The following is a 576,716-nucleotide window of genomic DNA, read 5'->3' on the forward strand; positions in this document are numbered from 1 at the left end:
AATTCCCCAGGATGAAGGCCCCAGAGGATGTCTTGACAGGGACGACTTGCCTGGCCCATCAGGGACGACTGGTCAGTCCATACCCAGTACAGCCACCCTGGACACACCGGATTCCCCCTCCCATGTGGCAACTACACCACAGCCATCCTTTCCTCCCCAAACCAGTGCCCCAGGGACAGGTCAATCAGAAGTGTGCCCCACAGTACAGGGGCCAGAGTCAAGGGCACACTCCAAAGACAATGAGGGTCCTGGTGCTACTGGGAGTGGGCACACTGTGCCAGGGGCACAGGGGCCAGGGGTAGTGGGAGGGGACCTGTAGTCCAAGGGACAGGGCAGCCACAACAACAGGCTGCCCAGGAAGCCCTCTCTCAAGTCCTGAGTGCATACCACCAAACCTAGGACATGATAGGTAACATCCTCACAACCGTGCAGGAGAACCAGAGCCTGCAGAGGGAACACCATCAGGAGGCCATGCAGATGTGGCAGGCACCCAGTGACACCATGGCCTCCATTGCTGGAGTGCTGAAGGAAGTGACCAGCATCAAGCGTGAGTCCTCCACCCACCAGCAGGCCCCTTCCACTAGCCACATCCCAACAGAGCACTCCACTACATCAGCAGCTAGTGGAATGGAGGCCCTGCCAGAGGACCTGCAGACCAACAGCACCCCTCCCCCTGTAGCTGAGGGTCCCCCACGCAAGCAAGGACATCTAACCAGACATCCGGCAGGAACTAATGCCAAGACCAATGCCACCGCCAGGAAGTGACCCTCTCCTGAACATTCTCCCTTGTGTGCCACAGAGACACCCTGTTGACTGCCCACTTTCATCTCTCCATTCTCCCATCGCCACCTATACCGGATGTAGACTATCCAGAGCTGGGCTAACTACACTGATGATTTCACCCACCATGACCCCACTCATCACCCCTTGCATGTGTCAGGAACAAATAAACGCTATTAAGCACATCTACTGGCTACATGCTTTATTGTAATAAGTATCATTTACTGTGGCATAACATGTTTAACTGTCAACCTATTGTCCTGCAAAAGTTTGTGAGAGTGACAGAAGGGGGAGCAATATGCAGCAAGGGTGATAGTGGAGCAGGGAGGGGCTGGAGACGTGTCAAAGAAGGACACAGATGATGCAGGAACCAGAGTGCACCACACAAATGCCATGCAAGCAGAACAAGACAGGGACAACAATCACTATAGGAATCAAATATGCCCACACAACACACATGCACTACAATTACAAACTCCCAAGGGTGAGATGGCAAGTGTCAGATCTAATTATATGCCCATGTCAGACCAACATTCCCATGACAACCATCCCCAATGGTCCATCCATCACAGCAGACAAAGCTAAACTTAAGGCATGTTCCACAGTGAGAAACAGTAATGTTGCACTGCCTCCCAATGTGGACTCCTAGGATAGGTAGCAATACTGTTAATACAACAATATTTAGCACACATTTTTCAGTTGATATAGCAGTTCAGGGAACAATGGAAATGCACAAACAAGTCACAAGTGAAGCAACACAACAGCAGGGTGAGAATTGCACTGAAATGTGCACAGTAACAACTCCACTGATGGGCAAGTGTGACCCCTCAAACTCACCCAGAGGCAGAGCTGCACCCAATTCCACCAGTGCTAACAGACACCAGGAGGATATATGTCACAATGCAGCCAGGAGTACAGGTCACATACCATACGTCTGACACATACCTGTAGCTCAGTGGAAGTATTTTCGTATCAACTCTGCTCTGGAGTCAGCTGCATCCTCATCATCTTCCTCCTCATCACTCTCCATGTCCCCTTCATCAGACACTGGTCCAGCTGCCACTTTCTCTGCATCCAGCAATGGGAAGTGACGTATTAGGGCCATATTGTGTAGCATGCAGCTGGCAACAACGATCTGGCACAATTTCAGTGGTTTGTAGAGTAGGGCACCTCCGGAGATGTGCATTGTAAAGTAGGGCACCTCCAGAGATATGTAGACACTAGAATCTGGCCTTCAGTAGCCTAAAGGTTCTCTCAATGACATGCCTTGTGCTACCTCCAGAGATGTGTATTGTAGAGTAGGGCACCTCCAGAGATATGTAGACACCAGAATCTGGCCTTCAGTAGCCCAAAGGTTCCCTCGATCACACGCCTTGTCCTACCGTGGGCCTCATCGAAATGTTTTTTAGCATTTGTAGTAGGATGTCTCACAGGTGTCAGTAGCCAAGGAAGGTTGGGCTAGCCAGAGTCACCTGTGTGCACAGATGTAAGACCCATGTGAAGACCGGGAGGGAGACAGGGCAGGGTGTGAAAAGAGTTGAGTGTACAGGGGCACACATACGAATGTATACATACGGATGAGCCAGGCCCGGTCCCTCTGTAGTGGTGCCATCATGTTTGGGACGTTGCTGTTCCACAGAATGAAGGAGTCATGCCAGAACCAGGGAACGTGGCAGTCATTTGGGAGATACTTTGCTGCGAGGCACACCACCTGCACATTGATAGAATACAATTATTTTTGGTTCCTTGTTCATTTCTCCTGGGTGACACCGAGGCAATGTGTGTGCCATCTATGGCCCCTATCACATGAGGGAAATGTGCCAAATCGTAGAAGGCAGCTTTGACAGTGGCTTAATCAGCACATTGGGGGAGCCTGATGTAGCAGGGCAGATGTCTTAGCAGGGCACACAGTATATCCCTCAAAAAGTTACTGAACATCGGCTGTGACATCTCTGCTGTCAAGCGCACTGTCATCTGGAATGACCTGGTGGCAAGAAAGTGGAGGACTGACAACACCTGTACTGTGGGAGGGATGGCATTAGGACGATGGATGGCAGGCAACAGATCAAGTTCCAACTTGGTCACCAGCACCATGATGGTCTGACGGTTCAGACGATACGTCTGAATGACGTCTCGCTCTTCCAGGATGGCAAGGTAGACTGGGGGCCAGTACACAGGAGCATGTCTCATCCTCAACATTGTACCATATCAGTGAATAGGAGATGGAGACGTCACAAGAAGCTGCATTGACTGTGTGGACACAGTAAATCTGTGCAATGTTCACCAAATGTCACCCATGACGCACCTAACATTCAGCCACTATTTATTAAATACATTTAAAATGGCAGCCGCCTGTCCTGCATGCACAGGACAGATGGAAGTGACCTCATACCGCCGGTGTTAGTCGTTATGGCGGTAGGTGGTCGCAACCGCTGTGCAACTCCTCATTAGATAACATGGTTGTCTATGGGAGACTGGGGCCAATAGAGATCGCCACCAGCAGTGACGGGGATGTCTGCGGCAGACGTGACGGCCATTTCATATGGCAATGCTCACTTGACTCCTGACACTCCTGCACATAAGACATCCACTGCATGTGCTGCTAAGTTCTGAGTCTGGTAACCAAGATGCCACATCCTGTAGGTGATAGGCCCCAGTCTTCTCCCAGGAAGAGCTTGAGAAGCTTGTGGACGGGATCCTACCCCTGTATAGACAGTTGTCTGGGGCACCAGAGCAGCAGGTGAGTCTAATGTCACCGTCCTGTCTGATAGTGATGTGTATTAAGATGAAAGACTTTGGGACGAGGCAGATAGAGTGGATGCATGGAGATGGGTGAGGAGTCTGAGCGTAAGTGGTGTGAAGACATGTGAGTGTGGGCATAAGATGTGTGAGATGTGTGCTGTCCACTGCTGTCCCTGTGATGCCACTCTAAATGACTTTGTCCTGCTGTCTGTGTTGCCCATGCAGGTCAGCGCCCATCAGAAGAAGGGGATTTGGCAGGCCATCACCAAGCAAGTGCAGACCCTGGGGGTCTATGCCCGGTGGAGCACCCACTGCAGAAAGAGGTGGGAGAACCTGAGATGCTAGGCCCGGAAGACTGAGGAGGCCTAGCTGGGAACGTCTGCACAATGAGGGAGGGGTGCCTGTCAGAACCTGAGCCCCCCTTATGGCCCGCATTTCGGCAGTGGCCTACCCTGAGGTGGATGGGCGCTTGAGGGCAGCACAGCAGCCACCAGGTGGTAAGTACACACTTTCACCTTGTTAATGTGTTGCTTAGGTGGGTCTGGGTTGAGTACTAGTGGAAAGCTGTAGCATAGGTACTAGGAAAATGCCTGTCCACTATGGGTATCAGCCACCCTGGCAGGATTGGTATCACAGATGTGTGCCCATACCAAGCAGACAGTGACTTATGAGGGCAATTACTTCCAATGTGTAATTTGTGTGATCACCCTCAACCAGGTTTGGGAACCCAGCTCCTGCCAACGTCATCAGTACACCTGAGGTTTCAGGGCATTCTCATCTGTATTTGCCTACCACTGTGCTAGAGGAGATAAGTGAGTTCTCAATCTGCTGCCATGTACTGTATGTGTAGTGAGGCAGAGTGGACCAAAATGTCACTGTGCTAATTGTCAATGGCTTAGTAGACATGCTACCTACCCATGCAGGATTCATTTGATTCAGGAGTACAGGAATTGTTTCCCTAAACGGCCATGTGGAGTTGCCAAGTAATGGGCAAGTGTGACTAGTGTGACTCACATCAAGTGCATGGGTGAAAGTGGACCACCATCAGCAGTTCACATCAGCTTAGCTGTAGTTTCCTCCATGGTATCCCACTCTTGTAGCATGTATAGGTGAGGGCATGGCGTGCCATAGCACGTCAGCAGATAATGATGTTGTTAATCTGTGTGACCATTGCACCCTGTCTCTCTCTCTCCCACCCTCCATCCCTCCCTCTCCTGTATTTGTGTGCATCAGCATCATCTGGCGAAGAAGAAGGGGTACCGGCGTGTGGGAAAGCTGCAGCCCACAGAACCCAGGAGGCTGTTTCCAGCAGAGCTGAGGGGACCAGTGGGGCAGAGGGTGAGGGGAGTGCCACAGGGGAGGCAGGACCAACCACACCATCTTCAGATTCCTCCTCCAATGGCAGCTCCCTGGCGGTGGCAGACAAATTAATAACTTTAGGGAAAATAGCTGTTCGATAAGACAAGCTTCCGTTTGACCATGTACATCACACCACGGCCAATAAAAGCGAAGGAATTCATGCTAATTAAAACTGTGCAGTAGATGGGACTTTAACAATGTTAGTGCAAACCTTTAAGGTAACTGCTGCAACTCTATCTCAAACTAAGATCTATGAAGATATTGCAGTGGCAATACAGGCAAAGTTAAAAGGAGAGAAGCCTTCTGATGATTTTCCCTCCAAATACTCCTACACTTTCATTAAATATAATGTTTGCATGGATTTTTTACCTGGGGTAGAAGACAGACATATTCCTAATAACCAAGCCAGGTTAGATCTAATTTGGGGCAGCTCATGAGGAGATAACTTCAGCGCATGCTGGCATCAGTGCTACTCTATCACTGCTACAGTTATGGTATTGTTTACCATATTCACCAAAACTTACAAAACAATATGCATGCAATGCAGCATTTACTAACAAATAAAATATTCAGCTATTACAAGACCAGCACTAACTTACCTTACTGTCTCTGATAGCCAATAGGGGTGAATTTTCCCAACCATTTTGGGCCACTACAGAGTGTCACTCAATATAAATACATTGCTGGTTTGTGTCCATTAATGCTCTAGGTTCCTTTGGGTTTGCCCCAAAAACAAACTTCTATCCTCATGCAGTCATGAAAGACTTGCATTGCCTAGTAGTAATGGGAGCAGTTCATACATCTGAATCAGACAATGGTCCAAGTTCACCACGAAGGCATTTATGGATGCTAAGTCTGCTCTGGGAGCACAACTGCTACATTCACACCCATTTTGCCTTGTATTGAATATCATAGTGGGACAAGCTAATGGTACATTTAAACTAGCCAGTGAATGGTACAGGATTCACCTAGCTACAAATCCTTTATGGGGTTCAGAGAGCCTGCAACAGAAAAATATATTGATCACTAATCATGGGTTTATTTATTCCACACTGTTCATTGATTTGTTTCCAGAGAAAGGGTATGCATATTGGGAAGACAAAATAAGTGGAAAAAGTCCATTGGGAACTACATTGTGGCACATTAAGGGCACTCATACACTGTTTTAGGATATACATTGTGGCCAGAGAAATAATCTTTTTAAACACAACAATACACCAGACAACATACATTGTGGCTATTAAATATTTAAAGACACCATTATTTGCTAAGATTAATTTGACACACTTTCAGGTTGGAAATGGAAAGGAATCATCCTGATAGTGAATTATTTTAAATGATGAAGGATGGAACATATAGCTTATTCCTATCTAAAGCTGTAAGTCAACAGCAAACAAACCTGGCTATTGATATAATATATATTCCCCATTACTGTAATTATGTACCATATTGTCAAGTTATGCTAAAGTTGGTTTCTAATTCCATTTTAAATGCTGTGAACAAGGACCTCTTAAAGCTTAGTGAAGACATGGATTTTAGTGATTTCCTCGTGGGGCCACATTTCTTAAAAATAAATAACTTCCATATACCCTAATTCACGCTCTTATAAAAACCAGAGGAGCAAGCACATTGTAAAGAAAATCTACAGAAAGCATTAGAGAAGCTGAAATAATGCAAAGGCCATTTAAGATTATTGACACTGGTTTTCAACCACTCTCAAAATGCATACACACTGTTTCAACCACCATTATTTCCGCACTCACTCTTTTGAAAGAAGATTTTAATCTTCTGCAACAGGGCAGCCTTAGGTGCAGGCGACAATAACACAGTTTAATTGGACATTATAAATGTTGAAAATGAATAAAGTGCCATGGTATCTTATGAATTAGTCTGAACCGTTAGTCCCTACAATTTGAACTCAAAGCAGATAACAAACACTAAATAACAGGCATCAAACACTCTTTTGTCAACAGAATAGACAGAGAGCACCGCAGTCTTGTGGCAGAAGATCTACATTCTTTGTGGTTCTTGCATGAGATAATCTCCTGACCAATTACTACTGTTTATTTTTACGACTGTCAAAAACACACTCCTTAGGCTGGTATGAGAATATGCAAAACATTTTTCTTCAGCTTATATGGAAATTTCCTTTTGATTTAAATTGTTGGGCAAAAGACAATCCTGCATTCATTAGGGTATCTGCATGAACCATAGCACTAAGATATTTATTCCTTTGTGATTCTATCATGTTGTACATAGCTTGTACACAGTGAAGCCTGGCTTTGCTTGTATGCAAGGTTAGGCCTTGTTCATTCATTCCTTCTTATCATACAGTCCTAGGAAATGGTCCATGGTTATTAGAACAAATGAAAGTTTCCGTGGGTTGATCCAAAAACAGTGAAATGTGGTATTGCAGTCTAAGCTCCTCCAAAGAAACTGTGAGAAAGGGTTCCCTAGTCAAAAGTGGCTATGATAAATACATACATGCTTTGATAACTTAAACAAGATTATTGCAGTTCTGGCAGAGAGAGAGGTGTCTTTAACCTCCGGGGCAGAAACATCTGCCCTTAATATAGCCCGAACTGATTCCGAAATTCAACATCTTATACAAACTCAGTCTCCAACACATTTTCCTGATTGCCCATGATAAAACAATGCAGACCCAAGTTTGTATGTAAACTGTGTCTCTCTATCTGTGATGATATCTGTTGGCAAACCATATGAACTAACAGTATATTTCATAAACATAACTGAATTTGGCTAAAGGTATGAAGACCCATTTTTATTCTTTTTGACGCAAACCTGCGTTAGCGCAGGTTTGCATCTAAAAGTATAGCGCCGGCTTGCGCCATTCCTGGACGCCAGCTGGGCGCCATATTTAAGGAATGGCGGAAGCCGGCGCTAAGGCCTGGTTAGGGTCAAAATACATGATGCTAACCGGGTAGGGGAGGTGTAGGGAGAACTGGAGGTTGTGAGGCAAGGGGTGGCGCTAGTCAGAATAGAGTCACAAAAATGACTCTAACCTGACTAGCGTCATTCTTTTTACGCACAACTCCCATGGACATGACTCCTGTCTTAGTAAAGACAGGAGTAATGCCCCCCAGCCCAATGACCGCACCCAGGGGACTTATGTCCCCTGGGCATGGCCATTGGGCACAATGCCATGTAGGGGGGCCCAAGATAGGCCCCCCTATGGCACTTTGAATAAAAAATTAAAAATCCCTACCTGGACTTACCTGGGATGGGTCCCCCCATCCTTAGGTGTCCTCCAGGGGGTGGCCCTGGGGGCAGGGAAGAGCACCTGTGGGCTGTTTCCATGGTCTCTGACCATGGAAATGAGCCCACAGGTCCCCTAACACCTTCCCTGACCCAGGTGTTAAATAATGGTGCTAAGCAGGCTTAGCGCCATTATTTAAGGCCCTCCTCCTCCTGTGCGTGATTTTTGCACGGGAGGATAAATAAGGCGCTAAGGCCTTTGAGTCATTTTTTGCCCTGGAACGCCTACCTTGCATCTCATTGACGCAAGGTAGGTTTTCACGGTAAAGAATGACGCTAACTCCATAACTTTGGCACTAGACGGGTCTAGCCCTCTGCAGGTGCAGCCTGACATCATTGTAATATTTGTTTTTGTAGGTCCGTCTTAGGTAAATGTAACTTGTAGTTTCAGAATAGAAGTCTATGTGTATCTTGTTTTTGAGTGGTTCAGCTTATGAACATTCTTGAAAATGATGCTGTTGCTCCAGCTTTCTAAACTTGTGTCATGATAGTCTATGACTGAGAGCACAGTAGTGGCCAGAGGTGCTATATGTGGAAAAGAAAGGCACCATTGACATATTTATACCAGGAAAAAACATGTGTTTTCCTTGTCTATTTCCTGGTCAATAATTTAGCTGATAGGGAAAATGGGAGGAAAAAGCACCCATTGTTTATGTCTGTAGTCCTCACAGCTCATGGATCTCATGAATCTGAAATTTGTATAATCAGTCCATACTATAAATTCATGATTTGCTCTTTTTAACTAATGTCAGCAGTGAGCAAAAGACTTAACTCGCCATCAGAACGCTTTCCAGAGGACTACGAGGAATGCAGGGGCTAGTGGGCCAAACTGTGATGTGTGAGGCCTTTTGACTCCTGATGTCCCATGGCCCAACCTACTATTGATCCTGAGCAACTAGGCCAAGTACCCCTTCTGCACATGACCCTCAACAGTAGCTGTGGATGAGCAGTCAAAATCTCCTTCAGGGGAGAGTTTCAATAGAAGTGAGTAAGCATGGCTCATAACCCAAAGTGCACACAGTACTATCAGAAAATCAATGTTCGATCACCTTTCATAGGAAAAAGAAGTATTTTCTTTATAACTCTGCACATTCAAAGGAATAACAGCATTTAGGAGCAATATCACAATTCTCTTGAGGTGGAGGCTCTAACAATTGTTAGGTGAAAACTATTTCTCCCATCTGTTTCATTGTAACATGATTGGGGTTAATCCCCATTCAATGGTGGATGCATCAAGGGAATGCTCACTAGAAGGCCATACTCAAGAGTTCCCCTTTGACTCTTTGGGAATTAGTGAAAAGTGACTATGGTGTCGCTGCACTGTCAGCAGCGAGTACCCTGCAGCCCCACTGACGCAGTTCAAGTCTTAGTGGGTGCTCACAAGTCTTGATCCTGTTCTGAGAAGTCCTGCTGATTGTGGCATATGCAGCAGCACCTGTCAGGCGCAGGCTCTTTCACTCAAGTGGCGCTGCCAGCTCATCCCAGCAATCAAAGTTGCTCCCATCCCCGAAGACGAGATAAGTCACTCTTTCCCTCATGAGGGAGGGATTCGATCCTCCAGCACCAGAGTTCAGTGAGGGTGCGATCTCTCCTGCAGCATCCTTCATGGTCCTTTGGTGTACCAGTTAGGCAAAGGTCTGAATATCAGCCACTGTTGCTACCCAAAATTCCTTATGGCACATGGGTTTGCTGCACTACTTTTCAGCTTGAGCTCATACTCTTTTGGTGCAATTTTTTACACCAAGTAAAGCCCTTCTTGGCTGAGGCTCATGTCACAGCAGCCCTCTCGTGACAAATGGGGGATCACTGGATTGCTCCTGCACACAGGTGCACGGCCATTCCCTCACACCTCACTCATGGAGTTCTGTAACTATGATTCCTTCTTGAACCTCGCTCCCTACAATGCTCTCCTGTTCCTCAGAGAGCACACCGGTCTTGGCAAGCAGGCAGGTGCTGCTGCTCCAGGGAAGGTAACCCCCTACCCAGCAGAGAGACCAGCAGGCCTTTGTCCTAGTCCTGTTCACAAGCAAAAGTCTTGTAGTACTCCCCCTCTCACACAGCCCATTTAGCTGCTCGACAGATGGCAAACGTTTGGGGTCTCAAGCTCTCCTACCTATACCATTTCCAGACACAAAATGGGATTTAGTGTCAGAGCCTTTGAAGTTTTATGTTGGAGTTCTGCTTCTTTTGTGATGTATACTTTTCTTTTTCTTCTTTGCTCTTAAAAGGCTGTCTATCACAGCAGGAAAGACTCTGAACAGGATTGTCCCACAACACAGGCTATGGGAGTGACCAGAGGTCACACCTGGATGTCAGCCACAATGATATGTGCATCAAACAGTTAATCTTGGACTCTCAGCCCTACTCTTTATGATTCCCTTATCAGCCCCATCTCCATCCTGAGATTTGTACAGGCCCCTTCCTTTTGATCTGTCACTGAATCAAAGAGCAACCTTTTGAAGTGTAAAGGGTGAGTGTTTTTCTCCCTCCAGTGTGTGACCAACTCAGCTTACAGAAATGCAGCAATGCACAAATCTCTCTGGGGGAATTCCTCTACGTCTCATGGCTTCACCAAGCAGGCTTATGCCTCCCAAGATGCAACCCAGGTTCCTCCGTGTAAGATACCATTGCAGGCACACTTTCACAGCACACGTGTTCTCCAGTACTGTTGTCTCCATGCATTGTGCCACTGTAGGCACACATACAATCAGCACGCACATTCAGACCCGATGCACTGCTCAGTACTGTAGCTTTTTTGCATTGTACTCAGGAGTGCTATTAGCAAACACACATACTGCCACCACATACATACTCACCATGTGTATGCTGTAGGACACTTTACTTTTCATGTATTCCACTTCTCACAAGCAGCCAAATACCTAGCACATGCTTTTATTGTACACGCACTACACAGCACTACATTTCTCATGTAATGCAGCCCTGGCATGAATATATACACTCAGTACATGCACTAACCATTCATGCTCTGCACAGCACTGCTCTATCCCTGTACTGTACCCTTCCAAGGAACACATACATCCAGTATCACAAATCCTGTGCTACACAGCACTTTATATCTACCTTATGTACGCCAGGGGTGAGTCAAGCACACAGCAGTGAAACTTTAAAGAGATGAGTGCCCTATTTCCACTGACATAGGGTAAAGAGAACTTGTTTACATCTACTGATCACTACACAGTGTTCTTCAACCCCCAAACCCGTGCTGCTGAACTCTTAGGGAAGACAATAGCCTTTCACTACTGTGAGGGTTACGCTTTGGGCGCTCCTTCCACTCCAGCAAGGCTGCAATCCATGAGACAGGCCTATGTCATGCTGTACTCTTATGATTGTTGATTGCCTATAACAAAAAACAGCTTTAAGGATCCAGATAACAGTGCAATTAGACATTCATCGCAGAGTTGCATTTCTCTTACCAGTCAGAGGAGTTTTCTGTCCCAACATTCTTGATCAGAAATTGTATAATGTTGTTCAAGAGCAGTGACAGTTTGAGAATAAAAAGCAACTGGATGAAGGGCTTTAGTGTCAGGATGTTGTCTAATGTTAGGATGTTGTTGTGAAAGTATTTGTCCTATAAGTGAAACAAGGGCATCGGTTTTTAAAATAAAAGGTGAAGGTACACCTGGTGTTATAAAATAGGTGTAATAGTAATAACTTGTTTTTGTTGTTCTGCCCACAGAAATTGCATCCCTTATTGAATAGTTTCAAAATAGGAGAAATTAGAGTGGAGAAACCTCTTTGAATTATCCATAAATATTTGCAAAGCTTAAAATATACTGTACATAGTTTACATTGTTGGGAGTAAGCCTCTGAAAAACAGTATTCCTTTTTGTTGGTCCATAGTGATGCCTGATGTTAAAATAACATCCCCCAAAAAAAGAGACTTGATTGATTTCAGATTGACACCTCTCTAGTTTTTCATATACAGCATGCCTATGCATTACTTCATCGGCATGCCAACGTTGTTCTGGTAACATCTGAGAAAACATGAGAATGCCATCAATAAAGACTACAACCAGTTCTTGTAAAATATCTTGCATAACATCATTAACTAGATACTGAAAGGCAGCAAGGGTGTTACATAGCCGAGAAGGCATCACAAAATACTCAAAGTGACTATATTAAGTGTTTACTACAGTCTTCTATTGATCCCTTACCCTTGTCGAAGCCAAATTGTCAATCCCTCTTAAATCTAACTTGGTCATCCAGTGAGCAGAGCAAATTTGTTGTGGTATGTTATATGGATTTGCAGAGTGTGGCTTATCACCAGTGAGGTTATCCCGGCACGAATAGAGCAGGCCCTATGGGGGGCAAGATCATGCCTGCTTCATCTGGAACAGCGATTTCTTGAGGAAGTCCATGAGGTAGGGGGAGCTTCAGTAGTGTTGCAGAAGCTCGTTCCAAGTCTTGGCTGTGAGGTATGAGAAGAAGCATCCTCTGCTTCTGGCCTTCTTGATGCAAGGGAGGTGTGCTCTTGCCTGGGAAGCAGATCAAACGTGTCTGGTGGGTTAGTAGAAGTTGAGGCGGTAGTTGAGGTACACTGGGCTGGTGTTATAGTGAGCTTTGTAGATTTTATTTAGTTTGGAGAACAGAAATAAGTGACAAATAACACTGATCAATAATAATAATTTGATTTATTTCACAGTAATCCCTACAAGGTCTTCCTTCCTGTAGGAAAGTACTCCACTTTGCCCTGGTCAAATCCAAACATTTTGGACAGATACTGGTGATTACTATTTCTGGCTGCACCCTGGGTACTGCTAACCAGTCCCAGGGACAGTGCTCTGTGTAAAATAGATTATGCAAATTAGCCTCATTATAATTGGCTGTATTAACCTGCCTATAAGTCCCTAGTATATGGTAGAGCTTGTAGGTTTCAGGTACTCCAGCATAGGTAGAGCACCTATAGGTGCTCTGCTGTGGTGCCCAGTGTCACTTTGAAGGCAGGAAAGCTTTGCTGGCTGCTTTTAAGCTAAAGTTAACCCCAAATTCGACTTTGGAATTAAAAGTACTTCCAAAGTCCTAAGCTACCTTAAGTTTACATATAAGCCATCCCTAAGGTGTGCCCTAGGTGCCATCAGGATTGGGTGCAGTGTAACTACAAGCAGGGACTTTATAAAAGATAAGCCCTGGTGAAGGAAAAATAAAAAGAATTTGTCTATCCCCATTGTACTAAATGGGCTCCATAGGCTAACATGGGGAGACTTTGTTTCAAAATAATAAAGTCTTATTTTCCATAGAAAGGAGCCAAATATGGCATGTTTACTATCAAATTAAAAGTTATAATAAATCCAACAACTTGTGACTGTTGAATTTAATATAACTTGCTCCTAGGCAGAGTTTTTGAACTCTTCCTAGAAGTTACCAACTTCAGCTCTGTAGTGCCCTTTCCTGATTGGTCAGCCTCTGCAGCTTGAGCCAGGCTGCCTTGATGAGGTGTGAAGTGTCCTGGGCTGAAACAAAGGAAGCATCTAGTGGGAGGAGATCTGCCTCAGCAGATGGTAGACTAGGATGGGAGGAGAGCAGCCAAACTGGTCTTCAAAGGAGGGAAGGACATTTGGGACAGCAACTGTACCTCCCCCATTTCCTGCAAACCCAGACAGCCAGGTGCCCTGAGTAGATTAAGAGAGGGCTGGAAAGAGGTGTGCCAAGGGAAACTTAGGTACACCAGTGGGTGGGCTCAGCCAGACCTAACCTCTGAAATTGAATTTTTGCCATCTTGGATTGTTGGACAATGTTGCTCCCTGGGTTTGATTTTTGCCTCACTTCCTAGGAAGTGGTTACTCAAGAGGGTGGTGGCCCGCATGTGATTAGACAAGAGTCCCCCCTGCTTTCTACCCCAGGAGCAAGGATAAATAGGGTAGAGCTGCAACTCACCTCAGGAAGGGGCTCCCTGTTTGCTACAGGTAGGAAATAGCTGACCAGAGTCCTCTGCATCAAGCCCTGAAGAAACTGACCAGCTGACCAGTTACCAGTGGTCATTTTTGGAATTGAGCCAGGTGCATTCTGGGAGTTGGAGTCCTAACCCACAATGAACAATTCAGGGCTTCTGGAAATTTAGCGTGAATTGTGGAGTAGAGCAGGGAACCTCCAGACATGTGTAAACACCGGAACCTCACATTCAGAAGACCGAATGTCCGCTCAATGACCCTTCTCGCCCTCCCATGAGCCTCATTGTATTGATTCTTGGCCTGGTCCTTGAATTCTTCACCGGTGTCAGTAGCCAGGACAGATTAGGATACCCTGAATCACCTGTGGATAGTGGAAACAACTATTACAGTCCTTCTATGTTCAGAGTTGAAAGTGTAGGCTTTTTGTGGTCACAGTTATTGTATACACACTCATCATACTCACCAACAAGGAAGCCTCTCTCCCTCTGTAGGTGTGTCATCATATGTGGGACACAGCTGTTCCTGAGAATGTGGGAATCATGTACAGAGCCAGGAAACTTAGCTGTCACCTGCGAGATATGTAGGTCTGCTAAACAGACCATCTGCACATTAATTGAATGATAGCTCTTCCGAACCCTGAACACTTGCTTGTTGTCTCAGGGTGGTACACATGCAATATGGGTACCATCTACTGCCCCTATTACATGAGGGATATGCCCCATTGCAGAGAAGTCAGCCTTCACATGGGGGAAATCTTCAGGATGGAAAAAGTTAATGTAGCTGTCAACATGTTTGAGCAGGGCAGAGAAGACTTTCCACAACACATTACTGACCATAGGTTGAGGCATACCTGCTGCCAATCCCACAGTCCCTGGGAAAGAGCTGGTGGCCAAAAGGTGGAGGACAGATAGCACCTGCACAGTATGAGGAAAGGCTGTAGGTTGTCGAATGGATGGCAGGTGATCTGACTCCAACTGGCTACACAGTTCCATGAAAGTTGCACTCTGAATGGAAAGGATGAGTGTGATTGACAAAGGTAAATGTCTATTGTACATATGATAGGGAATGTATGTGAGTATGATGTGTCTGTCTTCCATGGTGATAAGGTCAACAAGGAGCCTGTACACAGATGCATGTCTCTGTCTCCACAGTGGTCGGTATCTAGGTTTAGGAAGCAACACAAGTGTGAGCACAATTTCACTTCATTGGTCCTATTTTGTGACAATATATTGGCAATATGCATTACACCTGAAAACAGGTTTCTGTCTAAGACATAGATATTTGATGAGCGAACAATGTTGCAACCCACTGATGTCATCTGGAGCGCATACACGATATATTAGTGATGTCTGGTGTCAGGCATTACTTAATGTACAGCTATCCCGTCACCTACTACACAATCATAGACTGTTCATGAGTCAGCAACATATTTCTTATTACTCTGAAGGTACAACTGACTAGATATGACTGACATTGTTCACCACCATTCCTGCTTGGCATGTACATTGCCTGTACGAGCTGTGATGGACTTGTGTGACTGTAAACTGGACAATAGATGTGTAAAACAGCTGCTGCTTGTCCTGCATGCGGAGGAAAATTTCAGTGAACTCATTCCGCCAAAGTATGTCGTCATGGCGGCAGGCTGTCAAAACCACTGTGCAACTTCTTGTTGGTTAACATTGTTGTCTATGAGAAACGGGAGCCAATGATGATGACCACTGGCGGTGACAGTGTAGACCACCACGGTCATGACTGCCATTTTCTACAGCCTCTCTCACTTGACTCCTCACTCTCCAGCCAACCAGAACTCCACTGCATGTGCTGCTGTGTCCTGCTCCTGGAAGCCACAATGGCACGTGTAACAAGGGAGAGGGCCCCCACCTTCACACAGGAAGAGCTCCAGAAACTTGTGGATGGGGTCCCACCCTTGTACACAAAGCTGCAGAACATCAGGTATATTGCACATTGGTGTATTTTTAACTACATGGTTGTGTGTGGATGATAGTATGTGTCTGCTGCATACCCTGTGGAGGGTGATGCATCGGACACGCATGCTGGAATAGGAAGTGTACGTGTCCTGTCATGCATGGAAATGCGCGTATACTGTTTGTGGTCCTATCATATTTCTGCATGATGTGTCTACATGACTGTGTCTTTCTTACTGTGTCTCCCATCCAGCTCAGTGCCCATCAGAAAAAATCCATGTGGAAAGCCACCACCAAGGAAGTGCGGACCCTGGGGGTCCATAGCCAGCAGAGCACCCACTGCAGGTAGCGGTGGGAGGACCTGAGATGCTCAGCCTGGAAGATGGTCGAGGCCCAGTTGGGGACGGCCTCCCAACGAGGAAGGGGTGCCCATCGGACCCTGACTACCTTAATGGCCTGCATAATGGCGGTGACGTACCCGGAGTAGGATTGGCGCTTGAGAGCAGCACAGCAGCCACAAGGAGGTGAGTCACAGAGGGTAGTTCTTGTGTTATTTTACTCTGAATTGAAAGGATGAGTGTGATGGACAAAGGTAGATGTCTAGTGTACAAATGATATGGAATGTAGCTAGAATATTTGTGTAAAAGGTTTGTAGGCATGTTAGAATGGTAGTGTATGTACCAAAGGATGCCAGGCATGTGTAAAGTTGTACTATCTGGGATTGGATTGGGGGAAAGTGACTGTCATGTACAGTTCTGATCATGAAAAGATGGTTCCCTGAGGGCATACACAGGTTGGCATCACATTGCAAGGTTGTTATTCAGAGATTCCCTTAGCATAGCTCTATTCTAGATTCATAGAGGCATGCCAGTATGCAGCAGATCCTGAGTTGTGCTGTCAAGCTGTGATGGTTGTGCTCACTTACTTCTGGGTAGCAATTTGGGAGTGTTGATGAATGTGGTAATGTAGTAGCTGTTGCATACCTGTAATTGCTATGCTTATGGCTAAAACTGTGTTGATATGTGCTTGATGTGTAGATATTGACCCTATGCTCTCTTTCAGGCTCTCCCGCCCTCCTTTCTCCTCTTCTTCATAAGTGTGCAGTAGCATCAGCAGGTGAAGGAGAAGGGGCACTGGCGAGTAGGGCAGCTGCAGCCCACAGGACCCAGGAGGTCGAGAGCACAGACACCAAGGGGAGCAGTGGGTTGAAAGTCGAGGGGAGCACCACAAGGGAGACAGGAACTATAACAACTGACTCTGATTCCTCCTCCAATGGAAGGTCCCTGGTGGTGGTAGACCCATCTGGGACCAGCCCAACAACAGCCTTGTCCGCCACCCCCCTTACCAGCACCGCCCTCCCAGTAGCTCCCCGTCCAGGTGCCCGTGCCCGCTCACCCAGGAAAGCGGGCATCTCCTTTGCACCAGGCACCTCAGCCCCTGCCCCAGTCAGCCTGCTGTCCTCAATGTGAAGGCTATTGACCTCCAGAGATTCATCTCTGTGGGGCAGTGAACCATTGTGAATGCCTACCTGGAAGACATTCACGGTGACTTGGCTGGCCTAAAGAGATTGTTTCAGGCTCTGATCTCCTAAATGTTGCAGCTAGTGTCCCTACTACTTCCGTCCTCCCTCCAGCTACCTGTGCCCAATCTGAGATCCCTATCCCCTCACCCATCAAACTCACACATTCAAACAGGCATTCACCCAAAGCAACAGACAAGGAATGCAAAGACAAATGCACCCCATACACCACATCCGCACTCACCACAACCACCATCACTAGCATATGCAGCAAACCCACCTTCCTTGCAGACAACACCTCAACATACATTCACAGTAACTGTTTGCCCTCTGCCTCCTCCTCCTCCCAAAACACATAAACGCTCACACTCAGACAATCAACATTACTCCACCTCACACATGCACACTATGCATACACCTGCATCCATATCCAGAACACCTACATGTCCTACAAGCACTCCCTCTACCGCCACTCCCAGACCTGTATCCCAGACCATCCCCCGTTTTCCTAAAAAGCTTTTTCTTGTCTGCCTTGATCTGTTCCCTGGTACTGTCCCACCCCGTTTTGCCCCTCACCTCATGGTTCCCTCCCCACACCCAATCCCTCCGTCTCCAAGTCCTCCCATGACCCCCCTTCTGTTTCCCATGTCCCTCCCCCCACCGAAAAGCCTCCCCCTGAACCTGTGACTGAGTCCAAACAGCCTCCTCTTCAGTCAAGAACAGAATTTACCCACCGACCCCCATCCAAAACCACGGCCAAATACCCCCTACCAAAAAAAAGGCCAAGGAACCCCCTCTCAAAACATCGTCCAAGGACCCCCCTCCGAAACCAAAACCTCCGCCACTACCATCACCCACTGACCCCTGAGGTGCCTGCCTGCCCCATTGATGTCCCTAGCCTCTGGGGCCATGAGGCTGTCAGGAGTCAAGTTGGAGCAATTGCCTGGCACTGTGTGCCTGTGGACAAATTTGGACTGGCCTATGACCCTCTTTTGTAAATAGTTTGACCAGTGTCCTTTCCAATTACAACTACCCAACAGGCCACGTTGGTGTCAATTTGAAACATTTGTCATGCCTTTCTCAGTACATGGTTAATGTACAAATGTAGTTGGATGCTGTTCACTTAGCAGGTCTATGCATTGTGTCTGTATGGCTTCATTGGATGGATCCATGACTTGGGCAGTGTAAGTAATGTTATGAATGTGGATTGGTATGTTTGTGTAAGCTTGGTGGTGGTATTTGTGTGGTTGTGTTTTATAATGTATGTACGGCGGTATGAGTGTGTTGTGCGCCCATGATGTGCATATGCTCCCTTTGCATGGAAGTCTGTACGTTCAGAATTGGTTGTGTTGAATGTTTTCTGTTCCTTGCAGGTTGTGTTGAAATTTTGTTTTGCTTGCTGACCCTGTCTGTTACAGGATTAGGGTGCCTGTTTTGTGGCCTATTGAGTGGGATTGCTGTGGGTGGCTGTATGTGAGGTTCCCTTTTGATGTTTTTCACCTTTGTGTGTGTGATGTGTTTGGTGTGTGTGTGTTGGTGGTACGTGTGTGTGGTGTGTATGTGTGTCTCTGTGAATGTGTGTGTGTGTATCGTTATGGGTGTTGTATCGAGTGTGTGAGCGTTGCAGTCCATGCCAGGTGTGTGTGTGGCGTGTGCATGTGTGACTCTCCTCTTCCATCCATTGTGTGCTAGGCGGATGTACTTATCAATGGCGTCTTCGTCGGCGTTGCTGGTCCTGTAGGAGGATGGCGTAGAATAGCGCTGGGAATACTTATAGTGCACGTTCCAGGGCATCCGCTGACTTGTCAGTATCCCTGAAGGTGAGTGCCTCCTACTTTCAGTTAATTTCCGCCAGCTTTTTGTGGCGTTCGTACCTCCCCAGAAATCGTGGTGGTCTGCTGACTCGTTATAGGGTGGGCACTAAGGTGCTTTCCGCCGGCCTGAAGATGGCTACCGCCGTCAGCAATGGTCATACCACACAGGAGGTAATGGTCGGCTACTGACTGTGCTACGATGGTATCACCGTCAGGGTCGTTATTTGGGGATGGTACGATCAAGGGCATGGCAGTACCATGACCGCCAAAGTCGTAATGAGGGCCATAATCTATTGGTATTAATTGGAGTTGGATTTCTATTGTGTTTTACATATTTATTGTTTTGTGATTTTTAAATGCTTTACACACCTGTCTCCATTGTTAAGCCTAACTGCTCGTTGACAAGCTACCAAAGGTTGAGCTGGGATTAATTTATTGAGTCCCTGACTGGACCTAGTGGGGGTTTGTGGCATATTGCTAAGTGTAGGTACTTACCTGCCCTTACCAATAACCCCCTTTCCAACAATTCCCATTGAATTCTGGTACAAAAAATATAGAAGTAAAAGCTGGGGAACTTGAATGCTCTTTTAATTCTTTAGATAGTATCCCATCAATATATTTATTCTGTTTCTTTAACCTTATGTTTTCATGAATGAAAGCAAACAAGCCCTATCAGGCCAATACATGTAAATATAAGGTACAGGTAACATCGTTACCTAGTATTATTTAACAATGCATGTAGTATCACCAGTTCAGTCGAAAACATGTTAAAGCCAGAAAAAAGTGATGTGGCTCTCTAGACATGGTTCATAGTGCCGAGAACTTATAATTTAACTGACATCACAAACATATATGCTACCCCATCTTAAAGGCCCATTCTCCTGTGGGACGATGGCACCCATTGAGCCACTCATAACTTCTGCATAACATGTTACATAGCGGTTATAGAATAACCAGCAGGTGCTGTTCTGCTCACTTATCTCCATCTTGATGTGGCATTAAATATTTTCTGGGTGGGCCCAGGATGTCACAAGGTATAGTCTATGGGGGTTGTATAAGGACAAATTCTGATGCCATAGTTTCACAGGTTGTAGGATCCCTCAACCATTCCAGTGTTTGCGGCATTGGACCTTCATCCAGGCATTCAATAAGCAATGCTTTACAAGAAGAATAAGGCCCTCAATACAACTTTGGCGGGCGGCGGTTTTAACAACCGTGCGACCGCCAATGCGGCCCCACTCCCACAGTGGCCATTCTGACATCCCCCCTGGGCCGGCGGGCGGAAACCGAAACACAGCGGGGATGTCGGTCGCAACATGGGAGCCGGCTCCAAAGGGAGCCGGCGGTGTTGTAGCCATGCGACGGGTGCAGTTGCACCCATCGCGCTTTTCACTGTCTGCTGTGCAGACAGTGAAAAGCTTTATGGGGCTGTGGCAGGGGGCCCCGCGACTCCCCTTTCCGCCAGCCTTTCCATGGCGGTTCCTACCGCCATGAAAAACCTGGCGGGAAGGGGATTCCTAATCCCCTGGGCAGCGCTGCCCTGGAGGATTAAATCTGCCTGGACCACCATGGCGGAAAACCGCCGGGACCACCAGGGCGGAAAAACGCTGGGACCACCGGGGCGGAAAACCGCCGGGACCACCGTGGCGGAAAACTGCCGGTCCCAGTGGTGCGACCGCGGCAGAATGTAATACTCGAGTTTGCACTGCCAGCCTGTTGGCGGTGCAACCTCCAAAACAGCCCTGGTGGTCTTTGACCGCCAGGATTGTAATGAGGGCCTAAGTGTTACTACCAGTCTTCTGGGTATTTTGGGGACCTGCTTGACATTGTCTAACAGTAGTGGTTTAGAGAAGCACTCCACCAGGTTCCCCACTCATTTGCCAATGATTTGCTACACTTCCTGACAGTATTCTGAAACCCATGGGCAATCCCATGCCAAGTAGAAGAAGCTTGCCAAGGTGCAGCCACATCTAAATCCGTGTGCTCTTTGTCACTTTTATGAAGAAAATTGGGTTATAAAAACAATTATATTGCTGAATTTAATCTGGATTAGTTTATTATTTGATACCCTCTTAGTTTATGCCCAACAGTATTTCTGTTGCCAAATCAATATGATCTCTAAGGTCCTCTTCCCATCTGCTCAGCATGGTTGGCCCTGTGGTGATAATAGTCTAAGTAGACAAACTATATAATTGAGAGATCCAGCCTCCATTCTGGGGAGAGGCCATGGGGAGATAAGCATTTTTGTGAGTGGGACAAAAACTGGAGGCTTAGAAGGGGAAGTGGGCCAGCAAACTGAAAGTAATCAAAAACATCTGTGGGCAATAACAGTCTTTCCACTCAGAACTGGTCCATTGTGATAAAGTAATAAACTGGTTTGTGTCAAATAGCTGGCCAACTTTTAAGAAACCTGCCTTCTCAGGTCTTACTTTAACTCCTCTATCCAGCATCAGAGGGAGTGCTAGGTTATCAACTAGTGAAGGAGTAAATCTGAGCAAAGCCACAGGACCCGACCATCGTCCACAGTGACCACTTTGTGCACTGTCCAGTCTATAGCAGCTCATTTGGACATCACAATGGCTTTAGTATGTTATTTTTTCTGTGTTCCTACATCTAGCTATTTTTTTCTATTGGTAGTTGAGGCATGCTACATTGCAGTTCATACAAGCAAATTCCATAATGTGATTCTGCAGCATGGTAGTAAAACTCCATGTACAGGACTGCTGCCCCTTCTATCATTAGGAAGCATAAGGGCTTCCCATTGGAATCTGGACTCCCACCACCCCACTGTAGACGGGTCAGTGATTCCCGCAACTATATAAAAAAGACCTGCACAGTAGAATGGATATGCTGTTGAAAGTTTAAAGAAAATTGAGGGAGTACCACAATCCTAATGATGGCTATACTGCCTGCCAGGGACAGAGGTAGCACAATCCATCATTCCAAAATTCCACCTTGTTTGTTAATTTTTCCAGGGCTGGGCATAACTTTCCTATAGGACTCAGTGCTTATGCCTAAATATCGAACCAATCTTTCACACCATTTCTGCAGGCAGTCTGCTCCGTAGCCCCCGTCATATGGAAGATCTCTGATTTTTCCAATTGATATTTATGCCTGATTTGGGTAAGAAGCTTGTAATGTCCTCTACGATGGACATCAAATTGACCTTCACATCTTTAACAAAAACTGGATTTCATCAGTATATTAGCTCTTGTTTATAAGGGATCATATTACTCCTAAGTGTTTGCTGCACAGCCAGACAGCTAGAAGCTCCATGGCCAACACAAAGAGGAGTGGTGAGAGCAGGTAGCCCTGTCTTGTACACCTGTGTATGTGGAATGCTGGTGAAATGCAGACATTAATGCTAATCCTGCTGTGGGCTCAGTGTGCAGTAAATTAATGAGGCCTAAACTATTGGTGCTTATTAACAGTTTGCATAGGAAAGCAAACAAGAATGTTCACTCCAGCGAGTCAAATGCCTTTTTTATGTCCAGAAAGACTCTTGTGGATCCTTGCCTAGTCCTAGTATAGTTGTGAATAGTGCCTCATGCACCATAGGGGTAGTTGTCCCTTCTCAACTGAGTCCTGATAGAGATTGATCAGCGTGGGTGTCAGAAGAGCCACAAAGAACTTATCAAAAACAGCTGTTGGTCCTTCCAGACCAGGGGACTTTCTACCCTCTAGCCTTTCAATGGAAAGCTTTATCTCTTGTGTCAATTGGGTCATGTGAGAAGCTGTTGGCTCCCATCCTGGTCCAGACCAAGGATATTTCATTTAAGTACTCCTCCAATCCCACTTTATCAAGCCCTGTCTGCTTGTGTACAACCATCCATAGTATGAGTAAAATTTGAGGAGGATTTGTTCCCTGCCCACTACCAGATTTCCCATGGAGTCTTTAAGGGTGTGTAATATAATGGTTGGTTGAGCTGTATGGAACAATGAAGAGAGCGTTCAACTGGGGCACTTTTCCTCCCTGTATCTAGGGGCCTGTGTGGTTTTTCCCCAAGTACAAAGATTCCCTGTCAGCTAGTTCCCTATACGCTGTTAATGCCTCATTCAGGTCTGCTAGTGTTCTTCAGTTTTTTTGTCAGTTTCATATTTCCCTTCCAGGTCTTGTAAGCGCTTCCCGTTTCTCATGTATCAAACTGAGTACCTCTTCTGCCTATCCAACAGACAATCAAGGATGTATACCCTAAAAATCCCCCATACGGTGAATAAACTGTCCACAGAGAGAGCTTTTGTTTCAAAAATCTTTGTGATGGCATTGGGAGGGTCACTGCAGAAAACTGTGTCATTCAGTGCATTTGAAGGGAAGCGCCACACGCTCTTTCTCAATGGGGTGTTCAGCACCTCTAATCTCAGCAGAATTGATGAATGGTCCAAAAGCATGCGAGGAAGGTATCTACACTTTCACTCATTGTAGAATTTCCTTTGACGTGTGTCAAAGAGTACAATGAATGAGATGAAAAGCATGATCATTAATAACAACACGTTAGAGAACATTGGCTGTGACATCCCTGATGCCTTGGCTACTGTTGCCAGGAAATGGAGCACTGACAGGACCTGCACTAGAGGGGGGATTCCTGTGGGAGGGTGGATAGCTGACATCAGGTCTGGCTCCAACTGGGCACACAGTTCCTGGATTGTTGCACAATCAAGTCTGTAAGTGATAATGATGTGTCTGTCTTCCATTGTCGACAGGTCCACCAGGGGCCTGTACACCGGAGGATGCTGCCATCTCATCACCTGCCCCAGCGGACATGCCCTATGGAGGAGAAGGGTGAGCAGAGGGTCATACAACACATAGGTTTCACAAGGCTGTTTAGCACAATCGTTAACTTATCTCTATGCACCTTTGTCTGTCATTATTCCTGGCCTAAATAGGTGTGATGCAGTTAGTTGGCCTGTCATGTGGCCCCCTGAAATGGCGGATGCCTGACCTGTAAGGTGGGACAAGGGGAAATGAGGTAACTGCGCTGGCGTTGTGTAGCGTCGCGGTAGGCGGTTGAAGACCGCTGCACAATTCAGAATTGGTTTTCATTGGGCCCTATGGGTTCCAGGAGCCAATGATGATGTACGCCAGTGGTGACAGTACGCACCGCCGCGGACATGACCGCCATTCTCTATCTGTTCACTCACTTGATACCTGACCTTCAACAGGAGAGGACCTACATTGCAAGTGCCTCTATGACCTGCGTCTGGAAGCAACAGTGGTTATAGTGTCTGGGGAAAGGGCCCCTGCCTTCACTGCGGAGGAGTTGGAGAAACTAGTGGATGGGGTCCTCCCCCAGTACACGCTACTTTACGGTCCTCCAGACAAACAGGTGACTAAACCGTGTGCATGGTGGATGGGACATGATTGTATGGAGTGTCGTGGATGGAAGAGACAGGGGGGGCACAGGCCAGCATGTGAGGATGCTGAGTGTATGTTTTTCTGGGACAGGGTGGGAGGTTTGTGGCCAATGTGTGAGGAGAACTGTACGGGAGAGTAACATCCTTTTTAACTTCACTATTCCTCTTGGTCAGCGCCCACCAGAAGAAGGGTATTTGGCGTGCCATCGCCAAGGGAGTGCAGACCCTGGGGGTCTACCATAGACGGAGCACCCACTGACGGAAACGATGGGAGGACCTGCGCCGCTGGAGCAAGAAGACGGCAGAGGCCCAGCTGGGGATGGCCTACCAATGTGGAAAGGGTACCCGTCGCACCATGACCCCCTGATGTACCGGATCCTGGCGGTGGCATATCCTGAGTTGGATGGGCACTTGAGGGCATCACAGCAGCCACAAGGGGGTGACTATACTCTCATTCAGCTGACTCTGGCGCTTGACAAGGTGTCTAGGTGGGGGAGGTGGGCTGTGGGTTCCCCTAGGCCAGGGCAGACGTGCAAAGGTAGATCCATTGATTTTCAGGCTCATTCTCACTCCAACCCCAAAGGTGTTATTTACCCTCTACTCCTAGTCAGGCTCCCATGGGTTCCAGCTGTGCATGAAATGGGTCTAGACAAAGTCCCCCCTGGGTATGTGCTTTTCCCCAGCACTGTTAGTGCATGGCTTAGTGCATAGGGCTGCTCCCTTTGTGTTGTGTCTGCCAACAGTAGTGGTGTTGCAGTCATTGACCATGTGTCTCCTCTGTCTTCCCCCCCCTTTTTGTTTTGTCACCCTGTCCTTATGTGTATTAGCATCATCTGGTGGAGGAGCATTGGCACCGGAGCAGGAGGGAGCTGCAACCCACATGGCCCTGGAGGGTGAATTTACAGAGTCTAAAGGCACCAGTGGGACGGAGGGCGAGGGGAGCTCCACGACGGGGAAAGGAGCAGACACCAGCAACAGCGACTTCTCCTCTGATGGGAGCTCCCTTGCTGTGTCCCACCGCATCAACAGGTACAGCCGCCACCCCCCCTAACAGCATCACCCTCCCAGCAGCCCCTCATCGAGTTTCCCGTGCACACTCACCCAGGAGGGTGGGCATCGCCTTTGCCCCAAGCACCTCAGGCCCTGCCCAAGTCAGCCCTGCTGCCCTCAGTGAGGATGCTATAAACCTCCACTGCCTCCACTGTGTCTCCCTCCTCCACGTCCTCCTCCTCGTCTCCACTCACACCTGCATGCACTACATCTTCATCCACTACCTCCATCACCAGCACGCCCATCACCACACTCACGTGCAATCAACACCCCCACTACCATGCACACATCCCCTGTGTCCCCCTGTGTCCTCTCCCAGTGTGTCTGTGAGCCCCAAACTACACAAACGCAGGCACACACCCACCCAACAGCCATCCACCTCACAACAGCCTCCGGCCCATGCACCTTCACACAAATTCAGCAGACGTACACCTCCTACAACCACTGCCTGTTCCTCCACTCCTAAACCCCCTCCATCTTCCCATCCTAGTGTGTCTAAGAAACTCTTCCTGGCTAACATTGACCTCTTCCCTACACCCCCCCCGTCCTTCACCTAGGGCCAGGCTATCCAGGTCCCAGCCCAGCACCTCAGCCACCAAATCATCCAGCACAGTGGTCTCGGCAAGTCCGGTCACATCGCGGGTGGCACCCATCAGGGCTGCCAGTGTGCCACCTAGCGAGGCCAAGGATCAGCCCATTCCGCCACCTGCCGAGGTGAAGAAGGTGCCCACATGCCGGAGGGAGAAGCCACACCAACCACCAAGCAAGGGCTCCTCCAAGCCAAAAGGGGACAGTGCCAAGGCACCAGCAGCAACATCAAAGGTGGGAAAGGGACACAAGGCGAAGGGCAAGTCAGGACAGGGCACGGAGGCTCCGGCTGAGGGACCAGAGTCACCCCTTCTGCAAACCAGAACATCATCCTGTACGGCGGTGGACACGGCCACCTGCACGGCCACCTGCCCGTCTGCTGCCTCAGCAACAGTCCCAGGCATCATCTTCAGTGGGAAGCTGTGTGAGGCTGCAGGAGACATCCTGCTGTCTCCCTCCGCAGGTGCTGACACATGCACCACCGCCAGCATCTCCGCCACAGACACCGCCGCAACCAGCGCCACCAGCCCCACGACATGCTCAGACAGTGCCACCACAGCTGACATGGCTATAATCACAGTGGGCAGCTGTCTGGGGCTGCAGAAGACGTACTGGACCCTGCACAGCGTACATGAGGCACAACACCCAGCACTATTTGTACCTGCGGGTGGCAGGCGAAGTTGCACCAGGGTGGAGTGTGTCTCTGCCTCCATGGAGTATCATGCTACCTGTTCCCAGGCAATCTTGTGGCACACACACTCAGATGAGGGAATGGGACCTGCCACACTGCATGTGAAGCACTCTGGGCACAATACCCCCTCCAGAGCCAGTGGAGAATCACATCCACTCACCTAATCCTTGCCATGATGAAGCACTCTGGGCACAATCCTCCCTCCAGAACCAGTGGAGAATCACATCCACTACCCCAGTCCTTGGCAGGATGAAGCACTCTAGGCACAATGCCCCCTCCAGAACCAGTGGAGAATCACATCCACTCACCTATTCCTTGGCAGGATGAAGCACTCTGGGCACAATGCCCCCTCCAGAACCGGTGGAGAATCACATCCACTACCCCAGTCCTTGGCAGGATGAAGCACTCTGGGAACAATGCCCCCTCCAGAACCAGTGGAGAATCACATCCACTCACCTAATCCTTGGCAGGATGAAGCACTCTGGGCACAATGCCCCCTCCAGAACCAGTGGAGAATCACATCCACTACCCTAGTCCTTGGCAGGATGAGGCACTCTGGGCACAATGCCCCCTCCAGAACCAGTGGAGAATCACATCCACTTAAGAGACTGTGGCTTTGCACTCCCCAGGAGCAAGCAGTGGGCAACCCACCCACTTGAGAGACTTGAGAGACTGTGGCTTTGCACTCCCCAGGATAAAGCAGTGGGCAAACCACCCACTGGAGAGACTTGAGAGACTGTGGCTTTGTACTCCCCAGGATAAGGCAGTGGGCAAACCACCCAGTGGAGGGACTTGAGAGACTGTGGCTTTGCACTCCCCAGGACCAGACTGTGGGCATGGAGCCCCCTCGTGGAGCAGTGGCGTCGACCGTTCATCCGGCTGAGGTCCAAGCAGTGGGCAACCCACCCACTTGAGAGACTTGAGAGACTGTGGCTTTGCACTCCCCAGGATAAAGCAGTGGGCAAACCACCCACTGGAGAGACTTGAGAGATTGTGGCTTTGCACTCCCCAGGACCAGACTGTGGGCATGGAGCCCCCTCGTGGAGCAGTGGCGTCGTCCATTCATCCGGCTGAGGTGCCCCCCTCCGCTCCCCCTGAGGTGCCTGTTTATTTTCGATCTGATGCCCCAGCAGTGTTCTCTCTGTTTCGAGTCAGGTATCTTGTGTGGGCTTCGCCCATGCATTTTGGGACCACTGGTCCACGGACAATGATTCCATTACTATCCGGACTTGTGTAGTTGGTGTACATATTTGTATATACTGATATTTTAATTTTGCCTATCTGATTTTTCAATGATTACACTCGTTAAAATCATTTCATTTTGTCCTTGGGTTCTTCCAGGGGGTGACGGTTTGTATTTGTAATGTTGCAGCATGTATTTGTGTGTATGGTGTTGTGGGTGAGGGTGGGGGTGTTGCGTGATGCGTGTGTGTGTCACTCTCTTTTCCCTCCTCCCCTCCCGTGTGTGCTAGGTGCAGTACTTACTGTGGTCGTCGCTGGCGTCTTTGCTGCTCCTGATAGAAGAGGAGGAAGACCAACATGGGCAGGACCTGTAACTCGGGCTCCATGGCGTCCTGGTTTCCCTTTGGGTGTTGAAAGTTGAGTGGTTGCCATTCCACAGACTGTTTCCACCGTGCTTTTGATGGCTTTTGATGATTGGTACCGCCCCGGAAAAGATGGCAGATAGGCCTCTTGTAATACAGTGGGCGGAAGCTTGTCTTCTGCCTGTCTGTTGGCGGTTACCGTCGCAGTGTTTGTTTCTACCGCCGTGTTGGTCAGAGTGTTAATGTTGCTGTCTGTGTTGGCTGTTTCCGCCATGGTTGTGATCTCATTTCTTTTTTACCACCGGCCTTTTGGCGGTATTACCGCTGCTTTAACACCGACTGTTAGGGTTGTAATGAGGGAGGGCCTGGATCTGCTCTCCCTCTTGTACCCACGACAAAGAAGTGGACTCCAGGGATCATAAGCCTGACCTCATTTTTGGGCTACAGAGATAAAACAAGCTACAAAAGGCCTTTTCCTGCATTCCCAGATGATCAGTACAAAATGGACCTGCCCTGGACCCATCTGCTGGACCCTGCTGGAGTCAGCATTGACCCCCATATGCTGTCCTCAAGGTCCTAGATCCTTGGCTGACGTCAAAGTGTACTCCTCCTAACAAATCCTGAAACCTGGGACCGGAATCCTCGTCCTGAGAACCAATGGGGGACGAGGACCAAGGTCTGGCTGAGTTGCACTGCCGCTGAGCCAATGATTTCAGTGGATCCTGTTGTGTTCCTATTCACTGCAACAAATATGATTCAACGAGTGGCCAGCTAAACTCACAACCATACACACACAACACCCCCACCAGGGACCTCAGAATCATCAACAGCAAACTGGAGATGACCTCCCAAGTCAGTGCCATCACTGCATCCTGCTTCTACACCCTGAAGATTCTGAGGAAGATCTTTAACTGGTTCCCAAGCAACACTAGACAAAAAGTCATTCACGCCATAGTCATCAGCAAGTTGGACTGCAGGAACACCCTCTAGGCTGAGATCACCAAGCAGCTCACCAGAAGACTACAATTCATCCAGAATGTGTCAGCCAGCCTCATTCTCAACCACCAACACAGAACTCACATCAAACCAAAACTCAGAGAGATCCACTGACTCCCAATACAAAAACTTGCTCATTTCAAACACCTCACACACACATTCAAGGCACTACACAACGTAGACAGCCCATATCTGACAGTCACATCTCCTTCTACTAACCCAGCCAGATACCTCTGCTCAGCAGATCTCCTACTCTCACACATACCACACATACACAGAACCAGATCAGGAAGACAAGCGTTCTCTTACATCGCTCCTGAAACGTGGAACACCCTCACTACTCCACATCAGAGCCCTCTCCTGTCTTCTTGAATTCTGCAAGAAGCTGAAGACCTGGCTTTTCAATTAACCAACCTACCATAGGCAGAGCTAGGCAAGCTCAGCACCTGGGTACCCTCACAAATGATAGCATGTGCTACAAATACACAAAATATAACTTATGGCACCTCCTAATAGATTCACAGGTGACTCAATATTGTTTTATATGTTTTCTAGCCCAATATCTAAAAACCCTAAACTTCTTTAAATCCTGTAAATGAGTTGCAAAGTGAGCATATCACTGTTGCATCAACAACATTGCCAAACCCATTTGGGATGGTGCCCGCTACTAAACACACCTCAAAACATTCAGGAATTATTGATCCTTCCTATGCATCAGCTCTTCCCTCTAATACTCTTATGGCATCAAGTTATCGATTAACAGGTGGTTCAAAATATTTTTGGGGATTTTAAACCCAATGTCATTTCGATTGCCTTGCAAGACCTATCAGTTCTTACCTGAATCTGCTAAGGTTTTCTTTGTGCTACTTTTTCTGAATAAGAATATCATAGAGTGGAACACTCCTCATATTATTAAAAATATAATGATTTGCTATTTCATTTCTTACCTGTTTTTATTTTGGGCTGTCTTTGAAATAAAATGTATCAAACAAGAAGAACATGTTGGATTATTAACACTTTGTCAAAGTGCTGAGTATATAGTTCTGCAACATTCAAGGATTATGAGTGACAGATGCAATTTGTTTGGATGAAGTAACTGCTGCAGTTTTTTATCAAGGACTTTGTGAGGGTTTTAATGATACTGTATAATTTGTCATAAACTCAACCATTGACTACAGCTGGCCCGATTGATTCAGTATAACAGATTGATAAATAGCATACTCAGAGCAGAAAAGTGTTTTTTTTAAAAGTTTCATCCAACATATTTATTGCTTTCTTTAGTTGAATCAATTCTCTTTATGACTGTTACTGAAGAGGTTATACAGCTTGCTAGTGTAGAAATAAAATTATCATCCATGGAAATGGCAAGACAGTGGAAAGATAATTTATGCTTCTACTGTGACACCTCTAGTCTTTTCATAAGATAATTTTTCCAAGTACAAGAAAACACATTTCACTCAGTAATGAGCAATATGCAGGAAAAACACTGAATTTATTAAGTGTAAGGAACCCTCTGCCTGCTGCAGAACTCAGCCTTACTGGAGCGTTAGGTATCGTCATGTATACTCAGTTAGCCAAAAAAAATAATGGAATAACATAAAAAACTTACAAAACACAGAACCAATATGTACAGTAGATGTATCAAGAGATGTGACACAAGAAACACAGGGGGTCATTACGACATTGGCGGGCGGCGGTAACCGCCGTGCGGCCGCCAATGCGGGCGCACTCCCGCGGCCCCCATTACGACATCCCCGCTGGGCCGGCGGGGATGAGGCCGTAACATAGGAGCCGGCTCCTAATGGAGCCGGCGGTGTTGCGGCCGTGCGACGGGTGCAGTTGCACCCGTTGCGCTTTTCACTGTCTGCTATGCAGACATTGAAAAGCTGGCCGGGGCCCTGTTAGGGGGCCACTGCACTGCCCATGCCAGTGGCATGGGCAGTGCAGGGGCCCCCAGGGGCCCAGGACACCCCTTACCGCCAGCCTCTTCCTGGCGGTGCAAACCGTAAGAAACAGGCTGGCCGTAGGGGTGTCATATGCCCTGGCGGATTATCACCGCCGCGGTCTTAATAAGGGCCTCCGTACCGCCAGCCTGTTGGCGGTACGGACGCTACATTACCCCTGGCGGTCTCCGACCGCCAGGGTCGTAATAACCCCCACAATCTTTAATCATGTTCTTGCTCACAGCACACAATAAATCCTTTCCCTGCTGAAACACTTGTGCAGCTACATCGTTTTCCCTCAGATGGAGGATCTGCCCACAGTGAAAGGTGACTTTTATGCCCTGGGACATATCCCCAACATCATTGGTGCTATTGATGGTACACATGTGGCATTTGTCCCCCCCTGCAGGAAACAACAGGTGTACAGAAACCAGAAAAGCTACCATTCAATGAATGTGAAGATGGTGTGTTTGGCAGACCAGTACATCTCCCATGTGAATACCAAGTATCCAGGCTCTGTGCATGACGCTCAAATTTTGAGGAACAGAGGCATCCCTTATGTGAGGGGGCAACTCCAGAGGCACCGTGTGTGGCTAATAGGTGAGCCCAAGGTCCCCACACAGTTTAATTAGGTGTCTGGGTATGGGAGATTCCCTAATGTTTGGAGGATGTCTAACAGTTGTCCCTTGATATTTGCAGGTGACTCTGGTTACCCCAACCTGTCATGGCTACTGACCCCAGTGAGGAATCCCAGGACAAGGGCAGAGGAACGCTACAATGAGGCACATGGGTGAACTAGGAGGACAATAGAGCACACCTTTCGCCTCCTGAAGACCAGATTCCAGTGCCTCCATCTGACAGGTGGCTCCCTATACTACTCACCGAAGAAGGTGTGCCAGATCATCGTGGCATGCTGTATGTTGCACAACCTGGCTTTGCGACGCCAGGTGCCTTTTCTGCAGGAGGATGGGCCTGATGGTGGTCTTGTGGCAGCTGTGGAGTCTGTGGACAGTGAAGAAGAGAAGGCAGAAAAAGAAGATGTAGACAACCGTAACAACATCATCATCCAATACTTCCAGTGAGACACAGGTAAGAGGATGGAACTGCTTCCCACATCTCATACTATTGTAGGACCTAGCATAAATCTGCCTTTTTATCTCTGTGTATGGACCCTGACATGTCACTTTGCATTTCCATTTCACAGATCTGGGTCCCACTGTGTGCCCTCTGCTATGTTTACTGCTGCCCAATGTAAAGAAATGGCTCCCTGTTGCAGTTACCCCCCACTTTTTGCCTGATACTGATGCTGACTTGACTGAGAAGTGTGCTGGGACCCTGCTAACCAGGCCCCAGCACCAGTGTTCTTTCACCTAAAATGTACCATTGTCTCCACAATTGGCACAACCCTGGCACCCAGGTAAGTCCCTTGTAACTGGTACCCCTGGTACCAAGGGCCCTGATGCCAGGGAAGGTCTCTAAGGGCTGCAGCATGACTTATGCCACCCTAGGGACCCCTCACTCAGCACAGACACACTGCTTGCCAGCTTGTGTGTGCTGGTGGGGAGAAAATGACTAAGTCGACATGGCACTCCCCTCAGGGTGCCATGCTAACCTCACACTGCCTGTGGCATAGATAAGTCACCCCTCTAGCAGGCCTTACAGCCCTAAGGCAGGGTGCACTATACCACAGGTGAGGGCCTATGTGCATGAGCACTATGCCCCTACAGTGTCTAAGCCAAACCTTAGACATTGTAAGTGCAGGGTAGCCATAAGAGTATATGGTCTGGGAGTCAAAAACGAACTTCACAGCTCCATAATGGCTACACTGAATACTGGGAAGTTTAGTATCAAACTTCTCAGAATAATAAACCCACCCTGATGCCAGTGTTGGATTTATTAAAAAATGCACACAGAGTGCATCTTAGAGATGCACCCTGTATTTTACCCATTTGTTCAGTGCAGGACTGACTGATCTCTGCCAGCCTGCTGCTGAGAGACGAGTTTCTGACCCCATGTGGTGAGGGCCTTTGTGCTCTCTGGGGACAGAAACAAAAGCCTGCTCTGGGTGGAGATGCTTCACACCTCCCCCCTGCAGGAACTGTAACACCTAGCGGTGAGCCTCAAAGGCTCAAGCTTCATGTTACAATGCCCCAGGGCACTCCAGCTAGTGGAGATGCCCGCCCCCTGGACACAGCCCCCACTTTTGGCAGCAAGTCCAGGAGAGATAATGAGAAAAACAAGGAGGAGTCACTGGCCAGTCAGGACAAGCCCCTAAGGTGTCCTGAGCTGAGGTGACTCTGACTTTTAGAAATCCTCCATCTTGCAGATGGAGGATTCCCCCAATAGGGATAGGATTGTGACCCCCTCCCCTTGGGAGGAGGCACAAAGAGGGTGTACCCACCCTGAGGGCTAGTAGCCATTGGCTACTAACCCCCAGACCTAAACACGCCCTTAAATTTAGTATTTAAGGGCTTCCCTGAACCTAAGAATTTAGATTCCTGAAACTACAAGAAGAAGAGGACTGCTGAGCTGAAAAACCCCTGCAGAGGAAGAACAGAAGACACCAACTGCTTTGGCCCCAGACTTACCGGCCTGTCTCCTGCCTTCCAAAGAAACCTGCTCCAGCGACGCTTTCCAAAGGACCAGCGACCTCTGAATCCTCAAAGGACTGCCCTGCTTCAAGAAAGACAAGAAACTCCAGAGGACAGCGGCACTGCTCCAAAAGAACTGCAACTTTGTTACAGAGGAGCAGATTTAAAGACCCCTGCAAATCCCCGCAAGAAGCGTGAGACTTGCAACACTGCACCCGGCGACCCCGACTCGACTGGTGGAGAACCAACACCTCACGGAGGACCCTCTGGCGACTCCGAGACCGTGAGTAACCAAAGTTGTCCCCCCTGAGTCCCCACAGCGACGCCTGCAGAGGGAATCCCGAGGCTCCCCCTGACCGCGACTGCCTGACTCTAAGATCCCGACGGCTGGAAAAGACCCTGCACCCGCAGCCCCCAGCACCTGAAGGAACGGAACTTCTGTGCAGGAGTGACCCCCAGGAGGCCCTCTCCCTTGCCCAGGTGGTGGCTACCCCGAGGAGCCCCCCCCTTGCCTGCCTGCATCGCTGAAGAGACCCCTTGGTCTCTCATAGAAAACCATTGGAAACCCGACGCGTGTTTACACACTGCACCCGGCCGCCCCCGCGCTGCTGAGGGTGTACCTTTTGTGCTGACTCGTGTCCCCCCCGGTGCCCTACAAAACCCCCCTGGTCTGCCCTCCGAAGACACGGGTACTTACCTGCTGGCAGACTGGAACCGGGGCACCCCCTTCTCTCCATTGAAGCCTATGTGTTTTGGGCACCTCTTTGACCTCTGCACCTGACCGGCCCTGAGCTGCTGGTGTGGTAACTTTGGGGTTGCTCTGAACCCCCAACGGTGGGCTACCTTGGACCCAAAACTGAGACCTGTAAGTGACTTACTTACCTGTTAAAACTAACATTACTTTACCTCCCCCAGGAACTGTGAAAATTGCAGTGTCCACTTTTAAAACAGCTTATTGTGTTTTATGTAAAAAGTATACATGCTAATGAAATGATTCAAAGTTCCTAAAGTACTTACCTGCAATACCTTTCAAATGAGATATTACATGTAGAATTTGAACCTGTGGTTCTTAAAATAAACTAAGAAAATATATTTTTCTATAACAAAACCTATTGGCTGGATTTGTCTCTGAGTGTGTGTTCCTCATTTATTGCCTGTGTGTATGTACAACAAATGCTTAACACTACTCCTTGGATAAGCCTACTGCTCGACCACACTACCACAAAATAGAGCATTAGTATTATCTCTTTTTGCCACTATCTTACCTCTAAGGGGAACCCTTGGACTCTGTGCATGCTATTCCTTACTTTGAAATAGCACATACAGAGCCAACTTCCTACACCCAACAACTGTGTAACATCGGTATGTGAACATGTACATTGACATTGCTATATTTCTGAGAGCTTGCAATTACACATTTGTGAAAGTACAGACTGAATCCAGATTGATTTGTGATTCAACGGTGTTTATTTATGTGCTAATAAGTGGAGGGGGGTGTGCAATGGGCGGAATGGTGATGGTGGAGGAATGTCCATGGTAGAGTTCAGTCTCCATGGGGGGTAGGAAGGGGAGCAATGGCAGTTTAAGGTGGACAGGGGGGACAAAGTGGGACAGAAGGGTGACATTGAGGTGGGACTTATTTCCTGGAGGGGGTCTTGGCAATGTTCTCTGTCTTGTTCCTGGATCTCAGGGACCGTTTGTGGGGTGGTTCTCCTTCTGCAGGGGGTGGGGTACTGGTGGGGTACTGGTGGCCTGTTGGTCCTGTGGCGGTGCCTCCTGTCCACTAGCGCCAGCGGAGGTGGAGGGCTGTTCATCGTCCAGGCTAGTGTCAGGGGCCCGTTTGTGTGCCACTGTGTCCCTCATGGTGTTGGCCAGGCCTGCCAGCCCCACTGCAATGGTGACCAGGGTGGTGTTAATGAACTTCAAGTCCTTCCTGATCCCAAGGTAGTGTTCCTCCTGCAGCCGCTGGGTCTCCTGAAACTTGGCCAGTACCGTGCCCATGGCCTCCTGGGAATGGTTGTATGCTCCCATGATGTTGGAGAGTGCCTCGTGGAGGGTCGGTTCCTTGGGCCTGTCCTCCCCCTGTCACACAGCAGTCCTCCCAGCTTCCCAGTTGTCCTGTGCCTCTGTCCCCTGAACCGTGTGCCCACTGACCCCAGGTCCCTGATTGTCTTGGGTTGGTGGGTTTGCCACGAGTTCCTGTAGTGGTGGACACACTGCTGATTGACGTGTCCTGGGGACAGTGGCATGGGTCCGCTGGGTGGGTGCTGTGGTGGTGTTTCCTGAGGGAGGAGGGTCTGTGGTGCCTTGTGACAGTGGCAGGGGAACCGACTGTCCAGAGGTCCCCGATGGGCCGGGCTGGTCATCTTGATCCAGGCGTGCAGAGCTGCTGTCATCACTGTGGGCCTCTTCTGTGGGGGGACTGGATATGTCTGCCACCTCCTGTCCTGTGACGTTGGGTATGGGTCTTGTTGGGGTGTAAATGCATAGTTTTAGTATCTGTGTGTGCCATCTTGTGCATTGAGTGAGTTACCCTCTACTCCTGTGCTTGCATTATTGGCTTGGCCCTTGTGTGATTGGTGATTTTGGGGCATGAGTGAGTCTCTCTACTGGACATGCTTTAGTGATTGGTGTCCATGCATTGGTGTTACATGTAGGGCTTGGTTTTGGGATGTGTGGGTTCTGTTAGTGGGGTATCTTTGGGTTGTTGGGGTGATGGGTGTGAGGGTGAGAGTGGGACTATGTGATGGCATGCAGGTGGGGTGGGGAGGATAAAGTAGTAAAGATTTGCCTTACCAGAGTCCAGTCCTCCTGCTGCTCCTGCCAGGCCCTCAGGATACATAATCGCCAAGACTTGCTCCTCCCATGTTTTTAGTTGTGGGGGAGGAGGTGGGGGTCCACCGCCAGTCCTCTGTACTGCTTTCTGGTGTCTGATACCACTGAACGCACCTTCCCCCGTAGGTCGTTCCACCTCTTCCTGATGTCATCCCGTGTTCTTGGATGCTGTCCCACTGTGTTGATCCTGCCCAAAATCCTCCACCATAGCTCCATCTTCCTAGCAATGGAGGTGTACGCCACCTGTGATCTGAAAAGCTGTGGCTCTACCTGAGCTCCTCCACAGAAAACCTGGGGTGTCTTTGAGGTGCCATGATGTGGTGTGGGTGATGTGTGAGGTGCTGTTTGTTGTGCTGTGTGATTTGTTGTGTTGTGGTGTGTTGTGTGAAGTGCGTGGATGTTGTATGAGTGATGGTGTTGTGTGCCTGTGGATGCTGGTGTTGTGTTTGCTATTCTCTTGCTCAGCTTTTCCATAAAAATGTCATTGTAAGGGTTTGTGGGTAATGTGGGTGTGTGTTTTATAGTGTTGTGAGTGTGTGGGTGTGGTGTGTGTATGTTTATCAGGTGTGTGTATTTCGAATTGTCGAATGTGGTTGTGTTTTGTAAATGTGTGTGTATTTTGAGCGTGGTGGTGTGTACCGCTAATGGATTACCGCGGTTGAAAGACCGCCGCATTGATTCGTGGGTCGTGATAGTGTGGGCGTATTCTTGTTGGCGTGACGGTGTAGGTTTTGGTATCGCCAGTTTATCACTGACCTTTGGTGTGGTGGACTTGTGTGGGTGTCTGTATTGTGGTGGATTCCGAGATGTGGGTCGTAATACCTGTAGCGATTTCAGCCACAGTATGTTGGTGACCTTCAGCACGGCGGTAAGCGGGATTTACCGCCAGGGTTGTAATGAGGGCCTCAGTCTTCTTGGTCATTCTCATGTTGCAACAGCAGGTTCAGTCCTTTTCTCTTCCTCCATAGGTCCAGAAAGGATACTGTGGGAGTTACATTTATGTCTGGTACCACACTGAGGGCGGGTGACTTCTGGCCCCTACCTAATCAATGGACTAAGGGGCATATTTATACTCCGTTAGCGCCGAATTTGCGTCGTTTTTTTCGACGCAAATTCGACGCAAAACTAACTCCATATTTATACTTTGGCGTTAGACGCGTCTAGCGCCAAAGTTCATGGAGTTAGCGTCATTTTTTGGCGTGAACACCTCCCTTGCGTTAATGATATGCAAGGGAGGCGTTCCCGTCTTAAAAAATGACTCCGAGGCATGTGTGTGGTATTTATACTCCCGGGCAAAAATGATGCCCGGGAGTGGGCGGGGCAAAACCCCCCATTTGCGCCTCTTTTTAACGCCTGGGTCAGGGCCGGCGTTAAGGGACCTGTGGGCTCTGAAGGAGCCCAGAGGTGCCCTCCCCTGCCCCCAGGGACACCCCCTGCCACCCTTGCCCACCCCAGGAGGACACCCAAGGATGGAGGGACCCATCCCAGGGAAGAAAAGGTAAGTTGGGGTAAGTATTGTTTTTAAAATTTGTTTGTGGCATAGGGGGGCCTGATTTGTGCCCCCCTACATGCCACTATGCCCAATGACCATGCCCAGGGGACAGAAGTCCCCTGGGCATGGCCATTGGGCAAGGGGGCATGACTCCTGTCTTTGCTAAGACAGGAGTCATGTTGATGGGGGATGGGCGTCGTAAAAAAATGGCGCAAATCGGGTTAAGACGATTTTTTTGCCTCGACCTGACTTGCCCCATTTTTAGACGCCCATACGCCATTTTCCCCTACACCGGCGCTGCCTGGTGTACGTGGGTTTTTTTCACGCACACCAGGCAGCGCCGGTCGGCTAACGCCGGCTAACGCCATTCTATAAATACGGCGCCCGCATGGTGCTTCAGAATGGCGTTAGCCGGCGCAAATTTTTTTGACGCATAACTGCGTTAGCGCAGTTTTGCGTCAAAAAGTATAAATATGGGCCTAAACGCTAAACGTTACCCAGGGCATCACTAACCACTTTTGAAAAACTTCCTGTATACCCTACTGCAGACAATCCCACAGTGCCCCATTCTCCCAAAATCCAACATGGCAGACCTTTCTTCCCCAGGTCAGAGTTCCTGTGCCCATCCTAGAGGAGTGGCTGGGGAAATGAGCAACCCCTCCTCTGTCACTTAAATCACGTTCTGGGAGCAACTTCTTTCCCACTGGGCCTGGTGCTTGACTGATTAGAGGGACAAAGGAAAGGGTCTGGCCCAGGGGTTAGCTACCTTTTCCTGCAACAGTGGATGCTCCATTGAAGTTAATTAAGTTCTTGGACACAGCCAAGATGGTCAGCCTGCTACAGGAACAAAACAACTTCGACACTCAAAACTTTTGTCCTTGTCAGGGACCAATTCACACCTTGCCAAAGGGGAGCCATCAGCTGCCAAGTGACAGCTAGAATGCACAGAAAGGCCTTAGAGGCTTTGGGCAGGTTACCAGGTAACTTTATAAAAGTAACTGTTTTAAAATATGTATTACAAATCCAACTTTACCAATAAATTGGTCTTGTAATAAAAAAGTTTTAAAGTCCAAGACTGATCTCCGTAGCTTTTTCCTAAGCGGGATAGCAATATTAAATTTAGTTCCAATGCTTTCCAATTGAACAGCTAACCTGCTACAGTGTCGTTCTTGGTCTTTTCACTGTGAGAACATCTTTTACAATAAACACTTACATGTCCTGGTTTTAAATACCATGCACCTTGCCTTAATGAACACTAAGGGGTTGATTCTAAGCTTGGCGGGCGGCAGGAGCCGCCCGCCAAGCGGGAACCGCCAGAAGACCGTACCGCGGTCAAAAGACTGCAGCGGTCATTCTGGGTTTCCCGCTGGGTTGGCGGGCCACCGCCAAAAGGCCGCCCGCCAGCCCAGCGGGAAACACCCTTCCACGAGGAAGCCGGCTCCGAATGGAGCCGGCGGAGTGGAAGGGGTGCGACGGGTGCAGTAGCACCCGTCGCGAATTTCAGTGTCTGCTAAGCAGACACTGAAATTCTAAGTGGGGCCCTCTTACGGGTGCCCCTGCAGTGCCCATGCCATTTGCATGGGCACTGCAGGGGCCCCCAGGGGCCCCACGACACCCCATACCGCCATCCTGTTCCTGGCGGCCGAAACCGCCAGGAACAGGATGGCGGTATGGGGGTCGGAATCCCCATGGCGGCGCAGCAAGCTGCGCCGCCATGGAGGATTCCCCTGGGCAGCGGAAAGCCGGCGGTACACCGCCGACTTTCCGTTTCTGGCTGCAGCTGTACCGCCGCGGTCAGAATGCCCAAAGGAGCACCGCCAGCCTGTTGGCGGTGCTCCCGCGGACCACGGCCCTGGCGGTTTTTACCGCCAGGGACGTAATCAGGCCCTAAATCTGATTAGGGGCTACGTATTTATATTTAAAAGGAAGCTTTAGAATGGATTTTCTAGACAGGTTGATTCTTCAGTTAAAGCAAGCACCACTGTTGGCAATGTAAGATAATCCAGTCCAATCCAGTTGTAAACGAAAAGTTTATTCCAGCAGCACAGGAATGCAACTTTCAGCAAGACATCCACATTTTAACCAGAGTGCCTTCTGCATTCAATGACTAAACATTCTCATGGAATGTAGAAAACAATCCAAAACACAGCACTGGCATGTGCATAAGATTGTTATGGTAACAAATACAACAGGCAAGCCTACAGTCATGTTAGCCTTGCCACTGCATTTTGTGCCACAATATGTGCTGCAGGCCTCTGTTGACATTTAATTTACAAGCCCTGGGTACATGATAGGTACCATGTACAAGGGATGTAAAGGTAAGTTAGATATGCCAAATAAAGGTACTCGAATTTCAACATGTTGCAAGGGGAAGCTCAAGCACTTCACTACTGTTAGCAGGAGTAAAGTGCACAGCGTTCTACAGCACGCGAAAACAGCCAAAGCAAAAACCTGGTGATAGTACCACGCAGAGGGTGACCAATACCAACACACATCTTTAGGCGCACTATCCCTGACCCAGCAGTCTACCCTTGGCCTACTCCCCAAGATTGTATCTTCACGAGGGGAATGGCCACTCTGTTGCTCTCGAGCCAGGTTTACACTCAACAAATACCAACACAAACATATATACAATCTGCATCTGGGGTTCATTATTGTATCCCTTTCCCTTGTTTTGTGGTCAGGGGTGTTCACGTTGCTGCCCTTTATTTAACATTAATCTGTAAGCATTTGTTAATCAATACATCTTACCATGTAAAGGAAGAGCACAATCTGGAGTATGACAGACTGTACTCCCTGCTCAGTCACGCTTATCAGACCTGCAAAAAATGATAACTGTTTTACACAGACAGTATATTTATGGAAATGCAGCTTATCTTACTGAAAATGCAAGCTTTTTCGGATCGGCTAGAAAGCATGTGCACCCATTACTCCCAGAAATGGATGACATTATTACTCAAATCTCCCTACATTTTATGACATTGTCCATATGAACTGTATTCTTGTGCTGAGGATCATACATATATTTGTACTTTCTACTGTGAATTTATCATATTGTGAAGTAAGCTGTGTCCATCACTCATGCATGGACCCTGAACCAATTTTACAAACTTAGGCTGTCAAGTGGGAATGAATGAAAATATGTTACCCTGTTCTGCAGTCTGTGGCAGTGTTAGAAGACAAGAATGTATGTAAGGGAGTGGATGTTAAAGCACAGTAAACTATAGGTGTCATACATTTACATATTGTTAGAAGACAGCAGTTTATATCTAGTTTAACACAGTCTGTTATAGTACAAGTAATTTACATAGGCTTGCAACAGGCATTTTAAAGCTTTAGAATTCACCTCTAGGTCAGCAGGTAAAGTATTGCAGTGTTGAAATGTACAACTAGGCTGTAAAATGGCTAAGCTGTAAAACTCCCATACCCTTCATCCTACTTATCAGCAGAGTGCAGTAACTATTTGCAGGTATGCACTGACATCATTGACAGATGGTCATGCTATGTATTGCAAGGTAAGATGCCTGTACATGGATATCCTGGCCAATGATGCCTTTTTTCGCTGCTGAAAGGGCTTGTGACCCAAGTGGATACGTTTGTTGGCAATTGGTCCCACACCACAGTTACTGAAGCCCCTGATCAAGATTGATTTCCTGTGTTTCTGCGAATCGTCTTCTCGGAATGGGACCAGCACCAGCTCTACGACATTCTCAAAAGGAAGGATTGTTTGATAATCTAGTAATTCTCCTGTTGACCATTCTACAACTGACAATAGAGGTCTGCCTAAGAGGTTGAAGGGAGGGTAGATAGCAAAGATGATCTCCTTGTCAAACTGTTGAGGATGCAAATCAATGATTATGTTAGGTAATATGAAAATGTTCTCTTACCTGTAAGTATGATTCCAATGTCATAGATCGACCACTCAAACAACACCGCAAGAATGCTAGGAATAGCCAGTTTTGTGACTTGGTGCCAGTTCTGAAGGCATTCCCAGGACCATCCTGGGAAAACAAACATAAATATAATCATTCATTTCCTTGAAATAGGTAACTTAATGCACTTGCATAAAATGACTGCTCCAGTCTACAATTTGGACCTAGACATTGTGCTGGAGTTTCTTCACAAAAGGCACTGATACCTTATAAAGTAGCATGGTTTCCTATGACACAGACATATTCACGTACAGCAAATAGTACATATACTGATTTCAATGGAGCATTACAAACCATGCAGAAAATGCTGGTAATTTTTACAGCTCCTTTCAAGCTGACTACTTTGTAATGCACAGATACAGCAGAACATAGAAACTGAGACAAATACAACCCTCTTGTAATATCCCACTACAGTTGGAAGTACAGAAAGGACCAGATTTATTTTAAAGAAAGGATAAGTTTTAGATTATTTCAGTGTGCAGTTCACGTGCTTCCACCCTCTACACTGGTGTCTGTCCAAATTACCTAATGGTAAATTTCATTATCTTACTCTTAGAAGTTGTCTTCCTCATCACAGTCCTTATACACTTAAGATTAGTCCTCTTTCGGAGGCAGAAAACGTCCTTCCACCACCCCCAACTATAACTTGCATCTGCGCCATGCAGCCCTCAGACCTCACATACTACATTACTCCTAACATTAAATGACATCACTCGTCCAGAATCAAGGGGGGCCTTGATTCTGGACTAGTCCTCTTGGGAACCTCTCAGGACCCAGGATGCTGTGTTGTATGGTGTTTGGGTTTGACAGGAATTACCTTGGGTGAGAAAGTGTATTAAAGATGAAAGGGAGGAATGAAAGAATAAAAATAGAAGAAAGCCTTCTCTTTAGTCATAGATTACGCAGTTAGTGGTTTCTGGGAGAGAATTCACATCACATATGTAAGACTTTTAATGAGGAAAAAGGGTGAGATAGTAAGCAGACGTTACTGGGTCCCTAGCTTTAAATGTATTCATTTCATAAACTAGTAAACTAGCTGTGACACAAATAAAACCTAACCCTGAAGGTGCGAAAACCTACACTGTATTTATTAAAAATCCTAATCAAAATAATGAATATTCAATATTTCCTGTCTTGCCTTACTGGTTTGAGCTTATTAGATATTCAGCAGTACACCCTTATCCTCAGGCTTTCTTCCTCAAAGAAAATGTGACTGTCTTAATTCTGTGCTAACAAATTAATTTTGTCGAAATTTGGATGTTTAAATATTGTGCCACGTTGAACATGTTAACCTCAGGAATGGCCCATTTATTGAAATATGGGTGCTCATTTAGACTTTGGCAGACAAGATACTTTGTCAAACGTAGAGGAAATCTAGTCCTTCGATATGCCTTAGGCTCTAATATACTTTTAATGCGGCAGACATGACATCTGCCACGTCTGTGGGGGATTATCATGTCCACCAACAACTAAGAATGTCTCATAGTCTTGAGAGAAATTGTACAAAGATCCTTGTCGCCTTCAGAGTCAAAGGAGGAATTCAAATGATGTAGGAAGAAGTACCTCCTATAGGAACTTCAAAATGATTACAAATAGTTCCAGTGTATAAACATCAATCATAATATCAATATAATAAAGTACAGCCTCACTGCCTACAACTTTCAGTTTGCCAACATTCATTAGAACTGTAGAATATGTTACCACTTTAGGGCATAATACAGTACCTTCCCAGGTCTCAACGTGCAAATCCTTTATCCATATGTAGAAGAAAGTCGTGATGATCTGGGAAATAACAGCAACATTGAGTGCCAAGGCAGCTCCCCTGAGAAAAGAAAAAATAGATGTGATGGGCATGGTTAGGTTGCAAAGATGGATTCATTGATTTCACATCTGTTATGCTATCAGTACCCGTCTCCTGTAATCAGGCGGTCAATTTATTATCGTAGTCTGAGATCAACACAGTTATTCACTCTGAATGTCTGAGTGCACGACTGGAATGGAGAATATTCCCAGTAGCATCAACAAGGTGATTGAACATCTTGTCATTTCATGGAGGCGGTGAATCACAACTCCTCCAGTTTAGTAATGTGTTAAAACCTGACGTTGTAGACAGTAGTGTCGTCTATTTACTGTTCTTGTCGCCTTCAGTCATATCATGGTATAAGCACCAGGAAGCGTTGACATATGTGCACCTTGGTAAATATACATGTAATAAAATACTCCATTTTGTACATTATACGGATAGTATATGTCACCAAGGAGTTCTGTAACCATACAGAGGCATGAAGCGCAGGCAACGTCCCTTTATTGGTCATGGAATTGCAAGGTAAGATGCAATGTCCTTATAATGCACAAAAAGGAGCACTTTATCCGTTATAATGGGTAGGCTTTGCCTCCCTCCTTCTTAAAACACATTAGATACCGAACAACATGTGTGCTGCGTGATAACGTCTGCTGGTCCTGCATTTTAGCCTACATCACTTTGCGTGTCGGTATTTTCAAATGTGAAACAAAACTACGTCAAAGGATACAATCTGCTGTAGGCAACAAAGGCAGGCATTCCTGATGTTGTGTCACGTGACGTGGGGCCTCTTTGCAAGACTATACTTGGGCAGCCTCCAGGAATTACCAGTCTTGACCCATCCAAGAAATAATTTATTTCCTGGTTGAAAGGTATAAGAGCAAATAAACAAGTTCCTTTTCCCTTTGCCCATGAAAGAAATGATAATGCGGCAAATTGGAAGGCAGCGTCTGGCTGTGTCATTTTGTTATAAGCAGATTATAGTTCCCCACATACTATAATAAAGTGATGTGTTTGTTTATGCTGGTCTGTAAACATTATCATGAATTCATAAAAAAGGAAGGAGGCTTTTTCTGGGCACCTATAAATATTTGCATTTGATGGCAGAGATAGGCTACATCAGGAGATAACAGAAGCAAAATATTAGTTATTAGTAGGGATGTACCAAATTATCAGACGTCGTCTCCATCAACTACCCCAAAATTAGAAATATCTTTACAAAGGAGCACATATTTTTGGGCAACAAAAAACGTGCCGATATCAGTATTTTACCTTTTTTATCAACAAAATCAGTTTCAGGGGTTTAGCGTAGAAGTTTCTCTTACCAGGAAATGACACTGAACACTAACTTTCTAGCATTTTTAAGCTCCCATAGACATCGTTTCTAATTTTGTAATCATCAGTTCCAAATTCCTAACATTTAGCACTTTAAAAAAAGAGTGAGTGCCTGGTTCCTAAAATGTTCTAAGATAACAATTCTTAAAAGTTGGAATAATGACTATATTATAAGGGCAGACCTACCCACCCTGGGGAGGCTACACTGGGGGGATAAGAGCAGAATCCTGATAAGCCATTTGCGGGGATTCTGGAGGTGGATGATGGCGGCTTCGGAGCCTTGCGGCTGAGGCGTAGCTGCGGGGTCGTGACAGAGGCCTGGTGCGCCCGATGGAGACGGCCGCACTCTACTTTACTCCACTCCATGCCACTGCACTCTTCTCCATTCTGAACCACTCCACATTATGCCACTGCACTCTATGCTACTTCACACTATGCCTCTCTAGTCTACTCTGTACCACTCTACTCTATGCCACTGCACTTTACGCCTCTCTACACTACTCCGCTCTGCTCGTCTGCACGCCATACCACTCCAGTCTAGGCAACACCAATCTAATCCGCACCACTCCACTCTCTGCCACTCTGCAACACTGCACGCCACTGCACTCTAAACTAATACACTCTATGCTAGAGCACTTTACTCTGTAACACTCAACTTAATGCCCCTGCACTCTACATCAATACACAGTACATCACTCTAATCTACTCTTCACCTCTGCACTCTATGCCACGGCACTCTACACTACTTTACTCTATGCCATCACACTCTATGCCACTTTATGCAACTCCACTCTAACCTGCACCTCTCCACTCTAAGCCACCTCACTCTACTGTGAAATAATCTACTTTATGCCACTCCACTCTGAGCCACTGCATTCTATGCCACTGCACTCTACCCTTCACCTCTCCACTCTATGCAACTGCACTCTACTCTGAAACAATCGATTCAACGCCTCTGCACTCTATACCACTCTGACCACTGCACTCTAGTTCAATGTACTCTACACCACTGCAAGCTGACACTCTGCAACACTGCTCTGGCCGCCACTATACTCTACACCACTCTGCTCTGTACTACTGCACTCTGCACCAATATACTCTATTCCACTGCATTCTATGCCACTCTACTCTGCCCCATGTCACTCTATGCAACTGCACTCTACACCAGTGCACTCTAAACAACTGCACTGTATGCCAATGCCCTTTACTCTGCACCACTGTACTCTATGCCACTGTTCTCTGTACCACTCTACACCACTGCACTAACACTCTACTCTGCAACTCTGCACTCTACACCACTCTACTCTATGCCACTGCACTCTAGGCACTATATTCTACTCTACACCACTCTACAATACTCCACTCTGCACCACTCTACACCACTGCACTCTATGCCACATGAGTCTACTCTGCACTCTATGACACTGCACCACTCTGCATTACTGTACTCTCTGCTACTCTATTGTATGCCACTCTACTCTACTGCACTCTATGTAACTCTACCCCATGCCACTCTATGCCACTGCACTCTGCGCCAATGCACTCTAAACAACTGCACTGTACGCCACTGCCCTCTACTCTGTACCACTGTACTCTACGCCACTGCTCTCTGTGCCACTCTACATCACTGCACTGACACTCTACTCTGCAGCGTTGCACTCTCCACCACTGTACTATACACCAATGTACTATGTACTACTGCATTCTATGCCACTGCACTCTATGCTACTCTACTCTGCATCACTCCACTCTACAGAACTTTGCTCTACTCTGCACCACTCTACACTACGCCACTGCACTCCCTGCAACGTGAGTCTACTCTGCAATCTATGCCACTGCACCACTCTACACTACTGCTCTCTCTGCCACTCTATTGTATGCCACTCTACTCCACTGCACTCCATGCCACTCTACTCTGTCCCACGTCACTCCATGCAACTGCACTCTAAACCACTGCACTGTACGCTAACACACTCTAAACAACTGCACTGTACCCCACTGCACTGTACTTTGTACCACTGGGCTCTACGCCACTGCTCCTATGCTACTCTACTCCACTCTACACCACTACGCCACTAACTTTAAGCCATGCTGAACAGCAGCTACTCTGGTGTATAACATGGCTAATGGCTAAAACACATTAGCAAAGCCAATAACTCTTTCGTAGATGAGACCTATTGCTTAGAACTGTGAAAAATACAATCACATCATAATAAAGGCTGCTACAAAATGCGCAAATACATTTCAGTTAAATTAAAAAAAAGTGCTTCTCAAATACAGATTTGAATAATATACAGTTTATACCTAGTACAATTCTTTTCATAACACTCCATTAAAACCACACACTCCACAGCTCACCTTGGAACACCATTACAATACCTCTCTAAAAGAAATATCTTTGCCACCAGAAAACTTCAAGTGACTCCTTTTAGTAAAGTCAATGCAGGTTTTCAAGCCCCTTTGTATTTGCAGATTTACCAGTTGGGCACATTTGCATGTCTTTAGGGAAGGAGACCCCCTGGCAAGAAGGTCTGATTCTTATCTGTCTGCCCCTCCCTCAGAGCACAGGAGACTCACTGCCTTCCAGCCCAGCTGGGTAAACTGATCTGCCCGTAATTTCGCCCTGCCTCCGTTGCCCTTTAGGTGAAAGGTTAAAATTACGGACAAATGCCGTCCGTTAGAGCTTTCATCATGGACAACGGACAGCAGGCCGAAATTACGGACAGTCAGAGAAATTTACGGATGGGTAGTCACCCTACCTGCAAGCCACCATGGTTGGAGGGATTGTGAGGACAAGATCACCTGAGGGAGAACTAAGTTTGGTGAAAAGGCCTGCCTCGACTTCGGAGGGACCATCCAGTGGAGTATACAGACACCTGGGATGCCTGATAACGATGGAGAGTGGTCAAACCCACACCTGGAATGCCTACAAACAGAGAGATAGGGGCATAGACACCTCTATGCTGGAAAATAGTGCCTGCATGCCACATTATTGCAGGGATCTTTTGGAGTGGTGGCTGACACATTCCCTGCACAGCCCCTCCACCTTCACAAGCGTGGACTCTGAAATCCGGGAGAGGAGGGTGTCTCAGTTTGGACTATTGAGGCTACTGCTGGGGCTAGCAGACTACTAACAGATGTGAAGCTATGGGAGGGCTGACACACATACTCCTGGAGGCTTCTACTTTGCCACATGCCACCCAAAAAACAACAGCCCAACAGGTTCTCCAGCTACTCCACTCCCACCGAGGCCATCAGCACCTGAGACTACAAATATCGCTCTCACACAGGATGAGCTCCTCTCATCATTAAAAGATTTTAAAAAGGAACTACAAGAGGCACTGAAAGGACACATGAACTCCTAGTTGGATGCACTCCGAGTGGACGTCAACAATAAACTCCCTTCACTGCGGCAAGATGTGGACTCGGTGGGTGCAAAAGTGCTGGAAGAAGAGGTGAAATCCTACGAACTAGAGGGTCACATGAGTCAGATGGATGAAATTACACAATCAGTACAACAGCAACTCCACTCAAGCAGGGAGACCTGAAAAAAAGGTTGTGGCACTATAATATTAGAATCAGAGACCTGGTGGAAGAAGCAAAGTGGCCGGACTTTGAGGCGTTTGTAGTGGGCCTGTTTAAGGAGTTACTGGGTGAGTCAAACCTGAAGTTGAAACTGGTAAGAGTCCACAGGTTTGGCATTAGAACCTCGAGTGACAAGGGAAGGCCAGGGGACATACTTGTAAAACTACATTCCTTCAAAGTCAAAGACACCATTCTCCAGGCGGTGCGAAAAGCTGAGAAGATCACTTTTCAGGGAGAGACATGCATTCTGTTCCAAGACATAGCTCCTGCCACGTTGGCCAGCCAGCAGCAGTTTAAGCCAGTAACAGACAAACTAAGAAGAGATCAGACCACGTCAGGTACCGATGGACATTTCCCTTTGGCCTAGCCTTTGAACTACAAAATGAATCCTGTCTTGTAACCGACTTTTCAGTAGCGATGAACCTGCTGGGCATTCCTATTCTGGAGGAGCGTACCATGGAGAATCCAGCGTAGAGATGCGCCTTGACCTTCGTCATCGGGTCCTTGCTGACCCAGAGACACCCTCGCCCTCATAAGAAATGCTTACTGAAGGGGGATCCTTAACTTTGGTGTCCATGAGACTTTTGACCTGCACAATTCAGAATGAATGGACAGGATGGACCGTCTACCGAAAGACAGCATCACCCTCCCCTTAGAGGACATAGACCTTGCAACACAGAGGAAGTACATGCTTACATTGCTGGTGGTCCCCATACACACAAGCTCTCACTTACTAGTAGTTGATATTTTGGGTTTGCAAAACTAACCTCTCCTGTTCTCCCAACTATCCCAACTTCATGAGATACACAAAGTGACATAAGCAGTTTTGGGCCACAGCCCAAGTTGTTGTTGACACTAGCACAGAGTTTACAAAGTTTGGGACAGTCCCTGTTATTTGATTTTTTTTTTTTTCTTTAGGGTTCTGGGAATCTAGACATGGATGGAGGCAGACACATTGCTGAGGATAGGAGTGGGGGCGTTAGGACACAAGTGGTGTGGTGGGGATGGGGGAGGCGCATTCCCCGTGGCAGCAGGTGGAGGGCCGATTGTCATCTCCAGTGGGCGAGCTTGGCTCATTAACATACATTCTCATTTCCAATGGTAGTGACAACACCTATTTGGAAAGTTAAAGGTCTAAACTCCCCCACAAAGCTCATGTATTATGGAAATACTTGCTAGACCAACACTATGATGAGGTTGCAATACAGGAGCCACACCTTAAACAGGAGGATGACTGTAGACTTAAACATAAAACATACCCACACACTTTCAAATCCTCTGTCTCCTTGAAACATAATTGTGTGACACTTATGTTTCACCAATCTCTGCAATTCCACCTAATGGGGCATCATACTGATAAGGAGGGAGAATTGTCATAGTCACAGGATCATTAAGGGGTTGTCTAGCTACCTTCGCTTCTGTTTATGCACCTAACGCCAACCAGGAAAGGTGTCTACATGCTTGCCGAACAATGTTGGGGTGATTTGCAAAGGGGGATGTGTTTCTGATGAGAGATTTTAATCTCACTTGGCATGCTGCCAGCGATAGCATGCCCCCCCCCTCGCTTACCGACAGGCAACTTTTCTGAAGCATTGAAACGCACAATGCAGGAGATGGGGCTTGTTGATGCTTGGAGGACACTTCACCACAATGATAGAAATTCTACTTTATTCTCGCACTCAAATCGCACACATTGTAGGATTGGCAATGTCTTTTTGAGTCAAGAAAAGATACTAGCGGAAAAGGTGCAGGTGGCGATCAACAGCCTTAAGCTTCATAAATCACCAGGGCAAATGGCCTCATGGCACAATTTAACAAAACTTTCAGTTCTGAATTGACACCGTACCTGACCTCCTTGTTCAATTACATTTGCACCTCGGGAGAAACTACGCCCTCCATGGGGGTAGCCCTCATTAATGTTATTCCCAAGACAGGGAATGATCTGCACACCTGTGTCTCATACAGGCCCATCGCCCTCCTAAATCTCAATGCGAAACTTTATTTAAGGATACACACGTCTTGATTAGAAGATATGCTACCACCTGGACCAATCTAACTTTATTAAAGGGCTTCAGATGCACTATAACCCATGGAGGGTGGTCCATCTAATTGAAAAAGCCCACAAGAAAAAGATCCCAGCCATTCTTTATTAGTCTCAATGGCGGAAAGGCTTTTGTTAAGCTGGACTGGACCTTTCTGTCTCTCACCCTCAAGCGCTACGGGTTCTGTGATTCATTCATTATGATGGTACAGGCAAACTACCCCGCACCGCCATCCAGGGTTCTAGTAAATAAGGTAAGCTCTTTGCCATTTCAACTGACAAGAGGGAAAAGACATTTGCACTCAGCATAGAGCCTTTGGCAGCCCGCATTTGCTCTTCCCCCACTGTCCACAGAATACCATTTGAAGCAATAGATCATAAGATCTTATTTGTCAACAATGTCCTTTTGACTCTTTCTGAACCTCGTCCCTCACTCACCTCTCTTCAGGATGAACTACATCTCTTTGAAGAGGTAATGGGCTTTAAAATCAACCTCACTAAGGGCCAGATGTACAAAGCTTTTCCTTGTCGTAAATGGATCAATTCGCAGATTCTGGCCGTTTGCGACAAGAAAAAAGCATTTTGAAATGCACAATTGCAATTTTGCGATTTACTAATTTATTTACTGAATCGCAAAAAGGGTTTGTAAGTCACAATTTGGAAGGGGCGTTCCCTTCCTAATTGTGAGCTGCAGTGCAATGTATGATTGTTTTGTGACCATGAATGCGATCACAAAACAAGCGCAGTTAGCACCAATTTCAAATTGGTGCTAACACATTTGCTTTTCCTTTAAGGGAAACTGGATGCATTTAAAAAAAAACACTGCTTTATTTAAAAGCATTCACAGACATGGTGGTATGTTGTCCCTACCAGCCACCATCCCTGTGAGTGCAACCATTACCAATGGGGTCGCAAATTGCGACCTGCCTCATGAATGCTTATGAGGTGGGTCATTTGTGACCCCATTGGGAATCGCAAACAGTGTCTTTGACATTGCTGTACATCAGGTTTTGCGACTCACAATTTGCAAGTCGCGAAATCTGATATTTGTACATATGGCCCTAAATCCTTTATGCTAAATCTAACCATGCCCTTACCAAAGATGGAAACTCTAGCTGCCTCCATGCTCTTTCGTTGAGCGAAGAGTGAAATTATCTATCTCAACATTAAAATCACACCAAGAATAGATCTTTTCAGTGCAAACTTCCCTCCTCCCTTGTTGGCACAAATAACAAAAGAGCTGAGAAGATGAGCATCGCTTTATATCTCATGGATAGGGAGGATAAATGCAGTGAAGATAACGATTCTCCCTAAGGTACTTTATCTGTTTCAGAGTCTCCCAGTAGATGTCAAGCACGCATTTGTCTCAACATTGTGTACGATTAATACATGCTTCATCTGGCAGAATAGCCGGGCTCACCTACACTCTAAAACACTACTCATGCCGAGGGAATCAGGAGGCCTTGTGCTCCCGGATTTTCTGTTGTACTGTAAGGTGGCCCAGGTGAGAGTCATTACTGGATGGTCGCTTAGGGCCATTGTAGGGAGGGTGATATGGGATCTACTCTAGAAGCCAAAGTCTGATTGCCCCACAATGTTTACCTTAGCACACCAATGAAAACAACTCTAAAAAGTTGGGATGGGGTGGCTAAAATGGTGGGTTGGATGCTCTTTCCCTCTCCTCATACACCGATACACTACAACCCAGCTTCCCCTCCTACTCTCCGACCAGGTCCCTTGATGCTTGGAGAGACAGAGGCTGCCTAACATTAGCTGATCTTTTCCATAACTGAGACATGTTAACTTTTGAAAATTTCAAACAGAATTTTCATCTTTCCCCACAGAATGCTACCATTATACATAACTACGGCACAGGGCATTACAACCCAAGAATCAATTAGCAGCCATGCTTGAATTGACCCCATTGAACAATTTGTCCATCAGACGGGCATCACTTGAGGGTCTATAACCTTCCTCTGTGCCTTGCTACTCACAGCATTAACCCCAACACAACCCCGCCTCCTTACTTTTTAGAAGGATATTTTGGGGGCCGACATTCATGACACACAATGGGAGAAACTTTGTCGAGATAAGTGCATGGGGTGCTACTCCTGACTGGCTCCCGAGCAGCATTACAATTCTATGCACTAATAACCACAGAAGGGTAAGATGTATGTTCAGCACTAATAACATCTCCATCGGGGACACCACTTGGGCCCCTCCCCCCAATTGGCAGAGCAGGGTCCTATTCCTAGCGCAAAACTCTCTGGCTGCCCACAAGGAAAGACTGAACCATCAAGGTCCAACCTCATGATTACTACAGGGAACGTGGTAACCTCAGGTCTCTCAGTCCATCAGTGCTATTTGGCTACTACAAACTTTTTAAACCAGCAAAACAGACCAGTCTTTTTGGCTGTCTGTCTGGGGGACTCTCAATTTGTATTATCAAGGCTATGCCGCTACATCAAAATTTTCCAGCCTAGCTAGCAGTGCTAATTTTTGGCATGTTATGCAATAATATAAATTTTTCTTTTAATAAATTGCTACCACAACGCCTTCAAAATAGCCAAACTGCCTGCTATGAAAGCCCTATATGAAAGCTTAGAGGATCTCTAATTGAGTTTGCCTCGCATGAGATTTTGCTAGTTGGAGGCTTTAACATCAAGGGACTCAGGAGTTCTAACTCTTCTACATGTAAAGCCAGAGAGGAGGCTACAATGAACAACTTGCTGTCCAACTACAACGTAGTCTTAGCAGAACACAACCCTCTAGCACAAGACCTCCACATGTAGCTTACCGCTACTAACAGAGGGATTTCATGATTACATCTTTCTATCAGCCACCTTAGCTAGCCACCAGGTCAACTTGGAGACCTTTGATTACCCAGAAAGCGACCACAATCCTTTGACCATAATGCTTGATCTAAACGCAGTCACGGTGGTTAATCACCATGAAGTGGGAAGATCTACGCAGCCTGAAGCAGCTAAGTTAGTTTAGAAAATTAAATGGTGTCCATCAGCTAATATCAAGGTGGGCGAGTGGCTAGATGAAACTTAGCACTTAATCCAACTTCCAGGGAGCCGTCCACTACATATGAGATGACCTAATTCATAAGCTGAGAACCCACTTGCTGGGATTCGGCCTCCTTCAACATCACCCCATGGCGTCCGCAAAGTGTCCCAGCAGCCACATAAGAGAGCCGTCATTTCGGCCTGAAGAGCACTAAGAAGGGCTCTCCATCCTCATAAATCAAATCCCACCGTGAACTCTGCGAGGTTCATAGCTAAGTTGTGCAAAAATATAAACAATTTGGGAGGAAAAGAAAATCTTAGAGCAAAATGAATGGCTAAATATTCATCAAATGTTGCAAGAAAGAAACCTTGCTCACTTCTGGAACCACGTCAACAGCCTTAGGTCCACCACTCATAATAGCCTTTATGTGGTCTCAGAAGCAGCCAGGGTGCGACACATCAAAACACTGTGGGGGTCATTATGACCCTGGCGGTCTTCTGACTGCCTGGGCAAAGGTGGCCGTTTCACTGCCAACAGGCTGGCAGTGAAGACCCCCACATTATGGGTGCGGTGGGCTGGCCTCTGCAGGAAACTAAATGCATGGGGAGTACCCCTGCAACTACTTAGCCCAATTTTCCCGCTCTATCCCAATCCCTGGGTTCCTGTAAGAACTGGCCCCAACACAGCAACTCCCAAAATTGCAATAAACAATGGCCTAAAGCAGGACTGTGTGCTCCCCCCACTAATCTTCAACATATACACTGCTGACCTGGGCAAAAGTTTGGAGAGTAGCTGCCTGATTCCTCCATCTCTCGGTCACTTGAAACTTCATATTTTACAGTATGCTTAAAATATATATTTATTTTTTTTGACCATTCAAAAGCAGGACTCCAGTGGGCCCTAAACAAACTCCAGGAATACAGTGATACAAATTACATCATCATCAACCAGGATAAAACTATGGCCCTTATCATTGGCTGCTATAAAAAGAAGCATCTTCCAACCTGGCGTATGGGGGCTGCGACCATTAAACCCATCATGAAATATAGTTAGCTGGGGGTATGTTTCCACAAGACCTACAGCCCTGAGGCCCATTTAGTGGCCCTGAAAAAAAAGCAGGAGCTATTAAATACAGCCTGATCCACCTTAACCAGACTTGCATAGTGCATCAGCTGCTTTTACACTGAAGGTCATGAAGGCTCGCTCCTCCTGGCAGTTCTCTACGGGCAACTGGCTTTCCCAGAGGCATGTGCTCCTACTCTAGAAAACATCCAATGTAAGGCCTATAAGAGGGTATTTGAACTGCCCAGATGCGTAAGGAGGTTCAGCCTACGCTTAGAACTTGCCCTCCCAAGACAATCACTCACATGTGAGGCTGACATCTGGAAATGTATATAAGGATTCCTAAAGCTCCCCCAAATACTTTAAAAGCTCATCTAAAAGCAATATTTGAGACTCCAGGGAACCCTTGGCACCTACATGTTCAAAGGGTGTTAACATCCCACCAAATAGAATGCCTTCCACTGAACTCTGAGGAAGGTGACTTCAAGTACATATTTATTGGATTCCCGTTCTCTAAAGACTTCAAATTTGCTATCCCCACTGAGCAACTCATATCTTGAGGGGAAGCCACAACCACACCTTTTTGAAGCTTTAAACAGATGAGCTCGCAATAACATATCATTCATGAGACTCTTCAAGTGGTGGATTTTGTATCTTGGGTCTGACCAGATGTGGAGAAGGCATGCAGACTCTGCAACTATAAAAGCAAATCCTGGTTACATCTACTCTGTTGTTGTCCTGAGCTGAAACCGATATACTTTCAGATGGGAATCCTTTCTTGCTTGATGGCATCTACGCTGTGCTTTTCCTGTGCAGATATAAGATTTCTATAGAGGTACAGCAAATATGTCAGATTGCTTGAAGCCCAGACTTCGCAACCATACAGCAGAGCCCATTCTTTACATCTTTTCTCAAAAAGTAATATTGGACTACTTTAGGGTCAAGGACAGAACTAAGCTTAGCGCGGAAAGGATTTTCCCGATCAAGCCTAACACTTTAGCTGGGGTAGTGGCTTTCTTTATCATTGTTTGTGATTGATTAGTTCTACCAAAATATGCTTTGTTAAATTGACCCTGATGGACATGTATTCGTTTTACTCCCCTTGGGGGTATAACAATGGCATAAATCTTTTATCTGTTTATTTATAAGTAGGAGTAGATCAGTCCGCCTCCATGTTTTTTTCAGATTTTTTTTTCTTTTTTAAACCTTTTTTTCATCTTAACGCAACATTGTTATGGTTTTAATTAACTGAACAATAAACTTATTCAATTTAGTTCAATTCACTGGGCACTGGACAGCAGTGCCCAAGTGTGTAAAGGAGAAAGTAGCAATACCTTTCAGCAAAATGGGTGTTTATTCACACAGGTCCTCTCTAGCAAAAAAGACAAGAAGTAACAGCCATCCCCCTGCCAGTTCTCATTGATTTATGTGGAAATAATGAGGAAAAGACCCCTGCATTTGCGGGGTCAGTACTAGCCTCACATTCTACTGTCAACTTCCTTCCCTGTACCACCTCAACAGTTTTAGACCTAGTCTCTCAAGTTCTGTCTTTGACAGTATTGCCTCTCTAGAAAGCTAAACGTCAGATACTTACCTTATCCATAGGGAAATCTTCTCACCTGTAGTCTTCACCTGGGATGGAACTAACCCTAGTCTATCCACAGAGGCCACCCAGCAAGTGAATAGAAGTGCCATGGCAAACAAGGTGATGTGGCTGATCCTGCCTCCTAGATCAGGCTTCTGTCCCTAGGCTAGAGCCAGCTGTGCCCAAAAGCCAAAGAACTAAGACAGCCAAGCAACCAAAAGAGGCCACTGACAGCTGTCAGTGTCATTAAGCAGCCCCCTAGACATCCACTGACATGGGGATGCTCCAAACTGGTACATGGAGTAGACCTTACATTTAGCCTTTGGGTTAGAAAGGAGTCACCCGTTTGCTGCTGCGGTACCTTTGGCCTCTTAGCTTTTTCAGAGTTGGGTAGGGGAAAAACCTCAAGTTGCAGATATCTTCCTTCCACTCTCATGTGTGCCATCTAAGATCTGTGGCCTGAGATTGAGGAAGTGCCTGGCAATCCAGAGCTTCTAGGGTAGACACTCAGTCCCTCTCAAAAATAACATACTCTTTCTGCCCTGAAGGAGTTTGTCTGTTCTATGTCCCCTGCCTCTTCTCACTGTAAAAGGTGGCCTCACCTGTGCCAGTCTTGATTTACCTCTAGTCAGAAGAGGTAACCCCTCCATCTCTCGTCTACCCACTGTGAATGGCATCTACTTCCTACCAGTTACTCCTGTCCAGGCCCTCTGTATCCTGTGCTAATGGATAGTATCCCTGAAAAATTGGTTTGGGATCCCCTTGGCGGCCACCCCTTCCAGTCCCTTTCTCACATAAGTGAGTTTATTGTCAAGGATGCAGTCTATGGGCATGTAGGGAATGACAATTACCCTACTGTGGGCAAGTACCCTTCCCCCACCCTTCTAAGATACTAAGGCCACAGGGTGGACAAATTCCCACCCATGGATAGTCCTTACCCTGAAAACCTGTCCTGGCAAATCCTATTCTGGGGAAAACAGCCTTTCCAACCCCATGGTGTAGCTAAAACAGGTATTTCACTGTACAATGCCTGGAACTCCTTTTACTGTGACCATGTTAAGGTACTTTCTAGAACTCTCAGAGATCACAGCTTACCATCTGGATCAATTTCCCAACTATGGGATACTAAGGCCTTATCTTGGTAATCCTTCCCCAGAGTTACATTAATTACCCCTGTGCAATGCCCACTAGAGTTAACCTTCCTTTTGGGGCATGAAGTATCTCCTTTCCTGTCCCCCGGCGGCAGACATTCAAAGCAACTGTGCCTCTGAAAGAGTTGCTATTCCTCTGGGTTACCACTGCATTACTTTTGGGGAGTGGGTGGAGACTCTTTCCCCATTTCACAACCTTGTGGCATTGAGGAGTTTTCTATTTGAGACTTCTTGCTTCTGTCTATTCCCTGGTGCAGAGCTATCGCTCTTGTTTTGTTATCACTCAAGTGGGATCTTTTGGGCATCCTAGTGCATACCTATAAATCAGCTGCCCTTTAAGGCTTCCTGGGATCAGTCAGCTAATAGTCCACTAGATGATGGTGTAACTCTCAAGAGAACAATTTCTTAAAATAGGCTCTGTCTAATCAAGTTTTATAGCCCATCATAACTATTCACTGCATTGCCCTTCACTCAGCCCTCTAGTGCTTTCAATGAGGTATCTACAAAATCTACCCTGGATTGTTTTGGTGCTTTGTCAGTGTCCTAGAATGTCTTCCAGTGCTCATCAGGTGAACTATCGTTCCCAAGTGTTGGTACCAACTCCACAATAAAGCTCTCCAGGGCTGCATGTCTATTCTATGCATTTTCAGTGCCCTTTCATAGGAGGAGGACCATTTGTCAATGTCAACCCCCACCACTAAGCTAGGCACCACCTTTTAGTAAAGTGAAGGGTGTGTGACTGATGATCCCTGGACATCACCCCAAGTATGGCCTTTTTCTCTTCTAAGGCAGTCTTTTCTCTTCTAGTGAAACCTTTGTCTCCTCCTGCGCTAGGGCAGCCAGCTTGGCCTGATGATCCCTCTCTGAGTGTCATGGAAGCCCATCTGGTAGGCTGCAAACTATGGAGACACCAGGCACCTTTTCTCTCAGCCCTGGAAGGTACACAAGAAGCTTCTTTGAGAGAGGTCATCATATGCCACCCATGCCTTAGGTTTCCTCAATCTCCACATCATACTTCTCTGAGGTGATCTATGCTGGCAGACCTCGTTCCAGGTCATGAGAGCCTTTTCATGGCTTGCTCTCAGTCAGAACAGCTAACGCCTCAATCTCTCATCTTCCCACTTTAGATAGCATCCACTGCCTACCAGTTACCCTGTCCAGGCCCTTGGTATCCTGCACTAATGGATAGTGTCCTTGAAAATAATTTTACGGTGCCCTGGGCAGCCGTCCCTTTCCAGTTCCTTTCTCACATATGTGAGGTCATTGCCCAGGATGCAGTCTATGGGCATTTGTGGACTGACAATTACCCTCCTCTGAGCAAGTAACCCCCTCATTCTCAAATAATAAGGCTACAGGGTGGACAAAATCCCAACCATGGATATTCCTTACCCTGAAAACCTGTCCTGGCACATACTGTTCTGGGGAAAACAGCCTTTCCATGGTATGGCTAACACGGGTATTCCATAGCACAGTGCCTGTAACTCCTTTCACTGTGATCCTGTGAAAGTACTTCATAGAACTCTCAGAGATTATCAGATTACCATCTGGATCCATTTCCCAAAGTTGGGATACTAGGGCTTCATCTTGGTAATCTTCCCCCAGAGGTACATTAGTCACCCCGTGCAATGCCCACTAGTGTTAACCTTCCTCTTGGGGCATGAAGAATCTCCTCTCCTGTGCCCTGGCAGCAGGCATTGAAAGTAACTATCCCTCTCAAAGGGTTGCTATCCCTATGGGTTCCCACTTCCTTACCTTTAAGAAGTAGGTTGAGACTCTACCCATTTCCGAAGCTTGTGGCACTGAGGAATTTTCTATTTGAGACTTGTTGCTCCCTTCTATTTCCTGATGCAAGCCTACCCCTCTTCTTTTATGATCACTCAACTTGGATATTTTTGGCATCCTAGTGCATACCTATAAATCAGCTGCCCTTCCTGGGATCAGTCAGCTAAGAGTCCACTAGATGCTGGTGTAAATCTCAAGAGAACAATTTCTTAAAATGGGCTCTGTCATAATCAAATTGTATAGCCCATCATAAGTATTCTCTGCATTGCCCTTCACCCAGCCCTCTAGTGCTTTTCAATCTACAAAATCTACCCAGGATTGTTGTGGTTCTTTGAGTATGTTCCAAAACATCTTCCAGTACTCATCAGGTGGGAAACAAATTTCTGAACTATCCCTTCCAAGTGTTGGTACCAACTCCCACAATAAAGCTCTCCCGTACTTCTTGTCTACTCTATGCATTTTCAATGCCCTTTCATAAGAGGAGGACCATTTGTAAATGTCAACCCCCACCACAAAACTACGGACCACCTTTTAGTAAAGTGAAAGGTTTGTGACCGATGATCACTGGACATCAGTCCAAGTATAGCCTTCTTCTCTTTTAAGGCAGTCATTTCTCTTCTAGTGAAACCTTTGTCTCTCCCTGTTCTAGAGAAGCCAGTTTGTCCTGATGATCCTTCTCTAAGTGTCATGGAACCCCATCTGGTGGGCTGCGAAATATGGGGACATCAGGTGGCTTTTCTTTCAGCCCTGGAAGGTATACATGAGATAATGGGTGGAGGTGACTCCTAAGCACTCCCTACCAATGAGCCCGATGGGCCCAATGATCCCCCTCTGAATGTCATGGAACTCTGAAAACCTGCGAGCTGTGAAGACCTCAACAGCTTTCACTTTCTGCTCTGGAAGGTGCTCACAAGAAGCTTCTATAAGACAGAGCATCATCTGCCTCCCCTCCCCAACTTGGGTTTCCTCAGTCTCCTCATCATACTCCTCTTAGGTAATCTATGCTTGGCAGACCTCTTTCTAGGTCAGGAGAACCTTTTTGTAGTCTGCTAGCCTGTCTTTAAGGCCCATGTCCAGATTAATTTTTATGCAGAGGATCTTCATTTCCACTATAGCCAGGCTAGTCAGTGTCAACTCCATGTTCCTTTAGACATGTCATGCAAAAATTGAAATAAAAAATAATTTAAAAGGGGGGCATGGCTTGGATGGTGTGGTAGATGGCGACGTAATTGTGCTGCTCCAGGTGCTGCTGTTACCAACCTGCCACTAACACAGTTAAATAAGACGCCTCACAAACCTCAAGCAATAGATTCCTGGATGCGAAGATTTGGGGCACTTTGAGGATCGACTTATGATAAGCATTGTTAGCGCTTAACAATAAATATCCTCCCGACTCTTCGATGCAATCTCACGTGTAATTCAAAATGGCTGATGGGATAAATAGAAGCAGGCAAACCTATGGACATACCTGTGATCGGAAAGGTAAGAAAGTTTTCCTCTACTTCAATTTGGGTCCCACTGAAAACCAGCTGTATTCTAGCCATTAGTGATTTGTTTTTCACTTTGAAAGGAGTGCTGGAATCACCTACCAACTTCCTGGATGCTTTCTTCTCAATCCCTGACCCCAAGATGGAAGCTCACCATGAAGTACTCCATATCTTAGAAACCACCGACTGCATGTTCCTTTGCCCACCTGCATGTCTGCCAGTCATTGCACATACAAGAATGATTACTTTGCTCTGCCCAGACTCCTATGGCCATTCTTGATCTGGTCTGTGCTTCTCAATAGAGCTGGGTTAGGCCGGTCCTGTTTTTATAAACCAGCAGCATTACTTATCCTATTGTGCCTAAATGAAATACATTTAACACATACAAGCAACAGTAAATGTTGAACTGCGAAGATCCTTCCGCCTGATGATCAATCTATGGGCAGCAGTTTTATTTTCCTGCAGCTTATGGTAACTGCACTGTAGCACATCTGACTTTTTGTGCATTTCCTCATTCAACTAATGCGCTCACCTCCATCTACAGTCATTTTTGTCTCTCCTGCATTACTAATGGTGCTAGATGTTTTGGGCACTATCATCATACATATCGGGCTCTTTGTTTGATGGGTCTGACTTCCCAATTTACCTACAGCCTGCGTTTCATCTCTGCTGGTGTGGCGTGTACACCACATCGCCTCCCCTACAGGAAAACAATGGACGAAAAAGAAACTGAATATCATAAATGATCACAACGTGTGTCCAGCTCGCTCTCTTCTCTCATATATCTCACGATCATGTACCATCACCTATACCATGACTAGCAATCCCCTCGATGTGAACCTGAAGATAGTTTCCTTAAAAGTTAAAGGACTCAACCATCCTGTTAAAAGAAAAAGATTGAGAACTATCTTTATGAACTTAAAGCAGATATAGACCCTCATTACAACATTGGCGGTAAAAGCCGCTTACTGCCATGCAGAAGACCGCCAACACACCGCCGCGGCCGTGGAATTCCGCCACAGCTATTATGACCCACAGTTCAGAATCCGCCAAAATTCAGACACCCACACAAGTCCGCCACACCAAAGGTCAGTGATAAACTGGCGATAACAAAACCTATACCGTCACGCCAACAGAAATACGCCCACACTATCATGACCCACGAATCCACGCGGCGGTCTTTCAACTGCAGTATTCCATTGGTGGTACACACCGCTGCGCTCAAAATACACACACATTTACAAAACACAGCCACATTGGACAATTCGAAATACACACACCTGATATACATACACACACCACTCCCACACACCCAATACAATATAAAACACACACCCACATCACCCACAAACCCCTACTACCAAAAATTCTGAAAGGAGGCCAGAGAGAGACAGCACCAGCAAGAACAACAGCATCCACAGGCACACAACACCATCACCCACAGAACTTCCACTAACCTCACACAACACACCACTACATATCAGCACACTTATCACCACACACTCCACCCCACACATCACCTACACCACCCCATGGCACGGTAAAGACACTCCAGGTTCTCGGAGGAGGAGCTCAGGGTCATGGTGGAGGAAATCGTCCGGGTAGAGCCACAGCTATTCGGATAACAGGTGTAGCACACCTCAATTGCAAGGAAGATGGAGCTATGGCAAAGAATCGTGGACAGGGTAAACGCAGTGGGACAGCACCCAAGAAATCGGGAGGACATCAGGAAGAGGTGGAACGACCTACGGGGGAAGGTGCGTTTCGTGGCCTCAAGACACCACCTGGCGGTTCAGTGGACTGGCGGCGGACCCCCACCTCCTGCCCCACAACTAACAACATGGGAGGAGCAGGTCTTGGCGATTCTGCATCCTGAGGGCCTCACAGGAGTAGGTGGAGGAATGGACTCTGGTAAGTCAAATCTTAACTATTACATCCCCCACCCTACCTGCATGCCAGCACATACCCCCACCCCCATCACTCTAACTCCTCACAAATGTCCCTACATCACAAACCACACATCCTAACACCAAGCCCTGCATGCAACAACAAAGCATGGACACCCATCACCAAACCATGCCCACTGCACATACCCATACAACCCCCTAAACCATCATCACACAAGGTCCCACACAGGAATGCAAGCACTGGGGTACACGGTCACCCACCCATTGCACACCATGGCACACACAGATGTAATAACCATCCTTTTATACCCCTGCAGGACCCCTACCCAACGTCACCGGACAGGAGGGTCCACACATGTCCACACCACCAACAGAAGAGGCCCACAGTGATGACAGCAGCTCTGTCCAACTGGATCTAGATGACCAGCTCGGGGACCTCTGGACAGTTGGTTCCCCTCACACTGGCACAGGCCACTACAGACCTTCCCCCCTCTGGAAACACCAGCACAGCACCCACCCAGCGGGCCCATACCTGCGTCCCCAGGACACGTCAATCAGCAGTGTGTCCACCACTACAGGGAACCCAGGCTAACCCACCACCCCAACAACAACAGGGACCTGGAGGCAGTGGCAGTGGGCACACGGTCCAGGGGATGGAGGCCCAGGAACACAGGGGAACTGGGAGGGCTGCTGTGTGACAGGGGGCAGACAGGCCCAGGGAACCCACTCTCCACGAGGCCCTCTCCTCCATCATCGGAGCCTACCACCACTCCCAGGAGACGATGGCAACGGTACTGGCCAAGTTTCAGGAGACCCAGCGCCTGCAGGAGGAACAGTATATGGGCTTCAGGAAGGAACTCAGAACCATCAGCTCCACCCTGGGCACCATCATAGGGGTGCTGAAGGAACTCGTGAACACCAGGAGGGACACTGTGGCACTACAAGGGGCCCCTGACACTAGCATGGACGATGAACTGCCCACCACCTCCGCCGGCGCTAGTGGACAGGATGCCCTGCCACAGGACCACCACACCAGCACCCCACCCCCTGCAGAGGGAGAACCACCCCGCAAACGGTCCCTGAGATCCAGGACAAAGACAGAGCACGATGACAAGACCCCCGCAAAAAAATTAGACCACCCTGATTGTCATCCTTCTGTCCCACTTTGTCACCCTGTCCATACTTGAACTGCCCCAGCTCCACTTCCTATGCCCATTTAGGCAATGCACCTGTGAGACTAGTAGACTGGACTCTGCCATGGACATTCCTCCGCCCTCACCATTTTACTACCCCCTCCAATATTGAGCACTTAAATAAACACACCTAAAGCACAAAACAATCTGGAGTGTGTCTGTGATTTCAAAATAGTGTATTAGCAATTACAGTGACAAAATGCTCTTACAATTGTAATGTCAACATACCTATGTCACACAGCTCTAGTCCATGAGGAATCTAAGCAGATGTCACACAGTGGGACCCACATCTGTGAAATCGTAAGGGAAAGTGACAACTCAATGACCATACACTGGGTGAAAACGACAGACAGTAGAGAGGTAGTAGTGTTAAAGTACATGTAGTAGGCAGGTCTGTACTCTTACCTGTGTCTCACTGGAAATATTGCTGGATCACTGAGTCCCTGTTGTTCATGTCTTCTTCCTCTGCTTCCTCGGCTTCACTGTCCACAGGCTCCACAGCTGCCACAACACCGCCATCTGGACCATCCTCCTGCAGAAAAGGCACCTGTTGTCGCAAAGACAAGTTGTGAAGCATACAGCAGGCCACGATGATCTGGCACACCTTCTTTGGTGAGTAGAATAGGGATCCACCTGTCATATGGAGGCACCGGAAACTGGCCTTCCGGAGGCCGAAGGTCCGCTCGATCACCCTCCTAGTTTGCCCATGGGCCTCATTATAGCGTTCCTCTGCCCTTGTCCTGGGATTCCTCACTGGGGTCAGTAGCCATGACAGGTTGGGGTAACCACAGTCACCTGCAAATGGCGAGGGACAACTGTTAGACACGCACTAACCTGTAGGGATATCCCCAGACCCAGACAACCATTCCCACTGTCTTGCTCCCAGGTGCTCACCTAATAGCCATACACGGTGCCTCTGGAGTTGCCCCATCACATAAGGGATGCTGCTATTCCGCAGGATGTAGGCGTCATGCACTGAGCCAGGGAACATGGCATTCACATGGGAGATGTACTGGTCGGCCAAACATACCATCTGTACATCCATTGAATGATAACTCTTCCTGTTTCTGTACACCTGTTCACTCCTGTGGGGGGGAGGGGACCAAAGCCACATGGATCCCATCAATGGCACCTATGATGTTGGGGATATGTCCCAGGGCATAGAAATCACCTTTCACTGTAGGCAAATCCTCCACCTGAGGGAAAACGATGTAGCTCCGCATGTGTTTCAGAAGGGCAGACAACACTCTGGACAACACGTTGGAAAAAATAAGCTGGGACATCCCTGATGCTGTGGCCACTGTTGTTTGAAATTACCCACTTGCAAGGAAATGGAGCACTGACAGCACCTGCACTTGAGGGGGGATTCCTGTGGGATGGAGGATTGCTGACATCAGGTCTGGCTTCAACTGGGTACACAGTTCCTGGATTGTGGCACGGTCAAGCCTGTATGTGATAATCACATGTCGCTCCTCCATTGTCGACAGGTCCACCAACGGTCGGTACACCGGAGGATGCCGCCATCTCCTCACATGTCCCAGCGGACGGTGCCTATGAAGGACAACAACGAGCACAGAGTCAATCAACCCAGAGGCACGTACCCACAATTTACACAGAACACCATTCATACACAAAAGGTGGCCTGTATGTGGGTTGAGTCTAGGCCTAGGTATGTGTGACGCAGTTGAAAATGAATCCATGTGGGCCCCTGAAATGGCGGCTGCCTGACCTCTAAAGTGGACAATGGGATGTGAGGTAACTGCGCTGGCCTTGTACACCGTCGCGGTAGGCGGTCGAAGACCGAAGTGCAGTGCTGCATTGGTTAGCATTGGACCCTATGGGTGCCAGGAGCCAATGACGATGTACGCCGGCGGTGACGGTACGCATCGCCGCAGACGTGACCGCCATTTTCTATCTGTTCAATCACTCAATACCTGATCTTCGACAGGAGAGGACCTACACTGCAAGTGCTGCTGTGACCTCGGTCTGGAAGAGACAATGGCTCAAGTTTCTGGGGAAATGCCCCTGCCTTCACATCAGAGGAGTTGGAGAAACTCGTGGATGGGGTCCTCACCCAGTAGATGCTACTCTACGGTCCTCCAGATAAACAGGTAAGTACACTAGGAGCATGCTGTATGGGCTATGCCTGTGTGCAGAGGGCTGGATGTAAGAAGGAAGGGGGGAAAGTGCGGCGTGCATGTAACGACGGTGAATGCATGTGCCACATGGCAAGGGTAGGGATGGGGGCCAATCACTTTGACGGTGCAGTTGGTAATAACTTACTCTTCCCTCCGTACATTTCATGTAGGTCAGCGCCCACCAGAAAAAACATATTTGGCGTGCGATCGCCAAGGATGTCCGGACCCTGGGGTCTACCACAGACGGAGCACCCACTGCCGGAAAAGATGGGAGGACATTCGCCACTGGAGCAAGAAGACGGCGGAGGCTCAGCTGGGGATGGCCTCCCAACGTGGGGGGGGCACCCATCGCACCATGACCCCCCTGATGTTCAGGATCCTGGCGGTGGCCTACCCGTAGTTGGATGGGCGCTTGAGGGCATCACAGCAGACACAAGGGGGTGAGTACACTCTCATTCTGCTGACTTTGCGTGCAGTGGAGGGGTCTGGGTGGGGGAGGTGGGCTGTGGGTTTCCCTAGGCCAGGGCGAGTTCCGTAGGAAAGGTCCCTCCGTAAAGGCAGGCCATGTGGCACCCCACCCCACCTCTGTAGAGTGCCAAGTACACCTAGTCATGCCCCTGTGTCATCTATGTGTGCAGATGTCGTCCATAGCCTTGTAGGGCATTTCTCAGGAATTGAACAGTGGAGCCCAAGAGCGCGGCGTAGTGCAGGGGGCTTCTGTGTCCGTCGCGTCCACCAACGGTAGCGGTAATGCATGCACTCAACATGTCTTTCTTCTGTCGTCCCCCCCCTTTTTGTGGTCTCCCTGTTCTTATGTGCATTAGCATCATCAGGTGGAGGAGCAGTGGCACCGGAGCACCAGCGGGCTGCATCCCACATGGCCATGGGGGGCCACACTACGGACTCGGACTTCACCAGTGGGATGGAGGGCGAGGGGAGCTCCACGGCGGGGACAGGAGCTGAGACCAGTGACACGGACTCGTCCTCTGATGGGAGCTCCCTTGTGGTGGCGGCAACATCTGTGCCCCCCCCCATCTACAGGTACAGCCGCCACCCCCCTTCCAGCACTGTCCTCTCAGCAGCCCCTCAGCCTTTGCCCCGTGCCCGCTCACCCAGGAGGGTGGGCATCACCTTCGCCCCAGGCACCTCAGGCCCTGCCCCAATCACCCCTGCTGCCCTCAGTGAGTAGGCCATTGACCTCCTCAGGTCCCTCACTGTTGGGCAGTCTACCATTTTGAATGCCATCCAGGGTGTAAAAAGGCAGTTGCATTCATTCTGGTCAGGCAGCCCTTCAGCAAGCTTTTCAGACTCTGGCCTCAGCACTGATGGCAGCCATTGTCCCTGTGTCTAGCCTCCCCCCTCCAACTTCCTCCACCCCGACCCACTCTCCTGTACCTCAGCCTATCCCAAGCACACCTACAGAGCAGCATGCACACACCTCAACACACAAGGAAAGCTCAGGCAAACATAAGCACCACACATCCCACAGGCACTCACGCAAGCATCACACACATGCAGACACACCAACATCCACTGCCTCCACTGTGTCCCCCTCCTCCTCGTCTCCCTCCTCCCTCCCAGTTTCGTCTACACTCACACCTGCCTACACTACCTCTACAGCCACTACGTCCCTCTCCAGCACACCCACCAACACTCCCCGCTCACGTGCAGTCACCACTCCCACTACCATTCACACGTCCCCTGTGTCCTCTCCCAGTGTGTCTGTGACGCCCCCTCCCAAGATACACAAACGCAGGCACACACCCACCCAACAGCTATCCACCTCACAAGAGCCTCCAGCGCATGCACCTTCACCCTAAGTCAGCAAATGAACACCTCCTACAACCACCACCTCTTCCTCCACTCCCAAACCCCCTCCAGTTACCCGTCCCAGTGTGTCAAAAAAACTTTTCCTGTCCAACCTTGACCTCTTTCCCACACCTCCCCCACCCCGTCCGTCTCCTAGGTCCTACTAGCACCTCAGCCACAACATCTCCGGGACCAGTGGTGCCTGTAGTCACCGGAATCTGGCCACCAGGGCAGCCAGTGTGTCACGGAGCCACAGCACAGAAAGTCCCCCACCTGTGAAGCATCAGAAGTTGGCCAGTGCCCGGCAGGAGAAGGGGAAGACTCCAGCCACCAAAGCCGCTCCCAGGGGTCCCGGTGGGAGTGTGGACTCAGCTGTGACACCCTCCTAGGTGGGGAAGGGCCACAAGAAACCAGGAAAGTCTGGGAAGAGCAGCCCGGCGGAGAAGACCGTCATCATCCCCGCTGCCCAGGAGGCCACCTCCAGCACCAGCCCAGCTGCCCAGGACAGGACCACCAGCACAAGCCCAGCTGCCCAGGACAGGACCGCCAGCACAAGCCCAGCTGCCCAGGAAAGGACCTCCCAGCTGCCCAGGACAGGACTGCCAGCACAAGCCCAGCTGCCCAGGACAGGACCGCCAGCACAAGCCTACCTGCCCAGGACAGGACTGCCAGCACAAGCCCAGCTACCCGGCACAGGACCGCCAGCACACGCCCAGCTGCCCAGGACAGGCCCGCCAGCACAAGCCCACCTGCCCAGGAGGCCACCGCCAGCAAAAGCCCCGCTGGGCCATGAAGGACCGCCAGCAGCTCAGTCCCTGCAATGGAGACCACCGCCTCAAGCACCGCTGCACACAGCACCGCCGTCTCAAGCACCGCTGAACAGGGCACCACTGTCTCAAGCGCCGCTGAACAGGGCACTGCCATCTCAAGCACCACTGAACAAGGCACCGCCGTCTCCAGCACCGCTGAACAGGGCACCGCCGTCTCAAGCACCGCTGAACAGGGCACCGCCGTCTCAAGCACCGCTGAACAGGGCACCACCGTCTCAAGCACCGCTGGCCCATGAGCGGCAAGGGCACTGACGCAACTGAGTCCGTCACTGGGTGAATGATGCACTCTGGGCACAAGGACCCTCCAGAACCAGTGGAGTATCACATCCACTACCTCTGTCCTTGGCAGGATGAAGCACTCTGGGCACAAGGCCCCCTACAGAACCAGTGGAGTATCACATCCACTATCTCTGTCCTTAGCAGGATGAAGCACTCTGGGCACAAGGCCCCCTCCAGAACCAGTGGAGACTATCATCCACTTTAGAGACTGTGGCTTTGCACACCCCAGGATTGAACAGTGGGCAAACCACCCACTGTAGAGACTTGTGAGACTGTGGCTTTACACTCCCCAGGATTGAACAGTGGGCAAACCACCCACTGGAGAGACTTGTGAGACTGTGGCTTTGCATTCCCCAGGATTGAAGAGTGGGCAAACCACCCACTGGAGAGACTTGTGAGACTGTGGCTTTGCACTCCCCAGGATTGAACAGTGGGCAACCCACCCACTGAAGAGACTTGTGAGACTGTGGCTTTGCACTCCCCAGGATTGAACAGTGGGCAAACACCCACTGGAGAGACTTGTGAGACTGTGGCTTTGCACTCCCCAGTATTGAACAGTGGGCAAACCACCCACTGTAGAGACTTGTGAGACTGTGGCTTTGCATTCCCCAGGATTGAACAGTGGGCAACCCACCCACTGGAGAGACTTGTGAGACTGTGGCTTTGCACTCCCCAGTATTGAACAGTGGGCATGTGGCCCCCTCGTGGATTTGGCGTTGTGCACTCAACCGGCTGAGGTGCCCCCCCTTTGCCTCCCCCTGAGGTGCCTGTTTAGTTGCTCTCTGATGCCACTGCAGTGTTCTCTCCATCATGGTCGGGGATCTTGTGTGGGCCTTGCCCATACCGTGTGGTCCCAGTGTTCCACAGACTTTATTAGAGCACTACCTGGACTACTAAGCTTGGTATGTATTTTGTACATGGTGTATATATATGTTTCTGCCTACTTGCTTTTAATATATTACAATGGTTACACTCATTTTCTATTGTCTTTGCATTCTTCCGGGGTGTTTGGGGGGTGTAACTGTGATGTATTAATATGTATTAGTGTGTGTTTTGTGGTGGGTGAGGGTGGGGGTGGGGGTGTTGTGTGTGTGTGTCCCTGTTTTTACCCTCCCCTGTGTCGTAGGTGCAGTACTCACCATGGTCTTCGCCGTCAGTGTTCGTGCTCCTGGTAGAGGAGCAGGAAGACTATTGCAGGTAGAATTTGGAGTTCCGGATCCATGGCGTCCTCGTGGGGTGTGTAGAGGTGAGCGTTTTTCCTTCAGGATTCCTGTTTCCGCCATGTTTTTATCCGCGGTGAATCCGCCCCGGAAAAGGTGGCGGATTGGCCTGTCATAATAGTGTGGGCGGTATATTGTCTCCCGCCTGTCTGTTGGCGGTGACCGCCTCGCTGTTTGTTTGTACCGCCATGGCGGTCAGAGTGTTAGAGTGGCTGTCTTTGTTGGCGGTTTCCGCCACAGTCCTAATTGCTAATTTTTTACCGCCAGCCTGTTGGCGATCTTACTGCTGATTTAACACCGACTGCCAGGGTTGTAATGACCACCTTAGTGCTATTACAGGAGACTAGGATAATCGCTAAGGAGATGACATCCCTCTGTTCTTCTGCCATCAACAAAACGAGGGGTGATAATTCTGATCTTCAAGAGATCTGGCCTATCCATAGATTCTCACATTTCTGATAATGAAGGGAGATGGATTTTAACAAAACTTGCCAAAAATAAAAACTCTTTTCACATCCTCAATGTACATAGCCCAAATATCGATGATCCAAATTTTTGGGACTCCTTGGCTGTTCCCTTTAACCAAATCTCTGATAAGGAGTTAATTATCATGGGTGGGGATCTCAATCTTACCATGGACCCCACTGCTGACAGGCAATCCAGATTAACAATGTAGCCCCCTAAATCACAGTCAAAGATACTTTGTCCAAAGATCTCATTGAAAATACCATACTTAATATTATCAAAGAAAACTCTCTGTTGGATACCTCACCCTCGACTTATTGAGACACTCTCAAAGCTACTATTAGGGGCTCACTAATCGAGATTCAATCTAAATTAAACAAATCCCATAACAACAGCCTGTTAGAGCTTGGAAAAGATCAAGCCTCTCATATTTCCAACCCAAACGACCACACCCTTACTATCCTTACCAATAAAAAATACAAATACAGTATGATTATGAGTTAGAGAGCGGGGGTCTGGATTAACAAATATAAAAGTTTAAATCTTTGGGAGGCAAACAAAGCCAGAAAAATGCTGGGATCATATTTAAAATATAGACAGTCCCACAAGGTTGTTACTACTACTACTACTACTACTACTCTGAAAGATAAACAGAAGGTATCCCAGACAAACCTTCAAAAAATCCTGGACACCTTTAAAGATTTTTAAACATCTTCTATAAAGATGATTCTATTTCTTCAGCTGAGAAATGCAGGGATTACCTGAATGGCATACAACCCCCTACCATTACCGACCTAGAAAAAAACAACCCTTGCCTCACCAGTTACATTAGAGGAAATTAAAGAAGCTATCAAATCTTCTAAACTGCATAAGGCCTCAGGGGCTGATGGCTTTTCTGCTAACTTTTATTAAACATTTGCTTCCACCCTTGGCCAATACTTCTTGATCTTTTCCATCACTTTTCCAATTCGGGCTCCATTGTGGGCACGGTGAGTGAGGCCACCATTGTAGTGACCCCAAAGAGGATAAAGACACAACTCATTGTAGGAGGCTAGCCTGGCTTATAGTGGGCACCTGATGGTACTTACACCTTGTGCCAGGTCCAGTTATCCCTTATTAGTAGATAAGTAGTGTTCTATCAGCTTAGGCTGATAGAGGTAGCTATAGCAGAGCAGCTTAGGCTGAACTAGGAGACAGGCAAAGCTCCTACTATGCCACTCCTATCATATAGCACTATATCATAAGAATCACAATACTCAGTGTTACTAAAAATAAAGGTACTTTATTTTAGTGACAATGTGCCAAAAATATCTCAGAGAATATACTCCCTTAGGAGGTAAGTAAAATACACAAAATATACACACAAACCAAAATCAGGTAAGTAAACAGTTAGAAAAGTAGTGCAAACACTGTAGAACACAATAGGATGCAATAGTCCTAGGAGCAACACAAACCACATACTAAGAAAGTGGAATGCAAACCACTTATGGGCCCTTGGCCTCATGTAGTGTGTAGAGGGTCGCTGGGAGTGTAAGAAAACACTAAGGAGGTCATTCTGACCTTGGCGGACGGCTGAGGCCGTCCGCCAAGGTACCGCCGTCAGAACACCGCACCGCGGTCGAAAGACCGCGGCGGTGATTCTGACATTTGCCCTGGGCTGGCGGGCGGCCGCCAAAAGGCCGCCTGCCAGCCCAGGGCAAATCAACCTTCCCACTAGGATGCCGGCTCAGAATTGAGCCGGCGGAGTGGGAAGGTGCAACGGGTGCAGTTGCACCCGTCGCGTATTTCAGTGTCTGCTGGGCAGACACTGAAATACTTTTTGGGGCCCTCTTACGGGGGCCCCTGCCGTGCCCATGCCATTGGCATGGGCACGGCAGGGGCCCCCAGGGGCCCCGCGGCACCCCCTACCGCCATCCTGTTCGTGGCGGGAGAGCCGCCATGAACAGGATGGCGGTAGGGGGTGTCTGAATCCCCATGGCGGCGGAGCGCGCTCCGCCGCCATGGAGGATTCAGACGGGCAGCGGAAAGTCGGCGGTAGCCCGCCGGCTTTCCGCTTCTGGCCGCGGCTGAACCGCCGCGGTCAGAATGCCCAGCGGTGCACCGCCAGCCTGTTGGCGGTGCTACCGCCGACCTCCGCCATGGCGGTAATTACCGCCAGGGTCAGAATGACCCCCTAAGGGTGTCCAAGATACCCCACCCCAAGACCCTGAAAAGTAGGAGTTAAGTGATACTACTTTCCCGTAAACACACTAAAGTTGTGATAGGAGATTCTGCAAAGACTACAACAGACTGCAAAGCACTGAAGACGGATTTCTGGACCTATAAAGGAAGGGGACCAAGTCCAAGAGTCACTTAAGTGTCCAGGGGGGGCAAGAGCCCACTAAACCCCAGATGAAGGTGCTAAATGGCTGCCTTAGGATGGAAGAAGCTGAAGATTCTGCAACAACGAAAGGTGCTAGGAACTTCTCCTTTGTGCAGAAGATGTCCCACGGAGTGCTGGAGGATGCAGTGCTGTTTCTTTGGAGAAAAACCGCAAAGAAGCCTTGCTAGCTGCAAAGGTTGCGGTTGAAGAAAAAGGGTGCAGCCCGGGCCCAGGAAGGCCCTGGAGGACGCCACTTGGAAGAGGAGACAGAGGGGGCCCTCAGCAACAAAGAGAGCCCATGCACAAGAAGGCAGCACCCACAGAAGTACTTGAACATGGGTTCAAGAAAACTGAGCACAGCAGTCGTCTCAACACTACAAAAGAGGGTCCTACGAAGCCTGTGGTCAACTCAGCGAGTTGAGCAATGCAGAACGGAGTGCTGGGGACCTGGGATTGGCTGTGCACAAAGGATTCCTTGCAAAATTGCACAGAAGCCCTAGCAGCTGCAGTTCACGCGGTGCACAGGATTACTGTCTGAAGAGGGGAGGCAATGACTTACCTCCTCCAAATTTGGACAGTTGAACCATTGGACAGTCTGGGTCACTTCGGTCCATCACCTGTATTCCAGGGGCCACGCTTGTCAGGATGAGAGGTGTCCCAGAGTACCAGTGATGCTGAAGTTTGGTGCCTGCTGGAGCTTGGAGAAGATTCCGTCAACCCACAGGAGATTTCTTCTTGGCTTCCAGTGCAGAGTTAAGGCAGACAGCCACCAGAGCATGCACCACCAGGAAACAGTCCAGAAAGCCGGCTGGATTAGGCGCTACAATGTCGCTAGTAGTCTTCTTGCTACTTTGTTGCAGTTTTGCAGGCGTCCTGGAGCAGTCAGCAGTCGATCCTTGGCAGAAGTCGAAGAGGGAGATGCAGAGGAACTCTGGTGAATTCTTGCAAGTCGTTATCTGAGGAAAAGCCCACAGGAGAGACCCTCAATAGCCCTCAGAGGAGGATTGGCCACCTAGAGAGGTAAGCACCTATCAGGAGGGGTCTCTGATGTCACCTGCTGGCACTGGCCACTCAGAGGCCTCCGCTGTGCCCTCACACCTCTGCATTCAAGATGGCAGAGGTCTGAGACACACTGGAGGAGCTCTGGGCACCACGGCTAGGGTGGTGGTGGACAGGGGAGTGGTAACTCCCCTTTCCTTTGTCCCGTTACGCACCAGAGCAGGGGCTGGGGGTTCCCTGAACCGGTGTAGACTGGCTTATGACGGCACCATCTGTGCCCTTCAAAGCATTTCCAGAGGCTGGGAGAGGCTACTCCTTCCAAGCCTTTAACACCTATTTCCAAAGGGAGAGGATGTAACACCCTCTCTCAGAGAAAATCCTTTGTTCTGCCTTCCTGGGACTGGGCTGCCCAGACACCAGGAGGGCAGAACCCTGTCTGTGGGGTGGCAACAGCGGTAGCTGCAGTGAAGACCTCAGAGAGCTGGTTTGGCAGTACCCGAGGTCCATGGTGGAGCCCCGGGGATGCATGGGATTGGCACCCCAATACCAGATTTGGCATTAGGAGACAATTCCATGATCTTAGACATGTTACATGGCCATATTCGGAGTTACCATTCTGAAGCTACATATAGGTATTGACCTATATGTAGTGCACGCGTGTAATGGTGTCTACGCACTCACAAAGTCCGGGGAAATTGCCCTGAAATATGTGGGGGCACCTTGGCTAGTGCCAGGGTGCCCTCACACTTAGTAACTTTGAACCCAACTTTCACTAAGTGAAGGTTAGACATATAGGTGAAGTATAACTTAGTTTAGTGCAGTGTAAAATGGCTGTGGAGGTGAGAACTGGGGGACTAGTGTCCTCTTCTTTTGCTCTCAAAATGGGCACTAGACAAGGATGCCCTCTTTCCCCTTCGCCATTCATTTTGTCCCTTAAGCCTCTACTTTGTAGTATTCAAATAAACAGGACTGTCTCCGGTGTTTCCTTCAACAAGACAGCTCTGAAAGTTGCAGCTTATGTCAGTGATATTTTGATTGTTACTGAGAATGCCAGGCAATAAATTCCTCCTTTACTACAGATGATTGAACAATGCGCTGTAATCACTTGTTATAAATTAGAGACCAATCTGAAGTTGAGGGATTAAACAATCTCTGTACATGCTCTCCACTAAATGCTTTGGCAACCTAAATTTATGAAATATTTGGGTCTAAAATTCAACATAGCGAAAAACTGACCCTGAAAAAGATTGAAAACTAATCCTAAATTCCTCATCTGGTGGGGCTGCACAGAGACTTCAAAATAATGGTAACCCCGATTGTAAACTACCTTTTATGCATGCTCCCTTTAATATTGTCTCATAACCTCCACAGTAAAGTTGACAAATTATTAAATACATTTCTATGGCAGGATAAACACCCTAGAATTTTCCCCCAAAAACATCATCTCTCCACAACTCTTGAGGTAATTAACCTGGCTGATATCAGAAATTAGCCAGGCAAGGGTCTTTATACTTCTCTTCCTCTCAGAACTACTCACTCACCTGGTTAAACACTGAAAAGGACATTTTGGGGGCATTTATACCCTTTAGCACTTCTGTCTAGTAGACCCATTACCTCCCTCTCATCTAAAAGGGCTATTTTTGAGGGTTAGAAAGCTAATGGATACAGCCATTGCCTGCTCAAACATGGCCTCACTCTGTTACAACCCAAAACTCAAGATTCAAGGTGACCCCATTTTTGGAACTTATGGGCATCTAAAGGCATTCATTTTCTATTTCCTGAAACAAACCCCTCTCTCCTTCAGAGAATTACAACAGCAATAGTTCCTATCAGATATACACCTTTATGCCTTCCTCAAGCTTAAAGCTAGTCTATCTAAAACTAAATACTCCAATATGGATCCCTTTCTTCTCACGATCATTTCCTCCTATAATAAGTCTGGTCACCAAGCCTCTAAATTCTATCACATCTTGAAACCCAAATCCAGAGGCCTAAGCTCAAGAACACAAAATAAATGGAATGTATTTGGAACTATCTCAACGGAGAGTTGGGGACTGATCTGGAAACCAGTCGCCTTTCATAAAATTACCCCCTCCCTATCCCGTCTCTCAGAGAGGATCCAATATGTTGCTATTGTAACAATACAATGGATGACCCTCACCACTTGGTCTTCTTTTGCAGTGCTGTCCCACATTTTTGGGAATATGTTTTGATTTTATTAGAATCCTCTGTGGAATACCACTGAAACTAAACTTCCTTTCACTTATTCAAGGCTTCCTTGACCCAAGGCTCAAATCACATGATGATCACCTCCTGTTATATGTATTATTGACTGTGGCCTGTAAATCCATTCTCAACAACTGGCAAAACATAGATGCCACCTCTTTACCTCTTTCAAAACCTGGTTACACTGGATCTCATACCTAAGAGGTGCCAATACCGTGATCCTTATCAAGTTAGGTCCAGTCAAAAGTTTCAGTAATTTAAACCTGTAGCCAACTCCTGATAATTATGGCATAGAACAGGCAACGTAGAAAAGAAAGTGTGAAGCATTTGAAAGTACAATTAAGTCTAAAAAATAGAAAACATAACACCATAACAAACTCACTTCAATTTACAAAAATATAGTAAAATTTAATGAAGAAAATGACTGCAAAATGACACAAATCCAGTAAGGGGAACTGTAGATATTACATTTTTTAAAGATTTAAAAAGCAAATTGTAGAAAAAAGCATAAGGCACCAACTGTGGTTAATAGTTACAGTAGATGGGATCCTAGACGTGATTTGAGGCACAATGGAGTGCAAGTTTGATACACCAGGTAGATTGGCCCTGCTAGGGAAAGGAAAGGAAATGAAAGGTAAGGAAAGGAAAGGAAAGGACAGGACAGGAAACGAAAGGAAATGAAAGGAAAGTTAAAAAAGTTTCTAACTTCCAGCCTGAAAAGGGACTTTGGCCCTCATTAGGACCTTGGCGGCAAACGCCACCTACAGCCACGGCGACGGCCGCCAACATACCGTTGCCGTGGCTACAGACCATCCATGACATTATGACCGTAGACGGAATTCCGCCAGCCATCATGGCGGCGGACTGCGGTAAGGTGGCGCTGCTGCCAGCAGCAGCAGCAGCACCACGCCAGCAAAACACCACCTACCGTATCATGTTCCATGATACGGCCTGGCAGTGTTTTTCTGGCGGAAGCTACACTGTGTCCTGTCTCCTGCCAGAGGACCCGCTGCAAGCAGGTAAGTCAGGTTCTCCGACAGGAGAGGGGGTGTTGTGGGTGTGTGTGAGGGCGTGTGTGAATTCGTGCATGCGAGTGCATGAGTGGGTGTGAGTGTGCGTGCATTTTGTGTCGTGAGATTGCGAGTGTGCCTGGATGTATGTTCGTGAGTGTTGCTGTGAGTGTGAATGAATGTATGAATGCGTGGGTGAAAATTTGTATGCATGTGTGTATGGGTGTGTATGTATGTGCGTGTATGTGTGTAAATATTTCCCGGGGGGTCGGGAGAAGGAGGGGGAGGGTGGGAGAGGACTCCGGGGAGGGGGAGGGGCCGGGGTAGACCCCTATCAGTGCCAGGGAAGGAATTCCCTGGCACTGATAGTGCCCACCGCCATGGTTTCAGTGGTGGTACAGAAACCACTAAAACCATGGCGGTGGGTGGGGTCAAAATGTCATGGGAGGCCTAGTGGCGGCCGCCAGGCTGGAGACTGTAGTCTCCAGCCAGGCGGTCGTTACCGCCGTGTCGGTCGGTGTGTTGACTTGGCAGTTTGGTTTTGGCCAAACCGCCAATGTCATAATAGTGGAGGTAGGTACCGCCAGCCTGTTGACGGTAATACCTCCACTATGCCACCGACCGCTGGGGTCGTAATGACCGCCATGGCCTTTTTTAAAAATGAAAACACTTCTCCGTGCAGGAAAAGCTGAAACTCAGTCTGATGCGATGAAACCCCAGAACAAAACCCTAAAGGCCCTGCCTTGGAAAGTAAATGGTCTGAGCAATAAACCAAAAGGGAGAGTGGTAGGGAAATACTTGCTCATACATTACCCAGATATTGTTCTGTTGCAAGAGATTCACTTGTTAGGTAATAACTGTGGATTCCTTGATCATGGGAGGTACAAACTACTGGCACATGTAGGATTCATGTAGGTTTCCTCCCAGGTTCTAGGGGTGTAGCAATCCTGCCCCGTAGATCCCATCTGCCAAAGGTTTCCAAAACATGGGTCAACAAAAATGGATGTGAGGTGGCAGTAGATGGGCGGTGCTATGGAGAAGACCTGGTACTGATTTCATTGTGTTTTCCACCAGGCAATCAACCGAGAGCTAGACCACTTAGGGGATTGGATAATACATACCTCAGAAACACTGATATTAAGCTGACTCTGCAGGAGGACTTGGATCACATATTTGAAGTGATACACGAGCTCACACGGACTACCTTACGGTTGGACTTATCATGGTCCAGGTATGACCTTAGATTTAGCCTTATGGTGTACCTCAGAATTTAACACGACATACCCTCATATGGGAAAGGAATTTTTATTCTGAATGTCACAATATGGACATAATTTGGCACAGTTTGAATACTATATATTATATCAAAAAGCCTTAAAAAAGTAGTTGTTATGACGAAACACGTGTCGGCTGTTTGTACATGGAACATTGTAGCAGATGTTTTTTCAATGGACAACTAAAGAAGAATAAAGGACAATATTTGGAAAAATTGGATGTGCCATGGTTCTCTCAACTTTATTTATCTACTGTGGGCCAGTTTTGCTCACAACCTACACACCCTGTGACTGGGTGTGGAACCACCCTGGCACTCCTTATAACTCACGTGTTCAAGCTTCAATATCATTGACTGTATCGTACTTATATACAAGCAAAGAATTCTTGGAAGTGTGCACCGTTGTAGTACACAGCCATATTTCGTCCTCTAAGATAGAATAGAGGTGTCTAGAGATCGACAAAGAACGTATGCACAATTAGCAAACTTTGTGGAAGTACTAGGACTGGCGGATCTTTGGCGGGAGGAGAAACTGGATATACAACAGTACTCATATGAGGCCAACTGGATGCTGTCATTGTCTAGGTGAGACCACCTCCTGGTGCCACGCCATCAGCTGGGAACGTTCATACAAACATCCTTTCTGCCACAAGGCATATAGGACAATTGACTCACAGTCACTAATATACAGACTGGTATACTGGGCTTGAGGGGCGACTGGATATCTGGAAGCTGCAGACTAGGATATGAGAAAGATGGTTACTGATAATACTGACCTGTACTTCAAAGAAAATATTGACACTGTAAAATCTGAGGTGGATTTATGGGAAGCATGCAAAGTGGTGAGAAGGGGCTAGCTGTAAGGGTATGTGGCCCCTTCTAGGAAGTGCAGGAAAAATTTATGAATTAACAGGAAGTCACTTGCTGCAATACCAGCAACTGAGACACATGGGCCCTCATTACGACCCTGGCGGTCTCAAGACCGCCAGGGTTGCGGTTGCGGTCGGACGGCTGCCAGTGTGCCAGTCCGACAGCCACATAGTGCTGTGGTTGGACCACCAGAACCACCATCGCCACTTTACCACCACAGGACGGATTGTCGGTGCTGGCGGTCCTAATCTGCTGCCCTGGGGATTCCGACTCCCCTCTCTTCCAGCGGTTTCATGGCGGTAGCACCACCAGTGCAGCCCAAACCCCGGCCAGCCCCATTGCGATGTTCACTGTCTGCCGCGATGAGTGCTGGTGCACCCTATGCACTACAGCATTGCCTACAGCTGTATTATGAGCTGGAGACAATGCTGTAAGCCGTTTTCTGCTTGGTCAGCGGGAGGAAACCCTGGTTCTGCCCGCTGACCCAGCAGGAAACTTGTAATGAGGCCCGCAAGAAGGTGGCCGCACTGACAGCAACCTGCCCATTGGGACTTCAGCAGATGGGTTTTTCTGAGCACCGAAGCCATAATCGACCCCACATTGTGGGGATATAGCACCCTCCATACAGAGGTGGCAGAAGAATCCCCATTAATATATAGGGTGTTGGATGCCTCCCCGACAAGCCAGGTGATATTCCATATTTACTCCACCCTATTCCAAAATAGGCTCCCACCGCTAGACACACTGAGAAAGAAATGGGAGAGAGACTTGGGCAGACTTGAAGACTATGACTGGGGAATGGCATGCGGATATCCAATAGAAGTAGCAACTAGGGCAGGTTTCTGCTAGATTCAACTAAAATTACTCCACAGGAAATACTATACTAGAGCTCAGCTATTCCAGATGAGGAAGATTGAAAATGGTCAATGTTTGAGGGGCTACAACATGGGGGTACTGTGATCCATCTGATTTAGGAGTGCCCAAAGGTTTGAGATTACTAGGTGAAGGTGGGTGATAGAATCTCAAAGTTGTTAGACAGCCCAGTGACACTTACCCATGATTGACTTCCTTAGGTATATGGAAGAACAATCCCTTGATCGCTACTCTTTGCTCTTTGCTTTTTGGTAATGTGGCCCTGATGGTAGCACAAAGAGATATAATTAAATATTGGGGGAGAAAGTTGTTACTGCTCCTGCAACAATGGAAAGATGGCGTGGGCTGGTGCATGGGAGCTAAATTGCTAGTATATCAAGCAAGGGCGTGTCCACATAAATTCAAAAAAATATGGGGCCCCTGGACAACTGTAAAAATCTGTACTCTAATTTTCTACAGAGGAGAGCAAGTTTAGTGGTTGCTGCATCTGGATATAAACTCATACTGATCTGGGAGAACCGTGCACCAATATAGGGCAGTAATCTATATGCAAGGAGTTTCCCCAGAAATCCTATATTCTGAATTCAATATAGTTGCCTATTGGATCAAATATCTAATGGAACTCTCCCCTCCATCAGAATCACTACAATTGTAGGTTCCCTGGTAGGTCTAGGCAGGACACCCGACCAGAAGGCAGACTTGTGAATCGCCAGCAATCTAGGTGCTAATATTTCTCCATACAACACATAAAATTCTGTAAGAAGGCCATCCTTTCTGGGTGACTTACCTCTGTACAATTGTTTATTAGTACATTTTATCTTCTCCAGAGTGAAAGGAGCATCTCTTGTTGACTGTTAGTCACCTGACAATGATGGCATCTGTATGCCTATCAGGTAGTATTCCATTAGATCAGCTACCCCTTCATTCTCCCAAAAATGCAATCTCTGCCCTACGGCCGTTAACCGTGAGAAAAGATTATCTTTGTACCATAAGTCTGTTTAAGACACAATGTGGGTCATTACGACCTTGGCGGCCGGCATCAGCTGCCCACCAAGATCTGACCGCCGTGCGGCCGCCAAATGCGGCCGCACCCCCGCCGCGGCCATTTGGAGATCCCCGCTGGGCCGGCGGGCGAAAACCTGGTTTCCGCCTGCCGGCCCAGCGGGGATCACGGCGCAACATAGGAGCCGGCTCCAAATGGAGCCGGTGGTGTTGTGGCCGTGCAACGGGTGCAGCTGGGCCCGAACGACGGGTGCAGTTGCACCCGTCTCGCTTTTCACTGTCTGCATAGCATGGGGACAAGCTGCATGGTGCCCTGTCAGGGGGCCCCATGACTCCCCGTTCCGCCAGCCTTTTCCTGGCGGTGAAAACTGCCAGAAAAAGGCTGGCGGTCGGGGACTCGTAATCCCCTGGGCAGCGCTGCAAGCAGCGCTGCCCTGGTGGATTAAAACCGCCAGGACCACCGTGGCGGTAAACCGCCAGGACCACCGTGGCGGTAAACCGCCGGGACCACCGTGGCGGTAAACCACCGGCCCCGGCGGTGCGACCGCTGTCGTCATATGCCTGGAAGCACCGCCAGCATGTTGGCGGTGCTTCCGTCATTTTAGCCCTGGCGGTCTCGAAATGACCCCCAATCTTCTTTTAACAAACTTAAATGCATCCCTTTCAATGGAGACATCACAGGACATCCCCTCATTCTTCTGAAAATAAAACCTGATCTGATTGTTAAGCATTGCACGAAAGGGAAGGTCCGAGAGAGCAGCCAACTTTAGTTGCCACATAGGTAGCACAAAGGAGGACCTGCCAGCCTCCAGCCACAGCTACAGAAGGCTGCAGTCAGATACAGTACAACATAAATATTCAGCCTCCTTAACTTCTGTCAGACCCCCTCATTGTAAACGGAACATATCTAATCTGGTGTACAATTTATGCATACTGGGAGAGAGGCAAAACTCCCTCTGATGTGGGTACAATTCCCTCCATATTTTGCTAAACTTCCATCTCTGGATCCAAGATAAGAACCGTCCAGAGATGGAGGTACAAATAGCACCTTTTTGACAACCGGATCTACTACCATATTATATTCTTTCCCCAGAAGTCATGCAACATTCACCATGCGGGCCAAAATGATCTCTACAGAGACCAAGAACTGCAGCTGATTGTTCAGGTTCTATGTGGGCCCCCTAAGAAGGGAAAGATAAAGGTTAAGCTAAGATCACTGACACCATACTGTAATAAACACACCACAGGAACCCTCACCTACCCCCTACTGGGCAGTCCAAATGGTGGCCACACCAGAGACTCAGATCTTCTTAATAATTATGTAAACAATGGGACGTGAGATGGCGAAGATTACATTCCTCTTGTGGAACATCAACAGCCTGTGATATAAAATCAAAAGGGACATAATACTACAATATCTTAAATGACACACCCTGGACAGGGCCCTCCTACAGGACACCAATTTGAAAGGTAACACCGATAAGGCATTGGACAGGTAGGGCTACTGACTGGTAGAACATGCCGGTTACACAACAGATTCCAGGGGCGTGTGGGTTCTACTCAAGAAGTTGCTCAATAGTACAGTTGATCACATTTCAAAGGATACACAGGGTGAGTTCATAACAGTCATGGGGAGCTGGGAGGGACATACCATCAACATCTGCTCTGCATAAATTCCACCACACCTGCATGACACAACTTTTTCTGCATTGGGCACTTTGCTCCTCAAACTGCCAGATGGCAAGCTGACTATGGGGGGAGACTTTAGTCTGACTCTGTGATGAGCGCATTCAACACCCACCCTGGCAGACATCTAAAGTCTGTTACCGGACTTCCTCCAGGCACTGGGGTTTACCGTCATATGGCTTGCCCATCACCCCTACAAACAACATTACACCTTTCACTCAGGGGGAACATGGCAGTCTCTCATGTATATATTATATACTTATTCTTACACACCGGATGCATCTCTTCTCAGATGCAAGACACTTTTTTCCAGGGATTACAGACCATTCACCCATGTGGGTGCAGCTCAGACTCAAGGGGAATGCATCGCAACACACCATCTCACTTAACACATGTTACCTAAAACTACCTAAGATCAAAAAGGGGCTCCGCACCGCAACTGAGCAATATTTTACTGAGAATGATAAATCAGTTGACTCAGCACAAACCTTATGGGAAGCCTACAAGACAGTCAATAGAAGGCTAGAATTAGCCCTAATAGTGGGTCACAAGAAAAGCAAAAGAGCCAGAATGGACTCCCTGCAGAGGGAACTTCTGACACTCGAAAGGACACTGACCTATCAAGAAAATACCGGACCTAGATATATCCTTGACCTTTAACAATGTGAATACAGAGGGTTAGCAAGAGAGGCTGCCTGCTTAAGCCACAGAGCAACACAGTCCCGAACCTATGAGGTCAGGGACAAAGCTGCCAAACTGCTGGTCTGGTTAGGTCAAAGAGAGCAGGCAAGTCGATGGGTCCTGGATGTGCAATCGCAAGAAGGGATTCTAGTGAGATGTAGATAGGATGTGGCAGATGCCTTCGCTGTATACTATACTCACCTCTACTCCGCCACCATCACAGCCCTGGTGGAGGACTCCAGAGAGTTCCTAGCTGATATCCAAATACCATTCTTATCCACCCAAAACAAGGCAAGCATGGATGAGTAGATCGCAGAAGAAGAAATTGTGATAGCAATACCAGAACTGGCCTTAGGCAAGGAAGTCAGCCTGAACAGGTTGCCAATTGAGCTATACAAACCACTAAGTTAAAAACTGATCACACATCTCTTGAAGATGTTTGTTGAGAGCCTCAAAAAGGGTATACTACCCCAAGACCAATGGCTAGTGACCATAGTTGTAATCCCAAAGGAGAGAAGCCACCTGAGGACTGTGCCTCATATAGGCCCATTTCTCTGCTAAATTTGGAGGCCAAAATCCTGGTAAAGGTCCTGGCCAATTAGCTCCTAAAAGTGATCCCAGAACTGGTACACATAGATCAATGCCCCTATATAACACCACACTAAATCTAAGATGCCTTAATAATGTACTGAGCAGGGTCCCCCAACTGCAAGAGTGGGCTCTAGTGTTTTCTCTGGATGCCTACATGGCATTTGATTCAATAAAATGGGCATACCTATTCAAGGTTCTGGCCAAAATGGACTTCAGCACAGACTATAACAAATGTGTGCGTCTTCTAGACCCCCGGCCCCTGCATAGGTAAGTGTCAATAGGGGAACATTCAGAGCTTTCCTCGCATACCTACAATGGGAAATGCACCAGGGCTTCCCCCTTTTCCCTATAATATTTGCACTAGCTCTGGAACCAATGATGGCCTGTGTTCGGCTGGGTCCATTGGTCTGTGCCCTACCGTGGTCCGAACAATGGGAGGACAGAATATCACTTTTCATGGACGATGTCCTGATATACATTGCAGATTCTCATGCTGACCCAGACTAATGCAGATATTTCATACTTTTGGCCACCGCTTTAGATATACAATGAATTGTATAAAATCCCAAATTTACATCCTGCAAGGGAAGCCACCACAACTGCCATCCGATCGCAACAGGGTGCCGGTGATTGAAGGCTGCTGGTACCTCGGTCTGATTATTATGATGAATCCAGCATCATTCTTCAAGAGAAACCTAGCGCCCCCTCTTGAAAGACTGATGAGAGAGGTCCAGCACTGGCGATACTGCCCTCGGACCGCCAGGGTTGTAATGACCCCCTTAATGTCATACCTTAGTTTTGTACTTTATTAGCGATCCATTTTCATGACAAGCCCCGGTGCAATTCCAAATCAACCTTCACATACTTACTTCTCTTTCAGATCCCTCCCAATGGCGACAGTGATGCACAATAGGGTGTGCACATGGACATACTGCCCTGCTTAAACTTCTCTTCAGAGTCACAAACATATACAGTAACATCTGCAAAACAACTGCCCTCTCTATTATCACATCTCCAGCAGCTGATAGGAGAGCGTAGTAGAGTATGAAAATGCACTGCCCACTGTTCCAAGACTTCACTCCTATATTAGAGGTCCCTATAGTATAATGTGGACAAGGATTAATCTCTCTACCTGCAGCTCACTGTTGCATGACAAGTTACCATAGCTGCATAGCAAAATAATTGGCTTATCCAATACCAAGTCTATGTACCATAAAAGATTAGCATAGTACCATATAGATACATAAACATGTAGCAGCATATTTACAGTCCCTGAAGTTGGAACTGCCAGTTTTAGTCACCACTGCAATACTATATTAAAATTGACATTTACAATAGGCATTAGGCAAACAAATCAAAAGTAACTTTATACTATATTATGTCAAAACAAGTTAACAAAAATACAAAACTACAACAACTATATTATCAAACTATTTGAACAACTATGAAACAAAACAAACAACTTTAGAAACATATAGGCCCTCATTTTGTACTTTGCGGTGCAGACCGCACCGCCGACAGCATGGCGGTTCAGACCGCCATATGATGAAAACAGTGGTGAACTGGCTCTGGTTCCACTTTGAAAATAGCTTATTGCCATTTTTACAAAGACTGTATATGATATTGCTTTTATTCAAAGTTCCTAAAGTATCTAAGTGAAGTACCTTACATTTAAAGTGTTTACTGTAAATCCTGAACCTGTGGTTCTTAAAATAAACTAAAAATATATATTTTTCTATAAAAACCTATTGGCCTGGAGTAAGTCTTTGAGTGTGTGTTCCTCATTTATTGCCTGTGTGTGTACAACTAATGCTTAACACTACCCTCTGACAAGCCTACTGCTCGACTACACTACCACAAAATAGAGCATTAGAAGTATCTAATTTTGCCACTATCTTACCTCTAAGGGGAACCCTTGGACTCTGTGCACACTATTTCTTACTTTGAAATAGTATATACAGAGCCAACGTCCTACATATATACAGCGAGGTTCATAACAACAGTAGAGCTTGTCTTATTAGATTCTTTGTTTTATAAGTTAGGAAACACTGCATCTTTTACTCACACGCACATACAGTTTGAACAATTCATTTTTAACACAGTTTGGAAAACTTGCCCTGCTCTACATTCTAATTTCTACCTCTCAAAAGCAATATTAAGACATCTACACCTCCTCAAACAGCTTGGCAGTCTGTAAACATGGTGTAGAATACATTTAACAACATTAGTGTACTTACTGGCACTTCACAACGAAGTATATAAACCATGGGCCTGATTTAGATCTTGGCGATATTACTGCCAACCTGCTGTGGTAGGGGACCCGAAGACACTGTCAAGTCGACGGTGTTTCACTCGCCGTATTTAGATGTATTACAGCTGAGTCGCTGATCGTCACCCATTTGATGGGTTCCAGTAGACCATATTTAGATGTTACAGTTCTGCAGGCGGTGTACTGGTGGCGGATTGTTGACGGAGGGAGACCGTCGTTGGACCCAATACACATCGGACAGACTGGGGCTATGGAATAGAGGTAAGTCACACACACATTGTAAATTAGCCACATGTGTCCGAATACACAACACATCACACCACATACAGACTAATATCCATTGCCATTCCAACACAACACCTACAGGCTGAAAACACACATATTCATACATCCATGAAAGAACACACATACATAATTGACACTGCACCACACATGACACAACCACAACAACTGACACAGCTACGTACTCATCTACACAAACACAACTATACACATCACAACAACAACCACACAACATTCACCTGAATGTTGCACACAGTAACACAACACACAACCAAACATGCACAGCAACATCAAACCCACATGCAAGTGACACACACATACAGGCACAACCACATCATTCACTCCATCTCCCTCTACCTCAACCAGCCAATCCACTCCAACACACACATGCACATACTGTCTCCAATACACAACTGGAGGCAATACATCATAGGCACTACATCAGTGGTACAGGTCCCCTTGCAGTGTGCATACATGGGTATAGTTGACAGGTGTGAATGTAATGTCATGGTGGTACCAGCATTAATTTGGCAGTTAATACTGACACCACAATGACAGTTGTGTATGTGTGTGATATGTGTCATGTACCAGTTATTCAGAAAAATGACTGTGACATGTACATAACTGCAGTGGTCATATGCAGTGACCATACAACATACCAAGCCAATGCGGGTTCCCTACCCTGAAGTCTGGCAACAGGGGTTCATGTTTTCTTGGAGGTCCAGTGGCAGCAGCGACGGAAGGTCCTGTTCAGTTGCATCTAGTTGTAAATGGAAGTGGAAAGGGATAAAAAGGTAGGGTTGTACTTCATTCACCCTCAATCCCCCAACTCATGTGTGGAGGTCGGACCACCACAGTTGGCTTGCCGCTAAGGCACATCCAAATCTGTTTGGCGGTAAAGGTGGCTGGAGCCCCGTGGTCAGACTCTATTCTCAATGCCGCTGGCGAGGCAGCTGGAGATTCATGGCGGAGTCGTCAGAACTCAGGCAGTCTTTCACCTATAGGACCACCAACATCCAAATCGGGCAGGTGGACCGCCAACACAGCGGACGAGTTTTCCAACGGAACAGCAGAGGCAGGCCCGTTACCGCCAAGATCTAAATCAAGCCCTAAATTATTAATTACCTCAGCTTAGAATTCTTTCTTAAATTCAGCTGAAGACACAGGTCTCTTTCAGCTCCAAATTAAATGACATCTGATGAGCACAATTCAAGCAGATGTCTTTCTCCCCCAAAGCACCAAGGACAATCTGAGCTACCTCTGGCTCTGCACCCAATCACATCACATCATTTCTTCATCCACGCAATAAGAATGGTAGCTATTAGTTGAGCCTTGGCCCTTTTTTGCTACTTCTCCTCATACGATCTCACAAGACTCTTCCAGGACCAAAAAACACCTTGTGGCAGGCCCAGTAATTTTCAATGCGGGTCTCTCAAGAGGCTTACAGGATCATAAAAGACCTTGTGGCTGGCTCAGTAATTTTCCATTCGGGTCTTGCGAGATGTTAAAAAGATCAAATAAACCCCATATGGCAAGCTTCACACCTGGAAGCTTGTGTAGTACTCTTGCAAGTCTCTTGAGGGTTCACAACAGAATTGTAAGACAACAGTAAAATATGGAAGGGGCAAGCCAGTACACTAACAACCTTTTCTTGAATAGTAGTTGTGCATACTAGGATGTGTGGAGAGACTTCCCTCGCCTTTCAAAGCTCTCTCCTAAATTACAGGTATGCATAGTAGGGTTTGGGGAGATACTGCCCTCTCCTGTCAGACCCCTCCCTGAGATGATGGGTAGACATGGTGGAGGCATGGTAGACTGGCCTCTCCGATGACAGGTGTGCATAGTAGGGTGTGTAGATGGGCTGCCCTCTCCTGTCATATCTCTTTCAGATGACAAGTGTGCATAGTAATGTGTGGGGATGGACTGCCCTGTCCTGTCAAACCTTTCTCTCATATGACAGGTGTGAATAGTAGTAAATAGGGAGGAGCTGCCCTTTCCTGTCAGATCTCCCTCTCAGATGACAGGTGTGCATACAGTATTTGGTGAAATTCAGTTCAGCAGTTTTTGCTAAAACTTGCCTTAAAGAAGTCTATGGAAAATGCATGGTGTTTGTGTGTTTTGGGACCCCTTTTTTAGGTTCCCCACATTTAGGGTCACCCCAAAACTTTCCAGGAAGGAGCTCGAAAGTTTTGTGCTTTTCCATAGATAGAGCGCTTTTTGGTTTGCTTATATCTTATAGGAATCTTCACAAAACTGCATGCATTTTTCATAGACCTCTTTAAGACAGGCTACAGCGAATACTGCTGAACGGAATTACACCACATTCAGCAGGAAGCTAGATCTTGGTCTACAGATTTAGCTTTTGCTTATTTGGTGTGCATCTGTTCATTAGTTTTTGAGAAATGAAGGGTCAGAAAAATATAGATATCTCGACAGTTGAGCCTGCAAGAGTCTCGAGAGACTATCGGAGGAGCGCCAACTTAACAATGGAGCTTTCTGATTGGCCCAGGGAGCTTTATTTCCATTGTGCCATCTCGCTCCTGTAGGAGTCAGACTCCTCTGCGAGTAAGCGTTCTGATTGGCTGCCAGCATCATGAGAAAAGTTTGCTGGCAGCCTTTACAGGACTCAGGGACTTAATAACCTGTCCTGGAGTTAAGCAAGAAAATAGTATACGGGTGCAGGGTACCCTAAATCCCATGGGGAAGACCCAGAGGGACCTCCCCTCAGCCAAATAAAGAAAAAATCAGTTAAAAATGCATTTAATTTTGTTATGTCCAAGAGCCTACTACTGGGGCTGATTTCATAAAGGGGAGGGGGCTTTGTGTCCCCCTCCCTTTTTCTCCAGAGGCCCCAGGGAGCTCAGCTTCTGGGGCCGACATGACCTTTATGGTGTGTGGGCTTCGTGGCCCCCTTCCCTGAACCTCGAGAGGCCCCAAGGAGCTCATCTCCAGGGGCTTAAATTGGATTATATGAGTAGGTAATGCACAAGTCTTAAGATGCCCTGAGGAGCCCACCCCTAGGGCCAAAATTTAAGAAAATGGAGAGGGGCCACACACACTCACTGAGCCTTAAAATGCCCCAGGGAGCCCACCACCACGAGGAGTGATTACTTGAGGGGAGGGTGGCCACATGCCTACTCCTCATTTTCTTACATTTTAGCCCTGTGGTGGGCTCCTTGGGCCCCTTCAAGGTTCGGGGACGCATGGCACCCCTCTCCTTAAAAACTAACTATAACTTGAGTCCCCTGCATTCACTGCTTATGAACTCACATATGACATAATTCATGACATTTTCTATTACATCACTTATGGCATCAATGATGACATCTCAACTGACATCATTAATGATATCACGGAAACCATTCAATGAGTGTGTTAGTTTGCTTTATAGTTTACATAGTTGCGGGTAACTATCCTATGACTTTTCTACCTAATTTTGTGTAGCCTGTGTCCAGCTAATCGGTATAAGTGTTTACAAAATGCATGTGCTACTAATGCATAATGGGTTTATAGATGTATTGAACACATTATAAATCTCTGTATTGAAGAGTAGCTCTGTGCGCAGGTGACAATTAACTTGTGTTCATTATGTTCCACACAAGGTTTTTGGTACTGCAGAAAATGTTTCCAGCAGGGGAAAGATTCTACATACTACATACTAAGTATTGTAAGCAGCTTTGAGTTACTCTACAAAATTGTTTCAGCGTGACAATTTTTACCTAATTTGGAAGACTATGTGCACCAGGTACTAACCTATGTACATGTGCTTGTTTTGGTTCAGAAGATGGGCTATCTGTAAAGTTTTCCCCATAGTGTGAAGGGTGCAGATTGTATGATCTTGAGAACATTCAGAACTTGGTTTTTTTAAGTCAATAGTCGCTCTTTGGACATGTTTTGCATAGTGTGTACACTATGCTCAGTAGATACTTTTTATTACTCTGTGGTGTATTTCTCACAAGTGTTTCACTGTCTGCAACCATTGTGGTACAGAGTAAACTCTCTCTCCATAAAGTGAACACTATTAATAGTACCCACTTTTCTACTCAGTGATTGTCAGAAGTTTGAAACAGATTAAGAGTGCCCATAGTGGGCATTAGTCATCTAACAGGGCTTGGGCATCTTGAGGAACTTGCTCTTCAATGAACAATTGTATGCGTATTGAACAGAGTAGGCAGGATAAGTTACGCTTTCATCCGTGGTTCATAGTCAACATGAACCTAGCTACCCATGATGTGTATGGCATATGGTTAATGTTGAAAATAACGCAAGCTTGCTTTGTCTGTGGGGGTTGTATGGACAAGAGTAGTAAAGGCGGTTTATATTATCCAAAGCTATTCTACCATTACTTCCATAGCTCTAAAGGTATCCCCGTTTGAAGGGCAATGTGTCCAAAAGAAAGTTATTGTCAGTGATATTATCAATGATGTAATTTGAGATGTCATCAGTGATGTCCTAAATGATGTCATAGAACCCGTAATGAGTGATGTCATGTGAGTTCATAAGGAGAGCGTAGCAGAGATGCAAGTTATAGTTAGTGATGCTAACTCTGGTTAATTTGTGTGTTTTTTTAGTTCAAAACATTAATGTCTTAATGTTTATTTTAAACATATTTTTATTGCAGTTTCAGTTATCCACTTAACATGTAGTCATGGTACAATACAACATATAGCAGCCATTTTTGTTTCGATACAGTGGTTCAACTCAATCCATACTTTTCTGATTCCCTAGAAAACTGGGACCCTAAGAACTCTCCCAACTTCCCTCCCTTTATCCACCCCAGCTTCCCCCTCCCCCCTTTGGTGAGCCCATTGGTGTATTGCGTGAAGAGCATTGTGCATTGGGGTTAGAGACATATTTCCTCTCCTTATGTGTGGCAGCATTAAGGGCCAGATGTAAGAAACTGTTTGCGACTCGCAAACGGAGTCGCAAATCACAGTTTCCTATGCAGAAATGCATTTTGCGAGTCGGGACCGACTCGCAAAATGCATTTCCGAATCGCAAATAGGAAGGGGTGTTCCCTTCCTATTTGCGATTCGCAGTGGTATCCATTACCATTTGCGACCGCATATGCGGTCACAAATGGTGTCGCAGTTACCATCCACTTGAAGTGGATGGTAACCCACTCGCAAATTGGAAGGGGTCCCCATGGGACCCCTTCCCCTTTGTGAATGGACCACAAATTATTTTTTCAGGGCAGGTAGTGGTCCAAAGGACCACTACCTGCCCTGAAAAAATACCGAAACTAAAGGTTTCGGATTTTCTTTTAAGTGCAGCTCGTTTTCCTTTAAGGAAAACGGGCTACACTTAAAAAAAGAAAACTGCTTTATTTATAAGCAGTCACGAACATGGAGCTCTGCTGACTACAGCAGGCCTCCATGTTTGCGAGTGCCCATAGTCGCTATGGGGCCGCAATTTGCGACCCACCTCATTAATATTAATGAGGTGGGTCTTTGCGACCCCATACCGACTCGCAGACGGTGTCTGAGACACCGTTCTGCATACCAAATAGCGAGTTGCAATTTGCGAGTCGGAAGGACTTGCAAATTGCAACTCGCTATTTGTTTTTTTCCTACATCTGGCCCTAAGTTCCCTAACAGTGAAAAGGGTTCGTCAACAGGTAGTGCGATTGGGTTCTTATAGTCTGCTATTCAGTCTTTCAATCAAGGGACCAGATCAGTCTGGATCTCCTCCTCCAAAGCATCCATTACTGCCTCCCATCCTTGTGCTATTTCTGGTGGTCTCATTCCTCTCTTGGCCTCTCTGTGAAGAACATCTCCCTCACATCTAGCCCATTTTTTCAATTCCCTTTTCCACTGGGATAGCCTTGGTACTGTCGGATTTTTTCAGGCCATTGCAATTTCCCTTTTAGCTAGCACGTAGGCCAGATCCTGAAATCTGCTACTTACTTATGTCTTGGACGAATGTGGAAACCACCTTAGCATACAATGGCCTATTGTGCAGGGAATCTCCTTGCCTATCGCTCTTGCCACTGACTGATTCACAACTTCCCAGAACGCCTCTAGCATTGGGCAGTCCCAAAACATATGCTTGCATTCTGCTCCCGCACCTAGGGCATTCCACTCCCTCCGTTCCAAAGTACTTGTTGATCTGACTGGGAGTTAAATAAGCCTGATGTAGCACATACAAGTTAATGAGCTTAAATCTAGCATTTCTAGACATTTTGGGGACCCCCTCCAGTATGTGCTCCCAGTCATTGTCAGAAATATCGGTGCTCAGATCTCTCTCCCAAGTTAGTCTAAGTTGTGTCAATGGAAGGGTCTTGTCAGCCCGTATCCTGCCATATAAATATGACACCACTTCAAACTTGCCGGTGGAGGTCGCTAGGTAGGTACAAGTTGTCTGCGTTGGAGGCTCTCTCAATACCTCCTGCCAGTGCTGTCGAATACTAGCCGTGAGTGAGCCATAGAGTAAGAAATGACCCCTCAGCAAATCAAACTCCACTCTGAGGTCCTCAAAAGGTATTAGCATCCCCTCTGTAAACAGTGTTCCCACTGTCTGAATCTGGCCTCCACCCAGGTTTGGAGCCAATCCCAGTCGCTCAGATGAGGCAAAGCCCACAAGGACAACAGAGGCAGCACCGGGGAATAGGGGGTCTTTATCTTAATTTTACGTAAATAACTTTTCCAGCATTGAATCAAAATTTGAAACTCTGGGTAATGCCCCGTTTTGCCGCCATGACTCCCCAACAACATCTCCAATAACCTTGTCCGCGGAGGGGGTCAATGGTTTCACTCTTGCCTCAGGGTCCGTTCTGCTTGCTATCCATTGCGTAAGCCATTGGAGCTGTGCTGCCAAATAATAGGCCCCAAAGTCTGGGACCGCCAACCCCCCATCAGTGGACTGCCTCTGGAGTTTGGTCAATGCCACTCTCTTCCATCCGTTACCCCATAGGAATGCTATGACCATTGTCTTCAGGTCCCTAAAGGTTGCCCTGGGTATCCACACCGTTAAGACTGTAAAGTGATATAATAGCCTAGGCAGGACTATCATTTTGAGAATCGCTACTCTACCTGCTCCAGACAATGGCAATGTTTGCCGAAAAGCCATCTGGACCTGATGGACCATAGTGTCCCCCCTACGTTATCTTCGAGGATGTCTTGTGAGTCGTGGAATACCTTAACTCCCAAATAAGAAAGGCATCTTGGCTCCCATTTAACCATACCCAGTCCCAATGGAGGTGCTATTGTGGGTCTTAGCGGGAACAACCTGGTTCTATCCCAGTTTACTCCCAGTCCTGAATGTCTACCGAACTGAGAAAGCATCAGCTGTGCCCGAGGCAGGTCTCTGTGCATATCCCGTAAAAAAATCAGCAGATCGTCGGCATATAAGGCAATTTGGTGTCTCCCCCCTACTGACCCTACTCCCTGAACTTCCCCCCCACTGCGCGCCGTGGCTGCCATCAGCTCCATTGCCAACGCAAAGAGCAAAGGAGACAGGGGGCAGCCCTGTCTAGTGCCACGTTCCACCGCATAGCTTTTTGATATTGACCGTCCGGTGCACACTCTGGCTGTAGGCTTGGTATACAATAACTTCACCCAGGCAATATATATTCAGGACCCAGTCCCAGCCTGGCCATTACTGCATAAAGGAACCCCCACTCTAGACTATCAAAAGCTTTCGCTATATCTACTGCCAACACCCCGGGTGTTATGCCATTCAAATTGTGATCCCTCATGACTGCCAACAATCAACGAATGTTATCCACTGTGTTTTGACCAGGGACAAACCCTGCCTGATCTGGGTGTATTAGTTTTGTCATGTGTGGGAGGAGTCTTGTAGCCAGGATCTTACTGAGGATCTTGTAGTCCAAATTCAACATGGATAAAGGTCTGTATGCGCCACACTCCGTAGGATTTTTACCAGGTTTTAGCAGAGGTACCACTATTGCCTCTCACGCTGATGCCGGTAGTACTCCATGCTCCTTGGCGACCTTATAGAGAGTCTCTAGCCTTGGAGCCAGTACTTCTACATAAGTAGCATAAAACTCATCTGGGAAACCATCTGTTCCCGGTGTCTTCCCCCTAGCTAATTCCTTGATGGTCCCCTTGATTTCTCGCTGAGTGCCAACTGCCCTGCTATATCAGGTGTTAGTGGCATGAGTTGCATCTGGGCTAAGTAATCCTCTGTGGATTCCCTTTCATATTGGAGGTTACATTTATATAATTGTTCATAGTAGGTTAGGAAATGCAAGTTAATTTGTTCCTGTCCACATATGTAATCATCCTGTTCTGTTTTCATTTCCAGTATGGTTGAGCTTCTCTGAGTCAATGATACCACCCATGCTAGTATCTGGCCTGCCTTGTCCCTCTCCCCGTGGGCCCTTGTGATATAGTTCCAATAATCAAAGCAGCGAAGACGCTCTACGCATTCCGCTACTGTTTCTCTAAGCTCCAGTATGGTGTGCTGTAAGTTTGGATTCTTGGGTCTATTCTGTTCAGCCTCCCTCAGATTATCTTCCGCCGCCTTAGTGTCTCTAAGTAGTGTTCTACGGACCCCTACCGCTCCTGCTATGCACCTTCCTCTCATCACCACTTTAAATGCATCCCATTCAATCAAAGGACTACTGGTCGTGGCCTCATAATCCGTAAAGAATTGAGTAATGTGCTGTTTCAACTCCCCCTGATATTGTACGTCCTCTAATGACTCTGGTTTCAGTTTCCATGTGAGGTTGCGAGGGAGGGGCAGGCCCCTTTCAGTGACAACAAGAGTGGGTTATGATCTGAGAGCGTGTGAGCCAAGTTCTCAGCATTATGTATATGTGGGAAGACATCCGGTGTGCAATAGAACACATCCAGCCTGACATGTAGCTCATGTAAATAGGAGAAGTATGAGTAGTCCCTGGTGTCTGGATGTAACCGTCGCCAAGCATCTACCAGGCCCCAGTGTGACTGCCAGGATGTAAATTGCTGCGGCACTCTAATTAGAGGAGAATCATGCAACAGGAGGTGCGAGCGGTCTATGGCGGGGTTTGCCACACAGTTAAAATCCCCCCCAGAACCAGGGGATGTTGCAGGTATGTGGCCAGGAGGCCTGATCTGCGTGTAAAGAACTCACCTTGTTCCGAATTTGGTGAATAGACATTAATCATTGCTAACACCCTGCCCTCCAGTCACCCCCGAATTGCCACAAATCGCCCCTCCGGATCAGTAAGACTATCCACTAACTGAAATGGGACCCCAGCCCATATCCATATCAAGGTCCCCATTGCAAATGCAGAATAAGTAGTATAATATACTTGGCCCCTCCACCGTTTCTGTATAGCTTTCCCCTCTGCTTGTGTTAAGTGCGTTTCCTGGAGCATTTCAATCTGAATCCCCCTCCTCTGTAAGTATGAGAAAACCTTATACCTCTTGACCATCGTCTGCATGCCCCAGATATTCCATGAAAGGACTTTATATGAATCTAACGTAGCCATACCATTGTGTCATCCATTGTTGCTCTTGTACCTAACATTGTACCACAATCAATGAATGAAATCCCTACCCTCCCACGCCGCTGCTCCAGCTCTACTGCTACCACTCTCTGTGACTCACATGACCCAATAATCTTAACCCAGCAATTAACTTCACAACTCCCCATTCCCAGGACAAAAGCTTGAACGACTCTCATACAAACACAAACAATGACTTCAGCTAGTCTGTCGAAACTGGGGGCGGTCCTCTAGTTCTTGGAGAGGAGTATGCCACATTGCCTATACCTACCCCCGGACTATTAAGCTTCTGTCTGATGTGTGCGACGCTTCTGAGTCTTGATCTGATCCTGATTGTTCTTGCTCCACATCTGCCCTTATGTGAGAGCTGAGGTCTGAGCCGCTTAGTGATGCCACTGCTTCCATTGCTTTCTGACGTTCTTTTTGCATCCCTTTATTAGAGGGACTCCCCAATTTATGATTCCTGTTATGCCTGTTTCCCCTTTGACGTCGAGTTTGCTGGACCTCCACCAGATGATCCTTCTCTGGTGTTGCCTGTGAGTCAATCCACTGCCACACTTTTTGCAGGGAACAGCATCCCATATTGAAACCCTAATTGGCGTAGTTTTTGTTTTGCATCTTGAAAAGTGTCCCTCTGTTTCTGTACTTCCCCGGAGAAGTCGGTGAATATATGGATTGTATGATTGTCTATTGTGTGGTCTCCATTTTTCCTGCTTTGGTTCAGCAAATAGTCCCTGTCCCAGTAATGCAGCAACCAAGCTACAATCAGTCTTGGGGGAGCTCCCGGTGGCAGGTGCGCGCTGGGATCCTATGTGCTCTCTCAATCGCAAAAAAGGGAGAGAGTCCATCCTCTGCCACTTCCTCTTTAAGTCAGCGCTCAAGAAACTCCACCAAATTATTCTTTTCGATGCGTTCCGGTAGACCAATCACCCGGATATTATTTCGCCGGAATCTGTTTTCCGCGTCCTCTGCCCGCAGTTCCAGGTCGCGGATACGCTTCTCCATCCGCTGCGTGATCTTAGTTGTGTCCCTAACCTCTGGCAGGAGTTCTTTGATTTGTTTTTCTGTGGTGGATACTTTTTTGGCCAGGCGGCGGTGGTCGTCTCTCAGTATTGTGAAATTTGTGGCCAGGGCATCAATTTTCCCCTCTATGGCTTCACGAGATGCTGTTATGGCCTGTAGTACGTCCTGAAGAGTGGGGTCTCCGGTCTTTTCCGCAAGATGGGTTTTCTTGGTTCCCACGGACCTGCCATTGCGACCGCAGCTGCACCGTCTTTCTGTTCTGTATCCTTCTTACAACCAATCTTTCCCATCTCTGGAACTCCACAGCTATTTCTCCACAGTATTAGAGGGTGGGTGCAGCAGTCCTCCTCTTCTTTATTGTCTCTCCTAGCTCCTAGACTCTCATGTTCGCAGAGGGTATCTGGTTATTTCGCCTTTTATCGTGTGCTCTGTAGATTTGACCTAATGGATGTATTGGGGGGCTTTTTCTAGTCCCTCACCCGTCGCAGCCTTCCCAATTCTGCACCACTACAAGCCTGTGTCACTGCCGGGGGTTCCTTTCACTTGAGGTTTGAAGGTGCGGTCTGTTTTTGGAATCTCCCCTTTTTTTGGGGGTGGGGGGATGTCTCCTGTGCTGCCTTCTCTTTTCAACGAATCGCCCTCTTGTTCTGCTATAGTAGTGGAATGTGGGATATCTCCTCCCTCCGTGCAAGTCTCGTTTTCCTGAGTCTTATCGGGCAGAACCACAGCAGTTCACTCACTAGGGCTCTGGTCAGTCTCTTGGGCCCACCGCAGTACTCACATTTCTAGGCCGGCTGGGTAGGTCTCCTTTTGCCCCTGCATATCTGCTGCGCATCTGCTGTCCGTTCACTGGTGCCTCCAGGGCAGCCCCGCTTCGCCGCGCCCTGTTTGGGGGGCGGGGACCCTCTCTCTTTTTTCCGGCTGCCTCTGGAGTCCTTTGCTAAACCAGGTCCTTCCGTCCCCGTAGGGCTGATCCTTGCCCCCCAGGGAGTCCTCCGGCCCCCGGCGTCCCTCCTCGCTGCGTAAGTACGCCCACTGGCTCACCTGGTTTGTCACGCTCCACTGGGCCCTTGCCTCTGTCTGCTCCGGACCAGCGTTGCCTCCCGACTCACCCCTCGTGCTATTTTCGGTGGTTTACGGGGTGTTAGGTGATCTTAGACTGCACCCTCCTCGACTGGGTCTGCCGGCTCCATCTCTTCGGTCGCGGGTGCCATCTTGTGTTTCTCGTGGCTCCCGGCCGCCCGGCAGTCCGGCCCCGATCCCAGGGTGCTGCGTGCACCGATCGCTCCACAACTCCTGTGGGGGCTGGAGACCCTCTGATAATCAAGAGGCGCCGGGGTGGAGGATTTCAGGTGGGAGCCTCACGGAGAGACTTCTTCTGCCATCGACGCCTGGCCACACCCCCTAATGTCTTAATGTTACCACTAACATATTCACCAAACTATAACGTTACTTTAACCTTTTTGTTTTTTAGTGTATATAAATCCAAATGCTCGATAATAGAACTCAATCGGCCCATGAGGGGTGGCGCGAGAACCGGCATGAGCTAGCCGGTAATCAATAAAACAAAAATTAGACAAATGCTACTCGCACACTCAGGATTCAAGGAAAAGCAAAGTTCATTTTAATCCAAACACAACACGTTTCGGCTGACACAGCAGCCTTGGTCACGTGATAATTACCAACAATAAGACTTTACTATCCCTTCACAGACATACAGTAGAAATGAGACAAAAAACAAGTAACTCAAATAAAACCCACAAACCACAACCCCATTGCATATACAGAATTAATATTGATAGTAGTTAGTCTGGTCTATACTATTGAACCTATCCTAAAATATAAATATTAGTATATATTGTCCCAACAGAAAAGGAGGAAAGAAAGCAGTGTAACATAATAAAGTTGATATTCCACTGGACCATAATATAAACAATAAAATATTATCAATTTAAGCCCAAATGGGAATAGAAACAAGTAATAGAAAAATATACCCTGTAAATCTACATTCCTAACCTTGATGGCTCCAATGCTAATTCACATGGATTTGCAAGTTTCTATTGACAATCAATATTTCTAAAACAGACTAACTGTACCAATATATTTAAAAATTCATTTTCTTATCTGTAAATCTGCAAAGAGTTCATCCAACAATAACATGCAATATAGAGAGAGCGATGGCAAGCAGAGTTCAGTAGTTTTCCAACCGACCCATTATATCTGAAAAATATATATAAATAAATAAATGGGTGACCACCAAGTATCTACAAATCTAATCATCATCTAAGTACAACATTTCATAAATTAGCTCCATTACACGTACTAAAATCTACTATTTACATACTCCTATGAATTCCAACAATATCATTAGTAATCAATTCACAAAACCCTATCAGGGCTTCCATTATCTCATTAATTGTCATGTAAGTGGGTATTCAATTCTTCACCCGTATTCAATCCTTTTGGTGACTTAGGGGGTCATTCTGACCCTGGCGGTAGACAATCGCCAGGGCCAACGACCGCGGGAGCACCGCCAACAGGCTGGCGGTGCTCCCATGGGCATTCTGATGGTCAGATACGGGAAACCAGCGGTGTACCGCCGGTTTCCCGCTGCCCTGGGGAATCCTCCACGGCGGCGCAGCTTGCTGCGCCGCCATGGGGATTCCGACCCCCTTACCGCCATCCTGTTCCTGGCGGTTTTGGCCGCCAGGAACAGGATGGCGGTAAGGGGTGTCGTGGGGCCCCTGGGATGGGCACTGCAGGGGCCCCCGTAATAGGGCCCCACCAAGATTTTCAGTGTCTGCCATGCAGACACTGAAAATCGCGACGGGTGCAACTGCACCCGTCGCACCCTTTCCACTCCGCCGGCTCGATTCTGGAGCCGGCATCCTCGTGGAAGGGGGTTTCCCGCTGGGCGGGCGGGCGGCCTTCTGGCGGTCGCCCGCCCACCCAGCGGGAAACTCAGAATAACCGCGGCGGTCTTCTGACTGCGCAGCGGTATTCTGGCGGCTCCCACTGGCCCTGCGGTTACCGCGGCCAGCGGGAGTCAGAATGACCCCCTTAGTCTCTAAATCTAGAATATATTTTGACTCTTTTTTCCTCAATGTCAATTCTCTGTTACCTCCTGTATGATATGGAGGAACATGTTCAATACCAAAGTATGATAACTGGGTACAATCAGAGTTATGTTTGTCTTTAAAGTGCCTTGCTACCGGATAGTGCTCGTCAGCAAATGTGATGGCATGCATGTGTTCCAAAACCCGTTTTTTTACACTATGTTTGGTACTACCAACATACCATCTTAGACATGGGCATTCTAGTATGTAGATCACAAATGGAGTACTGCAGGTTATGAATTGATTAATTTGCCTAACTTTCCCAGGTTTGCATAAAGCATATTGCTTCCGCATGACACTGTTGCGACATGCCTTGCAATGTCCACACGGAAAGAAACCTTGTAAATTATGCTGTCTAAGTTGAGGAATAGTAGTAATATCATTAGATCTTAAAATATCATGTAAGCTACGTCCTCTTCTATAAGTAATCTGTGGTCTTTTCTGTATTCATCCCCGATAACAGGGTCACTTTTCAAGATCTTCCAATTCTTCGAGATAATGTTATTAATCTGTTTCGTGTCCTCATTATATGTCATGATAAGTCTAGTCCCATCATTGTCATCTGTCTTTTGTTTGATGGTATTGTCAAATAGGATATCAGTTCTTTTTATCCCCTCGATTTTGTCGATTGCTTTCGTGATCACCCACTCGGGATATCCCCGCTGTTTGAATCTATTAATCATCTCTCTTTGCTCAATTTCAAAAACTTTTTCAGTACTGCTAACTCTTTTAGCTCTTAAAAGTTCTCCATAAGGGATACTCCATTTTAAATTTTCTGGATGACCACTAGCGACCCTTGACCCTCGGGTAGGTCGCTTCCCCGCCGCTGCAGCTCCACCTGCCCAGGCCCCTGCCACTGGTTTGTAGGTCTTAGGTTTTTACCTTTGCGCTTTGCTTCCGAATCTCCTTCTCTCCCCTGTTGCACTCTGCTCCTGAATCTCCTTTTCTCTCCTGTTGTGCTTCTGGTTTTTCCTTTTCTCTCCTGTTCCGCTTTCCCGCTCTCCCGCCTCCCGCTTTCCCGCTCTCCCGCCTCCCGCTTTCCCGCTTTCCCACCGCTGCCTCCCGCCTCAAAGCTGACCACTCCTCCCCCCCTTCCCTCTTATGGCGGCCGCCAAAGGCAAGCCCGTCTGGGGCCGTCCGCGCCTGGACCGCGCCCAGCACCAGAACCCCTGGCCCCCACCGCACTCAAAACCCCCGTCTTAGATACGCCGCCGCCTCCCTCAACGCACTCAACCCCGGACGAACAGCCACCTGCTACCAAGCCAGCCCTAAACGCACTCATGGACCCTTCGCCTGTCAAGCCTGCAAGTCTACCTTCCACCGAGCCTGCAGACCTTCCACCGGCCCTCGCACCAACAACCACCTCAAGTGCATCCTCCTCAGCACACGCTCCGTCCACAAGCACGCCATCGAATTATGGGACCTCCTGGACACAACAGCACCGGACGTCGCCTTCATCACAGAAACCTGGATGAACGCCTCCTCGGCTCCTGACATCACCTTAGCCATCCCCGACGGCTACAAGATCGCCCGGAAGGACCGCATCAACCAAGCCGGGGGAGGATTCGCCATCATCTACAGGAACTCCATCAACATCATGACCACCACCGAAGACACCCCCCTCGCCGCCGAACACATACACTTCCAGATCCACACCGACCCCAGAACCATCCTCAGAGGAAATCTCGTCTACAGGCCCCCGGGCCCACGCGCCCAATTCAGCGAATCCATCACAGACTTCATCAGCCCGCACGCCCTAGCCTCACCAGACTAACTCCCCCTCGGGGACCTGAACTTCCACCTGGAGAAAAACAACGACAACAACACCGCCACCCTGCTCGACAACCTCGCCAACCTTGGTCTCAAGCAACTGGTGAACACCCCCACCCACACCGCGGGCCACACGTTCGACCCCATTTTTTCCGCCAGCAACCACATATCCTTCAGCCACTCCTCTGAACTACACTGGACCGACCACAGATGCGCCCACTTCACCTTCAAACGGGAGACCCACCACCGTCGCACACAACAAATCCCCGCAGACCCTGGAGCAAAATCTCCACAGAGCAGCTCCTCTCAACTCTGAACCAAAACCCACCAGCCATCACCACCGACGCCAACAACGCAGCCCTCAGCCTCACACAATGGATCACCAACTGTGCCGAAAACCTCGCCCCTCTTAAAAGCCACCCAAGCAGGACCAACATCAGGAAACCCCCGTGGTTCACGGATGCCCTCAAAGAATCCAAGAGATCCTGCCGTACCCTCGAAAAAACCTGGCGCAGAGAACACACCACAGAAAATATGTCAGCCCTCAAGACCGCCACCCGTGAACACCAGCAGCTGATCCGCTCCACCAAAGGGCATCATTCAAAGAGAGACTTGACAACAACACCCACAACAGCAAAGAACTCTTCAACATCGTCAAAGAGCTCTCCAACCCCAGCGCCAGCTCCAACGCCATCACACCCTCACAAGAACTCTGCAACTCCCTCGCTACTTTCTTCCATCGAAAGATTGCAGACCTACACGACAGCTTCGGACCCCAGACCCCGCCGTCCACCACTGAACCAACAGCCCCCTCCACTACCCTCAACGCCTGGACCCCCATCAGCTCTAAAGAGACCAGAATCACCATGAACACCATCCACGCCGGCTCCCCCTCGACCCGCGCCCCCATCACATCTTCAACAAAGCCGACTCCATCATCGCCCCCTATCTCCAGAGCATCATCAACAGCTCGTTCGCATCTGCCACCTTCCTTGAAAGCTGGAAACTCGCGGAAGTCAGCGCTCTCCTGAAGAAACCCACGGCTGACCCCAACGACCTGAAGAACTTCCGCCCCATCTCTCTTCTCCCCTTCCCGGCCAAGGTCATCGAGAAGACCGTCAACAAGCAGCTGACCAACTTTCTTGAAGCTAACAACTCGCTCGACCCTTCCCAATCTGGTTTTCGATCCAACCACAGCACGGAAACCGCCCTCATCGCAGTCACCGACGACATCAGAACTCTGATGGACAACGGAGAAACAACCGCCATCATCCTCCTGGACCTCTCGGCTGTCTTCGACACAGTGTGCCATTGCACCCTAATAACCCGCCTCGCGCCACTGTAATCCTAGGACAGGCCCTTGACTGGATCATCTCGTTCCTCTCGGACCGAACCCAAAGAGTCTACCTCCCGCCCTTCCGCTCAGAACCCACCGAGATCATCTGCGGTGTACCCCAAGGCTCATCGCTCAGCCCACCCCTCTTCAATATCTACATTAGCCCCCTCGCCGACATTGCTCGCAAACACAACATCAACATCATCTCCTACGCCGACGACACCCAGCTGATACTCTCCCTCACCAAAGACCCAACCACCGCCAGAACTAACCTACAGGAAGGAATGAAAGACGTAGTGGAATGGATGAAGCTCAGCTGCCTGAAGCTGAACTCAGACAAGACGGAGGTGCTCATCCTCGGACATTCCCCGTCCGCCTGGGACGACTCCTGGTGGCCCACGGCTCTGGGCACCGCACCAACCCCCTCAGACCACGCACGCAACCTCGGATTCATCCTGGACCCCCTCCTCACTATGACCAAGCAAGTCAACGCCGTCTCGTCTTCCTGCTTCCACACCCTTCGCATGCTCCGAAAAATCTTCAGATGGATCCCCGCCGAAACCAGAAAGACAGTTACCCACGCCCTCGTCACAAGCCGCCTGGACTACGGAAACACCCTATACGCAGGAACCACCGCAAAGCTACAGAAACGTCTTCAACACATACAGAACGCTTCCGCACGCCTCATCCTCAACATACCGCGCCACAGCCACACATCCACCCACCTGAAACACCTGCGCTGGCTCCCCGTCAACAAGAGGATCACCTTCAGGCTCCTCACCCACGCGCACAAAGCCCTCCACAACATGGGCCCGAACACCTCAATGGACGCCTCTCGTTCTACACGCCCACCCGTCAGCTGCGCTCACCCAGCCTGGCCCTCGCCACCGTCCCACGTATCCGCAGAACCACCGCTGGAGGTAAATCCTTCTCCTACCTGGCAGCCAAAACATGGAACTCCCTCCCTGGCCACCTAAGAACTACCCAGGACCATCTCCCCTTCAGGAAGCGCCTCAAGACATGGCTTTTCAAGCAGCAGTAACCCCCCCTCCCTAGCGCCTTGAGACCCTTGCAGGTGAGTAGCGCGCTCTATAAATGCATTGATTGATTGATTGATTGATTGATAGAAGCAGGTAATAAACTGTTACCTGCTGTATTTTTACGAAAGAGTTCGGTACTAATCTTATGCTCACTAATCTTTTTCAAGGTATCCAGAAATTCAATTGAGGATCTACTCATATTATAAGTCAGACCTATATTTAAATCATTATTGTTTAATTTACATACAAATTGTGTAGCTTCTTCTTCAGTTCCTTTCCAAATAATAAAAAGGTCATCAATATATCTTAGCCATAAAATTGCCTGGCTGATTTCTGGATATCGTTCCTCATCTTTGAAAATGATCTCTTCCCACCAACCTAAAAAAAGGCAAGCAAAACTAGCAGCAAAGCAAGTGCCCATCGCAGTCCCAAAAGTCTGTTGGTATAAGACCCCATTGAACAAAAAGAAATTATTAGTCAGACAATATCTTATCATGTCCATTATCATGTCAGTGTGAGCCAGATATTTTAACGATCTAGTACGTAAATAATGTCTACAGGCTACAATGCCTTTATCATGATCGATAATAGTATATAGGGAATTGACATCCAACATCATCTTCCCATACAATACCTTCCAGTTTACCCAGACAGTCCTTAGTGTCACAAACATATGATGGCAAGTTAACAACAAACGCTCTCAAAACATAATCAACATATTTAGAAACATTCTCAAATGCACTACCACACGATGATACTATGGGTCTCCCTGGAAGGTTAGTTCTATTTTTGTGAATCTTGGGAAGAATATATAACACCGGTAATTTTGGAAAGTCTCTTTTAAGAAAACAATATTCTTCCCATATCAATAGACCTTTATCTTTCCATTCCATAAGCAACTGCCAAATCCCTATAATGCTGTTAGTCTATACCTCTTCAGTAGTAACCTTATAGAACTGTGCATTATTAAGTTGACGCATAAATTCCTCAATGTATTTTTGTTTGTCCATGAGTACAATATTTCCACCCTTATCAGCGGGGCAAAGAATTGTATCTCTGTCACTGGCCAAAGTTGTAATCAAAGTTCTCTGAGTCAAGTTGTGGTTACATCTAGGTTTAAACCATGTTTTATGTCAAAATTGAGTCAAATCTTTAACCACCATATCATAAAATGTATCAATGTTATCATGATTCATGATAGGGAAAAATGTTGATTTAGGCTTAAAACCAGTTGGAACAGACAGATCATAAGTAATATTTGTTGGACCTGACCCTTTTACAGGGTCATTCCCCAGACTTTTTGCTTTTTGCCTCCTTATTTTTCTGACCTTTGCTGGCTGACGTTTTGACTCTGAGCACTTTTTCACTACTAACCAGTGCTAAAGTGCATGTGCTTTGGATTATACCTGATTGGCATATTTAATTTACCTATAAGTCCCTTGTAAAGTGGTATCCCTATACCCAGGGCCTGTAAATTAAATGCTACTAGTGGGCCTGCAGCGCTGCTTGCGCCACCCACTGAAGAAGCCTGTCAAACCTATCTAAGGCCTGCTAGCACAGGGCCTGTGTGCGCAGTTTCCTGCCACAGGGACCTGGCATCTAAATTTACTTGCCAGGCCCAGAACTCCCCTTGTACTATATGTAAGTCACCCGTAAGGTACGCCCTAGCTAGCCCTTTGGGCGGGGTGCCATGTATGTAGAAGGAAGGACATGTGCCATGTTGCGTGGCCTGTCCTGGTAGTGACAAACAGCCTAACTTGGTGTCTCACTGCTGTGAGTGCTGCCTCCTCATAGGATTGAATTGGAAATGCCCTGCCTTATGTGTAAGGGGTATTGTCTGATTTCTGAGGAGTAGCGTAGGCATGTTTGGTGTGGTTGCGATAGTGGTAAGAAATGCTGCTTACTGGTGTAGGTGTATTTTTTATTACTATCACAGAAATGCCACTTCTAGAAAGTGCGCATTTATCTGTGCTTATGACTTTGGTGTTTTGCAGCTTGTCTCCAATCCGCGTCTGGGCAGACTGACAGTTGGGGCTTTGTACATACTTCTCAGACAGCCTGAACACAGGGAGGGTGGAGGTGACGCAGAGGTGCATCTACATATTGTAAAGCCTTCCAGGGCTGAGAGAAGGGAGAGGCGGGGCACACCTGCATTTGTAAAGACTGTGCCCTGGCCTCACACAATAGGGTTGTTAACCCCCCACTGATGTTTGGAGCCTGTGCTGAAAGGAGAGAGGGTGCACTCCCAGAACCAGTTGTAACTGGCTGGAACCTCCTCTCCCTGCCATTGCAAAACACACTGTAACCCTAGTATAAGTACAGGGGAACTTTCCCCACAATTTGAACACTCTTGGAACTTGAAACTGGACACAGAACGCTGATGCATGGACTGACCAGGAAACCACCTTGGACTGCTGCTGTTTTGCTGACCTGTGACCTGCCTGGTCACCAGGAGGAACTGCCACCATCTGCACCCGTTGTGCTGGCCGGTAGTTGGGCCCACCAGCCCTGTGCTTTTTCCTGCTCTACCTGTTCCCAGAGACACGATGCTGTGGCCCCTGAGCCCTGCAAAAAGATTCCTGTAGATTCTGACAAAGCGCTTGGAAGAAGCGCTCTCTTAATTGCAGAAGAAATCACCGCCGCAGCCCAGGTTGAGATTTGACCTTAGCGCTTGGGGCAAGAGCTCTCTCCTCCCTGGTTGCCGATTTTTCTTTAGCGCTTGGGGAAACGTGCTTTATTTTCGGCCCCTAAATCACTGCTGCAGCCCAGGTTGCTGGGCTTTCATTAGCACGAGGTCCACGCTAACCTAAGTGCCCCCGGGGCACGAGAACACACCAACTGGAGAAGGCGTGCTCCTGACAGCGCTCCCGGGGCACGGTCCATTCCCAGGAACGCCCCCGGGGCACCAGGCGCCTCCTCTTCCCTTGAAAGCGTCCCGGTGGCCCGGGAACAGCTTCCAACACTCGCGCACCACATCAGGTGCGAGCGAGTGTCTCCTCGGGCCCCCGGAGGGGTCCAAGCTTCCCAGGATCACCAAGCAGGACTCGGGGAAGGCGCGGGGAGCGCCCCTTCCCCGGCCTCTGCACTTGGAACGGGACGTTCTTGTTTCTTCTCCTTTCTTTGGTCTCCTTAGGCAGCCGCGTCGTGGACAAGGGCGGCTGCCTACTCCCCAGCAGGACATGGGGAGAAAAGGGAATTCCCTTTTTCGCGGTCATTGCGCTAGGGGTGCGATCGCCCCCACAACTCGCATCTTTGGCGCTTTGGGCCCCCGCTTCGGAGAGGGCCATTAGAGGCCCAGGGGCCCCCAAGGATCACGTAGGCCCCCAGAGGGGCCCGTTCATGCGGAGAGGGTGCCGACCACCCCTCTCTCCCCCAAAAGCACTGCGTGGCCCCCGTTTAGAACACAGGAGCGCCAGAGGCCCCCTGTGCTAACCTTCTAGGCACGGGGAGTGCCTCTTCATCAGAAAACAGGTACTTTTTAGGGAATCTGGGCTCTAGGAGCCTAGTACAGACTTTTGGGATGTTTTAGGTTTCGTACCTGTTTACTGTTCCTACATATATGTGCTAATGTTCCTTTTTATGGGCATGTCTAGCTGGTACAATCTACAGACATAATGGATATCAATATGGAGAATAAAACAATTGTGAATTTATCCAATTTTGCATTATCCGAGAGTGATAAATCGACATTATGTTTAGGTCTTTCATTCTGTCCTACTGAACGCTTTAACTATGCCGAGACAAGGATTGATTTCTTCAAGTTGATTAGAAAACTGAAATTGAGGAAATGGTTCAAACAAAAAAATTCACCTGATGTGGGGGATGGAAGTTCCCAAAAAGATGACCACCATGATGTGCTTAGTATCAGTGATGTGGATTCTTTATTGGCACTGTATGACATAGAGAAAAATGAATTAAATCCTAATGTAATCAATAATGTTTATCAAATTCTTGATGAGTTGAATATTACTTATGATCTGTCTGTTCCAACTGGTTTTAAGCATAAATCAACATTTTTCCCTATCATGAATCATGATAACATTGATACATTTTATGATATGGTGGTTAAAGATTTGACTCAATTTCGACATAAAACATGGTTTAAACCTAGTTGTAACCAAAACTTGACTCAGTCTCAGAGAACTTTGATTACAACTTTGGCCAGTGACAGAGATACAATTCTTTGCCCCGCTGATAAGGGTGGAAATATAGTACTCATGGACAAACAAAAATACATTGAGGAAGTTATGCGTCAACTTAATAATGCACAGTTCTATAAGGTTACTACTAAAGAGGTATATACTAACAGCATTATAGGGATTTGGCAGTTGCTTATGGAATGGAAAGATAAAGGTCTATTGATATGGGAAGAATATTGTTTTCTTAAAAGAGACTTTCCAAAATTACCGGTGTTATATATTCTTCCCAAGATTCAAAAAATAGAACTAACCCTCCAGGGAGACCCATAGTATCATCGTGTTGTAGTGCATTGGAGAATGTTTCTAAATATGTTGATTATTTTTTGAGAGAGTTTGTTGTTAACTTGCCATCATATGTTCATGACACTAAGGACTTTCTGGGTAAACTGGAAGGTATTGAATGGGAAGATGATTTTTTGTTATTGACTTTGGATGTCAATTCCCTATATACCATTATCGATCATGATAAAGGCATTGCTGCCTGTAGACCTTTTTTACGTACTAGATCATTAAAATATCTGGCTCACACTGACATGATAATGGACATGATAAGATACTGTCTGACTAATAATTTCTTTCTGTTCAACGGGGTCTTATACCAAAAGACTCTTGGGACTGCGATGGGTACTTGCTTTGCTCCTAGTTTTGCCTGCCTTTTTTTAGGTTGGTGGGAAGAGATCATTTTCAAAGATGAGGAACGATATCCAGAAATCAGCCAGGCAATTTTATGGCTAAGATATATTGATGACCTTTTTATTATTTGGAAAGGAAGTGAAGAAGAAGCTACACAATGTGTATGTAAATTAAACAATAACGATTTAAATATAGGTCTGACTTATAATATGAGTGGATCCTCAATTGAATCTCTGGATACCTTGATGACGATTAGTGAGCATAAGATTAGTACCAAACTCTTTCGTAAAAGTACAGCAGGCAACAGTTTATTACATGCTTTTAGTGGTCATCTAGAAAATTTAAAATGGAGTATCCCTTATGGAGAACTTTTAAGAGCTAAAAGAGTTAGCAGTATTGATGAATTTTTTGTCAAATTGAGCAAAGAGAGATGATTAATAGATTCAAACAGCTGGGATATCCCGAGTGGGTGATCACGAAAGCAATCGACAAAATCAAGGGGATAAAAAGAACTGATATCCTATTTGACAATACCATCAAACAAAAGACAGATGACAATGATGGGACTAGACTTATCATGACATATAATGAGGACACAAAACAGATTATTAACATTATCTCGAAGAATTGGAAGATCTTGAAAAGTGACCCTTTTATCGGGGGATCAATACAGAAAAGACCACAGATTACTTATAGAAGAGGACGTAGCTTACATGATATTTTAAGATCTAATGATATTACTACTATTCCTCAACTTAGACAACATAATTTACAAGGTTTCTTTCCGTGTGGACATTGCAAGGCATGTCGCAATAGTGTCATGCGGAAGCAATATGCTTTATGCAAACCTGGGAAAGTTAGGCAAATTAATCAATTCATAACCTGCAGTACTCCATTTGTGATCTACATACTAGAATGCCAATGTCTAAGATGGTAAGTTGGTAGTATCAAACATAGTGTCAAAAAACAGGTTTTGAAACACATGCGTGCCATCACATCTGTTGATGAGCACTATCCGGTAGCAAGGCACTTTAAAGACAAACATAACTCCAACTGTACCCAGTTACCCTACTTTGGTATTGAACATGTTCCTCCATATCATAGAGGAGGTAACAGAGAACTGACATTGAGGAAAAAAGAGTCAAAATATATTCTAGATTTAGAGACTAAGACACCAAAAGGATTGAATACGGGTGAAGAATTGAATACTCACTTATATGACAATTAATGAGATAATGGAAGCCGTGATAGGGTTTTGTGAATTGATTACTAATGATACTATTGGAATTCATTGGAGTATGTAAATAGTAGATTTTAGTATGTGTAATGGAGCTAATTTATGAAATTTTGTACTTAGATGTTGATTAGATTTGGAGATATGTGGTGGTCACCCATTTATTTATATATTTTTTCAGATATAATGGGTCGGATGGAAAACTACTGAACCCTGCTTGCCATCGCTTTCTCTATATTGCACGTTATTGTTGGGTGATCTCTTTGCAGATTTACAGATAAGAAAATGAATTTTTAAATATATTGGTACAGTTAGTCTGTTTTAGGAATATTGATTGTCAATAGAAACTTGCAAATCCATGTGAATTAGCATTGGAGCCATCAAGGTTAGGAATGTAGATTTACAGGGTATATTTTTCTATTACTTGTTTCTATTCCCATTCGGGCTTAAATTGATAATATTTTATCGTTTATATTATGGTCCAGTGGAATATCAACTTTATTATGTTGCACTGCTTTCTTTCCTCCTTTTCTGTTGGAACAATATATACTAATATTTATATATTAGGATAGGGTTAATAGTATAGACCAGACTAAGGGGATCATTACAACATTGGCGGTAAAAGCCACTTACCGCCTTGCCGAAGACCGCCAACACTCCGCCGCGGCCGCGGAATTCCGCCATGGTCATTATGACCCTGAGCCCGGAATCCGCCAAAACCTAGACACCCACACAAGTCCGCCACACCAAAGGTCAGTGATAAAATGGCGATAACAAAATCTCTACTGTCACGCCAACAGGAATACGCCCACACTATCACGACCCACGAATCCACGCGGCGGTCTTTAAACCGCGGTATTCCATTGGCGGTACACACCGCCGAGCTCAAAATACATACACATTTACAAAACACATCCACATTGGACAAATCGAAATACACACACCTGATACACATACACACACCACTCCCACACACCCAATACAATATAAAACACACGCCCACATCACCCACAAACCCTTACGACCACAATTGCGACTGAAGGCCAGAGAGAGACACCACCAGAAACAACACTAGCATTCACAGGCACTCAACACCATCAAGCACACAACATCCAAGCACCTCACACAACACACCTCTAAATATAACCCCACACATCACAACACACACCACCCCACACATCACCCACACCACCCCATGGCCACGCAAAGACAACCCAGGTTCTCTGAGGAGGAGCTCGGGGTCATGGTGGAGGAAATGATCCGGGTAGAGCCACCGCTATTCGGATCACAGGTGCAGCACACCACAATAGCTAGGAAGATGGAGCTATGGCGCAGAATCGTGGACAGGGTAAACGCAGTGGGACAGCACCCAAGAACACAGGATGACATCAGGAAGAGGTGGAACGACCTATGGGGGAAGGTGCGTTCCGTGGTCTCAAGACACCACATAACAGTTCTGAGGACTGGCGGCGGACCCCAACCTCATCCCCCACAACTAACAACATGGGAGGAGCAGGTCTTGGCTATACTGCATCCTGAGGGCCTCGCAGGAGTAGCTGGAGGAATGGACTCTGGTAAGTCAAATCTTTCACTACTTCATCCCCCACCCTACCTGCATGCCATCACATACCCCCACACTCGCCCTCACCCCATCACCACAACTCCTCACAGATGTCCCAATATCACAAACCACACATCCCAAACCCAAGACCTGCATGTAACACCAAAGCATGGACACCCATCACCAAAGCATGGCCACTGCACATACCCATACATACCCCTAAACCATCATCACACAAGGTCCTACACAGGAATGCAAGCACTGGGGTACACGGTCACCTACCCATTGCACACCATGGCACACACAGATGCAATAATCATACCTTTACACCCCTGCAGGACCCCTACCCGTCACCGGACAGGAGGGTCCAGATATGTCCACTCCACCCACAGAAGAGGCCCACAGTGATGACAGCAGCTCTGTCCAACTGGATCTAGATGACCAGCCTGGCCCATCTGGGACCTCAGGACAGTCGGTTCCCCTCACACTGGCGCAGGCCACTACAGAGCTTCCCCCCTCTGGAAACACCAGCACAGCACCCACCTAGCGGGCCCATACCTCTATCCCCAGGACACGTCAAGCAGCAGTGTGTCCACCACTACAGGGAAGCCAGGCTAACCCACCACCCCAACAACACCAGGGACCTAGGGGCAGCGGTAGTGGGCACACGGTTCAGGGCACAGAGGCCCAGGAACACAGGGGAACTGGGAGGGCTGCTGTGCGACAGGGGGAGGACAGGCCCAGGGAACCCACTCTCCACGAGGCCCTCTCCAACATCATGGGAGTGTACCACCATTCCCAGGAGACGATGGCAACGGTACTGGCCAAGTTTCAGGAGACCCAGCGGCTGCAGGAGGAACAGTATTTGGGCTTCAGGGAGGAACTCAAATCCATCAATTCCACCCTGGGCACCGTAGTAGGGGTGCTGAAGGAACTCGTGAACACCAGGAGGGACACTGTGGCACAACAAGGGGCCCCTGACACTAGCCTGGACGATGAACTGCCCACCACCTCCGCCGGCGATAGTGGACAGGAGGCACCGCCACAGGACCACCACACCAGCACCCCACACCCTGCAGATGTAGAACCAACCCACAAACGGTCCCTGAGATCCAGGACGAAGACAGAGAACAATGCCAAGACCCCGCCAAGAAATGAGACCACCCTGATTGTCATCCTTTTGTCCCACTTTGTCACCCTGTCCATCCTTAAACTGCCCCAGCACCACTTCCTTGGCCCCTTTGGACAATGCACCTGTGAGTCTAATAGACTATAGACTCTGTCATGGACATTCCTCCACCATTACCCCTGACCATTTTACAACACCCTCCAATATTGAGCACTTAAATAAACACCCTTAAATCACTAAACAATCACGAGTCTGTCTGTGATTTCGAAATTGTGTATTAGCAATTACAGTGGCAAAATGCTATGTCAAATGTAATGTCAACATACCTATGTCACACAGCTCTAGTCCATGCGGAAACAAAGCAGATGTCACACAGTGGGACCCACATCTGTGAAATTGTAAGGGAAAGTGACAACTCAGTGACCATACACTGGGTGAAAATGACAGACAGTAGAGAGGTAGTATAATTAAATCACATGTAGCAGGCAGTGTTGTCTTCTTACCTGTGTCTCACTGGAAGTATTGCAGGATCACCGTGTTCCTGTTGTCTATGTCCTCTTCTTCTGCTTCCGCGTCTTCACTGTCCACAGGCTCCACAGCTGCCACAACACCTCCATCTGGACCATCCTCCTGCAGAAAAGGCACCTGTCGTCTTAAAGCCAAGTTGTGAAGCATAGAGCAGGCCACGATGATCTGGCACACCTTCTTTGGTGAGTAGAATAGGGAACCACCTGTCATATGGAGGCACCGGAACCTGGCCTTCAGGAGGCCAAAGGTCCGCTCTATAATCCTCCTAGTTCGCCCATGGGCCTCATTGTAGCGTCCCTCTGCCCTTGTCCTGGGATTCCTCACTGGGGTCAGTAGCCATGACAGGTCGGGGTAACCAGAGTCACCTGCAAATATCGAGGGACAACTGTTAGACACACACTGACTCATAGGGACATCCCCACCAACTATTCACACAGTATTGGGTCCATGTCCTCACCTAATAGCCACACACGGTGCCTCTGGAGTTGCCCCATCACATAAGGGATGCTGCTATTCCTCAAAATGTAAGCGTCATGCACTGAGCCAGGGAATTTGGCATTCACATGGGAGATGTACTGGTCTGCCAAACACACCATCTGCACATTCATCGAATGGTAACTCTTCCGGTTTCTGTACACCTGTTCACTCCTGCGGGGGGGACCAAGGCCACACGTGTCGATGTAGCTCTGCATGTGTTTCAGCAGGGCACCCTGGACAAGACATTGGAAAATATAGGCTGGGACATCCCTGATGCTGTGGCCACTGTAATTTGAAATGGCCCACTTGCTAGGAAATGGAGTACTGACAGCACCTGCACTTGAGGGGGGATTCCTGTGGGATGGCGGATAGCTGACATCAGGTCTGGCTCCAAGTGGGCACACAGTTCCTGGATTGTGGCCCGATCTAGTCTGTATGTTATGATCACATGTCTCTCCTCCATTGTCGACAGGTCCACTAGCGGTCTGTACACCAGAGGATGCCGCCATCTCCCAACATGCCCCAGCGGACAGTGCCTATGGAGGAGAACAGCGAGCAGAGAGTCTACCAACTCTGAGGTACGTAAACACAGCTTACTCTGAAAATATTAGCAAATCGACATATCCCTGTATGAGTGTTTAGAAAAGGCCTAGATATGTGTGACGCAGTCCAAAATAATGCTATGTGGGCCCATGAAACGGCGGCTGCCTGAACTGTAAAGTGGGACAAGGGGATATGAGGTAACTGCGCTGGCGTTGTACACCGTCGCGGTAGGCGGTCGAAGACCGCGGCGCAATCCTGCATTGGTTAACATTGATCCCTATGGGCCCCAGGAGCCAATGACGATGGACGCCGGCGGTGACGGTACGCACCACCGCAGACGTGACCGCCCATTTTCTCTCTGTTCACTCACTTGATACCTGATCTTCAACAGGAGAGGGCCTACACTGCAAGTGCTGCTGTGACCTGAGTCTGGAAGAGACAATGGCTTGTGTGTCTGGGGAAAGGGCCCCTGCCTTCAGCACGGAGGAGTTGGAGAAACTTGTGGATGGGGTCCTCCCCCAGTACTCGCTATTCTATGGTCCTCCAGACAAACAGGTAAGTACACTGGGAGCATGCTGTATGGGCAATGCAGGTTTGCAGTGGTGTGGATGAAAGATAGGGGGGTGAGAATGAGGCGTGCATGAAACGACGGTGAGTGCATGTGGGTCATGGCAAGGGTAGGGATGCGGGCCAATGACTGTGACGGGGCGGACGGTAATAACTTCTCTTTTTCCTCTGTACTATTCATGTAGGTCAGCGCCCACCAGAAGAAGGACGTTTGGCGTTCCATCGCCAAGGAAGTCCGGACCCTTGGGGTCTACCACAGACGGATCACCCACTGCCGGAAAAGATGGGAGGAAATTCACCTCTGGAGCAAGAAGACGGCAGAGGCTCAGCTGGGGATGGCCTCCCAACGTGGGAGGGGTGCCTGTCGCACCATGACCCCCCGATGTTCCGGATCCTGCCGATGGCGTATCTGGAGTTGGATGGGCGCTTGAGGGCATCACAGCAGCCACCAGGGGGTGAGTACACTCTCATTCCGCTGATTCAGCACGCATTGGAGGTGTCTGGGTGGGGGAGGTGGGCTGTGGGTTCCCCTAGACCAGGGCGAGTATAGTGGGCAAGGACCCTTCTTAAGGCAGGCATTGTGGCACCCCACCCCACCTGTGTACAGTGCCAACTACACCTAGTCAGGCTCCTGTTACATCCATGTGTGCAGCAATCGGCCATAGCCTTGTAACCCATGTCACTGGGATTGAATAGGGAACTCCAAGTGCACGGCGTAGTGCATGGGGCTTCTGTGTCTGTAGTGTCCGCCAACGGTAGCGGTATTGCATGCACTCAACATGTCTTTCTTCTGTCTCCCCCCCCCCTTTTTGTGGTCTCCCTGTTCCTGTGTGCATTAGCATCATCAGGTGGAGGAGCAGTGGCACCGGAGCAGGAGGGAGCTGCATCCCACATGGCCCTGGAAGGCGACACTATGGAGTATGAATTCACCAGTGGGACATAGGGCGAGGGGAGCTCCACGGCGGGAACAGGAGCAGACAGCAGTGACAGCGACTCCTCCTCTGATGGGAGCTCCCTTGCGGTGGCGGGCCCCTCTGTGCCCCCCGCATCAACAGGTACAGCCGCCACCCCCCACCAGCACCGCCCTCCCAGCAGCCCCTCAGCATGTGTCCTGTGCCCGCTCACCCAGGAGGGTGGGCATCTCCTTCCCCCCAGGCACCTCAGCCCCTGCCCCTGTCACCCCTGCTGCCCTCTGTGAGGAGGCCATTGACCTCCTCAGGTCCCTCACTGTTGGGCAGTCTACCATTTTGAATGTCATCCAGGGTGTAGAGAGGCAGTTACAACAAACCAATGCATACCTGGAGGGCATTCACTCTGGTCAGGCCGCCCATCAGCAAGCTTTTCAGACTCTGGCCTCAGCACTGATGGCAGCCATGGTCCCTGTCTCTAGCCTCCCCCCTCCAACTTCCTCCACCCAGACCCAAACCCCTGTACCTCAGCCTATCCCAAGCACACCATCAGACCAGCATGCACACACCTCAACACACAAGGGAAGCTCTGGCAAATATAAGAACCACACATCCCACAGGCACTCACGCAAGCATCAGACACATGCAGACACACCAACTTCCACTTCCTTCACTGTGTCCCCCTCCTCCTCGTCTCCCTCCTCCCTCCCTGTCTCGTCTCCACTCACACCTGCATGCAGTACATCCTCAGCCACTACGTCCATCACCAGCACACCCACCACCACACCCCGCTCATGTGCACTCACCACCCCCACTACCATTCACACGTCCCCTGTGTCCTCTCCCAGTGTGTCTGTGAGGCCACTTCCCAAGGTACACAAACGCAGCCACACACCCACCCAACAGCCATCCACCTCACAACAGCCTCCAGCCCATGCACCTTCACCCAAAGTCACCAAACGTACACCTCCTACAACCACTACCTCTTCCTCCACTCCCAAACGCCCTCCAGCTACCCATTCCAGTGTTCCTAAGAAACATTTCCTGTCCAACCTTGACCTCTTTCCCTCACCTCCCCCACCCCTTCAGTCTCCTAGGGCCCGCCTCTCCAGGTCCCAACCCAGCACCTACGCCACAACATCGGCAGAACCAGTGGTGCCAGTAGTAACCGGCTTCGTGAGTGCACCAGGCAGCAGGGCAGCCAGCATGGCAAGGAGCCAGAGCACGGACAGTCCCCCACCTGTAAAGCATAAAAAGTTGGCCAGTGCCCGGTGGGAGAGGGGAAAGAAAACAGCCAACAAAGCCGCTCCCAGGGGTACAGTTGGGAGTGTGGAGACAGCTGCGCCACCATCCAAGGTGGGGAAGGGGCACAGTAAAACCGGCAAGTCTGGGAAAATCAGCATGGGGGACAAGACCGCCACCAGCCCCGCTGCCCAGGACAGGACAGGACTGCCGCCAGCAGCACCGCTTCCCAGGACACCGCCGCCATCAGCCCCGCTGCCCAGGACACTGCCGCCAGCAGCACAGCTGCCCAGGACACCGCCGCCATCAGCCCGCTGCCCAGGACACTGCCGCCACCAGCACTGCTGCCCAGGACACCGCTGCCACCAGCCCTGCTGCCCAGGACACCGCCGCCACCAGCCCCACTGCCCAGGACACCGCCGCCAGCAGAACCGCTGCCCAGGACACCGCCGCCAGCAGAACTGCTGCCCAGGACCCGACGCTACTGAGGCCGCCACGGGCAGGATGAAGCACTCTGGGCACAAAGCCCCCTCCAGAACCAGTGGAAATTCACATCCACTTCCTCTGTCCTTGGCAGGATGAAGCACTCTGGGCACAAAGCCCCCTCCAGATCCAGTGGAGAGATACATCCACTACCTCTGTCCTTGGCAGGATGAAGCACTCTGGGCACAAAGCCCCCTACAAAACTAGTGGGGATTCACATCCACTACCTCTGTCCTTGACAGGATGAAGCACTCTGGGCACAAAGCCCCCTCCAGAACCAGTGGAGAGATACATCCACTACCTCTGTCCTTGGCAGGATGAAGCACTCTGGGCACAAAGCCCCCTCCAAAACCAGTGGGGATTCACATCCACTACCTCTGTCCTTGGCAGGATGAAGCATTACATGACTATTATGTGTCTCTCTTCCATTGTCGTCAGGTCCACCAGCGGTCTGTACACCGGATGATGCCGCCATCTCATCACCTGCCCCAGCGGACATGCCCTATGGACGAGAACAGCGAGCAGAGAGTCAGCCAACACTGAAGTATCACAAAATGTCATTTGCACACATTTATTAATCCGCAATGTGCCTGTTACTGTGTGTATGCAAGGCCTACATTGGTGAGACACAGTTAAAATTAATGCCATGTGGCTCCCTGAAATGGCGGCTGCCTGACCTGTAAGGTGGACAAGGGGATATGAGGTAACTGCGCTGGCGTTCTACACCGTCGCGGTAGCCGGTCGAAGACCGCAGCGCAATCCTGCATTGGTTAACATTGGACCCTATGGGTCCGAGGAGCCGATGACGATGTACGCCGGCGGTGACGGTATGCACCGCCGCGGACGTGACTGCCATTTTCGGTCTGTTCACTCACTTGATACCTGACCTTCAACAGGAGAGGACCTACACTGCAAGTGCTGCTGTGACCTCAGTCTGGAAGCGACGATGGCTCATGTGTCTGGGGAAAGGGCCCCTGCCTTCACTTCGGGGGAGTTGGAAAAACTAGTGGATGGGGTCCTCCCCCAGTACACACAACTGTACGGTCCTCCAGACAAACAGGTGACGACACTGTGAGAACGCTGCATGGGCAATGCCTGTTTTGAGTGGTGCGGATGGAAGATAAATGGGGGGGGACTGAGGCCTGCATGTGCGGACGGTGAGTGTATGTGCATCATGGCAAGGGTGGGAAGTGGGCCAATGAGGGTGACGGTCCAGACGGGTAAAGATTTTCCTTTTCCCCTGTACTATTCCTCTAGGTCAGCACCCACTAGAAAAAGGATATTTGGCGAGCCATCGCCAAGGATGTCCGAATCCTGGGGGTCCACCACAGAAGGAGCACCCACTGCCGCAACAGATGGGAGGACCTGCCCCGCTGGAGCAAGAAGACGGCGGAGGCCCAGCTGGGGATGGCCTCCCAATGTGGGAGGGGTGGCCGTCGCACCATGACCCCCCTGATGTTCCAGATACGGCAGTGGCGTATCCACAGTTGGATGGGGGCTTGAGGGCATCACAGCAGCCACAAGGGGGTGAGTACACTCTCATTCAGCTGCCTTTGAATGCATTACAAGGTGTCTGGGTGGGGAGGTGGGCAGTGGGTTCCCCTAGGCCAGGGCGACCTTTGTAGGCAAGGTCCCTTGTGAGGTAGGCTCTGTGGCACCCCAACCCCACTAGTGGTTAGTGCCATCCACACATAGTCAGGCTCCTGTGACTTCCAGGTGTGCAGCAATCGGGCATAGGCCTTGTACCCCATGGGCATGTGAGAAATCTAGGAACTATAAGTGCATGGCGTAGTGCAGAGGGCTGCTGTGTCTGTTGTGTCCGCCAACGGTAGTGGTGTTGCATGCACTGAACATGTCTTTCTTCTTCCCCCCCCCTTTTTGTGGTCTCGCTGTTCTTGTGTGCAATAGCATCATCAGGCGGAGGAGCAGTGGCACCGGAGCAGGAGGGAGCTGCATCCCACTTGGCCCAGGAGGGTGAAACAACAGAGTCTGACGCCACCAGTGGGACAGAGGGCGAGGGGAGCTCCACGGCGGAAACAGGAGCAGACAGCAGTAACAGCGACTCCTCCTCTGATGCGAGCTCCCTTGCGGTGGCGGGCCCCCCTGTGCCCCCGCATCAACAGGTACAGCCGCCACACCCCCTACCAGCACCGCCCTCCCAGCAGCCCCTCAGCGTGTGTCCCGTGCCCGCTCACCCAGGAGGGTGGGCATCTCCTTCGCCCCAGGCACCTCAGACCCTGCCCCAGTCAGCCCTGGCTATTGACCTCCTGAGATCTCTCACTGTTGGGCAGTCTACCATTCTGAATGCCATCCAGGGTGTTGAGAGGCATTTGAAACAAACAAATGCATACCTGGAGGGCATTCATTCTGTCCAGGCAGCCCAACAGAGAGCATTTCAGGCTCTGGCCTCAGGACTGATGGCAGCCATTGTCCCTGTGTCCAGCCTCCCCCTCCGACTTCCTACACCCAGACCCAGTCCCCTGTACCTCAACCTATCCCAAGCACACCGTCAGACCAGCATGCACACACAGCAACACACAAGGGTAGCTCAGGCAAACATAAGCACCACACATCCCACAGGCACTCACACAAACATCATACCCATGCACACATACCAACATCCACTGCCTCCACTGTGTCCCCCTCCTCCACGTCTCCCTCCTCCCTCCCAGTCTCCTCTCCACTCACACCTGCATGCACTACATCCTCAGCCACTAACTCAATCACTAGCAAGCCCATCACACACACCGCTCACGTACACTCACCACCCCACTACCATTCACACATCCCCAGTGTCCTCTCCCATGTGTCAGTGAGCCCTCCTCCCAAAGTACACAAACGCAGACACACACCCACCCAACAGCCATCCACCTCACAACAGCCTTCAGCCCATGCACCTTCACCCAAATTCAGCAAACGAACACCTCCTACAACCACCACCTCTACCTCCACTCTCAAACCCCCTCCATCTACCCATCCCAGTGTGTCTAAAAAACCTTCCCTGGCTAATATTGACCTCTTCCCTACACCTCCCCCTGTCCTTCCCCTAGGGCCAGGCTTTCCAGGTCCATGCCTAGCACCTCAGCCACCACATCCCCAGGCACAGTGGTGCCAGCAACTGCGGGGTCATGGAGTGCGCCAACCATCAGGGCTGCCAGTGTGCTACGGAGCGAGGGCAAGGACATTCGCCACCTGCCAAGGTGAAAAAGGTGCCCACATCCCGGAAGTAGAAGCCGAAAACACCTGCCACCAAGGGGTGAGGGAAAACAAAAGGGGATAGTGGCAAGACAGCTGTGCCACCATCAAAAGTGGGGAAGGGCCAGACACTGAAGGGCAGGTCAGGAGAGGGCATGGTAGCACCGACTGAGGGACCAGTGTCACACCTTCTGTCCACGTCAACGCCAACCTGTATGGTGGAGAAGACCGCCACCTGCATCGCCTCTTGCACCTCCACCTGCACCGCCACAGACCCCGCCGCCAGCACCGCTGCCACAGAGCCCGCCGCCAGCACCGCTGTCACAGAACCCGCAGCTAGCACAGCCACCTCAGACCCCGCCACCAGCACCGCCGCCACAGACCCCGCCATCAGCACCACCGCCAAAGACCCCGCCGCCAGCACCGCTGCCAGAGAGCCTGCCGCCAGCACCGCTTTCACAGACCCAGCAGCCAGCACAGCTGCCACAGACCCCGCCACCAGCACCGCTGCCACAGAGCCCGCCACCAGAACCACCGCCACAGAGCCCGCCGCAAGCACCGCTGCTGCAACTGGCACCGCCGCAAGCACTGCCAGCGGCCCGCGACATCCTGAGCCAGTGGCACCACTGCAGACATTGCTGCCGTCCCCAGTGGTCAGTCGTCTGAGACTGGTGATGAGTTCCAGGAGCCTGGGCAGCTTCCATGAAGCATCACTGTCATCACAGTTGTCACCTGCATATGTAATGCGAAGCCGCAGCAGTGTGGGGTATATCTCTGCCTCCATGGCGTATCAACCTACCTGTCCTCGGCAATCTCGTGGCACACACACCCAGGCGAGTGTATTGTTGCGACCACAATGCATGTGGAGCACTTTGGGCACAAAGCTCCCTGCAGAACCAGTGGAGTATCACATCCACTACCTCAGTCCTTGGCAGGATGAAGCACTCTGGCCACAATGCCCCCTGCAGAACCAGTAGAGAAAGGCATCCACTACCTCAGTCCTTGGCAGGATGAAGCACTCTGGGCACAATGCCCCCTCCAGAACCAGTGGAGAAAGGCATCCACTACCTCAGTCCTTGGCAGGATGAAGCACTCTGGGCACAATGCCCCCTCCAGAACCAGTGGAGTATCACATCCACTACCTCAGTCCTTGGCAGGATGAAGCACTCTGGGCACAATGTACCACCAGATTTTGCGTGGCGGTTCCACTGCCATGCAAAGGCTGGTGGATACGCGGTGCTGGAGGCCCCATGGGGGCTCCTACACTGCCCATGTACTTGGCATGGGCAGTTCTGGAGCCCCCATGGGCAGCCCCGTTGCTCTCTTCACTGTCTGTAATTGCAAGATGGGTGCTGTTGCACCCAACGCACTGCAGGATTTCTGCTGGCTCGATTACGAGCCGGCATCAATGTTAGGTTAGTTTCCCGCTGGGCCTGCGGCAAACTCATGATAGAGCCAGTGGATGGAAGACCGAACTGGCGGTCTTGCGACCTAACGAATTTGGCGGGCAGCCTCCGCCGCCTGCCAAACTCATAATGAGGCCCAAAGTGTTTAATTTGAGACAGTGGTTTTAGGTGGGACCCACCCGCACTCATTTTCAGGAACCAATACAAAGAAGATAAACACAGAAAAATAGTAGCAAATGGAGAAAGCAGGGATGAAAAAGAACTTGACCCTCAAGAGCGAGAAAAAGAAATAGAAGGGGGCATATTTATACTCCGTCTGCGGCAATTGTGCGTTAAAACTTTTGACGCACAATCAGCACAAATGTTGCCCCATATTTACACTTTGACGCCCGAGCCCGCGGATGACAACATTTCGCCGTGTGCGTCATTTTTTGGATGCGGCTACCCGCCTTGCGTTAATTGTAATTAACGCAAGGTAGGCGTTCCCGTCCCAAAAATTGCTTAAAAGTCCGTGCGTCGTATTTATGCTTTCGGGCAAAAATGACGCACGGCCGGGAGGCGGAGCCAGAAAATGACACACAGCCCAATTTGCGTCAAAAATTAACGCCTGGGTCAGGGCAGGCGTTAAAATGGGGCAAACACACCTGTATTTAATCAGAACACACAGAACAAACAGCAGAGCAGCAGAGCAGCAACAGGGAGCCATGGAGGTGATACTAATCCAGCGTGCACGCAGACTCAGAGCCCAGCAGCAACAACAGCATCTACACCAACACCAGCAGGGACCCCAAAGGCAGCACAGAAGGCAGGAGAGGATATTCTGCCCAAGAACCACCCTTCAGGGCCTCAGTGAACACAACATCATCCAGAGGTACCGGTTGAACTGGCAGGCCATTCAGCAGCTGCTGCGCAACATTGAACAGCAGTTGGCCCCCACTTTGGTGACACCCCGCACCATCCCAACAGAAACAAAGCTGCTTGCCATACTTCATATGCTGGCAAGTGGCTCTTTCCAAACAACTGGTGCTCTGGTTGGCGGAATATCACAACCATCATTCTCTGCCTTTTTTCCCAAAGTACTGGATGCCATATTTCGACTGACACCCGCCACATCTGCTTCCCTAACACACTGCAGAAGCAGCAGGAAACAAAACAGGGGTTCTACCTCATCAGTGGCTTCCCAAACGTCTTTGGTGCAATCGACTGCACACATGTAAGCCTTGTGCCACCTGCTGCAACTGAACACCTCTACCGCAACAGGAAGCACACACATTCCATCAACGTGCAGGCCATAGTCGATCACCAGGGATTGCTCACCAACATCGTGGCTAAATATCCTGGGAGTGTACATGACTCATACATCTTCCGTCACTGCACCATCAATGAACACTTCTAGGATGGACGGTATGGCAATGGACTACTTGTTGGTAAGTACAAAAACCTACTTATATACACACTGCACAGCAACCCTCTAGGACACACAACACATACACCACAACAGCAACATGTCGACAGGAACACACTGAGGATGTCACACCGCTAGCCATGTTTCTTAGGTCACCATTGAACCTGTCACACATCGGAAATTATTGTACAGCCTAATGTTAAGACGTCAAAGATCACAACGTGTGGAGTGGGTTGCCCAAATGTCACCTTGCAAAATGTAAGTGTCCCAATGACCTTAACATTAATCCATTGCCTAAGTCAAAAGGTATGGGATGTCCAGGGTACATTGATAAGAACATGTTAACAACAATGTCAATTTTAACTGTGTATGGAACTATCATCTCACCCCCAGTGAAGACACACGGACACCTGTATCACAAGTCACAATGCTAGGGAGGGCACACTGTACTGCAAATCCCAAAACATACTGCTGACAAATGGTTAGCAGACAAACACTTGTTCAGCCAAGGAAACAACACAATGCAGATGGTACATCCTACAAGCATAGGATGCCACATTAGTACACAAAAGAGTCACAGACAACACAAGACAACTACTGTCATGAAAGGTCTTTTCAATAGTGCCAGCTACATCAACATGATTCCCAATCATTTTCTCTTGCAGCTGATCAGGGGTATGGCATCCAGCCATGGATTATGACACCATTTGGCAACCCAAGTACTGCTGCAGAGCGTGCCTACAACGACGCCCATAGGAGGACACGCAGCATTGTCGAGCGGACCTTCGGCATCCTCAAGTCAAGGTTCTGCTGCCTCGACATCACTGGTGGTAGCCTCCTATATTCCCCGGAGATGGTCTGTAGGATCATCCTCACATGTGCAATATTGCACAACATTTGTATCAAAAAAACATTCCCCTCCTGGAACCAGAGCCACACATGCCTGAAGAGGAGGAAGAGGAGGATGCTGGCCTGCAACAGGAGGGGGAACAACAGAACACGGCCGCTGGTATATGCAGGCGGCAACAGATCGTAAATAATTTCTTTTGAATATGATCACCTTCACCACTTTAGTTAATGAATTTAAATAAACACCTATTCTTATCACCATATCACGGTCTGGCTATTCTTTTTTGCACACCTTCATCTTTACTTATCAGAATAAGAGTGTTGCCTCATGGAGCATTGCTGAGATACTGAGTAGGACACGGAACATCTCAGAGCTAATGTGATGCCTAACATACAATGGTCACATACACACACACTCTTAATGACATATATCATATACATATCTCCTTTGAAGGCCAATAGCAGAGGACCACAACTATTTCACACATACATGTTGAAATCAAGGTCCAATGCAGCATATGGCACACAACTAAGACCATCACTCAATAAGGGGAAAACAAGCCTCATACATGAGGCATTCAATGTGCTTTGGCATTAGTAACAGGAATGCCTGACCAGACCCTTGACAGCAGTAAGTCCAACTGCATCCAATCTTTGCAAGGACTATCTGTGACTAGAGTTCCCTAGAAGCAGAACATAGACAGCACAAGTGCCACACATATGACAAGCATTGTGCACATAACATACCATGTACATGTCAGCTCATTTCCTAACTCCTGACACACCCATGCACCTGGTCACAACCCACCTGTCGGAAGAGGTCCCTGGAATACTAAGATGTGTACCCTGATATTACCTCCTCTACACACACAGAACAACATTAGCAAACCAGTGTGCTACACCCTTTCCTATGGTATGCCTTTGTCATAGAACATCTGACTGCAAGGACGTCAGGTCAATTTATACACTGTCTTCTAGTTTTGAAGCCCTGTTAGCACATGTAGATTGCTTCCCCTGTGAAAATGTCTGTTGGCCCTTAGAATGCAAGTCTCACCTACAGGACTGGTGAGAAACAGATGCAGCCCACACTGTGATCACCTCCATGCACACCACCCATTTCAAAAAGCACTGCCCCTGATGATGCCTGGAACAGCATAGGAGTTGCCATTATGTCAAATACACCGTCAATCATTGATACTAATTAAGCGGTGGAACACACCCCTTGGGTTCATTTGTCACCTTCAAAAACACAGGACATACACAGTTTGACATGTCAACTGTCTAATTCGTCCTCCAAACAGTCTCAGTCAGCCCACTGATTGTGTAACTTGTCAAGTAACTGGATTCTGAATCACCTTGTATACTGTCAGCCTGACTGGCAACTGTCTGTGCGTCACACTAAAGTATCCCTGTGTCTACATATGTACCACACTTGTGTTAGCAAACCTCTCTTTCATCAGGGGGCATTGGGCATGGGCTTCTTCCATGCATACCCAAATACATTGTGTAGCATCATCTGCCTTTTAACTGTACCATTCGAGTTACATCCTCTTGGAAAAGAAAATTTCATGGCCCATCCCTTGGCTGGGTTGCATTTATGCTTGAATGACAAAGTGTGACAGTGTCCCAGGGCCGTAGGCAGGGATTGGGTACGGGGCTTTCAGCACAACCAGCAACCTCTGATAATGTCCATGAATGATACACAAATGTCAGGACCATGACAGTTCACACACAGAATCACAGTGTGCACAACATAGTGATGGGCCGTTTGTGGTGAATAGCTGCGAGAATAATCAGCACAGAGGCTATGATGTTCCCAGATGCAGTGGGAAGTGCAGAGGCCAACCTGTGTACAAATGTTGTAATGACACCTGCTGGAACATGACACCTGAGACATTATCTCACTCAGCACACCAAGGTTGCCCTTTTGACTGTCTCATTACACATCTTTATTGACAGGGTGGGACCATCCACATGTTGGTTCACATGTCCACATCCACTTTACTCACATTGATCAACTAAGGATACTCAGTAGATACAGGAATAGCTGCCACTGACTCATGATGAGTCCTGGACCGAACTGTGACAAATTACACCCCAAAAAATATACAGGATCATCATTGGACCACACACATGAACAAGACACCTATGTGCAATTGATCACTAGAAATAAGTGGACACGTGCTGTCTTGTATTCTGGTCCACCACAGATACTTGATAGTTGGGGCTCACTTCTATGGCCTCAACTGTGGTGCCATTATACATTTGAGATTCACCCTTGTCTGTCTGTGCAAACAACATGGTACCCACTTCCTCAATGCATGTGTATGACTCACTGTGGGATTCTCCAAGTAGTGCCTAGGAAGCTCTTACCAATACTCTAGGACATAAGATGTAGAAAATGTGGACCATTGACATGAGCAAGCGTCTGACATCCATCTGGTGCATGCTATGTCACATGTGGTGTCTACGTGACCCTAAAACTTGGAAGTACACTTTACGGGTGTTGTTACATGTATGACTGACAAATGCCCTCGCTCATTTCCAATATGACTTGCATCTAAGGATTGGACACATGGACGTCACATTCATACAACCATATGTACAATTATGCTTCATGTGATAAACACACACTTGGTCAACCAACACATTAGTTGTCAAAGCACACAATTTGAGCCAAAGGGATTTAGGTATTGTACATATGTGCGTCACATTGCTATCCTCTCCTTATGCCAAACATGCCCAATTTGTGCAACACATATATGTAGGCCACACTTATGACCATCTATTGTGTCAGCCAACTGTAAAAATACTGTGAAGGGAGTAGTGGATCGTGTTCTGCTGCAGTATGATGTCACACATGTGAACATACACCATCAAAACCATACTGTCTTAAATTAGCCAATCTCTGATGTGTCCCAAATGTAACATAACCAAAAAACAAGTAAAAATGCCCCAAACCAGTTAATGCACTGTAATTTTGACGTCCCTAGCGTTGTGCGTCATTTTTTGACAACCAAAACTGTATATGCCTCATTTTTTTTGACGCACAGGAGTGAAATTTAGCCTGCATCCAGATATTTGTACAGTCCATGTATCATTATGTGGATGTGGGTTAATATTCATGTCTGTGCGTCAAAAAAAAATGACGCAAATACAGTTTTGGGAAACAAAAAATGACGCATAACGCGAAAAAGGCGGGACTTTTCATACAGGAAGTGATGTAATAGGATATCCTGTTTACAGATCATGTACAGTGGGTGTACTTTCACTTTCACTTTGCAGTCTGTGATCCTTCTAGACTGTGTGGCTGTGTAGAGAGTGTTGTCCTGAAATGTTGTGCTGTTTTTGTCCTGTGTGCCATCTATATTGTCAATTTGTGAAATAAATATTGTTGGTGTATACTGTACTACTGTGTTTTGTCTACATTTGTTCATTTATCTTGTGTTTTTCTTGTTTGTGGGAGTCTGTTGTGCGTAGTGTTAGTTTGGGGAAAGTTGGGCTCTTTTAGTGTTTAGGTTTACTTTTTTTCTGTCTTTGTACCCCTACTTTCCCCCTTTACACCTTTCTATTTCTTTTACCCCTATTCCATTTCACTTCTAAGTATGTCTGGTAGGCCACGTCTTGGCAGGATGGGGGAAGAGGAATTGGAGGGGGGTTCATCTGGATTGTGACGCATTTCTTGCCGCTCATGATCCAGGCAGGGGGCAGGGTGATACAAGGGTATCCGACAGAGGCGCGCAGAATCTGTTGGGGAAAGGTGCTGCATCACCTGCAGCATGTGTACGCCAGCCAGGGGAGTGACCACCAGCTGAAGCACCGGTGGGCTGACCTCATCACTAGGAGCAGGATCTCTTGGACCACCTGGGAATCATGATTGGTGGCACTGTTGGTGAGTACGAATTATGTTAATGTGCACGATTAAATGCTCTGTAGTGACATCAGGGGATTAGTACAATGTCTGCCAGCTAACTTGCTGACTGTGTGTAATGATGGGGAAATATAAGGGGATCATTGATGCACTATGGCAAGGATCACAATTGCTAGCTGTCAGGTAGCACGTGCTCAGCAAACTTACAGGTTACTTATCCATGAAGGAAATTGGTGCGGCCTTTTTGTCAGAACAGCTAACAAAATATGAGCCAATCATGTCTATATAGGGTACTATTGACAGAGAAGTACAGACGTACCAACATTTAGGCCAACTATGTTGACGCAATTGCTAGACTGACTTTAGAATCACTACATTATGCAGAAAATGAGTGCTGCCTTCACGTCAATTGATAATAGCAAAGTGGCTCAGACATATGTCTCATGTGAGTCTGGTGAGTGTGGTAGGAAAGCGTTCACAGAAGTACTATGAATGTGTGGGATTATTGTGTTCCTTGATCTTTTTGGATACATGTCAGTTCTGTGTAAGGTGCCCTCAGGTAACATCTTAAGATGTTTGTTGGAATTAGTTGAGCCACAATCAAAATATGGATGGCAGTCCAAGTGTATGCACATGGCCTCACATCTCCATGGTTGGTGCAAATCACCATAGCTGGGCCACATCAATTGACCATACTGTAACAACAGGATGGCTTACAAAAGTCCCTGCCCCTCCCTCTGTACATTGAGCCTATGTGCAATAAATGTGTCATGGCCACAAGGCATGTTTGACTGGTAATGCAGTCCTCAAGTAACCAGGCTTTGGATGTCTCTCTTGGATGCACATGATGAGACGATTACACTCCATATTTTTTAGTGCTCACCAATTACGGGGCATGTTTGCAACCACATGATAGTTAGGGCCAATGTATGTGTGCAGATATGTGTGTAACTGTCACAGGAGACCCATGCTATGTACAAGTTGGCCGTGATATATCAGATGCAGTACCATCATGTCTGAATGGCTGCCATTTCCTTATTCAGCCTACACATTGTAAATGTTTATGAAATTGTTGCACTGTGCACAGATTTTGAGCACATTTCTTCCTTCCATACCTTACAGGTGGACCGGCACCCTACACTGTGGGAGAGGTAGCGACATTTGAGGACCCCGACCACTCCAGTAAGTGTTGATATGTCTGTTATGTGTTGTGTTTGCTGGTTATGGACTTGTGTGAGTTGGACGCATAGCAAGGTGTGATGCGTTGGTCAAGCTTTTCTCTTGTTCCATGAGTGGGTATGCATGTTTTGAGTTTGCCAATGCGTATCCAATAGTATCATGTAGGGATTGTAGGACATCCCTGTAGGCCCCACTGTGAGTACAGGGGTTAGTCATGTGTATGACACTTGTATCACCAAGAGTCGCAATGGAAGTCAGCCCCAATTTAGTCAGCCTGTCAGACCCACATTCTCTAACATTGGTACAGCAAATAGCTTTCCAATAGACATCTGCTTCCCTATTTACCTACGTTATTTTGAAACAATAGGTAGAACCTCCTAGCAGCATGTACTTCCACATGTAGTGCTACAAGTCTGTGGAACCTGAGTGCAATGGCCTAGGTGTGCATGCAATTCATGATCATGGGTGTTCTAGCAACTCTGTGTCTGATGTAAGTCAGGCCTCACTGGAAGTATATGTTGTGTACCAGGTTCTGCATTTCCTGACATGTCTGACCCTATGAGTGCTCTAGGGTTTGCTGACTCCTAATTGTAGATAGACCTTACCTGTGGTGTGTCTGTAGAGACAAACATGTGTGGAGTTTCCTATACACTCCTCGGTGTACATGTTGTTGGCAAATTATAGTTGTGTATCCACCCCCCCCTCAAACACGGCCATGGGTTTGTGAATGGGGTACCTAGTACTGATGCTACGAGTATGTTACACATACATGTGAATAAGTGACGGTTTGGTTGCATACTAGTATACACACTCAGGTTTGGCACTTGGTACTATACTGGCAAGTCCAGTTACAACTTGCAGACCATGTGGCTTTAGTTTTGCTTTCCGTACACTGACATTTGTAGCCCAGGTCTTGGCGGAGGATATGCAGCATGATTCTTAGATGATAACTGTCAGAACTCAGATTGCAAGTCAAAGCCAGTTATTACCCATCTTGTAGGTTATGGATGTGCTTTGTGTGATGTGGCCTTTGTAGTCTGGCCTGCCATATACTTCCTCAGGGACATTCAGTTGTCTGTATTGTGATATGAGCTGTTACAAGTACAGTAGATGTAATGTCTGATTAACTTGCTGTGCCATTTCACACAATGGAATTACTAATGTACAATATCTGCATTTGTCCTCACAGCTGCTAACATGACTCCAGACCAGGTCCGTGAATTTCACCGCGGGCCATGCGATATCAGCACATCCTGCTGGTGGAGTCGGGGTTCCGGAGTATGGCCCGGCGATATCGCCAGGAACGGGCCTCCGGGGCATGGAGAGCCTTCCCACAGGGTGGGCCTACTTTGCCCACCACAGCCACCACCAGCACAACCACCAATACGAGCCAGGTGGCCCCACAGCTGCCACTGTTGGTCCAACATCTGCTGGACTTCCTGGCCCCAGCATTGCCACCGGTGCAGGACAGCCCACTAGGCCTGGCACCACACCCACACAGACCTCCTCCACCGGTACCCAGACTGCCACTGCTCCATCTGTTGACCCGGCAGCCTTCAACCGAATGGAACATAAGATGGACAAAGTGCTGCGCAAGTTGGGCCACCTGAGCCGGGACGTGCGGCACATTAACCGGCGGGTTAAGTCCATTAAGAGGACCCTCCGGAGGGCCAACCTCTAGACACTTTTTTGATGGACATGATTCCCTCCCCTCCCTCCTCTTTCCTTGTTCTTATAGTTATTGGGCTTAGGGGGCTTAGAGTTAGGTTAGTATAGGCTGTTAGTTTAATTAATGTTAGTGGGTTGGGGGTCCTCATTCTTTATATTTGTACTTATTAAGTGTGTGGGTGGGTGGGTGTTGGGCTATGTTGGGGTTCTTGTGTGTTAAAAAAAAAAAAATACAAAAAAATATATATTTGTATAGGATAGTATAGTATGTGTTTAGGTTAGTATGTGTTGTCCTCCATGTGTCCTGTCTCATAAGGTGGTGTAGGGGGTAGATGTTTAGAACGTTTCATTACATGTGATAAGTAAGTGTAGGTTAGGTTGGTTATGGACAGCTGTGGGTAATGAGTAGTCAGGGTAGATTAGGGTAGGTAAGATTTTTCCCTCAGTTTCCTCATCTGTGATTAGCATTTAATAAATATTTGGTTACCCCTTAATTGTATGTGTTGAATGGTACTTGATTGTGGGTTTGGATTCAGTGTACATCAATTTGGTACTATAACATCTGTGTCCTATGCTACAAACAAATCCCAATTGAGCTGTACGATTGGCAGCTAGCCCAGAGCTACCTTGCAAAGTGTCGACCCTTCGTTGCAACCACCAATCACAGTTAATATGGATCCCAATGTGTTTCTGTTGATCAGTGTGTTTTCAAAGTCACTAACAGTGCTTCCAGACTTGATATTGGGGAAACAGTTTTAGGGCTGACTGCAGTGTGATGATCATGCACACCCTTATAAGATGAGTTCTCATTGGCAATCTTGTATTCTTGTCTTCATGACCCTCATACATCATTTGTGACACAGTTCAGCATGATTACCTATTTGTATGTTAACTCAGACACCTTCATTTGTGCAGTTTTTTGAGTGTTTACTTAGATTAGTGTGGCATGTTTATTGTGTTATTTTTGCATGTTTACAACATTTTGCGGCCACTATTTGATGACTTAGTTATCCCCTGAGGAAGCATTCTTCTGTCCAACACAGCATGGTGGTGTATGGTTTCTCACTTCATCCGATTTGTCCCTCAGGAAGGGCAGAGTATGATGCAATCATGGGCACTGTGCAGAATTCTCTGACTACATATTATCAGGACAGTTGTATTGACAAGCTATGTAATTTGACAGTAGGCACATTTCAGTTATCTACTTCACAGTTGATATGTCACATTACCCAGAGACAGATTTGTTGTGTAAGTGCTATTTATTGAAACGTGCTGTAGTGCTATCTGTACATTGTCCATGATTGTGAGTCCATTATAGTGACATCTTAAATTGGGATCCAACACAAGGGGTTATGGAAATGCTTTTGACATGCTGGGGTTGATGTTTCAGGCAGTGCAGAGGGACAGGATTTGGCAGTGAGTAGGAGAGAGACAATCACTGGGCTGGGTGACAAGATATACAGTGGTTTGCAGAACAGTGCTCGAGTAAAGTTGTTGCAAGACTGGCAAGTTACAATGCGCAGGACCTTGGTAAATGTGGGCCATGTGTCAGGGACTTGTGCTTCCGGGTCATTTTCCGTGTGAATGTGATCTGTTCCATGTCTTCTTCTTCTGATGTGTGTGTTGTCTGCTTTGTCCTTGTTGTTGTTGGTTGTGAAGGGGCAACACACACCTCAGTGTTAGAAGACGTGGAGTCAGACATCCCGGTCGCTGCTCCCTGTGAAGGTCTTAAGGGCAGTACTGCAGCAAGGAGGGTCTGCTGGTTCTTGAGAATAGCAGCCACATCACGATGGTAGGCAGCCAGGTCGGCCCTGAGGGAGTCATGATTGCATTTGTGCATGTAGTGGAAGGTTTGGGGTGCGAGATGTAGTGACAACTCCCTTACTGCAGTGGTGAATTCCTTGACAGTTTCTTGTAGTCCTTGCAGTATGGATGTTAGGGCTTGCATAGCTGCTGCCTGATCTGCAGATGACATCATGCACGAATGCATCCCCTCAAGGCTGGCTGCCATAGTTTGCATCCCCACCTGCACCTCCTTGGCCAGCTCCCGCTGTACTCCAACTACAGTTCTCTCAAAGCTGGTGCCAGTTTTGTCTGAGTCCTCAGCTGTATTGGAGCTGGCAGGTCTTACAATTGGGGTGGTGAGTGGATCCTCTGCGATGGCTGCTTGTTCTGTTCTCCTCCTTGTGACTGAAGGTGGGGTCTGAAGGGTGTCAAGGACCTTTTGGATAGTCTCCTGGGGAATGTTTTTTGGCTCGTCATCCATGTCATCAGGGAAATCTGGGACAGGCATATCGGCAGGAGATCCATCTTCCTCTGCAATGAAACAGGGTACAATTAGTGTGTCTGTGTTGTGGCATTTGTGATGTGACATGCCTGCCTTGTGATGAATTCACTTTTTTGATCTTGTTTTGTGTTAATTTCTCCAGTCCTTCAGATGGGCATTCTTCCAGGCCTATGGCCCACCTGTGTGTCACATGTATGTTATTGAGTTATCAGACTTGTCAGCCTCATTGCCTCTAGGTGTTGGTTTATGCCAAATAGAGAATTGCCACCTTCTTTTCCATCTCGACCCTCCGTGTACATCCATTCTCATGGTGAGACCTTTCACTGGCTGTGGGTGTTCTGATGGCCCTGGCAGCAAACTTAACAATCTGGACCTGCCCCAATCTCTGATCTTTCACATCCACTTAAATGTAATTGACATGTGGCATATCCTATGCATGGCAATGTTATGATCCGATATGGATGTTGACATTGGTAATGTGTCCTGCTGATGTTGGGGAATGTGTGTTACATTGGTTTGCCCTGATAATCGTATCAGTGTCCTATTTCCTCCTCTGACTGTGCAGGTGTATTTCAGTGACCAGTTACATGTGGCCCCCGTCAATGCTGTTGTCTGAGCAGTATGACATTTGGGATGTTGCATTGTTACCCAGGCACAGGATGGACCCTGACATATGCAGCATGGGTGTGTCCTTAGTGCTGTGTAGCTCCTATTGTTGTTGACATTGGCTGATGTTTGCGACAACTATGGGCATTGACATTTGAGAGTACTGGGGCCTTTGTCTTGTCTCTGGGGATTGTTGCAGTTGTCATCCTCACCCCCTAATGTAGGTGTGTATACTCCATGGGGAGGTTACTGCCATTGGCTACTTGAGCTGCACACAGAGCACAGGTGGTAGTGGCAACTGTTGTCGCAGTTACATTCCAGTTGTCGGTATGGCTAGAGGTTGTTAAGAGGGCCCTAGTTAATGTAGGGGGTATGGTGGCTACGTGTGCCGGGATGTCAGTTTGACATAGTGGCCTTCCCTCCTTGGCTGGCTTTCCCTTTGCTCCATCGTTGGCATGACAGCATGCCCCCATGGGACTGTTGTTGGTGTTGTGTAATGGTGTGCCCTAGGTCTTCTCAGAACGGGCCATTCCCCCCCGCCGTGCCCCTTTACCCATGCCACTCCATGTATTAGATGACTTCCATGCATTTAGTGGTCGGTATCCCCCCCGCTCACAGTTGACATTATTGCATTATAATTCCCCATGCGACTTACCCTGCATGTGCGCTGTCTCCTGGTAGTCTGCGCTGTCCTGTCCTTGAATCCCTGTGACGATCTCCTCAGGGATGGCGGTTGCAACCATCTCCTCCATGTGGTCCAGGGCCTCCTGGTGTGCTGGACTCCCCCCTCCAGTCTGCAGTGCTGCCTTCCTGTTCCTGGCCATCTTTTCCTTGGTCCTGCGCTTGCAGTCATGCCAGCGTTTCTTGCACTCAATGACTGTTTTGTGTACTTCAGCCACACTGTTAATCTTGTCGACAATTTGTTGCCATATAGCCTCTCTCCTACTGATTGTCAACTTTGATGTGACAAACAGTTGGCGCTGGTGTTCCGTCACCTCTTGAACCAGAATTTCCTGCTCCTCTGCACTAAAGCGACACTTTCTTTTCTTCTTAAAAGTGTCCTGGTTCTTGTGTGGGTCCTCCTGCCTGGTTCCTGGTCTGCTGTCATCTTCCTGGAGTCTGTAGTGGCATCTGTGGTCCATTTTGGCTCTCCTCTGGTGAAATGGCTGTGTTCGCTGGTTTTTTTGACGCTATTGCGCCAAAAAAATGGCGCATATCCGGTTTGCGGTGTCGTAAATCGACCCACAGTAATTTCCGCGGTGTTAACGTTGTTTTCCTTTACGACTTGAAGCTGCGGTGTGCGTCAAAAATAATGACTCCCACCTGTTGTTTGCGCCGCCGTGCATCAAAGTATATATATGACGCACACACGGCGCACCAAAATGGCGTTAGCCGGCGGTAATATTTTTGACACAAAACTGCACCGGCGCAGTTTTGCATCAAAAAGTATAAATATGGGCCAAGGTGTCTAGTGGTGGATTAAAGGGGCATGAGGTAGAATTAGTTTTTAGCACCTGACTTTTGATAGCTCCAGCAGCAACTTCTGGGCCGACAATTATTTATTAACAAATTATGCACTTTCTAAAAGAGAGGGATGTAAAACTATATCAGTCTTTTTATTTTTTTTAATAATACTCAATTTTCACATTTTAACAAAAGTATTATATGATGACACCACCCTCCTTCCTTCAATATCTGTATGTAAATTATTTCTGTTCAAAATGTAATGGTTGCTAAATAAATAAGTGTGGTGATCTTCATCTTTAGGTCAGTAAAAGCACCTTAACTAAAGCTGACAGAGAAAGTCCAGTCCTCCTTGGACTCTGATTACAAGTGCCTAGCAGAGAAGGTGCTATTTATTGCACCCTACAAAATTTATTTGGAGATTCTCCAGTGTCTTTCCCCTTATGGTGATCCTAGGAAGATCTGTGAAAGCTATACAGCAATATGTAAGTAGCTACTCAACTGCTAACAAATTCCAGACCCCCCAAAGACCAGGTACAGCACCATTGGCTTAATTCTGATTGTACTTCAGCTCTAGAAGCCCTAACAATAAGCCACCAATTCAATCTGGTGTAACAGTGAGACAGTAAGATTAGCCAGGAAATGCTATAAAAAGGCATTCGAAATTTGGAAGAGGGAAATCAGGGATAAAGCGTGGGAGGACCTGGATAAAGCGGCCCACCTAAAAGATAGGAGGCTTTTTTGGAAGGTTATTAACTAACCTTTTTTTATGGAGGCTCCTTCCAATGGAATTGAATGTCACGTTTTAGAACAGGAGTGAGTAAGCCACTTCTCCAAAACTTTAATCCCAATGATCAATTTGATAAACCTTACATGGAACCAGAAATTGATCCACTCTTTTTTTATGACATCTAGGTAAGTGAATTTATTGATTTAACAGCTGTCACTAAAGCTGTCCTGATTGCTGCTTCTGGTACGGCCCCAGGGCCTGATGAAGTCCCCATTGACATGCTAAAATCCAAACTGGCATTCTGGAGTCCATTAGAGACCAATGTTTTTAAAGCAGCTTCCACCTAACTGCCCTATACCCAACAAGGCGTTTGCATGCAACCTATAAAGGTAGCTAGAGGACTCAAGCAGGGCTGTATAATGACACCTTTTCTGTTATTATTTCATAAGAATTCTTTTGTTAAAAACCTGAGTTTCTGCTGTGATGATACCCTTAGAATGGCCTCTCGACCAGTCCCAGTCCTTTTATACGTGGTTGACGCAGTTTTAATGTCACAAACAGCAATTGGCCTTCAGAAACATTTAGATGGATTTAACAGTTTTATGACAAGTCTAAGATAAATCACCAGAAATAATTTATATTAACTTGAGGTACAAAAAAACACTAAAATAAAATCTTTTTTCTTTGGTGAGACCCCGATCAGGAAGGTTTTATGCTTCAAATTATTTAGGTATTCTTTTTTAAGCAAATCTGTCATGGCGAGGCATGACTGACCAGAGAATACAGAAAATGGGAGTAGTGTGCGAATCCATTTTTAGATTTGCAAAAAAACTGGGGCATAAGACAATTAAGGAGTTCATTCAGATATATAAATCTAAACGTTTGGGAGTAGGAACTTATTGAGCTGGCATGTGGGGTTATGCAGCACCAGCGAGAATGCAGGCTTTTGAAAACAGGTTCCTCTGCCGATTACTGGCCATCCTCAGATCGATCCCAAGTTGTATTTGCCAAAGTGAATTGAGTTTGCGCTATTTAGAAGATAAACTTAAAATGCCCCCGCCCTCTTACTCTGGGTTGAAATCTGGTGTACCCCGCAAACAGGTTTTACAAGAGATATTTTGAGTGACTGCCTGAAATTGGACAGTAAGTATTCTATCACTTGGCTATCATTTGTCAGGAAAAGCTTCAATGATCTCGGCATGACCAACCTTTTTGAATATCCTGATAATATTCGGCCCCAAACCAAGGCCATAGTTAAAGAAACATTTGTTACAATGAATGAAGAGATTAGAATCGCAAGACCAAGCCACATAACTTCAGTTCTTAGCTATTTGGCAATTTCTACAACACCTGATACTGAGCAGTACCTAATTTGGGTGGAGAAGCCAGAACATAGGTTTTACCTCACGAGGCTCAGGTTTCATTTAATCTAGTTCCTGGTTGCTTTTCCTATTCCAGGTTCCTGATTTGATTTTCTTCCAGTCTGCCCATGTAAGAACTCATCAGCCCAAACTACAGTACATTTTATGCTTTTCTGCACTTTATATGACTGCCGAGAAGACGCTTTTTATAACCTTTTTTTAAAGCACGAGAACGTTACATCACACAAAGAGGGGCTGATCTTTTTAAAATGTTCAAATACTTTTAGAATTTTTCTGTTCTAAATGATATTTTGTGCGCAATTAAATTGAGAAGGAGGTATGTTTCATAAGAACCTTTTTTGGTTCTGATGAGATGTTAACAACATTCAAATACAAGTTAGATTTTATGGGTGCTCATGAAGTATGTTTTTGTACCATTTATTAAATGTATATACAAATTATATTTTATGGTGTTTTTTAAACATTGGGCCAATTGTGGCATACAATTCTCTTAATAATTTCTGTTGCTGAAATCATATGATGTATAATGTATTGTAAATAAAGACTACTGAATGAATGAGTCAACTATGCAGCCCCGGTATTTGGCACCTGACCTTTGATAGCTCTAGCACCAACCTCAGGGCTGACAATTATTTATTGACAAATTGGGCATTGTCTAAAAGAGGGTTGTAAAACTAAATCAGCCTTTTTATTATTTTAATAAGACACCATTTTCACATTTTATCAAAATATTATATGATAACCCCATCCCTCTTTCCTTCAATATTTGTATGTAAATCGTTTCTGTTCAAAATGTTATGGCTGCGAGTGGTGGTCTTCAGCTCCAGGTCAGGAAAACCACCTTAGCTAAAGCTGACAGAGAAAGCCCAGTCGTCCTTGGACTCTGATTGCAAGTGCCCAGCAGAGACCTTACAAAATTTGATTTGCCAGAGTTAAGAATTTATAAGGTGCAATTAATTACACCTATGCTGAGTTTTGAGGAATAGCATGCAGATTTTGGTGCCTAGAACAGTGAAATCTGCATGGTAATGTAAGTATCATACCCTTTATCCCTGTTACGTTCTTGCTGGTTTGACCTGATGAAATGTAACAAAGGATGGAGAAATTATTGCATTCTATACTTGTTAGGTGCACTAAACTCCACGCAACTCAGCATTCCAACCCCTGTGGGAACCAGGCTAAGCATAGGGGTCAGAAAACTCCAACACACTCATACTCAGGACCTTTTATGTATGGTGATGACATAAATACTAGGGGCGTGCGGAACTCTTAGAGTTTCACTCTGTGGAATTCTGCGGAGCTACATGGGAACTCAGCGAGATTCCGCTGAGTTTGGAGAATGGACAGAATTATGCACATTGTGGTGCTTGCTCTGATTTTTAGTGCTGGGAGCTCCTTCCAAGCTGCAAAATCAGCATGAATGCAACCTCGCGGTGCACCAGAGGGTCCTGCTTCTCAAGTTGATTTTTTTGCTTTGAGTAGCTTGGCGCAGCACGCCCTTACCGAACAGATTTGAGATGATGTGCTTCACCTCTCACGATGAAATACTTTTTAAGTGCTAATTTTTTTTGGCTGAGACTCAGAAGGAAGCCTAATGATTAGTAATAGTGGACTGTTTCTTTTTATAATAACTATGTTCTCCAAATTCACTGTTACCACTGTAACTGTGATATCCGCTAATTTTATTTTGTGGATGCACTAGTTTGGTTTCCAAATAAAACCTTTTACAATATTGCAAGTCCAGATGTCTTATGAGTGTGTTGACTCTGAGGAAAGATTGAGAGGTGGAACCAAGGAAAATCTATCTATTGTCTTTACCTTGCTATCTGTTCCTACCATGAATACATTTCCTGGTAAGTTTATAAGAGCTTAATTGAACATCTATCTGTTTTCTTCAACTCCAGATGGCAAGTTGGTATACGTGTACTACCTGGGTGCCAAGTGAAATTTGCAGGGTGTGACTAAAATTGGCCTAGCAACACAAAAATTTCAATTTAAATGCACATTTTATTTTTGGATGTTACAGGCTTTGAAAGAACAGATAAAATCCATAATTTGGAAGCATCTAAACAATATGCAAGGTGGTGTTTGCGTTTCCTAAAATTCCATAAAAATAAAGTAGTACTTACTGAACACCAAGATGCAGCACAAAGAGAAAGACATAATGCAGACACGCATTAATGATGTTTGCTGTTATCCCTATGAACACCTGAGGAACAGTTATTTCCTAAAATGGAAAAAATAATAAATTCCTGAAACTATGATGCATGAAAAATTTTAACGATAAAAGATATTATAAATTAAATAGTAAGGACATTCTTCAGAGATATGTCATCATGGAAAATAGTCCGGTTTGTGTAGAAATTACTTTTGAAATGTATTATACTATACTTATACTCAAACTTGAGGACATTATGCTAGAAGATACTTACCATATTTAGGTACAGATGCACAAAATATTTTAACTGTCACAAACACCCTGATTCAGAGTTTGCAAACCAGGTGGACCCCTTCTCATTTATGAATGTTAAATAAAAGTTTGTTGGGAAGTAGGTAGAGGCCCAGGGGACCACTGCCAACTCTCTTACAAACTTGGAAAAAATGTACCTTTTTTTCTAAACGCAGCATTGTTTCCTTTAAGGAAAATGGGATGCATTTTAAAAAAAAATTATTTTAACAAAAACCAATCACAGACATGGTGGTTTACTGACCCTAGCAGGCTACCATCCCTGTGATGTCCACTAATTGGAGCAAGGGGCTATTTGCTACCTGCCTGAATAATATTCATGAGGTAAGTAGAATTACAACTAATTCAAAATTTTACAGACCTACAAATTAGTACATAGGTTGGGTTCATAGCATTTCTTTCTGGTTGCTGGTGCGACCTACGAGCACTCATATTTGGGGATTGGAACTTATTTTTCTCTATTAGACCTTGATCCGGAACAAGAGCAAAAAAGGCAGCAAGGGGAAAAGAAAGAGGAAGAGAAATAAGAGAAAGCATTTCCAGTAGGGCAAAAACATACCTAAAACAGTGAGCATAGGCAGTCATTCTTTTACAGAATAAGCACTGCAGACACCCTAATGCAACTCATCATATCGCATCCTATTTCAGGATGAACCTCAGACAGGAATTCTAGTAATGCTGAAAGACAGACTTTCGTTTCAAGACAACACCAATCTTGAGTGCTCCCAGCAGCATATTTTGTACCCATAAGATAATTTGTCTGAAATGTATATTTTCTGCGTACTTAAAGTTTTATAAGTAATGTGACCAGCACAATCATAACATTGCCTCCCGGATCTGAACACAGTAGTTAGACTATAGTAAATACGTTAATAAGCTTTGTTTGGTATTTATAGTACACCAAATAGCCTAATTAAAAAGGCAATGGTGGCTAAAATGTTGTTTCACTTTCATGAGAGAGTTTTGGTTATCGTCAATTTTCTCCAAAGATAGATGGACTTTACACAAAGTTAAGGCTGAGTTTTCAGTGATTAAACCTGACTCTAAAAATCAACAAAATCAGAGTACCAGTTTTAGGCCCTCATTCTGTACTTGGTGGGATAGCCCGCTGCCAACCATGCTGGCGGTCAATAGAAGACCGCCAGTGACGGCGGCAGGCATCCCGCCAGATAATGACGCCTGGAGGGCTGCCAGGTGCCATGCTGGCGGTTGGTGGCAGGGGTGGATGCTGCTCCACCCTCACCACCACGTCAGTCCAGACACCGCCATGCCTATAATGCATAATGATGCAGTCATAGGAATGGCGGTGTATGGAGACACAATCATACTGGTGGAGCAGCATCCTAGGAGCCCGTTCCCTCCCGGAGCAGCATCACGGAACAGGTAAGTGCTGCCCAAGAGGGAAGGGGGAGAGGAGGTGTGTGTTGAGTGAGTGAGTGCGTGCATGGGGGTGTGCATGTGTGTTTGTGAAGGGGGGATGTGTGTCTGCATGTATAAATGCATGTGTGTGTGTATGTTGGTATATGGGTGCATGTATATGTGGGGCTTGGGGGGGGACCTGAACGAAGGTGGGTTAATGGGGGATGGTGAGGGGGGTTGTGGAGGGCCAACAGGGAGATTGGAGGGAGGAGGAATGGGGGGGTTGCTTTTCATGGTTCGGGGTGGTGGGCGGTTGAGGTGGGTGGGGGTTGTGGCAAGGGGGTGGCTGACGTGTCACATACAGGTGACAGGAATGAGAATTCCTGTCACCTGTATGCTTTCCGCCAGGGATTACATGGCGGGGTATCCCGCCTGGAAATCCCTGGTGGAAATGGGAACATTATCCCACCGGTGGTCTGGCCTCCACCGCCGGGTCGAAAGTGTCTACCGTTGGCCCGGTGGTTGAATCTGGCCTGGCGGTGGGTAGGAATGAACTGGCTGCAAAGTTCACTACTGTTTTCATTATATGGCGGTCTGAACCGCCATGCCGTCAGCAGTAATTACCGCCGATTGTGCGGTTTGCACCGCCAAGTGCAAAATTAGGGCCTTAATGTTTTATGCCTTTTTCTCAACCTTTCTTTCCTGTCTTTTGTGCTCTGTGCTACACCCCTCAATCATGTGATGTAGATTGGAACTCATTATTTGTCCTGTTTATCTACTGTATAAGTCCATTCCAAATGGGGCCTAAAATGCACTTATTGCATGGAAAGTGAAACATTTACATCACCAATGGATATGACAAAAAGTATGTCAGCCAGTAGCACCACTGTGCTCTGGCTGGGTAGCAACTTAAATGTACCTAATTGAATACGTGGCTCAGAAAACTGCCTTTGCCTTGTATAAAAAGCCTATTTACATATATTCATATGCCACTTCTAAAGTGTGCCTTGTGGGCCTACAGATTAGGGTTCTAATATGAAAAATATGGCATACTACATATTGGGGTTAGTTTGTTCTTACAGTGAAATACAATCCAAAAGCTATGTCACTGCACAGGTCTGGCTAGGCAGCTCCCTAATAGGCCTAGGTGGGATTAAAAGATGTATTTTCCAAAGTATCTCAGGGAAGAGTTAGAAAATTCTACAAAGTTATTTCCTGCTTAGTTTTGAAAATCTGACTTACTGGTGAAACCAGATTTTTTATAACCTAAGCAGAATATGAACTTCCTAAAAATGTAATTTAGGCTGTCTGAGCCAGAAGTGGCTTGAACCCAGTGCTGCTATTCATCACACCTCTAGAACTGAAACATACATCCTTGGCTAGGAGAGTTGGCTGTGGTTCAAAGAATAATGGCCTGGCTCTGAGTCCAGGAAAGTGTAATGGGTGTTAACTGCTGACCACTTAACAGGGAATAGCTATCAGGCGTGGACAACAGCAGTTTGGCAGAAAAAAGGGCAGCTTTAGCATTACTTCTTTTGTCTTGGAGATGCCTGGAAGGGTTTCTTTTTTGCATTCCCAGGATGCTCCCATACAGCTATTTTCCTGTTATAGTAGGAGGGGAAACCAGTTCTGACACTATACTTCCAGAGCTAGAATAAACATTGTTGGCTGGTATAGATAACGACTCTGGCTTAGAAAACAACAACTCGCCTCTGGGCCCAGGAAAGCCCAATGGGTGTTACCTACTCACCACTTTACAGTGATTAGCTATCTGAAAGCTATATTACACTTAGCAATGATTAGCTATCGTGGAGTGGACAGGACCAATTGGCATAATAAAAGGTAGCTTTAGCACTACCTCAGTTGACTTTGAGATGCCAGGAAGGGATTCTCCTGTTCACCCTCCAGGCTCCCACCACAGTAGGGCAAAAGCAGTACTGACCATTTCAGATTGGGGAGTGGCCTTGGTGCTGAAGGAAGGGCTGCCTGGTGGTAGCAGGGTCCTGGGATGTTGAAATAGGGAATCCCAGGAAATTATACAGTAAGGTAAAGAAGTAGTGCTGCTAAAGGAGGTTGGGACTGTGAGATACCACTTAGGATTGGGTGGTAAAATTTCTCCATTAAGTGAGCAGTGCACAGGGTAAATCTAGCTGAACTCTCAGAACGTTCCTTGACCTGGGGAAATTCCATTTGACATCTGACTCCTGGACTTAAGGACGTCTGAATCCTGCTAGCACACAGGGATTAGAACTGCTCTCTAAGGGTCAGGTGTTAGGCCTCCTCATTACCTGCTTCACAGACAGGAAAAGCAGAAGGACTCTTGATTACAAGAGGGCCCAGGTGACTAAAGAGTACTGGACCATGCAAGGGACCTGGCTGGAGAGAGGTATAGGATTCAGAAGCCTACCTTTAATAGTTAGGGGCTGCAGGACATCTAGAGGAAGCTTTCCCAGTAGTTGGAGACTAAGAGCCTGATCAAGAGTTTGGTGAATGTGGACTAGGGTCCTCTTTACGAGTGTACCGGTCTTTGAACTACCACACTTGCAGTTAAAACCCAGATGGCCAGACTACCAGGGAACCACCAGCACTGCCAGGATCGATGATCCCGGTGACCTGGGGGTGGTGGAGATCATAACCCGCCATGGCAGCGCTGCATGCAGTGCTGCCCTGTGGATTACGACCTTGTTCTCTGCCATCCTTTTCATGGCGGTAACTTGGCATAATCAGTGCAGGGGTCCCCCTGCGTATACCCGTCGTAATGTTCACTGTCTGTTTTGCAGACAGTGAACAATTTGAGGATGCTAGTGAACCCTGCGGGCTACAGCATTGCCTCCGGCTCCATTACGAGGCAGAAACAATGCTGTAGCTTGTTTCCCACTAGGCTGGCGGACGTAAACCTCCGACCTAGCAGGAAACTAATTATTACTCCGGCGCAGTGGTGCCACAATGGCAGCGGCCACCCTGATGGGAGTTTGGCAGATGGGCTTTCCAGTCCGCCAAACTCGAAATGAGGCCCTAGATGTCTGAATAGAGACTGGCAGTTTGACGGTGCAAGAGTCTGTCACCTCCGCTGCATTTATTTCACTCTTTTGACAACGGTATACCCTAAACACAGGAGAGGGAGCGATGGAAAGTCAAAACCCCATCAACCTTATGTAGAGTATATTAACAGAAACATATTGGTTTATCCTCCACCTGTGTTAGAAAATAAAGAACATAAATAGCCAAACCCTAACCACAACAGCTCTATAAGCCACCCAATTAATATATCCATGCTACTACAAGTCCTGGGTATCTATCTGGCAGTGATGGATGGACAACAGCACAACGAGCAAAATAAGGTATGTTAAACTGTTCAATCTATTTGAAATGCACTATATCAACTACCAATTTAACTAAGCTTAAGTTGATGTACATCAAGTCATTTCTAACCAAACCTTCCCATGTATCCTTGCCTGGCTACATGCCTAATACTACATACCATATAAAATACTCACCTAACACAATTTTAATAACTTACCTCAAATAATTAAGGTGCTGCATAGTTTTTTAAAAACGTACATGCTCAGACACACATAATGCTACCACACTATAGCTAAACTGTTTTTTATTTCTTTAAAATGTACAAGTACTAGTAATAACTATGTGATAAATGTTGTTATTAGTTGAGGGGGAGACTACTCACCTAAAGTAATAAACCACAGTCCTTGTCAGTCTGAATCACCAAATGCACTAAATTAACATGAGCTCAGCCCTCTATAGCTATGATGCAGAGTAGACAGGCTTAACTTAGAGGCAATGTGTAAATTACTTACGCAGTACCAAAGCAGGAAAGTGAACTTATAAAACAAAACAAGAAAACCCCCATACCAATGTAGAAAAATAGAGTAAATGTTAGTAAATAAAATGACACCAAAACTCCAACAAGAGGTTTTATTTATATGAACTTTTTAATTGTTTAATAAAATAGCGCCAAATAGATTTAATCGACAACTGTAGTCAACTGTTGAAGGTAGAATGTGATTTAGGTGCAATTTCAGGCTGATCATGATGGAGAACTGGTCAGATACAGAAACCAGGTTCAACCAAGTCAAAGGTTTTATAATGAGACTTAGGTCCTCATTACGAGTTACAGTGGGGGTCGGACCACCACACTCCTGGCAGTCTGACCGCCAGATTATTACCCTGGCAGTCGACCCCCAGGGTACCTCCACTACCGCCAGGATCATGGATTCTGACAGGGCGGCAGCTGTCAGAGTCATGGTCAGCCACAGCGGCACTGAGTTCAGCACCGCCATGCTGATCATGAGTCCTCATGCTGATCATGAGCCCTCTTTCTGCCAGCCTTTTCATAGCGGGTCCTCACTATAAAAAAGGCTGACGGAAAGCTAGTGCCCCTGCACTGCCCATGCTATGGCCATCCGACCGACAAAGTCACAATGAGGCCCTTAGTCTCAAAAATGGAACTAAAAAATCATCCACGGGGCAAGGCAGCAGACTGTAGCTCCACAAGTCCAAATAGCAAATGGGTGGTGTATTGGTGAAACCACAGACTTTTGGCAGGGAAGCTCTGAGAGGGAGTCAACAGTCAACTGTGTGTGAACAGTTCTTCATTCACACACAGTTACTTTTTTGAAGCTTAAATTCCTCCAGCAGGGCAAGTTTACAGGTTGTAGTCAAAGAGGGCTCCACACTGCTGGATAATGTCTCTGTGAGGCCTCTTGTAGCTTGTTGTGCCCCTGAAGCTTGAACAGGAGGTCATCCTTAGGACACCTGGAGTCAAAGATTTTGTCTTGGATAGAAGCTGGCAACCATCAAGTCAGTCGAAGCTCATCTCAGACAAATGGTTGATTCCTCTTCTGATCTTCCTCAGGCCCAAAAGAGTTCTGAGACAGGTACTGTGGATACTTTATGCTTGGCACCATCGTGAGGTACAGATTACTCCTAGCTACTCCCCAACCAATCGGGTAAACATTCCCGGGGGTTGCCATACCCATTTTTGCAGCATTTCCTGGTTGTCCTACTGCAAACAATCCCACAATACCCCCAATCTCACTGCCTGAATCCAACATATTGAAACTCTTCTCCCTTGTGCAGAGCCTATGTGGCCACCTTAGAGATGTGGCCAAGAAAATGGGAAACCCCTTCTCTGTGGATACTTCGTATTGTTTTTGGGAGCAGCTCCCTCTCTTTTGGGGTTGGTGATTGTCTGACATGGAGAATAGAAGAAGTGGCCTGTTGAGTGAGGTGTCATCTGACATCTGTCTCTCACAAGAGAAACCCCTTTGAAGTAAATTAAGTTTCTGGAAACTCCTCAAATGGTCATCCTGTCAAAAGAACAGAAAACACCTCCTCACAAGAGGCCTATGTCTCTGCTCAGCGATCAGTTTTCACACCTCATTTAGGGCTTGAGCATTCAGAGGGCTGAAGCTGGAAGCTAAGGCAAATTAGCCTCTAGAGTCATTAGGTAGGGAAAAAGTAACTTTCAAAAAGTATCTTTTCTCTAATATTCTTCAGAAATCTGACTAGTGAATTGGGCTTTGATTAAACATTACAAAGAGACAAAAAAATTAATTTCTTGCCTTTTCCTCAGCCAAATATAGCATTATTAAATTTAGTAGTGCATCTCTGTGTTTCTCTATGGAACAGCCAGACTTGCTACAGTGAACATAGCTTTTAGGTGGTAGTCAATGTAAGGACATGATGACAATTAACTTTCTACATGTTTTACTTATAAATACCAAACATCCTGTCTTATGAACTAGAAGGCCTACTTGGAGTGATTTGTTAACATTTAAAATGAAGGTTTTGACCTGTCAATATAGTTTATTTTGACTGGTAAAATTGCAGTTCTTTAACTGCTCCAGTCTTGCTTCAATGGTAGGTCTGAAGCCAGGTTTGCACTGCCACTTTAGTGGATAACATAAGAGTGGCACTAGTGGCATTTAGCTTAGAGGCCCTTGGAGCACCATGTCCCACATACAAGGGGTGAAAAGGTAAAACAAATGTGCCAATGAGGGTTATGCCATTCATCCAAGTTAAAAGAGGGGGCACAGACACTTTACAACTGGTTAACAGGAGTAACGTTCACAGAATTCCATTGCCAGAAAAAACAATACGGGCGAAAACCTGGATGTACACCACAGAAAAGATAGTCATTTCATACAACCAAAAACTGAAGTGCTTAAAATGAACAACACAATTATAATGTGGATGCTCTTGGCCCCAGTTTCACACTCACGTATGCTCCAATATCATATGATTCAACCATGTATCCCAAGTATATATTACTAACACCCACTCACTGCTATGCAGCATCTTCCTTTAAATGTCTTTAAATCATACACATATTATCAAGGGCGGGACACACATTCACATGCCTGATATTTTACTCATATACTCAACCTAGGTGTAGCTACACTTAGGGCCTCATTACCAGTTTGGCGGTCCCAGTACTGCCATGCTGGCAGTGGCGGTCATACCGCCAACAAGCTGGTGGAGAAGACCGCCAAATAATTACTTTGGTGGTATTCCCTACGGAATACAGCCAAAGCACTGCCAACACCGCCACTGCGGTCAGACCGACACGGACAACTGTAGGCACCTGCAGGCCAGCAGAGACCATGCTACCGCCGGACATATTACGAGGCTGCACACCACCAAGATTTCTGCCGTGGTCGCACCACCACTGAAACCCAGGCAAAAATTAACTTAATAAAAGGAGGCACTCACCTTCAGGAAGCCATACATGTTCGAAGCCATCATGGAACCACAAATAGACGTCATCCTGCTGCTCCTGCTCACCAAAAGACTTTGGAATCTTCGCCGACGACAACAACAGCTACCGTAAGTACACACACTTACCTGTTGCCATTCTGAATTGTTAATGTTTTGCGCACATACACAACATACCATCGGGAAGGGCCTGCAAGGGCGACACTCACATGTAACTGTACACTGACGTGCACACTCACATATAGCCACACAGACAACCACACATACACAGTAAACACACTACAGCTAGCACACACACGTCAAAAACACACACTTAAACACAGCACAGACCCAGCCTTACACAATAACACACAACACCACAACATGTCACAACAACACCACAACTGCACCATTGTCAACACATTGACAAGAACTCACAATAGACACTACCCAGGGAAACATCACACATACAATACAACTTTCAAACAACAGGATCGAACAGAAAATTTGACACAATCAGTCAACTTACCAATCGACACACATCACACACAGAGCACATCCTAACTATCATATCATGCACAAAAGACCCACACTCATACAGTCAAAGCACACAAAGCCACACAACACATGTCAACACAGTCACCATACAAGACCATGACAACAACATATCTGCTACATACACATGCCCATCACACAACACACACCCTGTACTTGGGGGACAAAAGCACTGCACACATCCACACATACCGGCCATACAATACAGGAAGTACAAGCACCATACACACACAAATACTGACATACAGCCAATGTTAGCCAGGAAAAACTCTAACCTACTAAAAAAAAATGCAGGACAAAGATGTAACCAGGAAACCAACAACTGGTTGGTCTGAATATATTTTCTTGCAAAATATGAAAAAAACAAAGGCCATAGGCCAGTCCATAGTCCTAATAATGTGCACCAAAGGCACATATTGGTGCCCCTAACTTGACTCCTAGCTGCCATGTAACCTCCATGGATTAGGGCATCAAGGGGTCAAGCAGGTACCTCAGGGATTATCTGGGTGGGGGTAGGGGCGGAGGGGGGTTTGGGCTTAGGTCTAGGAGGGCGCTTTGGGATTTGGCTTGTGAGGGAGTTAGGTTTAGGCTTGGGGATGGGTAAGTCTTCATGGGAGGGGTAGATTTCTTGGCAGGGGGAGGAGCATGGATACTTGCAGGGGGGTAGGAGATACCTTGGAGGTGAAAGGGATGGGCTTGGGGAGGGTAACAGCACATTTAGGGGTTTCACTGGGGGAGAGGAGTAGGGAAAAGAGAAAACTCGGAAAGGAAAGAATTTTTAGACACACGGGTACTGTCATAGCAAAAGGGTTTGGGTCTGGAGGGAGAGGGAGTTATTGTATGCAGTGTTGGTGTCTGTTGGTTGGGTGACTCAGGGCTTTTATGTGTTTTGGGCTGAGGGGGGGTAGAGGTGCTTGGTGATGCCGGGGTGGGTGCGTGGCTGTCTGTTGGTGTGGTGACTGCAGGTATGGTGGATGTGCTACATGTAGGAGTGTCAGTGGTTGTAGTGACTTGGGTGGATTTCTGAAGGTCTGCTATGGTGCTGTCTGTGGGTAAGATAGGTGTAGTGGCTGGATCTGTGAATGTTGGTGTGGTGTCTGAAGGTGTGTCAGGTGTACTGTTGGTGATGCTGGGTGTGGTGGGGGTGTCAGTGCAGGTTGTGACTGTTGTTGTGTGTGCATCTGAATGTTGCTTGTGTGTATGCCAGTGGTGTGTCCTATGGTGCTTATGTTTGTCTGAGCTACCCTTGGATGTTGAGGTAGATGCATGCCTGTCTGTTTGTATGCTTTGGCTGGGTCCAGGAAGAGTAGTTTGGGATTGGGAAGAGTAAGGTGGAGGGGGGACGGTAGACAAAGGATGACTGGCTGCTATCAGTGTGGAGGCTAGGGCCTGAAAGGATGTCTGTAGGCCAGCTAGTGCACCGTGAATACCCTCCAGGAATGAATTATTCTGTTGGATTTGAGTTGCCAGTCCCTGGTTGGCATTCACGATGGCTGTCTGACCCACAGAGATGGACCTCAGGAGGTCAATAGTGTCCTCACTGGGGGCAGCAGGGCTAACAGGGGCTGGGGCAGTGGTGCCTGCGGCAAAGGAGATTCCCACCCTCTTGTGTGAGTGGGCACAGCCAACTGGGTGGGGAGATACAGGGAGGGCGGTGGTAGGAAGGGGGGTGGTAGACAGAGATGGTGCTGGGGTGGTCCCATATGGGTCCGCCACCTCCAGGGAGTGAGGTTAATCCTGTCTCCCCCTCGCCCTCCAGGCCACTGGGTCCCTCAGTGTCGGTGGTATGATGACTTGAGGTCCTGTAGCCAGCAGCTTCCTCACTCGGCTGTGCTCCGTCTCCTTCGCCTGCCGATGCTGGAAAACATAAAGAGAGGTCTTTTCATACACTAACATCACACTGTATACATCATTTATATTACATCTGGTTGTACTACAGCCCCAGGTAGAACCAGATTAGTGCCAACATCATGTCACAACAAGATACAATCTACACCCCTACATTACACAATGCCACACACCAGTTAAGCCACCTATCACACATCTACAACATCATCTTATCAGTAGAGCTATCACACTAACCATTCCATGACAATATGACTTGGCCACATGATTCTGGGTCCCTCTCCCCAGCAACATAGTCAACCAACAACCAAGCTATAGAAAATTGTGATAAAATTGAATTCTTCATATCACATGCACAAAATCTACACATACTTACATTATTACCTGTTGTCATGTACCAGGAAAGGGAACCTTATCATATGCTAAACACAAGACAGCATGTTGTATACAAGCCAAAACTATTTCATGTCACAGAGGCCCTCATTCTGACCTTGGCGGGCGGCGGAGGCCGCCCGCCAAAGTCCCGCCGTCAGGTTACCGTTCCGCGGTCGAAAGACCGCGGCGGTAATTCTGACTTTCCCGCTGGGCTGGCGGGCGGTCGCCTTCAGACCGCCCGCCAGCCCAGCGGGAAAGAGGCTTCCACGATGAAGCCGGCTCGGAATCGAGCCGGCGGAGTGGAAGCTGTGCGACGGGTGCAGTTGCACCCGTCGCGTATTTCACTGTCTGCGCAGCAGACAGTGAAATACATGTAGGGGCCCTCTTACGGGGGCCCCTGCAATGCCCATGCCAGTGGCATGGGCACTGCAGGGGCCCCCAGGGGCCCCGCGACCCCCCCTACCGCCATCCGGATCCCGGCGGTCGGACCGCCGGGATCTGGATGGCGGTAAGGGGGGTCGGAATCCCCTCGGCGGCGCAGCAAGCTGCGCCGCCTTGGAGGATTCAATGGGGCGGCGGTACACTGGCGGGAGCCCGCCAGTGGTGCCGGTCCGACCGCGGCTTTACCGCCGCGGTCGGAATCCCCATTGGAGCACCGCCGGCCTGTCGGCGGTGCTCCCGCGGTCCTCCGCCCTGGCGGTCTTTGACCGCCAGGGTCAGAATGACCGCCAGAGTCTACAACCTTCACAATTGAAATTTACATACAAGTACCTACTATATTTGGCATATCCAAATTTGGAGTATGGAGAGTCTAAACACATCACCAACGCATGTGCCAGTAGTGATGTAGGGAAGGATGATACATACTTTGTTTACCTACTCATCTTAGTCATGTTCCACCTGTAAACAAAGTCTTAACCACTCATAGGGGTCTATTTAGCCCATAGCTTTTACCCACAGACAACCACAGATAGCACAACTACTCCTTAAATATAATAGACCCCTGTCATGTGCATGAAGGCCACATACAATACAACGTATCATAATGAGTGGCAACATCAGTAGCCCAATGTTTGCGTGGCAACATCACTATCCACACTTCAGACATGAGTAGTCTTACATCTGTATAGGAATATGTCAATGACATCAAACCACATCTAAGGATACCATGATAGAGACATACACCTTTAGGCTTCGCCAAATGACTGACTACACATACCATTCCTCCCACATGTGAATGTGAACTACCACACCTGCACCACAGTGTAGTCTGTGCAAACAATAGGTTTTCATACTAAAAACATTCAAAACATTTCCAACATAGCAAAATAAATTATGTCTATAGTACATCACAATGTTTAGTTATGACAGAACCTTAAAATGTACACATGATGTTGGCAAAAACCAGTGACTAATGCAACTGTTAAGCCTATTTAGCATGCCCACAACACAATGACTAAGGAAACAGCTGTGTAGCCACTTACCATCCAAAAAACATGTACATGGTACTAACATTCAGAGCTTTGAGATCAATGTATGTGTTGCAATAGTAGCATATAGGATGTCCACTCAGATGAGACATTACAGGGGCCAATGTACAGCCCTCATGGGTTCACATCCTAACAGCTCTGAGTAAGTATAGCAAGTATGGCATGTGAAACATCAAATGGACATCACAGCTTCACATGAAGTTGTCACTCATTTGAAACCTCATGAAAAGTAGGTATGACTTAAACTTGTCAGACTCCATGTTGCACATAAACATGGATCAAGGGCATTGAAATGGTCAGAGTGCAAATACCTGAACAACCTACCATCATGATATTGGGATTAAGAATCTGTAGGTGTCAAGTAACAACCAGCAGGGTATATGAAGCAGTATAGTGGTACACATAAGACACAGTCACATGTGCATCATTATATGTTTTTGTACAGAAGGGATAACATAGGAGAGTAATATGTCCCTAAACACAATAGTATATGCACACCTGTGTACCAATGTTGAGGACTTTACATCCTTTGTTTCTTGGAGATCTTTGACCCTTTGCACGTAACACATTGTCACAGCTTAGATTCCATCACTACATACACTGACCTGGCATAGGGATGAAAATGTGTTAAGTCACTACTTACCCCCTTGTGGCTGCTGGGCTGCCCTCAAATGCCTATCCAACTCAGGGTAGGCCACTGCCAATATGCAGGCCATTATGGGGGTCAAGGTCTGACCAGCACCTCTTCCTCCTTGGTAGGACTTCCCCAGCTGAGCCTCTGCAGTCTTCCGGGCCAGCGTCTCAGGTACTCTGCTGGCTGTGGACCCCCAGGGTAGGCACTTTCTTGTCAATGGCGCATTAGGGCCCATATTTATACTTTTTGACGCAAAACTGCGCTAACGCAGTTTTGCGCCAAAAACATTAGCGCCGGCTAACGCCATTCTGAAGCGCCATGCGGGCGCCGTATTTATTGAATGGCGTTAGCCGGCGTTAGCCGACCGGCGCTGCCAGGTGTGCGTGAAAAAAAACGACGTACACCAGGCAGCGCCGGCGTAGGGAAAAATGGCGTTTGGCCGTCCCAAAATGGGGCAAGTCAGGCTGAGGCAAAAAAAATCTTCTTAACCCGAGTTGCGCCATTTTTTTTGGGCGCCCAGACGCCATTAACATTACTCCTGTCTTAGCAAAGACAGGAGTCATGCCCCCTTGCTCAATGGCCATGCCCAGGTGACTTATGTCCCATGGGCATGGTCATTGGGCATAGTGGCATGTAAGGGGGCACAAATCAGGCCCCGCTATGCCACAAAAAAAATTTAAAAAAATACTTACCACAACTTACCTTTTCTTCCCTGGGATGGGTCCCTCCATCCTTGGGTGTCCTCCTGGGGTGGGCAAGGGTGGCAGGGGGTGTCCCTGGGGGCAGGGGAGGGCACCTCTGGGCTCATTCTGAGCCCACAGGTCCCTTAACGCCTGCCCTGACCCAGGCGTTAAAAAGAGGCGCAAATGCGGGGTTTTTTGCCCCGCCCACTCCCGGGCGTCATTTTTGCCCGGGAGTATAAATACCACGCACATGCCTGGGAGTCATTTTTTAAGATGGGAACGCCTACCTTGCATCTCATTAACGCAAGGAAGGTGTTCACGCCAAAAAATGACGCTAACTCCATGAACTTTGGCGCTAGACGCGCCTAACGCCAAAGTATAAATATGGAGTTAGTTTTGCGTCAAATTTGCGTCGAAAAAAACGACGCAAATTCGGCGCAAACGGAGTATAAATATGCCCCTAGGGCCCGTATTTATACTTTTGACGCTAAACTGCGCTAACGCAGTTTAGCGTCAAAAAGTTTTGCGCCGCTAACGCCATTCTGAAGCACCATGCGGGCGCCGTATTTATTGAATGGCGTTAGCCGGCGCTAGCAGACCGGCGCTGCCTGGTGTGCGTGGAAAAAAAACACGTACACCAGGCAGCGCCGGCGTTGGGGAAAATGGCGTTAGGGCGTCTTAAAATGGTGCAAGTCAGGTTGACGCCAAAAAATCGCCTCCACCCGATTTGCGCCATTTTTAACGACGCCCAGACGCTATTTACATGACTCCTGTCTTAGTAAAGACAGGAGTCATGCCCCCTTGCCCAATGGCCATGCCCAGGGGACTTATGTCCCCTGGGCATGGTCATTGGGCATTGAGGCATGTAGGGGGGCACAAATCAGGCCCCCCTATGCCAAAACAAAATATAAAAAAAATAAAAAATTATACTTACCTGAACTTACCTGAATGTCCCTGGGATGGGTCCCTCCATCCTTGGGTGTCCTCCTGGGGTGTGCAAGGGTGGCAGGGGGGGTCCCTGGGGGCATGGGAGGGCAGCTGTGGGCTCATTTTGAGCCCACAGGTCCCTTACCGCCTGCCCTGACACAGGCGCTAAAATCCGGTGCAAATGCAGGGTTTTTTGCCCCGCCCACTCCCGGGCGTGATTTTTGCCCGGGAGTATAAATACGACGCATTTGCGTCGCAGTCATTTTTTTAGACGGGAACGCCTACCTTGCATCTCATTAACGCAAGGAAGGCGTTCACGCAAAAAAATGACGCTCTTTCCTCATACTTTGGCGCTAGACGCGTCTAACGCCAAAGTATAAATATGACGTTAGTTTTGCGCCGAATTTGCGTCGAAAAAAACGACGCAAATTCGGCGCAAACGGAGTATAAATATGCCCCTAGATCCCTTGATTCTGGTGGGATTTGACTTGCATGAATGACACAGACAAGAGGAGAAAGTCATGTCCATATGCACCATCCCGAAATAAGAAGGGTGAAACAAAAGTTAATACAAGCATTCATACATACACTTCCTCCAACATTCCCTTATATGTGGAGTGACCATCTGCAGACAGGCCATGTGTGAAGTGGAGTCAGGCATATAACATGCAAATCCAGTACTAGGTTTTTGCTAAAAACATATGACCAGGCCACAAGCATGTCTTTAAACATGGTATAAATATACACCTATTTAAAAAATCAATGTCAATTATTATGTAATACAGTTTTTCAATGGGTCAGGGTATATACATTACACACTCCCTACTATGTATCAGGTCTCAAAACTCTAAGCACATGTGCACATGTCCATCTACCCAAATATATCATCCTAATCCTTCATTCCACCACATTTCATCAACATCATCATACACTCAACATTTCATACATTGGTATTGCAGTACACTTACCTGCTCCTCTGGTGTACCATAGAGCTAGTCAAACAGGGGTAGGACATCCTCCAAAAGCTTGTCCAGGTCATCGAGTGAGGAGGCAGGGGCCCTATCATCTGTAGGACGTAGCATGATTACTCCCTGAGGCAGTACACAGTAGCTCAGGTTATGTAGGTCTTGCTGGCTGCAATGTCAGGAGTCAGGTGAGTATGAGATGGCAGTGACATCCTCCACGTACAGGACCGTCACCGCTGGTGGATGTTGACATTGGCCTAAGTCCGCCAAAGGCAGCAATGTGTTCCACTGGCAATGTCCCCCTGCGGTTGTGACCACCTATCGCCATGACAACATCTGACGTTTGAGTAAGGTCACTTCCTGATGTCCATTACAGTAGGTCAGGCAGCTGCCATTTTGGGGATCATTATTGTATGTTAAGGTTATAAAAGTTGCGTCATTGACTAAGGGGGTCATTACAACCCTGGCTGACGGTGCTAAAGCGGCGGTAATACCGCAAACAGGCCGGCGAAAAAAAAAAGGGAATTATGACCGTGGCGGAAACCGCCAACATAGACGGCCACTTTAACACTCCGATCACCACGGCGGTACAGACAAGCAGTGCAGCGGTCACCGCCAACAGACAGGCGGAATACAAAGTACCGCCGACAGTATTACTACAGGCCAATCCGCCACCTTTTCCGGGGCGGATTCACCGTGGATAAAAACACGGCGGAAACAGCCAATTCAATGGGAAAACGCTCACCTTAACACACTCCACGAGGAAGGAGGGCCCCATGGAGCCGGAACTCCAAATACTCCCTGCGATAGTGTTCCTGCTCCTCTACGAACATCAGCAATGCCGGCGCCGAAGACAACGGTGAGTACTGCACCTACGACATAGGGGAGGGGGAAGGCAAAAGTCAGGGACACACACACGCAACATCCCCACCCTCACCCCTACCCTCGCACACTACAACACACACACCAATGCATTTCCAAACTTCACAGTAACAACCCCCAACCCCCCCGGAAGAATGCAAAGACAAAAGGAAATGAGTGCAACCATTGTAATGTATCAAAATACAGTAAGCTAATATATACAGAAATATATACACATTCCAAAAATATACATCACGATTAGTAGTGCAGGTATGCACCATTCAATGACCGTGGACCACTGGGCCCAAAATGCATGGGCGAGGCCCACACAAGATACCTGTTCAGAAACGGAGAGGACACTGCAGGGGCATCAGATAGAAATACACCAGGCACCTCAGGGGGAAGGTAAGGGGGGGCACCTCAGCCGGATGACAGCACCACGCCAGATCCACGATGAGGCTCCATGCCCATTGATGTATCCTGGGAAGTGCAAAGCCACAGTCTCTCAAGTCTCTACAGTGGGTGGTTTGCCCACTGTACCATCCTGGGGAGTGCAAAGCCACAGTCTCTCAAGTCTCTACAGTGGGTGGGTTGCCCGCTCTACCATCCTGGGGAGTGCAAAGCCACAGTCTCTCAAGTCTCTACAGTGTGTGGGTTGCCCACTGTACCATCCTGGGGAGTGCAAAGCCACAGTCTCTCAAGTCTCTACAGTGGGTGGGTTGCCCACTGTACCATCCTGGGGAGTGCAAAGCCACAGTCTCTCAAGTCTCTACAGTGGGTGGGTTGCCAACTGTACCATCCTGGGGAGTGCAAAGCCACAGTCTCTCAAGTGGATAACAGTCTCCACTGGTTCTGGAGGGGGACTGGTGCCCAGAGTGCTTCATCCTGTGCAGGACAGATGGAGTGGATGCTGTTCTCCACTGGTTCTGGAGAGGGACTGGTGCCCAGAGTTCTTCATCCTGTGCAGGACATCCGGAGTGGATGCTGTTCTCCACTGGTTCTGGAGAGGGACTGGTGCCCAGAGTGCATCACTCTCCCCGTGACGGTCCCAGTTCCGTCACTGCCCCTGCCGCACATGGGCTAGCGATACTTGTGTTGGCGTGCTTGCCCTGTTCAGCGGTGCTTGACTTTGCTGTCTCTGACCTGTTCAGCGGTGCTTGCCATGGCGGTCTTTGCCCTGTTCAGCGTTGCTTGCCCTGTTCAGCGGTGCTTGACTTTGCTGTCTCTGACCTGTTCAGCGGTGCCTGCCATGCCGGTCTTTGCCCTGTTCAGCGTTGCTTGCCCTGTTCAGCGGTGCTTGACTTTGCTGTCTCTGACCTGTTCAGCGGTGCTTGCCATGGCGGTCTTTGCCCTGTTCAGCGATGCTTGACTTTGCTGTCTCTGACCTGTTCAGCGGTGCTTGCCATGGCGGTCTTTGCCCTGTTCAGCGGTGCTTAACTTTGCTGACTCTGACCTGTTCAGTGGTGCTTGCCATGGCGGTCTTTGTCCTGTTCAGCGGTGCTTGACTTTGCTGTCTCTGACCTGGGCAGCGGTGTGTGCCATGGCGGTCCCTCATTGCCCAGCGGGCTGTGGCTGCCGGGGCCCTCTTGTGACGATTGTGCTGCCCTCCTGGGCACTGACTCTGGCGGTGGTCTCCTGATGAGTGACTATTCTGCTGCCCTCCTGGGCACTGACTCTGGCGGTGGTCTCCTGACCAGTGACGATTGTGCTGCCCTCCTGGGCACTGACTCTGGCGGTGGTCTCCTGACCAGTGACTATTCTGCTGCCCTCCTGGGCACTGACTCTGGCGGTGGTCTCCTGACCAGTGACGATTGTGCTGCCCTCCTGGGCACTGACTCTGGCGGTGGTCTCCTGACCAGTGACTATTCTGCTGCCCTCCTGGGCACTGACTCTGGCGGTGGTCTCCTGACCAGTGACGATTGTGCTGCCCTCCTGGGCACTGACTCTGGCGGTGGTCTCCTGACCAGTGACGATGGGGCTGGCGGTGGCGTCCTGGGCAGCGGGGATGATGGCGGCCTTCTCCGCCGTGCTGCTCTTCCCATACTTTGGCACTTTCTTCTGCCCCTTCCCCACCTTGGGAGGAGTCACAGCTGACTCAACACTCCCCCCGGGACCCTTGTGAGCGGCTTTGCCTGCAGGAGTCTTCACCCTCTCCCGTCGGGCACTGTCCAACTTCTGGTGCTTCACAGGGGGGGGACTGGCTGTGCTTTGGCTCCGTGTCACACTGGCTGCCCTGGTGCCCGGTGCACTCCACATACCTCTAACAGGCACCACTGGTACCGGAGATTTTTTGGCTGAGATACTACTATGGGACCTATGAATTGGAGGGGGGGGGGTGGGAAAGAGGTCAAGGTTGCTCAGGAAAAGTTTCTGACGAACACTGGGATGGGTAGCTGGAGATGGTCCGGGAGTGGAGGAAGAGGAGGTGGTTGTAGGAGGTGTAACTTTTGATGATTTGGGTGCAGGTGCATGTTCTGGAGGCTGTCGTGAGGTGGATGGATGTTGGGTGTGTGTGTGCCGACGTTTGTGTACTTTGGGAGGCGGCGTCACAGACACACTGGGAGAGAACACAGGGGAGGTGCAAATGGTAGTGGGGGTGGTGAATGCAGGTGAGCGTGGTGTGGTGCTGGGTGTTCTGGTGCGAGTCCTAGTGGCTGTATTGGTAGTGCATGCAGGTGTGTGTGTAGACAAGACTGGGAGGGAGGAGGGAGACGACGAGGAGGGGGACACAGTGGAGGTAGTGGATGTTGGTGTGTCTGCATGTGTGTGATGCTTGTGTGAGTGCCTGTGGGATGTGTGGTGCTTATGTTTGCCTGAGCTTCCCTTTTGTGGTGAGGTGTGTGCAGGCTGGTCTGATGGTGTGCTTGGGATAGGCTGAGGTACAGGGGATTGGGTCTGGGTGGAGGAAGTTGGAGGGGGGAGGCTAGACACAGGGACAATGGCTGCCATCAGTGCTGATGCCAGAGATTGCAGGGTTCGATGATGGGCAGCATGACCAGAATGAATGCTCTCCAGAAATGCATTAGTGTGTTGCAACTCCCTTTCTACACCCTGGATGGCATCCACAATGGTAGACTGCCCAACAGTGAGTGACCTGAGAAGGTCAATGGCCTCCTCACTGAGGGCAGCAGGGGTGACAGGGGCAGGGGCTGAGGTGCCTGGGGTGAAGGTGATGCCCACCCTCCTGGGCCGAAGGCTGAGGGGCTGCTGGGAGGATGGTGCTGGTGGGGGGGGGGGGTGGCGGCTGTACCTGTAGAAGTGGGGGGCACAGATGGTGCCGCCACCACAAGGGAGCTCCCATCGGAGGACGAGTCTGTGTCGCTGGTTGCTGATCCGGTAACCGCCGTGAAGCTCCCCTCGCCCTCCGTCCCACTGGTGTATTCGGAGTCCATGTTGTGGCCCTTCATGGCCATGTGGGATGCGGCCCCCTGGTGCTCCGGTGCCACTGTACCTCCGCCTGATGATGCTGATGCACAAAAGAACGGGGAGAGCACAAAAAGGGGTTGGGAAACAGAAGAAAGACAGGTTGAGTGCATGGCTTACCACTACCGTTGGCGGACAATACAGACACAGCAGCCCCCTGCACTACGCCGTGCTCTTGGGCTCTACAGATGCAGTTCCTGGGATATGGCCTACATGGCTATGGTGGACATCTGCACACATAGATGACACAGGGGCATGTATACATGTACTTGGCACTCTACAGAGGTGGGGTGGAGTGGCACATGGCCTGCATTACGGAGGGGCCTAGCCTACCGAACTCGCCCTGGCCTAGGGAAACCCACAGCCCTCCTCCCCCACCCAGACCCCTCCACTGCGCGCAAAGTCAGCAGAATTAGAGTGTACTCACCCCCTTGTGTCTGCTGTGATGCCCTCATGCGCCCATCCAACTCAGGGTAGGCCACCGCCAGGATCCGGAACATCAGGGGGGTCATGGTGCGACGGGCACCCCTCCCACGTTGGGAGACCACCCCCAGCTGAGCCTCCGCCGTCTTCTTGCTCCAGCGGCGAATGTCCTCCCATCTTTTACGGCAGTGGGTGCTCCGTCTCTGGTGGACCCCCATGGTCCGGACGTCCTTGACGATGGCATGCCAAATATCCTTCTTCTGGTGGGCGCTGACCTACATGACATGTACAGGGGAAGAAGAGAAGTCATTACCAACTGCACCGTCGAAGTGAGTGGCCCACATCCCTGCCCTTGCCATGTGGCACATGCATTCACACTCCTTCATGCTCGCAGAACTCAGCCCCCTTCATTCTTACATCCAGCCCTCTCCACACAGGCATAGCCCATACAACTTGCACCCTATGTACTCACCTGTTGGTCTGGAGGACCGTAGAGTAGCGTGTACTGGGGGAGGACCCCCTCCACGAGCTTCTCCAACTCCTGTGTAGTGAAGGCAGGGGCCCTTTACCCAGACGCACGAGCCATTGTCTCTTCCAGACCGAGGTCACAGCAGCACTTGCAGTGTAGGTCCTCTCCTGTCGAAGATGAGGTATCGAGTGATTGAACAGATAGAAAATGGCGGTCACGTCCGCGGCGGTGACGTCCGCGGCAGTGCGTATCATCACCGCCGGCGCACTGCGTCATTGGCTCCTGGGACCCATAGGGTCCAATGTTAACCAATGCAGCATTGCGCAGCGGTCTATAACCGCCTACCGCGACGATGTACAATGCCAGCGCAGTTACCTCACATCCCACTGTCCCACTTTAGACGTCAGGCAGCCGCCATTTCAGGGGCCCACATGGCTTCATTTTCAACTACGTCACACATACCTAGGCCTGGACTCAACACACATACAGACAACGTTTTGGAGTTTGTTTCGTGTTCTCTGTAGATGTGGGTACATACCTCTGAATTGCTTGACTGTTGTCCTTCCTAGGCACCATCAGCTGGTCAGCTGGTCAGCTGGGACATGTGAGGAGATGGCGGAATCCTCCGGTGTACTGACCGCTGGTGGACCTGTTGACAATGGAGGAGTGACATTTAATCATCACCTACAGGTTTGACCGTGCGACAATCCAGGAACTGTGTGCCCAGTTGGAGCCTGACCTGATGTCAGCAATCCGCCATCCCACAGGAATCCCCCCTCAAGTGCAAGTGCTATCAGTGCTCCATTTCCTAGCAACTGGGTCATTTCAAACAACAGTGGCCATGGCATCAGGGATTTCCCAGCCTATGTTTTCCAACGTGTTGTCCAGAGAGTTGTCTGCCCTGCTGAATCACATGAGAAGCTACATCGTTTTCCCTCAGGTGGAGGATTTGGCTACAGTTAAAGGTGACTTCTATGCCCTGGGACATATCCCTAACATCATAGGTGCCATTGATGGGACCCATGTAGCTCTGGTCCCCCCCCACAGGAGTGAACAGGTGTACAGGAACCGGAAGAGTTATCATTCGAGGAATGTACAGATGGTATGTTTGGCAGACCAGTACATCTCCCAGGTAAATGCTATGTTCCCTGGCTCAGTGCATGACGCCTACATCCTGAGGAATAGCAGCATCCCTTATGTGATGGGTCAACTGCAGAGGCATCGGGTGTGGCTATTAGGGGACTCTGGTTACTCCAACCTGTCATGGCTATTGACCCCAGTGAGGAATCCCAGGACCAGGGCAGAGGAACGCTACAATGAGGCCCATGGGCGGACTAGGAGGGTGATCGAACCCACCTTTGGCCTCCTAAAGGCCAGGTTCAGGTGCCTCCATATGACAGGTGGTTCCCTATTCTACTCACCAAGGAAGGTGTGCCAGATCATCATTGCCTGCTCTATGCTTCACAATCTTGCTTTGCGACGCCAGGTGCCTTTTCCGCAGGAGGATGGTCCAGATGACGGTGTTGTGGCAGCTGTGGAGCCTGTGGACAGTGATGAGGAGGAAGCAGAGGAAGAAGACATTGACAACAGGGACTCAGTCATACAGCAATATTTCCAGTGACACACAGGTGAGAACACTTTCTTTACTAATACATTTACTTTCACACTTCTGCCTCTATCCTGTCTGTCAATTTCAAGCAGTATTTGGTAACTGAGTTGTACATTTCCATTACGGTTACAGGTGTGGTTACCAACGTGTGTCATCAGCTTGCATCCTTCATGGACTTGTGATGTGTGACATAGTTATGTTGACATTACTACTGAGAACGGATTTTGTTATTGGCATAGCTAATACACTTTTTCAAAATCACAGACTGACTCCAGATTGTTTTGGGCGTCAAGGGTGTTTATTGAAGTGCTAATTATTGGAGGTGGTGGTAAAATGGTGATGGGTGATGGTGGAGGAATGTCCATGACAGAGTCCAGTCTATTAGTCTCACAGGTGCACTGCCCATATGGACATAGGAAGTGGAGCTGGGGCAGTTCCAATATGGACAGGGTTACAAAGAGGGACAGTGGGATGACAATCTGGGTGGTCTCATTTTTTGGCGGGGGTCTTGCCATCTTGCTCTGTCCTATTCCTGGATCTCAGGGACCGCTTGCGGGGTGGTTCTCCATCTGCAGGTGGTGGGGTGCTGGTGTGGTGGTCCTGTGGCGGGCGTCCTGTCCACTTGCGCCGACGGAGGGGGTGGGCAGTTCATCGTCCATGCTAGTGTCAGGGGCCCCTTGTAGTGCTACGGTGTCCCTCATGGTGTTCTGTATGTCCTTCAGCACCCCTACGATGGTGCCCAGGGCGGAGCTGATGGTTCTGAGTTCCTCCCTGAATCCCAAATACTGTTCCTCTTGCATGCGCTGGGTCTCCTGAAACTTGGCCAGGACCATAGCCATCGTCTCCTGGGAGTGGTGGTATGTTCCCATGATGGAGGAGAGGGCCTCGTGGAGAGTGGGTTCCCTTGGTCTGTCCGCCCCCTGTCGCACAGCAGCCCTCCCAGTTCCCCTGTGTTCCTGTGCCTCCGTCCCCTGGACCGTGTGCCCACTGCCACTGCCCCCAGGTCCCTGTTGTTGTTGGGGTGGTGGGTTATCCTGGGTTCCCTGTAGTGGTGGACACACAGCTGATTGATGTGTCCTGGGGACGGAGGTATGGGCCCGCTGGGTGGGTGCTGTACTGGTGTTTCCAGTGGGTGGAAAGTCAGTGTTGGGCTGTGCCTGTGCGAGGGGAACTGACTGTCCCAAGGCCCACGATGGTCCGGGCTGGTCATCTGGATCCAGTTGGCCAGGGCTGCTGTCATCACTGTGGGCCTCTTCTGTGGGTGGGGTGGAGATGTCTGGACCCTCCTGTCTGGTGACGTTAGGAAGTGGTCCTGCAGGGTTATAAAAGCATGATTATTGCATGTGTGTGTGTCATGGTGTGCAATGGGTGGGTGAGCGTGTACCCCAGTGCTAGCTTTCCTGTGAGGGGGCTTGTGTGATGATGGTTAGGGGTTGTTATGGGTATGTGCAGTGGGCATGCTTTAGTGATGGGTGTCCATGCTTTGTTGTGTCATGCAGGGCTTGGTGTTGGGATGTGTGGTTTGTGTTATTAGTACATTAGTGAGGAGTTGGAGTGATTGGGGAGGGGGTGAGGCTGGGGTTGTGTGATAGCATGCAGGTAGGGTGGGGGATATGATAGTTAAGATTTGACTTACCAGTGTCCATTCCTCCACCAACTCCTCCGAGGCCCTCAGGATGCATAATGGTCAAGACCTGCTCCTCCCATGTTGTTAGTTGTGGGGGAGGAGGTGTGGGTCCGCCGCCAGTCCTCTGAACCGTGAGGTTGTGCCTGGAGACCACGGAACGCACCTTCCGCCGTAGGTCGTTCCACCTCTTCCTGATGTCCTCCCGATTTCTTGGGTGCTGTCCCACTGCGTTGACCCTGTCCACGATTCTTCGCCATAGCTCCATCTTCCTAGCTATAGAGGTGTGCTGCACCTGTGATCCAAATAGCTATGGCTCTACCCGTACGATTTCCTCCACCATGACCCTGAGCTCCTCTTCCGAAAACCTGGGGTGTCTTTGGCGTGCCATTGGGTGGTGTAGGTGATGTGTGGGGTGGTGTATGTGGTGATGTGTGTGGTGATGTGTAGTGGTGTGGGGTGTTTTGTGCGTGGATGTTGTGTGGGTGATGGTGTTGTGTGCCTCTGTGTGGTGGGGTTGTCTATTGCTGTGCTCTCTCTGTCGCCTTCGTATCTATTTTTTGGTCGTAGAGGTTTGTGGGTGATGTGGGTGTGTGTTTTATATTGTATTGGGTGTGTGGGAGTGGTGTTTGTATGTGTATCAGGTGTGTGTATTTTGAATTGCCCAATGTGGCGGTGCTTTGGAGATGTGTGTGTATTTTGAGCGCAGCGGTGTGTACCGCCAATGGAATACCGCGGTTGAAAGACCGCCGCGTGGATTCGTGTGTCATAATAGCATGGGCATGTTTCTGTTGGCGTGGCGGTGGAGGATTTGTTTTCGCCAGTTTATCACTGACCTTTGGTGTGGCGGACTTGTGTGGGTGTCTCAATTTCGGCGGATTCTGTGATGTGTGTCATAATAGCTGTGGCGGAATTCCGCTGCGGTGTATTGGCGGTCTTCTGCACGCCGTGTTGTAATGACCCCCTAAGATTCTTATTTATGATAATATTTTAACTGCTGGATTAATGCAAACATATTGCAATGTGCATGTAATATGTATGGGTTGTGAAAATTAAATATCCTGAGTTATGTACATGTAACAGTATTGTTAGCATTGTCAGCAGAGTAATGACGATCTGAACATATTATATGTGTTCCACATATGTTTCACATGCTAAGTAAGTTGATGTCACTTTTACAGTCAGTGAGATGTTTCTCCATTCAAAGAACATGCCAGGGGTTAGTGGATCTGACTACAGTATTTAGACAAATGTTGCCTAGGTATGTGCTGAGTACAACGTTTTCACTGTTTCATGTGACATGAGGTAGCTTTATCTGTGACGTAGGTGTGATCATACTTATGATGTTTAGATTGAGTCATATACATACATTCTGGTCTTTTCCCACATAGTTACCCTGGCATGAGAAGAGCAAGACAACCTCCAGTGTATCGTCCACTAGCAGACCTGCACAAAATGGAGGAGCGGCATGTAAACCAAATTTACTGCCGTGACAATCATGGACCTCTGTCATCAGTTGGGGCCAGATCTGATGCCTGTCATTCGTAATCCCAATTGTATACCTCCCCTTGTCCAAATCATGTCAGTGCTACACTTTACAGTGGCCCTGACTACAGGGATGTTCAGTTTTGGTTTTGAAAAATGAACTCTGCATTGTTGGAACACATGGACAGCTACATCAGATTTCCCCAACGTGAGGATTTGGCCCATGAAAAGGCTGATTTTTATGCTTTGGGACACATTAAACATATGGTTGGAGCCATAGATGGCACACACGTAGCCTTGGTTCCCCCACGTGCCAATGAACAGGTATATAGTAACAGGAAAAACGTCCACTCCATCAACGCCCAAGTGGTCTGTTTGGCAGACCTCTACATTTAACAAGTTTGTACAAAGTATCCTGGGTCAGTCCATGATTCCTTCTTCATGTGGCACAGCAATATCCCATTGCTTATGACACAACTATATACAGAAAGGGCCTGGCTGGTTGGTAAGTCATATATGTTATGTGTGTCTGTACTTTCTGTCTGCTATCAAATATGTAGATGTCCAAGATTAATGTTTGGATTGTTGTAACCATACCTTATAGGGGACTCTGGCTACCCAAACCGTTCTTTTGTTGTTGACACCAGTGAGGTACCCAACCACGCCAGGTGAAATCTGCTTCAATGAGGGCCACAGAGGGACAAGGCATGTCATGGAGCAGACTTTTGGGCTCCTGAAGGCAAGATTCCGCAGCATTGATATGTTTGGAGGATCCCCCCTCTACTCGTCAAGGTTTGTAAAATTATTGTTGCCTGCTGCATGCTCCACAACCTTGCCCGGAGACGTCAGATACCATTCTTACTCGATGAGGGGGAGACAGCAGATCTTGTGGGTGGTAATGCAGACTTGCCTTATGTTTGTCAATTACAGATTGCAGATTTACTGTTTGGCTCATCCTCATTTGGCAATATCAGACAGTGTCACAGGCAGATGGGATTTGCAAACTGACATGTGAAGTGAACATGGATTAAACCAGGTACTGTCTGGCATGAGCTTTGTGGTTTATGAGTTTTATGGCCAGGCTGCCAGGACAGTGGGATGGTAGTGTCCTTTTCCACACTAAAGACCTGTTTGGTATTGGAGGTGGGGTCAGTGGAGCTACGTGTGTGTTCATTTGTCCCTGACACATGCCATAATGTAGTATCCAGGCCCTCTAACATCATAATGGTGTGTGTTGTATGTGAACTAACTTGTACCTAGCTGTCAGTGTATTGCTACTTTATAGAGCAATTTTCATGTTCTGAAGACAAACATAGGTGAGTGGCAAGCTTACAGATACCTGGCCTTGGTAAGTGGAAGGTCCCATGACTGGGGACATTAGTATTGACCTCATCTGTTTCATGGGCTATGGTCATTTGGGAGCTATGGTATGGGCGTGTGATAGGGCTTTTGCTGCTGATACATTGAGCCAATCTGTTTACCTCCTGGGATACTGAAATACTGACATGTCCCTAACTTCAAAAGTCTGTGGGTTGGTAGTGTGTGACACCTATGCTGAAACACTGAGGTTAGCAGCAGTTCTTCACTATGTGGCCATTAGCATTCTCCGAATAAATATGTGGGAATGTACAATACATGTGATTTGTGTCATGCATATGATATATTGTCAATGCAATATGTATCCTGGTTATACAGCACATGTGTAATGACCATAACAAATGTTTTACATTAGAGAGGAACATTTTAATACAAGACTTGTCATGCATGACAGTCATATATGGTTGAAAAATCACACTGACACATGTTCTGTGGTTAAGTGGTATTTACTGGGGAGTGCACTGCAAATTTTGTGATAAGAAACAAAAATAACACAAATAAAACAGTGAAGGGTTCAGTCATGGTGGATGAAATCATCAGGGTAGCTGCTACACCATTTGGAAACACAAGTCTAGTGTTCTTGTACCATAGGAAAATGGTTTCAGAACAGTCAACAGGGTGTATCTGTGCCACATAAGGGGAACCAATCAGTAGAGATTCACTTCCTGGCAGTGGATTTGGTCTTGGCATCTGCGCCTCCTGGATGTCTGGGTAGAAGTCCATGTTTGCAGGGAGTTTCTTCTACTACAGAGGGTGGGGTGTCTGAGGCATTCCCTTACCCTGGCAGGGCCTGCATTCCACTAGCAGCCACAGACGGCCCTGTTGTTTCATAGCTAAAGGAAGAGGCATGATGATGGGTACAAAACCTCACAGTGGTATTCATGTCCCTCAGCACCCCAGCAATGGAAGCTAGGATGGCATTTTGAGCCTGCCACTGCTGCATGGCTTCCTGGTGGTTGTCCATCTGCAGCTGTCTGATCTCTCCCACCATGGTCAATACCTGGCCCATCATGCCTTAAAAATGTTGGTAGGCTCCCAAGACTTGGGTGATAGGGTCCTGATCAGTTTTGTCCCTTGGAGTCCCCATCCTCTGGCCCACACCATGCCACCCACGCACCCTAACCACATGTACCTGTGCCCCTGGCACAGTATGGCCACTCCCACTGGTGGCAGGACCATCATTGTCAGGGGTGACAACATGAGACTAAGGTTCCTGTACTGGGGGCACATGATGCAAGGCACTGTCCTTGGGACACAGTTTTAGGGGCAAATGGTTGCCTGTGATGTGAATGCAACAGGGCTGGGAGGAGTCGATGTAGGCAGGGTGAGGTTCACAGTTGTTGCCTGACCAGGTGTCCCTGATGGGCCAGCTTCGTCCTCAGTATCCAAACATCCAGGAGTGTTTTCTTCAATGGGTCCTTCATCCATAGGGGTTGTGTCAGTCTCTGTGTCCTCTCCATGTTGAGAATGGCAAGGTTACCTGCAGGAGAAGTGGAACACACAGTTTCTATAAGTGATGCAACAAATGATGTTTAACTTTGACAACTAGACATGCTATGTGGCATGCACACACTGCCTTGACATGATCCCCTGATGTGACAATGACAGCTGCTTCCAAATTTGTGTTAGAGCAATGTGGGAGAGATTCGCAATTGCATACATCATGCTCTAAGCTCTTGGAGTATGTAGGGGTTTAGATCACTGCTGATTACCTCATATCTTGTCTGAGCAAAGACGTGCCAATCTACATTTCTCTCCTAATAAGGTGTATGGTATCATTGATTCAACAGACAGCTGGACAATGCACAGTGGTGACAGAGCTGGCAAATGGTATGGGAGTATTATGTGATCTGGACCTCTGCATGAAGGTATGCAGTTTCCCATAGAGCTCCCCCCAGGTGATTACATGACATTGTTATGAAGGGTTTCTCAAAGGCCAGTTTGGTAGGGGACACAGCTATAGCTGTGTTTTCCTTGTAATAATATTGGTGGTGGGCCATAGCATTGCTGTCATCGCCATTGACTGTAATACAGTGGTGCATTCAGGGGGGGGGGTTACATTGCTTGTTAGTTTCACATGCAAGATATTTTAAAATGTAGTACACGGTTTTGGTTTTCTTACAGGTAGAACAGTGTCTGGGAGTTGTAGCGCTGTCAGTCCCTGTACTTTACATGCCGTACACAAACACTGTGACCCCAGGTGAGTTTACTTGACATGTAGCATGCCAGAGAGGGGTATTTAGACATTTGAACACAGGGGTAGTGGGTGGTTTGGTCATTGAGTTGGAGAGAGGTGATCAGTGAGCATGCAAGACAACACTTTTTGGTGACATGAATGGTGTAGTGACTTACCAGACTCCACTCCCCAGGTATTCCTGTCAGGCCCTCAGGTTGCAGGATGTCCAAAACCTTCTCCTCCCATGATGTGAAAATAGGAGGAGAAGGTGGGGGTCCTCCGCCAGCCTTGCAGACTGTCAGCTGGTGCCTAGTGGCCCTCAAACGTGCCTTCCCACTGAGGTCATTCCACCTCTTCCAGAGGTCCTCCTGTTGTGTGGCCATTTCAGTTATAGCTTTATACATGTTATTTTAGCAAACTAGGTCTTTCGCTATGCACTTTAACCAAGATATATTTTATTCAGCTTAGTTTATTATTTTAACAATAGTCACATTTGCGGTCTTGTTTTATTTCTCTCTATCTAGCTGTTCTTTGCCTAGGTCAGCACTGCGTTCTTAAACAAGACATTTCTTTCACTCTGTGCTTTTCTCAAGGCTGCAGTAAGATAGGTTGCCGGTAAACGTGGTAACGATTTGCCTCTAGTGTTTATAGAAACATACACATCCTTACATAGGGACATTTTCTCAGAACATCAGCTGTTTTATTATAAAAACACTTCTCTGTCCCATACACGTTAGAGGGAGATTCCAGCCAGATGACCACGACTGTATGCGGATTGCTGAATGCTTCGCTACAGCTGCTTATGTAGACTACAGGCCTCTTGCTGAGGTATGAGGGATGATGTCTTGCCAGGAGAACCTGAAGGGCAGAAATAGAGCTTAACATGCTGTGCTCCAACATAGCCTAGGTAGGAATTATTTTTATGATTCTAGTGACAATATGGTAGCGTTATTTTTATGCTCTACTCTCCTTGTCACGGTTTTATTCCTGTCATGCTTCATCGTCCTGGTTATTGCAGTACATGCTTTATTATCTAAGATGCAGTTGCTTCATTAAAACCTTATTGAAATATATACTGCCTCTGATTGTCCTTTTATATGTGAGACTAATGTAAATGAGAGAAAAGGATGTTATCTGAGTGACCACGATTTCCCTGAGGAGTCAATTGTGTCATGTGCTCGGCTGCCCAATCATCCCTGCTATTGGGTAGAGATGGGGCACTGCTAGTTAGCTGGAGTAAAACCCAGGTTAGGCCGACAGGTGTCATCTGTAGTGGGTTCAGACTCAGTCCCCCACAGCACAAGTGATCCTGCCACCCAAATCCAGTAGTCTCATTAGAATAATGAGAGCCTACGTGACATGGCGCCACCAACGTTTGGTCAGGCTCTAATTTTTAATCTCTGTCTCACTACATACAAAGACACCTCAGTACGATATACGGAGACGTCCGTGATATTGAGGATTTTCCTCCTCAGCTAAGTAGGAAGTACCTAACTAACGCTGTAGGTTGTTCAAGTTTGAACCCTGAAAAGATAATTCCCATTTGGTGTGCTAATCTCTGAACAAAATTAACCATTCACCATGTCGAATCCGCACCTAGTAGCAATTGCAGTCAATATGCGACCACCCCTTACTGCACATGGACTGGCACATGGCCTGGCACATGGCCTAACGGCCCAGGGGGGTCCAGTCACATTTGTTGTTGAGGCACATCCAGCCCATCTAACAGAATTTTTTTATTCTTGGATCACATTTCCAGCAGTTGATGGGAACACAAATACATTTCATCACTATACAGCTGCAAATATGCCTGCACAATACAGAGCATTTGCATATCTACAAATACCTCTATCTTATCAAGAACATAATAATTGGCTTGATGGCGCCCTACCCCATACAATTCTACACGTTAGGTTGGGTCCTCTAAGTAATGATGGTCCTACCTGACCCTAATTAGCCACATATATACCACACCCTGCTGAAGCGAACTTAACAGCAGCTGAAGTCCGCCGCTTATATGCTGAGCTGATGGCAATATACAGACGATTAGTACAGTTTGTAATGCAAACTTTAAATACAAACCCAGCACGTGCTGCTCCGGGGCAACCACATGCAGTAACGTCAGACATTAATCCTGCGACTGTACATTCGATCATGGGTAAAGTACCCACCAAACGAGAAGTAAGTCTGTTTTGGTTAGTTAAAAAATTAAAGCACTGGATGCAGTATTTCCCCATTCAGGACCGCAGGATAAATATAGAATATTAAGCATGTGCTTGCTATTTGGGATGATTGCCACTATAGATAACTGCAATACTTGGGGCATGGTATTTGCCATGATCTATGCTACCGCACATGGTACACCGACATATGCCAATTTACCTGAAGTGTTGAAACAAATTCAAAACTAATACGGGGCTCCCCCGGCCCTGGACTTGGGGATACAACTAATGGGCAATTGTGCCACAGTATTCTCAATTGTATTAAGTAACATTAAAGGGGAAGCAGTTGCACTAGCAGTGCGCATGCGGCTCCGGGATGATCCTCCACAGGATCTAGAACGTGAGCTGCCAAGGATTATCGAGGAGACCTACTCTAGTATTGGTCGAGATAGTCTGGGGGCCAGACCTACAAAACCACCATTCCACGGTAAATCTAATAAAGATTACACCAAGCAAGCTCCTGAGGATACTAAGAAATGCTGGGATAAAAAACAACACCTAAAAAAGAAAGGGGAGAATCTCCGCATATGGAGACCCCACAGAATAGATATAATCTCAGAAACAGAGATAATATGAAAACGCCTGACAGATATCAATGTACTGATACACATCAATATCGTTCCTTTCAGGACTCACGGGAAAAACGCATTGAGAGAGGTGGGCGGTCAGAGAGAAGAACTGAGTGCGTGAAAGTGAGACAGGAATCACAATGCTCAACAGAAGTTTCTGTTAAAAAAGACGAGAAACTTCCTCAACAAAAACCCGAATTCAAAAAGAAAAAAGTGGCAGCAGTTGCAGTTCGACATGCTACTCAAGAAGAGGGCTCCATTGAATAACAAGAAGTGGGCATTACCGTCATTAGACAGCGCGGCAGAGGTCCCAATAGTTTGCAGGAATCTTCTAGAGCATCTGGAGGTGAAAGCCACTGACGACTTCTTACAAGTTGAAACTGCGGATATGCGTATCTCCACGCCTGATAGGGTGTACAAAGTAAAGTTACAGTTAGAAGGAGACATTGCATGCACAATTGACGCAATCTTTTGGGACCACGTCGTAAACATATATGATATTCTATTGGCCGAAACGGATTGGCCACCTGAATTTGTCCGTACTTGCCCTTGTGGGGAAGATGTTATCAAACCTTCTTTCTCACCCCTTGTTCCCGATGAGCTTGCAGATTCCTATGCCATGGACTGGGCATTGGCGCAGGCACCCGCGCTATTTCGCAACCATATAGTGTGGGAAAACGATTCCCCCTATCATGTAATTCCTATTAAAAATCAACCCCAAACACAACCTCAATATCCAATAAAACATGATGCAAAAGCACCCGGGAGGGAAATCCTCACATAAACTGGAGTACCAGGGAGTAATCGAACCCTGTGTCTCATCAATGAATAATCCCTTATTCCCAGTAGCTAAACCGGACCATTCGTACAGAATAGTCTTAGACTACAGACATTTAATCAGTCATACACGCACATACTCTATACAAAACTCACATAGCACAGCACTCATGAATAACATAGAGCGCAAAAAATACAAAACAACACTGGACATATCGAATAGTTTCTCCTGTCAAAATACAGCGCCTGAGAGTAGAGACTTAACAAGTTTCAGCGCACTGGGCTCCCAGCCTTCCTTAGAGTCCTGTTTTTGGGATATGAGCTATCAAGTGAAGAAAAGAGCCTAGAACCACAATTCTTGGAAAAATGCGCACAATTACAACCTCCATATACAATTAAAGAACTCCAATCCCTATTGGGTTTTCTAAATTTTGGCAGAATTTACACTCCAGATTACGCATCACGCATAAAACCTATATGTGACTTAATGCGCCCTGACTTTTCCAGTAAATTTTGGACAGTCGAACACACACTCATTCTCAGAGCTTTGCAAACAGACATGCTTGCAGCACAACACTTACACACAAGGGACAACAAATAACATCTGGTCATCAGAGTAATTGCTGCTGCAATTGGTTTCACTTATGTAACTCTCAATGAGGGTGAGACAGTCCAGATTGCATACAAATCACATTTGTATTCAGCAGCAGAGCAACGCTTTGCTCCCACTGAGAAAATTCTCACTGCTGTTCAGATGGCTGTCATTAAAGAAAGAAAACTAGCCCAGGGGAAACGCATCCTTGTCGTATCTCCAATTCCAGACCTTGAGGCTGTTACCAAAGCTAGCTTTCCAAACGCTAAAGCATTACATCTGCGTTGTATTCAATGGGCAACGTCTTTGACAGCCACTGATGCTGACTACATTTTCGACCCAAATTACAAACTCAAAAATTTTTGCAATATGAACTAGAATACCCAGTTCCAGCAAATACATTGCCTATTGATCAGTATCAAAAAGTCTTGTACACCGATGGCTCAGCACAACCTGCAATAGACACAAAACATCAATACTCCGCTGCTTGCGCAGTCGTAAGTGGCTATATGGAGCATAGTAAATTTTGTTCGCAGCATACATTCACGCAAACCCTAGGGGATTGCACAGCACAACAAGCAGAGCTAAAAGCTCTGGTGATGGCACTGGAACACATGGATGCTGCACAGCTAACACTGATTGTTTGTGATTCAGATTACTGTGTTCAGTCCTTCAACGAATACCTGCATTACTGGCGCCAGAATGGGTTCAGAGATTCTAAAGGCAACACCATTAAACACAGACTTCTGTGGGGGAAAGTAACGGATCTGAAGGAAATGCTATCAACCATCCCTGTTGTACATACACTTGGACACCAGCGCATTGGAATACACTTTGCTAGAAATACACTGGCTGATGAAGCAGACAAATCAGCAGTAGCTACGGCTGCTGTTGCTGCAGTAACTCGTTCTGGAACAAAACCGGCTGATGACAAATTGGCTGCCGTGAATGCTACGGCTGAAGGCACGCCCTATCCAAAAGCATTTCTTGCTAAATATTCCTACTCAATGGGAGGCTTCCTTGACGCTGAAGTAAAAATACCAGGTGTGTGGGTTCGAGTAATTCCCAACAAAGACATGAGATCAGAGTTGAATAAACCAGCACATGAGGGGGTTGCATCTGCCTATGCTGGTGTGGCGGCTACAATATCATTATTGCAAGCACGTTATTGGTGGCCAGGTCTATATAAACAGCCCAAGCAGTTGCTCTCGACTCTTGCTCCAGATTTCTATGGGTGTGGCCACAACGCTCGGCTGACGCTCGGACTGTTATTAAAGATGTGCAAGTCTTTATTGGCACATATGCAGTTGTGGCTTTCCACTCGGGCCAGAGCCCTGCTTTCGCCTCAAGGGCATTCAGGGACGCCATGGCTTCATTAGGGGTCCAACTCCATTACTCGTCTCCATTTCATCCTGAGGGAAATAATGTTGTGGAGCTACAAAACCATGATTTAAAGCAGTCTTTAACACCCAGAGTATTAGGTATGGGTCGTAGTTGGCTTATTCACCTGTATGGAGTCCAGAGAGCACTCAATAATCTGCCTAGAAGGTCCCTGGAGGGTCGTACTTCATACGAGTGCCTGTTTGGAACTCGAATGTATGTTCCAGATCTTGACGGTCCTGGCGTGGAGGAGGCATAAACACTTTTTGGCATAAATGAACGTGCCACTGTCTTGCAGGAATTACAATTCCGTGACGACAACGCTTCTGCCAGTGCTGCCTCTGCAGGAATTAAGGATGTACCAATAACATCTACTGTCTGGATTCCAAAAGTTGGGGATCTAGTATGTGAAAAAGTTGCTGTGAAAAAGGAGTTTGGTCCTTCTTATCGTGCCCCGGTCCCAGTCTTGAGAATACACGGTACCAGAACTGTCATTCTACTGCCGTTGGCTGGTGCTAACGAAAATAGCTTTGTATCTATTGACATTGTCAAGTTACACCATGTGACCGATCCTGCACAGCAGACCAAGAGGAGCAACCAGTGGTTCCCGAATCCCTCTCACTACTGGTCAAGACGTCCCTCTACAAGTTTTGAGCAGCAACGCTGACACCTCTCCGAGCTTGGGGAGGGTGGATAATGATCTTGCATTAGCTCCGCTAACATCTGTTACAACAAACAATATAGAAATTACTGATCTATTTGACACAACTTCAACACAGACGGATGGAGTAATTTACTATGAACCACCGCGGGAGACTCCTACCAGTTTTTTTCCTACAAAAATGGCTCCAGTTTTTGCACGAACTGCTTCTGGATACTTTGCAGATATCAACTACACTTTTTCAGACTCATTGGCTTCTTCTACATCTGAACTGCCAAGAACACGTAAGCTGATAAACTGGCTTAAAACAAATTACTTTATTTTCCCATGGAACTATCTGTGGCTTTCTTTGACTGTTTTGGCTTTCCTCCTTTGGATTGGCTTTTTCATAACACTCTTTCTTAAAATACATGGTTGAACTGGTTGATGAGGTCCTAAAACCCAATTTTTCTTCTCACGAGGTCCACAGAGACTTGTCTTTCGTGAACATTTCCGACATACCAATTCCTGATCGGATTGTTTGGGATAAAGTCACATTTGATATATACCGCCCCACAGAGGTCATTCAAAAACCATATGTGTTTAAACTTTCTATGAACGATGTAATAATACCTGGAGTTGTTTCTGATGACTGGGATGTGAAAACAGCTCATTCTATGATGACTGAATTGCAGTATTTCACTGTATTTGAAAGTGAAGATGTTTATCAATCTAACGAGAATTATGGTGGCATGGTTTGCTATAATTATTAAGGACACCATTTCATTCACAGAGCAAGTACCCCAAAGACTATTTTTAATTACACACAATGGGAACATTGTCCAACTCCACCACAACGGAGTTCTAAATCATATTCTAAAAAGTTTGCATATTTTTCTGGGCACAATGTTGAAAATGCTGAGTCATATTATTTCAAATTACCATTGATGAAAAATGTACACATACTATTGACAGATACGAAATTCATTTATTCGGATTCCTTTGTTTCTCGGTTGGCTATAGAAGGCTATGAATATTGGCTGAAGTCGATTGACTTAAAAAGTGTGTGGGGAACAAGAAATTGGCAAATAAGGGGGAAGGAAGCTTTATTTAGAGCATGCCTGATACCCGTTCAAATTATATTTTTAAATGAAACTGTACAACAGACAAGCTGTTTAGGTTTAGCAAAGATTAAGGAATTGAATGCGCCCAGTATTCCTGCCCCTTCAAAATTGTAGAAATGACAAAAGTATATAAATGGAACTGAGGATCAGCTCGATGAATTGGTCCAGAATGGCACGTTTAATCCTTCACTGTCACATCCTGGCGGATGCCAATTGTGGCCAATTGGTACCAATGGGTGTCATAAACGTTTTATAAACTCCGCAGGGGGTTTTAGAACAAGTAGGCCAGACCCTCACTATGTGTCATCTGAACATGCGGATATAGTTACCACATACGGTGTACGGAAACTATGCCAGCAATGGTAGAAGAGTTCCTCACTAGATGCTGTTAAAGAACACCTCAGTCTCTTGTCTAATAACACTGACTTACAAGATTTCCTGTGAGGCCCCAGAAAACAACGCAGAAAGCGCTTCTTATACACAGTCTATAATGGAATTTGGAAGCTTTCCCAACAAGAAGCTGCTGTCCGGTTATGGCAAATAGATCAGGAAAACCTACAGAAGGCATTAGCTGTTGGGGATTAATACCCTGTCCGACCGGATAGACACCTTAAACAACATCATTTCTTCTGCAATGGACATAATACAAAGTGATATGTCTTCTTTACACCATTGACAGAGTCAACTAAGGTCCATCATGCAGTTGGATGGACACTTCAAACATTAAAGGTAGGTCACGTTCCCTGGCAACACATTAACGCAAGGGACATATTTTCCACATTTAATTTAACACAACAACAACAACTAATGGCTAACAAAGAAGCGACTTATGTCATGGTAAATATTGAAAAGTTAGAAAAGTTGCCTTTTACTGTGGCTCAAATACCATATGCTGAGTGGTTAATACACTGGGTCATTAATCTGCCTATTTCAACACTTCAATTCACGTCCTGCTTAAAACACATTCCAGCAGGCAGATATGAAAGGCTAGGAGATAGTTACATCCATGAGGTGTGGGAGCTCCCCTTCTCGTACAAATGTCTCAGTGGCATGAAAGAGGTCTTTCTCAGCGGCAGTGAATGCAAGACTTCAGTCAGCCATTCAATGGTTTGCAAACTTCTGTCCTTGCACGGAGCCTGTAACGCTTCGGCAGCGAACTTGGCTTGTTATCTGAAGGGAATTCCAGTCTCCTTGATTAGACCTGCTTTCCAGGTGCTCTCAAATGGCAGCTATGATCTCCTCAATAGTGAAAACTGTTGTGGGATGCGAGCCGGAATAGCTAATGTTGTTTTGGTCTCTAAGATTGTTAAATGCTGCGGAAACGTACTGTTTCCTCCTGCAAGTCAGAGGGAAGTAGCTGAGATTTGGCCCCATTTCGCTACTTCAAATGTGAATTTTGACAAGTTGAGCAGACACAAGGCTTTATTGTTCCAAAAACATGTGGTGCTTACATCTGCTCGCAAGACCTATGCGCTTCAGGTGGCGAGGTCATCAGCAGAGATACAGTCCCTTTTAAGTACCAACTTTCCGAGACACTTTGGTGAATTCGTGGGACGGATATTTAATGCGTCCAGTACTACTGGAATCGCAAATTTCTTTAAGACTGTTGGTCCTGGTTTCGTTCACACCTTCTCCTCTATATTTGGCTTAATACCATCAGCTATCTACTCAATATTCTCCAGTATTTTAGGAGGATTTCCAATAACTTTGGCTATAATAGGTGGCATCATGCTATTGCTACTTTTTCTGAGCAATTGCTGTCCCGCCGCAAAAAGGAGGACTGAAAGCGCTCCCACCAGTGCAACTGTGACGTGAACGTATGATGCAGTACTTTGGAGCAACACTCCTGGAGCAATTGGAGTGTGACTGGTCTCTGTTATTCCGACCGGTTTTGCATGTGTGCAGCCTGTGTTTCAAGGCCTCTGGTGCTCGTTCGAACATGTTTGTCTTTCTACGCAGCACTTGCTTTCATTGGACACTGATCTGTTGATGTTCTTGCTCATGGCTCATTACCAGACATGCGCATTGAGAGTGTGTTTGATGCTGGAAGCTGTTTATGAGTTGCCCTTCATGGAGATGCAGCTCTAAACACATTGTTGGGCACACCACATAATGCTGCTCCCTTGGCTCGAGCTCAGGCTTTGGAACACGAATGCACCTTGGTTTTCCTTGGCAATGAACTTCCTACTTTACCACCTGCCAAAGTGGAAGATTTCATGTCTTCAATTATCCCGGATTCGATTGGCAACTCCCAAAATGATGCTGACTCTTGAAATTCGGCTTTTTTATACGCCACAGTTACCATTTTAAATTGTCCTTTTTATACATGCTCAAGTGTCTTTTTGACTTGTCATTATTGAAATTTTTATATATACCTTAGGCTAGATTTTATAGCTTTTATATATAATTAGGCTTTGAACCACCTTTGAACCGGCAAGGGGAGGGTGTTGTGTGGCCATTTTAGTTATAGCTTCATACATGTTATTTTAGCAAACTAGGCCTGCCACTGTGCACTTTAACCTAGATATATTTTATTCAGCTTTATTATTTTAACAATAGCCACATTTGCGGTCTTTTTTATTTCTCTCTATCTAGCTGTTCTTTACCTAGGTCAGCATTGCATTCTTAAACAAAACATTTCTTTCAAACTGTGTTTTTCTCAAGGCTGCTGTAAGATAGGTTGCCGGTAAACGTGGTAACTCTTTGCCTCTAGTGTTCATTGAAATAAACACATCCTTACATAGGAACATTTTCTCAGAACATCAGCTGTTTTATTATAAAAACACTTCTCTGTCCCATACACGCTAGAGGCAGATTCCAGCCAGATGATCACGACTGTATGCGGATTGCTGAATGCTTCGCCACAGCTGCTTCTGAAGGCTACAGGCCTCTTGCTCAGGTATGAGGGATAATGTCTTCCCAGAGGAACCTGAAGGCATAAATAGAGCTTAACATGCTGTGCTCTAACAGAGCCTAGGTAGGAATTATTTTAATGATTCTAGTGACAATATGGTAACGTTATTTTTATGTCACAATTTTAATCATGTCATGCTTCATCGTCCTGGTTATTGCAGTACATGCTTTATTATCTAAGATGCAGTTGCTTCATTTAAACCTTATTGAAATAAGTACTGCCTCTGATTGTCTTTGTATATGTGAGACTAATGTAAATGAGAGAAATGGATGTGATCTGAGTGACCAGGTTTTCCCTGAGGAGTCAATTGTGTCATGCGCTTGGCTGCTCAATCATCCCTGCTCTTGGGTAGAGATGAGGCACTGCTAGTTAGCCAGAGCAAAACCCAAATTAGGCCAACAGGTGTCACCTGTAGTGGGTTCAGACAGAGTCCCCCACAGCACAAGTGATCCTGCTGCCCAAATCCAGTAGTCTCATTAGAATAATGAGAGCCTACGTGACACTCCCATGTGCGTGGGTAACTGCCTCCAGAATTCACCCTGCCGACTATCCTTTGCCACAACTCCATTTTCCTGGCTATTGATGTTTGCTGGACCTGTGCTTCTTAAGGGTATGGCTCTGCTCTGACAATTTTATCCACCATGACCCTCAACTCATCATCAGTGAAATGTGGATGTGTTTGTGGGGATGTGGTAGTGGTGGAAGAGACGGTGAGGTAGTGAAAAATTAGAAAACCATTTTAGTGATGAGGTGTGGGTGCTGTGATGTGAGTGGGTGATGATTGTTGTGTATTGTGTGGGATACTAAATTTTATGTTGTGAAGGTGTGGGATGAGTGCTGAGTGAAATGTGCAGGGGTGGCTACTGTTTGTTTTACTATCTTATTTTTTATGGCTAGTCTCTGGCTGTGAGTGGCAGTCTGGTTGCGAAGGACTGTGGGTGTGTAGGGGTGTCTTATATAGTGCAGTGTGAAGGTGTGTGGATGTGTGTAAGGTGTGGGGCATTCAAACTATCCAATGTGATGTGGTGTTCTGACTGAGGTGACTTTACACCGCTGCGGTTCGCACAGCCAATGGTTTTCCGCCATGGAAAAAAAGCTCTTGTGATTTGTGGATCGTAATATGATCGGAAGCTTTTTTGGAGGGCTGGAGGTGCTGGTGGTTGAACCGCCTCTTTCCCGTCCGCCAGTGTCATGGCGGTTTCGGAAATGTGGCTGTTTTCTGCAAACTAAGCTGTGTAACTCTGACAAAGTGGGTGTTTAGAAAAAAGGAACGGTGCTCACTAATATCCCACCAAGTCACAGAATCCAACTTTTGTATTTACAGTGCCCCTGGAAGGAAAGAAAACACCCCACTCCCCCACAAAATTCCAAAAGGAAAACTACAGCTAAATGTCCAAGGCACTCATATACAATATATTATTGGATACTGTGGTACATTTATTATTGTGTGAGCACTGGGGTGCACCATTATAATTTTTTAACTGTATTGGTTATTTGCTTTGGTTATTATATAGGAATTAATTTTATTAATTGCAGCCTTGATGAAGTCAATGCGAGGATTGATCGTGTGACGAAACACGTGTTGGCTGTTTTTGGATGTGATTGAAGAAGAAAACCGCAATAAACACAAGAAAACTCTTCACCTTTGGATCTGTGGATTTGAACTATAAATTGTATACGAGTGCCTTGGACATTTAGCTAAGCTGTGTAACTCTTAATACAGCGGTCAGATTACCGCCAACATGGCGGTCTTTTGATGGCCGCCACTGTGGCGTTCTTCCCGTCAGACCACCAGACTTGTAATGAGGCCCTTAGTGCATAGCATGCACTCTATGCTAACCCCAACACCTGAAGTATTCCTCCATTTTAATAACAAAATAATAAAGTAAAATTTATGAGCACACACTCCATCTCTGAATGCCACAGCCTCTTGCACCATTACTTCCACTTACTTTAATATACACGGTAAAGGGAACTAACAACATCTCTTGCAATGCTACACATAGGAAATAACAAGACCTAAAAAATGAATTAAATGGTTAACATTGTAACATTTTTAATAACAACTAGTATCAGCAAAACACTGATGGGGCTATTGAAAAAGGTAACTCTTACATTAGTTACAAGTGTAGGTTTACTCTTACACTTTTGAGTTACTTTAGTGCACTCAGCATTCACAGTATCTGAGTATAAAGTTACTCAAAAGTGTAGGCTTACACATCGCCACCCCTCGACAAAGGGATTAAGCCAAATTTATGAGTGCAATATTCTGCTGCCAAAAAGAAATCGTAGTATGTCCAGCATCACACATGGCCAACCACCAACACCTTAAACACCCTCTCTTAGAACATAAAATCCCATTGGATATAATGCTAAATTGCATTGTTAGTTAAAATAGTTAAGAAAAAACAGAGTTATAATATAGTGTTATAAATAAAAATACAAAATTTCTATTATTCATTTATAAAATATTTTACCAACTTTTTTTAATTCAAAAAGTAATGAAACATTACAGTTTCATAAAATATAATCAAATTACCTTTAGTTTATACTAGACACCATTTTTATTAATTACTAATGCATAATAAAAAATAATGGTTTTATTTATGTAGGAATTTATAGTTTTAAGATAAACATTACCAAATACTTGTATTTTAATTTAATCTATTAAAATTAATTAAAGACTTAATTCAAAATTAGGCTCATTGTGCAATAGTATTTTGTTCTACATTTAAGATAAATATATCAAATTAATTTACAATAATGTTTTCCATTAAAATATTTTCTAAAGCTAATTACCCTTTTTTAGTTTTTCCTCTACTTAATATTCCAGAGATTTCTGGCCTGAAGGTTGTAATAAGGTTTTTAGGCAAATTCAGTGGGTTATATCCATAATACTCATTTATCTTGATGATTTAGGGACTGATTATGAGTTTGGCGGACGGAAACATCCGTGTGCCAAACTCCCGACGGTGAGGTCGCTGCGGTGCTGGCAACCTCCCCACCAGCCCCATTACGACTTTCCCACCGGGCTCACTATCAGAAACTGAGGTTTCCTCCGGTCAGCCCAATGGAAAGGTGCGATAGCATTGCCGCCGGCTTATAATAGAGCAGGAGTCAATGCTGCTGCACGCAGGGGGCTCCAGCACCCTTGAAATGTGCACTGCCTGTTCATCAGACGGTGAAGAACAAGGTTGTAATCAGCAAGGTAGTGCTGAGTTCAGTGCCCCCCTAGCTGATTACAACCAGCCCCACCGACAGCCCGTTGGGATCTAGGATTCTGGCGGGGACGGTGGTAGGTTGGCGGGTCTGTCCGCCAACATTGTAATGTGGCGGTTGGACCACCACAGCGGCAGCGGTCTTCCTGCCACCGCAAGTCTGGCAGTCCTAGGACTACCAGCTTTATAATCGGGGCCTTAAAGTTAGCAACCCAATTATTCTTCTAAAGCCTGAATTAACCAATCTGTCTTCTCATCAGCTTGATGATAGTGACTGGATGATTTGAAATTAATCCCACCAAATTTATTAAAAACAATTGTTCAACAATTAGAGATAAATTGCATACTTTTGTCTAAAATAATGGTAGGTAAACCATGCAAATGCACCATCATTTTTAAAAGAACTGCAAACTGAGAAGATGTGGGAATCTTAGCAAGTGGTATGAAGTGAATGTATTCAGTGAAAACTCACCAACACCAAAATTGCCATGAATTTATCAGATACTGGAAAATCTATAAGAAAGTCAATCAAAATCTATTTACTTGGTTTGTTGAGAGTGTCAAGAGGTATGAGTAATCTGACAATTTTTGTTGTGATGTCTTTATTCTTCATCTGCGCAGAGGTAGCACACTCCAACACACAATGCTTCCCATTAGAGCTAAATTTGGGCCCACGGCTCATCAAGCCACCCAGATACAAACAATCAATGGAAATGTTCTGCAAGTATAAATATCTTCCCCTTACGGTGCAATAATCTGTTCTTTTCTATGCCTTTTTTGAACCCATCTTACTTGATCTATTGTTTTAATTCCTTTCTAGCCAGGTTCAAAAGCCTCCAACTTTAGAAACAGTATACACTTTGTAATGCTAATGTAATGGGTGTCCCTTGTATTATTTCTAACTGCCTCTTTTGTCTCACTCTCTCAATCATAAATCTGCTTTTTCATGGTATTTACCTGGTCTATCAGTTATATATTATTGGAGCGATTAAACATTTAGCCATGCCTTGAATTGGTGTATTTCATGAACTTCAAGATGCCTCCTTAGTGGCTACCAATTCTGTATCATAAATAGCATAATTCATTTCAGTGAAGGAAAGATTCCTGGAAGAAAGCAATGGATACAGTGCATCTGTGATAGGGTCTCTCTGTGAAAGAATACCTCCAGTTGTGAATAGTGAAGCATCAGTTTCTGTAATAAAGGTAAAGTATGCTTTTTTGTTTTAGAATCAGGAGTAAAGGCTTCCTTCAATCATGCTAAGACTTTCTCTAGATCTGTACCTCAATAGAATTGTACCTTTGATTTTGTGACATGTGCTATGTGCGATACAATGATGAAAAATTCTTCAATCATATTATGATAAAAATTGGCAGACCTCAAGAATAAGTCGACATCTTTAAAATTTTAAAGATTGTGAACATTTTAACAAAGTAGAAGCCTTTTTTGGATCCACACTTACTCCTTAATTAAATAATAAAAAAGCCCAAAATGAAAGGGAGATTGCTTTAAAATGAAATTTTTATATATTGGATAAAAAAGGGAATATTTTCTCAAACGTAATAATAGCTCTTTTACATTCTTCCAAGCTATTTAACAAATGAGAATGTCAGCCAAATTTATGACAACGTAAGTATCTAGTATATCCATAAAAATATTCTTAATAAAATAACAAGAGCACCGCATGGTCCACGGAAGATCATCATATACTCACAGATCAGAAAACAAACTGTGTTTTGTGCCACAAAGTAGTACAACAGTGGTGCTATTTACTTACTACAAAATAAAATTCACAAATCCATGTGTGAAAATCACCTCCACGTCTGCTATGTTTTCTTTTGGGAGATCCTCACACATGAAAATCGATTACTTATTAGTAAAATGTGGGAGGGACTGGGAGAGTAGTGGTCAGAAATTGGGAAACAGCTATTAAATTGAAGGGGGTTGGGGAGGAGTAAGGAGGGATTTATGGAGGACTGAGGAAGGCTTTGGGGAGGAACAGAAACCCACCTACAAAAGAGTAAGCCCCTTGTTGTTCACAAATTGTATTGCTAAAGTTACTAAAGCCAAAAAGAACCAGAACAGTAGTAAATGTACTCCAGGTTAGACCTGGAGTTAGTTCAGCTCCACACATGGCCAAACAATGGTACTTCAACACCCTCCCATCCAAAATAATTTAGGGGGGCTTACAATAGAACCTCATAGGAAATTATGTTAAAATAAAATAATGTTTTAACTTTTAAAATAGTATTTACATAATGTATATGTTTATTTACATATAATTTTTAACATCGAATATATATATATATATATATATATAATTTAATGTTAAACTATATATAAATACAAATAAATGAAATACTACTTTATGGTTTTATATCATTTTTAAAATATGGAACAAACACATTTCAATTACCAAAAATAATTTAAATTCATTCTATATATGTTACTGTAAAATTGGATTGTTGCTTGACGGGGGTGAAGCTCTGCTTAAGCAATCCTTGTCAGCATACCCCACTATAATCACTCTATTAACCTGTGTTGAAACCTTTGGTATCTTGGCACAAAAGCATTCAGGCTTAACTTTGAGGAAATGTGTAAAGGATTTATGCAGCAGACAAACAGTTATAAAGTGAAAAGGCAAATGAAGAGAAATACCAAACCAACTTACAGAGAAGGAGCAAATGTAATGAATAATTTGACACCAAACTGATAAACATCCAATTAGTAAAACTGGAGATATGCAAGTTTAGATGTTTAGGAAAAGATGATGCTCAAAAGCACAAAGTGCCATCTGTAGTTATCTGGTCATGCTGGACCAAGACAAAGTCACAAGCTTAGGCAGACTGTGAAGTGGTGTGGGCCAGATTCAAGTATCAAGTTAGGCCAGTCGATGATTCTACCTTAAGCCCAGGATGCGGAGTGCTGCACTGCGCAGTGATGGTTCTGAGGTGCAATGCAAGGTCAGTGTCGAAAATGCATTGTTTGAAAGCAGTTCGGATGAGCTATGAGGGTTGCAGTGCAGGCTTCCATCAAGGCTGCATCACGCTGCGTCCTTTCCAATGAGAAGCTGTGAGGACTGAGCTGTGGCCTTACGTAGAGGTTGAGTCGGACTCCATCAGTTCAGATGAGCAGCTGCGAAGCTGCATTGGGTTTGCACCACATTGTGTTGGTTCTGGGGACGTCCACTGCTGACCTGTCAGAGCACCTTTAGTCTCACTTCCAAGCTCCAAAACTGTAGGGGCACCACTTGATGGGGCAGGGCTAGAACCCACAGCAGGTTAAGTCTGAATGCAGGGCTCAAGGGGGTTGGAGCCTTTTCTGTCCCTGAGGCTCTGATCAGGAGGCCAGCCAACTAGTTGGCCTTCTCACTGAGGCAGAAGTGCAGGAAAGCAGCAGGGCAGCAGGGTAACAGAGTAGTGATGGAGCATAGCTCTTATAATCAAAATTAACAATGAAATGTTTGCGAATTAATGCATAATAATGCTGCATAGAAGATGTATTGCTGTGTTTTTACTAAACCTGCGTCTGAAATGTGCCCACGGGGAGTGGCCGCCAACATATACAGTGACTAATTAAATTGACTAATAATGGATTAATGATGTATTAATGTATGATTTTGTATTAGTATTAAGAGTTATATGTTAAGGTTTTGCTAAATTAATTAATAGGCCTTAGTTAGCATGAGTCGGGGCCTAGCTGCCCGGTTTCATATTAAATGTGTTTTTCTAACTTGCAATGTGCTGACTTGCTGAAGGACATGTACTCGTATTTTTCCAGAAACTGGAGGATGTATGCAACCGTAGTAAATCCGTTCTCATGAAATTTGACTTGCTCAAGGAGACATTCTTGCTGAATGCAACAGTGTAGATTTGCAACAGGTACAAGGTCGTCTGAACTGGTATAGACAATGGAACTACTGACTAGACCTGTGAGAGGACCACAAGAACATGAAATCATACCGGACATTCTACCCGTTGAAGTCGTCAATCACAAGATTCAATAAACTACGTGAGAACTGTTATGGGGTGACAATTTTGATGAAATGACTATTAAACTATTGAATGGAGATAATGGTGCTCCAATTTTGTCCAATTGAAAATTAGGGGACTGTACAACAGAAAAGGGATAAAAACCTTTGATACCAGAAGAAGGGAGATGCCATTGCGAGCCATTCTTGCTATTACCTAGCCACTATGTCACTCTGCCTAGAGACTTGGCTGTCTTATTCTTAAAACCATCCTTTCCCTATTCTTGTTTGCCCATCCTATACTTTTCTTCCTTATGAGGGAAGTGTCCCTTATTGCCCCTTCTTACTGAACTTTGCTGTGTTTCCTGGCTGATGGCGATTCAACTGATGTCCTGAGGACGAAGACTGACACTGTATGCTGACCCATTACGGAGGGTAACTAGATGATGATGAAATTGTAATTATCTGTTTGCCTTTCCTTTCTAGGTGCCAACTGCTTCCCTTTTGATAGAGACCATAGTTAGATGCTTTTCTAAATTTATATTGCTAAATTGCTTTGCATGAAGCTCAACATGCTAATGCTAATTCGAGGTTAGTTAAGGAATTCACTGAATGACGCAATTAGACAAATGACTGAATCTATGCTTTGTTGAATAGTGCACTAATGATACTCTGCTGCGATTAATCCATGTTGGCATCGTGCTATGTTCTAATGTTTATGATTTTTGCGTTAATGAAATCTTATTCTAGTTGCTATATTATATCCATGTTGATGTGGTTTATGATTTTGAGACTAATAAATTTGCTAGTAGATTGTAATCAATAGGGAATAAATATCAAATCTTCATAAACTCTGTGTGGTTATTCATGACGGAAAGGTCATGGTGTGTCTCGATTCTCATTAACACCATTGAACTGTTTTGTTATGGTAAATATTGATGATGTTAATGATCTATTGATTAATATGTTTATTAATTGCCTCGTCCTGATGTGTCTTCAATCAGGGTCAAAAGATTCATCGGCCTAAAATGAGTCCCAATCTAAATAAATTATCTAGTAAGGGGCGCGTTATCAGTTCTGGTAGCAGAGGACAGTTACAGCTCTTTGGGGCCCCAGGACGAGGGACCATTGTTTAGAATAGTTTTTTTTTAGATAATGCAAATTGGAGATATGATGTACCCCTATGTACCCAATGACTTTCCTGGAATCTCGGAGCTTGCCTAAGTGAGTTGGGTATGTTCTCGGTGTTCTAGTGATAGTATGTGTTCTGTAGAATTTGCGCTTGCTCAGCTTATGCATATCGCAGGTGAATTGTGAAGTTTGTGAGATTATAGGCCAGGTAATGTTTTAGTAGGAGTGGGCGTACTCCGCAGTATGAGAGTAGGGAAGTCGGCGAACTTCATGTGAGTGTGGCGCTTTGTGCAAAAAAATAATTGTCCACGTGGTTGTTGGTGATGTATAGACCTGGCGTGGTCTACGACTCCGGAGTATATTGATAAGTGTATGAGACACTTTGTTTATGTTGTAATTTGTGCGGTTTAATAGGTCAATCAGACGTGGTTGACAAGTCGAGTTTGAATCAAAGAGTGTGAGTGAAACCTTCGATGGAGATTTGGTAATTTCTAAAGTGCACTAGGACGAGCCATTGACAAGTCGAGAGTAGAATTTGCGGGTCGAATTCTGCTTGCGAGTGCGGGATCTGAGAAGGAGAGAGTAGCGGCCGAGGCTTCAGGTGAAATCTCTGGAAAGGTCTGAAGGGATTGTGTTACCCTTCCTGTAGTAAACCGTCAAATTTGAGTTTTTTTGTTAAGGTGCTCGCAATATATTGTATTAGTTTGTGTGAATTTAGAGTGAGGAGGACAAGCCGCAAGACTTTGTCAGCCGCAGTGTGTGTGAGTGTGACGTCATTGGAGCCGCGCTGAGATAGGTCAGTTGCGGAAAGGGGGCGCGCACGGATTGGCAGCCGTCCGTGAGAGACAATTGGTTGAGAAGGTAGGCGAAGAGTGTTCTGGGAATTAAAGTCACTTTCTGATTAGATTCTAAGCAAAATAAAAGATGCAAAAAAATGAAGTTTTTCAAGGCATTAAAGAGTGCTTTGAGGGGAGATACGTACATTACAGCGAGTGTGGGGGAGCCTACACCGCCAGAGGGCACTCCGGCTTATACCGTAATGGAGGAGAAGAGAGTCGCGCCATGTCTTTGGCTGAAGCAATGGTGCAAAATAACAGAAAAGGAAGGATGTTTGGCGTTTCTGGAGTACGGAACATTCAATATAAGGATTTTGGAGAACTTGCAGAGGGTGTTAAGTGACCAAAAACTGCCTCCGAGACCAGCTCAGTTTGAGCCGTTAGCGATTTGGGATTTAATGGCAATGCGTCAGAGGCAGCAGAAATTTGAGAGGAGAATGAGCAAAGCAGAAAAGACTCTAGCGGAGGCTAGATGGGACAGTGAGACCAAGATGTGGAGAAGGGGAATAGTAGACGGAATTCGGATGTTTCCTGCACTAACTCAAGGAGCCGAAACACAGGGAAAGAAGGCCACTTGTAAAACAGACAAGGGCTCTGGTAAGCAAAAGGAGACTCAGAAATCTTGGGCAGATGCAGATGATTCAGACGATGATGAGTTTCTAAATCAGTTGTTACATGATCGACCGCCACCATATGTCATGAACGACAACAGACCAAACACTAGTGCAGGTCCTGTAGATTCAGCACAAAATCAGGGAACCACAAGCGTAGTACAGGCAAATAATGTTATCTCATCAGCCCCAATACAGAATGGTGGTAGTGTATCCACTGCACCAGACACTCAGATACAGTTGCAGCCGCCACCAATTCAGAGACTATACCATGATGTCCCTGTATTGGAGACGACTACGAATTGAATGGTGCCACCTGATCCGGAATACACAAGATCAAAGTTAGTGCAGATTGAGCCAACTCCACAATTGCTGCCCCAGCCGTAGCAACAGATGGTTCCGAATTACATTTCGGTCGCAGGACCGCAGTCAGCAACAGCACCTATAATGAATCAAGCTATGGGAGCTAATGCTCCACAGGGTTTGGGAACTGGACAGATACCAACTGCCATATCTTTGCCAATTACTGTTGGTCCACCAGTACCGCTATATGCGCAGGCAAAGCCTAGTGTATGCGACCAAGGAATAATGACCCAAGAGGCGATAAGAGGAGGGTTCACAGGAAGCCCCCAAGGGTTGACACAGGGAGAACAGACGGTCGAAAGGTCTAGATCCTTGTTAGATTTCAGTCCGATTGGGGTTCCTTTAGAGACAATGAGACAAGCAGGTTTGTGTACACTAACCCCACAGGTAACGAGTACAAATATGTCACAGACACCAATGATGCAGTCTGGAAATATCTTTTTGCAAAACTTGACAGCGCAACAGTTGAATGATTGGTTAGACAAGCTCAACACTTCACAGACTGCTTCTGCAACAGCAGAACGGTCAGAAAGCGAGGAATACCTGAATTTTGTGAGGCTGGGTGTGGAAGCCACAGAGTTAGTGGAAGGAACCATGGGGGTTAACACATTGGAATCATACACTGAAGCAGAATTGAGGTTTCTGTGCCCGAAAATAACAAAAGAAGTGAGCAGGGTGCATCAGAGGTTAGCAAACATAGCAAATACGGCATAGATTTAGACAATACTAAGCATCTGAAGAGGAGTTACAGGTTAGACTTTGAGCCTAAAGATTTTAAGCATATGAGGTCTACTGGAATGAAGGCGCATCTTAAGGAAATTCTACAGAGCGCACAGGTTTTGGGAGCGTTAGAGAAATTGGAAGACAGATGGGCAAAGAAGAGAGATAAAGGAAAAAATTACTGCATGGAACCGCAGCAGGCGAAAGCTGCGACAAATACAGGAACAATAAAGATGTTACCCATGAGAGAGATGGCTGGAGGGGTTCTAGTCCATGCACCGTGGTCTAGAGATGACATTATGTCATTCACAAATGATTATCCCCGGCTGAGGGAAAAGCCAATAGAGTGGTATCAGCAGACGGGCAGGTTTGTGAAGCTTGCGAAATGTCTTAGGGAAGACTTGAACACACTGTTTGAGATCATTGTACCAGCTGATTTGTGGCTTGAGTGCAAGAGGGGTGTGGATTGGCCAACATAAGAACCATTAAGGGATAAGATTACGGGAGCACCGTCTCCTGACATGATGAGGTATTATCATAAGGTAATTAAGTTTTTAAAACAAAAGGTGTCGCCGAAAGTCACTGATTGGCAGAAAATTGATCGAACGGCACAAGAAGGCAAAGAGTCGATACATGCTTACTATGAGAGGTTGTTGAAGGCGTTCAAACACTACAGTGGTACTGAGGTCATAGAACTGAAAGACATGAATCATCTTGTGTTCAGGTTTGTTGAAGGATTGAGGCCAGAAATTAGCCAGATGATTAAGAATCATTTGATCTGTTGGCAAGCGAAGCCGATTGATGAAGTTTTGCAGTACGCGAAATACTGTAGAGATGAAATTGAATTGAAGCAGAAAAAGCTGAAAGAAAAGGTGATGGTAATGCAAATTAGAGCAGCTCAAGCAGGGATACAGGGAAACGGAGTACAACAGATGGTACAGCAGCAACCACAAGGAAATGGGATGTTTCAGGCGCAACCGAGAGGCCGAGGTCAAGGAGGTTTTGTGAACCACGGTCCAGATTTCAATACGTTTGTGGTACAAAATGATGTGCAGGGGATGAAAAAGGTGTTGCCATGTCACACGTGCGGGCGTGGGACACTGGAAGCGGGAGTGCCCAATGATGGTGCAGGATGGTGTTGTTCAACAAAGCAATGATGTCGGTACATTTCAAAATGTGAGGGGTCCGGGAATGAGGGGTTCAAATTCGAACTTCCAGAATAATATGGTTCAGATGCAGGGGCTCCAGCCCATGCAGCAAATACAAATGCCACGTGTTCAACCAGCACAGATGCAACAAGTACAACAGCAGATTCCCATGGCACCTAGACAGCAAATGCAGTTGCCTTTAGCTCCGATGAGACAGCAACAGGTGATGCTTCCTCAACAGGTCACAGGCCAAACAATGGGTCAAAATAATGCAGTACAACAGTTCCCATTGCGTGGTGAGGATGGAATAAACGATGAATGGTTGCATGATTGTTCAGATAGTGAGGAGTGCAGGCTTGCAGCGTCCCTAGAAGTAGATCAGAGGGGACCCTATGTTCAGGAAAAGGTAATGGGCCACAAGGTTTCATTCTTGGTTGATAAAGGAGCCACACACTCTACAGTCAGAAGTGCAGAGGTTCCGAAATTGCCGCTTTCGGGGCGTACTATAAAGGTGGTAGGAGTAGCATATCAGCTCCTGACGAATCCGATTACAGATCCGGTCCAAGTTGTGATTGGTACCTTCCAGGGATTACATAGGTTTGTAGTCTGTGATTCGAGTCCCGTATCTCTACTGGGAAGAGACTTGTTGTGTAAAACGAGGTGTTCGATTACCTGTTCTAATGAAGGAATTGAGGTGCAGACAAACAGTGATGACGAAGGGGATGATGGTCAGATCTTAGAGACAGAAACACAGACTACAGACGAAGAGTACCCTTTGATGACATTCTTCCCGATGTTCACAATGACTGATTTGCCAACTGAATTAAAGGGGACAGTGACAGAGAAAGTGTGGGACTTGACAGGAAAGGAAGTGGGACTGATAAAAGGAGTAGAACCAGTCAAAGTAGAAGTGAAGCCAAATGCGGTGTTTCCCCAGGTACCGCAGTACCATATGGCACAAGATGTTCTTATACAGGTGACGCAAATAATTGCAGACTTTGTAAAGCAAGGGGTTTTGAAAGAAGTGATGAGCAGCCCATGTAATTCTCCAATAATTGGTCTGAAAAAGCCTTGTGGGAAAGTTTGAATTGTCCAAGACCTGAGAAAAGTTAACGAGATTGTGGTAAAATGTTGTCCAATAGTGCCAAATCCAGCTGTGATCATGTTTCAGGTCCCATGCAATGCAGAATGGTTCACAGTTGTGGATTTGTCTCAAGCGTTCTTTTCGGTGCCTCTTCATGAGGATAGCCAATTTCTCTTCAGTTTCAAATTCCTGGACAAAGTTTACAGTTGGTGTAGAATTCTTCAAGGGTTTTCAGAATCGCCTTCCATCTTCAATCAGATATTGAAGAAGGATTTGGAATCTTTGGAACTGCCTTTTAATTCGGCTATAGTACAGTACATTGATGATTTGTTGATTGCGTCCAAAACGAAAGATGACTGCAGATACAACATTATTGCCTTATTGAATCATTTGGGAAAGAATGGACATAAAGTGTCCCCAAAGAAGCTACAGTACTGCCAGAAAAAAGTGAAGTACCTAGGTCACCTGATTGAGAAAGGGTCAAGGAAAATATCAAAAGAAAGGGTAATAGCCATATTAGAGATGAATCCCCCCACAACCAAGAGGGATGTGAGGATGTTTTTGGGAATGGTGGGTTACTGTCGCCAATGGATTCCTAACTTCTCGATTATCTCTAAGCCTTTGGTAAGGTTGACTGTCAAAGAGATTCAAGATGGCCCGGGTGCTATAACTATGTCAGAGAAAGAGAGAGTATGAACAGGGCTCCAGCTTTAGGTATGCCTGACTACACAAAGCCTTTTGTACTGTTTTGTCATGAACGTGAGGCTTGTTCTTTGTCTGTCTTGACACAGGTCCATGGAGGTGCAAACCGCCCAGTAGCATATTTTTCAGCTACTTTGGAACCAGTTGCAGCAGCCTTACCGGGTTGTTTGCGTGCAGTTGCAGCAGTTGGTCAAAGTCTCACTCAATGTGAAGGTATAGTGATGGGACATCCCTTAACAGTAATGGTCCCACATTCAGTCGAAATACTGCTCACCCGAACAAAGACTCAACATATGACAAATGCTCGCTTAACCAAGTATGATACGATCATACTGGGGTCACCTAATGTGTCTTTGAAGCGCTGTACTGTGTTAAACCCGGCAACTTTGCTTCCTAATGACAATGCAGATATTGATGATGCTGAGGAAGTAGAACATGATTGTCTTGTGGCACCCGATATTAAAGGCATTCAATTAGAAGAGAATGATTACATTATCTTTGTTGATGGCTCATGCTTGAGAGATTCAGTAGGAGTACTGAGAGCTGGATACGATGTGTGTACATTAACTGGTATCCTGGAAGCATCTTGTCTCGAAAGAGTGTATTCTGCTCAAGTAGCTGAATTGGTTGCTCTTACTAGGGCATGCCATGCCGCTGAAAATTTGAAAGTCACTATCTATACTGACAGCAGACACGGATTTGGAATTGTCCATGATTTTGGCCCGTTATGGTCACAAAGGGGTTTCATGACCTCTTCTGGTTCTCCAGTGAAAAATGGCAAAAGACTTAAGGAATTGTTGCACGCAATTCAGTTATCTCTTGAAATTGCTGTGGTGAAATGCAATTCTCATGTGAAGTCGCAAGACTTTGTGTCAATGGGAAACGGATATGCAGATCAAATTGCAAGGTTTTGTGCATTGAACTGTATGTCGTTCCAAGATCAGTGGGAATTGTTACCGGAAACTGAAAATGAGACATGCTCAGGTTATGCATTAAGAGTGGTTGATACACTGGAAGAGTTTAAATCAGTACAGGCATGTGCCAGCAGAGAAGAGAAACGCTCTTGGCTCAAAATGCAATTTATACAAAGACCTGATGATTTGTGGGTTTCAGATGAAGGGAAAGTGGTTTTGCCAAACAGTCTTTTATCACAGTTTGCCAGATTTAACATGGTCAAGCACATGCTGGGAGAGACGCCATGATCAGGTTGTTTAAAATCGATTGGTTCAATCCAAAATTCAGACAAGCTGCAGAAGGTATCTGTCACAGGTGCATCATCTGTCAGGAGATGAATGCAAGGAAAGGGACCGTGGTGAATTTGAGCCACATTGTGAGAGCAGGAGGTCCATTTAGCAGGATGCAGATGGATTTCATTGAGATGCCTGTGTGTGGAGGTCTGAGGTACGTGTTGGTGATTGTGTGCATTTTCAGTCACTGGATCGAAGCTTACCCTACACGTAGAAATGACAGTCTCACGGTAGCTAAGTTGCTGCTTAGGGAGTTGATACCAAGTTTGGGTTTCTGATCTCTTTAGAATCCGATAGGGGAAGTCACTTTAACAATGAGGTGATCAAGCTCTTGTGTGCCGCATTGAACATTGAACAGAAGTTGCATTGTAGCTACCGTCCTGAAGCCTCAGGACTAGTGGAGCAGATGAATGGTACCTTGAAATCGAGAATGGCAAAAAGGTGCGCATCTACAAACTTGAAATGGCCAGATGCATTGCCCTTAGTGCTAATGTCAATGAGAAATACACCCGACAAGAAAACAGGACTGTCTCCTCATAAAATTCTCATGGGCCGAGCTATGAGATTGCCCGCAGTGCCTGCAAATGCTCTTGTGAATATCACGGATGATATGGTGTTGGACTGCTGCAAGGGTCTGGCTGACGTGGTGCGCTCTTTCTCTCACCAGGTGGAAGCCACCACACTGCCACCAATAAATGATCCAGGTCACACTCTGAAAGCCGGGGACTGGGTTGTTGTCAAGAAACACGTGAGGAAGTCGTGTTTGGAGCCACGTTGGAAGGGGCCATATCAGGTGATACTGAAAACTACTACTGCTGTGAAATGTGCATGACTTCCAAACTGGATTCATGCCAGTCACACTAAGAAGGTGACGTGTCCAACTGATGTGGAACTCGAGTTGTCGAAAACAACAGCTGCAGAGAAGGAAGTCTCAGGGCCGGAGAATAATCTAAGGGGAACTGAGACTGGAGGAGAACTCGTTGAGGACAGCTTGGTCAATCAAACAGCAAACGAAATCCAGAAGGGTGATGGTGAGCCTATCTCAACTGAGGCACCAGGAGGACCGACACAAAGAGAGGTTCTCCCAGAACCAGACAGATACAGGTTTGAAGTCGAACCCCTGGCAGACCCTGAAGGCGAAGGATGTGAGATAGAAGGAAGTCAAAGTGTTCTGACTGCTCCTGAGCCGCTTGCAGATCCATCAAGAGAAAACACCATAGCACAAGAGGAGGGTGTTGACCAGCAACCTGAAAAGCCGATTGGTAGGAAACCACTCAAGGGAGATAACTGGCCGGAGTCACAAGCTTCGAAGGAGAAGGTGGTCATTAACGAAACAATAGAGGAGGGAGTTGACACGACAAGGAAAGAAGATCTCAGTGAAGGAGAGTTGCAGGGTGATTGCAGACTGAAAAGAAAAAGAGTTGCAAACAGAAGGTACGGTGGTCCTGAATGGGCTTATGCAACATCAGCTGAGTGGCAACAAGAATTCTTGGCGTTCTGTTTTGATCGAGAAACTCCAGGTCAATATTATGGTACTTGAAGTTGACCACAAATAAGAACCTGTGTTAAGCTGAAAATTGAATTAAGAGAAACCTGAGAAAAGAGACTGATAGAATTACCGGATGTGACACTGTTAACCTGAATTGACTCTGAAAAACCGATTATGACAAGCTGCTAACCCGATTTGACAAAGGGTCCCGGGAGTGAGTGAAGCGCTGTAAATACTTGCTAAAGAAAGACTTGCTCAAAGAAAAAATATATAAGAGCTTTAGATCTTCCTCAGTTGCTTATTTGCCTTATATCGTTCTGCTTTCTGATTCTTTACAGATCATGCCTAGATCAGGAGATGACGTTGAAATAAATGTGCATTGTAAATGTTTGAGTGTTGCTTTGGGTGTTGTGTGTGCAGTGGTAATAATAGCTGTGATTGTGGGAATGCCATTGGTGGATAAGAGTAAGACTAACAATGCTACAATTCCTGAGACTGTTACACCAACACCATGGGAGAGATTCGAGCAGGATACGAAATATCTGCATGAGGGAACTAACACCAAAGGGGAACTATCTACTAATGATCGCTTGATGAATGAGTATGTTGAAACAATGGATGCGAAGAATTGTTATATGTGCACAAAAATTCTTTCATCAGTACAAGAAGGGGTTACCTATCATAGTTTGCCACTAACCTACGGGATAAGTTGTAGTTTGTTATTAACAAGGCTTTACGATCAAGAATCTATTCAGTACTTCTATTCAAATATAGATGTAGTGTTCTCCTTTGTGCCTATAGATTAATATTTGAGTAAGTTAGCTAGAGATAATAGTATAAAAATAGTTAGGGGTTTCTTTGAGCCCACACTGATGTTTGGTGCAGCTTATGCGCATCGTAACAATTTAACCTGCTTACTAACGCCTGTAGAAAATAGCTTTTTAGATCACACTGATGATAGAAGAAAAATGCTAAAAGAAAAGCTAGAGAAGGGGTTAGAGAAACAAACGTTTGCAAATGATTACGCTTAAAGTGCAATAAAGACAGAAGGCAAATTAGCTATAGATGCATTACACGTCGAAAGTTGTCTACTATTGTGAATAACATGCTGACAAACTTCACAGGGGCTATACTCCTGATGGATACTGAACTTGCTGCGGAAAGGGATATGACTCTTCAAAATAGGCTTGCTTTAGACATTCTTTTAGCGAAAGCTCGCGGAGTCTGTAGGATGCTTAATGAGAGGCATTGTTGTACCTATACACCCGACAATAGTAATAAAATCAGAAGTATGCTTACTAATCTAACACGAGATAGTACAGATTTGAAGGAACTGAAAGAACCTGGAGAGTGGGAAAAGGTTGGAAAGGGACTTGCTAAAGTGGGAAACTGGTTTAGTAATATTTGGCATGGGATATTGGCAAAAATAATACAGGGAATAATGATTGTTTTAGCTTGTTTATTCGGACTATGGTTATCATGTAAAATTAGTAAAAGAGTTAGAGAAAAATTGGCAAAACGCAATAAGAAGAGACAAGAAAAGAAAAGGGAGAAAATATTCATAGAAAATTATGAAAAGTCAAGAAAGGGGGAAGAGATTGAGATGCGTGAATTAAGAAAGTGAAAGGTTGTGAAGGGAAAGGTTTTGTGTGATGACAAGTGTCATCAGAGGAGGGATTGACGGAGCATAGCTCTTATAATCAAAATTAACAATGAAATGTTTACGAATTAATGCTTAATAATGCTGCATAGAAGATGTATTGCTGTGTTTTTACTAAACGTGCATCTGATATGTGCCCGCGGGGAGTGGCCGCCAACATATACAGTGACTAATGAAATTGACTAATAATGGATTAATGATGTATTAATGTATGATTTTGTATTAGTATTAAGAGTTATATGTTAAGGTTTTGCTGAATTTATTAATAGGCCTTAGTTAGCATGAGTCGGGGCCTAGCTGCCCGGTTTCATATTAAATGTTTTTCTAACGTGCTGACTTGCTGAAGGACATGTACTCGTATTTTTCCAGAAACTGGAGGATGTATGTAACCGTAGTAAATCCGTTCTCATGAAATTTGACTTGCTCAAGGAGACATTCTTGCTGAATGCAACAGTGTAGATTTGCAACAGGTACAAGGTTGCCTGAACTGGTATAGACAATGGAACTACTGACTAGACCTGTGAGAGGACCACAAGAACATGAAATCATACTGGACATTCTACCCGTTGAAGACGTCAATCACAAGAACCAATTAACTACGTGAGAACTGTTATGGGGTGACAATTTTGATGGATTGACTATTAAACTATTGGATGGAGATAATGGTGCGCCAATTTTGTCCAATTGGAAATTAGGGGACTGTACAACAGAAAAGGGATAAAAACCTTTGACACCAGAAGAAGGGAGATGCCACTGTGAGCCATTCTTGTTATTACCTAGCCACTATGTCACTCTGCCTAGAGTCTTTGCTGTCTTATTCTTAAAAACATCCTTACCCTATTCCCGTTTGCCCGTCCTATACTTTTCCTCCTTATGAGGGAAGTGTCCCTTATTGCCCCTGCTTACTGAACTTTGCTGTGTTTTCTGGCTGATGGCGATTCAACTGATGTCCTGAGGACGAAGACTGACACTGTATGCTGACCCATTACGGAGGGTAACTATATGATGATGAAATTGTAATTATCTGTTTGCCTTTCCTTTCTAGGTACCAGCTGCTTCCCTTTTGACAGAGACCATAGTTAGATGCTTTTCTAAATTGATATTGCTAAATTGTTTTGCATGAAGCCCAACATGCTAATGCTAATTCGAGGTTAGTTAAGGAATTCACTGAATGACGCAAATAGACAAATGACTGAATCTATGCTTTGTTGAATAATGCACTAATGATACTCTGCTGAGATTAATCCATGTTGACATCGTGCTATGTTCTAATGTTTATGATTTTTGCGTTAATGAAATCTTATTCTAGTTGTTGTATTATATCCGTGTTGATGTGGTTTATGATTTTGAGACTAATAAATTTGCTAGTAGATTGTAATCAATAGGGAATAAATATCAAATCTTCATAAACTCTGTGTGGTTATTCATGACGGAAAGGTCATGGTGTGTCTCGATTCTCATTAACGCCATTGAACTGTTTTGTTATGGTAAATATTGATGATGTTATTGATCTATTGATTAATATGTTGAATAATTGCCTCATTATGAGGTATCTTCAATAAGGGTCAAAAGATTCATCGGCCTAAAACAAGTCCCAGTCTAAGTAAATTATCTAGTAAGGGGCGCGTTATCAGTTCCAGATTAATAGATTAGTCCTTCTTGCAGTAGAGTGGCAGAGCAGTCTTTTTTCAGAATCTACACAGGTCCAGAAGTGATCTTAGTAGTGGGTCTGAGGGACCAATATTAATACCAGTATCCACTTTGAAGCGGGAGAAGCTTCTGGAGTTTCCCTTTACAGAGGTATCTGGAATTTCCTGCCTCCTTGTCCTGGTCTTGGTCTGTCTGGGCGGACAATAGGCTTGTGTGAAGTCCTTTGTGTGTGAGTTGAGCCAGTCCCTTTGAAGTGTAAGTGTAATAGGTGACATCTCTGCCCCCCATCAAGTCAAAGATAGCGCATCCTACATAATACAGAATGGCCAATGCCAACTACACCTAGCCATGTGACACAGGAACAGGCTACATGCACCAAATGGTCTAAACAGGAAAATGACAAATTTCTAAAAGTGGAATTTTCAGAATTGACTTAAGATCCAAATTTATCATTGAAGAGTATTTTAAATTACAATTCCTCAGACACCAAACACAACATTCCTATTTACTCCCAATCAAACATTACCACTTATTAAATGTAATAAGGGAAACCAATGTTATCCCATGGAAGTGACATGCCTTGCAATAGTGACAAATGAATTTAAGAGTTTTCCACTACCAAGAAGTGGAAAACTTAGCAGTACATATCTAACTTTTTAAATGCACTGCACGCTACCATAAGGGCGTGTAGGGCCTACCCTACGGGTGACTTACATGTATTTTAGGACTAGAAAATGTTTTATTTTTCCAGGTCAAAATAACAGTTTAAAACTGCAAGGCCTCAGACATTTTTCAATGGCTACTTAAGTGGGTGGCACAAGGCATGCTGCAGGCCCTTTAGTAGCATTCACTTTACAGGCCCAGGTACATGTAGTACCAACTTACTAGGGACTTACACATGAATGAAATGTACCAATTGGTGTACGCCAAATTAACCATGTTTAAAGGAAGAGCTTACAAGCACTTTAGCATTGGTCAGCAGTGGTAAAGTGAACAGAGTCCTAAGGCCAACAAAAACAAGAGCAGCAAAAATGGAAGGATAAAGGCAAATGATGTGGGGCGCAAAAGGCCTGCAGGTCTAACAATAACTTTTTTCATTTTTAATACAAAATAAGTACAAGCATTCATGAGAGATTTTTCTTTAATAAATGTATAAACGTCATTTTAATTAAGTGTAATATATCCAAATGAATTACATACTTAATTAAAAATATAGGTAATAGTACCTTAGCATTTTTTTTATTTTGTTCTAAATTTAAAATAAATATAGAAATACAATAAATATTTCAATTAATTTACATTAATATTTAGCCTACAAATATTTTTACTCATTTAATAATCTTGTTACATTTTCCCTATATTTTTCCATAGGGATATCTCCACCCCAGTGGCAGAGAATTCTTCCAACAGGTAAAAGTTACCAATATTAACATTAAACCATGAACTTAATTTTGGAATAAATATTTAATGAACTTAAATCTACTACATTAAATTAACATTAATTTTGAAAGACTTGTTGAAGAAAAATCCCTCCTAAAGTTAAAAGTTTGCACTTACTTACTATGAAATAACATTTACAAAACATTTATTTTTAAATTAAAAAGTGATAAAATATTTCATCATGAAATAATATTTACTTTTTGTTTGCATATACTTTTTTAACATTAAATTACATTTATATATAAGATATTTTAAAAAGTCAAAATAAATTATCGTTTTAACATTATTTGCTAAGGGTTTTTATTTTAATTCCCTCCCTTTATTATTTTGAATGGGAGGGTGTTCCAGTACCAGTGGTTGGCCATATGTGGTGCTGGACTTACATCAGGTCTAAGCTACAACTATTTTGGGTCATTTTTGTCTGTAGTAACTTTAGATTAATAAATTTAGCTCCACCCCCTCTTGTATGGGGTGGAGACACATACATCTACACTTTGTAGTACATTTACTCTCAGAAATAATAAATAACTACAAGTAGTAAATTTACTACAAAGTCTAAAAGTAAATATACATGTGTAGATGTAGCTGTGTGTAAAGTTACTTTTTTGAATAGGCCCCACAGGCTCCTTCAGTTTCAAAAGGCTCCAAATATGCATTTGTTAGTGTAAATATGTGTCTGTATTTATCAACAAATAGTGTCCTATTTCTGTGTTCAGTGCTTTATAACACCATATTATGATGATGGTGATAATGATGAAGATGATGATGACAATGATAATGACTTTATCTAGATCAGATTTAATGTTGTTGGGTGTGTACTGTAATCATACATTTGCATACATGCATATGCAACAAGAGTGCAGCCCAACTACATATTTTACTGGATATTTTATTAGCAGGGAGAGATGGTACTAGAGCTTTTTGTTAATGGTGTGCAACAAAGAGAGGACCATGGTGAAGGTGGGGCATGAGCATAGGTAAAAGTGGGTGAGTATGAGTCACTGTACTGAGATGTGGCTTCTCTGTCAGCAAATGGGTTCAATCGTGAAACACAGTTTTTGCCTTTGCCAAAAGGGACATTGATTCAGCAAAGATAAAACAAATCTCTAAATACACAAAAAGAAAGTAAAGTAGAAGGTGTACCTGGTTTTGCAAAAAGCTCGCCTGCAGTTGGTAAACAAACATCCCCTGCAAAACAAAAAAACTGAATTAGGATTCTTAATTGTGTTCACAAGACATGTTAACAAATTAGTGTGTCATAAAATATAACAAGTGTTTATGAGTATGTGCGTTTCCCCTAATCTCTTTTAGGTAATTGAAGGTAAGGAGGGCATATTTAATGTTGAATTTACAGTAACAGATGGCATCTTCCGGCTGACAAGACATTCCCATGTACTACATTTCACCTGTGAAGGGTATAAACAAGAGATGCATCCGAGAATTACTATAAAATATGAGTGAAAATCCCTGTGAATGCATAGGGACACTGACGCCACAAAGATTATGACTGGCCACCGATAAGTGACTTTTGATCGGCATGCCACTCCAAAAATTACCCACAGGAGTTACGTTTTTTCCACTGTAGTGGGGTTATTAATGACAATAATCTCAATCAAATCGTAGAAGAAGGATTTAGCTTAAATCTAAATTGTGTATCAATTGATATAAAATCACTAGGGGTGGCTTTTTGTGTGAAACAGGTGTACACCATCAAAAGTTTAAGTACCCAGCGTAACAGCCGACTGATTGCAGCAAGAATAAAACAAAAAAGTAAAATGACTTTTGGACCACAATGTGAAACAAAATGTACAATATTAATACCATTGGTTCTCATGTTAGGCAATGTGTAGAAAGGCTTTTTTCAATATTTTATCCTCTTTCGTGGTTGTGCCTACAGAGGGCTTTAGATGTCTGTCATAAAAAAGCGGACCTTGGGGCATATTTATACTCTGTTTGCGCCGAATGTGCGTCAAAAAGTTTGACGCACATTCGGTGCAAACCTTGCCCCATATTTAAACTATGACGCCCGACCCCTCAGACGTCAGAAAACCTCTGTGTGCGTCATTTTTTGGATGTGGCAAACCGCCTTGCGTTAATGACATGCAAGGTAGGCGTTCCTGTCCAAAAAATGACTTTAAGGCCTGTGCCCCTTATTTATACTCCTGCGTCATTTTGACGCACAGGAGGGGTGGGCCTTAAAATACGGCGCACAGCCTGATGTGCACCATTTTTTAACGCCTGGGTGAGGGCAGGCGTTAAGGGACCTGTGGGCTCACTTCCATGGTCTCAGACCATGGATGCAGTCCAGAGGTGCCCTTCCCTGCCCCCAGGGACACCCCCTGAACCCTCGCCCACCCCAGGAGGACACCCATGGATGGGGGATCCATCCCAGGAAAGTACAGGTAAATTGGGGTAAGTATTTTTTTAAAAAAAATTAAAGTGGCATAGGGGGGCCTAAGTTGGGCCCTCCTACATGCCACTGTGACCAATGGCCATGCCCAGGGGACAGAAGTCCCCTGGGCTTGGCCATTGGGCAAGGGGGCATGGCTCCTGTCTTTGCTAAGACAGGAGTCATTTCAATGGGGGTTGTGCGTCAAAAAATGGTGCAAGTCCATGATTTTTGACTCAAACCTGACTTGCACCATTTTTTGACGCACAACCCCCATTTTCCCCTACGCCGGCGCTGCCTGGTTTGAGTCATTTTTCTTTACTCTGACCAGCCCGCAGCGCCAGCTAATGTCAATCCTTAAATAAGGCGCCCGCATGGCACGTAGGAATGGCGTTAGCCGGCGGTAAAACATTTACGCAAACCAGCGCCGGCGCTGGTTTGCGTCAAAAAGTATAAATATGGGCCTTTATGTCCAACCTATGCCTATAATTCAAAGACGTTCTCATCCATCTCCCTTCTTTGTTTCTAATTAGATGGTTTCCTTAACCTATTCTTGTGTTTGTCCAGTCCAACGAGTATTCCCGCTACTAACGACAGTAGCTTGCATAGTAATGCATGATGGGCTATTTCATATGTATAACCATTTTAATACCAGTGAATGAAATATCTGCCTGGTATACAAAATGCAAGTTCACCTGTTTGTTTTCACCATCAGAGCAGAATCAAGCTGATACTCTGCTTTGATGGTGGAAAAAAATAAGCTTAAAGCTGAACAGACAATTGTTTTTAGAAGCAGAATGGTGGGGCCGCACGGTATTTAACCTAATGTATACCGCATTGAGGTTAAGCAAGTTCCCTCTAAGGGAAGCTGTGCACTTGTCCTGCTTATAAGACACTCCTGTCAGTCTACCAGGCAAGCTCTACACACAAGCTCCCCTACTGAGAAAGTTGTTTTGATGGGCACTGTTAGCACCCAGCTAGTGCAATTAGCCAAATGTAATTAACATTAAGGTATTTACTGTCCAAATATGTCAATGCAGCTTGGTGAGACTATCAAGAGGTGCACTGACTGTGTGCCACAAAGAAGTGGAGCACAATCAGTGTGTCCCTTCTTGAGGGCAAATCCTCGAAGGGTGAAAATGGGGCCCATTGGCCTGCCCAGATATCCCCCTACAGACAACTTCAGTCCCTCACTACATCCACCTACTTCCTTCCAAAATCAGGCCAGGTACTGCCTGCAGTGTGAAAAATCAGCTGCTTCAACAGCCAGTCCGGAGTTTCACTAATGCAATGCCCGGAGGGAAGGCCACAATTCACAGCTGCTCTGGTGGCTGTACAGTGTCTGTAACAAGGTACAAAGGCCAGGTCTGTGTCTGACATCAATCACTGAAAGATTTGCCATGGCACATACTAGTGCAGTGCGCCCTATGTATAATATGGCCCCTGACTGCTAAAGCCAAGGTGATTAATCAGACAAATATGACCATACAGATCAATCACCAAAGGATCACCCCACAACTCGGCCATCCACAGCTCCCTCATGAGTCTGAAGACAACAGCATTGTTCCACCCAGCTTTAACAAATATGGGAAACCTCTGTTATAAGGAGTTGGAATTCTGAGTGAAATTCCTCTCTACTGTCAATGGCACACAACCATTCCTTACTATGACGGGTAACACAAAAAGAGAGATCATTCCAGTTGTATCACCCAGGTAATCAGCCAATGTATCAAAAAATAGATCCATTATAGAGGATGCTTTCACATCTAAGGTGTCATTATGTGCACAGGTCAGTGGGTGTATTTCTTTGTTTTCCTATTTGCGAGCTGGAGATAAATAGCAAGGTCATTATGAGCCTGCCAACAAGGAATTCCAGAGGAGGAGCCAGAAAAGGCAACAGTTCTGAGACTGAAAGGGGGGGTGTAAAAAGACATTTATAGGAGACAACCTGTTAGTGCCCATCTCTAAATTATCTCCATCACCATTATCCAATTTATTCTGGGAGAAGATCCCTTATCAATGACTAACACTATTGCCCGCATGCAATCTGAAATAGCAAATTTGTGTCACACTTACAATCATATCCCACTCCTGATAGCTATTTTATTTTACCACTTATTGTTTCTTTTCCTCAAGGTATTGAAGTAAAGAAAATACATTGCTTTACTGGTCAAAATTCAGTTCTATGTTACTTCACATCCATTAATTACTCAGGGCCTGATTATGAGTTAGGCAATCCGTTGACTGCCATGGCTGTGGCAGTGGTCCGACCGCCATTGACTTGGCAGTCGGACCACCATATTATGATGCATTTGTTTCCATTAAGGAAACACCGCCGCGATCCTGCCAGCACCGCCATACAGGACAGATCGCCGCAGTGTTAAGACAGGGCAATGAGGTTGTCAGAGACAGTGTTTCGGCTGGCCACATTATGATGTTGCCTTCTGCCGATGTGACCAAGGTGGTCCAACCTCCACATTCCAGCAGGCAGAAATGGAGAAAGGAAGGAACTCACCTGCAGGCAGGATCACACGTCCTGTGCCACCATGGAGTCGATTACACATGTCCCACCACTGCTGCTGCTCATAGATAGAGCACAAATTCCATGCTGCTGTGGATGCAACCAACGGGTAGAACACATACTTACCTGTGTCATGAAGCTCAACAACAGACCATTGCACCGTCATCCACATGATATGGGGGCCACGCTACGTGGACCAAGTACACTTATCATTGTGTCCCGGGTCAGAGTCATTCACAATGAATGACAAATTCACAGCCATAAAATGCCACCTTTGGGCAGGTCACTGACACTGCACTCCACACTCCACAACAACACACGTCTGCTCATCTAAGTCACAGGGACAGTGAAATGTAAAGAACATTGTGTCACACAACAGCAACATCACATCAACATCACACATAATTCAACTGACACCCTCACATTGCTCACATGCCAAGGACTGTCGTCAGATTTAAGACACATATGTATGGATGTGCCATTTAACACAAACACCCCTGTAAAGGACCCCCACATGTCACTTACATTGCAACAAAATGGAATGTCAATGAGATACACAATATTTTGTGAGACAAAGCTCCAAAGCTTACAGTGCAAACTATACCTGCACAATACGAATAGGGACATCAGGAGCACTCCTGGAAGGATGCTGCCCTGGGACACATTTCACTTTGCACATGCCCCAAAGCACCATTTGCACAGGAACTGGCCCTAGATGTATCTCAGGGACTAACACTAGTAGAGCCAGGTGACATGTCAATTTGCCAAATGTGTGATTGTAAGTCAAGGAAGCAAATACCCCAGCAGCTGAATGGGCCACACGTGCAGATGAAGTAGCTGGAAGGTGCACACATCAAAATGGACACATGGCCAGTCAAATGTAGAGGACACCCTCCATGTGTAGACAAACAAATCTCTAGCTTCCACTAATGATAGGAATGTACACTCCATATTAGGGGTACAATTCTAACACTATACATGGTGACATTGGCGAACCCAAGATGAAATACTTACAATTTCAAACATAACACAATGCTACAACACTCTAACTGGATTAACAAAGCCCATAGCCACACAGTGAACATCTACCTTGTCCTGGGTAACACCAGGCCTGCCCACAAAGTCAGATTTTGCCAAAAACAGCAAGTGGATCAGCAATCAGATTGAAACACACACGCAACTGTAGGCATACAACATACATTGCTCAGAAGCAACAAAAAAGAAGAAATGTAATTGTTAGAAATGGGGTCTTTGGTTGGCAGTCAGGCTACCCCCTGTCCAAGCAAGGACCCTCACTCTAGTCAGGTTAAAGGAGAATCACCCTTGGTTAACCAACCCTTACCCCCTTAATAGCTTAGCACGAGCAGGCAGGCCTAACTTCAGAAGCAATGTGTAAAGTATTTGTACCAACACACACAGTAATTCAGTGAAAACACTGCAAAATGACACAACACAGGTTTAGAAAACTTGAGAATATTTATCTGAACAAAACAAGACCAAAATGCCAAAAGTCAAGTTATGAATTTTTAGAGAATTAGGGCCAGATGTGGCAAGGTCAGAATTTGCGATTCTGAAATTGCGAGTCGGTGCGACTCGCAATTTCAGAATCGCGAATCCTCATGCAGAACGGTGTCCCAGACACCGTCTGCGACTCGCTATGGGCTCACAAAGACCCACCTCATAAATATTAATGAGGTGGGTCACATTTTGCGACCCCATAGCGAGTCCTTGCACTCACAGGGATGGTGGCCTGCTGAAGTCAGCAGACCTCCATGTCTGTGACTGCTTTTTCAATAAAGCAGTATTTTATTTTTATTTTGCAGCCAGTTTTCCTTAAAGGAAAATGAGTTGCAAAATAAAAAACAATAACAAAACCATTTGGTTTAGTTTTTTCAGAGTAGGCAGTGGTCCATTGGACCACTGCCTACTCTGAAAAATCCTTTTGGACAACATTCACAAAGGGGAAGGGGTCCCATCGGGACCCCTTCCCTTTTGCGAATGAGTTACCACCAGTGTGACACTGGTGGTAACTGCGAATTACTTTGCGACTGCATTCGCGGTCACAAAGCAATTCTGCATTGCGATGCGAGTCGCAAATAGGAAGGGAACACCCCTTCCTATTTGCGAGTTGCATTCACAATTTGCGAGTCGGTACCGACTCGCTAATTGTGAATGTGCATCGCAGAAGGCTGTTTGCATGGCGCAAACTGCGATTTTTGCAGTTTGAACCATGCAAACGGCTTACTACATCTGGCCCTAAGAGTCTTAATCCTTAGAAAACAGTGAGAATGCTATTACTTCACAAAAGTAACTGGGTAGCGTCAAAATAAAGCCGCACTGGCGACTGAAAAGGCCAACGATGCATCGATTTCTCACTCGCAAGCGAGACCGTGGTTCGTTCCTCCTCCAGTCGGATCGGCGTGTGTCGTTTCTTCTCTCCTGCAAGAAAACTATCCGGACAGGCACCTCGGGTCCTGGCAGGCTTTGCGTTGTTTCTCTGCACCCAGCGATGCTGCGTTGAAAATCCGGTAGCACGGTATCACAAAACCGCACTGCATGGGTTTCGCGTTGTTATCAGCCTCCGTTAGTGGGTGTTGTGCGTTGTTTCTCCAGATGCGATGCATCGATCTTCCAGCCGCGATGCAGGTGGAGCATTGATTTCAGCCACGAATCAAGCAGCGTGTCGTTTATCAGCCATATCACGGAAGGTGCGTCGAAAATTTCTCTGCATGGCGGTTTGTGCGTGGATTTTCAGTCTTTGTCTGCCAGCTTCACCATTCAAGGGCCCAGGAACTGGATAGAGCACCACTTGGCAGGGCAGAAGTCTCAGAAGAGACTCCAGGTGCTGGCAGGAGAAGTCTTTGATGGCCTTGAGACTTCAACAAGAGGAAGCAAGCTCAATTCAATCCCTTGGAGATTCTTCACAAGCAGGAATGCACAACAAAGTCCAGTCTTTGTCCTCTTTCACAGGCAGAAGCAGTAACTGCAAGATAGCTCCACAAAGCACAGTCACAGGCAGGGCAGCACTTCTCCTCAGCTCTTCAGCTCTTCTCCCTGGCAGAGGTTCCTCTTGATTTCAGAAGTGATCTAATTTTCAGGGGTTTTGGGTGCTCTTCTTATATGCCTTTCTGCCTCTGAAGTAGGCCTACTTCAAAGGAAAGTCTCTCTTGTTTGTGAGATCCTGCCTTGCCCAGGCCAGGCCCCAGACACACACCAGGGGTTGAAGACTGCATTGTGTGAGGGCAGGCACAGCCCTTTCAGGTGTGAGTGACCACTCCTACCCTCCCTCCTAGCACAGATGGCTCATCAGGATATGCAGGCTACACCCCAGCTCCCTTTGTGTCACTGTTTAGAGAGAGGTGCAAACAGCCCAACTGTCAAACTAACCCAAACAGGGAATCCACAAACACGCAGAGTCACAAAATGGTTTAAGCAAGAAAATGCCTACTTTCTAAAAGTGGCATTTTCAAACACACAATCTCAAAACCAACTTCACTAAAAGATGTATTTTTAAATTGTGAGTTGTAGGAAAGTACCATCTTGCATGGCATGTTACCCCCATTTTTACTTGTGTGTATGTTTGTTTTTGCCTGTGTCACTGGGACCCTGCTAGCCAGGACCCCAGTGCTCATAACATGTGACCTGTATGTGTTCCCTGTGTGGTGCCTAACTGTATCACTGAGGCTCTGCTAACCAGAACCTCAGTGTTTATGCTCTCTCTGCTTTTTAAATTGTCACTGCAGGCTAGTGACCATTTACACCAATTCTGATTGGCACACTGGAACACCCTTATAATTCCCTAGTATATGGTACCTAGGTACCAAGGGTATTGGGGTTCCAGGAGATCCCTATGGGCTGCAGCAATTCTTCTGCCACCAATAGGGAGCTCAGACAATTCTTACACAGGACTGCCACTGCAGCCTGAGTGAAATAACGTCCACGTTATTTCACAGCCATTTTACACTGCACTTAAGTAAGTTATAAGTCACCTATATGTCTAACCCTCACTTAGTAAAGGTTAGGTGCAAAGTTACTAAGTGTGAGGGCACCCTGGCACTAGCCAAGGTGCCCCCACATTGTTCAGGGCAATTTCCCCGGAGTTTGTGAGTGGGGGGACACCATTACACGCGTGAACTACATATAGGTCAATAACTATGTGTGGCTTCACAATGGTAACTCCGAACATGGCCATGTAACATGTCTAAGATCATGGAATTGTCCCCCCAAACCAAATCTGGTATTGGGGTGCCAATTCCATGCATCCCCGGGGCTCCAGCATGGACCCCCGGTACTACCAAACTAGCTCTTTGGGGTTTTCTCTGCAGCTACCGCTGCTGCCAACCCTCAGTGAGGTTTCTGCCCCCCTGGGGCCTGGGCAGCCCAGTCCCAGGAAGGCAGAACAAAGGATTTCCTCTGAGAGAGGGTGTTACACCCTCTCCCTTTGGAAATAGGTGTTAGGGGCCTGAGAGGAGTAGCCTCTCCTGGCCTCTGGAAATGCTTTGAAGGGCACAGATGGTGCCCTCCTTCCATAAACCAGTTTACACCGGTTCAGGGTTCCCCCAGCACCTTCTCTGGCGCGAAACTGGACAAAGGAATGGGGAGTGACCACTCCCCTGTCCATCACCACCCCAGGGGTGGTGCCCAGAGCTCCTCCAGTGTGTCCCAGACCTCTGCAATCTTCAATGCAGAGGTGTGAGGGCACAATGGAGACCTCTGAGTGGCCAGTGCCAGCAGGTGACGTCAGAGACCTCTCCTGATAGGCTCTTACCTGTTTAGATAACCAATCCTCCTCTGAGGGCTATTAAGTGTCTTTCCTGTGGGTTCCTCTTCAGATAACGAATGCAAGAGCTCACCAGAGTTCCTCTGCACTTCTCTCTTTGACTTCTGCCAAGGATCGACCGCTGACTGCTCCAAGACGCCTGCAAAACTGCAACAAAGTAGCAAGAAGACTACCAGCAACATTGTAGTGCCTAATCCTGCCAGCTTTCTCAACTGTTTCCTGGTGGTGCATGCTCTGAGGGCTGTCTGCCTTCACCCTGCACTGGAAGCCAAGAATAAATCTCGCGTGGGTCGATGGAATCTTCCCCCTGCCAACGCAGGCACCAAACCTCTGCATCACCAGTCCTCTGGGTCTCCTCTCATCTTGACGAGCATGGTCCCTGGAACACAGGAGCTGGATCCAAGTGACCCCAACAGTCCAGTGGTCCTTCTGTCCAACTTTGGTGGAGGTAAGTCCTTGCCTCCCCATGCCAGACAGTAATCCTGTGCACACTGCGTGATCTGCAGCTGCTAGGGCTTCTGTGCACTTTTGCAAGACTTTCTTCATGCACAGTACAGCCCAGGTCCCCAGCACCCCGTCCTGCATTGCCCAACTCGCTGAGTTGACCTCCGACTTCGTGGAACCCTCTTTTGTTGTGCTGAGATGACCACTGTGCTCAGATTACTTAAACACCAGTTCAGGTACTTCTGTGGGTGCTGCCTGCTTCTGCTTGGGCTCTTACTGTTGCTGAGTACCCCCTCTGTCTCCTCCGCCAAGGGGCAACCTCCTGGTCCTTTCTGGGCCCTTGCAGCACCCATAATCTTCAACCATGACTTTTGCAGCTAGCAAGGCTTGTTTGCAGTCTTTCTGCGTGGAAACAACTCTGCATCCTCCAGCACGCCGTGGGACATCTTCTGACCAAAGGAGAAGTTCCTGGCACCTTCCGTTGTTGCAGAACCTTCAGCTTCTTCCACCCAGAGGCAGCCCTTTTGCACCTTCATCCAGGGTTTAGTGGGCTCCTGCCCCCCCCAAGACACTTGCATGACTCTTGGACTTGGTCCCCTTCCTTTGCAGGTCCTCAGGTCCAGGAATCCGTCTTCAGTGCGTTGCAGTCAGTAGTTGTCCTTGCAAATCCCCTATCTTGACTTTACAGTCTTTCTGAGGTAGAAGGGTAATTTGACTCTTACTTTTCAGGGTCTTGGGGTGTGGTATCTTGGACACCCCTAATGTTTTCTTACACTCCCAGCAACCCTCTACACACTACACTAGGCCTGGGGTCCATTCGTGGTTCGCATTCCACTTTTGGAGTGTATGGTTTGTGTTGCCCCAGGCCTATTTTCTCCTATTGCATTCTATTGGGTTCTACAGTATTTGCACTACTTTTCTAAGTGTTTTACTCACCTGATTTTGGTCTGTGTGTATATTTTGTGTATTTTAATTACCTCCTAAGGGAGTATATCCTCTGAGATACTTTTGGCATATTGTCACTAAAATAAAGTACCTTTATTTTTAGTAACTCTGAGGTTTGTGTTTCTTATGATATAGTGCTGTATGATATAGGTGGTATAGTAGGAGCTTTGCATGTCTCCTAGTTCAGCCTAAGCTGATCTGCTATAGCTACCTCTATCAGCCTAAGCTGCTAGAACACTACTAATCTACTAATAAGGAATAACTGGACCTGGCACAAGATGTAAGTACCATCAGGTACCCAAAAAGCAAGCTCAGTTCGAGCCATTGGAGATTCTTCACAAGTAGGAATGCACAACAAGTCTTTGTCCCCTTTCACAGGCAGAAGCAGTAACTGCAGGATAGCTCCACAAAGCACAGTCACAGGCAGGGCAGCACTTCTCCTCAGCTCTTCTCGTTGGCAGAGGTTCCTCTTGATTCCAGAAGTGATCTCATTTTCAGGGGTTTTGGGTGCTCTTCTTATACGCCTTTCTGCCTTTGAAGTAGGCCTACTTCAAAGGAAAGTCTCTCTTGTTTGTGAGATCCTGCCTTGCCCAGGCCAGGCCCCAGACACACACCAGGGGTTGGAGACTGCATTGTGTGAGGGCAGGCACAGCCCTTTCAGGTGTGAGTGACCATTCCTACCCTTCCTCCTAGCACAGATGGCTCATCAGGATATGCAGGCTACACCCCAGCTCCCTTTGTGTCACCGGGAATCCACAAACAGGCAGAGACACAGAAGGGTTTAAGCAAGAAAATGCCTACTTTCTAAAAGTGGCATTTTCAAACACACAATCTCAAAACCAACTTCACTAAAAGATGTATTTTTAAATTGTGAGTTCAGAGACCCCAAACTCCACATTTCTATAAAGGCAGCCCCCATGTTAAACTATGAGATAGATAGGCCTTGCAACAGTGAAACTGAATTTGGCAGTATTTCACTGTCAGGACATAAAACACATTAGTATATGTCCTACCTTAAACATACACTGCACCCTGCCTTTGGGGCTACCTAGGGCCTACCTTAGGGGTGTCTTACATGTTAGAAAAGGCAAGGTTTAGGCTTGGCAAGTGTGTACACTTGCCAAGTCGAATTGGCAGTTAAAACTGCACTCACAGACACTGCAGCGGCAGCTCTTAGCCATGTTTACAGAGCTACTAATGTGGGTGGCACAACCAGTGCTGCAGGTCCACTATTAGCATTTGATTTACAGGCCCTGGGCACCTCTAGTGCACTGGTCTAGGGACTTACTAGTAAATCAAATATGCCAATCATGGCAAGCCAATTACACATACATTTTGCATAGGAGCATTTGCACTTTAGCACTGGATAGCATTGGTAAAGTGCCCAGAGTAACAAAAACAGCAAAAACAGAGTCCAGCACACAACAACAACCTGGGAAAAGAGGCAAAAAGTTGGGGGAGACCATGCCAAGGATGCCAAGTCTAACAGTAATGGCATGTACAATTGAGGGAGTGGTGGTCTTGCCTGTGAGTGTTGATGCTACTGAGGTGTGTGTGTGTGAGCTATGATTGTGTTTGGATGGTATCTGTTACATGTGTGAGTGTGGGTGTTTGCATGTCTTGGGGGCTGTAAGATGGAGATGGATGTGCTGGGTGATGTGGGAGTGGAGGATGTGTCTGTGTGTGTTGGGGTGGTGACTGGGGGTATGGTTGGTGTAGTGGATGTGTCTGTGGGTGTTGTGGTGGTGTCTGGGGGTATGGTGTCTAACATGTGTAGGTCCGTAGGTTGTGAGGTGTTGTCTGGGTGCATGGTGGTTGTGGTAGATGTGTCACTGTGTGTTGTGGTGGTGTCTGTGTGTATGGTGGTTGTGGTGTGTGGGTCAATGGTGGGGGTATCTGTGGAAATGGTGGCTGTTGTGGTGTCTGTGGGTGACTGTTGAGTGCTTGGATGCCGATGTGTCTTGTGGTGCTTGTGTCTATGTGTGCTGCTTGTGTGTGTTGAAGTGGGTGCATGCGAATCTGTCTGTGTGCTTGGGACAGGTAGGGGAAAAGGGAATTTGGATTGGGAAGAGAAAGGTGATGGGAAGAGGATTGTGGGGGGTGGATGGCTGCCATCAGTGAGGAGGCCAGTGCCTGAAACGATCTCTGTAGGCCAGACATGTCACTATGAATGCCTTCCAGGTACACATTTGTTTGCTGAAGTTGGCTGGCCAAGCACTGGATGGCATTCACAGTGTCAGTCTGCCCCAGAGAGATACTTCTCAGGTCAATAGCCTCATCACTCAGTGCAGCAAGGGTGAAGGAGATGCCCACCCTCTTCGGTGAGTGAGCATAGCCAACTGGGTGGGGAACAACAGGGAAGGTGGCAATAGAACTGGTGGTGGTGGACAAGAATGGTACATGAGCAGGTCCTGATGGGTCTGCAACCACTTTGGAGTGGCCACTGGAGGTAGAATCCAAAGATGACAAGCTCAATCCTGTGTCCCACTGGCACTCCCCTCACCCGCTGGACACCTGGGTTCCTCCATGTCGGTGTTGTCATGACTGCAGGTACCAGGGCCAGATTCTTCCCCACTTATTTATTCATTACTATGGTTTATTAGTTAATTAAAACAATAAACAAGCACAAATCAAACATCTAAAAGCATACCTTCAATAAAAACTAAAATGTCCTTGATTAATCATGGGTGATCAAAATCGTAACAACAAGGTTTAGCAAAGCTGTGAGACCTGGCATTCATTGTCCATCTGCCTCAACCTGGTCACTGTGCAAAAAGCATTGTTTGACTAAATAAAATTCAAATTTAGACCTGTCCCTCACGGCTTGTTGATACACGATGGAATTAAAAGTGTGTTATGCATTATACAGGGGTTGCCTCTAAGACAGGCATAACAACTCATGCATAAAGTGCTTATTACAAACAGTGGGTGCATAAGTATATTGTACAGTATACCAATCATGTATAAAGTGCTTATTACGAACAATAAGTGCATGGCTGTTTTACTATCAAATAACTGCTTTTCCATAAACCTAGAAAAAAACAAAAGCATCTTCAAAGTCCCCTGCGTTCGGTTCCCTGGATAGCACATCATTAACCTAATAGGGTGCTTTAGGAGGGAATGCCTCTAAGAGGCCTAGCCTACCATGCATGGAATGGTTTAATGCCTAGGGGGGAGGGGATTCTGAATTCTCTCACAGCCTATCCTTAGTGTTCCCACCTCACAGCTCGGGCCCCTGGCACAGTTTCATCTTACTATTAAAAATGGCTCAGTCTCACATTCAGCATGGGGTTTTGTGGATTGAGGGACGCAACCACCACTGCCCTTTATGACCTTACTCCCAGGGCAATAAATTCTTTATGCAGCAGGGCCCTACGTTCTGCTAATAACTGTAGACATAAACATACAATGTCTGGTGACAGGTGGCATAGATTAGTCATCGGTTGTCCCTTGATCTGTCACTTGGGTGGAAACTCGAGCTTTGACAGGAGGCCAAAATGCAATTTCCTTAGCTCCTTCTCGATGGCTAATGGGAAGATGAGGTCAAAGTATGGTTGTTCCTTAAGAGTTTCGTATGGGTTCTTCACCAACCACCCAGGTGCTCGCTTTACAAGTAGCACTTTTTCCTCTAGATCCAAGAGTTCTAAATTCTTTAAGCTGCTCTGCAAGTAGGTGGCAAAGGGTTGTTTCCCCTCCTCAAGATTGATTTCAGTCCATGCCTGGTGTGCAAGGGTATCTTCAAGGGAATTCCTCAGGCGGTGACAGCATTTTAGAAATGTGCCTTGCCTAGCTGAAGGTTTGCTCTGGCAGAGAGAACTTTAATCTTACTTGGGCTGGAGAGGCTGACCTTGGCAACTGAAACACCTGTTTGTATGTTCACAATATTAATTTCTCCATTATCTCAGCGTCCTCCCCTTGCATGATCTCCCCTCCAAATGACAAAGTTAGGACTAGTTTTGATCTCACTACAATAAGTAAGGCCTTAAGAGTGTGACCTTAAGAGTGTGACCCCACAGATGCCTCCTTAGGTTCGAGAAGGCAAAGTTCAATGCATCTGCTTTTGCTTGTGCAACAAATGACCCACTTGAGTCCATTTTAAACCCTAGGTAGGTGTGTGTTGGTGTTTCTTCTATTGTTGACCCATGGACGTGCCATTTACTGATTTTGAAATTTGTCATTTTAAATGTATAACTTTGTTTTTTTTAAAGTTGATTTCTATCTTGTTTTTGACAGAATACTCTGCTAGCCTGTTAACTAGTCATTGGAGACCTACTCTGGTATTGCTTAGCATTAGAAGATCATTGGCATATGTCCCAACCTATGTTCAGTCTTGTGCTGCAAGATTTCCTATCAGCAATGTTGAAAAACAGTGACAGCTATATCATGTCGCCCCTACATGAGGATTTGGCCGAGGTGAAGGCTGACTTCTATGCTTTGGTCCACGTCCCATATGTGGTTGGAGCCATTGATGGCACACATGTTGCCTTGGTGCCACCACATGACACTGCACAAGTCTATTGCAACAGGAAAAACCTCCATTCAATCAATGTGCAGGTTGTCTGTTTATCTGATCTCTACATCTAAAATGTCTGTACCATTTCCTGGATCATCCCATGATTCCTTCATAATGCAGAACAGCACCATATCCCAGCTGATGTCACAACTCCAACCACAGGGCCTGGCTGGTTGGTAAGTCACATCTGTCCTGATTATGTGTGAGCAGTGTCAGGTGCTACAATCATGAAATGAGTGGCTCATTGTTGCACTTATGTCCTATTCTTGGACAGGTGACTCAGGATATCCAAACCGCCCTTGGTTTTTGACGTTGCTTAGGAATCCAACTACACCACGGGAAGTCTGCTTCAGTGAGGTCCATGGAAGAACATAGCAGGCAGTGAGTGGGGTTTTGGGCTCCTGAAGCCCAGAATTCACTGTCTGGATAGGACTGGGTAGCCTACCCCTACTAACCCGGGAAAGTGTATCAGATCACTGTGGCATGCTGCATGCGCCACAACATCTCCCTGTGGAGGTAGATCCCCTACATCCCAGAGGAGGGGGAGCCTGCAGTGCCACCAGGTGGAAATTCTGAAATGCCAAATGAAGATGACAGTGGTGAAAAGGAAGGAGCTGACTTGCAACAAGATCTCATTGACGGCTTCTTCTCATGAGTGTATGTTATGTGATGTCGTGAGTTTGATTGTACAATGTACTGTAGTTGTGGGAGTGTGTGGATTCTTTGAAATAGTTAGGGAGCTGATACTCAGCCAAAAATCAGCCAAAGGCTGTTTGGTGAGATAGCTTTTGACACATCCCCACCTTGATGATGTTGCTTTGTTTGTGTCAGATTTATTACAATGTACTTTGTTTTAAAGATGCTTGCTATGTGACTATGTCACTTGTGTCATATGTATGGTTTCATGCTTACACTCCTTGTTTTGTTCTTTGATCAGGTGCCTTCACCACGACATCGTGTGGGCATTTCTGAGCTGTGACATTGGCAGGTATGTGATGCTGTACTGACATACGAAGTGGACATTCCAGGGAATGTAGGTCACAGACTTTAGGTGAAGGAGACCTGTGCCAAGACAGCTTGCACAGTGATAGCTAGAATGTTTATAAGACCCCATTGGTCTTGTTCCTTGCCCTGTGTTGGCCCTGATGCATCATGTATGTCATCATGTGGTCATAGAATATGTAGTTGTAGGCCAAAATCATGTCAGTTACCCTTCACATTGGCTAAACACTCTTTTTTGTATGACCTGTACGTAGCTGTTGATGTGTTTCATCATTGTAGGCCAACGTGCCTGTGCAAAAATCATTTACATGTTTTTTTCTCATACCACCAGATGCATGAGCACTGGGTTGTAATGACCCTGTGTTCAGAAACTGTTGTACTGCCATCTGTCTGTGTCTTGCGTTATATGATGTTAGATTACTTTGGTGTGGTAGGTGATTTGGCTCCAGCTGAGGACATCAACCCCTTTAATGTTTGCCTATTCTACAGGACAATGTCTGACAAATCCCTACCTTCCAAGGTCTGGAGGCCTGTACCTGTAAATGTGTTCATTTACTCAGTATGATTCAATCATTTATGATTTGCAAAGTTTCAGACATCTTGACAGCCTATGTGCTGAACAATGTAATAACATTTCTTCTTTGACCAGACACTTGTATGAAGTCCAATGTCCAGAGTACTCCTTCCATTAGAAATAGAAGGTGGTTCAGGATCAGTCCACAGAGTGAATGTGTGACACACAAAGGAGGACCTTAAAGAAGAGGATTATTGCTGGCAGTGGTGGGTTTCTTGCCATTTGCACCACCTGAATTCTTTGCTGGATGTCCCCGCTTGCGAGGGAGGGATCAGCTGCTACACAGTCAGGGGTGTCTGTGGGTGGTTGTGCCTCTGGCAGGGACTCCATTCCTGTGGCTAGCACCAATGTCTGATATTATTGTCCCAAAGGAAGGGCAAGATTGGGTTGGAAAAGCCCTGCTCAGGGAGGCCCTGTTTGAATCGTGGGGCTTCATTTGTTCACACATGTCCCTATGCATGTCCCTCTGAAGTTGCTGGATTTACCGGATGTTGGAAAATGGGTTATTGGTAAGGGCAGGTAGGTACCTACACCTAGCAACAAGCCACTAACCTCCACCTAGGTACAGTTAGGTCTCAGTAAATTAATCCCAGCTCAACCCTTGGTAGCTTGCCAACGAGCGTCAAGGCTTAACTTAGGAGACAAAGTGTAAAGCATTCAAATATCACAAAACAGTAATCAAATAAAACACAGGAAACAGTTTAAAAATCCAAAACCAATTTATAAAAATAGTTTATATTTTTATCTTTAAAATGACACAAAAACGATTAAAATCGGTTCAGGGGAACCGGAGATATGAATATTTAAAGAATTACTATTTTTCTAGCGCTTAGAAACAAAAAGCGCCAATCGGGTCATCTGGTTGCACCAGGACCGGGGCAAAGTCAAAGTTTCAGGCCGACCGCGATGGAGCCCTGCTCGGCTACAGGTCGCGGGAGGCCTCGGTTAAAAAGTTACCTTCTGACTTAGTCTTTATTTTGAAGTTTTTCTTCACCGGGACGAACCTGCCAGTTGAATCCGACCTCCTGGAGCCCTTGTCCGGATACGCGATGTGGGTTTCCTCGGTGGAGACTTTTACCTTCGGACTTAGTCGTTTTTTCGAGATGAAAATCCTTCGACCGGGGTAAACCTGGATCTTGATCCGACGTCCATGGAGCCCTTCTCGGATACGATGGCTGGGAGGTCCCGGTCAACTTTTTACCTTCGGACTTAGTCTCTTTTTTGGATGTTTTTCTTTACCGGGACGAACCACGAAGTCAGGCCGGGTCGCGGTTGAGGCAAGCCGGCTAGAATTTCCGCGGCGGGTCGGTCCCTCTCTGGAGCTTTTTTCCAAAAATTCTCAAATCTTTTCCAAACTTCTGTGGCTTCACCCAGATGTTCTTTTAAGGTTCTTTTGGGGTCCACAGCTCACCCCAAGGGTCCAGAAGTTCTGTGATGGTCCTTGGGGGGTGCGGACTTCAACTCCCAGAATGCACCTGGCGCAAACTCCTTTTTGGCCACTGGGCAGTGGTCAACTGGTCTCTTTTTTTCAGGAGTTGGTGCAGGGGACTCTGGTTTAGCAATTTTTCACCTGTAGCAAACAGGGAGTCCCTCCTTGAACCAGTTGAAGCCAGGCAAAGTCCTTCTTGTGGTGAAGCCCAAGTGTGCAGCTGGTGCAGTCCTTCTGAGTGCAGGTTCCAGGTGCAGGCCAGGGGTCCAGCAGGGCAGTCCTTCTTCTCCTTAAGTTCTTTCTTCTTGAAATTTGGTGGGGATTTGAGGTGTGGGGGCAGGTCTCCCAGTTTTATCCTTGCTCCTGGGTGAAAAGCAGGGGGGCCCTGGTTCTCCAATCAGGGACAGGGTCGTCCCCCTGTGATGACCACTTCCTGGGAAGTGTGGCAAAAATCCATCCCAGAAGGCAACAGTCTCTAAAAATCCAACATGGATGAATCTGATTTTTGGAGGTTACATCTGGCTGAGCCCACCCACTGGTGTGGCTAAAAATCATAAACACACCCCTCTCCTGCCCTCTCCTAATCTAATCAAGGGGGCACCTAATTGTCTGGGGTTGCAGGATGTGGGGGTGTTGCTGGGTGCTCCAGATGTCCTTCTCTGCCTTTGAAGACCAGTTTGGCAGCCCTCCCCCTTCCTGCCTCACCATCTGCTGAGGGGATATTCTCTCCCCCAAGCACATTCCTTTGTGTGAAGCCAGGCCACTTCACACCTCATCAAGGCAGCCTGGCAGAAGCTGCTGCAGGCTGGCCAATCAGAGCAAAGCAGCAAAAACAATGCAGAGCTGAAATTGGCAACTTTTTAGGTAAAGTCTAAACTTTTTACCTGAACAAGTTATATTAAATCCAACAACTGGAAGTTGTGGGATTTATTACAACAATTAATTTGATACCAAATTCTTGGTATGTAACATTTAAGGAGACTTTAAAATTTAAAATAAAGTCTGCCCATTCTAGCCTATGAAGGCCATTTACTTCAATGAGGGAAAAACAAATTTGGCTGTTTTTACCTCACCAGGGCTTATAAATCTATTTTTATAAAGTCCCTGCTTATAGTTACATGGCACCCAGCCCTAGGGGCACATAGGGCACACCTTAGGGGTGACTTATATGTAAAAATAAGGTAGTTTGAGACTTTGGAAGTACCTTTAATTCCAAAGTCGAATTTGCATATAACTTTAATTTAAAAGCAGCCAGCAAGGCAGGCTTGCTTTTAAAATGACACTGGCCACCTCAGCAGTGCACCTAGGTGTGCACCACCTATGCTGTGGTCCCTAAACCTACATGCCCTACCATATACTAGGGACTTATAGGTAGGTTAACTTAGCCAATTATAATTAGCCTAATTTGCATATCCATTTTACACAGAGCACAGGCCCTGGGACTGGTTAGCAGTACCCAGGGCACCATCAAAGTCAGGAAAACACCAGCAAAAAGAGGAAAATGGGGGCAAAAAGTTATGGGGCCTCTGCAATCAGCCCTGTTTTCTCACACAACCCCCCCCCCCCAGCCCACACGCCCAGGAGACTCAGCCCAACCCTGGGAGAGTCTTCCTGGCTTGTTAGGCGAGGAAGACAGTGAAGAAAACTGGCTGTCCCTTTGCAGGGCCTACTCTGCCTTATATCCTCCTGTCAGGGTCACTCCCTATGGGTAGTGAAGCCATCCCAACAGTAAAAGGACCCAACTCAAACTGAAACTTTCCTCTAGGGGGGTCTTCCTCCTTTCTCTCTGCCAACTTGGGTAGTGAGGTGCCCACCTCCCCTACTCCAAACTTTGCTAGGGCAACACCTAGCTTACCCAAAGAGGTCAACCAACACTTGAGCAACCCCACCATGACCAATAGGGTCAGGGGGCCTACTTTGCTATTGGCCCTGGGGTCTGCCTCCCAGGCCAAGTACATTGCTGCCAGGAAGGCTAGCACCCAGCAGAGGCTACTGACAGCTGTCAGTACCCAGAACCACACCCTAAGCTCTCCACTGACAGGTGGCTGAGCTGCTTTAGGGGCATCTTTGGGGTCCTGGCACCCCTCTTGCTGTCTAGAGTGGGGGGCTACCACCTCCTGTGGCAGACACCCTCCTTCCACTCTCCCTTCTGTCAGTGCAGGGGCAACACCTTACATCTGGACAGCTGCCTGACTACTCAGGACTTCCTTGGGGTCAGGTGAGGCCTCACCAGTGCCACCTCTGGGCTCCCCCCTTACTGGGGCAGAAGGCCCTTGGCTCCCTGGAACTCTCTTTAAGAGTGGCCTACCCTTCCTTTTCTTCTTTCCTTTTCTTGGGGACCCCTGTCTCCTAACTGTAGGGACTGACTCCCCAGGACTTTGGGTTGGGGGGGCGCCCTGGGCGACCACCCCATCTGTGACCAGACTCACCTCTGGGAGGTCATTGCCCAGGATACAATCTAGGGGAAGGTCAGCACTGACTACCACCCTAATCCAGTCAAGGATACCCTCCCTCTCTAGGGGCACTATGGCTACAGGTTTGGAGGTGACCTCCCCTGTGGCTATCCTGACTTTCTTTGTCTTTCCTGGGACATACATGTCTGGGGTCACTAACCGGTCACTCACTATAGTGTGACTGGCACAGGTGTCTCTCAGGCCAGTGGTAGGGATCCCATTCACTTGAATGTGGTGGAAGTGCCTACTCCCACCCTCAGGGATCACCAGCTTACCATCTGGTCCTGTCTCCCAGCTCAATGCTAGGAGGACTTCATCATCTGAGGAATCCTCCTCTATGGCTACACTGGACAGCCCAGTGCTAACCACCTTCTTTGGACAGGCTGCATCTCCTCTGAAGTGACCTGTCTGCTGACAGTCAAAGCAAGCCCTACTGTCCAAGAGCTTTTTTAACCCTGGGTCTAACTGTCTCTGCTGGTCAGAGTGGGATTTACTCTCCTCCTTCTTAGGGTTCTGGGGTACAGAGGGAGTCTCTGTGGTGGGCTTACCACCTCCCTCCTTAGGTTTTTGGGGACCTGTCCCCCCCTTCTTGGAGTCTCCCCCCTGGGACTTGACAACCACCCTGGTTCTCAACCACTCATCAGCTGCCTCCCCTAGCTCTCTAGGGCTGGTCTGCTTAGAGTCCACTAGATGCTGGCGTAACCTTTCTTGGATACAATTGGTCAAGATGTGCTCTCTCATGATCCGATTGTATAACCCCTCATAAGTATCTACTTTGTTACCAATAATCCAGCCCTCTAGTGCCTTTAGTGAAATGTCCACAAAGTCAACCCAAGACTGGGTACTGACCTTCTGGGTGTCCCTGAACTTCATTCTATATTGCTCTGGGGTCAGACCAAACTTTTTAGCTAAGCACCTCTTCATACTAGGGTATGAATCTGCCTCCTCCCCCCTTAAGGTCAGAAGCCTATCCCTCCCTGAGTTGGGGACCAACTCCCACAAAAGGGAACCCCAGTATTGAGGCCTAACCCTTCTCATTTGGAGTGCCCTCTCAAAGGCCCCCAGCCACTTATCTATGTCATCCCCCTCTACATAAGCAGGAACTACCCCCTTGGGTAATCTGGGGCAAACTCCCCCACCCATGGACACCTCAGCTTCTTTATCGCTGCCTCCATCTCTTTTCTCTTTGTATGCCCACTTTTTCTTTTCTAGGGCCAGCTTGTCTGCTTCCAAAGCTATGTATGCTAGCTGGGCCTCCAGCTCTCTTTCTCTGATGGATGGGTTATCTCCTCCTGAAAGGAGCCCCTTCCCACCACTAGCTTTGGGTCTGCCCCTAGTGACTGTATTTACTGAGGACCGTTCTTCCTCATCCTCACTTGGGCTCAGATGCCTTCCCTCCCCTGAGTGGTTAGAGCTTGCATCCTCCCTTCTTTCTCCCTCCTCTGGAGCTTCTTCTGACTCTACCTCTTGGGCCTCAGCCCATGCTGTCAGGGATGTGATCAGGATTTGCTTCCTGAGATCAGTGGTTGCAGGCAACCCTCTTTCAATACACAACCCCCTAAGCTGGACTACTGTCAGTGTGGGTAGGCTAGCCAAATCAAGCTCCATGGTTCCCTAGTTTTGTGTCAACAAAAACTTTTTGCAAAAATTGGAAACAAGAATTTAGAAAAATTAAAAAAATTCAATAATTGAAATTAATCCAAATTAAAAATTAAAAACAATTTTTGCACTAGGACAATTTAAAGGATTTTTTATTTGTGTTACCTAAAACTGTAACGTGATATTGAACACAAGTACAGGATCCCGTCGCTGCTTCCAATTATGTTGGAAAATGGGTTATTGGTAAGGGCAGGTAGGTACCTACACCTAGCAACAAGCCACTAACCTCCACCTAGGTACAGTTAGGTCTCAGTAAATTAATCCCAGCTCAACCCTTGGTAGCTTGGCAACGAGCGTCAAGGCTTAACTTAGGAGACAAAGTGTAAAGCATTCAAATATCACAAAACAGTAATCAAATAAAACACAGGAAACAGTTTAAAAATCCAAAACCAATTTATAAAAATAGTTTATATTTTTATCTTTAAAATGACACAAAAACGATTAAAATCGGTTCAGGGGAACCGGAGATATGAATTTTTAAAGAATTACTATTTTTCTAGCGCTTAGAAACAAAAAGCGCCAATCGGGTCATCTGGTTGCACCAGGACCGGGGCAAAGTCAAAGTTTCAGGCCGACCGCGATGGAGCCCTGCTCGGCTACAGGTCGCGGGAGGCCTCGGTTAAAAAGTTACCTTCTGACTTAGTCTTTATTTTGAAGTTTTTCTTCACCAGGACGAACCTGCCAGTTGAATCCGACCTCCTGGAGCCCTTGTCCGGATACGCGATGTGGGTTTCCTCGGTGGAGACTTTTACCTTCGGATTTAGTCGTTTTTTCGAGATGAAAATCCTTCGACCGGGGTAAACCTGGATCTTGATCCGACGTCCATGGAGCCCTTCTCGGATACGATGGCTGGGAGGTCCCGGTCAACTTTTTACCTTCGGACTTAGTCTCTTTTTTGGATGTTTTTCTTTACCGGGACAAACCACGAAGTCAGGCCGGGTCGCGGTTGAGGCAAGCCGGCTAGAATTTCCGCGGCGGGTCGGTCCCTCTCTGGAGCTTTTTTCCAAAAATTCTCAAATCTTTTCCAAACTTCTGGGGCTTCACCCAGATGTTCTTTTAAGGTTCTTTTGGGGTCCACAGCTCACCCCAAGGGTCCAGAAGTTCTGTGATGGTCCTTGGGGGGTGCGGACTTCAACTCCCAGAATGCACCTGGCGCAAACTCCTTTTTGGCCACTGGGCAGTGGTCAACTGGTCTCTTTTTTTCAGGAGTTGGTGCAGGGGACTCTGGTTTAGCAATTTTTCACCTGTAGCAAACAGGGAGTCCCTCCTTGAACCAGTTGAAGCCAGGCAAAGTCCTTCTTGTGGTGAAGCCCAAGTGTGCAGCTGGTGCAGTCCTTCTGAGTGCAGGTTCCAGGTGCAGGCCAGGGGTCCAGCAGGGCAGTCCTTCTTCTCCTTAAGTTCTTTCTTCTTGAAATTTGGTGGGGATCTGAGGCGTGGGGGCAGGTCTGCCAGTTTTATCCTTGCTCCTGGGTGAAAAGCAGGGGGGCCCTGGTTCTCCAATCAGGAACAGGGTCGTCCCCCTGTGATGACCACTTCCTGGGAAGTGTGGCAAAAATCCATCCCAGAAGGCAACAGTCTCTAAAAATCCAACATGGATGAATCTGATTTTTGGAGGTTACATCTGGCTGAGCCCACCCACTGGTGTGGCTAAAAATCATAAACACACCCCTCTCCTGCCCTCTCCTAATCTAATCAAGGGGCACCTAATTGTCTGGGGTTGCAGGATGTGGGGGTGTTGCTGGGTGCTCCAGATGTCCTTCTCTGCCTTTGAAGACCAGTTTGGCAGCCCTCCCCCTTCCTGCCTCACCATCTGCTGAGGGGATATTCTCTCCCCCAAGCACATTCCTTTGTGTGAAGCCAGGCCACTTCACACCTCATCAAGGCAGCCTGGCAGAAGCTGCTGCAGGCTGGCCAATCAGAGCACAGCAGCAAAAACAATGCAGAGCTGAAATTGGCAACTTTTTAGGTAAAGTCTAAACTTTTTACCTGAACAAGTTATATTAAATCCAACAACTGGAAGTTGTGGGATTTATTACAACAATTAATTTGATACCAAATTCTTGGTATGTAACATTTAAGGAGACTTTACAATTTAAAATAAAGTCTGCCCATTCTAGCCTATGAAGGCCATTTACTTCAATGAGGGAAAAACGAATTTGGCTGTTTTTACCTCACCAGGGCTTATAAATCTATTTTTATAAAGTCCCTGCTTATAGTTACATGGCACCCAGCCCTAGGGGCACATAGGGCACACCTTAGGGGTGACTTATATGTAAAAATAAGGTAGTTTGAGACTTTGGAAGTACCTTTAATTCCAAAGTCGAATTTGCATATAACTTTAATTTAAAAGCAGCCAGCAAGGCAGGCTTGCTTTTAAAATGACACTGGCCACCTCAGCAGTGCACCTAGGTGTGCACCACCTATGCTGTGGTCCCTAAACCTACATGCCCTACCATATACTAGGGACTTATAGGTAGGTTAACTTAGCCAATTATAATTAGCCTAATTTGCATATCCATTTTACACAGAGCACAGGCCCTGGGACTGGTTAGCAGTACCCAGGGCACCATCAAAGTCAGGAAAACACCAGCAAAAAGAGGAAAATGGGGGCAAAAAGTTATGGGGCCTCTGCAATCAGCCCTGTTTTCTCACACCGGAGGTCCATCAGCACCTGGCCCATCATGCCGTGGGACTCCTGATAGACCTCCAAGATGGTGTCCTGGCCGAAAGCAGCCTCAGTGCCCCCAATACACTGGCCTACAGAATCTCTCCCATGCACTCAACCCCCATGATCCTGTGTCATTGGCACAGGGTGCCCTCTCCCACTGGATCCTGGACCCTCAGTGTCCGGAGTGTTGCGTTGCACCTCAGGATCCAGGACTGGGGGGCACAAGATGGTGGAAACTGTGCAAGGTACACAGGTTGGATGGCGCATTGTTGACTGGAATGCTGAAGCAACTGGGCTGGGAGGTGACATTGTGTCCACAGTGAAACTCACCAATGCCATCTGACCAGGTTGTCTAAATGGGCCAGGACCTTCCTCCACATCCACAAATCCGGGAGTGGGGTCGTCACTGAGGGTTTCATCCAGGGGGTAGTGGTAGCCTGTTCTGTGGCCTCCCTGAGACCAGTGGCAGCTCAAACTGTTGATGAAGAATGTACATTGCTACTGGTTGAATTGTTGATATCTGCGTCCAAAGGTTTTGTGTTACAGTAAGCAGAAACACTGGGCATAGTTGAGATGTAGGTAATCCTTTTGTGCCAAGTTACCATGGTACTGGTTTATGTGACATGACATGGGTGAAGCATGCCTAAACTTTTTGACTCAAGCAGCCGGTGAGATGTGCGGATCAGTTGCCCTATGGAAGATTGACTGAAAATGACATCTTACCAGTGCAGCCAACACAGTGGAGAGGCAACATATGCATTTGGCCATTTGGAGGCCTAGTTGAGTGAGATATGGACAAACACAGGACTGGAGTCATCATGTGCACAGTGCTGTGTCAATGTGTCTTCTGCCGATATAAACCTGGTGATGCAGCTTGAAGACTTAGGAATACTTGCTGCACACACTGTGTAAGGTGTCATTCCTGCCCTTAATAGTTTCATCTTGGGTTAGCAGGTCAAGATGGAGCTAGGTAGACAGATGTGTCTCTGAGTTGAGCATGATCTGCATGTTGGTCACTCCCAGGTGAGTAAGCTACAATTGTGTGTTACCAAACAGGTGTATACAAGTGCACACTAGGCTGGTGTTTGGAGTTACAGAAACCAGGCCTCCTGGGAGTTGCAGTCAAGTCACTCTCTCTACTATATACATTATACAAATGGTATACTCCCAAATGAGTACACTTCAATTGAGAGTTACCAAACAAAGGTATTTGTACAAGTGCACACTGGGCTGGTGTTTGGAGCTACAGACACAAGACCTCCTGGAACCTGCAATCAGGTCACTCTCTCTATTACACACACTATACAAATGGTATACTCCCAGGTGAGTACACTTCAACTGAAAATTAAGACACAGGGGTAATTGGTCAAGTGAACACTGGACTGGTTCTTGGAGTTAGAGAAACAGGGCCTATTGGGCTTTGCTGTCAGGTCACTCCTGCTACTTCCCAACACTTGATAAATGATATACTCCCAGGTGAGTAAACCTCATATGAGAGTTCACTAACAGATTTATTGAGGCAAGTGAACACTGGGCTGGTGGTTGGAGTTTGAGAAACAGGGCCTCCTGGACGTTGCAGTCAAGTCACCCCCTCTACTCTCACACACTTGACAAATATTGGGTATTACATATCTGTATGCAGGCTGCATTTAGGTTTGAACATACATTTACATTTTGGGGCATACCATAAAACCTGAAATGTTTTTTTGATAATGTGAGATTTACAGTCGCCATTTGGACATATGGCATTTGATGATCCTTGGTAGCTGTGATGTTAGGTCCAATAATACACATTGACAATGTTAAAACTCATATACTCTGGGTACTGAATGTTGGTGAGGAACAAGAATGACAGCGCGAAAACTGAGCTGTGTGCATGCATGACAGTATTACAGTTTTGTGCTGAAAATTACCAGACTCTACCCCCTAGGTAGTTGTGTCAAGCCCTCAGGATGCAGAATGGTCCAAAGCCTTCTCCTACAAGGGAAAGAGTCTTAATGGGGCACTGGGAGGGCCACCGCAAGCCTTCCTGGCCACCAGCTGCTACCTGGAGTCCAGGAAATGTACCTTGCACCTGAGATCATTACACCTCTTCCTCATGTCCTCCTTTGTGTGCAGGGTGGTGCCTACAGCATTCAATCTGTTGACTATCCAGTAACACATTTCTATTTTCCTGCTGAGAGGAGTATGCAGGACTTGGGCTCCAAACAAGTGTGGCTCTACTCATGATGTAATCCACCATGCCACCATGACTTGCAATTCATCTTCTGAAAAATGGGGATTTTTGGAATCTTACATGATGGACAACTAAAGTGGAGGGGAAGTGCAATAGGGGAGTGAATAGACAAAAGTGTGTACAGGGTTTTCTATGGGATGGTGAAAACAGGGGTGCCTAGTCTATTAAACGTTCAAAAAAACGTGGTTGTGGTTTTTTGGCTCCCTGTGGAATTGCAAAGGATTGTGGTCTGTGAAGGGCGTGTTTTATAGTGTGATTTGCAGGTGTGTCCACTGGACCAATGTGTGTCAGCTGTGTTGTTTTCTAATCCATCCAATGTGCACTAGTCTATTACTTTAGTGGACGCTGGCTGCCACGAGGAGAGTGCCATAGCGACTGTATGTTTGTAATAAGCTTGGTGGTTAGCAACAGCGCTGACAGCCCAGGAGGTCAGACGGCCTAGATACAAGCTGCCACGCCGCTGGCGGTCTGCCTTTTTGCTTGGTAGATGGCCGTCCTGCCTGTTTACATCATAATACAGCAGTCTGGGGACGACCAGCTCAGCGGTCTTTTTCAGGACCACCAACATGACAGTCTGGCAGTCTGGCCTCCAAATTCGTAAGGAGGCCCTCAGTTATTAATCATGGAGAATTGATAAGTGAGTAATCAATTTTAGAGTCTTGTGTTCCTCTATTTGGGAAAGTAAGGCATGAAATATTACATTTTAATATGATGTTTTTTCTTTAATCACCCCCCTGTAGTTGGCAGGGTTGCTTTATCTACTCTACTTTATTTTTTAATAAAGAGCGAAACGTCGCTCCCCATTATTCTTCCCTTTATTCATTTTCATTTTCCATCACCATTTTTCCCTTTTTGGTAGGCACAACCCTCCATACCCCCGATGTTTTTTGGGTGATTTAATCACGTCACCATCTCAATACCCGTTGTCGAACATTCCTGGCTTGGTTGAAGGCGGTGTGACTTGGTGTTTAGCCCATCTGTACAGATGTAAGGCTGGTGGGTTGAATTGCAGCCTGGAAGTTGGGGCATCTGTCGACTAGCTGTTTTTACAATACAGATTACTGGGATCTTAGAGCTCTGCATTTCTCATATATTAGTCCAGCGCACTTCACATCAAATGCACAGATGTATATCTTATAAAACTAGGACTTAGGAAAAACCTACAGAAGAGTCAGCACTTGCTAACCTCAGGACTGATCTTCACATGAGAGCTCAGATGGTTACACTTCCTGTAATAATTCTCTCCTCAGGTAAGACTGAGATGGGTGTGCGAAATTCGCATTATTTTTTTTGTAATTACGAGAAATAACTTACAGGTATATTTTAATGTGAAAAGCATCCTCATGTCTGTTTTGTGGTGTGGGGATGCATTTCATGATAAAAAATAGCACAAAAACCTCAATTGCCTCGATCAACAGCCACTCGTTTTGTCATTGTCACGTTCTTCCCATGAGCCTGGGTTAGATTTTTATTGGGAATTTCGCATAACAAGTATAACTCTAAATTCCCGATATTACATAAATTGCGGTATTCACCAGTGTTCCATGCATGGTATTAACCTGACGGTATTCTTGTATTATCTTATTTAATTGATGTCTAATTTCATTGATGTCTAATTCCGTCTAATTCCCTTCTAATAAATCTATTAAGAACACATAACTTTATAAACAGAAACTTACCAATAAAACTGGAATACAGATTAGTATATAGTCAGCTGTTAACCTGTATTGGAAAAAAAAACATATTAGTTCAGCTTGGATGAAGTTGGAATGATACTACAGATATATCTTTAGCTCTGGTTGAATATCCCGATCTTCTTAACCCCTTCGCTGGCAGGCTTTTTTCCCCTCAGGTGCTAGGCCTTTTTTTGGCTATTTGGGGCAATTCACGCTTAGGCCCTCATAACGTTTTGTCCACATAAGCTACCCACAACAAATTTGCGTCCTTTTTTTCCAACATCCCAGGGATTCTAGAGGTACCCAGAGTTTGTGGGTTCCCTTGAAGGAGACAAGAAATTAACCAAAATACAGCAAACATTTCGTGTTTTTCACAAAAATGGGGAAAAAGTGCTGCAGAAGAAGGCTGATGGTTTTTCCCCCTGAAAATGGCATCAACAAAGGGTTTGCGGTGCTAAAATCACCAGCTTCCCAGCTTTCAAGAAGAGGCAGACTTGAGTCAGAAAACCCCATTTTTCAACACAATTTTGGCATTTTACTGGGACATACTCCATTTTTACTTTTTTTTGTCCTTTCAGCCTCCTTCCACTTAGTGACAGAAATGGGTGTGAAACCAATGCTGGATCCCAGAAAGTTAAACATTTCTGAAAAGTAGACACAATTCTGAATTCAGTAAGGGGTCATTTGTATAGATCCTACAAGGTTTCCCTACAGAAAATAAAAGCTGAAATAAGAAAAATATTTAAAATGAGGTGAAAAAAACAGCCATTTTTCTCAATGTTTTAGTCTTTAACTTTTTCCTGCGATGTCAATTTTTTAAAAACAATATACCGTTACATCTGCTGGACTCTTCTGGTTGCAGAGATATATAGGGCTTGTAGGTTCATAAAGAACCCTAGGTACCCAGAGCCAATAAATGAGCAGCATCTTGCAATGGGCTTTCATTCTATACCAGGTATACAGCAATTCATTTGGTGAAATATAAAGACTGAAAAATAGGTATCAAGGAAACCTTTGTATTTCCAAAATGGGCACAAGATAAGGTGTTGAGAAGCAGTGGTTATTTGCATATCTCTGAATTCCGGGGAACCCATACTAGCATGTAAATTACAGGGCATTTCTCAAATAGACTGTCTTACATTTGGAAGGACAAAATGTAGAGAAAGACAAGGGGCAATAACACTTGTTTTGCTATTCTGTGTTCCCCCAAGTCTCCCGATAAAAATGGTACCTCACTTGCGTGGGTAGGCCTAATGCTCGCAACAAGAAACGCAACCTGGACGCATCACATTTTTTCATTGAAATCTGACGTGTTTTTTGTAAAGTGCCTACCTGTAGATTTTGGCCTCTATCTCAGCCGGCACCTAGAGAAACCTACCAAACCTGCACATTTTTTAAAACAAGACACGTAGGGAAATCCAAGATGGGGTGACTTGTGGGGCTCTCACCAGGTTCTGTTACCCAGAATCCCTTGCAAACCTCAAACTTTGGCCAAAAAACACTTTTTCCTCACATTTTGGTGACAGAAAGTTCTGGAAACTGAGAGGAGCCACAAATTTCCTTCCACCCAGCGTTCCCCCAAGTCTCCCGATAAGAATGGTACCTCACATGTGTGGGTAGGCCTAGCGCCCGCGACTGGAGATGCCCCAAAACACAACGTGGGCACATCACATTTTCCCAAAGAAAACAGAACTGTTTTTTGTAAAATGCCTAGCTGTGGATTTTGGCCTCTAGCTCAGCTGGCACCTCGGAAAACCTACCAAACCTGCGCATTTTTTAAAACTAGACACCTAGGGGAATCCACGATGGGGTGACTTGTGGGGCTCTCACCAGGTTCTGTTACCCAGAATGATTTGTAAACCTCTAAATTTGGCCCAGAAAACACTTTTTCCTCACATTTTGGTGACAGAAAGTTCTAGAATCTGAGAGGAGCCACAAATGTCCTCCCACCCAGGGTTCCCCCAAGTCTCCTGACAAAAATGGTATCTCACTTGTGTGGGTAAGCCTAGCGCCCATGACAGGAGATGCCCCAAAACACAACGTGAACACATCACATTTTCCCAAAGAAAACAGCTGTTTTTTGCGAAGTGCCTAGCAGTGGATTTTGTCCTTTAGCTCAGCTGGCACCTAGGGAAACCTACCAAACCTGCGCATTTTTGAAAACTAGACACCTAGGGGAGTGCAAGATGGGGTGACTTGTGGGGCTCTCACCAGGTTCTGTTGCCCAGAATCCTTTGCAAACCTCAAAATGTGGCCCAAAAAACACTTTTTGCTGACATTTTGGTGACAGAAAGTTCTGGAGTCTGAGAGGAGCCACAAATTTCCTTCCACCCAGCGTTCCCCCAAGTCTCCTGATAATAATGGTACCTCACATGTGTGGGTAGGCCTAGCGCCCGCGACAGGAAATGCCCCAAAACACAACGTGGACACATCACATTTTCCCAAAGAAAACAGAGCTGTTTTTTGCAAAGTGCCTAGAAGTGGATTTTAGCCTCTAGCTCAGCCGGCATCAAGGGAAACCTACCAAAACTGCACATTTTTGAAAACTAGACACCTAGGGGAAACCAAGATGGGGTGACTTGTGGGTCTCTCACCAGGTTCTGTTACCCAGAATCCTTTGCAAACCTCAAAATTCGGCCAAAAAAAACACTTTTTCCTCACATTTCAGTGCCAGAAAGTTCTGGAATCTGAGAGGAGCCACAAATTTCCTTCCACCCAGCGTTCCCCCAATTCTCCCGATAATAATCGTACCTCACTTGTGTGGGTAGGCCTAGTGCCCGCGAAAGGAAATGTACCAAAACACTATCTGGACACATCAAAATGATCAAATACAAAACGACCTGTTTTTGCGGGGGGCATCTGCGTTTTTGGTCCTGGGCTCAGCAGCCATCTAGGGAAGCCTACCAAACACAGACATTTCTGAAAACTAGACACCCGAGGGAGTCCAGGGAGGTGTGATTTGTGTGGATCCCCCAATGTTGTCTTACCCAGAATCCTCAGCAAGCCTCAAATGTAGCTATACAAATCACATTTTTCCCACATTTCTGTGTGGGATCACTGCACCGGGACAAATTTCCTGCCACCCAATGTTCCCATCAGTCTCCTGGTAAAAATGATACCTCACTTGTGTAGGTGGGCCAAGTGCCTGTGACAGGGAAGAGCCAAAAACATGTCGAAATTGAGGGGGAATTAAAGTGGGTCCAAAAGGGCAGTTTGAAAAAAAACATTTTTAGGCTGACAAGTGCAGCAGAATTTTTATTAGTATAGATGAGACAATGCTGGGTGGTAGGAATTTTGTGGATTCCTGCAGATTCTGGAAGGTTCCATCACAAAAATGTGGGAAAAATGTGTAATTTCCAGCTAAATTGGAGGTTTGCAGGGCATTGTGGGCAAGAAAATGGTGCGGGTGCATGTGAAGCACACCACCCTGGAATCACCCAGATGTTTAATTTTCAGATGTGTCTAGGTCTTGTGGATTTTTCTACATGGCAGCGTTTCAAAGTCCAAAACGTGCAGCCCTCACCATTCAAAGTGGGACGATTTTGAGAGTTAGCCAAGCTCTCATGGTATAAATGTACAACCAAAACCCCAAATAATCAAATGTCCTCTTGCTTGCCATGAGATAAGATGTTTTAATGTGCAGGGGAGGGAGCTGAAATACTGTTACCCCATTCAGTTGGGGTGGGGGCATAACCAGGCCCATACTGGTTGGTAGCCACCACCCCACATTTTTTTTTTTTTTTTTTATTCCCTGGCATCTTGTAGACTTTCTGCCCCCCGGGGTGTGGATCGGAGGTAATTGCCCCATCTGGCCACTGGTGGGCAGAACGACTTTGGCCCCATTTATTTAGGGTGTGGGAATGGCCATACCCCCACCCTCTTATTTTGAAAAAAAAAATTCCCTGGTCTCTGGTGGGCTAGATGGGCCGTCCATAAATAGGCCGATCTGCCCCCGAGGGGGGAAGACTTGGCCAACAGTAATGTGCCCCCATGGGGAGCGACCCTTGCCCAAGGGGCTGCCCCCCAAACAAAACACCCACAAACACACAAACCAATCCCTGGTGCCTAAGTGGTTTCTGCCCCCTGGGGGCAGATCGGCCTAATAGAAATAGGCCGATCTGCCCCCAAGGGGAGCAGAAATGGTCTAAAATAAATTTACCCCCCCCCCAGGGAAGCAACCCTTGCCTAAGGGGTCGCTCCGCTTGCGTGAAATTGGTGCAAAAAAAAAATCCCCGGTGACTAGTGTATTCTGCCCCCGTTTGGGGCAGATCAGCCTAATAAAAATAGTCCGATCTGCCCCCACTCAGGGGCAGAAATGGCATAAAATAAATTTGCTCCCCAGGGGAACTACCCTTGCCTAAGGGGTTGCTCCCCTTGCGTGAAATTGACGTAAAAAAATAAAAATCCCTGGTGTTAATGGTTTCTGCCTCCATTGGGGGCAGATTGGCCTAACAAAAATACGCTGATCTTGAAATGGCCTAAATACAATTTGCCCCAGGGGAGCGACCCTTGCCTAAGGGGTCGCTCCCCATACATAAAAACATAAAGTAAATACAAAAAATATATATCCCTTGTGTCTAGAGGTTTCTGCCCCCGTAGGCCAATCTGCCCCCAAGGGGGGGCAGAAATGGCCTAAAATTAATTTTGCCCCCCGGTGAGTGACCGTTGCCTAAGTGGTCGCTCCCCACATATAAAAAAAAACAATAAACAAAAAAGAATTAGCCCTGGTGTCTCAGGGGTTTCTGCCCCCCTGTAGGGGCAGAAATGGGCTAAAAGTATTTTGCCACCCTGGGGAGCGGCCCTTGCCCAAGGGCCGCTCCCCTTTAGCGTAAGTATAAAAAAAAAATCCCTGGTGTCTAGTGGTTTCTGCTCTGGCCTAAAAATAATTTGCCCCCCCCCCGGGAAGCAACCATTGCCTAAGGGGTTGCTCCCCACACATAAAAAAAAAAAAAATCCCTGTTGTGTAGGGATTTTCTGCCCCTGGGGGGGGCAGAAATGGCTAAAAATAATATGGCCCCCTAGGGAGCGACCCTTGCCCAAGGGGTCGCTCCCCTCATTGAAATATATAAAAAAAAAAATCCCTGGTCTAGTGGGCATTTCTGCTTCCAGCGCAATCGGAGGTGACCTCTGATGAGTCAGCGCGCGATTTGCGTGCTGACGTCATCAGATGTCACTGGGGAGTGTGGGTGGTCGGGGGTGGAAGGGGAAGCGATTTCTCTTCCATCCCTGCCCCTTGACCCATGGGGGGAGCGATAGCGCTCCCCCCGTGGGCCGGGTGCAGGACAAGATGGTCTTGTCCCCGGCACACAGGAACCGTGTATGAGGACGACACCAGCTCGGCCCAGGCACCCTGGGGGTTAAAGAAATTAAGGCAGGCATTATGTAAAGTTTGCTAACTGCCGTACTTCCAGGTCAAAAAAATTATCACACCTCAACTAGTGGTACCAAATGTGACATCAAAAAGCTTCCAGGAAATAAATGACCTGATGATCAAGCCTCTTGATTCTTTGCACGAGACAAAAGAACATAAGATATATTTTTTTACACAGAAATTTAAAACATAAAATCTAAAAACTGAAGTTTGGAGATACCAGTTCAAGCCTCAGCCTTGGCGCAATGTCCTGTGATTCTGGACAAATCACTTAATCTACCAGTGCTCACTGACAGCGCCCTGAGACCCTCACAGGTGATAAGCTGTGCTGTATAAATCTGCATTCACATTCTGATTTTCAGTGACACCCAACAGCCCTGTGTACAGCAGCTCATCAGGGCTGTTAGGGACTCAGGGTGTCTTCCCCCAAACATTTTGCCTTACTCCTCTATAGTTTTCAGATCTAGTCTTTGTTGGCCTTAGGGTTCTGTGCACTTTACCATTGATAAACAGTGCAAACTGAATGCTACTAGTGGGCCTGCAGCACTTGTTGTGCACCCACTTAAGTAGCCCTTAAACATTTCTCAGGCCAGCCATTGCAGCCTGTGTGTGCAGTTTTAAACTGCCATTTTGACCAGGCAAAATAAACCTTTGTTATTAATACATATAAATCACCCTAGGGTAGGCCCTAAAGAGCACTTAGGGCAAAGTGCAATGCAGTTAAAAAGTAGGCCATGTAATTTTCAGTTTACGTGACCTGATAGTTAAAAACTCCTAAATTCATTTTTCCCTATTACAAGGCATACCTCTTCCATCAGATAACTGTGAGGTTACCTCATTACATTTAATAGAGATAACGTCCAAACTGAAACAGGTAGCTGGTTCATGTTTGGTGACTTTGAACTTGTAATGAAAAATCTACTTTTATGGAAAAGTCCGAATTTGAATTATAATTTTGAAAATTTCTGATACTTTTAGAAAGTTGGTATTTTTCTGGCATGGACATTTAGGGCCTGATTTAGAACTCGGTAGACAGGTTACTCTGTCACAGCAGTGACAGATATCCCGTCTGCTGAAATCTGATTCCCATTAGATATAATGGGATTCAGTTTTCGGCAGACGGGATATTCGTCACCGTTGTGAGGGAGTAACCTGTCTGCTGAGTTCTAAATCAGGCCCTCAGGCCCTCAATACAACCCTGGCAGTAAATGCTGCCTACCTCCGTGCTGACGGCCACCAACATTCCGTGACCGCGGCGGTATTCCGCTACGGGTATTATGACCCACACTGAGAAATCCGCCACTATACAGACACCCACACAAGTCCGCCATACCAAAGATCAGTGCTAAACTGGCAATAGCAAAACCCACACCGTTACGCCAATAGGAATACACCCACAGTATCATGACCCACGAATCACCGCAGAAGTCTTTCGATTGCGGTAAACCACTGGCGGTACACACCGCCGCGCTCAAAATACACACACATTTACAAAACACTACCACATTGGACAATTCAAACACACACACCTGACACATATACACACACCACACCCACACACTCACACCACAATAAAACACATACCCACATTACCTGCAACCCCTTACAGCAAAAAAAAACTATAGCACACAGACAGAGACAAGGCAGGAGCATCCACTCAATCAGAGGCCAGAACACCATCACCCATACACCATCCACGCACATCACAGCATACACCACAACACATCACTCCACACATCCTCACACATATCATTCACACCATGTCCATGGCACCCCAAAGACACCCCAGGTTTTCTGAGGAGGAGCTAAGGGTAATGGTGGAGGATATAATCCGGGTAGAGCCACAGCTTTTCGGATCACTGGTGCAGCAGACCTCCAAAGCTAGGAAGATTGAGCTATGGCGGAGAATCGTGGACAGGGTCAATGCCTTGGGAGAGCACCCCAGAACAAGGGACGACATCAGGAAGAGGTGCAACAACCTACGGGGGAAGGTGCGTTCCGTGGTTGCAAGACACCAGGTAGCCGTACAGAGGACTGGCTGTGGACCCCCACCTCCTCCCCCACAACTAACAACATAGGAGTAGCAAGTCTTGGCAATAATGCATCCTGAGGGCCTCGCAGGAGTAGCAGGAGGACTGGACTCTAGTAGGTCATATCTTTACTATTATATCCCCCACCCTACCTGCCATCACCCTACCTGCCATCACATACTCCCACCCTTACCCTGACTCCCATCACTCCATCACCTCACATATACCCCACCATCACAACCCACCCATCCTAATACCAAGCCCTGCATGCAACACAAATGCATGGACCCCCATCACAGACCTGCATGGACACCCATCACCACGGCATGCCCAGTAAATCACCACTCACACAAGGCCAAGCTGACAGGGAACTCATAATCATAGATGGAAATACACCTATGCACAATATGGCCCATGCAGATACAATAACACTGCATATGCATCCCCACAGGACCCATACTCAACGTCACCGGAGAGGAGGTGCCAGCTACATCCAGTCCCCCCACAGAAGAGGCCACAGTGATGACAGCAGCTCTGAACGCCTGGATCTTGATGACCAACCTGGCCCATCTGAGACCTCTGGACAGTCGGTTCCCCTGCCACAGTCCCAACCCACCACAGAGCCTCCCCCATCAGGAAACACCACCACAGCACCCACCCAGCGGGCCCATGCCACTGTCCCGAGTACACATCAATCAGCAGTGTGTCCACCCCTACAGGGACCCCAGGGAACCCCACAAACCCTGGACGACCATGGACCTGGGGTCGGTGGCAGTGGGCTCACGGTTCAGGGGACAGAGGCACAGGACAACAGGGAAGCTGGGAGGACTGCAGTGCAACAGAGGGAGGACAGGCCCAGGGAACCCACTCTCCACGAGGCACTGTCCAACATCCTGGGATCATACCACCAATCCCAGGAGACGATGGGCCAGATACTGGCCCAGTTGCAGGAGACCCAGCGGCTGCAGGAGGGACAGTACCTGTGGATCAGGGAGGACCTAACAAAAATATAAACCATCCTGGTCACCATTGCAGGGGCGCTGGCAGACATCGGCAAGACCATGAGGGAGGCAGTGGCACAACAACGGGCCCCTGACACTAGCCACACTGAGGAACAGCCTTCCACCTCCGCTAGTGGACAGGACACCCGCCACAGGACCAACAGGCCACCAGCACCCCACCCCCTGCAGAAGGAGAACCACCCCGCAAACGGTCCCTGCGATCCAGCCAGATGACAGAGAACATTGCCTAGACCCCCTCCAGGAAATAAGACTCGCCTGATTGTCACCCTTGTGTCCCACACTGTCACCCTGTCCACCTTGAACTGCCATTACTCCCCTTCCTGTGTCCCATTGGACAATTCACCTGTGATACCAAGAGACTGGACTCTACCAACTGTTAGACACACACTAACCCTTAGGGACAACCCCACACGTAGACACCTACTTATACTGTGCGGGGACCTTTGGCTCACCTATTAGCCACTCCCGGTGCCTCTGGAGTTGGCCCATCACATATGGGATGCTGCTATTCCTCAAGATATAGACGTCATGCACAGAGCCAGGAAATATGGCATTCACATGGGGGATGTACTGGTCCGCCAAACACACCATCTGGACATTCAATGAGTGATAGCTTTTTCTATTCCTGTAAACTTGTTCATTTCTCCGGGGGGGACAAATGCCATATGTGTCCCATCAATGGCATCAATGATGTTGGGGATATGTCCCAGGGCATAAAAGTCAGCTTTCACTGTGGCCAAATCCTTCACCTGGGGGAACACGATGTAGCTGCGCATGTGTTTCAGTAGGGCAGACAACACACTGGTCAACACGTTAGAGAACATTGGCTGAAACATACCTGATGCCATGGCCACTGTTGTTTGGAAGGAAACACTTGCCAGGAAATGGAGCACTGACAGGACCTACACTAGAGGGGGGATACCTGTGAGTTGGCGGATAGCAGACATCAGGTCTGGCTCTAATTAGGCACACAGTTCTTGGATTGTGGCACGAACAAGTCTGCAGGTAATGATAATGTGTCTGTCCTCCATTGTCGATAGGTCCACCAGGGGTCTGTACCCCGGAGGATGCCGCCTTCTCATATTCTGCCTCAGTGGTTGAAGCCTATGAAAGAGAACGGTGAGCAGAGGGTCATATTCACACTTATTTAGCACTACTGATGAATTGTTGACTTTACAGAAACAGTATGTGAACTCGAGAGTCCATTGATGTGCCAATGTCTGCTGTGATGAAGTTAGGTGCCATGCCCTGTGCCCCCCGAAATGGCGGCTGCCTGACCTGTGAGGAGGGACAAGTGGAAATGAGGTAATTGCACTGGCATTGTGTGCCATCGCGGTAGGTGGTCGATGACCTCCGCGCAAATTAGCATTGGTTAACATTGGGCCCTTTGGGTTCCAGGAGCCAATGTCGATGTATGCCGGCGGTTACGGTACGCACCGCCGTGGACATCACTGCCATTTTCTATCCAATCACTCACTTGCTACCTGGCCTTCAACAGGAGAGGACCTGCACTGCAAGTGCTGCTGTGACCTGTGTCTGGAAGCGACAATGGCTCATGTGTCTGGGGAGAGGGCCCCTGCCTTCACTGCGGAGGAGTTGGAGAAACTGGTGGATGGGGTCCTACCCCAGTACACGTTACTCTACGATCCTCCAGACAAACAGTTGAGTACACTGTGAGCATAATGTGTGGGCCATGAATGTATGGGCTGCTGTGTGTGTAAGCCACATTTAGGTGGGGCAGAGGGGTCTTGGCCAGAGTGCAGCATGTAAGGTGGTCAATGTATGTACGTCAGGGGATGTGTAGGATCTGGTGGGCAATGAGTATGACGGTCCGGATGGGTGAATAATTCCCGTTTCTGCTGTCTTTTCCCTGCAGGTCAGCGCCCACCAGAAAAAGGGTATTTGGTGTGCCATCGCCAAGGAGGTGCGGACCTTGGGGGTCTTTGATAGGCAGAGCACCCACTGCTGCAAGAGGTGGGAGGACCTGTGCCGCTGGGCAAAGAAGACGGCGGAGGCCCAGCTGGGGCTGGCCTCCCAACAAGGAAGGGGTGCCCGTCGCACCATGATCCCCCTGATGTTCCGCATCCTGGCGGTGGCCTATCGGGAGTTGGCTGGGCGCTTGAAGGCATCACAGCAGCCACAAGGGGATGAGTACAAAATCTGAAATGTGACTTTGCATGCATTAGGAGGTACCTGGGTGGGGGATGTGGGCTGTGGGTTCCCCTAGGCCAGGGCGAACATGGCACGGTAGGTCCCTTGTTGGGCAGGCTCTGAATCACTCCTATACGACAGAAGTAATGATACACTGTTCCAGAAAGAAATGACAAAAGAGAGAAGAGACACAGAGAAGTCCTATTTTTAGGAGCAAGAGTCCTCACACACCCAACTGGGTGTCCTGCTTCATCATCGGCTATGCTCCTCGTCAGACCGGTGCTGCAATGTCTGACGGGCACACCCGAGGGGGGGCTCTTTGCCGGAGATCTTTTATCGATGACGCCAAAACCCCAAGAGTGAGTTTGGAAGAAAGAAACAACGAGAGAAAAATAACTAAAATTGTCTCAAGACCCAAAACCTCAGGGTAACAATTTTATTAGTCCACGGTGGGTAAAGGCCAAGATTAAAAATCAAATTGGAGAGTGAAAAGGAATAATGCTCAATCACTCTCTCTCACACTCATAAGGAAATAGGAGGTCAGGAACTACCAGGCCCTCCCTTGGAAAGAGGTCAACATGTTTCACGTCTCTGCGGTCCAACAGGATCCAATGACGCTTCTTCAGGACCAGATTGATAAATACTTCTCCCTTCATGCACTGAATAGACTTCTATACTCTGACACTGTCAGTTATCATGTCTCCAGTCACTCACACTAGTCGGGTATATGTCAAACTTGTCATTCCTAAAAGTCAGTTGCTGCGGGAGCACGGCCAGGGGTAGGTGACCTGCACAAGACCTGGAGCATACGAAACATTTGTGCGTCTGGCCTTAGGCCTACGCTGTCCCATGAAGCCCATTCCGCAATAGGGAGAGCTGACTTTTAGGAATGACAAGTTTGACGTATACCCCTGCAAAGGACCATACCATTCCACCACCTGCCAAGGCGAAGAAGGGGACAGAATGCACCAAGGGCAAGGAGCACGACCCACCCAGCAAGGCCTTCCCCAAAACTGCAGCTGCCAGAGCCAAGGTCCCAACAGCAGCTGCCAAGGTAAAGAAGGGGCCTGCAGGTGGGGGCCTGGTGGCCACCATCAGAACGAACAACCCCGTCCACCTGCACTGCGGGTAGCACCGCCAGCATCCCCGCCGCAAGCACTGCCACCTACACTGCCACCTGCACCGCTGCTGCCATCACTACTGTCAGCAGCAGCATCCCCAGTGGCCAGCCGTCTGAGGCTGCAGGAGAAGGGCTGGTGCTCCCTCCACCACTGGCAGCAACGGCACCTGCACCACGGCCAGCACCACCAGCATCCCCGCCGCAAGCACCGCCACCTGCACCGCTGACAGTAGGACCACTAACAGCAGGAGCAGCCCCAGTATGCGTCCGTCCGGGGCTGCAGGAGAAGGGCTGGAGCCTCCCAACACCACTGGCAGCACCACCATCGCAACGACCACCAGATTGCAGCCTTAGTCGCCACAGGATGGAGTCTGGCCCTGCCTCCATGGACTTTCCTGCTACCTGTCCCCTCCAAATCTCGTGCCTCAGACACACAGGTGAGGAAATGTGAATTGCCACCCCCCATGTACTACATCACTGGGCACCAAGCTCCCTCCAGAACCAGTGGAGGAAGGCATCCACTCACCCTATCCTTGGCAGGATGAAGCAGATTGGGCACCAAGCCCCCTCCAGAACCAGTGGAGAAAGACTAGTGGAGAAAGGCATCCACTCGCCCAATCCTTGGTAGGATGAAGCATACTGGGCACCAAGCCCCCTCCAGAACCAGTGGAGAAAGGCATCCACTCACCCAATCCTTGGCAGGATGAAGTAGACTGGGCACCAAGCCCCCTCCAGAACTAATGGAGAAAGTCGTCCACTCACCCAATCCTTGGCAGGATGAAGCACACTGGGCACCAAGCCCCCTTCAGAACCTTTGGAGAAAGGCATCCACTTGAGAGACTGTGGCCTTGCACTCCCCAGGACCAAGCAGTGGGCAAACCACCCACTTGAGAGACTGTTGCTTTACACTCCCCAGGACCAGGCAGTAGGCAAACCACACACTTGAGAGACTGTGGCTTTACACTCCCGAACTTGAGAGACTTGAGAGACTGTGGCTTTGCACTCTCCAGGACCAAGCAGTGAGCAAACCATCCACTTGAGAGACCTGAGAGACTGTGGCCTTGCACTCCACAGGACATCTCTGTGGGCATGGAGCCACCTCGAGGAGCAGTGGCGTTATTCCATCTTCCGGCTGAGGTGTTCCCCCTCTCCGTCCCCCTGAGGTGCCTGTGTGTTTTAGACCTGATGCCCCTGCAGTGTTCTCTCCGTATTGAGATAGGAGTCAAGTGTGGGCTTTGCCCATGATTTTTGGCCCAGTGGCCCTCGGACATTTGCAAAGGACAATGTACGACCTTCTGTACATATTGTATATTTTTGTAAATACTGTTTTTTAAATCATTATACATATTTGATTATTTCTAAATTATCACTGATTAACTCAATTCCTTTTGTCCTTGCGTTCTTCCAGGGGGTTACGGGGTGTATATGTAATGTTGATGCATGTGTTTGTGTGTATGGTGTTGTGGGTGAGGGCGGGGGTGGGGGTGTTGCATGTTGCGTGTGTGTCACTCTCTTTTTCCTCCCCATCCCCTGTGTGCTAGGTGCAGTACTCACCGTGGTCATCGCTGCCGCCTTTGATATTCCTGGTGTATGAGGAGGTACACCAGCATGGGGAGGACCTGTAACTCGGGCTCCGTGGCGTCCTGGTTCTTCGTTGAGTGTCGAGAAGTGAGTGGTTTCCCTTCTAAAGACTGTTTCCGCTGTGCTTTTGATGCCGCCTGTCTGTTGGCGGTGGCTGTATATGATGGTAGTTTCCGCCGTGGTCGTGATCCCATTTTTTTTTACCGCCGGCCTCTTGGCGGTATTACCGGCACTTTAACACCGACCGCCAGGGTTGTAATGAGGGCCTAAGTGCCTTTAGCATGTCTCTGGGTCACATGACCAGGTATAGTTGACAATTGGTCTTTGTCTTTTCCTTCTAGACAGCCCTTCCAGGACTTAAATGTGTCTGGATGGGAATTCACTGGCAGGATTGGAGGGCGGATTTGGGCACAGCCCCACTTACACCTGAATAAGTTGTGTTCTGCTTTCACACAAAGGATTGCATATCCCCTGTAATTAGTCTGCAGCCAGGGTTGAGGAAGCAGGAAACCTGTGCACTTCAAAGGGAAATCTCTGGAAGCTTCTCTCACTTCAAAGGAGGCACTAAGTATAAATATTGGTCCTTAGACACCAGCTCTTCAGTCCACTTCTGTGCCTGTGGAAGACTTTGACAGGGCTAGGACTACTGTGCTGCAGAAAGGACTGTCACTCTTCTGGACTGCGGATGTGAAAGATTGCTGCCCTCTTGCCTCGGTGAGAAATACTGGACCTGCAACTTGTTGCCAAAACCACCACAGTGACTCCAATGGCTATTCTATTGTAAACAGAGGCAACTGTGGGCAACTGTGAGTCTTACCCTGCCAAGTGGGCCTGAAGGTGCATCTCCTCTTCTGCACGGAGCAACCCTGAGAAGAATCGATGCACCCCTTCTGCTGCTGGGACTTTCCTGATGCAATGACTCCACATCACTACCACAGCCTTATGGGAACCTCTGTTGCATGATGGGCCCTCGACGCAGGCTCTTGCACCACAAGCCCCTTGTGGACAACATCCTTGTCAATGATGCAGGACTACATATTGCAAGTCTCGCCATTTCTTTAGGACAAGCCGGTGCACAATGCCCCCTCAACGCAGGACTTTGCATGACAAGGCCTCTTGTCAACAGCATCTTTGACAATGACGCAGGACCTTGTAGCGCATCCTCGCAGCTCCCCAGAACCGATGCAATGTGACGCATCTCCTTCCTAGGACCTTGCATCGCCTAAGCTAAGGAAAGCACCATCAATACAAGACCTCACAGAATTAAGGTACTCTTGTTGAACAGGGATACCTGGATCCCTATAGATGGCCTTCACTTCATTGTGGTCGGCCTGAACTTGTGAATCTGTCCCCGTGCGGTACAATTATATTTCCACAGCTGGTGCTTTGTGCTTTTTGGAACTATTTTCACTGAAATCTTTCCTGATCTACTAACTGGATGTTTTTTTTGTTTCAGGCTTGATTTATTTAATAAAATGTACTACAATGTTATAAATTGGTGTGGGATTCTCTCTGTGTTGCGTTTTCACATTATTACTGTTTGAAACGTTGCCCAAATATCTTACACGTTGCTTCCAAGTTAAGCTTGATGGCTCAGTGCTAACCTACCAGAGGGTTGTGCACAGGTTAATTTGGGGTTTGCTTGTGACTTCACCCTGTCAAGAATTATGGCTGGTGCTTGAGGACGGTTTCCCCCTCAAACAGTAACACAATTTCTTACACTAGTGGTCATTGGTGAGGATTTAGACTTGTGTTTGTGCAGTGCCACACAGCAACCTAGCGTCACACAACCATTTTAATTTCTCCTTTATTGCCTCTTTTTATTTTTCCAAATTTACTCTCATTACTACCTGACTGTCTGTTCCCATACTTGCAGTGATGGAAATGGAGCTGGCCAACTTGGAAAATTACACTGTGGTTGAGCTCAAGCAGTTCTGCAAGGAAGGGTACCAAAAGTTGAAGCTCCAGAAAGCTCCAAAGACCTAGTGGGAGGTTCACAAGTTAGTAACAGCAACAAGTAGAAGACCAAGAGGAGGAGGTTCATATGGAAATGTAGGATCAGAACCTGGACATCAGCCCAGAATTCTAGCTTTCAGGGGAGGGCAATGACCTATCTCCTGAGTTGGAGGACCCTGCCAGAGTAGGAAACAATGTATCCTCACATAGCCTGTTCCAGGAGGAATTGGTGGACAGGAACACAGAGAGGGAGTTCTGACTGGAAATGGCCATGCTCAAATTTGCTGAGGAGAATAAAATGGCTCATTAAAGGAGCATCAGAGAGCTGGACCTTAAAGCCAAACAAGGAGAATCCAACAGCAATGGTTGGAGCATGCACACAGTGTCTGAACGAGACAAGAAGGTCTGCATATCTACAGATCTGTTGCCCAATTATGTGGTGGGAGATGACATAGATAAATAGTTTTCTGCTTTTGAGGTGACCCTGAGGGTGCCCAAGATCCAAGAGGAGTACTGGGTGGGTGGCTTGTGGAAACATATGCTTCCATTGGGAGGGACACACTTCTTACAATAGAAGTAGTGGACCAAACTAAGTATAACCCTTTGAAGGGATGACCCTGAGAAGTACCGCCAGAGTTTCAGGGACAGCCACACATTCCCAAATCAGTCTTGGATAGATTTCTTGGATTGCTCCAGAAAGGCACTGAATGACTTGGTGACGGGCAGCAAGGTTACTGATGACAATGGACTGTAAAACTTCATTCTCAGGGAACACATGCTCAGTACTTGTTTTAAAGAGCTTCACCAGCACATGCTGGACAGTAAGTTGACTGATCCCAGGAAGCTTGTTGAGGATGTGGACCTCTGGGCCAGCACCAGAGTGTCCAAGAATACATCTGGGGAGGAACTCCCAAAAGGGTGGCTAGGCGATCCACCAGAAGAAAAAGGGGGGGGGGAAGAACTTAAAAATAAGGAGTTCCCAAAAGACCCCCAAAATAATTTACACAGGAACAGCAGTAAGAAATCCCTACCTGAGCCACAGAAGAAAGGGTTCTTTGATAAGCAGACAGGGAGATTTGCCCCCAGTGTACTGAGTGCTTCAAGTATAGGCACTCTAAGGGATAGGCCAAATGTACCAAGAGGGTACAGACCCCCAACGGGGGAGGACACCTGGGTTGGCAAGTGTAGTGCTTGGGAAGGAGATGGCCCTGGCTCACTTTCGGAGAAGACATAGGTTACGCTTGTGTCTGTTGAGGGATAAGGAGATGGTGCCAAAAGCCCATTTGCCTTCCAAAACCTCAAAGTGGGTCACCGTTATTGGGCAACATTTGGTGTCTCTGAGGGACACAGGAGCCAGTGTGACTACGGTGAAGTGTCTCAGAGCTTGATTTGGGGGTCACAGGTTCTCTAAAAGTAACTGTGAGCCCTGCCATGCCTGTAGATTGTCTATTGGGCAATGACCTGGAGCACACTATCTGTAGAGAGGTGGAGCTCAGGTCACATTTAGAGATGTTGGGATTTCCTGATTGGGTTAGTATGACCACCAGGTCAATATCTCCCAGTGAAGGAAGTCCAGGGAAACTGGAGCCTGGAGGAATGGCCCAGGCGGTTTTCAAGAAGAATAGGGGCAAGGGACATGGAGACCAGACCCTGAAGTTCTTGTGGTCCAGGTTGACTGGGCATCTGAGGAGCATGCTCCTGAGCCTATCGTGAGAAAATGAACCACCCTGGAAGACCTGCTTGAGCTTTTTGGATGGCAGTTTGAGGGTGGGGGCACAAGGTAGGAATTCTGCTAAGTGCAGAGGAAGTGCCTTACTCTGGAGGGCTTGAAGCAGCAAGCTGAGGCCGAAGTAGCAAACTATACCTCTGGAGATCACCTTATCTATTGGGTGAATGACCTCCTTTAGAGTGAGCTTAAGGTTTCTAGACCTGGGACAGCCTATGTGGTGGTAGTACCCCAGAGTTACAGGGTCTTCCTACTGAGGTTGGCTCATGATATCGCCCTGGCAGAACATCTGGGGCAAGACAAGACCTTCACTAGGCTTGTCTCTCACTTCTATTGGCCCCAAGATGAAGACGGTCTCAGAGGCATTCTGTAGGTCCTGTCTCACCTGACCTTCAGGGAAAAAGCTTAAAGCCCCCGACCCTACTACCTGTTGTTGGCACTTCCTTTGAGAAGGTGGGCATTGATGTTGTTGGTCTCTTAGACCATAAGACACTTTAGGCAACAGGTTCATCCACATCTTGGTGGACCACACCACCTGCTACCCAGAGGCCCAGAGGCCATCCCTCCTACGTCAGGGACTGCACCTGCGGTGGCCAGGGGATTTATACCCAAGTGGGGATCCCTAAAGAAGCAGTATGTGATACAGGCCCTAATGTCATGTCAGAGTACGTGAAGCCCATGTGGGATGACTCCAAACTCTATCACCCCCAAACAAACTGGCTTGTGGAGAGATAAGTGTAGGAAGCTGGCCTGGTTTGTGATGGGTACCCTAGGTACTTACACCTTATACCAGGTCCAGTTATCCCTCATTAGTGAAATGTAGTCAGTGTTCTAGCAGCTTAGGCTGTTAGAGGTAGCTGTAGCGGAGCAGCTTAGGCTGAACTAGGAGACATGCAAAGCTCCTGCAATACAACTATAGTTACACAGTTCTTATACACAATTAAAGACAATGCTCAGTGTTAACAAAAATAAAGGTACTTTATTTTAGTGACAAAAGGCCAAAAATATCTTAGAGGCAATATTCCTTCCAGATGTAGGTATTATACACAATATATACACTAGAGACCAAAATCAGGTAAGTAAATAGTCACAGAATAGTGCAAACAATAAAAAATACCATAGAATGGAATAGGAATAGGCCTATGCCTATTTGCATATGGCTGGGTCCAAACTGGGGTGACGTGGCAAGCAAAATAACGATGGATTAAACCCAGATCTGTGACTGGGGGTGAGTGTTTGAAAAGTTTCAACACTCCGTCCATAATTTTATTTTGTTTTGTGATGTTGCTTTGTGCGCCCTAAGTGGCAGGGGTATGCCCAGACGTGGGTCCCTTGCTCGCTGCGCCACTGGATTCAAGCTAGCCTGGCTGATAAAAGGTGATACCCAGAAACTGGTCCCAGGAGGCTTGTTCCCTGTCCAGGGAGGACCTGGCCTAGCAGGTCGGGCTGGACTGTTCCCATGGGGAACAGGGTCAAGACTGATTTGCATATGGCTGGATCCAAACTGGGATGACTTGGCAAGCAAAATAATGATGGATTAAACCCAGATCTGTGACTGGGGGTGAGTGTTTGAAAAGTTTCAACACTTCGTCCATCATTTTATTTTGTTATGTGATGTTGCTTTGTGCGCCCTAAGTGTCAGGGGTTTGCCCAGACATGGGTCCCTTGTTCGCTGCGCCACTGGATTCAAGATGGCTGATGAAGGGTGATACCCAGAAACTGGTCCCAAGGTGCTTGTTTCCTGTCCAGGGAGGACCTGGCATAGCAGTTCGGGCTGGACTGTTCCATGGGGAACAGGGTCAAGACTGATTTGCATATGGCTGGGTCCAAACTGGGGTGACTTGGCAAGCAAAATAATGATGGATTAAACCCAGATCTGTGACTGGGGGTGAGTGTTTGAAAAGTTTCAACACTTTGTCCATCATTTTATTTTGTTATGTGATGTTGCTTTGTGTTCCCTAAGTGTCAGGGGTTTGCCCAGACATGGGTCCCTTGTTCGCTGTGCCACTGGATTCAAGATAGCCCGGCTGATGAAGGGTGATACCCAGAAACCGGTCCCAGGATGTTTGTTTCCTGTCCAGGGAGGACCTGGCCTAGCAGTTCGGGCTGGACTGTTCCCATGGGGAACAAGGTCAAGACTGATTTTCATTTGGCAGGATCCAAACGGGGGTGACGTGGCGAGCAAAATAACCATGGATTAAACCCAGATCAGAGACTGGGGGTGAGTGTTTAAAAAGTTTCAACACTCCGTCCATCATTTTATTTTGTTTTGTGATGATTCCTAAAGCTCCACTTATACCTGACTAGGCTGTGTCCTGCCTTCTCACAAAGGGTTGCATACCCTCTGAGGTTAGTCTGGAACCATGTCTGAGGAGGCAGCAATCCTGTGCTCTTCAGTGGGAAACCTCTAGAAGTTTCTCCCACTTCAAAGGAAGCACTAGGTATAAATATTGGACCTGAGACACGAACTCTTCAGCACACTTCTAGACCTATGGAAGACTCTGCCAGAAAGAAGGACTGTTGTTCTGCTGAACGGACTGCCACTCTGTTGTAATGCTGACCTGAAGGACTGCTGCCCTTCTATGCTGACTAGATGCTCTGCGGCCCTCTTGCCAGGGTGAGGAGGACTGGGCCTGCAGCTTGTACTCGGACCACCAGAGCAACTCTTAGGGCTAGTCTCATGTAACTAGCACCTGGGTCCCCGTAGCCAGCCAACGTTCCATTGTGGTTGGCCTGAACTTGTGAGTTTGTCACTGTCCGGTGCGAACAGATATCCACAGGTGATGCTTTGTGCTAGTCGCTGCTATTTTCATGAAATTTTTAACTTGCACATCTCTGGATTTACTAATTGGATTTTTGTTGTTTTGATCTTAATTTATTCACTAAAATGTATTCCATATTTTTAAACTGGTGTGGGATTATCCTTGCATTGTGTTTTCATGCTATTACTGTTTGAAGTGTTGCACTACTACTTTACACACTGCCTGTAAACTGACCCTGACTACTCTGTGCCAAGCTACCAGAGGGTTGATCACAGGTTAATCTGGGATTTGCTTCTGACTTCACCTTGACAAGAACTGTGGTTGCTGCTTGAGTAGAGGTCACCTCCCTCATCCAGTAACCCAATTACTTACAAGTCCTGTTGGAAATGGCCCTTTCTGCAGGTTTATCCCCAACCGTTTTGCCTTTTTCCTCCTATTTTTCTGGCCCTCTTTTTGTTGGCTTTAGGACTCCCGGCAGTTTACCGCTGCTAATCAGTGCATGTGCTCTCTCCCCTAAAATTTGGTATAATTGGCCTTCACCTGTTTGATATATTTAATTTACATGTAAGCCCCTTGTAAAGTGGTATACCATATACCCAGGGACAGTAAATGAAATGCTACTAGTGGACCTGCAGCACAGATTGAGCCACCCACAGAAGTAGCCTCTCAAACTTGTCTCAGACCCGCCACTGCAGGGCCTGCATTCACTTTTTTTTTTTTTAAATATGTTTATTGACTCTTCAGTCTAGATCTGCTTCCATCATTTTGCATTTACAATATCAGGATTCAGTCGATCTGATATAAAACAAACATACAAAGCAAACAATAGAACTTAACTTAGGTCTTGTTATTGTGCTCAGAAGTATTTGTCTGCTGTATCTGGGTAATAAGTCTTGCAGTGTGGTGTTAGTAGCTATGTAATCCCCAGCTTGGTTATGCTCTTTCCCGTCGGTGTATAAATGTTTGTGTTGGTGGGGTATTCCCGGTCTAATATATGTTTGTAGCATGTGGTGCAGGGGTGTTTATTGTTCCTATTCTAGTTGTTAACTCCTCACTTGTTAGTCGCTTTAGGTTGCCGCAGGTTGAGGGTGTGGGGATGGGAGCGCTCTCTACTTTAATAGTTTATCCCGTCCGGCTTGGTTGGTAATATTGGAGTTGGACGGGTGCAAGTCTGACTATTTCGAGGCTAGCATCTAGTCGGGTTCATGGCGGTCTCTCATCATTCTTGGCCTCTAGTCTGCTTACTAAAGTTTCCAAGGCTTCACATCCTGTGTGTTGTTGGCCCTCCCTTGCTAGTTTTCGTAATACCAGTGATTCTATACGGGCCCACCGCAGTGTTATGTTGTGCCAGGTTTCCAAATCTGGTGCTGTGGATGCTTTCCAATTCATAGCTATCAATCTTTTGTACATCACGTGTGCTAGGTCTGTAAACTTATGTAGGTGCTAATGTTTCTTTTCTCTCGGTCTCAGGCCCAGCAGATAGGATTTAGGATCCACTGTGAGCCCCAGCCCTGTCAGTTCTGATACCCTCTCTACCACTCCACTCTACTCCCAGTTCACCTGGATGCATTCCCAGACCATATGATAGAAGTGTGCCAGTGGGGCTTTACATCTAGGGCAGGTTGGGTCATGCATTTAATCCTAGCTGGTGAGAGGTACGTTTGGTGTGTGAAGTTGAATTGTGTGTAGCGGAATCTGGGGTTTCTCAATACCCCCGTGTGTGGTGTAGAACTTTCAGCCAGTCCTCTTGTGGTATTGGGCTTGGCAGAACTGCGTTCCATCTTTCCCATACTCTCTCCAGGTTAGGTTCGGGAAGTTTATTCAGGGTTTTATATAAATTCGACACAACCTTTGTTTGATTGTCATATTGCAGCATGTGATGCAGTGCGGGGGAGATCACTGGTTCTTGGTTTCCAGCCATCCATGACTTCTTAATTGAATGACATATAGCATAGTATGTTATAAATTGGCCAGGATTTACTGCTGTGAGGGCTTGTATAGATTCGAATGACATCAGTGTTCCTTCCTCAAAGCAGTCTCCTGCTGACACTATGCCCACCTCTGTCCAGGCCGTTAGCGAGTGCTTTCTAGCCGCGTTGATCCATCCAGGAATTAGTCCCAATGGGATGAGCGGCGAGTAGGGGAGCGTGCTGTGCCCATTTTGAATATATCTCTTCCAACATGCATGTGCAACTAGCATTAGCGGATTGTCAGACGCCCCTTTCGGGGTTTTGGTTGCTAACCATGTGATCAGGGGTTCTCCAAGTAGACTCGCCAGCACCCAGGCAGACTCCGCCTGTGTGGGTCTACGTATCCAATTCAGTATCCACTGTAGCTGTGCCGCCGCGTAGTAAAGTTCAAAATTGGGGGCACACAGACCGCCCGTGTTTACTGGGCGCTGCAATGTGGTGAGCACAACGCGCCCTCTACCCCCTCCCCATATGAGCTGCAGCAGGATTCCGTTCAAGTCCCAGAAGAAACCCCTAGGGACCGAGAGCGGCAGTGCCGCAAAGTAATATAGCAGCCGGGACATTAACAGCATGTTTGCTATCGCCACTCTGACCAGTGGTGACAATGGTAGTTTACTCCAGAATCGCAGTGACCCCTTCATAGAGGCCAATGCTCTCCCCAGATTTCCATCTCTGAGGTCTTCAGTTCTAAGATATATTTGGACCCCCAGATATTTGAACGTATCGAAACACCATTTCAGGTGTCCAGCTGGGGCCGTTCCTTTTCTCGACTGGGGTCCAAATGGTTAATGCGAACACACACGATTTTTCCCAGTTCACCACCAGCCCCGATATCTCCCCGTATTCAGTCAAGAGTGAGATTGCTAAGGGTATTGTCTTGCTCCCTTTCCGCACGTATATCAGGGTGTCATCTGCATATAATGATATAACGTGATGTAGCCCATTCGTGATTATTCCCCAGCTGTCTTCCGTGGCCCGTAAACGGGTCGCTAGTGGTTCCATTGCTATAGCGAACGCAAGGGGGAAAGGGGGCATCCCTGCCTGGTGCCTCTAGCAATCGGGACGCTATCTGATATGACCCCTCCTGTTTTCACCCGAGCTTGTGGGTTAGCGTATAATGTCTGCACCCATTGTATGTAACTAGGGCCGATTCCCATTTTCCGCATGGTGGCGAACAAGAAGTTCCACCCTAGTGTGTCAAATGCTTTCTCAATATCTAGCGAAAGTACCATTTCCTCATAGGCATTCGGCAGGGTGCCCCCATTACACTCAGCAATCTGCAGATATTTAAAAAGGTGTTACATTTTGGGATGAATCCATTTTGGTCGTTGTGTATCAGAGTGTGTATGGTAGGAGCTAACCTGTTAGCCAATATTTTACCTAGGATTTTGCAGTCAAGATTTAGGAGTGAGAGTGGTCTATAGGATTTAACATCTGTAGGGTCACGACCCTGCTTTGGAAGGACCACTATCATTGCCTCTCTCTGCATGGGGGGCAGTGCCTTTCAGTTCCATGCCTCCTCGAATACTTTCAACAGGTGGGACTTTAAGTGTTTCGAATACATCGCGCAGTATTCTATAGGGAGGCCGTCTATTCCTGGTGCTTTATTCCTGGGCATCTGTGCTAATGCTGCGTCCAATTCCTCTACGCCCATAGGGGCCTCCAGTTTCTCCCTATCCGCCTGTGACAGTTGCACCAAGGGGGAACCTGCAAGGAAGGATTCAAGTTGTACGGTCGTACAGTCCGAACGTTTGGAATAGAGGTTTGTGTAGTATTCCCTAAACGCCCCGTTTATCTCTTCTTGTGTGGTGGCCATTTTACCGTCGTCTAGTTTTATAGCCCCTATGGGAGACTGCTGTCGGTTCTCACGAAGGAGCCATGCCAGCAGCCTTCCTGATCTGTCCCCCTCCGACTGTAGGCGCATTAAATGATATTTGTAGTTGTGTCGACGGAGGCGAGAGTCTGCTTCATTGTATTTTATGCGCACCTCTTTTAGCGTTGTGTAGGGTATCTCCTTCCGTGCCACAGCTGTTTCAAGTGTTCTCAGTTCCTTTTCCCAGTTACTAATCTCTGCGTGGAGGGCACGTCTCACTCCCCAAGTGGACGATATACAATGTCTCCTGACAACCGCCTTGTGCGCTTCCCACTCTACCGCTCTTGTGTCTGTGGAATCTTTATTAATTTCCCAGTACTGACTCAATGTCATGTTCAGTCCCTCTGCAAATGCCTGGTCCTGGAGCGCTTCCTCTTGTAATCGCCATGTAGGGATCACCGAGCGTCTCATGCCCCAATTTGGTGTCAATCTAAGCGGCGAATGATCCGATAGTGTCTTGGCCAGGTATTCTGTCCCATTGGTCAGTGCGCATATGTCCAAGGAGCCCCATATTGTATCCATTCTAGTGTGTACTTTATGGGGTATTGAGTAAAATGAGTATTCCCTTTGTTGGGGATGTTGCATGCGCCATAAGTTGTGGAGTCTCATGTCTCCCGCTCATGTCAACAAGGGGCACCTGGCATTTCTATTTGTTAGTCCTTTAGGGGGATTTTGATCTGTCTAAGACTGCGTTCGGAATGCTGTTGAAATCGCCCCCCATATGGCCGGGGCTGTAGGGTTTACTAGTAGTGCAGGGGTGAGCATGCCCAAGAATGCCGCTAACGCATTGTTGGGAGCATAAATCCCTATTATCGATAATTGTCTCCCATCTAATTGCCCCTCTATTGCTACGTATCTGCCCCCTTGATCTATCTTATGCGAGGTTTGGGCAAATGGGACGCCACCTGCTACCCATATCAGTACTCCTCTGGCGAAGGCTGAATAGGTTGTGCCTATTATCTGCCCGCCCCATTTCCCGCGAATCTCCTGTAAATCAGGCTCCAGTAGGTGTGTTTCTTATAGAATAGCGATATGTACTCTCTGGCGTCTGAGGCGTGTGTATACCCGAGCTCTTTTACTTGGTGTGCCCATGCCTCTCACGTTCCACGTGACTATTTCATATTGGTGTGTGTTTAGATTTGCGTGTTGAGTCATGTAATGTTGTACGGTGTACCTATATGGAGCCTGCTCCGAGTTGCGATGCCAGTCCGGGCCCCCACCCTCCACACCGGGTATGTGTTTAAGGCTGATAACCACAGCAGTGTTCTCTGTGTACTGAGTTGACCTATTGAATACAACTTAACTGTCCCTCCCTCTCCCCCCGCCCCAACTATTTCCCTCATGCAACTACAAACACGTAGTAAACTACTCAACACACTACTGCTCAAAGAAACCTGTATCTGTGCGAATACCTGTAGGGGAGTCATTTTGATAACCGGATGTGGCTCTTTTACGGGGCTCACATCCTTCCCCAGACATAGTCTGCGTATGTATATATATATGTATGGGCGCTCCCGGAGTGTTAGCCACCCCCAAACCGCGCACACAGCAATGTTAGACAATATTCACAGTGAGGAGGGGTGAAATGTTTAAAAGATACTCATGGGCAGTCACGGCGTCCAGCAGATCGGCTCCTGTAATGTCCACCCCTGCCTCCTGCCTGCTTGCCCCACAGTTCGGGTAGGGGGGCGAGCTAGTTATTTGCGTTCACAGTGCATCAGCAGATCTGGGGATAAAGTTCGGGCCCCTGAGCGCTTCTGTTATCGTGGAGTCCGAACTAGCCGAGTCCGAGTCCGAGCTGGCCGTGGGGTCGCCCGGAGTGCCTCAAAACAGTTCTGTGTGAGCAGAGGGGTTTCTTTCAGCACTTTTTCCCTTTCCTCTGCTGCCTGTTTCTCCGTGGATTGACCCTTGGGGCGTCTCCTGGTGCGCTTCCTCGATGAGGGTGATAGCCATTCCTCTCCTTCGTTCGTTCCCTCCTGGGATTGTGTTAGGCCTTTGGCATGCAACCAGGACCAGGCATCTTTGTGGGAGGTGAATATGTGAGTGGGTTCTTCTGATATTACTCTCAATTTAGCAGGAAAAAGAAGAGCATATTTAATATTGTGCTCGCGGAGGCGTTGTTTAATTTTTACATAGGAGTTTTGTTGCTTCTGTACCTCCTGCGTGAAGTCTGGATAAGCATGAACCACTGAGCCTTCATGTCGAAATGGGCCTTTACTGCGGAATTGCTGCAGTATTAGGTCGCGGTCTCTGTAATTTAAGAATCTTGCTATCAGTGGTCTAGGCGGCTGACCCGGCTACGGCGGCCTCCCCGGGACTCTGTACGCCCTTTCCACAGAGAAGAACTTCGATGGGGATCCATTCAGTACTTCTTTGATTAGCCATTGCTCTATGAATATTTCCGAACTCTGTTCTGGTAGACTCTCAGGAAACCCTAGGAAGCGAACTTTGTTGCGCCGGGATCTGCTTTCTACTTCTTCAGCGCGTCGCCATAGGGTCTGCACCTCTGCATCCAGGCGCTGGATTTGTTTCTGATTATCCGAGACTATAGGATTCGTCGCGTTTAGTACATCGGCTTCACTCTCTCTGCCAGGTTGCGATGGTCCACTCTGAGTAGATTCAGATCTTGTGATACTGTGTCTATTCTGAGTTCCAACGAGGATTTAGGCCCATATTTATACTTTTTGACGCTAAACTGCGCTAACGCAGTTTAGCGTCAAAAAGTTTTGCGCCGGCTAACGCCATTCTGAAGCGCCATGCGGGCGCCGTATTTATTGAATGGCGTTAGCCGGCGCAAGCAGACCGGCGCTGCCTGGTGTGCGCGAGAAAAACCACGTACACCAGGCAGCGCCGGCGTAGGGGGAAAATGGCGCATGGGCGTCTTAAAATGGGGCAAGTCAGGTTACGTCGAAAAAAATCGTCGTAACCCGACTTGCGCCATTTATTTTCGACACCCATCCCCCATCAACATGACTCCTATCATTGTAAAGATAGGAGTCATGCCCCCTTGCCCAATGGCCATGCCCAGGGGACTTCTGTCCCCTGGGCATGGTCATTGGGCATAGTGGCATGTAGGGGGGCACAAATCAGGCCCCCCTATGCCAAAAAAAATTATTTAAAAAAAATAAAAAAATACTTACCTGAATGTCCCTGGGGTGGGTCCCTCCAGCCTTGGGTGTCCTCCTGGGGTGGGCAAGGGTGGCAGGGGGGGTCCCTGGGGGCAGGGGAGGGCACTCTGGGCTCATTTTGAGCCCACTTGTCCCTTAACGCCATGCCTGACCCAGGCGTTAAAAAGCGGCGCAAATGCGCCGTTTTTAGCCACGCCCACTCCCGGGCGTCTCTTTTGCCCGGGAGTATAAATACCACGTAAAGGCCTGGGAGTCATTTTTTAGACGGGAACGCCTCCCTTGCATATCATTAACGCAAGGAAGGGGTTCACGCTAAAAAATGACGCACATTCCGGGAACTTTGGCGCTATACGCCTCTAACGCCATAGTATAAATATGGCGTTAGTTGGCGTTAGTTTAGCGTCGAATTTGCGTCGAAAAAAACGACGCAAATTCGGCGCAAACGGAGTATAAATACGGCCCTTAGTGTCCATAATTGCCTATAGCACTTTTTCAAATTGTGTAGAGTGGGCTTTGAGTGTGCTTTCCAGCGACTGTAAGATTGGGATTAGCTGTTGATCGCACGGTGCCGGACCAGGCACATTTCGTTCTTGATTTTTGCCGGATTTGGACTTCCCGGCCATGTTTGTGTCTATCGTGCGGCTCTCGCGATGTGGGGCATCGTTGTTTTGTGCTGCTTGGACGTCCGGGTGTACTGGGTGCACGGGCGCGCCCACCGGTGTGTGGTTCCCCGCTGCAGCTCCATCGGGCTTGCCTGAGCCCTCTCTCAGTCAAGCCGGTCAGCGACTGCGCAGGACGAGGGCAGAAGGGCAGGGAACCCTGCTACTGGTTGTTAGCTACTCTGGGATAGGAGTGTACGTGACTACTCCTGCAGTGTGCCCAACCACCGACAGTCAAATTGAGTTCCGGGCAGCACGGGCGACCCCCTGCAGTCCGCCCCAGACACCTCTCCCGCGCGTGTCCATGGCCTCTGGCAGAGACGAAGAGGGGAGGCCGGAGAAGGAGGCCGGCACAAAAATAAAGACGGCGGGGCGGGGGGGAAGAGAGCCCGGGCCCACCTGCCCGACCAGTGCAGCATTATTGTTGCCCCACGTTTTACGGCGGGGGGAAGGAGTTCACTTTTATATTATACAGTGGGGGGCCGCCCCCCAGTCGCGCGGGTGCTGCCTCTGATCCGGGAGAGCGCCCGTATGTCCAGGGCGGCTCCTCGCCAGCCGCTCCGCAGCCCCGTTGCCGCCTCCTCTGCTTTCTTTTAGCCGCTCCAGGCGGCAGATCAGCCCGGCTGGGCAGCTCGCAGCATCCAGCCGCGGCACACCGGCTCTGCCGCTCCCCCTCTCCCGCCGCGGGAGTGTCCGAGTCAGCCTCGACTCCCGCCGCCGTACAGTGGAGGGGGGTTTGAGGGGGGACAGGGGAGAAGCCGTCCGTGGATGCGGTCGTCCCCCTATAGAGCCCCCCCTCTGTTCCAGTCCCCTCACCTCCTGCCCCCGCTCATCAAACGCTAGGGCGCGCAGTCCAGCGCTGTCCTCTCCTCCACCGCCGCCCAGGGTCCAGCAGCGCCTCGGCCTCTGCCGCCTCGTGGCTCTCGACCGGGACCGGCTCCTCTGTCCCCCTGAGTCGTCCCGCACGGCTCCTTGGCAGCGCGGCGGTCTCCGGAACTCGGGTGCTGCGTTTTGGGCTCTGAGCCCCCCTCCGGGAGCGCCCTACAGGATGATTGCTGTAGGCCCTAGTTGGAGCTCACCGATTAGGCGTCCGACGCGGCTGCCATTTTGGCTCCTCCCCTGGGCCTGCATTCACAGTTTACTGCCACACTGACTTGGCAAGTCTAACTACTTGCCAAGGCCTAAACTCCCTTTTTACTACACCTATGTCAACCCTAAGGTAGGCCCTAGATAACCCTATGGGAGGGTGCTCTGTATGCCAAAATTAAGACACATATTTTTATGTTTTACATTTCCTAGTAGTGACAAACAACCTATTTCATTTTTCATTACTATGAGTGCTGCTTCTCTCATAGGTTTGCATTGGGAATTCCCTTATATATGTCTAAGTGTTAATTTCTGATCTGTACGAAGTAGCGTGGACATGTTTGTTATGTTTGGAATGGCAGTAAGAAATTCTGCTGACTGGTGTAGGTGAATTTTACATTACTATTTTAGAAATGCCACTTTTAGAAAGTGGGAATTTCTCTGTGCTTATAACTCTAGTGCTTTGCAGCCTGACTCCAATCCATGTCTAGGGCAGAATGACAGCTACACTTTGTGCATACTCGCCAGACAACCATCGATCAGATAGAGTTAGGTGTGGCAGGGTCACATCTGAATTCATCTACATACTGATAGTCTTCCTGGGCTTGGAGAGAGGGAGGCGGGTGCACTTTACACTTGTATAGGCTGTGTCCTTCCCTCAAACAAAGAGCATGTTTACCCCCTACTGATATCTGGACTCTCTGGACTCAGAGTAGGGGAGGGGGGAAACTTCTAGAACTGGTCAGAGCTGGCAGTAAATTCTCCCACTTTCTAGCAGGAGAGTACCATAGTATAAGTACAGGGGCTCTGACCCCATGATTTATGAGTGTTGTATTTGACTCTTGCTCTAGGCCACACTGCTGCTTTCGTTCGGGATGACAGCACTTTTGTTTGCAGGTGACTAGGGCAATCCTACAACAAGTCACAACTGTCAGCCAAACCCTCCTGGCTCACAAGCAATACCTCGCCAAACACCCAAACAGTAAAAAGTGATTTGTGGCAGCCTTTAAACATGGGTTCAATATTGCGGCATCTTGGGGAGATCGTGGTTAAACGGAGATTACCCTTTTCTCACATGAACAACATGTCACAGTCATTAACACAGGCAATGAAGGAGATGCAGTGAAGTTTCAATAAGGTTTATTAACAAGACTGTAATCTACTGTAAATTGCACGGGCTGCAATGATTAGGATAATAAACAATGCAAGAAACAGAATGGTAAAAACGAGAGTCATGAATACAAAGACCCCCACCATCTTGCAATAACATGAGATGTAAAATAAGCACTAATACCCTAGCAGAATGAACCTAATCTCTAACTTATATAGAGCTAGGTGTTTTAAACCTAATCTGCCAATACCAGGTCCATGGGAAGAGCTCATCAACCCTCCTTACCTTGGAACAATAAAGGCGCCCCTTTTGTCTTCAAACTGCCTGCCAAGTGCAGGATAGCTAGTGCAGGGGTGCAGCCTTACTTTGGGGGCAGCGCATTAACCAGTGAAGGAAACTATTTAGATTAGTAATACACGTTAGTCGCACTAGCTTTAAGGACTGACCTCAAATTACCGTATTTCCCATAATAGGCCCACAGGTGAGGCTATGCCCACGGTTGGGTTCTATTTACCACCTAAAGATGAGTAGGAGTGCAGAGACACTGCACCCTATGTATTCATGGTGATATGTGGTGCTTTATATGTTTCTGCTAACCTACTACATTTCCTACCTGGATGCCATCATGTGTGTCATTTTTGATACCTACACTGTCAGGATAGTTGTGCTATGTCAGCAATTGCATAATGTGTACAGTTATAAGACTTGATGACGTTTCCACGCTTCAAGTGTGTATTTTCTAGTGGGTTACATTTCACACTCTGAATATCCACTGAATATGTGTTGTATGTCACTGATGATTATTGTATTACTCAGGATAACCAGTGTCATCTTGTAGTAATTGTTTTATTTGCACAGTTTTTATGTTTAATGTTATTTTGGTCTTATGATACGTCTACAATATATACACATATTTTTATACCTTCACGTTAGGAGCCTTTTTGTTGTGTATTCATTGTGTCACTGGTGTGTGTGTTGTGCAAACGCTTTACACATGACCTCTGAGGATAAGCCTGACTACTCTGTGTCAAGCTACCACAGGTGAGCATAGGTTATCTTTGGTGTGTAAGTTACTTGCCCTGACTAGCGTGGTGGGTTCTGCCTGACTGAGGTGCATGCCCTAGCCGACCAGAAACCCCATATTATGCAATGTTTTCTTCCCTGGGGCACTTTGGTATTACAGAAAGGGACAGAGATGCATGGGCGACCTATTCTGTAATATGGATCACACCTTCGCTAAATGTGTGCTGGCATAATCTCAAGGGGTTGTTATTTCATTTTTCATGCATGGAAGACCCCATGTGAATCAGGGAATCCTTTGCCCTTGTGCCCTTTCCATATTTCATTTGTGGGCCAGAGGCAAAGAAGTCCTCCACAGAGGCACTGACTGTGACCCACAAAGCGGTGGCAAATGGTGTGCCCCCAAAGGTACCCTTGGGGAGGATGTTTGGGGTCCCAAGGATGGCCCAGGCTTTCCCTTGCAGATAGGTGCAGTTATTGACTGCACATACCTACAGAGGGTTACCTGGCCCCTTTATAAATGAGAACAGAGTGACTCTTCAGTGAAAGATTGACTGGCTGCAAGATCATCTGCAAGATCATCAGATATATTTACGGGATCAGAAGCTTAGGAAAATCAAAAGACATGAAATGGATTATAAGGAGGGGAAGGTTTATTCCTTCGCAAAAAAGTATGGCACGATAAAGACACAAGGTGAGGGCAAGTGAGGTCGTAATGAGACCCTAGAAATTGGGTCAATGAGAAGTGGCTCGCGCACCTCGATGAAGAGTATGACATCTTGGGGGAGTTGTGTAGGTATTCCTTCCCTGCAAGGTCAATCTACATTTCTGATTGAAATGGAGAGGTTAAGGGTGGGTAAGGGAGCCAAAAGTGGACTAAAACTCCAGAGGGGTGGGAGGAGATGGAGGAAAGGTAACAGGGACAACAGAGGCAGGCATGCAGACATGCTCCAAGAAGTAGGGCCATTTGTAAAGACTGAGAAGGGGACATGTGATAAGGAGGTGACATGTAATGATCTAAAGGTGGTTATTTTACCTCACCATGATTTGAAGGAGGATGAACAGAGAATGGTAAGTTAGGGGTTGAATTTATGCCCTGCATAAATTGGAGACCGGTTGAGGTGATAGTGGATTTGTACAAATGTACCCGGTTGATAAAATGAAAAAGTAATTTTCATACCAATCCTGCATGTGGTCGGCCTTATGTTGTACATCCTCCTCCATCGGAACATACTGTATCTGACCTTTGTGATTTACAACTGTTATTGTCCATTACGGAAGAAGGACCCAACCCACAGGTGAGGCTGGCAAATGCCTTGGATATTGTGGAGAATTTGAAAATTGATAGTGGGCTCAAACAACGATCTACATTTTCCCCACTGGTACACATTAGAATATCAATTTTTTTTGAGAAAGGGTGACAAAGGATATACATACGTTATACGATGTTAACAACAAGAGATACAATGCCCCCTATAATTTGACATGAGGAGAAAGGGAGGCATGGTACAGGCTGCAGAATAATGATACATTTGTAATAAAAGAAGCGAAAAAGGTGGGAATGTGATGGTTATAAATATGAAGGACTATATACAAGAAATCGTCAGGCAGCTGTCAGATGTCACCTGTTATAAATTGGTGATGTAAAATCCTATTAAGGAATTGATCAGCCTCATGAACACTAAACTGGTGATTGGCTCAAGAGATGTCTGATCGCTTACGAGGAATTTAGATACCTCACTGTCAAGAATCCTCGGTTCCTATGCATTTATATCCTCCCTGAGATCCATAAACGGAAGGGAATTCCCTCCAGGCAGGCCCATTATTTCAGAGGTGGATTCTCCTATTGAACAGATCTCACAACATGTGGATACTATTCTTCAACCTTTGGTTTGTAATTTACCATCATGCATCCAGGACAGTAAGGACACTTTAAATACATTTGTGGATATCTCTTGGTCTGAGGACCTCATGTTTGGGACATTTGATGTGACTAGTTTTTGCACATCTATACGGAGACAGTTTGGTATGCAGGCTCTTGAGTCGTTTCTATGCACAAGAACTTCATATTGGCTGGAGCATAATTGTATGATTATGGAAATGATAGAGCTTATCTTGACAAAAAAATTCTCCACAATGGGCAGTGGTTCCACCAAATACATGGGACTGCGTTGGGCACCATGTTTGGACCCTTGTATGCCGGCCTTTTTATGGGTTGGTGGGAGAGGAAGCATGCCCGGGGCCAAGGTGCCTTCCCCTGGACTGATCGTTTTAAAACAAAATCTGTTTATTGAACACAGTAAAGATTGTCAGAGCATTTGCCTACCAGGGTGGGCAGTTATGTACACATATATAAACGTATACAGTGCAATACACGTATAGATGTACTATCAAAACATAACAATGAACTGTGCCACTTAGTATCGATTATTGAGGTTATATTATGTGTGGGGCAGAGAGGTTTGCCCATGTTTGGTACAAGGGACTTGATAATGTATTAATTTGTGCATTTGTGTATGGGGTGCCAATTACGTATTCCAAGATATGTTGGGGAAGTTTGCCAATCGGGTGCGGTTCTAGCCTTTACGTGGCTGGTCCTTTTACGAGCAGGCAATATCATTATCAGTGTCCTTCGTGCGCGGTATCCGCTGCTACCTGATAATGTATGGTGGGTAAGACACACAGGTTACCCCCAACGAGGCACAGGAGACCCAAGGGTAGGAGTGGACTATTTGTCTATTCAATACCATGCGATACACGTAAGGCTCAAGGTGGGTGTGTGTCATTCTTAGCTTCCATCCTAACAATAAAAGCATTCCATATTTCAGAGCCTCCCTGGGCCAGCCCTCTGTACTGTAATTGGCGTAGTGCTTGAGCCTCCGCATGAGAGCATTGTAGCAGATCACGCAGCCAATTGGCATATCCCAGAACTTGTAGAGCCTTCCAATGAGTTGCTATCAAGCGCTTAGATATTATAAAGGCCAGGTCAATAAATCTGTGTAGCTGTTTGCCCCCTTTGGCATGGCAGCGCAGACCCAGCAGACAAGACTCGGGTTCCACATTCAGAATATGATCAGTGATATCGGCTATAGTGTCAGTGACACGTTGCCAGGCTGTGTCTAATGGGGGACATTTCCACACCATATGGTTGAAATCCGCTGATGGCTGCGCGCATCTGGGACACAGCAGGTCCGATCCAGGGTACATCCGTTTTATGCGGGGTAGGGACAAATAAGAGTGATGCACATAGTTAAACTGGGTGTAGCGTAGTCTAGTGTTGCGAGAGACATTTCTGACAGCAGACAGTGCCGCCGTCCAGTCGGTTTGAGACAGGGGGGAAGGGAGTACCTCATCCCATCGTGTGTTAGCGTGCGTTAGTTCGGGACAAACCCTAGCTAATAGTGTTGAGTATAGTCTGGTGCCCCTACCTATTGGGAAGGACTCAGAGATGACTTGCCCCGGGATGCGGGCCATGGGTTTAGTATACAATGTCTTGAACCATTTGATGTATCCTGCGCCAAATCCCATAACGTCTAACGTACCAATAAGAAAGTCCCAGCTCAGCGTATCAAACGCCTTTTCTATATCTAGCGACAGGGCCACCTCACAAGGGGGAGACTCGAGGTTGGTGTTGTGTACTATACGAAGTAGTCTCCTGATATTTAGGAAGGTGTTTCTGCCTGGTATGAACCCCGACTGATCCTCATTGATTAGTTGTGGTAAAAAGGGAAGGAGTCTGTTGGCTAAAATGTTCCCCAACAACTTGCAGTCTGAGTTGAGCAAGGAGAGAGGGCGGTATGATTGAACGTTAAGAGGATCATGGCCAGGTTTTTGGAGCACTACTATAAGAGCTTCGTTCATCAAGTCCGGTAATTGCACCCGATCGTATGCTTCATTGAACACTCGAAGCAATGGTTGTAAGACCCTGATGTCATTGTAAGGGGTCGCGTCGTTCCTCTAGGTGGACACTTGATGTGGCCCCGGATGGACGGTCCCCTTCTACCCCCGCTATAGAAGGGATCGAATGGGCAAGCCAAAGACACCGAGAGTGCCTACGAGGACCATGGACATGCCTGACGCTCCACCCAAAAAGCAGGACACGACCTTCTAGGTGCTGCGGCAGATGGAAATCACCCTGCACAACCACACTTCGCAGTTTGAGAGTGTAGGAGGCTGGCCTGGCTTATAGTGGGTACCTTGCGGTACTTACACCTTGTGCCAGGTCCAGTTATCCCTTATTAGTAGCTTAGAGGTGTTCTAGCAGCTTAGGCTGATAGAGGTAGCTATAGCAGAGCAGCTTAGGGTGAACTAGGAGACATGCAAAGCTCCTACTATTCCACTTGTATCACTTAGCACTATATCACAAGAAAACACAATACTCAGAGTTACTAAAAATAAAGGTACTTTATTTTTGTGACAATATGCCAAAAGTATCTCAGAGGATATGCTCCCTTAGGAGGTAAGTAATATACACAAAATATACACACACAACCAAAATGAGGTAAGTAAACAGTTAGAAAGGTAGTGCAAACACTGTAGAACACAATAGAATGCAATAGGGAAAAATAGGCCTAGGGGCAACACAAACCATATACTCCAAAAGTGGAATGCGAACCACAAATGGACCCCAGGCCAAGTGTAGTGTGTAGAGGGTCACTGGGAGTGTAAGAAAACACTAAGGTGTCCAAGATACCCCACCCAAAGACCCTGAAAAGTAGGAGTAAAGTTACCCTACTACCCCAGAAAGACAGTAAAGTCGAGATAGGGGATTCTGCAAGGACAACAACTGACTGCAAAGCACTGAAGACGGATTCCTGGACCTGAGGACCTGTAAAGGAAGGGGAAGTCCAAGAGTCACGCAAATGTCCAGCGGGGGGCAGGACCCCACTAAACCCCAGATGAAGGTGCAAAAGGGCTGCCTCTGGGTGGAAGAAGCCAAAGATTCTGCAACAACGGAAGGTGCCAGGAACTTCTCCTTTGGTCAGAAGATGTCCCACAGCACGAAAGAGGATGCAGAGTTGTTTCCATGCAGAAAAACTACAAACAAGCCTTGCTAGCTGCAAGAGTCACGGTTAAAGATTTTGGGTGCTGCCAGGGCCCAAGAAGGACCAGGAGGTCGCCTCTTGGAGGAGGAGACAGAGAAGGTGCTCAGCAACACAAAGAGTCCATGCAGAAGCAGGCAGCACCCGCAGAAGCACCTGAACAGGCATTCAGAAGATCTGAGCATGACGGTCAACTCAGCACAACAAAAGGGAGTCCCACGAAGTCGGAGTCCAACTCAGCAAGTTGGGCAATGCAGGACGGAGTGCTGGGGACCTGAACTAGGCTGTGCATGAAGGAAGTCTTGCAAAAGTGCACAGAAGCCCTAGCAGCTGCAGTTCACACAGTACACTGGATTACTGTCTCGTGTGGGGAGGCAAGGACTTACCTCCACCAAATTTGGACAGAAGGACCACTGGACTGTCAGGGACACTTGGATCCAGCTCCTGTGTTCCAGGGACCATGCTCGTCAGGATGAGAGGGGACCCAGAGGACCGGTGATGCAGAAGTTTGGTGCCTGCGTTGACAGGGGGAAGATTCCGTCGACCCACAAGAGATTTCTTCTTGGATTCCAGTGGAGGGTGAAGGCAGACGGCCCTCAGAGCATGCACCACCAGGAAACAGTTGAGAAAGCTGGCAGGATGAGGCGCTGCAATGTTGCTGGTACTCTTCTTGCTACTTTGTTGAGGTTTTGCAGGTGTCCTGGAGCAGTCAGTGGTCGATCCTTGGCAGAAGTCAAATAGGGAAGTGCAGAGGAACTCTGGTGAGCTCTTGCATTCGTTATCTGGTGAGATATCTACAGGAGAGACCCTAAATAGCCCTCAGAGGAGGATTGGCCACAGAGAAAGGTAGGCACCTATCAGGAGGGGTCTCTGACGTCACCTGCTGGCACTGGCCACTCAGAGCTGTCTATTGTGCCCTCACACCTCTGCATCCAAGATGGCAGAGGTCTGGGACACACTGGAGGAGCTCTGGGCACCTCTCCTGGGAGGTGCTGTTCAGGGGAGTGGTCACTCCCCTTTCCTTTGTCCAGTTTCACGCCAGAGCAGGGCTGGGGGGATCCCTGAACCGGTGTAGACTGGCTTATGCAAGGAGGGCACCATCTGTGCCCTTCAAAGCATTTCCAGGGACAGGGGAGGCTACTCCTCTCAGGCCCTTCACATCTATTTCCAAAGGGAGAGGGTGTATCACCCTCTCTCTGAGGAATCCTTTGTTCTGCCTTCCTGGGACTGAGCTGCCCAGGCCCCAGGGGGCCAGAAACCTGTCTGTGGGTTGGCAGCAGCGGTAGCTGGAGAAAACCCGGGAAAGTTAGTTTGGCAATACCCGGGCTCTATCCTGGAGACGCGGGGATACATGGAATTGTCACCCCAATACCTCTGGTATTGGGGTGACAATTCCATGATCCTAGACATGTTACATGGCCATGTTCGGAGTTACCATTGTGACACTACATATAGGTATTGACCTATATGTAGTGCAGGTGTGTAATGGTGTCCCCACACTCACAAAGTCCGGAGAAATTGCCCTGAACAATGTGGGGGCACCTTGGCTAGTGCCAGGGTGCCCATACACTAAGTAACTTTGCACCTAACCTTCACTGAGTGAGGGTTAGACATATAGGTGACTTATAAGTTACTTAAGTGCAGTGTAAAATGGCTGTGAAATAACGTGGACGTTATTTCACCCAGGTTTCAGTGGCAGTCCTGTGTAAGAATTGTCTGAGCTCCCTATGGGTGGCAAAAGAAATACTGCAGCCCATAGGGATCTCCTGGAACCCCAATACCCTCGATACCTAGGCACCATATACTAGGGAATTATAAGGGTGTTCCAGTGTGCCAATCAGCATTGGTAAAATTAGTCACTAGCCTGCAGTGACAATTTTAAAAGCAGAGAGAGCATAAACACTGAGGTTCTGGTTAGCAAAGCCTCAGTGATACAGTTAGGCACCACACAGGGAACACATCTAGGCCACAAACCTATGAGCATGGGGGTCCTGGCTAGCAGGATCCCAGACACATATCAAACACACTGACAACATAGGGTTTCCACTACGAGCACTGGGCCCTGGCTAGCAGGATCCTAGTGAGACAGTAAAAACACCCTGACATATACTCACAAACAGGCCAAATGTGGGAGTAAAAAGGGTAGAAAAAGGCTACCTTCCTACAGAGAGGGTGTTGCAGGCCATCATGGACACCAAACCACCCTGGAATTGAAAATTGGTGAAGTAATAACGGACGTCAACTTACTTCGGACCGACCATCGTGCGCTAGCTGACCGGGTCATAGATGTGGAGAAGGATCTGGTCAAATTGACCCCAGCAGTTAGAGCACTGCAGGAGAAGATGCTCCATCTGTCGACGGAGGTGGATAGACTGAAGCGCAGGGCCAAATATGCGGAAGGCAGATCAAGACGAAACAGCATTCGCTTGGTGGGGTTCCTGGAGTGAGCCGAGGGGCTTCATGCCGAATTGTTTATAGAAAAGTGGCTCAAGGAGACCGTCTTGCGGGACAAAATCCCCAAATTCTTCTCGATTGAACAGGCCCACAGAGTCCCGGGCAGACCACTGCCTTCAGGAGCCCATCCTCGACCCAAGATAGTCAGGTTACTTAATTACTGGGACAGGGACCTAATATTACAACTGTTTCGCAAAGTAGGCCCTCTGCAATTTGAAAATGCATCAATCCCGGTCTATACGAACTTTACCGCAGAGGTTCAGAAGAAACGTGGTTCCTTCTACCAGGTGAAAGAACGCCTCAGTGAACACAACATTAAATATGCGCTCATGTTCCCTGCCAAACTTCGTGTAGAGGACTGTTCCAAAGTGCATATCTTTACCTCTCCAGAAGATGCTTTGACCTGGCTCCATGACAAGGGCCTGGCCCGGTCCGTAGGGTCGGGGTTCGCGGAGGAGGGCTTGTCATCCCCCAAGGTGAAACGCAAATGCCGGCCATGCATGGGGATCAAGCCCACTCCGGAGCAAGTGGAGGAAGAGCGCTCCCGTCTGCTGCGGGAGACAACGCGATTTGTGGCCGACCCCCCAGCGGTGATGTCAGATCAAGCAGACACTGAACCAGAACATGAGACCTGGCCTGGTTCTGCGGACTCCCTCCTCGGTCCACTTCTCACTCCGCGCTCGGCTGATGACATTTGAACTGCACTACTCGTCCTGGCATTTATATGGCCCATAATGAACCGAGGCCCTCGGTTTCCCAAGCGACTGGTCGCAGGTGTCATTGTCGATCTAGTGGACGTGAGGTGAAGGCTGCATGGCACACATCCGAGGCCTCCCCCGTTGAGATCCTGGGCAGCGGGTCGAACGGGACCATCTGCAGAGCTGGGAACTTGAACCTCCAGATCTGGCCTACATCATCCACGCCCCATTCCATACGGACCTGTTTAACCTTATGCCTGCTTGCAGGCTCTGTATTGCTCTTGCAAATTCAATGCTATTGTTTAATATTGTTGTTTTTTCGTTGTTTTTAATTGGTGTTCTCCCATTGTTCTTTCATGGGTTTGTTTCATCATTGCCACATATCATAATCATCCCGAAAGGCGGTGAGCATGCAGTAGACTCCTGGGAGAGAATATGTCGGGGGTGGGATGGCCTGGGGGCTTCTTGGGGTCACCATGGGCTGGGCCCCTTGTGCTCCCTCATTAGCTAACCTCTCTGCATTTTCATGACCACACAAGGACAGACACATATCCCAAGGTATAACGTGCTTACATGGAATGTGAGGGGGATGGCGACACCGCGCAGGTTGCAGCGCATGCACGCATATTTGAAATTACACCAGGTGCATTTTGCCATGCTTCAAGAAACACACCTGTCAGACGCCACTCTAGAAAAAACACAAGTAAACTGGAGGGGGCAGTTGTTTGGCACTGTGTCCTCGTCCTTTGCCCGCGGAGTAGCGATCTGGATCGCCCCAGGGGTGCCTTATGTGGTCGTTCACACGCAGATTGATCCCGATGGCTGATATGTGGTGTCTGAGGGTAGCCTGGATGGTTCAACACTGTGACTAGTGGCACTATATACTCCCAATACTAATCAACACAGCTTTCTACACACATTATCAGCGGGGCTACTCCGAGATCCAGCTAGGAATAGCACTTGGGGTGGGGACTTTAACTGTGTACTGGATATCCACATGGATAGGTCCTTCCCACCACTTCCGACCGCCCCGAGTAGCCGGATCTTGCGCGAGCTAGAAGCCTGGACGTTGAAGAACGGCTTGTGTGATGTTTGGCAATTAGGACACCCGACCCAGCACGAATACTCCTTATACTCTCCTGTCCACAGTTTACACACCAGGATAGACATGCTCCTCACCTCGCCGGCAGTGGTACACAACATACATGCATCGGATTATCTGGCTCGCACCATATCGGATCATAGCATGTTGCACGCAGTTTTGGGTTGGGGTCAACCACGCACATGGATTCCCACATGACGCTTGCAGGTAGAAGCACTGTCTGACCCCCCTCTTCTGTGCTGAACTCGACCAGTGCTTATCCACTTATTTCGCCCTAAATGATAATACAACGTCCCACCGCGCAACTTAGTGGGATGCCCATAAGGTGGGGGTGCGGAGCCATTGCATGGCTGCCTCAGTGGGGGTTCGGCAAGTACTGGTTAGAGAGATGGCAGGGTTGGAGTCCAAGCTGCGAGAAGCGGAGATTGCAGTGGCTGGAAATGAGATGCCAGTGGAAGAGCTGCAATTGTTGAGGACCAGTCATAGAGAGGCTGATACCAGACTGAGTAAACATGACTATAGACACTATATGAGACGTCGGTATGCGGAGGGAGATAGGGCGGGCGGCTTGCTAGCCTGGCCTGTGCGACAGACTTCTCAGCCCTCGCCCATAGGAGCAATCCGTTTAATCTTAGGGAAGATAGTCAATTGTCAAGTGGAAATTAATGATGCCTTTTATACCTACTGCCGATCTTTATACTCGCCCCTCCCTCCTTTGCCTAAAGAGCGAATGGCTGACTTTTTAATGTCCGCCCCCCGGAGATGCCTGCAGATCGCTCAGGCATACGCACTAGATGGCCCAATCTGTATAGAGGAGATTCGCCTAGCGCTATCACAGATGGCCCGTAACAAGGCACCTGGGTTGGATGGCCTACCAGTAGAGTACTTGACATCCCAGGCTAGCCACCTTTTACAACCATTGCTTTGAGTGTTCAATGAAGCATACGCTAAAGTGGTGCGACCTGACATGCGCCGCCGATAGGCCACCTCAGGTGCTCGGTGTTCTTGCGCAGTCGCACGCGGCACCACGCAGCTCAGACTGTTTCGGGGTGCTAAACGCAGCCCCCTCCTGCCTTGGAAGAGTGGTGCGAGTCGGCCGGACCCCGCCTGCCCTCCCACAGCAGTGACAGGCACTCCTACCAGTGGAGGCACACGATTGCACTGCAGGCCCCACCGCCGCGAATCTCGAGTTGGCTTGGCACTCCCCCTGCTGCCTCTCTGGTCTTGCACTCATCTGCCTGAGGCTGAAGCACCGCCGGAGGACACGGGTCAGTGGGGAGACAGGCGATCCGATGGAAACGACTGGGGATCGCCGTTCTGCAGGAGATTTTAGTCGGCCGTGAGCGGAGCTGCAGATTATGCTGCCGCTCCGGTCGCCATCTTGGCCACGCCCCCCGGACTGATCATATAGGGGGTGATTCTGACCGCAGCGGACGGCGGTCGCCGCCCACCAAGCGGTTCCCGCTGAAAGACTGCTCCGCGGTCAAAAGACCGCGGCAGTCATTCTGGCTTTCCCAGTGGGCCGGCGGGCGACCGCCGAAAGTCTGCCCGCCAGCCCAGCGGGAAACACCCTTCCCACGAGGACGCCGGCTCAGAATGGAGCCGGCGGAGTGGGAAGGTGCGACGGGTGCAGTTGCACCCGTCGCGAATTTCAGTGTCTGCAAAGCAGACACTGAAATTCTTCGTGGGGCCCTCTTACGGGGGCCCCTGCGGCACCCCCTACCGCCATCCTGTTCCTGGCGGGAGAACCGCCAGGAACCGGATGGCGGTAGGGGGTGTCAGAATCCCCATGGCGGCGGACCGCGCTCCGCCGCCATGGAGGATTCTCAAGGGCAGCGGGAAGTCGGCAGTACACCGCCGACTTTCCGTTTCTGGCCGCGGCTGAACCGCTGCGGTCAGAATGCCCAGCGGTGCACCGCCAGCCTGTTGGCGGTGCTACCGCCGACCTCCGCCATGGCGGTAATTACCGCCAGGGTCAGAATGACCCCCATAGTTTTTTGGGGAGGTACAAATACAAGAGACTGCAATGGGCACCAGGTTTAGTCCCTTGTACACCAGCCTTTTTATCGGTTGGTGCAAGAGGGACCATGTCTGCGGCGCCTCCACTTAGACTGATCATATAGGCCCTCATTACAACCCTGGCGGTAAATCCCGCTTTCTGCAGTGCCGTTGCGGCAGCGGAATTCCGCTACAGGTATTACGACCCACAGCTCGGAATCCGCCACAATACAGACACCCACACAAGTCCGCCGCACCAAAGGTCAGTGATAAACTGGCGATACCAAAACCTACACTGTCACACCAACAGGAATACGCCCACAGTATCACGACCCATGAATCAACGCAGTGGTCTTTCAACCGTGGTAAAACATTGGCGGTACACACTGCCACGCTCAAAATACACACACACTAACAAAATACAACCACATTGGACAATTCAAAATACACATACCTGATACACATACACATACCACACCCACACACCCAATCCAATATAAAGCACACACCCACATCACCCACAAACCCTTACTACCAGAAATTTGAAAGAAGGCCAGAGAGAGAGACTACCTAACACAACACCAGCATCCACAGACACACAACACCATCACTCATACAACATCCACGCACCTCAAACAACACACACCAACACATCCCCTAACACATCACAACAGACACCACCTCACACATCACCCACACCACATCATGGCACCTCAAAGACACCCCAGGTTTTCAGAGGAGGAGCTCAGGGTCATGGTGGAGGAAATTGTCCGGGTAGAGCCACAGCTATTCGGATCACAGGTGCAGCAGACATCCATTGCAAGGAAGATGGAGCTATGGTGCAGAATTGTTGACAGGGTCAACGCAGTGGGACAGCATCCAAGAACACGGGATGACATCAGAAAGAGGTGGAACAGCCTAAGGGGGAAGGTACGTTCCATGGTATCCAGACACGGTATCCAGACACCAGATTGCTGTACAGAGGACTGGCAGTGGACCGCCACCTCCTCCCCCACAACTAACAACATGGGAGGAGCAAGTCTTGGCAATTATGTATCCTGAGGGCCTAGCAGGAGTAGCAGGAGGACTGGACTCTGGTAAGGCAAATCTTTACTACTTTATCCTCCCCACCTAACCTGCATGCCATCACATAGTCCCACCCTCACCCTCACACCCATCACCCCAACAACCCACAGATACCCCACTAACACAACCCACACATCCCCAAACCAAGCCCTACATGTAACACCAATGCATGGACACCCATCACCAAAGCATGTCCAGTAGAGAGACTCACTCATGCCCCAAAATCATCAATCACACAAGGGCCAAGCCAATAATGCAAGCACAGGAGTAGAGGGTAATTTACCCATTGCACAAGATGGCACACACACACAATAACTATGCATTTACACCCCAACAGGACCCCTACCCAACATCACCGGACAGGAGGTGCCAGACATATCCAGTCCCCCCACAGAAGAGGCCCACAGTGATGACAGCAGCTCTGCACGCCTGGATCAAGATGACCAGCACGGCCCATCAGGGACCTCGGGACAGTCGGTTCCCCTGACATAGTCACAAACCACCACTGAACCTCCCCCTCAGAAAACACCACCACAGCACCCACCCAGCGGGCCCATCCCTCTGTCCCCAGGACACGTCAATCAGCAGTGTGTCCACCACGACAGGGAACCCAGGCAACCCCACTAACACAGGACGATCAGGGACCTGGGGTCAGTGGCAGTGGGCACACGGTTCAGGGGACAGAGGCACAGGATAACAGGGAAGCTGGGAGGACTGCTGTGCGACAGGGGGGGATAGGCCCAGGGAACCAACACGCCCTGAGGCACTCTCCAACATCATGGGAGCTTACCACCATTCCCAGGAGACCATGGGCACGGTACTGGCCAAGTTTCAGGAGACCCAGCGGCTGCAGGAGGAACACTACCTGGGGATCAGGGAGGACTCAAAGTCCATCAACAACACCCTGGTCACCATTGCAGGGATGCTGGTAGACCTTCCCAACACCAGGAGGGACACTGTGGCACACCAACGGGCCCCTGACACTAGCTTGGACGATGAACAGCCCTCCAACTCGACCGGCGCAAGTGGACAGGAGGCACCGCCACAGGAACAACAGGCCACCAGCACCCCACCCCCTGCAGATGGAGAACCCCCCCACAAACAGTCCCTGAGATCCAGGAACAAGACAGAGAACATTGCCAAGACCCTCGCCAGGAAATAAGACCCCCCTGAATGTCACCCTTCTGCCCCACTTTGACACCCTGTCCACCTGAAACTGCCATTGCTCCACTTCCTATGCCCCATTGGACAATGCACCTGTGAAACAAATAGACTGGACTCTGCCATGGACATTCCTCCACCATCACCCCGGCCCATTTAACAACCCCCTCCACTTATTTGCACAGAAATAAACACCCTTGAATCACAAAACAATCTAGAGTCAGTCGGTGCTTTCACAAATGTGTAATTGCAATATAGCAATGTCAATGTACTTGTTCACATACCAATGTAACACAGCTGTAGGCCAGCAGTAAACATAGCAGAGGGCACAAAGTGGGACCCAGATCTGTGAAATGGAAAGCCAAAGTAACAAGTCAGGGTCCATACACTGTATGGAAATGACAGACTTATGCTAGCTCCAACAATATTAGGAGATGTGGGAAGCAGTTACATCTTCTTACCTGTGTCTCACTGGAAGTATTGCATGATGATGTTGTTTCGGTTGTCGACATCTTCTTCTTCTGCCTCCTCTTCTTCACTGTCCACAGGCTCCACAGCTGCCACAAGACCACCATCTGGCCCATCCTCCTGCAGAAAAGGCACCTGGCGTCGCAAAGCCAGGTTGTGCAGCATACAGCAGGCCACGATTATCTGGCACACCTTCTTCAGTGAGTAGTATAGGGAGACACCTGTCAAATGGAGGCACCGGAATCTGGCCTTCAGGAGGCCGAAGGTGCGTTCTATAATCCTCCTAGTTTGCCCATGTGCCTCATTTTAGCATTCCTCTGCCCTTATCCTGGGATTCCTCACTGGGGTCAGTAGCCATGACAGGTTGGGGTAACCAGAGTCACCTGCAAATGTCGAGGGACAACTGTTAGACACAAACTAACGCTTCGGGACAACCCCATACCCAGACACCTATGTCAACTGTGTTGGGACCTTGGCCTCACCTATTAGCCACACACGGTGCCTCTGGGGTTGCCCCATCACATAAGGGATGCTGCTATTCCTTAAAATGTAAGCGTCATGCACTGAGCCAGGATACGTGGCATTCACATGGGAGATGTACTGGTCTGCCAAACACACCATCTGCACATTCATCGAATGGTAGCTTTTCCGGTTTCTGTACACCTGTTCCCTCCTGTGGGGGGGGGACAAATGCCACATGTGTACCATCAATGGCACCAATGATGTTGGGATATGTCCCAGGGCATAGAAGTCACCTTTCACTGTGGGCAAATCCTCCACCTGAGGGAAAACAATGTAGCTGCGCATGTGTTTCAGCAGGGCAGATAACAATCTGGACAACACGTTAGAGAACATTGGCTGGGACATCCCTGATGCCATGGCCACTGTTGCTTGAAAAGACCCACTGGCCAGGAAATGGAGTACAGACAGAACCTTCACTAGATGGGGGATTCCTGTGGGATGGCGGACAGCAGAAATCAGGTCTGGCTCCAACTGGGCACACAGTTCCAGGATTGTTGCATGATCAAGTCTGTATGTGATTATGATGTGTCTCTCTTCCATTGTCGACAGGTCCACCAGGGGTCTGTACACAGGAGGATGCCACCATCTCATCACCTGCCCCAGCAGACGTGCCCTATGGAGGAGAACAGTGAGCAGAGGGTCATCCAACACTGAGGTATCACAATGTGTTATTTGCAGAAACGTTGGTAATTCGCAATGTGCCGATATCTGTCTGTATTCCCGGCCTAGATAGATGTGACGCAGTTTTTATTAATCCCTTGTGGTCCCCTGAAATGGCGGCTGCCTGACCTGTAAGGTGGGACAAGGGGAAATGAGGTAACTGCACTGGCGTTGTGCACCGTCGCGGTGGGCGGTCAAAAGACCGCGGCGCAATGCAGCATTGGTTAACATTGGGCACTGTGGGTCCCAGGAGCGAATGACGATGTGCGCCGGCGGTGATGGAACGCACCGCCGCAGAAGTGACTGCCATTTTCTATCTGTTCACTCACTTGATACCTGACCTTCAACAGGAGAGGACCTATACTGCAAGTGCTGCTGTGACCTGTGTCTGGAAGCGATGATGGCTACAGTGTCTGGGGAAAGTGCCCCTGCCTTCACTTCAGAGGAGTTGGAGAAACGAGTGGATGGGGTCCTCCCCCAGTACACGCAACTGTATGGTCCTCCAGAAAAACAGGTGAGTACACTGTGAGCATGCTGCATGGGCAATGCCTGTTTTGAGTAGTGTGGATGGTAGATACATGGGGGGACTGGGGCTTGCATGTGCGGATGGTGAGTGTATGTGCGTCAAGGCATGTGTGGGAACTGGTGGGCAATGAGAATGACGGTACGGACGGGTGAGTAATTTCCTTTCCTCCTGTACCTTTCCTCTAGGTCAGCGCCCACCAGAAGAAGGGTATCTGCTGTGCCATCGCCAAGGAAATGCGGACCCTGGGGGTCTACCACAGACGGAGCACCCACTGCCGTAAAAGATGGGAGGACCTTCGCCGCTGGAGCAAGAAGACGGCGGAGGCCCAGCTGGTGATGGCTTCCCAACGTGGAAGGGGTGCCTGTCGCACCATGACCCCCCTGATGTACAGGATCCTGGTGGTGGCCTATCCGGAGTTGGATGGGCACTTGAGGGCATCACAGCAGCCACAAGGGGGTGAGTACACTCTCATTCAGCTGACTCTGCGTGCATTACGAGGTGTCTGGGTGGGGGAGCTGGGCAGTGGGTTCCCCTAGGCCAGGGCGAACTTGGTAGGCAAAGTCCCTTGTTAAGCAGGCTCTGTGGCACCCCAACCCCACTAGTGGTAATAGCCATCTACACCTAGTCAGGCTCCTGTGACTTCCAGGTGTGCAGCAATTGGGCTTAGGCCTCGTTCCCCATGGGCATGTGAATTTGCAAGGAACTGTTAGTGCATCGCGTAGTGGAGAGGGCTGCTCCCTGTGTGTTGTGTCCGCCAACCGTGGTGGTGTTGCATGCACTGAACATGTTTTTCTTCTCTTCCCCCCCTTTTTGTTTTGTCTCCCTGTTCTTGTGTGCAATAGCATCATCTGGCGGAGGAGCAGTGGCACCGGAGCAGGAGGGAGCTGCAACCCACTTGGCCCTGGAGGGTGAAGCAACGGAGTCTGAAGCCACCAGTGGGACGGAGGGTGAGGGGAGCTCCACGACGGGGACAGGAGCATACACCAGTGACAGCGACCCCTCCTCTGATGGGAGCTCCCTTGAGGTGGCGGGCTCCTCTGTGCCAACTGCATCAACAGGTACAGTGGCCACCCCCCCACCAGCACCGCTGTCCCAGCAGCCCCTCAGCGTGTGTCCCGTGCCTGCTCACCCAGGAGGGTGGGCATCTCCTTTGCCCTAGGCACCTCAGCCCCTGCCCCAGTCAGCCCTGCTGCCCTCAGTGAGGAGGCTTTTAACCTCCTGAGATCCCTCACTGTTGGGCAATCTACCATTTTGAATGCCATCCAGGATGTTGAGAGGCATTTGCAACAAACAACTGCATACCAGGAGGGCATTCATTCTGGGCAGGCGGCCCAACAGAGAGCATTTCAGGCTCTTGCCTCAGCACTGATGGCAGCCATTGTCCCTGTGTCCAGCCTCTCCCCACCAACTTCCTCCACCCCGACCCAATCCCTTGTACCTCAGCCTATCCCAAGCACACCATCAGACCATCATGCACACTCATCAACACACGAGTGGACATGGCAAACATAAGCACAGCACATCCCACAAGCACTCACACAAGCACCATCCCCATGCAGACACAGCAACATCCACTGCCTCCACAGTGTCCCCCTTCTCCACGTCCTCCTCCTCCCTCCCTGTCTCGCCTCCACTCAAACCTGCATGCACTACATCCTCAGCCACTACCTTCATCACCAGCACGCCCATCACCACACACCACTGACGTGCAATCACCACCCTCACTACCATGCACACATCCCCAGTGTCCTCTCCCAGTGTGTCTGTGAGCCCTCCTCCCAGAGTACACAAACACAGGCACACACCCACCCAACAGCCATCCACCTCACAACAGCCTGCGGCCCATGCACCTTCACCCAAATTCAGCAAACGTACACCTCCTACAACCACTACCTCTTCCTCTACTCCCAAACCCTCTCCATCTTCCCGTCCCAGTGTGTCTAAAACTCTTTTCCTGACAAACCTGGACCTCTTCCCTTCACCTCCCCCCCCTGTCCTTCCCCTAGGGTCAGGCTTTCCAGGTCCCAGCCCAGCACCTCAACCACCAAATCCCCAGGCACAGTGGTGCCAGCAACTGTGGGGTCATCGAGTGCACCACTCATCAGGGCTGCCAGTGTGCCACGTAGCGAGGGCAAGGACATTCCGCCACCTGCCAAGGTGAAGAAGGTGCCCACATCCCGGAGGGAGAAGCCGCACCTACCAGCCACCAAGGTCTCCGCCAAAACAAAAGGGGACAGTGGCAAGACACCTGCGGCACTATCAAAGGTGGGGAAGGGACAAAAGCAGAAGAGCAGGTCAGGACCGGGCACAGTGGCACTGACTGAGGGACTATTGTCACCCCTTCTGTCCACGACTCCACCAACCTGTGCAGCGGCGAACACCACAACCTGCCCTGCCACCACACCGCCGCCAGCACCGCCACCTGCACTGCCACCATCTCCTCCACCTGCATAGCCACCTGCACCGCCACCTGCACAGCCACCGGCACGTCTGCAGCCTCAGCAACAGTCCCCAGCATCTTCCCCAGTGGGCAGACGTCCGAGGCTGCAGGAGATGGCCTGCTGTGACCCTCAACAGGTGCTGACCTATGCACCACCGCCAGCACCGCCGCCACAGACACCTCTGCAAGCACCGCCACCAGCCCCGCGACGTGCTCGGACAGTGGCACCACCGCTGACATGGCTACCATCCCCAGTGGTCAGTCGTCCGAGGCTGGAGGAAACTTCCTGGACCCTGCCAGGCTTCCATGAGGCATGACTTCCATCACTGTTTGCACCTGCCGGTGGAAGGCGAAGCCGCAGCAGTGTGGGTATGTCTCTGCCTCCATGGCGTATCATGCTACCTTTTTCTAGGCAATCTCGTGGCACACACACCCAGGTGAGGGAATGGGTCCGGCCACACTGCATATGGAGCACTCTGGGCACCAGGCCCCCTCCAGAACCAGTGGAGAAATACAGAAATACATCCACTACCTCTGTCCTTGGCAGGAAGAAGCACTGTGGGAACAAAGCCCCCTCCAGAACCAGTGGAGAAATACATCCACTACCTCAGTCCTTGGCAGGATGAGGCACTCTGGGCACCATGCCCCCTCCAGAACCAGTGGAGAAATACGTCCACTACCTCAGTCCTTGGCAGGATGAAGCACTCTGGGCACCAGGCCCCCTCCAGAACCAGTGCAGAAATACATCCACCACCTCAGTCCTTGGCAGGATGAAGCACTCTGGGCACCAGGCCCCCTCCAGAACCAGTGGAGAAATACATCCACCACCTCAGTCCTTGGCAGGATGAAGCACTCTGGGCACCAGGCCCCCTCCAGAACCTTTGGAGAATGTTATCCACTTGAGAGTCTGTGGCTTTGCACTCCGCAGGATAAAGCAGTGGGCAAACGACCCACTGGAAAGACTTGAGAGACTGTGGCTTTGCACTCCCCAGGATAAAGCAGTGGGCAAACCACCCACTGGAAATACTTGAGAGACTGTGGCTTTGCACTCCCCAGGATAAAGCAGTGGGCAAACCACCCACTGTAAAGACTTGAGAGACTGTGGCTTTGCACTCCCCAGGATACAGCAGTGGGCAAACCACCCACTGTAAAGACTTGAGAGACTGTGGCTTTGCACTCCTCAGGATACAGCAATGGGCATGGAACCCCCTCGTGCAGCAGTGGCGTTGTGCGTTCATCAGGCTGAGGTACCCACCTTCTCTTCCCCCTGAAGTGCCTGTTCATTTTTGATCTGATGCCCCTGCAGTGTTCTCTCCGTTCCGAGTCAGGTATCTTGTGTTGTCTTCGCCCATTCATTTTCAGACCACTGGTCCACGGACAATGATTGGTACACTATCCGGACTTGTGTAGTTGGTGTACATATTTGTATATACTGAATTTTGAACTTTCACTATCAGATTTTTCATGATTACAATCGTTACAATCATTTCCTTTTGTCCTTGTGTTCTTCTAGTGGGTGGGGGTGTATATGTAATGTTGCTGCATGTATTTGTGTGTATATTGTTGTGGGTGAGGGTGGGGGTGGAAGTATTGCATGTTGCGTGTGTGTGTCACTCTCTTTTCCCTCCCCTGTGTTGTAGGTGCAGTACTCACTGTGGTCGTCAACGGCGTCTGTCCTGCTCCTGATAGAGCAGGAGGAAGACCAGCATAGGCAGTACGTGCAGATCGGGCTCCATGGCGTCCTGGTTCCGGGTGTCGAGAGGTGAGTGTTTTCCCTTCTGTGTACTGTTTCCGCCGTGCTTTTGATAGCATTGGTTCCACCCCGGAAAAGGTGGCGGATAGGCTTGCTGTGATACGGTGGGCGGTACTTTGTCCTCCGCCTGTCTGTTGGCGGTTACCGCCATGGTGTTTGTTTCTACCGCCGAGGCGGTCGGAGTGTTAAAGTGGCTGTCTATGTTGGCGGTTTCCGCCATGGTCGTGATTCCATTTTTTTTCTGCCGGCCTGTTGGCGGTATTACCGCCGCTTTAACACCGACTGCCAGGGTTGTAATGAGGGCCATAGTCTTTTGGGGGAGGTATGTTGACGATATTATCATGCTTTGGAAGGGGTCTATGGAACAACTGATGGATTATCACAACTGTCTAAATGACAACCCCTGCAATGTTACATTAACCATGGCTCATGATAAGTAGAGGTGGGCGGGCAGCTCAGCTCGGCTGGCAAAGCTAACAGAGTTTTTCTCATTCTGCGCTCTGCTTGGAGCGTGGATTTCACCAAAAACTCCGCACTGCAGCCCAGTTATGAGCTACACAGTGCAAGTGCAGACAGTCTGTGCTTGCGTTGTGTAGCCCATAACTGGGCAGCAGGGTGCACTGGAGCCTGGCAGCAGGGGGCAAAGGGAGGCAGAGAGCCAGGCCACTGCGGAGGAGGACAAGGAGGAGAGGAAGACCCAGGTAAGTCCTCATCTCTTCTTTTTTGTTGTTGGTGCACACTGGTGCACAAAAAAGGATTGAAACTGCAAAAAAAGATTTGCAGTCAGTCAGTGGTGTGTGCCTTGGCCTGGGCCGTAGGCAGTGAAAGCTGCAGTTTCAGGCCTCTTGTGCACTGTTATGTCCCGTGGGCACGGCAGTTTTCACTTCCTACGGCCCTCTCCTGAATGCGCCTGATCTTTAAAGCACTAAGCAGGATCAGACCTGGCTAACCAGACCGGACCATTCTTAGCACTTCCGAGATAAGGCACTGAACTCTTCCTCTGCAGAATTCCACTGAGTTTTTCTTCAACTCTGCGAGATTCCACGGAGTCGGGCTCCGTGAACTCTGCCCAGGCCTAATGATAAGGAGACCATAGATTTTGAAGATCGTAGATTCTATGCTCAAAAATAAACAGGTACATAGCTTTATTTCTAGAAAGAAAACAACCTGCAATAGTAATTGCAGTGAAAAAGAGTTATTTGAAATAAACCTAGACTGCATAAACAAAAGTTTAGAGCTAGAGGATATGAGAAAAGAACAGTATGGAGGGCATCCAAAAGGATCCAATGAGTGCTGAGCGAAGACAGATTGAGGAAACGTACCAGGCTGCATGATAAACAGAAGGGGTACTTGGTGTTTGTTACCAAATACTCTACAGAAAGTTATGATATATATATAAATTATTTGGAAACATTGGAATTTGTTGCTGAATGTGCCTAGTGTGAAAGAGATTATGCCCCATAGACTGAGGAAAACATTTAGGAGGGGTAAAACCATCAGGATTGCTTTTGTTCTAGCTATGTAATGACGTCATGAGTTAGGAAGACGTGGCTTTAGGGAACCAATAAAGGTTTTTATACATGTAATGAGTGCAACATCTGCAAATTTGGTAGGAGTAGGACTAAACAATTCTGTTATAATACGGGCACACTTATAATATACGGCACCACATTACGTGTAGAACCAAGTTTGGGGATGACTCTGCAAAAAGGGCCAGATACAACATCGGCCAATCTAGGGTCAATTTCAAATCAAATGTCTCTTTCTGAATGACTTAGATAGGACCGTATTGGATATGACTAGCCGCCTAAAACAATGGTCTCCACAATAATGTCTGGTGACTTAACACCTGGGCTAGTTACATCTAAAAGGCAGCCCTAGTAGGTCTTACGCTCTTTAATAATACACCAACGAGTGACAGTGAGATTTGTCAAAGAGAGGAAGAACTTTTAGATGGGTGTTGGGCACAGGTGTAGGTGAGCGAATGACTTCAGGACATCTAATGCCATTGTTTTATTGTTACTGTAAGGATGTCCAGTTTGGATTTGAAATCTGAAGCCATTCATCTTATTCTGCAGAGATGGCATCAGGTTTAAACCCGATGGTCTTAGTGGCTTGGGGGAATTTAGTTATGAAAAGCCTTGCTGTCGCAAGAGTGGCTATGGCACTCCCAATGAATGAGCACTAGCACCTCCGTAGTGATTGCTTCCCATACTTTATGTATACCCATTGGTTAATTTGTAAATAGAAAAGTGCCGGTGCCCAAAGCCCCCCTTTAAACTCGCGGCTGCTGCAATTAAATGTGGGAACAGGGAATACTGAGGCGGCGTGATCCTGAAGCCATCTCAGGCCTCTTCAATCCGTTTAAAGCCACTCCCCTCCCCTTCAGCTCACTCTATCAGCTTTCTACCTTTGGGACGCTTTTTCGTTTTTTCTCTTCCTCCGTCTTTCCCATATGTGTCTTTTGCTCGCAGCAAATGCTTGAGGCAGAAGAATAAGCCCCGGCCCTCATAAGTAAGTGCCGGTTCTCAGCACCGGAAACAACAAGCACAAATTAAGCACTGCGTATACCCTGCAACAAATATTTACATTAAATTTGTGTAGGAGAGTTTCTGGGTAATCATGGGATCAAACATCGGTTTCATTAGTTATCCTCCACATAATCTCATAGTACAGATGTGCACTAACATAGGCTTTCCTAAAGATGCAACAATACTGCGGTTTTGTTTGAAGGAGCACATGGTGAAAACATCGATGCAATGAGAGGTATAATCTGCTGTACTGTGCTTTCAAGTGCGTTTGCTAAAAGCTGCAGTATTTTATTATTATGCTCTCCACCATTACCATTAATGAAGGTGTGAGGTAAAAGTATGTTTAAGTTTCTCTTCAGTGCTTTTTTTGCTAGGACAAACGCACAATATATTAAAATATGAATAAGATAACGTAATGTATTATTATTCCATTACTATTTTGACCCTCTCTGCGTTGGTTCTATTTCATACCTAGCTAGCATACCCACCTACCATACCCAAACTACCTACCGAACCTACCATATCTATTGTATCTACCTATCATTTTTGCCTATTATCCCTAACCTACATACCTACTTAACTGTATCTTACTACCATAATTAACGAGCAATAGCTAACCTAGAGACCTACCAGGACTAACATACCTACCTACATCACCTAAAATACTAAACCTAATCTACCCCCAATACTTAACCATACCCACCTACCATACCATACCTACTTGCCATACCTAACCTACCATACACACCTTACCTACTGTGCTGTGATGCTGAGTAGAGCGCTCGAGTGCAGTACCCTGGACATGGTCAATATCTGTGATCATTTAGTGATGCCTAGGTCTCTTAAGCAGCCTATGCACCAAGCAGCAGCATACATGAGTCAGATATTGTTGTGACTTACAAATAGAGGAAGAGAACGGATGCACTGGGCTAAGAATGCACAGTTTTCTGGTGCCACATTAACGGAGACATGGGCAATACCACACTGTTCAGTGGCGGGAGCTACGGTACGAAATTCAAAGCTTTCCCCTCAAGAAACATGCCATCATTCTACCCTGCATGCAGGGAGACACCATATGTCATCACAAATATAGCACAAGGAATCCTGTTTCTCTTAAGGCAACACACAAATCCCAACAAAATCATCTTGGATAAGTAAGACAATAAGTGCATGGGTGACCCTTACACCTGCAGTCCAGCACTGACCATCACTTCAAAATACTGACTGCAATCTTCAGCTTTCACAGTGATTGAAACCTCCTTACCTCAATTAAGAATTGTAGGAAGCTGTCCTGATGTGTGGTGAGTACCTATGGCGTTATCACCTTATTCCAGGTCAAGGTATTGCCTATTAATGAACTGTAGGCAGTGTCTAGGAAGCCAGGACTCTCTAGAGATAGTTGTGGATGAGCAGCCAAGACTTATCTAGGAGACATGCAAAGCTTATGCAATACCACAACAGTCACACAGCACTTACACACATCAAAAACCACACAGTGTTACAAAAATAAAGGTACTTTATGATGGTAACACAAACACTAAAATACTGTATATGAAATACTCTATTAACAAGTGAGTAAAAACACTATTATATACACATTAGATGTCAAGAATTGGCATAGAAAACAACAGAAAACAGTGAAAAAGCAGAATCTAATGGAGACCCTACGGGGAGACCAAACCATATACTAAGTAAGTGGAATGCGAAAGTCAGTCCCCCACCCAAGGAAGTGGAATCTGTAGAGTGGAGCTGGAGGAACTAGGAACCCCTAAAGGTACGTAACAGGGTGCCCCCAGCAATAAATTAAGGGAATCAAGTCTAGTTCGAGTTGGAGTGTCTGGTTGGAGCAGGAGCCACTACACACACTTCTGAAGATGCAGAACCAGGACAACGGTGAAGACAAGGAGTCGGCTATGCAGCACAGGAGCAGAAGAGTTCCTGGAGTGATGCAGATGATGTCCCACATCAGAAGAAGATTTGCAGTCAGTCAGTGGTGTGTAAAAACCACCAACAATCCTTGGCAAAGGCAAGAGTTGCAGATGAAGAGTTGCAGAGCTGCCGGGGACCAGGAAGGACCAGGGGGACTCAACCTAGGTGACCCTCAGCAGTGAGGAGAGTCAGAAGATGAGGAGCAGCCCCAACAGGCAGCAGGCACAGGAGTTGCAGTGAGGCCCACTCAGCACACCTGAAGAGGAGTCCCACGTCCGTCACTGGTGCAGCAGGCAGGAAACTGTGCTTTGCAGAGAAGAGTGTCGGAGGCCAGAGCTACACAGAGCCTGAGGATCCCTTGGTAGCTGCAAGAGTCACGGTGCACAGGGGTACAGTCCTGCAAGGATAGGCAAGGGCTCACTGTCTCCCAAGTTGGACAGCTAGTAGAGAGGACTGAGGGGACCACTCCATACCACCACCTGTGTTGCAGGATCCATGCAGTTTTGCAGGAGAGAAAATCCATGAAGCCGCATGTCGTTGTAGTTGGTGCCTGTGGATGCAGGGGAGTGACTCCTTCACTTCAAGGGAGATTCCTTCTTACTTCTTGTGCAGGCTGAAGACTTGTCACCCTTGGAGGGTGCACAGTCAGGGAAATGTTGCAGTTGCTGGAAGGAGCCGGAGAAACAATGTTGCAGAGCGGAGTCGTCGCTGGAGTACAGCAATGCGGGCTGCCCGGAAAAACCCTGCAAACTGTTAGGAGCATAGCTGGGGGTCCTCTAAGGAGCCCCTAGAGTGCATGGAATCATACAACCAATACTGGGGACAGTATTGTGGTATGATTCCAACATGTTTGATACCAAACATGCCCAGGTTTGGAGTTACCATTATGTAGCTGGACACAGGTAGTGACCTTTGTCCAGGACCCGGGTAAAATGCCTTCCCCGCATTTACGAAGTCCAGGAAAATGGAGCTGGAGTTCGAAGGGGCACCTCTCATGCAGGGATGCCCTCACTCGTAGGTACTTGAACCCTGCACTCTGGGCTAGGAGGGACTGCCAAACGGGTGACTTACAGTGACCTGGTGCAGTGACCTGTAGTGAAAGAGTGTATGCACCTTTTCACACAGGCTGCAACGGCAGGCCTGCAGACACATTTTGCATGGGCTCCCCTGGGTGGCACCGTACATGCTACAGCCCATGGGGAACCCCTGGTGCCCCAATGCCCTGGGTACCTATGTACCATATACTAAGGACTTACATGGGGGCACCAGTATGTCAGTGATTGGACGTGGTCCCTTTATTCCTCTCTACCAGCTGTCCAGCTTGGGTGGAGGTAAGCTATTTCATTCCCACGCAGAACAGTACCCTGTGCACCACATATTTTGTAGCTGTCAAGGCTTGTTGGCACTTCTTCCAAGGGGTCTTCAGGCATCGTGTAACTCCAGTCCCCCGCACTCCTTCCTGCGACGCACAGCTCCCTGAGTGGCTCTCCTGCAGCGTGGGACTCCTTTTCATAGTGCTGCGTGGGCTCCATCGGTAAATTCTGTGTCCCCCTCCTGTTCCCTGTGAGTGCTGCCTGTGCTTCTGTGGGCTCTCTGTGATGCTGAGGGCCCCCTTTGACTCCCCCTCCTGGGTTGAGTCCTCCTGAGCCTTGCTGGTCCCCGGCAGCACCACTTTCTACCAATCATGAGTTTTGCCTATGCCAAGTCTTGTTGGTGGAATCCGAAAATGCAAACACAACTGCAATCTTCCTTCTGGCGTGGGACATCGCCTGCATCCTCCAGGAACTCAACTCCAACTCCAGGGCTGCAGTGCTGACTTTCCTTCCTCACCGTCAAGCAAAGTTTGCATCCTCAGCTTGGTGGGTAGGGGCTCCTGCCCCCACTGAACTCTGCTGTGTCTTCTGTACTTAGTCCCCTCTTTCCACAGGTCTTCCTCTTTAGGAATCCACTGTTGGTTTCTTGCAGCTATCTCTAGGTTTTGCAATTCTCTTCTTTCTTCTTAGTGGGTGTTTTAAGGAAATTTTATTGATTTAAGCCAGCTTTCCTGGTTGCTGAGGGGTGTTGTGGTACTTACCTTTGTGCTTTCCTGGTACCCTCAGTGCCCCTCTACACATTCCATTTACCTAGGTGGGGTCCAACTTTTGCATTCCATTTTGTTAGTATATAGTTTGCGCTCCCCCTAGGGTCACCATTCTCTATTGTGTTTTAAACTGTTTTCTAACTGTTTTTATGCATATTTCTGACTACTAGTGCATATATCTTGTGTGTTACTTACCTCCTAAGGGAGTATTTGCCTCTGTAGTATTTTTGGTGCTGTGTACTATAATAAAGTACCTTTATTTTTGTAACACCGAGTGTTTTCTTTCATGTGTGTAAGTACTATGTGACAACAGTGGTTTTGCATGAGCTTTGCATGTCTCCTAGGTAAGCCTTGGCTGCTCATCCACAGCTACCTCTAGAGTGCAAGGCTTCCAGACACTGACTACACTACATTAATAGGGGATACCTGAACCTGGTATAAGGTGTAAGTAACTTAGGTACCCACCACACACCAGGCCAGTTTTCTACATTGGTGGTACAGAGGTGGGATAAGCACTTGCAATTGCCTTATCACTCTGTCACCTGGTACTTTCCACAGGAAAGACCACTCCTTACTTAGAGGTAAACATAGTACCTGGTGTCAGGGATCTAGTCTCTGGGTTTGGGTAAGCTATGGGTCAAGGCATAGCCCTTGCTCTAAACTTCTTAGTAGAGACTAGAATTTAAGTAGGTTAGGCACACTGTACTCCACTCTAACACATACCATGTCTACAGCTGGGCATACCCTTGAGGCCATGGATTCTCCTTATGAGAACCTGACCTTCAAGGAATTGAAAGGAATGTGTGCTGACAGGAAGCTGGACATGGGGAGGGATCCTAATAAGAGCCTTCTATTGGGCCTGCTCTTCCAGGATGACCAGGAACAAGCTGGTAGCCAGAGGGAGGAGGAGGAAGGAGTAGACTCTAACCCCTCAGAGCTAGAACAATACATTTTAGATCTTGGGGGGGGATCAACAGGGTACATCAGAGGGTCACAAGTTTCCTAGCAGACCCACTAGAATAGGTGTAGGAATTGCAAGAAGTGGGAAGGGAAGCTATACCAGTAGGGCTTCCTTTACACCTAGAGGGCTAGTGGAAAGGGTCAGTAAGCCTAGGGACATATCTTTATCTGACCATTCCCATGTCACCTCAGTGTCTGAGGGGACCAACTGTTCAACTCCAGAGAAAAACTCTCCAGACAGGGAGCTCAGGAAACTGAGACTGGAGGAGGACAGGCTGAGGCTGCCGCAGCAACAGCTAGTCATAGATAGGGAGGCTTTGGCAGTTGAGAAGGAAAGGCAGGGTTTGGGGCTAATACCCCATGATGGCAGCAGATCAGGTTTCAGGGAGCACAGGGTCAGGGAGGACTCTTTTGATTGTAGAAACCTGCACAAAATTGTTCCCTCATACAAGGTAGGGGATTACATTTATACATGGTTTGCTGCACTTGAGAGGGTCTGTAAATTTCAGTGGGTCCCTTAAAGGCAGTGGGATGCTATCCTCTGGTTGTCCTTCTCTGACAAAAGGAGGGATAGACTTCCCACTGTCAGTGAAGAGGATGCAGACAACTACAATATCCTTAAGTCTACACTCTTAAATGGGTTTGTTTTCACCACTGAGCAATATAGAATACAGTTCAGGGAGATAAGAAAAGACTCCTCACAATATTGGATAAACTTTGTGGATTGTTCTGTTAAAGCCTTGGAAGGCTGGTTACATGCCAGCAAAGTGTCTGATTATAAGGGCCTATATAACGTGATTCTGAGAGAGCATATACTTAATAATTGTGTGTCTGATTTGTTGCACCAGTATCTAGTGGACTCAGATCTGACCTCTCCCTAAGAACTGGGAAATAAGGCAAACAAAAGGGTCAGAACTAGGGTGAGCAGAAAAGCTCATACAGGGGTGACAAAGACAAGCAGAAGAAAGCTGATAAGTCACATAACAAAGGTGGGTACAAAGATAAAAAAAAGTCTTCATCAGGCCCACAAAACCCCTCTGGGGGTGGGCCTAAAAGCTTTTCCTCTAATAATCAGGTGAAAACGCCTTGGTGTTATTTGTGTACAAACTAATGCCCTAGGCCAGGAGACAGCTCCTGCCCTAAGAAAAATATCAAGCCACCCACCACTACAACCCCCACTCCTACCTCTAGTGCCCCTAGTAATAGCAGTAGTGGTGGGAATAATAATAATAGCCAATCTAAGGGTGTGGCAGGGCTAACTCTAGGGAGTGTAGTGGGGGCTGGCTTAGTTAGGGAAATAACTGAGGCTGTTTTAGTCTCTGATGAGGGCATTGACTTTGTCACAGTTGCTGCTTGTTCCTTTAACATGGATAAGTACGGTCAACAACCCTTGATAAATGATGTTCAGACAGAGGCCTATAGGGACACAGGTGCCAGTATCACCATGGTGACTGCAAAACTGGTGGCCCCTGAGCAACACCTACTTGGTCATCAGTACCAAGTGACTGACGCCCACAACAATACTGTAAGCCATCCCATGGCAGTTGTTGATCTCAGCGGTGGGGGAGTTCCTGGTCCTAAAAAAGTCATAGTGTCCACAGACCTACCTGTAGAGTGTCTACTAGGGAACAACTTGGAGACTTCAGCTTGGGCTGAAGTAGAGTGAGAGGCCCATGCAGCAATGCTGGGTATTCCAGGGCACATTTGTGCTTTGACAAGGGCTCCGGCCAAACAGCAAAGGGAACAGGGAAACTTGGATCCTGAAATAATGGACCAAGACCTTCCTAAAAATAAGGGTAGGAATGATAAGAAGTTATCCCCTACCCCACACTCCACTGAGGATGCCCCCTTTAAGGAGGAAGAATCTATTCCCTGGACAGAACCTACACCTGAAGAACTCAAAGCTGACACAGAGGAGCTCTTAGGTACAGGGGGGCCTGCCAGGAAGGACTTAGGGGGTCATTCTGACCCCGGCGGGTGGCGGTTGCCGCCCGCCTGGCGGGAACCGCCATTTGGCCGCTCTGCGGTCAAAAGACCGCTGGCGGCATTCTGACCTTCCCGCTGGGCCAGCGGGCGCTAACAATGTTAGCGCCCGCCGGCCCAGCGGGAAGGGGGCCTGCAACACTGAAGCCGGCTCCGAATGGAGCCGTCGGTGTTGCAGGTGTGCGACGGGTGCAGTTGCACCCGTCGCGCTTTTCACTGTCTGCTAGGCAGACAGTGAAAAGCAGGCTGGGGCCCTGTTAGGGGGCCCCAGGACACCCGTTCCCGCCAGCCTCTTCCTGGCGGTGAAAACCGCCAGAAACAGGCTGGCGGGAAGGGGGTCAGAATCCCCTGGGCAGCCCAGCCGGGGGAAATCCGGCGGGAAACCGCCAGACCCGGTTTTCTGACCGCGGCTTTACTGCCACGGTCAGAATGGGCTGGGAAGCACCGTCAGCCTGTTGGCGGTGCTTCCGTCATTCGCGGCCCTGGCGGTCTCTGACCACCAGGGTCGGAATCACCCCCTTAGTGTGGTTCAAAAGACTTGTCCCACACTAGAGGGTTTGAGACAGCAAGTTATCCCACAGGAGACAGGGGATGCCAGTGGCACCCACAAGGTATACTGAAAAGACAACCTCCTGTATTCAGAGCCAAGGAAACCTAAACCTGGTGCCACCAGGAGATTGGTAGTACCTCTGCAATACAGAGAGTTATTGTTGGCCCTGGCACATGACATCCCTCTAGCTGGTCACCTGGGGCAAAGCAAGACTTGGGACATACTAATCCCTCACTTTCACTGGCCCCATATGTCTGAAGACACAAAGGAGTTTTGTCACTCCTATGTCACCTGTCAAGCCAGTGGCAAGGCAGGTGGCACCCCAAAGGCTCCCTTAATCCCACTACCAGTGGTTTTGGTACCCTTTGAGAGGGTAGGGGTTGATATTGCTGGCCCCCTAGTCCCTCCCACAACTTCTGGAAACAGATTCATACTGGTAGTGGTGGACCATGTCACCAGGTTTCCGGAAGCCATACCTCTAAGGACCACTACAGCTCCTGCAGTGACCAAAGCCCTCCTGGATGTTTTCTCCAGATTGGGCTTCTCAAAAGAGGTAGTATCAGATAGAGGTAGCAACTTCATGTCTGCATAGTTAAAAGCTATGTGGAAAGAGTGTGATGTAACTTATAAGTTCACCACCCCTTACCATCATCAAACAAATGGGTTAGTTGAGAGGTTTAACAAAACTCTCAAAGGCATGTTAATGGGACTCTCTGAAAAACTCAGGAGAAGATGGGATATCCTATTACCATGCTTCCTTTTTGCCTATTGGGAGGTCCCTCAGAAGGGAGTGGGCTATAGCTCCTTTGAGCTTCTGTTTGGGCATCCTGTTAGGGGTCCATTTGCTCTTGTAAAGGAAGTTTGGGCGCAACCTCTCGAGCCCCCTAAACAAGATATTGTGTATTATATACTTGGCCTCAGATCAAGGATGGCTGAGTACATGAAAAAGGCCGCAAAACTTTTTCGGCCAGCCAGGAACTGCAAAAGCAGTGGCATGACCAGAAATATGTTCTGACTGTGTACCAGACGGGGCGGGAAGTGTGGGTCCTAGAGCCTGTGGCTCCCAGGGCACTCCAAGATAAGTGGAGTGGTCTCCACACTATAGTGGAAAAGAAGGGAGAGGTCACCTATTTAGTTAACCTAGGTACTCCCAGAAGCCCCCTCAGGGTGCTCCATGTGAACCGTCTAAAGCCCTACTATGACAGGGATGACTTAACCCTGCTCATGGTCACTGATGAGAAACAGAAAGAAGAGAGCGACCCTCTCCCCGATTTCTTCTCCAGTTCTGCAGTTGATGGCTCTGTTGAGGGAGTAGTCCTTGCTGACTGCCTCTCTGAGTCCCAGAATGAAGACTGCAGAAATCTCCTAGAACAGTTCTCTGAACCATTTTCCCTTACACCTGGTCAAACCTCATGGTGTGAACACACCATTGACACAGGGCACAGTTTACCTTTAAAGGTTAAAACCTACAGGCAACCTGACCATGTAAGGGACTGCATCAAAGCTGAAGTGCAAAAGATGCTAAATCTAGGAGTGATTGAGCACTCTGACAGTCCCTGAGCTAGCCCAGTGGTCTTAGTCTCAAAACCACACTCTCAAAATGGAAAAAAGAGAGAGGAGGTTTTGTGTTGATTGCAGAGGGCGGGCTTAACACAGTAATGAAAACTGATGTGTGGTCTCCCGTCTTTTTTTTGCCTCTGCTTCCAATGTTCTGACTGTGTGCTGGACTCTGTTTTTGCTGTTTTTGGTACTCTGGGCACTTTACCACTGCTGACCAGTGCTAAAGTACAAGTACTCCCTGTGTAAAATGTATGTATAGTTGGCTTTTCCATGACTGTCACATTTGATTTACTAGTAAGTCCTTAGTACAGTGACCTATAGGTCCCCGGGGCCTGTAAATCAAATGCTACTAGTGGGCCTACAGCACTGGTTGTGGCACCCACATAAGCAGCCCTGTAAACCTGGTTCAGACCTGCCACTGCAGAGTCTGTGTGTGCAGTTTTAACCTGCCAATTCGACCTGGCAAGTGTACCCATGTGCCAGACCCAAACCTTCCTTTTTTATATATGTAAGGCACCCCTAAGTCATGCCCTGGGTAGCCCTGAATGGGCTGTGCCTGCCCTCACACAATGCAGTTTCCAACCCACTGGTGTGAGTCTGGAGCCAGGTCTGAGCAAGGCAGGATCTTGTGAACAATAGAGACATTCCTTTGAAGCTTGCCTACTTCAAAGGCAGAAAGGGGTATAAGTAGTGGACCCAAAACCCCAAATGTTTATATTACTTCTGGAATCAAGAGGAACCTATGCCAAAGAGAAGAGCTGAAGAGATGGAGGAGAAGTACTGACACTTTGCCTGTGACGTGACTGTGCTTTGCTCAGTTGGCCTGCAGTTGCTGCCTCTGCCTGAGAGAGGACAGACTGGATTTTGTGGTATATTCCTGCTTGCAAAGAATCTCCAAGATCTTGGATTGAGCTTGCGTCCAGTTTTTAAGTTTCAAGGTCATCAAAGACTTCCTCTGCCACCACCTGGACTCTCTGCTGAGACTCCTGCCCTTCCAAGTGGTGCCCCATCCAGTCCCTGAGCCCTTGGAAGGGGAAGTTGAAAGAACAAGGACTGAAATCCATGCACAGAACACCGTGCGGGGAAATTTTCGACGCACCACCTGCAATGTGACTGAAAAACAATGCACCACCTCTTCGCGGCTGAAACCAATGCCCCACCCGCATCGTGGCTGGGAAATTGACACCTCGCGGCTGGAAAAATTATGCAACACCCGCTTGCGGCTGCTGATAACGACGCAAACCCCACGCAGCATGGTTTTTTAACACCATGCCACCGGAGAAGAAATGCCGAATGGCCTCACCTGCGAGTAAGGAATCAACGCATCGCTGACTTTTCCAACAAACACCTGTGCAGCTTCATTTTTTACACAAACCAGGTACTTTGTGTAAAATCAACGTTTCCATTGTTTTCTATGGAGTAAGACTCCTTTTTCTTTAAAAAATCATATCTTGACTTGTGTATGTTGGAATATTGTCATTTTGGTCTTGTTTGATTTAGATAAATATTACCTAGTTTTCTAAACTGGTGTGGTGTCCATTTTGTAGTGTTTTCACTGTATTACTGTATGTGTTGGTACAAATACTTTACACATTGCCTTTGAGATAAGCCTAACTGCTTGTGCCAAGCTATAAAAGTGGTGAGCAGGGGTTGTCTTGTGTGTGTAACTTCATTGCCCTGACTAGAGTGAGGGTCCCTGCTTGAACAGAGTGCAAACTGACTGCCAACCAGAGATCCTATTTCTAAAAACCAGTATGTTGATTGTGGAATGTACTAAGTCAGGAACAACCAAATTTAGAGGAAGAGAGCACAGCCACTGGGGTCCTGGTTAGCAGGATCCAAGTGAACAAAGCCAAAACACACTGACAGCAGGCAAAAAGTGGGGGTAACCATGCCAAAAAGAGAGTACTTTCCTACACGAATGAACATCGTTTGGTTGAATTTCCCAGTACTATGGGTGCATGGTAAATGTGGTTGCACAAAGTTATTATTGCATCCCTCATTTCAATACACTTTATTTTGTAAGGAGAATAATTTTCCTGATGAAGATCTCATAGAAAAAATGTGCCACAAATGAGGTTGAGGGTTAACAGACTAAGGGCCTGATTTAGATCTTGGTGGATGGTTTACTTCGTTGCAACGGTGAGGAATATCCAATTTTCCTCAATCTAAATACCATTGTTTTCTATGGTATTTAAATCTCAGCTGACGGGATATCCGTCACCATTGCGATGGAGTAACCCCCCAGCTGAGATCTAAATCAGGCACTTTATATTTTAAATGTCCTTCACCTAAGGGACTAATTGATAATACAGACAGGATATTTAGAATTCCCAACGAGGACTAAGAGACTTTTTGTTGAGTGATGGAAAAGTTTTGTAAAGAACTGCATTGTCCATCACTAACTGATACTCTTCATGAACAAACATTTGTAAACTCCAATTTTTTTAATTTTTTGCTGATCAGTTTGATATTAAGGTGGCACTTGGGTCGTGGTCATAAAAGTGGTCTACTAGTTGAAACATTAACCATGCCACATCCTGTTTAAGATATGAATACCTTATTAAATTGTTTATTGAGTATGTTTTTAACCTTTCATTAAATAGAAATGATAAATACAGCTGATGCAAGAAGTACATTCAAGCATTAGTGAGATATGTTTAAAGAAAAATATAAATTCATGGCCGAGTTAAGAAAATGCTTTTGTGTCAATATGGTCATTAGATGCCCATTCCCACCAGTATCCCATGGATAATTCCGCATAATAAAGCACTTGGGTCTCGTAAGTGGAGTGGCTCACATGACACTTTCTCAGATCAGAAGTCCTACACTCAGCAGTTGGAGCCAGTGGAGTAAGAAGCCAGACACCTAGCTTTATGCCGGGAGCTGCCTAGAGACATGGTGCCATCCTCAGTTCCTAGGTGTGTAACAGTGTAGATCAGGGGTCTTCAAACTGGGGGCAGGCCCCCATAGGGGGCCCTCAAGTGATCTCCAGGGGGACACCAGGCTCTGGCCGAGAGGAGTATTGTGCTGATAACAGGGCTTTGTTTTAAGGAGGAAAAAATGAGCAGAAGTAAACCTCTCTGTAATTGGCCATCACTAACATCTTTTGTCATTTGTATCCAAGCTGGGTGTTTATGTCAAAAGAGAATAGACTCCAAATATTCTTTAAAACCCCCACCCTCTTTCTAATAACTACACTGTGGATACTGTTACAAGTTAGTAACGCCTGCCTGACCAGAAGAGATATTTAAACATTGACAACGTAAAAGAATAATTGGGAAAAATTATGTGGGGTACACGGAGATTTTGTTTTTCCACGGGGGTGGGGGGGGGGGGATGCAGTTTGGGGGGTCGGTTGTGCGGTGGCATTAAAAAGTTTGAAGACCACTAGTGTAGAAAGTGTGGGAAATGATCTATAGAAGCCCCACATTAACCATTATCGCAGAAAGGTCACTGGAGGTACTCCAGGAGAAGTAAATGAGCAGACATTAACCAAGAGGAGTTAAAACAGTTCTAAAACAAACAAGAAATCACCACCAAATTAAAACAAGGTAATTTTACACCATGAAAGTTGAATACTCAACAAAGTACAAATAGCTGTGCGGCAAAAAGTAGCATGCAGGGCGAACAGATGAGCATGTATTTGCTTTTAACTTTGTAATGCCGCAAATTATTTTCCTCAGTTGTATTGCAATGTCTTTTGCTTTTGGGTTAAATTGAAAAAATATTGCTTATGTTTGCTTCCATGTGTAACATAAAATACCGTCTTTGAAATATACATCTCTCACACAATCCTCCGCACTATTGACCTTCCTGTGAAATATTTCCGAGTTTCCATGAAAAGTACAGAGTATTGATATTTTTAATTTGACAGTGCCTTTGCTTGGTCTTTCTTCACCCACCTTGAGAGCGCACAGGCATGGGATTTCCGGAAATCCAAACGTGGGTTCTTTCCTTTTAAAATAATTTTGATGGAAACGTGTATGTCATGTATTACGCTCGTAGAGAAAAAAAAGGAAAAGAAAAAGAGGGCCCCTCCATGCATGGAGGGATGCGGATGCAGGGGACACTAAATAAAGAACCATAACCTCGGATTTACAGGTTGCACTAGTCAAGACTTGAATACTTTTCAATATATATGTATTGAGGCAAATCTTCAATATAAGTAGGCACAATACCTTTAATTTATGTTTTTATTTATTGTATCAAACCTCATTCAAAATATTTTCCCTTTTTATAAATAAACATAATTAGACACACCACTTTTTTTTAATCATTCTTTTATTTGAGTTTTGTCAAGCAGAAACAAAATACAACTGATATAAGGTCAGCATGCACTTCACAATGTGTTTGCAAAATACTTCACTGTCAATTGTATAGCACATTTCCAAAAACTGGGGGTGTGGTGGGGGCCGGTGTGAGAGGGTACAGCCACTCAGCAAAGGAAAAGAACTCCGCCTGTCATAGAGGCAGCCACCATTAGCACAGGAGAGTGCACCACAGCAGTCATAACGCACAACGCATCCCATTTTGTGGGATAATTAGCAGTCGTACCCAGAGTGGGTGATTCTTGTTTTTTCTCTGCCGAGTGTGTTACAGTGTCAGCATCATCAGCCCCATCCAGTGCACTCAGTTACATCTCTAATGGGGACCATATATCCTTGGGGTGGGATCTAGCTGGCATCAATTCCCAATAAGCAGTTAGTTGTTCCTGGCAGTAGGCCGCAAACCGTAGCCACCCTCCTCTTTGAGGCATTGGGCATCTACCCCAGTGCATCACAACCTGGCTCTTGGCCAGCAGTAGCAGAATTGTCAGTTTGGGCATCTCTGCTGGAACCTCCCTAACATATCCCAGGAGTCCCACCATCAGTGTAGGCTCAGGGGCATGTCCAGTGATTTGGTCAAGAGCCTCAAATACAGTGTCCCAAAAGTGCCACACGTTCCAACAATCTCACACCAAGTGCAAAAAGGCTGCTCAGAGCAAAGCGCAGGCATCCGGCATCATCAATCTGGCCTATCCTGTGCATCTTCTCCGGAGTGCAGTAGAGCCTATGCAGGTATTTGAAATGCATTAAGCGCAGCCTGTAGTTAGGAGGCATGGCCCTGGATTGGGTGCAACAGTATTTCCACTTCTCCTTAGTGAAGGGAGTCGCAAGGTCTACAACCCACACCTGTCTGGTGCTAGGCACTCTCAATGGTACAGTTTCCTGCATTCCCACGTACAGTTTTGTGATCAGCTTGTGCGGAGATGGGTCTATAAGAGTTGTGAAACATGGAAAAAGCCACTGGGCTCATGAACTGCTGCTATGGTGGCTCGTAGCTGGTAATAAGTGAACATGTCCAATAGTGTAACCACAGGTCCCTGTAGAGCCTGTTGCAGGGCGATAAAGGTACCTCCGGGTATACGGTTCCCATAGACGCGAGCTGCAGCTGACCCAGCCGGTGACGGATTCCGGCATCCGGGGTGATTGGGAGAGACATTGGCCAATGATCGGCACTAAAGGGACAAATAGGTACTTCAGCCAAGCTCTCCACCTCAGCTCATTCAATTCCCACACTGTGCAGGCAACAGTATCAATCTGTGTGCTCGTTGCTTTGGTAGGATATGCAGCACCACCTGGAGCAGGCACGGTGCAACGTGGTCATGCTCGGGTGCCGTATGGGCCAGAAACTGTGTGGGTTAAAACCAGTGGTGTGCAAACTGTGCTTGTGCACTGAAGTATTACAAGTCCATATCAGGTGCTCTTAGCCCTCCTTGTTCAAAGGGGAGTGTCATTATCTCCCACGCCATTGGGGGCTGCCCACCCGCGCCACTGTCACCAGTTGCAACCTGAGCTGCCTACGAAAGTACACTGGCAGAGGGAGAGGTAGGTTGATGAAAAGGTACAAATATTTGGGGAGAACCACCATTTTAGCAGCCAAGGTTCAAGTTAATGATAATGGGAGCTTCTTTCAGCTCTCCACCCACTCTCCCAGCCAAGACATCAGCTTGCCATAGTTAGCTCTCCACAGTTCGTCTATGTCTTGGATCAGTCAGATTCACAGGTACTAAACTGGCTCCCTGACCCACTGCAGTGGGAACTCTGAGATGAATCCTCTGGTCGCAGCCATCAATGGAAATATAATTGATTTGGCCCAGTTGATATTAATACCTGTTATGTCGCCAAATCTAGTAAACACCCTGATGAGGAGGTCCAAGTTGTCCTGCAGATTTCTGACATGCAGGGTGACAACATTCGCATACATGGACACCAGGACTCTGCAGGGTGAGAAACGCTAGAACTCTATGCAAGTGGTCTTGTCCTAGTCAAGCCACCAATGGTTCCATTACAATGGCAAATAATATGGTCAATTGGGGACAGCCCTATCAGCTGCCACTAGATATTGAAAATGGGAGGGGGTTATCATTCCATTGATCCGTAGTATTGCGACTGGCTGGGAGTATAGGAGGCCTCTTAGCTGGGTAAATTTGTGACTCATTATAAGGTGTGAAAATAGTGTAAAAAGGTATGGCCATTCAAGGGAGACAAATGCCTTAGTGGCTTCCAAGAAGATCACTGCTGCATTGAGATCAGGGTTGATACTGAGCAATACGGCAAAAAAGGTGTGCAAGATGTTGGCCATTGACTGACCGGGCACAAACCCCGACTTGTCTGGTCGTGTCATATGCGATAAGAGTGGGAGTAGACACTGGGCTATTTTGCTAAAATGTTTTTGTCCGTATTGATCATGGATAGCAGCATGTAGGATTTGAAGCACGGAGGTCTTTGTTCGTTTTTAATATGGTTATGATCAATGCCTCTCTTAGGGAGGGGGAAGCATCCTAGTATTGTCATGCTCTGACACCTTCCTACCACTCTTGTTGGATTTGACAGGAGTTTGACTTCGATTCTTGTATGTACTGGTCTGTCATAGGTAGGGGTGACCCTTTCTGGTAGCCACAGTGCTGCTGACAATGAAAATGCCAAGGCAGACTGTGCCTCCCAGACGGAGTCCCTCAGAGGAAAAACCTTAAAGGGAAAAACCTCCAGAGCACAGGAACTCCAAAGATGGAAGGAAGAATCCAGAGAGACACCAGGAACAAGAGACCAGGAAGGTGATGGAGGACCAGGAACAAAGCAGGAGAAGTAAACTGGGAATGCCAACATGAACAGCAACAGAACAGGCAGCAGGAGCGAGGACACACTATAAGTCAAGGAGTGCTTGCAAAACAAGGAAAAAGATCAAACCGGCCCCTTATATACTAAAAAGCAGGAAGTGACAAAACAGAAAAGAGAAATATCGCCATCTTGGTTAGGGAAGTGCTCCACAAGAAGAAACAAAGAAAAAGCCATATTGGATTGGGAAAAACAAATTACCCCATAGCATGCTGGGAGCAACATACAAAGGAACCTGGGAAGAAGAAAGGAAAATAACATGGCCGCAGGCATCAGGACTAGGAAAACATGAAAGACATGGCCCCAGGTATCCCAACAGGTAAGAAGGCACTGTGGCAGTAATGATGAGTCACCACGGGTACTCAGTTAATCGTGGTGAGTTTTTTTAAAACAGGTGCATAGGCCACAAAAAGGACTGCAGTTCCAGAATGGGATGCCGTGGGTCTGCCGCAGACCTGGGGTATAACAGTAGCCCGGCTTGGCAGGAAAAAGGCGGCTAAAACGCCAGACAAGAACAGGAACATGAACAGAACTAGCATCTTCCCAGTACCGTTCACTGGGAGGACAACCCTTCTAATGAATGAAAAAATAAAGACGGTTCAGAAAGAACCGAGTATCACATATCTCCTGCATTCGTATTCCAGTTCAGCATCCACCAAAACAGGAGGAGGGTGAGAGAAATCCCTCTGAAAGGGATCAAGAATGTAAGGTTTAAGCTGAGACAGGTGAAATACTGGATGTACTTTTCATGAACAAGGCAAATGGATGCAGAATGATATAGGGTACACCTCTTGAACGATCTTGAAGGGACCATGAAAGTGTAGTTTGAAATTATTCAGAGAAAAATAATGAGGCAAAAACTTGGAAGAAAGCCATACTTTGTCATCTACTTGATATGGTGGAGCCACATTTCGACGGGCATCAGCAGGCTCCTTCATCCTTTGTTTTGCAGCATGTAGATTAGAATGTATCATGCACCTCACAGCGCGGAGTCAACGAGAAAAAGTAGTTACCACTGGAATAGTAGCAGACCCACGAAGAAGTACAGGAAAAGCCCTTGGATGGAAGCCATATAGACAAAAGAATGTTTAAGGCACTGTGTACCATATTGTTATAGGAGAACTCCGCTACGGGTAAATAGGTAACAACAGTCACTTTGGGTAACGTTACAGAAGTAATGCAGATATTGTTCTAACTCTTGGTTCAATTGTTCCATTTGACCATTAGTCAGAGGATGGAATCCAGAAGATAAGGCAACTTCGATGTGTAGGGAATTGCAAAAAATGTCCATAACCGTGAAATGTACTGGGGACCATGATCAGATATTATTACTTGTGGAAGACCATGAAGGCAGAAGATTTTCTGTATAACAAAGTTGCTTAACGCTTTAGCAGTGGGTAGTTTCTTTAGGACTGTGAAGTGCTTTTTTGGAAAAAGAGTCTACAGTCACGATAATAACTCGGCTTCCAGCGGATGGCGGTAAAGAATACAGGAGGTCTGTAGATACAGTATGCCAAGTGGCTGGAGGGACGGATAAGGGTTGGCGAAACCCTACAAGCTTTGTATGGGAAACCTTGGCTTGTGCACACACACAACAAGAGGAGACATAAATCTTGGTATCTTCCTTGATCGTAGGCCACCAGAAGGAACAGAGAACCAATTCTAAGGTAGCCTTGACTCCCCGGTGACCAGCAAATAGAGTGTCACGACACCATTGCGGGGCTTCTTCTTGTACTCTCTTAGTAGGAAGAAACAATGCCTTTTTATAGTAATACCACCTTTCTGGTTTACATAGTTGATGTTTCAGATTCTTTCACTCTTTCTTAGTTAAGGAGGTGTATCCAGAAGGTACTCTATCAAGAAATGATTGTACAATGCCTAAAATTCTTTGTGGTTCTATGATGTGCTAGGGTGGAAGGGAGGTACCTTCCAGAAAACGACAACATAAGGCATCTGCTAGAATGTTCTGGAATCCTGGTATGTAAGTAATGGTGAAGTCATATTGACTGAAGACGTAAGCCCAGGCCTGCCAACTGTTTTGACATTGAAGACTAAAGAGACAGTGTAGGTTTCTATGGTCAGTTCTGACTTCAAAGGGTTCTTTAGTACCCATCAGGTATTGTATCCATTTGCGACAAGCAAACTTCAAGGCCAGCAATTCCCATTCCAGTACAGAATAGTTGCATTCGGATTCAGACAAAACCTGAGATAAATAGAAGACTGGATGTTGTAGGCCAGTGGATCCCAACCTTTTGACTCCTGAGGACCCCCATTGAATCACTACTGGAAGCCGGGGACCCCAAAACAATTTGTACAATTTAAATTTCAAACATTAAAACAGTAATTCACAAACAATACACAAACAAGTACACACCAAACAAATACTTGAATTACTAATGATATAATTATTTAATATTGAAAACTTATGCAGAAATCAAAACAATTTAATGAGAAGTTTGCTGCTGCATTTTGGTGACTAACTTTTCATTATTTGGTTTCATTTAGGGAAGCTGACTCCTCAGGTCAGATTCTACATTTCCCAAGCGATTTCTGTTTTTATTTTTTACGGATATTATATCTGAGAAAGCTTTTTCACATAAATATGTGGTGGGGAAAGGAAGTAAAACCATAAGGACCTCTCAAGTTTCTACAGCCTATTTGTCACATGTATTTAATTTGTTTCATAGCACCTCGCATACCAGTGTAGGGTTTTGGAGCACTTTTCCAGTGACTACAAGGTGTAGAATTCACATGTCATTCTCAATGTTAGGCCTTTTCTAAAAGTGATGGTCTGGAGAAGCACAAACTGAGGATTCAGAACATAACACAGTGGTTAGCGTTGACTTTATTAAGAATGTATTTCTACGCAAGCAACCCTTTTATTTTTAGCAGCATAAGGATAATGAAAGGCAGAGAAAAAAATAAACTTTCTAATTTGTGCTATGCAGCTTGCATACAACTCTTTGATGGCAATTCATAGCTGACTGTGCTAGAGTACAATTGTAACTTATGAACTGCACAGTAACAAAATAATCTCTGTGGCAGAAGCAGTAACCCACTGTGCTATGCAGATAAAATAATTTTCTTTGCATGATACACATTCTCTGCATCAGGCACATTAACAATCTGCCTTAGAAACACCTTAGAAACTGCCACTAGGCAAAACTCCCATCTCTCTCTTGCAGGTACATTAATCACCAAAGCTATCTTGACACTTTTATTTTCACCTGAAAGTTGCTTGTTTTACAAGGAACTTTGAACTGCTTTAACAACTGCTGCACAAATAAAAACACGAAGGTGTTTCTGCCAGGCCTCAGTTGGAGAAGTATCTTTCAGTCATACCAGGCCTGCGGACCCCCTGGGAATGTGTCACGGACCCCTGGGGGTCCGCAGACCACAGTTTGGGAAACAATGTTCTAGGCTGTTACATTTTGTTTTTGAATTAGACCACTACCTATCGCTCTATCAAATGCATCCGTTTCAACAATTCATTTTTTTGTTGTGTCAGGATGACATAGAATAGCTGCTTGAGTGAAGTCTTGTTTCAGATTCCGGAAGGCCTTCTCTGCCATTTGCGCCCATTTAAACCCCTGCCTACGACTTTCTTTCTTTAGCGTCTTGGAGATGTAACTCTTTTCCAGGCCCAAAACCATTGAGTTTCTTTTATGGTAGAAGGGTCGTCCAAACTCGAATAGCTTGAAATTTAATGGGTCCGTAACTAGTCCATTCTTGTTAATTCAACTTCTGTTTTTTCAAATTCACACTTTTCTGGCTTACAAAACAAATTGTTCTGTCGTAACTTATCCAGGACTTGAGTGACATATGAAGAGTGTAATTCTGGGCATAGAGAGTAAACCAGGATATCATCCAGGTATATTTCAAACTATTTGGTTAGAAAGATCTGCAAACACATGATCCATAAGCCATTAGAAGATGGATGGAGCATTAGTCTGGCTAAAGGGAATCACTCTATATTCAAAATGACCCAAAGGTGTTCTAAAAGTGGTCTTCCACTTATCTCTTTCCTTGATTAGGAGGAGATGATAAGCACCCCTTAAGTCTAATTTAGTAAACATTTGTGCCCCTCTGACCGATTCCAGGATGCCTTTGATGAGAGATAAGGGATATTGATCTCTAATGGTGACCCTATTCAGTCCTAAAAAGTCTATGCAAGGCCGTAAATCCTTGGTCTCCAGTGGGTGATGAAGAGCGTGCCATCAAACCGCTATGAAGGTTTTCATTGAGACATTGTTTAAGGGTCTCCTTTTCTGGTTCGGTAAGAGAGCACACTCTTCCAAAAAGAACCCCCCACACAGGCATGAGAGGAATGTCACAATCAAACTCTCTATGTGGAGGTAGTTTAAGGCTCTCAGGTTTTTGAAAAATATCTGCATACATTTGATAATGGCTGGGTACCCCCCGGATAACATTTATTGAGCTGCCTTCTCCATTTGTCAGGACTGGTACCTCTTTAGGCGACCAGTAATCTTATTAGACATAACAATTCTGTTGGCAAAATTGCAATGACAAGGAGACAGTTCTGGTTTCCCAATTAATATGGGTATTTTGACGTGTCCACAAGGGTATCCCTAGTATCATCATATGATTAAGTGAGGCAAACAAATCAAAAGACAGGTATTCATTGTGTATTCCAAATGTCAAACAAAGGGATGGTGTTGTTTCTTTGACTGGTCCACAGACAAGAGGGGTCACATCCACCGTATGTACCTGCCCAGGTGTTTCCTTGGGGATTTGAGGCAACTTCCTTTCAATGGCCTATTTTTCATCATTGCCATTAGGTAACCCTAACAACATGAGTAAAAGGAGGATAGAAAAGGTGACATTTAGGAGGAACAAATAGAAGGGATTTCAGACCATCCCGTCCCCTGTCTTCTTATTGAGGACGGGATTTGGCGTTTTCTGCCAACTTATAGTACAGACACACTTTCTGTCTTCATCTATGTTCCCGTTCAGTTTTAGATAACGGGCCATTAGTTACAACTCTTTGCATTGGTTCTTCACCAGGGACTGTAGGAGTTTCGTACTGGGGCTCATTTATTCAGCAAGGCTTCGCTAGTGTTGTTCCTGTATGTGACTGGACTTGTCCCTTACGTCTTTCCAAATGGCGCTCTTGAAGGCAGTGTTCTACGGATAGCGTCAAGTCCATAAGGTCCGCCATGTTTTCCACTCGAGGAGAGAGCACAAATTAATCTTTGATGTCTTCACGCAACCCTCTACAAAAAAGGGTAACCAAGGTACGGTCTATCCATGTGGTTTCTGCTGCAAGCTGTCAAAAACGTATTATATACTGCAAAACGTCCTGGTTACCTTGCTGGATATCACATAGCGCCTCTTCCGTGGAGGATCCTACTCCGTTCTTTCAAACAGTCATTTGAAAGCAGCAATGAATGCCATATAATTGGACAAATGGGGGTCATCCGTGGCTACCAAGTGTGTAGACCAAGTCAAACCAGGACCAGATAAGGCACTCATCAAGTATCCCACCTTGGTTTTATCTTGAGCAAACTGAGTCTGACAAAAGGCAAAAAAAACCATCAAAGAATCCAGGAATTCTTTTAGCTTATTTGGATCACCAGAATAACGCAGTGGTAGCAGAGACAGCTGGAACATCTGATGTCCTAGTAGCCAAGGCTTGGTGTAAGGCCGCATTATCAGTACATAACTGCTGAACCTCTTGATCTTGTTGTTGAACAGTATGCATAAATGTCTTGGTTTTCTCCGCTGTCTCCTCTGAGAGATCACCATACTTCTCGGACTGAAACAGGGTTTTGGGTGTTGCAATCTGTCATGTTCTGACCCCCTCTTACCACTCCTGTTGAATTTGGCAGGAGTTTGACTTCAATTCTTGTATGTCCTGGTCTGTCCTAGGTAGGGGCGACCCTTTCCAGTAGCCAGAGTGCTGCTGCCGTTGAGAACACCAAGGAGACTGTGCCTCCCAGAAGGAGTCCCTCAGAGGAAAAACCCCAAAGGGAAAAAACCTCCAGAGCACAGGAACTCCAAAGATGGAAGGAAGGATCCAGAGAGACACTAGGAACCAAAGACCAGGAAGATGATGCAAGACCTGGAACAAAGCAAAAGAAGTCAACTGGGAATACCAACATGAACAGCAACAGAATAGGCAGCAGGAGCGAGGGCACACCATAAGGCAAGGAGTGTTTGCAACGCAAGGAAAACAATCAAACCGGCCCCTTATATACTAAAAAGCAGGAATTGACAAAACAGGAAAGAGAAATATTGCCACCTAGGATAGAAGAAACAGAGAGAACACCATATTGGATTGGGAAAAACAAATCACCCCTGGCACTGTGGCAGTAAATATGAGTCACCGCCGGTACTCAGCTACCCGCAGTGAGTTTTTTTTAAAAATGGTGTGTCACGTTTTTTTAGCTGCGATATTAATGAAGTAAGGGTATTCCTGAATATTTTAGGGGAGGAGAATGCTACAAAGCCTGAGACAGTTAGAAGAGACTAAGGCCCTCATTATAAGATTGGCTTCAAATGCCGCCTACTGCCACGGTGACACCCACCAACATACCCTTGCCGTGGCTACCGACCGTCCATCGAGTTATGATCGTAGCTGGAATTCCACCAGAAGGCTGGCAGAATTCCAGCTATGGTCATGGCGGTGGATGGCGGTAAGGTGGCGCTGCTGCATGCAGCAGCGCCACGCCAGGAAAACGCCGCCTACCGTATCATGTTCCATGATACAGCCTGGCGGTGTTTTGCTGGCAGATGCTGCTGCTGGCAGCAGCGTCGCGTCCCGTCTCCTGCCAGAGGACCCCCTGCAAGCAGGTAAGTCGGGTTCTCCGACAGGAGAGGGGGCGGGGGGGTGTTGTGTGCATGTGTGGGGGTGGTTGTGACTGTATTTGAATGCGTGCATGCATGTGTAATGCTAGTGTGTATGAGTGGGTGTGTGTGTACGTGCATGTTGTGTCGTGTGATTGCGTGTGTGCCTGGATGTATGTTTGTGAGTGTTGTTGTGAGTGTGTATGTTTGTATGCATGCGTGGGTGAATGTGTGTATGCGTGTGTGTATAGGTGTGTATGTATGTGTGTATATTGGGGGGGTCAGGAGGGGGAAAGGGGAGGGTGGGGGAGTACTCTGGGAGGGGGAAGTGGGTGGGGGAGACCCCTATCAGTGCCTACCGCCATGGGGTCTGTGGCGGTACAGAAACCACAGAAACCTTGGTGGTGGGCGGGGTCAAAATGCCATGGGCGGCCTAGTGACAGCCGCCGGACTGGAGACTGTAGTCTCCAGCCCGGCGGTCATTACCGCCGTGGCGGTCGGTGTGTTGACTTTGCGGTTTGGCTTTGGCCAAACCGCCAATGTCATAATAGTGGAGGTATGTACCGCCAGCCTGTTGTCTGTACTACCACCACTATTATACCGACCACCGGGGTCATAATGACCCCCTAAATAAGGAATGTGTAAGGTGGTGGGAAAAGGGGCTGAATGGTACAGGCGTATTGTCAAGGATGTGAGCAAAAAGAGGAAATTAAATAAAGAAAGTTGTTTGATTATGTTGTTTTCATTATTCCTATGAGGTAACTCAGAGCATGTTTGAAGTCATCATAATGCTGCATGGTTCTGTCTTTGCACCATTTCCAGAAGTGTGTGCACATTTTTGTTTTCATAGTGTGAATATTGGTGTTACAACTGAGATGTGGATTGGAAGTCTCATCGGTAAAGATAAGTAACAAGTATTTGGAGCTATTCCCAGGGTGTCCTTAAAATTAGTTGAAGGAGGTGTACTGAGGCTATGGGTCAAAATCATTATGATTTTGGTTTAAGAGTGAAGGCACACCTGTTTTTTGTTCGGGACAAAGGTTTTGTTAGACCAAGTTTTAGAAAGGCAGGTGGTTAAAACTGAATGACAGCACGGTCATAGAAAGAAAGGTGTTGAAGGGGAGTGGGCTATGACAACCACACATGAGAAATAGGTCTAGGGACAGATTTATCAAGGGCTTGCTTTTGCGTCACAGAAAGTAATGCAAGGGCAGAGAAAGCCCTTAAGTGAGATTTACTATGTCACGCAGAGCCACCCTGATTTATGACTACGACTTCCCAGGGACGGCGTAATTAGGAGAAATATGTTTATTCCTCCTTGTTTTTCCTATTTCTAAAAAATAGGAAACAACCTCAGGGGATTGTTTTCCTGTAGGAAGGTGTCCATGGCGCAGCATGGCGCAAGGGTACCGGCATTGGTGCTACGTTGCACCAGTTCAGATAGAGAGCAGGAATGTGCCATATCCTAGTCAATATGGTGCCTGCTGTCTCCATTTTACACAGCACAGCAAGAAGCCTTGCTGCATTGCATTGTGTCAAATTAGTAAATTTGCCCCCTAGTGATTTATTATATGTGCAAGTAGATTTTGATCAAGGTTTTGATGGGGAGTGGCCTGAGAGAAATTTGGTGAAACGGTTTGATTTCAAGTTTCATGTTGGGTTCAGATTAGAATCCTTAACCCCTAGGGTGCCAAGGACGAGCTGGTTTCACCCTCGGCAATGGTTGACCTGTGCCAAGGACGAGACCAGCTCGTCCTGCTATGGGCCCTCGATGGGAGTGCTAGTGCTCCCCCCAAGTGGCAAGCACCCCACTCCCCTGGGCAGAGATGGAAGGGGAATCGCTTCCCCTTCCACCCCCACTCCCCTTAACCCCTGTGGGGTCTGATGACATCAGCGTGCAATGGGGCGCTGACCTACCCCTCTGTGCTGAAAGCTGAGTTTCCAGTGCGGATCAGAGGAGAAATGCAAAAGCATTTCTCCTCCGATCATGTGGAGAGGCCGAGAGAGGCATCAAAGGAAAGGAAAGGCCATTCCATTCCTTTGATGTCTTTCTCAGCATTTCTGCTGCTCAATCGCGATGCGATTGGGCAGCAGAAATGCCACTAGACACCCAGGGAATTTTTCTTTTTATATTTATGTAATAAGGGGAGCGGCCCCTTGGGCGAGGGCTGCTCCCCAGGAGGGCAAAATATTTTTAGGCCTTTTCTGCCCCAGATCAGATCAGCCTATTATAATTAGGCCGATCTGCCCCCATAGGGGGCAGAAACCCCTAGACACCAGGGATATATATTTTTTTGTGTGTTTTTATTTTTATATGTGGGGAGCGACCCCTTAGTCAAGGGTCGCTCCCCTTGGGGGCAAATTTAATTTAAGCCATTTCCACCCCCTTGGGGGCAGATCGCCTATTTTTATTAGGCCAATCTGCCTCCAACGCGGGCAGAAACCACTAGACACAAGGGATGTTTTTTGTCCGTTTCAGGTGAGGGGAGCGACCCCTTAGGCAAGGGTTGCTCCCATGGGGGGGCAAATTTGCTGTAGGCCATTTCTGTCCCCCTTGGGGGCAGATTGGCCTATTGTAATTAGGCCGATCTGCCCCCGGGGGGGCAGAAAACCCTACACACCAGGGATTTTTGTTTTGTTTATTTTATATTTTTAAATGTGGGGAGCAACCCGTTAGACAAGGGTCGCTCCCTTGGGGGAAAAATTGTCTTTAGGCCATTTCTGCCCCCCTTGGGGGCAGATCAACCTATTTTTATTAGGCCAATCTGCCCCAAGGGTGGCAGAAACCACTAGACACCAGGGATTTTTTTTTTTTTTGCGTCAATATCACTCAAGGGGAGCGACCCCATAGGCAAGGGTCGTTCCCCTGGGAGGCAAATTTATTTTAGGCCATTTCTGCTCCCCCCCCCCCCCCTTGGGGGCAGATCAGCCTATTTTTATTAGGCCAATCTGCCCCCAAGGGGGGCAGAAACCACTAGGCACTGGGAATGATTTTGTTTGCACCAATTTCACGCAAGGGGAGCAACCCCTTAAGCAAGGGTCACTCCCCTGGGGGGGCAAATGTATTTTAGGACATTTCTGCTCCCTTTGAGTGCAGATCTGCCTATTTCCATTAGGCCAATCTGCCCCTGGGGGAAACCACTTAGGCACCAGGGATTGGTGTGTATGTGTGTGTTTTGTTTGGGGGCAGCCCCTTGGGCAAGGGTTGCTCCCCATGGGGGCACATTACTGTTGGCCATATCTGCCCTATCGGCCTATTTTTGGAAGGCCCATCTGCCCCCAACGGGGGGCTGAAAGCCCACCAGAGACCATGGAAGATTTGTTTTTCAAAATAAGAGGGTGGGGGTATGGCCATGCCCCCACCCCAAATAGATGGGGCCAAAGTTGTTCTGCCCACCAGTGGCCAGATGGGTCAATTACCCCCGATCGACACCCTGGGGGGGCAGAAAGTCTACCAGATGCCAGGGAATAAAAAAATTAAAAAAGTGGGGTAGTGGCTACCAACCAGTATGGGCCTGGTTTTGCCCCCACCCAAACTGAAGGGGGTAACAGTCTTTCAGCTCTCCCCCCACACACTAAAACATCTTATCCCACAGCAAGCAAGAGGGCATTTGATTATTTTGGGTTTTGGTTTTACATGTGGGCAATGAGAGCTTGGCTAACTCTCAAAATCGTCCCAATTGGAATGGTGAGAGCTGCACCTTTTGGACTTTGGGACGCTGCCTTGTAGAAAAATCCACAACACCTAGACACATCTGAAAACTAAACATCTCGGTGATTCCAGGGTGGTGTGCTTCAAATGCACCTGCACCATTTTTTTACCCACAATGTCCTGCAAACCTCCAATTTTGCTGGAAATCACACATTTTTCCCACATTTTTGTGATGGAACCTTTCGGAATCTGAAGGAATTCACAAAATTACTACCACCCAGCATTGTCTCATCTATACCAATAACAATTCTGCCCCACTTGTCAGCCTAAATTTTTTTTTTTCAAACTGCCCTTTTGGACCCGCTTTGGTTCCCCCTCAATTTTGACATGTTTTTGGCTCTTCCCTGTCACAGGCACTTGGCCCACCTACACAAGTGAGGTATCATTTTTACCGGGAGACTGAGGGGAACGTTGGGTGGTAGGAAATTTGTCCCGGTGTGGTGATCCCACACAGAAATGTGGGAAAAATGTGATTTTTTTTGCTAAATTTTAGGTTTGTTGAGGATTCTGAGTAAGAAAACATTGGCGATCCACACAAGTCACACCTCCCTGGATTCCCTTGGGTGTCTAGTTTTCAGAAATGCTTGGGTTTGGTAGGTTTACCTATATGACTGCTGAGCCGAGGAAAAAAAATGCAGGTCCCCCTCTGCAAAAACAGGTAGTTTAGTATTTGATCATTTTGATGTGTCCACATAGTGTTGTGGGTCCTCTAAGATTCCAGAACTTTCTGGCACCGAAATATGAGGAAAAAGTGTTTTTTTGGCCAAATCTTGAGGTTTGCAAAGGATTCTGGGTAACAGAACCTGGTGAGAGCCCCACAAGTCACCCCATCCTAGATTCCCCTAGGTGTCTAGTTTTAAAAAAGGCACAGGTTTGGTAGGTTTCCCTAGGTGCGAGCTGAGCTAGAGGCCAAAATCCACAGCTTGGCACTTTGCAAAAAAAACAGCTCTGTTTTCTTTGGGAAAATGTAATATGTCCATGTTGCGTTTTGGGGCATTTCCTGTCGCGAGCACTAGGCATACCGACACAACTGAGGCACCACTTTTATCGGGAGACTTGGGGGAATGCTGGGTGGAAGGAAATTTGTGGCTCCTATCAGATTCCAGAACTTTCTGTCATCGAAATGTGAGGAAAAGGTGTTTTTTTGGCCAGATTTTGAGGTTTGCAAAGGATTCTGGTTAACAGAATCTGGTGGGAGCCCCACAAGTCACCCCATCTTTGATTCCCCTAGGTGTCTAGTTTTAGAAAATGCACAGGTTTGGTAGATTTTCCTAGGTGCCGGCTAAGCTAGAGGCCAAAATCCACAGCTAGACACTTTGCAAAAAACAGGTCTGTTTTCTTTGGGAAAATGTGATGTGTCTACATTGTGTTTTGGGGCATTTCCTGTCGCGGGCACTAGGCCCACCCACACAAGTGAGGTACCATTTTTATCAGGAGACTTGGGGGAATGCTGGGTGGAAGGACATGTGTGGCTCCTCTCAGATTCCAGAACCTTCTGTCACCGAAATGTGAGGAAAAAGTGTTTTTTTGGCCAGATTTTGAGGTTTGCAAAGCATTCTGGGTAACAGAACCTGGTGAGAGCCCCACAAGTCACCCTATCTTTGATTCCCCTGGGTGTCTAGTTTTCAGAAATGCACAGGTTTGGTAGGTTTTCCTAGGTGCCAGCTGAGCTAGAGATCGAAATCCACAGCTAGGCACTTGCCAAAAAACACGTCAGTTTTCTGTGGGAAAATGTGATGTGTCCATGTTGCATTTCCTGTCGTGGGCATTAGACCTACCCATGCAAGTGAGGTACCATTTTTATCGGGAGGCTTGGGTGAACACAAAATAGCAGAACAAGTGTTATTGCCCATTGTATTTCTCTACATTTTTTTCTTCCAAATATAGGACAGTGTGTACAAAAGACAGTGTGTAAAAAAGAGAAATGCCCTGTAATTCACATGTTAGTATGGGGACCCCAGAATTCAGAGATGTGCAAATAGCCACTGCTTCTCAACACCCTATCTTGTGCCCATTTTGGAAATACAAAGGTTTCCTTGATATCTATGTTTCACTCTTTATATTTCACTAAATGAATTGCTGTATACCCGGTATAGAATGAAAACCCATTGCAAGGTGCAGCGCCTTTATTGGCTCTGGGTACCTAGGGTTCTTGATGAACCTACAAGCCCTATATATTCCTGCAACCAGAAGAGTCCAGCAGATGTAACGGTATATTGCTTTAAAAAATATGACATTGCAGGAAAAGTTACAGATTAGTACGTTGCGAAAAATGGCTGTTTTTTCAATTTCAATATTTTTTTATTACAGCTGTGTTTTTCTGTAGAAAAACCTTGTAGGATCTACACAAATGACCCCTTGCTGAATTTAGAATATTGTCTCTTTTCAGAAATGTTTAGCTTTCCGGGATCCAGCATTGGTTTCACACCCATTTCTGTCAGTAACTGGAAAGAGGCTCAAAGCACAAAAATAGTAAAAATGGGGTATGTCCCAGTAAAATGCCAACATTGTGTTGAAAACTGTGGTTTTTCTGATTCAAGTATGCCTGTTCCTGAAAGCTGGGAAGATGGCAATCTTAGCACCGTAAACCCTTTGTTGATGCCATTTTCAGGGAAAAAACCACAAGCCTTCTTCTGTTTCCCTTTTTTTTTTTTTTAGGAAATTTTCGATGTATTTTGGCTCATTTCTTGGTCTCCTTCAGGGGAACCCACAAACTCTGGGTACCTCTAGAATCCCTAGGATGTTGTAAAAAAGGATGCAAATTTGGCATGTGTAGCTTATGTGGACAAAACGTTATGAGGGTCTAAGCGTGAACTTCCCCAAATAGCCAAAAAAGCATGGCACCTGAGGGGGAAAAGGCCTGGCAGCGAAGGGGTTAAAATGATAAGAGGAATGTTGAGTGGAACCATTTCCATAATTGTGTCAAGCTCTCCAAAGAAAGAGCTAATAGCTCCTGGTGGGTGGTAACTGATAAACAATGAGAGTTGAATGAGGCAATAAAATTGATGTAGTGGTACTCAAAAATTGGGGGGAATAGGTCTAATGATGGGACAGATATAGCTGTGAGACATTTGTTGATAAGGGAACCTACTACTCCACCTTTGAGGTTACAGTGAGGTGTATGAGACAAAGCAATTCTTTCAATATGATGGATTAGTTGTGTCTTTTGAATAGCTCAGCCTTTCTGTTATGAATGTGAAGTGAAACCATGGGACTAGGAATCAACTTAGTCATTGACACAAGTATCTTTGTTACAGACTTAATAAGTGTTTCATAAGCCTAAAGGAGATGAGGAAAGACTCATGACTGAAGCAGTCATAATCTTGTGGATGCCTAGTGTTTTGTTAAGGGGGTAGGCGGATTGCAGTAAAAGTGGTCACTCTGCAACAGCTTTAAGTTAAAATGTGTGAGAAGACAAAAGTGTCCATGAAGGTTAGTGACCAGGGGCACTAGGTGGAATAGAGGTGGGGCAGCTGGTGATGGAATAAAGCAGTGGGTACAGCATTGATCAAAGCATAAATTGACCTGTGGTTCAAAAAGTGTGTACATAGAAGATATTGGGTTATATTTTAAGTATATTTGAATTTTGTAAACAGGTAGAATAGACGTGAAGGGTAGTAAAAGTGTCGGCAAATGCACAAGTTGCAGCAAATTTAGAAGTGGGAGCAAATTACCCTGTAAGAACAAACTTACAGGGACTTTTGAGCATTTCCATCTAGATCAACAGGTATTTTAGTCATCTTAAAGTATTGTGTTGCAGAAAAAACATGATTGTGAGCCCTAAACACATCCCGAAATTGCTCAAACAGGCAGAGGACTGTCAAAAAAGGATTTATTAATTTGAGAGAGGGAGGCCACTGTCAACCTAATAAACAGAATCTGGTTAGGCCAAAACACAATTCTTACAGAATTTCTACTCACCCCTTGGAAGCTATGGCACAAGCACCAGGAACACCCCTGAGAAGGTGTAACCTTCCTAGGTTCAGGAACATTCTAAGGAGGTGGACGTGCACTGCATTTCTTATCCTGTGCACTGGCCAGTACACATAATCAAAATAGCACTTCAACACCACCTCCTTTTCTCCACCCACTCCTGTCTACTTTCTCACCCTATGACCACATCCTTTTGTAGTACTTCCTCTTTGCTTTACAGTACAGATTCCGAGAAGTCTTCAATCTAGGATGGCTGAATCCTTCTCCAGTTGTGTCTGTGTTCTACCTCCAAAACCGCTCTGCTATCTAAATGAGTTGTTCTCCCCCCTGGCTGAGTTCAAATTGAAACTCTGTCCTGCTATAGTTGGTTCCAAGGGACTTAGGAGGGCTCTTGAGATGAGTATGATCAGCCCTATCTGGCATCTCCTAGTCAAAAGAGGTAGTGTCAAGGCCGTCCTTTGATCCGTCATCTATTCCTGACTCCAAACAGACAGTTAATCCCTGCCCAAAGGTCACTTGTTGACAACTTCCCTACCTAAAATTGAGACCACAGAAGAGCCTGTGCTTTATAGCTTTCAGAAGTACCATGCACTGAAACAGGAGCATTTGAATCAGCTTCAGCTGACCTGAAAGTAAGGGGCAGGCAACATTTTAAGGCATGGGCAAAACGAGAAATTGTCCAGGGCCTACACCTTCCAAGGGACCCCTTGTTAAAGTGATATTTCTTTAACTTTATTTCACCTTTGTAAATTTCAGTACCACTCTTTGCCTAGGTTTACATCTGACTCTGTCTCTCTATCCAGTGTCATTTTAAGAATTTGTGGGCCCCTCAGCAAGACATGTAGTAGGTGTTTTGTATGGAAGTTTAAGTATAACTCAATATTGTTTGGCATTATGTAGGCTTGAATAGATAGAAAATGGGTGAAAAAACTCAAAGTCATTCTGATCCAGGAGCCCCAAAATATATCTTGCCCAGGACCCCAAAATTTCATATAATTTGACTGGCATCAGGGAACTAATGCACCCACTCCTAAAGGTTGGTAGCAGAAGATGGAGCTGTGGGTGACCAGAGCCCTTTTATAGTAGGCTGGATGAGGGTAGGAGGACCTCCTGTGCCAAGATGTTGGTTGCAGTGATTTTCCATGGTATCGGTCCACCCAAGGTAAAATTACATGCCCCAAAGGAATAAAGGCCTTCTAGCCCACAGCAGTACTCTGTGTCATCAAGGTAGGAATATATGAGCCATGCGTGACTTGAAAAGGGGGGCCTGCCATGGGGCAGTCAGTATTCCACCGATTGCGGACAGCAAATGTGCAAATTCACCCCAAGTAAGAGCAGTGAGCTCCAGACAAATCACTGCCTTAGAGCCCCCTGCAATATTCTGTGATCATGGCGAAGGGAGAATTTGGAACAACCTTAGAGTATCTGAATGGGAGGCGCAGGTAATAGATGAGACAGTGCCTATACCCTGTGTGGTCTTCAACAAAGGATGTAGTTGTCAGTGGCAAGGTCCCTTTTAAGGGCTCTATAAGTCCAAATGTTATGGGCCGCACACAGCGCAGGTGCAATGAACTCTCACACAAGATGTTGTGCCCAGCAAGATGCCATTGTGCAGGGCTGCCAATGGTACAATAACAGGCTTGAAAGAATTGTCAGTATTCTGTAATCACTGAGGCAAGAGAATATGGCGGAGCTCCGGGTGATCTGGAAGGAAGGGGACAGCGGTGATGGAGCCAGTACTCCCCCGCCAACGAGTTCATTAACAATAAATCTGGAGGAGGAGCACGCCACAGGGAGTGTAACTCCTACCCCATCTGGCAGTCCAATCCCTTTTGTAGGCTTTCCAGGTGGACCGGTTTAGACAAGACACAGGGGAGGTGAAAGAGCTTCCCAGGCCAAGATGTTCAGCCCAGCCATGCTCACTGGTGCAGAGTGCCCAGAATAAAACAGCAGGCCAGGAAGAATCAGGGCCTTCTTGCCCTTGAAAGTACTCTGTGGTCAGCAAACCCAGAGGATCTAGAAGAGCCTTGGGTGGCTTGAAAGGGATGGACAGGTGGCTCCAAGGAAGCCACTGCTACCCCTGCAAGTTGAAGCAGAACCTCTCAATGGAAAGCATATTTATTGTTGATAGATACCCATTTATAATTCTACACAAAGGCATTTCGTTGAAATGGACATCGGGACTGTGCCCTACCTATCTTATGTCTTAATCAATATAAATGATACAAAATACCTTAAACATGTCAATTTTTGCCCTCATTCCCAGTTTAGGCTAGCTGTATGAGTTTCCCATGCTGATGTCAGTATTTCAAAGCTATTGGGGCCCACTTCCTTTTATTGCACTGAGATGCACGCCTAACCAGCTTTGAGATTAGCCAGTGACATTTGTGAGATCATGATCTCAGAAAAGCCATAAATTCCTGTGCTAAAGACCACCCCAAGAGAGTGCTAAGGTCACGTTGTCCCCAGGAGTGGCAGGCTTCAGCCTTGCATTGAGTGGGATCCCACAGCCTCAAAAAATCGTTTTATTGGTTACAAAACATATGAAACAATTGTTTATTATTATAGATATGCAGAGTGCAGGGCTTTCGGCCTCATAACTATGACAGAAGGCTCATCGGGCCGACTCAACACTTGCAGAATAGCAACTGTACTGTTCACTTCTTAGATATCACCATCAACGTACATCTCATTTCTAACCAACAGGCTCAGTGCACTACTGATTTGCCATGCTTTCAAAATATTTGGCCTATATATATGAATTTTGCCACAAAACTGTGCTAATGCAGTTTTGTGTCAAAATCCATAGCACCTCCTAGCGCCATTCCCTAGTGCCAGCAGGGCACCATATTTATGGAATGGTGCACGGTGGCGCAAAAGACAGGCTAGCGTCTAAAAAAAAGACACTAGCCTTGGGGAGAGGAGGCAGTGGGATGGCGGGAGGGGAAAAGGCACAAGTGTGCCAGAAATGACACTAGAAATATGCAGCTAAACAGCCTAGCATCATTTTCTGACGCACTACCACCTAAACATGACTCCTGTCTTAGTAAAGACAGGTCTTATGCCCACCACCCCAATGGCCAGCCCAGGAGACCAGTGTCCCCTTGGGCAAGGCCATAATACCCAGTGCCATGCATGGGGCCCCATGTAAGGGGCTCCCAATGGCACAGTAAAAAAAATAAAAAATTAAACTTACCTTGACTTACCCAGGATGAGGTCCCCCAGCCTATGGCATCCCTCTGGTGTGGATGGGGGTGTTCCTGGGGCTTGGAGTGGGCATATGTGGGCCCATTCCATGGTGTTTAGCCATGGAAATGGGTCCACAGGTCCCCTTACGCCTGGTCAGACCAGGTGTTAAATAAATGGGCTAAGCAGGCTTAGCGATTTTATTTTGGTCCGCCTACTCTGTGCGTGTCGTTTTTGCGGAGTATAAATAAGGCTGTAGGGGGTTAGCGTGATATTGTGGACCGGAATGCCTACCTTGCATCTAATTAGTGCAAGGTAGTTTGCCACATTTACAATATAACTCTAACCCCTATATTTTGACGCTAGACGGGTCTAACGTCAAACTATAGATAAGTTTGCCCTGTTTTAGCATCAAAATAAATGACGCTAAAAACGGCGCAAACCAAGTATAAATATGCCCCTTTAGTCCATTTCTTTTGTATGTTGCAAGAACTGCTCAGTTCCCAGCTCTCCATTGTCTGGTAATGTATCATTTCACAACCGCCCAACCCTAAATTCATCCACAGTTTGGAGTATTCAAGAAAAACATCAGCTACACTTTAGTCATACGATCGAAACCATGACAATCCAGACAATCCATCCATCCTTTCACCACTCCTCACAAAAAGCCACAATGTGGTCACCCGACCCGGTGCCAAATTATCAGGTATAGGTAAAGCCAGAAAACTGAGCACTGGAGCCTGTGCAGTGCATCAGCATGAGACGTGCTGAACCACTGCCCATACTCTAGTGTTCAGCTACCTGTGCCTTTCTCAGAGTGCACCAGTATACACTGGAAGAGTGGATACTGCATAGGTAAATCTCAGCTTTAAGTTTCCACTGTCGTCCATTTCTATATCAGTGACTACAAACCCGGATAGTACACTGGAAAATAGCGCAGGAAAGTAATCTAACTCTGACAGTATAGTACGCACAATGACCTGGGATTCCCTATTGGCCAGGTCACAGTGCCCCATACGTAATCAACTCAGAAACTCAGAAGCTGCCCTTGCTTGGTATGCTGATGATGGGCATGATTTTATGAAAGAAATGCAATATAAAACTGAGTTTAGCCAGTAAGTAAATGCCTCATAAGGTCCATAAAGTATTCTCACATTAGCTTTCCCTGAGGTTAGCCTCTGTCTAAATGCTGGCGGATAAGATCTTGTTTTTCTGCATGTGTGCCATTATTCACAAGAAACCCAGTCTCCACCGAATCCTTGACATGGAAGACTCAAAAGAGAATGAATCTGTGACTTAAGGTCGGTATGAGATGATCATAACCTTAATGTGCTCAGTTTTATGATCCAACACAGCATTAGCATGAGTCTATATGATGTTGTTCTAAATCTACTTTCTAAGATAATGTGTTTACAAAATACATCTTGACAAATGTAATACCTTCACCGTTTTGCTGCAGCTTGTGGGTGAGACTCTCATTTTTTATGAAAGACCTCAGATTAGTACACAAGCATGATGTTATGTTACTGTCAGCCGTGTATTTGAAACCCTTGGGCCCTATCCACAAAGGTACATCTTCATGTGAAGCTGTAATAAAGTAAATTTACTCTCGCGAACAGCTTTACTATTTTTAGCTATTTGCCATTAACAAGTGTAAAGTTGCTCAAAGTGTAGACTTACATGCCCCCATTCTGTGAAATAGCGGGTGGAGTCAGTAAAAGCAGTGACATATTAACATAACGTTACTACTAGTAATGGCTTTAAGACCACAAGTGATGCTCCGCACATTCGGTGGAGACCTCTGTAATCAGGTCAGAGATCTTCCTGTGGTAAAAAATGTGGAACATTATAAAAGTTGATAAAACTTCTAAAACATTTGTATAAAATATTTTTATGTTAATAATAAATGTATTAATTGTCTATGTTCATTTTAAATGTAGAACAGTATAAAACAATGTGAGAGCATAATTAATCTACTTTTAAATAAAAAATGTCATTATTTTGAATTTAAAAAAATAAAAAATAAACTCTTCTTTTGTTTGAATTAAAGAAAAATCCCACCTAAAGTAGGAGAAGGTATAACATTAATTAAAAGTAGTTTACCTATTTTAATACATTTTAAATTTACACTCATTTTTACAATAAAAATAGCTTATGAAAATATTTTAAACGAAACATTTTTCTAACAGTGCATGTCATGTATTTGTATTTTTAAATAGTTTAAAATGTATTTTATTTCAACATTTAGGCTTTCATTACGACATTGGCGGCAAATGCCGCCTACCACCACGGCAACAGCCTCCAACATACCGCCGCTGTGGCCACCAGCCGCCAACCGCATCATGACCGTAGGCAGAATTCCACCAGGAAGCTGACAGAATTCCGTTGACGGTCATAGCGGCAGACGGCGGTAAGGTGGCACTGCTGCCAGCAGCAGTGCCACACCAGCAAAACACCGCCTACTGTATCATGAGCCATGATACGGCCTGGTGGTGTTTTTCTGGCGGACGCTGCTGCCGGCAGCAGTGCCGCGTCCCGTCTCCTGCTGGAGGTCTCCCTGCAAGCAGGTAAGTTGGGTTCTCCGACAGGTGTAGGAAGTTGGCTCTGTATGTGCTATTTCAAAGTAAGGAATAGCATGCACAGAGTCCAAGGGTTCCCCTTAGAGGTAAAATAGTGGTAAAAATAGATAATACTAATGCTCTATTTTGTGGTAGTGTGGTCGAGCAGTAGGCTTATCCAAGGAGTAGTGTTAAGCATTTGTTGTACATACACATAGACAATAAATGAGGTACACACACTCAGAGACAAATCCAGCCAATAGGTTTTTATATAGAAAAATATATTTTCTTAGTTTATTTTAAGAACCACAGGTTCAAATTCTACATGTAATATCTCATTCGAAAGGTATTGCAGGTAAGTACTTTAGGAACTTCAAATCATCAAAATTGCATGTATACTTTTCAAGTTATTCACAAATAGCTGTTTTAAAAGTGGACACAGTGCAATTTTCACAGTTCCTAGGGGAGGTAAGTATTTGTTAGGTTAACCAGGTAAGTAAGACACTTACAGGGCTTAGTTCTTGGTCCAAGGTAGCCCACCGTTGGGGGTTCAGAGCAACCCCAAAGTCACCACACCAGCAGCTCAGGGCCGGTCAGGTGCAGAGTTCAAAGTGGTGCCCAAAACACATAGGCTAGAATGGAGAGAAGGGGGTGCCCCGGTTCCGGTCTGCTTGCAGGTAATTACCCGCGTCTTCGGAGGGCAGACCAGGGGGGTTTTGTAGGGCACCGGGGGGGACACAAGCCCACACAGAAATTTCACCCTCAGCAGCGCGGGGGCGGCCGGGTGCAGTGTAGAAACAAGCGTTGGGTTTGTAATGGAAGTCAATGGGAGATCTAGGGATCTCTTCAGCGCTGCAGGCAGGCAAGGGGGGGGTTCCTCGGGGAAACCTCCACTTGATCAAGGGAGAGGGACTCCTGGGGGTCACTCCTCCAGTGAAAGTCCGGTCCTTCAGGTCCTGGGGGCTGCGGGTGCAGGGTCTCTCCCAGGTGTCGGGACTTAGGATTCAAAGAGTCGCGGTCAGGGGAAGCCTCGGGATTCCCTCTGCAGGCGGCGCTGTGGGGGCTCAGGGGGGACAGGTTTTTGTACTCACAGTCTTAGAGTAGTCCTGGGGTCCCTCCTGAGGTGTTGGATCGCCACCAGCCGAGTCGGGGTCGCCGGGTGCAGTGTTGCAAGTCTCACACTTCTTGCGGGGAGCTTGCAGGGTTCTTTAAAGCTGCTGGAAACAAAGTTGCAGCTTTTCTTGGAGCAGGTCCGCTGTCCTCGGGAGTTTCTTGTCTTTTCGAAGCAGGGGCAGTCCTCAGAGGATGTCGAGGTCGCTGGTCCCTTTGGAAGGCGTCGCTGGAGCAGGATCTTTGGAAGGCAGGAGACAGGCCGGTGAGTTTCTGGAGCCAAGGCAGTTGTCGTCTTCTGGTCTTCCTCTGCAGGGGTTTTCAGCTAGGCAGTCCTTCTTCTTGTAGTTGCAGGAATCTAATTTTCTAGGGTTCAGGGTAGCCCTTAAATACTAAATTTAAGGGCGTGTTTAGGTCTGGGGGGTTAGTAGCCAATGGCTACTAGCCCTGAGGGTGGGTACACCCTCTTTGTGCCTCCTCCCAAGGGGAGGGGGTCACAATCCTAACCCTATTGGGGGAATCCTCCATCTGCAAGATGGAGGATTTCTAAAAGTTAGAGTCACTTCAGCTCAGGACACCTTAGGGGCTGTCCTGACTGGCCAGTGACTCCTCCTTGTTTTTCTCATTATTTTCTCCGGCCTTGCCGCCAAAAGTGGGGCCTGGCCGGAGGGGGCGGGCAACTCCACTAGCTGGAGTGTCCTGCTGGGTTGGCACAAAGGAGGTGAGCCTTTGAGGCTCACCGCCAGGTGTGACAATTCCTGCCTGGGGGAGGTGTTAGCATCTCCACCCAGTGCAGGCTTTGTTACTGGCCTCAGAGTGACAAAGGCACTCTCCCCATGGGGCCAGCAACATGTCTCGGTTTGTGGCAGGCTGCTAAAACTAGTCAGCCTACACAGATAGTCGGTTAAGTTTCAGGGGGCACCTCTAAGGTGCCCTCTGGGGTGTATTTTACAATAAAATGTACACTGGCATCAGTGTGCATTTATTGTGCTGAGAAGTTTGATACCAAACTTCCCAGTTTTCAGTGTAGCCATTATGGTGCTGTGGAGTTCGTGTTTGACAAACTCCCAGACCATATACTCTTATGGCTACCCTGCACTTACAATGTCTAAGGTTTTGTTTAGACACTGTAGGGGTACCATGCTCATGCACTGGTACCCTCACCTATGGTATAGTGCACCCTGCCTTAGGGCTGTAAGGCCTGCTAGAGGGGTGTCTTACCTATACTGCATAGGCAGTGAGAGGCTGGCATGGCACCCTGAGGGGAGTGCCATGTCGACTTACTCGTTTTGTCCTCACTAGCACACACAAGCTGGCAAGCAGTGTGTCTGTGCTGAGTGAGAGGTCTCCAGGGTGGCATAAGACATGCTGCAGCCCTTAGAGACCTTCCTTGGCATCAGGGCCCTTGGTACTAGAAGTACCAGTTACAAGGGACTTATCTGGATGCCAGGGTCTGCCAATTGTGGATACAAAAGTACAGGTTAGGGAAAGAACACTGGTGCTGGGGCCTGGTTAGCAGGCCTCAGCACACTTTCAATTGTAAACATAGCATCAGCAAAGGCAAAAAGTCAGGGGGCAACCATGCCAAGGAGGCATTTCCTTACACAACCCCCCCCCCCAAACGAAAGAGGATGAGACTAACCTTTCCCAAGAGAGTCTTCATTTTCTAAGTGGAAGAACCTGGAAAGGCCATCTGCATTGGCATGGGCAGTCCCAGGTCTGTGTTCCACTATAAAGTCCATTCCCTGTAGGGAGATGGACCACCTCAACAGTTTAGGGTTTTCACCTTTCATTTGCATCAGCCATTTGAGAGGTCTGTGGTCAGTTTGAACTAGGAAGTGAGTCCCAAAGAGGTATGGTCTCAGCTTCTTCAGGGACCAAACCACAGCAAAGGCCTCCCTCTCAATGGCACTCCAACACTGCTCCCTGGGGAGTAACCTCCTGCTAATGAAAGCAACAGGCTGGTCAAGGCCATCATCATTGGTTTGGGACAAAACTGCCCCTATCCCATGTTCAGAGGCATCAGTCTGCACAATGAACTGCTTAGAATAATCTGGAGCTTTTAGAACTGGTGCTGAGCACATTGCCTGTTTCAGGGTGTCAAAGGCCTGTTGGCATTCCACAGTCCAGTTCACTTTCTTGGGCATTTTCTTGGAGGTGAGTTCAGTGAGGGCTGTCACAATGGATCCATATCCCTTCACAAACCTCCTGTAATACCCAGTCAAGCCAAGGAATGCCCTGACTTGAGTCTGGGTTTTTGGAGCTACCCAGTCCAGAATAGTCTGGATCTTGGGTTGGAGTGGCTGAACTTGGCCTCCACCTACAAGGTGTCCCAAGTAAACCACAGTTCCCTGCCCTATCTGGCATTTGGATGCCTTGATAGAGAGGCCTGCAGATTGCAGAGCCTTCAAAACCTTCTTCAGGTGGACCAGGTGATCCTGCCAGGTGGAGCTAAAGACAGCAATATCATCAAGATAAGCTGTGCTAAAGGACTCCAAGCCAGCAAGGACTTGATTCACCAACCTTTGGAAGGTGGCAGGGGCATTCTTTAAACCAAAGGGCATAACAGTAAATTGATAATGCCCATCAGGTGTGGAGAATGCGGTTTTCTCTTTTGCTCCAGGTGCCATTTTTATTTGCCAGTACCCTGCTGTCAAGTCAAAGGTACTTAAGAATTTGGCAGCACCTAATTTATCTATGAGCTCATCAGCTCTTGGAATTGGATGAGCATCTGTCTTGGTGACAGAATTGAGCCCTCTGTAGTCCACACAAAACCTCATCTCTTTCTTTCCATCTTTGGTGTGAGGTTTGGGGACTAAGACCACTGGGCTAGCCCAGGGGCTGTCAGAGCGCTCAATTACTCCCAATTCCAGCATCTTGTGGACTTCCACCTTGATGCTTTCCTTAACATGGTCAGACTGTCTAAAGATTTTGTTCTTGACAGGCATGCTGTCTCCTGTGTCCACATCATGGGTACACAGGTGTGTCTGACCAGGGGTTAAGGAGAAGAGTTCAGGAAACTGTTGTAGGACTCTCCTACAATCAGCTTGCTGTTGGCCAGAGAGGGTGTCTGAGTAGATCACTCCATCTACTGTGCCATCTTTTGGGTCTGATGACAGAAGATCAGGGAGAGGTTCACTCTCTGCCTCCTGATCCTCTGTTACCATCAACAGATTCACATCAGCCCTGTCATGGAAGAGCTTAAGGCGGTTCACATGGATCACCCTCTTGGGGCTCCTGCTTGTGCCCAGGTCCACCAGGTAGGTGACCTGACTCTTCCTTTCTAGCACTGGGTAAGGGCCACTCCATTTGTCCTGGAGTGCCCTGGGAGCCACAGGCTCCAGAACCCAGACTTTCTGCCCTGGTTGGAACTCAACCAGTGCAGCCTTTTGGTCATACCAAAACTTCTGGAGCTGTTGGCTGGCCTCAAGGTTTTTGGTTGCCTTTTCCATGTACTCTGCCATTCTAGAGCGAAGGCCAAGTACATAGTCCACTATGTCCTGTTTAGGCTCATGGAGAGGTCTCTCCCAGCCTTCTTTAACAAGGGCAAGTGGTCCCCTTACAGGATGACCAAACAGAAGTTCAAAGGGTGAGAATCCTACTCCCTTCTGTGGCACCTCTCTGTAAGCGAAAAGCAGACATGGTAAGAGGACATCCCATCTCCTTTTGAGCTTTTCTGGGAGCCCCATGATCATGCCTTTTAATGTCTTGTTGAATCTCTCAACCAAGCCATTAGTTTGTGGATGGTATGGTGTAGTGAATTTATAAGTCACTCCACACTCATTCCACATGTGCTTTAAGTATGCTGACATGAAGTTGGTACCTCTGTCAGACACCACCTCCTTAGGGAAACCCACTCTGGTAAAGATACCAATGAGGGCCTTGGCTACTGCAGGGGCAGTAGTCGACCTAAGGGGAATAGCTTCAGGATACCTGGTAGCATGATCCACTACTACCAGGATATACATATTTCCTGAGGCTGTGGGAGGTTCTAGTGGACCAACTATGTCCACACCCACTCTTTCAAAGGGAACCCCCACCACTGGAAGTGGAATGAGGGGGGCCTTTGGATGTCCACCTGTCTTACCACTGGCTTGACAGGTGGGGCAGGAGAGGCAAAACTCCTTAACCATGTTGGACATATTGGGCCAATAGAAGTGGTTGACTAACCTCTCCCACGTCTTGGTTTGTCCCAAATGTCCAGCAAGGGGAATGTCATGGGCCAATGTTAGGATGAACTTCCTGAACAGCTGAGGCACTACCACTCTCCTAGTGGCACCAGGTTTGGGGTCTCTGGCCTCAGTGTACAGGAGTCCATCTTCCCAATAGACCCTATGCGTTCCATTTTTCTTGCCTTTGGACTCTTCAGCAGCTTGCTGCCTAAGGCCTTCAAGAGAGGGACAGGTTTCTTGTCCCTTACACAGCTCCTCCCTTGAGGGTCCCCCTGGGCCTAAGAGCTCAACCTGATAAGGTTCAAGCTCCAAAGGCTCAGTTCCCTCAGAGGGCAGAACTTCTTCCTGAGAAGAGAGGTTCCCTTTCTTTTGCTGTGTTGCAGTTGGTTTCCCAACTGACTTTCCTGTTCTCTTGGTAGGCTGGGCCATTCTTCCAGACTCCAGCTCTACTTGTTCACCCTGTGCCTTGCACCGTGCCCTTGTTTTCACACACACCAGTTCAGGGATACCCAGCATTGCTGCATGGGTTTTTAGTTCTACCTCAGCCCATGCTGAGGACTCCAGGTCATTTCCAAGCAGACAGTCCACTGGGATATTTGAGGAGACCACCACCTGTTTCAGGCCATTGACCCCTTCCCATTCTAAAGTAACCATTGCCATGGGATGTACTTTTCTCTGATTGTCAGCGTTGGTGACTGTGTAAGTTTTTCCAGTCAGGTATTGGCCAGGGGAAACCAGTTTCTCTGTCACCATGGTGACACTGGCACCTGTATCCCTCAGGCCCTCTATTCTAGTCCCATTAATTAAGAGTTGCTGTCTGTATTTTTGCATGTTAGGCGGCCAGACAGCTAGTGTGGCTAAATCCACCCCACCCTCAGAAACTAGAGTAGCTTCAGTGTGGACCCTGATTTGCTCTGGGCACACTGTTGATCCCACTTGGAGACTAGCCATACCAGTGTTACCTGGATGGGAGTTTGGAGTGGAACCTTTCTTGGGACAGGCCTTGTCTCCAGTTTGGTGTCCATGCTGTTTACAGCTATGACACCAGGCCTTTTTGGGATCAAAGTTTTTACCCTTGTACCCATTGTTTTGTGAAGAGGCTCTGGGCCCACCCTCCTGTGCAGGTTTTTGGGGGCCTGTAGAAGACTCTTTACTATTTTTAGTTTTGGTTGTCTCATCACTCTTCCCCTGGGGAGTCTTTGTGACCCCTTTCTTTTGGTCACCCCCTGTTGAAGTCTTGGACACCCTTGTCTTGACCCAATGGTCCGCCTTCTTTCCCAATTCTTGGGGAGAAATTGGTCCTAGGTCTACCAGATGCTGATGCAGTTTATCATTGAAACAATTACTTAACAGGTGTTCTTTCACAAATAAATTGTACAGCCCATCATAATTACTTACACCACTGCCTTGAATCCAACCATCTAGTGTTTTCACTGAGTAGTCTACAAAGTCAACCCAGGTCTGGCTCGAGGATTTTTGAGCCCCCCTGAATCTAATCCTATACTCCTCAGTGGAGAATCCAAAGCCCTCAATCAGGGTACCCTTCATGAGGTCATAAGATTCTGCATCTAGTCCAGAGAGTGTGAGGAGTCTATCCCTACACTTTCCTGTGAACATTTCCCAAAGGAGAGCACCCCAGTGAGATCTGTTCACTTTTCTGGTTACACAAGCCCTCTCAAAAGCTGTGAACCATTTGGTGATGTCATCACCATCTTCATATTTAGTTACAATCCCTTTAGGGATTTTCAACATGTCAGGAGAATCTCTGACCCTATTTATGTTGCTGCCACCATTGATGGGTCCTAGGCCCATCTCTTGTCTTTCCCTCTCTATGGCTAGGATCTGTCTTTCCAAAGCCAATCTTTTGGCCATCCTGGCTAACTGGATGTCCTCTTCACTGGGGTTATCCTCAGTGATTTCAGAGGTGTTGGTCTCTCCTGTGAGGGAACCAGCATCTCTGACTATTATTTTTGGAGTTAGGGTTTGAGGGACCCTGTTCTCCCTAGATAGGACTGGTAGGGGGGAATTTTCCTCCAAGTCACTATCGTCTTCCTCTGAGTTGCCACCCTCAGAGGGGTTGGCCTTTTCAAACTCTGCCAAAAGCTCCTGGAGCTGTATTTTGGTAGGTTTGGGGCCCATTGTTATTTTCTTTATTTTACAGAGTGACCTTAGCTCCCTCATCTTAAGATGGAGGTAAGGTGTGGTGTCGAGTTCCACCACAGTCACATCTGTACTAGACATTTTGCTTCTAAAAGTTGGAATACTTTTTAAGAATCTACAACTGGTTCTAGAATCTAATTCAAACTTTTACAAACTTTTAAACTCTAAAAGAAATGCTAAACAGGATCTAACACAAGGCCCTAGCAGGTCTTTTAAGAATTTAGAAAACTTTTCAAATTGCAAAAATCAATTTCTAATGACAATTTTGGAATTTGTCGTGTGATCAGGTATTGGCTGAGTAGTCCAGCAAATGCAAAGTCTTGTACCCCACCGCTGATCCACCAATGTAGTAAGTTGGCTCTGTATGTGCTATTTCAAAGTAAGGAATAGCATGCACAGAGTCCAAGGGTTCCCCTTAGAGGTAAAATAGTGGTAAAAATAGATAATACTAATGCTCTATTTTGTGGTAGTGTGGTCGAGCAGTAGGCTTATCCAAGGAGTAGTGTTAAGCATTTGTTGTACATACACATAGACAATAAATGAGGTACACACACTCAGAGACAAATCCAGCCAATAGGTTTTTATATAGAAAAATATCTTTTCTTAGTTTATTTTAAGAACCACAGGTTCAAATTCTACATGTAATATCTCATTCGAAAGGTATTGCAGGTAAGTACTTTAGGAACTTCAAATCATCAAAATTGCATGTATACTTTTCAAGTTATTCACAAATAGCTGTTTTAAAAGTGGACACAGTGCAATTTTCACAGTTCCTAGGGGAGGTAAGTATTTGTTAGGTTAACCAGGTAAGTAAGACACTTACAGGGCTTAGTTCTTGGTCCAAGGTAGCCCACCGTTGGGGGTTCAGAGCAACCCCAAAGTCACCACACCAGCAGCTCAGGGCCGGTCAGGTGCAGAGTTCAAAGTGGTGCCCAAAACACATTGTCTAGAATGGAGAGAAGGGGGTGCCCCGGTTCCGGTCTGCTTGCAGGTAAGTACCCGCGTCTTCGGAGGGCAGACCAGGGGGGTTTTGTAGGGCACCGGGGGGGACACAAGCCCACACAGAAATTTCACCCTCAGCAGCGCGGGGGCGGCCGGGTGCAGTGTAGAAACAAGCGTCGGGTTTGTAATGGAAGTCAATGGGAGATCTAGGGATCTCTTCAGCGCTGCAGGCAGGCAAGGGGGGGGTTCCTCAGGGAAACCTCCACTTGATCAAGGGAGAGGGACTCCTGGGGGTCACTCCTCCAGTGAAAGTCCGGTCCTTCAGGTCCTGGGGGCTGCGGGTGCAGGGTCTCTCCCAGGTGTCGGGACTTAGGATTCAAAGAGTCGCGGTCAGGGGAAGCCTCGGGATTCCCTCTGCAGGCGGCGCTGTGGGGGCTCAGGGGGGACAGGTTTTTGTACTCACAGTCTTAGAGTAGTCCTGGGGTCCCTCCTGAGGTGTTGGATCGCCACCAGCCGAGTCGGGGTCACCGGGTGCAGTGTTGCAAGTCTCACGCTTCTTGCGGGGAGCTTGCAGGGTTCTTTAAAGCTGCTGGAAACAAAGTTGCAGCTTTTCTTGGAGCAGGTCCGCTGTCCTCGGGAGTTTCTTGTCTTTTCGAAGCAGGGGCAGTCCTCAGAGGATGTCGAGGTCGCTGGTCCCTTTGGAAGGCGTCGCTGGAGCAGGATCTTTGGAAGGCAGGAGACAGGCCGGTGAGTTTCTGGAGCCAAGGCAGTTGTCGTCTTCTGGTCTTCCTCTGCAGGGGTTTTCAGCTAGGCAGTCCTTCTTCTTGTAGTTGCAGGAATCTAATTTTCTAGGGTTCAGGGTAGCCCTTAAATACTAAATTTAAGGGCGTGTTTAGGTCTGGGGGGTTAGTAGCCAATGGCTACTAGCCCTGAGGGTGGGTACACCCTCTTTGTGCCTCCTCCCAAGGGGAGGGGGTCACAATCCTAACCCTATTGGGGGAATCCTCCATCTGCAAGATGGAGGATTTCTAAAAGTTAGAGTCACTTCAGCTCAGGACACCTTAGGGGCTGTCCTGACTGGCCAGTGACTCCTCCTTGTTTTTCTCATTATTTTCTCCGGCCTTGCCGCCAAAAGTGGGGCCTGGCCGGAGGGGGCGGGCAACTCCACTAGCTGGAGTGTCCTGCTGGGTTGGCACAAAGGAGGTGAGCCTTTGAGGCTCACAGCCAGGTGTGACAATTCCTGCCTGGGGGAGGTGTTAGCATCTCCACCCAGTGCAGGCTTTGTTACTGGCCTCAGAGTGACAAAGGCACTCTCCCCATGGGGCCAGCAACATGTCTCGGTTTGTGGCAGGCTGCTAAAACTAGTCAGCCTACACAGATAGTCGGTTAAGTTTCAGGGGGCACCTCTAAGGTGCCCTCTGGGGTGTATTTTACAATAAAATGTACACTGGCATCAGTGTGCATTTATTGTGCTGAGAAGTTTGATACCAAACTTCCCAGTTTTCAGTGTAGCCATTATGGTGCTGTGGAGTTCGTGTTTGACAAACTCCCAGACCATATACTCTTATGGCTACCCTGCACTTACAATGTCTAAGGTTTTGTTTAGACACTGTAGGGGTACCATGCTCATGCACTGGTACCCTCACCTATGGTATAGTGCACCCTGCCTTAGGGCTGTAAGGCCTGCTAGAGGGGTGTCTTACCTATACTGCATAGGCAGTGAGAGGCTGGCATGGCACCCTGAGGGGAGTGCCATGTCGACTTACTCGTTTTGTCCTCACTAGCACACACAAGCTGGCAAGCAGTGTGTCTGTGCTGAGTGAGAGGTCTCCAGGGTGGCATAAGACATGCTGCAGCCCTTAGAGACCTTCCTTGGCATCAGGGCCCTTGGTACTAGAAGTACCAGTTACAAGGGACTTATCTGGATGCCAGGGTCTGCCAATTGTGGATACAAAAGTACAGGTTAGGGAAAGAACACTGGTGCTGGGGCCTGGTTAGCAGGCCTCAGCACACTTTCAATTGTAAACATAGCATCAGCAAAGGCAAAAAGTCAGGGGGCAACCATGCCAAGGAGGCATTTCCTTACAGTGTTGTGTGTGTGTGGGGGGATGTGTGTCTGTTTTTGTATGGGTGCATGCGGGTGTGAGTCACGTGGAATGCGTGTGTGAATGAATGAATGTGAGTGTACGTGTATGTTATGTGTTGTGATTGTGTGTGTGCTTCAATGTATGTTAGTGTGGGTTGTGGTGTGTGTGCATGTATATTTGCATGCATGGGTTGATGTGGGTATGCGTGTGTGTATGAGTGTGTATGTGTGCGCGTGTGGGTGTGTGGATGTTGGGGGGTCGGGAGACAGAGGGGGAGGGCCCTCGTGAGGGGGAGGGGGGCGGGGAAGACCCTATCAGTGCCAGGGAAAGAATTCCCTGGCACTGATTGGACATACCGCCATGGTTTTTGTGGCGGTAAGATTGCCACGAAAACCATGGCGGTAGGCGGGGTCATAATCCCGAGGCTGGGATTGTGACAGCCGTCTGGCTGGAGACCGAAGTCTCCAGCCCGGCGGCTGTTACCACCCTGGCAGACGGAGTGGTACATTGGCGGTTTTGCTTGAGCCAAACTGTCAATATCATAATTTGGGGAAAGGTACCGCCAGCCTGTTGGCAGTGCCTTTCACCAAATTACCGCCATCCACTAGGGTCATAATGACCACCTTAGTCCCTTCCTGCATTATTTTATATTAAAGGATGTTGCAGTGCTTGGTCATGTTTGATGCTGGATTTACTCCAGCTCTGAACTTTTGAGTTTTGTTTCCTTTTTGTCTCCATTAACTATAGGAGGGCAGTTTGTGACTAGCAATGGGCTTTCTATTTTGTGGGTGGGTGTTTGTGCCTCCTCAAACCCCTTCCTGACTATCCCTAAACCCATCCTCATTCCTCCCTTAAGTCCTCCCTTTAGTAGTCAATATTCCCTATTTCAAGCCATTCCCCTCTGTCCCTCCCACATTTACTACTAAAATGCAGACTTAAGTGTACACAAGTCTCCACAGTCTGAAAGGAGATTTCTGCACAAAAAACATGGGAGAGGATGGTAAGGCGGGGACCTTCGCACCTTTGTATGTGAAAAGCATTTTGTAGTACCTTAGTAGTAACGTACTCAAAACACAGGCCCGTATTTATACTTATTTTGCGCCACATTTGCGTCGTTTTTTGACGCAAAAATGGCGCAAACTTGCAAAATACCATTGTATTTTGTAGGTTTGCGGCGTTTTGCGTCAAAAGGCGGCGCAAATGCGGCGCTAAAAAAAGTATAAATACGGGCCACAGTTTGTGACCAGGCCCAAACAATAAACATTAATCAAGTGCAATTTCATGTTTGATTATTTTTATGTGCAGATTTGTTAATGACAAGTTATCAAACATAATACTTTTTACTGTCCCTTTTTGTTTTATATTTTCATGGTTAGTATGATTGTGAACACTTTTTTAATTTCACCATTCACCTCCCTTTTTCTGCTAATCATTTGTCAAAGAGCTACAGCTTTTCTTCAACTGTCACTGCTGGCTGCATGCATATTCTACCATGGATGCCTGTTAACCCTTTAACAATGTAACAGAACCTTAGATCATGTGGCAGCAGGCCCCAAGTGATTAACCCTTTGGCGCTGGGCCTCCCCAAGTGCTAAGCCCTTTTTTGGCTATTTGGGACAGTTTTCACTTAGGGCTCCATACATTTTTTGCTAGATAATATATCAACACCAAATTTGCATCCTTTTTTCTAAACATTCTGGGAATTCTAAAGCTTCCCAGGGTTTGCGAATTGCCCTGGAGGGGACCAAGAAGAAAGGTAAAATACAGCAAAATTTTGAGTTTTTTTATTAAAATATGGAAAAAGTACTCAAGATAAAAGTGTCTTTTTTTTTCTTAGAATGGCATCCACAAACGGTTCACTGTATTAAAGTGACCTTCTTTCCAGATTTTATGAACATGCAGAGCTGAATCAAAAAAAACTAATTTTGTACCCCAGTTTTGGCATTTTTCTCAGAGGTAGCCTATCTTTTGTGCTCTCAACCTACTTCAAGTTTGTGGTAGAAACCCATGTGAAACCCATGTGTGATTCAGAAACGCTATACATTTCTGAATAGTAGACAAAATTCCAAATTCAGCTAGGGGTCATATGTGTAGATCCCTCAATGTTTTTCTAAGGAAATTAACTGTTGAACAAAGAAATATTGAAAATTATTAGGAAAAAATGGGGATTTTTGTCTACTTTTTTATCTGTAACTTTTTGTCACAATAGCAGATTGACAAAATCAATGTACCACCACATCCACTAGACCTCTCTGATTGTGGGGTTATATAGAGTTTGTAGGTTCTCTAAGAACCCAAGTTACCCTGAGCCAGTGGCGGCCTGCAGGAGGAATAAGGGGTGGGGCAAAGCAGCACGGTACATGGAGGGGTGGGGGTGAGAGGCAAAAAAAATCTAATAATTTTAAAAATACTTACCTTACGCGCCGCTCTGATCTGTGCCATGCTGCTCCTCTCCTCTCTTCTACTGCAGGTACAGGCTCCCAGCCTGCCGTTATCCAGTCCTAAAGTTGCTTTCATGCTGCTGGCAGCATGAAAGCAGTGTTAGGATTGGATGGAGCACCCAGCCAGGGCACTCCAAGGCAGACTGAAAGTCTCTGTCTGCTGTCTCCAACTGAACAACGCAGTGCCTGCGTTGCTGGGTTGGACAAAGGCTAGAGCTCATGTATGTTTGGCTGGCCTGAGACAGCCAGCCAACATGAGCACTGAGGGGGAGTGCTGTACACTCCCCCCTTCGTGCTCGTCACAGCTCGTCAGTGCACAAGAAAACGCTAAAAGACATAGGCCCTCATTACAACCCTGACGGTCAGTGTTAAAGCGATGTTCATACCGCCAACAGGCCAGCGGTTAAAAAAAATGGGATTTTGACCCTGGCGGTAACCGCCAGCAAAGACCGCCACTTTAACACACTGACCACAAGGGTGGTAAGGGCCGCCGGGCTGGAGACTTCGGTCCCCAGCCCAGCGGCCGTCACAATCCCACTCCTACATCACCTGCCCTACACAAACTGCTCTCTAGCCTGGTGGGCAATGCAGTATATCCCAGATATATAAAGTTCTACTGGGTAACCCGGAGGTAGCTCAGCCCAAGGCGAAGGCAAGGTGGGAGGGGGTTCTCTCAGCCCCGTTGGACCAACGAGAATGGGAAATGGCACTTGGTTTTGTGCGCTCTGTGTCTCGCAACCCTAGGTTTCGCTTTACTCAGTTCAACCACTTACACCAGACCTATTTATCCCCGCATCGGCTATAACGCATGTTCTCTCAGTCTCCCCAGGAGTGCCCACGATGTGGTGAGGCAAATGCAACTTTTTTCCACATGACACGGGAATGCCCACCACAACTGCGTGCCTGGCAAGACATGACTGCTGACTGCTGAGCTGGTCGGGCTTCCGCTCTCCCCCACACCCGCTTCTTGCTTGTTGGGCATCTGCCCACATCCGAAAAGGAAAAAGCAAATTCAAAGATGCATCAAGCTGGCGTTCATATTATTTAAGCGCTTGATAGCAATGTGATGGAAAGCGCCGGCCGTACCAGACACTCAAAACTGGATAAAAGATGTGCTGAAGTGGGCGAGGGCGGAGGCTCAAACATTACACTCACTCCAGGACAGGGGAATACAGATCAAGGGGATAGGTACATGGGACACCTTGGTCACATCACTCAAAGCTAAGGATGATTCCCGCCCACCATGATCGCATGCTCGAATTTGACCAACATATAAGTATTAAAAAGGAAGGTTTAGGCCTAGCAAAAGATTTATTTTGCCAGGTTGAAATCGCAGTTCAACCATGCACCCACAGGCTCTGCAATGGCAGGCCTGAGACATGTTTAATGGGCTACTTCAGTGCTGCAGGCTCACTAGAAGCATTTATTTACAGGCCCTGGGCACATGTACCACACTTTTCTAGGGACATATAGGTACATTTAATATGCCAATTGGGGATATTCCAATGTTACCATGTTTTAGGGAAAGATGACAAGCACTTTAGTGCTGGTTAGCAGTGGTAAAGTGTGCAGAATCCCAAGGCCAGCAAAACAGTTTTGAAGGCAAAATGTTAGGGAGAAACCATGCCAACGATGCCAAATCTAACACCTACATATTGCTGTCCAGATTGTACCATTTATCCTAGTCATTTACAACCCAGATAATAGTGCCTGCTATGATTGTCAATGTAAGTGCCATGCTTCATCTCTGCTGAAGCCATCTGGGCATTTCCTGCTGTTGTGCTAATGTTTCCTTAATTCACCTTTTGTTTTGTGCATGCTTGCCCTTGTATTCCACTAATGACACACACATTGCCATGGTAAATATATTTTCATAAACTTGCACACATACAAGTCTTTGAAAAGCTACTGATGTTGCCTTTGTGTTGTAGTTGTTTCTGACAGTGTCAGTGTGTCCCCCCGTCTTTACCCCCTTGCATCCCGTGGACGAGCGGGTCTCTTCCTCGGCCATGGCGCTTGTGTGCCGAGGACGAGACCAGCTCATACTGCACCTGGCCCACGAGGTGGGCTTCCCACCAAATTCCCCCCCCCATGGGCAGGGATGCAAGGGTAATTGCTTCCCCTTCCCCTTCCACCCCCAAACCCCACGCCCTCCTCCAGTGACGTCTGATGACGTCGACCTCATCAAAGGTCGCACCTATCACACTGGAAGCTCAGATTCCAGTGCAACAGAAGAGAAATGCTTGCATTTCTCTTTGAATCGTGGGTGGGGGTGGGCAGAGAGACATGAAAGGAAAGGAAAGTAAAGGCTTTTCCTTTCATGTCTTTCTAAGTATTCCAGCAGCCTTTGGGGGCAGTTCGGCCTATTTTTTTATAAGGCCGATCTGCCCCCAGGTGCAGAAATCACGGGTCGCCCCCCCCCATGGGGGCACATTACTGTTGGCCATTTCTGTCCCCTTTGGGGGCAGATCGGCCTATTTTTGTAAGGCCCATCTGCCCCAAGGGGGGGCAGAAAGCCCACCAGACACCAGGTAAGATTTTTTTTCAAAAAAAGCGGGTGGGGGTATGGCCATACCCCCACCCCAAATAAATGGGGACAAAGTTGTTCTGCCCATCGGTGGGCAGATGGGGCAATTACCCCAAATCCACTCCTGAGGGGGGGGGGGCAGAAGGCCTACTAAATGCCAGAAAAAAAACCAGTGGGGTAGTGTAGGAAAATGGCTCCCTGTTGCAGTTACCCCCCGCTTTTTGCCTGATACTGATGCTAACTTGACTGAGAAGTGTGCTGGGACCCTGCTAACCAGGCCCCAGCACCAGTGTTCTCTCACCTAAAATGTACCATTGTTTCCACAATAGGCACACCCCTGGCACACAGATAAGTCCCTTGTAAAAGGTACCAGTGGTATCAAGGGCCCTGTGACAGGGAAGGTCCCTAAAGGCTGCAGCATTTGTGTGCCACCCTAAGGGACCCCTCACCTAACACATGCACACTTCCATTGTAGATTGTGTGTGTTGGTGGGGAGAAAAAGGCAAAGTCGACATGGCATCCCCCTCAGGATGCCATGGACACAAAGTACTGCCTGTGGCATAGGTAAGTCACCCCTCTAGCAGGCCTTACAGCCCTAAGGCAGGGTGCACTATACCACAGGTGAGGGCATAGCTGCATGAGCAATATGCCCCTACAGTGTCTAAGTCTATTCTTAGACATTGTAAGTACAGTGTAGCCATATTAAGTATATGGTCTGGGAGTCTGTCAAAAAACGAACTCCACAGCTCCATAATGGCTACACTGAATACTGGGAAGTTTGGTATCAAACTTCACAGAATAATAAACCCACACTGATGCCAGTGTTGTATTTATTAAAAAATGCACACAGAGGGCATCTTATAGATGCCCCCTGTATTTTACCCAATCCTTCAGTGCAGGACTGACTGGTCTGTGCCAGCCTGCCTGCTACTAAGAGATGAGTTTCTGACCCCCTGGGGTGAGAGCCTTTGTGCTCTCTGAGGCCAGAAACAAAGCCTGCACTGGCTGGAGATGCTTAACACCTCCCCCCTGCAGGAACTGTAACACCTAGCAGTGAGCCTCAAAGGCTCAAGCTTTGTTTTACAATGCCCCAGGGCACTCCAGCTAGTGGAGATGCCCGTCCCCTGGACACAGCCCCCACTTTTAGCGGCAAGTCCGGTGGAGATAATGAGAAAAACAAGGAGGAGTCACCCACCAGTCACGACAGCCCCTAAGGTGGCCTGAGCTGAGGTGACCCCTGCCTTTAGAAATCCTCCATCTTGATTTTGGAGGATTCCCCCAATAGGATTAGGGATGTGCCCCCCCCCTCCCCACAGGGAGGAGGCACAAAGAGGGTGTAGCCACCCTCAAGGACATTAGCCTTTGGCTACTGCCCTCCCAGACCTAAACACACCCCTAAATTCAGTATTTAGGGGCACCCCAGAACCTAGGAAACTAGATTCCTGCAACCTGAAGAAAGAAGAAGGACTGCTGACCTACAAGCCTGCAAAGAAGGTGGAAGACGATAACTGATTTAGCCCCAGCCCTACCGGCCTGTCTCCAACTTTGCAACAAAGAAGCAACTTCCAAGGACTTCACGTTTCCTGCCGGAAGCGTGAGACTCTACACTCTGCACCCGACGCCCCCGGCTCGACCTGCAGAAAACCAACACCTCTGGGAGGACTACCCTGTGACTGCGAGCCTGTGAGTTACCAGACACGACCCCCCTGAGCTCCCACAGCGACGCCTGCAGAGAGAATCCACAGGCTCCCCCTGACCGCAACTGCATGGAACAAGGGACCCGACGCCTGGAACCAACACTGCACCCGCAGCCCACAGGACCTGAAGGAACGGAACTTCAAAGCAGGAGTGACTCCCAGACGACCCTCTGCCTTGCCCAGGTGGTGGCTGTCCCGAGAAGCCCCCGTGCCTGCCTGCACCGCTAGAGTGACCCCCAGGTCTCTCCATTGAATCCTATACAAAATCCGACGCCTGATTTGTTCACTGCACCCGGCAGCCCCTGTGCCACTGAGGGTGTACTTTGTGTGTCTTCTCGTGTCCCCCCCGGTGCTCTACAAAACCCCCCTGGTCTACCCCCCGAGGACGCAGGTAATTACCTGCTGGCAGACTGGAACCGGAACACCCCGGTTCTCCATAGGCGCCTATGTGTTTTGGGCACCTCTTTGACCTCTGCACCTGACCGGCCCGGAGCTGCTGGTGTGGTAACTTTGGGGCTGCCTTGAACACCCAACGGTGGGCTGCCTATGCCCCAGGACTGAGACTTGTAAGTGTTTTACTTACCTCCAAAACTAACCTTTACTTACCTCCCCCAGGAACTGTTGATTTTTGCAGTGTGTCCACTTTGAAAATAGCTTATTGCCATTTTTACAAAGACTGTACATGATATTGTTTTCATTCAAAGTTCCTAAAGTATCTAAGTGAAGTACCTTACATTTAAAGTATTAACCGTAAATCTTGAACCTGTGGTTCTTAAAATAAACTAAGAAAAGATATTTTTCAATATAAAAACCTATTGGCCTGGAGTAAGTCTTTGAGTGTGTGTTCCTCATTTATTGCCTGTGTGTGTACAACAAATGCTTAACACTACCCTCTGATAAGCCTACTGCTCGACCACACTACCACAAAATAGAGCATTAGAATTATCTACTTTTGCCACTATCTTACCTCTAAGGGGAACCCTTGGACTCTGTGCACACTATTTCTTACTTTGAAATAGTATATACAGAGCCAACTTCCGAGAGGTGGTGGCTACCAACCAGTATGGGCATGGTTATGCCCCCACCCCAACTGAAGGGTGTGACAATCTTTCAGCTCTCCCCCCGTACACTAAAAGATCTTATCCCAATGGCAAGCAAGAGGGCATTTGATTATTTTGGATTTTGGTTTTACATTTGGGCCATGAGAGCTTGTCTATCTCTCAAAATTGTCCCACTTGGAATGGTGAGGGGTGCCTTTTTTGGACTTTAGGACGCTGCCATGTAAAAAAAACTACAAGACCTAGACACATCTGAAAACTAAACATCTGGGTGAGTCCAGGGTGGTCTGCTTCACATGCACCCGCACCATTTTCTTACCCACAATGCCCTGCAAACCTCCAACGTTGTTTGAAATCACACATTTTTCCCACATTTCTGTGATGGAACCTTCCGGAATCTGCAGGAATCCACAAAAGTCCTACCACCCAGCATTGTTGCATCATACCGATAAAAATTCTGCCCCACTTGCCAGCCTAAAAATGTTTTTTCTTCCAACGGCCCTTTTGGACCCGCTTTGTTTCCCCCTCAATTTCAACATGTTTTTGGCTCTTATCTGTCACAGGTACTTGGCCCACCTACACAAGTGAGGTATCATTTTTATCGGGAGACTGAGGGGAACATTAGGAGGTAGGAAATTTATGCAGGTGCAGTGAACCCACACAGAAATGAGGGGAAAATGTGATTTTGTTTTTGCTAAATATGAGGGTTGCTGAGGATTCTGGGTCAGAAAACACTGGAAGATCCACACAAGTCACACCTCCCTGGACTCCCTCGGGTATCTAGTTTTCAGAAATCTCTGGGTTTGGTAGGTTTCCCTAGATGGCTGCTGAGTCCAGGACCAAAAACACAGGTGCCACACGCAAAAACAGGTAGTTTTGTATTTGATCATTTTGATGTGTCCACGTAGTGTTTTGGGGCATTTCCTGTCATGGGCACTAGGCCTACCCACACAAGTGAGGTATCATTTTTATCAGGAGATGTGGGGAGAATGCTGGGTAGAAAGAAGTTTGTGGCTCCCCTCAGATACCAGAACTTTGCAGCACCGAAATTTGAGGAAAAAGTGGGGGGTTTTTGCCAAATTTTGAGGTTTGCAAAGGATTCTGGGTAATAGAACCTGGTGAGAGTGCCACAAGTTACCCCATCCTGGGTTTCCCTAGGTATCTCGTTTTAAAAAAGGCACAGTTTGGTAGGTTTTTCTAGGTGCCGGCTGAGCTAGAGACCAAAATCCACAGCTAGGCACTTTCCAAAAAACATGTCAGTTGTCAACGTAAACATTTGATGTGTCCATGTTGCGTTTTGGGGCATTTTCTGTCACGGGCACTAGGCCGTTCAATACAAGTGAGGTACCATTTTTATCAGGGGACTTGGGGAAATTCTGGGTGGAAGGAAATTTGTGGCTCCTCTTGGATTCCAGAACTTTCTATCAGCGAAATGTGAGGAAAAAGTGGTTGTTTTGCCAAATTCTGAGGTTTCCAAAGGATTCTGGGTAACAGAACCCTGTGAGAACCCCACAAGACACCCCATCCTGAATTCCCATAGATGTATAGTTTTCAGAGATGTCCAGGTTTGCTAGGTTTTCCTAGGTGCCGGATGAGCTAGAGGCCAAAATCCACAGCTATGCAATTTGCAAAAAACAGGTCAGTTTTCTTTGGGAAAATGTGATGTGTCCATGTTGTGTTTTGGGGTATTTCCTGTCGCGGGCACTAGGCCTACCCACACAAGTGAGGAACCATTTTTATCGAGAGACTTGGGGGAATGCTGGGTGGAAGGAAATTTGTGGCTCCTCTCAAATTCCAGAACTTTCTATCACCGAAATTTTAGGAAAAAGTGTTTTTTTGTCACATTTTGAGGTTTGCAATGGATTCTAGGTACCAGAACCTGGTGAGAGCCCCACAAGGCACCCCATCCTGGATTCCCCTAGATGTCTAGTTTTCATAAATGCACAGGTTTGGTAGGTTTCCCTAGGTGCCGGCTGAGCTTGAGGCCAAAATCTACAGCTAGGCACTTTCCAAAAAACACACCAAATTTCAATGAAAAAATGTGATGTGGCCATGCTGCGTTTCCTGTCACTGTCATTAGGTCTACCCACACAAGTGAGGTACCATTTTTATTTGGAGACTTGGGGGAACACCGAATAGAAGAACAAGTGTTATTGCCCATTGTCTTTCTCTCTATTTTTTCCTTCCAAATGTAAGACAGTGCGAAAAAAGACATTTATTTGAGAAATGCCCTGTAATTCACATGCTAGTATGGGGACCCCAAAATTCAGAGATGTGTAAATAACCACTACTTATCAACACCTTATCATGTGCCCATTTTGGAAATACAAAGGTTTCCTAGATACCTATTTTTCACTCTTTATATTTTCATGAATTGCTGTATACCCGGTATACAATGAAAACCCATTGCAAGGTGCAGCTCATTTATTGGCTCGGGGTAACTAGGGTTCTTGATGAACCTACAAGTCCTATATATCCCCACAACCAGAAGAGTCCAGCAGATGTAACAGTATATTGCTTTCAAAAATCTGCCATAGCTGTAAAAAGTTATAGAAGAAAACGGGGACAGAAATGGCTCTTTTTTTCACCTCAATTTCGATATTGTTTTACTTTAGCTGTTACTTTCTGTAGGAAACCCTTGAAGTATCTACACAAATGACCCCTTGCTGAATTCAGAATTTTGTCTACGTTTCAGAAATGTTTAGCTGTCCAGGATCCAGCATTGGTTTCACACCCATTTCTGTCACTAACTGGAAGGAGGCTGAAAGCACAAAAAATAGTAAAAATGGGGTATGTCCCAGTAAAATGCCACAATTGTGTTGAAAAATGTGGTTTTCTGATTTTCCTGTTCCTGAAAGCTGTGAAAATAGTGATTTTAGCACCACAAACCCTTTGTTGATGCCATTTTCAGGGAAAAAACACAAGCTTTTATACAATTGGTTTAAAAGTGTGTCAGCAGAAACCATTCACTGCCTAGCGCCTTGCCCTCTTCTAAAGCCACTGGTAGCCCCGCTTGTCCTCGGAACCAGGAAGCCAGGGTACTCAGTGCATGTGCTGCCAGGATAAATATCTGCAAGGGGGGTGTCATAAAGGTTCAGAACCAACATTCCGCAGCCCAGGTAGAAGATGTAACTGAATCAAGGGGTGTTATACAAGTGCCTCAATACTCCTTTTCATACTCACACGCTCACATTACTGCTTTGTAGTAATTCATTTTCTTTTTTTGTACTATTTTCTTGCACATAAATACACATTTGCTTCTTTATCTTTAGCAATACTAGTTGGTTGAAAAAACATGTTCTGTGCGTTCTTTATTAAGAAATTAGATTGAGTTCAGCATGTTTATTCAAGCACATGTTTATAATGGCAACAACCAGCCAGAATTTCACTGGAGACAGTAGGGGAAACTATACATGATTTTGGGCTCCACCAACCCCTTCTTCGTATCTGAATGATCATTTGTCACAGATCGCTTGCAATGCCGTATTTCTTGTCTAAGTCCCGTGCAGTAACTGATTAGAAAACCTCTGCATTTGACGGTCAGTCGTGGAGACCTGCAGAGGCCAGGGACAGGGATCCGGTTGATCCACTATCCTAGTTCCCTCGGTAAAATAAAGGGAAGCAAGCCTCACTGCCAACCTATCATTCTCTACAGATGGAACATAAATTCATAAAAATGTGTGTTTTCAGCTAGGGGGCTCAAACTGATGCAGGCACGAAAGAGAATGACTCCTGTCCACAGGCTGTGTCATATTAGCATATGAGGTGGACCTCGTGTAAAGTCATGGTGGGACCAGGTAAGGCCTCATTGAATACCACATCTATTAATGAATTGTATTACTTGCATTAATAATCAATTGTGCAGGCAGCTTAGAAAATGCATGCAATGTTGAGCAGTGCCATCTATTGATGAATGTAAGTGCCAGAGCTCTATGTTGGCACATATGAAGCACATATGCTAACAAAAAACAAGCATTTGCAATGCAATAGGTCTTGCATTTGCCAGAGTTAGAGCTATTGGCGTTGTAAATGACAATGTCCTTTAGCCAGCCTGCTCTGACCCAAATTAATATAGCATCATGACAGACAGCCTGTCCAGATGGGAGCCGACTAACTGTAAGCAAATTGAAACAGGATGTGAAAGATCCCAGATTTCAGCTGCCTCAGCCTGCTAATAAATTATGATAATCATTCACAGACGTCTCAAGGGGAAATCGTTAGTCCAGTGAGTTAATAGACCGATGTTCTTATACCATGCTGACTCCATGCTAATGCCAGTACAGCTCTATGGAAATGAATATAATATGCTCATATTCTGACGTTGTGAGAAAAACAGAAACATTTAGGTGAAATAAACTGTAAGGTGAATAGGGCATGCAAATAAAAACCGCAAGTGTAGTAACTGAAATACTTCAGAGGTGCAGGCAGCTTTTGCAGCACTGTAATATGAATATGGCATCCACTTGCCTTGTTTTAATGTCATGCACTAAACACGTGGTTTACATACGGTGCAGCGCGAATGACAGAATGAAAGAAGCATGTGAATGCCATGCATTGAAAGCTGAATTGAAAACGTGAGCAGCATGAAGCCGAACATGAAAGTTTCGCACAGTGAAACACCTACATAATATTAGGGAGAGGGCAGCACATAGCTTTGTCAATATCTGTGTTTCATGAGGCACAGTTTGCCTACGGTTTGACCTCTTGTGTAGAGAAACTGTAGTGTGTGTGAAAAGGGCACAGTGCCTGTGTGTGCACCTCTTGAGTAGAGGGTAGGTAGAGACTGTGCACATTTTTGGGGGGTGAGGGTACTGCCATGCCCGTTCTGGGCAGCCCCCACCCCTAGACTTTTCTAGTAAACTAGGCCAATAATTTCAGGTGCCTAGTGGGCTTTCAGCCCCCCCCCCCAGGGAATGGCAGATTAGCGGCTATTGCCTCGTCTGCCCCCCAGGGAGGGCCGCACCATGCAGGGATCCATTAGGGAAACAACAGCCAATCATCTCATTTTACTTTCATTTTCCCTGTAATGACGTCAGCGAAGGTGGGAATATTTTCAGTCTTCCCCAGCAACCAAGGCTGAAAATATCAAAAGGAAATCCCTCTGGTGTCCTGGAACCGTTCCATCTTCAGCGCACAAGTGGTTAAGTGGTGCGTGTTGCTTTGGTGCCTTGCATTCTCTTAAAGGCACAGTCCTATGCATTCATCACCACTGCACATTCTTTTATTTTACTTTGCTGTCATGATAACATATTGGATTGAAAACTTTGTTTTCACAAAATAAAGATGTGTGCGCACATAGAGAAGCAATGGAAGTATTGACCCTTTGCAATAGTATTTCCTATAAATGACTTTGATGTGTATACTATTTAAATTCATGCAAAGCATATTTTTTTGTTCTCACTCAATTTTTTTACATTCTTCATTGAGGGATTAACCTGACTCTCCAAATGCAGTCTATTCGACAAGGAAGGCATATTTTCATTTTTATAGAACAAGGTACTGGCACACAATTTTTTGGATGATCCATTTTAATGCCTCTCCTACATGACTGGATTTGTATATTTTTTTGCTGTGAATTCAAAATAACAAGCACACTTTACAGCATTAAAACAACTTGTGCTTGCAAAAAAGTGTGTCATATCAATATCATTACACATTTGTACTTCTCCTTCACAATGCTTAGATTTGTAATCACGAAATTTGAAAATGCTTGTAAGTAATTGGTTGATGGGGGGTGAAAACCCTTCTCAAGCACCAACCACTACCCCTGTCAGGATGAGCCACAAACGTCACTAAATTAACTTGTTCTTAGGCCTCTGGAAGTTTAGCACAAAAAGTGGCCAGGCTTAACTTAGAGGCAATGTGTAAAGTATTTATGCAGTGCACAAACAATAGTAAAGTGAGAACACAACACTTTAGAAAAATACAGTAAAATGTTATAATTTATTTGACACCAAAACAACAATCTGATCATTGGAAATTGAGCTATAAAATTTCAAAATTTTTATGGTAAGTATAGCGCCTAAAAGCTGAAAGCGCCAATATTGGTTACCTGGTCACATTGGACCACAACTAAGTCACAAGTTCAGCCTGACCGCAATGGAGAGTGGACCGGATACAAGAAACAGGTTAGTCCCTACTAGAATTATGATTTATGTCCTTTATACGGGGCGTTGCATTGGTTCCGATGAGGAGCTGCAAGGCCTGTGATGAGAAGGACGCAATGCCAGTCCTGCTTCACGTTACATTGCACTGCGCCAGTTTCAATGATGAGTTATGGGGGCTCCAATACGAGTTCCGGCATTGTGTTGCATTGTGCTGTGTTAGTTCCGATGAGGCTGCCAATCTGAGACTGTGAGGTGCTGTAAGGCAAAGTCCTGAGATGCGCTGCATCGAGTTATCTTATGTTGCATTGTTCTGAGGGAACCCACAGTTGGTCCAGGAAGCGTACATTTTGATGCCAGCCAAGGATTCAGGAACTGGGGGACACCTCTTGTGAATCAGGACTCACTCCAGCATAGACCAGCAGCAGGGCACAGCGAGGTCCTCATGAGTCTGGGTAGCTGGGCAGATGAAGGACAGATGTTTGGAGCTTGTTATGTCCCTGGAACTCACAACAAGAAACCATTTGGCTAGCCCTTGGAGTTACTCTGGTTGTTCTGGGTTCAAGGAGCAGGTCCATTCTTTCTTCCTCAGGCTGCAGGGCAGCAGGGCAGTTTTTCCTGCAGCGGGTCAGTCCTTCCAGCAGGAGGGCAGCAAAGTAGTCCTTCTTCTGAGTCTTCCACAGGTCAAGAAGTCATTTAAAGAGTCAGTCTGAAGGTCCTACTTTTATACCTGTTGCTAGCTTTGAAATCAGAGAAGCCTCTGTGGGCTGAAGTCCCCCCCCCCCCCGCCCCACAGAAGCGTTTGGAATTTCCTGCCCCCCTGCCCTGCCTCAGTCTATCTGCAGTCCCAATAGGCTAGTGTGAAGTTCTTTGTGTGTGAGCTGAGGCAGTGTCTTTGAAGTGTAAGTGTGACAGGTGACACCCCACCCCCTCATCAAGTCAAGATGACCTACCCTGCCAACACCCAGGTCCTCTCTTGTGATCCTGCCTGGGAGGAATACGCAAACGCCAACTGCCAACCACATCTAGTCTTGTGACCCAAAAAACAGGCTGCAGGCACCAAATGGTTAGACAAGAAAATGCAAACTTTCTAAATGTGACATTTTCAGAATTGTGACTTAAAATCTGACTATACCATTAAAGAGGGTTTTAATTTACAATTCCTCAAACACCAAACATGACATTCCTACTTGCGCCCACATAAATGTGATAGGGTAACCCAATGTTATCCTGTGGAGAAGTAGGCCTTGCGAAAGTGAAAAATGAATTTGACAGTTTTTCACTACCAGGAAATGAAAAACTTAAAAGTACACATCCAACTTTTTAAATACAAAGCAGCCTGCTGTTTAGGGCCTACCACAGAGGTGACATATGTATTAAAAAGGAAGGTTTAGGTCTGCAAATGGTTTATTTTGCCGGGTCGAAATGACAGTTTATGACTGCACAAACAGGTTGCAATGTCATGCTTTTAAAGAGCTGCTTAAGTGGATGACAGATTAAGTGCTGCAGGCCCACTAGTAGCCTTTAATTTACAGGCCCTGGATACATGTAGTACCACTTTACTAGGGACGTAAAAGTAAATTAAGTGTGGCAAACGGGTGTAAGCCAATGTTACCATGTTTAAAGGAGAGAGCACTGGTTAGCAGTGGTAAAGGGCAGAGAGGCATAAAAGCCAACAAAAATGGGTTTGGAAAAATGGAGGGGTGAAGGTAAAACATTTGGTGATGACCCTGCAGAGAGGGCCAGTTCCAACACTTATTATGAAAGCATGCATCACTTTTACATATTCTGCTACGGTATATTTGCCTCGGCCACAGACAGGTCTCCAGTTGTTTTAATCAGCCAAGATTATGCTTCATTTTCTCAAGAGATGCAGATTCTCTAAACTGGTACCTGCAGCTTGGAAAGCATCCCCAAAGGAACTTTGATGCACATGGATATTGCATTCCTATCAAATTTCCTAAGGTACAACTGTGTGTCAATTCTCCTTTCAAACATTTTTGTTACTTATGTCTGAAAAGTATTCTGATACCGCTCACTGGGTATCAGATAACATGTAAAATGAACATAGTACCTGGCCACCTTGGGATCCTGCTTGATCAATAGTAGAATATTCTCTGTGTTGATGAAGAGAGCCCAGCAGGGAAAGCAAATAAGAATTAACATGAGCAGTGACCGCTGAAGGATGACTCCAATTTGCTTCATGTTTTTACGACCGAAAGTCTAAAAAGAAAAAAAGAGACATGATATAGACTGCTTACTTATTTGATAATATTTACCCATTGCTTTAGGATCAAAAACATTCTCTTGCCATATTAATTTAATTTTTAATAATAATACCCTGGATTTATTTTATAGCCGTGCATTCATCAAAAGGCATAAATGCTTCATCAGGGGGAGTAAGCGCTAAATGCAATTTCAATTTAATTCATACACTGTGAATTTTGATGTGGAGTCTGGATATGTTCGCAGTATTTTCTCAACTATGCTATACCCTTCTTTGTATGGGTGTGGGTGCAAAATATCACTTTTTTCTGGATCGCTATTATTGCATTACCTTTATACTTTCAGTTTAACAGAAGCTAGGGGCCCAATGACAGGTTACACAGTACAGGCGGTGTGGTGAATCCATGTGCAAAATTTACATTACTGTGCAGGAACACAGCACCAGTATTGTGCAATTGCGAAATAAACCTCATGGAATGGAAATTATCATGAGAATATTGATCACAAAACCATCCAGAATTCCCTAATGGTGATGTTTAATGCATACATTTACAGTGGTTGCTGGTTAGTTTTAAAAGTAGTGGGGCATAAGACTAACTCTGCAAGGTACGCCCAATTTTTAGAGGGCTCAAAATTTTAATAAATGAAATTAAACACTTTAAATTCTCTATCCTGGCGTTCAGGTTATCGGTAGGTGTGCTAAATATGGTAATCAAGGAATAAGGTAACCTTCCCAGTACATAAACATGTAACATGCAGGTCGTTGCAGCACACGAAGCAACACTTGGGGCCTGATTCAGAAAGAGCTTCCACACCTGTGGCGGATGCTCCATAGTTGTTGCAGGATCTCCACACTGCAGTTTCTCATTGTGAAGATCCCACCACACGTGTGGCGATCCTGCTACGATCGAGGAGCCTACGCAACAAGTGCGGAGGCTCTTTGTGAATCAGGCCCAGAATTTTTATGTTCAGCCCTTGTTTTCAGGTTCTAATTTGTTTGAAATCCAAGTGAGTGCGCTCTGTAAATTCCCAGGTTGTTTTTTTATTATTACCTTTCTTTATTTACTATTTTGAAAATAAAAATGACCCAGGATTATTTTATCTAAAATGTTCATGCAACGATAACAGTTTCATAAAAACATTCACCACAGAGCAGAGGTGCCTTAAGCAGACTGAGTTGACAAACAAATCTTCCCTGGGAGCTTAAGGGTGACCAGTTGGACTGGAACTGTGTGTTGTTCACCTCAATGCTTGTATACATCATCACCTTGACCGTACCACTGTGGGAAAAGAAACTCCCATTCTGATGATCTGATAAAGTCAGTGTGCATCTTTCTATAAAACTGAAACATGCGCAATATATCTGTTTTCAGCACGTGAAATGGCATCACTGATGATGCATGTCACAGGCACTGTCTCCAATCTTGTCATCCCGTTCCCAACTCGTCATTGAGTGGGGTAGGGTCAATTATGCAGCAGCCTTTGTGTGGGATGGAGGGGAGAGAGGGGGTGTGCGGAGTAGCGGAAGGTAGGGGTAGCTAAGTTGTGGCAAGGGGAGCATCGTATGCTCCACCCTCAAGAAGAAATACAGGAAAAAAGGATTGGCTATAGTAGAGCAAAAACTTCACATAATTCTTTGCGATGGAAAATTGGGTCCAGTATTCCAACACCTGAGAAAAACGTGAGCAGGAACATTAGAGTGCTCAAAATCAGGCAGGGAGGGATTCCATACAATAACTCTTCTTTATCATTTCCTAGGTGAAAGGTAGCATTGTGGAATGGATTGGACATTTTTATAAAAGTGCACAAGAGTAGGACTTTTCGGATCAAATCTGTTTATTGTGTTTAAAAGGCAAGAAAAATAAACATACAAACACAGCTCATCGCGGGACATAAATGCAAGAAGTCTCTATTGTAATCAGAAGATCACACCCCGCGGAACCATCCAGCCAGTCTTCTCGTTGCAGAATCATGTGTCCACCGGCAATGCCCAATAATTCTCTGAGGTACCAGTCCCACAGATGAGAACACATAAACATACAAATATAAACACTTCAACTATGCCTCCCTCCGAGAAACCATGTCATCTTCCTATCTCTCCTCACCTCGACCCCTTGCATCATCCAAGCTCATCTCCCTCATCCAACCTCCCCCCCAGCCCTCCAACCAAGAATTCAAATCAGCCTCAAGACTCTCAGGTATAACGGGCATGTCAGCTCAGTAAATTCTGCTGAGAGAATCCGAAGGAACGGCTTCCACAACTCGCCCAAGTCTCCTGCCCGCTGCTGGGAGGCCAGCATAATTTTCTCGATGGCCAAGATAAACCACAGCTTCTGGAGCCATGAGATACGCGTCGGAACTCTATCTGTACCCCAGAGAGCTAGGATCAGTTGCAGCGCTGCGTTAAGTGCTAAAGCCATCTGCCTCCCTTTTAAAGACCGTAAAGGAAAAGTATGGGAATTAGGCAACCCCAATAAAATATACGATGGGAGTCTCGGGATCTTAACTTGGAACGCTGCATCAATATCATCTATTATGCTTTCCCAATAGCGATGCAGCTTGGGGCAGTGCCAAAGCAAATGCGTAAGCGTACCCGTAGCTCCACACCCCCTCCAGCAAAGATCCGACTTATCACGATTCCATGCATGCACCCGCGCTGGAGTGTAATACCAATATGAAGCGACTTTATTTGATGTCTCTGTCCCAGCTGCATTATATGCTGTTTGGTGTATTCTATGGAATATGCTATCCCATTCCTCATCTGAGAGTTCTCTCTCCAGCTCCCTCTCCCATCGCAACTGCCCTTTTGGCTTAGGCGGACGGCCTTCCCCTTGCAAAAGCCGATAAAGCTTTGAGATGATTCTCTTATCATCCTTCTTTAGGAACAGCCATTTCTCAAATGGCGTGAGAGGCCTGTCTATCAGAGCTCTGTTCGCCAGCAAGAGAGCCCAGTGTCGAACCTGATAATACACCAATCTATCCGCCTCCACTAGGCAGTAGGCCTCTTGCATCTGGTCGAAGGACAACACCCCTTGTTCGTCAAAAAGACTCCCTACTCTCCTGCAACCCCCTTCTCAGGCCCTCCAGACAAAGTCCAAGCTCAAAGTCAGGGTTCGCGCCTATGGGAGTCATAGGGGACGGAAAGGAAGTCAGCCCTAGATGGCAAGCAACTGCATCCCATACACGTAACGTTGTTCCAGTAATCGGGGAAGAATAAAGGCTTCCCGCCCTATGCCGGAGTCAGGGCTCCTTCCATATATGAGAGCTCGCCACCGCTTGGTCCATAAAACACCAGTGTTTCTCCATGAGTGGGCGACTCCACTCCACAAGAAAGCGCAGCTGTGTTGCCTGAAAATATCTCAGAAGACATGGTATCGCCAAACCCCCACTGCCCTTGGGACGATATCAAACCTGCCGCGGTAGATGAGCCGGACGACCCTCCCATATAAATCTCAAGACCGCCGACTGCAGGGTGGCAATCGTCCGAGGAGGTGGGGCTAGTGGGAGCTCCTGAAACATATACAGTATTCGCGGCAAGACTGTCATCTTGACCGCAGCCACCCTTCTCAGCCAAGACAGTTTATGGCTCCCCCACAACTCCAGGTCCCGGCGTACATCGCGAACCAACTTCGTGTAGTTCACACTAGCCGTTTTAACGGCAGACGTCGCCAACTCAACCCCGAGATAGGAAAGGCGTGAGGACGACCAAATAAAGGGGTATCGAGCCTTCAGATCCTCATCGTGATTAGCGCTCAGAGACAGACCAAGGACCTGAGATTTCTGCATATTCACTTTAAATACCGAAACCTGGCTAAATTCAACTAGTATCTCCATAAGCGCTGCCAAGAGGTCGCAGGCTCCGCAAGTGTAAGAATAACATTGTCAGCATATAAAGTAATAAGATGGTGGTCTCTGCCAAATTTCACCCCAGAAACCAAGGGACTATCCCGCAAGCGCTGTGCAAGCGGCTCCATATGTAACGCAAACAAAAGGGGGGAAAGCAGGCACCCCTGCCTGGTCCCACGCCCCACCAGGAACGGCCTAGAAAGCACGCCATTAACTCTGACCGCAGCTCTAGGGGACCGATAGGCACACTGGATCCAACATCTGAAGCCCGGTCCCAGACCAAAACGCTCCAGGAACCGGAATAAATATGGCCAATGAACCCTATTGAACACCTTTTCGGCGTCGACAGAGAGAAAAAGCGCCTCTCTCCGGGATCTATCAATTTTATCTAGCAAATGCAGAAGGCGCTTCGTATTGTCGCCACACTGTTGATTCGGGATAAAATTAGACTGATCCGGATCAAAAAGACCTGGCATATAAGGATTAAGGCGGTAAGCAAGGATCCCCGTAAATAACTTAGCCTCAATATTCAGAAGCGAGATCGGCCTATATGAAGCGCACTCCTCTGGGTCTTTGCCCGGTTTATGTATAACATTAATGGTAGCGTCCAGTATACTCGCGTCAGGGTTCCCGTCATCCGAAAGGAATTAAAAAGCCTCACAAGAAGCGGAGCGAGCTCAACACAAAAGGTTTTATAAAACAGTGCTGTGAACCCATCAGGTCCAGGGGACTTCCCGCCCTTTAAGCGGGAGATAGTCGATATATCCTCCTCCGGACTTATCTGTTGGTCCAGCAGGGACGCCTCCCGCTCACCAAGAGGAGTAATTGCTATGCCCTCTAGGTAAGAATCCAGGGCCGCATCATCCCGCTCATCCGCCGCGTACAACCCCTGGTAAAATCCTGCGAATGCCTCTGCAATCTGATTGCTCGTGCAGAACTCTTCGCCCGAAGAAGAACTAATCAATTTGACCACCGACGCCGCACGCTGCGCTCGTAACCGATGCGCCAATAGCTTTCCACATCTATTGCTCCCGATATAGTATTTGTCTCCTGTAATAGACAGATATGGCTCCCTGATTTCTCCAGAGCGGACAGTATCGCTAACCGCTTGGTTGGGTTGTTAAGCCCACAAACATTCAAACTTAAGCACTTAATTGTCATACCATCAAGGGGAGAAAATCGTTCAGGGGGAGAGAAACCACTGAGGGGCCGGAACTCAGAACAGCATCTCCACCACTCCAAGTAACATGACCGACCCATTAGAGTCCATGATGACCAAGCATTCAAACATATATCTAAAACGCACAACAGGTGCTCATAAAAAAAAAGTCCTCTTACACCCATCCCCAAGAGGAAAGTCTCCACAGGGCCGTAGAACCACACCAGATCGCCCGTTAAGTCCACCGCCTCCGCCGCCCAGGCCCTCCCACAAGGGCACTAGCCCGCTATAAGCGACCCCTTGCTGAACAATGGCACCCCGCCTTCCCCACCTAGGCACTTGTCCCAGCCGCTGCACTGCTCACTGCCAACTGACGTTCCAGTATCCGTTCCGACTCCGCGGGGCGCTGCTGCTTCCTCCTTCTCTCCTTCCTCCTCCAGCGCGGGCGATCTCCTCCCGTCGGACCAAGACTCGTGTCCGAGCCCCGAGCATCTCCCTCCAGGCCCAGGATCCGGCAAGACTCCGATACCGTCTTCAACTGGCGAAGCTGGTCCTCCCAGCAGAAAACAAGGCGGAACGGGTGTCCCCATGAATAAGATACAGCATGTGCCCGTAAGTGCTCTGTGATAGGCTTTAGCTCCTGCCGCCGCTGTAAGGTCCGAACCGACAGGTCCTGGTATATCTGCAATTGATGACCTCTAAAGTGGACCTGCGGGGTATTGCGTGCCTGCTGCAAAATGTTTTCTTTCAGTCCGTAGTTATGGACGCATGGCAGGATTTCCGGCGGACGATCCCCGACTCCCCCAGCACAGCCCACACGATGTACTCTGTCCAGGACAATCTCCTGGGATGCCTCCAGGTCCAGCACTGAACGGAACAACGCCACCACAAAGTCTCTAATGTCATCCTTCTCCGCTCCAATCGGTACTCCTCTAATGCGGATATTGTGTCTGCGCAAGCGGTTCTCCAGGTCCTCCACTGTCATCTGAAGAAGGTCCTGCTGCTCCCGCAAGCGCAGAACCTCCTGCTGCAGGACCGCCACCTCCTGGCCTCGGGCCACCTCCCCATCGTCAACCTGGGTCATCCGCTCACCTAGGGACGAGAGCTCCACCCGCAACTCCTTCACCTCCTGCGATATATGTTTAAGGAGTTCCTGCAGGTCCCCGCGGAGTGATTCAAACAAGGAGGTGAGGAAGCCCTCCGTGACTGGGGCTGCGTTCTCCTCCGATGTCTCCTTCCTTGCTTCAGGGGACCTTGCGGCTGGCGGATCTTCAGGGGCCCCTCCCAGCACCGGACGTCCCCGTGTCAGCATTTCTCTTACCGTCCGATCTCGCTTAGGCTTGGAGGTCGCCATATCTATGACCTCTGACAGCTACTGCCCAGGAATTCAGCCAGACCTCTGCGCACCAACACCGGGCTCCATACCCCCAAGACGGGCCCCTCGCCAGCAGCCGTCAGCCTCTTCTCCGCAGTGCACTCCACGGGGCCACTCCCAAAAGCAGCTCGCTTCCGCGCCAGGCAAGGTCACCACAGGCCGTTTACACCTCCAGCCGGCGTCCAGGGCCCCCAGCGTCACCACCGCCGCAAAGCACAGTCACTCAGGAGGGGGCCTCGCCCCACCGTCGTCCTTTCTTAAAGGCCAGCTCTACGGGCCCAACCAGCGGGCCCGCCGTCTCCCCTCTCTGGCGCCGAGCCCACCAGCGAGGTCCCGCCACCGGCCCGTCCTTCAGGGGGTCTTATCCCCGCTAAGGGCCCCGCCGCACCACAGCTGTCTCCTGGCTCACCTCTCAGCTCCGGGCCCACCGCCCTGAATGGGCCGCGGGCCGCCGCCTCCACCAGCCGCCAGCGCCGGTCCAGTAGACACGGCCCGCACGCGCCGCCAATCGATCTCGGGACGCCTTCAATGCATGGGCTCCTGGCGCCCAACAGCGCCAAGCATCTTACCGGGACCCCACGGGCCTCTCCAATCGGGGTCGGGCTGCCGATTCAGGGCCTAGGCGGCGGAGCATGGACCAGCGCGTCCAAGAGTAGGACTTTTAATGACTACTTTTATTGTTGCTACACTTTTGTATGATTTTGAGAAACGAACTGGGGATGTGGAGAAGCATCGATGATGCAGGTTAAAAATGAAAAGATCGAAAAAGTAGAGAAGAATTTAAAAAGAAAAGCACTAGAATATGTTACCTGTTTGGTATTGGTGCTGGTTTTGTAAGCTTAACCCCTTCTGTGCCCAGGACGTAATGGTTACGTCCTGAGGCACAGTGCTGCTGTGCCCAGGACGTAACCATTACGTCCTGTGCACAGAGCCCAGAGGGAGCGCTAGCGCTCCCTCTGTGGGGTTCCCCCCCACCCCCCCAAGTCAGGGATGGAAGGGGAAGCCCTTCCCCTTCCACCCCCGACCCCCCCAACCCCCCCTGTGGCGTCAGCGCGCGAGCGCGCTCTGATTAGTCACAGGGTCTCCCCCATCGCGCTGGAAGCAGAGCTTCCAGCGCGATTGAAAAAGAAATGCTTTTGCATTTCTTTTTCAATCCCATGGGGGAGGCCCCGAGAGGCTTCAAAGGGAAGGAAATGTATTTCCTTCCCTTTGAAGTCTCTCACAGGTTTCAAAAGCCGGATTGCTTGCAATCCGGCTTTTGAAACCCCACTAGACACCAGGGATTTTTTTATTTTCAGTGAAATTGGCAAAAGTGAGCGACCCCTTGGGCAAGGGTCGCTCCCAGGGGGGGCATTTTTTTAGGAAGGCCTTTTCTGCCCCCCCTGGGGGCAGATTGGCCTATTATTAGGCCGATCTGCCCCCAGAAACCTCTAGGCACCAGGGACCTTTTTTTTTTTTTTTTTGTGATGATTTCTTTTTTTTTTAGGTGGGGAGCGATCCCTTAGGCAAGGGTCGCTCCCCTACGGGGCAATATATATTTAGGCCATTTCTGCCCCCCTTGGGGGCAGATTGGCCTATTTTGATGAGGCCAATCTGTCCCCAAGGGGGGCAGAAACCATTAGACACCAGGGAGTTTGTTTTTGCGCGCGAATTTCACGCAACGGGAGCGACCCCTTTGGCAAGGGTCGCTCCCAGGGGGGGCATTTTTTTGGGAAGGCCTTTTCTGCCCCCCCTGGGGACAGATCGGCCTATTTTGATGAGGCAAATCTGCCCCCAAGGGGGGCAGAAACCATTAGACACCAGGGAGGTTATTTTTGCATGAATTTCACGCAAGGGGAGCGACCCCTTAGGCAAGGGTCGCTCCCTGGGGGGGGGGGGGGAGATTATTTTAGGCCATTTCTGCCCCCCTGGGGGGGGGTAGATCAGCCTATTTTGATTCGGCTGATCTGTTTTACAGATGGGGAGCGACCCCCTTGGACAAGGGTCGCTCCCCTGGAGGGGCAAAATGTATTTAGGCCATTTCTGCCCGCTTTGGGGCCAGACCGGCCGATTTTAGGTCAATCTGCCCCCAAGGTGGGCAGAAACCACTAGGCACCAGGGATCTTTTTTTTGCGCCGTCACACAAGGGGAGCGACCTTGTAGTCAAGGGTCGCTCCCCGGGGGGGTGGTGGGGGCAAAATTATTTTAGGCCATCTCTGCCCCCCCTGGGGGCAGATCGGCCTATTGGTATTAGGCCGATCTACCCCCAGGGGGGGCAGAAACCTCTAGGCGCCAGGGCAAATTTTTTGTTTGTGTTTTTTTTTTTTTTTTTTTTTTTTTTAGAGATGGGCAGCGACCCATCAGGCAAGGGTCGCTCCCCTGGGGGGCAAATTGTATTTAGACTATTTCTGCCCCCCTTGGGGGCAGTTTGGTCGATTTTAGGTCAATCTGCCCCAAGGGGGCAGAAACCACTAGGCACCGGGGATTTGTTTTTTGGCGCCAATGTCACGCAGGGGGAGAGACCCCGTAGGCAATGGTCGCTCCGGGGGGGGGGGGGCGGGGGGTGCAGGGGGCAAATTTATTTTAGGCCATTTCTGCCCCCCCTGGGGCCAGCTGAGCTAGAGGCCAAAATCCACATGTAGGCACTTTGCAAAAAACACCTCTGTTTTCTGTGAAAAAATATGTTGTGTCCACGTTGTGTTTTGGGCCATTTCCTTTCGTGGGTGCTAGGCCTACCCACACAAGTGAGGTACCATTTTTATAGAGAAACTTAGGGGAACGCTGGGTGGAAGGAAATTTGTGGCTCCTCTCAGATTCCAGAACTTTCTGTCACCGAAATGAGAGGAAAAAGTGTTTTTTGGCCAGATTTTGATGTTTGCAAAGGATTCTGGGTAACAGAACCTGGTCAGAGCCCCGCAAATCACCCCATCTTGGATTCCCCTAGGTCTCTAGTTTTCAAAAATGTGCTGGTTTGCTAGGTTTCCCCAGGTGCCGGCTGAGCTAGAGGCCAAAATCCACACGTAGGCACTGTTTTCCATGAAAAAATGTGATGTGTCCACGTTGTGTTTTGGGCCATTTCCTGTTGCGAGCGCTAGGCCTACCCACACAAGTGAGGTATCATTTTTATCGGGAGACGTGGGGGAACGCTGGGTGGAAGGAAATTTGTGGCTCCTCTCAGATTCCAGAACTTTCTGCCACAGAAATGTGAGGAACATGTGTTTTTTTAGCCAAATTTTGAGGTTTGCAAAGGATTCTGGGTAACAGAACCTGGTCCGAGCCACACAAATCACCCCATCTTGGATTCCCCTAGGTCTCTAGTTTTCAGAAATGCACAGGTTTGGTAGGTTTCCCTAGGTGGCGGCTGAGCTAGAGGCCAAAATCAACAGGTAGGCACTTTGCTAAAAACAGGTCTGTTTTCTGTGATGTGTCCACGTTGCGCTTTTGGGCGTTTCCTGTCGCGGGCGCTAAGCCTACCCACACAAGTGAGGTATCATTTTTATCAGGAGACGTGGGGGAACGCTGGGTGGAAGGAAATTTGTGGCTCCTCTCAGATTCTAGAACTTTCTGCCACAGAAATGTGAGGAACATGTGTTTTTTTAGCCAAATTTTGAGGTTTGCAAAGGATTCTGGGTAACAGAACCTGGTCCCAGCCACACAAGTCACCCCATCTTGGATTCCCCCAGGTCTCTAGTTTTCAGAAATGCACAGGTTTGGTAGGTTTCCCTAGGTGGCGGCTGAGCTAGAGGCCAAAATCTACAGGTAGGCACTTTGCTAAAAAGAGGTCTATTTTCTGTGTTGTGTCCACGTTGCGCTTTGGGGCGTTTCCTGTCGCGGGCGCTAGGCCTACCCACACAAGTGAGGTATCATTTTTATCGGGAGACATGGGGGAACGCTGGGTGGAAGGAAATTTGTGGCTCCTCTCAGATTGTAGAACTTTCTGCCACAGAAATGTGAGGAACATGTGTTTTTTTAGCCAAATTTTGAGGTTTGCAAAGGATTCTGGGTAACAGAACCTGGTCCGAGCCACACAAGTCACCCTATCTTGGATTCCCCTAGGTCTCTAGTTTTCAGAAATGCACAGGTTTGGTAGGTTTCCCTAGGTGGCGGCTGAGCTACAGGCCAAAATCTACAGGTAGGCACTTTGCAAAAAACACCTCTGTTTTCCTTAAAAAATTTGGTTGTGTCCACGTTGCGCTTTGGGGCGTTTCCTGTCGTGGGCGCTAGGCCTACCCACACAAGTGAGGTATCATTTTTATCGGGAGACGTGGGGGAACGCTGGGTGGAAGGGAATTTGTGGCTCCTCTCAGATTCCAGAACTTTCTGCCACAGAAATGTGAGGAACATGTGTTTTTTTAGCCAAATTTTGAGGTTTGCAAAGGATTCTGGGTAACAGAACCTGGTCCCAGCCACACAAGTCACCCCATCTTGTATTCCCCCAGGTCTCTAGTTTTCAGAAATGCACAGGTTTGGTAGGTTTCCGTAGGTGGCGGCTGAGCTACAGGCCAAAATCCACAGGTAGGCACTTTGCTAAAAACAGGTCTGTTTTCTGTGATGTGTCCACGTTGTGCTTTGGGGCGTTTCCTGTCGCGGGCGCTAGGCCTACCCACACAAGTGAGGTATCATTTTTATCGGGAGACGTGGGGGAACGCTGGGTGGAAGGAAATTTGTGGCTCCTCTTAGATTCCAGAACTTTCTGCCACAGAAATGTGAGGAACATGTGTTTTTTTAGCCACATTTTGAGGTTTGCAAAGGATTCTGGGTAACAGAATCTGGTCCCAGCCACACAAGTCACCCCATCTTGGATTCCCCTAGGTCTCTAGTTTTCAGAAATGCACAGGTGTGGTAGGTTTCCCTAGGTGGCGGCTGAGCTACAGGCCAAAATCTACAGGTAGGCACTTTGCAAAAAACACCTCTGTTTTCCTTCAAAAATTTGGCTGTGTCCACGTTGCGCTTTGGGGCGTTTCCTGTTGCGAGCGCTAGGCCTACCCACACAAGTGAGGTATCATTTTTATCGGGAGACGTGGGGGAACGCTGGGTGGAAGGAAATTTGTGGCTCCTCTCAGATTCCAGAACTTTCTGCCACAGAAATGTGAGGAACATGTGTTTTTTTAGCCAAATTTTGAGGTTTGCAAAGGATTCTGGGTAACAGAACCTGGTCGGAGCCACACAAATCACCCCATCTTGGATTCCCCTAGGTCTCTAGTTTTCAGAAATGCACAGGTTTGGTAGGTTTCCCTAGGTGGCGGCTGAGCTAGAGGCCAAAATCAACAGGTAGGCACTTTGCTAAAAACAGGTCTGTTTTCTGTGATGTGTCCACGTTGCGCTTTGGGGCGTTTCCTGTCGCGGGCGCTAAGCCTACCCACACAAGTGAGGTATCATTTTTATCAGGAGACGTGGGGGAACGCTGGGTGGAAGGAAATTTGTGGCTCCTCTCAGATTCTAGAACTTTCTGCCACAGAAATGTGAGGAACATGTGTTTTTTTAGCCAAATTTTGAGGTTTGCAAAGGATTCTGGGTAACAGAACCTGGTCCGAGCCACACAAATCACCCCATCTTGGATTCCCCTAGGTCTCTAGTTTTCAGAAATGCACAGGTTTGGTAGGTTTCCCTAGGTGGCGGCTGAGCTAGAGGCCAAAATCAACAGGTAGGCACTTTGCTAAAAACAGGTCTGTTTTCTGTGATGTGTCCACTTTGCGCTTTGGGGCGTTTCCTGTCGCGGGCGCTAGGCCTACCCACACAAGTGAGGTATCATTTTTATCGGGAGACGTGGGGGAACGCTGGGTGGAAGGAAATTTGTGGCTCCTCTCAGATTCTAGAACTTTCTGCCACAGAAATGTGAGGAACATGTGTTTTTTTAGCCAAATTTTGAGGTTTGCAAAGGATTCTGGGTAACAGAACCTGGTCCCAGCCACACAAGTCACCCCATCTTGGATTCCCCCAGGTCTCTAGTTTTCAGAAATGCACAGGTTTGGTAGGTTTCCCTAGGTGGCGGCTGAGCTAGAGGCCAAAATCTACAGGTAGGCACTTTGCTAAAAAGAGGTCTATTTTCTGTGTTGTGTCCACGTTGCGCTTTGGGGCGTTTCCTGTCGCGGGCGCTAGGCCTACCCACACAAGTGAGGTATCATTTTTATCGGGAGACATGGGGGAACGCTGGGTGGAAGAAAATTTGTGGCTCCTCTCAGATTGTAGAACTTTCTGTCACAGAAATGTGAGGAACATGTGTTTTTTTAGCCAAATTTTGAGGTTTGCAAAGGATTCTGGGTAACAGAACCTGGTCCGAGCCACACAAGTCACCCCATCTTGGATTCCCCTAGGTCTCTAGTTTTCAGAAATGCACAGGTTTGGTAGGTTTCCCTAGGTGGCGGCTGAGCTACAGGCCAAAATCTACAGGTAGGCACTTTGCAAAAAACACCTCTGTTTTCCTTCAAAATTTGGTTGTGTCCACGTTGCGCTTTGGGGCGTTTCCTGTCGTGGGCGCTAGGCCTACCCACACAAGTGAGGTATCATTTTTATCGGGAGACGTGGGGGAACGCTGGGTGAAAGGAAATGTGTGGCTCCTCTCAGATTCCAGAACTTTCTGCCACAGAAATGTGAGGAACATGTGTTTTTTTAGCCAAATTTTGAGGTTTGCAAAGGATTCTGGGTAACAGAACCTGGTCCCAGCCACACAAGTCACCCCATCTTGGATTCCCCCAGGTCTCTAGTTTTCAGAAATGCACAGGTTTGGTAGGTTTCCCTAGGTGGCGGCTGAGCTACAGGCCAAAATCCACAGGTAGGCACTTTGCTAAAAACAGGTCTGTTTTCTGTGATGTGTCCACGTTGCGCTTTGGGGCGTTTCCTGTCGCGGGCGCTAGGCCTACCCACACAAGTGAGGTATCATTTTTATCAGGAGACGTGGGGGAACGCTGGGTGAAAGGAAATTTGTGGCTCCTCTCAGATTCCAGAACTTTCTGCCACAGAAATGTGAGGAACATGTGTTTTTTTAGCCAAATTTTGAGGTTTGCAAAGGATTCTGGGTAACAGAACCTGGTCCCAGCCACACAAGTCACCCCATCTTGGATTCCCCCAGGTCTCTAGTTTTCAGAAATGCACAGGTTTGGTAGGTTTCCCTAGGTGGCGGCTGAGCTACAGGCCAAAATCTACAGGTAGGCACTTTGCAAAAAACACCTCTGCTTTCCTTCAAAAATTTGGCTGTGTCCACGTTGCGCTTTGGGGCGTTTCCTGCCGCGGGCGCTAGGCCTACCCACACAAGTGAGGTATCATTTTTATCGGGAGATATGGGGGAACGCTGGGTGGAAGGAAATTTGTGGCTCCTCTCAGATTCTAGAACTTTCTGCCACAGAAATGTGAGGAACATGTGTTTTTTTAGCCAAATTTTGAGGTTTGCAAAGGATTCTGGGTAACAGAACCTGGTCCCAGCCACACAAGTCACCCCATCTTGGATTCCCCCAGGCCTCTAGTTTTCAGAAATGCACAGGTTTGGTAGGTTTCCCTAGGTGGCGGCTGAGCTACAGGCCAAAATCTACAGGTAGGCACTTTGCAAAAAACACCTATGTTTTCCTTCAAAAATTTGGCTGTGTCCACGTTGCGCTTTGGGGCGTTTCCTGCCGCGGGCGCTAGGCCTACCCACACAAGTGAGGTATCATTTTTATCGGGAGATATGGGGGAACGCTGGGTGGATGGAAATTTGTGGCTCCTCTCAGATTCTAGAACTTTCTGCCACAGAAATGTGAGGAACATGTGTTTTTTTAGCCAAATTTTGAGGTTTGCAAAGGATTCTGGGTAACAGAACCTGGTCCGAGCCACACAAGTCACTCCATCTTGGATTCCCCTAGGTCTCTAGTTTTCCGAAATGCACAGGTTTGGTAGGTTTCCCTAGGTGGCGGCTGAGCTACAGGCCAAAATCTACAGGTAGGCACTTTGCTAAAAACAGGTCTGTTTTCTGTGATGTGTCCACGTTGCGCTTTGGGGCATTTCCTGTCGCGGGTGCTAGGCCTACCCACAGAAGTGAGGTATCATTTTTATCGGGAGACGTGGGGGAACGCTGGGTGGAAGGAAATGTGTGGCTCCTCTCAGATTCCAGAACTTTCTGCCACAGAAATGTGAGGAACATGTGTTTTTTTAGCCAAATTTTGAGGTTTGCAAAGGATTCTGGGTAACAGAACCTGGTCCCAGCCACACAAGTCACCCCATCTTGGATTCCCCTAGGTCTCTAGTTTTCAGAAATGCACAGGTTTGGTAGGTTTCCCTAGGTGGCGGCTGAGCTACAGGCCAAAATCTACAGTTAGGCACTTTGCAAAAAACACCTCTGTTTTCCTTAAAAAATTTGGCTGTGTCCACGTTGCGCTTTGGGGCGTTTCCTGTCGTGGGCGCTAGGCCTACCCACACAAGTGAGGTATCATTTTTATCGGGAGATGTGGGGGAACGCTGGGTGGAAGGAAATTTGTGGCTCCTCTCAGATTCCAGAACTTTCTGCCACAGAAATGTGAGGAACATGTGTTTTTTTAGCCAAATTTTGAGGTTTGCAAAGGATTCTGGGTAACAGAACCTGGTCCCAGCCACACAAGTCACCCCATCTTGGATTCCCCTAGGTCTCTAGTTTTCAGAAATGCACAGGTTTGGTAGGTTTCCCTAGGTGGCGGCTGAGCTAGAGGCCAAAATCTACAGGTAGGCACTTTGCTAAAAACAGGTCTGTTTTCTGTGATGTGTCCACGTTGTGTTTTGGGGCATATCCTGTCGCGGGCGCTAGGCCTACCCACACAAGTGAGGTATCATTTTTATCGAGAGACTTGGGGGAACATAGAATAGCAAAACAAGTGTTATTGCCCCTTGTCTTTCTCTACATTTTTCCCTTCCAAATGAAAGACAGTGTGTAAAAAAGACGTCTATTTGAGAAATGCCCTGTAATTCACATGCTAGTATGGGCACCCCGGAATTCCGAGATGTGCAAATAACCACTGCTTCTCAACACCTTATCTTGTGCCCATTTTGGAAATACAAAGGTTTTCTTGATAGCTATTTTTTACTCTTTATATTTCAGCAAATGAATTGCTGTATAGCCGGCATAGAATGAAAACCCACTGCAGGGTGCAGGTCATTTATTGGCTCTGGGTACCTAGAGTTCTTGATGAACCTACAAGCCCTATATATCCCCGCAACCAGAAGAGTCCAGCAGACATAACGGTATATTGCTTTCGAAAATCTGACATTGCAGGAAAAAATTACAGAGTAAAACTTAGAGAAAAATGGATAGTTTTTTCACCTCAATTTCAATATTTTTCTTTTTCAGTTGTTATTTTCTGTAGGAAACCCTTGTAGGATCTACACAAATTACCCCTTGCTGAATTCAGAATTTTGTCTACTTTTCAGAAATATTGCGGTTTCAGGGATCCAGCATTGGTTTCATGCCCATTTCTGTCACTGACTGGAAGGAGGCTGAAAGCACAACAAATCGTAAAAATGGGGTATGTCCCAGTAAAATGCCAAAATTGTGTTGAAAAATTGGGTTTTCTGATTCAAGTCTGCCTGTTCCAGAAAGCTGGGAAGCTGGTGATTTTATCACCGCAAACCCTTTGTTGATGCCCTTTTCAGGGAAAAAACCACAAGCCTTCTTCTGCAGCCCATTTTTCCAATTTAAAAAAAAAAAAAAAAAAAAATCACTATTTTTTGGCTAATTTCTTGGCCTCCTTCTGGGGAACCCACAAAGTCTGGGTACCTCTAGAATCCCTAGGATGTTGGAAAAAAAGGACGCAAATTTGGCGTGGGTAGCTTACGTGAACAAAAAGTTATGAGGGCCTAAGCGCGAACTGCTCCAAATAGCCAAAAAAAGGCTCGGCACAGGAAGGGGAAAAGGCCTGGCAGCGAAGGGGTTAAAGTAATGACTTACATGTACAAAACAGTTGTAAAAACTGTTTACATCTGTTTGCAACTTGTATGTGATTTCACAGAAAAACAAATTCATGGAATACCATTACAGAGAAATCATTTCACCTAAACTGTTTAATGGAAATTATCAGAATCAAAGGCATTTACCATTTCATAAAAAACAATTCATAGAATATTTTGTAGTTTGAAATTGACTTTTGCATGCTTACTTTCCAAGGTGTAAATGCAATGGTTGCTGGTTTTACTTTATAAAACATGTGTTTATTTCAGCACTTCATTTTAAGGGACCTCAATTAGGATTTATATCTTTTACATTGTCAAACGAATACCTCAGATGCTTTTAATTTGCTGACCCCCTCAATACCTGTAAACACTATCCATCTTGATCCTCATAATCCCTAAACACTATAAATCCTTGTCCCCTAAACATCCCTCACAACTCCTAAACTATAACTGTCCCTGAATCCTAAAAGACCTTTCTACCCCTAAACTCCACTTATCACAGAAACCTAAAAACCCCATAGTGCACCTAAAGTACACCCTTCACTGATCCCTAAACTACACCCATCCCTGAGCCCTAAAACCCCTCACTACCACTGAACTCGACCCATTGTTTATTCCTAATGATCCCTCTCTACTCTCAAACCCCACCCATCCCTGACCACTTAAATCATCTCACCACCTCAAGCTCCAGCACACATATTCCATAAAAACTTCACCACCTGCACAAAAACTGCCTATAACACAGGTACCCTTGTTCCATAGCGCAAGGATGCCTGCATTGGTGCTATTCAGATCACAGTTCACCAGTGCACTAGTGCTAGTAGACAGCAGAAATACACCATATCTTATTGCATATGGTGCATTTCTGCTGTTTCCCTTTCATGCAATGCACAACGTCAACTTTGTTTGCTGCCCTGCGTTGTGTGAAAAATTTGTAAATTCCTCTTTAATGACTAGTGAGAAGAAGGGTTATGGCTCCATAAAATGTGATTCCCTTGAGTATTTTGATTGGGCAGAAGTTGAAAAAGAATCTTTGTTGGGAAGCATATGCTCAAAAGAGCAGATCTGAGTTGTTTAGGACTAAAAGTCATTTATCAAGGTTGTAGGCTTGACCTGTTCTGTTGGTTATTATAAAACATTACAATGGCAGTATGCTTGATTTACCATATTTTGAAGTCAATAGGTTTTTATAGGTGGATTGTCGTTACACTGTGCTAAAGCTTGTGCACAGGTATTTTGTTACATGAAATATCATATATTAGGGTTTTGGTGTTGGGTGTCCCTGTGACTAATCCTTGGTATAAAAGATTTGCACTGTGAAAATCTTTGTTATGACACTTCATGTAGGAATTAATGCTGCAATTTTGTACATTTTTGTTTTTTACATTTTATAACTACAGAGAGAATGGCTAAGGCTTCACTCAAATATAGATTCCCTTGAGTACTGATTTTGGTTGCACAGAGGTTGTGCACTTCTTCAGAAAAAGAATGCTTGTATTGCAGTTTTTTCCTTGTAAGAAAGCGTACTCTTGTTAAGACAAGCCTGAATTGGAAAAGCCATTTTTCAAGGTTGCAAGCTAGACAATATTTTATATGAAAACCAGGGCATTAAACCTGACTTATTAATTGTGAAAAGCATGTAAAAATCGTTATGCCTTTAGGGGTGTATTGTCCTTACACGTTGTTAAAGCTTATAGACAGGGATTTTGTTACAGTGAATCTCACAGATTAAAAAAGTGGTCAAGGGTTTTGCACCCCATGACAAGCCATCTAGGTAAACATGGTGCACTGTGAGTTTGCAATACTATTTTAGGAACGCTGTATATTGCTTGCCACCTGTAATCTTGCACATATTGTAATTTTAGGTCTATGTACTGATAATTGCATTGTGGGGACATTTATGTGGTTCGTGTTGGTTATGAAGACAAGCAAGTCAAGTGTGATAGGTACTCTGGAAACAGTTATTGCAGAAGCCGTAGGTCTAACCTTTCATTCTGAACATTTAGAAGAAACACAGTTTGTTTCACTTATTTATTGTGAAAATCATAAGAGGAAGCCAATAAGCCTATAAGGGTAGGTTGTTATTAAGCTCTTTTGAAGCCTTTAAACAGGTATTTCATGACATTGAACTTCACAAATTTCTGTTGTAGGCAACAATTTTGGATTTTGTTTCTCCCTCTGGTTTCTCTCTGTGACATACCTTGTGGGTAAAAGACATGCATTTTGGTAATCAATGTTTACCCTCTTGGAAAATTGGATATTGTTTTGCCGCCTACAATTTTGTACATATTTATCATTTTATGAATGTATATCTGAGGGTTGCTTTGTGAGAAAGCTTTTGCAGAATGCAGTAGGCCTGTGTTAGTAATGGTGACAGGCAAATGGTAAAGGTGACGGGCTGATTGATCTTTGGAAATTGATGTCTGGTGCCAAAGACTTCATATGTTTATTATGGAAGAGCAAAGGTAGCAAGCCTGACCAATTTATTGTTTAATGCATTTATGAAAGCCAAATTTTGTCATTGGGTGGGTAGTTATTATATTATAATTTGAAGTCAATTGTAGACTAGTATTTTGTTACACGGAGCGTCACAGATTCCTGGAGTAGACCAGAGTTTTGACTTTAGTTAACCCCCTGAAAACAGTTTAGTTCAACCTTTGCAGTCTAATAATCAGTAGTATGCCCATTTCACAGGGGTTGAATAAGGTCTTGGCAACTGTAATTTTGTATAGATATGTAATTTTATAATAGTATCCCTGTAGGTTGCCAGCTGACATGCCATACAGGTATTGTGCTACACGGAATCGCATTGATTTGTGTAATAGACAAGGGGTGTGGTATTACTTCTCTGCAAACCCTAACGTTAGAAGATTTGCACTGTGAGATCCTTGTTAGGTCATCTTATGAGGGCCTGTATACTGTGTAGCCAACTCCACCTTTGTACATATTTCTAATTTTATAACTGTATACTTGCTGGTTACCTTGTATGTTCAATATAACAGGTTTGAGTTGGTTATGGTAATAAAACAGTGAAAAGGGGTGTAGTACATATTGGTTCATAAGGAAAAGTTATGCCAGAGGTCTTAGGTCTAATCTTTTTTTAATAAGGCTTACTGGTCAGTAGACATGACTTATTTGTGATGAAAATCATGTTACCTACAGTATACAGGCATTTTGGTACATGGAATCTCACAGAAGTCTGCAGTATGCAAAGATGTTGGTGTTGGTAATTTTCTTTGACAAATGCTGCAGATAGAAGATTTGCACTGTGATAATCCTTGCAAGAAGTGGTGGCTGGTACCCTTTGGTAGTGGTAGGGTGAGTCAAGTGTCACACCATTTCCAAAAAAAACCAAAACAAAACACCCCCTCGCTCCAAAATACCAACATAAAAACGCCCCCCCCCCCAAAAGCCCCAAATAAGGAGCCCCTCCCTCCAAAAGCATAAAAGAAACAACTATGCTAACATTTTAAATAAATAAAATAAATGGCACTTACCCACAGCTGCACATCCTCCTTGGTGTTCAACTTCTAAATCTGCAGTCCGCTGTGGCACCAGTGCAAGTTGATCTCCCCTAACCAATCCAGAGGTTGCTCTCATACTTTTAACCAGCATGAGAAAAGGGCCTGGATTGGATAGAGCGGGCTGACTGGATTCTCCTTCAAGCCCAGAAGGCTTGTGCTTGCTCTTCACCTGGCTGTCTATGACAGCTGGGTGGGGTGCTTCAAAGTGTGCATGTCACTTTGGCCAGCACAAGACGGCCAGCCAAAGTGACATGCACACTTTGAAGTATGCAGCAGCCACTGCTTCAGTCCTCTATGACCTCTATGAGTCCTCAGAGGACACACCCCACGTCTCTGGTCTCGGGGTAGTCTGTCTGCTGCAGTTCGCACATTGGTAAAAAATAAAATGCCAATGAATGGATGCTGAGCTGATGCCGGGACTTGAAGCTGGTTCCCCAGCTCCAAAGTCGGCAGCTCTGAAGATTATATCACATCTCCTCAGTGGAGAGAATTCAAAGTCAAGATGATGGCATCCCTATTCTTCGTTCCTGATATCAACCCTGGGATGGGTGTCTGCAATGTCAGCTGTGAGTGGCTCTAAAAGAGGACGAAGGGAGGTGTCATTTTATCAGAGGTATGAGGTAGTGGCACATGTGCCACCACAGAGCTCGGTATTAATTAGTCAAATGTGACTTCCTGGTATTAGACTTTAATCGCGTGGCGTGATGTAATGAAGTAGGGTGAGTTTGCCTTTCGATGGAGGGGAGAATGGGATACAGTGATGCTTTAACTAATAGTAGTTGATTTTTAAAACGTTAAGTCCAGGAAAGAATCTTGCTATTCAAAAGTCGATGACAGACAGCCATGTTACAAGACACTAACTTGCACTGGACTTTCTTGTTGATGTGTACGTGAAGTTGTAGTTCATCACGGTGCAAGTTGAGGAGGAGGTCGTGGTCAACTGTGACCTTGACACTAAGGCAAATGCTGAAGTGTCAGAGCGTTTGGAACAGGAGAGATCCTTACAGAACTCTACACTAGACCAGATGAAAGTTGGATGGACATGCCTGGATTCAGTTGCATTACATATTAACATACATATTAGAAGTATCTCCAGAGAAGGTGACTACAATTCTTTTTCTTTAACAAGAGAAACGACAAAGTAAACCCCACATATTTTCGCATATTCTATTTGTGTCTATTTGTTTACACAAAGTATCCTTCTTTGTCAGTAAAAGTTTGGGGAGATCCCTTGATGGTGACTATGAATCCTTCCACCTGGGTAAATGAGTGGTGCAAAGTGTTTTGCCATATATCTCAGGGGGATTTTTGAGCTCTGAGTCCTTGGAAAGGTGAATGATTCTGATAGACCTTACAAATTCATCATTTCACTGTGCACACTAATTTACATTAAAAAAGTCTGTTGAATCTATCAATAACTCTATAGATTTGGTATAAATAGAAATCATGAAGACAAATACCATTTCGACCAAGTGCTCTATTACCTTGTCATTTTCAACATGTTAATATTATTCGTCAATTTTGCATATTTACTGAGGTGAGAAATTCAATCTGTCTAGTCGTTTTCCATCATTTATGTCATGAGGCTTTCCGGAATTTGAACCAATCTTAACCGCTCTCACTCTACTTAATGTTGCACTCTTTTGCTTTCAGTTCAATCCCTTCTACTCTGGTACTGGACCAAATTCACACCTGGGAATCGGGATGACAATGGGAGGTATAAAATGCTGATTACTGACACATTTAAAGTATGTCTGCAATGTTGCCAGGATTGTAGTTTCACAACTTCAAGTAAATCACCAAATCCAGCACGTCTGGAATCCTTGTCAGCCAATGAAGAGAATATTGCCTACATTTGCAAAGGACCATGAGTCTTAAATTTGTAGTACAGGTTTAAAGCTTCGCTCAGTTCTTATTGTACGTACTCTGTATAAGACTTCGGCCACACTAGCCTAACTACAGATTCATAATTAAATTTGAGTGGGGTTGAAGCCTCACTCAAACAATAAACACAATTCTTGTCAGAGTGAACCACAACAATCACTTAATAAATCTGGGGCATATTTATGGGCCCCTGCCAGAGCGTCACTTTTGGTGACACTCCGGAGGCACAGGATACAAAATCATAGCTATGAGGCCATGCAAAACCACTTTGCTTGGCTTTGAATGGCCTCATAGATATGGGGGTATATTTATGAAAGGCTTATGCTGCTGTTGCATCACTTCTTGTGACGCAGCAGTGGCACAAACTTCTCATCCCTATTTATGAGGCCACGCAAAGCCACTTTGCGTGGCTTTGAATGACCTCATAGATATGGACTAAGGCAAGGCAAGTTGCTGCTTTGCTTTACTCTACCAGGGAGGCGTTCCATGGGCATTGCGGTGGGTTTTTCCATGCAACACCCATGGATGATTTTGACCCTGCCCCAGATTTGCAATATCACATAAACCTGGGGAAGTGCCAAAACCTTATTACCAATAATAATTAGTCTGTTTTCAAGCTGCCCTACAGCACCTAAGCACATACTGATACCTCACACCCCAGTATTATCGGGCAGCCTAGACTGTAAGTTGACTACTCAGGCTTTGGGGACAAAGAAGGCCTCATGTCTGAATAAAACCGGTGAACTCAATGTATCTCGCATTAGGAACATTTAGCATCTTTTTTTTCTTTGTCTATAGGGGCTCCATAAGTGTATATTGGTTATCAGCAACAAAAACTGCAAGGCAGTGGCTCTAGCACAGGATAAGGAGGGTCATAAAATGATAAAGTAAAGCTGGGCAGTAATATTGTGCAACAGCATGTTAAGTGCACACCAACAGCCTCTTTAGACCGTGAGTAGACAGTACCCACAACCAGCGAGGATATGTGCTGTTTGCAGGGTCAACAGCCAGATACTGCACCTGTTCGTGGAGACAACATGAGAACTGTGTGCATCTGCGGAGGCGCTGAAACTGCCTGTATTTCTTCATCTTGTCGGGCCCTGACGCCCGGCAGGCACCACCTTTGTTTATGAAATGCTTGCTGTGCATCTGTTAGCTCAGTAACAATTTCTTCGCGGAATGATCAGAGATAGTCTAGAACTCGTTTTATAGAACATGACAGATAGCCGGAGATGTGGCCTTGAGACTAGAGTTGCCAATGTTGGCACTTGGCACCTGAGAACCTAGGGTCGAATCCCTACCTCAGCACATGACTCAACCTCATGTGATTCCGCACAAATCACTTAGGCCCTTATTACAACATTGGCGGTAAATCCCGTTTACCGCCGTGGAGAAGACCGCCAACACACTGACGCAGCCATGGAATTCCACCACAGCTATTACGGCCCACAGCTCGGAATCCGTGGTCTCAAGACACCACATCGCAGTTCAGAGGCCTGGCGGCGGACCCCCACAACTAACAACATGGGAGGAGCAGGTCTTGGCTATACTGCATCCTGAGAGCCTCGCAGGAGTAGCTGGAGGAATGGACTCTGGTAAGTCAAATCTTTCACTACTTCATCCCCCACCCTACCTGCATGCTATCACATACCCCCACCCTCGCCCTCACCCCCATCACTCCAACTCCTCACGGATGTCCCACTATCACAAACCACACATCACAACACCAGGCCCTGCATGCAACAACAAAGCATGGACACCCATCACCAATGCATGTCCACTGCACATACCCACACAGACCCCTAAACAATTAGCACACAAGGTCCTACACAGGAATGCAAGCACTGGGGTACAGGGTCACCCACCCATTACACACCATGGCACACACAGATACTAAAACTATGCCTTTACACCCCTGCAGGACCCTTACCCAACGTCACCGGACAGGAGGTTCCAGACATGTCCACTCCACCCACAGAAGAGGCCCATCTGGATCTAGAAGACCAGCCCGGCCCATCTGGGACCTCTGGACAGTCGATTCCCCTCACACTGGCACAAGCCACAACAGAGCCTACCCCCTCTGGAAACACCAGCACAGCACCCACCCAGTGGGCCCATACCTCTGTCCGCAGGACACATCAAGCAGCTGTGTGTCCACCACTACAGGGAACCCAGGCTAACCCACCACCCCAACAACAGCAAGGACCTGGGGGCAGTGGCTTTGGGCACACAGTTCAGGGGACAGAGGCCCAGGAACACAGGGGAACTGGGAGGGCTGCTGTGCGACAGGGGGAGGACAGGCCTAGGGAACCCACTCTCCACGAGGCCCTCTCCAACATCATGGGAGCCTACCACCATTCCCAGGAGACGATGGCAACGGTACTGACCAAGTTACAGGAGACCCAGCGGCTGCAGGAGGAACAGTATTTGGGGTTCAGGGAGGAACTCAAATTCATCAATACCACCCTGGGCACCATTGTAGGGGTGCTGAAGGAACTCGTGAACACCAGGAGGGACACTGTGGCACAACAAGAGGCCTCTGACACTAGCCTGGATGATGAACTGCCCACACCTCCGCTGGCGGTAGTGGACAGGAGGGACCGCCACAGGACCTCAACACCAGCACCCCACCCCCTGCAGATGGAGAACCACCCCGCAAGCGGTCCCTGAGATCCAGGACAAAGACAGAGAACAATGCCAAGACCCCTGCCAAGAAATGAGGCCATCCTGATTGTCATCCTTCTGTCCCACTTTGTCACCTGTCCATCCATCAACTCCCCCAGCTCCACTTCCTATGCCCCTTTGGACAATGCACCTGTGAAACAAATAGACTGGACTCTGCCATGGACATTCCTCCACCATCACCCCTGACCATTTTACAAATCCCTCCCCTATTTAGCACCTAAATAAACACCCTTACATCACAAAACTATCTGGAGTCAGTCTGTGCTTTCACAAATGTGTATTTGCAATAACTGAGGAACAATGCAATATCCATTGTATTGTCAACATACCTATGTCACACAGCTCTAGTCCATGAGGAAACATAGCAGAGGTCACACAGTGGGACCCACATCTGTGAAATCGAAAGGGAAAGTGACAAATCAGGGTCCATACACTGGGTGAAAGTGACAGACAGATGAGAGGTAGAACAAGTGTATCAGATGTAGTAGGCAGTGATGTCTTCTTACCTGTGTCTCACTGGAAGTATTGATGAACCACTGTGTTTCTGTTGTCAATATCCTCTTCTTCTGCTTCCTCTTCTTCGCTGTCCACAGGCTCCACAGCTGCCACAAGACCTCCTTCAGGACCATTCTCCTGCAGAAAAGGCACCTGTCGTCGCAAAGCGAAGTTGTGCTGCATACAGCAGGCCACAATGATCTGACACACCTTTTTTGGTGAGTAGAATAGCGAATCACCCGTCATATGTAGGCACCTGAACCTGGCCTTCAGGAGGCCGAAGGTCCTCTCTATAACCCTCCTAGTTCACCCATGTAGCGTTCCTCTACCCTTGTCCTGGGATTCCTTTCTGGGGTCAGTAGCCATGACAGTTTGGGGTAGCCAGATTCACCTGCAAATGTCGAGTGACAACTGTTAGACACACACTAACCCTTAGGGACAACCCCATACCCAGACACCTAGTCACACTGTATAGGGTCCATGTCCTCACCTAATAGCCACACACAGTGCCTCTGGAGTTGCCCCATCACATAAGGGATGCTGCTATTCCTCAGAATGTAAGCGTTATGCACTGAGCCAGGAAACTTGGCATTCACATGGGAGATGTACTGGTTGGCCAAACACATCATCTGCACATTCATTGAATGGTACCTCTTCTGGTTTCTGTACACCTGTTCACTCCTGCGGGGGGACCAAGGCCACATGTGTCCCATCAATGGCACCTATGATGTTGGAGATATGTCCCAAAGCATAGAAGTCACCTTTCACTGTAGGCAAATCCTCCACCTGAGGGAACACGATGTAGCTGCACATTTGTTTCAGCAGGGCAGACAACACTCTGGACAACACGTTGGAGAACATAGGCTGGGACATCCCTGATGCTATGGCCATTGTCGTCTGAAAAGACCCACTTGCCAGGAAATGGAGTACTGACCGCACCTGCACTAGAGGGGGGACACCTGTGGGATGGCGGATAGCTGACATCAGGTCCGGCTCCAACTGGGAACACAGTTCATGGATTGTGGCACGGTCCAGTCTGTAGGTGACAGTTACATGTCGCTCTTCCATTGTCGACAGGTCCACCAGCGGTCTGTACACCGGAGGATCCCACCATCTCCTCACCTGCCCCAGCGGACGTGCTCTATGGAGGAGAACAGCGAGCAGAGGGTCAGCCAACACTGAGGTACAAAAACACAACTTTATTGCACACATTTTTCAATCCGCTATGTGCCTGTTTTAGTGTGTTTGCAAGGCGTAGATATGTGTGACGCATTTTAAAATAATGCCATGTGGCCCCCTGAAATGGCGGATGCCTGACCTGTAAGGTGGGACAATGGGATATGAGTTAACTGCGTTGGCGTTGTACACCATCGCAGTAGGCAGTCGAAGACTGCAGCGCAATCCTGCATTGGTTAACATTGGGTCCTATGGGTCCAGGAGCCAATGACGATGTACGCCAGCGGTGGCGGTACGCACCGCCGTGGACGTGACCGCCATTTTCTATCTGTTCGCTCACTTGATACCTGATCTTCGACAGGAGAGAACCTACACTGCAAGTGCTGCTGTGACCTCAGTCTGGAAGCGACAATGGCTCATGTGTCTGGGGAAAGAGCCCCTGCCTTCACCACGGAGGAGTTGGAGAAACTAGTGGATGGGGTCCTCTCCCAGTACACGCTACTCTACGGTCCTCCAGACAAACAGGTAAGTACACTGTGAGCATGCTGTATGGGCAATGCCTGTCTGGAGTGGTGTGTATGGAAGATGGGGGGGGGGAGAATGAGACATGCATGAAACGACGGTGAGTGTATGTGCGTCATGGCAAGGGTAGGAATGCAGGCCAATGACTGTGACGGTCCGGCCGGTTATATCTTTTCCTTTTCCCCTGTACTATACCTGTAGGTCATCGCCCACTAGAAGAAGGATATTTGGCATGCCATCGCCAAGGAAGTCCGGACCCTGGGGGTCTACCACAGACGGAGCACTCACTGCCATAAAAGATGGGAGCACATTTGCCGCTGGAGCAAGAAGACGGCGGAGGCCCAGCTGGGGATGGCCTCCCAACGTGGAAGGGGTGCCTGTCGCGCCATGACCCCCCTGATGTTCCGGATCCTGGCGGTGGCGTACCCAGAGTTGGATGAGCGTTTGAGAGCATCACAGCAGCCACAAGGGGGTGAGTACACTCTCATTCAGCTGAATCAGCGCACATTGGAGGTGTCTGGGTGGGGGAGGTGGGCTGGGGGTACCCCTAGGCTAGGGCCAGTTTTGTAGGCAAGGTCCCTTTGTAAGGCAGGCTATGTGGCACCCCACCCCACCAGTGTTAAGAGCCAACTACACTTAGTCAGGCTCCTGTGACTTCCATGTGTGCAGCAATCAGGCATGGGCCTTGTATACCATGTCCCTGTGATTAAATAGGGAACTCTAAGTGCATGGGGTAGTGCAGAGGGCTGCTGTGTCTGTAGTGTCTGCCAACGGTAGCGGTATTGCATGCACTGAACATGTCTTTCTTCTGTCTCCCCCCCCTTTTTATGGTCTACCTGTTCTCGTGTGCAATAGCATCATCAGGCGGAGGAGCAGTGGCACCAGAGCAGGAGGGTGCTGCATCCCACATGGCCCTGGAGGGCGAGACAACGGAGTCTGAAGGCACAAGTGGGACGGAGGGCGAGGGGAGCTCCACAGCGGGGACAGGAGCTGAGACCAGCGACAGAGACTCCTCCTCTGATGGGAGCTCCCTTGCGGTGGCGGGCCCCTCTGTGCCCCCCGCATCTACAGGTACAGCCGCCACCCCCCCTACCAGCAGCACCCTCCCAGCAGCCCCTCAGCGTGTGCCCGGTGGCCGCTCACCCAGGAGGGTGGGCATCTCCTTCGCCCCAGGCACCTCAGCCCCTGCCCCTGTCAGCCCTGCTGCCCTCAGTGAGGCGGCCATTGACCTCCCCAGATCCCTCACTGTTGGGCAGTCTACCATTCTGAATGCCATCCAGGGTGTAGAGAGGCAGTTGCAACAGACAAATGCATCCCTGGAGGGCATTCGTTCTGGCCAGGCAGCCCAACAGCGAGCTTTTCAGACTCTGGCCTCAGCACTGATGGCAACCATTGTCCCTGTGTCCAGCCTCCCCCTCCAACTTCCTCTACCCACACCCAATCCCCTGTACCTGAGCCTATCCCAAGCACACCATAAGACCAGCATGCACACACCTCAACACAAAAGGGTAGCTCTGGCAAACATAAGCACCACACATCCCACAGGCACTCACACAAGCATCATACACATGCACACATACCAACATCCACTGCCTCCACTGTGTCCCCCTCCTCCTCGTCGCCCTCCTCCCTCCCTGTCACGTCTCCACTCACACCTGCATGCACTACATCTTCAGCCACTACGTCCATCACCAGCACGCCCATCACCACACACCGCTCATGTGCACTCACCACTCCCACTACCATTCACACATCCCCTGTGTCCTCTCCCAGTGTGTCTGTGAGCCCACCTCCCAAGGTACACAAATGCAGACACACCCACCCAACAGCCATCCACCTCACAACAGCCTCCAGCCCATGCACCTTCACCCAAAGTCAGCAAACGTACACCTCCTACAACCACTACCTCTTCCTCCACTCCCAAACCCCCTCCATCTACCCATCCCAATGTGTCTAAAAAACTTTTACTGTCAAACCTTGACCTCTTCCCCTCACCTCCCCCAACCCTTTCGTCCACTAGGGCACACCTTACCAGGTCCAAACCCAGAACCTCAGCCACCGCATCACCGGGAACAGTGGTGCCAGCAGTAACCGGCTTCTGGAGTGGGCCAAGCAGCAGGGCAGCCAGTGTGCCAAATAGCCAGACCACAGACAGTCCCCCACCTCAGAAACATAAGAAGTTGGCCACAGCCCGGAGGGAGAAGGACAAAACACCTGCCACCAAGGGCTCTGCCAGAACTACAGTTGGGAGTAGCAAGACAGCTGCGCCACCATCCAAGGTGGGGAAGGGGCACAGAAAGAAAGGGAACCTGCACGGCGGACAAGACCGCCACCAGAACCGCTGCCAAGGACACTGCCGCCACCAGCACCGCTGCCAAGGACACCACCGCCACCAGCACCACGTCGCAGGACACCGGCACCGCTGCCAAGGACAATGCCGCCACCAGCACCGCAGGCCAAAGAGCGCCGCAAGCCCCGCCGCTACTGAGGCCGCCACAAGCACCGCCAGCGGCCACGCCACATCATATGCCAGTGGCACCACCGCAGACATGGCTGCCATCCCCAGTGGTCAGTCGTATGAAGCTGGTGGTCAGTTTCAGGGGCCTGGACAGCTTCCATGTAGGCCCACCGTGAGTGGAGATTCACATCCACTACCTCAGTCCTTGGCAGGATGAAGCACTCTGGGCACAAAGCCCCCTCCAGAACTAGTGGAGATTCACATCCACTACCTCAGTCCTTGGCAGGATGAAGCACTCTGGGCACAAAGCCCCCTCCAGAACCAGTGGACAAAGGCATCCACTACCTCTGTCCTTGGCAGGATAAAGCACTCTGGGCACAAAGCCCCCTCCAGAACCAGTGGAGAAAGGCATCCACTACCTCTGTCCTTGGCAGGATGTAGCACTCTGGGCACAAAGCCCCCTCCAGAACCAGTGGCGATTCACATCCACTACCTCTGTCCTTGGCAGGATGAAGCACTCTGGGCACAAAGGCCCCTCCAGAACCAGTGGAGACTGTTACTCACTTGTGAGACTGTGGCTTTGCACCTCCCAGGATGCAGCAGTGGGCAAACCACCAACTGAAAAGACTTGTGAGACTGTGGCTTTGCACTCACCAGGATGCAGCAGTGGGCAAACCACCCACTGTAAAGACTTGTGAGACTGTGGCTTTGCACTCCCCAGGATGCAGCAGTGGGCAAACCACCCATCATAAAGACTTGTGAGACTGTGGCTTTGCACTTCCCAGGATACATCAATGGGCATGGAGCCCCCTCGTGGATCTAGTGTCGTGCACTCATCCAGCTGAGGTGCCCCCCCTTCCCTTCCCCCTGAGGTGCCTGTTTTATTTAGATCTGATGTCCCTGCAGTGTTCTCTCAGTTTTGATCGGGTATCTTGTGTGGGCCTCGCCCATGCATGTTGGGCCCAGTGGTCCACGGACTATGTATGTGCAGTACATGGACTTTAATTCTTGGTGTATATATTTGTTAATTGTGTATATATATTTTTGAGTACTGGATTTTTATTGAGGACAATCGTTACAATCATTTCCTTTTGTCCTTGCATTCTTCCAGGGGGGATTGGGGGGTGTAAATGTAATGTATCAACATGTATTTGTGTGTGTGTTGTAGTGGGTGAGGGTGGGGGTGGGGGTGTTGCATGTTGCGTGTTTGTGTCACTCTCTTTTCCCTCCCCCCTCCCCTGTGTCGTAGGGGCAGTACTCACAGTGGTCTTCGCCGCCTGCGTTCGTGCTCCTGGTAGAGGAGCAGGAAGGCAATGGCTGGTAGAATATGGAGTTCCGGCTCCATGGCGTCCTGGTTCCTCGTGGGGTGTGTAGAGGTGAGCTTTTCCCCTTCCAAGCCCTGTTTCCGCTGTGTTTTTGTTCGCGGTGAATCCACCCCAGAAAAGGTGGCGGATTGGTCTCTCATGATACTGTTGGCGGTACATTGTCTTCTGCCTGTCTGTTGGCGGTGACCGCCATGCTGTTTGTCTGTACCGCAGTGGCGGTCGGAGTGTTAAAGTGGCTGTCTATGTTGGCGGTTTCCGCCACAGTCGTGATTCCATTTCTTTTACCGCCGGCCTCTTGGCAGTTTTACCACCGCTTTAACACCGATCGCCAGGGTTGTACTGAGGGCCTTAATGTCCCTGTGCCTAAAATTGTGACATATGATTTGTGAATTAAATGTGTCTGTGTATTGAGCTGCATGCAATCTTCTAGACCCTTTCCTGTTCCCTCACGTTATGTTCGCTTCCTTCTCGGTAGTCTTGCCTTCTATAAATATACATACATATAGATGTGGTTTGTTTCACAAAAGAAGGGAAAATAAAATTGTTCATCTCTACATTTAGAGGTGATGAGAGATAAATGTATGCACAAATCTTTAATTTTGCAAGATTATACTTAACAGTCTGACAGAATCAGATTTACTAAAATAAAATTGTTCATCTCTACATTTAGAGGTGATGAGAGATAAATGTATGCGCAAATCTTTAATTTTGCAAGATTATACTTAACAGTCTGACAGAATCAGATTTACTATAGCAGACAGTGAAAAGCTGCACGGGGCCATGGCAGGGGGCCCCCATGGGCCCCACGACTGCCCTTTCCGCCAGCCTTTTTATGGCAGTGCAAACCGCCATGAAAAGGCTGGCGGGAGGGGGGCTTGTAATCCCCTGGGCAGCGCTGCCCTGGCGGATTACTCCAGTCGGGACAAAAGTGGCGGGAAACCGCCGGTCCTGGCGGTGCGACTGCGGCGGTCCGCTGCAGTCGCACCGCCGGTCTTGGCGGTGCGACTGCGGCGCTTCCGCTGCGGTCGTAATACCCCGGATTTCACCCCCACCCTGTTAGTGGTGAAATCTGCCGAAACAACCCTGACGGTCAAAGACCACCAGGGTTGTAATGACCCCCTAAATATTTGAACAGAAACTGAAATATATTGTGACACGATGTTGCGTAGTGCTAGTGAATATTTTGAACATTTAGCATAAAACGCGGAGCCCAGTCTGCGACTCCAACAAGGCCACACTTTCGGTAGAAGGAAAACACAGCAAGTTTTCAGAATACACTCAAGTGTGAAACAATTTTTCTAATGTCTTTGAAAGTGCTATCAGAAACAATTACAAAGGTTCCAACTGATTGCTCTGAAATGGGAAAAGGAAGTCGAAGTTAAATGATTTTAAACAGTTGTTATGTCATGTTATGTCATGGCTATATTACGCAGATCATGCTGCTACCTAACACTATCAAAAAACAAAAAATGTCCTTACCCATGTGTTGACTCACCTCCTCCGGTCCTCCTGTGACTTCAGTCCATCTGTGGTGGGCTGCAGAAATTATCCACACCAATCAGGACACTGTTGTCATGCTACTGATAATGGTAAGCAGCATGACAGCAGCGCAAGGAATGGCTGGAGCGGGCTGCTTCAAAGCTCCAGCAGGCACAGGGGGCCTGTGCCTGCTCTCCACCCACCTGTCCAAGACAGCTAGGTGGAGAGGTTTAAAGTGCGCATGTCAGGGCAAAATAACATGCGCACTCTAGACTGGTAGAGTGAGCACCACTGCCCTGCCACCAATCATCAGCAGTGGCTCGCCCCCAAACGCCATTTAGCTGGGGAAAGGGAAAAATAAAATGTTGATAAATTCATTTTATCACCATTTTATTTTTCACCTTTGCAGCCCTGGCAGCAGGGGTGCGTCCATCCTCTACCCTAATAGAGGGGCCACTGCTATACGTCTCCCAAGGTGAGGTGTAACAAGGAGAAATATTTTTACTTCTACTCATTTTTTCCTCTTTACATGTGTGCTGCATTCTGATAACTGCAGCTCACCAAGAAAGAGGAAAACATCTTTAAGGATTGTTTTTGTGCAGGAAGGCCTCCTTCCTGAACAAAACCAATCCTGCACTGTATGAAAGCACTCTTTTTAGCTTGGATAGCTCCCATTTTTTGCCTGGTGTCTGATTTGCTTTTGACTAAAAGTGTGCTGGGCTCTGGCTAACCAGGCCCCCAGGGCCAGATCTCTTTCCCAAAACTGTACAGCTGTTTTCACCAATTGGAAAAAAACCTTTAGCACCCTCTAAGTCACTAGTAAATGGTATCTCTGTTACCTTAAGCCTGGAGTACTAAAGAAGGTCCCTAAGGGCTGCAGCACGAATTGTACCACTCTAACGGACACCTCACTAAACACACGCAGTTCTGCCATTGCATGCTGTGTGTCTTGGTGCAGACAAAAGTGAAAACACGAATTGGCACACATCCCTTTGTGCCATGTCTCCTACCACTGCATCGGATATTTGTAAGTCACCTCTACAGAAGGCCTTCCAGCCCTTAGGCAGGGTGCATTATATCACATGTGAGGTCATATCTGCATGAGCAGATATGCCCCGGCTATGTGTTTGTCGATTTTTAGACATAGTGAGTGGGCAGGGAAGCAATTTTAAGTACATGTGCTGGACACTGGTCAATACGAGTTCCCCAGCTACATGATGGCTTCACTGAAACTAGGGATGTTTGGTATCAAACATCTCGTGTTAATAAACCCTCACTGATTCCAGTGATGGATTTATTAATACATGCACCCAGAGGGCCCCTTAAAGGTGTGACCTGAAAACCTAATAGACTGCTGTGTGTTGACTGACTGGTCTGAACTAGCACAGCCACCCTAGACAGATTTCTGACCTCCTGAGGTGAGAGCCAGTGCTCTTAGAGGTCAGTCCTGCGCAGAGGTGTCATCACCTATTTCAGGCAGGATGGACATTCCAGGTCGGGAAGCTTCAAAGGACCAGCTGCCTTTGTTATGCAACCCAGGTCTCTTCAGATGGCCACACCTCTGTCCTGACCCCACTTCTTGAATGCAAAACAGGTGGTAAAATTAGTAAGATTAGGTGTACCCACATCCAGCCAGTCCCACCCCTAAGGTGGACCAGTTAACGTGGACTCCACTTTTCAAATTCCTCCATCTTGTTTTTTGTATGGAATTAGTATTCTTGGGTCAGGGTTCTGCCCACTTCCCAGTGGTAGTGGTCATATAGAGGGTGTAGTTACCTGTCACTCCCTGTAATGCCCCATAATTGAGTATTTAAGTAGCACCCCTAAACCCAGGAACTCAGATTTGATGGGTCAAGAGAAAAAGGATAAAAAAGAGTCACTGGCTGGCGAGAACAGCAAAAGATGTGTGGACTTTTGGAACAAAACCCTGCCTGCTCACAACTCTCTTGACAATCGGGACAGAGTGAATTGTTCTGCAAGGTGGAGAACTACCAAAGCCTCCGGTAGCCTGCCAGCACTTTGAAAATCTCTGGCAGTCTCCCTTGGAGTAGAGGAGCTACTTCTCTGCAGACTGTAAACACCCACAAGCAGAGTCTGGTCCACCACCTTGCAGTTCACTGGCATGACCGACACCACAGATGACCAGGAGAAGGTATTTGTGCTGTCGGGTACTGTATGCCCAACACTAAACACCAACAGTGAGAGTCTATTCCAGATTCCCAATGCTCTAGGCCCAGCAGCCATCGAGGGACTTTAGCACCTCTTCGATCCACTTTGTGAGTGGCACAACAGTCTTGATTTTGCTCATGCCAGCTCCTGGCCCCCAGACTGCGAGAAGAATCTTTGTGCACCAGTCCAACTGGCCTAACCACTCTGCACCAAAGCCGCCCAGCCCTGGTCCCTAAGTACCAGCTGTGCTCCCTTGCTCTAAGAACCCTTGTGACCCAAGCCCCCATTTGGGAACTCTCTGACTTGTCCCTAAGTCCCCCTGTGCAGCCTGTCTCCAGGTGACTCCCCTTCACTGTAGCATGCCCAGCTACAACCTCACCAGTACCCTGTTCCTGGTAAAATCCGGGCACCACCCAAAGAACTGCTGGTAGTACTTTGGACCATGGCCCACTACAACTCCAAACCTTGAAGGTGAACCCCTGAAACCGACTGTTTCTTTCTTTATGCATCACTGACTTTTCCCTCCATAGGACTGCATTGTGCTTAAAGGCGCATAGGTTTCAATGTTTTACTTACCTGTGAAAATTCATAACAAAAACAAAAACTTACTTGTGAACAAAGTTCTTGCTTTCAAAACATACATAAAAAGAAGTGTTATTTTTCTTATTTGGTTTCTGATTTATTCTTTAACAGTGTGTCTCTTTCATTGCCTCTGTGAGTACAAGAAATGCTTAGCACTTCCCTCTGATACACCTAACTGCCCACCCACACTACCACAAAAGAAAGTGTTAGTATTATCTGCTTTTGCCTCTGTAAACCAATTGGGGATCCACTGGACTCTCTGCATGTTGTACTTCTTTTTATTGCACCATTTAGAGAGCCAGGTTTCTACATGCATGCAACAGAGGCACCCTTGTAAGAGGGCCTGCATTGACGCCCAGCTGTCAAAACTGAGCCAGAGCAGGTGAAAAGAACAGGAATGCACCATACTGTATAAATATGATTGCATTCCTGCCCTTTCATTTTTGCATAGGGCAGTGCAGCAAGAAGACATGCTGCGCTGCCCAATGCCAAATCCCCAGAAATATGCCCCATGGCAACACAGCAATTTACGGTGCCTTACTCTGATCTCAGGAGGCATTCCATGGGCTTTGCTGTGGGTGTTCCCACGCAAGACCAATGATTTTTGATGCTTACCCAGAATTAGAAAACCACGGAAACCTGGAGATGCGCCAAAAACCTCCCAAGGTGAAAGATAATGAGGAGATAAATTTTTCTTTCTTCCTCCTCATTTGTTCCTCTTCCCATGTGTGCCGCATTCTGCAGTACACATAGAAAGAGGAAAATACCTCTCAAGATTGTTTTCGTGCAGGAAGGTGCTCCTTCCTGCACAAAGCAATCCTGCCTACATCACAGGCACTCTTGCACCATGGTGCAAGAGTGCCTGTATCGGCACTATGCTGCTGAAATAACGCCAGCACAGGGGGAAATGACAGGAATGCACTGTATTGCACAAATACTGTGCATTCCTGCCCTTTCACTTTGGCATAAGGCAGCTCAGCAAGGTGACTTGCTGCGCTGCCCTACGCCAAAACCCTGTAAAAGAAAGTTCCTGTGCTTAGCCCTCTGGTAGCTTGGCACAACAGTAGTCAGGCTTAATTTAGATGCAATGTGTGAAGTATTTATGCAGCACTCAAACAGTAATGAAGTGAAAACACAATACAAGAAAAACCCAACCGATTTAGAAAGTTTAGAAAAATCAAGTGAAATGTAATAAAGAAAATAACACTAAAAAGACTAAAATCCAATCAGGACCGGAGTTATACATTTTTAAAGTTCTAGGTGAAAATAGTGCTAAAAAGTACAAGGTGCCACTCGTGGGTACCTGGTCACACTGGACAGGTCAAACTCAAGTCGGGATGGTGCGCAGGTCAGATAAAGGGTTTGGGGTTGTCCCAGTTAAAAGTTTACCTGTTTACCTTCTCACAGTCCAAGTCGATGCTCAGCATCATTTTTGCATAGGCGGAAGCCAATAGGAGTTTGTTGTCAGAGCAAGGAGCAGGTCAAGCTACTAAAGCTGGGGGTTGGCAGGTGATGCAGGTGGTCACTGTTCAATGCACAGAGCACTTTGTCGTTGGAGCTTCGCGTTGGCATAAGACACAGCAGTCATTGCTGATGTGAACGGTCCCCCAGTGTGAAGTTCTGATTGGTTGTTCTTTCTTGGCATGAAGAGTCTGCACAGACTCACCAGGAGCCCAAACTGGGTTTTCACCTGGAGTTCTGTTTTGTAGGCAGGAGGAGTACACTCTAATGCCAGCCAAGAGTCCTGAGCCTGGGGGTCACCTCTTGGGGATCAAGACACACTTCAGAAGAGGTCAGCAGCAGGGCTCAGGCAAGTCCAGGTGGGGCTGTCCAGCTGGGCAGTTGAAGGGATGCCTCTGGAAGTTTGTTGTGTCCCTGCAGCTCAAATAGGGGGGTGGTCAGCTAAGTGAACCTATGGAGTGACATCTATGGACCCTGGGTTCAAGACAAGCAGTTCCAGTCTTCCTTCTTCAGACAACAGGGCAGTCCTTCTTCTGAATCCTCCACAAGTCCAGGAGTGTTCTGATGAGAGGTTTTGAAGATGCTACACTTTTACCTAGTGCCAGCCTTTTTGGGGAGAAATCACTGACCTACTCCAAAACTGGTTCGGGTCAGTTCTTCCCTTTCCTCTGGGTTTGACTCCAAACGGACCTGGGTGACAAAGTCAAGGGAAAGGGTAGGCCTGGTGTCAGGTGCCTTTGTGTGTGCTGCAGGCAGAGTCCTTTGAAGTGTATTCAGGGCAGGGCACAGTTCCTTCCCAGTCATCCTGTATGAACACCCACTGCCTCTATACCCAGCCCCCTTTCATCCATGTGTTTGGAACGAATGCACAACGCACCACAGTAGAACCATTCACAGTCATGTAACCCTGGACACTGGCAGAAAGGCACATTTGGTTTATGCAGAAAAATGCCAACTTTCTAAAAGTAAGGTATGCAAAAAAGAGATAGATGGAATCCCAGTCCTAGGTTGCTTGAATTCTGGTTAAGGAAGGACCTGGCCTCGAAGTTTGGGCTGGACTGTTCCCATTGGAGCAAGGTCAAGACTGATTTGCATACGGCTGTGTCCAAACTGAGGTGGCATGATGTACAAAATAAGGATGGACAGAGGGTGAGGCCTGAGCGGCTGTGATTAATTTAAGCATTCCATCCATCCATCCATCATGTATTTGTAGAATTTAGTGTCGGGCCAGTATGCCCAGATGTGTGTAGGTCCCTTCTCAATGTGTCACCTGAACCAGGCTATACCTGGCTGATGAGGCCTAACTAGGGCGAAGCAGGTCCTTGTTTGTTTGTGTTCTGGTTCATGGAGGACCTAGCCTGGCAGTGTGGGCTGGATTGTGCCTATAGGACTGATTTGCATATGGCTGGGTCTGAACTGAGATAACATGGTGTGCAAAGTAACACCAACAGAATGGGAAAGGCTTGAGTAATTTCCAATGGCTGAAATTAATTTAAGCATTCCTTCCATCACATTTCTGTATGTTTTCTAAAATTGGCATTTCCAGAATACTTTACCATTAAGGAGGATGTTAAATGTACATGTGGAAGAAGTATTTCTCTATCAAACACACCACCACTTAAGGAGAACAGACAGAAGCAACATTACAACCCACAGGAGAAGACAGAGGTGATCATGATCCAGCTTGCTAGGCGGCGCAGAGGACAGCAACAACTCCTACACTCACCACCACAACAGCGTGGCCCACAAAGGCAACGCAGAAGGCAGGAGAGGGTCTTCAGAACCAAGACAACCCTCCTTGGCCTCAGGGACCTGGAAATTATTAGGACCTACAGACTGAACCGGAAAGCCATACTACACCTGCTGCACCACATTGAGCCACAAACTGCAGCCAGCCTGCAGACCCCACACAACATACCACCTATGACAAAGCTACTCGCTGTCCTGCACATGCTGGCAAGTGGTTACTTCCAAACAATAGGTGCACTGGTTGCTCATGTCTCACAGCCATTGTTATCTGCATTCCTGCCAAATGTGTTAGACGCTATCATCTCCCTGACACCCTGCCACATCAGCTTCCCTAACACCCAGCAAAAGCAGCAGGAGAACAAACAGGCTTTCCATCAAATCAATGGCTTTCCGCATGTGCTTGGTGCACTTGACTGCACCCATGTCCGTCTTGTACCACCTGCATCAACAGAGCACTTATACCGGAACTACAAGTACACGCAGTCTATTAATGTGCAGGGCATAGTGGACCACCGGGGACTATTCATAAACATTTTGGCCAAGTATCCTGGGAGTGTCCATGACGCCTAAGTAGTCCGGCACAGCAAGATCAATGAGCAATTCCAGGATGGACAATTTGGAAATGGCCTACTTGTGGGTAAGTCAACAAATCTAGCAATGTACACAAAACACACCAACCCTGTCGGACACACAAGACATACACAAATACAGTAACATATGGTCAGGGTAACTCACATGTGCAGGTGATAACACATATGCACCATGCTGCAGTACAGCACAATCAGCGCACAACACCAATACATACACCCACATGTATGTAACACACCCGCAACTTGACAGGCACATCACGGGAAGGACAGGTGCAGACATGTACTCTTTGCTAACAGCAGAACTACACAGACCACTACAAGTGCCCTCAGGTTGCCTACTACGTACACATAACACACACTACACCAAAGAAGAGCACAGACATGTCAATGGCATGCACATGCCCATGTCATGTAACTTCCAAATAGGCACAGATGCCTCAAGTCATGCCGTGCAAATCACTGCCAGAAGAAACATCAAACACCACACAACTTGCGTCTATATTAAGTGCATCTCATCAACACATACCTCACTTACCTGTAGTGTCCAGAGACATCTGCCTGATGTATTGGCTCACACACATAGGAATACAAGATCAATGCCCATCACATACTATGTGCTCCACACCTACTATAGTACAACCTCACATGCGACACTCACTAACTCACAACACCATCATGTCTGTACCAGATACAATAAACGGCCTAACAGGGGGAAGAGTCACTGTCAGACAGTGCAGATCATGGATGTCATAGTGGGACCCAGTAGGACAAAACAGGACATCACTGACCTCACATGCAACACTCACTGACTCAGAACACCATCATGTCTGTACCAGATACAATAAATGGCCTAACAGGGCTCCGAGTCTCTGTCAGACAGTGCAGATCATGGATGTCACAGTGGGACCCAGTAGACAAAACAGGACATCAGTGACCTCACATGCACTGTGCCAAGGGACACATTTGCTAAGTAGCTGAGCTCCAGCTCCATCCCATAGCCTGCACTGTGCATGAGTCAACAGTATAAATGCACATTAATGTTTTTGAAGATAGGAGAGACACTGGTAGTTATGTTGATAATCCTGTGACAATGGGATACACACCCTTGGACACCTCATGGCTGCCACAAACATTAGCTGCCCCTCTGGAACACCAAGAGACCTATGTAATAGCCCACAGTTCCATTGTCATAGCCTGCACTGTATGCACAACAGATGACCATTTCATAATGACTTGAAGCCACATTGTGAACTGGCCACCCTCCCATGCTGTATGTAATGTGGAAGGGGTGTGCAAAGTTTCTTGCTGCAGGCCTGTCACTACAAGATACATAGCATGAAGATGCTGACTCACATGTAGCTGTCACCTAAAACCTGAGGAAGTGGCAACAACAAACACCACCCCAGGGGTGCTGTATGCAGGTTTCAAAAAGGAAGTAGACTGTGCCATGAACTCAGATGATTGTGGTACCAATGCATGCTGCATACTGCTGCACACACATGAAGGGCCAATTGGCCATCAAAAATGCAGGTGTACAGGGTTGTGTACCATCCTGCACAGATACATCCACCTTCACAAGGCAGCTAGCCAAGCACCCTGGTGCAGAGTAGGTAGTGTTGTTGCACATGAGCAACTGTTGCAGGGGACAACAAAGGGTTGCCAAGTAACATGCCACACATGGGGCATGCTTGCATATTCAAAATGTTGCAGGACAGTGCAGCCAATTTTGGAGACATGTTGTGCATTCTCACTTACCAATTTCAAAGACCCTAAGTGTCACACATCATCTGCAATGACACATGTCAAAAGGGATGGGATGTCCAGGCTCTGTAGTGCTACCATGTTGCCACCACATCTGACCTCATTGCGTTATGAGGATGTATCATGTCCCTTCTAGTGATAGCACACTGATACAAAGGTACACTACACAACGCATGGTACATACATAGGCCCTCATTACAACCCTGGCGGTCGGTGTTAAAGCGGCGGTAATACCGCCAACAGGCCGGTGGTAAAAAAAAATGGGATCACGACCACGCGGAAACCGCCAACACAGACAGCCACTTTCACACTCTGACCGCCACGGCGGTAGCAACAAACACTGTGGCGGTCACCGCCAACAGGCAGGCGGAAGTCAATGTACCACCCACAGAATTACAACTCGCCCATCCGCCATCTTTTCCGGGGCGGTACCAATGCCATCAAAAGCATGGCAGAAACAGAACACAGAAGGGAAACCACTCACCTCTCGACACGCAACGAAGAATCAGGATGCCATGGAGCCCGAGCTACAGGTCCTGTCCATGTTGGTCTCCTTGATCATCTACCAGGAATATGAAAGGTGGTGGCGACGACCACAGTGAGTACTGCACCTAGTACACCAGGGAGGGGGAGGAAAAAGAGAGTGACACACACATGCAACACGCAACACCCCCACCCTCACCCATAACACCATACACACAAACATGCATCAACATTACATTTACACCCCATAACCGCCTGGAAGAACGCAAGAACAAAAGGAATGGAGTTAAATCAGTGATATATTAGAAATAGGCAGATAAACGTAATGAATGGGAAAACAGTATTTACAAAAATATACAACATGTACAGGAGGCTGTACATTGTCCATTCAAAATGTCCGTGGGCCACTGGGCCAAAAGTCATGGGCCAAGCCCACACTTGACTCCTGTCTCAATACGGAGAGAACACTGCAGGGGCATCAGGTCGAAAACAGACAGGCACCTCAGGGGGACGGGGAAGGGGGGGCACCTCATCCGGAAGATGGAATAATGCACTGCTCCTGGAGGGGCCTCCATTCCCACAGCGATGCCCTGGGGAGTGCAAGGCAACAGTCTCTCAAGTCTCTCAAGTGGGTGGTTTGCCTGCTGCTTGGTCCTGGGGAGTGCAAAGCCACAGTCTCTCAAGTGTGTGGTTTGCCCACTGCTTGGTCCTGGGGAGTGCAAGGCCACAGTCTGTCAAGTCTCTGAAGTGGGTGGTTTGCCCACTGCTTGGTCTTGGGGAGTGCAAGGCCACAGTCTCTCAAGTCTCTCAAGTGGGTGGTTTGCCCACTGCTTAGTCCTGGGGAGTGCAAAGCCACAATCTCTCAAGTGGGTGGTTTCCCACTGCTTGGTCCTGGGAAGTGCAAGGCTACAGCCTCTCAAGTGGGTGCATTGCCAACTGCTTGGTCCTGGGGAGTGCAAGGCCACAGTCTCTCTAGTGGATGGCTCCTCCACAGGTTCTGGAGGGGGCCTTGTGCCCAGTAAGCTTAATCCTGCCAAGGAGGGGGTGAGTGGATGCCTTTCTCCATTGGTTCTGGGGAGGACCTTTTGCCCAGTGTGCTTCATCCTGCCAAGGGGTGGGTGAGTGGATGCCTTTCTCCACTGGTTCTGGATGGGGCCTTGTGCCTAGTGTGCTTCATCCTGCCAAGGAGGGGGTGTGTGTATGCATATATCCACTGGTTCTGGAGGGGACTCTGTGCCCAGTGATGCAGCACTTGGGATGTGGCAGTTCACATTCCCTCACCTGGGTGTCTGAGGCATGAGATTTGCAGAGACCAGGTTGCATGATAGTCCATGGAGGCAGGGCTAGACTCCATCCTGCGGCGGCTAAGGCTGCAAACTGGTGGTAGTGCCGGTGCTGGTGGGGGTGCTGTAAGTGGGGGTGGGAGGCTCCAGCCCTTCTCCTGCAGCCTTGGATGGCTGCCCACTGGGGCTGCTGCTGCTGGTAGTGGTCCTACTGTCAGCGGGCTGCTTGCGGGGCTGGCCGTGGTGCAGGTGCTGGTGCTGCCAGTGATGGGTGGAGGCTCCAGCCCTTCTCCTGCAGCCTCGGACGGCTGCCCACTGGGGCTGCTGCTGCTGACAGTAGTGGTGCTAGCTGTGGTGCAGGTGGCGGTGCTTGTGGCGGGGCTGCTGGCGGTGCTGTCCGTGGTGCAGGAGGCAGGGCTGGCGGTTGTGCTAGTGGCCACTAGGCCTTCACCTGCAGCTTCCGACGGCTGAAGTGCCTTGCCTGGTGTTTTCTGCCCCTTCCTCACCTTAGCAGATGGTGTTGTGACCTTGGCTCTGGCAGCTGGAGTTTTGGAGGCGGCCTTGCTGGGTGGTTCGTGGTCCTTGCCCTTGCTGCATGCTGTTCCCTTCTTCACATTGGCAGGTGGTGGAATGGTTTTGTCCTTTGGAGTGGTTGGAGGCACACTGGCTGGGCTGACAGGTGCCCCCTTTGAGCCTCTGTGAGTTGCAGGTACCACAGCGGATGTTGACTTGGTGGCTGAGGTGCTGGCCTGGGTTCTGGACACCCTGGCCTGAGGGGAAGGACGGGGGTGGGGGGAGGGGTAGGGAAGAGGTCAATGTTTGCCAGGAAAAGCTTCTTAGAGACCCTGGGGCGGGAAGAGGGAGAGGGTTTGGGAGTAGAGGAAGAGGGAGTGGTTGTAGGAGATGTCTGTCTGATGAGTTTGGGTGAAGGTGCATGGGCTGGATGCTGTTGTGAGGTGGATGCCTGTTGGGTGGGTGGGTGCTTGCATTTGTGTACTTTGGGAGGAGGGGTCACAGACACAGTGGGAGAGGACAATGGGGACATGTGCATGGATGTGGGGGTGGTGACTGCTTGTGAGGGGTGTGTAGTGATGGGCGTGCTGGTGATGGAGGTAGTGGATGAGGATGTAGTGCATGCAGGTGTGAGTGGAGACGCTACTGGGAGGGAGGTGGACAACGAGGAAGAGGGGGACACAGTGGAGGCAGTGGATGTTGGTGTGTCTGCATGGGGATGGTGCTTGTGTGAGTGCCTGTAAGATGATGCTAATGCACACAAGGACAGGGTGACAAAACAAAAAGGGGGGGAGAGACAGAGGATACACTTGGTCAGTGCCAGCAACAACACTACTGTTGGCGTAGACAACACACAGGGAGCAACCCTATGCACTAGGCCATGTACTACCAGTTACTAAGATAGTCACCAGCCCATGAGGTACAATGCCTACCGCCATTAGCTGCACACCTGAAACCCACAAGACCCTGCCCAGTAGTAGATGCCCACTAACACTATTGGGGTAGGAGTGCTTCTGAGCCTTTCCAACAAGGGACCTACCCTGCCATCTTCACCCTGGCCTAGGGGCACCCATATCCTACATCCCCCACCCAGGTACCTCTTAACGCTTGCAAAGTCAGGATTCATAATCTGTACTCACCCCCTTTTGGCTGCTGTGATGCCCTCAAGTGCCCATCCAACTCCGGATAGGCCACCGCCAGGATGCAGAACATCAGGGGGGTCATTGTGCGACAGGCACCCCTTCCTCGTTGGGAGGTCAGCCCCAGCTGGGCCTCTGCCGTCTTCTTTGCCCAGCCGTGCAGGTCTTCCCACCTTTTGCGGTAGTGGGTGCTCCGTCTGTCAAAGACCCTCAGGGTCCACACCTCCTTGGCGATTGCACACCAAATACCCTTTTCCAGGTGTGCGCTGACCTGCATGGAAAACACAGCAGAAAAGTGAATTAGTCAACCGTCTGGACCGTCACAGTCATGGCCCACAATATCCCTCCCATCCCCTGAATACATTGACCACCTTACATGCAGCACTCTGGCCAGGACGCCTCTGCCCCCCCCTTACATGTGGCTTACACACACAGCAATCCATACATTCATGGCCCATGCATCATGCTCGCAGTGTACTCACCTGTTTGTCTGGAGGACCGTAGAGTAACGTGTTCTTGGGTAGGACCCCATTCACCAGTTTCTCCATCTCCTCCGCAGTGAAGGCAGAGGCCCTTTCCCCAAACACATGAGCCATTGTCGCTTCCAGACACAGGTCACAGCAGCACTTGCAGTGTAGGTCTTCTACTGTTGAAGGTCAGGTAGCAAGTGGATGAACAGATAGAAAATGGCGGTCACGTCCGCAGTGGTGCGTATCATCACCGACGGCGTACATCGCCATTGGCTCTTAGAACCCATAGGGCCCAATGATAAGCAATGCGAAGTTGCGCGGCGGTCTTCGACCGCCTACCGCGACGGCACACAACGCCAGCAGAATTACTTCATTTCCACTTGTCCCTCCTCACAGGTCAGGCAGCTGCCATTTCAGGGGGCACAGGGCATGGCACCTAACTGCGTCACAGCAGACATTGGCACAGCAACTGATTGTCCGATTCAAATCTTGGTTCTGTAAAGTAAACAAATCATCATTAGTGCAATAGATGTGTGAATATGACCCTCTGCCCACCATTTTCTTCCATTGGCTTCAACCGCTGAGGCTGAATATGAGATGGCGGCATCCTCCGGTGTACAGACCCCTGGTGGACCTTGCGACAATGGAGGACAGACAAATTATCATAACCTACAGACTTGACCGTGCCACTGTCCTAGAATTGTGTGCCCAATTGGAGCCAGACCTGATTTCAGCTATCCACCAACCCACAGGTATCCCCCTTCTAGTGCAGATCCTGTCAGTGCTCCATTTCCTGGCAAGTGGTTCCTTCCAAACAACAGTGGGCATGGCATCAGGGATGTCTCAGCCAATGTTCTCCAACGTGTTGACCAGAGTGTTGTCAGCCCTGTTGAAACACAAGCACAGCTACATCGTATTCCCCCAGGTGGAGGATTTGGTCACAGTGAAAGCTGACTTTTATGCCCAAACATCAATGGTGCCATTGATGGTACACATGTGGCATTTGTCCACCCACCCCCACGGAGAAATGAACAAGTTTTCAGGAATAGAAAAAGCTATCACTCTATGAATATGCAGGTGGTGTGTTTGGTGGACCAGTACATCTCCCATGTGAATGCCAATTATCCTGGCTCTGTGCATGACGCCTTTATCTTGAGGAATAGCAGCATCCCATATGTGATGGGCCAACTCCAGGGTGTGGCTAATAGGTGAGCCCAAGGTCCACACACAGAATAAGTAGGTGTCTGGTTATGGGGTTGTTCTTAAGGGTCAGTGTGTGTCTAACAGTTGTCCCTCAATATTTTCAGGTGACTCTGGTTAACCCAACCTCTCATGGCTTCTGACCCCAGTGAGGAATGCCAGGACAAGGGCAGAGGAACGTTACAATGAGGCACATGGGCGTTCAAGGAGGATTATTGAAAGGACCTTCGGCCTCCTGAATGCCAGGTTCGGGTGCCTCCATCTGAAAGGTGGCTCCCTGTACTACTCACCGAAGAAGGTGTGCCAGATCATCGTTGCATGTTGCATGTTGCACAACCCGGCCTTGAGACACAAGGTGCCTATTCTGCAGGAGGATGTGCCTGGAGATGGTCTTGTGGCATCGGTGGAGCATGTGAAGAGTGAGGAAGAGGAGGCAGAGGAAGAAGATACTGACAACAGAAGCAATATAATTCAGCAGTACTTCCAGTGACACACAGGTAAGAGACTGTTACTTCACTTAACTTTTCAGTTTTCTGTTGGACATTGTACATGGCAGCCTGTTTCACTATGTCTATGGCCAATGACTGTACCCTTTGGCATCTCTATTTTCAGATCTCTGTGCCCCACTCTGGCTCCTGCTATGTGTACTGCTGCCCGCCAAAGGTCAATCCAAAGTATATTTAACTGTACATTTGACTTGCAATGCTTTGATAATGTTGAACTAATACATATTTGAATCATTTGATAGACTCCAGATTTGTATTTGTTCCAAGGGTGTTTATTTACATGCTCATAAGTAGAGGGGGATGTGCAATAGGCTGTGCTGATGGTGGAGGAAAGTCCAGGGTAGAGTCCAGTCTCTTGGTATCACAGGTGTATTGTCCAAGGGGGCATAGGAAGGGGAGCAATGGCAGTTCAAGGTAGACAGGGTGACAGAGTGGGACAGAAGGGTGACAATCAGGAGTGTCTTATTTCCTGGCGGGGTCTTGGCAATGTCCTCTAGCTTCTGCCTGGATTGCAGGGACCGTTTGCGGGGTGGTTCTCCTTCTGCAGGGGGTCGGGTGCTGGTTACCTGTTGTTCCTGTGGCGGAGCCTCCTGTCCACTAGCGCCAGCGTAAGTGGAAGGCTGTTCCTCGATGTGGCTAGTGTCAGGGGCCCGTTGGTGTGCCCCTGCCTCCCTCATGGTGTTGGCAATGTCAGCCAGCACCCCTGCAATGGTGACCAGGATGGTGTAGATGTGTTTGCGGTCCTCCCTGATCCCCAGGTACTGTCCCTCCTGCAGCCGCTGGGTCTCCGGCAACTTGGCCAGTATCTGGCCCATCATCTCCTGGGAATCGTGGTATGCTCCCAGGATGTTGGTGAGTGCCTCCTGGAGAGTGGGTTCCCTGGGCCTGTCCTCCCCCTGTCGCACAGCTGTCCTCCCAGCTTCCCTGTTGTCCTGTGCCTATGTCCCCTGAACCGTGTGCCCGCTGCCACTGACCCCAGGTCCCTGATCGTCCTGGGTTTGTGGGGTTGTCTGGGGTCCCTGTAGTGGTGGACACACTGCTGATTGATGTGTCATGCGGACAGTGGCATGGGCCCGCTGGGTGGGTGCTGTGCTGCTGTTTCCTGAGGGGGGAGGTTCTGTGGTGGGTTGGGACAGTGGCAGGGTAACCGACTGTCCAGAGGTCCCTGATGGGCCAGGTTGGTCATCCTGATCCAGGCGTGCAGAGCTGCTGTCGTCACTGCGGGCCTCTTAAGGGGGGGGACTGGATGTAGCTGGCACCTCCTCTCCAGTGACGTTGAGTAGGAGTCCTGTGGGGATTCAAATGCAGTGTTAGTGTATCTGCGTGTCCCATCTTGTGCATGGGTGTGTTTCCCTGTATGATTGTGATTTCCCTGTCAGCTTTGCCTTGTGTTTGTGGTGATTTTGTGGGCTGTGTGAGTCTCTCTACTGGGCATGCTGTGGTGATGGGTATCCATGCAGGTCTGTGATGGGGGTCCATGCATTAGTGTTACATGCAGGGCTTGGAATTGGGATGGGTGGGTTGTGATGGTGGGGTATGTGTGAGGTGGTGGAGTGATGGGGGTGAGGGTAGGATTTTGTGATGGCATGCAGGTAGGGGGGGATAAAGTAGTAATTATGTGACTTACCAGAGTCCAGTCCTCCTGCTACTCCTGCAAGGCCCTCAGGATGCATTATTGCCAAAACTTGCTCCTCCCATGTTGTTAGTTGTGGGGGAGGAGTTGGGAGTCCACCGCCAGTCCTCTGTACGCCTACCTGGTGTCTTGCAACCACTGAACGCACCTTCCACCGTAGGTTGTTCCACCTCTTCCTAATGTCATCCCTAGTTCTGGGGTGCTGTCCCACGACGTTGACCCTGTCCACGATCCTCCGCCATAGCTCCATCTTCCTTGCAATGGACGTCTGCCGCACCTGTGACCTGAATAGCTGTGGCTCTACCCGGATGATTTTCTCCACCATGACCCTTAGCTCCTCCTCTGAAAACCTGGGGTGTCTTTGGGGTGCCATGGATGTGGTGTGAGTGATATGTGTGAGGATGTCTGGGGTGATGTCTGAGGTGATGTGTTGGGGTGTGTGGTGTGTGGATTTTTTTTTTTTTTAACTTGAAGGGTAAACATACTATGGGCCTGATTCTAATGTTGGCGGGCGGCGGGAGCCGCTCGCCAAGCGGGAACCGCCAGAAGACCGTACCGCGGTCGAAAGACCGCGGCGGTCATTCTGGGTTTCCCACTGGGCTGGCGGGCGACCGCCAAAAGAGCCGGCGGAGTGGGAAGGTGCGACGGGTGCAGTGGCACCCGTCGTGTATTTCAGTGTCTGCATAGCAGACACTGAAATACATAGTAGGGCCCTCTTACGGGGGCCCCTGCAGTGCCCATGCCATTGGCATGGGCACTGCAGGGGCCCCCAGGGGCCCCGCGGCACCCCCTACCGCCATCCTGTTCCTGGCGGGAGACCCGCCAGGAACAGGATGGCGGTAGGGGGTGTCAGAATCCCCATGGCGGCGGAGCGCGCTCCGCCGCCATGGAGGATTCTCAAGGGCAGCGGAAAGTCGGCGGTACACCGCCGACTTTCCGTTTCTGGCCGCGGCTGAACCGCCGCGGTCAGAATGCCCAGCGGTGCACCGCCAGCCTGTTGGCGGTGCTACCGCGGTCATTCGCCCTGGTGGTTTTTACCGCCAGGGTTAGAATGACCACCTATATGTAAAATACAGCTACTCCCAATTATGATATGTATGGTGATTTATTTTATACAGTGTGTGACTACAGGGTGGTGCCCCCCCCGGCTTTGATGAAAGCGAGTGTTAATGAAACTTGGTAAGTGCACACACACATGCCTTCTATATCTGCCTATGGACCTGGGTATATATATATGTATATATATTTATGATAATTAATCAACACGGGTGGATTAGGTATAGTTTTATTTCTTCCACAAGGTATTTAGATAATAACCAGGGGATCTGAATGCACACATTTAATAACTATTTTTCCCTACACATAAAGGTGAAGGTCTGGGGACAATTTATATTATTAGATACCATATCTCACTGAATTTTGGGTATCATGCCTATTTCTTCCCACAGACAACTGAGTGTGCTGACAAACAAAAGTGTACCTAAAGGCACGAATCAGTGAACCTCCTGATTGAAGGACAGGTAGGGACCTTTATAAATATGGGAACAGGACGAAGGTCACGACGAAGGCCGCATGACCCAAGTTGGCATTTTGAATAGGCCGAAACATGTTGACCCTCCACAGAGATTGAGGTGTACAGGTAATTAATTCCTGATAACACCACCAATAACATTTTTTAATCCTGTCCAGGCTGCACTAGAATAAAATAGGATAAGTGGTCAGCCTGAGTCAGTTTTATGTCCTTTTCTGTTGTCCGTCTTTGATCCCTGTGCCATGATTGTTGGTCTTGTCTAATGTGCTTTTATGTTCCCCCACCCTTACTGCTCCACTCCGAAGGGGATTCGCAGGGCCCTATGATGAAGCATGCCAAAAATTGTGGGTGAGGGCCGTTTTTTCAACATATTGATGTTTGAACTAGTCGGGTCTTCATACCAGAAATTATTCCTTGTCCTCTTTGTGAGAATATAATTGGTTTAGGCAGGTCGGACAGGAATTCCCTCTCACCCCTTTATAGTGTTTTGGTGTGTGTATGTGTGTCAGGTGTGTGTAGTTTGAATTGTCCAATTTTGAGCACGGCGATGTGTCCTGCCAATGGTTAACCGCAGTTGAAAGACCGCCACCGTGATTCGTGTGTCGTGATACTGTGGGCGTATTCCTGTTGGCTTAACGGTGTGGGTTTTGCTATCGCCAGTTTATCACTGACCTTTGGTCTGGTGGACTTGTGTGTGTGTCTGTATAGTGGCAAATTTCTCTGTGTGGGCCATAATACCCGTAGCGGAATACCGCTGCGGTCACGGTATTTTAGCGGCGGTCAGCACGGTGGTAGGTAGCATTTATCACCACGGTTGTAATGAGAGCCATAATGACCAACAGTGTGGAATCCAAATCATATGTTCCAGGTCCTTGAGCCAAACACAAGATTGTCATGTCCAACAACCTAGTGCAGAGGAAACATTACACAAGGATAGGAACCCACACCAAACCACAAATACAAATGAGCCACAACCAGCTCTAAATATCAACTGCCATGCTACATGACATACCTGTTGCAATCCCTAACTACAACTTACTCCTTTAATCTTTTGCAGTGAATCAGGGTTATGGCATACAGCCATGGATATTGATCCCATTTCCCAACCCATGCACAGCAGCAGAGCATGCATATAAAGAGGGACATTGGAGGACACAGACTCTTGTGAAGAGGACATTTGGCATCCTGGAGTCCAGATTCAGGTGCCTGGACATCACAGGAGGCAGCCTCCTATATGCCTCACACAACGTCTGCAAGATAATCTTTATATGTGCCATCCTGCACAACATATGTGTGCAGATGAATGTTCCCTTATATGATCAGGTTGATGACCTGCCTGAGAAAGAGGAGGAGGATGGTGGAGAAGTAAATGAGGGGGTACAGCACAACACAGCTGCTGGGATACGCCGCAGACTGTACATTGTTGAAAACTTCTTCACTCAATAATCACTTAACTCACCTTGTAGATTTTGTCAAAAAACACCTCACTTATTCACACAATCCGGCTTTGCTGTCTTCAATCTCTAAAACAGTTACCTCAGGATTGTGAGTCTAACCTCAGGAAGTATGCCACAAACACTAATCTGAAGAGTACTGTAGTAACATCACATGTAAAGCATAAGAGTGAATTGCTACCATCACACACATCACAATTAGCCTCATCACTTGAATGTGACAACTGAAGGACACAATCTATGGACCACAACATATTAATTACATCCACGTTGCCAACTTGTACAATAGCTCATCACACACAACTACAACATGTCCAAATAGAAGGTAAACAATGGGCTCACACATGAGGCAGTGGATGTCAAAATATGGTGAGACTGTAATGTTTGAACAAACCACTAACTCAACTCAGTGTGAGAGTTGCAATGGCTGCATGGGGCATGTGTGACAAGGGGTGCACATCATTGGTAACAATGGTGAACATGATTAGCCCAGGTATGACAAGCAATGGGAGAAAAGGAGTCTGTGCAGTACATCCATGGAAATCACTCCTGCCACTGCCATGGGGCCCATTCCTGTCACAGAGTACACATGACCTCACACTTTGGATGGACACGTTTGTGGAATGCACATCAGAATGGATGAGAACATATGCAGCTAGGGCTGCAGGTCCACCACAAAAATATTATTATTACTATGCAAAATGTAATGATTTTCAACTGTCTATTGTGGTCAATACATGATATTGTTGGAATGTAGGCAGAGTGTGTCAATCACAGTATGTACCAAATATGTACACTGTCAGACATATGTGTAGTCCACACACAAGTCATCCATATACTCAGAATCAACATATGGAGACAGTTGTCGGGTAACATTTGCCAGATTGCAGCTGTGTATGTCGTCTGAAATGTGATGCTCTGTATGACAACTACACACAGCACATAAGTGAACACAATTCACAATCACATAACATGACTCTTGCATAGTACTGACTGCCATACATATGTGGATACACTGTTGTCACACATACATACATATGCATGACGTGTATACATTTGCATGCTGTTGATTCTGTAACACACACATTAGTGTAACAGGCCAATCACACCGAAATCACATTATTCCATGGACTACCACATGTGGCCATACAAAAAATGCCATACTGCAGCCTAGCCCATTCAATTTGTATGTTGATACAGGGTGCATCCATTAACAATGGACAAAATCACGCAATCAGGAATAGAGTAAAAAACAGTGTCTCAAATGCGTCAAAAACATCCGCAAATGCAAAGTATATGTTCCATGGGCCGTTAGTGTGATTTCTACCTTTGCACTCATGTCAATGCTGATTTACTGCTAAATCGATGCGTAAAGGTAATGCGTCAATATAAAAAGACGCAAGTAAGTAATGCATCAGAAATACTCACTCAAATATCAGATGCGTAAAAAAAATACACGCATTACAGAAAGCGTGACGCAAGGGGACAGGAAGTGACGTAATAGACTATCTGGTTTACAGGCATGGTACAGTGGGTGTACTTTCACTTTCTCTTTACAGTCTGGGCCTCTTTTGACTGTGTGGTTGTATCTTGGAGTTGGTAGTGTCTTATTGCTCTGTTTTGTATCTTGTGGTGTCCCCCTTGTTGTGTTTTCTGTTGTATTTGATTGTTATTTGTCCCAATGTCTGTGCATTTGTGTGTTTTTGTATTTTTCATGGACCTATGCTGTGGGGTGTCTGTCTGGGTTAGTTGTATAGGTGGGTTAATTGGGATTGTTATTTTTTGGGTGTTAAGTTTCCTTTACTTACTTCTGTTTATTACTACATTATTTCTCATTTTCAACCTGTACCCCAGTGCAATATCTGGTAGGTGGAGGCACACTATAATGGGGGAGGAGGAGCTGGGAGGCTTCATGTGGCAGTTAGCCCACTACCTCACATTAATGTTGGAGATGGGTGGCCGTATGATACAGGCCTACCAGATTATAGGTGAGGAGACTGCAGTGGGGCAAGGTGCTCCACCACCTGAAGAGGGTGTACAACAGCAGCCGCAACGACCACCAGCTCAAGCATCGCTGGGCTGATCTGGTGGCCAGGGAGCAGGATGTTCTGGACCATCTTGGTGTGGTGATCGGTGGCCCTGTTGGTGAGTCTCCCACTGGCAAGCTATTTACTGTTCACCACACTTGAATGATAGTAGCAGATGTGTTGGCGTGATGCATGCAGTGCTTGTGGACAGGTTGCATGCAACCAGAATTAAGTGTCACTGTGCCAGTATAGACATGGGGTTAACATGTCCTACAATTTTGGCAATGCAAGTCAGATGTTAGGTGAGTCATGCAGAACCATCACTAAGTCACACATTTCAGGGGCCGTGGCAACATCTGTGCCCCAGCATTGTGTCATGTATGATAGACCAAGACACTACCAGCATACCATGTGTAACAGGATTGTGAATACAAAGTAGGTCAATCCATGTATGGCGCAAGATTGTCAGAATTTCACATACATTATCCCTGCGATTATGTTTACAAAGGGGCATACCAGCCTTAGGGGCCACTGGCAATGGGGCATTTGATACCATCAGCCAACTATGACACATCATCATGGATTACTCAATGCATGAGAATTGCAGACTAAACATTGAGCTGCTTGTCCTCCAGAAAGTGCCTCTTTGTACCTTGCAGGACAACCCAGAATACCTGAGTCAGTTGTCTTGTAGTGCACCAGGGTAGTGTCATGGATCTGTCACCCAACTACCCCTCATTCCATGGAGTCCCATCTTCTACAGATTGGCCACACATGGTTGTTGCAGGGTGTAGCAATACATGAGTCTCAGGCCCAGTTTAAGAGTGCAGATGTGTGGCTCTCACTCACCTGGATGTCAGTCTCATTGTGAGTCTGCAGTGGTGTGTCTGTTGCACTGTCCACAACCTGGATAATTAGCTAACTCCTCTGAAATAGTACACACTGTAATATATTGTCAACTAGTAGTGACAGTGATATGATACTAACCATGGTATTCCATCCATATATTTCAGGTGGACCTGCCATCTACACCATGGGCGAAGTGGCAAAATTTGAGGACCCGGATGTATCAAGTAAGTGTGATTTTGTCTGTCCTGTGTAGTGATTAAGGCCTTCATTATGACCCTGGCAGTCGGTGATAAAGTGGCAGCACTTTTCACCAGATTTTGACCATGTGGTGATATCTCCGATAGACAGCCAATGTACCACACCCACCGCCAAGGGGGAAAACAACAGGCACCATGGCGGTAGCCGGCTACAGCCAGGCGGAAGACAAAGTTCCGCCCACCATATTATGACCCTACAAACCGTCACCTTTTCCGGGGCGGTACCAACGCCATCAAAAGCCTGGCGGAAACAGCACAGAAGTCAAAGGGCTCACCATTGGAGACACAGGGAAGGACTTCGCTGCCATGGAACCAGAACTGCAAGTTTTCCCGATGATCTTCTATGTTATGCTCCACCTGGAACACCAACGCCGGCGAAGACGAAAACGGTTAGTACAGCCGCCTAGCACACAAGGGAGGGGGGAGGAAAAAGAGAGTGACACACACACGCGCAACACACACCATTCACACACACCATACACACAACCCTATGCATTACAAAAAAATTTGATCACGAAAATCTGCAGAATAATGCAAAGGCAACAGGAATTTATGAAAATGATTGTAATCAGTCGAACAATAAATTCAACAATCCGATTTACACATTAAACAGATCTGTACACGAGTATAAAAAAGGGACACCGCCCAGTCTATAGTTCACAGGGCCCACATGGCCACAGGGCAAAATCCAAGGTCCCACTCGATTCCTGCCCCAATACGGAGAGAACACTGCAGGGGCATCAGTTGGCAAATAGGCAGGCACCTCAGGAGTGGTGGGGGGGCACCTCAGCCGGATGCGGAAACAAGCGCGCTGGATCTGGAGGGGCAACATGTCCTGGGGAGTGCAAGTCCACAGTCTCTTGAGTGGGTGACTTGCCCACTGGTTCTGGAGGGGCAACATGCCCTGTGCTTGGTCCTGGGGAGTGCAAGGCCATAGTCTCTTGAGTGGGTGACTTGCCCACTGGTTCTGGAGGGGGCAACATGCTATGTGCTTGGTCCTGGGGAGTGCAAGGCCATAGTCTCTCAAGTGGGTGACTTGCCCACTGGTTCTGGAGAGGGCAGGCAGAACAGCAGCCCTTGGAGGCTGGACTGTGTGGCGTCCGCCGGCAGTGACGGCTGCACTGTGGTGGTTGTTGTGGGAGGCTCCTGCTCATCCCCTGCAACCTCTGATGGCTGTACTGTGGTGGTGGTTGTGGGAGGCTCTAGATCATCCCCTGCACCCTCCGATGGCTGCACTATGGTGGCTGTTGTGGGAGGCTCCTGCTCAGCCCCTGCATTCTCTGAGGGCTGCACTGTGGTGGTTGTTGTGGGAGGCTCCTGCTCAGCCCCTGCACCCTCCGATGGCTGCACTGTGGTGGTGGTTGTGGGAGGCTCCTGCTCAGCCCCTGCACTCTCCGATGGCTGCACAACCTCAGCTGGCGGTGGGGGCTCTGTGACAGCTGCTGGTGCAGGCTCCTTCCCCTTCTTTGTGGCTGGTGCAGGCTCCTTCCCCTTCTTTGTGGCTGGTGCAGGCTCCTTCCCCTTCAGTATTTGTGGCCTAGAATCCTTTCCACCACGAGTAGGTGGTGCTACCACCGGGCCCATGGACTGTTTGGCTGAGGTGCTTGGCAGGGTCCTTGCTACCCTGCCCATACGTGCAGGACGGGGTGGAGGGGTAGGGAAGAGGTCAATCTGGGAAAGGAAAAGCTTTTTAGGGACATTGGGGCAGGAAGATAGAGGAGTAATGGAGTGAAGGATGAGGGAGTGGTTGTTGGAGGTGTTTGCTGGATTTGGGTGCAGGTGCATGGGCTGTATGCTGTTGTGAGGTGGATGGCTGTTGGGTGTCTGAGTGCTTGTGTTTGTGTACTTAAGGAGGGGGGGACAGACACAATGGGAGAGGACACAGGGGGCGCGTGCATGGATGTTGTGGAGGTGTCTGCCAGTGAAGTGTGTGTTCTGCTTGGTGTGGTGATGACGCTGGTAGTGGATGATGATGTAGTGCATGCAGGTGTGAGTGTGGACGTAACTGGGTGGGAGGTGGAGGAGGAGGAGGGGAAACAGTGGAAATAGTGGATGTTGTGGTGTCTGCAAATGAATGTTTGTGAGAGTGCCTGTGGGATGAAGTGTGGTTCTTGTGTTTGCCTGTGACACTCTTGGGTGTTGTCTTGTGTGCATGCTTGTCTGGCTGTGTGCTTGGGATGGGTTGGGGTTAAGGAGAATGGGACTGAGAAGTGGAAGTTGGAGGGGGACGGTTGAAACAGGGACAATGGCTGCCATCAGAGAGAAGGCCAGAGCCTGAATCAATCTCTGTTGGGCCGCCAATCCACCTTGGATGCCCTCCGGGAATGCATTAGATTGCTGCATCTGGGCTGCCAGCCCCTGGATGGCATTCACAATGGTTGTTTGCCCTACAGAGATGGTTCTCAGGAGCTCAATAGCCTCCTAACTAAGGGCAGCAGGGCTCACTGGGGCAGGGCCTGAGGTGCCAGCAGCGAAGGAGATGCCCACCCTCCTGGGTGAGCGGGCATGGGCAACTCGCTGAGGGGCTACTAGGAGGGTGGTGCTGGTACGGGGGATGGGGGAGGTGTCTGCCACCACCAGGGAGCTCCCATCGGAGGAGGTATCAGAGTCTGGTTTGTCCCCTCCAGTCTCCGCCATGGTGCTCCCCTCGCTCTCTGTCCCACTGGTGCCCTCAGCGTCAGTGGATTCTGCCTCCAGGGTCCTATGGGATGCAGCTCCCTCTGTCACCGATGCCTCTGCTCCTCCGCCAGATGATGCTAATGCACATAAGGACAAGATGACAAAACAAGAAAGGGGGGTGAGAGACAAAGGATACACTGGGTCAATGACTGCACCAACACCACTGTTGGCGTGCACAGCACCGTCACACACAGGGAACTGGCCTACGCACTATGCATGGCACTACCAGTGAAAAGGCTACTCAACAAGGAATGAGGAGGGATACACACCGCCAACTGCAGCACACCTGGGACCCACGCAGCCCTAACCAGTAGTGAATACTAACAAGCTAGGTAAGCAGTATTTCTCCGTCAGACCCTTAGCCACCAGAGGACCTATGCTGCTGTGTCGGCCTGGCCTAGGGGCACCCACTGACACACAACCACCACCCGGATACCACCCCTCAAGCCGTGAGCGTCAATGATGGCCATGTACTCACCCCCTTGTGGCTGCTGGGATGCCCTCAAGCGCCCATCCAGCCCAGGATCGGTTACCGCAAGTATGCAGGCCATCATGGGGGGTCAGGGTCCGACGGGCAACTCTTCCTCAGTGGGATGCCATCGCCAGCTAGGCCTCCGCGGTCTTTCGTGCCCAGTATCTCAGGTCATCCCACCGTTTGCAAAAGTGGGAGCTCTGCCTGCCATAGACCCCCAGGGTCTGCAGGTCCTTGGTGATGGCATGCCATTTACCCTTCTTTTGATGGGCACTGTCGTGCAGAGGCAATACAGACAGGAGAACACCATTAGACAAACAGTCCAGCCTGTCACACAAATGGCCCACCATACCCCTTTCCATCACCATTGGCACACACATAGCCCAGCATACAACGTGTACGACATCCACCCCGTTCCTTACACGAGACCTTTACACACAACTCCATGCATTCATTCCACATGCATCGTGCACACAGTGTACTCACCTGCTGGTCTAGAGGCCCATACAGCCTTCCATACTGGGGTAGGACCCCATCCACTAGTCGCTCCAACTCCTCAGAAGTGAAGGCTGGGGCCCTCTTCCTGGTCACACGGGCCATGATAGGTTCCAGATACAGGTCACAGCAGCCCATTCAGTGTAGGTCCTCTCCTATGGAAGGTCAGGAAACAAGTGAGGAATATGATAGAAAATGGCAGTCACGCCCACAGCGGTGCATACCCTCACCGCCGGCATAGATCACCATTGGCCACTGTACACCATAGGGCCCAATTAAAACCAATGAGAAATTGCACAGCGGTTTCCGACCGGCACGGTCCACAACGCCAGCAGCATTACCTCACTTCCACCTGTCCCTCCACACAGGACAGGCGGACGCCATTTAAGGGGGGGGAACAGGCCTATGGATTAATGCTGCGTGACAGGATAAATAGGCACATACTTCACAAATTACACTGTCGCATAACATGTTTGCAGATTGCGGACTGCTGTTGTGGCTCGACTGTTTAGTTTGTGACAGCCTCATCACTCTTTTGTCCCTTAGATACCTACCGCTGCAGATGAATAGGAGATGGAGACATACCCCTGTGTACAGACCCCTGGTGGACTTGGCTACAACGGAGGATACGCACATTATCCTCACCTATAGACTGGACAGAGCCACAATCACAGAGCTGTGTGCCCAAATGGAGCCTGATCTGATATCTGCTATCTGTCACCCCACTGGGATCCCCCCTCTTGTGCAAGTGCTATCAGTTCTCCATTTCCTGGCAACTGGTTATTTCCAAGTGACAGTGGGCTTGGCAGCAGGAATGTCACAGCCAATGTTCTCAATAGTGCTGACAACACATGTGCAGCTACATTGCATTCCCCCAGGTTGAGGATTTGGCCACTGTGAAGGCCGGATTCTATGGAATGGGACATGTCCCCAATATAATTGGTGCAATTGATGGAACACATATTGCATTTGTCCCCCCCAACCCCCCACAGAATGAACAGGTGTTCAGGAATTGTAAGAATTTCCACTCCATGAATGTGCAGATGGTGTGCTTGGTGGACCAGTACATCTCCCACGTCAATGCTAAGTATCCTGGGTCGGTGAATGATGCCTTTGTCCTGAGGAATGGCAGCATCCCAAATGTGATGGCCCAACTACAGCCGCACAGGGTGTGGCTAATAGGTGAGCCCTGGTTCCCACCCAGTATATGTTGGTGTATGCCTATGGTGTTGGCATATGGGATAGTGTGTGGCTAAATGTTGTCCCTCAGTATTTGCAGGTGACTCTTGTTACCCAAACCTATCATGGCTGCTGACCCCTGTGAGGAATGCCAGGACAAGGGCAGAAGAACATTATAATGAGGCACATGGGCGAACCAGAAGGATCATTGAAAGGACATTTGGCCTCCTAAAGGCCATGTTCAGGTGCCTCCATCTGAAAGGTGGATCCCTGTGCTACTCACCCAAGAAGGTCTGCCAGACAGTAGTGGCACGCTGCATGTTGCACAACCTGGCCCTCAGACGCAATGTACCTTTTCTGCAGGAGGAGGAGACTGGAGATGCCTCTGTGGCAGCAGTGTACCCTGTGGACAGTGAGGATGAGGAGGCAGAGGATGAGGATGTGGACAACAGAACATTTGTGATCCGTCAGTACTTCCAATGACACATAGGTGAGATAGTGCAACTTTACATTTCTTGGTTGTATTCTGTGTGACAATGGCATGCTGGTATTTCCCACTTCTTTGCCCACTTACTGTTACCTCTGGATATTCCTTTTGCAGATGTTGGTGATTTGACAAGTACTCCTGGTGTGATCATAACAGCCAGCTGCAGGTCATTAGTTCTATGCTAATTCTATGTACAGTTCATTTGCAATGGTTGTAGATGTTTCAATCAATACATATTTGAAATACATGACATACTTAAAGTCGATTTTTATCAAAGGGTGTTTATTGTAGTGCTAATGTATAGAGGGGAAAGAGCAATGGGATGGGATGCTGATGGAGGAAAGTCCAGGGTATTGTTCTAGTCTGTTCGTAGCACAGGTGCATTGTCCAAGGGGACATAGGAAGGGGAGCAATGGCAGTTCAAGGTGGACAATGTGACTGAGTGGGACACAAGGGGGACAATCAGGAGAGTCTAATTTCCTGGCAGTGGTCTTTGCAAGTGCCTCTGGCTTCTGTCTGGATCGCAGGGAACATTTGCGGGGTGGTTCACCTTCTGCAGAGGGAGGGGTGCTGGTCGCCTGTTGGTCCTGTGGCAAGGCCTCCTGGCCACTAGTGGCAGCAGAAGTGGAGGGCTGTTCAGAAGACTGGCTAGTGGCAGGGGCTCGCTCGTGTGACACTGCGTCCCTCATAATGTTGGCCATGTCTGCCAGCACCCATGCTATGTAGATCAGGGTGTTGTGGATGGCCTCCAAGTCCTCCCTGATTGCCTGATACTGTCCCTCCTGCAGCCGCCTGCTCTCCTGCACGTTGTCCAGGATCTGGCCCATCGTGTCCTGGGAATGTTGATAGGCTCCCAGGATCTGAAAGCGCCTCCTGGAGAGTCGGTTTCCTTCTCCTCTCCTCCCTCTGGCACACAGCAGTCATCCCCGTGTCCCTGGTGACCTGTGCCTCTGTCCCCTGAACAGTGTGCCCACTCCCACTAACGCCAGGTCCCTGATTGTCTTATGTGTGAGGTATAGCCTGGGGTCCCTGTACAGGTGGGCACACTGCTAATTGACGTGTTCTGAGGACAGAGGTTTGGGGACGCTGGGTGGGTGTTGTGATGTCGGTTACTGATGGGGGAGGCTCTGTGGTGGTCTGTGACTGGTCTTGGGGGACCAGCTGTCCAGTGGTCCCTGATAGGCCAGGTAGACCGTCCAGATCCTGAAGACCAGAGTTACTGTCATCACTGTGGGCGTCTTCTGTTGGGGGACTGGATAGTGGTGGCACCTCCTTTCCAGTGACATTGGCAGGTGTACCTGTGGGGATGTAAATTATGTATTATGCTTCATGTGTATGACATATTGTACATTCTTGGCTTCCCCTCTATGGTTGGTGTTGCCCTGCCAGCTTTTACTTGTGTATGTTGGTGTATGGTGGGATTGTTAGTTTCCCTATGCTGTGCATGCTTTAGTGATGAGTGTCCATGCAGGGCTGTGAGGGGTGTCCATGCATTGGTACATCATGCAGAGCTTAGCATTGGGATTAGTGCGATGTGATGGTGGAGTGTGTGGGATGGAGTGGAGTGATCAGAGTGAGGGTGAGGTTATGTGATGGCATGCAGGTATGGGGGGGGTGATAATTGTTGAAAGTTGACTTACCAGAGTCCAGTCCTCCTCCGACTCCGGCCAGGCCCTCAGGATGCAGTAATGCCAGTACCTGCTCCTCCCATGCTGTGAGTTGTGGGGGAGGGGGTGGGAGTCCACCGCCAGTCCTCTGTATAGCGAGCTGGTGTCTTGCTGCTACGGAACATACCTTCCCCTGTAGGTCATTCCACCTCTTCCTAATGTCGTCCCTTGTTCTGGGGTGCTGTCCCACGGTGTTGACCCTGTCCACGATTCCCCGCCATAGGGCCATCTTCCTAACTATTGATATTTGCTGCACCCGTGCTCCAAATAGCTGTGGTTCTACCCTGACGATTTCCTCCACCATGACCCTTAACTCTTCCTCAGTGAAACAGGAGTGCATTTGTGGTGCCATGTGTGTTGAGTGATGTGAGTTGGTGAGGGCGTGCTGGGTAATGTGTTGGGGTGTGTGATGTGGAGTGCTTGAGGGGTGTATGGGTGTGAGTAGTGTGTGGCTCTGGTTGTTGCAGTGGTCTTGGTGTCAGTCTCATGCCAATGATTTGTATGTGTAAGGGGTTGTGGGTAATGTGGGTGTGTGTTTTATAGTGGTGTGGGTATGGTGTGTGTATGGGTGTCAGGTGTGTGTGGCTTGAATTGTCCAATGTGATGTTGTTTTGCATGTGGGTGTCCATTGTAAGCGCAGCAGTATGTACCACCAATGGTATACTGCCGTTGAATGTCCGCCGTGGTGATCCGTGAGTCATAATGTGATGGGCGTTGTTCTGTTGGTGTAACGCTGTGGGGTTTGGGACTGCCACTTTATCACTGACTTTTGGGCTGGCTGATTTGTGTATGTGGCTGTATTCTGTTGGATTGGTGTGTGTGTGTCATAATATGGTTAACGGATATCTGCCACCGCAGCACTAAGTTGGCGGCCGTCAGCGTGGCGGTAAGCAGGATTTACCACCAGTGTCGTAATGAGGACCTAAGTGTTTTGTGTGAGTGAGTCATGTGTGTTGTACCTAATGCTAGAAGTGATGAGCTATCAAATGATCAGAAATCACAGTAGGCTGGATGGTGACATTGTTTCACATTTAAGTAGTTCCCCATGCACATGCAGAGAGTCATATCTTGTGATGCTTGTGGCACTCAATGGGCAGCATTGTGTGGACAAGGTGATGACAAGCCACATGTAGGCCTATATGTGACTTAGATGTGCACCGTTGTGAAAATAATGGCACTGGGACACACCGTCATTCTCACAACACAGTGATGCACCATTAGTAGACATATTGGTGCATTCCTGTAGTGTAATGTACATGTAATACTGGCTGGGCAATTTTCCCCCAGCATGGTGCCACATATATTGTACTCCACTTACATGACACTTATATGGAATGTAATAGGCGTGCATGCAGGTCAAGCCCAATTGTGAGCTGGTATGGATACGGGTGTGTGAGGAATGTTATTGGCTGATCAGGTATTGATTGGTGTCTACACCTGGACACATGAATGTAGATGTGATAGGCATATGGATACCAGCTTCCTAGTTGTCATCACCTAACATATGGTACACTCCCTGACTGCATGTATGAGTGGGCATGCCAATGGTGGATGACCTGGATCGTTGAGATGATGATCAGCACGGCCACCCCCCCCTCCCCCGAGGCACAGGGGGTGGGAACATCTAATTGGTAGATAGATGCGATGCACACTGTGTAGGTGACAGTCATTTTGATCAGGCTTGCAGGTGTACCTATCAACACTGACCCCCTTATGGTTACCAACTGCATCCCATACTCCCAATAACAGATACAAGTTACTGGTGATGTATGTTTAAAAATTTGACACAGATGATGAGGAATAGTGGCCCCAATCAATGTGAAGTTGATGCTGCCTTTGCATTGCCACACATTGTGCAAAATCAATGCACATCTAAATTTTGTTTGTTTCCTAATCTTATTGTGGGTGGCTATGGTGTCAAGGAAATGGTGCTAAGGCAGCGTTGTCGTTTCATCAATCAGGGCCATTGTATTATCCGGAATGTGAGTAGGAGTGCATGTGCAAATCAAAGTAGATAGTAAGCTAATTATCTGCACATACTCCACACAATGCTGAAACTGATGGTTGCCTGTCTCATTTTAACAGCTGCCAACATGAATAACGATGAACTCTGTGACTTTCAGAAGAGGGCAGTGCGCTATTGGCAGATATTGGCAGTGGAATCTGGGTTCAGGAGGATGGCATGCCACTATCACTCGGAGTGATCCACCGGTGAGTGGCGGGCATTCAGCCAAGGGGGACCACATTGCCCACACAGAGTGGACCAAGCACCACAGCTGTGCAGGGGGCCACAGCTGCCAACATCATTATTGCTCCAGCTGCTGCGCCCTCAACTTCCGTCCCACAGCCAACCACACCTGCTGCCATGGACATGAGTGCCATCAGAGACTTACAAAGGGGTGTGACACAGGTCCTCCAAAAGTTGGACTCAATTGAGAAGGAGGTGGACAAGAAAACAAAGACACTCAAGTACATTAAGAGGAAACTCAAGAGGGCCAACCTCTGAATGGCATGATGTCACTCTTCCCAAGTTCTGTCCCATCCCTCCTAATTTTTTCTAGATTTTAGTGGATATTCGGGGTTTAGTTGTAGATTAGAATAGGTTAGTGGGTTAGCTAGGATAAGTAGGTTTGGGGGGTGGGGTTTCTACTTTTTACATTTTATTATGTGGGTGGGTAGGTGGGGGATGATGTTGGGGCTTTTATGTGTTTATAATAAAAAAAGTAAAAAGTAATAAAAAATGTAAAAAATCAAAAATGCCCAACAAATAAAAACCAAAAGGAAAACCTTACCTTAAAATTAGTTGTTGAGGCAATTGTTATTCAGGCACAATTGTTGTTTAGACAGTAGTTGTTCAGTACTTAGTTGTAGAGACTTTTTAGTTGTTTAGCAGTAGTGGTTCAAGCAAGTAGTGGTTTAGACCTAGTTGTTCAGGATGTTTCCCCATGTAGGCACCATTTGCATAGATATGTGCCCGCATATTCATGCACTCTTGTACTGACACTCACACAAATCCTAGGCATAGTAGATGTGTCACAACACGCAAAACATGCTGGTTGTGTAGGCGGTGTTTAATAACAAGTGTAGTAGTACAATATTTACACTGTCCAGGTCTGTGACCCCATTCGTAGAATCCATCCAATTGTGGCACAACACAAATCCAGGGTTGAGGGACCTGTCATGGGACATGTTTGGGTAAAGTGTCTTTCAGTGCACGAGAACACAAATTGCCAATTGAAAAGTTAGAGACAATTGCAGTCTGTTGGACTTTTGCTTATGCAGGGTCATCCCGAATCTTTTTGCCTCCTACCTCCTATTTGTTTCTGACCTGTCGCTGTTGGCTTTTGAACTCTGAGCACTTTCCCACTGCTAACCAGTGCTAAAGTGCATATGCTCTCCGTGTAAATTGTATATAATTGGTTTATCCATGATTGGCATATTTGATTCACTAGTAAGTCCCTAGTAAGGTGCACTAGAGGTGCCAGGGCCTGTAAATGAAATGCTACTAGTGGGCCTGCAGCACTGGTTGTGCCACCCACATAAGTAGCTCTGTAATCATGTCTCAGACCTGCCACTGCACTGTCTGTGTGTGTATTTTTACACTGTAAATTCGACTTGGCAAGTGTACCCACTTGCCAGGCCTAAACCTTCCCCTTTCGTACATGTAAGGCCACCCTAAGGTAGGCCCTAGGTAGCCCCAAGGGCAGGGTGCAGTGTATGGATAAGGTAGGACATATAGTAATGTGGTTTATATGTCCTGACAGTGAAATACTGCCAATTTCGTTTTTCACTGTTGCAAGGCCTGTCTCTCTCATAGGATAATATGGGGCTACCTTTAAATATGATTAAAGTATAGATTCCCCTAGAGAGTAGATGGCCATGTGGAGTTTGGGGTCCCTGAACTCACAATTAAAAAATACATCTTTTAGTAAAGTTGATTTTAAGATTGTGCGTTTGAAAATGCCACTTTTAGAAAGTGGGCATTTTCTTGCTTAAACCATTCTGTGACTCTGCCGTGTTTGTGGATTCCCTGTCTGGGTCAGTTTGACAGTTGGGTTGTTTTTCACCTCACACCAGAATGTGACACAAAGGGAGCTGGGGTGTCACCTGCATTTCCTGATTAGCCATCTCTGCTAGGAGGGAGGGGTGGAGTGGTCACTCTCCTCTGAAAGGACTGTGCCTGCCTCTGACAATGCCGGCTCCAACCCCCTGCTGTGTGTCTGATGCCTTGCCTGGGCAAGGCAGGATTTCACAAGTAGGTGTGAGTCCCCTTTGAAGAAAGGTGACTTCAAAGACTAAAATGGGTATAAGAAGGGCACCCAAATCTACAGACTTTAGAAACACTTCTGGAACCAAGAGGAACCTCTGCCTGGAGAAGAGCTGATAGCTGAGGAAGAAGTGCTGCCCTGCCTGTGACTGTGCTTTGTGGAGCTTTCCTGCAGTGCTGCTTCTGCCAGAGTAAGAGGACAAAGACTGGACTTTGTGTGCCTTCCATCTTGTGAAGAAATCTCCAAGGGCTTAAGTTAGAGCTTGCCTCCTGTTGTTTGAAGTCTCAGGGACAGCAAAGACTTCTCTCTGCCAGCACCTGGAGTCTCTGGAGAGACTCCTGCTCTGACAAGTGGTGCCCTATCCAGTCCCTGGGCCCTTGAAAGGAAAACTGGTGGAAATCCAAGGAAATCGACTTCGGACCGCCGCCGCTGCTGAATCCGGTAACGCCACCTGCATCTAACGCCGTGACCTTCGCTGGAACACGACGCTCTTCGCAGGCCCGACGCCACAGCAGCCCCGCTGAAGTCCATGACTCCGTGGAAGTCGCCGCACCACGTCGTGAACGACGCCGCTCGAAGTGCACGGATTCAATGTTTCGCACAGACGCCGTGATTCCCGACTTCGCGCATCGGCTTGTTTTCACTCTTCACCAAAGGTACTGTACTTGGGGGTCTACACAACTCCGTGTCTGGCGCCGCTGGTGTCGGCTTGTTGGGCACGACTCCGTCACAACGCTGTGTTAACATCTCTTTGAAGCATTTTTGTTTTTAAGCGCTATTTTTTAGTTTAATCTTTAAAAATTCATAACTTGACTTGTGTATGTCGGATTTTTGACATTTTGGTCTTGTTTTGTTTAGATAAATATTTCCTATTTTTCTAAACCGGTGTTGTGTCATTTTGTAGTGTTTACATGAAGTTACTGTGTGTGTTGGTACAAATACTTTACACCTAACGCTCTGAAGTTAAGCCTACTGCTCTGCCAAGCTACCAATGGGGTAAGCAGGGGTTAGCTGAGGGTGATTCTCTTTTACCCTGACTAGAGTGAGGGTCCTTGCTTGAACAGGGGGTAACCTGACTGTCAACCAAAGACCCCATTTCTAACACAGTCCATAGCAGAAAGGTCAACAGTGTGTTGGAGAATAGTGCATATCTGCAACAGTGCTAACACTGGCATGATGTCAAGCACAGGACAAAGGAAAACACTGCCCATGTGGAACTCCTATGGGTGAAGATGATCTGTTCCACATCTTCATCCTCCGATGTGTGTGGTGCCTCCTCTACCCTTGATGGTGGTAGTGGGGAGGTAGAGGGGGCCACGCACACTTCAGTGGTTGGAGATGTAGACTTCCAATTCCCGGCAGCTGCCATCTGTGGCACTACATATGGCATCACTGCAGCAAGGAGGAGCTGCTGATTTTTAAGTATAGTTGCAACGTCCCTGCGGTAGGCAGCCATGTCTGCCCCTGAGGGAGACCATTTCCCGGTGCATGGAGTCCATTTTTTCCTCAAGCATGCTGATGCCAGTTAAGGGCAGTTGTTGTGGCCTCTCCCTCATGGCAGCAGCTATGTCCCTCAGACACTCCTGGACTCCACTCACTGGGGAGTGTGTGCGTCGGTTGGCTGCTGTCTGTTCTGTTGCCGTAACCCTGCATGTCCGCATCCCCTCAAGGCTGGCTGCTATAGTCTGCATCCCCACCCCCACCTCCTTGGCCTGCTCCCGCTGGACTCCTACCACTGTCCTCTCAAAGCTGGTGCCTGGGTCCTCGGTGTCCTCTCCTGTGTCGGTGCTGGCAGATCGTACTATTGGGGTGCTAAGTGGGGCCTGTCAGATGTCTGCTGCATCAATACTCCTCCTTGCGACTGGGGGTGGTGTCTGGAGGTTTACAAGGACTTTCTTACACGGTCTCTTGGCTGATAGTTGCCAGCTGGTCATCCAGGTCATCAGTGTACTCCAGGACAAGCAGATCTGCAGGAGAGCCTTCATCCTCTGCAATACGATGGTATAAAATCAGTCTATCTGTGTTGTGGCAGTTGACAAGTCACGTCACTGACTTGATTTTTGAGGCTCATTGTCATATAAGGGCCATATTTATGTAAAAGTGGTGCAGCGCAGTGCTGTTCAAAAATTGTCAGCGCTGCACTGCGTCACTTTGGTAACACAACGATGCGCTGTATGTAAGGGAATACAGGGCACCCCTGTGTTGTATCTCGCGCTGGTGCAAAATTCAGCCACAAGCATCAACGCAGGCATCCTTGCACAATCATGCAAGGATGTATGTGTTGAGGGGTGTGAATGTTTATGTGTGTGACGGTGTCCCTTCCTGCACATTAACAACCACTAATGGTGGCTTGGCACTTCTGTGTGAGCTGTAGACGTTAAAGAGCCAAAGTGTCAGTTACGTATGATGGTTATGTGCAGGAACACCTTCACACACATAAACAATCATTTCTGGTATTTTGCTCTTCCTATGCATGCTGCGGAATGCAGCACACATTGGTAAAGCAGAAAAGGATGAGGTATAAATGTATTCCTCCCCGTTGCACCCTGCTAATGCCACCCCTGGGGCTGGTGTTAGAGTTTTGGCCCTGCCTCAAGTTGACAAAATACCTTATCTGAGGCAGCATCAAAATTTAATGGGTGTTGCTGTGGCACGCCCACTGCAACACCCATTGCACCACCTTCCACGCACAGTGATGATCAGGAAGGGTCCATATTTACAAGGTGACCTTGTCAATACAGCGCAGTGCCTAGCCCCACAGCGCTAGGGGCCTATGATGCACCCCTTAGTTCCAAAGGATTGTTCCAGTACATCATAGCTGAAGTCTACAGCCCTACGCCCCACCTGCATGTCACATGAATGGAAGCCCAGTTGGTACAATTGGCTGCATCATATCTTCTGTGTGTTGTCTATCCTTTTTGTGGCTTGACACCGTCTTTTCATGTTCTACTGTCCCTGTACATCCATTTTCATGGTGAGGCCTTTCAATGGGTGTTGCTGTGCTCATGCCACAGCACCATACATAGCAATTTTCACCTGTCACAGTCTTATGTGTTTCACATACACCCATGCTGTGCTGAGACATTGAACCACCCCAGGGATGGCATTGCCGGGGCACTATGCTCTTGTTGCCATTAATGGCTCCTCATGTTGTCATTTGTGTTTGTGTGCTACATTGCATGGCACTCATGGACCTGGCTGAGTTCGGTTTCAACTCCTGTCTGTGTAGGTTGTTTGCCTTACTAAACACCTATGTCCTCCCCCTCAATGCAGCCCTCCTTCCACTATGATACATGAGTGCAGCATGGTGACAGTACAGCTCATTTGATACAAGCACAGGGTTGAACCCAGGGATGGTCAGTATAGGTATGAAATTTCTGCTGTGTACATCATTCTGTATGTGACATTGCCTGATGGTAAATGAGTCTATGGACATAGCCATTTAACAGGAGTTGTACTTAGGTCAGGGCCTGAGGCTAGTTCTCATTTCATGTGCATCAGTCCAAGGGGCACCTGACTGCCATTGTGTATTTGACCATCCCCGACAGCACAGTTGGTAGTGGCAACTGTTGTCAATCTGGAATGCCCCATGGGCCAACGGCCTGGACATGGCAGATCACCAGCAGCTTACAGACTGGCTATGACATCTGTCCTGTGCTACCAGACCAGTGATACATTCAACACTACCTTCCAGGTCTTTTTCTGCATTTCCACCAGCCTTTGCATGGCGGTGTAACCCCCATGAAATGGTTGTTGGTGATGTGGTGTGGTGTGGCCCTGGGTGCCCCTGCACAACCCATGCACTTGGCATGGGTAGTGCAAGACGTCCCATACCCTGGCCCTTTGCCCTTTCCACTGCCTGATTTGCAGGGCTGAGTGCAGCGTGTCCTGTTACACCCAATGCAGGCCAAAAACTGGCACTGACTCTATTTGATCCATCAATAATGTTTACTAAGTGCCCCACAGAGCTACCATGAGCAGACAGATTTACAGCCGCCATCCCAACGTGTGACTCATACTGCCAAGTTCAATGGGTACACTGCACTGGCAGTCTTACCAACACCGGGCTTGCCCATGCACCATCCCCCACATGTTGATGTTGAATTATCCACCATTATGTTCATAGTCATACCCCATGTGTTTTATGTGTGTGTTTATTTCCCCATTGCCATGTGTCTGTCATGGTTGTGTCAGAGTAGTTGTGGGCTCAGTCTGTCACTGTTGTGACCTATCTGTGGTACCTGTGCTATCTGTGGTACATATTTTCTGTAGTGGCATATTTCAGTTCAGCATCAAGATGTGTGGTTCAACACAACTTCAGTTGAGTTGGTCTGGGTAGTGGCATGTTACCAATGATACAGGTCCAGCCTGCTATTCCCCCAGCGCCTGTTGAGTTCATTCTTCCATGCACCCAGGGGACACCCTGACTGCATGATGTAGGGATGGCTGCCTCATGTGAATGTGTTGTCTATGTGCGGTGTGGTGGAGCTACCGGCAGATGCCTGGGTACTGTTGGGACAGTTGCAATGACTAGTGTGCTGTAAGATGCAGCACACATGCATTTGGGCAATGAGGCAAGGCAGTTGCAAGGTGCTACTGCAAGGGACACCACTATGAAGTAACCCCAGGAATGGTGTTGACTGACTAACTGGTCTCTGAGGTCTTGGTCGTGTTGGTGGTGTTGATGTGACTACATGCAAGGGATATTGTGATGTCAGAACCAGTGGCACGGTGATTATACATGCCATCCAGCCCATGTGCTGCATTTGTACATGTAGGTATTTAGGTGTGGTGTTCTAAATATGTCCAGGTTGTGTATGTGTCAATGGTGCATGGCACTACCAAGGTTTAGGTACATGTGTAGCTTACGTTGACATGGTGCAACTTGCTTAATGTGCATTGTGTCCCTCTGCAGTCCTTTGACATGCATTGTGTGAGTCCTATGTGCCTCCCCCTTCTTGCACTTGACATTTAAGCATATATTTCCCCCATGTAACTTAACCTGCATATGTGGTGTTTCCTGGTATTCTGCGCTATCCTGTCCTTGTATTCCTGTGACGATTTCCTCTGGGGTGACTGCTGCAACCATCTCCTCCATCTTGTCCAAGTTCTCTTGTGGTGCTGGACTCCAATCTCCAGTTTGCAGTGCTGGCTTCCTGTTCTGTGCCATTTTTTTCCTTTGTCCTTCTCTTGCAGTCATACCAGTGTTTCTTGCACTCAGTCATAGTTCTCCTGACCTCTGCCACACTGTTAATCTTATCCACAATCTGCTGCCAGATTGCCTCTCTTCTTCCAGTTGGCAATTTTGAGGTGACAAAGAGTTGATTTTGATGCTCCGTCAACTCTCTCACCAGTATTTCATGCTCCTCTGCGCTGAAACAACACTTCCTCTTTTCTTCTCCCTCCCATGGGTCTTGTCTGTGTCCTCTTGACTGGTTTCTAGTTGAATGGGGTCTCCCTGGGGTCTCTCCTGGCTTCCGGGATCCACTTTGGGGCTCCTTTGCACTGTTTTCCCCGTTAACGTCTCTATTTGGCGCTATTGAGGGCAAAAATGGTGCATTTCTGTTTTGCGACATGTTCAAATGTCGTAAAACGGGCAAAAATGGTGCATTTCTTTTTTTGCGACATGTTTACATGTTGTAAAACGGATTAGAGTCCTTTTTCCTCTGTGAACATCATTTTACCTTACGACAAGGTGCAATGGTTAACGTCTTTAACGTCGGAAAAAATGACTCTAACCAATTTTTAGCACCACCCAGCGTCATAGTATAAATGTGACGCAGAGTGGCGTTAAAAAATGGCGCTACTCAGTGCTAACCTTTTTGACGCAAAACTGCGTTAGCGCAGTTTTGAGTCCAAAAAGTATAAATCTGGGCCTTAGGTGGAAAGTTGAGCTGTACTCCTGACCTGTCATCACAGATTTGTTGCCTTGGCAAATGCTCAGCTCATGGAGCTATCCCTCCCACCAACAGCTGAGACAAATTTTTTGTCTCATGCATAACTCTCTCTACCCATTACTGTCCCTGTTCAGCCTCCTGATTTTCAAAGGGAATTACTTCCTCTCAGCCAAACCCTGTTCTTGGCCTCTTGCAGGGCAAGCTCGGGCAAGCTTGACTAAGTCGCTGTGACCTCTTCTCTAGATGATAAAATATGCTAGAGATGCTATTCACAAAAAGGCGACGGAGGGAGGAGGGCCTGATGCTTGATTTTCAGCGATTGGTGTTGTTCAGTCATGGGCCGCATTTAGGCCCATTTTTTGGTGCCCACTATGCCCTTCCATACAGACACCGGTCATACTCAAATCAGTCTAATAGGAACAGTCGTCTTCTTGGCTGTGACGCGTCAGTGAGGTGCGTGCAGTTTAAGTCCTATGGCAAAATGAGCACGGAACACATACCTGGCCATGTCTGTAGCATCTCTCTTGTAAACACAAAAGGGTAATGGGAGGAAGCTTCAATGAATCCCAGCTAGTATGTCAGATTCTTCATGCAGGCCACAAGTGAATCCTCCTTTACACTCTGAGCATAGTGTGGAATAACCTTGACGTGACAGCTCGAGAGCGACGCCACCACAAACAGTGTCAGAAATGTACATATCAATGGCATGGTCAACCACGATCCACGCTGCAATGGTCACACTTTGCAGCTAGTAATCACGAAGGAAAAGCATTTCATTGTATTTCTTATTGTTAGATTCGTTTGTCTTCGTCTCTAGTTTATATTAAAACTAATCTATTTAGACTCAGTCACTTATATATTAATTTTTGATTATTATGTGGTATTTAAAAATGCATTTTGAAGTCATAAAACTTCTTCTTCAGGACACGTTTAATTTTCTTACAGAATCCTAATACTAGTGATACTTATTACCTTTAGAACTGACACATTAAACAAATCATTCAGGTACTAGTGATATATAACAACAGAAAATGGGGGAGAAATATTTCATATCTCATAATAGTTAGAGGCGTATTTCATATATCTAACATTGCCACTTATGTATCCAGACAAGTTTACCTATGCGCGGCCAATTCTGTTTGAAATTAGTATCGTGCAAAGAAAAAAATACATGATTTGGAACTTTCCATAATTTTTCTTAAACTTTGCCAGTAGGGTAAGTGCAATGCTGCCAAAGCTTAAGAGAAATCTTTAATAAAATAGGACCCTGCAGGAGAGTAAGAAAACTATGGTAAGTAGGACACAGACGCAGAGAGCAGGTGAAATGCCAAGTTTAATGACATAAAATGCACAGAGAACAAGTCACCCCAGAGGGCTCCAGGGTAGGACCTCAACTGTCAGATCCTGTCACCTTCTGATGTGCTCAACTGAACGAATGTCCCTACATTCAAATGAGATCTATGCCTAATCCAATAGATACGCATTTGCTATATAACCCGAATACCCCATTGAGTTTTCTTCTTTTTTCGTTTTTTTTAATGCACTGAAAAATACATATGTGGGTATAACATAACAGTATAATTGACAGTACAGAAAGTGAGCACTCTACGAACAAAACAAGACATTAGTATAAATACATGAAATTGTTAATAAATATCCTCTTTAGGTGAACCTAAAAATAAATACATTAATAAATGGATTAACGAAATCTCCAGAGTATCCTGTGATCTATTACCTCTGTGTACTGGTTTGCCCTGAAAACCGTTTTGTCTTTGATCCACTGTGTGCCTTTCACTAGTTATTTCATGTCTGTCAGACCTTTGAGAAATATGTTTTCTTTTTAAATCATCTTGGTGATCCTCAACCAGTAGTTTTTTTATTTTATCTGGTATTTTGTATACTTTTGCCATATTCCACGAATTACATACGTTCACTCGTTTGGCATTACCACATACTCTACCTACTTGCACAGGCTCCAAAAACTTGGGATAACCTTGGGTGTTTTAGTACGTACCCAGTCACTTACAGTTATATCGTTTTTGTATTTTTCATCATAATATCCTCTTTTTGCTTGGTTTGAACTTTTTCAACATTATTCTGATTTGTAGTGTCACAAATTCGATCAGTCAGTGTATCTCTTTATCTCTTAAAAATCTCGACATCTAAGCAGGTCTATATTGTGTAGCAGGTTTTCTGCCTTTTAATGCTTCAAAAGGTGAGACCCCTGTGGTTGAACGTGGAGTGGTTCTGTAGAACCATAACATAGTTTGAACAGCAGCACCAACAACACACTTATTAGTCAACCTCAACTATATACATTCCCCCACACACATGGTTGAAGAGTTCTACTAGACTGTTTGTTGGTGGTTGATATTATGAACTATTCAAATGTTTTATTGAACTTTCTTTTAAAAACATTTCAGATTCTGCAAATACAAATTGTATCCCATTATCTGAAATCAATTCTTCAGAGAAATCTTCATTCACGAAGATGTCTTTTGAAAACATAACTACAGATTTTGAATCAGGTACATTAACAAATTTTACATAAGGCCATTTTGAATAATAATCAATTAAAACATAAGCATATCATAAATGCTGAGGGAGAATATAAAATGGTCCCACCAAATCGATTTCCAATTTTTTCCATGGACCGGAAGGACATTGTATGGATAGTAAAGGTGACGTAAATGTTTTGAGGGATATATCACAAGTGGCACAAATTTGTCATTTTTTTACCATCAGAACAATATCACTGTCCGTTTGTGGCCACCAATAAGATTCCTTTTCTCTTCTTTTAGTAAGAGTGGCTCCTAAGTGCCCCTCATGTGCTCTCTTTAATATTAATGATCTAAAGTTCAACTTCGGTATCAATTTGTCAATTCTCAAGAGAAGACCATCTTCTATTGTCAAATCATCAGATATTTTAAAATATGGTGTATGTTACAATCCAAATTTTTTTTATGAGTCCAACCTTCTTTCACATAGTTTGCAACTGAGCATAACACCATGTCATTTGTCAAGGTGTTACTCCACTCATTTTCAGAAAATGTACTAGTCTGTTTGATCTCACTTGCGGCAATTAAAAAACTTTCATCTTTTTTCCCATGGACCAGAAGGACATTGTATGGGTAGTAAAGGTGGCATAGATATGTTGAGGGATCTATCACATGTGGCAAAAATTGGTCAAGTTTCCACCATCAGATCAATATCACTGTCCATTTGTGGCCACCAATAAGGTTCTCTTAATCTTATTTTAGTAAGATTACCTCCTAAGTGCCTCTCATGTGCTCTCTCTAATATTAATTAATTCATAAAATTCAGCATTGGTCTCAATTTGTCAGTTGTCATGAGAAGGCCATCTTATAGTGTCAATTCATCAGATATTTTAAAATATGGTTGCATATTCAGGTCCAACAGTCTTTCATGAGACCAACCTTCTTTCACATACTATGCAACTGAGCATAACACCATGTCATTTATCAAGGTGTTACTCCACTTATTTTCAGAAAATCTGCCAAGTTGTTTGACCTCACATGCGGCAATTAAACAACTTTCATCTTCATGATCACTAATATCATCTTCATTCAATTTTATTGGAAACTTTGATAGATAATGAGCTGCCACATTCTTTCCACCTGATATGTGAACCTACTCAAAACTCCTACTTTATCTTCCAGAGGAGGTGCATCTACAACAGCTTTAACCAGACCAGGTTTGGGAACCAATCCTTCGCAGATTTGACATGACAAAAATATTCCACAGAGGATTTAAAAAACAGAGATTTTTCTCTCTTTACCACCCCAGATTTTTCAAAAACCTTGAGAACTTGTGTGAGAATTTTGTCATGTTCAACTCTATCTTGAGCGTGAATTAATACATTGTCTTGGACGACAGAAATTTTTTTAATATTTTTTAGTAATGTGCTCATGATTTTTTGGAATACTGAAGCTGCGGAGACAAGCCCAAACAGCATGCAACAGTATTGATAGGTTACCCAAGGAGAAACAAATGCTGTTAAGTGACAGGACACAGGTGCTAGCTCCACTTGATGCTAGGCTGCACCTAAATATTACTTCGTAAAATACGTTGCTGCTGGTATTGTAGACAACATATTCACTTATTTTGGGGAGAGGGTGCAAATCGACCCAGGTCACCATTTTTCTTTTTAGCAACCACAAAAGGATAAAGCCACAATGATTCAATCGGTTCAATATTACCCTTAACCCATAAGTGTTCTAATTCTTTCTCAAACTCATCTTTTACACTGAATGGCACACCTCGTAATTTGTGTTTATTCTGTGTGGCATGCTCCTTGGTTTTGATTTTGTGTTCAATACCCACTAATTTTCCCCATTTCACAAGAGAAAATTTTGAGAAAATCATTGAGAAAATATCTCCATCTTCTCTACTTTTCTGTTCTCTTTTAAAGAACTTGAGTCTTGCAAGTCACTACCAGACTGGGTGGAGCACCAAATCTAATTACCAGTTTTTTTTAATTGCTTCCTCAAATTCATCAAGCCCTTCTCCATCGACTCTGTATTTCTGGTTGATATTTAAATGTGGACCTTCATTCAAATCTTAAGGAATGTAGTAGCAGATATTTTTTCTTTCTGGTCTAAATCTTGATGCTCCAATACCCCTTCGGTAAGTCTCAAATGCATCATACCATTGTTACCATGTTATTGGTGGATCTCCAGAGGTGTCTAAAAAAGTGGGTGGTGGATTCATAGATTGCATATTGTTATTAAACGATAATTAAGCCAGACTGTAAGTTGTACTTAGTTTTGAGGTAAGTACAGTGTCTTTATTTAATCACCTGCTAATCACTATCACAGAATAACAGTAATAGTGAGACGAAGTTGTGCCCATTGTTGAGCATAACGTTTTGAGTAGGTACAGTGTCTTTATTTGATCATCGGCACCGCATGTAAAAAAAAAAAAGAAATATAAAATATGTGGTCGCTTTTATATAAAGAACACAAATTACAGGCTTCACATATTTGCTAATGTTTTATGTGCTTTTAAAATGGCTGCCCATTTTCCTTTATGGTTACAATGTCTTTGTTCAGATATATTTTTACTTGCTGATACTGATGTGTTCATAAGATGGCCTCCTGTTAGGCTTTAATTTCTATGGGTGATAGAAGTTACAAAGCTCGCCTTTCCCAATACATTAACATGGCTGCCAATTTTACTGTTGTTTCTGTAGATGGTTGCGCTATACATTTGTTACCACCTCATGTAGTCACTGTGCAGCTCCTTCCAGCTTCACAAAGACGGACCATAGGTACAGCACCTACCCATTTTTTTCCTCCATAGTGCAGCTCACCATTTGGATGACCACCAGCACCTCAGCTTATCAACCTTGTCTCCTGAATTGGGCACATTTCAATGTCGGACGCGTTGCCAGCACTACCTGTGGATCCTCTGCTTCTAAGGTGGCAGCTCTTCTGCTCATTGCCACATACGGTACTCAGGACACAGACGCAGAGAGAAGGTAAAACACCAAGTTTATTGATATAAAATGCACAGAGAACAAGTCAACCCAGACGGCTCCAGGCTGCAACCTCAACTGTCAGATCCTGTCACCTTCCGATGTTTCTCAACTGAATTAATGTCATTACATTCCATATGAGAACTATGCCTAATCCAATAGATACGCATTTGCTATATAACCCGAATACTTCAAAAACAATCTTGATGTGTCTGAGGGCTGCAAGCAGCCCAACTACGAACCACCTTTCATTCTATGCCTGCCAGACACCTAACCCCTAATTAAGGAAATTTGACTGAGTGGCAAATAGATGGCCCATGAGTATTGTAGCATTTTTTCAAGGCACCTCAGGGCTAAGTGCAGCCATGGGTTGGAGACAGCAAAATAATACTTCCAGTGGATTGCATACTTCCTGAGCCTAATAATCCCTACCCTCTCTGGAAGAACATTCTATTTCCTGGGAACTACTGCTTGAGAAACTAAAGGTTTATCTGGTCTTCATGAGAGGAAAAGATCCCCATCTCCTGATTTCATAAGTGAAATTTAAACTTCACAGGCCTGGTTTTAAGAGCAGTTTTCAAACTTTTCAGATTAAGGGCCTGATTTAGATCTTGGCTAATGGAACACTCTGTCACAAACGTGATGGATATTCCATCTGCCATATTACTATCTCCATAGGATATAATGGGATCGTAATATGGCGAACGGGATATGTGTCACGTTTGTGACAGAGTATTCCATCCACCAAGATCTAAGTCAGGCCCTACGTGTGTATTTTTTGTAATTTTGTTTTTTTATTTATTAGTAGGGCATCACTACAAATTTCTCCAGATGCCTTAATCTGTTATAAATATTTGAAAATGAACTACGTGCCACAAAACATGGCCTAAAGATGGATGACATACTATAAGAAATCTGAAAGCTAATTAGTTGCTGAAAATCAATCAGTAGATTTGTAGAGTGCTGGTTGTCATCAATAAGGGTATCCAGGTGCTGGCAGGGTCCAGTTGATTAGCCGAATAGCCAGGTATTCATGAACATTTTGGAACTCTGGAGGAGATGAGGAGGTCTGGAGATGAAAGAGTAGCTCTTTCCATGTCTTCACTGCTAGGAAGGAAACTGAGCAACCTCCGCATCTGCTATGTTGGATGCAGGGTGTGAGGGTTAGAGAAAGGGAAGTGGAGTGGAGGTGTCTGGCTGGGTGATGTAAGTTCAGGCGATGATTCAGGTAGGCAGGTCCGCTGATGTGCAGGGCCTTGTATGTGTGGGTCAATAGCTTGAACTGGCATCTTTTCTGTACCGGTAGTCAGTCGAGTTTCCTGAGGTGAGGGGTGATGTGGGTTCTAGGGAGATCAAGGACAAGTCTGGCTGCGTCATTCTGTATGGTCTGTAGTCGTTGGAGGTTAGCTGCGATCCCTACGTAGAGAGCATTGCCGTAGTCCAGTCAGCTGGAGAGGAGGGCCTGGCTGATGGTGTGTCTTGAGCTTTGAGATAGCCATTTGAATATCTTACAAAGCATGGGAAGGAAGAAGAAGCAGGAAGAGGAGATGGAGTTGACCTGAGTCATCATGGTCGCTTGTCGACCAGGATGATATCTAGGTTCCTGGCATAGTCAGTGAGGATAGGAGCAGGTTTGAGTTCAGAGACCCACCAGGATGTGTTCCATGGGGAGAATTCGTTTTCGAAGATCAGTACCTGACTTGTTTGGGTTGAGTTTCAGGCAATTGTCCTTCATCAAGTTGGTGACGTCTGTTATGCAGTTGTGGAAGTTGGTCTTGGTGGTGTCTTCGAAGAGAATGAGTTGTGTGTCATCGACATATGATTAGGGGTGGGCGATAAACTCAACTCCTCCAGTGGAGTTCTCAGAGTTCTGTTTGGAGTCAAAAGTTGAGGTGTTCCTTGGCTGGGGTGATGTCATCATTTGTGGTGGTGCATTGGATGGATTCCTTGTGTATGATGGTGATTCCTCCACCCGGGATGCTGATGCAGTTGCTGTGGGTGATCTTGTATCCTTCAGGTATTGTGATGGTGATGTCGGGTGAGGAGGTGCGGTTGAGCCAGGTGTGAGTGAGGAAGAGGACATCAGTTGTGAGGGTGATGAGGAGGTTCCAAATCTCAGTGGTGCGTTTGCATTGTAAGCGAAGGGTGTATGCAAGTTGCAGTATTTGTTTAGGTGGTGTCAGGGGTGTGTTCAGGGTGGGGCTGGTCCAGGGGCTGGTGTGCGTGCTGTGGCAGGTAAAGTGGCAGTGGGTACATGTGAAAGGTCCTACCATGAAATGGTGGTCAGTGCAGTGGCAGTGTTTGTTGCAGCGTCCGGGATTGAGGATGTAGAGCTTGGCGATGGTGTATCTGTGGGGGCAGGAGGGCCGGTGGCTGAGGCGCTGTGCATGGTCCAGGCACAGATGGGCACAGGTGGGCTTGACTTTGGCACACCATGGCATGGTTGCGCTATGGCCATCATTAAGTAGGTCCTGGGAGATTGGAGGGGTGCAGTGGGTCGGTCTTCCAGAGATGGAAGGACATGCAGGAGAGCAGGGGAGCAAGGAGGGGGGTAACGGGTGAATGGCAATGGGGGCTGGGGGCAAGAGGGGGGCAAAGGAGAGCAACAACGGTAGCAAAAGCATCCAGAGAAACTACTCAGAAAAAGGTGGCAACAGTAATCAGAAACAAGCATTGGCAAAGCCAATAGGTCTCAATAATCCGAGAGCTATAGGCATTGGCAATGTTAATACATTTTGGTATGGCTTTGGGCTGGTTTTATTGATATCCCAGCAGTAGTATTCATTCACTGGTAGTGCCCCGCACCCAGATGCCCACATAGCAAATTGCATGCTTTCACTTTCTCAACTGCTTTCACTTGAACCAAAAAAAATCACAAAATAGAAATATAGCATATTTGTGTTTCAATTGTGGGTTCCCTTGTTCAAAGTAAATACACAGTTACATTCCTAGATGACTCTGTTGAGGTACTTTCAAGAGTCTCTACTTCCCCTTGTGAAATCATGCATAAGATACTCATCCAACAAATATTTTACATTTTTTTAGGTTCAAGTGAAAGCACATTGAAAACAAACATATGACAGTCTACACAAAGAGCAGCCAATGCCATCTTTACATTAGTGTTGAAGTTACTGCTGATCTGTGTATATGTTCAGCGAAACAAAGTGGCTGCTAGTGGAGTTATTTGTAATGGTTAGAGGGCGGGTGGTGTCATTCCTTAAAGCAGAGCTCTCAAATTACGCCCTCCCCCCACAAGAAGCCAGGCTCATGGAACACCAAATGCTGCTGAAAAAAACACACATGCCTTGCTGTACTCAAATCAGATAGCGAGAAGCAAATGCTTCTGGACAGCTCCCCATTGCAGTGCCCAAAAATCGGAGAAACAGCACCAGTTAAATTATTACAAAATCCCACATTCCTCCCACTACAAGAGTTTAAGCCCACCCTCTCCCTGAGGCGAGGTGAGTTTTGGAGGCATTTTGTAATGATTTATAAATTAGAAGAACTCTGAAAAGAGTAATCAGGAGCCTCATTCACCCCAACAACTTACAGCACTATCACCAGTGCCACCATAAGCAGCACAGCACATTACATAGAAATAAAAAAAGAAAGATTTACAGGGCCATCGGAGCCCGGAGACTGAAAACACCAGGATTTAAAGAAAAGATTTACAGGGCCGTTGGAGCTCAGAAACATGAGCACTTACTAAGGAAATATTGAAAGCAGGGTCAGGGGGAGGAGGGATTTAGCTCATCAAGCAGCGGCAGGTGGGAGGTGGTGATGTGGACAGCACCGGGAGATTAAGGAATATGCAATAAAAATGCAAGCAGCAATATGCAGTAAGTGGTGGTGGGGGAACGGTACAGGGAGATGAAGTGATTTACAGGATATAATTTTTAAAAAGGACTTTTCAGGCAGGCATGGGAGGAGGGTCATAACAAGCTTGGAGATGACAGCAACATAGCCTTTGGCTTAAAAGATTCTAGGAGCAACAAGGAAAAAGTTGTCCCTGAAACAATTGCTAAAATGGGACAAGTGTAAGGCTGCAAGTAATAGGGCAGTGCTCTGTGGAAAGGAACAAATCACAAAAAGGAGGGACAAATCGGAAAATTAACCACAAGCAACGAATGCTTTTTAAAGGACACACAAAGAAACAAATGTAAAGCAATGGGAGGATTGTAAGCCCAGAAAGTATACACAACATGTCTCAAAGAGACAGCGCAAGTGGTGTCTAGCCAAGACCTAAAAAAGGAGGCAAAATTATCAGAAAAATGCAGCAAAAGTAGCAGAAATACGGATGCAAAAGTAGCAGGAAAACATATCAAAAGCATTTAGAAAAAGGAGACAAAAGTAGCAGGAAAAAAGGAGGCAAAAGTGTGAGGAAAGGGTGACCACATTAATCAAAAAAAGGAGGCAAATGTAGCAGATAAAGGTGGAAAAGTTAAATGTAAAATGTGGCAGAGTGAGCAGAAAAGGTGGCAAAAAGAGAAAAAGCAGGAACAGGAACAATGCATAGAGGTGTGAAGAGGAGCGGAGGGTGAGAGAGGAAGGCAGTGGTTGCTGGTGCAACGGAGCACTGGGTACAAAAGGGGCTTGATTGGTCAACAGACCAGTCCAGGTGAGTGGGAATAAATGTACTCATCTCTTCCCTGGAATTTAGAAGAGTGTTCTTATCCTCATATCTGGGAGAGGGAGTTCAGAATGCAGGGAGCAACTACACAGAATCTTTAATCTCCTTTTCACTGGAGTTTAGTTCTTGGCATGTGAAGGAGGTCTAGGCGTGATTCTTGCCCTATAAATAGTGAGGTCCTAGTCCTTTTATATACTTACTGTGAGAGTGTTGCCCTTATAATTAGCTAGACAGTAGAAAAGGTTGTGGCCAGCTGGGATATGATGATGTTTCCCTGCTTTAAGTACAAGTCTTGCTGCCATGCTTAGCAGATCAGTCTACATTTTTGTAAGTCCACTTGTTAAAACATTGCCATGCTCCAGTGTTGAATTATTCAATGAGCTAGTTATGCCTTGGTGATATTAGCTTCGAATAAAGGACAATATCGGTTTAATTGCCTGATGCTGAAGGAAAGCTGAACAAACAGCAGAGCTGCTGTAAGCCTCAAAATCCAACTCTGTATCCCAAATGACTCCTAGGTTTTCAGCTATATTAGTGAAGGATGTTGGAATCTCAAACTCTTGGGGCTCAGTATTTCAAAGCCTAAGGAGTGAGCCGAAAATAAACACTTACATTTTTGTTCCATTTAACTTGAGGCCACTTCTATTCATTCGAATTGCCACTATGTTCAGACCTTGCTTGAGGTTTGCAAAATTCTCCTTTGGCTGTTTAAACACAGGTAAGCTTGTATGTGATCAGCATATTAATGATTTGTCCAGTCTTCAGACTTACTGGTTGAAAACAGTGGTTTGATAAAAACATTGAGGCCCTCATTATGAGTTCAGGATTAAATTATGATACATGTGCAAACCTGTGTTTGCACAGGGATCAGAACTATCAGTTGTGTGATAATTGTCACACCCTCATAGTTTTCCCATGATAAATTATGCAGGATCACACCTGCCTAAATTTATTGGGGAAAAATGGCCGGAATTGGTTAGTATATGCAGATTTTGGTACTACATGCCCCCAAATATGCATGATGTCCACCACAAACTTGTAATCAGGTGACATGTATCACACTTGATAAATTTTGCCTCTGCAGAATTGTATTTTATCAGGTTCAATAAATATCACACCATTTACCAGGCACTTGTAATGAAGGCCTAATAATAGGGGTGACTAGGGTAAACGCTAAGGAACCATACAATTTGCAATGCTGATGACTGGAAAACTCAAAATCTTGTGTCTTTCCTCTCAGAAGTAATTGGGACCATTCCAGTGCTGTATTAGACACAGAGGGCACATTTTTAAGCCGGTTAAAGAATAGACCATAGTCCACCATATTACATGTCACTGATAGATCCAAAAGAATCTTCAGAGATAGTTCACCATCGTCATCCTCCAGTAACAAAATTAGAACTTTTTCAGTTCCATGCTGAGGTCTAAAACCTGATTGGTTCCTAACCATCTTTTCAAGTAGAAATGAAATTAGGGTGCTGACACCCATTCAAAGACTTTTGATGCTCAGGAAAGCCAGCAATGGGTCATTAGTTATGCCCTAGGGCAGGGTTCTGCAAAGTTGGTCCTGGAGAGCCGAGTCCATGCCAGATGCTTAGCATATCCACATTTAGAACAAAGATGTTTCAGAAATCTACAGTTGTCTAAATGTGGATATGCTAAAAATCTGGCAAGGACCCGGCTCTCCAGTACCGACTTTGCAGAACCCTGCCCTAGGGCCCAGGGTATCAGGGTCCAGAGAGGGCTTTTCTTTATGAAGGTAATTAGTACTGATTTCATTACAAGTAACTGGAAACATGCTTGCTTTAAAGAATTGGTTGTCCATTCTGGCTACACAGAAAGTGATGAGTTTGGCCACTTTATTAAGGGCCAGTGCATGTAATAGAAAATAGTTGTAACAAGTACATTTGGACTTCTTTAATAACCCTTCAATTTATTCAGTTGATATTTCTTCAAATTAGAAAAGTGGAGGTACATTTTTAGCTTGATCCCTTCTACCAATGTTTTCCATATCTAGCAATGCCTCCTCAATCTTATCCTGTTTATTGTGAAAGTTACCAAAACATATTGAATAGTGTATACCCAGTATTGTTTCTGTGAACAAAGTATAAAAATGTATCCACCAATTCCAGAGACAGGGTTGGACTAGAAAGCGGACGGATTAGAAGCATCTTTATAGGCTGTTCAGTAGGTTTTTATAGTTTTCGTACTCAAATATGGTTTTCTCTGGAACAATAGATTCTGTGGTTGTTTTATTAAGCTCTGTATGGACGTCTTTCAGTTCTCCTTTTCTCCATGGGGTCTCACGGCGCCTACAATTTCTCTTAATTTTTTAAAAAGTCTGGGACTGAATCATGTGGGGAGGAAATGCCTATGAATGTTTATTTTCAGTGGTGCTTGTTTGTTGCATGATTCTGACATTATATGGAAGAAGCTGTCAAAGACCCTGTATCTGAATTATATTAATTGCACAGTTTGTCCTTTGCTGTAACGAAAATGCAGAAAAACGGTAAAAGATAGCAAAAAATGACTGTTCTTAACAGGGCTATATTGCCCACTTAAAGGGACATTTTAAATCATCAATTTGAATAACATTCAACCACAGGAGATTCCTCCACTCTTTCTACTCGTTACATCATTTCAGTTCTGCAGTCCCGCCCAGAACTAATCTGAGGTTGTTCGACTCTCATTTCTTAGTGGACCTTCAGAGTGCAACTTGTAATGAGCTGTAATTTCCCTAGCCCTTGAGTTACTGGTACTCCCGGTATCAGAAACTCTAGGGTTGGGGAAAATCGTACCCATTTTTGGGCCTCTCGTAATAGGTGTCTAAGAAATTCAATGGGTTCATTTTCATTTGCAAATATAGAGCTGGTACAAAGAACGGTAAACTTTTATGTTTTTACTAGGAACAATGTTATCATAGCTATGAGCTCTAAACATTTAGGGAACCATCCTCTAAACACATACTATTTCCAAAATATTGACAATAATCCTTACATGGTAACGCCATGGTGTCTGAAATAGACTAGCCAGTCCATCTACAAAGTTTGCCACTACAAAGCAGGGTGGTTTAAACCATTAAATGCCTTAAGAACAGTCTCCATGGAAGGATCAAATATACAGGTGACACTATGTGAATGAAAGGGAGAAGAAGAAGACAGGTAGCAGGTTCATTAAACTAGAAGCAAGGCTAGTTCCATGATCTCCCATTTTCTCAGTCATGCAACCTCCAAGTCAAGTCCAAAACAGTAGCACTAAGGGAAGTCATTACAATATAATGTTCAAACATGTGAGAAAACAGGGCTGATTGCAGAGGCCCCCTAACTTTTTGCCCCCATTTTCCCCTTTATGCTGGTGTTTTCCTGACTCTGATGGTGCCTTGGGTACTGCTAACCAGTCCCAGGGCCTGTGCTCTGTGTAAAATGGATATGCAAATTAGGCTAATTATAATTGGCTAAGTTAACCTACCTATAAGTCCCTAGTATATGGTAGGGCATGTAGGTTTAGGGACCACAGCATAGGTGGTGCACACCTAGGTGCACTGCTGAGGTGCCCAGTGTCATTTTAAAGGCAGGCCGGCCTTGCTGGCTGCTTTTAAATTAAAGTTATATGCAAATTCGACTTTGGAATTAAAGGTACTTCCAAAGTCTTAAACTACCTTATTTTTACATATAAGTCACCCCTAAGGTGTGCCCTATGTGCCCCTAGGGCTGGGTGCCATGTAACTATAAGCAGGGACTTTATAAAAATAGATTTATAAGCCCTGGTGAGGTAAAAACGGCCAAATTCGTTTTTCCCTCATTGAAGTAAATGGCCTTCATAGGCTAGAATGGGCAGACTTTATTTTAAATTTTAAAGTCTCCTTAAATGTTGCATACCAAGAATTTGGTATCAAATTAATTGTTGTAATAAATCCTACAACTTCCAGTTGTTGTATTTATTATAACTAGTTCAGGTAAAAAGTTTAGACTTTACCTAAAAAGTTGCCAATTTCAGCTCTGCATTGTTTTTGCTGCTGTGCTCTGATTGGCCAGCCTGCAGCAGCTTCTGCCAGGCTGCCTTGATGAGGTGTGAAGTGGCCAGGCTTCACACAAAGGAATGCGCTTTGGGGAGAGAATCTCCCCTCAGCAGATGGTGAGGCAGGAAGGGGGAGGGCTGCCAAGCTGGTCTTCAAAGGCAGAGAAAGACATTTGGAGCACCCAGCAACACCCCCACATCCTGCAACCCCAGACAATTAGGTGCCCCCTTGATTAGATTAGGAGAGGGCAGGAGAGGGGTGTGTTTATGATTTTTAGCCACACCAGTGGGTGGGCTCAGCCAGATGTAACCTCCAAAAATCAGATTCATCCATGTTGGATTTTTAGAGACTGTTGCCTTCTGGGATGGATTTTTGCCACACTTCCCAGGAAGTGGTCATCACAGGGGGACGACCCTGTCCCTGATTGGAGAACCAGGGCCCCCCTGCTTTTCACCCAGGAGCAAGGATAAAACTGGCAGACCTGCACCCACGCCTCAGATCCCCTCCAGAATTCAACAAGAAAGGAACTAAGGAAGAAGAAGGACTGCCCTGCTGGACCCCTGGCCTGCACCTGGAACCTGCACTCAGAAGGACTGCACCAGCTGCACACTTGGGCTTCACCACAAAAGGACTTTGCCTGGCTTCAACTGGTTCAAGGAGGGACTCCCTGTTTGCTACAGGTGAAAAATTGCTAACCAGAGTCCCCTGCACCAACTCCTGAAGAAAGCGACCAGCTGACCACTGTCCAGTGGCCAAAAAGGAGTTTGCGCCAGGTGCATTCTGGGAGTTGAAGTCCGCACCCCCCAAGGACCATCACAGAACTTCTGGACCCTTGGGGTGAGCTGTGGACCCCAAAAGAACCTTAAAAGAACATCTGGGTGAAGCCCCAGAAGTTTGGAAAAGATTTGAGAATTTTGGGAAAAAAGCTCCAGAGAGGGACCGACCCGCCGCGGAAATTCTAGCCGGCTTGCCTCAACCGCGACCCGGCCTGACTTCGTGGTTCGTCCCGGTAAAGAAAAACATCCAAAAAAGAGACTAAGTCTGAACGTAAAAAGTTGACCGGGACCTCCCAGCCATCGTATCCGAGAAGGGCTCCATGGACGTCGGATCAAGATCCAGGTTTACCCCGGTCGAAGGATTTTCATCTCGAAAAAACTACTAAGTCCGAAGGTAAAAGTCTCCACCGAGGAAACCCACATCGCGTATCCGGACAAGGGCTCCAGGAGGTCGGATTCAACTGGCAGGTTCGTCCCGGTGAAGAAAAACTTCAAAATAAAGACTAAGTCAGAAGGTAACTTTTTCAACCGAGGCCTCCCGCGACTTGTAGCCGAGCAGGGCTCCATCGCGGTCGGCCTGAAAGTTTGACTTTGCCCCGGTCGAGGTGCAACCAGATGACCCGATTGGCGCTTTTTGTTTCTAAGCGCTAGAAAAGTAATAATTCTTTAAAAATTCATATCTCCGGTTCCCCTCAACCGATTTTAATCGTTTTTGTGTCATTTTAAAGATAAAAATATAAACTATTTTTATAAATTGGTTTTGGATTTTTAAAATGTTTCCTGTGTTTTATTTAATTACTGTTTTGTGATATTTGAATGCTTTACACTTTGTCTCCTAAGTTAAGCCTTGACGCTCGTTGCCAAGCTACCAAGGGTTGAGCTGGGATTAATTTACTGAGACCTAACTGTACCTACGTGGAGGTTAGTGGCTTGTTGCTAGGTGTAGGTACCTACCTGCCCTACCAAGAACCCATTTTCCAACAAAACAAAATAGCAAGACAGTTCTTACCTGTGATAAGAGTGTGTCAGTTGCTGAACAGAAGCCAATTCCAAAGGAAAAACCCATGATTGCCTTGACCTGGAAACAAACAAGGAAATAATACAGGGGTTCGTACTTGTGCATAACCATTCACATTTTGTGAAAAAACAAGTGGTTTAATGTCCAAGTTGTTTACTGGTTAACAAAGGGTAACTAATCTTCACTTCTTGAACAACATCAAGGAGTTCCCAACTAGTTCCTTATATCTCCTTGTGTATCAGTGTCCCTACCAACCAAAGATGGGAGCAGTTCAAGACCGGGTAATCCCTAAAATGAGCACAATCTTCGAAAAGAGCAAACATTGACAAAACTAACACAGCTGTTTATTGGTAAATTAGAGAGTTACTTCATTGACTGGTGATTTGTTTGTGCGTGGTTGTGCAGATTGGTGAGTGGGTAAATGTGAGAATAAATCAAACAGCAGATAAATGGACAGACAGGTAAGTACATTTTTCACAGTATAGCATCTACTGTTACCCAAACACTGGGGAAAATTAACAAAGTAGGTGACATCCAGGACTATGGGTTGGCACACTCAAAAAAGGTGTCTCAAGTTTTACTACCTATCCCACGTGCAACAGATCCATGGAGTGCCACTGTGTGGGTGGTCAGGTGATAACTGCACATGGTGTCTTTTATCGAACTCAAGAAGCAGTGAGACAGACATAAGTGAGGTAGTCCTCAGTCCCAGAGCACACTCAGATGCTGCTCCACACTAAGTATCATTGATGCTTCTAAAGACACCCCCCATGTAAGGGGACCCTAACAGAGCCTTGCTGTCTGAATTGTACAAAACAGCTCAATGAAGGCCTTATGTATGTGGGGCCATGACTAGAGACTCAGGCCCTCATTACAACCCTGGCGGTCAGTGTTAAAGCGGCGTTAATACCGCTAACAGGCCGGCGGTAAAAAAAATGGGATTTTGTCCCTGGCGGTAACCACCAGTGACCGTCACAATCCAACCGTCAGGATTACGACCCTGCCTACCACCTTGGTTTTCGTGCCAAAATTACCGCCATGAAAACCATGGCGGTAGGCACTATCAGTGCCAGTGAATCCCTTCCCTGGCACTGATGGTGTCTCCCCCGCCCCCCTCCCCCTCCGCAGAGTCTTCCCCCACACTCCCCCTCCCTCTCCCACCTCCTGCACATGTACACACTCACACGTGCACCCATATACACACATGCACACATGCATACCCACCACCCCCCACACATGCACGCATACCAAAACATACACACACACCTCCCACATAAGCACACACCCCCCCCCCCACATACACACAACACCCCCCACCCCCATCTCCTGTTGAAGAACCCAAATTACCTGCTTGCAGGGGGTCCTCTGGCTGGACACGGTCCGCAGCGCTGCTGACGGCAGCAGCGTCTGCCAGCAAAACACCGCCAGGCCGAATCATTGGTCATGATACGGTCGGCGGTGTTTTGCTGGCATGTCAGCAGCACCGCCTTACCACCGTCCACTGCCATGACCGCCGGCGGCGTTCCACCAGCATTCTGGCAGAATACCGTCGGCAGTCATGATATGCGTAGACGTCTGGTAGCTACGGCGGCGGTATGTTGGCGGCCGTCGCTTTGGCAGTAGGCGGTAGTTACCGCCAATGCTGTAATGAGGGCCACAGTCCTTTGTCATGCTCTCGGGAGACAGTGACAGAAGCACAAGATGAGTGAACCTTACCACTGGAGTAAGTCACAGATGCTGCTCAAGCATCAAGCATCATTGATGCTGCTCCAGTCTCCCATTGCAGTTAGGTATTAGTGCTTATAATATTAATTAGTCACTCCATCTCAAATTTATATAAAATGAATTAATTTGTACTTACATCTGTAAATTATGTAGTAATAATGCTTTCTTATGTAGAATGTCTAGTTAGTTCTTAAACTTGCAATCCGGAAAATAAACATACAGCTCAGACTATCCGTGCATTTTGAGTTTATAAAACATCTTCTTCATGACATATTACTTTATTTCATGATTTCACCACTACTTTTATTTTCTATATTCAACTTCAATAAGACATTAAACAAATGATTAACATCATAATTATATATGGGAGAGGAATTTGTTCCACTACTCCATTTTACATAGCCAACTCTATTGATGTGCACGTCACCTTGGTGCCTTTTTAGCTCTATCTCAGGAAACCTGGATGTGGAACATAATTTACTTTCTTTTCTGGTCTATTCGCTGGTCTAGTTTATTCCAGCCACCCTAATGAATGCAGAATGTCAATGACAAAACACATATTATTCCCATTCATCTTGTTATCCAGAACGTCCTACTCCAAAAATATTCAGCTTCTAATGTCTCATTAAGTCATTTTGATGGAAAACAGTCTAATCTCACCATCCTCCACATTACTTTATGTTGTTGCCTCTTTTGTCTATCTCTTCCGCTTGTTAATACGTTCTCTGGATCAACTATCTGGAAATACATTTTGTTCATGATGTGATGACCTTGACTAAAATCTATAGCAATACCGAGGTAATGTTCTTGGCATGATTAGGAGGATTGTGCTTGTGCCACGCTATCTTATCACCCTCTATAACATTTTGCAATGTACACAACGTATGTATTCAAGTATGCATAATATTCGCTGATTTTAATTGCTTCACCCATATATGGATATGCAAGATGGATAAAATTGCCTTTTATGATGTTATGAGGCACCAAACAAGGACACGTTTAATGTATTTGTGCTGTTTCTGGATTTTATCATCTTCATTTAAGTATGAAAGAATTATTAATCCTTCAAATTTCTACCACGTTTGCAGAACGATGACAGGGTAGCTTACAAATGGGGGCCTTTTAAACGCAGGAACTTTCTCCTAAACTTTCCAGGTCCATTGTTCTCTGAAAGGGTCACCCCCACTGGTTAACGGGTAATTAAGAGGGCAGCCTCCCTTACTTTTGTGTCTTTGTTTTGACTTTCTACCTGGATGTTCCCGGCTCCACCTCACCTCCCTTTAACAACTTCTGTTAAAGACCTTGGTTGAACCAATCTGAATAGAAAAAGCAAAAAAGCAGAGCTGCCCCTAAATGACTTCCTAGCTACACTATTAGAAAGCACAGCTCCTGTCTTCAAGTTTAGTATACATACAGGCAGAGACGTCCAATCAGTGTACCAATATTATTCTACAAGTAATCTCGGGTTTCCATATACGTGGTGATAGAGAAACCTGCAGTTCCCCAGGCTTGGGGTACCACTGCCAACACCTCTTTCTAGGTTTTGGATAAGAAAATTGGGGACTTACTTAAAACTGTCAGCAGGGGTTGCCTAGTCCCTGCTTCAAAGGAAAGACTTACCACCTGTTTATAATGGGCACTCTAGGTTAGCTTTACATGAAAACGATGCTACTTAGAAGATGAAGGCCATAAAGGAGCCAAGCTGGGATGAACCTAAGATATCCACTGATGCATCAGGGAATGACCTCATCATGCTGCAAGGATGAGGCCCAAAGTGACACCGGAATAGGAGAGAACGCGTATCCCTGTGAAGGAAAGGTACAGAGGAACTCATGACCTACAGATGCTGTATGGAACTACAGCGCTAAGAACCCACAAAGGACTAAAGAACACAGGGCCATAGTCATTGGTTGTTAGAACTCTCAGCCTTAGAGTTGTCTTCACCTAAACTCTCCTCCTGGTTACTGAAATTTGATTTTGTTGGCTTTAGGACTCTATGCACTTTACAACTGCTGACTAATGCTAACGTGCTTGTGCTCACTCCTTAAACATAGTAAAATTGGTCTACATCTGATTAGTACATTTAGTTTACTTATGTCCCTAGTAAAGTGGTACAATGTGTCCCCAGGGCCTGAACATGAAATGCTACTAGTGGGCCAGGAGCACTTATTGTGCCATCTACTTAAGTAGCCTTTTCAAAAATGCCCCAGGCATGCCATTGCAGACAGTGTGCAGTTTTGAACAGCCAATTCAACATGGCAAATAAATGTTTTATCAGACTCAAAACTCCCTTTTTAATACATATGTCACCCTTAAGGTAGGCCCTAAACAGCCCATGTGATAGGGTATATTGTATTTAAAAGGGAGGACATGTTCTTTTAAGTATTACATGTCCTGGGAGTAAAAAAACTCCTAAATTAGTTTTTCAAAACTATGGGTCTACCTTTCGATAGGATAACATTGGGTTTCTTTAGTACATTCAATAGTGATAACTTTTGTTTGGGGGCTGATAGATCTGTCATGTTTGGTCTCTCAAGAATTGTAATTTAAAATCCTCTTTAATGGTAAAGTTGAAATTTGTCAAAATGCTGAAAATGACACTTTTAGAAAGTTGGTATTTTCTTGTCCTAACCATTTGGTGCATGCAGCCTGCCTCCTTGGTCACATGACCTTTTATTACTGTTTATTACTGTTTAAGTGCTGCATAAATACTGTAAACATTGGCTTTAAGTTGAGCCTGACTGCTTTTGAGCAAAACTACCAGGGGGTTAAGTACAGGGAAATTCAGTGACTTTTGTGGTTCACCATGACTAGGATTGTGTGTTATGCTTGAGAAGGGTTTTCACCCATATCAAGAACTCACTTTCTTACCAACGGTTACCGCCTGGAAGCTCCAAGAATACTGGAGGAGTAGTACATCGACCAAGAGGCTTACATCCAGTACTTAGTATTTACCAAGAATACAGCACTTAGGATGCTTGCATGATAGGTTTTGTGTTTACTCTGGTCTCTATGAATCCAAGCTGCAAGATTCATTAAATCACAAACACCACGATGTCTCCTCAGCTCTCTCAATCGGTGCTGCCTCCACTCTCCCTGTGTGAGTACCATAGGTGTTGACTGTGCAACATACACCAGGGTAGATTCAGAGCTTTTTTGCATTTCAAGTGCCATTCACGGCACACCACGTCTAACCGCAAGGCACCAAAGACGATCAAAAGTGAAGTCAGGACCAGAAAAGAGGTAAGTGAAACAGTGAATAAGGCACTTTGCAAATGCAGGAGAGCTGAGAAATGAGGAAGAAAGAGTCTGCTACCAAGAGGGAGGGAATCTTAAAAACTTTTGGCCCACAAATTCTACAGCATTCCTACTAGAGACTCTTGTACTACCAGCCCCCTCGTCACTGATTAAGAACTATTGCATATGAAAATTTTAGGAGGTTCTCCACCAAAAGCAGCATTGCTGTCTCCTTAATAATTGCGGAAATATAGTAGTATTTGCTTGCGTAATTTGTCACCACTGAGATCCTTCTTCCTATATTAGATTTGGTTGCTGAGTTGAGTGAGATTGGTTAGACACTGTATTATGGACTGGTGTTTGTTAACTTATTGAAGGCTGAGGCCCAGATTCACAAAACTGTCATGCAGTGCAGCGCAGTAGCAAAAAATAATGTGTTGCGTGACAGGGAGAGAGCAGGAGACTGCCATATCTACAGAGATAGGGCACTATCCTTCCCTCTCCCTAGTGCTGCCACTGATTTTAGCTTACGAGCGCCACACACACACACCTTTGCGTCACAGTGCAACGGTGTGTGAGTGAGTCCAGCGTAGGTTTTGTACTAGAAGTGTTCCCTTCCAGGACAAAATACTAATGCCTGGACCTAATTTAACACTTTTTCTACTTTGTATGTGTGCTGTACAGTGCAGCAGAGATGCAAAGTCAGAAAAGAAAAGAGGAATGAAAACATTTCTCCTTTTCACCCCTGGTTTCAAAAGACATTATTTTTAGCTGCAAAACGCTATCAACTAGTGTTAGTAGATATGGTTTTGCACCAAAAAGCATGGGTGGTACCACAGGAACGCCCATGTACCACACATATTGTATAACAGCCCTCCCTTGACGCTAACTAACGCAAAGCAGTGCTTCGAGCAGGTTTGCGTTACTTTTCCTTACAAGCCAATGTAAATACCAATTTACATTGGTCTGTAAATCCCAGTAAAGATTTTGTGTCGGGTTTGCATTACAAAAGTAGTGAAAACCTGATTCAAAAGCTATTAATCTTGGCCACTGTCTTTAAGACCATACCGCCTCACTGTGTAAGCCTTGACTGCTCGACTTCGCTACCCTGAACATAAAATAGCAAAAGGGTGTATCTGATGCTCAATTTGGGGTCCTTCTTTATTGTTAAGTCCCAGGACACCAGTTGAAAACAGCTCTGATTTATAAAATATTAGCTTAGTGTTAGAAATGGGGTTTTTGGTTGGCAGTCAGGTTACCCTCTGTCCAAGCAAGAACCCTCACTCTAGTCAGGGTAAGTCACACACAATCCAAAATTAGCCTGTGCCCACCCTCTGGTAGCTTGTCATGAGCAGTCAGGCTTAACTTAGAAGGCAATGTGTGAAGCATTTGTGCAATAAATCATACAATACCATAATATAGCACCACAAAAATACACCACACAGTGTTTAGAAAAATATATAATATTTATCTGGGTATTTGCAGGTCAAAACTATCAAAGATGCAATATGAATTTGTAAAGATATCACTGAAAAGTGATATAAAGTGTCTTAAGTCTTTAAAAAGCAAACAAAGTCTCTTTCAAGCACAAAGTACCTGGTTTGGAGTGGAAATTCTCCGCAAAGGGCCGCAGAAGAAGAGTTACGTGGAAAAATGGTGTGTGCGTCGATTTCTCCCCAGCACACACGGACTTACGTCATTTTTTTTCACTCAGGGAAGTCATGCGTTTCAGGCACGCGGACAGTCTCTTTCTGTGGGTCGTGGGGATTACCAGATGTCCCGGGTCTGTGTGTGGATTCTCCTGCTTGTTTTCCACCTGCGCGTCGTTCCGCGGGGCTGTGCATCGAAGTTTCACTCTCACGGCAGGCGTCGCGTCGATTTCTCTTCTGGAAGTCGGGCGGCGTTGTCCTTGCGAAGCCGTGCTTTGAAGTTCCGGTCGTCCTGAAGGCGTCGCGTCGATCAGCGTCGGTGTGCAGCGTTTTTCTCGCCGCGGAACAAGCTGTGCGTCAAAAATTTCACGCACGAATCGTCCAAGTGAAAAAGAGAAGTCTTTTTGTTCCTGAGACTTCAGGGAACAGGAGGCAAGCTCTATCCAAGCCCTTGGAGAGCACTTTTACAGCCAGACAATAGTTCAGCAAGTCAGCAGGCCAACAGCAAGGCAGCAGTCCTTTGGAGAAAGCAGACAGGTGAGTCCTTTGAGCAGCCAGGCAGTTCTTCTTGGCAGGATGTAGTTTCTGGTTCAGGTTTCTTCTCCAGCAAGTGTCTGACGAGGTAGGGCAGAGGCCCTGTTTTATACTAAATTGTGCCTTTGAAGTGGGGGTGACTTCAAAGAGTGTCTAAGAAATGCACCAGGTCCCCTTTCAGTTTAATCCTGTCTGCCGGGGTCCCAGTAGGGGGTGTGGCAGTCCTTCGTGTGAGGGCAGGCCCTCCACCCTCCCAGCCCAGGAAGACCCATTCAAAATGCAGATGTATGCAAGTGAGGCTGAGTACCCTGTGTTTGGGGTGTGTCTGAGTGAATGCACAAGGAGCTGTCAACTAAACCTAGCCAGACGTGGACTGAAGGGCACAGAAAGATTTAAGTGCAAAGAAATGCTCACTTTCTAAAAGTGGCATTTCTAGAATAGTAATATTAAATCAGACTTCCCCAGTCAGCAGGATTTTGTATTACCATTCTGGCCATACTAAATATGACCTTCCTGCTCCTTTCAGATCAGTAGCTGCCACTTCAACAAGGTATGAGGGCAGCCCCAATGTTAGCCTATGAAGGGAGCAGGCCTCACAGTAGTGTAAAAACGAATTTAGGAGTTTTACACTACCAGGACATATAACTACACAGGTACATGTTCTGCCTTTTACCCACACAGCACCCTGCTCTAGGGGTTACCTAGGGCACACATTAGGGGTGACTTATATGTAGAAAAAGGGGAGTTCTAGGCTTGGCAAGTACTTTTAAATGCCAAGTCGAAGTGGCAGTGAAACTGCACACACAGGCCTTGCAATGGCAGGCCTGAGTCAAGGTTAAGGGGCTACTGAAGTGGGTTGCACAACCAGTGCTGCTGGCCCACTAGTAGCATTTAATCTACAGGCCCTAGGCACACATAGTGCACTCTACTAGGGACTTACTAGTAAATTAAATAGCCAATCATGGATAAACCAATCAATAGTACAATTTACACAGAGAGCATATGCATTTTAGCACTGTTTAGCAGTGGTAAAGTGCCCAGAGGTCACAAGCCAACAACAACAGGTCAGACAAAAGTTTGGGGTTGACCCTGTCAAAAAGCCAGGTCCAACACTTAGTAACCCCCGACTGCCCTGGTACTCCTGAAAAAGCTCACAAAGAGTAGGAGTAGAATGCGTTGAAAAAGAAACAGGATCAAGTGTAGGTGTAAGTAAAAGTGGGAAACGTAAGTACTAGGGCTCCCTTGTCATTTCTCAATGTCTACCCATCTTACTTCTCTGCACTAGCTACCTGTGGCTAAACTCTAATCTTTAAAGTATTCTGTATATGTCATAAGCCCATGTTGTTTACCTGCCATCCCTATTTTCAGCAGCTTAAATCCCAGAATTCCCTACCAGACACCTCTGTTTCAGCTCTGTCAACCTTCTTTTAATTTCCAGATTCAGGAGATCCAGAGTATTAGTCAGATCCTTTTCAGCATTTCCTACAAAGCATTTGAATTATTCTCCATTGGCAAGCCACACCACCATAAACAATGTCAACAAGCCACACCACCATAAGCTATGTGAGCTATGGAAAAAAAGATAAACTTGTCTGTTTTCATGCATTTAATGTGGTTGTTTCTGCTTCAGTGCAGAACATCCCTTTTATCGAGAACAGTGTCAAAGTTTCTGGTATCAAAAGCTGCAACATTAAACCCATCTCACCATGTGTTCCTTGCCCAACTATGTTTTGTGTAGTTGTGTTGGTGTTTCTCTGTCACTATAGATCCCACCCGCCCTCTGTACCCTGCACTTTTATTTTGTTCTCCCTCTCGGATCAGTGATCTTCGTTCCAGATCCTCAAATCTTACCTTAAATTTTTGTATTGTTATTTGGAGATTTTGCTCCTCTTGCTGTGTTTACCATCGCCTACAGTTGCAGGCGTCAAAAGGAGGCACACAATTATTTTTAATGGGCCTCTATGTACTTTACAGGATTAGCGCTAAAATTGTTGGTGCTAATCCTACACAGTATAATAATAGGGTAAAAAATGATAACACTATTGTCCCTAACCTGACCATGGTGCGCAGTATGTTAAATATGGTGCACACATGGTGGTGTTAGGGGGGCGCAATGGGCCGCAAGAAAAGTGGTACTTCATGACCTGAAGCTCCACTTTTTTAAAAATCTGGGCCTTAGTATGACCACATGCATCCCACTAAATTAAAGGCCTGTGCTGTGGAAGAGAGACACCTGGGGTTGTTCCATTACCAGAGAACTCTTCTCTTAACCTCCATATTGTCCAAGTTGCTTCTGACAGTTCAATTCCCTGTTGAATTAGAGACTCGAGGAGAGCAAGGATTCTCGTTGGTTTCAGAGCCTGGCGTCTCAAAACCTGACATATTTGTGGGTATCAGTGCAGTTTACAAGTATTTTTCATTCATCCAATTATTCATTCATTAAAGAGTAGCAGAAGGAGGAGCAGTAAGTACCATTATGCTGGGTGTAAGAAGAAGTAAGTAGCAATAGGTATCAGAGTAGGAGTAAATGTTGGAGTACGTGGAGCAGTAAAAGGAGGTACAACAGCAGAAGTAAGGAGTAAATGTAGTAGGAGGAAGGAATTTCCGTGATGTATTCGTAGTATTAGGACCGGCAGTAGGGTAGTAGTAGTTGTTGGAGTGTGATCACAGATGTATGCGGTGGGAGAATGCATGGGAGTAGAAGTAGAGAAAAGAATGAGGCAAACATATGAACTGTGATGTCAGTATGCGGAGCAGAGATAGGCACAGGGATAGGTATTGGTTGTAGGAATTTGCCCCTTTGCCCCTCTGTGTACTTCTTTTTGTATCGGAGGAGTTCGGACGATTTCGGGCTAACAACTAAGGCGATTTGTAGACCAGACGTAAAAATGTGAAATTCATTATGTAAAATGTAGAAAAATGCTTTGGAAACGTGTCAGTAAAGTGCATTTTAAATATTTGGCTTTCTTAAATGCATGTAGAGTTTATTTACCAGTAGAGAAATATGTAGGGGAAATGTTCTTAGGGAAAGTAATATTTAACGCATCACAAGATATTATGGGGGTGATTCTGACTACGGCGGGCGGCAGAGGCCGCCCGCCAAAGTTCCCCCGCCAGAACACCGCTGTGCGGTCAAAAGACCGCCGCAGTGATTCTGAGTTTCCCGCTGGGCGGGCGGGCGACCGCCAGAAGGCCGCCCGCCCGCCCAGCGGGAAACCCCCTTCCACGAGGATGCCGGCTCCGAATGGAGCTGGCGGAGTGGAAAGGGTGCGACGGGTGCAGTTGCACCCGTCGCGATAGCAGACACTGAAAATCTTTGTGGGGCCCTGTTAGGGGGCCCCTTCAGTGCCCATGCCAGTGGCATGGGCACTGCAGGGGCCCCCAGGGGCCTCACGACACCCGTTACCGCCAGCCTCTTCCTGGCGGTGTAAACTGCCAGGAACAGGCTGGCGGTAAGGGGGTCGGAATCCCCATGGCGGCGCTGCCTGCAGCGCCGCCATGGAGGATTCTTCAGGCCAGGGCAAAACCGGCGGGAAACCGTGGGTTTCCCTTTTCTGACCGCAGCTTTACCGCCGCGGTCAGAATTGGCCCGGATGCACCGCCAGCCTGTTGGCGGTGCATCCGCGGTCCCCGGCCCTGGCGGGCTATGACCGCCAGGGTCGGAATGAACCCCTATGTCTGTCATACATCAAAATAATGTAACACTGATAATTTTAAGTACAAATAGTTTGTGCAGGGCTCACAACCTGCTTGCTATGTTTAAACAAGCGGAAGAAGTGGTACTTGTATCACCATTTAGTGTCTTTACTCAACTTTACAAACACTGGAATGATGTAATGCAGTTTCAAAAGACTCTGAAAGGTAGGGGAATTTACTGGAGCAGCATTTGGTGATAAGCCCAGAGCAGAGTCAATTCCGTTTATGGTTGAGACGAGATGCCCTGTCATTTCTTCTGCACAAGTACCTTTCGACTACTTCCACCTCTATTCTAAGTCAGGCGGAGGTTTAGTCGGTGTTACAGGCCTCTTTTGTAAACCCAGAGTGGAAAAAAGAGGATCTAGAGCTGTCATCTTACTTTTAGATTTGGATGGGGAGCCTAACCTTAGGCACATGGTCGATTATTAAGATGGTAACAGTTAGACCAGACATCTGGGTGTGCTTCCATAAAGTTACTTATTCTCTGAACAGAGGGCTTTGATATCCAATCGTTCTTCATTCAGGATACAGTTTAGGCAACCATAGCAGAGGCAATGCATTTGATTATTTGCAAGCCAAAGATGACACACGCTGAGTGGTTTTATGCTTTGTGCAGTGTGATCATGTTCTTGACAGGGAGTCTGGGGTAAACTGCATTTCAATTATCAAGGGGAGACATGACCACAGCAGGAGAAATGTGTTTTCCTGTGGTTTCAGAAGGTATTTTGGGATATACAATTAGCTACTTTGTTTATAGAGTTTTCTTTCATTTACCACTGAAAATCAAGTATTCTCATTTTTATTATCTTTTCTATCGTGCATAAATGAAATGCCAAGATACACCAAGTAAGTCAATATAAAGCGGACGTACCATATTTTTTCTACTCACTGAAGATCTTGTAGGTATGAACTCCAATATGAACATTGTTGTTAAGCCATATTTGCTAATACTGGTTTATTTACTCTTGAATTTTTCAAGCCACTATCAATGCTTTTATAGCTGGTTGCGGAGGCCATTACATCTGCACCTTGGCAGACTACTGCTTACCATATTAAGAGATCTCCCTTGGCCTGGTGGGGATCTCTGTGCCTTCAGAGGAGCCACGGCGGTTCCTCTGAAGGCACAAAAGGTTTCCTTAGCTGCAGCCATCATTTCATGCAGCAACTCAGCAAATTGTTTTCTGAACCACTAAATTTGGGAGTTTGTTTTTGTAAAACAAAAAATGAATGATTCTGACCATGACGTCCAGGGAGTTTTCTCCCATTGAATCCTGCACCTACTGCAGAATGCTGACAATACTATTTAATAGGACCAAACAGCAAATGCCTTAAAAAGATTCTTGACCAGTTTGGCATATTATTTCAAAGTGAACAATCTAAATATCAATACACAAAATCCAAGATTCTAGTATTTAGAAAAAGGTAGCTCAAGTTCGGGGCATGATTTATTAATGGTCTGAAAGTTAAAAGGGCTCAGAATATCAAATATCTTATATCATGACTAAATGAATGAGAACATCCATCTAAGCAAATTGAGGCATTGGCAACTATGCAAATGCTCTCACATTCGCCTTCTCAGAGTCCAAACCTTTCCGCAATTTGCAAAGTTATTGACAGTAAACTGATGCTTATTCTCACATACAGCTTCGTTGTTTATAAAAATACCTTATGAAGTTGGTTGGAACAAAGTTATAGACGTTTATTCTAGCTACTTGCTTGTACGGCGAAGGCCCATATCTGCCTGGAATGTAATTTGGCGCACCAAGACTATGTGCTATATGCACACTTCCCCTTTGTGCTCATCTATGAAGCTCTATGGGCTATGAGCTTTTGTGGGCCATCATCCAAGACAAGGACTCATAAATGCATAACTTTTACTCAGCTGTGATCGCACTTCTTGCGGCCAATGAGCTTATCCAAGCTGCCCTCCCACAAAAAAGCTTTCAGAAATACTGTTGAAACAAGCTCGGCTATTGTCAGCTGATGAAGAGGGTGTTTTATGCAGGGGATGTCGATAGAGAATCTCTCTCACGTCATCTGTTTATGCACCTTTCTTTCCAGCCCCAGGAGATATTGGCTACAATCTAATTTTAGACAACTGAACATTTGCAAAAAGGTGCAGTTAATGAATGCCTGAAAGGGGACTCATGTCCATTAAATGCAAGATTCTTAAAATGAATGAAGTCCACTACTATGATGCTGAGAGCTGAGCGCAGCAGTTTCGTGCAGCTCGTGATTTGTTCAGCATTATTGTGCACTTTTTTAAACAGTGTTTAAGTGGCACTTTAATGGAGTTGAGTGAACAACCTTGCTTCAACAATGCCTATGTCACCTGCTTTATTTAAGCTCTAGCATCTGAATAATTTGCTTGTGTTTGCAGACTTTGACGTGAATAGCACTTGCACTTTAATAACTTTTGAAGCCGGATGTCTGCAGTGAACATGATTTTGACGCAATACCTTGATGTCACTTTCAAGGTCATGAACTTTTCTGCTATTTTGCACTGTATTAGTGTTCTAGACTTCACTGGACATCAGCAAATCCTTAGTTAATCGCCATTTACACCTTGTTCTAGTTTGTACTTGTTAGACCTGACAGCCTTAGGGTGGTCACCCCTCACTTTTTGCCGGCTTCCCTCCACTTTTTGGACAGTATTTTTGCTGGTTTTTAGACTCAGCGCACCTTACCACTGCTAACCAGTGCTAAAGTGCATATGCTCTCTCCCTTTAAACATGGTAACCTTGGATCATACCGAATTGGACCATTTAATTTACTAAAAAAACGCCCTAGTAATGTGCACTGTATGTGCCCAGGGCCTGTAGATTAAATGCTAGTAGTGGGGCTGCAGCACTGGTTGTGCCACCCACTTAAGTAGCCCCTTAAACTTGTCTCAGGCCTGCCGTTGCAAGGCCTGTGTGTGCAGTTTCACTGTCACCTCGACTTGGCATTTAAAAGTACTTGCCAAGCCTAAAAACTCCCCTTTTTCTACATATAAGTCACCCCTAATGTGTGCCCTAGGTAACCCCTAGAGCAGGGTGATGTGTGGGTAAAAGGCAGGATATGTACCTGTGTAGTTTACATGTCCTGGTGGTGTAAAACTCCTAAATTCGTTATTACACTACTGCAAGGCCTGCTCCCTTCATAGGCTAACATTGGGGCTGCCCTCATACATTGTTGAAGTGGTAGTTGCTGATCTGAAAGGAGTAGGAAGGTCATATTTAGTATGGCCAGAATGGTAATACAAAATCGTGCTGACTGGTGAAGTTGGATTTAATATTACTATTTTAGAAATGCCACTTTTAGAAAGTGAGCATTTCTTTGCACTTAAATCTTTCTGTTCCTTACAATCCACATCTTGCTGGGTTTAGTTGACAGCTCCTTGTGCATTCACTCAGACACACCCTAAACACAGGGTACTCAGCCTCACTTGCATACATCTGCATTTTGAATGGGTCTTCCTAGGCTGGGAGGGTGGAGGGCCTGCTCTCACACAAAGGACTGCCACACCCCCTACTGGGACCCTAGCAGACAGGATTGAACTGAAAGGGGACCTGGTGCACTTCTAAGTCACTCTTTGAAGTCTCCCCCACTTCAAAGGCAAATTTGGGTATAAAACAGGGCCTCTGCCCTACCACCTGAGACACTTCCTGGAGAAGAAACCTGAACCAGAACCTGCACCCTGAAAAGAAGAACTGCCTGGCTGCCTAAAGGACTCACCTGACTGCTTTCTACAGAGGACTGCTGCCTTGCTGAACTCTTGCCTTGCTGCAGAAGTGCTCTCCAAGGGCTTGGATAGGGCTTGCCTCCTGTTCCCTGAAGTCTCAGGACCAAAAAGACTTCTCTCTTTCAACTGGACTCCTTGCGCGGCGAAACAATTAGACGCACAGCTTGTTCTGCGGTGAAGAATTCACCGCACGCCGAACGGGAAAGGCGCCGCTCGACCCCGCGAGGAAAAGATCGACGCGACCGGAACTTCGACGCACGGCCCGCCTGGACAACGGCGCCCGACTCCCAGAGGGGAAATCAATGCAGCGCCTGCCGTGACAAAGAAAATTCCACACACAGCCCACTGGAACGACACGCAGCCAGACTACAAGCCCAGGATTCCATGCACAGACTCCGGGGCATCTGAAAACCCTGCGACCCACAGAGGAGACCTGTCCGACCACTGAAAATCGACGCAACGTCTTCCCCGCGTGAAAAATATCAACGCAAGTCTGTGTGTGAAGGGGCGAAACCGACGCACACACCGTTTCCACGCATCTCCTCTGCGGCCCTATGTGGAGATTTTTCACTCCAAACCAGGTACTTTGTGCTTGAAAGAGACTTTGGGGGTCATTACAACCCCGGCGGACTGTGTTAAAGCGGCGGTAATACCGCAAACAGGCCGGCGAAAAAAAAAAGGGAATTCTGACTGTGGTGGAAACCGCCAACATAGACAGCCACTTTAACACTCCGACCGCCACGGCAGTACAGACAAGCAGCGCGGCGGTCACCGTCAACAGACAGGCGGAAGACAAAGTACCGCCCACAGTATTACAACAGGCCAATCCACCACCTTTTCCGGGGCGGATTCACCGTGGATAAAAACACGGCGGAAACAGCCAATTCAATGGGAAAACGCTCACCTTAACATACTCCACGAGGAAGGAGGGCACCATGGAGCCGGAACTCCAAATACTCCCTGCGATAGTGTTCCTACTCCTCTACGAACATCAGCAACGCTGGCGCCGAAGACAATGGTGAGTACTGCACCTACGACATAGGGGGAGGGGGAGGCAAAAGTCAGGGACACACACACGCAACACCCCCACCCCCACCCCGACCCTCACACACTACAACACACACACCAATGCAATTACAAACATCACAGTAACAACCCCCAACCCACCCCGAAGAATGCAAAGACAAAAGGAAATGAGTGCAGCCATTGTAATGTATCAAAATACAGTAAGCTAATATATACAGAAATATATACACATTCCAAAAATATACATCACGATTAGTAGTGCAGGTATGCACCATTCAATGTCCGTGGACCACTGGGCCCAAAATGCATGGGCGAGGCCCACACAAGATACCTGTCCAGAAACAGAGAGAACACTGCAGGGGCATCAGATAGAAATACACCAGGCACCTCAGAGGGAAGGGAAGGGGGGGCACCTCAGCCGGATGACAGCACTACGCCACATGCACGACGGGGCTCCATGCCCATTGATGTATTCTGGGGAGTGCAAAGCCACAGTCTCCCAAGTCTCTACAGTGGGTGGTTTGCCCACTGTACCATCCTGGGGAGTGCAAAGCCACAGTCTCTCAAGTCTCTACAGTGGGTGGTTTGCCCACTGTACCATCCTGGGGAGTGCGAAGCCACAGTCTCTCAAGTCTCTACAGTGGGTGGGTTGCCCACTGTATCATCCTGGGGAGTGCAAAGCCACAGTCTCTCATGTCTCTACAGTGGGTGGGTTGCCCACTGTACCATCCTGGGGAGTGCAAAGCCACAGTCTCTCAAGTCTCTACAGTGGGTGGGTTGCCCACTGTACCATCCTGGGGAGTGCAAAGCCACAGTCTCTCAAGTGGATAACAGTCTCCACTGATTCTGGAGGGGGACTGGTGCCCACAGTGCTTCATCCTGTGCAGGACAGACAGAGTGGATGCTGTTCTCCACTGGTTCTGGAGGGGGACTGGTGCCCAGAGTGCATCACTCTCCCCATGACGGTCCCAGTTCCGTCACTGCCCCTGCCGCACATGGGCTAGCAATGCTTGTGTTGGCGGTGCTTGCCTTGTTCAGCGGTGCTTGCCCTGTTCAGGGGTGCTTGACTTTGCTGTCTCTGACCTGTTCAGCGGTGCCTGCCATGGCGGTCTTTGCCCTGTTCAGCGGTGCTTGACTTTGCTGTCTCTGACCTGTTCAGCGGTGCTTGCCATGGCGGTCTTTGCCCTGTTCAGCGTTGCTTGCCCTGTTCAGCGGTGCTTGCCCTGTTCAGCGGTGCTTGCCATGGCGGTCTTTGCCCTGTTCAGCGGTGCTTGACCTGTTCAGCGGTGCTTGCCATGGCGGTCTTTGCCCTGTTCAGCGGTGCTTGACTTTGCTGTCTCTGACCTGGGCAGCGGTGTGTGCCATGGCGGTCCCTCATTGCCCAGCGGGGCTGTGGCTGCCGGGGCCCTCCTGGGCACTGACTCTGGCGGTGGTCTCCTGACCAGTGACTATTGTGATGCCCTCCTGGGCACTGACTCTGACGGTGGTCTCCTGACCAGTGACGATTGTGCTGCCCTCCTGGGCACTGACTCTGGCGGTGGTCTCCTGACCAGTGACGATGGGGCTGGCGGTGGCGTCCTGGGCAGCGGGGATGATGGTGGCCTTCTCCGCAGTGCTGCTCTTCCCATACTTTGGTGCTTTCTTCTGCCCCTTCCCCACCTTGGGAGGAGTCACAGCTGACTCGACACTCCCCCCGGGACCCTTGTGAGCAGCTTTGCCTGCAGGAGTCTTCACCCTCTCCCGTCGGGCACAGTCCAACTTCTGGTGCTTCACAGGGGGGGGACTGGCTGTGCTTTGGCTCCGTGTCACACTGGCTGCCCCGGTGCCCGGTGCACTCCACATACCTCTAACAGGCACCACTGGTACCGGAGATTTTTTGGCTGAGGTGCTACTACGGGACCTATGAATTGGAGGGGTGGGGGGTGGGAAAGAGGTCAAGGTTGCTCAGGAAAAGTTTCTGACGAACACTGGGACGGGTAGCTGGAGGGGGTCTGGGAGTGAAGGAAGAGGAGGTGGTTGTAGGAGATGTAACTTTTGATGATTTGGGTGCAGGTGCATGTCCTGGAGGCTGTCGTGAGGTGGATGGATGTTGGGTGTGTGTGTGCCCGCGTTTGTGTACTTTGGGAGGGGGCGTCACAGACACACTGGGAGAGGACACAGGGGACGTGTAAATGGTAGTGGGGGTGGTGAGTGCAGGTGAGCGTGGTGTGGAGCTGGGTGTTCTGGTGCGAGTCCTAGTGGCTGTAGTGGTAGTGCATGCAGGTGAGAGTGTAGACAACACTGGGAGGGAGGAGGGAGGCGACGGGGAGGGGGACACAGTGGAGGCAGTGGATGTTGCTGTGTCTGTATGTGGGTGATGCTTGTGTGAGTGCCTGTGGGATGTGTGGTGCCTATGTTTGCCTGAGCTGCCCTTGTGTGTTGAAGTGTGTGCAGGCTGGTCTGTAGGTGTGCTTGGGATAGGCTGAGGTACAGGGGATTGGGTCTGGGTGGAGGAAGTTGGAGGGGAGAGGCTAGACACAGGGACAATGGCTGCCATCAGTGCTGATGCCAGAGATTGCAGGGTTCGATGATGGGCAGCCTGATCAGAATGAATGCCCTCCAGGAATGCATTAGTGTGTTGCAACTCCCTTTCTACACCCTGGATGGCATTCACAATGGTAGACTGCCCAACAGTGAGTGACCTGAGGAGGTCAATGGCCTCCTCACTGAGGGCAGCAGGGGTGACAGGGGCAGGGGCTGAGGTGCTTGGGGCGAAGGTGATGCCCACCCTCCTGGGTGAGCGGGCACGGGCCGAAGGCTGAGGGGCTGCTGGGAGGGCGGTGCTGGTAGGGGGGGTGGCGACTGTACCTCTAGAAGTGGGGGGCACAGATGGTGCCGTCACCACAAGGGAGCTCCCATCGGAAGACAAGTCCGTGTCGCTGGTTGCTGATCCGGTGACCACCGTGAAGCTCCCCTCGCCCTCCGTCCCACTGGTGTATTCGGAGTCCGTGTTGTGGCCCTCCATGGCCATGTGGGATGCAGCCCCCTGGTGCTCCGGTGCCACTGTACCTCCGCCTGATGATGCTGATGCACAAAAGAACAGGGAGAGCACAAAAAGGGGTTGGGAAACAGAAGAAAGACAGGTTGAGTGCATGGCTTACCGCTACCGTTGGCGGACAATACAGACACAGCAGCCCCCTGCACTACGCCGCGCTCTTGGGCTCTACAGATGCAGTTCCTGGGATATGGCCTACATGGCTATGGTGGACATCTGCACACATAGATGACACAGGGGCATGTATACCTGTACTTGGCACTCTACAGAGGTGGGGTGGAGTGGCACATGGCCTGCATTATGGAGGGGCCTAGCCTACGGAACTCGCCCTGGCCTAGGGAAACCCACAGCCCTCCTCCCCCACCCAGACCCCTCCACTGCGCGCAAAGTCAGTAGAATGAGAGTGTACTCACCCCCTTGTGTCTGCTGTGATGCCCTCATGCGCCCATCCAACTCAGGGTAGGCCACCGCCAGGATCGGGAACATCAGGGGGGTCATGGTGCGACGGGCACCCCTCCCACGTTGGGAGGCCATCCCCAGCTGAGCCTCCGCCGTCTTCTTGCTCCAGCGGCAAATGTCCTCCCATCTTTTATGGCAGTGGGTGCTCCGTCTCTGGTGGACCCCCAGGGTCCGGACGTCCTTGGCGATGGCACGCCAAATATCCTTCTTCTGGTGGGCGCTGACCTACATGACATGTACAGGGGAAGAAGAGAAGTCATTACCAACTGCACCGTCGAAGTGAGTGGCCCACATCCCTGCCCTTGCCATGTGGCACATGCATTCACACTCCTTCATGCTCGCAGAACTCAGCCCCCTTCCTTCTTACATCCAGCCCTCTCCACACAGGCATAGCCCATACAACTTGCACCCTATGTACTCACCTGTTGGGCTGGAGGACCGTAGAGTAGCGAGTACTGGGGGAGGACCCCATCTACGAGCTTCTCCAACTCCTGTGCAGTGAAAGCAGGGGCCCTTTCCCCAGACACACGAGCCATTGTCTCTTCCAGACCGAGGTCACAGCAGCACTTGTAGTGTAGGTCCTCTCCTGTCGAAGATCAGGTATCGAGTGATTGAACAGATAGAAAATGGCGGTCACGTCCGCGGCGGTCACGTCCGCGGCGGTGCGTATCATCACCGCCGGCGCACTGCGTCATTGGCTCCTGGGACCCATAGGGTCCAATGTTAACCAATGCAGCACTGCGCAGCGGTCTACGACCGCCTACCGCGATGGTGTACAGCGCCAGCGCAGTTACCTCACATCCCATTGTCCCACTTTAGAGGTCAGGCAGCCGCCATTTCAGGGGCCCACATGGCTTCATTTTCAACTGCGTCACACATACCTAGGCCTGGACTCAACACACATAAAGACAACTTTTTGGAGTTTGTTTCGTGTTCTGTGTAGATGTGGGTACATACCTCTGAATTGCTTGACTCTGTGGTCGCTGTTGTCCTTCCTAGCCACCGTCAGCTGGGACATGTGAGGAGATGGCGGAATCCTCCGGTGTACCGACCGCTGGTGGACCTGTTGACAATGGAGGAGCGACATTTAATCATCACCTACAGGTTTGACCGTGCCACAATCCAGGAACTGTGTGCCCAGTTGGAGCCTGACCTGATGTCAGCAATCCGCCATCCCACAGGAATCCCCCCTCAAGTGCAGGTGCTATCAGTGCTCCATTTCCTAGCAAGTGGGTAATTTCAAACAACAGTGGCCATGGCATCAGGGATGTCCCAGCCTATGTTTTCCAACGTGTTGTCCAGAGTGTTGTCTGCCCTGCTGAAACACATGAGGAGCTACATCGTTTTCCCTCAGGTGGAGGATTTGGCTACAGTTAAAGGTGACTTCTATGCCCTGGGACATATCCCTAACATCATAGGTGCCATTGATGGGACCCATGTCCCCCCCCACAGGAGTGAACAGGTGTACAGGAACCGGAAGAGTTATCATTCGATGAATGTACAGATGGTATGTTTGGCAGACCAGTACATCTCGCAGGTAAATGTTATGTTCCCTGGCTCAGTGCATGACGCCTACATCCTGCAGAATAGCAGCATCCCTTATGTGATGGGTCAACTCCAGAGGCATCGGGTGTGGCTATTAGGGGACTCTGGTTACCCCAACCTGTCATGGCTATTGACCCCAGTGAGGAATCCCAGGACCAGGGCCGAGGAACGCTACATTGAGGCCCATGGGCGGACTAGGAGGGTGATCGAACGCACCTTTGGCCTCCTGAAGGCCAGGTTCAGGTGCCTCCATATGACAGGTGGTTCCCTATTCTACTCACCAAGGAAGGTGTGCCAGATCATCATCGCCTGCTCTATGCTTCACAATCTTGCTTAGCGATGCCAGGTGCCTTTTCTGCAGGAGGATGGTCCAGATGACGGTGTTGTGGCAGCTGTGGAGCCTGTGCACAGTGATGAGGAGGAAGCAGAGGAAGAAGACATTGACAACAGGGACTCAGTCATACTGCAATATTTCCAGTGACACACAGGTGAGAACACTTTCTTTACTAATACATTTACTTTCACACTTCTACCTCTATCCTGTCTGTCAATTTCAAGCAGTATTTGGTAACATTTCCATTATGGTTTCACAGGTGTGGTTACCAACGTGTGTCATCTGCTTGCATCCTTCATGGACTTGTGATGTGTGGCATAGGTATGTTGACATTACTATTGAGAACGGATTTTGTCATTGTCATAGCTAATACACTTTTTCAAAATCACAGACTGACTCCAGATTGTTTTGGGCTTCAAGGGTGTTTATTGAAGTGCTAATTATTGGAGGTGGTGGTAAAATGGTGATGGGTGATGGTGTTGGAATGTCCATGGCAGAGTCCAGTCTATAAGTCTCACAGGTGCACTGCCCATATGGACATAGGAAGTGGAGCTGGGGCAGTTCCAAAATGGACAGGGTTACAAACTTGGACAGTGGGATGGCAATCAGGGTGGTCTCATTTTTTGGCGGGGGTCTTGCCATCGTGCTCTGTCCTGTTCCTGGATCTCAGGGACCACTTGCGGGGTGGTTCTCCGTCTGCAGGGGGTGGGGTGCTGGTGTGGTGGTCCTGTGGCCGGGCGTCCTGTCCACTTGCGCCAGCGGAGGTGGTGGGCAGTTCATCGTCCATGCTAGTGTCAGGGGCCCCTTGTAGTGCCAAGGTGTCCCTCATGGTGTTCTGTATGTCCTTCAGCACCCCTATGATGGTGCCCAGGGCGGAGCTGATGGTTCTGAGTTCCTCCCTGATCCCCAAATACTGTTCCTCCTGCATGCGCTGGGTCTCCTGAAACTTGGCCAGGACCGTAGCCATCGTCTCCTGGGAGTGATGGTATGCTCCCATGATGGAGGAGAGGGCTTCGTGGAGAGTGGGTTCCCTTGGTCTGTCCGCCCCCTGTCACACAGCAGCCCTCCCAGTTCCCCTGTGTTGGAAAATGGGTTATTGGTAAGGGCAGGTAGGTACCTACACTTAGCAATAGGCCATTAACCTCCACTTAGGTCCAGTTAGGTCTCAGTAAATTAAACCCAGCTCAACCCTTGGTAGCTTGGCAACGAGGGTCAAGGCTTAACTTAGCAGACAGAGTGTAAAGCATTCAAATATCACAAAACAGTAATTAAATAAAACACAGAAAACAGTTTAAAAATCCAAAACCAATTTATGAAAATAGATTATATTTTTATCTTGAAAATGACACCAAAACAAATAAAATCAGATAAGGGGAACCGGAGATATGAATTTTTAAAGAATTATTATTTTTTTAGCGCCTAGAAACAAAAAACGCCAATCGGGTCATCTGGTTGCACCTCGACCGGGGCAAAGTCAAAGTTTCAGGCCGACCTCGATGGAGCCCTGCTCGGCTACAGGCCGCGGGAGGCCTCGGTTAAAATGTTACCTTCACACTTAGGGGGTCATTCCAAGTTTGGCGGACGGCGGTTGCCGCCCGCCAAACTTACGTCGCCACTTGGCCGCTCCACGGTCAAAAGACCGCGGAGGCCATTCTGACTTTCCCGCTGGGCCGGCGGGCGCCCGCCAAGGGAGCGCCCGCCGGCCCAGCGGGAAAGGCCCTGCAACACAGAAGCCGGCTCCGAATGGAGCCGGCGGTGTTGCAGGGGTGCGACGGGTGCAGTTGCACCCGTCGCGATTTTCACTGTCTGCTATGCAGACAGTGAAAATCATGCTGGGGCCCCCAGGGGCCCCACGACACCCGTTCCCGCCATCCTGTTCCTGGCGGGAAAAACCACCAAAAACAGGCTGGCGGGAAGGGGGTCGGAATCCCCATGGCGGCGCTGCTTGCTTGCTTATTTTAAAATAAAGTCTCCCCATTTTAGCCTATGAAGGCCATTTACCACAATGAGGGAAAAACGAATTTGGCTGTTTTTACCTCACCAGGGCTTATAAAACTATTTTTATAAAGTCCCTGCTTATAGTTACATGGCACCCAGCCCTAGGGGCACATAGGGCACACCTTAGGGGTGACTTATATGTAAAACGAAGGTAGTTTAAGACTTTGGAACTACTTTTAATTCCAAAGTCGAATTTGCATGTAACTTTAACTTAAAAGCAGCCAGCAAGGCAGGCCTGCCTTTAAAATGACACTGGGCACCTCAGCAGTGCACCTATGGGTGCACTACCTATGCTGTGGTCCCTAAACCTACATGCCCTACCATATACTAGGGACTTATAGGTAGGTTAACTTAGCCAATTATAATTAGCCTAATTTGCATATCCATTTTACACAGAGCACAGGCCCTGGGACTGGTTAGCAGTACCCAGGGCACCATCAGAGTCAGGGAAACACCAGCAAAAAGTGGAAAATGGGGGCAAAAAGTTAGGGGGCCTCTGCAATCTGCCCTGTTTTCTCACACCCTGTGTTCCCGTGCCTCCGTCCCCTGGACCGTGTGCCCACTGCCACTGCCCCCAGGTCCCTGTTGTTGTTGGGGTGGTGGGTTATCCTGGGTTCCCTGTACTGGTGGACACACAGCTGATTGACGTGTCCTGGGGACGGAGGTATGGGCCCGCTGGGTGGGTGCTGTACTGGTGTTTCCAGAGGGTGGAAGGTCAGTGTTGGGCTGTGCCTGTGCGAGGGGAACCGACTGTCCCGAGGCCCACGATGGTCCGGGCTGGTCATCTGGATCCAGTTGGCCAGAGCTGCTATCATCACTGTGGGCCTCTTCTGTGGGTGGGGTGGAGATGTCCGGACCCTCCTGTCTGGTGACGTTAGGTAGTGGTCCTGCAGGGGTATAAAGGCATGATTATTGCATGTGTGTGTGTCATGGTGTGCAATGGGTGGGTGAGCGTGTACCCCAGTGCTAGCACTCCTGTGTGGGGGCTTGTGTGATGATGGTTAGGGGTTGTTATGGGTATGTGCAGTGGGCATGCTTTAGTGATGGGTGTCCATGCTTTGTTGTGTCATGCAGGGCTTGGTGTTGGTATGTGTGGTTTGTGTTATTAGTACATTAGTGAGGAGTTGGAGTGATAGGGGAGGGGGTTTAGGGTGGGGGGTGTGATAGCATGCAGGTAGGGTGGGGGATATGACAGTTAAGATTTGACTTACCAGTGTCCATTCCTCCACCGACTCCTCCGAGGCGCTCAGGATGCATAATGGTCAAGACCTGCTCCTCCCATGTTGTTAGTTGTGGGGGAGGAGGTGGGGGTCCGCCGCCAGTCCTCTGAACCGTGAGGTTGTGCCTGGAGACCACGGAACGCACCTTCCCCCTTAGGTCATTCCACCTCTTCCTGATGTCCTCCCAATTTCTTGGGTGCTGTCCTACTGCATTGACCCTGTCCACGATTCTTCGCCATAGCTCCATCTTCCTAGCTATAGAGGTGTGCTGCACCTGTGATCCAAATAGCTGTGGCTCTACCCGTACGATTTCTTCCACCATGACCCTGAGCTCCTCTTCCGAAAACCTGGGGTGTCTTTGGCGTGCCATTGGGTGGTGTAGGTGATGTTTGGGGTGGTGTATGTGGTGATGAGTGTGGTGATGTGTAGTGGTGTGGGGTGTTTTGTACGTGGATGTTGTGTGGGTGATGGTGTTGTGTGCCTCTCTGTGGTGGGGTTGTCTATTGCTGTGCTCTCTCTGTCGCCTTCGTCTCTATTTTTTGGTCATAGGTGAGTGATGTGGGTGTGTGTTTTATATTCTATTGGGTGTGTGGGAGTGGTGTTTGTATGTGTATCAGGTGTGTGTATTTTGAATTGTCCAATGTGGCGGTGTTTTGGAGATGTGTGTGTATTTTGAGAGCGGCAGTGTGTACCGGCAATGAAATACCGCGGTTGAAAGACCGCCGCGTGGATTCGTGTGTCGTAATAGCATGGGCGTGTTTCTGTTGGCGTGACGGTGGAGGATTTGTTTTCGCCAGTTTATCACTGACCTTTGGTGTGGCGGACTTGTGTGGGTGTCTCAATTTCGGCAGATTCCGTGATGTGTGTCATAATAGCTGTGGCAGAATTCTGCGGCCGCGACGGTGTATTGGCGGTCTTCTGCATGGCGGTAAGCGGCTTTTACCGCCGATGTTGTAATGACCCCCTTTGTTTGCTTTTAAAAGACTTAAGACACTTCATATCACTTTTCAGTGATATCTCTACAATCTCTTATTGCATCTTTTATCGTTTTGACCTGCAAATATCCAGATAAATATTATACATTTTTCTAAACACTGTGTGGTGTATTTTTGTGGTGCTATATAGTGTTGTTGTATGATTTATTGCACAAATACTTTACACACTGCCTTCTAAGTTAAGCCTGACTGCTCAGTGTCAAGCTACCTGAGGGTGGGCACAGGATAATTTGGATTGTATGTGACTTACCCTGACTAGAGTGATGGTCCTTGCTTGGACAGGGGGTAACCTGACTGCCAACCAAAGACCCCATTTCTAACAGTACTGCAGCTGTGAGTATAGGCAGAGTTTGATGGCAATAGCACTTGCATTTTTATAACATTGCCTTGGGCTAGTTGTGATTTTATTTTACTATGTTGTATATTTTGTGTTCTGAAAGGTTTGTGAAGTTTAGACTATATTATGCAAATGTTTTTATATATGTGTCAGTTGTTCAACAGTATTGACGTTTTGTGTCCCAAAGGTCCTGTGATCTATGTATATTATACTGATGTTTTGATCTGCTTCAGCCATTTTCATAGGAGTGTTAATCATTGGTGGTTGCTGTCGCTATATATCTTATTGTATTTGTTAATCTGTTCCTTTGAATGAACGATATGCAATGATTTTGATTACTAGTTAAAAGAAATAAAAACATTCAAACATTCCCATTGTGTGTGGGTTGTATTCCCTTTTTAGGTCGAGCATAGCAGTGCGCAAGCGCTGCATTTCCGACGTGTTGGTATGTAGCTGGGCTTTTAACAACGCCCACCTCATCCCCATCACTACTACTCGTTTGGGGGCTTGCCCTTTGAAAATCCTTTTATGACATTTGTAAATGGTTTAGGTTTGTCCCTGCTTGGGGAGGTTTTGTTACCGTCTTGGCCATCGACCCTGTTACATGGCTAATTGCACTTTTGCCAATAAGTTTGACTGCGAGCAAACTTCTTTTTCCTTTTGTGTATCTCTTCACGCTGATGCTCATGGCGGCCGTGGAGCTGTGAATTGACTCGCTAATGTGAAACTCTTTTACTTTTCATTTTCAATTTATGTGGCATGTAAATTCTGGTTAGGAGTTTACAATGCTAATAGCTCTAACTCGAGCAAATGCGAGACCCATTGCATTGCAAATTTTTGTTCTATTTAGAACCGCCAGGTTTTTTCCTGCAGTTTTAATAACAAACAAACACACCACACTGTCTGCTGCTGCCCCACGTCCATGGGGTTTTGGAGTAAGATTTCCATCATCAGAGTTGAGAGGGGTCGCCGCTGACAGAAACATGAAGGTCTGAGTGACTCTAAATTAAGCAGGCAGAGTGGTGAACAAGACACTTCTGTTTGTGGGGAGTACCCTATCCCTCAAACTCTAAATCAGGTCCTTGGTTATTTATAGAAATTAACTGTATGACTAGTTATATTGCTGTTTTAACTGGTTTCTGATAGCCCTTACTAAGAAATGCGTAGTGTGTGAGATTTTATATGTGTAACCAAATTGATACATTTGTTTACATAGTGTGACAGGTGTTACTAAATTCTCACTCTGGCAATACTGTAGGTGTTGGTGTGTAATTAGAATAGTAAAACTGCCCCACCAAATGTATGCACTTTTCTTAATGCTTTCTGGATGGGAGTAGAAAATCTGACCCACTCACAATATTTGAACTTCCCCTATGTAAATGGGCCAGGGGTTAAAAAAGTAAATCTGAGCCCACCATTCCGATGTCAGCAGGACTGGAGTAAGAACATGGGCGGCTCCTCCGTTAGGGCGGAGGAGTGTCATTCATTACCAGCAGCAGCAATTGTAAAACCTTCACAAGAAAACGATAATAAACTGTGTTTATTATCATTTTCTTGCAAAGGGTCGGGCCGCGGAGGTGATGAGCAGTGAGGGGGAGGGCACAGCGCTCCCTCTCAGAGCACATGTGTGTTTGGCCAGCTGTCTCGGGCAGCCAAACACACATGCGCACTGTGCTCTCTCCAGCCTGGCACTGTGTTGCCGGGCTGGAGAGAGCAGGCACAGGCTCCCAGTCTGCCTGTGAGCGGCCTGGCTGGATGCTCCCAACCAATCATAACGTTACTCTGAGCAGTGCCAGGATTGGCCGCAGGGCAGGCTGGGAGCCTCTGCCTGCAGCAGAGGAGATGGAGGAGCGGAGTGGCACAGCAGCGCGCAGGTAAGTGGATTTAAAAAAAAAAAAAAGTAATGTTTATTCCCTACTCCCCCTTGCGCCACCCCGCCCTTTCTGCGCCCTGCGAGCTGCGACTAAAAATAGTAAGCTCCCAACAATACATACACTTTCCCAAGTGTTTGTGTATCTGTGATTATAATAGTAATCACAACTTCTCCTTACTCCACCCCCCCACACATATTTTAAATTACTTCAATGTTTTCTGGACTGGAGTTACAATAGTAAAACTGAGCAGCGTTCCCCCAGTGTGTGCACTTTCCCCAGTGTACGTCGGGCTGGACAGAGAACAGTTAGTTAGTATATCTCTCCACAATATATGCACTTTTCCAAATGTTTGTGAGACCGACGTTGGAACAATAAATGTTACCCCCTGTATCTATGCACTTTCCACAATGTTTGAAAGCCTGGAGTTAGATTAATAAATGTTTATTTCCCTCATTTATGATGGACTGGAGCTAGAATACTAAATCTCATCCCCCATCTTTTAATATGTGGGTGATCGTATATAATTATGTACATTTTAATATTCTATTTTACCTTGGTTGGGTGATTTTCGTTGCTGTTCTTTGAATTTTTCAGTTATGATATATACGATTGCGTTATGTGTGATAGATTTTTTAATTCAAAAAGTACTACTGGTTTTTCATAAATAATTATTTAAAACAGTGGGGCATGGCAACACAAGGGCTGGATCAAGCATCCTTCTTTCATTGGGGCAGGGAACATAGACTGGCCATGATAATGGGAAAACCATTGAGAGAGAAGGCTGCTGATATCTGAGATACAATGCACAGTACTACAACCGCAACATCTAACCATCTTGAAACAACAGCAGACCTACTAGCAACAAAGACAGTGAAATCGACAGACAAGAACATCATGTTCACAAGGGATAGCACATACGGACACTTAGAAGGGGATATCTATGCTGCTGCAGGAAACACAAAAACAGAGAACACACTGTCCTTGGGACATGGAACCAATGCATACTAGAAGAAAAATACACACACTGGCACATGTGCACACCACGCCTGGGAACACTGGGAAAGGGACAGAGTACACAGTAACAATGATGGACAGAAAGCTGTCTCTGGGAGAGGGAGTGCTAGGACACTGTGACAGAGGGGCACATAAATAGGAAAATAAACAACCATCAAAACGAATGCCAACTGACCTCAACTTAGCAATCTAGTTCAGAGCCCTTTGTCTGATAGCCATCTGACAACACTGTAAATGTTACCCATCTGGCAACATAAATCCAATATTTACAAGACATTCAATATGCCAAAACTCAGAGACCTCGCCATATGGTCACTTAATGTTAACGCCCTCTCCAGTTATGTCAGGCCAAAGAAAGTTCTGTCTTTACAAGTAGCAAAAAAAGCAGACATCATACTTCTAAAAGAGGCTCACGTGTCACCTGAAGAGTCTGAACAACTAAAAAGGGTAAGGAAAGTAATCTTTGCATCAAGCCCAGTTCTGAACCCCAACGTCATCCCCCCAAATGGAATAAAAATTAAGTTGTCACCGTGTTAGATAAGAATCTTGCCACCAGAATACTAAAAACCTGGATTGACCCAGACAAGTTAAACTCACGCAAAGGCCTATAGTTTTATTGTTGGGTTGGTAAGTGCTTCAAACGACTCACTTTGAATAGACTACTCGCAGAATTCAGACCAACAATAGTGATAGTAGGAGGTGCCTGGAACATTAGCATTAGTCAGAGAATTGATCAGTCACGTATTCCAGAAATTATAAACAAGAAAAATAACAGGCCTCCTCTGAAATACAATACCTTAATTGACTCTTGGTGTCTTTTCTTCCCCACAAGTAGGCAATATACCTTTACTTCCACAGTCCATGCTAGAGAATCATGAATCGAAGTATTCTTGACAAATGGAGCTATGCTCCCTGAAATATGTCATTGTGGCATGTATGTGTATGGCTTAAAGGACCATGTACCTATTTATACAGTCCTGGATCTTCAGAGAGCAATACACGTAACGCAGACATGGATAATTAATACCCAGAGCTTCAAGATTCCAGAGGGAAAGAGAAAAATACTTAACGGATTTCAAGATGTCAATGGAACATCTACAACTTCCTCACAACTAGGCTGTTGGTGACTGGTAAAATATATCTAAGGAATTGCTTAAGAAACACACATACAAGTCATGAAAGAAAGCAAGAGAGAAAAAACCACTCTGGAACGCAAAGTAAAAACACTCTAGGGGCCACATGTACGAAAGCTTTTTCACATAGACACAGAATGGGTAAAATCCTTTCGTACATCTGACCCTAGGTACGCTACTAGTTGCAACGATTGAACAAGAATTTGAGAGCATTACTGAAAATGAACTATGAATTGAACACTCTTTTTACTCCGTGGCGGCAAAGGTTCTGAACGCCATTAAAGGTAAAGCCTACACGCATGTAGAGAAAGAAGGCATTTCACAGATCTTACAGCTGAAACAAAGAGAAGCACGATCATTAATAAACCTACATAGAGTATGAACAGTGATGACGCAGAAAAAGAAGGTCCGACATATATTCATGCATATTGCATAATCAAAATATATATCGTGGTGTGATTTTAGTAAAGAAAATAATGTGCGAGGGAAATTGTGCCCTCGGGGTAGTTCGCCAACATTGTAAACGAGCTTTATTAATCATGAAGTATTGAAAATGTAGTAATCCGTCATAATTGCAAGTGTATGCCATGATTTCTTGTTTGAAAAACTGTTTTGCTTAGCTTAAATTTAGTAATGGCTTTGGCCTAGTTGCCTGGTCTCAAATTCTAACTGCGTGGCTTTTTCCTTGAACTAATGAAACATATATTCTTGCTTGAAGTTGTATTTTTCCAGTAGAGCTGACTAATACACTTATCTCCAAGGTTTCGTACTAGGCCGGTTTCATCCCCTTTGATACAAGGTCAGTCTCTGCAGGTGCGGACAATGAAGGTACAGATACCAAAATAATTGGCAAACCATGAAACAACTTGTGTTCCAAGGCTCCAAGGCTAATGTATGCATAAATGAGTTCTAGTAAAAGACAATTTTTCATTGGACAATTTGAAGCCAACCTATGAACCCTCCAATGGAAGACCCTGCAGAATTTGGAATGATCTTTACTTAAACTCACCGGACAAAGAGAAGGCAGCCATTTTTTCCTTGATGCCAGTTTGAAGCCTGATGCCAGACTCCATTTTGGACGACACCCTGATGTTCTTTTCTCTATCTGAGAGAAGGAGACTTTAAGAATTCTCACCCTAGAGACTTTAACTTTGATTTGTCCCGTCTTGCCCATGCAGTAACTTTGCCCCATTCTTCTTGCCGCTGCAAGGAAGCTTGCCCTTAACTTTGCCCATTTTGAAATATGCCCATGCTGATCGAACCGGTACCTGAAGGACGAAGACTTCCTTGAATGCTGATTGTATTTGGTAAATATGAAAGGATAAATGTGTTATGCATTGTGTTTTTCCTTTTAGGTACCAACTGCTATTTTGATATGGTCCTAGCTAGAAGTTTTCCAAATTTGTGTTGACTAAATTCGTTTTGCATGAAGCCCCACATGCCGATGCTAATTAGACGTTAGTCGAGGTATTCATTCAATGTACCATGCTAAATTGAAATCTTGTTATGCTGATCAATGTATGCAATTAGTCAAATACAGTTAGTCATATTTGTGATTTGCATTGCGATAACAGAATGTATCATTATTCAGATTTTACGTAGATTGCGTTTCTTCCGCCGTTATGGACAGCTAATAATGTTCATATACATATATCAATTGGTTTTGAGACATATATACATCGTGCTAGCTTTGTTAATATAGGGAAATAAATTCACTAACTTTTAATAAACTGGTGTGGTTATTCATGACTGAAAGGTCATGGTGCGCCGAAATACCAACTGTTATTGATTTCCGATGTGCTATATTGATCTATTAATTGAGTATTGATTACCGATTGCAATAGTTATTGATTATTGATCTGAGAGACTCGACTATTTTAGGATGAGGAGAGCCCGACTCGGTTAAAAGATTCACCGACCTCCAACGTGTCCAGGTACAGGTAATTTATAAGGGCTGGACGCGTTATCAACAGTACACTACTTTTCCATCTCTGGATATTACAAAATAATTTACCTCCTTCTTCTTGAGCCTATATATGTCTTGAGTCCCTTCTGATACTGACATGAAAATAGCTTTGTGGACAGAAAACCCATGCTATTGTTATCCTAAGATTTAAGAGATTAACTGAAACTGTAAATATCTGGTACAAAAGTACTAAACTGATTGCCACTGGAAAAGTACCAGAAGAAGGCACATTTCCATTAGAATGTTTTAAATCAAGATCTACCCTAACTACAGTGATTACAGGAAACTTCTTGAAGGAAGACTGGAACCCATACATCCCCATCTGATATTTAACATAGCGTACATATCACTTATTCTGAAACCAGGAAAAGACACTTTACATTGTGCCAAATATAGGCCAATCTCTTTACTAAACTGTGATATGACAGTTTCAGCAACAGTCCACACAGTGAGAGTAAATAAAGCTATGCCATGCTGATTCAGCATAATCAGGTCAGCTTTGTACCTTATTGTTTTAGGAATCATATGTGCTTGTTACTCCAGCTACAATGGTACCCCAAAATGATAACGACATGACAGTGGCGCTCTCCCGCGATGTAGAGAAAGCATTTGTCCAGGCGGAGTAGCGCTTCTTATTTCACTTCTTAAAAATCTTTGGCTTTGGAGAAAGGTTCTTATCACTGTTACAGAAGCTTTACCAGGCACCCATGGCAAAAATACTCTGAAATGAATTCCTGTCTGTTACTATTGCAATCAAATGAGTCACCACGCAAGGTCATCACTGCTCTTTTTGGTGGCATTAGAGCCGCTGGCAAAAGCTCTAAGAGCATTCAAGTTAATTAAAGGTTTATAAACCATGACTGGGGAGATCACCATGAAATATGCAGGTATTTTATCAGCATTGAATGACCCAGACCTCTAAATCCAAGCGGCTTAATCTCAGAGTTCTCTGTATTTTCAAGCTATAACATTAATTAGCTGAAAAGCGAAGCCATTCTAACGACTCTGATAACCACTGACTGGGTACTACATAACCAACCTTTTGAACGAGTCCCATGTAAAATACAGGGGGTCTTGCTCAGCAACGACGTGACCCAAATGGTTACTGACAACACACAATGATTAGTAGACCAAATAAAGGGGGATTTCTTGAAATGGAAAAACTGTGCCTGTCACTCTGGGAAGAGTCCAGACAAAAAAATGGTAGTGGCTCCAAAGGTTCAGTTATGTGTTTGGCATACTAACCCTCAAAGTTCCAACTTCATGATTGAATATGGCTGATCTCTTGATAAAGAAATATAGAAAGGGGTGAAAAAAGACAGATTAGCAATGGCAAAATTGTATGCTGCGACAACTTCTGGGAGGCAGGTATTCCCCCATATAAAGACATACTACACAGCTCCCCATTTTCCCCAAATTTCATATTATCTAAACCCATGTTTGGAAACTATAGAGAGATACCTTAAGAACAGTTAATCTGCCCTTTAATCTTTTTATGTACAATGAAAACAGTCATAAGACCTTATAGACCAAATACTTGTGGTATAAATATTTATTGTACAGATATTAAATTCCATTACAATTAAAAACCAGAAGCAGTCAATCATACAATGCGAAATTAAAAAGCCGCCATCATTGCCGATGGGCATAGAGATAAAACAAGCATGTGACTAATAAATACATAATTAATTAATGACAGAGCTACAATTTAAATGTAAAATAGTAAACAAAATCAACCCCCTTGCAGTCTTGAGACCCACCTGGCAACAGTACCCGGCCCTTAACATCTTAGTGCACTTAATGAACACACACTAGAAAACCCACCAGCCGGAAATTAAAAACCCCGAGGTGCCATAATGAAAACTCAATTGGTACACAAGAGTAGCTCAAATCCAACGGAGCAAGGGGACGTTAAACTGTGCTCACAGTGCCCCTAAGAAATTTAGCTTGCACAGCCCTGATAAATTTAATCAGTAAAACGTTCAGCATTGCATTACTGGGATCCAAGGACACTATGACAGCCTGTCGACAGGAGCCGACCCCTAGCTCGTTCCACTTATTCCACAGCAAGGTTCTATGCTCCTGAAGCAGGGACTAACACAAACAAACCACAAGCTCCAGGGATTCTTCCCCAGTACAACATCCCCTGCATGTAACACCCTCCCCTGGAACTAAGCTCCATATGGGACGATGCTTCAGAAAGCCCCAATCGCCCATCCTCAGGGCCATGAGTTTCTCTTTCAAATGGATGCTGTATGTGCAGGAAAAATAATTAACTGGGGTACCAGGCTGAAATGAATTAATAACCGACCAGGCATGCTTATGCTTAGTGAGAATATCTCGGTCAGAATGATAGGACCAGAGGTGAATACTCTGCTTCATACCCTGTTTAAATAAAGATTGTGAAAGGTTAGCAGCCCAAAGCTTATCGACCTTTAGTAAGTGTCAGCAATCAATCAAAAAACGATAATGAGACCCTTTCACCTCCGTCGCACTGATTTCAAGCCATAACAATGATTCAAGACTTCCCACCTTGGCCCTGCGCAGTTTATGGCAGAGTTTCAAAAAAGCACCAGCACCTTCTGCTTGCTGTTCTGAAAGGCCAAACTCCAACCGCACCTGCGAGGGTGATGCAGATTGAGGAAGATGGAAGACCCTCTTATGCATCTTATAAATCCTAGTAACTAGCCGATTTAGCAGATTTGAACCAATGTGCAGCATAACCTCACAGCCATAAGACAATGCGGGGATTGTCTTGACTTTCATAACTTTCAATAATGGGAGCAGGCTCGGTCCCCTCAAAGATCTAGATAGCTTTGAAAAGGCAACTTGCAGGGCTGCCGCTTTGACCTCAATCTCTTTCTGATGAATTACAAAGCTACCCCTGGCATCAAAATGCACTCCCAGATATTTATAAGACATATCTGATGTTTACTAGTCTTATAAAACCAGCTGACCTTCAGTTGCCTTTTCTTGACAAATAAAAAACACTTTGGTGGTCATTCTGACCCTGGCGGTCATGGACCGCCAGGGCCAACGACCGCGGAAGAACCGCCAACAGGCTGGCGGTGCTTCTGGGGCCATTCTGACCGCAGCGGTAAAGCCGCGTCAGAAAAGGGAAACCGGCGGTTTCCCGCTGCCCCAGGGAATTCTCCACGGCGGCGCTGCAAGCAGCGTCACCATGGGGATTCCGACCCCCTTCCCGCCATCCTGTTTCTGGCGGTTTTCACCGCCAGAAACAGGATGGCGGGAACGGGTGTCGTGGGGCCCCCTAACAGGGCCCCATTAAGATTTTCAGTGTCTGCTTGGCAGACACTGAAAATCGCGACGGGTGCAACTGCACCCGTCGCACACCAGCAACTCCGCCGGCTCCATTCGGAGCTGGCTTCCTTGTTGCTGGGGCTTTCCCGCTGGGCGGGCGGCCTTTTGGTGGTCGCCCGCCAGCCCAGCGGGAAAGTCAGAATGACCGCCGCGGTCTTTTGACCGCGGTACGGTCTTCTGGTGGTTCCCGCCAAGCGGGCGGCTTCCGCCGCCCACGGGGGTCAGAATGACCCCCTTTGTTTTTTAGCAGATTTACCTCCAAGAGATTTGTGGCTGTATACAAGGCCAACTGGTTGAGCGACCACTGAAGACCGACCCTGGTATAACTAAACATTGCCAAGTCATCGGCGTAAAGGAGATGACTAATCTGAAGGCCCCTAATTTGGGGGGGGGGTGTGAATTAACAGCGTCAAGAAAAGATGACAAATCGGCAATATACTGGTTGAAGAGCAGGGGAGCGAGTACATATCCCTGCTTCACTCCATGAAAAGTTGGAATTTTCCAGGAGACTGAACTGTCTCCTAATTTAATACGGACCCATGAGGCAGTGTGTAATTCAATAATGGCTCCCAGGAGCACTGGGGGGATTCCCCAATTCCAAAGTTTCACCCATAAAGCATAGATCAAACTTACAAACATGTTCAATACATGGTTAGCAACATATATGATGCTGATTCAAAAGAGGACACTTCAACCTGCTGTTCCTGTTTGGAACAATGCTAAAAAATAACTGCTGGCAAGCCATTCGATCGGAACAACTGCAGTACTAAGAATATTCGATTCTAAACTTTAGACCAGGTATTTGTTAGGCAGTGACTTGAAATCCTTCAAAGATCTGTCAGGCAATTTATGTTTAGGCAGAGAACAATTTTAGAAATATTTACAACTGCAGTATTACTTAATAAACAAATTAAGATGAATATCATACAATTTGGAACATTCCTCAATACACAACTATTTAGTGAAACAGGGACATTATAAAAAACCGTTTTAAGGACTATACAACATTATACTAACAGAGCACATTCAAAGCCAACAGAAGCCATTCTCAAATGATAATGGCAAGCAAAACTACATAAAAAATAAGGACTGGTCAGAAGTACTATACATACATATACATAACAAAAGATTGAGGAAGTTCAGTCTCTTCTTAACCTCATGAATGTGGCTGATGGCCGATGGCTGCACTAACTACCCAGTGTATGTGTTGGCAACTGGCCGACACTGGGACGGTACTTAAAGGTCCCTCTGGTGGTCTACACCAGACAATGTCCATTACTTTATTTATATCAGGTTGTTTGGGAAAAGCTTCCCTAGCAGCCTGAATGTTTGATTGTTTTTTTTTTTTCCCTGCAATGACGATCAGTGCGCATGGCGCGCTCACGTCAGTACAGGAAAGTGAAAGAAAAAAGAGCCAATGGGCAACTTTTACTTTCACTTAATCAGGGCTCAGGGCCATATCTCAGCCTTGATTCTGATTTGAGAGGTCTCGTTGGAAAGGGGAATATCCCCTTTCAAATGCTACCTCTGCCCAGTGGATCCCTGCTTGGAGTTCGTCACAGGAGAGCATTCCCCAAGCAGGGATCCACCCACTAGCCCTAGCACATTTAAATGTTACAGTCTTTCTGCCCACTTTGGTGGGGGTGGATGGGGGTAATCACCCCATCGGACCCCAAGACAAGGCAGAAACCCCACTAAACAATGGGGAACGATTTTTTTTAACAGAATATAGAGTTGGGGCTGCCCACCAAAGGTATGGACATGGCCATGTCCCAATTAAATGGGCATCAGTCTTTCTGACCCATTTGGAGGGCAGATGGGGTAATTACCCCTGATATGTCCCTCCAGGGGGACGGCGGGCAGAAATCCTGCTAGACACCATGAAACTGTTACAGTTAAGGTTATTGGCTGGTAATTTGGGCATGGCCATGCCCCTACTTGCAATTAAATGGGGCATCAGTCTTTCTGCACCCCCTCAGAGGACAGATCGGGTTAGTTATCCCAATCCCCCCCTCCCTTAGGGAGGGCTCGGAAATCCCACAATATGCCAGGGAAATTCAAATAAAAAAATAAATATAGGGGTGGGGAACTGCCCACCATAGGCATGGCCATGCTCCACTGCAATGTATTGGGGAATCAGTCTTTGTTGGAGCAGATGGGATGATTACCCCTGATCTCCCCCCAGGAGGGCAGAAAGCCCACTAGGGATTGCATTCAGGCAATAGTGTTGGGGGGCAGCGGCCCACCTGTGCTCCCACCCCCCTGGGTGGCTGAAAGCCCACTAGACACCAGGGATTTTAAAATGGTGCAAAAAGAAACAAAATGGTGTGGCGGCCTACCCAGTTATGGAGCCATACCCCTGCCACAATGGGGTCAATTGTGTCTTTCTCCCCCCCTGGGGCTTGCCACAATTGGGGGGGAGGCTGCTTCAAACATGCCCCCAGGGGGATAAAAAATCCACCTGAAGCCAGGGATTTTGCCTTTATGGCAAACCGAAGTCCTGCAGCTGTTGCACTCTGAAATTAGTCACACCCCCATCCCAAAATGGACATTCCAGTCTCACCCTCCTCCAAGGGGCAGACAAGTGGTGTGCCCCCAATTTGCCCCAAGGGGCAGAAAACGGTCTGACCTATCATAAAATCAGGCCCCACCCTCACCCCTAAAGCCACAACAGTCTTTCTACTGCCCTGTGGACTAAAGCATCCTATATCAAAGGCAAGCAAAAGGACATTTGGTTCTTTTGGGTGTTGTTTTCACATATAGGCCAGGAGAGTGTAGCTGACTCCCAAAATGGTAAATGGCTGCACTTCGTCGGCTTGGGTTGGCTGCCACGTATAAATACCTACTGTTAGACCTGACAGCCTTACGGTGGTCAGACCCCAACTTTTTGCCTCCCTTCCTCCATTTTTCTGTCCCTGTTTTTGCTGGTTGTAGGACTCTGCACACTTTACCACTGCTGACCATTGCTAAACTGCATATGCTCTCACCCCTAAACATGGAAACATTGGTTCCTACCAAATTGGCATATTTAATTTACCTGTTAGTCCCCAGCAAAGTGTACTACATGTGCCCAGGGCCGGTAAATTAAATGCTACTAGTTGGCCTACAGCACTGATTGTGCCACCCACATAAGTATCCCATTAACCATGTCTCATGTTTGTGAAGTTTCATTGCCACTTTGACTTAGCATTTAAAACTACATGCCAAGCATTAAACTCCCCCTTTTCTGCATATCAGTCACCCCTAAGGTAGGCCCTAGGTAACCCATAGCACAGGGTAGTATGTAGGTAAAAGGCAGGACATGTACCTATGTGTTTTACATGTCCTGGTAGTGAAAAACTCACAAATTATTTTTCCACTACTGTGAGGCCCACTCCTCTCATAGACTAACATTAGAACTGCCCTCATATACTTTTAAGTGGTAGATTCTAATCTGGAAGGAGTAGCCCTGTCATGTTTAGTATTGCCATATTAGTAACAGAAAATCCTGCTGACTGGTGAAGCTGGATTTAATATTACTATTTTAGAAATGCCACTTTTAGAACATGGGCATTTCTCTGCACTTACTGCCATCTGTGCCTTAATTCCCTGTCTCTAATCCACGTCTGCTCAGTGCTGACTGACAGCTCCCTTTGTGCATTCCACCCAGACAACCATAAACACAGGACACTCATTCACATCTGCATTCATCTGCATACTGACATATATATGACCACAGCACACAGGCACAAGAAGAGTTAGTAAGGTACAAGAAGGTAGCATTAGGTAATACACATATGACAATGAGTAGTATGGTCCTCTTCTTAGTGTTCCAGAGAGATGTTTAATTGGATCAAAAACTTGTGTACCAATATGTACAGCGAGTAAGCACAGTCAACAGGTGTTTTGTCACACAGTGACTTTTTCAAGGCAATGAAGTCCCTGAGAATCCAGGAGTTAGCCAGATGAGATGATATCAGTACTTGCGCTGTGAGTACGTCCTAGAAAACAGTAGAACAGATAACGGCCCGTCCGTCATTATTTTTGAAGCATCCCAGGTACTGTGTGTTACAAGGATACAACCACTGTTTCTTCAGAACTGACACTCTTTGGAACCTTCAGAAATTGATATTTCAACTTGTGCTTCTTAGATCTCTGTCTTTTAGATCTTTATTTTATTCAGATAAATATTATCTATTTTTCTAAACCTGTGTGGTGTATTTTTATGGTGTTTTCACTGTGTTACTATATGAGTTATTGCACAAATACTTTACAGATTGCCTTCTAGGTTAAGCCTGCGTGCTCTGTGCCAAGCTACCACAGGGTGAGCACAGGATAATTTGGGTTGTGTTGTGACTTACCCTGACTAGGATTGTGATCCCTACTTGGACAGGGTGTTCACCTCTGCCAACTAGAGACCCAATTTCTAACACCTACCATACAAAGGCAGTTCTGAGATGTATACATCCAGAAGAGTGATGTGCTTCATATGGCTCCCACAGTGCCTTGCAAATCTCAAACCTTGATTAAAAACATACATTTTCCTCACACTTCTGTGAGGAAAACTTCTGGAATCTGGAGAGCCACAAACTTCCTGTCACCCAACATTACCCCAAGACTCCCAATAAAAACTGCACCTCACTTGTGTGGGTGGGCCAAGAGGCCTTGACACAAAAGGCCTTATAGCACTATGTGGTAAGATCAGCAATAGGGGTAGCTGTGGGATTCAGGGCTGTGCTCGGCTGCAACCCATGGAAACCTATCACCCACAGACATTTTTGAAAACTAGACAACAAGGGGATTCCATGGTGGTATGCCTTGCATGGATCCCATGTGGTTTTCATACCCACAATGCCATGGAAACCTCAAACTTTGCCTGAAGTCACAGATTTTCTTTATATTTCTGTGATCGAAACAACTGGAATCTGCAGAAATCCACAAAATTCTTACCACCCAGCATTGGCCCACTTGTGCCAATAAAAGGTCTGCACCACATGTGTAGCTGGGCCTAGTGACCCTGACAGGAAGAGATCAAACTAGGGTCTCCTTGCAAGGTCTCCCATTAAGCTTGGTCAATGAATGTGAGGAAAATGTGTTTGTTTAGTCAACATTTGAGATTCCGAGTTTAAAAAACCACAGGTGAGAGCCATGCAAGTCACCCACCCAGGTGTCTTGTTTTCATAAATATGCAAGTTTGCTAAGTTTCCCTGGGTGGCGGCTGAAGAGGGTCCAAAATCCACAGCTACCCATTTTGCAAAAAAAATTCAGTTTTATGTCAAAAATTTGATGTATCCATGTTGGTTTTGTGCCATTTTGCCATTTCCTGTTGCAGGCATTAGGCCTGCCTACACAAGTGAGGTGCCATTTTTATCAAGTGACTTAGGGAAACACTGGGCGGAAAGAAGTTTGTGGCTTTGTGCAGATTTCAGAACTTCCTATCACAGAAATGTGAGAAAAATGTGCTTTTTAGTCAATGTTTTAGGTTTGCAAGGGATTCTGGATGAATAAAGCTGGTGGTAGCCATGCAAGTCACAACACCCTGGAGCTCCATATGTGTCTAGTTTTCAAAAATGTGCAAGTTTGTCAGCTTTTCCTAGGTGCCACCTTTGTAAGGACCAAAATCCACAGCTACCCATTTTCCCAAAAAAGATTCAGTTTTGAGTAGAAAAATATGATGCATCCCTGTTGCATTTTGGGCTGTTTTCTCAGGGGCGGTGCCTCCATTAGAGCACTGGGGCATTGCCCCACTTATATTATGGCCCCAACCCCCTATTAATGTGAGAAAGGTACCATTTCTAAAAGTGCACTGTTTACATTCTGCCTTCGCCACAGGCCGGTTCCATATTCAAGGCTGAGGCAGGTATTAAGCCAGTGCAGACCTGAGGGAGGTGGGGCTTGCCTAACATTATTAACAGACACTCTTTAGAGGCACCTCGGCCCAAGTGCACATGTCGGGTTCGACAGCTGCCTTTCTCAGGCCAGCCCAACATGCACACTAGAGGACTCTCATAGTCTATCCACCTGCCCATTACTGAGCTCGGGGTGACACAAAGCCACAGCCCTCGGTCTCAGTAATGAGCGTGGAGGTTGCCTGCCCTAGCCAATCCAGGCGCCGCTGTAACAGCAGGAGCAGCGTCTGGATTGGCTTAGAGGCGCGTGGTTTGGTTAGGCAGGGTCTCTGCTCTGGTGCAGACTGTGTATGCACATGACTGAGTCAGCACAGGGTTGGACGAGGCTGTCGCTCTCTCTCCCCTTTTCATGCAGCACGGACAGAGACAGTTACAGGCATTGTCACTAGTTGTTAGTTCTGCTGTGGGCATACAGCACACATTCACTGCAGGTAAGTTTGAATTGCCTGGTTTCCTAGTCACTTTTATTTGAAACTGCCCCTGAAGACTTTTCAAATCACATTAATTGCATTCCGACCTTCAGAGAGAGTTGGTGTATGTTAGAGGTTGGCGTGGTCACTGCTGAGCTTGATGGACAATTAGAGCACATTGAGGCTTGTTAGGCAGGCCATGTGTAGGAAGTTGGCTCTGTATGTACTATTTTAAAGTAAGAAATAGCATGCACAGAGTCCAAGGGTTCCCCTTAGAGGTAAGATAGTGGCAAAAAGAGATAATTCTAATGCTCTATTTTGTGGCAGTGTGGTCGAGCAGTAGGCTTATCAGAGGGTAGTGTTAAGCATTTGTTGTACACACACAGGCAATAAATGAGGAACACAAACTCAAAGACAATTCCAGGCCAATAGGTTTTTGTATCGAAAAATATATTTTCTTAGTTTATTTTAAGAACCACAGGTTCAAGATTTACAATCAATACTTTAAATGAAAGGTATTTCACTCAGGTATCATAGGAACTTTGAATCAGCAAAATAGCATATACAGTTTTGGCAACAATGGCAATAAGCTATTTTAAAACTAGACACTGCAAATTTCAACAGTACTTGGGGGAGGTAAGTATTTGTTAGTTTTGCAGGTAATTAAACCACCAAGGGAGAGGGCCACCTGGGGGTCGCTTCTGCACTGGAGGTCGGATCCTTCAGGTCCTGGGGGCTGTGGGTGCAGTGTCTTTACCAGGCGTCGGGTTCTTAGAAGCAGGCAGTCGCGGTCAGGGGGAGCCTCTAGATTCCCTCTGCTGGCGTCGCTGGGGGGGCTCAGGAGGGTCAACTCTGGCTACTCACAGGGTCGCAGTCGCCGGGGAGTCCTCCCTGTAGTGTTGGTTCTCTGCAGGTCGAGCCGGGGGCGTCTGGTGCAGAGTGGAAAGTCTCACGCTTCCGGCGGGAAACGTGCAGTCCTTTAAAAGTTATTTCTTTGTTGCAAAGTTGTAGTTTCTTTGGAACAGAGCCGCTGTCTTCAGGAGTTCTTGGTCCTTTTAGATGCAGGGTAGTCCTCTGAGGCTTCAGAGGTCGCTGGACCCTGGGGGATGCGTCGCTGTTGCAGTTTTTCTTGAAGTGGGGAGACAGGCCGGTAGGGCTGGGGCCAAAGCAGTTGGTGTCTCCGTCTTCTCTGCAGGGCTTTCAGGTCAGCAGTCCTTCTTCGTCTACAGGTTGCAGGAATCTAGTTTCCTAGGTTCTGGGGGGCCCCTAAATACAGAATTTAGGGGGGTGTTTAGATCTGGGAGGGCAGTAGCCAATGGCTACTGTCCTTGAGGGTGGTTATACCCTCTTTGTGCCTCCTCCCTGTGGGAAGGGGGGCACATCCCTAATCCTATTGGGTGAATCCTCCAAAATTAAGATGGAGGATTTCTAAAGGTAGGGGTCACCTCAGCTCAGGACACCTTAGGGGCTGTCCTGACTGGTGGGTGACTCCTCCTTGTTTTTCTCATTATCTCCCCTGGACTTGCTACCAAAAGTGGATGCTGGGTCCAGGGGGCGGGAATCTCCACTAGCTGGAATGCCCTGTGGCGCTGTAACAAAGGGGGTGAGCCTTTGAGGCTCACCACCAGGTGTTACAGTTCCTGCAGGGGGAGGTGAGAAGCACCTCCACCCAGTACAGGCTTTGTTACTAGCCACAGAGTGACAAAGGCACTCTCCCCATGTGGCCAGCAACATGTCTGGTGTGTGGCAGGCTGGCAAAACTAGTCAGCCCACACTGGAAGTCGGGTATGTTTTCAGGAGGCATCTCTAAGATGCCCTCTGGGGTGTATTTCACAATAAAATGTGCACTGGCATCAGTGTGCATTTATTGTGCTGAGAAGTTTGATACCAAACTTCACAGTTTTCAGTGTAGCCATTATGGTGCTGTGGAGTTCGTGTATGACAGACTCCCAGACCATATACTCTTATGGCTACCCTGCACTTACAATGTCTAAGGTTTTGTTTAGACACTGTAGGGGCATAGGGCTCATGTACCTATGCCCTCACCTATGGTATAGTGCACCCTGATGTAAGGCCTGCTAGAGGGGTGACTTATCTATGCCATAGGCAGTGTGAGGTTGACATGGCACCCTGAGGGGAGTGCCATGTCGACTTAGTCATTTTTTCCCCACCAGCACACACAAGCTGGCAAGCAGTGTGTCTGTGCTGAGTGAGGGGTCCCCGGGGTGGCATAAGACATGCTGCAGCCCTTAGAGACCTTCCCTGGCATCAGGGCCCTTGGTACCAGGGGTACCAGTTACAAGGGACTTAACTGGATGCCAGGGTGTGCCAATTGTGGAGACAAAGGTACAGGTTAGGGAAAGAACACTGGTGCTGGGGCCTGGTTAGAAGGTCTCAGCACACTTTCAAATCATAACTTGGCATCAGCAAAGGCAAAATGTCAGGGGGTAACCATGCCAAGGAGGCATTTCCTTACACCATGTCTCCCTCAGTTAGATTTATTGTAGGAGGAGTAATGCAAACAAGTTTAACATTTAGAAATGCCAAGTCTTAGAAGTAGATTTTCTGAGAGTTCTGAGCAGGCATAATAACAAGTATGTTTTATTCAGTAAAAAAGCTGCTTGAACTTTAAAAAGAAATAAAAAAAATTCAGTTTTATATAGTGCAACCTCGACCCAAAGGTATTGGAACACTTGACATGAGCACCAGTTACAATGTGAAACCCAAAACCAGTCCCCAGGGTTTTGGTGAATTTCACAACTCACACACATCAGAAGTTTGCTGTTGGAGGCTAGCCACCATGGAAAATGGCCACAGATTTGTGAGGCTCCGCGGCACCACAGTAATATCCCCTGTCACCTGCTAATTATCGGTCAAATTGAAGCCTGGAAACTGACTGTGCCATATCTATATTCTACTGGCGGCTGTCTGGCAGTGGCAAAATCAAATTGGACGCGGGTGGAGAGGCGGCACGGGGCAGAGAGTGAGGGGTCTGTGCTTCTGGCTGAGCGCGGCCTTCCGACGCAGGAGGCTTCGATGAGGAGAGAGCCCGGAGGGGTGGTGGGATTGGCCCTGGGCCTCCTGAGGAGAGTGTGTGTGGAGCTGGCCTTGGCTGGGGCTGTGGAGGTACCTGCGGCCATGGACAGGGGTACACGCAGCACTAGGACTGATGGAGACACCTTCACTACCCGGGGGAGAAGAGCAGTCTTTCGGGCCGAAGAAGGAGCCGTGAGCTGTGGCAGCCTGGCAGGCTGGGAATAGAGCGGGGAGCCGTGGCAGAGGAGGTCAAGCCCTAAGCAGTTCCAGCACACTAGCCTCTGACCTGTGCTTGCCTCAGAAGGTAGGTGCACTGCGGGGGACGAAATGGCCATCTGGTGTGGGCAGAGAGCACAACATCACACCCTGAGAGGACTCTGCTCCGGCGCTTGGAGGGGGGAGGCTGCATGGCCTTGGTTTCCTGCATGGCCCGGGTGGATGAAAGGAAGCAGCCCGAAAGGAGCGTAGGACAGTGGCATCCGGAGGAGCTGTAGATTAGAGCTCCTGGGAAGGATGCGGGCCATTGCAGTGAGACGTTAATGAGGGGGCCCATATTAGAAAACTCCTGTACTCCCATCTATTTGAGCAGGACACAGGGGTGAGCACGAGCTGCCAGTCCTGAAGAGGAAATCAATGGGTGCATAGCAGCACCTCACGGCACAAAATACTGGACAGTGCGGAGCGTGACAGTACCCTAGGCCACCGCTTGTCGACTAGGTGGTGTGGTCTGTCCGGATAACAACCGGACTGCTGGACTTAGAGCAGACAGACAATCAAGAGACGACCGGGAGGTGCCTCAGCCTCTGGGGGCTGCTCACCACTGGGGCGTTGTTGAACTGGGGGAGTCACTGGGGCTGTGCTGGCAGACAGATGGACTACCTGCGTAGAGTGCCCCCATAAGCCACAGTTAAATGGCTAGACTCTGGATTACAACACTCACCCAGAGGGGTGACTTGATGCCATGTATACACCCAAGATGGCACGAGCCAAGGCACTGCCTACCCCTGCGCAGCAGAAAATCGACAAATATACTAAACAAGGAGTGCTCAGGAGTGAAATGGGGCACTTGGCAGGCCCCCCGAATTGGAGAGTGCCACTCAGACGCCGGCTATCCTACAAGCAATTAATGACCTGAAGGTCACCACGGAGGGAAAGATGGGAGAGTCGAAGATGGATTTGGCCCTCCTCAGACAAGACCTTCACAACACCATACACAGAGTTACGGAGGTGGAAAGGCGCCTCTCCGAAACAGAGGATACAGTTAAATCTCAAGAGGAACGCCTGGTAAAATTACAGCGTCTAGTAAGTCAGCTTGAAGCCAAGGCTAAAGATGCAGAGGGACGGTCCAGAAGCAACAGTCTATGAGCAGTGGGAATTCCTGAAGGCGTGAAACGCAATATTCCTGCTAAATTTATGTGGGTCTGGTTGCTGAGCTGGGTCCTTAAAGACGATGTATCAGCATGCTTCATCGTGGAATGAACTCATAGTACACTGATGGCTTGATGGCTGGTGGGTGCCCCACCAAGATACTTTGTAGTACGTTTGCTCAACTATGCAGATGGGGACGCAGTTCTCAAGGCAGAAAGACAAGCAGAGCCTCTGATGTTCCAATCCACTCCGCAATGATATTCGCGGACTACACTTTATGGTTCAAATGTCTTTATTAATTTTTCAATGTAAAAAAAAAAGAAAACACAAGGGGTGTTGAAGCACCCACCAAACCTATAAGGATAAACAGACAACCAGCCATCCCCTACCTCTCCCCCGCACCCCCGTCCGGGTACGCCAGCATATTGTCACATTGATGGAGCCAGGCTGGGGTGATATACCAGTAGGTGGCGATCTTCAGTGCAGTCTCTGTGCCGGTTGCACAGCACGCTGTGTGGCACGCCCGGTAGTAAATCGCCTCCCAATCCTCGGGTGTCATGCATCTTCCGAACTCTGCCTCCCAGCGTGCCTGACTCTGGATTTTGGGTATCTGGACCGCCTGTTGGAGTAGATCGTTGAGCTCTGAAATGGCTTGTTTGTCTGTTGTCTTTGTCAACAGTCATCTTTCATATTGTGTGAGAGGTCTACATGCCTTATCCCTGATTGAGGGATGAGTTACCCAGTGACGGATTGGAAGATAATGCATTCTCTCCGTCTCCGGAAGAGAGTGGGTCCTTCTTACGTTTTCGAAGGGTAGTAGTCCCTCTGCATCAAACAGATGTTCAATGGAGCGGCACGAGAGAGATGTCCAAGAGTGGTAGGCACCACGGTCCTGGCCCGGTGTGAAATCTGGGTTCCCCGCGGTGGGTGTCAGGGGAGAGGGAAAGGAGGTTAAGTTGCTTGTTCGCGTTGTTTGGTCCCATACCCTCATAGTAGCTCTAGTGACAGGGATGAGTACAGGCCCCACGGTCTATGGCGGCGTGGTAGGAATGGTATCCTCCAGAGGGGGGTGCCTGCAATTGCACAGTCCATAAACAGCCAGCGCTTGTCTGAGTCTGGTCTGGACCATTTCACCAGATACCTAAGATGGGTTGCCCTGTAGTATTGCTGAACATCTGGGATTCCCAGACCCTCATGTGTGAAGGTTGGTAAGCTAGGAGTCAAGCCATTCTGGGTTTTTAACCCACCCAAATGAAGCAGTTGATTTCACCCTGCAGTGCCTGGAGGGAGCCGGGAGGAGGCTCTGCCGGCAGTGCCTGGAAGAGAAACAATGCCCTAGGGAGGACCAACATTTTAATGGCAGCAATTCTACCAATCCATGATATGGGGTGGTGTTTCCATTTGGAAAGGTATGCCTTGACACTCCGAAGGAGAAACTGATAATTCTTCGTTGCTGATTCTGATACTGTCCTAGCTATCCAGATGCCCAGATATGGGATGAAATCCTTCTGCTACTGGAAGGGGTATTGGTCTGCCAGTAAGTTCAGCGTCTCCCTCGGGAGCGTGAGACTGAGTGCCTGAGACTTCGAAAGGTTTATTCAGATATCCGACACCGTCCCAAAAGCCGCCATCTCCCGCAAAAAGCTGGGAGGGCTTTTAACGGGTCGTCAATTGCAACCACCACATCATCTGCATAGAGCACAATGGTATATTCTTCTCCGCCAAAGATAGCTCCAGTGATCTCTGGGCTGTCCCTCACCCTCTGTGCAAAGTGCTCCATATAAAGAGCAAGAAGGAGGGGGGACAGCGGGCACCCCTTATGGGTCACGGGACCCACCGGGAAGGAAGTGGATCTCACCCCGTTTATTCTGACAGAGGCTCTCGGATGGCTAAATGCACTCGATATCCAAGCTCGACACCGTATCCCCAGGCCGAAGTGCTCCAACGTTGTTTGGAGGTGCAGCCAGTGAACTCGATCAAATGCCTTCTCAGCATCTATGCTGAGCGACATTACTTCCCACCCCGCTCGCTGAGTCTTGTCCAGGTTGTGAAATGTCAGTTTTGTGTTGTCTCCACACTGTCGGTGTGGGATGAAACCCACCTGGTCGGGGTCTACAAATCCAGGCATCAGCAGGTTCAAGCGAGTGGCGAGGATGCCCATAAGCAGCTTGAAGACTACGTTTAGTAAGGAGATAGGTCTGTAGGAAACGCACTCCGTGGGGTCCTTTCCAGGCTTAGGGATTACCACAATAGATGCGTCCAGAATAGATGAGGGCATATCTCCTGGGCCCGTAATGGCGTTAAAAATTTGGGTTAAAATCGGGGCCAGACTGGTACAGAACAAGGGGTCGGGGAAGCCGACTGTTCCCGGGATTTCCAGGCCTCCAATCGGGCTATTGCTGAAATTACCTCCTCAATCCTAATTGGAGCTTCGAGCAGGGCTGCCTCTATGGGTGTCAAGTTAGTCATGTGAGCCTTGTTAAGATATTGCTGTGAGGTGCCCAAGTCAGTCAATTGAGGAGAGTAAAGATCCTGATAAAAGCCATGGAAGACCAAGGAAATCTGAGTGTTGCTCGTTACCTCTTATCCCTCTGGGGTCCTTATTACTTCCACAGCTGTAGTCTGCCTCTGAGCCCTAAGCCTAGTTGCCAAAAGGCATCCGCATTTGTTGCCACCCATGTAATAGGAGTGGCGTAGCTGGAGGGCTGCGTATTCCTCCCTGTCCTTGTCAAGCCCTGCAAGTTGGGTCCTGGCTGCGCTGAGCTGTCTCCAAACTCTCGGGCCCCATCCTCTTGTGCATCCTTTCAAGTTCCGTCACCTGCTGCTGCAGTTGTGCCCTTTTCTTGTGTCGGATTTTGTTATCTGACGCCGATATCTCAATAAATTCCCCTCGTATTATTGCCTTCAGTGTGTCCCACAGTAGGGAGACTGGTGTGTCTGCTGTGTTTTTGATCTCTAGAAAAGTGGCAATAGCTTTTGTAATCTGGGCCACCACTTTCGGTCTCATCAGGAGAGTGGTTCTCAGTTGCCAAGGGCAGGGACCCTCGGGCTGGGGGGGACATTTAGTGTGAGAGATACTGCTGTGTGGTCCGACAACGCACAGGGCTCGATATCTATGTCTCTCAGCGTCTGTTGCATTTCTTTAGAACCCAGAAAAAAATTAATGCAAGCATAAGTATTATATGCATGGGAGTAGAAAATGTAGTCTCTAGTTGCAGGGTGCCTTCCCCTCCAAAGATCTCTGAGACCCAGCCTCCCCAGTCCCCCCCATGTATAGGCCCCCCCCATCCCACCATATCTGACAGCTGACCCGTCCCAGTCCTTGTTTAAGACTATGGTATAGTCGCCCCATATGAACACCTGTCTGTCATGTGTAGTCATGACCTTTCCTAGCGCCTTGTGGAAGATCCCTTCCTGTCCCTCGTTGGGGGCTCATATAGACGCTACAACTGCTTGAGTGCTCCCGATATGTATTCTATAGGCCAGCAAGCGACGGTGTATTTCGGCAATCTTGTCTTCCACCCTCCCTCGGAAGGAGCGCGATACTAGAAATGCCACCCCTGCCATCTTGGTTTCACATGAGGAAATGTGTTTTGTTGGGAAAGATCTGGAGCGCAGTCTATGATGGTCTGCGGGGATTAAGCGGGTCTCCTGCAGGAGGCATGTCGGCTTGCGTGTGTTCTAGATTGGAGAGGACCGCTTTGCACTTGGTTGGGTTGTTCAACCCCTTGGCATTAAGGGTGACTATTTAAAAAAAGAATTAGGCAGAATGGGTGAAATATTGCCAGCCAATGTGCACCTATGCATAACCCATATCTCCTCTCTCCACTGGATGAGTATTAGTGAGGCTCTGATCTCATTCATGAGACGTGTATATCTGTATGTGAGTATTGCGCACCAAACCCCACCCGTAAACAAAACACATTCAAGCAACATAGTCAAACTACCCCACTGAGGGGAGCCGGGACTACCCGGCGTAGTCCTGAGTGTGAACCTAAGTTCTAGGAGCTGGTGCCCCACATGTCTGGAATTCATCAGACGCCCCCACCACCCCTATTCCCCTCCCCTGACTGCTGCAGCTACATGACTTCAAGGCCCATGGCCCTCACCCCTTTTCCTTGTCTGCCTTCTTCATGTCCCCGGTTAGGGTCTGCAAGACTGCTTTTCTTGCGGATGCTATAGTTTCTCCAGCTTGGTGCTCTTGTGCGGGACAGTCTGCCAGTGTATGTGCCTCCTGTTCCACCGCTCCAGCTTCGGCGAATGTTGACTCCCCTCCACGGGCTCCCCCAATTGCAGTACATTGTATGTCTCTTTCAATGAACGTAGTTGGTGCAGTTTGCCTCCCATCGGAAAATTAGACGGAAGGGGTGACCCCAGGAGTAGGAGACTTCCTCGTCTCTGAGGTGGGAGGTGATTGGCAAAAGTCTCTCCTTTTTTGTAGGGTGATGGCTTCCAAGTCCTGATAAAGGAGCAGTGAGTGGCCACGGAATTTCAGGGGGTGCTGTTCTCTCACCATCCGGAGTATGCAGTCCTTCAGGTGGAAGTCGTGGATGCAGACCAGGATGTTCGCCGGTGGTGCGTGAGAAGGCCTCTGTGGTCCCACCCTGTGCACCCTGTCTATGGTACCTCCCTGTCTGAGGTCTCCCCTAGTATCTGGCAGAAGAGAGCTCCGACATATGTTGATATGTCCTCCTCTCCAGCCCCGGTTGGTGCTCCCCGAATGCAAATGTTGTTCCGCCTTGATCGGTTCTCCGTGTGGGCCTGAAGTTCGATTTGTTGCTCTTGTAGCCAGATTATTTCCTGCTGGAGTTGCTCAATCTCCTCATCTTGGGTATTCTCGTGCTCTTCCAGGGTAGCCACTCTCTTGCCGACCTTCTCTAGGTCCCGTCGCACCACTTTCAGGTCATGTGACCGGTCTCTCTTCCTCATCTGTACATCTTCTCTAAGCGATGTGAAGAGACCTTCAAGGAAGGCCCGTGTAACAGAGGCCTCACCGTCCTCCTCCTACTCCTCACCCCTTTGTCTCCCTGTTACGAAAGCGCCTGCTTCGACTTTGCCCGCTGCAGGCCTGGTCACCATGTCCTTAACGGAGTTGACCTTTTTAGGTCCTGTTGCAGCCATCTCTGGCTGCCCCCTCTGTTGGCCCCGTCAGGCTCTGCTGTACTCTCCTCTTCTTGGCAGGCATGCAGGTCTCATAGGGCCCTCGGGCCGGGGGCAGGATTAAGGACCCACACCCTCTCCTTGTCCCTGTGGCCCACTGCACCCAGGGACCCAGTCAGCCTCTCCCTGCAGGCCCCGACGGTCTCTGCCCAGTTCTCCTCTTCTCAATGGGCGTGTAATCTCCAGCACCTAGTCTGCTGTCGCCGTCAAATGTGGGGATCGCCCACTTCCACTTCAAACAAAGGGCCTCTGTTGGCGTGAGCTCCTCCAGGCCTCTGCCAATGGGGACAGGGGACCACTCAGAAGCTCCGCTGGACCCCTGTTCAGGTCTTCGTGCTGGAGCGGGCCAGGGCCCCACCACTACCTCTCTCAGGTAGAGGCCCTGGTCAGGTCCTTCCAGACCGCTCCTCTACTCCTTTTGCGTCCTCAGGAGTCAGCCATCCATTGCTCTCTCCCGCTCATGCTGGACAGCGAGCCGCCCTCCTCTGCTGCCTCCGGGGCCACTGCGCACCGCCCCCACTCACCAAGCAGGCAGGCGGGCCCGGCAGCAGTCCGGCCCGGCTCTGTCGATTCCGTCGGAGGCCCTTGGCTGGCCCACCGGCCTCGCCGCTCCGCCCAGCGTTGTGTATACTAGGAGATCGGGCACACCTGCTCCTCCGTCCACAGGCAGTCGCCTTTTTCCGGGTCTCTTTGGTGCTTTCCAACATGGATCAGTCCCACTCAAACTGTTGCCGCTGGCTTTCTACTGGAGCCCTAGAAGGGCCGCCATCTTGCGGAGCCCCGGGACCTTCAGGCTGTGGGCTCCATCCTCCTGCACTGACCATGTCAAGTGTCTCTCACCCCGGGTCATGCGGGGTGCTTCGTGAGTGCTGGGGGTTTGGGGGGCGTGCAATTATTCGCCCCTTGGGGCCAGTGGGCAGTCAATCCCCATAGAAAGGGGACGGAGAGGCGTGATTGTCCGCCTTATCCGTCTGCCATCTTGGCTCCACCCCCCTGGACTACACTTTAAAAGTCACAACAGCAAAGGTACTAATTTCTGGAGGCCAAAACCAGGTTGATACGAATGGGGCTCAAATATATCCTACAGTACCTTGCATGCCTAAAAGGTGTCTACCAGGACCAATCCCTTTTCTGTGCACACCAGAGGCCATTTGGAGCTTGACTGAAGAACAACCACCGAGAACGTTGTCCTCCCAAACATCCACGCAAGGCAATGGTACCAAAGTGTCCGGAAGGTACTGGCACACAGCACTGCATTAGTGAACGTGAATGAGGGGCCGCCGAGTTTGTTCACTGGAGTACAGAGCAGTCAGAGAATAGAAAGACATGGCCACTTCACCAGTGAGTCCGGGGACCTCTACGTAATGATATGGAACTTGCGCGGGAGGTGCTGCAAGGCTGCACAGCAGAAACACTGAATGTTCAATAAATGGTCTCCTGAGCTAAATCTGAGGGGGATTCCCGAGGGTGGGAAATCCATGGTATAACAAGACGATGTTGGAGTTCTTTGTTGGACTGGGGTTCACTGGTGATGGGGAGGGAGAATGTGGTGTGGGGAGTGATGCTTGTCACGGTTTAACCCAATTGGCTAGGTCCCTAGACACAAGAAGAAAGGTACTTCTAGTTTGGGAAGTGTGGGGTGGGAGTTTGGGAGGGGAAGAGAATAGGTGAAGGGGAGGTTTTTTTCAATTCATCAGGTTAGTAGACAGATTACAGCAGGGCAATGCAACACGCATTGGGGATGGGGGACACAGAATTTGGGCAGATACTTTTATGATGGCTACTATTATAATGGAGAATAACTTGAAGCTCACTACACTGGGCACACTCAAAGTGTTATCATGGAGTGTGAATGGGATTCGGAGGAGCGGTCCTTAGACCAGCACTGAGAACACAGGCAGACATTGTGCTTCTTCAAGAAATGCACTTGGCCATTAAGGGCTCCTTTAGGGCCAACCCATATCAATATTCAGTGTTTATGCCCCAACCCCTTTCAGCTAAATTGGGCGGGCTGCTGAGAGACCTGCCGGAGGCCCCATGGATACTGCGGGGAGATTTAAATGGTGTTTGCAATGTCCACATGGCTTGCTCCTCAGGCGGGATGGGAGGCAGTGGACTCACACATTTGGCCCTTTTTGTCTGCAACTTGAACTTAGCAGATATATGGAGAGCCCACCACCCGAGTGAGAGGGGCTCCACCTTTTACTCCGGGGCACACAGGTCCTTTTCTAGACTTGATTATTTTCTCATGCCAGTAGAGGAATGCCAAAGGGTAAGGGAGGTGAGACATTTGGCGCTGCGACTGTCTGATCATTTGCCAGTGGAATTGATTTTGTCCTGGGTAGAGAGAGGGGTAAGAACTGGTCCAACAGAACGATTTCAGGGAGATGTGCCGACATCACAGAGAGCAATTCTTTCTAGAGAATCAGGGTTCTATGACCTCACAGGAGGTGATGTGGAAGGATCAGAAAGCCTCTGTCAGGTGTCCGATTTGTGGCTATGTGGAAGGTCACAAAGAAAGGAGCAAACAGAAGATCCAAGACATGGAGGGATATATCTCAGGTCTAGAAAGCCGTCTCGCCACAGTGATTTAATACACAAACAAACCCTGTTACAGCAGGAATTAACACAAGAATCTTGGGAAGTCTGGAAAGCTACACATAGTAAGGGTTACCAATGGGCTGACAAGGCAAGTAAAACACTGCACTGGTTGTGCACACCTAGAGTGGGGCCAGGTGCCGTACCATATCAAGAACTACGTGATGGTACGCGGGCATTAGGTCACTGGCAGATTGCCCAGGCCTTCGCCGACTACTACCGCGACCTCTATCGGGTGGATCATTCGAGTCTGAGTGCCAGCCTACACCAGTTTGTTCAGTTTCTACTGGTCCCAAACCTGTCATCCAATGACAGAAAATCTTTTGAGGCAGAAATTACCCTACAGGAATTAAGGACGGCCTTGGCTCAGTTACAGCCTGGGAAGGCACCCGGACCAAATGGGTTTCTGGTGACTGGTTTGGCAGCAGGCAGGTCAACCTATGCTAGAGATGTTTCAAGAAGTGCTGGAGAGGGGTAGACAGCCCCTGGACCTTTGGACTGCAGACATTGTGGTGCTGCCTAAGCCCAGACCGGCTGGAGTGCATTGCGAGGACTTTTGAGGGCTATCTCGCACTAAACACTGAAGTAAAGGTGTGGGCTAAGGCAGTGGCCTTTCGATTGGGAGCGGTCATCGCTCTTCTGGTTCACACAGACCAATCTAGGTTTATGCCAAAATGAGCCACAAGACACAATCTACGATGGGTGCTAGAAGCAGGGAATTACCACTGGTGACCTCAGTGGTGCTGAGGGTGTCGGAGGAGGCTAAAAGGGCTATGGGTTGAAAAGACAGACTGATGCTCGAAACGCCCTTATGGCGGGGGACCTGTCTTCCATGGGTCGTGGCCCTACCAGGCTTCACGGCCTGGGACCTGGTGGGGATCTCAACTTTGGGTGATGTCTTGGCTAACAGGGTTCTAAAATCCTTTCACAACTTGCAGACAGAATATTCCCTCCACCGTACGCAGTTCTTTCGAGCATCAGCTCCAACATGCACTGACACACACACTGCAGTCATTGGAAGCTAAACTGCTTTTAACAACCATGACAGAGCACAAACTATCACAAACATGCAAAATGCTGTTAAAGAATATGCCAGACTCAATGGAGCAGATACGCAAGGCATGGGAGAAGACCTGGGAGACCTTGATGAGGGGAATTGGGGGAGGTTCTGCAGGCACCTAAAGTAGCAGCCATAGGCTCACAATTTCGACACATTCAATTAAAACTACTCCACCGTACATATTACACCAGGACAAGGCTACACCGGATGGGCTTTCTAACAAATAGTGACTGTTTGCGATGAGAGGCTGTACCTGGAGATCTGGTACACCCGTTTTGGCACTGCTCTGCCCTCACACATTTTTGGGAGGGGAGTGCAGAGACAGTTGGACGAGGGATTGGGCTGGAATATCCTGAGGGACCCTAAGCTGATCCTCCTACACATCACCAACGACCTTGGAGGTACACGTTGTGGTTGGGTCTTGTGATTGCTAAAAGGGACACTGCAAAGGCATGGAAGGAAGCGGCTCCTCCCTCGGTGGAAGGCTGGACCCAAGGTCTGGACTTTTGCATGGAGTTGGAAAAACCCATATACAAGACGACGGCATGCCACAAAAAGTATCACAAAACATGGAATGGATGGGCAGAGGCACAGGGAATTTATCTGGAGCCATGCCCGGGTAAGCCATGGGCACTTAATAATGAGAGGGATTCCAATGGAAGATCATAACAGTACTGGACACAAGAGGGATAGAAAGGAAGGGGAACATGACCTGACAATGATGTTAATATTATTTCCTGTTTTAGTAATCTGTAATGAAATGATGCTGACAATTACTTCTGGCATGTCTACTGTCATTTGCACTGCATGTGGCCTAAGTGTCCCAATGCAAATGTAAGAGAAAAACCAATAAAAAGTTCTATAATGTTTTTTAAAAGTTTGCTGTTGGTTCTTGTTAGTTGGTCGGAGAGATCTTTGCCTTCAGTGGCAGGGCATGCTGTGAAGAGGCGGCCGAAGAAGCAGCTGTGCAGGAATGCTGTGTGTGATTTCTGGTTAATACAAAAGACAATGAAAACAGAAATCAAGGCAATGAAATGAGGCTTTTCCTTTGTCTTCGCCGATGTACCCTGGCTCATTCTCAGTAATGGCCTGTTGTGTATTCCAGCAGCATCTCCTTGTTGTTGTCTGCTTTCTTCCGATGATGTAAATGTCATGTCTTCGCATGGTCGTAGCATGCACGCGCTCTCTCGCCCCCAGTTACTCACCCTCCGCTCCTACCCCTATGTCTCCCAACTAAGCAGGCCATCAAGTGTCACATGTCAAGTTTTGTTTTGTTGTATGCTTTTGGTTTGTATTCGCATGCTGCACAACAAAGTCCAAGTTAATCCAGCGTGCTCAATGAGCTAATTTAAAACAGACGAAGACTGGGCTTTTTATAATGATCCATTGTGCCTTGATTGTATGGCTGTCATAAAGGGAGGGAACAGGGGCTCCTTTTCTTTTTTTCCCCATTTTAAAGGTTGCTATACTAGCTGCTCCTTGGATAGAAAACAAAAGAAGAGTAATGGACTAGCGCACAAAATATGGCCAGGTTATAAATAATGTTATTGAGCTGGCAAACTGGAATTGCTGTGATAATGCATGTGTCACAAAGTGATGCCCTTCTTGCGCCTATAATTTTAGGCTTACTTCTGCTGGCCACATAGCTTTTAGAAGCTTGAACAAACACTGTAATGGTGTCTCTTAGCTTTGGCTGTTGACCAACGGGCACTTAAGGGCCCCAGTGGATAAGGACTGCAATGTCACTGCTTCGGGAGGAAACAGCTGTTTTACTGATGTACTATTAGTGGAGAAAAACTATTTACATGCGAGCAAGAGGGGAGCCTGCAAGCATTTTTTAAATTTTGCGCTATGGACTTCGGCTGTTGTGGCGTTTCCTTCACCAAGAGTTTACATCCCATACTCCTCCTGAGCCCTGTCCTCAGCCCTGTGTGCTGTCTTTATAGCCTGAAAAAATGGCCTTCATGCACACTACATAATAAACTCACTGGTTTGCTGAAAGCAGGTGCTTTCAAATGCAAGAAGTAAAATTTAAGTCACTTTTAAGAACATAAACTAAGAAAAACACAGGGCCGGCGTGATGACAGATTCCATGGATGGCACTGACCTGTTGCCTCGGGCTGTACTCTGTTCTAGTGGCGCTGAATCAATTTTCAGAATGGGGTGCTGTCATCAATGTTGCGTGCATGAGTGTAGTCTTAGGGATTGTGAAAAAATTCAAGGGTAGCAGGTAGTAGTACACAAAGAACAAGAGCTGCAAAATCATATATGAAATCACTTTATGGATGTCATAGCTACACTTTTACAATTGTTTTATTAACCTTCTTGTTTTTTCAAATTTGCTTGAAAATGCACCATTGCCCACTCTTTTTTTCGAAATTTTTGGACCCCCCCCTTATGGTAGCTAGGCCCGCTGGCTACACTCGCTCCCCATAGAGCACTCATCACACCTTTCACACCCTACCACTTTAAAATGTCACCAGCTTCCACTGCGTTTCCTGTCACAGGAACTAGGTCTAGCCACATAAGTGGGATAACATTTTTACCAGGAGACTTGGGGGAATGGTGGGTGGAAAGAAGTGTGAGGCTCCCACAGATTCCAAAACTTTCCATCACAGAAATATGAGGAAAATGTGCCAAAGTTTGAAGTTTGCAAGGGATGTTTGGTAAAGAAAACCTGGTGAGAGCCACGCAAGTCAACCCAAACTGGATTTCCTCGGGAGTCTACTTTTCAAAAACGTGCACGTGTGCTAAGTTTATCTAGGTGCTGGCTGACCTAGGACCCAAAATCCACAGTGACTTACTTTGTAATAAAAAGGGTCAGTTTCGAGTGGAAAAATGGGATGTATCCATGTTGCGTTTTGGGCCGTTATCACAGGCAGTAGGTCTACCCACACAGTGATGTACCATTTTAATTGGGAGACTTGGGTAAATAGTAGGTGGAATGAAGTTTGTGGCTCTCCACAGATTCCAAAACTTTCCATCACAGGAATGTGAGGCAAATGTGTTTATTTAATCAAGGTTTGAGGTTTTCAAGGGGTTATGAGTAAAAACAAAACCTGATGAGAGCCATGCAAGTCACCAAGCTCCGGATTCACCCAGGTGTCTAGTTTTAAAAAATGTGCAAGTGTGCTACATTTTACCAGGTGCTGGCTGAGCTAGGGACCAAAATCCAGAGCTGACCACTTTGCAAAAAAAGGTTCACTTTTGGGTCATAAATGTGCACTGCTACATGAGCACCCAGTCCTTGAGCTCTCTGCACAGAATGATGTGTCAAATATGTGTCAATTGTAATTATGGTTCAATGGAAAAGCGTGTTAAAGAGGAGCACATATTTTTAACTGAGGGAAACTTAAAACAGAGAAGGAAAAGACAGTGAATAAGTGAAATAAATTGACAGATTAGACATACTGGGACAGAGACTTCAGAAAGTGGGGCGAAAACTGAACACGTGACTCAAGTAGAGGCAGATATGTGAGGACAAATCCATGTAAAGAGGTAAATAACAGTGACTGAGATATTCAGAAAGACACTAGCCCTTCCACTTCTTTGGCCTCTCATGGTCCTTTCAGAGACACCCTTCCCATCCCCACACACTCACACACACACATCTTTTCATCCCTAATGCACTGGTGCTTGGCCTCAAATACTCAACCTCCTTTAGAGGCGTCACCATTTCAAAAACACCTACAAACCCACTAACAGTGTGCAGCTTAGACATCTAATACTGAGGAGAACAAGAAATAGCAATAGTTTCGCTACACAACAAACGCAAGAAATATCAGAAAAAAAGACACTCACTGAATCTTCCCCCTTCATAAATGATTTAAAGTGAATGTGATACCTACGTTATTGGCAAGCCCCGCAGCATCTAACTCCTCCTTCCCTAGGCGGCCGCAGAATATGCTGCTGACCACACTCAGCAGGAAAATTAGCATCTGTGAAATCATCTGTCACGGAAAGAAGAAATTATTACTCTCATTCATAAATGCAGTACAAAAATTCAGTACAAAGTACTGCACTACAACAGTTTGGACTCCATACAGTACAAGATGGGCTGTGAATATACGCTATGTAAGTGGTATAGGGGCTATACACAGATACAGATGCAGACAGAAAGACACAGGCAGACAGACATGCACACCTGCTAACGCGTCCCGTCCTAGATCATTTATTCACTCTGGGACTCGTTTTAGGCCGATGAAGATTTTGACCCTGATTGAAGACACCTTAAGACGAGATAACTAATCTGCATGTCAGCCAATAGATCAATAACCTCATCAATATTCACAATACCAAATTAATCTCTATGATCAATGACATCAATAAGAATTGATACACACCATGACCTTTCAGTCATGAATAACCACACAGAATTTTGTAAGATTTACGATATTTATTAGCCTATTGGTTACACTCTACTGTCAAGTTTATTAGTCTCAATACCAGAAAACACATCAGCAATGTCACAATATGGCAACTCGAATAAGGTTTCATCAAAGCAAAGATCATAAACAATAGAACAAAGCACAATGTCAACATGGATTAACTTTAGCAGAGTATCATTAGCGCATTATTCAACAAAGCATAAATTCAGTCATTTGTCTATTTGCGTCCATTTAGTGAACCCCTTAACTAACCTCGAATTAGCATCAGCATGTTGGGCTTCGCCATCAGCCAGAAAACGCAGCAAAGTTCAGCAAGGCAGGTAATAAGGGACACTTCCCTCATAAGGAGGAAAAGTATGAAACAGGCAAGGCAAAGTAAAGGATGGTTCGGAGAGTCAAACAGCAAAGTCTTTAAGACAGCAAGGATGGCACGTAATGGCAACGGCAAAGATAGCATGGAATGGCTAGGGTACGGCAAGGAATGGCAAGGATAATGGCAGTGGCAAAAAGGTAGCTCGGAATGGCTGATTTCTCCTTGTGTCAAAGGGTTATATCAATCCTGTTGTACAGTCCCCTAATTTCCAATTGGGCAGATTTTGGTGCATCATTATCTCTATCCAATTATTTTCTCACGTAATTGATTAGCTCCTGTAATTGACGTCTCCAACGGAGGTACAACTTCTTGTTCTCACGGTCCTCTCACAGTCCCAGTCAGTAGTTCCATTGTCTCTACCAGTTCAGGCGACCTTGTACCTGTTGCAAGTTTACAATGTTGCATTCGGCAAGAATGTCTCCTTGAGCAAGTCGAGTCTCATGAGAAAGAATTTACTACGGTTACACACATCTTCTAGCTCCTGGAAAACTACGGCTACATGTCCTTCAGGAAGTCAGCACATTGCACGTTAGAAAAACACATTTATTATGAAACCGGGCAGCTAGGTCACGACTCATGCTAACTAAGGCCTAGTGATTAATTTAGCAAAAACCTTGACATATAACTCTAAATGCTAATACAAAATCATACATTAGTAAATTAATAATTCATTATTAGTCAATTTCATTTATCATCGTATACATTGGTGGCCACTCCCCATGGGCACATTTCACACACGTAGGTTAAAAGCACATTAATACATTTTCTATGCGGCATCATCATACATTAATTTGCAAACATTTTATGTTAAATTATGATTATAATAAACTACACTCCAACAATCCCTCCTCTGATGACACTTGTCATCACACAAATCCATTCTTTAACAATTATTTCACTTCTTCATTTCCCTCATTTAAATTTCTACTTTTTGCTTCGCCTTTTCATATTTTGCTCTGAACATTTTCTCTCTTTTCTTGTCTAACCTCCTCTCTTTATGTTTTGCCCATTTTGTTTTAACCCTTTTACTGCATTTACTCAATAACCATAGTCCAAATAAGCAAGCCAAAATAATTACTATTCCCTGTATTAGTTTACCCAAAAACCCATGCCAAAGACCACTAAACCAGCTTCCCACACGCGCAAATCCCTCTCCAACCTTTTCCCAGACTCCTTGTTCCTTCAGTTCCTTCAAATCTGCACTATCTCTTGTTAGGTTAGTCAGCATACTTCTAATCTCATTACTATTATCCGGTATGTAGGCACAGCAGTGACGCTCATTAAGCATCTTACAGACTCCGCCACTTTTCGCTAAAAGAATGTCTAAAGCAAGCCTATTTTGAAGAGTCATAGCCCTCTCCGCAGCAAGTTCAGTATCCATCAGGAGTATAGCCCCTGTGAAGTTTGTCAACATGTTATCCACAATAGTAGACAACTTTTGAATCTTTATGGAATTCAAAACAACTCCCACCGAAGGAATTATTGCTCCAAATATGTCTCCTACTACACCAGCAGCAGTTTCTCTCTTTTGTCTAGCACGAAGTAATTCAGTCACTTTTGGAAATTTCTTTAAATCATCTAGTTGATAGATCTTTGTAAAAACTATTCCCAAATAACATGTCCCATACCATCCCTTAGGAAGACGGTAATAAGCACTAAGGGCCATATGTACGAACACATTTTCCCATTGACACAGAATGGGAAAAACCCTTTGCTACATCTGGCCCTTAGTCCACAAATATAATAGACTCCTGTTACCGCTTGATCCATTCCATTTAGCATGAACGTCCATTTATTCTGAAACAAAAACACATGCTTACACTCACTCGTTCCCACAAACACATTGTCATATTATGACTTTGGTCATGTAATGCAAAGCTTTCCTACATGTTTCACATCTAAAGCTAGTTTCCCTTGTTCCCTTACCCCATTATTGCTATTACTAAGAAATGCTCGTTGCTGCAAGCCCTTTTCTAATTTCCCCTTTAGAGCCCTCCTTCTCTCTTCAGTGTGATCTAGAAAGCTCTTTTCTACAGGTGTAAGCAAGCATGTCAAATTATTGAGGTGTGCATATGATGTACTAATTGTCATTCTAGGCTCGAAGAAACCCTTAACCAGCTTTATGGCATAATATTTGGCTACACTATTCAAATCTTCTATGATAGGCACATAAGAAAACACTAAATCATAATTTGAGTAAAAATATTGCACTTCTTCTTGATTATAAAAAACGTGTTAGTAGCAGACTACAACTAATCCCGTATGTTAATGGGAAGCTGTGATATGTAACTCCCTCTTGGACCAAAAGAGGAATTTGTGTACACACCTAACAAGCCTTTGCATCCATAGTGTCAACATACTCACTCAGCAAGCAATAGAAAACATTAATAGACAGCTCCCCTTTCGTATTAGTTTCGTCATGCAAATACTTTGTATCCTGCTCAAACCTATCCCACGGTATTAGTGTAGCAGTCTCAGAAACTGTAGCATCATTAGCTTCACTCTCATCCACCAAACGCATTTCCACAAATATAGCTATAATGAATATCACACATACAACACCCAAAGCAACTCCCAAATATTTACAACCCTTATTTCCCTCAACGTCATCTCCCGACCTAGGCATGATCTGTAAAGAATCAGAAAGTAGAGTACTAAAAGTAAACAACAAATTTTAGGATGGTTAATAACTCTCCTTTTTTTTTTTTTTCTCGGCCAAACCAAGCAAAGTCTTTCTTCAGCAAATATTTACAACGTTCTCATTCACTCTCTGGGTCTTTGTCAAATCAGGTTAGCAGCTTGTCACATTCGGTTTTCAAAGTCAATTCAGGTTAACAATGTCACATCCGGTAATTTTTCATTAGTCTCTTTTCTCAGGTTTCCTTTAATTCAATTTCAACTTAACACAGTCTCTTTATTTGTGGACAACTTCAAGTACCATAATATTGACCTGGAACTTCACGATCAAAACAGAATGCCAAGAACTCTTGCTGCCATTCAGCTGACGTTGCATAAGCCCATTCAGGACCTGCGTATCTTCTGTTTGCTATTCTCTTTCTTTTCAACTTGCGGTCACCCTGCAATTCTCCTTCACTCAGATCTTCCTTCCTTGTGGTATCGACCTCTTCCTCTATTGCTTCGTTAATGACCACTTTCCCTTTTGCAGTTTGTGACTCTGGCTACTTATCTCCTCTTAGTGTCCTTTTACTGTTTGGCTTTTCAAGTTGCTGTTCAATGCCCTCCTCTTGTGCTATGGTGTTTTCTCTTGCTGGCTCTGCAAGTGGCTCAGGAGGAGTCTGAACACCTTGATTTCCTTCTGCCTCAACTCCTTCACCTTCTGGGTCTGTTAGGGGTTCAACTTCAAACCCCTATCCGTCTGCTTCTGGGAGAACCTCTCTTTGGGTCGGTCCTCCTGGTGCCTCAATTGAGATTGGCTCACCGTCACTCTTCTGGATCTCGTTTGCTGTTTGAGTGACCAAGCCGTCCTCAATGGGCTCTCCTTCAGTCTCAGTTCCCCCTTGATTACTCTCCAGCCCTGAAACTTCCTTTTCTGTAGCTGTTATCTTTGACAACTCGAGTTCCTCGTCAGTTGGACACGTCACCTTCTTTGTGTGACTGGCATGGATCCAGTTTGGAATTCCCGCACATTTCACAGCAGTAGTAGTTGTCAGTATCACTTGATACGGCCCCTTCCAACGTGGCTTCAAACACGACTTCCTTACGTGTTTCTTGACAACAACCCAGTCACCAGCTTTCAGATTGTGACCTGGATCATTAATCGGTGGCAATGTGGTTGCTTCCACCTGGTGAGCGAAAGAGCGGACCACGTCAGCCAGACCCTTGCAGTAGTCCAACACCATATCATCTGTGATATTCACAGGAGCATTTGCAGGCACTGCGGGCAGTCTCATAGCTCGGCCCATGAGAATTTCATGAGGAGACAGTCCTGTTTTCTTGTTAGGTGTATTTCTCATTGACATTAGCACTAAGGGCAATGCATCTGGCCATTTCAAATTTGTAGCTGCGCACATTTTCGCCATTCTTGACTTCAAGGTACCATTTATCTGTTCCACTAGTCCTGGTGCTTCAGGACGGTAGCTACAATGCAACTTCTGTTCAATGTTAAATGCTGCACACAACAGCTTAACCACCTCATTGTTGAAGTGACTCCCTCTATCTGATTCTAAAGAGATCGGGAACCCAAAACGTTATATCAATTCCCTAAGCAGCAACTTCGCTAATGTGAGACTGTCGTTCCTACGTGTAGGGTAAGCTTCAATCCAGTGACTAAAGATGCACACAATCACCAACACATATCTCAGACCTCCACACACAGGCATTTCAATAAAATCCATCTGCATTCTGCTAAATGGACCTCCTGCTCTCCCAATGTGGCTCAAATTCACCACGGTCCCTTTCCCCGCATTCATCTGCTGACAGATGATGCACCTGTGACAGATTACTTCTGCAGCTTGTCTGAATTTTGGATTGAACCAATCGATTTTGAACAACCTGATCATGGCATCTCTCCCAATATGTGCTTGACCATGGTAAAACCTTGCAAACTGTGACAAAAGACTGTTTGGCAAAACCATTTTCCCTTCATCTGAAACCCACAAATCATCAGGTCTTTGTACACATTGCATTTTAAGCCAAGAGCGTTTCTCTTCTCTGCTGGCAGGTCCCTGCAACAATTTAAATTCTTCCATCGTGTCAACCACCCTCAATGCATAACCTGTGCATGTCTCATTTTCAGTTTCAGGTAACAATTCCCACTGATCTTTGAACGTATTATACAGTGAATATACAGTTCAATGCACAAAACCTTGCGACTTGATCTGCATAGCCATTTCCCATTGACACAAAATCTTGCAATTTCACATGAGCGCTGCATTTCACCACAGCAATTTCAAGAGGTAATCGCGTGCAACAACTCCTTAATTCTTTCACCATTTTTCACTGGCGAACCGGAAGAGGTCATGAAACCCCTCTGTGACCATAACTGGCCAAAATCATGGACAATTCCAAATCCATATCTGCTGTCAGTATAGATAGTGACTTTTAATTTGTCAGAGGCATGCCCTAGTAAGAACAACCAATTCAGCCACTTTCTCGAGCCAAGACGCTTCTAGGATGCCAGTGATTGTACACACAGCGTATCCAGCTCTTAGTACTCCCACTGAGTCTCTCAGGCATGAACCATCAACAAAGATAATGTAATAATTATCTTCCAATTGGGTATCTTTAATGTCACGTCTCGGTTTGGTGCACAGTTCTGTTACCTCAAGACAATCATGTTCCACTTCCTCAGCATCATCAACATCTGTATTCTCATTAGGAAGCAAAGTTGCCGGGTTTAACTCAGTACAGCGTTTGAGTGACACATTTGGTGACCCCAGTATAATAGTTTCATATTTGGTCAGACGAGCATTTGTCATGTGCTGCGTCTTGGTTCGGGTGAGTAGTATTTCAACTGAGTCTGGAACCATTACTGTTAAGAGATGTCCCATCACTATGCCTTCACACTGAGTAAGGCTTTGACCAACTGCTGCAACTGCACGCAGACAACACGGTAAGGTTGCTGCAACTGGGTGCAAAGTAGCTGAAAAATATGCTACTGGGCGATTTGCACTTCCATGGACCTGTGTCAGGACAGATAAAGAACAAGCATCACGTTTGTGACAAAACAGGACAACAGGCTTTGTGTAATCATGCATACCTAAAGCTGGAGCCCCGCACATACACTCCCTCAGCTCAATGAATGCCCTCATCTCTTTCTCGGACATAGTTAGGGTATCCGGGCCATCCTTAACCTCCTTAATGGTCAACCTCACCAAAGGCTTAGAGATAATCGAGAAGTTTGGAATCCGCTGGCGACAGTAGCACACCATTCCCAAAAACATCCTAACGTCTCTCTTGGATGCCGGGGGATTCATCTGCAATATGGCTGCCACTCGTTCTTTAGAGATTCTCCTCGACCCTTTCTCAATCAGATGGCCTAAGTACTTCACTTCTTTTTGACAGTACAGCAGCTTCTTTGAGGACACTTTGGGGCTCATTCCGAGTTTGGCGGGCGGCGGTTGCCGGCCGCCAAGCGGGAACCGCCAATTGGCCGCTCCGCGGTCAAAAGACCGCGGAGGCCATTCTGACTTTCCCGCTGGGCTGGCGGGCACCCGCCAAGGGAGTGCCCGCCAGCCCAGCGGTAAAGGGCCTGCAACACAGAAGCCGGCTCCGAATGGAGCCGGCGGTGTTGCAGGTGTGCGACGGGTGCAGTTGCACCTGTTGCGCTTTTCACTGTCTGCTAAGCAGACAGTGAAAAGCATACTGGGGCCCCAGGACACCCTTTCCCGCCATCCTGTTTCTGGCGGTGAAAACCGCCAGAAACAGGCTGGCGGGAAGGGGGTCGGAATCCCCATGGCGGTGCTGCTTGCAGCGCCGCCATGGAGGATTCTCCCAGCTGGGGCTAATCCGGCGGGAAACCGCCGGACCCGGCTGGGCGACCGCGGCTGTACAGCCGCGGTCAGAATACCAAATGAAGCACCGCCAGCCTGTTGGCGGTGCTTCCGTGGACAGCCACCCTGGCGGTCTATGACCGCCAGGGTTGGAATGAGGGCCTTTATGTCCGTTCTTTCCCAAATGATTCAGTAGGGCAATAGTGTCACACCTGCAGTCATCTTTCGTTTTGGACGCAATCAACAAGTTATCAATGTACTGCACTAGAGTCGAATTAAAAGGCAATTCCAATGATTCCAAATCCTTCTTCAATATCTGATTGAAGATGGAAGGCGATTCCGAAAACCCTTGAGGAATTCGACACCAACTGTAAACCTTGTCCAAGAATTTGAAACTAAACAGAAATTGGCTATCCTCATGAAGAGGCACCGAAAAGAACGCTTGAGACAAGTCCACGACTGTGAACCACTCTGCATCGCATGGAACCTGTAACATGATCACGGCTGGGTTTGGCACTATTGGGCAACATTTTACCACTATGTCATTAATTTGCCTCAGGTCTTGGACAATTCGAACTTTCCCACAAGGCTTTCTCAATCCCATTATTGGTGAATTACATGGGCTGCTCATCACTTCTTTTAGGACCCCCTGCTTTACAAAGTCCGCAATTATCTGTGTCACCTGTATAAGGACATCTTGTGCCATGTGGTACTGCGGTACCTGGGGAAACACGGCATTTGGCTTCACCTCTACTTTGACTGGTTCTGCTCCTTTTTTCAGTACCACTTCCTTTCCTGCCAAGTCCCACACTTTCTCTGTCACTGTTCCCTGTAATTCAGTTGGCAAATCGGCCACTGTGAACATCAGGAAGAAGCTTGTCAAAGGGTACTCCTCATCTGTGGTCTCCGTTTCTGGCTCTGAGATCTGACCATCATCCCCTTCATCATCACTGTTTGTCTGCACCTCTATTCCCTCATTGGAACAGTTGATCGAACACCTCGTCTTACCCAGCAAGTCTCTTCCCAGTAGGGACACGGGACTTGAATCACAGACTACAAACATGTGCAATCCCCGGAAGGTACCAATCTCAACCTGGACCGGATCTGTAATCGGGTTAGTCAGGAGCTGATTTGCTACTCCTACCACCTTTATTGTATGCCCCGAAAGAGGCAATCTCGGAACCTCTGCACTTCTGACTGTAGAGAGTGTATCTCCCGTATCAACCAGGAATGAAACTTTGTGACCCATCACCTTTCCCTGCAGATAAGGTCCCATCTGATCTACTTCTAGGGACGCTGCAAGCCTGCACTCCTCACTATCTGAACAATCATCCGACCATCCATCGTTTATTCCATTCTCACCACGCAATGGGAACTGTTGTACTGCATTGTTTTGACTCATTGTTTGGCCTGTGACCTGTTAGGGAAGCATCACCTGTTGCTGTCCCATCGGAGCTAAGGACAACTGCATTTGATGTCTAGGTACCACAGGAATCTGCTGTTGCACTTGCTGCACCTGCACTGGTTGTACACGTGGCATTTGCATTTGTTGCATGGGCTGGAGACCCTGCATCTGAACCATGTAATTCTGAAAGTTCGGATTTGGACCCCTCATTCTTGGACCTCTTACATTCTGAAATGTACTGACATCATTGCTTTGTTGAACAACACCATCCTGCACCATCATCGGGCATTCCTGCTTCCAGTGTCCCACGCCCCCGCACGCATGGCATGGTGACATCTTTTTCATTCCTTGTACATCATTTTGAACCACAACAGTATTCAAATCTGGACCACGGTTCACAAAACCTCCTCGACCTCTACCTCTCGGTTGCGTTTGAAACATTCCGCTGCTGCACTCCATTTCCCTGCATCCCTGCTTGAGCTGCCTTAATTTGCATCACCATCACCTTCTCTTTCAGCTTTCTCTGCTTCAATTCAATCTCATCACTACAGTATTTTGCATACTGCAACACCTCATTAAGCGGCTTCGCTTGCCAACAGATCAAATGATTCTTAATCATCTGGCTAATCTCTGGCCTCAATCCTTCAACAAACCTGAACACAAGGTGATTCATGTCTTTCGGTTCTATAACTTCTGTGCCGCTGTAGTGTTGAGCATCTTTAACAACCTCTCATAGTAAGCATGTATCGATTCTTTGTTCTCTTGCGCCGTTCAATCAATTTTCTGCCAATCAGTAACTTTTGGCGACACCTTCTGTTTCAAAAACTCGATCACTTTATAGTAAAACCTCATCACCTCAGGAGACGGTGCTCCAGTAATCTTGTCCCTTACCGGTTCTTCTGTCGGCCAATCCACCTCCTCTTGCACTCAAGACACAAATCGTCTGGAACTATGATCTCAAACAGTGTATTCAGGTCTTCTCAAAGGCATTTCGCAAGCTTCACAAACCTATCTGTCTGCTGATACCATTCTATCGGCTTTTCCCTCAACCTGGGATAGTCATTCGTGAATGACAATATGTCTCCTCTGGGCCATGGTACATGAACTAGAACCCCTCCAGCTGTTTCTCTCATCTGTAAAATTTTTATTGTTCCCGTATCTGGCACAGCTTTCGCCTGCTGCTGTTCCAAACAGTCACTTTTCCTCTTATCTCTCTTCTTTGCCCATCTGCCTTCCCATTTCTCTAATGCTCCCCAAACTTGAGAACTCTGTAGTATCTCTTTAAGGTGTGCCTTCATCCCAGTAGATCTCATGTGATCAAAATCTTTAGGTTCGAAGTCTAACCTGTAACTCCTCTTCAGATGCTTAGTATTGTCTAAGTCTATGCCATATTTGTCTGCCAAATTTGCTAACCTCTGATGCACCTTACTCACCTCTTTGGTTATTTTCGGGCACAGATACCTCAGTTCTGCTTCAGTGTATGACTCTAATCTGTTCATAGTGCATTCAACTAACTCAGCGGCTTCCACACCCAACCTCACAAAATTCAGGGATTCCTCTCTCTCCAACCGCTCTGCTGTCGCAGGAGTAGTCTGTGGTGTATTAAGCTTGTCTAACCATTCATTCGGTTGTTGCACAGTCAAACCTTGTAACAAGATATTACCAGCTTGCACCATCGGTGTTTGTGACGTATTTGCAATCAGTACCTGTGGAGTCAGTAGACCCAAACCTGCTTGTCTCATGGTCTCTAACGGAACCCCAAACAGACTGAAGTCCAACAAAGACCCAGATCTCTCCGCTGTCTGTTCTCCCGGTGTTATCCCTTGGGAGCTTCCTGTGAACCCTCCTCTTATCACCTCTTGAGTCATTACTCCCTGGTCACATACACTAGGCTTCGCTTGCTGGTACAGCGGTACTGGCGGACCAACAGTAATTTGCAATGATATAGCAGCTGGTGCCTGCCCGTTTCCCAATCCCGGGGGAGCACTATCTCCCATGGCTTGATTCATCACAGGTGCTGTAACTGACTGCGGTCCCGTGACCGAAGGGTAATTCGGAACCACCTGTTGCTGCGGCTGGGGCACAAATGTGGAGTTGGCACAATCTGCACTAACTTTGATCTCGTGTATACTGTTTCAGGAGGCACCATCAAACTCGTAGTTGTCTCTAATACTGGGACATCAGGGTAGAGCCTCTGAATTGGTGGCGGTTGCAACTGTATCTGCGTCTCGGGTGCAGTGGATACACTAGCATCATTCTGTATCGGGACTGATGTGGTAACATTATTTATCCGCGCTGCATTCGTGATCCCCTGATCTTGTGTCAAATTTACAGGACCTGCACTAGTACTCGGTCTATTGTCATTTATGGCATATGGTGGTGGTCGATCATGTAACAACTGATTGAGAAATTCATCATCATCTGAATCGTCTGCATCTGCCCAAGACTTCTGAGTCTCCTTTTGCTTGCTAGAGCCCTTGTCTGTTTTACAAGTGGCCTTTCTTCCCTGTGTTTCGGCCTCTTGAGTTATTGCCGGAAACATCCTAACTCCGTCTATTATTTCCCTTCTCCACATCCTCGTCTCACTATCCCATCTAGCCTCCGCTAGAGTCTTTTCTGCTTTCCTCATTCTCCTCTCAAATTTTTGTTGCCTCTGTCGTATGGCCATTAATTCCCAAATTGCTAACGCCTCAACCTGAGCTGGCCTTGGAGGCGGCTTTTGCTCATTTAACGCTTTTTGCAAATTTTATAGCACCCCTATGTTAAATGTTCCATTCCCTGAAAACGCCAAACACACATCTTTCTCTGTCAATTTGCACCAATGCTTTAGCCAAAGACATGGCGTGACTCCTTTCTCCTCCATTACAGCATAAGCCGGAGTATCCTCTGGCGGTGTAGGCTTCCCCACACTCGCTGTAATGTACACATCTCCCCTCAAAGCACTCTTTAAAGCCTTGAAAAACTTAATTTTTGCATCTTTTATTTCGTCTAATCAGGAAGTGACTTTAATTCCCAGAACACTCTTCGCCTACCTTCTCAACCAATTGCCTCTCACGGACGGCTGCCAATCCGTGCGCGACCCTTCTCGAAAACTGACCTATTACAGCGCGGTTCCAATGACGTCACACTCACACACACTGCGGCTGACAAAGTCTTGCGGCTTGTCTTCCTCACTCTGGATCCACACAAAACTAATGCAATATATTGCGAGCACCTAAATTTGCTGGTTTACTACAAGAAGGGTATCACAATCGCTTCAGATCTTTACAGAGATTTCACTTGAAGCCTCGGCCGCTACTCTCTCCTTCTCAGATCCCACACTCGCAAGCAAAATTTGACCCGCAAATTTCACTCTCAACTTGTCAATGGTTCGTCCTCGTGCACTTTAGAACTCACCAAATCTCCATTGAAGGTTTCACTCACACACTTTGACTCAAACTCGACTCGTCAACCACACCCGATTGACCTATTAAACCGCGCAAATTACAACATAAACTAAGTGTCTCCTACACTTATCAATATACTCTGGAGTCTTAGACCACGCTGGGTTTGTACATCGCCAACAACTACGTGGACAATTTTTTAGCACAAAGCGCCCCATTCACATGAAGTTTGCCGACTTCCCTACTCTCATACTGCGGAATACGCCCACTCCTACTAAAACATTACCTGGCCTAAATTCTCACAAACCTTCACAATTCACCTGCGAGATGCATAAGCTGAGCAAGCGCAAATTCTACGTCACGCATACTTATCACTAGAACGCCGAGAACACACCCAACTCACTTCGGCAAGCTCCGAGATTCCGGGAAAGTCATTTGGGACTTAGGGACACATCATACTTCCAATTTGCATCATTTCAAAAACAATTCTAAAACAATGGTCCCTCGTCTCAGGGCCCCCAAAGGGCCTAAACCGTCCTCTGCTACCAGAACTGCTAATGCGTCAAGTCCTAGACAATTTATTCACTCTGGGACTCGTTTTAGGCCGATGAATCTTTTGACCCTGATTGAAGACACCTTAAGACGAGATAACTAATCTGCATGTCAGTCAATAGATCAATAACCTCATCAATATTCACAATAGAAAATCAATGACATCAATAAGAATTGATACACACCATGACCTTTCAGTCATGAATAACCACACAGATTTACGATATTTATTCCCTATTGGTTACACTCTACTATCAAGTTTACTAGTCTCAATACCAGAAAACACATCAGCAATGTCACAATATGGCAACTCGAATAAGATTTCATCAAAGCAAATATCATAAACATTAGAACAAAGCACAACGTCAACATGGATTAACTTTAGCAGAGTATCATTACCGCATTATTCAACAAAGCATAAATTCAGTCATTTGTCTATTTGCGTCCATTTAGTGAACCCCTTAACTAACCTCGAACTAGCATCAGCATGTTGGGCTTCATGCAAAACAATTTAGCAACACAAATTTGGAAAACATCTAACTATGGTCTCTATCAAAAGAGCAGTTGGTACCTAGAAAGAAAAGGCAAACAGACAATTACAATTTCATTATCATACAGTTACCCTCCGTAATAGGTCAGCATTCAGAGTCAGTCTTCATCCTCAGGACATCAGTTGATTCGCCATCAGCCAGGAAACGCATCAAAGTTCAGCAAGGCAGGTAATAAGGGACACTTCCCTCAGAAGGAGGAAAAGTATGAAACGGGCAAGGCAAAGTAAGGATGGTTCGGAGAGTCAAACAGCAAAGTCTTTAAGACAGCAAGGATGGCACGTAACGGCAACGGCAAAGATAGCATGGAATGGCTAGGGTACGGCAAGGAATGGCAAGGATAATGGCAGTGGCAAAAAGGTAGCTCGGAATGGCTGATTTCTTTTTGTGTCAAAGGGTTATATCAATCCTGTTGTACTGTCCCCTAATTTCCAATTGGGCAGATTTTGGTGCATCATTATCTCTATCCAATAATTTTCTTGTCGCCCCATTAAGATTGTCACTTTAGAACAGTTCTCACGTAGTTGATTGGCTCCTGTAATTGACGTCTCCAATGGGTAGAATGTCAGGTACAACTTCTTGTTCTCGCGGTCCTCTCACAGTCCCAGTCAGTAGTTCCATTGTCTCTACCAGTTCAGGCGACCTTGTACCTGTTGCAAGTTTACACTGTTGCATTCGTCAAGAATGTCTCCTTGAGCAAGTCGAGTCTCATGAGAAAGAATTTACTACAGTTACACACATCTTCTAGCTCCTGGAAAAGTACGGCTACATGTCCTTCAGCAAGTCAGCACATTGCACGTTATAAAAACACATTTAATATGAAACCGGACAGCTAGGCCACGACTCAGGCTAACTAAGGCCTAGTGATTAATTTAGCAAAAACCTTGACATATAACTCTAAATGCTAATACAAAATCATACATTAGTACATTAATAATTCATTATTAGTCAATTTCATTTATCATCGTATACATTGGTGCCCACTCCCCGTGGACACATTTCACACATGTAGGTTAAAAGCACATACATTTTCTATGCGGCATCATCATACATTAATTTGCAAACATTTTATGTTATATTTTGATTATAATAAACTACACACCAACACACACACCTACTAAATACCTCCCTTATGATGGACTGCTCATGGGAGGGTATTAAGGCAGTCTTGGTCCCAGAACCTCATTATCTGGTCACTGGATTTAAGAGTGGTAACTCCACCCTGCCCCCCAGAATCACTGATACTGGAGGTAGAAATAACACTGCAGTGGCAGAGTTACTGGCAGATTATAAAGTGGGCCCTGATATTTCCTCAGAAATTGGGAATTACTTAGTAGAATCCGAAATACTGGACCTGTATGTTGCACGTTATACCTCACTTACCCAAGATGTTTCACCAACTTCAGCCTCCAGGTAAAAATCAACTGGCCCAGAGTGATAAAGTTATTACCATACATCTTGTAATTCCAGCTAGGCCAGTAACTCTTGTTACAAGTCAGCCCCATAGGAATTACCAGGAATCTGGCAATGAGACCCCTAGTGTATCATTTGAAAAGGCAGCTGACACCAATCATCAGTCCCTCCATAGTCTCAAATGAAGATTGTCAGCCCTCGCGTTCCTTCTTACAGGTGTGAGGCAGTCCTGCCTTCTGTGGCAACCATTCACCAAGATGTAAAACGTGAATAAAGGGCCCCACCTCCCCTCTGCTCCTCCTGTTATTTTCTGTCTTACTGGAGATTTAATCAGAAGAAAACATCCATGCGGCCGCCTCAAGGGATTTTATTAGGCCAGGGTATTGGGATGCAGTGCCAGGGTTTGGTGCTGTCAAGTAGGGAATGTTTCATTACTAATCGGGAATGAAGATTAGCGGTAAGTAACAACACATTACCTCCTCATAAGACCTACTCATCCCAGTCATTATTATACTAAGGACTTCACAAACTCTAACACATGGAAGAAGCTTGACACCAAATCTCATGAACAACTCAAGTTTTTATTAAATCATTCTCAAGACACGGCTGCTTCATAACACCAACAGCAAAATTAACCATCAAAGCATGAAACACACCTAGGCACTAATGCTTGATAAAAAGTGTGACGTGATAGCCAGGTAGCAGCCCTACAAATTTCCAGGATAGACACACCGCAGCCTCAGCCCAGGAAGTGGACACAGATCTAGTGTAACAGCCTTGAATCTGAGCCGGAGGAGCCAGCTTTAAAGATTTATAGGATTGACAAACTGTCATGTGCACCCACCTACTGAGAGTGGAGGTAAACACCCTCTCCCCTTTATCCATCCCACCAAAGGACACATAGCAGGGGGAAAACCCCGAGTGTGCTGCAGGTAAATCTGAAGAGCCCTTCGAACATTCAAAACAGAAGGAACTTGATCATCCTCCTTGTTGGACCTGGCCCTTGTGGCATGTTCATCCCCTGACTTTTTGCCTCCTTCCTCCTATTTGTTCTGACCTGTCGCTGTTGGCTTTAGGACACTGAGCACTTTATCACTGCTGATCAGTGCTAAAGTGCAGGTGCACTCCCATCTAAACTAGGTATGATTGGCTTATACCTAATTGCCATATTTAATTTACCTATAAGTCCCTTGTACAGCCTTTCAAACCTGTCTCAGGCCTGCTAGCGCAGGGCCTGTGTGCACAGTTTTCTGCCACAGGGACCTGGCATCTAAATTGACTTGCCAGGCCCAGAACTCCCCTTTAACTACATGTAAGTCACCCCTAAGGTATGCCCTAGCTAGCCCTCTGGGCAGGGTGCTATGTATGTAGAAGGCAGGACATGTGCCAGGTTACGTGGCCTGTCCTTGTAGTGATAAACAGCCTAACTTGGTGTCTCACTGCTATGGGTGCTGCCTTCTCAGAGGATTGCATTAGATATGCCCTGCCTTATGTGTATGAGGTATTGTCTGATTTATGAGGGGTAGCGTAGGCATGTTTGGTATGGTTGTAATGGTGATGAGAAATGCTGCTTTCTGGTGTAAGTGGATTTTTTATTACCATTACAGAAATGCCACTTCTAGAAAGTGAGCATTTCTCTGTGCTTATGACTCTGGTGTTTTGCAGCTTGACTCCAATCCATGTCTGGGCAGAGTGACAGTTGGTCTTTGTGCATACTTTTCGGACAGCCTGTACACAGGGAGGGTGGAGGTGTCACAGAGGTGCACCTGCATGCTGAATAGTCTTCCTGGGCTGACAGAAGGGAGAGGCGGGGCACACCTACATTTGTAAAGGCAGTGCCCTTGCCTCACACAATAGGGTCATTTACCCCCAACTGATGTTTGGAGCCTGTGCTGGAGGAGAGAGGGGGCTCTCCCAGAACAAGTTGTAACTGGTTGGAACCTCCTCGCCCCTTCCTTTGTAACACACTGTAAAACTGAGTATAAGTACAGGGGAATTTTCCCCACCATTTGGAGAACTCTTGGAATTTACCTGGAACTGGACACAGACTTCTGGAGGGACTCCCGAGGAACCGCCATGGACTGCTGCTGCTGTGCTGACCTGTGACCTGCTGGGTCACTAGGAGAGACTGCCATCTGCCTGCATCCCCCTTGCACTGGCCTGCTGCTGACCCCTGCCACCTCTGCTCCTTTGTCCTGGACTGTTTTCCCCCATGGGCAGGGTGCTGTGGCACCTGACCCCTGTAACTCTACTTGAAGCGCATGAGGAGTGCTTCTTCCTTCCTCATGTCGGCCTTGAGAGCGCTTTCTTGTTGCCAATTTGCGCTGGTAAGCACTTTGCTAATCTGTGGAAATCACTGCCGTGACCCGGGGTCTTTCAATTACCCCAGCGCTTTGACAAGCGCCTTGCCGTTGTGCTCGAATTCACAGCCGTGACCCAGGCTGGCCGGAATTCTGAGCACGTCGGAGACGCGCTGTAATCTGTGCTCCCGGGGCTAACCAGAGGAACAAGCGCGCTCCTACCGTGCCCCGGGGCGAATCCCGCTGTGAAGAGCACCCCCGGGGCACAAGCAGTCACCTACCTTGGTGCCTGCCCACCACCGTGGCCTGGGAGGGCCTGTTTAAGTCAGAGGACGTTGGATGTGGAAGGGAGCCTCATCGGAGGCTCCCCGGCCCCACTAGGCCCCCTTTTTGCTGTGTGGAAGGGGATGGGGGAAGGAAGCATCACCAGAGGCTCACCCTGCCCCACCGGAGGCCCAGAATCCTCTGCAGAGACCGTGGGCGGGGTGGAAGCCTTGCCGGGGGCCCCCAGCGCCGCCAGTCTCCCTCAGTGGCCCTACTTGTTCTTGGCTTTGCCCCCCCCCTCGTTGGAGGGCCAGTTGAGGCCCAGGGGGGGCCCAAGAGATCGCAGGCCCCAGGAGGGGCCTTATACAAGTATCTTGAAGGGCAGGTGGAGTGTAAGCCTCATTGGAGGCCCCCGCGCCACTGGGCCCCTACTGTGCTTTGTTGGGCATTAATGTGGCCCCCACCCTGTTGGACGGCCAGTGAAGGCCTGGGGGACCCCCAGAGATCGCAGGCCCCAGAAAGGGCCCATTATAAAATCGGAGGAGGTGTGTGTGTCGCCCCCCTCCTCCCTCCAATCATCAAATTGGCCCTGAGGGAGCGCCAGGGACCCCATTTCATTCTTCCTGGCACTAGAAGTGCCCTCACATCTTAATACAGGTACATTTACAGGACATATATTTGTCATAGATTCCTTATATGGACAGTATTGATTTATATGTTGCCTACCTATTTTGATGATCTGACATATATGTTTGCTAGTGTTCCTTTTATGGGCATGACATGCTTATATGTGTTTTTGACTTCCCTTGTGTTTTATAATACTCTTGGTGCAGGCATTTATGATACTTTAATAACAAGTGCTTTTATTTAGTAATGTGATTCCTGACTACTGCTTATGTTGAAGAATATTAAGTAACCTGTGTGTTATATGTGACTACTGCTGGTTCTGCAGAGTAACTAATGTGTAACGTTCTGACAATTGCTAAGGTAGCAGGATATTACTATTATTAATATTTTGTGTTTGGTCTAATAATTGTGTTGTGTACAATACAGTATATTTTCATATAACTTGCTGTTGTGTTTCCTTTGTGGTGGGGATAGCACGTCACGTGTGTTGTGTGTGTTGTGCAAACACTTTACACATTGCCTCTGGGATAGGCCTGACTGCTCGTGCCAAGCTACCAAGGGAGTGAGCAGGGGTTATCTTGGACATGTAACTCCCTTGCCCTGACTAGAGAGGGTGGGCTCTGCCTGGCTTAGGTGCATACCCTAGCCAACCAGAAACCCCATTTCTAACACTGGTTGTCAGCTGTGAGGATAGGACTTGCGCTTGCACAATACCATTGTGACTTATTATTTCACTTAAGAGATAGCGTTTAGACCATCACATGTTTTGATTCTCTTAACTTTCTCTCTTTGGTCATTTTTCCTGTTTTCAGTTCTCACGCCTGGGTATTTGGATTGTCACAGTTGAGTTATTTTTACCTTTTCAAGATGGGCCTTACCTTTGATTTAGAGGACTTGCCGTTTTCCACGCAGGAGGAATTAAAGGGGTTCTGTAGAGAGAGAGGGCTGCCTGTAGAAGGGGACCTCAGGAGATCTCTGAATTTCTCTGAAAGGTTTGTGACATATTCCCTGGGAGGGAGTGTGCTTAGGGGGTACCCAGAGGATCCTGAGTGTAGCGAAGGTTCCCAATGGGAGGACTCCCAGACCTCATCCCTAGAGAGTGGTAGAGAAAGACTCGCTCTAGAGCACAGTCTGAAGGTTCTGGACTCACCAGCGCTGCAGGTGGAATCCAGTGGTGGCAGCAATGTACAATGCTGTAGCAAAGATGTTCCTCACATACCCATAGATCTGGTACCTAGGTTCCAAGAGGGGGGTGACATACGTCAGTGGTTAAAGGAATATGAGAGGGCTCTGGTAGAGCACAGGATCCCTGAGAAGGATTAGGGTACTGGGCTAGGGAGCTATATTCCTGAGGAGGGGAGGGATGCCCTACTGACTTCGGAAGAGAGTGACAGGGAGGGGTACTCCACTATGAAGAACGCACTGATTGAGAGGTATGGTTTTTCGCCTCAGGAATACAGAAAGAGGTTCAGAGGCTGTAAGAAACTGTCCCACCAGTCTTGGGAGGAGTTTGTGGAGGATTCCTGCATTGCAATAGATGGATGGGTGAAGGGTAGCACAGTAAACAATTTTGAAGGGCTGTTTAATCTGATTGTCAGAGAGCACCTGCTTCGTTGTTGTTTTTCAGAGTTATGCCAACACTTGTCAGTGTGTGAGCTCTCTGACCCCAGGGAGCTTGCAAAGGAGGCAGACTTCTGGTTGCTTACCAGAGGGTCTGGTGTGGCTTTAGGAGGTGTTCCTAATGATAGTGGTCTAGGTGTTTCCCAACCAGGTTTGGTGGGAAAGGCTTGTGTCCCAGGTAGGTCCAAGTGTATTGGGGCGGGTAAGGCACCCCATGTCCAGTCTCAGAGGAGAGGGAATGGGGTTGGGCTGAGGCCCAGGGTACCCGAGCTCCAGTCCCAGGTCCTGGAGGGTTCCATGAGTGAATGCCAGGAGGTGAGCCTAGCCTGTGCCGTAGGGCCAGCTGTTCAGAAGGATCCCATTTTGTCATTAGGACTTGGGCGGGTGGCTGGTGATAGCATTCCGCCGGTCCTGGTGTCTGGTAGTCTCGCTCTACAGCGGAGGAAGCAGAAATCCAGGCATAGGGTTGAGAGGGGGTTGCGGGCCCCAGTGGAGAACCTGGAGGGTCAGGGGTCCGCTCTGAGTGCAGAGCCCCCCAGGAATGACCTTGGTGAGACCATTTCTGGGCTGGGGGGAATCCAGACTCTGTCAGATGGGCAGAGGTCAGGAGACCTGCACCAGCCAGACTCTTGTGTAGCCCTTGGGGAAGGTGTTTCCCCGGTGGGGGGTAGGTGAGCCCCCCAGGAAGTCCTGGTGCGCCAGGCAATGATTCAACCGCAGGGTGGTGACTCTGGGTTGGATGATCAGGTTCAGGGGGTAAACTCTGACCTGATGGGGAGTAGATGTGCTCCCAAGGAAGTCCTGGTGCGCCAGGCAGTGGTTCAACCGCAGGGTAGTGACTCTGGTTTGGATTGCCAGATTCAGGGGGTAAGCTCTGATCTGGTAGGGGGTAGGTGTACTCCCAAGGAAGTCCTGGTTCGCTGGGCAATGGTCCAGTCTAAGGGTGTCGACCCTGGACTAGATGGACAGGTTCAGGGGGTAAACTGTGACCTGGTTGGGGGGGCGGTTAGTGTGCCCACCCCCGTGTGAAACTTCTGGTGGCTTCTCCCGAGGTGGGGAGACGCAGGACTCTGGAAGTGGGGTTCAGGAAGGGGGAAGTCCGCCCCGGACCCCGGTGCAACCCAAGGGTGTCGTCCCTAGGTTGGGTGGTCAGTCGCCAGGTAGTGATCCTGGGCTGGCGAGAAAGTTGTGCAGGGCTGCTGTACCCAGCACCCTGGCAAGTGTGGATTCTGGTGATACCCCTCCTAGGAGAGGAGGGTGGGATCCTAGACGGAGGGGTAGAGGGAGGAGAGCCTCGCCTCTAGCCCCTGTTGAACCTATGGGTGCGGGCCCTAGGTTGGCAGATCATTGGCAGGGTAGAGCCCCTGAACTGATTGGAAATGGAGTGGAGACAGGTTGCTTTGCACCTGGGGCTACTGCCTCCCACTCATTATGGTTTCAGAGACCAGAGGCCCCTAGATGGCCTGGGGCCTGGTTCTGGCCATTGGCAGCTAGAGAACTACCCGTGGGTTGGTCTAGGCTGCCTGGGAAGCATTGACAGAGAGATCCAAGTGGAGTCAGGAAGGCGTAGAACTGGAACTTGCCCCTGCTGTTCTGGGCCTCGGTCCTTGTTCTATCGCCCCAATCAGGGAAGTACATAAAGGTATTGATTGTTCTCCCCTGGCTTTTGGCTGGTAGGGGGTTGTGTTAGACTTTTTGCCTTACGCATGGTCATCCCTAGTCTTTTTGCCTCCTTCCTCCTGGTTTTTCTGACCTCTCGCTGTTGGCTCTAGGACTCTGAGCACTTTATCACTGCTGACCAGTGCTAAAGTGCAGGTGCTCTCCCATCTAAAGTTGGTATGATTGGCTTATACCTAATTGGCATATTTAATTTACCTATAAGTCCCTTGTACAGTGGTATCTCTATACCCAGGGCCTGTAAATTAAATACTACTAGTGGGCCTGCAGCGCTGCTTGCGCCACCCACTGAAGTAGACTTTCAAACCTGTCTCAGGCCTGCTAGCGCAGGGCCTGTGTGCGCAGTTTTCTGCCACAGGGACCTGGCATCTAAATTTACTTGCCAGGCCCAGAAATCCCCTTTTACTACATGTAAGTCACCCCTAAGGTACGCCGTAGATAGCCCTATGGGCAGGGTGCCATGTATGTAGAAAGGCAGGACATGTGCCATATTGCATGGCCTGTCCTAGTAGTGACAAACAGCCTAACTTGGTGTCTCACTGCTGTGAGTGCTGCCTTCTCATAGGATTGCATTAGAAATGCCCTGCCTTATGTGTAAGGGGTATTGTCTGATTTATGAGGGGTAGCGTAGGCGTGTTTGGTATGGTTGTGATGGTGATAATAAATGCTGCTTACTGGTGTGGGTGTATTTTTTATTACTATCACAGAAATGCCACTTCTAGAAAGTGCGCATTTATCTGTGCTTATGACTCTGGTGTTTTGCAGCTTGACTCCAATCCACGTCTGGGCAGAGTGACAGTTGGGGCTTTGTGCATACTTTTCAGACAGCCTGTACACAGGGAGGGTGGAGGTGTCACAGAGGGGCATCTGCATACTGAATAGTCTTCCTGGGCTGAGAGAAGGGAGAGGTGGGGCACACCTGCATTTGTAAAGACTGTGCCCTGGCCTCACACAATAGGGTCGTTAACCCCCCACGGATGTTTGGAGCCTGTGCTGAAAGGAGAGAGGGGGCACTCCCAGAACCAGTTGTAACTGGCTGGAACCTCCTCTCCCTACCATTGTAAAACACTGTAAGAACTGACTATAAGTACAGGGGAATTTTCCCCACAATTTGGAGACTCTTGGAATCATCTTGGAATTGGACACCAAAGGCTGAAAGGACTCACCAGGAACCGCCATGGACTGCTGCTGCTGTGCTGACCTGTGACCTGCCTGGTCACTGTGAAGGACTTGCCACTTGCTGCCTTTCCCTTGTGCTGGCCTGTAGCTGGGCCCTCCACCTGAGGACCTTGTCTTACGATTCTGCTCCCCAGGGGCAGGGTGCTGTGGCCCCTGACCCCTGCATCCATTTCTTCACGAGGGGTGCTTCTCCATGGTTGCGATGCCATAGTGCTGATTGCAGTGCGCTTATGGAGCCTTGGGAGCTCGTAGGCTCCTTGCTGCATTGTGCCCCTTTAAATAAGATCACCGCAGCGGCCCGAGAAGCTGGAAGAACACTCGCGCACCGCATCAGGTGCAGGCGAGTGTCTGCATGGGCCCCAAGAGTGGTCCGATCTTCTTGTGGCTTCACGGCAGGACCAGGGGAAGGCGCGGGGAGTGCCCCCTTCCCCCTGGCCTCTGCGTTAGGAGCAGGACGCTCCTTTTCTGCTGTTAGGTAAAATGGGCATTATTGTGGGCCCCCCCCTTGGTGGAAGGGCCAGTGGAGGCCCGGGGGGGCCCCCAGAGATCGCAGGTCCCGGGAGGGGCCTGTCATTAAACCGAAGGGGGTGCATGGTGCCCCCCTCCTGCCCTAAGTTGTTTTTGCTGGCTTTGGCCCCCCTTGTGAGGGCCGGTTGAGGCCCCGGGAGGCCCCCAGTAATCACGGTCCCCAGAGGGGCCTGTCTATAAAAGAGAGGAGGTGCATGTCGCCCTCCTCTGACCCCAGAGTATAAGGGAGGCCCCCGTTTTGCGCATAGGAGCGCCGGGGGCCCCATTGTTCGCCTTCTAGGCACTGGAGGTGCCTTCATCCAACCAGGTACTGTTTAAAGGACCAATATAGTTGTAATCCAAAGTTCTTTCTACAGACTTTTGTTTGATTCATATATTACCTACCTGCGTTTGATGTTTTTACATATGTATATGCAAATGTTCCTTTTATGGACATGCTTGCTAACATGTTTTTCTAACTTGACATATGTTTTCTAATGTTCCTACTATGGGCATTTTATGATATTCTTATGACAAGTGCTGTGATGTAATAACGTGTTTTCCTGACTACTGCTTATGTTGCAGAATACTGAGTAACCTGTGTGTTATGTGTGACTACTGCTAGGTTGCAGAGTAACTAATGTGTAACGTTCTGACAACTGCTAAGGTAGCAGGATAGTACTGATATGTGATTTTTGGTCTGATAATTGCCTTGTGTACAATACAGTATATTTTCATATAATCTGGTGTTGTGTTTCCTTTGTGGTGGGGATATTGCATCACGTGTGTTGTGTGTGTTGTGCAAACGCTTTACACATTGCCTCTGGCTTAAGCCTGACTTCTCGTGCCAAGCTACTGAGGGAGTGAGCAGGGGTTATCTTGGACGTGTAACTCCCTTGCCCTGACTAGAGTGGGTAAGTTCTGCCTGGCTGAGGTGCATACCCTAGCCAACCAGAAACCCCAATTCTAACATCATGGAACACCCTGAGCCTGCTCTGACTCCAGCATAGTCATTTCTGACTGGTTCCCTGGAACTGTTGACTTTGCAGTTGGGATTTGCTAATGAATGGTCCCCGACCTCAAGCCTATCCATAAAAGAGCTGAAGGGCCCCTCTGACTTCCCCTTCTGGGTAGAGACCACCTGGTCCTTCCTGGTTATCGGCAGCTCCACTTCCCGCTAACAATGAGTTTTTGCGTGGCCCAAGGCTTGTTGGTGGAATACGAAGACGCAAACCTGACTGCAATCCTCCTTCCGGTATTGGTCATCACTTGCATCCTCCAGGAACTCAACTTCATCTTTTTAGGTGCAGTGCTGACTCTCCTTCATCACTGTTGAATCACCTCTTGCACCTTCATTCTGGTGGGTAGGGGCTCCTGCCCTTCCTGGACTCTGCTGTGCTTCTTGGACTTGGTCCCGTTCTTCCACAGGTCCTCTTGTCCAGGAATCCACTGTTGGTATCTTGTAGTCTTTTCTGGGCTTTACCTTATTCTTCTTCTCTTCTCAGTGGGTGTTCTGGGGAATATACAGTGATTTACTCCTGCTTTTCTGGTCACTGGGGTGGGTTGTGGTACTTACCTTTGGGCTTGCCTAATACTCCCAGCTCCCTTCTACACACTCCACTTACCTAGGTGGGAGACCAACTCTCGCATTACACTTTTTTAGTATATGGTTTGTGCTCCCCCTAGAGCTATTTCTCTCTATTGTGATTTTCACTAATTGCACTGGTTCCTAACTATTTCTGCATACTAGTGTTCATAATTTGTGTTATTACTGACCTCCTAAGGGAGTATAGCCTTTATGGTATTTTTTGTATTTGTGTCACCAGAATAAAGTACCTTTATTTTTGTAACACTGAGTGTTTTCTTTCATGTGTAAGTACTAACTGTGACTACAGTGGTATTGCATGAGCTTTGCATGTCTCCTAGATAAGCCTTGGCTGCTCATCCATAGCTACCTCTAGAGTGCCTGGCTTCTAGACACTGATTACACTACACTAATAAGGGACACCTGGACCTGGTATAAGGTGTAAGTACCATAGATACCCACCACACACTAGGCCAGCATCCTACAGGTTGCCTCCTCAGAAGATAATGACAATGAAGAGGCCATAGAGGACAAGATGGAACGGCCTTTGGGATCTGGGTGAACTGGTTATCAAACTGTGCCAAACTGCTCAAGAAACGTGGAAGACCCTGTTTATCCACATATTTCCACTCCTTAGCAACGATCATTCTTATAATGTCATGCAAGGACAAATCATACACCACGGAGGCACTGTACTGTGAATAAACCCCATCATCCACCAGATTCGTAGGTTCAAGCCCAAGCATATCTCAAATATGTGCCAACATATCAGAAAAAAACTTTTCCCTGCATATTTTTGCCCGTAGGAGAATTGTTCATCTCATCACCTTCCTCATTTTGGTTTTTGAGTGAGGTTTATTCAAGGCAGCCTGTACCACAGTGATAATTAAATCCTGCAAATCAGCCCTAGAAATTTGCAGCAAATACTCCTCCTCTAATTCTTGAACATGCTTCCTATTGGAAGCAGATTTCCCAGACATAACCTCAGACTCTGCATTCTCCGTGGCACAAACAGAAAGAATTAACCAGCCAAGCAGGAAGTAAGTCACGCCCAGCAACAACTTAATATTTATAACTGTCCCCCAGCAACCAAGTCTCACTTACCATGAAACTGCGGGAGCATAAGAGACAGGTTTGCCTCCTCCCCCCACCTTGTTATACAGAGGCACAGCCTCAGGGTCCAAGTGCCGTCAGTAACAGTCCCAGTATTTGACCGGCCTGCCTGCAGACTGTACACAACGCTCCCCGCCCCAGCCAAGCACATACGCAAGGAGGGCAGCCATGGGCAGAGGAACAGAATGCACATGCGACCCACCGCCTTGTGATAATGACGTGGTAAAGCAACATGTGTGCAGAATGCACAAGTAACAAAAAAAATGAAAAGTGAAGCACAATACCACACGTAACTCACCACATATCTAAAGCACGTTGCACTCACCTGTCGTAGGACAGGAAAACAAGCGGGCATGCAGGTGGGTGGGAGGGGCTCATATAAAAAAAAAAAAAAAAAAGATTTGTGTGTCAGAAGCCTGTCAGGAAGTGGAACTGCCTCAATATGGTAATAACTCGTAGGAAGAGGTCCTATGACAGGGTAATGCCATATTAGGGGCTACAAGGCTGGTGCTCCTCTCAGTCTCACCATAATGTTGCCCATCCAGGCTTGAGAGGCTGTGGCAGGGCTACCTGGTTGGGGGAGCAGAGATCCACTTAGGAACATAGGCCCTCATTGCAACATTGGCGGTAAATCCCGCTTACCACCGTGTAGAAGACTGCCAACACACCGCCGCGGCCGCGGAATTCCACCACAGCTATTATGACCCATAGCTCGGAATCCGCCAAAATGTAGACACCCACACAAGTCTGCCACACCAAAGGTCAGTGATAAACTGGCAAAAGCAAAACCTCCACCGTCACGCTAACAGGAATACGCCCACACTATCACGACCCACGAATCCACGCGGCAGTCTTTCAACCGCAGTAAACCATTGGCGGTACACACCGCCGCACTCAAAATACACACACTCTTATAAAACACAACCGCATTGGACAATTCCAAATACACACACCTGATACACATACACACACCACTCCCACACACTCAATACAATATAAAACACCCGCCCACATCACACACAAACCCTTACTACCTAAAATATTGACAAAGCTGAGAGAGACAGCACAGCAAAGACAACACCACCATACAGAGGCACACAACACCATCACACATACACATCCACGCACAAAACACCACACACCCCTAAACATCGCCTCACACATCACAACACACACCACCTCAAACATCACCCACACCACCCCATGGCACCGCAAAGACACCCCAGGTTTTCTGAGGAGCTCAGGGTCATGGAGGAGGAAATCGTCCGGGTAGAGACACAGCTAATAGGATCACAGGTGCAGCACACCACCATTGCAAGGAAGATGGAGCTATGGCGCAGAATCGTGGGCAGGTTCAACACAGTGGGACAGCACCCAAGAACACAGGATGACATCAGGAAGAGGTGGAACGACCTACGGGGGAAGGTGCGCTCCGTGGTCTCAAGACACCACATCGCGGTTCAGAGGACTGGCGGCGGACCCCCACCTCCTCCCCCACAACTAACAACATGGGAGGAGCAGGTCTTGGCTATACTGCATCCTGAGGGCCTCGCAGGAGTAGCTGGAGGAATGGACTCTGGTAAGGCAAATCTTAACTATTACATCCCCCACCCCACCTGAATGCTAACACATACCCCCACCCTGACCCTGACCCTCATCACTCCAACTCCTCACATATGTCCCACTATCAAAAACCACACATCCCAACACCAAGCCCTGCATGCAACAACACAGCATCGACACCCATCACCAATGCATGTCCACTGCACATAGCCACACAGACCCCTAAACAATCAGCACACAAGGTCCTACACAGGAATGCAAGCACTGGGGTACAGGGTCACCCACCCATTGCACACCATGGCACACACAGATACTAAAACTATGCCTTTACACCCCTGCAGGACCCCTAGCCAACATCACCGGACAGGAGGTTCCAGACATGTCCACTCCACCCACAGAAGAGGCCCACAGTGATGACAGCAGATCTGTCCAACTGGATCCAGATGACCAGCCCGGCCCATCTGGGACCTCGGGACAGTCGGTTCCCCTCACACTGGCACAACCCACAACAGAGCCTCCCCACTCTGGAAACACCAGCACAGCACCCACCCAGCAGGCCCATACCTCTGTCCCCAGGACACGTCAAGCAGCAGTGTGTCCACCACTACAGGGAACCCAGGCAAACCCACCACGCCAAGAACAGCAGGGACCTGGGGGCAGTGGCAGTGGGCACACGGTTCAGGGCACAGAGGCACAGGAACACAGGCGAACTGGGAGGGCAGCTGTGCGACAGGAAGAGGACAGGCCCAGGGAACCCACTCTCCACGAGGCCCTCTCCAACATCATGGGAGCCTACCACCATTCCCAGGAGACTATGGCAACGGTACGGGCCAAGTTTCAGGAGACCCAGTGGCTGCAGGAGGAACAGTATTTGGGGTTCAGGGAGGAACTCAAATCCATCAATACCACCCTGGGCACCATTGTAGGGGTGCTGAAGGAACTTGTGAACAGCAGGAGGGACACTGTGGCACAACAAGGGGCCCCTGACACTAGCCTGGATGATGAACTGCCCACCACCTCCTCAGGCGCTAGTGGACAGGAGGCACCACCACAGGACCACGACACCAGCACCCCACCCCCTGCAGATGGAGAACCACCCCGCAACCGGTCCCTGAGATCCAGGACAAAGACAGAGAACAATGCCAAGACCCCTGCCAAGAAATGAGACCACCCTGATTGTCATCTTTCTGTCCCACTTTGTCACTCTGTCCATCCATCAAGTGCCTCAGCTCCACTTCCTATGCCCCTTTGGACAATGCACATGTGAAACAAATAGACTGGACTCTGCCATGGACAACCCTCCACCATCACCCCTGACCATTTGACAACCCCCTCCACTATTTAGCACTTAAATAAACACCCTTAAATCACAAAACAATCTGGAGTCAGTCTGTGCTTTCACAAATGTGTGTTTGCAATAACTAAGGAAAATAGCAATATCCATTGTATTGTCAACATACCTATGTCACACAGCTATAGTCCATGAGGAAACATAGCAGAGGTCACACAATGGGACCCACATCTGTGAAATCAAAAGGGAAAGTGACAAATCAGGGTCCATAAACTGGGTGAAAGTGACAGACAGATGAGAGGTAGAACAAGTGTATCAGATGTAGCAGGCAGTGATGTCTTCTTACCTGTGTCTCACTGGAAGTATTGATGAATCACAGTGTTTCTGTTGCAGATATCCTCTTCTTCTGATTCCTCTTCTTCACTGTCCACAGGCTCCACTGCTGCCACAAGACCTCCTTCTGGACCATCCTCCTGCAGAAAAAGCACCTGTCGTCTCAAAGCCAAGTTGTGCAGCATACAGCAGGCCACGATGATCTGACACACCTTCTTTGGTGAGTAGAATAGGGAACCATCCGTCATATAGAGGCACCTGAACCTGGCCTTCAGGAGGCTGAAGGTCCTCTCTATAACCTTCCTAGTTCGCCCATGGGCCTCATTGTAGCGTTCCTCTGCCCTTGTCCTGGGATTCCTCACTGGGGTCAGTAGCCATGAAAGGTTGGGGTAACCAGAGTCACCTGCAAATGTCGAGGGACAACTGTTAGACACACACTAACCTGTAGGGATATCCCCAGACCCAGACAACCATTCCCACTGTCTTGCTTTCAGGTGCTCACCTAATAGCCACACACAGTGCCTCTGGAGTTGACCCATCACATAAGGGATGCTGCTATTCCGCAGGATGTAAGCATCATGCACTGAGCCAGGGAACTTGGCATTCACATGGGAGATGTACTGGTCTGCCAAACACACCATCTGCACATTCATGGAATGATAACTCTTCCGGTTTCTGTACACCTGTTCACTCCTGCGGGGGGACCAAAGCCACATGTGTCCCATCAATGGCACCTATGATTTTGGGGATATGTCCCAGGGCATAGAAATCACCTTTCACTGTAAGCAAATCCTCCCCCTGAGGGAAAACGATGTAGCTCTGCATGTGTTTCAGCAGAGCAGACAACACTCTGGACAACATGTTGGAAAACATAGGCTGGGACATCCCTGATGCTATGGCCACTGTTGTTTGAAATGACCCACTTGCAAGGAAATGGAGTACTGACAGCACCTGCACTTGAGGGGGGATACCTGTGGGATGGCGGATAGCTGACATCAGGTCTGGCTCCAGATGGGTACACAGTTCATGGATTGTGGCACGGTGAAGCCTGTAGGTGATGATCACATGTCTTTCCTCCATTGCCGGCAGGTCCACCAGCGGTCTGTACAATGGAGGATGCCGCCATCTCCTTACATGTCCCAGCGGACGGTGCCTATGAATGACAACAGCGAGCACAGAGTCAACCAACTTAGAGGTACGTACCCACATCTTACACAGACCACGAATCATAATCCGAAAAGTGGCCTGTATGTGTGTTGAGGCTAGGCCTAGGTATGTGTGACGCAGTTAAAAATTAAGCCATGTGGGCCCCTGAAATGGCGACTACCTGACCTCTAAAGTGGGACAATGGGATGTGAGGTAACTGCGCTGGCGTTGTACACCGTCGCGGTAGGCGGTCGAAGACCGCGGCGCAATGCTGCATTGGTTAACATTGGACCCTATGGGTCCCAGGAGCCAATGACGATGTGCGCCGGCGGTGACGGTACGCACCGCCGGGGACGTGACCGCCATTTTCTATCTGTAAACTCAATTGATACCTGACCTTCGACAGGAGAGGACCTCCACTGCAAGTGCTGCAGTGACCTCGGTCTGGAAGAGACAATGGCTAGAGTGTCTGGGGAAAGGGCCCCTGCCTTCACATCGGAGGAGTTGGAGAAACTCGTGGATGGGGTCCTTCCCCAGTACACGCTACTCTACGGTCCTCCAGACAAACAGGTAAGTACACTGGGAGCATGCTGTATGGGCTATGCCTGTGTGGAGTGGGGTGGATGAAAGATGGGGGGGGGGAATTGAGGCGTGCATGAAACAACGATGAATGCATGTGCCACATGGCAAGGGTAGGGATGGGGGCCAATGACTGTGACAGTGAAGTTGGTAATAAAATTTCTCTTACCACTGTACAAATCATGTAGGTCAGCGGCCACCAGAAAAAATATGTTTGGCGTGCCATCGCCAAGGACGTCCGGACCCTGGGGGTCTACCACAGATGGAGCACCCACTGCCGGAAAAGATGGGAGGACATTCGCCGCTGGAGCAAGAAGACGGCGGAGGCTCAGTTGGGGATGGCCTCCCAACGTGGGAGGGGTGCCCGTTGCACCATGACCCCCCTGATGTTCAGGATCCTGGCAGTGGCGTACCCGGAGTTGGATGGGCGCTTGAGGGCATCACAGCAGCCACAGGGGGGTGACTACACTCTCATCCTGCTGATTTTGCACGCAGTGGAGGTGCCTGGGTGGGGTAGGTGGGCTGTGGGTTTCCCTAGGGCAGGGCGAGTTTAGTAGGCAAGGTCCCTCCGTAAGGCAAGCCATGTGGCACCCCACCCCACCTCTGTAGAGTGCCAAGTACACCTAGTAATGCCCCTGTGTCATCCATGTGTGCAGATGTCGTCCATAGCCTTGTAGGCCATGTCACAGGGATTGAACAGTGGAGCCCAAGAGCGCGGCGTAGTGCAGGGGGCTTCTGTGTCTGTCGTGTTGGCCAACTGTAGCGGTAATGCATGCACTCAACATGTCTTTCTTCTGTCGTCCCCCCCCCTTTTTGTGGTCTCCCTGTTCTTGTGTGCATTAGCATCATCAGGAGGAGGAGCAGTGGCACCGGAGCAGGAGGGAGCTGCATCCCACATGGCCCTGGAGGGCGACACTACGGACTCGGAGTTCTCCAGTGGGACGGAGGGCGAGGGGAACTCCACGACGGGGACAGGAGCTGAAACCAGTGACATGGACTCGTCCTCTGATGGGAGCTCCCTTGTGGTGGCGGCACCATCTGTGCCCCCCGCTTCTACAGGTACAGCCGCCACCCCCCCTACCAGCACCGCCCTCCTAGCTGCCCCTCAGACTTTGCCCCGTGCCCGCTCACCCAGGAGGGTGGGCATCACCTTCACCCCAGGCACCTCAGGCCCTGCCCCAGTCACCCCTGCTGCCCTCAGTGAGGAGGCCATTGACCTCCTCAGGTCCCTCACTGTTGGGCAGTCTACCATTTTGAATGCCATCCAGGGTGTAGAAAGGCAGTTGCAACAAACAAACGCATTCCTGGAGGGCATTCATTCTGGTCAGGCGGCCCTTCAGCAAGCTTTTCAGACTCTGGCCTCAGCACTGATGGCAACCATTGTCCCTGTCTCTAGCCTCCCCCCTCCAACTTCCTCCACCCTGACCCAATCCCCTGTACCCCAGCCTATCCCAAGCACACCTTCAGACCAGCATGCACACACGTCAACACACAAGGGAAGCTCAGGCAAACATAAGCACCACACTTCCCACTGGCACTCACGCAAGCATCACACACATGCAGACACATCAACATCCACTGCCTCCACTGTGTCCCCCTCCTCCTCGTCTCCCTCCTCCCTCCCAGTCTTGTCTACACTCACACCTGCATGCACTACATCTACAGCCACTACTGCCATCACCAGCACACACACCACCACACCCCGCTCACGTGCAGTCACCACCCCCACTACCATTCACACGTCCCCTGTGTCCTCTCCCAGTGTGTCTGTGACTCCACCTCCCAAATACACAAACGCAGGCACACACCCACCCTACAGCCATCCACCTCACGACAGCCTCCAGCGCATGCACCTTCACCCAAAGTCACCAAACGAACACCTCCTAAAACCACAACCTCTTCCTCCACTCCCTAATCCCCTCCAGCTACCCGTCCCAGTGTCTCCCAAAAACTTTTCCTGTCCAACCTTGACCTCTTTCCCACACCTCCCCCACCCCGTCCGTCTCCTAGGACCCGACTCTCCAGGTGCCAACCTAGCACCTCAGCCACAACATCCCTGGGACCAGTGGTGCCTGTAGTCACCGGAATATGGATTGTACCGGCCACCAGGGCAGCCAGTGTGGCACGGAACCACAGCACGGACAGTCCCCCACCTGTCAAGCATCACAAGTTGGCCAGTGCCCGGCGGGAGAGGGGGAAGACTCCAGCCACCAAAGCCGCTCCCAGGGGTCCCGGTGGGAGTGTGGAGTCAGCTGAGACACCTTCCAAGGTGGGGAAGGGCCACAAGAAACCCGGCAAGGCAGGGAAGAACAGCACGGTGGAGAAGACTGCATCATCCCTGCTGCCCAGGAGGCCACCGTCAGCACCTGCCCTGCTGCCCAGGAGGCCACCGCCATTATCCCCGCTGCCCAGGAGGCCACCGCCAGCACCTGCCCTGCTGCCCAAGAGGCCACCACCAGCACAAGCCTCGCTGGGCTAGAGAGGACCGCCAGCACAAGCCCCGCTGAGCGAGAGAGGACCGCCAGCACAAGCCCCGCTGGGCTAGAGAGGACCGCCAGCACAAGCCCCGCTGGGCTAGAGAGAACTGCCAGCACAAGCCCCGCTGGGCTAGAGAGGACCGCCAGCACAAGCCCCACTGGGCTAGAGAGAACTGCCAGCACAAGCCCCGCTGGGCTAGAGAGGACCGCCAGCAGATGAGTCATTGCAGAGGAACCCGCCGCTACAAGCACCGCTGAACAGGGCACCGCCTCCTCAAGCACCGCTGAACAGGTCACCCCCGCCACAAGCACCGCTGAACAGGGCACCGGCGCCTCAAGCACCGCTGAATAGGGCACCGCTGCCACAAGCACCGCTGAACAGGGTACCGCCGCCTCAAGCACCGCTGAACAGGGCACCGCCGCCTCAAGCACCGCTGAACAGGTCACTGCCGCCACAAGCACCGCTGAACAGGGCACCGCCGCCTCAAGTACCGCTGAATAGGGCACCGCCGCCACAAGCACCGCTGAACAGGGCACCGCCGCCTCAAGCACCGCTGAACAGGGCACCGCCGCCTCAAGCACTGCTGAACAGGGCACCGCCGCTACAAGCACCGCTGGCCCATGAGCGCCAAAGGGAACTGACGCTACTGAGTCCATCACGAGCAGGATGACGCACTCTGGGCACAATGCCCCCTCCAGAACCAGTGGAGACTGTCATCCACTACCTCTGTCCTTAGCAGGATGAAGCACTCTGGGCACAATGCCCACTCCAGAACCAGTGGAGACTGTCATCCACTATCTCTGTCCTTAGCAGCATGAAGCACTCTGGGCACAATGCCCCCTCCAGAACCAGTGGAGACTGTTATCCACTTGAGAGACTGTGGCTTTGCACTCCCCAGGATATAGCAGTATGCAACCCACCCACTGTAGAGACTTGAGAGACTGTGGCTTTGCACTCCCCAGGATGGAACAGTGGGCAAACCACCCACTGGAGAGACTGTGGCTTTGCACTCCCCAGGATATAGCAGTGGGCAACCCACCCACTGTAGAGACTTGAGAGACTGTGGCTTTGCACTCCCCAGGATGCAGCAGTGGGCAACCCACCCACTGAAAAGACTTGAGAGACTGTTGCTTTGCACTCCCCAGGATAACGCAGTGGGCAACCCACCCACTGAAAAGACTTGAGAGACTGTGGCTTTGCACTCCCCAGGATTGAACAGTGGGCATGTGGCCCCCTCGTGGATTTGACGTTGTGCACTCAACCGGCTGAAGTGCCCCCCCTTTCCCTCCCCCTGAGGTGCCTGTTTTCTTGCTCTCTGATGCCCCTGCAGTGTTCTCTCCGTCATGGTCGAGGATCTTATTTGGGCCTCGCCCATACCGTGTGGGCCCTGTGTTCCACGGACTTCATTGGAGCACTACCTGGACTACTAAGCTTGGTGTATATTTTGTTTATAGTGTATATTTATTTTTGCGTACTTGATTTTAATATATTACAATCGTTACACTCATTTCCTTTTGTCTTTGCATTCTTCCGGGGGGCTTGGGGGTGTAACTGTAATGTATCATGCTGTATTGGTGTGTGTGTTGTAGTGGGTGATGTGGGGGTGGGGGTATTGCGTATGTGTGTCCCTGTTTTTTCCCTCCCCCATCCCCTGTGTTGTAGGTGCAGTACTCACCGTTGTCTTCGCCGCCGGCGTTCCTGCACCTGGTAGAGGAGCAAGAAGATAAGGGCTGGCAGGATGTGCAGCTCTGGTTCCATGGCGTCCGGATTCCTCGTGGGGTGTGTAGAGGTGAGCGTTTTCCCTTTGAAGTCCTGTTTCCGCCGTGTTTTTGTTCACGGTGAATCCACCCCGGAAAAGGTGGCGGATTGGTAGGTTGTGATACTGTGGGCGGTACTTTGTCCTCCGCCTGTCTGTTGGCGGTGACCGCTGCGCTGTTTGTTTGTACCGCCGTGGCGGTCGGAGTGTTAAAGTGGCTGTCTTTGTTGGCGGTTTCCGCCACAGTCGTGATTCCAATTTTTTTACCGCCGACCTGTTGGCGGTCTTACCGCCGCTTTAACACCGTCCGCCAGGGTTGTAATGACCACCAAAATCTGTTTTTAAGATCTGTTGCATGCATTCTGTGCACAAACTGGTTAAGGGTTTTGAAGGACTGGAAGTAGCAACCACAGATTGCTCAGAAATTTTATTAGCAATGCAACAGGCCACATTTCTAGTGGACATTTCTCCAGATGTACTTTGGTCTACTTTGGTGGCTACTGGGGTGGGAATTCTCAAGAGAAGAAGTCTCTGGGTGACAGCTGTAAGGCGCAGCTGTGTTACTGAACACACCTTTTGATGGCAAAAATCTCTTTGGAGAGCAACTGGATTCTAGGATAACTAAAGCATTAAAGGATAGAAAGCATGCCTTGTCTTTCAAGTGAAAGTCGTCTTCATCCTCTTCTTCCCAGAAATGATAAGGTCACTCTTTTCATAGCTCTGGAAAAAGAGATTCCAAATTCTGACCCAACTGGACAAGACACTTCAGAACAAGAAGCAGACTAATAAGAACGACTTGGCTAACAAGGTGGGGTCTTTCAAGAGAATTCCTTGACACTTACAGCTCTCTAGCCAATCTATACCCAATGGGTGGAAGAGTTTGGAGGTTCAGACATGCCTGGGAACAGGATGTCACATTTCAGTGGGCCCTTAGGGGTATGTTTATACCCCATTTGTGCCGAATTTGCATAATTTTTTTTAGCAAATTTGGTGCAAAACTAACTCCATATTTATATTTTGACGTTAGACCAGTCTAACCACAAAATATTGGAGTTTGCACCATTTTTTAGATGCGTGAACCTACCTTGCGTCAATGAGATGCAAGGTAGGCATTCCCATCTAAAAAATGGTTCTAACCCCATAGCCCCATATTTATCCCCTAGTGCTAAAATGATGCACGGGGTGGAGGAGGGGCTAAATAATGGTGCAAAACTTGCTTTGTACCATTATTTAACGCGAGGGTCAGACCAGGTGTTAAGGGACCTGTGGACCCATATCCATGGTTAAACACCATGGAATGGGTCCACAGGTTTTCTCCTCAAGCCCCGGGAACACCAACACCAGAGGGACATTGGAGGATGGGGGACCCCATCACAGGTAAGTAGGGTAAGTATAGGTAAGTAATTTTGTTTTAATTAAAGTGCCATCAGGAGCCCAACTTAGGGCCCCCTGCAAGGCACAAGGTGCAATGGCCATGCCCAGGGGACACTGGTCCCCTGTGCTGGCCATTGGGGTGATGGGCATGACTCCTGTCTTTTCTAAGACAGGAGTCATGTGGTATTGGTGGTTTTGAGTCACAAAATAATGCTAGGCTGGTTAGAGTCATCTTTTTTTTACTCTAACTAGGCTAATGTCATTTTTTGGTGCAAAATCCCCTTCTCCCATACCGCCAGCCCCACCCGGCTAATGGCATTTTTTTTTTACCCTAGCCCACTCTTTGCACCAGCTTGTGCCATTCCATAAATATGGTGCCCAGCTGGTGCTCAGGAATGGCGTAAGCCGGTGCTAAACGTTTTGGTGCAAAACTGCGTTAGTTCAGTTTTGCACCAAAAAGTATAAATATGCCCCTAAGTGTCTTTCAAAAAGGCTATCACACTGACTTCATAGATTTACCCCTAGAGACGGGTCTCCTTTCTACTGCTGTACCGAGGAACCTCAGGAAGTTCATAGTCTTTTGGATAGGAATTTTGCATCTTTTGAGATAAAAAAACATTGTTCGGGGTTCAGTTTCAGACCAGGGCAGGGGTGACTATTCCATTCTGTTCCTCATTCCAAAGTCCTAAGGTTCCTTCAGGCCAGTATTAGACCTGAAGAGGGTAAACTCCTACATAAGTTCAGTTCATTTCAATCCATCATTCCCATGGTGAATGGAACAGCCTTTTTGACTACAATAGAGTTGCAAGATGCCTACCTCATTATTCTGATATTCAAGGGACACCAAAGGTTCTTGCTTTTCACAGTGGGAAAGTATACTTTTCAGTGCTCTCTTTTGGACACTTGCTCTGTTAATACCCCTTTTCATTAGCAGGGAATAGTCATACACCTGTAGGATCAGATTCCTGCAAGATCAAACTATGAGAAGTCAAGATTGATACCACCACAAGACATTCTTCATCAGAGTAAGATTCCAAACAGATCAGGGGTTGGTTACTCTTCCACTAGACAGGATCACATTCAAAATCTTCTCTCCCAGACTTCACCCAGGGTATCCTCTTGGCTTCAGGTACAGGGTTGTCTGACAGCTACGATATTCTTAGTGCCCTGGGTCAGATTCTATACACAGAAGCTGATATGACACATTCTGGTATATTTGGGTCCTCTTTTGGCGGATGTCTCTGAGAGATTGCCTCTATCTCAGATGAGTCAATAGCGTTGTTGGATGCTGGAATTGATAAACCTGCTAAGGGGAGAAGGGGTGTTGGCTCTCTCTTCTGATTCCTTTAGTCATTACAAATGCAAGCCTAACAGGGTGTGAGTCTTAGCTTGGTCTCCGTCAGGCTCAGGGAACATGGGCTCTTTCCCAGAGCCAGGAGTCATCCGACTGGAGGGAGCTAGAGGTTGTTCAGAAGGCCTTAAGTGTATTTTCTCCCCAGATAGTGGGAATGGTGGTCCTAATCAGGCCAGAATATATGAAAAAGTGGGTCTACATAAACAAGCATGGGGGAACTGGATCTGCCTCTTTTTTAAAGTATCAGACAAGTTCTTCCATTGAATGGAGAACAGGATTGCAGCACACTCTGCAATTCACATTTGGAGGACAATAAATGTAATTGCAAATGACAAAGACTTAAGCATAAAGATCTCGTCTTTGATGAACTTCTGTCTATACTCTTCAAATTTGTCTCAGATTTTCCAGTCATTGATCTGTTTGCTGCCAAGACAGATGCATTGGTGGGCAGGTTCTGCTGCATGACGAGGGAACAACAAGTATGGGTTGTGGATGCTGTGTCATGCAGGTGGCCTTTAATTCATCTGAATGTTTTTCTTCATCTACCTCTAATCCTCAAATTTCTTCTCAGGGTCAGGAGGGAGAAGGCATCTGTGATAGTTATAGCATCAACCTCTCCTGATTTCTATGAGTGAAGCAGAAGAATGGAGATTTCCAACCAGTACCTACTGCTTAAATGTTCCAACTTTGCATTAGGAGGGGCTAAGAAAAATCAGGCTAGTGGCATGGAGTTTGAGAGGGGGATCAGGAAAAGAGGGCTTCTTGACAGTCAAACTCCCACTTTGCAAGTGTCTGGGAGGTTCTCTATCTTGAAACCTTATTCCAGATACTTCTAGGTAACCTTTATTAAGTGGTGTGGTTTGAAGAATCTAGATCCCACTGCAGCTAACTGGTATCAGGTGATCTGTTTTTGCAGTTTGGGGCTGGTTTGGGTTAAAGAATATCCACCCTAATGATTCACTGGGCTTCCATCAGTGCCTTTAGCTGATCCTGGGGTGATCTAATTGATAAGGAGCAGCTGGTGTTATGTCTCTTTAAAGAGTTATCTAATATCCATCCAATGTATCCCTACCAGGTTCCGTCTTAGAAACTGTTATCAGTTTTAGCGCAATTGAAGAACACTCCTTTTGAACCCCTGAATAGGGCAGATATTAAGACCTTCTTTTAGTTGCTATTACCTTGTCAAGAATTAAGAGATTTGTCATACAGTCACCCCTTTGATCATATCTTTAAAGACATGGTGATCCTGAGGCCTTTCATCCTTTGTTCTGAAGATTAATTCCTCCTTTCACAAGGAGCAAGAAGTGATTCTACTGCAGTTTTGTGTTTCACCTCAATCCAAGGAAGAAATGAAGCCCCATAACCTGGATATTAGGGGAACTCCCCTTAATCTCAAGTGGGTTGCTTCCTTTAGGATTTCTGAATCTATCTTTGTTAATTTTGGTCTGGCTAGGAGGGGTTACAAGCAGAGAGTATCTTCCTTGAGTCGGTGGGGTAGATCCCTTATCGCCTTGGCCTATAGGGCATCAGATCAGTCTATGTCTGTAGGTGTCTAGGGTAGATCCACAAGAGCAATGCCATTCTCAAAGGCTGATATGCATGGGAACTCAATTTTGGAGATATGTAGAGTGGCCGTCTGGGCATTTCCCTCCAAACTTTGTAAACCATTATAGGATTGGTAAGGAGGTAGAGCTAAAGAACATTTTTGTTTCAAGGGTGTTGTCTTCTATGAGACAATTGAAGCTGTTTCTCCACAGAGTTGTACATTTCTTTTTCATATTTATTTTCTTTGAGCATACAATATTGAGTTGTCTTGGTTTTGGCTTGAACATCTCAAACCTGGAATGTACAAAAGCAAGGGGGGATGAAGAGGTGATGCCCTGATTAATTGTCAGGAATTGCAATACTCTGAGTCCTATCCATTACTCTCATTGCTTACTTCCCTTCTTCCCTCCCTCTCTCACAGCACACCAGGCAAACTAGACAGAAGCATTTGTGGTGCATTTTAAAGAACAGGAGGAGTGAAGGGTAGAGGGCTCTTTAAGTTTTACGTCTTGGTGACTGGATATCTCAGAAGGCAGGACTACCTCAAACCTATAAGGAATTAAATTGAGGGCTGGGACTCAGAGTAATCCAATTACCAGTAAGGTAATGGACCATTAACTAACTTTGTCCATAAGTGGAAGTGATCTTTAGGTGAACGCCATAGGGAGTAGCACTTTGTGCTCTGCTGGTGCAATGTCAACAAAAACTGCGAAGGTCCCTCGGTGAGCTCATACAATTTCAAGTATTCTGAAACAAAATGCAGGCCATGCCAAAAACAACTTGAACAAGCAGAGTGGCATAGCTTGCCTTATCATGTGAGAGTGTTCGTCCACATAGTCTATAATATCACCTATTGACCGCCTTCAACTGTAAACCTATTTGGTGCACCTGTGTCCTCACAGTCTGTTAATTCATTGAAAGTATAGTTTGGAAACATCATTAGAATACTATAAAAACAATTTCAGAGTGCAGTGATTTAAAGTACTGCACGTTCTTGGACAAAAGGAATGGTTATACTGGGATTATTGTGGTTGCATTGCCCATAAACTCCTGCCAAATGCATATGCAACTTAAGCTTGTATTTGAGTTCCATTGTAAAGGGATACTCTTGAAAATTCACAATGAAAGGAGAAAATTGAGCCTGCAGAAGGTGTTCCTGATTTGCTAATTGAAGGTGAAACAATAACATCTCTGTGTGGCAATTTATGATACAGTGATGCGAGTGATAGGCACACCAGAGCCCACTATCTACCGACCTCTGAACAAAATGGCACAGCTTTCTAACATATCTTGAAAAAAACTGATTGACAGCTGCACTCTCTTTCTTTACTAATTACACCAGGTAAAGCATATGTCTAAATGTTTGGTCAAAAATAGTTTCTTCGTGGATATTAAACTTCATCTGATACCCCTGGCTGTGTCACTAACTCTTCACATTGGGGTAGTCTACCTACTCTAGTAAAAACAGTCAGCAACTAGTGGTGTAACTAGTGTGTCTTGAGCCACAGTGCATGGAAGCAACTGGGTCATCTGGTCCTTGTTTGAACAGAGAAATGCAACAATAATGAGGGTTCTGTGGGCCCCTCAGGCCTCTGGGGTACAGTAACACTTCCCCTGCTGCACCAATAAAAGCTATAATTTTGCAGGCAATAGGTGCTCTCACAGAGGAGCATCAGAGGATAAGAACAAATTGTTTCAAACTCAAATCTTGAGTTTGGTCTTCCCAGTTCAATCATGTGATAAGGCTAAGGTTGCGACTATTCATGACTGCACAGGAATCATAATTACACTTTCTTAGCATTTTAAGATCACAGATGATGGAGTACACAAATACATTTGTTAAGACAATTACTGTTCCGAAGTAAACTAAAAGTGTAAGTTTGTGAGTCTTGCAGGCAAAGGGCAAAACTTTTAAAGTTTTCTTCATGGGTGCAGAGAAGGTTGTGTGTGTGTCTCTGTACTTCAAATTTCAAGATAGTGCCCATAGTTTTCGTGCAGAATAGCTGCAGTACCAATGTGGTGGAGAATGTCCAAATGTCTAGTGAGGTCAGCCCGCCATTGTAGGTGATGGGGTGTATCTGGTCTAGAGGTGGCTTTTGTCAAAGGAACCATAACAGATTTAGACCAGTTGATCCACAGTCCGGACCAACGACCTAAGTTAATTACTTTGTTGACAATCAGAGACAAATTAACTGAAGGGTTGGAGATCACGTACATGGATAATAATGTAAATCAATACCCCATTCTAACACCCTGTCCGTGGTGGAACTCGTGCAAACCACACGCCATGGACTCTACAGTGACTCATGCCCCGACGTATGGTAAAGGGCTCCGATAACCAGTCATTCAAGCGCAGACTAGCTGAAGGATCAGTAAACAGCAGCTGGCTCCATTTCTAAAATGATTTCCTGAGTCCCAATCTGGAAAGCACGGTAAGTAGAAAAGTCCATTCAATAGTATCAATTGCCTTAGCAGAATCCAAGAACGCCATGATAACAGTCACATCAGGGTTGAGTTGGTGGGTAAGAGCAACTAATGAGCGTAGGTTGTCCGCTGTAGAGCCCAATTGGTCTGGGCAAATCAGTCCCGGCATCAGCGGAAGCAGTCTATTAGCTAGTAATTTGGCAAAAAGGTTACTGTCCACAATAATAAGCAATAAGGGTTAATAGGACTCACATTTATTTGAAGGTTTGTCAGGCTTCAACAGTGAAATGATTATTGATTCCCTCATCATCAGCGGTCACCTCCCCATCTGAAAGGCCTCCTCATAAATGGCCAGTAATGTGGGTGTCAGCTCCTTTGTAAATGTTTTATCAAATTTGCTTGGGAAGCTGTCACTGCCTGGTAACTTCCCATTATTCAATTATCAGCTGCAGAGGGTGTTTGACCCAGGACATTCTGTTCAACCCACTCCAGCCAGGCCATAGTCAGTTCATCCAAATAATTGGTCAGGTCTGCGGGAAACGCTGCAGATTGTGATGTATATAATTGTAGAAGGTGACAGACTCTCGCTGTATGTCGGCAGGGTCATATAGTGATTGCCCATCAGGTGTTTCAACAAAAGAAATATGTTTAGCCACCCAATTGGGTTTGAGCATAACAGCTAGTGTGCCACCTGGTCTGTCTTCCTCTCAATACCTCCGAGCCTGTGAGTATTTGCTCAAAATGTTTACTTCTCTTTCCGCCTCCTCTCGGAACTCCACCAGGACAGGGTGGATTGGACCCAGGAGACCAATATCTTTAGTTTCCTCATACCGGATTTAGAGACCCCCGAATGTCACGTTCTAACTTGGCTAATCTTTCCCTTAATAGGTTTATGGATATCATACCCCTTAGCTATACATTCAACATATGACTACCTTTAAGGGCCTCCCAAAAGGTAGCAACTGAGTTTACAGAGTCTTTATATAGTTTAATGTAATCCTCTATGGCAGTTCGTATTTTATCCTGAAATATTAAATCCAGTAAGATTTTGGGCTGGCGCCTCCATAGCAACACTCTCTCCCACCTGCCAGGCAGGGATATCTGCAAGATCACTGGGGAATTGTCAGATAGAGTCCTTGGTAAATATTGAATACATTTCGTCCTACCATCTATATCCCACAAGCCCTCCCAGAAGTCAAGACATGGGGACGTATCAGATACACATGAATGGAAAGTATATTGCAGGAGTCATCCCATATAATGATCTACACAGAACAAGCAAATTGAACTGTGCCATAACGTCTAGAAAGGCTGCACAGGCCTGAGTGAGTCATCGCTCATGACGGTCTGATCAGTCCAAGTTAATGTCCTGATCTAGGTTATGATCTTCCCCCCCAAATGATCATGTGTGGATTGACTGTCAGACAGTGTTGACCTGGCTCTTTCTGCAGGGTCATCCACAAACTTTTTTCCTCCTTCCTCCTATTTTTTCTGACCAGTTTTTGTTGGCTTTAGTACTCTGGGCACTTTATCACTGCTAACTAGTGCTAAAGTGCATATGCTCTCTGTATAAATTGTATTCGTGATTGGGTTTTCCATGATTGGCATGTTTGATTTACTAATAAGTCCCTAGTAAAGTGCACTTGGGGTGCCCACATCCTGTAAATCAAATGCTACTAGTGGACCTGCAGCACTGATTGTTCCACCCACATGAGTAGCCCTGTAAACATGGCTCCGACCTGCCACTGCAGTGTCTGTGTGTGCAAAACTGCCAATTCGACCTGGCAAGTGTACCCACTTGCCAGGCCCAAACTTTCCCTTTTTAAACATGCAAGGCACCCTTACGGCAGGCCCTAGGTAGCCGCATGGGCAGGGTGCAGTGTATGTTAAAGATGGGACATATACTGATGTGTTTTACATGTCCTAACAGTGAAATACTGCCAAATTTGGTTTTCACTGTTGCAAGGCCTATCTCTCTCATAGGTTAACATGGGGACTGCCTTTAAAAAGCTTAAATATCTTGAAATATCTTTTAAGTGCAGATTTCCTTTGGGAGCAGATAGAAATTTGGAGTTTGGGGACTCTGAACTCACAATTTAAAAATACATCTTTTGGTAAAGTTAGGCCCATATTTATACTTTTTCATGCAAAACTACGCTAACCCAGTTTTGCATGAAAAAGTTTACTGCCGGCTAGCGCCATTCCAAGATGCCGGCCGGGCATCTTATTTATGGAATGGCACAAACCGGCGCAAAGGGTGGTATAACATCAAGGAAAATGATGTTAGCCAGGTGGGGGTGGCGGTATGGGAGAAGGGGGTTTTGCACCAAAAAATTATGTTAGGCTGGTTAGAGTCAATAGTGATGACTCTAACCAGCCCAGCGTTATTTCTTGATGCAAAACCTATCATACCACATGACTCCTGTCTTGTAAAAGACAGGAGTCATGCCCACCACCCCAATGGCCAGCACAGGGGACAAGGGTCCCCTGGGCATGGCCATTGCACCCAGTGTCATGTAGGGGGCCCATTTCAGGGCCCCCAATGGCATATCATACTAAATACTTACCTCTATTTACCTATACTTATCTTGGATGGGGTCACCCATATTCTGCTGTCACTCTGGTGTGTGGGTGGCAGTGTCCTGGGGTTTGGGGAGGGCACCTGTGAACTTATTCCATAGTGTTCCACCATGGAAATGGGCCCACAGGTCCCCTAACGTCTGCCCTGACTCAGGTGTTAAATATTGGTGCTAAGCAAACTTAGCACCATTATTTAGGCCCGCCTCCCTCCCGTGCACCATTTTTGCACAGGAGGATAACTAAGGCGCCTGGGCCTTAGAGTCATTTTTTGCCCGGGAACGCCTACCTTGCATCTCATTGATGCAAGGTAGTTTCCCGATATCAAAAAATGACTTTAACTCCATAACTTTGGCGCTAGACGGGTCTAGCACCAAAGAATAAATATGGAGTTAGGTTTGCACTGAATTAGCGTAAGAAAAAATGATGGTAATTCAGCACAAAGATAGCATAAATCTGGGCCTTAGTTTTTAAATTGCAAGTTTGAAAATGTTACTTTTAGAAAGTGTGCATTTTCTTGCTTAAATCATTCTGTGATTCTGGCTGCTTGTGTATTCCCTGTCTGGGTCAGATTGACAGTTGAGCTGTTTGTAAATCTCCTCTAGACAGTGACACAAAGGGAGCTGGGGTGTAGCCTGCATATCCTGATGACTCATCTGGGCTAGAGTGGCGGTAGGAGTGGTCACTTACACCTGAATGGGCTGTGCCTGCCCTCACACAATGAAGTCTCCAACCCCCTGGTGTGAGTCTGGAGCCAGACCTGGGCAAGGCAGGATCTTGTTAACAACAGAGACTTTCCTTTGAAGTTTGCCTACTTCATAGGAAGAAAAGTGTATAAGTAGTGGACCGAAAACCCCAGATTGTCAGATTTACTTCTGGATCCAAGAGGAACCCCTGCCAAGAGCTTAAGAACTGAGGAGAAGTGCTGCCCCTGTCTGTCACTGTGCCTTGTTGGGCTATCCTTCAGTTGCTGCTTCTGCCTGAGGAAGAGGACCATGACTGGACTTTGTGGTATATTTCTGATTATGAAGAATGTCCAAGGGCTTGGATTGAACTTGCCTCCTGTTTTGAAGTCTCAGGGCCATCAAAGACTTCCTCTGTCAGCACTTGGACTCTCTGCTGAGACTCCTGCCCTGCCCAGTGGTGCCCTATCCAGTCCCTAGGCCCTTGAAAGGTTGTTGTGTAGCCATTTTAAGTATAGCTCTATGCACGTTACTTTAACATACTAGGCCGCTGTGCACTTTACCCTAGATACATTTTATTCAGCTTCGCACTGTTATTTTACAATGACTAGATTTTACGGTCTTGTTTTAATTTCTTCTATCACACTGTTTAGCTTAGTTCAGCACTGTGTTCTCAAACAATGCATTCTTGATCGCCCTGTGCTTCAGTCAAGGCTACAGTCTGGTACATTGCTGGTAAACATGGTAGTAGTTTAGTCTCCAACATTCGTAGAAAATACACATCCTTACGTAGGGAAATTTTCTTAGAACATTTATTGTGTTAGTTATAAAAACACTCTCTAGTCCTAGTACACGTCAAGAGGGAGATTACAGCCAGGGAACCACAACTGTATGCTGAATGCCCCGTTGCAGATGCTGACGCAGATTACAGGCCTTTGCTCAGGTATGAGGGTTGATGTCCTCCCGGGGGAACCTGAAAGGTGGGCTTAGAGCTTAACATGCTGTGCTCGAAATATAACTTAAAGAGAGAATAGCCTATAGACCCTAGAGGCACTATGATCGCCTTATTCTTGTGTTTCACTCTCACCGTTACTATTTTAATATTACTGTGTTGTGTAGTTCTGGTTGCAGCTCACGCTTTGCTATCCGAGATGCAGTCATTTTATTAAACCAATCTTTAAAACTTATACTGCCTTTATTGTCATTTATATATGAGACTGCACTGTGTGTGAGAAAACCGGTTGTGACCTGAGTGACCACGACTTCCCTGAGAAGTACTGATATGTCATGCGCTCGCCTGCCCAATTGTCTCTACTTTTTGAGAGAGATGAGGCACTGCTAGTTAGCCAGAGCAAAACCCGGATTTGGAGTGACATGCGTCATCCACCGTGGGTCAGACTCAGTCCCCCACATTGTAGACGATCTTGCTGCTGAAAATCCAGTAGTCTCATTAGGACAATGAGAGCCTACGCGACAAGGTGAAGCTGGTAGAACAAGGACTGAAATCTGAAATCCAGGCACAGGGAGCCGTGCGGGGAAAATTTTTATGTACCACCTGTAACTTGGATGAAAAACGACGCACCACCTGCCTCACGGCTGATTTCGATGCACCACTTAGCATTGTGGCTGGAGAAACGACACAACACTTGCTTGCGGATGCTGAAAACGATGCAAACCCTATGCAGCGCAGTTTTCCAACACCTTGTGACCAGGATTCCTCATGCATCGTCGCTAGGCATCAAAGTCATCGCGAACCAGCTTAGATCCGAGGTGCCCCATCTGGAAATTGACACATCGCTCTCTTGCAGGAGAGAAAAACGACACATCGTCTACCCAACCGGAGAAGAAACGACACACGGCCTCACTTGCGAGTAAGGAATCAACACATCGCTGACTTTTCTATCTCACGCTGGCACGTGCGGCTTTATTTTTGACGCAAACCAGGTACCTTGTGTAAAAACAACGTTTCCATTATTTTCTTTGGAGTAAGAGAAGCTATTCTTTTGAAAATTCATATCTTGACTTGTGTATGTTGGATGTTTGTCGTTTTGGTCTTGTTTGATTTAGATAAATATTGCCAAATTGTCTAAACTGGTGTGGTGTCCGTTCTGTAGTGTTTTCACTGTATTACTGTGTGTGTTGGGACAAATGCTTAACACATTGCCTTTGAGCTAAGCCTGACTGCTTGTGCCAAGCTACCAAGGGGGGGAGCAGGGGTTATCTTAAGTGTCTATCTCCATTGCCCTGACTAGAGTGATGGTCCCTGCTTGGACAGAGTTCAAACTGACTGCAAATCAGAGACCCCATTTCTAACAGACAGTTTCAGTACAGATTGGAAAAAGTCTGGGCTGTCCATGTTAGGCCCATAAGTATTTATTAAGGTAACATGTTTGTATCCGAGGAGTACCTGCACCAACAAATATTGACCTGCAGGGTCTGCCAAGGGTATGAGGTGTCAGAAAGGCACCTGCTTTCTGATAATAATGGCCACTCCTCTTGTCAAAAGATATATAGGAGGCAAAGTATAGGTCTAGGAGAACATGGCAAAACATAAGTAACATAAAGCATAGTTATTGAGCAGGGGGCAGCCATAGCACTGGTGAGGATACAAGAACCAGCAGAGCGGTTATGCTAATATCTGATACCAACTGTTGTAATCAACTGTATTCCCATCTTGATAAAGACCAGTCTAGGTAAGCATTCAATCACTAAAATCTGAGCCAGTCTGTGATGACATGAAGGCAGATGGAGCTAACAGGCAGAGAAGTGTCTATGCAGGCATAGTTACCACCAGAAGAATTAGGTTTCAAGCAGGTAGAGTCATTCCACCTCCTCCAGAAGAGGACCATCTGTAGTGTTGTTGTCAGATGGAAATGATCGCTGTGATGGCAGGTTTTCCTGTAAGAAGAACAGTGCTGCGGCAGATTCGGTGAAGATCTTCAGCTTCTGCTTCCAGGAGAGACGCAGTTTAGCTGCATTAAGCATTGCATAAGGGATGACACGCTCTTGCAGCTTCTTTTTGACAGTTAGAAATTTCCTGCTGGTGTCTTGCCCTGCCTGGGTGGAATCAGGAAAAAAGGTAAGGCACATCCCCTCATGCCAGACCTCTTTTGCCTCTCAAGCCAGACAGAGCACGTGATCTCTGTCCTTGTAGTTTGAAAAATTAACAATGATCTGTCTGGGTGGGGCTCCTGGAATTGCTCTGGGTGCCAGTGAGCGATGGGCTCTTTCAATAACAAATGATGAAGAGAAACGGTCTGCGGCAAACAGGGTGATGAGAAGTTGCTCAATACAATTCTCTGTGCGCCTCATCTCTGTAGATTCTGGAATGCCAACTATGCCTATGTTATTCCTCGTAGATCTAGCTTCCAAATCTTCATTTTTTAATTTTAGTTTTCGCAGTTCAAGTTTAAGTACCTCAAGGGTTTTGGCCTGTTGTAGATTTCCACATCTGAAATTCCCTGCTCCATGTCAGTTAATCTCATGTTTTGCTTGGCTTTTTGGTCTTTCATTTCACGCATTCAGCTAGTCCAGGAGTCTAGCTTGCCACTGTGAGACTTGTTCTTATTTCTAATAAACGTGTTATGATATCTTCGGCAGGAGGGGAGATACCCCCTCTATCACTGTCAGTCTTTAATGACTGGGCAGTGGAAATCACAGGTTGTCACAATTGCCTTTTTGCTTCAAAGGTAAGACGTTGTTGCTTGGCGTCTGATTTGCCCATGATTAGTGAGCGAGGAAGAGGAGAGAAAAACCAGGCTGGTTATAGAGGAAAATAAAATGATGTTGTCTCAGGAACTGAGCTTATGAGAGCTGGACATCAAAGCCAGGAGGACTGAGTCCAGCCAAGATGGCGGCAGCAATTCTTTAGTGGTCTCTGACAGAATGGTACACATACCCAAGGGTCTGGGGCCTGAGTTTGTGGTGGGAGATGACATAGATAATGTGGGAGATGACATAGATAAATGGTTTGAGGCCTATGAGATTGCTCTACAGATGCACAGGATCCCTGATGAGAATTGGGAAGCTGGTCTGTAGAGGCACATTCCAAAGTGAGGGGGCACTCTATTGGCCCCAGAAGGCAAAAACAGGATCAAGTATCCCCCCACGACGGAGGCCCTAATCAGGAAGTTTGGTCTGACCCCAGAAAAGTACAGGCAAAGGTTCAGGGACAGTCAGAAGCTATCCCAACAGACCTGGCTAGATTGTGTGGATTCCTTCAGCAAGGCACTAGGTGGATGGGTTGGTGGGTAAAGGGCAGTGAGGTAAAAGATTACAAGGGGCTGTACAATTTGTTTGCAACAGAGCACCTGCTCTGGCTTTGTTTTACAGATCTGCACCAATACCGTGTTGACAGTAAGCTCACTGACCCCAGAGAGCTTGCTAAGGAGGCAGACCACTGGGTAAACATCAGGGTCCATAAGAAGGTATCTGGGGGGATCATCAAGATAGTGGGCATGGTCCTCATCAGAGAAAGGAACGCGTGTGGGAGTAAGATATGTCTGGTGTACATAGTTGAACTGGGTGTATTTCAGATGGGGGTTCCTGGATATCCTCTGGACCTGTTCCCATGTAAGGATCATTGCCTGTTCGTGATAGCTTGGCTAGTGGATCAGACCCACTTATCCATCAGGGTAAGCAGGTTCAGGATGTGGAATTGCAACAATGTCCTATAGGTCGCTGCAACCGCTCCCTGACATTGCCTTGGCTAAGCAGTCATTGTAATGCGGAGGACATTGTGGGTTCTATTCGGTCCGGCCCCCACAAGATCCTAATAGTGGCTGTCAGGGCATCGTGAGTCAGAAACTATCCCTCATCTATTTTTAAATGCTCCCTGACTTTGTGGAAGGTTGTCAAGATTTTGTGTATGCATAAATCGAACATTATAGAGATGCCCGCCTATGTAGTATGTTGGTCGAAACCCTGCAGACGGCTGGGAGTGCCCATAATGGAAGCTTTGGTGAGTATGTTGCACGGTTCTGCTTGGGTCACACATATATGTGCCAGCAGCGTTTAACTGCCCGTGCGGCATCTCATGTTTGGGGTATCCCCTTGAGGCTCATTCACCCAAAGTGTTACCTTATAGCCATTGTATAGGCCACTGCAGCTGTGCCTCTGCATAGCAGAGCTCATAGCCAGGTGCCTCAGCCCACCTCTCCCCAGTGGAGGATATACTTTATGTAGCACCACTCTGTTCCTTCCCATACCCTAAATTAAGTCTGAGAGAACAGTCTTCAAATCTGTGAAAAGGATTGAGGAAGGGAGACAAGGAGGGCTGAAAAATGGTATTGCAGTCTGGCTAGTACCAGCATTTTGGTTAGTGCCACTATACTCATCGGGGACAGCAGTAGGGACCTCCAGAAGGTCAGGGAGTGGCACACACCAGCCATCAGTGCGCCATGATTTCCTTACACAAGGTCTTTATCAGAATAATGGACATTCACCCCCGATATCTGAAAGTGTAGAACTTTCACTCCACATCTGTGTGACAGAGTGCCGCTCGCTCTTGGTCCGGGAGTCTTTGAAGGGGGGTCAGACAAGATTTTGCCCAATTCAGTTTCAAATCATATACTGTTCCACATTTGTCTAGCATCTCCAACAATTGAGGTATTCACCTGCACATGTCTCGTAGGTACACCAATGCGCTGTCCATGCATAGTGAGACCGCTTCCAATGCATTTCCACTTGGGATCCCTGGTGGACCACATCACCAAGCAAAAGTGGGCAGCCCTGCCTAGTACCCCTACCCACCCTAAAGGCAGCGCCGTATGACCCAGGTGACCGGGCTAGCATACGGGAGGCCTATCCCATGCAGTATCTAGGTACCAAGTTCCATTTTCTGCGGCACCTCTATAAGGTAAGGCTAACTTAGGGTGGTGAAGGCTTTTTCAACGTCTAGGGATGGTGCATTGTGCGATGTGTTCATCTGAGGATTTTCCTACATGAGGCAAAAAAGGTTATGGAATGTATTCCTTCCTGAGGTAAAGCTCTTCTAGTCAGGGTGGAACAACGTGGTGTGACACAGCATCAACTTATTTACAAATACCTTCCAGAGGGTTATACAGTCTATGTTGAGGGGATGACAGCGGCCTACAGAAGGATACCTCCAAAGGATTGCTGTCTGATTTAGGAAGAAGAGAAACCAGTGCTTTCCACAGGGATGTGGGCTGGAATTCCTTGTCCCTGGCAAGCTGAAACATCTTCAGTACCAGTATTGTCTTATAGGCTGAGTAAAACTCCACTAGAAGCCCATCCATTCTGAGGTCTTGTTGAGTGCTGCCTGGTCAATTACAAGTGGAACCTCATCAATCATCAGTGGGTCATCTAGAATGTGTCATTGCAGAGGGTCAAGTCTTGAAACTGGTAATTTGTTCAAATGTTCTTGCAATCGAAGCCCTCCATTTTCCCTCCATCTCCTTATATTGAGAGTCGAAAAAGACATTATTAATGACTGCCTGCGCATTAATGGTTTTCCCATTCTGGGTTCTAATAGCACTCATTTGGGATCTAGGGACTTCTGAACGCAATACCTAAGCCAATATGTATTCTGCTTTGTCCCTTTCAGCTTGTTGTTTGGCCACATATAGTTTCCCAAGTCTATCCACAGGGCCCTGTGGTCTGCTTTAAGGGTTGTAACCTCAATTGCGTTCCTTGCACCCTCTCTCACTTGCACCTCTGTGCACAGAGTAGGTTTCATGTCATATATGAACTTGATACACAGGCCAGTACGACTGCTCTGAATGCATCCCACTTCAGTCCCCTATCAGAAAAAGTGCTGTCATTTTCCATGAAATATTGACTTATATGTGTGCCTATGTTTTTGCTAAATACTCTGTCATGCAGAGCCTGGGTGTGACGTTTTCAAGTAGGTATTGCTGTACGCCATCTACCTCAGTATATTGTCATGTTCAGGCGGTTGAAACAATAGATCCCATGTTTGGGTTTAAGAGGAAAAGGTCAATTCTAGTGGGCAGCTTATGAACCGATGAGAAAAATTATTATTACATCACGTTGGGGTGCATGGAGCGCGATGTGATATACAAGTGTCTGTGCCCGAGTCGTGCTTCAAATGAGCACCCACAGTTGAAATCTCCTCCTTTATACACTCGGTGCATTCAGGTCATGCATCATAGTAGGTCACAAATTATCTAGAAATTGTTAGTTCTTGTTGAGGAATATAGAACCATCAGTGTGATCAGTGTGCCATCTGGTGACCCTTCAACTATTACATAGCTCCCTTCGGGGTCCACTGACCCACGGGTCAATACCAGTGGCACTGCTGGTGCCATCCAGATGAATACCCCCTCACATATACCAAGTAGGAGGTGCCAATGATCTGGCCTCTTCATCGTCTAATTAGTTTAAGGAGCTCTGTGTCTATTATGTGGGTTTCTTGCAAGTATGCAATGTGTATCTGTCTACATCTCAGATAGGAGTATATCTGATAGATATGCCTAGTCAAGGGGTGACCATTCCTAGAACTTTCCAGGTCATGATGTTTTATGTCTACTTGTAATCCCATGGTGAAGTGTGGTTCCATTCCTCATCCCGCTGTCAGTTGGGCCACTAGGGTTTATGAGCAATGCGAGGCCTGAATCAATGTTGTTCTTGTGGTCCTGTAGTGTCACACAAATTAGGTTAATAACATGTACCCTCTACTCTCAAACCCAGGCCAGGACAAAAACAAGCCAAAGACCAAATATAAACTGAAGTAAAGAACAAGAAAAATCATTCAATCTAGAATCCGGAGGTGGGGGGGGTAACAAACAGAGGTAGTGGAAAAGTGCAACCATGCCACACCTGTCACACGTCTACAGTTAGCTCCCTCTCAAGAGGGATTCCCCCTCCTTCACAGTACTTGTGTGGAGCCCTGCTATATAAAAGAATATGGGGCAAAAGTTCAAATTACTTAGTCAACTGTCATCAGGGCAACCTGAATGGAGTTTCAATGCAATTTTCTCCAAGGAGAGGACCAGTTCTCTCTCTGAGGCGTCGGAAGTGTGACCAAGCAATCCTGCATACTGGCTATTGGGGGATTTTAGGTCCAGCAAAGCTCCCTCTCTCAATGCCTGTTCGCTCATACATCTGTATTTGGGGCTTATGCACTTTTGTAACCTCTGGTAGTACCTGTCAGTGGTCAGTTGAGAGTTACAGGGAGCTGGAGTGCTCTCTTCGATTCCAGCCATTCCCAGGCATCGGTTGGTATCATAAAGAAAAACGTGTTACTGGAGTCTGTGACACGTATTTGGCTGGGAACATGATGAAGCTTCCCTGTCCCAGCAGGCAAAGTTTCTTCCTGTTTGATCCACATGAAGCAGCCCCTGTGGCACTGCACTTCTGCAGTGCAGACCATATATTATGTTCACTGAGCTGTTATCAATCTGTCAGGCAGCTTTCAATCTTGCTACCTGTGGTATGCGATCACGATTGCACTAGTTGAAAGATTTGCCACCACTGGCCTAGGTGAAGTCCTCCATGGGTGGACCCTGCCAGGGACCCTATGGGTGATTTCAACTGGGAAAAGGTGGGTCGTTAACCTCCTAGTACTGTGTTTAGTAACCAGTCCTCGAGGATGAGGTCCATATAAGGGGCCCTCCTCTTCATCTGGAAGTCCTACAACACATACACTGTTGCAGCTCAACCCCCCTTCTGCATCATCAGCCCTGGTATTCAGTAGTGGTACTTCAGACTGGAGAGCCTTGATGTGGAACTGTATTTCCAGTAGCGAGGGTTGCATTCCTGCCAAGGCAGATTCATTCAATTTCACTCAATTTACCTTGGTCAGCCTGAGTCCAATTTAGGTTCCAACATAGTCTTCACATCTTTGATAGGCTGTAATAATTCATCACACTTTCCCGCATCTGCACCCATATTGGAGGCAAAGGTGTCATCCGCACCCTCCGATGCAGGGAGCACAGTATTGGGACAGGGCTTCACTCCCACCCTCAGGGCCCCCCTTTGGGTTTTTTCTGCTTTACTTTATCAGCAGTGCAGGGGGTGCAGGCGCAGCTCCGTCAGGCCAAAGGAGGAAAGAAGATGGGGGAAGCTCCAAGGGAACCCTAAGGTGTGCTCCGAAATACACTGAACCAAATAATGACTCTGAGTAGGCTGCTTCATTGTTTGGCGGCATGAAGGTGGGTTGTTCAGCTCCCATGACCCCAGGCGTCATACAACACTGCTACTCCATATCTCCCCGCTATTAGTTGAGCCAAGGTGGAAGATGTTAGGGTATCATGCAAAGTTGCACCACAAGGCTCATACAAGGGAAGCACCCAGGGCAACCTCACCATTCATTGCTGCCGGGCGATGAGTCACTAAACCTTGTGGTTGCAGCAATTGCAAATCACAACAAACTGCAGTCACACTCACTGCTCTCCATCTCCATGCTCTGTGTTGGCAGGGGCTGGACTCAACCAGAATGGCTCCAGGAGGAGTCAGTCAGGCCCCCGCATACTGGGTGAGGAGGCAAAGATCATGCAGGATGGTGGCTGAAGGGTGAGTGGTCGTTGCAGAGCTCTTTATGGCATGACTTTCTCAGCTACGATCTTGACCGTGCCCTCACTACATTGAGTCTATAATGGTTAATGAACATGGAGGGGGAAGCCCATGGGGCTGCTCTCAGTATGTATCAAGTACAGACCATTCCACCCAGGAAGCATCCATCTCCTAGTGGAGGGTGCCTTAACTTAAATTGGTACCTCCTTGCCACTACTCTGATGAGCCAAAGTAATCATGTCTTTCCCCACCATGCCAGGGCAGAAGAAAATGGCTTTGCTCCTTATTTAACTGACCTAAAGTTAATAAAGAAACTATCTGACTTTCTAAAGTCTGATGTTCTTCTAAAATAGATTTCCACCACCATTACCACATCTAAAGCATGAAAGGAATCGAACTGAGTAACAGGATGTGGCTCCCGTGGAAGATAGTACTATTTTTTCCTTCCTGTGAAATACATAATTTAACTTTGCCATAAATTTGGGATCAAGGAAGGGGACTATGCAATCTTTAAATATTCTCAGGTAGGGATGATGATATACATACCAAAGGTCCTACCTCCCCAAACCTTTTTGCCGTGGTTATCGGCACCAAGCAAACCACTTTAAAAGTGAGGCATTTTTCAGAGATGGTTTCAAATGCCTTGAATGGGCTTGTTTAGAGGAAGGACCAGGGCAAGATCCCAGGCTAGGAAAACATCCTCAATGCTAGGTCATAACAGACTGAGGCCCTCATTCTGACCTTGGCGGGCGGCGGAGGCCGCCCGCCAAAGTCCCGCCGTCAGATTACCGTTCCGCGGTCGAAAGACCGCGGCGGTAATTCTGACTTTCCCGCTGGGCTGGCGGGCGGTCGCCTTCAGACCGCCCGCCAGCCCAGCGGGAAAGAGGCTTCCACGATGAAGCCGGCTCAGAATCGAGCCGGCGGAGTGGAAGCTGTGCGACGGGTGCAGTTGCACCCGTCGCGTATTTCACTGTCTGCGCAGCAGACAGTGAAATACATGTAGGGGCCCTGTTACGGGGGCCCCTGCAATGCCCATGCCAGTGGCATGGGCACTGCAGGGGCCCCCAGGGGCCCCGCGACCCCCCCTACCGCCATCCGGATCCCGGCGGTCCGACCGCCGGGATCTGGATGGCGGTAGGGGGGGGTCGGAATCCCCGCGGCGGTGCAGCAAGCTGCGCCGCCGCGGAGGATTCAATGGGGCGGCGGTACACTGGCGGGACCCCGCCAGTGGTGCCGGTCCGACCGCGGCTTTACCGCCGCGGTCGGAATACCCATTGGAGCACCGCCGGCCTGTCGGCGGTGCTCCCGCGGTCCTCCGCCCTGGCGGTCAAAGACCGCCAGGGTCAGAATGACCACCTGAATCTCTAAATAGTCTTGAGACTAGAGGTTCCACAGAAGAAAGGTCACCCCACAGAAATCTGAAGGACCTCATTGCTGCCCATTGTAATTGAAGGAAGACTAAGAACAACTGCTTATCAAAGCTGTCCTCCGAGAACAACAATTCTTCACGGGCTGAGGCATGGATTGGAAATAAAGATCTAGCCATGCACCAGGCATCAAAGGATTCCCAGTGGTGACTGTGGGCCCTTTCCATTGGACCTCTCCTAGAGGTTTGGAAGGAAATGGAAGATGAAAAACCCTTGATCAGGATGTCCTTTCTTTCAGTCTCCAAGCAGACAGTCTTAATAGTATCCCCAGGAAGAAGAGCATGGCTCATAGGGAATGGAGACATCAGAAGGATCAATTTTTGCTGTATTGTCATTTGTCAATCAAGAGTCAACCATGGTCTATTTGCCCAAAGTAGTAGTGCTATTACCATGTCTGCTGGTTCACTATTTAATCTTGTCAGAACTCTAGGAATTATTAGAAATAGGATATGTGTTGAGTAGACTGTTTAGACAGAGACTCGACAGAGCATCCAGCTCTAATGTTTGCAGTTCCTAGTGTTTAGAGAAAACACCTTGTGAGCTGTGTTGGGTTGCAAATAAGTCCATAAGATGGACTTCTCATCTACCAAAATAGTACAGTACTCAGGACAAATATCTGGCAACATGGAAATATCCTGCTGAGCTGGTCCGTCTGCAAATCCATAGCACCCTGGATATAAATAGCTCTTAAGTGTTACACATTGTGCTTTCCCCAAAGACACATCTAACAGGTTAACAGGTTGAAGGTTTAGCAGTCTTTTCTGGATTGGTGGCTTGAGTAGGACATGGTATCCCTGTTGCCTACAGACCTGTATTGCCCTTCAACTTGCCATGATTTCTCTGCAGTTGGATGACCTGAATTCTTCTAGCACTCCCCACAGATCATGTGTGGTGTGACTGTCCAGGACTGCTCCTCAACCCAATTGCTCGCATCAGTGGTAATGAGCATTGGATTGGGTAAGCAAACATTATCCCCTACATTTATGATGAGGGATCCATCCCCCAGACAAGACTCTCCAGAGCTGAAAAGGTCACAGGGATTGGGTCCTCATAACCCTTGTGATAAAGAATACAGGGGCATATTTATACTCCGTTTGCGCCGAATGTGTGTCGTTTTTTTCGACGCAAATTTGGCGCAAAACTAACGCCATATTTATACTTTGGCGTTAGACGCGTCTAGCGCCAAAGTATGGGCAAATAGCGTCATTTTTTTGCGTGAACGCCTTCCTTGCGTTAATGAGATGCAAGGAAGGCGTTCCCGTCTAAAAAAATGACGGCGACGCAAATGCGTCGTATTTATACTCCCGGGCAAAAATCACGCCCGGGAGTGGTCGGGTCAAAAAACCCCGCATTTGCGCCACTTTTTAACGCCTGGGTCAGGGTAGGCGTTAAGGGGCCTGTGGGCTCAAAATGAGCCCACAGCTGCCCTCCCATGCCCCCAGGGACCCCCCCTGCCACCCTTGCCCACCCCAGGAGGACACCCAAGGATGGAGGGACCCACCCCAGGGACATTCAGGTAAGTTCAGGTAAGTATATATATTTTTTTTATATATTTTTTTTTGGCATAGGGGGGCCTGATTTGTGCCCCCCTACATGCCACAATGCCCAATGACCATGCCCAGGGGACAGAAGTCCCCTGGGCATGGCCATTGGGCAAGGGGGCATGACTCCTGTCTTTACTAAGACAGGAGTCATGTAAATGGCGTCTGGGCGTCGTTTAAAATGGCGCAAATCGGGTTAAGACAATTTTTTAGCGTCAACCTGACTTGCGCCATTTTTAAGACGCCCTAACGCCATTTTTCCCTACGCCGGCGCGGCCTGGTGTACGTGTTTTTTTTCCACGCACACCAGGCAGCGCCGGTCTGCTTGCGCCGGCTAACGCCATTCAATAAATACGGCGCCCGCATGGCGCTTCAGAATGGCGTTAGCCGGCGCAAAATTTTTTGACGCTAAACTGCGTTAGCACAGTTTAGCGTCAAAAAGTATAAATACGGGCCACAGTGTTTCACTATAGGAATTACAAGGTCTACCAGATGCAGATGAGCCCAAGGGGCAATGTCCAGAGTTGTAATCTGAAAGGAGAAAGAGAATGTGAATTTAATATCCTGTGTAAATAGACTGCAGAAAATCACAGGGAATACAGGAAAATGTGTACAATTACCATGTCTCCCTGGACCTACACCCACTCCTTTGTAGGGGGCTCTGTTTTCACCAACTCCGCTAGGTGATCCTAGAACTTCCTCTCCCTGGTCTCTAGCAAAGAAGAATAACCTACAGGTGGTGTCAAACATTTCTCTAATAAACTCCAACCTCTTCCCCCAGTGGATGAGAGAAATGAAGCTCCGGAGAGTTTGAACTGTCACTTCTTTGTCCCTCAGGTTGTTTTCCTGTGACGAGGACTTAATCAAGCTATTGTCCAAATGGAAAACCATCATAATTCCCTAAGAAAGCAAGATACCCATGTGAGAAATTGGGTTGCTGGTTGAGTGGAGTTTTAACACTTCTCAAGCAACAGTCACAATCCTTCTCAGGGTGATTTACAAAAAGTCACTAAGTTAACCTGCGCTTAGATGTGAATTTGAAAAAAGCAAAAATAGGCAAATCAAGGAGAAGTGAAAAAATGTGAAATATCAAAATATGTATATGGGATTTTAGTGTTACACAAAATCACTAAATGGCACTCCACAAACACGGGTACTGGGTCCCACCGATGAGCACCAATGTGGGAAGTTGGGTTGTTGGTTGAGGGGGTGTTAACCCTTCTCAAACAACAACCACAATCTTTGTCAGGGTAAACCAGAAAGGTCACTAAATTAACCAGTGCTTAACCCTAGGGTAGCTTGGCACAAAAAACAGTCTTTATGTAACGTAAATAGTAATAAAGTGAAAATACAACACAAGAAAAATGTCACATCAATTTAGAAAAATAGAGTACATTTTAGTAAATTATTGGACACCTAAAATGACAAAAATCCAGTCAGTAGAAACAGAGATGTGTAATTTCAAAGATGTTAGCTAAGTATAGCGCCTAAAAGTACAAAGCACTACTCATGGTTATCGGGTCATGCTAAACAAGGGGAAAGTCACAAGTTCAGGCCCACTGACATAGTGTGGGTGGCAAGATCTCAGCACAAGCGGGCCCGTTTGCGGTCACAAAGATCCCAAAACTTCAGGCTTTTCACTTTTTCTTCAGAGGAGTGCACTTTGATCCTAACCAAGGGCCCAGGACCTGGGTAACCACCTTTAGGGGATCAGGGACAACCTCTAGTTGAGCCCAACAGAATTCTTCAGACAGGTCCAGCTGCAGGTCCAGGCAGGTCAAGTGGCAACTGGTCAGCTGGGCAGTTACAGGGAGGCCTCTGGAGCTTGCTATGGCCTTGTAGCTTTGAACAGGATGTAATTCAGCTGACCCTTGGAGCCTCTCCAGGTAGCCTGGGATGAAGAAAATAGGTTTAGGCTTACTTCTCAGACAGAAGGACGCAGCAGAGCAGTCCTCTGGCAGCAGGAACGTTCTTCTATAGTAGACTCAAGTCCAGGAGTGATCTTAAGAGTTGGTCTAAAGGTCCAATATTTATACCTGGTGCCATCTTTGAAGTGGGAGAAACTTCTAGACTTTTCCCCACATCTAGTTATAAAATGTCCTTCCTCCCTGCCCTGATCCCAGAATGTCTGGGGTGGCTAAAGGCTAATGTGAAGTTGTTTGTGAGTGCATAAGGCAGCATGTATTGAAGTACAAATGTGGTAGGTGACAGGTCTGCCCCTACCCATCTTGTGAGGCTGGCTCATCCTGCCAACACCCTGCCGCCCTTTGTGACACTGTGTGGAAGGAATACACAAAGGCCAACTGCACCTAGAGGTATGATCCAGGACACAGGGTACAGACACAAAGTGGTTAGGAAAGGAAAATGCCAAGATTTTGAATTACTATTTTCTAGAGAATAAACATGACATTTCTACCTGCTCCAAAGGAAACATTTTCACGTATTACATGTAGTAGGGTAACCCTGTGGTATCCTATGGGAGAGGTAGGCCTCATAGTAGTGAAACATTTTGTGAGTTTTCACTACCTGGACATGGAAAACCTAAAAGTAAATGTCCATCTGTTTAAAGATAATGCACTCTGTCTTATTTGCTCTTTAGGGGCCTATTTTAAGGTGACTTATATGCATTAAAAAGGGAGGGTTAGGCCAGGAAAAATATTTATTTTGCTAAGTGAAATTGGCAGTTTAAAACTGCAAACAGGCTGCCATGGCAGGCCTGAGACATGTTTTAAAGGTCTACTTAAGTGTGTGGCACAAATAAGTGCTGCAGGTCCACTAGTAGCCTTAAACCTATCACCCCTGTGTATATGGTATACCTCTTTACTAGGGACTTATAAATAAGTTAACTATGCCAATCTGGTCTAAGCCAGTTTTACTATGTTTTAGGGAGTGAGCAGAAACATTTTAGCACAGGTTATCAGTGCTAACGTACACAGAGTACTAATGCCCAAAAATTGAATTCAGCAAAATAGGATTCTCTTTCATTAGCACTCCTTCTCTGTTCCCTGGGAAGCAACCTCCTACTAATGGAGGCTATTGGTTGGCCTTGGCCCTACTCATTTAACGGTGATAATACAGTTCCAATGCCATGCTCCAAAGCATCAGTCTGCACTATGAATTCCTGGGAGAAGTCAGGGATCTTGAGTACAGGTGCTGTACACATGGCTTCATCGAGGGTCTCAAAGGCTTTCTCGCAAGCCTTTGCCCAGATCATTTTCTTGGGCGGCTTCTTGAAAGTCAGGTCAATTAAGGAGGCACAATAGTGCTATATCCCTTAAGAAACCAGTAATATCCAGTGAGTCCCAGGAAGGTCCTCACACCAGTTTGAGTCTAGGGGGCTACTACGCCAGGATAGTCTTAATCTTGGCCTGGAGGGGCTGTACCATCCCCCCTCACACCAGGTGTCCCAGATATACCACAGATCCCTACCCTATCTGGCACTTCTTAGCCTTGATAGTCAGGCATGCCTGTTGTCGGGTCTGAAGCACCTCCTGAAATTGAACAGATAGTTCTCCAAGCTGCTACTGTATACAACAATGTCATCCTGGAAGGCAGGACTGAAGGACTCCATCCCAGCATTGAGCCTGTTTACCAACCTCTGACAGGTGGCAGGGGCATTCTTTAATCCAAAGGGCATCACCTTGAATTGAAAGTGATCCTCCATGGTAGAGAATGCTGACCTCTTTTTTGTCCACGCAGTCAGGGCAATCTGCCAGTACCATGATGTAAGGTCATAAGTACTCATGAACTTAGCAGCTCTCAGTCTGCCAATGAGTTAATCAGCTCTGTAGTTGGGGTGAGCATCAGTCTTGCTGACTGAGATAAGCCCCCTGTAATCCACACAGAACATGGCTTCTCGGGTGGCACCTGGTGCACTGTGCTTTCAGTACCAGCACCACTGGGCTGGGTAGGGCCAGAGTCTATTGGAATGCTCAATCACCCCCAATTCAAGCTTTTTGGAGACTTCTTCCTTAATGATAATCCTCACCTTGTCTGACTACCTGTAAATGTTATTTTTTACAGGTATACTTTCTCTACTATTGATATCATGGGTACACAAGTGTGAGGGACAACGTGCCCTAACATCTGGCGACAATCCCTCTATTGCTCTTGAGTCAAGGTAGAGGAGAGGTTGACTCCCTCCACTGACCCTTCTTGCTCAATGGAGAATGGGAAGTCAGTGAGAGGTTCACTCTCCTCTTTTACCCCATCATCCGTCACTAGGAGCATGGTGACTTCAGACCTCTTATAGTGTGGTTTGAGGTGGTTTACATGAAGTTTTGTAAAGGAGTTCATGGGAGGTGGAATAAACTTGCAAAAACTATCTTGGGCCCAGTAAGGCTCAATTGTATCACCTTTAGCTCAGCCCTGGGTAGCTAAGGCTTCAAGCAGCAAAGCTTAACAAAGGATCTTAGGGGGTCATTACAACCTCTGCGGTCTTTTAACAAGACCGCTGAGGGACCACCGTGCGGAAGACTGCCAGTAGTGGCGGTTTGCCGCTCGGCGTATTATGACTGTTGGCTGCTCTCCGTCCTCTATACGACGGAGAGCCGCCAGCAGCCATAGTGGCGTGCTGCGGGGAAGTGGAGGTTGCTCCACCTCCACCGCCACGCCAACAGAACACCGCCCAGCGAATCACGTCCTGTGATTCGCCATGGCGGTGTTCTGTTGGCAGTGTGGTGTCGGCGGAGCAGCCCCCATGGCTCCCGTCCACTCCCGGAGGATCGACGGACAAGGTAAGTCGATCGTCCGTTAGGTGAGGGGGTGTGGGGTGTTGTGTGTTGTGTGGGTGCATGGGGGTGTGCGTCTGTGTATGTAGAGGGGGGTGTGAGTCCGTGTATGTCTGTATGTATGTCTTTATGGATGTGTGCGTGTATGTCTGTATATGGGTGTGCGTGTCTGAGTGTGTGGATGCAGACATGTATGTTGGTGTGTGTGCGTGTATGTGTGTTGGTGGTGCCTGCGTGCGTGTCGTGTGTGTGTGAGTTATGTGATGTTGGGGGTCGGGGTGGGGAGGTGGGTCCTGCCACCTTTGGGGGGTGGCAGGGGTGGTGGGGGATGTAGGGGAGGGAGTCGGGGTGGGGTTGGGGGGTAGGGGAGACCCCTATCAGTGCCAGGGAAGGAATCCCCTGGCACTGATAGGGCTTACCGCCATGGATTTCATGGCGGTTCCTACTGCTGGAAATCCACGGCGGTAAGCCTGGTCAAAATACCAGCAGCGGTATTGTGACGGCAGCCGGGCTGGAGACCCAGGTCTCCAGCCCAGCGGTCATCTCCGCCCTGGCGGGCGGAACGGTGAAGCGGCGGATGACCATGGCGGTAACCGCCATGGTCAAAATACAAAAAAAAAGACCGCCAGACTGTTGGCGGTCTTACCGCCGCTTTTACACCGTCCCCCAGGGTTGTAATGACCCCCTTAGTGTTAAGCATTTACAAGTGCCAATGATCAAAATACGAAAGAACCAGGACACTACTATTTAAAAATAGCATATATTTTATGAATGTTTAGATACCTTGATGAGCAAAATTCACCAGAAGGTTTCTGAGACACAGATTTTAGAAGATACTATTCCTTTTAAATGCAACTGCAAACTATCATTGGGCAACAAAAAGTTTGTAAACTTTGTAAAAGTTTGAAAGAGTTGTTTCGGTTAGTTCGGTTTAGGAGACCAAGGGGGTTATTCCAACTTTGGAGGAAGTGGTAATCTGTCCCAAAAGTGACGGTAAAGTGACGGATATACCACCAGCCGTATTACGAGTCCATTATATCCTATGGAACTCGTAATACGGCTGGTGGTAAATCCGTCACATTTGGGACGGATTACCACCTCCTCCAAAGTTGGAATAACCCCCCAAATCTGACAGGATGGAGGTCTAGGGGGCCAGAAAGGATACTTTGAACAGTTACCTCTCCAACAGAGCATTTTTAAGGCAAGTTCCAAACTTAACCGGATGACCTCCATTGCATTCAATGGAGTGGTCCTGATGCTGAGGATACAGGCGAAAAGGGGCTTAAGGATTTTCCAGTCGAGGTGTGGTCAACAGGGCTGCGATTATTTCTCTGTCCACAGCTGAAGTGGGGTGACTTTGGCCACAGAACTCTGGGTCCCTTGAAGTCCTCTACTTTGTAGTATCTGGCCAGCCGATGCTGGGCTACTGAACTCCTATTACCATGGTTGGGACAAATTCTTAGGTGGGGCTAGTGTCCCTTTTAGGCAACAAATCCAGACTCTGATACCACTCCTAGGTCCAGCAGACTCAAATGTATTATTTGGATATCTTGGATTTCTCTCTTGATGGGTCTGGTGACTGGCAGTGGCAAAACTTGTTGGTTTGGGCTTCATCAGCTAATTTGTCCCTGGAGCTGGTTCCTAGGGATCAGCCAACTGATCCTTGGAGTCACTGCTTTGACCTGGGGCAGGGAATCAACTTTTCCCTGATGCAGGAGTCACAGACATAGTCCAAACTTCACTAGCTCAAAGTGCTGCAGCTGCAGTCTATCCAACTGTGCAGCCTCTCTTTGTGAAGTTTTAAGGCAGCTTGGCAGTCCTTTTTATGTCCTTTCTCCAAATTGAATGTAATCCGAGGGGCAGGATGCCAAGGGTGCAATATTTATCCCAGGAAAGTGCCCTGATGGAACCACAAGGTCACTAGCCATTGGGCTACTGGATCACCTCCCTTCTTTTGATGTGCTACTGCAATGTGTGGCATCTGGCTATGCCACAGTGTACTTTTGTAGCTACTCTCAAGATGTTGGGACCACCCTTTGGTCATCAGGAGCTTGGTATCCCACCCTAGAGGTGTGGCTACCTGGGGGCTGCACACACACAGGAAAACTGGATTGGGCACTGGACTTATATCTCTGTGTTCAACTTGTCTACATGAACAAAATCTGGCCTACTCGGAAATGTTATCACTATTTGTGCTTCAAAGGTGGTTTTCCCTTTGTTGCTCGCCTTTCAGGCTAACACCATGAGTGACCATCCAGGGACAGAAGATTATATCTCGCTCTGCAGCAACTGAACTTTTTCTTAAGCCTGGGAGTCATCCACATGTCTCCTCAGGCAAGCAGAAAGCTGTCTGTGGGCCAGGCCCTTTGTGAGGCCACTGGACTAGCTCAACACTTTCAAAAAGTTGCAGAGCTTTAATAGTGATATTAGATTCGACCTGGGCATTAGATTGTGCTTAATGTCATGATTAATTTGATACTTTACAGTACCCAGTTTGTTAATACCATTCACGAGTTTACCTGTTGTGGTGCCAGATGGTAACCATGTGTTAGCCGATGGGGCTACTAACTTTTCCTCAGCAAAATGGCAATTATGAAGTGTTGCTGTTACGATATATGAAAAATACATGTCCTGCTTAACAATATACAGCTCCCTACCCTAGGGCTACATGAGCCTTCCTTAGAATAGACTTACATATAGGGTTAAGGGAAGTGGTGGCTTTGCCATTAGGTTAACCCCTTCGCTGCCAGGCCTTTTCCCCCTCCTGTGCCAGGCCTTTTTTTGGCTATTTGGGGCAGTTCGCGCTTAGGCCCTCATAACTTTTTGTCCACATATGCTAGCCAAGCCAAATTTGTGTCCTTTTTTTCCAACATCCTAGGGATTTTAGAGGTACCCCAACTTTGTGGGGTCCCCTGAAGGAGGCCAAGAAATTAGCCAAAATACAGTCAAAATTTTGTTTTTTTCAGAAAAAAATGGAAAAAGTGGCTGCAGAAGAAGGCTTGTGTTTTTTTCCCTGAAAATGGCGTCAACAAAGGGTTTGCGGTGCTAAAATCACCAGCTTCCCAGCTTTCAGGAACAGGCAGACTTGAATTAGAAAACCCAATTTTTCAACACAATTTTGGCATTTTACTGGGACATACCCCATTTTTACGATTTATTGTGCTTTCAGCCTCCTTCCAGTCAGTGACAGAAATGGGCATGAAACCAATAATGGATCCCAGAAACCTAAACATTTCTGAAAAGTAGACAAAATTCTGAATTCAGCAAGGGGTAATTTGTGTAGATCCTACAGGGGGTTCCTACAGAAAATAACAACTGAAAGAAAAATAAAATTGAAATTGAGGTGAAAAAAACAGCAATTTTTCTCTACGTTTTACTCTGTAACTTTTTCCTGCAATGTCAGATTTTTTAAAGCAATATACCATTATGTCTGCTGGACACTTCTGGTTGCGGGATATATAGGGCTTGTAGGTTCATCAAGAACCCTAGGTACCCAGAGCCAATAAATGAGCTGCACCCTGCAGTGGGTTTTCATTCTATACCGGGTATACAGCAATTCATTTGCTGAAATATAAAGAGTGAAAAATACCTATCAAGAAAACCTTTGTATTTCCAAAATGGGCACAAGATAAGGTGTTGAGGAGCAGTGGTTATTTGCACATCTCTGAATTCCGGGGGGCCCATACTAGCATGTGAATTACAGGGCATTTCTCAAATAGACGTCTTTTTTACACACTCTCTTATATTTGGAAGGAAAAAATGTAGAGGAAGACAAGGGGCAATAACACTTGTTTTGCTATTCTATGTTCCCCCAAGTCTCCCGATAAAAATGATACCTCACTTGTGTGGGTAGGCCTAGTGTCCGCGACAGGAAATGCCCCAAAACACAACGTGGACACATCACATTTTTGACAGAAAACAGAGGTGTTTTTTGCTAAGTGCCTACCTGTAGATTTTGGCTTCTAGCTCAGCCGGCACCTAGGGAAACCTACCAAACCTATGCATTTTTAAAAACTAGAGACCTAGGGGAATCCACGATGGGGTGACTTGTGGGGCTCTGACCAGGTTCTGTTACCCAGAATCCTTTGCAAACCTCAAAATTTGGCTAAAAAACACATTTTCCTCATATTTCGGTGACAGAAAGTTCTGGAATCTGAGAGGAGCCACAAATTTCCTCCTACCCAGCGTTCCCCCAAGTCTCCCGATACAAATGATACCTCACTTGTGTGGGTAGGCCTAGTACCCGCGACAGGAAATGCCCCAAAACACAACGTGGATACATCACATTTTTTGACAGAAAACAGAGGTGTTTTTGCAAAGTGCCTACCTGTAGATTGGCCCATCACATTTTTTCACAGAAAACAGTGCCTACCTGTGGATTTTGGCCTCTAGCTCAGCCGGCACCTAGGGAAACCTAGCAAACCAGCACATTTTTGAAAACTAGACACCTAGGGGAATCCAAGATGGGGTAACTTGTGGAGCTCTGACCAGGTTCTGTTACCCAGAATCCTTTGCAAACCTCAAAATTTGGCCAAAAAACCACTTTTTCCTCTCATTTCGGTGACAGAAAGTCCTGGAATCTGAGAGGAGCCACGTATTTCCTTCCATCCAGTGTTTCCCCAAGTCTTCCGATAAAAATGGTACCTCACTTTTGTGGGTAGGCCTAGCGCCCACGAAAGGAAATGGCCCAAAACACAACGTGGACACATCACATTTTTTCACAGAAAACAGAGGTGTTTTTTTGAAAAATGCCTACCTGTGGATTTTGGCCTCTAGCTCAGCTGGCCCCAGGGGGGGCAGAAATGGCCTAAAATAAATTTGCCCACCCACCCAACCCACCCCCGGGAGCGACCCTTGCCTACGGGGTCGCTCCCCCTGCGTGACATTGGCGCAAAAAAAAAAAAAAAAAAAACAGTGCCTAGTGGTTTCTTCCCCCCTTAGGGGCAGATTGGCGTAGCAAAAATAAAATTTTCCCCTCCAGGGTAGCGACCCTTGTCCAAGGGGTCTCTCCCCATCTGTAAAACAAAACAAAAAAGACCCCGGTGCCTAGTGGTTTCTGCCCCCCTTGGGGGCAGATCGGCCTAATTTAAATAAATTTGACCCCCAGGGGAGTAACCCTTGCCTAAGGGGTCGCTCCCCTTGCGTGAAATTCACGTAAAAAAAAAAACTTCCTGGTGTCCAGTGGTTTCTGTCCCTCTTGGGGACAGATTGGCCTCATAAAAATAGGCCAATCTGCCCCCAAGGGGGGCAGAAATGGCCTAAATATAATTTGCCCCCTAGGGGAGTGACCCTTGCCTAAGGTTTTTTTTGTTAAAAAAAAAAATAAAAATAAAAATGATCCCTGGTACCTAGAGGTTTCAGCCCCCTGGGGGCAGATCGGCCTAATAATAGGCCGATCTGCCCCTTGGGGGCCAGAAAAGGCCTTCCAAAAAAATGACCCCCCTGGGAGCGACCCTTGCCCAAGGGGTAGCTCCCTTATGCCAATATCTAAAAATAAACAAAATCCCTGGTGTCTAGTGGGTGTTTCAAAAGCCGGATTGCTTTGCACCATAGGGGTTAAGTAGCAAAGTCAAACTAGCAGAGTAAACGCTGCCCTTCCAGTCTTCAATGGCAGGCTGGGAGCCATTTTGTCCTTTATCACACTCAGGGTGGCACAAACAATTCTGCAGCCCTGAGTAGACACCCTGCCTTACATACCCTGGGTACCATATACCAGGGACATATAAGAAAGACAGCACCTGCCAATTGGGTATAGCAAAGTTGACATATACTTTTTTAAGGGCTTGGAACACTGACACTGAGGTCTGGTTAGCAGACCTCAGTGTACTCTCAGAGTCGAAAAACCAACATCATCAGTCAACAAATGTGGGGGGGAGCTGGAAAAAAGAGGCATTTCCATACATCTTCTATAATACCGTCATGTAGGCAAAGAGCAGGCATGGTAAGGGGATGTCTCACTTCTACATCAGGGGCTCAGGCAAGCCCATAATCATGTCCTGAGGGTCTAGTTGAATCTCTTAAAAACACAATGGGGGTCATTCTGACTCCCGCCGGGCGCGGTCACCGCGCGCCCGGCGGGAGCCACCAAAATACCGTACCGCGGTCGGAAGACCGCAGCGGGTATTTTGAGTTTTCCCCTGGGCTGGCGGGCGGCCTCCAAAAGGCCGCCCGCCAGCCCAGGGGAAAACGACCTTCCCACCATGAAGCCGGCTCGTAATCGAGCCGGCGGAGTGGGAAGGTGCGACGGGTGCTACTGCACCCGTCGCGTATTTCACTGTCTGCTATGCAGACAGTGAAATACAAGCGGGCCCTCTTACGGGGGCCCCTGCAGTGCCCATGCCATTGGCATGGGCACTGCAGGGGCCCCCAGGGGCCCCGCGACACCCCCTACCGCCATCCTGTTCCTGGCGGGCGAACCGCCAGGAACAGGATGGCGGTAGGGGGTGTCAGAATCCCCAAGGCGGCGCAGCATGCTGCGCCGCCTTGGAGGATTCTGACGGGCAGCGGAAAACCGGCGGGAGACCGCCGGTTTTCCTGCACTGACCGCGGCCAAAGCGCCGCGGTCAGAATGCCCTGCGGGGCACCGCTGGTCTGTCGGCGGTGCTCCCGCCGACCCTGGCCCCGGCGGTCTGAGACCGCCGGGGTCAGAATGACCCCCAATGTGTCTGAAGGTGATTGGGTGTGGAAAACGTACAGGTTACCCCACCTTCATCCCACATCGACTACATGTAGACTGACACAAAGAAGGTGTCCCTGGAGTCCCAGAGAGACAGCAAAGACAATGAGCTAAAACGGCCATGCTAGAAATAATTGTACCTATGCTAGATCCTGTGTGAATCCCGAGTACAGTACTAATAATACAGTACAAGGAGAATGCTGGAAGCCTCCAGAGTTGATGGGTTCCTTTGTTGGAGAAAGGATTGATGCAGACTTAGGCCCTCATTCCAACCCTGGCGGTCTCTGACCAGGGCCAGGGCGGAGGGCAGCGGAAGCACTGGCAACAGGCTGGCGGTGCTTCCAGGGCTATTCTGACCGCGGCGGTAAAGCCGCGGTCAGAAAAGGGGAACCGGCAGTTTCCCGCCGGTTTTCCCCTGGCCCAGGGAATCCTCCATGGCGGCGCTGGTTGCAGCGCCGCCATGGGGATTCCGACCCCCTTCCCGCCAGCCTGTTTCTGGCGGTTTTCAACGCCAGAACCAGGATGGCGGGAACGGGTGTCGTGGGGCCCCTGGGGGCCCCTGCACTGCCCATGCCACTGGCATGGGCAGTGCAGAGGCCGCCTAACAGGGCCCCACAAAGATTTTCACTGTCTGCTTAGCAGACAGTGAAAATCGCAACGGGTGCCACTGCACCCGTCGCACCCCTGCAACTCCGCAGGCTCCATTCGGAGCCGGCTTCATTGTTGCAGGGGCTTTCCGGCTGGGCCGGCAGGCGCTCTTTTGGAGGGCGCCCGCCGACCCAGTGGGAAAGTTGGAATGGCCGCCGCGGTCTTTTGACCGCGGGGCGGTCGTTCGGTGGCCAGATATTGGCGGGCGGCGACCGCCGCCCGCCAATATCAGAATGAGGGCCTTAATGTGCTGAAGAAGCAGACGTGGTGTGGTCTACACTGTGGTCTAGGCCCCAACTGTAGCTGACTGCACTGTTCAGCAACATCTCCATGGTGACTGGTACCTATTTGCCTCCCTTACTCCCACACAGGGAGCTACTCTCCTGGACCCTCCCTTCCTGCTTGTGAGGCAGCCTCCCTGCTTACATGGGGGCACTACCTATAAGGATTCACAAAGAGAGGGCCAGGTTGGCGTGACTTGCCCAAACCGCGGGCGTGGCTATTGCGGGGCTGCTGAAGTGAGAGGTGCCTGTGGTCTATTGGGGGCTTGGGGCGTGTGACACTGTGCTCCACTGAACTATGGAGGGGCCCGTCGTGGGTGAGAGACTTGAGTGGCTCCACCATTGTCCCATTCTGGAGCAGCCTTTGACTAGAGGAGGTATTGAAGCTGGTGTGATGAGTAGGCAACCTCACCTTCCAGCTCCTTTTAAGGTGCCTACTGTTAATCCCTTAAGGGCCTTAGGTTTAACTGCTAACTCAGGCAACTGGCTTTGCCTGCTTGTGGACCACAGTGAATACTGTCTCCCACATCCTAGTGCACTGGGCAATGTCAAAATAAGCCACATTGACCTGGGTGGTCCACAGTGTCCGCCTACTCTATGGCCCTGAGTTACCCAGGGCTGCCCAGTGCTGGCCTGTGGGATGCTGTAGAGTCCCTCCTAGCCTGACCATACTGCCATACCATATAAGCTATGTCTGCTGACCTCGAGGCAGACTGTTCTGCTCCCACTATTATGGGCAAAACTGACACCTGCCAATCCAAGCTGCACATTGATAAAAGACAATCAGTGGTACAAGTGACCAGCATGCCCTATCTTCGTCAGAGGAAGTCATAGTAGGAGCAATGTTTAAAGAACTGCAAAAAGGGCCTCCGGTCCATTTAGTGCAAAATGGACTCTTTAACAGGTAGACTGAGTAGATTTATGGAATGCATCAACAAGCACGATACTAAGTCAACAAAAGCAGAGACCCTCATCTCGGATCCGGAAGATACACAAAATGGTATTGATGTAAAGTCCTAAGGTTCAACTCCATCCTATGTAGGCCCGAGCTCCATCCTAATTCATGAAAACTGCCATATTACCTGACCATGCAGAATCATTGTCATGCCTGCCTTTAAACATAGCTGTTGCCAGACCTTATCTTTCTAGGAACTGTGATATTGTCAAGTTCTTCAATTAATGACATAGATACAACATCTAAGGATACATTTGTATGTGCCAAATGTCTGCTCCTCACAATTTCAAGGTTAATCAGAACACATACAGACATATAATTAGAGCAAAGTAGTCTGAATTGATGCCCTTCTCCCACTTACATACTTTTCTGGGCTGCATAACTTGATACCATATTCTGTGTCAAACTGTCCCAAACCTATGTCAGAAATTCCAATATCTGCTAAGATTTATTATATAAGTCTGCCCACTTGACCACTTGTTAGAAGAGGTCCTTCGCCCACATTATCGTCCGAGATTCTGCCAGAGATGGCCTCTGAAGACTGGAGCTGATAAAGTGAAGTCCTGGAGGAAGACTGATTTACTGCTACCACTGTGGGTGTTTGCCCTTTGCGGGGAACACTGTCTTTAGGTCTCCGCTGATAAAGACAGTCTTTACAAGGTACGCAGTGTGTCTTTTCTTCCTAAGAAACTCTAGCCTGCAAGATGCTCTGCCTTACAGTACTTCTATGTCACTTACACACTGAGTAGTGTTTTGTGGGGCTACAATTACTTGTCTTTCACATTCATCGCTGTTGCATTGAACCAAGGTCCCTTGTGACACCTCTGAGTGGGGAAACATACCTTGTAGAGTTACGCCAAAGCCGTAACTAAACAACCTGGCCTCGACTATAAAGGAACTATAATCTTTTAAATGCGAAAAGCAAAGACTTGAAAGAAAGATCCCATTGAATCAACATCCGGATCATAGGAATTCCTGAGACGGCTACGAGCACCAATATGGAGGGCTGTGTCAAAAGTCTTCTGGAGGCAGACAGTTTTCCAAAGTTTCCATTGTCGAAAGAGCACATCACACCCTGGCACTTAAAGCTGCGTCTGGTCAAAACCTGATGCTGATTATTGTGTAGCTACTCAGCTACAGAAACATAGACTTCATGCTAACACTCAATGGAGGAACCCATAATTTACAGTGTGAAGGCTTCAAAATCGCTATTTACCCAGATTTTACCCAATCAGTTCAAGAAGCCAGACGTTCTTTCCAAGACAAAAAGATACTTAGACACAAAGTGGTGAGATTGTTCCATGTTGTTCCCAGCCAAGTATAGACTGAAGTACATTTCTTTTTTCAACCTAACTCTGCCCTAGAATTCATTGAACAGTATATATCTCCCATGGGTATGGGTCTGTCGGGGCATGCCAGTCTGGCCTTAGCCCGAGGAGAGCGACTATATGGGTCCTCCACCCTAGGCAATAATGACTAGGTAGCTCTGCAGCTCCCACAACCATACTGCTAAACACTAGAACAAAGCACTTGACACTGGACACTAACTCATAATATATGGTTCCTGTTTGTTTTTCCCTACAGGAGAAAGAATTTGTGTACTGCATATCTGTCTGACTTTGAATGGAGACTAATAATATGGTATTGTAAGAGGCTGGCCTGGTGTGTGGTGGGTACCTATGGTACTTACACCTTATACCATGTCCAGGTATCCCTTATTAATATAGTGCAATCAGTGTCTAGAAGCCAGACTCTCTAGAAGTAGCTGTGGATGAGCAGCCAAGGCTTATCTAGGAGACACACAAAGCTCATGCAATACCACTGTTAGTCACACTTAGGCCCATATTTATACTTTTTTAGCGCCGCATTTGCGCCACATTTTAATGCAAAAGTGGTGCAAACTTGCAAAAGAAAATTGTATTTTGTAAGTTTGCGCCGCTTTTGCGTTAAAACGCGTTAAAGTGCAGTACACTTATAAATCAGCATACTTATAGATCCCTGCAGACGTAACCAGACAGCTATCTTACACCGTAGACTTGACCACAATCCCAGATGGTTAACCTCTTCCCCTGGAATATCTCGGGATGTCCTCGTGTACCTAAATCTTTACAAAATTGATATAGCTATGTTTCAGGAGACCCATTGCTCTCGTATGAGCTATCGAACCTTTGCTTCATCCTGGTGTTCACACTGCTGTTTCTCCTCAATCTCGACCTATTTATGAGGGGTGGTCTCCATTGTCCTATAGATGATCAACTTCACACTTATAGAGCACATTACAGAGTTGGCTGGCAGGGTGACTGTGACGGTGGACACACTAGACGGACAGGGCATACTGTCACTTAACTTGTATGGCCAAAATATAGATGGCCTAGACTTTTTTGATGACACCCTACAACTGTGTGCTAAATACAGGGAACGGCTGATGGTTTCGAGAAGCTCTTTCAACTTTACCTTCTAAACATTATGGCCCTCATTACAACATTGGCGGTAAAAGCCGCTTACCGCCGTGCAGAAGACCGCCAACACACCGCCGCGGCCGCGGAATTCCACCACAGCTATTATGACCCACATCTCGGAATCTGCCAAAATTCAGCCACCCACACAAGTCAGCCACACCAAAGGTCAGTGATAAACTGGCGACAACAAAACCTCCACCGTCACGCCAACAGAAATACGCCCACACTATCACGACACACGAATCTTTCAACCGTGGTATTCCATTGGCAGTACACACCGCTGCGCTCAAAATACACACACATCTACAAAACACAGCCACATTGGACGATTCAAAATACACACACCTGAGACACATACACACACCACTCCCACACACCCAATACAATATAAAACACACACCCATATCACCCACAAACCCCCACGACAAAAATTGAGAACGAAGGCCAGAGAGAGACACCACCAGCAAGTACAACAGCATCCACAGGCACATAACACCATCACCCACACAACTTCCACGCACCTCACACAACACACCACTACATATAACCACACTTATCACCACACACTCCACCCCACACATCACCTACAACACCCCATGACACAGCAAAGACACCCCAGGTTCTCGGAGGAGGAGCTCAGGGTCATGGTGGAGGAAATCATCCAGGTAGAGCCACAGCTATTTGGATCACAGGTGCAGCACACCTCCATTGCAAGGAAGATTGAGATATGGTGAAGAATAGTGGACAGGGTCAACGAAGTGGGACAGCACTCAAGAAATCGGGAGGACATCAGGAAAAGGTGGAAGGACCTACGGGGGAAGGTGCGTTCCGTGGTCTCAAGACACCACCTGGCGGTTCAGCGGACTGGCGGCGGACCCCCACCTCCTCCCCCACAACTAACAACATGGGAGGAGCAGGTCTTGGCGATTCTGCATCCTGACGGCCTCGCAGGAGTAGGTGGAGGAATGGACTCTGATAAGTCAAATCTTAACTATTACTTCCCCCACCCTACCTGCATGCTATCACATACCCCCACCCTCACCCCAATCACACCAACTCCTCACAAATGTACCAATATCACAAACCACACATCCCAACACCAAGCCCTGCATGCAACAACAAAGCATGGACACCCATCACCAAAGCATGCACACTGCACATACACATGCACCCCCCTAAGCCATCCTCACACAAGGTCCCACACAGGAATGCAAGCACTGGGGTACACGGTCACCCACCCATTGCACACCATGACACACACAGATGCAATAATCATGCCTTTACACCCCTGCAGGACCCCTACCCAACGTCACCAGACAGGAGGGTCCAGACATGTCCACTCCACCCACAGAAGAGGCCCACAGTGATGACAGCACCTCTGTCCAACTGGATCTAGATGACCAGCCCAGACCATCGGGGACCTCTGGACAGTCGGTTCCCCTCACACAGGCACAGGCCACCACAGACCTTCCCCCCTCTGGAAACACCAGCACAGCACCAACCCAGCGGGCCCATACCTCCGTCCCCAGGACACGTCAATCAGCTGTGTGTCCACCACTACAGGGAACCCAGGATAACCCACCACCCCAACAACAACAGGGACCTGGGGGCAGGGGCAGTGGGCACACGGTCCAGGGGACGGAGGCCCAGGAACACAGGGGAACTGGGAGGGCTGCCATGCGACAGGAGGCGGACAGGCCAAGGGAACCCACTCTCCACGAGGCCCTCTCTTCCATCATGGGAGCATACCACCACTCCCAGGAGACGATGGTAGCGGTACTCGCCAAGTTTCAGGAGACCCAGCGCATGCAGGAGGAACAGTATATGGGCTTCAGGGAGGAACTCAGAACCATCAGCTCCACCCTGGGCACCATCGTAGGGGTGCTGAAGGAACTACTCAACACCAGGAGGGACACTGTGGCACTCCAAGGGGCCCCTGACACTAGCATGGAAAATGAACTGCCCACCACCTCCGCCGGCGCTAGTGACTGGACGCCCCGCCACAGTACCACCACACCAGCACCCCACCCCCTGCAGAGGGAGAACCACCCCGCAAACGGTCCCTGAGATCCAGGAACAAGACAGAGAACAAAGCCAAGACCCCCGCCAAGAAATGAGACCACCCTGATTGTCATCCCACTGTCCCACTTTGTCACCCTGTCCATAATTAAACTGCCCCAGCTCCACTTCTTATGCCCATATGGGCAATGCACCTGTGAGACTAATAGACTGGACTCTGCCATGGACACTCCTCCGCCATCCCCCCTCACCATTTAACTCCCCCCTCCAATATTTTGCATTTAAATAAACACACCTAAAGCACAAAATGATCTGGAGTCTGTCTGTGATTTCGAAATAGTGTATTTGCAATTACAGTGACAAAATGTTCTTGAAATAGTAATGTCAACATACCTATGTCACACAGCTCTAGTCCATGAGGAATTTAAGCAGATGATACACAGTGGGACCCACATCTGTGAAACCGTAAGGGAAAGTGACAACTCAGTGACCATACACTGGGTGAAAACGACAGACAGGATAGAGGTATTAGTGTAAAAGTACATGTAGTAGGCAGGATTGTATTCTCACCTGTGTTTCACTGGAAATATTGCTGGATCACTGAGTCCCTGTTCTGCATGTCTTCTTCCTCTGCTTCCTCCTCATCACTGTCCACAGGCTCCACAGCTGCAACAACACTGCCATCTGGACCATCCTCCTGCAGAAAAGGCACCTGTCGTCGCAAAGCCAAGTTGTGAAGCATACAGCAGGCCATGATGATCTGGCACACCTTCTTTGGTGAGTAGAATAGGGATCCACCTGTCATATGGAGGCACCTGAACCTGCCCTTCAGATGGCCGAAGGTCCGCTCGATCACCCTCCTAGTTCGCCCATGGGCCTCATTGTAGCGTTCCTCTGCCCTGGTCCTGGGATTCCTCACTGGGGTCAGTAGCCATGACAGGTTGGGGTACCCAGAGTCACCAGCGAATGGCGAGGGACAACTGTTAGACACACACTAACCTGTAGGGATAATCCCAGACAACCATTCCCACTGTCTTGCTTCCAGGGGCTCACCTAATAGCCACACACGGTGCCTCTGGAGTTGACCCATCACAGAAGGGATGCTGCTATTCCGCAGGATGTAAGCGTCATGCGCTAAGCCAGGGAACATGGCATTCACATGGGAGATGTACTGGTCTGCCAAACATACCATCTGTACATTCATCGAATGATAACTCTTCCGGTTTCTGTACACCTGTTCACTCCTGTGGGAGGGGGGGACCATAGTGTTAGGGTTTGTGCACAGCAAAGAGCATGTCCCCTCTCACTGCACTAGTGGGTTCTGTAATAGCTCCCTTTTAAACTTACTATTCAAACCCTTTCTTGTTATCTCACCTCCCCCCCCCCCCTTAGGCTTCTGTGTATGTTGTTTAATGTGCTGTTTTGTTTACACATTGGGCCTTACTTTTACCAAGGCTTCTTTAAAACACTCCTCCCTAGGCCATGTGTTAATTCAACTCATTTGCATAATAACTGAAACTCTGCACACCTTTCAAGAACATGTGCAGCATGTGAGGACCACACCCAGCCCTTCAAACCACACCCAGCTCTGCTCACCTTTCAAGAACATGTGCAGCATGTGAGGACCACACCCAGCCCTTCAAACCACACCCAGCTCTTCGAACCACACCCAGCCCTGTCTATAAAAGGCAGCCCCCGAGCCTCACCCAGTGCTTGTGCTCGTCTACCTCCCGCTTACCTGAGAACAGATCCCTCAGCTCTGGCACTCCTGCTCTCTACAGACTTTCATTGGCTTCAATGGGCGCAGCTGCTGGCTCTTCCTTCTTCTGGTTTCCGGTTCCTCCTTGCCTCAGCCTCTCTCCTACAAACAACCTGCAAAAGAGAAAGAAGACAAGGTTAGACTGATCAGTATCTCTTGCCAGCAACAAGTAAGTGCAAAACTTTTTATTACCTGAAGGAACTTTGACAACAATTTCTGGATTCGTGTGTGGACGGTTTGAAGCAAGATACCTTCCACGAACATTGTGATTCAGGCTCTTTGTTGCAAGAATACCTTGCGGAGCTTTGTGAAACAAACATTGTTTTTTTTTTATGGAACTTTTAAGAATCGAACAGTGGAAACCATTAACAGCAAGGCAAACAGTAAATCAAGGACTTGCACAAATTACATGCTGTATTTTGATGTAAAAGTACAGTATTTGTTTTCCAAAAGATTCTGGAGATATGGGAAAAGTGAGTCTGCTATTGGGAATTTAGGCTTTAGTTATATTAAGATGAATGTTTGATATTGGTAATTCTGATAACGGTATTTGTTTAATGTTTTAGAAGCTTTACAGTAATAGAAAGCACATCCCAGAACAGTAACACATTCCAAACCTGGAAACTCGAGACCAGGATCCAAGAGGTACTTTTAGAAGAGAATTTCTAATAAATAAAGGGATAGTCAGGAACCCATTTAGGAATAGGTTGCACTTATCTGTTCTTTGTTTATGTTTCATTAGGCACCAGTTTCTACAGAAGTCAGAAAGGGCCGCAGATTTGTGCAGCACTTCAACAGTGGAAACGCAAGAACGGTGTTGTCTCTCTTTTTAATTTTATCCACTTCCCCCCTACCCTTGAGCTTCTGTTCTTAGTGCACTGTGTTAAAAACTAGTGTGCTGGAACAAGCAGTTTCAGGGTGGGGTCGGATTGTCTTCAACCTCCATCAGAACTGAACAAGAACTCAGGTGAGCTGGGCTTTGACAGAAGCACAAGCCTTAAAAAATTTCAGTTCTGGTGGACGATGAATACCGGGGAAGAAATAGAGGGCATTGACGTCACGGATATGGCGCAGGCCCTAAATGAGGACTTGGCTCATAATGAATCAGTGTCTGGCATCTTACAACATATGCAAGAGGAAATAGAGAGATTAAAGATGGAGAATACCTCTTTAAAACAGGATTTAAGCAGGTATAAATTTAGGGGATCTCAGTGGAACACAGCTTTTACGCCTTTGTTTAAAACCACCTCAGAAACAGGGGCGCCATCAAAACATACAACTTTGCCTCCCCCAGTTGAGGTTACTGTTAATGTTCCTAATGCTGTGCCCTTAGCAGCACCTGAACGTTTTCATGGAGATAGTAACAAATTCCATGTTTTTATCCATCAATGTCAATTACACTTCGTTTGTAAGCCACAACAGTTCCCTACTGATGCTACGAAAGTGGCATTCGTCTTGTCTTATTTGGGTGGCACAGCAGCCAATTGGTCAATTCCTTTCGTGGATAGAGATGATCCCATCCTCCATAATTGGAATCAATTTAAACGTACCATGACCAGCCTTTTTGCAAAACACACTTTCATGCAGGCAAGTGATAATGAGCTTTTAAATCTTAAACAAGGTAACAAGGATTTATTGACCTATCTCACTAGTTTTAATCGTTTACTCACCGAGACACAGTGGCCAGAAGGAAAGCGTGTCTCCCTTTTTTATAAAGGTTTGAGAGACGAGTTAAAAGACGCGCTGGCTCATATCGTTGATTTGCCAGAAGACTATTCGGACTTTGTAGATTTAGTTGTGAAATTAGAACATAGACTAGGAGAAAGAAAGGGAGATAAATACAAACTGGAATCACGGTTAACTTTTATTAAACACGAGAAGAAAGACACAGATAATAAACTCCCTGAACCTGAGCCTATGCAAATAGGGACACTCAGAGGTCCACTCACATCAGAGGAAAAAGAAAGAAGGAGAAAACTTCAATTATGTTTATATTGTGGCAGGGCAGGTCACTTTGCCAGAGAATGTCCAGTAAAGCCTAAAACTCCACAAAAGGGTGCTGTTTCCTCCACCTCCTCAACTGAATCGGGAAACGATTAAGCTCGACAAGGGGAGAGGTTACTTGTTCGAGAAAACATTTTAATCAAACCTCTAATGCTGCAGCCTTCATGGTACCGCACATACCTAGACATTTCATAATTCAGGTTGTTTTAATTGTTACTACCCAAGTGAGGCATTCTCTCCCTGTCCTACTGGACTCAGGCGCGACAGGAAATTTTGTGGATAATAAGTTAGCTGAAAACTTAGGACTTCCTATGTGCCTAAAGCCTTGTCCAGAAGCAGTATGTGCAGTGGATGGGTCAGAATTGACCTCTGGATTAATCACAAAACAAACAAGTCGACTTGTTATGGTCTGTCAGAACGGGCACACAGAGGTGATTAGCTTTGATCTGATAGATACTCCTAATTTTGGTTTGATTCTCGGGGTACCCTGGTTAACAACTCATAACCCAAAAATTGACTGGGTGAACAGAACTGTTACTTTGGATTCCTCTTTCTGTAGAACCAATTGCTATCAAGAAGCAGGTACAGAACAGAGCACAATATTACACTGTGCTAGTGTTACACAAGATGAACCAAGTCTCCCTCCTGAATATTCTGACTTTAAAGACGTCTTTGATCCAGTAAAGGCTAGTGTGCTGCCCCCACATCGGTCTTATGACTGCCGTATAGATCTTATCCCAGGGGCCCCTTTACCTAATAACAGAGTATATGCTTTGACTGACGAAGAAACCAAATACTTAAGAACCTACCTAGATGACCTACTACAGTCTGGGTTCATCCGTCATTCCACATCTCCGGTATCATCTCCACTCTTTTTTATCCCGAAGCCGGATAAATCCCTGCGCGCGTGTATCGATTATAGAGGACTAAATAAGGCTACAATAAAGAATAAATATCCTCTTCCTCTAATACCTGTGTTGTTGGATCAATTAAGACATTCTACTGTATACACTAAACTAGATCTGCGGGGAGCTTACCACCTGGTCCGAGTAAAAGAGGGGGATGAGTGGAAGACAGCTTTCAAGACAAAGTTTGGTTTATTTGAGTACACAGTAATGCCCTTTGGGTTATGTAATGCCCCTGCGGCCTTTCAGTTCTTTATAAATGAGGTCCTACACAAATTCCTGGACGTTTGTGTCATAGTATACATAGACGACATCCTCATTTACTCTAAGAACTCAGAAGAACATACCCAACATGTTCGTGCAGTATTATCAAAGTTAAAAGAAAATCATCTTTTTGCTAAGTTAGAAAAGTGTACTTTTAATGTCAGCAAGGTGGACTTTTTAGGATACTGCCTGTCACCTCAAGGAATAACTATGGATGTAAAGAAAATCAGTGCTATTGCTGATTGGCCAGAACCATCCTCTGTAAAAGATATTCAGAAATTTCTGGGTTTCGCCAATTTTTATAGGAGGTTTATTGCACATTTTGCAGACATTGCGGCCCCAATAACTACCTTGTTGCGGAAAGGGCAACGATTTCTTTGGACTGATGAGGCGGCACACGCCTTTCAACTCCTAAAACAAAAGTTCACTTCAGCCCCAATTCTGAAACATCCTGATCCTGACTTGCCCTTTTTTGTTGAAGCGGATGCTTCACAAGTAGCTTTAGGAGGAGTTCTCTCTCAACGAGATATAGTAGATGGCCAGTTACATCCTATAGCCTTCTATTCCAAAAAGTTATTACCAGCTGAACAAAATTACACTGTGGCTGAAAGGGAACTACTAGCTATCAAAGTAGCCTTTTCAGAATGGAGGCATCATTTAATGGGAGCCAAGTACCCAGTTACAATCTTTTCTGACCATAAGAACCTACAGTTTTTTGGATCACTTAAAGCACTAACACCACGTCAGATGCGCTGGTTAAATTTTTTTAGCACATTTGACTTTGTTATAACCTATAGACCAGGTGCACAACAAATTCAATCTGATGTGTTATCTAGATACGGACATACCTCAGACATGAAACAAGATAAAATAGGAGAACCCATTATTCCTCCCCAAAAGTTTTTGGCACCAGTACAACAGAAGGATTTCATCACAGATCTATATAATGCACACATGCAAATAGCACCTCAGGATTGGTTAAAGGATTCCCATAACACAATACAACGAGGTTTATTGTATCACGACAACATGCTGTTAGTGCCCACCTCTGAATTACAAACACAGGTGATAATTTGGCATCACACCTCACCGTTGGCAGGTCATCCTGGTTGGGTAAAAACCCTGGAAAATGTGCAAAAACACTTTTGGTGGGACACTGTAAGAAAGGACATTAAGCAATTTGTCACTACCTGTCCAATTTGTGCAAGACATAAATCTTCTCATAAGGCCCCTGACGGCTTGTTAATACCAATGCCAACACCCAAGCAACCTTGGCACACTGTGAGTGTAGACTTTATTGTAGGCTTACCACCTGTAAAATCCTTCACAACAGTGTTGGTTATAGTGGATTTTTTATCTAAAATGGCACATTTTGTACCATTACGGAAATTACCCACGGCGGCAGAATTTGCGGATATTTTTATAAGGGAAATTGTGCGTTTACATGGTTTGCCAAGCAAAGTGGTGTCAGATCGAGGGAGCCAGTTCAACTCTAGATTTTGGAAAAAATTATGTGAAAAACTGAAAATAGATGTGGCATTATCCACTGCTTTCCACCCAGAGACAGATGGACAGACTGAACGACTGAACCAAACCTTACTTCAAACGCTACGTTGTTTATTGGCTGATTATTCTAGTGAATGGTTGGAAGCTCTCCCTGTAGCGGAGTTTGTTTATAATAATACTGAGCATTCAGCTCTACTTTGCTCACCATTCTATTTCTTGCAGGGGTATCATCCAAGAGCTATACCCATTTTGTTAGAAGAGTCCCTGTTGCCTACAGTAACGGATAGACTAACGAGGTTAGGTGACATACAAGACAAAGCCAGGAAACATTTATTAAAGTACAAGGAAAGCATGAAAAGACAAGCAGACAAACACAGATCTGAGGCCCCAATGTATAAAATTGGTGACAAGGTATGGCTCTCCACAAAGAACCTAAACATAGAGGGATCCCGAAAGCTGCAACCACGTTTCATTGGACCCTTTAGTATAACTGCCATAGTAAACCCGGTAACAGTAAAATTAGATTTACCAAAAGAATATCCAGTACATACTACATTCCATGTGTCCTTGCTTAAGCCGTACAACCCAAAAACCCGACCTGAACCACCACCTCCACCCATACCAATTAAGGGAAATCTAGAATATGAAGTGAAAAACATAAAAGACTCAAAAAGAATTAGTGGACGTCTGTTTTATTTAGTAGAATGGAAAGGATATGATGAATCTGAGAATTCATGGGAACCAGCATCATATGTACATGCCCCACAGCTGATTAGACGGTTTTATTTAAAAAACCCAGGAAAACCCCGTCCTGTAGGAGGGCCTTTGAGGGGGGCAACTGTTAGGGTTTGTGCACAGCAAAGAGCATGTCCCCTCTCACTGCACTAGTGGGTTCTGTAATAGCTCCCTTTTAAACTTACTATTCAAACCCTTTCTTGTTATCTCACCTTCCCCCCCCCCTTAGGCTTCTGTGTATGTTGTTTAATGTGCTGTTTTGTTTACACATTGGGCCTTACTTTTACCAAGGCTTCTTTAAAACACTCCTCACTAGGCCATGTGTTAATTCAACTCATTTGCATAATAACTGAAACTCTGCACACCTTTCAAGAACATGTGCAGCATGTGAGGACCACACCCAGCCCTTCAAACCACACCCAGCTCTGCTCACCTTTCAAGAACATGTGCAGCATGTGAGGACCACACCCAGCCCTTCAAACCACACCCAGCTCTTCGAACCACACCCAGCCCTGTCTATAAAAGGCAGCCCCCGAGCCTCACCCAGTGCTTGTGCTCGTCTACCTCCCGCTTACCTGAGAACAGATCCCTCAGCTCTGGCACTCCTGCTCTCTACAGACTTTCATTGGCTTCAATGGGCGCAGCTGCTGGCTCTTCCTTCTTCTGGTTTCGGGTCCTCCTTGCCTCAGCCTCTCTCCTACAAACAACCTGCAAAAGAGAAAGAAGACAAGGTTAGACTGATCAGTATCTCTTGCCAGCAACAAGTAAGTGCAAAACTTTTTATTACCTGAAGGAACTTTGACAACAATTTCTGGATTCGTGTGTGGACGGTTTGAAGCAAGATACCTTCCACGAACATTGTGATTCAGGCTCTTTGTTGCAAGAATACCTTGCGGAGCTTTGTGAAACAAACATTGTTTTTTTTTTATGGAACTTTTAAGAATCGAACAGTGGAAACCATTAACAGCAAGGCAAACAGTAAATCAAGGACTTGCACAAATTACATGCTGTATTTTGATGTAAAAGTACAGTATTTGTTTTCCAAAAGATTCTGGAGATATGGGAAAAGTGAGTCTGCTATTGGGAATTTAGGCTTTAGTTATATTAAGATGAATGTTTGATATTGGTAATTCTGATAACGGTATTTGTTTAATGTTTTAGAAGCTTTACAGTAATAGAAAGCACATCCCAGAGCAGTAACACATTCCAAACCTGGAAACTCGAGACCAGGATCCAAGAGGTACTTTTAGAAGAGAATTTCTAATAAATAAAGGGATAGTCAGGAACCCATTTAGGAATAGGTTGCACTTATCTGTTCTTTGTTTATGTTTCATTAGGCACCAGTTTCTACAGAAGTCAGAAAGGGCCGCAGATTTGTGCAGCACTTCAACAGTGGAAACGCAAGAACGGTGTTGTCTCTCTTTTTAATTTTATCCACTTCCCCCCTACCCTTGAGCTTCTGTTCTTAGTGCACTGTGTTAAAAACTAGTGTGCTGGAACAAGCAGTTTCAGGGTGGGGTCGGATTGTCTTCAACCTCCATCAGAACTGAACAAGAACTCAGGTGAGCTGGGCTTTGACACATAGCCACATGGGTCCCATCAATGGCACCTATGATGTTAGGGATATGTCCCAGGGCATAGAAATCACCTTTCACTGTAGGCAAATCCTCCACCTGAGGGAAAACGATGTAGCTCCGCATGTGTTTCAGAAGGGCAGACAACACTCTGGACAATACGTTGGAAAACATAGGCTGGGACATCCCTGATGCCATGGCCACAGTTGTTTGAAAAGACCCACTTGCAAGGAAATGGAGCACTGACAGCACCTGCACCTGAGGGGGGATTCCTGTGGGATGGCGGATTGCTGACATCAGGTCTGGCTCCAACTGGGTACACAGTTCCTGGATTGTGGCATGGTCAAACCTGTAGGTGATTATCAAATGTCGCTCCTCCATTGTCGACAGGTCTACCAACGGTCGGTACACCGGAGGATGCCGCCATCTCCTCACATGTCCCACTGGACAGTGCCTATGAAGGACAACAGCGAGCACAGAGTGAAACAACTCAGAGGTACGTACCCACAGTTTACACAGAACACCAATCATACACAAAAGGTGGCCTGTATGTGTGTTGAGACTAGGCCTAGGTATGTGTGACGCAGTTAAAAATGAGGCCCTGTGGGCCCCTGAAATGGCGTCTGCCTGACCTGTAAAGTGGGACAATGGGATGTGAGGTAACTGCGCTGGCGTTGTACACCATCGCAGTAGGCGGTCGGAGACCGCGGCGCAATGCTGCATTGGTTAACATTGGACCCTATGGGTCCCAGGAGCCAAGGACGATGTACGCCGGCGGTGATGGTACGCACCGCCGCGGACGTGACCACTGCGGACGTGACCGCCATTTTCTATCACTTCAATCACTCGATACCTGATCTTCGACAGGAGAGGACCTACACTGCAAGTGCTGCTGTGACCTCAGTCTGGAAGACACAATGGCTCGTGCGTCTGGGGAAAGGGCCCCTGCCTTCACATCGGAGGAGTAGGAGAAGCTCGTAGATGGGGTCCTCCCCCAGTACACGCTTCTCTACGGTCCTCCAGACAAACAGGTAAGTACACAGGGAGCATGTTGTATGGGCTATGCCTGTGTGGAGAGGGCTGGATGTAAGAAGGAAGGGGGCAGAGTGCTGCATGCATGAAAGACGGTGAGTGCATGTGCCACATGGCAAGGGTAGGGATGGGGGCCACTCCCTTTGACGGTGCAGTTGGTAATGACTTCTCTACTTCCCCTGTACATTTCATGTAGGTCAGCGCCCACCAGAAGAAAGATATTTGGCGTGCCATCGCCAAGGACGTCCGGACCCTGGGGGTCTACCACAGACGGAGCACCCACTGCCGGAAAAGATGGGAGGACATTCGCCGCTGGAGCAAGAAGACGGTGGAGGCTCAGCTGGGGATGGCCTCCCAACGTGGGAGGGGTGCCCGTTGAACCATGACCCCCCTGATGTTGAGGATCCTGGCGGTGGCCTACCCGGAGTTGGATGGGCGCTTGAGGACATCACAGCAGACACAAGGGGGTGAGTACACTCTCATTCAGCTGACTTTGCGCGCAGTGGAGTTGTCTGGGTGGGGGAGGAGGGCTGTGGGTTTCCCTAGGCCAGGGCGAGTTCCATAGGCTAGGCCCCTCCGCAAGGCATGGCCCTGTGGCCCCCCACCCCACCTCTGTAGAGTGCCAAGTACAGCTATTCATGCCCCTGTGTCATCTATGTGTGCAGATGTCGTCCATAGCCCAGTAGGCCATTTCCCAGGAATTGCACTGTAGAGCCCAACAGCGCGGCATA

General features: G+C 47.3%; 1 protein-coding gene across 1 annotated transcript; it reads right to left on the reverse strand.

Moving 5' to 3' along the window:
• Positions 1 to 9,611: 9,611 nt before the first annotated feature.
• On the reverse strand, positions 9,612 to 433,199 carry LOC138283648 (multidrug and toxin extrusion protein 1-like). The gene is made up of 10 exons (XM_069221585.1): positions 433,137 to 433,199; positions 346,459 to 346,607; positions 230,665 to 230,707; positions 202,516 to 202,560; positions 140,556 to 140,653; positions 44,063 to 44,160; positions 42,294 to 42,407; positions 41,158 to 41,225; positions 11,592 to 11,746; positions 9,612 to 9,768 (listed from the first exon to the last, which is right to left on the reverse strand). Exons 1-10 carry the CDS (start codon positions 433,191 to 433,193, stop codon positions 9,612 to 9,614), a joined length of 984 nt encoding a protein of 327 aa, XP_069077686.1. The 5' UTR covers positions 433,194 to 433,199.
• Positions 433,200 to 576,716: the final 143,517 nt, after the last annotated feature.

The sequence above is a fragment of the Pleurodeles waltl genome, chromosome 3_1 (genome assembly GCF_031143425.1).
Source record: "Pleurodeles waltl isolate 20211129_DDA chromosome 3_1, aPleWal1.hap1.20221129, whole genome shotgun sequence".
Lineage (NCBI taxonomy): Eukaryota > Metazoa > Chordata > Amphibia > Caudata > Salamandridae > Pleurodeles > Pleurodeles waltl.

What these genes read in the sequence shown, in the direction of transcription:
- LOC138283648 (XM_069221585.1), bottom strand. Translation starts at nt 433,193, where the DNA reads ATGGGTTTTTCCTTTGGAATTGGCTTCTGTTCAGCAACTGACACACTC. An exon ending in TCTGTATTCCAGTTTTATTG is followed by an intron (nt 202,561 to 230,664) that starts GTAAGTTTCTGT and finishes TTTGTTTTGCAG; the next exon opens with GGGATGTTTGTTTACCAACT. An exon ending in TTGTGCTCTTCCTTTACATG is followed by an intron (nt 11,747 to 41,157) that starts GTAAGATGTATT and finishes TTTCACTTATAG; the next exon opens with GACAAATACTTTCACAACAA.